General features: G+C 42.9%; 3 protein-coding genes across 6 annotated transcripts; 1 reads left to right on the forward strand and 2 right to left on the reverse strand.

Annotated features, from left to right (window-relative positions):
• Nucleotides 1-14,948: 14,948 nt before the first annotated feature.
• Nucleotides 14,949-242,828, reverse strand: LOC124720026 (tRNA-dihydrouridine(47) synthase [NAD(P)(+)]-like). Its single transcript, XM_047245275.1, has 11 exons — nt 242,562-242,828; nt 242,103-242,248; nt 173,310-173,583; nt 156,451-156,650; nt 137,614-137,768; nt 121,725-121,919; nt 112,347-112,463; nt 78,523-78,702; nt 55,125-55,445; nt 42,633-42,814; nt 14,949-15,616 (listed from the first exon to the last, which is right to left on the reverse strand). Exons 1-11 carry the CDS (start codon nt 242,642-242,644, stop codon nt 15,544-15,546), a joined length of 1,926 nt encoding a protein of 641 aa, XP_047101231.1. The 5' UTR covers nt 242,645-242,828; the 3' UTR covers nt 14,949-15,543.
• Nucleotides 195,786-216,614, reverse strand: LOC124720027. Its single transcript, XM_047245276.1, has 2 exons — nt 216,228-216,614; nt 195,786-197,064 (listed from the first exon to the last, which is right to left on the reverse strand). Exons 1-2 carry the CDS (start codon nt 216,561-216,563, stop codon nt 196,681-196,683), a joined length of 720 nt encoding a protein of 239 aa, XP_047101232.1. The 5' UTR covers nt 216,564-216,614; the 3' UTR covers nt 195,786-196,680.
• A 272-nt stretch (nt 242,829-243,100) lies between the features above and the next one.
• On the forward strand, nt 243,101-280,858 carry LOC124720044. Of its 4 annotated transcripts, none has more exons than XR_007006046.1 (3): nt 243,101-244,207; nt 268,427-268,638; nt 280,567-280,858. XR_007006046.1 is itself a non-coding variant. In XM_047245301.1 (3 exons), exons 1-2 carry the CDS (start codon nt 243,195-243,197, stop codon nt 268,545-268,547), a joined length of 1,134 nt encoding a protein of 377 aa, XP_047101257.1. In that variant the 5' UTR covers nt 243,101-243,194; the 3' UTR covers nt 268,548-268,558; nt 280,567-280,858. The 4 variants fall into 4 exon arrangements, 2 of the variants coding, with proteins under 2 accessions (XP_047101257.1, XP_047101258.1); XR_007006045.1 differs by having other exon boundaries at nt 268,427-268,615; XM_047245301.1 differs by having other exon boundaries at nt 268,427-268,558.
• Nucleotides 280,859-576,716: the final 295,858 nt, after the last annotated feature.

Here is a 576,716-nt window from a genome sequence, read left to right on the forward strand (position 1 = left end):
GGCAGTGTAGTTTCCTCATTGTTTGTTGCTGTCCAGCACGGTGTGTAGTTTGACAGCTCCGTGTATGATTGGTTGTGGGCGCCAATATCTTCTACGTTGTTCCGTTGAACTCCCTGTTGTGCCCTGGTCGGGTGAAGTGGAAGTTATCTTGTCGGTGGGTCCACTGACTGATGGTCGGTTGGGTTGTCGTCAGATCGTGAATGGTTGGCCAGACTGCCTGCCTCACCTAAGCGAGCGTTACTGTTTCAATTACAGGCCGGCCCTCGAACATCTGAGCAGCCTTGGGTGTACTGCCTATTTTTAAAAATTTGTTCTTGTTGTTTGTACTTGTATGGCTTCTAGTCGATTCCTTTTTTTTTTTTTTTTTTTTTTTAATGGGTCTGAGCACAATGGGACTTAACTACTGAGGTCATCAGTCCTCTAGAACTTAGAACTACTTAAACCTAACTAACCTAAGGACATCAGACACATCCATGCCCGAGGCAGGATTCGAACCTGCGACCGTAGCGGTCTCGCGGTTCCAGACTGCAGCGCCTAGAACCGCTCAGCCACCCCGGACCGGCGATTTTTAAAAAATTAAGGTTGTTTCGCCCTTAAGGCGTAAGATTCTTTAGGCCTTCAGCCTATTTCAAAGAACTGTTTGACATAAGGCCTTTGCATTTGAAAAATTTTAATGTTTCTTAATTTGAAGTGTTAGGTCTTCAGCCGATTTGATTTTAACTTGTTTGCTCTTGAAGTGTCTGATTCTTTGGGCCTTCAGCCTGAATTGCCCTATCTGTTTATTGATTGGATAGCCACTGAATTGCTATTTATTTATTTAATGGGATAATAATAATTATTAAAAGGTGGCAATTTTATTTAAGCACTGTTTTTACTCTTTCGATTGTTGCGAGTCAGCGATAGTGCAATGCTGCTCGCTTTGGAGAATACACATTTTATAAGAATTATTTGGTCCAGGAAACACTTTTGCGATCACGGTTGCGATTTAGACGGTATTCGCGTAATTGTACTGATTAAAAGTTATCGTTTCCGAAAGACGCAGGTTCGATAAAAGCTGTGTGCACTTTTGCGCGTATAATGAAAATATTCATAACACGTCGCGTAACAAAAAGTAACATGCGAATCACAACCTTGGTCAAACGAAGAAAATATATGATAACATTAATGTTCTTCGCTGTTATTCAGGACAGGCTCAGATTAGACCTTGCAATTTTTAGTTATAGGAAATCACAAAGCGTTACACTTTAGAGATATTTGTTTTGAATAACTTGTATTTACCTTCTCTCTCTCTCTCCTTTTTACAGCCTTTATACCTTCACATCGATTAAGGAACTTTTCCTTCTCTACCGACCAGTACGAGAACAAAATTCAGACTCAACAAAATGTCTTCCATCGAATTATTACATGCTTAAGCCTTAACAATCATATATAGTTTCGTGGTACAAACAATGCTAATTTATTCCATGCACTAGAAAGTCTTTGATACACTGAGCACAAAAATGAAAATAATAAAATTATAATTACATTTTTAATATCATGAATACTTCTTTAAATCATGAAAATAAGGTTTGACATCGTCGTAATATTAATTTTCATCGTTGTAGCACTACAAGCCTAACTAAGGAACTCTTTTAAGATAAGGCTTGCATTTAAATGTTTGATTATGCTCGTGTCTTAAGTCATTGGCCTACAGTCATTTTTAAAGTGGCTTTCAGCCGGTTATTAAGTCCCAAAGATTGAAGCTGTGTGTTTAAAAAAATTTTTTTTGGTCGCTTGTAATGTTTGATCAAATAATAAAATTGTATGTTCAAGCGTAACTGACAGCCCTTTATTTTGGCCGCTTTTCACAATTTAAGTTACCTGTCCTGTGGGCTTAGCAGGGTGTCTCAGTAACTGCAGGTGTAAATCCAGTGTGTGTAGAATGCTGACGAGTTGGTTGCAGGTCTTTAATTGGCCTCCTCCTGACACATGGCCATCACTGGCATTGAGGCAGAACCAGCTGTCACCACAAAAAACCAAGACTTCCTCCTGCTCTCCAACGAACTCTTGCTCGACACCACTGAAGTCGCAAATGGGGTCAGTGGAAGGCACAGTACAGGGCGTTTGGCTCAGAGCTATCCTTGAAGTAACCGATTTGCAACAGTTCATTGTGTCAGTGTGGTGCCAACTGCAGATGCAGTACGATGTAACAGAGCTGTACGCTGAACAGGACGGTCTTCCCTCTCGGCAGTGCCACGTGGCCTTCCAGAGCTCCGTCTTCTTGCAACTGTACATTGTCATGACCACCATCGCCAGCAATCATGTAAAGAGGGGCTACACTTCTGCCAAGTCTTTCTGCAGTAGCACAGAAGGAACCATCCAGCTTCTTGTAGCCCTATTATATGACCTAGTTCAACCTCAGTGAAGTGTTGACAATGCCGTCTTTGTCGCCTTAAGGGGAAGTGTACTATCTTTGGTCTGAAAAACAGCATGTTCTTTGTGATTTTTTTTTCTCGGAGTGTGTTACCGATGTCAAATTTGGTCAAAATGTTTATTGATATTTCCTCTACAAATTGGAATTTTTTCGACCGGAAATGTCGAAGAGCAGAGGCGGAAGTGCCGTCGGAACGAAACAAAATTTTGATGTGGACTTCCACGCGCAGTATGTTACAGGTCAAGCCCACCCGGTTGGCCGTGCGGTGTAACGCACTGCTTTCCGGGCGGGAAGGAGCGCCTGGTCCCCGGCACGAATCCGCCCGGCGGATTTGAGTCGAGGTCCGGTGAACCGGCCATTGTGTGGATGGTTTTTAGGCGGTTTTCCATCTCCCTCGGAGAATGGGGCCTGGTTCCTCTTATTCCGCCTCAGCTACACTATGTCGGCGATTGCTGCGCAAACAAGTTCTCCACGTACGCTTACACCACCTATACTCTACCACGCAAACATAGGGGTTACACTCGTCTGGTATGAGACGTTCCCTGGGGGGGGGGGGGGGGGGGGTCCACCGGGGTCCGAACCGCGCAATAACCCTGGGTTCGGTGTGGGGCGGGGGAGGGGTGAAGTGGGCTGCGGCAGTCGTGGGGTTGTGGACCACTGCGGCTGCGCCGGGGACAATGTCACAGGTCAGCTGGCTCGTCTGAAATCAAAACTGAGTGGACGTTACTGAAGTATATAAGATTCTTTAGGAGTTGGACCTCGTTTAAGTTATTTGGAACATTGGAAACAAAATGGTGGCTGTTTGAAGAAAGAAAGACATGGTTTTTTTCATCGATTTTTTGACTTCGTCGGCCAAGTAAAAATATTTATAGTTGATGGATCGGAATAAAAGTGGTTGAACTCCTAGAGAATTTAGTTAGCTTCGTCGGAAACAAAGAATCATGACAATCGGTTCGGTACGTTCGAAGTTACCATACCGCGCGATAAAAAAAAAAAAAAAAATCTCATTTATAGAAAAACGCGTTTCAAGTTTCGACTACATATAAATGCAATATTATGCACCTTCAACCTGCTATTCCGGGTCCATAAACTAGTCCTTCCTCTTCCTTACAGAGGGCGTTCTGCTCGGCCTGGGCCATCCTGCGCTGCTCCAGAGCCTGTCGTACGGCCGGTGACAAGCGGTTCTCGGCCGCTCGAATCCGGTGGTCGTCCGAATGCTTGGCGAACTGCGTCGAATAGAGTCACAGGGAGACGTCCATCGTTCTCATGGTCTTCAGAGTTGCCGAATACCCTTCGCTGAAGCTGCTCACTGCCAGGAAAGTCGCAGACTCCACAGTCTTCGCACCAGAATGCAAATGCTTGCGGCCTAACTTCCAAAACACACGCGTTCAAACTTTCATTTGAATTTTGTGTGTTTCCTCCCAAGCAGCGGTACAATAACCCGCCCTCCGAAAGAAAAAAAAAAACACTAGTGCGTGAAAAAGGCCGATTTCATGCAGGTGCATTTTTTTGTTCAACCGCGAATAACAAACATTTCCGTTCCGTATTCGGAAAAACCGTTTCAGAGGTGGATTCTAAACACTTTTATGGATCCAAAAATACAATTTTTAAAAAATCAATTTTTTGAGCCAAGAGATAGTAAACCTCCCCTTAAAGACGTTCTTGACTAACATCAACTCACCTTGTCCAATCTCGAAGATAACCAACACTCATGACCATTATAGCATGTGTTTAAAGCAACCCTAGTTTGATCCTCACGGGATGTTCTGGTGTAACCACAAGGGCCGGAAAGAAGATGCGGAATGCAAGACCAGAGAAGGCGGTGAGGAAATGGCTATTGGTGAACAGAATTGGGCCGCACCGCACAAAGGGCGACACCTGCAAGAAATGAATTTAAGCACCGATCCTGCTAACCACGGCCGCTCAGATCACCTCAGTGACCTGGTGTTAGTGGAACGTATTTGCGGAGTGTGCTACAAGAACAACTAGTTGTGATTAGATTAGTTTTTCGTTCCATGGATCCATGCTGAGGAGATCCTCGTGAATGTGGAACATGTCAATTTCTTTTGCTGAAATAACAATACTAATAGTGTGAATATATACAATACATCATTTGTTTCTATTAAAAAATTCGTCAATGGAGTGGAAGAAGTTGGCCACTAGTAAGTCTTTCAGGCTCCTTTGAAACTGATCTTTATTTTTAACTAAATTTTTTATATTTGCTGGCAAATTATTGAAGATGAGTGTTCCTGAGTAGTGGACCCCTTTTTGAACTAAAGTAAGTGCTTTTAAGTCCTTGCGCAGATCATTTTTGTTCCTCGTATTGTATGTATGAACTGAGCTATTTGTTGGAAAAAGAGATATATTATTTAGGGCAAATTTCATTAAGGAGTAAATATACTGAGAGGTAGTAATTAGTATACTATTGAAGAGGTTTCTACAGGACGTCCGAGAATTTGCTCCACAAATAATATGTATTACACACTTTCGGACTCTGAAAACTTTTGACTTGAAGAGTTACCCCAAAATATTATACCATATGACATTATGGAATGAAAGTAGGCAAAGTATGCAAGCTTTTTCATGTTTATGTCGCTTATGTCTGCTAATACTCGAATGGCAAATACAGATTTGTTAAGGAGTTTCTGGAGTTCTGTGGTGTGCTGAATTTATTATCAAGTTGTAATCCCAGGAATTTAAGACTGTCAACCTCTTCTATCTGCTCTTCTTCATACGTTATGCATATGCTGGGTGGAAACCTCTTACAAGTTCTGAATTGCATATAGTGAGTCTTTTCTAAGTTTATGTCAGTGAGTTGGCTTTAAACCATTTATTAATATCCATGAAAATTTCATTAGCAGATATTTCTAGAACTACACCCGACATACTATTTATAGCAATACTTGTGTCATCTCCAAACAAAACGAACTCTGCTTCTGGCAGTGTAACTGATGAGAGACCATTAATGTACACAAGAAAAAGCAATGGCCCTAAGATGGATCCTTGTGGGACACCACATGTAATTTCTTCCCATTCTGATGATGACTGATGACTTAATTCATTAGTCCCTTGCACTGACACCCTTTGTTTCCTGTTAGTGAGGTATGACTTGAACCATTTTGCAGCACTGCCCATGACACCATAGAATTCTAATTTATTTAAAAAGATGTTGTGGTTCACACAATCGAATGCCTTTAAAGAATCACAGAAAATACCTGCTGCTTGTAACTTGTTATTTAATGAATTAAGTACATTTTCACTGTAGGTGTAAATAGCCTTCTCGATATCAGAACCCTTCAGAAATCCAAACTGTATTCTTGATAATATGTTATTTGTGGTCAGATGGTTGAGAACCTGCCTGTACATTACTTTTTCTAAAATTTTTGAGAATTCTGGCAAAAGTGAAATCGGTCTGTAGTTTGATGGTAACTCTTTATCCCCTTTCTCGAATAGAGGCTTAACGTCTGCATATTTTAGCCAGTTAGGAAATGTCCCAGTTATAATTGACTGGTTACACAAGTAACTCAGAATTGTACTGAACTCACAAGAACATGCCTTAGTTAACTTTGTTGATATTTCATCATAACCACTAGAATGCTTTGTTTTTAAAGATTTTATTATGGAAGTCATGTGACGTATTCATGTACCTGAAGCTATTTGTAAAGGCTACTTTCAGATATTCAAGAGCATTATTTACTGATCCTGACAATCCCATTCTATCAGTAACGAATAGAAAGTACTTGTTAAATAGATTTGCCACGCTATGCCCATCGGTTACTAATGTGTCATCTACCCTTAGTGCTATTTGCTCCTGTTCCTTTCTGGTTCTACCAGTCTGCTCTTTCACTATATCCCATATTGTTTTTATTTTGTTCCCTGGCATTGCTATCGTCTTCTCGTAGTGCATTTGTTTAGATGTCTGAATTGCTTTTTTTAATATTTTACAGTATTCCTTGTATTTAGCTAAATCATCAGCTTGGAGCTATTCTTGGTCGACAGATACATTTTCCTTTTTGTCCTACACGAAATCTTTATTCCTAGTGTAATCCATGGTTTTATTATAGACTTCTGTTAAATTTGAGTAACTTTTAGAGGAAAACAGTTTTTCAAACATGGTACCGACATTGTTCATGAATGTGTTCTATTTTTCATTCATGTCATGAGTACTATAAACATCTTTCCAGTTCATATCTTTGAGAAGTTTTCTAAAACACTCAATTTTTGGTTGACTGACTACTGTCCTGTACTCAGATGTAGAAGTCTTGATAATCTGCTTAGAATTTACATCTAAAACAAGGAGCTGCATGTCATGATCTGATAGTCCATTTATAACAGGTTTTATGATATGATTTTGTTCCTTTGATTTGTCTATAAAAATGTTATCAACTGATAACTGATCCTCATCAGTTACTTGTCTGGCCTTTGCCTATAGCAAAAAAATGGTTCAAATGGCTCTGAGCACTATGGGACTTAACATCTAAGGTCATCAGTCCCCTAGAACTTATAACTACTTGAACCTAACTAACCTAAGGACATCACACAACACCCAGTCATCACGAGACAGAGAAAATCGCTGACCCCGCCGGGAATTGAACCCGGGAACCCGGGCGCGGGAAGCGAGAACGCTACCGCACGACCACAAGCTGCGGACTTGCCTATAGCAGAGACTATTACCGTTTGTGTTACCTGTGATGACGAAGTATCTCCAAAGTTAGGTACTGTCAATTGCTTTATAGAAATAAAACTACTAATGTGATTTGTTTGAATTGTTGTATAGCATTCCGAGAACGCAGCAACCTTTAGGCATCCTATAAGCAACGAGTGGATCGCACATGGCACTGGTGCAAAATTTGAGTAGACAGTCTTTCAGTTGTAGAAACACACGTACCAACTTTCGTTATGTGGCACAACTCCTTATTATTGCGATTTTTTTTCCATCAGTGTACACTTGTGTTTTATAATGTGAGTAGATTTTTTATTTACTCATATGTAGGGTGGGAAGTTAGGCATTATCAGGGTCAATAGAGTTTACGAAACTTTTTGTATATTCCCTTCACCTTCCACCTTGACACAACGATGCAATTGAAGTAGTATGATTAAGTCTCACCGTGCAATCCTATGTCTCACATTGATGTGACCTTCATTATTTAGTTGGATGCTATACAATGCTATACGATTCTTTTTCCCGATTCGATTCCTACGATTCAATCTCGCATTGCGAATCGATTCCTACGATTCGTTCACGATTCATTCTAGTCTGCGATGGCACGATTTTTACGGAATGACCGATGACCGTTGCAGTCTGGTCCCTTTAACCTCCCGGAATGCAAAAAGTTCTACATCTTACTTACAGATGGCAGGACACGTCTGAAATTTTCAATGGGGTTAGAATCGAACTGTGTCATGATAAGATATGCGAGAAATAGTTTATTTATGAGTAAACATGCATATAACGTTACAAGTGTGATTCTCGATTTATACGTGTAATGGCTTAATTGATGAAAGGTCACGTTTGATTTGATTGCATCTATTGTTTTATTTCAGTATGCCAGGAAAGAGGAGTCGATCTGTCCGAAAAGTGGTGCAAAATTGCTTCCTTTGTTCACACGCATCCTCCATTTGACTGCCATCTGGCGGTCGTAATCATTCGGCACGACTCGGCATGATTCGGAAGTTGCTTTCTAAGCATAAGCGTACTAAGAATTGATGAATCGTTGGAACTTAATAATCGTCACTACTCGGAATCACGCAATCGTTCTTACGATTCTTTCGAACGACGATTCGTCCGTATCACGATTCGATTCTTTATTTAGACTCATTCACGAATCGTCACAACTCTACTATACACATACTAGAAGTGAGCCGGGCGCGGCTCTTGTTCGTGCCGTTTATTGCTTGACATCTTTGCCTGCCCGTGAGTGGCAGCAGCAGCACTTATCGGTACGAGCACTGTCGTACTATCTTTGGAGTGTCCGCTAATATTTCTGGGACGTCCTGTGTTGGGGGTTCAGTCGGGGACACAGCAGAAGTGAGACCCGTACACCCATGACTCGCCCGACTGTTGCCGACACTCGTAACTTGAGTGGGGATGACCTCGGTTGGTCATTCGGTCGGTCGTCTAATCGAACAACGTGTATTTAGTCGCCTACCGCTTCTCTGTGTGTGTTGATTTGTGATTCGTCTTTTCTTCCACAGTCACTGGCTTTATTACTGTTCGAGTTGTCTGTGGAATTGTTTCGTGGAACCGTGTGAGGTTTTGCCTAAGCAGCTATTTTAATGCTGTCTGCGTGCTGCACGGAGTCGTTTGGTCAGGACAGAGCAGCGAGGATGTCTCCGAGGGCCGGGACCACTGGCAAGTGTGCACGCGCGGTCGGGTTGTGAGGCACTAGCTGCGAGAGCTGCAAAGTTCGTTGCCCACCGAAACTGGCCACTGAAGTTGAGTGATCAGTTCACCTGTTATCAAACCTCAACTGCTGTGACGTCTCTTCGTTCATCCCGGGTTGTTGCTTCCTGGGCCGTCCCAGCTAGCAGCAACGTACGGTGTGTTGAAGTCGGCGAAATTTTGCAGCCATCTTCCTTTATGGTCTCTAACTATTAAATTCTTTGTTACTTATCAGAGAAGTGGACCAGCAGTATTTTCTGCCTTGTGGCCATTAACGCCCCAGGTACCTCCCTGGTCGTTAGCGTAGCTTTCCGGCAGCGTGTTTTTCCTCGCCGTGCTGACGCTGTCTGGCCCGGCGTGTCATTCGACAGCGTTTTAGTAGTTTGTTCATATTTTTTCCTTAGAATGGTTATTGTGCTTTGGCCGTTTTTAGACGCCAATTTTGAAGACTTAGTGCTCCTGATATCTTCGTCCTCAGCTGATACTTTCCGCTGCTGAGCCGTCGGTCAGGAGGAAGGCAAATGATAAGGTCGTTGGTCGGCCTTTCAGTCGTCCCTGGGTCGGGTTGCCATCTGATTGTTTAACCTTGCTTTTGGCTGCCTGTCGCACTCACCTTATGTTGCAGCTACCTCCTCAGGCCGACCCTTGGAACACTTCTGAGCACCACTGTTCAGTCGGTTTTAGATTGTCATTTTCATTTTAGTCTGATGTACTGTGCGAGGCCTTCAGCTGTCTATTAATTTACTTGTTTTAATTTTAAAATAAGGCCTTCAGCCATCATATAGTTGAATTCTTTGAATTTGCTAAGAATGATATAAAACTACTGCCTAAGGCAAAATCTGTAGCAAAATATGTATAAATATTTGTGATGTGTAATTAAATAGTTATCTTTTATGAATACTGCTTTGATTTTTGGTGAATTTTCACTGTGCTCTTCAAGATCTTCCTTATTTTTTTTTGGTCAAGGATATAAGTATCTCTCTTATTTTCTTTCAAAATAGTTGGTCACCATAATCAAGTCACACACAAGCACAATGCAAAGGCTGCTAAAAATTTAAACTTTTGTAGGAAAAAGTCCTGCTTCGTAAATGGAAAAGACACACATTCACAACCTACAAACACTTGGGCACTGTGGCCAGGACTTTCCATTGTTTTATTTCTTATTCAAGCAGTATTTTACTAAACTTTATTAATCACTGTGTAATTTACCATTTGCTGATGACAATGTACAACGCGAGTCAAAAGTACTTGGACACCTTCATAAGTTGGAAAGATTAAAGGGCAAACTGAAATGTGATGATGGGAACATAGGTTTGATGTGGGGCCGCAACTTTTGGTGTGAATGTCATTCATGGCCGCCATCTTGAAATCCACCATTTTGGATTCAAGGTTGTTTTTTTTTTTTTTTTTTTTTTTTTTTTAAATGGGAAAAAGGGGCGGGGGGTGTATGACACATGAAATAACACTCACTTGAGCTCTGGAATTTAGTGGTGTAATTTGTGTTTGTCTATCTTTTACAGTTAGAAGTTACTAATGTTCAAAGTTACCTTGATGCATGTGTTGTAGCAGTCGATATGAAGGTAATTTCCCAACTTTGAATATTAATAACTTCTAAACTGTAAAAGATAGACAAACACAAATTTGAAAATTGATTTGTTTAAAAAGTATTTTTTTAAAAAAACAACAGATAAAAAACTTTTTTAAAAAAATACTTTTTAAACAAATCAATTTTCAAATTTGTGTTTGTCTATCTTTTACAGTTTAGAAGTTATTAATGTTCAAAGTTGGGAAATTACCTTCATATCGACTGCTACAACACATGCATCAAGGTAACTTTGAACATTAGTAATTTCTGAACTGTAAAAGATAGACAAACACAATTCTTGTTATCCAGGCCCCAAGACCTGAGTTGTTCAATGTCCAGTGTGTGGCCTTCAGGCAAGTATTTATTTCCTCTTTTAAAGGCCTTTCAGCCGCTGCATTCTTTAAAGCATTTTTAATAACTTGTCTTCAGGCCTTCAGCTGTCCTTTTTTTTTGGTGTGGTTTTGGGCCTTCAGCCCAGGAGGTATCGCAAGTTTTCTTAACTAGGCCTTCAGCTGTATTGTTTTAATTTGAACCTTTTAAGGCAATGTGCAATTAAGTCGTTCTTAGCAAAATAAAAGTTTGCGTGTTTGTGCAACTAACAGTAACTCACTAAGGCCCCTTTCCACAACCATAACCTGATCCACTCTGTCCTGTGAAACTGGATTACAATAAGCCTTTATAATGCGTTTCATGCAGGAGATGGATGAAAATTGATGCAAAGGCTGAAAACTGCCCTGTACTGCGGACAAAACTAAACAAGTTGTAGCAGAGGTGCAAGGGAGGTATTTTTCAACAGCTATACAACACGTATCACTTCCCGCAGCAAAATAATTCTCGGTGACTAAATAAAAGGGTCGGTAGAAGAAGGTGCTAACCATCAATTTTGTAATTTTCAGTCTGATCACACCTATTATCTTTTTTCGACACAGCATCTGCTGGTAAAAAGTAATTCCATTTGTGCTGTTAGAAGGAACTGTCTACAATATAAATTGCTTCATTTTACTGTATGTATGGTCTTGTATCTGAACTCAACTGGTGTATATCATGTAACAACTCGAAATGAAGCTCTTGTGAGTTAGAACTTTCTTCTGCTGACCCCTTCACATAGTCAAATGGCTTCTGAAAGATTTTTATGAGGAAGCCAAGAGAGAGCAGGAACATCTCTGTCACCATCTGTGGCATTTCGCAGTCAAAATACACATTTTTGTTGACCAAGCATTACAGATTGGATGAAAAGTGTGCAGTCTGTAGTTTACTTTGTAACACAGCAAGGTGGGACTATCCTGCTTATCTTATACCGCTCCTGATGTCAATATTATTTTTTTCTCTTCTGATCTCTTGTCATTAGTAGTGCATACAAGATAGTTACATGAAATGACTAATTTATTATTCAACAATTTTATGAAAAGGATAGACTTCTACTCACCACATAGAGGAGGCATTGAGTCTAGGGTGACCAACTCTCCTGTATTTCCTGGGATCTCCCGTATCTGAACAAATGTTTTCCTATCATCCTGCCGCCCATATTTTCAGGCCCACTGGGCATTTTCCTCCAGTTTTCAACCCCCCCCCCTTTTTTTTTACATACATACAAATATTTTTCAAGCACTTAAATTTTTCACGCGTTTTCAGACTTCATTGAAACGTTGGACAGCAGACACATCTGATTCCATATTGACACTATGTCTACTGATTATCTTAGAAATGGTCAATCGACACTTGGTGGTTAAACAGGACTTCATTGTAGTGCCACTCTTACTGTGAGTCTTTGTTCAAGATTTTATTATTCGCAGTGAGGATTCCTGAGCACAGACCTAACAAATGACAATGTGAAAACTATTGAAAGTTCCCCATCATTAGTCTACTACACAATACAACACAATATAAGCTATAGGAGCTTGGATTGTGTGACCAAACTTTCAAAAAACATGTTCAAACAATCTAATATGTCAAACAAAATATTTTGCAGGCAAACTAAAGCTGAAATGATCATAATGAACATATTGGCCCCAAGAAGTGTGAACTATTTTTTGGAAGTTTTAAATGACCCCCAAAAAGAGTAGGATATTCTTTTCTTTAGCAACAGATGTCTCCAGTCACCTAAACAGGAACATATTTCCATTTGTAACATGATATTTTGATCCCTTTTATAGAATTCAAAACAAATTGTTGGATTTCATGGAACAGGCAGATGAAACTGCAATGGGTGTCCATAGGTTGTTAAAAACTCACTGAAGTCACATAATTTGAATGTCAGTAATAGATCATCATATTGTTCTGAAGGTGCCAATATAAAATATGGCAAGCACCGTTCTGTCATAAAATTATTACGTAATCAGAATGAAAAAAAATCCTCAAAGCCAGTTGTTTTAACCATGTGCTTCATAATACCATGGAACATGCATGCATGCATGCATGGTAGAGCACTTGCCCGTGAAAGGCAAAGGTCCTGAGTTTGAGTCTTTTTGAATTTGCTGATGATGTATAGGCTGAAATCCTGCAATATGTAAACACTACATGGTTATCTCTCACATCTCGTGTAGAAAGGCTTTCAAAAAATGGAATTATATGAGGAATTTTGTAGTTCTAATGATGCCGTTAAATGTGCTGTCTCTTTATAGGGGGTAGCATTAGCCAGAAATGGACAAAAGTTTTACGAACTTTAAAGTCAAATAATGTGAATTTTGAAAACTTGGATAATTTGGTAGGTTATGTTGTACCAGGAAGGTATGCTCACACCGAGAAAGTATTTCCTCTTATGAATAATAAGTGGGCAGATGTAAGGAAGGGAAGTAGTACAAACCTAATCAAATCTGAACTGCCAGTTGCCATGAATTTGCCTTATTCACATAGTTGAATTCTCTGAATTTGCCAAGAATGACGTAAAACTACTGTCTAACGCAAAATCTGTCGCAAAATATGTGTAAATATTTGTTATCTTTTATGAATACTGCTTTGATTTTTGGTGAAATTTCATTGTGCATTTAAAGATCTTCCTTATTTTTTGTCACGGATGAAAGTATCTCTCTTATTTTCTTTTAAAATAGTTGGTCACCATAACTGAGTCACACACAAGTACAACGATGAGGCTGCTAAACATTTAAACTTTTGTATGAAAAAGTCCTCCTTCGTAAATGGAAAACATACACATATTCACAACCTACAAACACTTGGACACTTTGGCCTGAACTCTCCGTTGTTTTATTTCTTATTCAAGCAATATTTTACCAAACTTCATTATTCACTGTGTAATTTACCAATTGCCGATGACAATGTATTTAGTTCTTATAGAATTACCATATTTAAAGAAATGTTCACAATTTACTATACATGCAATCTGTGTGAACTTCAGAATAGAACGATGCTAAAAATTATTTGTTCTTTGATTGAAATAGCTTACCTGACAGCCCTCATTCCCCTGCCTGAGTGAAATATTTTTCTTTTCTTGAAAACTTAATACTTACAAAGTTGCATATACTTAAAATTTTCCTGCCAGAGAATGTTCTAATCTCCAAATGGAATTCTTTCCAAAAAACAGTTCCGTTGTTTTGTCACGCTGATTTCTCTGTTTCCAAAAATATAACCTTTTAGTTTGTTAGTTATTCCAATTAGAAAATTTTGCTTTGTCGAAAATTCCTGGTTATCTATGGGAATCCCCATCCACATTAAAACTTCTCCCCTCATATACTAGTACCTATTATTAGGTCACTTGCTGGTTATGCAGCTTTTGGTTACAAAACCTTACTTCACTGCCTACTTTATCTTTGTCCCTGTCAATTCTTCTGTACTTTATCTCAATATCTAAAATGGAATACCTTAGTATTTTAACATTCCGTAATTTTCTTAATATGCGTGTATATGTAGGAGTCACACAGTGTGTGTCAGTGGCAGGCTAGCACTCAAGCAGTTCACACACACTTGTTACTTGTTTCATATAGTTAGTGTTTGGTACTCAAATTTTTTTTTAAAAGTCTGTCAATTGGATAATCAAAGCGTATAGCTATTATGTAGCAATCTGCTAGTGAGTTGCTAACACGTACAGTTATTCTGTAGATTATTGCCACTCGTTAAATTTTTGAAACTTCAAACAGATATCAGCTTATTGACCTGTGCTAAAATATTGAGGCTTCCATTATTTACAAAGCTGGTAACTGGACTAAACTACTACTTTTTCTTATGCCTTTGCCCTGCAACTACTCGGGGCAGCGTGGTTAATTTCAGATTTGGCACAGTTAATCGGATGCCTCCCTATTGCCGCCCCCCCCCTCTCCCCTCCCCCAAATTGTAGCGTACAGTCTTATCAGTGTGACATTTTCTAAATGTCTACATATAGTTCAACTGAGGTGGAACTTGGGAAACTGCCCAGTATTCACACAGGTGGATCTGGGAACTGTCTAAAACCATATCCAGTCTGGCCCCCTCGCTGGGCCTCTTCGTCAATCTGCCGGACGAATTCGGTCCGGGGCTGTCGCACCTGCCCAGACCCCGGTAGTGGTGTGTTAGCACACGGGGCAATCCGGGCGAGTCGATCACTAACCTAAACAGTGTGGAGAGGAATGAAAATAAAGTTTGCAGTATTGTGTACTTCCTTTAATAACACTTCACCACAATCAACAGCCACAGGAAGAAGGTTGAAGCAAAAATTCCACGAGATGCACAAGGCAGAGGCATATAAATTACAATCTGCCATTATTACTATCATCTGACTTCCCTGGCCAGAACGTCCACAGTGACCTCACAAAAAGCACAGCTGCTGTACACGGGCTAGGTTTGCACTCCCTGTCACCACCAGGTGGCTGACGTTAAAGCTGTCACTTTCAGCAAATAGGCAAATAACTCGATAATACATTCAAACTGCAATGTGGTGCACAATGTTACTTTATACAGGATCCCTGGAATAAAGGCACATTTCAGATATCAATAATAAAAACAAAAATTATCACAAACTGACTTTTCTCTATACCCGGTCTCTTACGACAACACGCTTCCGTGTCGTCTCGCACACTTTCACAAAATCAGCTCCTCTATCAGACGAGCGCTGCCTCCGGCAGTGTGGCTCATGCAGTGCCACAGTGGAGAGAGAAGTGTGGCACCTCGCCGCCAGAGCAGTGTGTGGGCCGTCGCGCCGAACCTGCGCTCCCCGGGGCCCACACGTCTCTACTCTCAGGCCCACGCGCTCGCCTTGTGCTTCGGCAGGAATTTGTAGTCCGCGGGCACCGGGCCCAACAGCATCTCACTGGAACACACAACACACCGATACCTGTGGGGTCTGTATACTATAAACAGACAATTACAGTTACTTCAAAAACAGGACGAGAGTTTACTTGTTAGACTATTTCTCCGTGTCAATAATTAAGTGAATAATGTATACACATAAAAATATGTGTGTGTGTGTGTGTGTGTAATGCTTCAGCATATCTCTGGAAAGTCAACGACAATTTCAAACTGATGTGTACATAGTTCCGCGTAGTGAGCGCGTACACAACTTTCCCACTAGATCGCACCCCGCTAAGCACAACAGCGCAGGCACAGCGCTCGTCCGTCTCCGCACTACGAGATGGCGCTGCCATAGAGATGGACCAAATTCTGCTTCCGCCGATCCGCGTATTAATACGTAACGCAGCCAATGAGATTGCTCCTAACGTAGAACCTTCTCTTCGCAGATCACACTCGCGCAGTGATACCTGAACGTGCGAGGTATTATAACGAGTGTACAGACCTCCGATTAGTCAGTCTGCATTTGTCTGTACCAGTCTATAGTCAAGTTTCAGTCTGCGCCTGATAAGATTATCATATTCCTGTACATAGCGATGAAGAGAAATGTATAGACACTTTGTCAAGTATCAGAAATATGTGAGAATAAGATTAAGGTACCAAGACCAAAGGAACTTCACATTGTCAATTGTAAACAGCATCCAGAATCAAGTTACGTATATCTACGCTTTTTTATTATTTTAATAAATGTGTGTGAAAATTAATCAAGTTCTGTTTAAAGTTGGTCACCGTCAATCTGCTACTCTAAGCGTGCAGGTGGAATTTCTATCGTCTGACCTAACGGCAGAAGATAAACACGACACGATAAGACCACGAGACATATTGCTGACACTCGCCTACTTTGTAAGAGCGACAAGTCAAATAATCTGATGGTGTGTGTACCGAAGGTCTTACCGTACGCACACCACACAAACAAACTTGGTACATCAGGGGCATGCAATAACAAATGCATGCACAGTTTGTTGAGGGGCATAGTGGAATGTTTTCACTTCAGGCCCTACAGTTTCATGAAGTTCCAATACCTGGCAGCGGCATAAGTAGCCTTCGAAATGGCATCTGTTACATAAGTCCATTCCGAGCGGAGAACATTCGCCGATTTTATTTTGCGGAAAACCAGAGAATTGCAGATATTTGTACGTGGTCGCAGAATGACTACGGAGACCTGCAGTGACGAAAAGCATACAGTGTCATCGGGTGAGGCGTCCGTCACTATCAAAACAAGTTCACACAAACCTGTCCGATCCGCCACGTGCCGGCCAGCTGCACACAGCTGTAGCTCCTGCACTGTCAGAACGTCCAGACACACTCGTCTGTGGCAGTCGACAGATCACAATCCGACACCTCGGTGCTCGACCGGACGTCCCTGTCAGTAGTAGTGACACATTCGTACACCAGTTGCGGTACTCAAAAGTGTGTGACCACTGGATTCCTCACTGCCTAATACAGAGTGGCGCACATAAAACCGGCCCGAACCGTACTGCGAACGCACGTGAGTAGCGTTACTAGCTCGTCAGTTTCTATGCCACCTTCCAACAGCAGTAGCGTGTGAGTAGTTCGTACGAAAGTAGTCATTATAAATCGTGTACTTAACCGTCACGCCTTATCCGGTACCGCGTGCCACGGAATTTGAATCCCCGCCAGACGTCACGGACGTCGAAGACCCCTAGAGGTCTCTGCACCGTCGCGCCGTAAGCTGTGGCGGCACGCGCCTCCTGGCCCGCATTTAGAGTGAGGGCGCCACAGTGGAACACGGGGTCCCAGCGGCCAACAGCAGCGTCCCCGTTAGAGTGCTTAAGCGCCTGCCTCTCGCTCAGCCTGCTGGTCTAACCTCGCGTACGTCTCAGGCAGTGTGCGATTTGTGCTTTTACCAGTGTGCGGGATGTCTTAGGGGGTTAGTATAATTACATATGTTACTAGCTTGGACCGTGGCGTTACCCATGGTTAAACAGTTATTTATAAATAGATGTCAATGCCGAAACTCACTATTTGTGCGTATGCACTATCAGAAAAGCCATCCCCTGTTATATCTTTAAATGTACATTATAGTAAACCTTATTTACAAAATCATCTACATACAGGTATACGATGGGAATTCAAAAAGTAAAGGCACATTTGTGAAAAGCTGTACTTATTCTGATGATAGAAAACTGAAACATGCGTTATTTTTCTACGTAAACTCTGTGGAGTTCAATGCAGTTTTCCCGACATTTTACAACTTTTTTTTTTTTTTTTTTTTTTTTTTTTTTTTTTTTTTTACATCAGAAAATACGTTTTTCGGTTGCATCTGTAACTAGTTTTGCACCGAAGCAATGACTTCTTCATCACTTTCAAATTTTATTTCCTGTAGTGGTTCCGTTAAGGGTCCAAACATGTGAAAATCACTAGGAGCCAGGTCTGGACTGTATGGTGGATGCTCCAGCACCTCAAATCTCAACTCCTTTATTTCGTCGGCTGTCCGTTTGGCAGGATGTGGGCGAGCGTTATCTTGCTGCAGGATGACACCTTCACAGTTTTCTACGACGTTTGGATCTGACTGCAGGTTTTAGTTTCGTACGCAACACATCACATGCACCACACAATACAGACCTGGCTCTAAAGCCTCGTTTACGCTGGGGCGACGTCTTGCAACATTGTGGCATGCTACGGAAATGTGGCGTGCGTCGTCTTGTAGCATGCTACAACAGGCAACATCTTGCGGCGTATGTTGCATGCGGCAGGTTAATTTATACCAAAGCAACAGAATTTGTGCCACACGTCTGTCGGTCTTGCAGTATAAACGATGATAAAGTATCGCAGTGGCAGCCTACTTGGTACTTGCACACGCAGCTAGCAACGGAAATGAAAACCAAAGGAAAAGAAAACGATGGTGGAAGAGAAGAGTATTTAAAGACGGTCCGCGAAACAGTGTCCTAGGAACTAGAAGCAGACGATGGTGCGTTATTTAGTAATGTGTGCTTTCGTCCCAGGCGCGTTAGTCCGCGCCATACCGTTGCCAAAAGGTGGCCTAACGGTAGATGTTCGCACAGGCACCGGGCCGGTCACAACCCTGTGTCAGGGCCCGGGGTGGGAATTTCAGCCCCCAGCTTATCCAACTCTGCGGCATGACTGCCACACTACTTCCCTCGCAAGCTCGCAAGTAAACGGATGACGCACCTTAGACGAAAGCAACAATGACAACATTAGAATGATGATTTAGTTCTAAATGTTTTGAAGTGCTTAACTACTACATAACACTTTTTCAAAATTAATAAGCAAACATATTAATAGTATGACTGTATTAAAAACTTTCAGTGTTCGGCTCCACAAATTTAAATTATATGTAAAGTTTTACTCCAGTGCGTGGGAAATAAACATCCCAGGTTGTGATGCATAAACTTAAGCCAGAGGAGGGGATCGTCTGAGGCAGAGGGGGGGAAATCCCCCCATCCCCCCCTGCAAATCGCACACTGGTCTCAGGACATATCACCTCGCCTTAGACAGCGTATTTACTTTCGTGTTTTGTTTACAAGTGGACGTGGTTGTCTAGTTAGGTTTTCTTGACTCTGTCGTTTTGTTGTTGCTGTCGTAAGGTCCTTCATCGGTCGTGTCTGTCCTCTCCCATTGTGTTGCTGTTTGTGGGCCGCTCCGCGGGTCCCGCCGCGTTTTCCGTCACTTCGACCCCGCGACTGTTCCGGTCGCCGTTACGACACCTTACTCCACTGAATAACGGGTGTTCATTGTTGAAGAATATGTGTGGTCTGAATGCATTAAAGTTGCTCATGACACTTTTCGTGGAAAGTTTCCTGAAAGTAATACTCCTGCAAAATCAACAATTCAAAATTTAGTGAGAAAGTGGCGTTCAACAGGCAGTGTTGTTAATTCAAAGAGAAATAAGGCACTGACTCTATGTACACCTGAACGTGTGGTAAATGTGACGGCACACACTGAAAGAAGTCCCCACAAGTCACCACGATGATTATCGCAGCAATGTCGAATATCTTGCAGGTCGTGTCAACACATCCTTCGTGGCTTAAAAATGGAACCTTACCGTGTGAGTGTTGTTCAGCAAATAAAAGAAGCAGACAAGGGTAAGCGTACACATTCCTGTAATCGGTTGCTGGAAAATGTCACTGGGGGACGTCTTGATCCGTTCCTCCTTTTTTCGACGGATGAAGCTTGGTTTCATCTGTCAAGTTATGTTATTTCACAAAACACAAGACAATGGGCTACAGACAATCCCCATGCCAAACTGCAAAAGCCGTTACACAATTTAAAAATTGGTGTATCGTGTGCTGTATCTGGTAACAGAATTGTCAGGCCATTGTTCTCCGATGAAACTGTCAACACACGTTTAGTTGCAACAAATTTTCAGCTTTGTTAACTGCAAACAAAAAATGTTGTGCATATTTCCAGGAAGATGGGGCAACTTCTCATATGTCAGGTTTGTCCTTAGCTCATATACATACATTTTACAGAAGAGAGGAGCATTAGTAAAGAGCTTGTGGAAACCGCGCTCTCCCAACTTGTCACCGTGTGTCTTTTACCTCTGGGGATTTCTAAAGGCTAGAGTCCATAGCAACAATCCTAGAACACTTGACACATTAAAAAACAACACATATGAAGAAATTTAGAACATTCCTCAAAAAGTACAGAAAAGTGTTTTCCTTAACACGCTTCAACGTGAACAACTTTGCTCGTATGTTGGCGGAGAACATTTTGAACACAGACTTTATATTCCTTTCTAAAACATGCTTAGTAAACTAATAAAAGTAAATCTGTTACTTAAACTGTTAATTACATAGTTAATAATGAAACTGTACAATAAAAATGTAAGAAAGCGATGATGTACGTTGATTTTCTTCATTTGTATTCCATTCAGTGCAGGGGCCAGTTTTATGTGCGCCACTCTGTGGAAGACCATAAAGAGCAACGAAGGACCATGTGTGTGGAATTGTCTGAGTGTTATGAGGCTAATAATAATTAATTGAAACCCTCAGGTGTTCTCTGAAAATGTGTGCCCCGACCGGGACACGAACCCTGGATCTCCTGCTTACAGGGCAGACGCTCAATCCATCTGAGCCACCGAGGACACAGATGAATAGGGCAACTGCAGGGACTTATCCCTTGCACGCTTCCCATGAGACCCACATTCACAACTGTCCACAATCTATATACGTAATGTTCCTAATAGATATTTGCCCATCCACTCATTACTCGCGCCCACTACGGTGATAATTGCCGTAAGAGTTCAGGCAACCTGTGTGCATTTGCACAGACGGTCAATGGCTAGGTAGTCATTTAACTATATATATGGATAGTAACTGTTCTCGAAATAACAGATACCATTGATGAACAGTTACTATCTTCATATATGGCTACCCGGCCGCTGACCTTTGTCTGTGCAAATGCGCTCAGGTTGCCCGAACTCTTACGGAAATTGTGACTTCAAACCAGAAACAAAACAACTATCTGCAGATTGGTATCACACCCACCTCTACTCTAAAGAAATGCCACGGTGAATGTCTTCCGAGACTTCGAAGGGATTATTCTCTTTCATTTCTGAACTCAAGGTGCAATTGTCAAGCCCACAGCTCGTGGTCGTGCGATAGCGTTCTCGCTTCCCACGCCCGGGTTCCCGGGTTCGATTCCCGGCGGGGTCAGGGATTTTCTCTGCCTCGTGATGGCTGGGTGTTGTGTGATGTCCTTAGGTTTGTTAGGTTTCAGTAGTTCTAAGTTCTAGGGGACTGATGACCATAGATGTTTAGTCCCATAGTGCTCAGAGCCATTTGAACCATTATTTTGCAATCGTCAATTCTGAAGTGTATTGTGCTCCCCCCATCACAAAACTGGAGAAATGACTTCAGCACATTCGTCACCACAAAATTGCAAATGAACTATTTCTCTACGACAGTGCGAGTCCTCAAACGAGCCTGCACAGCCGAGAGGAACTCACGAAACTTCATCGAACTGTTCTTCCTGGTCCACCCGACAGCCCGGATCTGACACATTCCGACTTCCATCTGTTTGGCCAAACGAAGGACGCACTCCTCGAGAAGCAGTACGTGGACGGCAGGGAGGTTACCGATGCAGACGACGATGGCTCCGAACTCGACCACTAGAGTGGTACCGTTCGGGCACACCGACCCTTCCGGAAAGGTCGCGCGTAAGGGTGTCGCACAGAACGAAGAGCACGTCAAAAAATACGATTTTGAAGCCACAAGAGACGGAATAATGTGCTGTATTGAAATCCTGAATAATACAAACTGGCTTTCAGAAGAAAAACAAATGAGTTGTATTACTTACTGTATGTCCCTCATACATTTGGAGCCGCAGTGGTCTAGTCGGTAGAGTACTTAACTACACCTCTAGAAGCCCCGGGTCAACCCCGGTTGGGTGTGAGGATTTTTCCTCATTCCAGTGCCTCCTGGACAGCCTCAGCCTACTGTCAAAATGTGTACCAGGGTCTTTACAGGAAGCTAAGAATAGCCAGGGTGAGGGACTCGCCACCACTTCCCCACTCCCTCCTAGTGTCGCATTTTGCCGTCAGTAACGTCGGTATTCAGGTCACGGACTAAGAATCTTTACATTTTACCTTCACTATACACAAAAATTAGTGCCAGAAGACAATTACTGTGGGGTTAACACACCCCTATTTAGTGGAGGTGGGGCTTGACATATACTGGTGGAAAACTAAAAGTCCAAACACCAAGAAGGAGTTGTGCAAAATAAACAAAATTTGGCATGTGCATTTCTAAATCTAAAAACTGACATCTAGTAACACCGCCATGAGAATGCAGATCAGGTTTGCTTTAAACATGTGCTACAATGGTTGTGAGCATTAGTTAACTATGAGATTGGACACAACGAGTTGATGTCAGTCAAGAACGTCTTCGAGATGACGGATACGGTATTATAAATGAGTGACTGAGTTTGAATGAGGTCGTGCAATAGGGCTCCGACAAGCTGGATCTTCCTTCTGCAATACTGCAGAAAGAGTTGGCAGGAATTCAACCGCTGGACACGACTGCCGGCAGTGGCGGTCACGAGAGTGTACGGTCACAGGAAGTCGTCCATCGACTGAAAAGTTTAGTTTTTTATTTTCAGACAATTATTATTTGTCCGTCTGTCTGATGCGAGGTAACTGCGCCGTAGTACGGGGACGCCACACCTAAACGAACATCGAAACACACGACGTCAGTGGACTACCGCGCACGGAAGAGAGAGTATTCCTGCTAACGAGGCTCCCTGGCTGGCAGTTGACTGTTCATTACTTTGGACGAGAGTGCATTGAATACGTGAGATGTATTCCGTGGGCAATATGAATCCAGCAAATATAGCTCACGACTTCAATAACAATCGCACGGTTTTGCGGTGCGGTCGCAAAACACAGGCGCTAAACTTATTAGAGTGAACAGAGATGTCAGTGTACAAACGGACAAATCATAACTTTGCGAAAAAAAAGAAAGTAAAATTTTCTCTCGAGGGTAGACTTGAACCAAGGACCTCTAGGTCCACAGCGGCTCATGCTAACCACGGGACCACGTTGCTTCTAAGCTCACACTGTCCTTGACGTTGCCTATCTTACGCATTGACTACTCTTTTTGTATATTTTGCTTATTTTTTCATAGTTCCACCCAACTTCTCCCTGTTTTCTCGTTTGATCTATGTTCAGTTTTTAAGGCCTATCCACTGTGCCAACTTATAACTAAATCTGAGGGGGGTGCGATGGGGAGGTTCCCCTGTGAGAGGGAAGACCGTCACGTTTGCCACTGCCTCTGGTGCGTCGTACTGCATCCGCAGCAGAAATGTGATCAGCGGTCGGTACAACATTGACACAACTGATTGTTATAAATTGGTTACTTCGAGGACAGCTAAAAGGAAAACGCTCTACAGTTTGCATTCCACTGATCCAAACTACGCCGTCTCCGACTTTACTGGTGTCAAGTGAGAGCTTATCGGAGAGCTATGTGGAAGTCTGTTCTGTTTTCTGACAAAAGCTGGTTCTGCTTCAGTGCCAGTGATAGGCATGTGTTGGATGTCTGCATGCTGGATACATTGGGCCTAATTTTTGGTCTGGAGTGTGATTTCGTATGACAGCAGGAGCACTCTCGTTATCCCTCGTCCTCTGCCTCCAAATTTGTACGTCAGTCTGGTGATTCCACCTGTTGTGCTGCCACTCATGAACAGCATACCAGAGGGTGTTTTCCAACAGGATAATGCCCACTTACTGCTGTCTTGGGAGGTAGCGTTGCTCACGTCCGTAGGTTTAACCTTAAAATACCCTACACGTTCCTCCTGGGTGGTGCTAATTGAGCAACAGTGATTACAGACAGCCAGACTATCCATAGGATCTCCTGGCAATGACATATCAATTAAATAGCAGAAACAGTTCTTTTCAGAGCTCATTAACAAGAAACATTGGACCAACTATCAGACTCCTTCAACTGAATATCGAAAGCATTAGCAGGGCAAAGTGTAACTACCTGTCAAAATTTTTGCTGGACAACAATATCGATGTCGTCGCCATTCAAGAAACTCGTGTTTCCAGCGAAGAAATATTCCGAAGCCGAGGTCGAATTCCTGGATATTCTGCACTTGGTGTAACTTACCACGAGGTGTATGGAATTGCTACGTATGTCCGTAACAACATAAACGAAGCTTCACTGATTTCTGTAAGTGTGGAGGCAGATATACATACAGTTGTCATACAATTGCACGGCATTACTATTACAAATGTTTACAAACCACCCAAAACAACATGGCCTGATTTTGTCCTACACACAGCAGAACATCCTGCAATTTACATAGGAGACTTCAATAGTCACCATGAACTTTGGAAGTACTCTCAAAATGATGAAAATGGGAGCATGCTTGCAGAATGGATCGAAGAGAATAATCTTCATCTAGTGTTTGATGCCAAAGATCAAGGTACTTTCAGGTCAGCTGCTTGGGACAAGGATTCAAATCCTGACTTATGCTTTGTTAGCTGCAACGAAACTGGCTTTCCCATCAACACCACAAGGAAAGTGATAGATGCCTTTCCTCACAGCCTACACAGACCTGTAATAATACAAATTGGTTGCACCGTTCCTGTCATACGATCAACTCCGCACGCTCGATGGAATTTCCAGAAAGCCAACTGGATGAAGTTTTCAACGGAACTGGATAAGACCATTCGATGGATACCTCCATCACATAATAACTATCAACGCTTCATTGGTGCAGTAACAGCAACAGCTAAAAAGTGTATGCCAAGAGGATACCGAAAAGAATATATTCCAGGATGGAATGAGGAAAGTGAAACACTGTACCAATACTTCCAGCAAAGTGGTGACCCAGAGATAGCTACGGAACTATTGTCCAGCTTGGACATGTCTCGGAGGCAGAAATGGGCAGAAACAGTCAAAACTATGGACTTTACCCACTCGAGCAGGAAAGCATGGAGTCTTCTGAGAAAACTGGGAGGAAGTGCACCAGCATGCAGAAAAAATTCCGAAGTAACACCAGACCAAATTGCTTCCCACATCATTACCACCTCAAGAGTACCTCCTGACAAGAAACATACAAGACATATCAGACGACAGCTTCGTGAACTTAAAAAGAAGGCATCTCCCTCATCTGAGTATACCCATCCCTTCACAGTTTCAGACATTGACTCTGGACTGAAGGACCTCAAACCTCTTAAGGCACCTGGATTCGATGGTATCCACCCAGAATTCCTGATCCATATGGGAGGAAAAGCTAAGAAATGGCTGGCAGAATTCTTCACTGACATCCTGCTGACTGGTCAACTTCCATCTGAGTTTAAAAAGGTGAAGATAATATCTGTTCTGAAACCTGGCAAACCCAGCAACAGGGTAGAAAACTATCGCCCCATTTCCCTACTCAGCTGCTGCTACAAGCTTTTTGAAAGGTTAATATATAACAGAATAAGTAGCGCTATCTTAGAGAACGTTCCAGTTGATCAGGCAGGCTTCAGACCAGGGCGTAGCTGCTGCGACCAAGTATTGTCTCTCACATCCTTCATAGAGTCAGGATACCAAATGAAGCAGAAAACATCTGTGGCATTTGTTGATCTAACTGCCGCCTTCGACACTGTGTGGAGGGAAGGCCTTATCTACAAATTTCTCCGCATCATGCCCTGCAGAACAATGGCTCGACTGATTAACAGCATGCTAAGTGATCGGAAGTTCCAGGTAATCACTGGAAGCAACATAAGTAAGGAGAGGAAGCTGAACAACGGATTGCCTCAAGGATCAGTTCTCTCACCCTTACTGTTCAACCTATATCTATCTGATCTACCTGACACTTCGTCCAGAAAATACTGCTATGCCGATGAGCTGGCTCTAGCCGTCAAACACCAGGAAATGAAGACAACAGAAGAGATTTTAGCCAATGACCTGTCTGCATTAGACAATTACTTCAAAATCTGGAGACTCCAACCCAGTGTGAGTAAAACAGAAGTGTGTTGCTTCCATCTAAATAACCAGTTGGCGAACGTAAAACTGGAGGTAAGTTTCAGAGGCAGAATTCTTCATCACAACTGGAACCCAAAATATCTTGGTGTCATCCTGGATCGTACACTATGCTTCAAACAACACCTTCTTAACTTAGCTCAAAAGCTGAGGACTCGAAACAACATCCTCCATAAGCTATGCGGAACTACCTGGGGATCTTCAGCAACCACCCTGCGAACTTCAGCTCTGGGCTCGGTATACTCAAGTGCTGAGTATTGTGCACCTGTTTGGATGAATAGTCATCATACAAGGCTTGTTGATACCCAGCTGAATACGACAATGCGCATAATATCTGGCACAATCAGATCTACTCCAGTTTATTGGCTTCCACTGTTAACCGGTATAATGCCTCCTCATCTACGCAGATGTACTGCCCTTATGAGAGAATTCCACAAGATCTCCAGGAATTCTAACCTACCCGTGCATAGCGACCTGCCACTTTTAAATCGCAAGAGACTGAAATCACGTCATCCAACTCTGTGCGATGCTGCTGACATGGTTGCTAAGAATTTCAAACCTCTTGAAGAATGGAAAGGTCGGTGGGAAGCAGTGACAGATGTGCACCTGCATAACATCTTCTCAGGTGCTAAACTTCCAAGTGGATTCGACTTACCACGCAAGACGTGGTCTACTCTCAACAGAATCCGTACCAGCCATGGGCGATGCAGGGATGCTCTCTTTAAGTGGAACAAGCTGCCTGATCCAGCTTGTGACTGCGGGGCTCCATACCAGACTGTTCACCACATTGTCAGTGAATGCAGGATTCGAGCCTATCACGGCGCCAAAGAGGACTTCCTGCTAGCAACTCCAGATGCAGTGCGCTGGATTGAAGGACTGGATATTCAGTTGTAAAGACAAACTTAAGTTTCTTGTGTGTCAATATGTACATATGTATATTTAATTTCATGATATGTCTGTATTAGCCATACGCTAAATAAATAATAACTGCTGTCTTAACCCAATGTGCTCTACAGAGTGTCAACATGTCGACTTGGTCTGCTCGATCGTAAGATTTGTCTTCAGTCGAGCACGTAAGGGACATCACTGGACGACAACTGCAGCATCGTCCACAGCCAGCATTAACACCACTGTATGGACGACCAGTTGTCAGTAATACACAAGACGCTGCCACTGAACTGCCGTTCCAGCTCGGAAGTTGACGTGGTCCTTTCCCTGTCCCAGCACACCTCTCACAGATAAATACTATCTGTACCAGATTTAGTGACTCTCGCCACCCTAGTTCCATTCCGCAGAAGTGGGAAGAGGTCGACAGACATCGTGTTACTTCTCACTGCTGCAAGTGTTTGTGTATTTGAACTCTTCAACAGGGTTAAATTAAATTAGTATACATTATTATAAATAAGTACCAGATCTGAATGTGAGGGAATTTGCAAGATGGTTTCACAAAACCTTGTCACTTCCCTGTGACATTTACACGGTGGCAGACGATCGTCACGAAACGTATGTTACCAGCCATGCTGCAACTGCTCTCTCCCGTTATCGTCACCTGCCAAGCAAGGCTTTGCGACCCACAGGTTGAAAAACGCTGCACTAGACCGTGAGCTGCAGACACATGATGGAAGAGGCAATTGTGTAGCGGTGAGGAGGAGGCTAGGGCAGGGATAGCAGGACCCTGCTGTCCCTCCCACCTCTCTGCTCTAACCTCCCACCCCTCAGTTGCCTCTCCCATCATGCACCACTGCCCGCAGTCTGGCTTCAGCTGCCAGAGACTGTGGTCATGTGTGTGTGTGTGTCTGTGTGTTGCATTTGCAAAAGATATATATATATATACGACGTGACTTACCAAACGAAAGTGCTGGCAGGTTGATACACACACAAACAAACACAAACACACACACACACACACACACACACACACACACAAAATTCAAGCTTTCGCATCCCACGGTTGTTTCATCAGGAAAGAGGGAAGGAGAGGGAAAGACGAAAGGATGTAGGTTTTAAGGGAGAGAGTCAGGAGTCATTTCAATCCCGGGAGCGGAAAGACTTACCTTAGGGGGAAAAAAGGACAGGTATACACTGCTTGTGTCTGTATATGTGCGGATGGATGTGTGTGTGTGTGCGTGAGTGTATACCTGTCCTTTTTTCCCCCTAAGGTAAGTCTTTCCGCTCCCGGGATTGGAATGACTCCTTACCCTCTCCCTTAAAACCCACTTCCTTTCGTCTTCCCCTCTCCTTCCCTCTTTCCTGATGAGGCAACAGTTTGTTGCGAAAGCTCGAATTTTGTGTGTATGTTTGTGTGTCTATCGACCTGCCAGCGCTTTCGTTCGGTAAGTCACCTCATCTTTGTTTTTATATATAATTTTTCCCATGTGGAATGTTTCCTTCTATTATATATATATATATATATATATATATATATATAAAAAGAAAGATGATGAAACTTACCAAACAAAAGCGCTGGCAGGTCGATAGACACACAAACAAACACAAACATACACACAAAATTCTGGCTTTCGCAACCAATGGTTGCCTCGTCAGGAAAGAGGGAAGGAGAAGGAAAGACAAAAGGATATGTGTTTTAAGGGAGAGGGTAGGGAGTCATTCCAATCCCGGGAGCGGAAAGACTTACCTTAGGGGGAAAAAAGGACAGGTATACACTCGCACACACACACATATCCATCCACACATACACAGACACAAGCAGACATTCCCTCTATTATATTCATATATATATATATATATATATATATATATATATATACACACACACACACACACACACACACACACACACTCCTGGAAATGGAAAAAAGAACACATTGACACCGGTGTGTCAGACCCACCATACTTGCTCCGGACACTGCGAGAGGGCTGTACAAGCAATGATCACACGCACGGCACAGCGGACACACCAGGAACCGCGGTGTTGGCCGTCGAATGGCGCTAGCTGCGCAGCATTTGTGCACCGCCGCCGTCAGTGTCAGCCAGTTTGCCGTGGCATACGGAGCTCCATCGCAGTCTTTAACACTGGTAGCATGCCGCGACAGCGTGGACGTGAACCGTATGTGCAGTTGACGGACTTTGAGCGAGGGCGTATAGTGGGCATGCGGGAGGCCGGGTGGATGTACCGCCGAACTGCTCAACACGTGGGGCGTGAGGTCTCCACAGTACATCGATGTTGTCGCCAGTGGTCGGCGGAAGGTGCACGTGCCCGTCGACCTGGGACCGGACCGCAGCGACGCACGGATGCACGCCAAGACCGTAGGATCCTACGCAGTGCCGTAGGGGACCGCACCGCCACTTCCCAGCAAATTAGGGACACTGTTGCTCCTGGGGTATCGGCGAGGACCATTCGCAACCGTCTCCATGAAGCTGGGCTACGGTCCCGCACACCGTTAGGCCGTCTTCCGCTCACACCCCAACATCGTGCAGCCCGCCTCCTGTGGTGTCGCGACAGGCGTGAATGGAGGGACGAATGGAGACGTGTCGTCTTCAGCGATGAGAGTCGCTTCTGCCTTGGTGCCAATGATGGTCGTATGCGTGTTTGGCGCCGTGCAGGTGAGCGCCACAATCAGGACTGCATACGACCGAGGCACACAGGGCCAACACCCGGCATCATGGTGTGGGGAGCGATCTCCTACACTGGCCGTACACCACTGGTGATCGTCGAGGGGACACTGAATAGTGCACGGTACATCCAAACCGTCATCGAACCCATCGTTCTACCATTCCTAGACCGGCAAGGGAACTTGCTGTTCCAACAGGACAATGCACGTCCGCATGTATCCCGTGCCACCCAACGTGCTCTAGAAGGTGTAAGTCAACTACCCTGGCCAGCAAGATCTCCGGATCTGTCCCCCATTGAGCATGTTTGGGACTGGATGAAGCGTCGTCTCACGCGGTCTGCACGTCCAGCACGAACGCTGGTCCAACTGAGGCGCCAGGTGGAAATGGCATGGCAAGCCGTTCCACAGGACTACATCCAGCATCTCTACGATCGTCTCCATGGGAGAATAGCAGCCTGCATTGCTGCGAAAGGTGGATATGCACTGTAATAGTGCCGACATTGTGCATGCTCTGTTGCCTGTGTCTATGTGCCTGTGGTTCTGTCAGTGTGATCATGTGATGTATCTGACCCCAGGAATGTGTCAATAAAGTTTCCCCTTCCTGGGACAATGAATTCACGGTGTTCTTATTTCAATTTCCAGGAGTGTGTGTGTGTGTGTGTGTGTGTGTGTGTATATATATATAAATGATTAATGGAAAATCTCATATAAGATGTGAAACAAATACTAACAAAGAGATAGAGGGGCTGGCCAGTACTTACCTCAGCTCAGTACAGCCGATAGATACACATAAAACAGAACTGAAAATTTACATTCCTAGCTTTCGGAACTTTGTTCCTTCATCAGGGAGGAGAGAGGGGAAAAAAAGGGAAGAAGGGAAAGTGGATTCAGTTACTCACAACCCAGGTTATGAAGCAACAGGGAAAGGTAAACAGGGAGGGTAGCAAGGATGGAGGCATGGTTGTCAGAGGGAAGCCAAAGATATTCTACTGTAAGTACTGTGCCAGCTTCAAACCAAAGAGGATGCATACAGAAGTAAAGTATAAACACAACTATGTAGGATGAAAAGATGCGTGAATGGCTAAAGAGGAAAGGGAAAGAGGAGAAGACTGAAGAGTGAATGGGAGTGAGGTTCTTTAACGTAGGTTCAGTCCAGGGGGATGGCGGGATGAAAGGATGTGTTGGAGTGCAAGTTCCCATCTCCGCAGTTCAGAGGGACTGGTGTTGGGTGGGAGAAGCCAAATGGCACATACGGTGTAGCAGGTTCCTAGGTCCCTAGAATTATGCTGGAGGGCATGCTCCGCTACTGGGTATTGGGCATCTCCTAGGCGGACAGTTCGTCTGTGTCCGTTCATTCGCTCAGCCAGTTTGGTTGTTGTCATGCCGATGTAAAAGGCTGTGCAGTGCAGGCACGTCAGTTGATAAATGACATGTGTAGTTTCACACGTAGCCCTGCCTTGAATTGTGTATGTTTTACCAGTAGCGGGGCTGGAGTAGGTGGTTGTGGGCGGATGCATGGGGCAGGTTTTGCAGCGGGGTCGGTTACAGGGGTAGGAACCGCTGGGTAGAGAAGGTAGTCTGGGAATATTGTAGGGTTTAACAAGGATGTTACGGAGGTTAGGGGGGCGACGAAAGGCAACTCTGGGTGGTGTGGGGAGAATTTTGTCAAGGGATGATCTCATTTCAGGGGTTGACTTGAGAAAGTCATATCCCTGGCGGAGTAATTTGTTGATGTTTTCGAGGCCAGGATAATACTGGGTGACAAGGGGGATGCTTCTGTGTGGTCTGGGGGTAGGAACATTGTTGTTGGACGGGGAGGAATGTATTGCTCGGGAAATCTGTTTGTGGACAAGGTCTGCAGGATAGTTGCGGGAGAGGAAAGCACTGGTCAGGTTATTGGTGTAGTTGTTGAGGGATTCGTCACTGGAGCAGATACGTTTGCCACGAATACCTAGGCTGTAGGGAAGGGAGCGTTTGATGTGGAAAGGATGGCAGCTATCAAAGTGAAGGTACTGTTGTTTGTTTGTGGGTTTGATATGGACTGAGGTGTGGATGTGAGCTTCAACAAGATGAAGGTCAACATCCAGGAAGGTGGCTTGGGTTTTGGAGAAGGACCAGGTGAAATTCAGATTCGAAAAGGAGTTGAGGTTATGGAGGAAATTAAGGAGTGTTTCTTCACCATGAGTCCAGACCACAAAGATGTCATCTATAAACCTATACCAGGCCAGGGGAAGCAGCTGTTGGGTCTTCAGGAAAGCCTCCTCCATGCGGCCCATGAAGAGGTTGGCATAGGAGGGAGCCATCCTGGTTCCCATGGCCGTTCCCCTGATTTGTTTGTAGGTCTGGCCTTCAAAAGTGAAGTAATTATAGGTGAGGATGAAGTTGGTAAGTGTGATAAGGAACGAGGTTTTTGGAAGATCTTCGGGTGGGCGTTGGGAGAGGTAGTGCTCAAGGGCAGAGAGACCATGGGTATGTGGGATGTTTGTGTAAAGGGATGTAGCATCTATGGTGACAAGAAAGGTTTCAGGTGGGAGAGGAGTGGGAATGGATTTGAGGCGTTCTAGGAAGTGGTTTGTGTCTTTGATGTAGGATGGGAGTCTGCGGGTGATAGGTTGTAGGTGCTGGTCTACCAGAGCTGAGATACGTTCGGTTGGGGATTTGAAGCCTGCTACAATGGGACGGCCAGGATGGTTCTCTTTGTGGATTTTGGGTAATAGGTAGAAGGTAGGGGTACGTGGCTCAGGTGGAGTGAGTAAGTCTATGGAAGCCGTTGTGAGGCCTTGTGAGGGACCTTGGATTTTTAGGATTTTTTGCAGCTCAGTCTGGATGGAGGGAATGGGATCCTGGGTAACAGCTTTGTAGGTCGAGGTGTCAGAGAGTTGACGCAGTCCTTCTGCCACATACTCCACACGGTCAAGTACGACAGTTGTGGAGCCTTTATCCGCCGGGAGGATGACAATAGAGTGGTCTATTTTCAGCTCTTTAATGGCACGGGATTCAGCTGGGGTGATGTTGGGGGTTGTCGGGATGTTCTTCAAGAAGGACTGGGAGGCAACACTGGATGTGAGGAATTCCTGAAATGTCTGCAAGGGATGGTTTTGGGGGAGGGGAGGAGGATCCCTTTGAGAAGGCAGTCGAAACTGTTCTAGACAGGGTTCAACACTGGGTCTAGTGCTTGGGGGCTGTGTTTGGGTAGTGAAGTGATATTTCCAGTTGAGGTTCCGGGTGAATGAGAGGAGATCTTTAACCAGGGCAGTGTGGTTGAATTTAGGTGTGGGGCTAAAGGTTAAGCCTTTTGATAGAACAGATGTCTCTGGAGGAGAGAGGGATCTGGATGAGAGGTTTAGGACTGAATTGGGACTGGTGATATGTGGCATTTGACTGTGGTTATAGTTGAGATTTGGTCTGTGTGGGGTATGTGCTGGGATGGGGAGATTGAGTAGGGTGGCTAGGCTAGGTTTGTTGGCTATGAGGGGGGTTTGTTGAAGGTTCTGTTGTGGTTGGTGTTTGTGAGGGATAGGGAGAGGGACCCCACTTCTTAGGTGTTGCACTAGCACTGTGGATAGTTTTTTCAGGTGTTGTGTGGCATGGAACTCAAGTTTGCAGCTGGCTTCTAGGATGATGTTCCTCAGTGTGTTCTCCAAGCAAGGGTTTGAGAGGTGGAGGACTTTGAAGAGAGATAGGAGCTGTTGGGAGTGGTGGTTACATGAAGTAGTGTAGAGATTCAGGACAAGTTGGGTAAGGGCTAAGGATTGAAGGTTCTGGAAGTCCAGGAGAGACTGGTGGAAGGAGGAATTGCACCCACACTTACCAACTTCATCCTCACCCATAATTACTTCACTTTTGAAGGCCAGACCTACAAACAAATCAGGGGAACGGCCATGGGAACCAGGATGGCTCCCTCCTATGCCAACCTCTTCATGGGCCGCATGGAGGAGGCTTTCCTGAAGACCCAACAGCTGCTTCCCCTGGCCTGGTATAGGTTTATAGATGACATCTTTGTGGTCTGGACTCATGGTGAAGAAACACTCCTTAATTTCCTCCATAACCTCAACTCCTTTTCGAATCTGAATTTCACCTGGTCCTTCTCCAAAACCCAAGCCACCTTCCTGGATGTTGACCTTCATCTTGTTGAAGCTCACATCCACACCTCAGTCCATATCAAACCCACAAACAAACAACAGTACCTTCACTTTGATAGCTGCCATCCTTTCCACATCAAACGCTCCCTTCCCTACAGCCTAGGTATTCGTGGCAAACGTATCTGCTCCAGTGACGAATCCCTCAACAACTACACCAATAACCTGACCAGTGCTTTCCTCTCCCGCAACTATCCTGCAGACCTTGTCCACAAACAGATTTCCCGAGCAATACATTCCTCCCCGTCCAACAACAATGTTCCTACCCCCAGACCACACAGAAGCATCCCCCTTGTCACCCAGTATTATCCTGGCCTCGAAAACATCAACAAATTACTCCGCCAGGGATATGACTTTCTCAAGTCAACCCCTGAAATGAGATCATCCCTTGACAAAATTCTCCCCACACCACCCAGAGTTGCCTTTCGTCGCCCCCCTAACCTCCGTAACATCCTTGTTAAACCCTACAATATTCCCAGACTACCTTCTCTACCCAGCGGTTCCTACCCCTGTAACCGACCCCGCTGCAAAACCTGCCCCATGCATCCGCCCACAACCACCTACTCCAGCCCCGCTACTGGTAAAACATACACAATTCAAGGCAGGGCTACGTGTGAAACTACACATGTCATTTATCAACTGACGTGCCTGCACTGCACAGCCTTTTACATCGGCATGACAACAACCAAACTGGCTGAGCGAATGAACGGACACAGACGAACTGTCCGCCTAGGAGATGCCCAATACCCAGTAGCGGAGCATGCCCTCCAGCATAATTCTAGGGACCTAGGAACCTGCTACACCGTATGTGCCATTTGGCTTCTCCCACCCAACACCAGTCCCTCTGAACTGCGGAGATGGGAACTTGCACTCCAACACATCCTTTCATCCCGCCATCCCCCTGGACTGAACCTACGTTAAAGAACCTCACTCCCATTCACTCTTCAGTCTTCTCCTCTTTCCCTTTCCTCTTTAGCCATTCACGCATCTTTTCATCCTACATAGTTGTGTTTATACTTTACTTCTGTATGCATCCTCTTTGGTTTGAAGCTGGCACAGTACTTACAGTAGAATATCTTTGGCTTCCCTCTGACAACCATGCCTCCATCCTTGCTACCCTCCCTGTTTACCTTTCCCTGTTGCTTCATAACCTGGGTTGTGAGTAACTGAATCCACTTTCCCTTCTTCCCTTTTTTTCCCCTCTCTCCTCCCTGATGAAGGAACAAAGTTCCGAAAGCTAGGAATATCGGCTATATATATATATATATATATATATATATATATATATATATATATATATATATATATATATATATATATATATATGTGTGTGTGTGTGTGTGTGTGTGTGTGTGTGTTGGGGGGGGGGGGGGGGGGGGTTGGTTTATTTTCGACAAAGGCCTTGTTGGCTGAAAGCTCACTTTCTGACAGTGTTTTTGCTGTGCCTATCTACAACTCAGCATCTCCACTATATGATGAATAGTAACTATCCTTTTCATAATACTGTTACACAGATTACTTAAGTTGTATACAAGAATAAAGAAGAAAGCCACTGACAATAACACACAATCATCAAAACATTGAAGAAAAAAACTGTTTCTTGGCTCAAAACTACCCCATAAATGCCTGCTAACAAAGTTTCAAGAATCAGCTTTAAGTGTGCGACGTAGCTACCAGGTGGTTATAATAAAACTGACGGTGTTCCAAATGCTGCAGTGCAGGCTGAATACATTGCAGGATACTGAAAGAGCAGAGATATGTTCACTAATCAGTGTCCGCTAATGGAATATGCTGCAAAAAATAATAGTTCCACTTTCTACCACCAAATGAAAATATGATGCTGTAACCAGCCAGTGTGTGAAATGTTTCCTGTTTTGACATCAGTATGCTGTCTGTTGCTTTGTAATGTGTGTCATTTTCTTTTGTGAAGTGACTGTTGGTCTAAACAGTTAAGAATATTGAAGCCTTCTTTATGAAAAGCAAAGACTATTCACAAGAAAGACCAAGCACTCCTAGTAAAGTTGTTTTATCAGAACAGCAGCAATAGCAGCAACGCACTGTGAGAACAAAGCCGACAGAAGAAGGTGTGACGAGACCAAGTGTCAACAAACAGTGTAAGGAATACAATTGAGGAGTCTGAAGAAACATGTGAATTAGATGGTACATTAGGGAGAGGGAGGCGGCCTATTCACATGGCATTATTGATGAGGTTACTATAGCACATGCCTAGAATTCTGTGGCAAGTGCTCAAGTTGTGTCACAGGAATTCTCTCCCCTCCGGTCAACACTTCAAAAGATCTTTTGGTGCATTTTACATTTGTATCCCTACAAGTTTCTGAAAGTGCAGCAAATGAATCTCCAAGATGGGCTACACTGCCATCACTTTCCCTTCATTTTTTTGTACATAGGGAAATGGATGAAACGTGGAATATTCTTTGGACAGACATTTTACTCTGCACGGTGCCGTGGATTCACGGAACTGCCACACATGGGGTTCCACTCTGTCACATGTTGTGCAGGAAGATTCACTGCACTCGGCTTATGTGGCTGTGTGGTGTGGTTTCACAAGCTTCTTCGTTCCTGTTACAATTTTCTTTGGCAAGATGAAACCCGTGGACTTGTTAGGTGTACAGAGACATCTGCACATTACAGTGAAACCCTCCTTTTACACTTTTCAAGCGCCTTCAAAGAAATGATGTACAATGCGGGAAAATGTAAAAAGTGGGAAATAATGTTTTAAGCTGTAAAAGTTATGTATAGCATACCTCCCTGCATTTTCACACTTTTTGCATGATAAATGTACGTAACAGGCATCAAATGACTTATCAGGGACTCATTTATTATCTTATAATGGTTAGTTATCTAATAAAAACTGCTGATGTAACTGGAACTATTAACTATCTGGGAGATAGTAATGTTTGCCACAATTTCATGTATCATAATCGATGTTTTGAAAGCCTGCAGCTGTCATTCATTATTCAAATAATGAAATACTGCACGAATTATGTATTTTTTTCATGCCTTCCTCGACACATTTTGAGAATTTTTTCTCGTTGTCTAGTGCAAATATGCACATAAGTATTTTGTGTGGTGTTTGAATATGTTCTGTGTCTCTTGCACTGTAGTCGTCTTTTGAGGTTATCAGATACACTGCCTCCTCAGTTATGTGGAAAACCACACACACGCAAACTATCATTCACACTGTTCATGTAACATCACAAAAAATAAATACATAAATACTGCACTTGACAACAAGAATAAATCTCAAAACAAGTTTCGCTCAACATGAAAATAATATGTAACCGGCACTGTGTTTAAACTAAAAACATTTTAGCAATACAAAGTGAATGACGGTGTCAGCTAGCGCAACAAGTGGACGAGTGCCGAAACATGCTAAATACAGTTTGAGAAAGGTGTCACGATGATCACAGTAAGCACAAAACTATGTTTCCGCAGTAGAGACAGATTGGAAATGCTTGTGATTGGTCACAATATCTTTATTTGAATAAACCTAGTTACTCCCATCGGCCACCACACCAAGTAAAGCTTGGCACAAATTGTTCCAACTTTTACATGTTTACCGGTTCAAATCTGCTGAGTAGAGTGCCCTGGTGGCAACAAATTTAACCACATATATTTGTAAACACTACTGAATAGCCAACATCACGCCACCATCATTTTTTTCTCCACAAACATTTTTTCTCAATGCGTAAATCGCAGGTGCAAACTGACATTGTGGACATAGGAAATATGACACAAATGATAAAAAATGTCATAAATGGCAGGAAACCATTAATTATGGGTACACAACAGCGGGGTTATACTGTATAAGGACATTCTTGTGCAACACGAGATTCCAGCTTTGCAAGAATACAACATGGTCCACTCCATCATTTTCATGCAAGATGGGGTGACATATTTCACTTGCAGGTGAAATATTCACTTCTAGAAACCTCTGGTAAGGACTGCATCATCTCTTGGCATTTCAAGATGTGTGGCCCTCCAGATGCCCTGACCTAAATCAATGTGTCTTCTGGTTGCGGCTATACATGAAAGTTCATGTCTATGAGGGATGGATCTGAACTCTTCCTGATCTGAAGGCTAGCATAGAATGACACACAATACTGGCCGTTAAAATTGCTACACCAAGAAGAAATGCAGATGATAAACGGGTATTCATTGGACAAATATATTATACAACAACTGACATGTGAATGCATTTTCATGCAATTTGGGTGCATAGATCCTGAGAAATCAGTACCCAGAACAACCACCTCTGGCCGTAATAACAGCCTCGATACGCCTGGGCATTGAGTCAAACAGCCCATGCAGCTTCAACATGATACCACAGTTCATCGAGAGTAGAGACTGGTGTATTGTGACGAGCCAGTTGCTCGGCCACCACTGACCAGACGTTTTCAATTGGTGAGAGATCTGGAGAATGTGCTCGCCAGGGCAGCAGTCGAACATTTTCTGTATCCAGAAAGGCCCGTACAGGACCTGCAACATGCGGTCGTGCATTATCCTGCCGAAATGTAGGGTTTCGCCCGGATCGAATGAAGGGTAGAGCCACGGGTCGTAACACATCTGAAGTGTAACGTCCACTGTTCAAAGTGCCGTCAATGCTAACAAGTGGTGACTGAGACGTGTAACCAACAGCACCCCATACCCTCATGCTGGGTGATATGCCAGTATGGCGATGAGGAATACACGCTTCCAATGTGCGTTCACCGTAATGTCGCCAAACACGGATGCGGCCATCGTAATGCTGTAAACAGAACCTGAATTCATCCGAAAAAGTGACGCTTTGCCCTTTGTGCACCCAGGTTCGTCGTCGAGTAAACCACCGCACGCGCTCCTGTCTGTGATGCAGCATCTAGGGTAACCGCAGCCGCGGTCTCCGAGCTGATAGTCCGTGCTGCTGCAAACGTCGTCGAACTGTTCGTGCAGATGGTTGTTGTCTTGCAAACGTCCCCATCTGTCAACTCAGGGATCAAGACGTGGCTGCACGATCCGTTACAGCCGTGCAGATAAGATGCCTGTCATCTCGACTGCTAGTGATACGAGGCCGTCGGGATCCAGCACGGCCTTCCGTATTAGCCTCCTGAAGCCATCGATTCCATATTCTGCTAACAGTCACCGGATCTCGACCAACACGAGCAGCAATGTCGCGATACGATAAACCGCAATCGCGATAGGCTACAATCCGACCTTTACTAAAGTCGCAAACGTGACAGTAAGCATTTCTCCTCTTTACATGAGGCATCACAACAACATTTCACTAGGCAACGCCGGTCAACTGCTGTTTGTGTATGAGAAATCGTTTGGAAACTTTCCTCATGTCAGCACGTTGTAGGTGTCGCCACCAGCACCAACCTTGTGTGAATGCTCTGAAAAGCTAATCATTTGCATATCACAGCATCTTCTTCCCGTCGGTTAAATTTCGCGTCTGTAGCACGTCATCTTTGTGGTGTAGCGATTTTAATGGCCAGTAATGCATAACCCTGATTACACTGGATATGGTGCAAACAACTGTTGATCGACCTGTGTTACAGATGCAGCATGTTGCCGAGTGGGGAAACTATCCTGAACACATGCTGCAATTTGTGACTGTATCGTACTAAAACAGCCAGAACCACTGTTGTCATGTGTGTGATCATTCCTCTCCTTCTCCTGCACCCATACCGCATGTGGACTGCTTAGAGCACCATACAGGGTGATTCAAAAAGGACAGTCCAGATGTGGGATGATACAGAAGTTTACTGAGACAACTTACAGAATTTGTAGATGTGTCACTTTGTAGCAAACAGCCTAAAGTTTGATTCACACAGTACGTCAGCACCCCATTCTGCCACCAGGAGGGCCAGCACAGCGCACATTTAAAATAGCTACTTTCACTGGTGTGCAGTGTGCTTGCTGTGTGTATTGTGTAACGAAGCAGCGTTGCCCACTGCTATCCGTTTTGGTTTTACACTCCTTCAGTAACACAGTTAAGCAATGAACTTTTATTTTATTTTATTTTTTTTTTTTTCCGTTTTCACTACTCAGATTCTGACTGCAGATTCTGTGCCCTTCAGCCTCATAGCACAGAATTCAGAAATAGTTTAAATAAAATTCCCCTAGTAAAATCTATTATTTCAGTAAATTCTAATGTCTACTCTGAAAGTAAAGAGCTAATTAGTTTTATTGGAAATGCATCCTATTAAAAGTTATGAACAATGATGTATATTGTGCAATACATATTAAGTAAAATTCGAGTGAGCTAATAGATGAAATTCAGCTATAAGACTGCATCGAAAAGAAAGCCTAAATTTTACTGATTCCAGCAAAGTGTTTAAATTAACCTAAAGTCTATTAGTTAAATGGATATTACGACTCGAAATCTGTAGCCTATATAACTTTCAGAGGCAATTGTGACCAAACTCCTGAAAAATTCCAAGATCTGTTTTGATACTTTTGCTACCTTTATTTTTCTACGTAAAATGACTCCAGTCTCAACTTTGTAAGTGCATTATTAAGAATTAAGTAAACTTGAATAAGTAAAATTTATTGTTCAAGAGGGCTGCCACGGTTATAAGCTGGGAATTCCCACTGCGGATGCACAAGTTAGTTCCGCGTATTTAAATTGATACAGCTCACTCGTGTTATTTAAGTAATAAAACATGATAGTTAACTTCAAAACCAATTAGAAAGGATCATTTTAACCCTGGGAATTATAAAATATAATATATTAACAGAAATAGTCAAATATTCAAGCACTCGTCTATATAAGGTCTGAGCTGGTGCAGTTCTCAGTTAGTTCTCGGTCAGGTTCTCATGGAGCAAAAGTGCGGCAAGTCGGTGCCGGAACGTGATGTGATAGTACTTGAAACAGGAGCTTAACTTTCCCGGTCGGTACCAAAAAAGTGTAATTGTATTCGGCTTTGAACATTTAACGCGTATTGTGAACATTGTTAAAGACTGGACGTTTTTGACCTACCTAATGTGACGATTATTAAGTGTAAGAGGCCTGGTCACATGAATATTGTGTGTGTGAGAGATAACAAATAAATCGCACTGCGGTTGTCATAAGTGTTCAACAATGAATACGGTCTCGACTTTTGATTTTGGAAAACATAATCTAGGATCCTGGCTTCTTAACTGCAGTGTGATTTAGGTGAGACGGACGCAGCTACTGAGATGACAATATTGAATAAGCAAAGCAAGGAAGGTCAGGAACACTGTGCACTATCTACTGCGTGAGGAAATGTTTCAATACATCTGGTTGTGACGTGAACTGTAAGTGGCACTAATACAAGGATTCCGCCCGGCACGTTACAATTGATAGGATTCCGCTCGGCACGTTACAATTGATGTCACAAAACAAACTGTGCAATAATTGTTCGGCTTAAATTTTGCACTGATTATGCTAAAGAACCTCTGATCAGGCCTAAAATTTACTCTCGGCACAAGAACTTTGTCGAGGCGGGTCGTTCACTGTGACACGGTAATTCACCAGGTCGCCCGCATATTGACGATTATGTCGAACGGGTTAGGGAGAGCTTTGCCTGCAGTCCACAAAAATCGAGGCAACGTGCATCTCACGAAACTGGCATTCCACAAAAGATTGTTTGGCAGCTACTGTGTAGACGTTTACACTTGACACTGTAGAGATTCACAATGGCACAGCAAGTTAGTGAGACAGATAAGGTAGCTCGTGGGGAATTCTGTGCGAAAATGTTGCATCAGATAGAGGATGATGAGAGATTGCTGAACACAGTAACAAAAATCCACATGCAACCCTAGAACACGTTTGTGACAGCCCCGAAGTTACTGCATTTTGTGTCCTTAGCAAATGGAAGGTGTATTGGCCTTTGTGTTTCGTGCGGAAAACTGTCACTGGTATTGTGTATCTGTATATGCCCGAAAACATTTTAATTCTGCAGGTCGATGAAGCTGACCGAGATGGGACGGTTTACTACCAGCAAGACGGTGCACCATCTCATTTCCTCACGGAAGTTTGAGGTTTCCTCGACAATTGCTTCCCAGATCGGTGGATTGGCCCTGAAAGGTCAATCGTGTGGTCACCTCACTTCCCGGACTTCACACCTCTAGATTTCTTTCTCCAGGATGTCATTAAGGACTGTGTGTTTGTTCCTCCCATACCAAACAGTTGAGCTGATCTCACAAATCAAATTTATGCTGCTGTTGCACAAGTTACACTCAATTTGCTGCAACGAGTGTGGGAATAAATTGATTACCAGTAGGATGTTTGCTGCATCACAAATGGTAGTCACATCAAATCAAACTCACACTTGTCACTTTTATGTGAAACTTGAGGCTGTTTGCTACAAAGTGGCACATCTACCAATTCTGTAAGTTATCTGAATAAATTTCTATACCATCCCAAAATCGTTAAGTCCTTTTTGACTCAACCTATATTTTCAGCTGGTGGCAGAAAATGGAACTATTTTTTTCACCATACTTCACAAGCGCACCGATTAATTAACTCACCTACGATGTTTCAGCATCCTGTGACAAATATAGAGCCTGCACTGGGGCACTCAGAACACCATTAGTTTAATTATGACCACCCAGTATATGTTACAACCCCTTACATGTCACTCCCTTAAGAGTCAAAAAGACAAGATTAGCCAAATTAAAGTGTGCATAGAGCCATTTAAGCAGTTGTTCTTCTTGCACTCTACACACAAATGGGATAGGAAGAAGCTCTAAAAAGTGGTACAATGGAAGTACACTCTGTCCAGCAGGTTTTCTGGGCACATACGTAGATTTAGACTGCCACAGTCGAATCGTGTAAGTCGCGGACTCACCTGATCTTGAGCCAGTCGGCGCAGTTGGCACTGGCCATGAGCGTCTCCAGGTCGTCGCGGCCGACGTACGGCGGGGGCCGCTCGTTCATCTTCTGGGGCGGCCTCTCGAGCAGCCCGACTGGCACGTAGCGGTAGAGGAACGACAGCCATTCCAGCAGGAAGCGGCGTGTGTTCTCCACCCCCTGAAACACCGTGCCCACCCTAATGTAACATTCTACAGTAGTGCTCGATCCTTATGCTTATTTCAGCACAGGATAGCACACTGCAAGTATGATGTTTGGTTTGTGATTTGTAGGGCGCTCAACTGCGTGATCAACAGTACAAAGTCCCAATTTTTACACAATACAATCTAACCACTGTCACGAATGATGACAATGATGATGATGATGATGATGATGAAAACAACATAAACAAGCAGTCCCTGGGTAGAGAAAATCCCCAACCTGACCGGGAATTGAACCCAGGATCCCGTGATCCAGAGGCAGCAATGCCAGCCACTAGACAACGAGCTGCAGACACCGTGAGTGTGAAAATGTTTTACATCTGCGGTTTACATGGTGTCAACTCATTATTTAATTTTGTATGAGTTCATAATCAATTAAAACCATATTATTTTGATTTTTATGATACAATTCTTTCCTTGTGAAATCAGTTCTTTCCTTGTAAAATTGATGTCTTGTAAATTCTTGTAATATGATGATAACAAATGTTCTATTTAACCAGTAAACCCCATATTCTTTAAAGAATCTTACTCCATGTATAAAACAGCTTCAAACATCAGATTATTGTACAAATGAGTTAACGCATTAAATCTTTGGGTTTTAGCACGTAAGTGAGAAAAAGTTTAGGAAAGGTTGGAAATTATGCTTAAATGGACTGCTTGTAGCTGCAGATGCGACAGCTGAGGGGCGAGCAATCTCTCTCTAAATACCAGGTGTACCAGTATGAAATGAGTGTTTTTTTTTTTTTTTGTGAAAATGAAACACCAATTTTGAATTGAAAAGTAAAAACATTTTATTCAAAGTACTGACCATTGCTTTCTATACATTTTAACCACCTTTCTGGCAATTTGTGGACACCACGCCAATAGAAATGTTTGTCTTTTGAAGCAAACCAATCAGACACCCAATTTTCGACTTCTTCGTAGGAATCGAAGTGTTCCATTGATGAAAACAAGTAGTAGTCGGAAGGGGCCAAGTCTCGTGAATACAGCAGGTGGGGTAGCAGCCACCAGCCAAGTGTTTGATTGTATCCTGAACCAGTTTTGCTTTGTGTGAAGGTGCACTGTCGTGTAAAAAAATTACTTTGCCATGTCTTCTGGCCCATTCTGGTCTTTTCTCGATCAATGCATAGTTCAAATTGATCATTTGTTGTCTGTAGCGATTAGTATTCACAGTTTCACCGGGTTTTAGAAGCTCACGATACACCACGCATTTCTGATCCCACCAAAAACAGAGCATTGTCTTCTTGCCGAATCGATCTGGTTTTGCAGTAGATGTTGACGGTTGTCCCGGATTAACCTATGATTTTTCCCATTTAGGATTCTTAAAATAAATCCATTTTTCATCGCCAGTAACAATTTGATGCAAAACTGATTTTCTTTCATGTCTTTGAAGCAAAATTTCACAAATGGTTTTTCGGTTTTCCATCTGTCTTTCATTCAATTCATGTGGCACCCTATTTCCACACTTTTGGATCTTTCCCACAGCTTTCAAACGGTCAGAAATTGTTTCTTGTGCAACATTTAGCATTGCTGCCATTTGCTTCTGACTCAAAGTATCATCTTTATCCAATATTGCTTGCAATTCGACGTATTCGAACTTTTTTGGTGGTCTTCCACAGTCTTCATTTCTTACATCAAAATCATTATTTCTGAACCGTTGAAACCATCTTTTCCATGTTGCTTCTGATAGAGCAAGATAACCATATGCCTCGACAAGCATTCGATGCGACTCTGCAGCACTTTTTATCAAATGAAAACAAAAAATTAATGCTTTCCGCAAATCGTCACTTTCTGGTACAAAATTCGACATTGTTAACACGATGAAAACATATGATGTTGTTTGTTCCATGACTTGATGCATACTAAGTATCTTTGAAAGAAGTCATACCAACCAAACAAAAAAAAAATTAAGGCTCGTTCACAACAAACGTTCCCTGTCGACACATTTGTATCTTAACTCTCATTTCATACCGGTACACCTGATATACCGAGGGTCTCACAGAGGTGTTTACAGACCGTAATTTCCCTCCCAGCCTTGTACAAAATCAAATCTCCCATGCCTTACCTCTCCAGTCACCCACCACCTCCTGAAGTCCCACCGTCCAGCCACAGAGGAGCATTTCCCTTGCACTATTCGTCCACGAGACTCAAGAGGGCCATAGACATGGGTTCACAGGTAGATGCCGTGTTTCTTGACTTCCGCAAGGCGTTCGATACAGTTCCCCACAGTCGTTTAATGAACAAAGTAAGAGCATATGGACTATCAGAGTTCCTACATAACAGAACGCAGCATGTCATTCTCAGTGGAGAGAAGTCTTCCAAAGTAAGAGTGATTTCAGGTGTGCCGCAAGGGAGTGTCGTAGGACCGTTGCTATTCACAATATACATAAATGACCTTGTGGATAACATCGGAAGTTTTCTGAGGCTTTTTGTGGATGATGCTGTGGTGTATCGAGAGGTTGTAACAATGGAAAATTGTACTGAAATGCAGGAGGATCTGCAACGAATTGACGCATGGTGCAGGGAATAGCAACTGAATCTCAATGTAGACAAGTGTGATGTGCTGCGAATACATAGAAAGATAGATCCCTTATCATTTAGCTACAATATAGCAGGTCAGCAACTGGAAGCAGTTAATTCCATAAATTATCTGGGAGTACGCATTAGGAGTGATTTAAAATGTAATGATCATATAAAATTAATCATCGGGAAAGCAGATGCCAGACAGATTCATTGGAAGAATCCTAAGGAAATGCAGTCTGAAAACAAAGGATGTAGGTTACAGTAAGCTTGTTCGCCCACTGCTCGAATACTGTTCAGCAGTGTGGGATCCGTACCAGATAGGGTTGATAGAAGAGATAGAGGAGATCCAACGGAGAGCAGCGCACTTCGTTACAGGATGATTTAGTAGTCGCGAAAGCGTTACGGAGATGATAGATAAACTCCAGTGGAAGATTCTGCAGGAGAGACGCTCAGTAGCTCGGTACGGGCTTTTGCTGAAGTTTCAAGAACATACCTTCACCGAGGAGTCAAGCAGTATATTGGTCCCTCCTACGTATATCTTGCGAAGAGACCGTGAGGATAAAATCAGAGAGATTAGAGCCCACACAGAAGCATACCGACAATCCTTCTTTCCACGAACAATATGAGACTGGAATAGAGGGGAGAACCGATATAGGTACTCAAGGTACCCTCTGCCACACACCGGCAGGTGGCTTGCGGAGTATGGATGTAGATGTAGATGACTCAGTTACACCCAGGAATGTAGCAACTGAATCACATTTTCCACTCGTCTTTTGAGTACCTCTCGTTGTGCCCTGAAATGAGGAATGTCCTACCCGCTATCCTCCCCATCCCTCCCACAGTGGTATTCCACTTCCTGCCGGACCTACACAATATCCTAATCCGTCCATGGTCCCAATCTGTTGTCTCGTGGTCCACATCCCTGTAATAGACCTAGACGTAAGACCTGTCCCATACATACTCCGACCGCCACCTACTCCAGTCCAGTCACAAGCATTGAAGGCAGGATTACCACTGAAATCAGTCATGTGAAATACAAGCTAAGCTGCATCCACTGTAGTGCATTCTACGAGGGCTATCCACAAAGTACATTATGTTTTGGAATTAAAAATAAATAAAGTATTGGAATTTTTTTTAATTATATACAGATGAAAGCCACACTTAAATACTACTTTTCTACATAGTTGCCACTTAAATTGAGGCACTTATCATAGCGATGGACAAGCTCGGAAATTCCTTCGTCGTAAAATTCGGCTGCCTGCGCCTTCAACCACGTGGTTACCTCTTCTCGAAGCTGTGCGTCGTCATCAAAACGCTGCATAGCCAACCACTTCTTCATTGCTGGGAATAAGTGGAAGTCGCTCGGTGCCAGGTCGGGACTGTACGGCGGGTGAGGAAACGACTCCCACTTAAAAGGTTCGAGAACTTCACGAGTGGCATTTTCCGTGTGGCCCCGGGCGTTGTCATGAATCGGCAAGATCTTTGAGCCCAACTTTCCGCTGCACTTGTTTTGTATTGCTCTTCTGAGGTTGTGCAGAGTTTGGCAATACCTTTGAGAGTTTATTGTAGTGTCTCTTTCCAGTAAATCCACAAAAATCACACCTTTTCTGTCCCAAAAGAGGTAACCATGTGGTTGAAGGCGCAGGCGGCCGAATTTTACGAAGAAGGAATTTTCGAGCTCGTCCATTGCTACGATAAGTGCCTTAATTTAAATGGCAACTATGTAGAAAAGTAGTATTTAAGTGTGGCTTTCGTCTGTAAATAATAAAAAAAATTTCCAATACTTTATTTATATTTAATTCCAAAACATAATGTACTTTGTGGAAAGCCCTCGTATTTGGGCATGACAACTGACAAGCTGTCTGTCTGCACAAATGGCCACCGACGAACTGTGGCCGACAGACAACTGGAACACCCAGTGTCTGAGCACACTGCCCAACACGACGTTCTAAATTTCAATTACTGCTTCACAGCCTGTCCAATCTGACGTACGAAGAGCTGGAAAGAAGACAGGATGGCAGGCAACTCCTACGGATTGCTAAAGCAAGAGATAAGGCAACCAAGGACATAAAACCAATGAGGCAGATAAAGGATGAATGAAGTGTAGTATTACACACCCTTGAGAAAATCCTGAAAAGGTGGTGGGTGTACTTTAAAAGGCTACTGAATGAGGAAAATATATGAGACAAGTATGAGGATGCAGATTTAAATGAAGGAGTGATCCAAAGTATAAATAGGGAAGAAGTCGAACACGCAATGAAGAAAATGAAAAACGGAAAGGCCGTAGGGGCAGACCAAATCCCAATAGAAGCACGGAAAAGTCTGGGAGAACAGGGAACTGACGTTCTCTGGGATCTAATGCAGAAGATCTAGAAAGGAGAAAGAATGCCGAATGCATGGAGGAGCAGTATACTGGTTCCCAAATAAAAGGGGAAACGGGACGTCCAAAACTGTGGCAATTACAGAGGGATAAAACTGATGTCCGACACAATGAAGATCTGGAAAAGGATAATTGCAAAGAGATTGCATCTAGAAACTGAAGTACGTGAAGAAAAGTTTGGGCTTATGCCGCAAAGAGGAACAACCGGTGCAATATTTGCACTAGGGCAACTGACAAAGAGGCACAGAGAAGTACAAGCTGAACTACGTATGACCTTTACTGTTCTTGAGAAGGCATACGGCAGAGTGCCGAGGCAAGAGTTATGTGAAAAGTAAATGCCTGCAAGAAAAATACATCAGGGTGGTAGAAGACATGTATGAAGGTGCAATGACACAAGTCGGGAGAAGTGCAGGTGCAACAAAGGCATTTCCAGTGAGAGTATGACTACCATCAGCGATCTGCTCTCAGCCCATGTCTCTTTGACCTTGTCATGGATGTACTAGTCAAAGATGGGAAAACCTCGGAGCATGATGCTTGCCAATGATGATGTAACGTGTTACCCACCCAGGAGACATTTCGAGACAAGTTTGAACAGTGGAGAAAAGCTCTAGAGGAAAGGGGAATAAGAATTAGCAGGATGAAAACAGAGTTTGAGTGTACGAAGGATGCCAAAGATCTATATATTAACCTGCAACAACTGACACTGGTCTAGAAATTTAAATACCTAGGCTCTCGCATGCAAAGTGATCAAGGACTGGATGCAGAAATATAGCACAGGATAAATAGTGGATGGATGAACTGAAGGAAACTGAGCTGAGTACTGTGTGATAAGAAGGTCAGCTGCAGAATGAAGGAAAGCTTTACAAGTCTGTGGTGAGGCCTGCGATGCTGTATAGCGCAGAAACTTGGCCAATTACAAAAGCCCGAGAGAAAGAGATGCAAGTGGCAGAAATGATAATGTTAAGGTGGACGAGTGAGGTGACACGAAAGGATAGACTAAGGAATGAGTGCATAAGGGGAACAGTGAAAGTGGGGCCCATAGGGAAGAAGATCCAAGAAAGTAGGCTAAGATGGTATGGACACGTGCAGAGAAGATGGGAGTACTTCGTAGGGAGAAAGAGTTGAAGACCCAGAAAACGAAGGATCGAGGAGAAGAGGAAGACCGAAATTGAGATGGAAAGACACGGTAGCAGGGGACCTACGGGAGAAAGGATGGCTCAGAGAAGAAGCAATGGATAGGCATTTACGGAAGAGAAGGATCCAGCAAAGCAACGCCGGCCACACATGACGTGGAAAGAGGCTGAGATGATGATGATGATGATGATGATGATGATCCTGTCCAATCTGGATCCCTCCAACCAACACCAACTTTTCCGCAGGTGGGAACTTTTCCTGCAATATATCGTACGTTCCCGTAACCCTCGTGGCCTCGACCTTCGTCAGTCGCTGTGCTTCACTCACCCTCCCTGTTCCCACTCCAGCACTACACATCTCTCCTTTCCCGCCCCTCCCACCTTCCACCTAACCCCCCAACTGCACCTAGCTGCCCTACCCTCTCTCCAGCTCGTCCCTCTATGCTCCCACAAGCAGCACTTTACTGTCCCTCACCTCTGCCCTGCTATCCCACCTCCTTACCGCCCCAGCCACTTCCTTACCCCCACCACCCAGACTGGACAGGCTTCTCCTACCACACACAGCTGCTCACAGGCTGACCTCGGGGGCCAGAGATAGTGGTTGTGTGTGTGCGAGTTGTGTTTGCTGAATGTGTGTGTATGTTGTCTAATTCAGAAGAAGGCCTTTTCAGCCAAAAGCTTGTTTGTTTGGCAGTCTTTTTGTTGTGCCTGTATGTGACTCAACATCTCTACGATACAGAGTGATTCATGAAGATATGCAAATATTTTCTGCAGGTAAAACTACGAAAAAAGTTCGTATAAACATACGTCTGCAAATGTTACAGAGTTACGGCTAATAAAATATTTTGCCTGAAATTTAGCAACTTCGCTAATATGAAACCGTCGCAAAACTGTATGAGGTTAAAGTAAAGCACAATTTCCATTTATTTTGTAGTTATTGGTCTTGTGAATCTACTAAAACATGTCCCAGACATGTATCTCCAGTTGCTTTCCAGAACATCCAGAGAAGCAAAGATTATTATACATGTAAATTTGTTTACTTTCCATTAAGAATGTAGAAACATTTATGTCATTGTTGGCAACCATTAGTGAGTTGTTTCAGTCTTTCCTAACCTTGAAACAAGTTTTCTGTATTGTTCAGTAAAATAACATAATAACAACAGTGTATTTAAGTGAAACCACACAGTAACTGTTGTAGTTTCTAGATTATTTATGAAATAGGGATGCCTTTCAAATTTCGGACAGAGCAATACGCCAATGTGGTGTTTATTTATGGCAAATGTGATGGTAATGCTACGGCTGCAGTTGACAAATATCGCTTATGTTATCCAACTTGGAGGAGAGGAGGAAATTAAGAACAACCCCGTCAAACTGAAACGAGCAGCAAAATCTGTCCATACACATGCAACCAAATACACTGAACTCAGTGGAGACGTTGTTGAACATTTACTGTGAAATTGTATATACACTGTACAACTTCCTTAACACTGAGCTTTGTTTTTTTTCTGGTTTAAAATGAATTTACGTGTGCTATGGTATTAATAAAAGCAGATTATCTGACATATTCATACAATGTCTGTTATTACCGTCATTTTTCCAAAATTAAATTCTCTATCATTTTTGTTGAGAACTTCGTGCTATTGTCTGGAATTTAAAAAACAAATTGGGCCAAGTAGTTAATGAATTAAATGTTTTATGACATTACGTCTTTGCTTCTCTACATGTTCTGGAAAATACTGAGGATACATGTCTGGGACATGTTTTATTAGATTCACTAGCTCAAAAACAACAAAATAAATGGAAATCGTGCTTTTCTTTAACCTTATACAGCTTTGCTATGGCTTCATATTAGTGAAGTTGCTAAATTTCAGGCAAAATCTTTTATTAGCCGTAACTCTGTAACTAATCATTTCCAGACCTATGTAAATAGTTTTACCTGTAGAATAACATATTAAAATATTTGCATATCTTAGTGAATCACCCTCTATAGTGAGTAGCATTCCATCCTTTCATAATATTGTTGTTATTCCATCCTGGATTATCCACTGTTTGATTAAACCAGAAGTTATTCATTAAGCAAAATAAACAATTATCTATTCTTCTCGAATCTAAAACAAAAGGATATTTAATAACTTTGGTTGTTTCAGTTAGACTTACAAAGAAACAACACTAATATGTAGTTAAGTATTAATATTCCTCATTTCAACCCACTTCATCATGAACATTATTTTTCTTGGAAATGACAGTACAGTTTTAAATTAAACAACAACAACAAAAAGATTATCTTCGTGATTGTGTCTGTCTGTGATTTATTGTGTTCATTTGTCTATTGGGTGTTTACAAAAGGGAAAACCCTTTCGACATTGGCATTACAGTCTAGAATTGCAGAGTAATATTCTGCAAATTTCAATAATTCAAAATAAAATTCTTCATTATGTACCCAAGTGTCACAATGTGTGTAGCAGTGAAGCGCAAACACGGCATAGTGTGTTGGGTTCATAATATGAAAACTGAAACAAATTATTATGTGGTTTCTGGAGACACTATGAATTTATACTTGGTATTAGGGTATGATCTTCTAGACCAAGAGCTTTAATGAACGCCAATTGGGTTACTGTTAGGGAGCCAAAAAGAGGAGTTCATCTTTTGTGCAGCCATACAGCAGATAAACCAGAATTACATACTGGAAGATATATTAGTGAAGAAATAAAGGAGAATGCTAGAACTGAAGGTTTAGTGACTGACTACATGTCAACAAAGATCAAAACTACGGATGTCAGAACATAGACTGTTGTGAAAGAAGGTGAACCAAGACTAAGCAGACTCAGAAGAGATTGTGACCAAGAAAGAGAAACAATATGTCACAACTGAGTCAGGGCGTGCATCGATCAAGGAATAACACAATTAAGTTAATCCAAATAAAGCTTTGAAATTAATTTCACAAAATGCCAGTTCTTGAAGAGATGCATCAAACATTGTGGTCAAAAACTACTTTTGAAACTATGAAAGCCTTTCAAAACTGCAGTAATACGAAGTTTCCTGACTGACAGAGTATTTCAGGCAGTTACCTCATGCTATCCATCAACTGCAAAATCCCTAACTGATTTACCAAGAAATGATCAGGAACATGAACTGAACAAGAGCTGCGGTGAATAGTCAAGACTTTCAAACATTTCACCCCTCGGATGCTGTTTTATAAATTTACAACAAAAAATACAAGACTGAATTGCACCCAGATGCAAACAAAGGTGACCCTGAAGCTGTGTTTTCACAAAAAATCTCTAGATGATAGGTTGCATATAGTCTCTTTTATCGGTAAGGAAATAATACTTCAGGGAAATACTGTGTCAATTCAATACACCACTCAACTCAATCCACTCAGACTTCTTTCGAATTGGATAAGAGATGGAAAACTACCAGTCTGAGAGGTATATGACAAATGCGACGCAAGTTGCAGGTCAGCCACGTTTAGAATTTGTGTGAAATCTGCACACATCTGTCTCAGTGTGAACGACTGTAACAATTTTCACATGCAAGTTCACCTACCTTGACCTTTGATCTCGATTGTCTCAAAACACCCAATCTTCAATTTTCTTTTTGGGGGTCAGGGGGAGGGGGGGGGGGTGTTGGGCGGGCAGTTGGGTGGATAAAAAAAGCCCACTGTATTACCCCACTACGTTACTATAAACATGGTAAATCTGAAGAAGGCACACCAAAGTCATTGTGCAAAAAGTTTATTTCACACAACTTCCAGACTTAGCCGACATGTAACTTCCTTCACAACTGTCACATACCTACAAAACTGTTATACACCTCTGCAAAGTGTGGTTTTCCATCTGCTATCTGGATCATTGGATGCACCAAATTTGAAAGTAATCTGTGATGCTCAAATTGAAAATGTTACTTTTCTGCACTGAAATGACATGGAAATGACTCATCAAGAATGTGTTGGAAGAAATCTTTCAAGTACAAAGACACTGATCTTAATCCAAAAATACAAACACAAACTTAATCAAAATTAAAGCTGAAGACCAAGAATCTCGGTGGCTACGAAGTTCGAAATTTGAGACTAACGGTATACACAAGAGAATTCCACTACTGTAACAAAACACAACAAATTTATGCACAACCCTCAACATGTAGATACTTATCATCTGAGTTGAATGAATGCCAGGATGAGTGAATGTGAGATTCGCATATAAAGATGGCTGCCCCACTTGCGACTTGCATCAGGGAAGAACAGTGTTCTGTTATTCGGTTTTTTCGTAGTGAAGGTGTGAAACCTATTGAAATTCATCACCGAATGAAGGTTCAGTACGGTGATGCATGTTTGTCACGGCAGCAAGTCTACGGATGGAGTAGGAAGTTCGCAAATGGTGTGACTTCAGTGGAAGATGCTCCTCGTCCAGGTCAGGCGCAACGAGTTGTGACTCCACAGAACATTGCAGCAGTTGAAGCCATAGTGAAGGAAAACCGCCGAGTGACACTGAATGACACTGCAGCGTGTTTACAGATTAGTCACGGGTCAGCACACCACATTGTGCACGATGTGCTCCAGTTTCACGAAGTGTCTGCAAGATGGGTGCCACGGCAGCTGACTCCTGAAATGAGAGAACGACGTGTCGATGCTCGTGAAGAAATTCTTCGGCGCTTTGAATGAGAAGGTGATGGCTTCCTTGCAAGAATCGTTACTGGGGAAGAAACCTGGGTTCACTTCCACCAACCGGAAACTAAGAGAGCGAGCAACGAATGGCACCATTCCTCATCACCAAAACCAAAGAAGTTTCGAACAGAACCATCAGCAGGGAAGGTCACGATCTCTTTTGGGACGAAAGAGGCATCATTTTGGAACATTACATGCCTAGAGGGACCACTGTAACCATCATACACAGATCTCCTAAAAAATCATCTGCGGCCTGCAATCAAATCAAAGCGACGTGGATTGCTGTCAGCAGGTGTCCTTTTGCAACGAGACAATGCAAGGCCCCACACTGCCCATACAACAGTTGCAACAATCACATACCTGCATTTTGTGTGTCTTCCTCATCCACCATACTCACCAGACCTTGCCCCAAGTGATTTCCATGTGTCTGGACCACTCAAAGGCGCAACGGGAGGAAAGAAGTTCCGTTCTGATGAAGAGATACGCCACGCGGTGCACGAGTGGTTGCACAGACTACCAAAAGAATTTTTTTCTAAAGGAATTTATGCACTTTTTAAGCACTGGAGGACTTGCATTGAGCATGGGGAAGATTATGTTGAAAAGTGATACAGCTTTGTACCACTTCTGCACAGTAAATAACATTAAAAAAAATATTTAAGGTTTTCGTTTGATTCACCCTCATATATATATGTGGTGTCGGTTCTTTCACATGTGTCCGAAGAAAAAAAACAGACGTCATTTTGATCGTGCAGCCACTGTGAATTAAGATAGAAAGGAATTACAGATATTGGCTGTGAGTGGGCACTGGTTTAAATCAATTAGGAAAGCTGAAAATTTGTGCCAGACCGTAATTCGAACCCATGTCCACTGCTCACTGGGCAGACACTCTGACCACTGAGCCATCCAGACACACTGGTCGTTGCAACTGCACAGTCTGCCCCTCAGACATAAATTCTCAAATTAGACACACACAACTGATGTATTGCCTCTTGCCCATTTTTCTCGTTACTAGTACATTTTGCCAATTCCTGTAATTAGCACTGGCTGCTGGATCAAAATGGTGTCTATTCTTTTGGACATGTTTGAAAGAACAGACACCGTACGTATACACAGAGGAGGACAGCTAATGATCTCTTCAGTGTGGATGCACATCAGACTCAAACTCAAACGGGAATTGGCAAAGTGCCGTGAGTAATGAGAATAATGGACAACGGCATTACATCAGTAGTGTGGGGATAATTTGAGAATATGGGTCTGACACGTAGCATGCTAGGGTAGTCCGTGCAGTTGCAATGACCACTGCGTCTGGATGGGTTGGTGGTCAGAGCATCTGCCCACTGAGCAGGAGACAAGGGTTCGAATCCCAGTCCAGCATAAATTTTCAGCTTTCCCCCTTGTTTGAAATCAATGTCCACTTGCAGCCACTGTCTGTAATTGCTTTGTCTCTTAATGTGGAGCAATTTTTGCGTGTTCGTGGAGAATTTCCTGTGGACTCTTTGTTGTCAATTCTTTTTTTTTCGTCATTAAAATTTTTGCTTTAGTGATTACCCTAAGACCACACAGCCCTCACCTTGTAGTCCGAGCCCCAGTGCTCGAGCCCGTAGTTGACAAACTTCCTGAGGACGTCCAGCCTCTCTGAGCTGGAGATGTCCCAGTGACGCGACTCTTTGATCTCGGTGAAGATCCACGGCTTGTAGAGCGCACCGCGGCCGATGGCCACGCCGGCGACGTGCGGGTAGTCGTTTCGCACCCGCCGGTAGTCCTCCCAGGACAGGACGTCGCCGTTGCCGAAGAGCGGAACACCTCGCCGCGCCGCCAGCTCTGCACACTGCTCGATGTAAGGCCAGTCCGCCAACTTGCTGTACCGTTGCTCACGTGACCGCCCATGGAGCTGAGAAGAGTCAGAATAAGGGAGGAGCAAATTACTGACGGAGAAAGGCTAGGAACAACAGCAATAATCATCCAGGAACAACAGCAATAATCAATTGAATGAAAAAATATTTTCTGAGTGATGACAAATTAACAATGTTTTAAAATTACACTAGCAAAAACCAGCAATGCATCGCAATTGCTAAATATGTATGGAAATTGGATGTATGTTCTAAACTTCTCCTCCTCTCCCATCTCTCTATCCATTCCCAACACCCCCCCCCCCCCCCCTCATTTCCCAGCTCTCCATTTCCTCCTCACCCCTCTCTCAGGCCTTGACCCTGTTTATTATTATTATTGCCAATAAACCTTGATTTGGAATTGAAGTCACTTAAGATGAACAGGCAAATTGATTGGGAAAATTGCTATATTGGATGTGAGAGACCTATTCTGCTGCCAGATGTGCAAGGACAGTACGAAGGGTGTTCAATAAGTAAGCCAAGACTTTTTTTTCCTCAGCCAATTTTGGTTGAAAAATTACAGAATTTGCTGTGGGACGTTGTGGAATATTCCTGCTTCAGCCCCTATACTTTCGTGAAGTTCTGATAAAGGCAGTGCTACACATAGCCTCCAAAATTGCACCTGTAATGGAGGTGCATTCCTAGCAAGCAGCTGGCAGAAAACCAGAGCACCGCAGATATTCATAGGCATTTGCAGAACATCCACAGAGACCTGGAAGTGAACGAAAGCACAGCGAGTCGCTAGGAGAGGCATCTGTCAGAATCACAAGTCATGCAAGCCTGTCACATCCCTATGTGTTGGCCGGCAGCCACACAATGTACGGACGCTCATTTGACATCACTGACCGATCACAATCAAACAACTCACTGTTCGACAATATTCCAGGGAATGTCTCTGTTAACAGTGCTGACATACTCTTCCACCAGTTAGGCTACTCAAACATTTATGTCCAATGGGCCCCCGTTGCCTGACCGAAGACCATAAAGAGCAACGAAGGAGGACCTTCTGTGCAGAATTGCGAGACTGAGTGTGACAATTTGTTGTTGAACATTGTCACAGGCAATGATACGTGCATTCGTCAATTTTAACCAGAAACAAAATGGCAATCCACGAAGTGCAGCCATACCACCTCTCCTACAAAGGAAAAGTTCACAGCCACACCCTCTTCCTCCTCCACTTTACAGCCTGGATCTTCCACCTTCCAATTTCCGTCTGTTTGGCCCAAGCAGTAAATGGATGTGAGCTGTGTCACGGCTCAGCATTTTGATTTACCTGCGAGATTATTTCACTTGTTTTCGCCACCGAGATAGGGGGCGTGATCGCTGATCGCTGAGTGCCGTTGGCGCTGGTGCGTGAAGCAGGAGTTTTGGGAGGACGGCTCGGTCGGTAGATGGCGACAGGAAGGAAGCGGTGAGGAGTCAACTGGTGCCAGCCGATTGAGGACTGCCACTAAGGCCGAAATTTTCATATACTTTTATTACATTTCATGATCATTACTTATTATGGGGCTGGTACTTGTAGCCAACATTTTGTGATTTGGAATAATTCGGAGAATATCATCACGTGCCAGGTGTCTACTGTGAATAATTCTTAATTTGTTTCATACTGTATGGCACAGTATCCACTATCATCGATCATTTTATGAAAGTTCTGTCCAAATTATTATTACATTAAATCTTGTTAAACTTGGTGCGTTTAAATTGCAAATTTCCTAATTCTACTAATATTGCTTGGGATATAGATTTTGAGCTGTGTTGTGTATGCACTTAAAAGGACTGTTGTGAGTGAGAAGCACACTTGGGTGTGTAATGTTTTCAGATCCATTGTTGTTTATACTGCGTGATTTGTTGGATTTTGTAGTGAGTGTAACTTTAATTTGCGTGATTCTGTTTTGTAGAATGTTTTTCGTGGCAGCATTTGAGAAACAGTTGTTACAAGAAGTTGCTAGCTCTAAATTGCCACCTAGTTAATCAATCATTTATTGACAGATAAGTTTGTCTGTCTGTAGCAAGTAAGAGGCAGCAACTGTAGCTTGTTAGTACAAAAACTGTTATGCAGAAATTTGAATGGGAAAAAAGCAGTCATCTTTTATTATAAAGTTGTTTTATAGTATGTTGGAAGACCATTCTTTTGAGCTGTGTTTATTCTGTATCAATCAAATTTAGGTATCACACAGCTGGCAGAAATGACTGTTGAGCTCTTAATAGACTGTATGTGTGAAATAATTCGTGTAGTTTTGTGAGTGATGTGTTAAATTATTTATTTGTAAGTTGTTTTGAAGGTCTGCATTTTTGGTGTTTTCACCTTATGTTGAACCAAAACAGTATTCTTGAGGTCTTGATGACTGCACATGATATATAATATACCTTTTACTAACAATACCTTTATGTTTCAGAGTGGAGCTGCATGTTCTTCTGGAGAATGTTTAAAAAAATGTTTTTCTATTGCTAAAATTTCCTTAAAACTGTTAATTGTATTAACTTGGATGTATAACCAATTATTGTTAAATAATAAATTTGTGCCAACAAGGCTTGGACCCAATAAATGTGCCTACACCTTCCCCATCCTGGCTCTGCTACCGTCTGTACATTACAGGATGATGAAGAGGTTACTGATGAAACAAGATGTTGGCTCCAGTGTCAAACAGTAGAGTGGTACTGTGTACGCATAAGACTATCACAATGAACTGCAATTATGTTGAAAAATATGGTTTTGTAGCTAAAAAAATGGGAAATAATGTGGTGTATTGGAATCCCGTATAAAACCAACCCACTTTCAGAAAAAAGTGTTGGATTACTTATTGAAGATCCCTTGTACTTGAAATGACATTATTTTTCACAGTTTTAATCTGCAAATTGGTAGGACTATGAAGTTTCAAATGATTCAGAGTCTGTAGTAATATTCTAATTGTAAGCTGCTAACACAAAAAACCACTTTCCTGTTTGCAGTTAAGACCAGCTGCGAGCACAAAAAACCCCAGCACAGTTGTGTATACAATTTTTGTTTAAAAGTATAGATGGGAGACAGGATTGTAGCCTATCTAATACACTATTCAATCTGTACGTTGACAAAGCAGTAACGGAAATATAAGAAAAATTTGGAGAAGGAATTAACGTTCAGGGAGAACAAATAAAAATTGCAAGGTTTGCAAACGAGATTTTAAATCTGTCGAGACACCAAAGGACTTGGGAGAGCAGTTGAACAGAATGTATAGCATCTCGAAATGAGTTTACATGGTCAATATCAACAACAGTAAAACCAGGGCAATGGAGTGTAGTTGAATTAGAACAGGCAGTGGTGAAAGAATTAGATTAGGACACAAGATGTTAATATTAGTATGTACAGTTCGCAATTTGCATATAAAAAAACTGAAAATGGCTGCAGCGGAGAGATTTTAATATGCAGACTGGCAACAGCAAGAAAAGCTTTATAGGAGCAATAAGATTAAAAAAAAATACACCTTCATAAGGCTTTTCTGGAGGTATTTGTAGTAGTAAGGTCATACATGGAAGTAAAATGTGAACAATGAAAAGAACAGACAAGGAAGAAATAGCAGATTTTGAAATGTGGTACTATAGGAAAATACCAAATAGTAGATGACTAGATTGGGTAACAAATCAAGTGGTACTGAAAAAAAAAATTGCAGAAAAAGGAAATTTATATCACTACCTGCCAAAAAGAAGGGTTCAGTTCACGAAACAAATCACAAGGCATCATCAAAGAATTGTCATCTTCGTAATGGGGGGAAGTGGGTGTGTATGTGTGTGTGTGTGTGGGGGGGGGGGGGGGGTCTCGCGTGCTTGTGGGGGTGGGGGATAAAAACCGTAGTGAGAGACAAATGTTTGAGTACAGAAAGCAGTTTCATATGGATGAAGGGTGCAGTAGTTATTCTGGGATGAAGTAGCTTGTATGGGGCAGACTAACGAGGAAAGCTGCATCAAATCAGTCTTTGGAATGAAAACAAGAAAACCAACAACAACAACACTTACACCTTCAAATGGTTAGTCTCTTCATGAAGGGGGCTCAAAATACACACATCAAAAATGTTTTCCATCACCCCAGTTCCCGGTACTCCTGAAGATAAGATGTTGACTGTGGATATTGTATCACGGACACAGTCACTTTGACTGTTCAGAGATGTCACTAAACCCGCCCAAAGATGTAAACAACCAGCAGTGCCTATTAGACGGAGGGGCTCGACAGCCGATCAGTTCCAGTCATTCCGCCAGGAAGGAGGTACACGGCTCGTGTTGTCTGTAGTTCAACCGTGCCTAGACGGTCAATACCGCAGTTCGATCGCGCCCACATTGTTACTTTGCCCCAGGAATGGCTCTCAACAAGGGAAGTGTCCAGACGTCTCGGAGTGAAACAAAGCGATGTTGTTAGGAGACAGAGAGAGACAGGAACTGTCAATGACATGTCTCGCTCAGACCAACCGAGGGCTACTCCTGCAGTGGATGACCAATACCTACGGATTATGGCTCAGAGGAACCCTGACAGCAACACCACCATGTAGAATAATGCTTCTCGTGCAGTCACAGGACGTCGTGTTACATCTCAAACTGTGCACAATAGGCTGCATGATGCGTGACTTCAATCCCAACATCCATGGCAAAGTCCATCTTTGCAACCACAACACCAGGCAGATTGGCCCAACAACATGTCGAATGACCTGCTCAGGATTGGCATCACGTTCTCTTCACCGATGACTGTCACATATGCTTCCAACCAGACAATAGTTGGAGACGTGTTTGGAGGCAACCCGGTCAGGCTGAATGCCTTGAACACACCGTCCATCGAGTGCAGCAAGGTGGAGGTTTCCTGCTGTTTTGGGGTGGCATTATGTGGGGCTGACGTCCACTGCTGGTGGTCACGGAAGGCACCGTAACGGCTGTACAATACGTCAATGCCATCCTCCGACCGATAGTGCAACCGTATCAGCAGCATATACGTGACACATTCGTCTTCATGGCTGACATTTCGTGCCCCCATCATGTAGATCTTGTGAGTGACTTCCTTTAGGATAATGACATCGCTCGACTAGAGTGGCCAGACATTTCTCCAGACATGAACCCTATCAAACATGCCTGGGATAGACTGAAACGGGCTGTTTATGGACAACGTGACCCACCACCTACTCCGAGGGATCTACACCAAATCGCAGTTGGGGAGTGGGACAATCTGGACCAACAGTGTCTTGATGAACTTTTGAATAGTATGCCACGAAGAATACAGGCATGCATCAATTCAAGAGGATGTACCAGTGCGTACAGCAATCTAGACCACCACCTCTGAAGGTCTTACTGTATGGTGGTACAACATGCAATCTGTGGTTTTTATGAGCAATAAAAAGGGCAGAAATGATGTCTATGTTCATCTCTATTCCAACTTTCTGGAACTCTCAAAACTGAGGTGATGCAACACTTTTTTTGATGTGTGTATTATTGATGTTAACGACCATGCTATGATATGTTCACAAAGTAGAATTTCTGATCTAGGCGACATTTGGACAATGAAAGTTTTCATTAGCAACAAATGAGAATTTGTACCAAGGACGGCGTTCGAATTTGGGTCCCCTTCTCACTGGGCATTAGCGATCTACGCCACCTCGGTACAGTGATTAAACACAATTGCGCTGACTACCCAAGCACGCTTACCCATTCAATCCAAACTCTCATTTGCTACACAATACCAAAGTAATGTCCCTTACCCCTTTTTTTGTCTTTTTGCTTGTCACATCATGCAAAGTCCCGCACACAGTTGAGCGAAAAGTGCTCTGCACTCAACGTTCACATTAACCTTCACTGCATGTTTATGAACGGTGTCTCTTCTTTTGGACATGCCCAAAAGAAAACACACCACTCGTATACATACACTCCTGGAAATTGAAATAAGAACCCAGTGAATTCATTGTCCCAGGAAGGGAAAACTTCATTGACATATTCCTGGGGTCAGATACATCACATGATCACACTGACAGAACCACAGGCACATAGACACAGGCAACAGAACATGCACAATGTCGGCACTAGTACAGTGTATATCCACCTTTCGCAGCAATGCAGGCTGCTATTCTCCCATGGAGACGATCGTAGAGATGCTGGATGTAGTCCTGTGGAACGGCTTGCCATGCCATTTCCACCTGGCGCCTCAGTTGGACCAGCGTTCGTGCTGGATGTGCAGACCGCGTGAGACGACGCTTCATCCAGTCCCAAACATGCTCAATGGGGGACAGATCCGGAGATCTTGCTGGCCAGGGTAGTTGACTTACACCTTCTAGAGCACGTTGGGTGGCACGGGATACATGCGGACGTGCATTGTCCTGTTGGAACAGCAAGTTCCCTTGCCGGTCTAGGAATGGTAGAACGATGGGTTCGATGATTCGATGACGGTTTGGATGTACCGTGCACTATTCAGTGTCCCCTCGACGATCACCAGTGGTGTACGGCCAGTGTAGGAGATCGCTCCCCACACCATGATGCCGGGTGTTGGCCCTGTGTGCCTCGGTCGTATGCAGTCCTGATTGTGGCGCTCACCTACACGGCGCCAAACACGCATACGACCATCATTGGCACCAAGGCAGAAGCGACTCTCATCGCTGAAGACGACACGTCTCCATTCGTCCCTCCATTCACGCCTGTCGCGACACCACTGGAGGCGGGCTGCACGATGTTGGGGCGTGAGCGGAAGACGGCCTAACGGTGTGCGGGACCGTAGCCCAGCTTCATGGAGACGGTTGCGAATGGTCCTCGCCGATACCCCAGGAGCAACAGTGTCCCTAATTTGCTGGGAATTGGCGGTGCAGTCCCCTACGGCACTGCGTAGGATCCTACGGTCTTGGCGTGCATCCGTGCGTCGCTGCGGTCCGGTCCCAGGTCGACGGGCACGTGCACCTTCCGCCGACCACTGGCGACAACATCGATGTGCTGTGGAGACCTCACGCCCCACGTGTTGAGCAATTCGGCGGTACGTCCACCCGGCCTCCCGCATGCCCACTATACGCCCTCGCTCAAAGTCCGTCAACTGCACATACGGTTCACGTCCACGCTGTCGCGGCATGCTACCAGTGTTAAAGACTGCGATGGAGCTCCGTATGCCACGGCAAACTGGCTGACACTGACGGCGGCGGTGCACAAATGCTGCGCAGCTAGCGCCATTCGACGGCCAACACCGCGGTTCCTGGTGTGTCCGCTGTGCCGTGCGTGTGATCATTGCTTGTACAGCCCTCTCGCAGTGTCCGGAGCAAGTATGGTGGGTCTGACACACCGGTGTCAATGTGTTCTTTTTTCCATTTCCAGGAGTGTATATCACACTACAACAGTGGAAGACAAGAAATTTGTGACTATACAGAAGATGTTAATAAACACTGAAAACCTCTACGCTTGTTATGAAAGAAACCAGTTCAATCTGAACCTGCTTAATCCACAACGCTGGTTAGATGCAGCTCTCTATAGTAGTCTGTCCTGTGAAAGCCTCTTCATCTCTGAATAACTACTGCAATTTACATCATTCTGAATCTGCTTACTGTACTCATATCTTGGTCTCCTACAATTTCTACTGCCCACACTTCCCTCCAATACTAAATTAGTGACCCCTTGATGTCTCAGAATGTGTCCAATCAACCGATCCATTCTTTTGGTCAGGTTGTGCCACATATTCCTCGTCTCCCCAATTCTGTTCAGTACCACCTCATTAATTACACGATCTACCCATCTAATCTTCATCTTTCTTCTGTAGCAGGACATTTCGAAAGCTTATATTCTCTTTTTGTCTAAACTGTTTCTCGACAATGCCAGTGGTAACACAGACCATCGAAGTTACGCACTGCTGGGCTCGGCTAACATTCACACGGGCCACCATGTGGGTCTGCCGAGCGCTGTCGGCAAGCAGGATGCACTCAGCCGTCGTGAGGCCAATTGAGGCGCTACTCGATTGAGAAATAGCAGCACCGGTCTCGAAAACAGACAACGGCCGTGCTGACCACGTGCTCCTCTGTATCCAGATCCAGGGATGCCTTAGGGCCGAGGACAAAATGGCGGCCAGTTGGCACCGTTGGACCTCCGAAGGCCTGTTCGGACAGTGTTTATCTGTTTTGTTTATTGACAATGTTTCACTTTTGTACACTCCAGACAAATACTTCTAGAAAAGGCTGTCTATCATTTAAATTTGTAAGCAATGGTAATAAATTTCCCTTTTTCATGCTCCCTCTCAGTCTCCATTTTTCTGCACAAAAAGCAACCTCGAAAGTTCATATACACGGTGATTCAAAAAGAATACCACAACTTTAGGAATTTAAAACTCTGTAACGACAAAAGGCAGAGCTAAGCACTATCTGTCGGCGAATTAAGGGAGCTATAAAGTTTCATTTAGTTGTACATTTGTTCGCTTGAGGTGCTGTTGACTAGGCGTCAGCGTCAGTTGATGCTAAGATGGCGACCGCTCAACAGAAAGATTGTTGTGTTATTGAGTACGGCAGAAGTGAATCGACGACAGTTGTTCAGCGTGCATTTCGAACGAAGTATGGTGTTAAACCTCCTGATAGGTGGTGTATTAAACGTTGGTATAAACAGTTTACAGAGAATGGGTGTTTGTGCAAAGGAAAAAGTTCTGGACGGCCGAGAACGAGTGATGAAAATGTAGCACGCATCCAGCAAGCATTTGTTCGCAGCCCAGGAAAATCGACTCGCAGAGCTAGCAGAGAGCTGCAAATTCCACAATCAACTGTATGGAGAGTCCTACGAAAAAGGTTAGTTATGAAACCTTATCGTCTGAAATTGGTTCGAGCACTGTCTGCAGCTGATAAGATTAAAAGAATCGATTTCTGTGATTTTATCCTTGCTCAAATGGAAACAGATGAATCTTTCGTTTCAAAGATTGTGTTTAGTGATGAAGCAACTTTCCACACTAACGGGAAAGTCAACCGTCACAATGTCTGTATATGGGGCACTGAGAATCCACGGGAAACAACTCAGTAGGAACGTGACTCGCCTAAGGTGAACGTTTTCTGTGCCATTTCAGCCAATAAAGTTTTTGGTCCCTTTTCCTTCGAAGGTGCTACTGTAACTGGACTACAGTATCTGGAGATGTTAGAGAATTGGCTGTTCCCTCAGCTCGAACAAGAAGCACAACAATTCATATTTCAGCAGGATGGAGCACCACCACATTGGCACTTATCTGTCCGTAACTACCTGAACGTCAACTACCCGAGGCGATGGATCGGCCGCCAGGCGGCCCGTGACAGAGCACTTCATCACTGGCCTCCAAGAAGCCCTGATCTTACCCCCTGCGATTTTTTCTTATGGGGGTATGTTAAGGATATGGTGTTTCGGCCACCTCTCCCAGCCACCATTGATGATTTGAAACGAGAAATAACAGCAGCCTGATATGCTACAGAGAGTGTGGAACGAGTTGGAGTATCGGGTTGATATTGCTCGAGTGTCTGGAGGGGGCCATATTGAACATCTCTGAACTTGTTTTTGAGTGGAAAAAAAAACCTTTTTAAATACTCTTTGTAATGATGTATAACAGAAGGTTATATTATGTTTCTTTCATTAAATACACATTTTTAAAGTTGTGGTATTCTTTTTGAATCACACTGTACTTCTCTGCAACCTGAACTAATATGCGCACAGGTGTGCTTCTATAACAGCATGCTAGAAAGTATTGCCTCTGAATTTTCTATGTAAAAATTCTCACAGCTTTTCAAATAAAACAGACTTTATTAACATTCTACATCTTTATCCTTCACATGTCAATATTTATTTCTCAAGATAGTCACCCTGGCAATGAACACATTTCTCACAATGAGAGAGCAGTTTGTTGATACCGTCACTGTAGAATGTTTGACTTTGTTGACGGAACCACTACCTCACATCCACTTGAACCGCTTCATCGCAACAAAAGTGAAGTCCTCGAATGTGTTCTTTAAATTTTGGAAACGTGTGAAAATCGGATGGTGCAACATCGGGACTGTACGGAGAATGATCAGTGACTGACACGGGTTGTTGTGGCTGTCGCAGTGCTTGTGTGTGGAATGGTATTGTCTTGTTGAATTGTTCGAATCCGTGCTTTCAGTTTTCTGAGGCCGTTACAGTGCCTTGTACAGTTTATGGTGGTGCCTTTAGGCAAGAATCTGAAATAGACAGCACCTTGAACATCCCAGAACAATGTGAGCACAACTCTGTCTGCTGCTGCAACGGTCTCAAATTTTTTTGGTGTCGTCAATCATTTATGGTGGAAGTCCACTAATGCTTTTTTCTTTTTGCAGTCAGAAGGGTGAATCCAGATTTTATCATCTGTCACTTCCCTCGTGCTCAAAATGCCCTAGAAACTGTTGACACATGTCCAAACTCCTCCATTTCATATCAGGAGTGAGCCTTTGAGGCACCCAACATGCACACAGCTTTCTGTTGCACCACATTTCTGCAATGATGGCTTGTACATACTCTCATGGTATGCCACATTTATCTGAAAGCTATGTCTGCATTATCTGGCAATTCTCTCTGATGGGTTCATCAATCTGATTCTGATGAGTCTTGTCAGTTGCCACAAACAGGGGTCCACTTCGAGTTCCGACACATATGCTGAGGTTAGCACCACCGTTTCCTTCATTACGAACACGAACAACTCAATGCTGGACACAGCTTCACAGCTTTCATTGTTCTATACGTTTAAATTGAGACCTTTAGAAGCCAAGATGTATAAATGAAAAAAAATTTACACTACTGGCGATTAAAACTGCTACACCAAGAAGAAATGCAGATGATAAACGGGTGTTCATTGGACAAACATATTATACTAGAGCTGACATGTGATTACATTTTCACGCAATTTGGGTGCATACCCTGAGAAATCAGTATCCAGAAGAACCACCTCTGGCCGTAATAATTGCCTTGATATGCCTGGGCATTGGGTCAAACAGAGCTTGGATGGCGTTTACATGTACAGCTGCCCATGCAGCTTCAACACGTAGAACCACGGGTCGTAACGCATCTGAAATGTAACGTCCACTGTGCAAAGTGCCGTCAATGCGAACAAGAGGTGACAGAGACAGGTAACCAATGGCACCCCATACCATCACCCCGGGTGATACGCCAGTATGGCGATGACGGATACACGCTTCCAATGTGCGTTCACCGCAATGTCACGAAACACAGATGTGACCATCGTGATGCTGCAAACAGAAGCTGGATTCATCTGAAAAAATGACGTTTTGCCATTCGTGCACCCAGGTTCGTCGTCAAGTAAACCATCGCAGGCGCTCTCCTGTCTGTGATGCAGCATCAAGGGTAACCGCAGTCATGGTCTCGGATCTGATAGTCTGTGCTTATGCAAACATGTCAAACTGTTTGTGCAGATTGTTGTTGTCTTGCAAACGTCCCCATCTGTTGATCCAGGGATCGAGACGTGGCTGCACGATCCGTTACAGCCATGCGGATAAGATGCCTGTCATCTCGACTGCCAGTGATGCAAGGCCGTTGGGATCCAGCACGGCGTTTCGTATTACTCTCCTGAACCCACCGATTCCATATTCTGATAACAGTCATTAGATCTCGACCACCGCGAGCAGCAATGTCGCGATACGATAAACCACAATCGCGATAGGCTACAATGTGACCTTTATCAAAGTCGGAAACGTGATGGAACGCATTTCTCCTCCTCGCATGAGGCATCACAACAACGTTTCACCAGGCAACGCTGGTCAACTGCTGTTTGTGTATGAGAAATCGGTTGGAAACTTTCCTCATGTGAGCACGTTGTAGGTGTCGCCACCGGCGCCAACCTTGTGTGAATGCTCTGAAAAGCTAATCATTTGCATATCACAGCATCTTCTTCCTGTCGGTTAAATTTCGCATCTGTAGCAGATCATCTTTATGGTGTAGCAATTTTAATGGCCAGTAGTGTAATTTTGGAGGTATGTGTGGATTTCAGCAGTTAAAGAAGACACAAATCTGCATGGCCAAACGATACATGTAACAAGTAGTCTGGTGCTGACATCTAGTGGTTGCAAAGAAAATTGCTAATACAATCTCATATTTTCTTTGTAAGTCAAAGGGTTTAAGTGCACTTGTATCTCTTGGATACCATTTGACGGCAAACAACTCTTCGTTTTCGTGGATGAGTCCCTAACAGAAGCTATTTAATTTCAAAATATTATAATGGTTCTTCATGATTTATTGATTTTATATTATCTCCAAAACAACTCGTTACTGTTATAGATGCTTTTAACTCATAAAAAACATGTGTACATCTGTGGAAAACGTCTGAGCTCTATAAACAGTTTTGTGCAGAAAATAATTTACTTCTTGTTAAAGATAGCTACACGAGACTTGTGTTCAACATGGCCTTCAATCTCAGTTTCCATACACTACATCTACATCCATACTCTGCAAATCACATTTAAGTGCCTGGTAGAGGGTTCATCGAACCACCTTAGCAATTCTCTATTATTCCAATCTCGTACAGCACGTGGAATGAATGAACACCTATATCTTTCCGTACGAGCTCTGATTTCCCTTATTTTATCGTCATGATCGTTCCTCCCTATGTAGTTCGGTGTCAACAAAATATTTTCGCATTCGGAAGACAAAGTTGGTGATTGGAATTTGGTGAGAAGATTCCGTCGCAACGAAAAACACCTTTCTTTTAATGATGTCCAGACCAAATCCTGCATCATTTCTGTGACACTCTCTCCCAAATTTTGCGATAATACAAAACATGCTGTCTTTCTTTGAACTTTTTCGATGCACTCCGTCAGCCCTATCTGGTAAGGATCCCACACGGTGCAGCAGTATTCTAAAAGAGGACGGACAAGCGTAGTGTAGGCAGTCTCCTTAGTAGGTCTGTTACATTTTCTAAGTGTGCTGGCAATAAAATGCAGTCTTTGGTTAGCCTTCCCCACAACATTTTCTATGTGTTCTTTCCAATGTAAGTTGTTCGTAATTGTAATACCTAGGTATTTAGTTGCATTTACGGCTTTCGGATTACACTGATTTATTGTGTAACCGACGTTTAATGAGTTCCTTTTAGCACTCATGTGGATGACCTCACACTATTCGTTATTTAGGGTGAAGTGCCACTTTTCGCACTATTCAGATATCTTTTCTAAATCGTTTTGCAGTTTGTTTTGATCTTCTGATGACTGTATTAGTCGATAAACGACAGCGTCATCTGCAAACAACTGAAGACGGCTGCTCAGTTTGTCTCCCAAATCATTTAGTCTCCCAAATCATTTATATAGATAAGGAACAGCAAAGGGCCTATAACACTACCTCGGGGAACACCTGAAATCACTTCTGTTTTACTCGATGACTTTCCGTCAATTACTACGAACTGTGACCTCTCTGACAGGAAATCACAAATCCAGTCACATAACTGAGATGATATTCTATAAGCACGCAATTTAACTATGATCCGCTTGTGTGGTACAGTGTCAAAAGCCTTGTACTGATGCACATGCGATGTGTCACAGGTTGCAGAATTTGATAGTTCATGGCGATCCAAGAAGTTCAGACAATGACTGTTCCAAAATGATTACATTTACATAAGGCAAAGACAGCTAGAGAAGCAAAATACAGGGCAAAAGAATGCCGCCCCTCCCCCCCTCACCCCCTGCACCAGTGTTCTTGCATCAGAGTGTATCATGCAAGACAGCTGTGGATGTACATTTATTGTATACATGTTGAGCCTCTGAAGTTGCAATGACATCAAGCTACTTGTCGATGCCAAGGAATTATTTCTTACTGTCTCTTACCCCATATAAGTGGATTACTCACTTCAGTTAAATACATCACAGCTTTTAGTGACAACACTGTTGGTCAACATAAAAGTAAATACATTGTGAGGTTCTGGCATTACATTACCCAGACAACACACACTGAAACTGTAGATCACAAATCCATGATTTCCAGTCATTCTTATATGGAATGTGACCTAGTTTTGCATTTATTAAGAAGGTTGTCAGGGAAAAAAATCCTTGGATTTTGGTACCTGATTAAGTGAGCATTGCTCATTTCCAAGGACAGTAGGAAACTTTAGGTAGCCCTGATGACTGTTAATGATGTCACCACACTAAATGGACTCAATGATTGGCCCAAGGACTCAGTGAAAATCTTGAGAAAAATGCAGTAGTTGCATATTCAAAAGAAGTAACCCTTTATCTTGTCTTACAAATATCTTTCAATGAAGAGCTGGAAGATTTTCAAAATGTTAACAACAAGAGAGCACATCACTGTGGCAGAAATATCAGTGTCTTCCCTGCTCTGGAAATGAAAAATGAGAAAGCTAGGTTAAAAAAACCAAAGCACAGAGACCTATAGACTCTACTTCCTTTGTGCCACATGTACATGATGAATTTTATTAAAAACTTCCACACTGTGAAGCTGTAAGAACAGATAAGGTGGCTTACCTAATCAAAATCATTAAGAAGTTAATTGTTACTCAGAAAATGAACCTGACGGGATGTTAGACTCTGAGTAGACTCGTGGTCATGTTCAACTCAAGTAACAAGTTGCTGTCTGTCACTAAAGCGTTCCTATTAATGTTACTGTGATCAATGATTCTTGATTAGTAATAAAAAATTACTGACTGATAAAATCCAGGATTTTTCCCCAAATATTTAAGTCTCATCTTCATCTTCCATCATTATTGTAGATATAGATGAGACTTAAGTGTCTCACAGAAAATTTAATTATAAGATCTAGAAGGTCACCTATGGTACAGGTCTTCCCCACTACGTCCAATGTTGGGGTGTTATTCCAATGCCAGAGAGCCCTGGCAGTAGTGACGATGCAGGGGGAAAATAAGCTGAAGATTTGAATTGAAGTCTGTGTTGAGGAGGGCATTCAACTTGGGTATTTCTTGCAGCAATGTTGACCACAGTGCTGCACTTCTGGGATCTGGTGAAGTGCGCCTGCACTGGATTAAATACGTCTCACGAATTAATGACGAGGTCTGGTGAGCCGGCCGACACAGATGTAGTTTCTAAGTGGTTTCCACATCCGACTAGGTAAATACTGGGACAGTACAAATATCCAGGCTCAGGTACAAGCTATATGAACATTTAGAAAAATGTTAACATGCTTGAATATGTGGTTTATACCAGATGCAGACAGGTGTGGTCCACAGATTCAGTCCGAGGTAGACTGGTGGTGTCGGGAAGAGAATCCGGCCACTCACTATCACTAACATAGCTGTAATCTACGATGCCGACACCATAGAGCAATGGGAAAACAGCAGGAAGAAGATGAAAAAGGAAGAAGGGCATGCTGTTGTAACCTTACATAACGTGTCAATCGTGGTAAAAGTAAGAAATGCTCCAAAAGTAATTAAACAGTGAAGTTTCAATTCCGAGGATTGTCAGTAACAGAAAAAGTAAAATCAAAACAACCTCCTCGAAAAACAGTCTGTCCTTTCAACACATCAACCAAAAAGGACGAGCTGACGTCCATGTTATACTCAGTCTCCACAGCCAAAATAGAGTTGTAAATAGTAGGCTTCCATCGGAAGACACGATGTATCCTACGACGAGGCATGTTGCCAACTGAGCGTCAGCTACCGGGAACACGCTATTTATAGACGACACTTCACCCAAGGTCACGGACTTAGAGCTCCTCAGCGCGACGGCGGGATAAGTGCACCGCCGCAGTCAAAATTATTCTAAGTCCGTGACCTTGGGTGAAGTGTCGTCTATAAATAGCGTGTTTCCGGTAGCTGACGCTCAGTCGGTAGCATGCCTCGTCGTAGGATACATCGTGTCTTCTGATGGAAGCCTACTATTTACAACTCTATTTTGGATGTGAAGACTGAGTATAACACGAACGTCAGTTCGTCCGTTTTGGTTGATGTGTTGAAAGGACAGACTGTTTTTCGATGGGGTCGTTTTGATTTTACTTTTTCTGTTACTGACAATCCTGTTGGTCAGTGTTGGTTGACTGTTGCGATAATTCGTATCGATAGTACTACTAAGTCAACTGCAATGTCTTTGGAGCAGATAACTCCTCGTGATGTTCTCGGTTATCGGACGTTCACGGTTACCATGTCTCAAGTTAGTGGTGTTGGTTAACCATAGACAAATTTTTTAATTGACAAACCATTGTGTGCTAGGACCCGCAGGTCTTGTAAACTGTCTCATGATGATAATATTTGTGTCTTTGTCCGTGGTAGAGGTGTCAATATGAAATGTAAAATATTTGGCGATATGACTGTATATAATAGTAGAGTAACAGCAAGTGTTAATATGTGACGTCACGCTGAATCGAATTTTTTTTTTATATATTGAAACGTATTGTATGCACCCCGATAGTAACAAATGGTTCAAATGGCTCTGAGCACTATGGGACTTAACATCTATGGTCATCAGTCCCCTAGAACTTAGAACTACTTAAACCTAACTAACCTAAGGACAGCACACAACACCCAGTCATCACGAGGTAGAGAAAATCCCTGACCCCGCCGGGAATCGAACCCGGGCGTGGGAAGCGAGAACGCTGCCGCACGACCACGAGCTGCGGACCTGATAGTAACATTTGTGGTTTTTAATTTGATTATTTATTTGAAAAGCTATTGAAATAATTGTATATGATACGAGTAAAAAATATATGACTATTATATTGTATTCACAGTGATATAATAGTGATTTGACATAGACTTGACAATGAAGAAGTACATTTTTTCTTTGATAAAGACAGAGATGTCAGCACCCTATCAAGTTACTCTGGTGCACAATAAGTCAATTTCGTGTTTTGGTCCTACCTGATCGTGTAGAGGGCAATTCTAATTAATTACTGAGTCCTTTAAGTGGTAAAAGGAAGAGAGAGAGGGAAACAAAAAGGATACACTAGCTGTCCAAATAAAGGTCACACCTTGCAGACTTTATCAGCGAGGTGCGATATATGTTACAAGGGATCACGCTACAGCATCAGTGTAGACGTCCACTTACAACAAAGAATTATTACCGATAATAATTAGATCAGAAGTTGTTTTGAGAAAGCATATGATTCTGAACTGACTTTTAATTACCTACTACAAAAGATAATCAATTCGTGAGAGAAAAGACAAATTTCGGGATTAGATTTGATTGTATGGTTGCATAGCAACATATCAACAGTCTTGGGTTACATGTAGCTGGAATGGAGTTATAAGTTGAAAATCCCATACAAACACAGGCAAACACTATAAAAATTGGCATTAATTATGACTGAGTTCAGAATGAATGTTTTTACGCCAAATCGGGACTTCAATAAACTACAATTACACAAAAAGACAATTCACAAGTTGCATATCATTTCAGTAGACGACCAACTGTAGAAACTAAAATTTCACATCGACGTTATCATTTTTGTCAAAACAGTGACACTTTTTTTGTTTCCTGCCGTACTCGTACGAAGGTTATAAATTGGAAGTTCTTAATATTTTGTTGTATATCACGGTTTCGATAAGATGATAAGATGTTCCCCTTCCCCACTTCCTTGAACATACGACCCTGAGGATTTCCCGAGTGTGTAAAGAGCAAAGAAGAGGTAACTAAACAAACCACAACCACTAGCAATGACGACGACAAAGGAGACGAGGGGAGGAGAGGATACACTGTGTAGTGTTAGGCAGAAACTCTTCAACCGAGTAAAAAATCTTGTCCATATACCGTACATTTAGTATCTGACAGTACACAACTACACAGTCCAATCAGATTTACGTCACCACCATCTACGTTTGATGTCAACGTGCAATAATCACTCACGAACGACAGGTGGCAGCACTAGTAGTGGAAGGTATATACGAGTGCTATCCACAAAGTAAATTACGTTTTGGAATTAAAAATAAATAAAGTATTGGAAAATTTTTTATTATATACAGATGAAAGCCACACTTAAATACCACTTTTCTACATAGTTGCCATTTAAATTAAGGCACTTATCGTAGGGATGGACGAGCTTGGAAATTCCTTCGTCGTAAAATTCGGCCGCCTGCACCTTCAACCACGTGGTTACCTCTTCTCGAAGCTGTGCGTCGTCATCAAAACGCTGCACAGCCAACCACTTCTTTATTGCTGGGAATAAGTGGAAGTCGCTCGGTGCCAGGTCGGGACTGTACGGCGGATGAGGAAACGACTCCCACTTAAAAGATTCGAGAACTTCACGAGTGGCATTTGCCGTGTGGGCCCGGGCGTTGTCTTGAATCGGCAAGATCTTTCAGCCCAACTTTCCCCTGCGCTTGTTTTGTATTGCTCTTCTGAGGTTGTGCAGAGTTTGGCAATACCTTTGAGTGTTTATTGTTGTGCCTCTTTCCAGGAAATCCACAAAAATCACACCTTTTCTGTCCCAAAAGACAGTCGCCATCACCTTCCTTGCCGACATTCTCTGCATGCATTTCTTGGGTTTTGGGGGGGAATTTGTGTGCCCCCACTGCATTGACTGCAATTTTGTCTCGCAGTTCACACACTTGCCCCACGTTTCGTCACCAGTAACGATGTGATTGAGTAATGAGTCACCATCTTTCTCGTAAGCATCCAAAAACGTTAACGCTGCAGGCATTCGCTGATTTTTGTGAATCTCTGTCAAGATTTTTGGTATCCATCTTGCACAAAACTTGTGGTAACCGAGCTTTTCGGTAATGATTTCGTGCAACAAACTTCATGAAATTTGTGGAAAACTCAGAGAGTTCCGTTATTGTGAAATTATGGTTTTCACGGACCGCGGCATTGACTTTTTCGACAAGTTCGGCAGTCACTATGCCAGGTCTTCCACTTCGCTCTTCATCATGAACGTCGGTTCGGCCATTTTTAAATTTTATGACCCATTGACGCACTCCACCTTCAGTGATTATGTTGTCCCCATACACTTCACAAAGCTGCCGATAGATTTCTATCGGTGTGCAGTTTTTTTGCAGTCAGAAACCTTATTACAGCACGCACTTCGCGGCATTTTCAATTAACGCTGACATTTCAAAGTGTCACAGTAACTCGACGGAGTACAGCACGAACCTCTCACTAGCACGGCAGGATGCCGACTGAGCGGTGGAATGCCACGACACCAAGATGGCCGCGCTAGCCCCGCCCCTAACGGACACAAACGAAAACGTAATGTACTCTGTGGATAGCCCTCGTATAATATGGAGGGCAGGTGGAGGGGGAGGGAGGCAGGGAACAGTGTAGTCATTATCATAATGCTGCAATAGGGTGATTTACCTGATGTCCTAAAGGGCACGACCATTGGCTTTCAGGTCAAGGGTGGAAGCATTTCCAAATGGCCAAGTTTGTAAACTGTTCACATGCCACTGTTGTTAAACTACGAGTGTCACTCTAAAAGAAATGCACACTATTTTTGTAAAAATACACTTTTCATTCTGTATGTGTGAAAGTTTTACAGTGTGTAGATACATTCTTCTTGCTTGTTTTCAAACTTAGTTCAACCCCTTCCCGTGAGTGGTGCCGTCACAGCATGTCTTCAAGATGGTTGCTACACTTGACATTCGTCAGAAGCAACGTGCTGTCATAGAATTCCTGTGCTGTGAAAACGAGACAGTGGGAAACATCCACATGGGGTTGAAAAAGGTACACGGAGATGCTGCAGTACAGTTAGTCGGTGGGCAAGCAGGTTACGTGAAGAAAGTGGGCACGGCAACACTGAGGATTGTCCTCGCAGCGGCAGGCCTCGTACTGCACACACTCCTGAGAATGTGCAGAGAGTTAACGAATTGGTGACTGCTGACAGACACATCACAGTGAACGAATTGTCACGCTACGTTGGGATAGGGGAAGGAGGTGTCTGTAGAATACTGAAAGTCTTGACATTAAAAAAGGTTTGTGCCAGGTGGGTTCCCAGGATGTTTACAGTGGCTGACAAAGAAACAAGAAAAATGGTATGTAGCGAACTTTTGAAAGAGTATGAGAATGGTGGAGATGAATCCCTTGGAAGAATTGTGACAGGTGATGAAACATGGCTCCATCATTTTTCACCACAGATAAAGAGGCAATCAGTGGAGCGGCATCGTGCAAATTCATCCAAGAAAAAAAAATTCAAAATCACACTTTCTGCTGGAAAAGTTATGGCTACGGTGTTTTTCGATTCCAAAGGACTCTTGCTTGTGGACATCGTGCCAAGTGGAACCACCATAAATTCTGATGCATATGTGACGACACTGAAGAAACTTCAAGCTTTCAAGCTCGACTGAGTCTTGTTCAACCACATCGACAAAAGCAGGATGTTTTGCTGTTGCACGACAATTCACGGCCACACATCAGTCAAAAAACTGTGGAAGTAATCACAAAACTCGGATGGACAACACTGTAACATCCGCCTTACAGTCCTGACCTGGCTCCACGTGACTATCATCTCTTTGGGAAACTGAAAGACTCTCTTCGTGGAACAAGGTTTGAAGATGATGACTCCCTTGTGCACGCTGCCAAACAGTGGCTCCAACAGGTCGGTCCAGAATTTTACCGTGCGGGTATACAGGCGCTGGTTCCAAGATGGTGTAAGGCAGATGAGGGATGGAAATTATGTGGAGAAATGAAAATATTTTTCCTAAAGGATGTATCTACACACTGTAAAACTTTCAAAGATGAATTTAAAAAAAATAATATGCATTTCATTTGGAGTGACCTCTTGTATACTGGGATTTACAAAGTGGTGCTACCCAAAACTGGTGACAAGCCACCTGTGGTGCACAACAGACCACAGATGACAAAAGCTAACGGTGGCTGCGGGGACGTATAGGGCGAATAGACGTGCAACTGTTGAGGAACTGACAGCCGAGACGAGCCCACCGGCTACTGGCAGTGGTTCCTCAATGACCGTCCAGTGAATGTACGTATGGGCCTCCACAGTAGGCACCCGATTCTGTAACAGTACTGACTGGAGTCCATCGCCGATGAAGGCTGGAATTTGCTTGTAAATACCCCAACTGGACATCCACTGTGTGGCATGAGGTGGCTTTTTCAGACAAATTACATTTTACGCTCTGACGGACAGATGGCCGTGGGCGTGTATGGCATAAAATGTCTGAAAGCTAACGAGGGAAGGGGCATTACATTCTGAGGAATGTTTTCGTAGCATTACCCGGTCGATCTCATCGTTCCGGAAGGCAGAGTGGTTCGACACAGGTATACGTCCGACCTTGAGGACCGGGTCCAACCCTACGAGCAGTTTGTTTTTCCTCGGCATGACGGTATCTACACTCACGCTCATAAATTAAGGATAACTGCAGAACGTGGTGCCACACAATGTGGCACTACACAAAACTGGCGCTAATAGCATAGGCACGTAGGGAACACACATTACACAGATCTGTAAGTCCACGGTATTGCTAGTAAGTTGACAAAACCGTCCCGAAACACGTGTGCTACAAAACGCCACTGTTTCCTGCAAATGAACCCCGACATCAATATGGGGTATGATCACCGTGCACACATACACAGGCCGCAGAACGGGTTGGTATACTCTGGATCAAGTGGTCGAGCAGCTGCTGGGGTATAGCCTCCCATTCTTGCACCAGTGCCTGAAGTGTGGTAGGGGTTTGAAGACGTGAAGCGATACGTCAACCGAGAGCATCCTAGATGTGCCCGATGGGGTTTAGGTCTGGAGAACAGGCAGGCCACTCCATTCGCCTGGTATCTTCTGTTTCAAGGTACTCCTACACGATGGCAGCTCGGTGGGGCCGTGCGTTATAATCCATCAGGAGGAAGGTGGGGACCACTGCACCCTTGAAAAGGCAGACATACTGGTGCAAAATGACGTCCTGATACAACTGACCTGTTACAGTTCTCCTGTCAAAGACATGCAGGGGTGTACGTCGACGAATCTTAATCCCACCCCAGGCCATCAAACCACGACCTCCATACAGGTCCTTTTCAAAGACAAGAAGTTGGTATCTGGTTCGTGGTTCACGCCAGATGAAAACCCGGCGAGAATCACTGTTCAGACTATACCTGGACTCGTCCGTGAACGTAACCTGGGACCACTGTTCCAATGACCATGTACTGTGTTCTCGACACCAGGCTTTACAGGCTCTCCTGTGACCAGGGGTCAGTGGAATGCACCTTGCAGGTCTCCGGGCGAATACAGCATGTCTGTTCAGTCGTACGTAGACTGTGTGTCTGGAGACAACTGTTCCAGTGGCTGCCGTAAGGTCCCGAGCGAGGCTACCAGCAGTACTCCGTGGCTGTCTGCGGGCACTGATGGTGAGATATCGGTCTTCTTGTGGTGTTGGACACTGTGGGCGTCCCGTACTGTAGCGCCTGGACACGTTTTTTGTCTGCCGGACTCGTTGCCACAATCTTGCGATCACACTTTGTGGCACACGGAGGGCCCGTGCTACGACCTGCTGTGTCTGACCAGCCTCCAGTCGCCTTAGTATTCTACCCCTCATAACGTCATCAATGTGTGTTCTTTGAGCCATTTTCAACACACAGTCACCATTAGCATGCCTGAAAACGTCTGCACACTTACTCGCTGCACCGTACTCTGACATGCACCGACACACCTCTGCGTATGTGGACTACTGCCAGCGCCACCGTGCGACGACCGCATGTCAAGTGCACCGCACGGTCAGACCCTGAGGTGATTTAAATCCGAAAACCACCCAGCAGAGCGTTGTTTCACCATGCGTCACCATTATCCTTAATTTATGAGCATGAGTGTACTAGCAAGACAATGCGACCTGACACAGCAGTCTACTTGCATTGATTGAAGAACAGCAGGATGAGCTTACCACACCACACCAGCTAGCAAACTCCCCAGACTTAAAACTAACAGAGAAACTGTGGGACCACCTCAGTCGGACTGTTCGCACCACGAATCCTCGACCGAGAAATCTACCGTTGCTGGTCACAGTACTAGCATTGGCCTGTCACCACGCCCCTGTCAGTACCTTCCCGACTCTCTTCCTGCACACCTTGCAGTTCTCTGCACTACAAACGTTGGTCATTCGGGCTTTTGACAGGTGTCACATTGATGTGACTGGACAGCATATATAGAATGCCTTCTACAAGACGAAGAATCTCACGAGATTGAGGGACGAGAAAGTAAAACACGGGCACAAAAAAGGAATCCTCGCCGCTCCAGACGTGGCCGTACACTCACCGTGATGTGGGAGACTCCCCAGTCGGCAAACTTGGGCACCAGCTCGTGGGCGACGTTCTTGCCACTGTAGACGCCGGTGCGCAGCTTGGCCGTCAGTGGCGTCTGGCGCAGTACGCCGGTCGTGCTGCGCACCACTTCCTCCAGCACCCGCTCGCGCCGCAGCAGTCCAGAACCGCCGCCCTGTGAACGTGACTAGTCATTAATAGTTGCCCACTAAACAAAACACACTTCATATATATGAAGTTGGTATCTGTTCTTTCGGACATGTCTCTCATATATATATATATATATATATATAAAAAACAAAGATGATGTGACTTACCAAATGAAAGTGCTGGCAGGTCGACAGACACTCAAACAAACACAAACATGCACACAAAATTCAAGCTTTCGCAACAAACTGTTGCCTCATCAGGAAAGAGGGAAGGAGAGGGAAAGACGAAAGGATGTGGGTTTTAAGGGAGAGGGTAAGGAGTCATTCCAATCCCGGGAGCGGAAAGACTTACCTTAGGGGGAAAAATGGACGGGTATACACTCGCACACACACACACACACACACACATATCCATCCACACATATACGGGAAGCCTAACAGACACATCATTGTGGTCCAAAACCACTCGGAAGTGACGTCAAAATGACGTATACGCAAACGCGCTGCACACTTGTCGACTGATCGAGATCTGTGGTCGAATCGAGTTAGCGGGAAAAGCGTCTGCTTTGTTCTGCACTGTCATACTGACCGTGTATCTTGAGTGGTTGTGTTTTCGCTATCGAGCAAAATGTCTCGGGTGTATGAAAACATCTTTCGTGACGCTCTGAAAGATTTCAGAGTTTCGGAGGATGGCCCGATTTCAGGCTATTGTAATTCGTTGGAGGAGGTAATAATAATTTTATGTTACAATTGGCTGGCAAAAATATGCGCCTTAGAAAATAACTTTTTTTCTGCTGCCAGTTAAGATTTCATTTTAATAAATTTTATATGCTGCTTTTCGCGATCTGATTCCAATTTTTAAGTGAGGTTTTTTATGTATTATGCAGTTTTTTCTTTGTTTTCGTTGTGAGGTGCTGCATTGTTACATTACCTTTACTGTAACATATACACGTGGAATATTGTAATTAATGATCGGTGTTTAGGAAGTTAATGGCAACTTTGTTTCAAAATTCGCTGTTTGTGAGTTCGTCATCTATGTATTACTGTAAAAGAAACTGAACATTGCAGCAGCTCTCGAGTAAATGGCATAATTTAGAAGACACACACATGAAAATGGGACTCAGGGCCTGGGAACAATCATGCAAAAGGAAAATAAAAAGCAGTATATTTGCAGCTAATGTCATTGCCAGAGCGTGGGTTCTGTATTCCACATAAATGTATCCTGCATTTTCCCAGGAATTTTACGTAGTTCTTTCTAATTGCACTATCAGCTCCAGTGCATAATTGCACAAATCCATTACTGCTGTTTTCTTTGTGCTGGCACTGAGATGAATTTAATTGAGGTACTGAATTCAGAGATTAGCTAGAAAACTCTATGCAGGGATATGGAACTCTGTAATTCAAATGACTGTAAGATCCTTAGTTTCTCACCAAAGTTTCAGCAAGGTCAGTGACATCAACTATGAAACAACTTTTTTCATCAATAGCACTGTAATGAATGCCACTTTATGCAAATGTTGCAACATGACCACATTTGGCCTCCCTACTGAATTCTGAGCAAAGGTGTATTGTTGATGGGTGCTGAGTGAGAGCTTTTTGTTCAGGATACCATTGCTCAGTAATAACTGTCCGCTTAATTAATACATGTTACGATGTTTCAATTATTACCACTGCTTAGGTGGCTGCTTAAGTATGTGTGGATAATGTTGGAACTCTATTGGGATTCCTGGATTATATTGGTAGACAAAGTCTGTCAGGATCTAAAATTTTCTCAGCACCACACTGAAGTTTTGATGATAATGTAAGCTGTTTTAGTCTTTAGAAATACTCGTTGGTGAATATGGGTCCTCATAGGGTATAGAACGTTATGACACTTTGAAGCCCTCAAAGTTAAACTTCTCTTACAGGTGTTCTTTCACATCTACACTCTTCTTATTGCCCTACTAGATTTTATTTTAATTTCTTCTATTGATCTGGCTTTTACTGGAGATAATGATGATGGGAGTGAGTTATTAAGTCATTTATTTATTTTTCTTAGTTTTTCGTCTCACAACATAGGACTTGGGATGAGGCAAAATGTCTTCTAGAGATATTATCTCAGTTCTTCTACTGGATAGTGTTGACTTCTCAAGGAGGAGAAATGTTGAGGTCTGCATCTATAACCTTGTCAGGAATAGCAATAGTAGAAATAGATGGCAAATTATTTTTAAGTTTGGAGTGTATCAGTCAAATAAGCCTTAAAAGTGCTGTATTATTTCTGTTGGTGATAAGGAGGAATTCTGGCTAACCAGCCCAGATCGTGATTGATTTTGCTCTATTTGTCATTAGATAATTTCCTGTATCATACAATAACTTAAGTAAGACTTCAAGACAAGAAGTCATAGCTTATGGCTTGTATGATGTGGTAGAGTATGCAAAATTATGCTGTTTTTTTTTTTTTTTTTTCATATGGTGATTATGCAGAATCATAAGTTGTGGTCCTTGAGGGGAGTGTCTCATGTACGTAATGGAAGTTTCATGAATTCTGTGAGCAATTCGTCGTATCATGCTCTCTTTCCCAGGTCTTTGTCACAGATTTCAATCCCTTTGTAAATTAATGTGCCAAGATGCTTGCGGATTTTGTGATTAAGCTTAATGGATGTTGTATTGAAGTAATGTAGTCAGAGGTCTTTCTTCCACTTTTGTTAAGAGTTTGACAGCCGAAAACTGATATTTTTCAATTGTAGGAGAGAAATCATTTTGTAATTTTTACAAAAACTTTTTCATGGATGTATTAACCAGTTCCAACTTTCATCAGTTGTACTGGATAGTTTTGATTGGTGATTGTCTTATTCTTAGTATATACAACCTGGAATTCATAGTATGCATAATTATTATGCTTAATAAAGGTTTTGTTGACATAAGGCAAGGCGTGCTTGAAATGAGGTTAACTGAAGCACTGATCAGTTAACCCCAAAACTAGGTCATTAAACTTCATGTGCACTTGGAAAATATTTTTCATCATAATAATCACAACTGAAAGAACATTTTATGATCACAATTTTAACTGAAGTCAACAGTAACATAATTTGTGGTCAGTGAATAACAATGGAATAAAAGCAAAAGAGCAAACAAATGAACTCCCAATTTTGTTAACTCATCCATGATTAATAACATAACACTTACTTACTTTAGCTGTCAAAAACATCAGATGTGATGAAAGGCTGTGTACATTAAATAACTGAATTTTATAAAGCCTAAAATTTCCCTCTTCATTCATGTTTCCCAGTTAACCTTAAGTGTAGGTACCCTCAGTTTATGCTACTCGTCACTTTATTCTCAGGTAGAAACACTTCTCGATCAGCTGAAAACTGTGGGGTTTTCATACTGCGTGAGAAGTAGTCGTTTTAAAGAGCCTTCTTCAGATGTTATGAAAAGTACGTGAACTGCTGCATTAATTACTTTCTGTGGTTTACCATTTTAGTGGGACTAGTGTAGCAGGGGATACAACCTGTCAGCTTTGGACAATGACGTCACAAGTGGCCAATCGAGAAGCGATTCTTCTTAGTGTTGTAGCTCCCTTCAGTGGCTGATAAGTGTTTTTTGGCTTTAAAAAAAATCTCACGAGATAGAATAAACAGATCCACTTTATTAAGCAATCAGTAAAAAAACGAAACTGAAACATAACAGCAAAAGCGAAAATGGTAAACTGCTCTCTGGCGACTTGTGACGTCATCGTCCAAAGCCGACGTGTTGTATCCCCTGCTACACTAGACCCATTTTAGTTCATATATGCATACTTGAAGGAAGAACTTAGTTTGCTGGAATTAGGGATAGTATATATAGGCTACTTTAAATGGACATTTCTTTGTAAGCTGCACTAACAATTGATGGAATTGACTGTTTTTGTTATTGTTAATAGTTGTTGTGATATGCAAGGCAGAATTGTATTAATTATTTTCCTCTGTGTTGACTTGTTTGTCATTTATCCATTTTCACAGCCGTACACTCAGTAATTTTTACACACTTGCATTTGATAATAGGCTGATTAAAATTATTAGTTGGTTGACAATTCCTGTCGGAGCTGGTTTCCTCCAGAGTGCTGAATGCGTCAGGTCCAAACTATCTCTGTTCGCCATTTCCTGACTGCCACAACAGCTGATCAATCCACTTCCATTTTCTTGTCTGACTTCCTTTCTTGATGTGTTTGAACGCCATGCAATCATTTGCTGCCTTCAACAAGATTGGCCTTAAACAACATTTTCAGACAGTAGGCATAACTACGCATCCTTACAATATCTTTATGGTGCTAGAGCTAGCTTTCACGTCGTAACATAATGTGAAAGGCTGATCTGGTTGAAGGTAGCACATGATCGTTGGGACCAAATAATCTTACATTAGTGTAATGTAGAGTGGTGGCGAAGTGCAACGGATAAGAAACATTCCTGATCCATATAAAGTTGTGGATTTGAGTCTTGACAGATTCTTTCATATTTTTTATACCAAAATATTATCAAAATTACTTCATTATTTTTATTTAGTTAATAGGTTTGGATGCAGTTTTATTTCTAACACTCTGCTGTGTCATTTTCGACATTGTATTTACTTTTTAATTCCTTATATTTCTTCATCATATCATTATTTCATTTGAAATCAGCTTGTCACCTATAACCTGTAACTGAATACAAACCAGGACTGCTCATTAGTTGGTAATTTGGCAGTCCACGCAGCTTGTGTGAGGACAGTTTCAGGTGCCATAATTAATGAAAGGAAGAAATTAGTTTGCTTTTAGCATTGAAATACAATTTTTGTCTTGAGTTTGCTTATAGAGAATAGCTTCAGCTAGTTTCCTGCCACATGCTTAGTGTTGGATGTTTCACCATCAAGCCAGGCCAGGCAGCAGCATTCGGTGTGAGGCTCTGCTGCAACTGCCCGCGGTCAGTGTATTAATTGTTGTGAACAAAGTACGATTAACAGTTCTTCTGTAGAATGCTGACAGCCATTTTCTAGGATATATTGCACATCATGTTACGGTTAGGTTATCAAATCAGTTTAAATTCTGGGCTATAAAATGTCATATCTGCCACAGTTATGCCATTGGTCACTCCAAAACCAGTTGTCAGCAGAGCATGTCATATTCATGTTATTTCATAATGGCCACTTCCAACACTGCCCAGAGTTACATGTATATGTCTCCCATCCTTTCGTAATCCCAACCTGTGCTCTGCCTCTACTGAGCTAAACCTACTTTTTTTAACATGAAAATTAAATTGAACAGCACTTGCAGAGTGACCTGCTCTGTTTGTTGCCTATAATACAGCAGCAGCTGGTGTGCCAACACTTTTGCAAAAAGTGACAGATGCCAACTAACAAATAATTTTAATGAATCTATACTGCTGTGTTCATGTTGAAATGGTTTCTATGGTTTTCGATAATTGTGGTGTTGATATGTAAAACAGTAGTCAGCTCATTGAACCTATTGACAGGCATGTTTAGCTTTATTGTCTTCCTAGTTAAGTTTATTTTTTGTAATTCCACATTAATAGTAATTACATTTTTCTACATAAGTGTTCTTCACATCTCCTTTGTTTACAAAGAATATTAATTCCACATTTATTGGAACCACAATAAAGCACTTCAGTTGCCCGAAATCAGTATGGTATCCTCATTGCACATGGCAGACAGTTCCATTTCTTTGCTAGATACAATAGGTGTGACATCCTGTAAAATTTTGCTCCAGTACTATGTAAAGTAGATAGACAATCTGCTTCCATCAGTTCAGAACTTTGACAATACCTGTCAAATGAATGAAATGTTTTCTCACGTTGTATTTAGTTAATTAACAATAACATATGTGAATTATTTAACAATAACAATGTTTTTTTGTCTGTGAGAAATATATTAACTGTTCCAGGTAAAACAAAGCATTTCTTCAAGCAAATGCAGGGACATGTCCCTATCCCCTTTCTTGGTTGTGCATTTGCAGTGGAGAGTGTGTGGTTGAGGCACTGTGTTTTGGGGCCAAAATACTATAAAAGTAAAGAGTCTAGTGTACCTGAGCACTTGGTAATATCATGCTGTGTTAAGATATACCTACTTTCCATAAAACAAGTTCTTTACAGGGAAAGTTTATTAAATAAATTTTATAGTAGTTCTTTACCCTCTTTAGGAAGACCATGTGACTCCTCGTAAGAGATTGAGGATCATGGATACTAGAAAATCCAACTGCCCAGCAACTTTAAATATGAAGTTTATAAGGGTGTATCCTGATTACAGTATGCACTCAGCAACTGAACACAGGGATACCAAAACAAAAGTAAGTATCCAGTTTGGGTTCTGATTGGAGAAAATTTTACATGATCAGTTGACTGTATACTTTAAAATCTATTGTTTTTAATGCTCTTAATTAAATAATTGATACATTTTTGTCTTACAGGTTCTTGCAAGTCTACAGAAAGATTTGGCATTGCCATGCCCGCCTAAGAGCTATCTACGTTATTATTTGACTGCTTCCCCAGCAAGTGCACACACACATGCTACTGAAAGTGTTGAAGCAAGTGGGTACATACATCCTTCACTTGTAAAGGAAATCAAAAACTTAGTACTCAGTGGCATGACATCTCTCAAAGTCATTAAGTTGGCTCTAGACAGATTTGTTGAAATCAATTTCACTGGGACACACATACCAGGTCAAATGAATACTACCTTTTACCCCACAGAGAAAACTATTTACAGTCACATTTATCGGACCCTTTATGGTACAAATAAAGTATTGTTTGACGAGACTAGACTGCAGAATCAGGTTGATGAGTGGCACAAAGACTCGAGCAATCACATGATTTATTATAGACATTGTACGGGAGCCAATGGAGAAGTGAAATCATTACTTTTTTGCTATCAGAGCAGTTGGCAGAGAGATCTTTTGAAGAAGTATGGGGGTAGTTGTTTGTTAGATGCAACATACAAAACAACAACATATGATATTCCTTTATTTTTTATAGCTGTGAAGAGTAATGTGGGCTATTTGGTTGTCGGTTTTTTTTCATTCAGATTGAAAATGCAAGATCCATTCATGAAGCACTAGACATTTTCAAGGACTGGAACAAGGATTGGAATCCCCTCTATTGGGTTACTGATTTCTCGGAGTCAGAGATAAATGCAATTGAGCAAGCATTCCCTCAGACAAAAGTTTACTTGTGCCTTTTCCATCGAAAACAGGCATGGGGAAGATGGTTGAAAAAAAAAAAAAGGATAATCTACGTGTACCAAATGACATGAAGACATTTCTGGATATGTGGCAAGAAATTTCAGAATCACCAACAGAGAGAGAATTTAGAGATCGCGTAGAAGAGTTGCGAGCGCATGAGGTTTCTCGGAGAAACGAGCGTGCATGGCCATACTGTCAACAGTAATGGCTAACGGTATGTGAAAGATGGGTGAAAGCGTATGAGGACAAGAGCAGATTTGCAACTATTGACACTACAAATGGAGTTGAAGCCATGAACAAGGTTGTGAAACATTTTTTCCTTAAACACAATTCAGACAGGACTTTAACTGGGGTTACTAAGGTTATAATAAACCAGTTTCTTCCAAGCCTAATTAGAAAGTACTGTCTGCAGAATTCTGCCATCAAAGCTTATAACAAAGATGTTTCACTGTTTTTGCATAAAAAAACAAACAAGTTTGTGAGAACCAACCTATCCGAACTCCGGAGATGGGAACTTGCTCTTCAATATATCCTCTCTTCCCGTTACCCACCAGGCCTCAATCTCCGCTAATATCAAGTTGCCACCACTCATACCTCACCTGTCATTCTACATCATCTTTGCCTCTGCACTTCCGCCTCGACTGACATCTCTGCCCAAACTCTTTGTCTTTAAATATGTCTCCTTGTGTCTGTATATGTGTGTGTGTGTGTGTGTGTGTGTGTGTGCGCGCGCGAGTGTATACCTGTCCTTTTTTCCCCCTAAGGTAAGTCTTTCCGCTCCCGGGATTGGAATGACTCCTTACCCTCTCCCTTACAACCCACATCCTTTCGTCTTTCTCTCTCCTTCCCTCTTTCCTGATGAGGCAACAGTTTGTTGCGAAAGCTTGAATTTTGTGTGTATGTTTGTGTTTGTTTGAGTGTCTGTCGACCTGCCAGCACTTTCATTTGGTAAGTCACATCATCTTTGTTTTTAGATATATTTTTCCTACGTGGAATGTTTCCCTCTATTATAACCATATCATTAATTTGAACCCAACAATTACGTTTGTTATTGTCGCTGTTGCATTTCGAAATCTTTCCTGTCGTCTTTTTCTCTTTATTTTCCCCTCCTGTTTTTACCAGTAGTCTCACTTTGTATTCACCTTCCCCTTTTTACCGTAATCTACTATACAATTTTATCCCGCCTATATATACTCAATAATACGTAACCCACTTCCAAACCATAACCATAAAAATTTTATTTTCCGCTTTCAACACTACCGCTGCTATAAAATCCACCGTTTCTAGTTCAATAACAGCTGCTTTCACGTATTAAACAACCATTTCGGCTAGTTCTAATAACTTTCACTTTATTTCCACTTCCGTTTTTCGCACATCACTGATCATTTTAGCCGCTCCCCACAGGTTTTAACGTCATTATTTCTTCGTCAGACAATTGTTAGCCCCATTTTCGTAATCTTTCACCACAACACCACTCCTTTTAATACGTTTTTTCGAAATTTTCCCGAATTTCTCCGTCCTTTAACGTGTTTTAGCGGCAACACAACCACCTAACCTTTATGCACATCGCTGTCTACCAACCCAAGTTCACCACAGGATCAACTTAACCAACACTTTTTCGCTTTTTTTCATGCCAGATCTCCAGTTGCTTTCTAGTTCACCTTTATCTCTCCCCATATATTTTTATCTTTCATTTTCATTTCAACCTCATGTTAAACTTTCCACCTTCTAATACCATGTCACCCTCACAACACCCCCACAATGACCCCATTAAGTTTTATTTGCACTCCCTCCGCAAACATGCCTTCACCCTATCCATATTACGCTCGCATATTTTATTTTCTCAGGCTTGTCTGACATTTGGCATAACCCCCAAAGGCCTCACACTTAAAGTTCCCATCTCTGGCTGCAACCCTTCTTTCCATCAGTCCCTATACCAGTTCCAAACTGAACAATCCATTGCCCTCACCCACCTATCAACTAAGCCAATGAACACACCCGTCAACTCCTATCCTTAATAAAAGTCCTCAATCTTTCCTCTCCCACATCCACACCGGCCGTTCAGAGCATCCTCCTACAGGCCAACCGTAAATTAGAACAGCATGCCACCCTTCACCTCAAAAAACTATCCAATCTCCAGGTTTCCCACCTCCGGAAAGGCAACTCACTCACCCTTCACAACCTTTCCAGCAAACCTCAACCACATCTCATTGCACACAAACCCAGTCTCTCCCATCTACTCAATCTCCCACTTCCAGCTCCACTCCCTCCAAAACCTCAAAATTCCAATCAACACAATCTGGTACCACAACACCCTAACTCAGTAGTTAACCTTTCCTCCAAACCTCTCTCCCAATCCGAAACCTTTGTCCTATCCAAAGGCATCACCTACAGCCCCACTCCCAGATTCAACCAAAGAGCCCTCATCAAAGATTTACTGTCCTACACTCGTACTCTCTGCTGGAAGTATCACTTTGCCACGAGAAAGATGATCCTAATCCTACCCCTAATGATCCAACTCCCCAAGACACTATCCAAATTGAACCCTGCCTGGAACAGTTCCGTCCTCCGTCACAGTGGGACCCACCTCCTCTTCCTCAAAATCACCCTCTCCAAACCTTCCAGGAATTTCTGACTTCCAGCCTTGCCTCTCAATCCTTCTTAAAAAACCTTAATCCTACTCCCAACATCACCACTGATGAAGCCCAGGCTATCCGTGATCTGAAGGCTGACCAGTCCATCGTCATTCTTCCGGCGGACAAGGGTTCCACGACCGTGGTACTTGATCGTCTGGAGTATGTGGCTGAGGGACTGCTTCAGCTTTCAGACAACACCACATAAAAAGTTTGCCAAGGTAATCCCATTCCTGATGTCCAGGCGGAGCTTCAAGGAATCCTCAGAACCTTAGGCCCCCTACAAAACCTTTCACCTGACTCCATCAACCTCCTGACCCCACCGACACCCTGCACCCCTACCTTCTACCTTCTTCCTAAAATTCACAAACCCAATCATCCCGGCCGCCCCATTGTAGCTGGTTACCAAGCCCCCACAGAACGTATCTCTGCCTACGTAGATCAACACCTTCAACCCATTACATGCAGTCTCCCATCCTTCATCAAAGACACCAACCACTTTCTCGAACGCCTGGAATCCTTACCCAGAAACCATCCTTGTAACCATTGATGCCACTTCCTTATACACAAATATCCCGCACGTCCAGGGCCTCGCTGCGATGGAGCACCTCCTTTCACGCCGATCACCTGCCACCCTACCTAAAACCTCTTTCCTCATTACCTTAGCCAGCTTCATCCTGACCCACAACTACTTCACTTTTGAAGACCAGACATACCAACAACTAAAGGGAACAGCCATGGGTACCAGGATGGCCCCTTCATACGCCAACCTATTCATGGGTCGCTTAGAGGAAGCCTTCTTGGTTACCCAGGCCTGCCAACCCAAAGTTTGGTACAGATTTATTGATGACATCTTCATGATCTGGACTCACAGTGAAGAAGAACTCCAGAATTTCCTCTCCAACCTCAACTCCTTTGGTTCCATCAGATTCACCTGGTCCTACTCCAAATCCCATGCCACTTTCCTTGATGTTGACCTCCACCTGTCCAATGGCCAGCTTCACACGCCCGTCCACATCAAACCCACCAACAAGCAACAGTACCTCCATTACGACAGCTGCCACCCATTCCACATCAAACAGTCCCTTCCCTACAGCCTAGGTCTTCGTGGCAAACGAATCTGCTCCAGTCCGGAATCCCTGAAGCATTACACCAACAACCTGACAACAGCTTTCGCATCCCGTAACTACCCTCCCGACCTGGTACAGAAGCAAATAACCAGAGCCACTTCCTCATCCTCTCAAACCCAGAACCTCCCACAGAAGAACCACAAAAGTGCCCCACTTGTGTCAGGATACTTTCCGGGACTGGATCAGATTCTGAATGTGGCTCTCCAGCAGGGATACGACTTCCTCAAATCCTGCCCTGAAATGAGATCCATCCTTCATGAAATCCTCCCCACTCCACCAAGAGTGTCTTTCCGCCGTCCACCTAACCTTCGTAACCTGTTAGTTCATCCCTATGAAATCCCCAAACCACCTTCCCTACCCTCTGGCTCCTATCCTTGTAACCGCCCCCGGTGTAAAACCTGTCCCATGCACCCTCCCACCACCACCTACTCCAGTCCTGTAACCCGGAAGGTGTACACTATCAAAGGCAGAGCCACGTGTGAAAGCACCCACGTGATCTACCAACTGACCTGCCTACACTGTGATGCATTCTATGTGGGAATGACCAGCAACAAACTGTCCATTCGCATGAATGGACACAGGCAGACAATGTTTGTTGGTAATGAGGATCATCCTGTGGCTAAACATGCCTTGGTGCACGGCCAGCACATCTTGGCGCAGTGTTACACCGTCCGGGTTATCTGGATACTTTCCACTAACACCAACCTATCCGAACTCCGGAGACGGGAACTTGCTCTTCAATATATCCTCTCTTCCCGTTACCCACCAGGCCTCAATCTCCGCTAATTTCAAGTTGCCGCCACTCATACCTCACCTGTCATTCAACAACATCTTTGCCTCTGCACTTCTGCCTCGACTGACATCTCTGCCCAAACTCTTTGTCTTTAAATATGTCTCCTTGTGTCTGTATATGTGTGGATGGATATGTGTGTGTGTGCGAGTGTATACCCGTCCTTTTTTCCCCCTAAGGTAAGTCTTTCCGCTCCCGGGATTGGAATGACTCCTTACCCTCTCCCTTAAAACCCACTTCCTTTCGTCTTTCCCTCTCCTTCCCTCTTTCCTGATGAGGCAACAGTTTGTTGCGAAAGCTTGAATTTTGTGAGTATGTTTGTGTTTGTTTGTGTGTCTGTCGACCTGCCAGCACTTTCATTTGGTAAGTCACATCATCTTTGTTTTTAGATATATATTTCCTACGTGGAATGTTTCCCTCTATTATAACTATATATATATATATATATATATATTGGTGTTTTGCCCTTAAAGAGCGCATTTGGACTAAACTACATGGCCAATTCCTTTTGCTGCCTTCCTGGCTGCCCAAACTTCCCTCATTTGCTCGCTGTGTTTCTGTTTCCGGTCCACTGTCCATGCTTCTTGTCGGCTTTGTGTCTTCGGCTTCATCTTGATTGCCTTTTTGGTTGCCCATATTTCTTTCATCTTCTGGCTGTGATCTTGCTTGCGTTCTTCGGTCCACTTTATGCCTGTTCGTTTGTCACATTGTATCTCATGTAGTTTACTTTTCTTAATGATGTTTCTGAATTTTATTCTGTTGTTTATTGTGTCTGCTGTTATGTTGAGTTGGTCGTTTTCTACCTCTGCCACCCATTTGTTGTTTCTAGTGGTTACCCAGTCAAAGATCTGTTTGGTCAGCCTGTGTGATGGCGTTCTGTATAGGTGTCCATAGAATTGTAATCTTCGTTTTCTAATCTTTTCTGTGATTGTCTCCGTATGTTTGTGCAGTTCCTCTGTAGGTTTCTTGATCCATATTCCATTGTTGTTAGTAGCGCCAAATATTTTCCTAAGTATTTTCTAATTGTCTGATACGTGTATGCCCTAGGATTAGTGTGGTCTCTGCTGCATATAGTGCCTCGGGGAGCACCACCGTGTTGTAATGGCGTAATTTGGCTTTTTGTGAGATAGACTTCTTGTTGTAATGATTCCACACTACTTTGTATGCCTTGTCCAGTTTAGTCTTTCTTTCTTCGTTTGAGTCTCTGTTATGTCCACTCATTTGTTGTGTTTCACCGAGGTATTTGAAGTTTGCCGTTTTGTAAATCGTGCCATACTTTGTGTTCAGAGATGAGAGTTTCTTTGTGCTCATAAACTGTGTCTTTCATAAGAGATCTGTAGTCCAGCTTTGGAAGTGATTTCGTGCAGTTTTTCAATAGCGTCTTTTGTTTCCTTTATACCTTTCGTGACAATCGCCAAATCTTCTGCAAAAGCCAGGCATATAATCTGTAGGTTTCCTAATGTTATCCCCTGTTGTGATGTTTCCCATTCTTTTATGACCTTATCTAACACCAGATTGAAAAGGAGAGGTGAGAGGCCATCGCCTTGTCGGACACCTGTGCTAATTTCAAAGGGCTCTGATAGTTCCCCACGGAACTTTACTTTGGAGGTCGTGTTGGTTAAGGTTTGCTCTACGATAGCCCGTGTTTTGTTGTCTACTTTGTATTCTGCTAGAATTTTGAAGAGAGTTTTCCGGTCGATAGAGTCGTATGCCTTTTTGAAGTCAACAAAGGTAATGATCAGGTTCTGTTTGTGTTGTAAAATCATTTTCAGGTTCCAAATTTGTTCCGCACAAGACCGCCATTTACGGAAGCCTGCTTGGTATTCCCCAATCAAGTGATCGGTCTGGCATTCTAGTCTGTATAGTAAAGCTTTAGAGAGGATCTTGTATGTGACCGGTTGTAGGGATATTCCTCTGTAGTTGTTCGGGTCAGTCTTGTCACCTTTTTTGTGTAGTGGATGTATCGGGGCAGTTTTCCAGTCGTCAGGAGTTTTCATGGTCTTCCAGATGTCTTCCAAGATCCTGTGGATGTCTTTGGTGAGTTCTGGGTCTTGTAACTTCCAGATTTCCGCGATGATGCCATCTTCTCCTGGTGCTCTACGATTCTTGAGTGACTTGATTATTTCTTTAACTTCTTCTAGAGTTGGAGGTTCACTATCACCCATATATATATATATATATATATATATATATATATATATATATATATATATATATATATATATGTAATAGAGGGAAACATTCCACGTGGGAAAAATATATCTAAAAACAAAGATGATGTGACTTACCGAACGAATGCGCTGGCAGGTCGATAGACACACAAACACACACACAAAATTCAAGCTTTCGCAACAAACTGTTGCCTCATCAGACATATGTCTGCTTGTGTCTGTATATGTGTGGATGGATATGTGTGTGTGTGTGTGCGCGAGTGTATACGTGTCCTTTTTTCCCCCTAAGGTAAGTCTTTCCGCTCCCGGGATTGGAATGACTCCTTACCCTCTCCCTTAAAACCCACTTCCTTTCGTCTTTCCCTCTCCTTCCCTCTTTCCTGATGAGGCAACAGTTTGTTGCGAAAGCTTGAATTTTGTGTGTGTGTTTGTGTTTGTTTGTGTGTCTATCGACCTGCCAGCGCTTTCGTCGGTAAGTCACATCATCTTTGTTTTTATATATATATATATATATGGCTCACCGGCCATTTGACCATCTTCTTCTGTGCGGATACACAAACAGTGCCCAAACTCTTACGGGAATCGACAGAAAAGCAAGGAGTAATGAGTATGATGGGCAGGAGCACTATGAATATAGTGCGGGACAATAAGTTGAGAATGTGGGTCCCACGGGAGGCATGCCAGAGATAGTTCCTGCAGTCGCACCATCCTCTGTGTTCTCAGTGGCTCAGATGGATAGAGCGTCTGTCGTGTAAGCAGTAGATTCCAGGTTCGAGTCCCGGTCGGGGCACACATTTTCAACTGTCCCCGTTGACTTATATCAATACCTGTATGCAGCTAAGGGTATTCATTTCATTGTAATCTCATAAAACACACTTTGTGCGAATACTTAGGGCTCAGTCAGATACTAAGTTAAAATGGAGCGATACACAGATAACGTGATTCTGAAACGCTCTCAGGTTTTCGTCAAAGTGGCTTCATCCAAACTGTGTGATAATTGGCAAGTTGGCTTTCTGCCATCTTTGGAGAGTCCTGATTCCCAGTTTGTCTTCTGCTGGGTGGTGTCTTATACAGGATGAATCACTTAGAATTTTCACTGCAAATATCGTGGTACTGGGAAGTGCTACTGAAGTGCAGTTATCGCACAATATGTCGGTAGTCAGGGGCTCATAAGCCGATATACAGATTTTACTAGTACATACAAAGTGTATTTTTTGTGCAAGCATACACTTTTTTAAATACAGCACTACCTATCGACATTAACAGAGTAAAAATAGGGTAAAATAGAATGTCGACGGTGTTTGTTGCAGGATTCTAGAGTGAGCTGCTTATGAGGTATCATATTTTGTAAAGTTCCCAAACTGACACTTTTATATTACCTGTGTTAAGACAAACTAAAGAACAGCACAAGTGTACCCGCTAGTTATGTGGATTGCAACCAGCAACGAGACAACTGACCAATGCAGACTGTGTTCAAAATGACCACTGACAGTGGCAATAAATGCCTCCAGTCTTGTATGGAGCGACTGCAGCACAGGTGCTAGCATTTCTGCAGAGATGTTCGAGCAGCCTGCAGTAATACCTCATTGGATATCATCAGGTGTAGTTGGTACATCCTTGTAGACGGCGTCTTTCAGCTTCCCCACAGAAAAAGTCTAGAGGTGTCAAATATGGGGAACAGGCTGGCCAACATACAGGTTCTCTGCATCCAATCCAACGAATTGGAAACAGTACGTGAAGACATGCTGTAGTACTTCGTACACTATGGGCCGGACAGCTATCATGTTGGTACCGCAGCTTCCTCCTACCCTGCAGAGGAACGTTTCCTAGCATCCGTGGAAGATGGTCTTTTAGGAGGCAGTGATACTTCTGTACGTTTACTGATCTGTTTATGAAACACGGGCCTACGAGCTGATGGCTCACTATCCCACACCATACGTTTAGACTCCACAATAAGGACCTACAACATTGCAATATTTAAATCCATCGCACGCTTCGCCGCAAGTGCTTGGGCTCACAGACTGAACATACAGACTAACAAGACAATTGCAAGACGAGGTCAATGTAATGTACTCCTCAGAATGAACGGAGCCTCCAACACGGCGTCACTGGAGGCCCTTTGCGTTGTGATGGGGACCTGCCCTATAGACATAACAATAGGTTACAGAGCTCCACTTTACTGGCTTAAGAGTGACACTGTCGATAAAATCACCAAAATTACGGGAACTGACATTATGAACAAAAGACAAATGAAACAATGGTGGATTCAAACATGGCAGAGAGAGTGGGACGCATCCAAGAAGGGTCGCCGAGTACACTCTCTTTCTTTCCTGATGTACGCGAAACACTACAACTGAAACATGTCGACCCAAGCCGGAGGATGGTCCATTTCCTGACAGGCCACGGGCCGTATCCGGTGCATTTAAATCATACGGGAGTAACTAATGACAAAGTATGCGTATGCAGAGAAACTGGGACACCAGAACATGTCACACTGCTGTGAAACACACTAGCACAAGTGAGACCTATACAGAACGACAACCACATCGCCAGAATAATATGTAATCCCAATGAATGGAACACAATAAATAGCGTAGCCGATATTGTATCAAACACTCTGCACGAAGAATACAAGAGCCAAAACCCATATGGAAGGAGGTGTAGACAAGCACGAACAACACAACGAAACATATGGGAGGACACAAACACGACCACGGATTCCGAAACTGAGGAAGGAACACTAAGTGAACATGACTCAGAAGGGATCAACATGTAAGGGACCAAAACCAACAATGCATGACATTGCATGCCACAACAGTCACAAACAATGCAACAATCTTAAAACATATAAACACCACACCACATACTAAGACTGTAGTAATAAGGTAACGTCGCTTGGGAGGAGAAGGCTAGAAAAACCTTTATTCCGAGGCTCCCCCTCCCCAATGACATACTGCATAGTGTTTAAAGTGTACTGCACAGAAGTAGTAATGTATTGCTCATCTTACTGTGTGCAGACAGAAGTATATTCTCTTCTCTATTCAAAGCTACAGTCAATGAATTTTATATACCAGAAATGTATTAAGTTATTTAAGGAATAATGCATTCAAGTAGCAATGAACTATATTCTATTTCTACTAACAAGTTACAAACGTAAGTGTATTTGTCATGTAAAGCTAAAATTCATGTACTCCATGTATGAAGTGCTCAATCAGCATTTAATCTGTATAATCTGTGTAAACATACATTAGCACAAACTATTTCAGATGAGAATAGCTCGAGGTTGTACCGAGACCTTCTCATCTGAAATAGGTAGAAATAGTACATTATTAACCAACATGCTACTTAGACTGTAGTACACATCCAAATACAGCATATCACTTCCCTCTACATACTGCAAATCATTTTCACCACTCTCATTGTGTTACATTTTCTTTTTTTAAAATTTATTTTTCTTTGACATTTGCATTATATAAATTATATTCTCAACAACTAGGTAGTAATAAATTACACGAAACCATTTTAACAGTTGTTAAGCATTCAATTCACTGTAACCTCAGAGAAATCTTTATATATTATGTTCTTTATATTAATAAAAAAAAGCATTAACAACTGTATACCAATAAGACTGTAACAATGATAGGGCTTTGCTGTTAGATTCAGAAGCATCCGACCCACCTTACATTTCAAGGCAGTGGATTACTCTGCACTGTTAACGAAATAAATAAATAAATAAATAAATAAATAAATAAATAAACTTCACAGACGCTGACATTCCATTTGATGAACACAAGCAAGAGACCAATTCTTTGCATAATTAATTTCAGCTACTTTTGTACTTTGCATAGTCTCTTGTCTTGGAAACATATGAATGAACCTCCTGACATATTCCACATATTTTCACTTAGTAATGTCTTACGGAAAAACTTCCTGGGGTAACTCACTTAGAAAGTATTGATCGCACAAAAGAAAGCGGCAAGAATAATATGTGGTGTTCACCCACGTCATCATGAAGGTAACTCTTCACCTATCTGTCAATGAAATTTGTCATAAATAATCAAATTCAATTGAAGATGAACAGTGATGTCCATGCATATTACACTAGAGCAGGAAATTATCCTTACAACCCATCATTAAAGCTGTCATTGGGTCAGAGAGGAGCTCAACATTCAGCAGCAAAAATTTCTGATCATTTGGCGAATAACATAAAATGCCTGACAGGTCGCAAAGCAAGTTTTAAATCTAATCTAATACCAGTTCTCCTGGACAACTCATTCTATTCTATGGACAAATTTCTATGTAAGAACTGGTATTCTCTAAAAACACTACTTTTTAAGTCCAGTTTCATAAGCAGGACTCGAAAATAATATTTCCATTAATGATTCAAACAACGTAAAATTCAAGCTGGAATAATGAAAATATTATGAGAAGGATTGATTGCTACTCACTGTATAGAGGGGATGGTGAGTTGCACACAGGCACAACAAAAAAACTGCTATACATTTGGGCTTTTGGCCAAAAGACCGTCTTCTAAAAAAGAAAACACACAGACATTCATTCAAGGGAGCACAAGTCGCACACACATGACCACTGAAATCAAACTGTAAGCAACTGCACCTACTGCTCAAAGTCTGGGCTCAGTGGTCACTTGTGTGCAAGTTGTTCTTGTGTGAACGTGTGTTCTTTGCTACTTTAGAAGAAGGCCTTCTGGCCAAAAGCTCAAATGTGTACCAATCTTTTTGTTGAGGCTGCCTGCAAATGAACATCTCCTCTGTACACTGAGTATCAATCGATCCTTCTCATAATGTTGTGTTTATTAATGTTAACACTTATCGTGTACACTGAGGTGACAAAAGTCACGGGCCACCTGCCAATTTTGCCCGACGTAGCACACCAACTCGACGTGGCACGGACTCAAAAAGTCACCAGAAGTCCCCTACAGAAATATTGAGCCACACTGCCTCTATAGCCATCCATAAATGCAAAAGCGTTGCTGGTGCAGGATTTTGAGTACAAACTGACCTGTCGAGTACATCCCGTAAACATTTAATGTGGTTTGTGTCGAGTAATCTGGATTCCCGAACTGTTTGTTCAAATTGTCAGCAATGTTCTTCAAACCAATTGCGAACACTTGTGGCCCTGTGACGTGGTGCATTGTCAGCCATAAAAATTCCACTCTCGTTTCGGAACTTGAAGTCCACGAATGGCTCCAAATGGTCTCCTAGTAGGAGAACGTAACTATTTCCAGTTAACAATTGGTTCAGTTGGACTAGAGGACACAGGCCATTCCATGTAAACAAACACAGCACACACAATTACGAAGCTGCTACCAGCTCGCACAGTGCCTCGTCGACAACTCGGGTCAACGGCTTCGTGAGTCAGTGCCTCGTTCGAAACCTACCGTCAGTTCTTACCGACCAAAATCTGGCCTCACCTGACCACACTACGGTTCTCCGACTGTCTAGGGCTCAACCGATATGGGCACGAGCACAGGAGACGCGTATCAGGTGATGTCGGGCTATTAGCGAAGGCTCTCCCGTCGGTTGCCCACTGATGACAAATTTCACTGCTCCGTACTAATGGATACATTCAATGTACGCCCCACATCGATTTCTGAGGTGCTTGCACGCAGTGTTGCTCGTCTGTTAGCACTGACAACTCTACGCAAATTCCGCTGCTCTCAGTTGTTAACTGGAGGCCGGCAGCCACGGTGAGAGGTAATGCCATAAACTTGGTCTGTCGGCACATTCTTGACACTGTGGATCTCACAATACTGAATTCCCTAACCATTTCCAAAACGTAATGTCCCACGCGTGTATCTACAACTTCCATTCTGCATTCAAAATCTGTTAATTTCCATTGTGCAGCCATAAGTACATCGAAAACCTTTACACATGAATTACCTGAGAACACAGGACAACTCCGCCAATACACTGCCCTTAATATGTATCTCATGTCCACGATGCTACCGCTATCCTACGACTTTTGTCAGCTCAGTGTATACAAATTTCACATCATTTCAATAAAAGAATAGTTCATCTATGGATCATGTAAATACTTTTTGCTGTACGTCGGAACCTCCCATAAAGTTTTTATATTTTTTGACTTTGTGCCTCTCCGGTGGTATAGCTGGCTGTGTAGAATCTCTCAGCCAGAGAGCCTCGTGGTACGAATGCGATCCACGAGGTGGCACGTGACGGGCAGTGGCACAAGGAAGGTGCCGAGCACATCCCTGTGCTGGGAGTGGCCCATTGTATGTGCCAGAAAACTTGGCAGCACCGGGAGTGATGGTGTGGCCTAGTTGTTGCTGAGAGTGGTTGTTTGGAAGGCTGTAATTTGGAAAGCAGCTCCCATTTTGCACGAAGGAGATCGGCAGTTAAAGCAAAGTCGGAGGCTTGTACAGCTGTCACTGTACTGTCGCTGTACCTCAGTTGCGTTTACACACGAGTACTGGATAACTCCATGTGAAGCTGAGCAACTTTATTATTGAGTACTTGCCCATCTGTGTGTTTTAGTCGTACGTTTTGCAAAATTGTAATTGAGTCTGCCCTTGTGAGGTGCCATTAGTTCCATGGCTTGTCATTTGTTTGTTTCAACTGTTCATGCTAAAAGCTTGTCACTGAGTTTGCCCTGGTGGGGGCCATTACTCGTATGCAAGTGTGAGCCCAGTGGTGACTGATTTCCATTTCAGGTCTTACCACAGATATTTAATTATATGTGTAATGTACTGCTGGGAAGTGTGTGGAACACTGATGTGTGAAATAAAATAAGACTGCAAGATTATGGCTCTGTAAACCCACTGAGGTGGCAGTAGATGAATTCTAATGCTGCACATTTGTTATCAAGTTAAGTAATTACTTTTTGTAATTGAGTAGTTCATGTTTCTCAATTTGGCATTCATCTGAAGGAGTTTTCCACCTAAATTTGTTTTGAAATTGTTCAGTACTCCTGCGCAGTAAATTAGTATATTTTAAATTTGGTATGAGAAAAACTGATGTATACAAAACTTACGATAAGGGGGTCACGCTGTAATCTGTTGTTGTGTATTTCAAGTGCTTTTGCTAAATTGGATTTATCTAAATATTGTGATTAGGTTTGAATTGCTACGTTAAATTTTGTTTATCACAAGTAGTTTGTCCAGCTTTAGTTCAAACTTTTAATTCGCATAATAATTGCATTGGGCTCAAACTTGACACTGTTGTATCACCGGTATTTTATCCTCGATACTGATCAGCGTAAATATCATCAATTACAAATAAGTCTTGTGATGGAAAATATGTTTTTTAATAACTGTCGAGTAAGAACTGTTTGTTAATAAATTTGTTTTAGAGGAGGTCTGAATTAATGTTAACCCGGCACCTTATCACTCCTTTATAGCTCCTACCATGCCATAATTAATGAACTAATTAACATCTAACTAATGAACTAACTTATTAATTAACATAAGCACCTCTGGATGAGGGTGTGAATGCTTCACCAGGTCATGACAGGGATGCCTCTTGTGAGTCTCAGAAGCCCTAACAATTATGGGACTCGCACCAGGTAGGCGAACTTCCCAGAAAGGGACTACAGGCCAAATAAGGCATGTGCACACTTCATTTCATTTCTGAAATATGTACTTGAAATAAAAATCAAAATACAGCCAGTCGACTGACTTCTATTAATTAAATATACATCCGCATATCATTCACAGCATTCACAGTCCGTGTGTGCCGCATGAAGTCATTCCAGATTCACATAAGAGACAGGTAGAGTGAGAGCAAGAGAAAGAAAGAGAGAAAGAGCGAGAGAGAGAGAGAGAGAGAGAGAGAGAGAGAGAGAGAGAAAGAAAGAAGAAGACACACCAAAAACACAGACATTGCTACAGCCACAAAAACAAAGGATGATTGTATTCCGCATAACGGATATATAAAAACATGCAAGTGAGAAAATACGGTGTACTGGTGCAGTGTATTAAAAATTGGATGTCTGTTACAGAACAACACATGGAAATATTTTATGTGAGTGATAAACTCTCTTTTAGACATGAGAAGAGTTTATGATCTTATTAAACTGACTTTACAGAGACAACTGAAGGTGTTTTAAATAAAGGTAGCAAAAGGCTATTTACAATTTGTACAGAAACCAGATGACAGTTATAAGAGTCGAAGGACATGAAAGGGAAGCAGTGGTAGGGAAGGGAGTGAGACAGGGTTGTAGCCTACCCCTGATGTTATTCAATCTGTATATTGAGGAAGCTGTAAAGGAAACAAAAGAAAAATCTGGAGTAGGCATTAAAATCCATGGAGAAGAAATAAAAACTTTGAGGTTCGCCGATGACATTGTAATTCTGTCAGAGACAGCAAAGGACTTGGAAGAGCAGCTGAACGGAATGGACAGTGTCTTGAAAGGAGGATATAAGATGAACATCAACAAAAGCAAAACAAGGATAATGGAATGTCGTCGAATTAAATTGGGTAATGCTGAGGGGATTAGATTAGGATATGAGACACTTAAAGTAGTAAAGGAGTTTTGCTATTTAGGGAGTAAAATAACTGATGATGGTCGAAGTAGAGAGGATATAAAATGTAGACTGGCAATGGCAAGGAAAGCGTTGCTGAAGATGAGAAATTTGTTAACATCAAATATAGATTGAAGTGTCAGGAAGTCATTACTGAAAGTATTTATACGGAGTGTAGCCACGTATGGAAGTGAAACATGAACGATAAATAGTTTGGACAAGAGGAGGATAGAAGCTTTCGAAATGTGGTGCTACAGAAGAATGCTAAAGATTATGAGGTGCATTCAAGTTCTAAGGCCTCCGATTTTTTTTCTCCGGACTGAAAAGAGATAGAAACATGCGCATTGTTTTAAAATGAGGCTGCGTTCATTGTCAATACGTGACAGAGATGGCAGCACCGTATGGCAGATGGAATTTTACCGCCACCGGTGAGAATGAGAACTGTTTTAAATACTTAAAATGGCGACGTTTTCCTTACTTGAACAGCGTGCAATCATTCGTTTTCTGAATTTGCGTGGTGTGAAACCAATTGAAATTCATAGACAGTTGAAGGAGACATGTGGAGACGGAGTTATTGACGTGTCGAAAGTGCGCTCGTGGGTGCGACAGTTTAATGAAGGCAGAACATCGTGTGACAACAAACCGAAAAAAACCTCGGGCTCGCACAAACCGGTCTGACGACACGATCGAGAAAGTGGAGAGAATTGTTTTGGGGGATCGCCGAATGACTGTTGAACAGATCGCCTCCAGAGTTGGCATTTCTGTGGGTTCTGTGCACACAATCCTGCATGACGACCTGAAAATGCGGAAAGTGTCATCCAGGTGGGTGCCACGAATGCTGACAGACGACCACACGGCTGCCCATGTGGCACGTTGCCAAGCAATGTTGACGCGCAACGACAGCACGAATAGGACTTTCTTTTCGTCGGTTGTGGCAATGGAGGAGACGTGGATGCCACTTTTCAATCCAGAAACAAAGCGCCAGTCAGCTCAATGGAAGCACATAGATTCACCGCCACCAAAAAAATTTTGGGTAACCGCCAGTGCTGAAAAAATGATGGTGTCCACGTTCTGGGACAGCGAGGGCGTAATCCTTACCCGTTGCGTTCCAAAGGGCACTACAGTAACAGGTGCATCCTACGAAAATGTTTTGAAGAACAAATTCCTTCCTGCACTGCAACAAAAACGTCCGGGAAGGGCTGCGCGTGTGCTGTTTCACCGAGACAACGCACCCGCACATCGAACTAACGTCACGCAACAGTTTCTTCGTGATAACAACTTTGAAGTGATTCCTCATGCTCCCTACTCACCTGACCTGGCTCCTAGTGACTTTTGGCTTTTTCCAACAATGAAAGACACTCTCGGTGGCCGCACATTCACCAGCCGTGCTGCTATTGCCTCAGCGATTTTGCAGTGGTCAAAACAGACTCCTAAAGAAGCCTTCGCTGCTGCCATGGAATCATGGCGTCAGCGTTGTGAAAAATGTGTACGTCTGCAGGGCGATTACGTCGAGAAGTAACGCCAGTTTCATCGATTTCGGGTGAGTAGTTAATTAGAAAAAAAATCGGAGGCCTTAGAACTTGAATGCACCTCGTAGATGGGTAGATCACGTAACTAATGAGGAGGTATTGAATAGAATTGGGGAGGAGTTTGTGGCACAACTTGACTAGAAGAAGGGATCGGTTGGTAGGACATGTTCTGAGGCATTAAGGGATCACAAATTTAGCATTGGAGGGCAGCGTGGAGGGTAAAAATCGTAAAGGGAGACCAAGAGATAAATACAGTAAGCAGATTCAGAAGGATGTAGGCTGCAGTAGGTACTGGGAGATGAAGAAGCTTGCACAGGATAGAGTAGCATGGAGAGCTGCATCAAACCAGTGTCAGGACTGAAGACAAAGACAAAGACAACAACAACAACAACAACAACAACATTAAATTAAGTGAAACATGTTGTAGAAATGAAACACTGCTGTTTTTGCATTCAATCTGAGACTGGTTTGATGCTGCACTATACTGGGCAAGCCTTTTCATCTCCAAACTCTGCTGCAATCTACGTTCATTTGAACCTGTTTACTGTATTCGTCTCTTGGTCTCCTCCTACAATTTCTACTGCCCACACTGCCGTCCAATACAAAATTGGTGATCCCTTGATGTCTCAGAATGTGTCCTATCAACTGATCCTTTCTTTGAGCCATGTTTTGCCACAAACTTTTCTCCCTAATTCTGTTCAGTACCTCCTCATTAGTTACGTGATCTACTCATTTAATCTTCAGCATTCTTCTGTAGCACCACATTTCAAAAACCTCTATTCTCTTCTTGTCTGAAATGTTTGTCATTCATGTTTCCCTTCCCTACATGGCTACACTCCATACAAATACTTTCAGAAAAGACTTCCTGACACTTAAATCTATATTCAATGTTAACACATTTCTTTTCTTTAGAAATGGTTTTCTTGCCATTGCCAGTCTACATTTTATATCCTCTCTATTTCGACCAAATAGCAAAACTCATCCAAGTCCTTTGCTGTCTCAGACTTAATTACAATGTCAACAGCAAATGTCAAAGTTTTTATTTCTTCTCTTTGAACTTAAATTCTTTTTCCAAAATTTTCTTTGGTTTCCTTTACTGCTTGCATAACATACAGATTGAATAACATTGGTGGTAGGGTACAACCCTGCCTCACTCCCTTCTCAACGACTGCTTCCTTTTTATGCCCCTGGACTCTTTTAACTATTACCTGGTTTCTCCACCAGTTCCATACAACCTTTTGCTCCCTGTATTCTATTCCTACTACCTTCAAATATTCAATGACTGTATTCCGGTCAAAACTGTCATAAGCTTTCTCCATATCTACAAAAGCTATAAATGTAAGTTTGCCTTTCTTCTTTAAACTATCTTCTAAGAGAAGTCATGTTGTCAGTATTTCACTGTGTGTTGTTATATTTCTCCGGAATTCAAAATGATCTTCCTTGATGTGAACTTCTACCAGTTTTCCCATTATTCTGTAAATAATTTGTATTTGTAATTTGCAACAAGACTTATTACACTGATAGTCCAATAATATTTGCACTTCTCAGCACATGATTTCTTTGAAATCGGAATTATTACAATCTTCTTGAACTCTGAGGGTATTTCACCTGTCTCGTACATCTCGTACACTAGGTGGAAGAGGTTTATCATGGCTGGCACTCCCAAGGCTATGAGTAGCTCTGACAGAATATTGTCTACCCCCAGGGCCTTATTTCGACTTAGATCTTTCAGAGCTTTGTCAAATGCTTCTCGCAGTATCATATCTCCCTTGTCATCCTCATCTATGTCCACTTCCATTTCTAAAATATTGCTTTCAAGTTCATCTCCCTTGTATAGACCCTCTATAAACTCCTTCCACTTTTCAGCTTTCCCTTCTTTGTTTAGGGATGGTTTGTCATCTCATCTCTTACTATTCATACAGCTGCTTGTCTTTTCTCCTGTAGGCAGTATTTATGTTTCTCCTAGTGAGATATGCTTCTAAATCCATACATTTGTCCTCTAACCATTCCTGCTGAGCAATTTTGCACTTTCTGTCAATCTCATTTTCTAAATGTTTGTATCCCCTTCCGCTCACTTCATTTGCTGCACTTTCAAATGTTCTCCTTTCATCCGTTACCCATAGATTTTTACTAGGCCTTCTCTCTTTACCTATTTGATCCCCTGCTGTCTTCACTATTTCATCTCTTAAAGCTACCCATTTGTCTTCTGCTATATTCCTTTTACCTGTTCTAGTCAACCGTTGGATAATGCTCCATCTGAAATTCTGAACCTCTGGTTCTTTTAATTCGTCCTGGTCCCATATCCTTAAAGTACTACCTTTTTCGAGTTTTCCTCAGTTTTTATCTACAGCTCCAATAAATTGTTGTCATGGTCCACACTTGCCCCTCAAAATGTCTTACAGAAATATGTTTAAAAAAATCTCCGTCTTAAAAGTCTCCAGGTCTCTTCCATGTATACAAGCTCTATCGAGGAAAAAAAAATAATTTTACTATTCACATTTAGGAGGTTACAATTACTTTTATTTAGCTATAACAATGAAATTCTACACGAACCTGGAATGCAACTGTGCTGTATCTTTGACATAAATTGTTGTCAAGAAAATTTTCTTTTATACAAAATGCTAATGAGATAAAACATTGCAATATTTCATAATTTATGTCAAAAAATGTGTTTCATAAGATAGGTCCACTCCAAGCCAAAGTTCTCAGTGTTTTCAGTTTATGGGATTTGAAAAATATCACTGAAAACATTTGACTGAGACACCTATCAGAAAAACCATCAAATTTCTCCAATGTAATGTTGAAAACTGTGGATTGCTTTTTGAGAGATGTTGGTGAAACCAACTCAAAACTCTCCCACACAAACTTCGCCTTTAACATATGGCTCTTGCCTCGGATTATTTTTGAAACTATGTTGTGACTGGAACAGCATAAATAATACAAATGGCTTTGAATAACACTTTGCTTTCGAATTACATTTTCAACATATACTTGCATTAATTCAGTAATAATCAGAATCAGAATCCAATCAGTAAAGGAATGTGATGCGAATGTGTATGTGAATGCTAATGCAAGAGTCTGCGTTGTTTCATCATTTATATATCAATTGTGAAAATTTCTTGTCATGTTATGAGGTATACTGACAGTGGAGTTATGCAATGTAAACAAAAGGTGATCATGTGTTTCTACATCTGAAAGATTACGTCTATTCAAATTTCATGCCAGTTGGATAAGAGTGGTGCGCTAATAGCACCACTATGAGGATGCAAATCCGATTTCCATTAAATAGATGCTGTAATAGTCATTGGCATTAGTTAATGATGAGATTGGGTGTGGCGAGTAGTTGTTATAGTTCAATTCTTTTATCTTGGCGGCTCGCGCATGCCCGCCTAGACGCGGGAGATTGCTGCATTGCCAGTTGCACACGACGCACGCACCAAGAGAAGCAGCGCCATAGTAAAGTGTAGTTCGCAAGCTTACGTTTAGGGGGGAGCGCGCAGTTCATGAAGTAAAGCCGCCACGGCCGCATTAACCCTTTCGCTGCTACAAAGACGTGCTCCCCGCATTCCGCGCTGTGCGCGATTTTGTCATCACTGCACTGCTCGCCTGTGCAGACACACGGTGTTCTGACTGCTTTGACACACTTTATCATTCAATTTCATAAAAACTATTTGGACCAAAAATTTGATTTTTACACATCTTCTTGACTGATACCTTCCCCCTATAAAAGACTTAATTTTGTTTCGATGTTCAACGCAGTTATTGTGCAGCATTAGATGTCGTAAACCATTGCACGAAATTTTGAACAGTTTGCAGAGGTAAAAGTCCATTGAGTATACTTTCCGTATGGTCAATTTTAGTTTCCACAATGTTGAGAACGAAATGTCGACAAGATACCTAAATTTCATATAAAATTTACTGTATAACAAAATCTCATTTAATTTAAGTACCAGATTGTTGTCGTATGTAATACTGAGAAATATTCTGTCTTTCGCGACTGTAATAAAAGTTTTATTTATACCAGAGTCATTTCGCTTTTTCTAAAACATTCTGATTAAGACAAAGTTGGCGAAGTACACAAAACTGAATTGTGGACGTAATAAAACATAGAAACTAAAATATATTGTCAGTGATGTGCAGTGCGCAAACAATTTGTGTTTGTCACAACGGTCAGCAAATACTTGCCAAAACATAGATCAGTTGACGAAAACATTGAATATGATGTTGCCAAAGAAGCGAAGCAAAGAATTGAATCAGACAGTCAAGTAGTTCGGCAATGTATGAGCCGGAATTCTGTTCTAAATAATTCTTTTAATACTGTCACAAAAGAATGTATCTCAATATGAATAGTAAAACAGCAACTGCAGAAGAGAAGACATACAAACAAAACAGATAAAGTGAAGACTGTATGTGTGCTTTTCACTGGTTTTAATTGCTGTGAAAAGAAATATTGGAGAACAGAATTAGAAAAACCAAAAACTTATTATAATTACAATGAAGAGACAAAGCACTAGAAATTTCAAAAAAATTACATTAAAACTAATAAAATTCATGAAGTAAGACACTTTGATATTTTTTTTAAATAAAGAAAAAAATTAATCAATTAACATGGTTTGAATTCAGAACCTTAGGCTCAACGGCCAAACACCTTAACCATTACGCTAACGCAGCTCGTCATTCAACACAATACCTGGAGGACTCTAAAATAGCATGCAAAATACCGACAAAAACAGTTTGTATGACTATGAATTACTCACGTTTTGTCGAAGTACAGTAGGAAATAAACAATTACCGCTGTTCTTTATTGCGAAAAAGCAATGATACAAACATCTTTCCTTGCTATCACCTGAATTAGGAGGCTTATTGCTTGTTTGGTTTAATTAATTAATAGAATATGAAGCTATTAGTATAAAGAATGCTTTTTACAAACTTTCCATAAAAGAAAGTCTGCTATCAAGACATTGCTTTTGTTCAATTACTTTATCTATGACTGACCGTTTCTAAAACTTACGACACTCGTCCGCGCTCTGCACTGCAGTCCAGCTCTGGCAACGTCGTTCTCTGTTCATTGGCTGACTGTGTTTTGTGACGTCAGATGCGCAGAACAAACCTAAACTCGGCCACTATCGTAAATGACGCGCACAGGGTGTCTACGTGGACAAGAAAAAAAAATTCCCGGATTTTTCCTGGATTTCCCGGTTAAAAACACAATTTCTCCCAGATGAAATTACGTATAAAGCGGGTGAAAATACATCCGTCTTAAGTAACAGTATGCTTTCCCTCGGAGCTGTAAAACCTATCAGTCCTCTGAATAGTAAAGGTCTTTTACCGGCGGAGGACGTCCCAGCACTTTAGGAAACGAAATCCAGGAAAAACAATGCGTTTGGAAAGTTGTTTGATGCGAGACAATATGCACATAGTTTATTTTCGTATTGCGAAAGTATATACACAAATTCCACAAATTACAGCACGGTAGCTTCCGAAACTCTAAAATAGAGATTGCGTTGAGTGATGCACTTTTGTTAGCCAGTCATAGCTCATTACACGTGATCTCGCTAGCGAATGACGGCAGTTATTCAGAGCACGAGGCCTACGAGAAAGACAGGCCGCGGCGCGTACGTTACGAACGTGGGCCGAGTTCGCTCCACTCAGCAAAGTGCTTTTCTACACTGGTTAACTAGTAAGTAGAATTGTATGAACGAACAAGAATTGCATCGTCTATTGGCATCCACTGTTATTAGTCCTACAATGATAGGAAGTCCATAGGCCTACTAACAGGCTCTAATTTGGCAATTAAAATTGTGCCAAAATGATTAACAGTTGCGTAGAAAAGTCAAGGTGTTCTGGCATGAAAAGACTTGTGACATTCCTCAATAACACATTATGCACATTTTTTTGAAGGTCAATTACACTTTTTGCCATCGATCGCATAATTTTTTATCTATGTAAGAACAACATTAAATATGAAAACTAACTTGAAGCTCGGTCTTTTTTTAGCGCGTGTTACACGTTAAGTCATATCAAATACAAATGTGCCGGTAAAATTTTAAATAGTGGCATAAATGACTTATCTTCTGGGCCCGACATTTTTCAAATGGCTGATCCTCAAAGTGTTACGTTTTGAATGAGAGTTATAACGCCCTGTGATTTAAGAAATTCACTGCACATTCTCACACGTAACATAAATCATCTTGCATGGAAATTTACTTTGTAAGTAACGCATCTCAAGCCACTATTCGTAATATTTTCCGGTGATCTGTTAGAAATGTATACAATTGTGACGTGACGCACATCGAATGCACATTAGTTGTCACGGACGTACTGCATAATCTTCGGCCTAAAGCCTTTGACACTTTTTGGTGTCGGCAAACTGGTCTGTGCATTGTGTAAATTACCCATTTCTATACAAATAAACTTTTATTTTGGTGTTATTGTCTGATTTATGTTTCATTGCTGCAGTATTGTTCAGCAGTACTGGACTAAAGTTCTTTGTCAGCATATCAGATCTTACACGTCAAACCTACAAAACTTTAACTGAAATCTAAAACAATGAAAAATACCCGAATTCTAAAAAATTCCCGGGTTTTTCCCGGATCTCCCGGATGTCCCGGGCCGTATACACCCTGGCGCACTACAGTCAGGAATGCCTTTAAAGTGATGAAGACCCCATTATCAACATCTCACCGAGTTCAAAAGAGATCACGTAATAGGAATACGAGAAGCTGGATGTTCCTTCTGTGATATTGCAGAAAGACTTGGCAGGAATGTAGCCACTGTACACGATTGCTGGCAGTGACGGTCACGAGAGTGTACAGTCGCAAGATGACAGTGCTTTGGATGGCCTCGCGCCAGTACTGAGAGGAGAGACCGCAGTGTTCGGCAAACGGGTCCGGCACATCGTGCGGCATCTGCAGCAGCAAACTGAGCAGCAGTTGGCCCCACAGTGACACAACAAACCCTTATAAATTGGTTACTTTGAGGAAAGCTCTGAGACAGATGCCAGTGACACCAAACCCCCGGCATTTACGCCTTCAATGGTATCGAGTGACAGCACATTGGGGGGCAGGTTGGAGGACTGTTGTGTTTTATGATGAAAGCTGGTTCTGCCTTGGGGCCAATGGTGGCTGTATAATGCTTAGATGGAGGCCAGTGGAGAACGTGCAACCACCAAGTCTGTGTGCTAGATATGCTCTACTTACACCAGGAATCACAGTCTGGGGTGTGATTTTGTATGAAAGCAGGAGCACTCTTGTCGTTACCTCACACACCGTGACTGAAAATTTATACATCAATATGCTGATTCAACCTGTCATGTGGCTGTACATGTATAGCATTCCAAGGTGTGTTTTCTATCAGGATAAAGCTCTCACACACAAGACTGTTGTAACCGAATGTGCTCTGTAGAGTGTCAACACGTTGCCTCGGCCTGCTCGATCACCGGATCTGTCTTAAATCGAGCACACGCAGAACGTCGTCGGATGACAACTCCGACGCCATCGACAAACGGCATTAGTCGTCCCTGTACTGACTCGACCGAGTGCAACGGGAATGGAAGTCCATCTCGTAACCTGACATCCGACACCTGCACAACACAATGTATGCATGTTTGCATTCTTGCATTCAATCTTCTGGTGGCAACACTGGTTATTGGTATTCCAGCATTTCACATCTGCAATGGTTATATTGCACTTACATTAACCTGTGACCCTGCAATGTTAATCACTTAAATTGTGTCACCTAGACAAATGTATTCCGAAAACGTCAATACTCTACAACAATTATTTTTGGTGTTGCGATTTTTTTTTTCATCATTGTAGTTTGTATTATGTCTCTATAATTTGTTTTCTACTTGCTCTTACATAATCTCAGCTTCTGTGATTGAACATTACCTACTATTAATTATATGTACCTACAAAACCATAAAAATTACAACAAAATTCTTAAGCTTGAAGAAAGAGGCACCATGAACCTTCTTTCATGATTCTTAAATCGTGTATTAGTGATGACTAAATCATGCCATGTGCAAAATTCTATCAAGTAGGTTCCTCTTGTTTTCCTTTCCCCTAGTCCATATTCACCTACTATTTTTCCTTCACTTCTTTTTCCAGCAACTGAATTCCATACCCCCATCACAATTAAATCTTCATCTGCTTTAAGTATCTGAATAATTTCTTTTATCTCGTCATACATTTCTGCAATCTCTTCAAGTGTGAGGATCCAGTTGGCATATAAAATTGTATTATTGTGGTGGATGTTGACTTTATACCGGTCCTGGCCACAATACTGCATGCGTTCACTATGACGGTCATGGTATCTTAACCGGAGTCAAATTTTCTTATTCATTATTAGACCTACTCTTGCATTACCCCTATTTGATGTTATATTTATAGTCCAGTATTCACCTGACCAGAAGTCCAGTTTTTTCGCCACTGAATTCACTAATTCCCACTATATCTAACATCAACATATTCTCTCCCCTTTTTATATTTTCCAACCTACCAGTCTCATTAAGGGATCTTACATTCCACACTCCATAGAATGTTTAGTTTTTGAACAACAGAAAATCTAGGATAGAATGTAACATAATTATGGAAAGGATAGTTGCTACTTACCATATAAATGAGGTGCTGAGTCGCAGAGGGGCACAGCAAAAAAAAAAAAAAAAATAAATAAATAAATAAATAAAATAAAATAAATAAAAAAAATTACAAAATAAGCTTTCGGCCAATAAGAAAAAAAAAAAAAAAAAAAAAAAAAAATCACAAAATAAGCTTTCAGCCAATAAGGCCTTTGTCAAAAATAGATGACAGAAAGACATACATACATACATACATACAAACACACCCAAATGCAACTCACATGCACATGACCACAGGCAGTGTGGTTTCTGTTGCCTGAGACTGCAGTCGTGTGTGCGTGTTTGTGTGTGTGTGTGTGTGGGGGGGGGGGAGTGGGGAGGGGGGCAAGGGGGAGGAGGTCTATTGTTGACGAAGGCGTTATTGGCCAAAAGCTTTAATTGTGAGAGTGAGTCTTTTTGTTGTGTCTATCTGCGACTCAGCATCTCCGCTATATGGTGAGTAGCAACTTTCCTTTTCATAATATTGCTGAAGCCAGACTACCTGTCAACAATAGATGACAGACACACACACACACACACACACACACACACACACACACACACACACACGCCAGCACAACTACTACACACATGACCACAGACTCTGGAGTAGTAGTCTGGTTTCAGCTATCAGACTGTGGTCATGCATGTGTGTGTGTGTGTGTGTGTGTGTGTGTGTGTGTGTGTGTGTGTGTCATCTATTGTTGACAAATGCCTTGTCAGCTGAAAGCTTACTTTGTGGCAGGTTTTTTGTCGTGTCTATTGCGACTCAGTATCTCCACTACATGGCGAATGTTCAGTTTTGTTTTTCCTTATGACAGCATCCTCCTGAGTAGTCCCCTTATACAGTGGTAAAAGACAAAGTGACTCCCACATTATTTGGATTTGTATTCCAACACTTGTCCACTGAACAACACCTGTCACAAAAGCTCACAAATCCTGTAGTTTTGAGCATACAAAATTACAACATCCAGCCTTGTGATGCACATCACAGGAGCAAGATTACCTCTTTAGTGCAGCACAACAGCCCATTGTCACCCAGTCTAGAGCACGGGACCAACATATTAACAAAACTGCAGAAATTTGCCCAAACCGTGAAATGTGCGACACTTACCTGTTCGTACACGAGCTCGATGGGACAGCCGAGGTTGATGTCCAGGAAATCCAGGGAGATCTGTTCTTCCAACATCTGCGCACAGCGGGACATCACATGGGGGTTGTTTCCGCATATCTATAAAAAAATGTGCCATTAATTGCAAGAAACAGGAAATTACACTACTGGCCATTAAAATTGCTACACCACGAAGATGACTTACTACAGACGTGAAATTTAACTGACACGAAGAAGATCCTGTGATATGCAAATGATTAGCTTTTCAGAGCATTCACACAAGGCTGGTGCCGGTGGAGACACCTTCAACATGCTGATATGAGGAAAGTTTCCAACCGATTTCTCATACACAAACAGCAGTTGACTGGCGTTGCCTGGTGAAACGTTGCTCTGATGCCTCGTGTAAGGAGGAGAAATGCATACCATCAAGTTTTCGACTTTGATAAAGGTCGCATTGTAGCCTATCACGATTGTGGTTTATCATATCGCAATAGTAGAACATAGATTTGGTGGGTTCAGGAGGGTAATACGGAACGCCATGCTGGATCCCAATGGTCTCGTATCACTAGCAGTCGAGATGACAGGCATCTTACCCACATGGCTGTAACAGATTGTCCAGCCACGTCTCGATCCCTGAGTCAACAGATGGAGACGTTTGCAAGACGACAACCATCTGCATGAACAGTTCGACAATGTTTGCAGCAGCAGGGACTATCAGCTCGGAGACCACGGCTGCGGTTACCGTTGACGCTGCATCACAGACAGGAGCACATGGAATGGTGTACGCAACGACGAACCTGGGTGCACGAATGGCAAAAGGTAATTTTTTCGGATGACTCCAGCTTCTGTTTACAGCATCCTGATGGTCGCATCCATGTTTGGTGACATTGCGGTGGACGCATATTGGAAGCGTGTATTCGTCATTGCCATACTGGCGTATCACCCAGCATGATGGCACGGAGTGCCATCGGTTACACGTCTCATTCACCTCTTGTTTGCATTGATGGGGCTTTGAACAGTGGACGTAATATTTCAGATGTGTTACGACCCGTGGCTCTACCCTTCATTCGATCCCTGCAATAATGCACGACCACATGTTGCAGGTCCTGTACGGGCCTTTCTGGATACAGAAAATGTTCGACCGCTGCCCCGGCCAGCACATTCTCCGGATCTTTCACCAATTGAAAACATCTGGTCAATGGTGGCCAAGCAACTGGCTCGTCACAATACGCCAGTCACTACTCTTGATGAACTGTGGTATCGTGTTGAAGCTGCATGGGCAGCTGTACCTGCACACGCCATCCAAGCTCTCTTTGACTCAATGCCCAGGCGTATCGAGGCCGTTATTACGGCCAGAGGTGGTTGTTCTGGGTACTGATTTCTAAGGATCTATGCACCCACATTGCGTGAAAATGTAGTCACGTGTCAGTTCTAGTATAATATATTTATCCAATGAATACCCGTTTATCATCTGCATTTCTTCTTGGTGTAGCAATATTAATGTGCCAGTAGTGTAATGTGTCATTTGAGCCAACACACACAACTATGTTCTGCGCAAATTAACTGAATATTAATACCACACATTTCTGTTATCCATTTTACCTTTTTTGCCCTTGTATAATACCTGTAACAGTTACACAATCATTTTACACACTAACTGCTCAAAAGTATCCTGATATCTACTAGAGGACATTAATATGGGGTGTGCCAACCCTTAGCCCTTATGACGGATTGGACTCTGCACGCACAGTGGCAGGTAACAATCTCCAAACCCAAAACTTTCCATTGGATTGTCAGGAGGTATAGCATGATGCGCCTCTCCAAATCACATATTTCCTGTCGCCCACTGTTCTTTATGACATCAAGCTTCACTTAGCACCACCTACAAGTATGCGTGGCTTGTGAAGAGCTGCTTGACCACTCTACCCCATTCATAGTAACTCCCAATGTGACTAATACTTTCGAATTCACAAGCGATTCCTTCCAGTGATTTTGTTACAACCATCCTCCACAATGCTCAACAGTCCTTGTTCATTAGTACGTAAGGTCAACCTACTCTTGGTTTAGCACTGGTTGTTTTTTGAGTTTCCACTTCACAATGACATCACCACCAGTGGATTTGGGCAACTTTAGAGGGGTCAAAATTTCCCTGATGTATGAGGGCTGTTCACAAAGGAAGGCGACTTTTCAAATTGCGTGGTCAATGAACTTTCGATACATGTGTCCCAAACAAATGCTCACAGTTTCAAGTGTACAGCACATTTCATTTGTTTCTGACAGATAGAAAGGTTTGACGTGTTTTAGTGTGCTCAGAAATTTTCGATTATTATAAAAAACTGGAGCAAAGGATTTGTATCAAATTTTGTGTGAAAAATGGAATCAAGTGCTCTAAAGCGCTTTAAATGTTGACAGTGGCATATGGTGAGTCTGCTCTAAGTTACAAAAAAATAAATAATGTTATGAGTGGTATAAGCTCTTCCAGGATGGTTGAGAAGGTGGCAATGACGAACCTCACTCTGGACGCCCCAGCACATCAATGACGTTGAAGCTGTGAAGAAAATTGTCTTGGAAAATCTTTGAATTATCGTAAGAGAAGTTGCCGAGGATGTTGGCATATCAGTCGGCTTGTGTTGTCAATTTTTTCTGATGTTTTGGGCACGAGATGTGTGTCAGTGAAGCTTGTTCCAAAACTTCTATTTTGATCAGAAGAACCGTCGCACAAGCATGGCTCGGGGGCTCTCGAATGACGTCAGTGATGATCCTGATACACTCAAAAGGGTCATAACTGGTGACGAGACACGGGTTTACGGTTACGATGCCAAAACCGAGGCCCAATCGTCCCAATGCAAGCATCCCGGAGAGCCAAGACTAAAAAAAAAGGCACGCGAAATTCAATCAAATGTCAAAGTTTTGCTCACTGTTTTTTCTAATTACTGTGGTGTAGTGCATCACGAATTTTTGCCCCAAGATTGTGCGATCAATAATGAGTATCACCTTGACGTTATGCGCCGTTTGCTAGAAGAAATATGCGAAAAACGTCCGGAATAGTGTAAAGACAACTCATGGCTTTTGCAGCACGATAATGCATCTTCTCATTCATCGTTCCTTGTGAGAGATTTTTTGGCCAAAAGCAATGCGACACTCGTGCCTCGGCCACTATATTCACTGGATTTGGCTCCCTGTGACTTTTTCCTGTTTCCAAAACTTGAAGAGACCTATGAAAGGACGAAGATTTTCAGCGATTGAGGAAATGAAAACTGCATCGCTGTAAGTACTCGAGGCTGTACCAAAATGTGCTTACGAGAATTGCTTTGAGGATTGGAAGAAGCGTTGACACAAGTGTATTGCATCTGAGGGGGATTACTTTGAAGGGGACAACATGAATATTGATGAATAAATAAATATTTTTTCATGAAAATATGAAGTCACCTTACTTTTTGAACACCCCTCATCTACCGGTATGCTACTCAGGTGGCATCCAATGCCTCGTCCACATTCAACATCACTGCCCTCTCCTGTCCAACCCATTGTGCTGTTACTGCTTCTCCACAGAGATCACAGCACTCCCTGCATCCTTTTATACTTGTGGCTCCACTTCTCATGACATCTAGTGATCAACTCTGTATTACATAGAGGTATCCAGATACATTTGATCAGATAATTCAGGTACACTACTAAGTATGAATAGACACATTATAGAGAGTACGTGAAGGAACTTGCCACTCTTCTTGCAGCAGTGTACCGTAGGTCTCTAGAAGAGCGTAGCATTCCAAAAGATAGGAAAAGGGCACAGGTCATCCCCGTTTTCAAGAAGGGACGTCAAACAGCTGCGCAGAACTGTATCTTTAACATCAATAAGTTGTACAATTTTGGAACACGTATTATGTTCGAGTATAATGACTTTTCTGGAGACTAGAAATCTACTCTGTAGGAATCAGCACGGGTTTCGAAAAAGACGGTCGTGTGAAACCCAGCTTGCGCTATTTGTCCACGAGATTCAGAGGGCCATAGACACGGGTTCCCAGGTAGATGCCGTGTTTCTCGACTTCCGCAAGGTGTTCGATACAGTTCCCCATGGTGGTTTAACGAACAAAGTAAGAACATATGGACTATCAGACCAATTGTGTGATTGGATTGAACAGTTCCTAGATAACAGAACGCAGCATGTCATTCTCAATGGAGAGAAGTCTTCCGAAGTAAGAGTGATTTCACGTGTGCCGCAGGAGTGTGTCGTAGGACTGTTGCTGTTCACAATATATATAAATGACGTTGTGGATAACATCGGAATTTCACTGAGGCTTTTTGTGGATGATGCTGTAGTATATTGAGAGATTTTAACAATGGAAAATTGTACTGAAATGCAAGAGGATCTGCAATGAATTGACACATGGTTTGACGCACGTTGCAGGGAATGGCAATTGAATCTCAGTGTAGACAAGTATAATGTGCTGCAAACATATAGAAAGAAAGATCCTTTATCATTTAGCTACAATATAGCAGGTCAGCAACTGGAAGCAGTTAATTCCATAAATTATCTGGGAGTAGGCATTAGAAGCGATTTAAAATGGAGTGACCATATAAAATTAATCGTCAGTAAAGCAGTGCCAGACTGAGATTCATTGTAAGAATCCTAAGGAAATGCAATCCAAAAACAAAGGAAGTAGGTTACAGTACGCTTGTTCGCCCACTGCTCAAATACTACTCACCAATGTGGGATCCGTACCAGATAGGGTTGATAGAAGAGATAGAGAAGATCCAACGGAGAGCAGCGCGCTTCGTTACAGGATCATTTAGTAATCGCGAAAGCATTACGGAGATGATAGATAAACTCCAGTGGAAGACTCTGCAGGAGAGACGCTCAGTACCTCGGTACGGGCTTTTGTTGAAGTTTCGAGAACATACCTTCACCGAGGAGTCAAGCAGTATATTGCTCCCTCCCAAGTATATCTTGCGAAGAGACCATGAGGATAAAATCAGAGAGATTAGAGCCCACAGAGGGGCATACCGACAATATTTCTTTCCACGAACAGTACGAGACTGGAAAAGAAGGGAGAACTGATAGAGGAACTCAAAGTACCCTCTGCCACACACCGTCAAGTGGCTTGCGGAGTATGGACGTAGATGTAGATTACAGAAGTAACTTACACCAAGGAAAAAAAAACTATAGAGCTTAATCAGGGATTTAGACAAGAACATATATATAAACAGTATTATTATGTATATGGATGAAATAATCCAGGAATGGTAGTAAAAATCCATCTGATGGGAGGGAGGCAAAACCCTTACAAAAAGACGACGATGGGAACATTATTACTTGCAGATAACTAGATACTAATGTCAAAGTAACAATGATTTACAAATATCCATATACAAATGTGAAAACATTTTCACAGATTGGAAAAGGAAGATTTCGGCAAATTAAAACAAACAAAATTGTTGCAAATTGTAAAATCTGCAATTGATAATAAAATAATACAACAGGTAAAAGACTCTATATATATGCAGAGCATTTGGAAAGTCATCATGCACTGGACTACGGGCGAAAATTGAGTCAGAAGTTTAACACAAAGCTGGCAGAATGCAAGTTGGCAGAAAGTTTTCCTCACTGATACATGATTGTTTTTTAATTCATTCTACTGTTCTGTAATGTTTAACTGTTCAGTTCAATTGACGGAAGATAGTGAAGCCAGGTTTTGTGCTTAGAAGTGAAATTTGTTTAAAAATGACCGTGCTTTCAACTGTTTTGAAGGTTACAAATACACATATTTAATGCAGAAGCCATTTGCTGAAAAATTCCTGGGAAAAGCTGAAACTAATCGTAATGTGGTTTGTTGACTTAACTGAAAAATTTAGACAGATAGGGACGGTGTGAGATGCTGAATGAACTGGTAGACCATCTAAACTACATAAACAGAAGTAGTTGTTTTTTTTTCTGAGTCTATGCAAAACAGCCCAGCAAAATCATTGTGCAAGTTGGCACAAGAAACAGATACTGGGAGTGCAGCTGTGCATAAAGTGTTAGGCAAACACTGAAATTGCTCCCGTATAAAGTGACAGCTGTGCACAAACTGAAGGATGAGGATCATGATAAGTGAATCCGTTAATGTTATTGCAAATGATTTACATCTTTCATTGAGAGGAATACCATTCATATTCTGGATATCACCTTCTACACAGACAAGGCCTACTTCAAACTCTCCGGTCACGTTAAAACACAAAATACATGATTATGATCAATGGAGAAGCCACAAGCTCTGCTTGAAAAGCCATTGCACAATCAAAACCTGCAAGTGTTGGTAGCAATATCCAGATGAAGCATCACTGGACCTTTACTTTTTGAAGAAACTGTAAACAGTAATGAAAGTTATTGTTTAACATGCACACACCAGTATATACCACTGGTGGCTCACACTAAATCCTTCCATCGGGCGAGGTGTACCACCAGTGGCTCATGCTAGACTCGACCAATTGTATATGAAGACAGTAACTGTTCTCAAAAGAACAGATACCATTGATCACCGTGCAGCTTCTCTAGAATAAATGATAATTAATTGAAACCCTCAGCTGCCGACAGGTGTTGTTGACATACCTCGATGGGGACAGCTGAAAACGTGTGCCCCGACAGGGACTCGAACCTGGGATCCCCTGCTTACAGGAATCACTGAGCCACCGAGGCCACAGATGAATAGTGCGACTGCAGGGATTTATCCCTTGCACGCTTCCCGTGAGACCCACATTCTCAACTGTCCACAATCTACATATGTAATGTTTCTAATAGATACTTTGCCCATCCACCTATACAGATAAGTCGTCACCTGACTCAGCAAAAATCTGTCTTCGATGCCAAGCTATGACGATCTATCATCAAAATTATGGTAGAGTAAAAGTTGGGAACCATACTGAAAAATGCTCCTATTATGAAGGTTTTGATACAGGTGGTGCACATTCATTGCATTATTGTCATTTTCATCACTACTTTGAGAACTAGACGCACTTTCAACTCTGTCTTGCAGTTTTTCACCATCTGAATCACTGAGAGAGAAATTATTTGCTTCAGTATTACTGTTGAAACACTATCAACAAGCTGTTGTAGATCCTCCTCACAGTCATCACTACAAACTGCTCTTTTCGCTGTGTCGATCATTTAAAAATTGGCTACCATGTGGCAGACATATCCCTGTCTTCATTTTAGAAGACATTTGCAAGATATGCGTGTCATACAATTTAAATGCTACCGCCACTTTCTCATTTGGTGCGATCAGGTTATGGCTGAGGTATGGGCATTTTCGTGAACTTGAGACGTAACAGACACAGTATTAATCATAAATTGCTTCATTCAAAAAGAGTCACTTTTAATCATAGTATGGATATTGATTCCCTTATAAGGAAACTTAGCAATAGCCCACATTGAGGGGACACATTTCACACAGGCATACAGTTACATAGGTTATTACAGTGATATACGTATTTACTCGAATCTAAGCCGCATCTGAAAAACGAGACTCGAAATCAAGGAAAAAAAAATTTACCGAATCTAAGCCACGCCTGAAATTTGAGACTCGAAATTCAAGGGGAGAGAAAAGTTTTAGGCCGCACCTCCAAATCGAAACAAAGTTGGTCCATTGTAATACGAGACACAATTTAGGTCGAATGAATGACGATACAGTTACAATAGTTTGGTTCGAGTCGTAAGGTTCGCAGTTAAGCTTTACCAGGTAGCCATTGCTATGCGTCCGATGCTCCGTCCGTATTTATATGTACCCTTCCTTTTTCACGTGCTTTGTGTACTTTGAATCGATTGCGTATTTTTCTTTGATCTGATAAGTGCCGTTCTCTTTGTTATAGGTGTTTACGTCAGTCTAAGCTGAAAATGCATTATTGTACTGCGTCATGCATTGTTTGTCGCATTCTGATAATGAGTGTTTACGACGTGTCGCCGTTCGCGGCATGGCTCGCTTTTGTGCGCGCTACCGCCGCTTACAATAAAAAAAAAGAGAGGAATTGTCTCATTAACAAAACAGTGGCAAGAGACTGCTATTTGTTGTTACTTACACTGCTGCTTTCTTTGATAATGATCAACAAGAACCAAATAATAGACTGCGTATGATAGAAGATGTTCTGAATGAGAGTTTAGCTAAAATTTTTCTCCGTTTGAAAATCTTTGCAGATGCCTCTTTTGTACATTACATTCTGAACAGAAATTAGAGTAATCTTAGATTTAAAAATCTAGTTAATTGCTGTGCTTCATTTCTGACTGTATCACTATCAGGCATAAGAATAATACGAATATAACGGCCCAAGCGGGTCGCATCATACAGCCTCGCAGGCGCTCAGCGCCAACGCGGCACTACGCTTTCGATTTTTTTCAAATTGTTGCATCCTTGAGCCCCCGTTCACCAGATGTACGTCTAGCGATTGGTAGCTGACGTTATAGATCATATTTTATTAATAATTATAGTACAAGGTTACATCACCAGTTAAAGTTACATTCTCGGCAAGTACACCAAATCCTTTAATCCGTACATGTATTTTTTCATCATTACTAACTTTACATATGTATATTCTTCCGTGTTTGCTGTTGTCTCACACTAGTTTCGTAGGATTTAAATGAGATAGCAGCAAACACGAAAGAATACATGGCAAAATGTTTATATTCTTACTATTCTTATGGTGAAGAGAATACTGCATGTGATTCACAATTCATAAAAGTTCTTATTAGCAACGATCTCTTCTCACAGGTAGGAAAAAATTCAGAACATACAGTTGGCCATATTGATAAACATCCCAAACAGTCTTGCCAGTCGGATTTTTGTAGTACATTGGAATGCTGCTACATTTGAAGATGAACAATACGGAATTTGTATTTACTTCGTTGGATAATGTATGAAAATGCAGTGGTCGAAACTCTGGGCGGAGGAAAAAAGCTCATCTTCCACTTTTTTTTTTTAAATTTATTTACTGACGCAGAGGTTTTAGCGCCAGTATTTATCTTTGTGCCTGCAAAGCACGCCTGTGTAGCACTACATATATTCGTCGGCTGAAGTTAGTTGTGGCGGCAACTACCAACATTTTTCAAAATTTCCGCTTACTTTGCACTCGATTCTAAGCCGCAGACGGTTTTCTGGATTACAAAAACCAGAAAAAAAGTGCAGCTTGGATTCGAGTAAATACGGTATCTATTTGGGAAGTAAGTTTCCCAGTAATACTGCCTGCAAACAGTCCAATGGCAAATCAACACAACAGCAAACAACAGGTCAAAAGTCTTACTGACCCAATTAACAGTTTATAATATCATCAAACAGCTGGGAAATTTAGAATCATTAGATTTATTTTTCCAGCTACAAGAGTGAAACGAGAACGCGAGCTCCCCTGCCGACTCACCTGCACGCCGAAGATGTCCTCGGAGCGGTGGCGCTTGGTGAGCGCCCACTCCTGCACGGCCCCCTGCAGCAGGCTCGAAGCCATCGCCATCTCGCCACACGTCACGTCCGCACCCATCTCCTTGCACACCCTGCGGAACGGCAGGTTCCCCACCGTCGTCAGTGGTGACAGGTACAGCTTGTCGTGCCAGTCGATCTGTGGCCACAACGGGCGAAGACATTTAATAATTCTATAAAATTACAGAGAGAGAGAGTGAGAGAGAGAGAGAGAGAGAGAGAGAGAGAGAGAGAGAGAGAGACTGGCCAGTACAGCAAGCTCCCAACTATGCGGGTACAAACTATATGGCTTGCAGATGAACTGTTCTCAAAAGAATTTATGCTCCGGGCAGCCACAGCTGTCAAAATCCTTATCAATGAAAAACCACAACTGCTGTCAAATTATCATTTATTGAAATGGCTGGTTTCACAGCTTCTAACTGCATCATCAGGTTTACATCTGATGAGGGAACATCACAAGTGTCATAATCTGATTTTCAGATACCTCATTCAGTGGAAGAGGGGTCAAAATAAGTGAACACACGTCTCTGGTTACCTGTAGTTGCTCCACCATTTCTGAGAAAATGACTGTCAAAGTTGTCGAAAGACCGGTGTCTTTTTTAAAGAGCAACGAGCCCGACTGAAGTTGGAGTTCAGCGGGTAGCGTTGCGATTTCACCTTTCTGGACCCTGTGTTTGGAAACCAATTATTGTTTTTATTTGATTTTACTGCTTTCATCTCCACATGTTTGTAGAAGGTTAGTACAAGAATGTTTCTTATCAAGTTACGGCATACAGAGGCATAATAAAAATCGTAAAATTACAACTGGGTTTCATAATAAATGGCATAACATTTATTATACATGTGTGTGTATGGTATTTTCAGGATGTTGCAGCATTACATTCCTGCGAACAAGAAGAAAACAAAGTCTTCCACTGTCGCATTGGAGACGACGTCAAGCAAAATCACAGGTAACAAAGAATACTATCAAACTTCATAAATTAATTCATATTTAATCCAACCAGAACAGTACACAGTAAGTATATTTTCATTTAGGATACAAATTTTTGGCTGTGATGGCATAGACGACTGAAATTTCGACGAGTGTTTACATAGTGATGCCTGTTTACTGGAATTTAGGCAGCTGAGTGATGCAGATTGTGGTGGTACATATCGCTATTCAATGTAGCAACATGTCCCACTTTCTTTGTACCAATGAAAGACAGTTATGTAGAAACCTAAGTTTACAGTAATAGTGGTAGAGGAAAGACTGCATGCCTAGCACCGATTACTGTATTTAACACGGAATGAACGACAACTTGTGAAAGCCCATTATAGAGACAGTCATCTTCAAAAGCAGTGCATATTTCTGTAAATGACTGTGAAATTAAATTAAAGCTTTTTTAATACAACACAATGAGCAGAAGGAATGTTGCTATTAGTCAGATTGTGATCATCATTAAGGCAGTGACACAGCACACTTTTCCACACTTCCAAACACTGCAAACTTGTAATACAGCTGGCTGCGACCCAATATTCTGACAATGAAAATCTTGCTTACTCTGCTAATGCTATGTTCCATGAGCAATAACTTTGCATATAGTCTGTGTTTTCTGCTTTGTTCCAAAGCTGATGAGTAGGAATACAAAGCACTTTCTGCAAAAATCTGTACGAGAATCAATGTTAAAGATCATAACACCGTCAAAGAAAACTTAAAGTGCGTGAAATGTTGTACAAGGGAATCATTAAGAGTTATGGGGACTGTGAAATAGAGAAGGATTTTGAAAAAAGTGAATACATGAGTTTGTAGCTTGTTGGTAGTAATCATAATCTTCCATTATCACAGCATATTCCTGCAGAATTACAAGTGGCACCGCACAGCTGGACCACAACTTCGAGGAGCGACGTGAGTGCAGAAAGAGAAGACTTAAGGGTGTTTCAAAAATGACCGGTATATTTGAAACGGCAATAAAAACTAAACAAGCAGCAATAGAAATACACCGTTTGTTGCAATATGCTTGGGACAACAGTACATTTTCAGGCAGACAAACTTTCGAAATTACAGTAGTTACAATTAACAACAACAGATGGCGCTGCGGTCTGGGAAACTCTATAGTACGATATTTTCCACATATCCACCACGCGTAGCAATAATATGGCGTAGTCTCTGAATGAAATTACCCGAAACCTTTGACAATGTGTCTGGCAGAATGGCTTCACATGCAGATGAGATGTACTGCCTCAGCTGTTCAATTGTTTCTGGATTCTGGCGGTACACCTGGTCTTTCAAGTGTCCCCACAGAAAGAAGTCCCAGGGGTTCATGTCTGGCGAATAGGGAGGCCAATCCACGCCGCCTCCTGTATGTTTCGGATAGCCCAAAGCAATCACACGATAATCGAAATATTCATTCAGAAAATTAAAGACGTCGGCCATGCGATGTGGGCGGGCACCCTCTTGCATAAACCACGAGGTGTTCGCAGTGTCGTCTAAGGCAGTTTGTACCGCCACAAATTCACGAAGAATGTCCAGATAGCGTGATGCAGTAATCGTTTCGGATCTGAAAAATGGGCCAATGATTCCTTTGGAAGAAATGGCGGCCCAGACCAGTACTTTTTGAGGATGCAGCAACAATGGGACTGCAACATGGGGCTTTTCGGTTCCCCGTATGCGCCAGTTCTGTTTATTGACGAAGCCGTCCAGGTAAAAATAAGCTTCGTCAGTAAACCAAATGCTGCCCACATGCATATCACCGTCATCAATCCTGTGCACTATATCGTTAGCGAATGTCTCTCGTGCAGCAATGGTAGCGGCGCTGAGGGGTTGCCGCGTTTGAATTTTGTACGGATAGAGGTGTAAACTCTGGCGCATAAGACGATACGTGGGCGTTGGCGTCATTTGGACCGCAGCTGCAACACGGCGAACGGAAACCCGAGGCCGCTGTTGGATCACCTGCTGCACTAGCTGCGCGTTGCCCTCTGTGGTTGCCGTACGCGGTCGCCCTACCTTTCCAGCATGTTCATCCGTCACGTTCCCAGTCCGTTGAAATTTTTCAAACAGATCCTTTATTGTATCGCTTTTCGGTCCTTTGGTTACATTAAACCTCGGTTGAAAACTTCGTCTTGTTGCAACAACACTGTGTTCTAGGCGGTGGAATTCCAACACCAAAAAATCCTCTGTTCTAAGGAATAAACCATGTTGTCTACAGCACACTTGCACATTGTGAACAGCACACGCTTACAGCAGAAAGATGACGTACAGAATGGCGCACCCACAGACTGCGTTGTCTTCTATATCTTTCACATCACTTGCAGCGCCATCTGTTGTTGAAAACTGTAACTACTGTAATTTCGAAAGTTTGTCTGCCTGAAAATGTACTGTTGTCCCAAGCATATTGCAACAAACGGTGTATTTCTATCACTGCTCGTTTAGTTTTTATTGCCATTTCAAATATACCGGTTATTTTTGAAACACCCTGTACAAACACACAGCTGGCGGATCACATTCATTCATGGAAGTGGTACCCTGGTTAAGTACTCTCCAGCAGCAAATACTAGCAGTAACATTTCAAGATATAGTGAACATTATGTTTGGTGGAGGAAGAGAGCAATCATGGAACCCATTCGTGCACACGGTCAGTGAAATGTGTTAACCTATTATTAAAGTATGTGGGACAAAGCCTGTTCAACTACATTGATGTTTTCAATCTTCAACAACTGAAAACCACGGTCAGGAAAAACGTGAATGAAAAACAGAAATAGAAAAAACTGGACGATTGCGCACTGGAAGTGGAGTGGTATGAAATAGCGTGTGTTTGAGTACAATTGTGGAAAGAAGCTGTCTGTTGCTGGCGAGTAACACGTAACTAATGTGTGGGCTTTCAAATGTGCCACAGATACTGTTAAGCCAAGACACTGTGACCACGGCCGTCGCGACATCAGAAGCCACCTGGTAGCATTGCTGGCAAATGACGCAGTAACGAAAAAGTATGTAAGTGGAACAGGCACAGACTGGGGTTCACACTAGCGAAGATATGGGCTACAAATGGGGGAATCCACCGAGATCAGTGACTTTGACAAAGGACAGATTATTATTATGCAGAGTATGTGAACTAGTATCTCAAATGTGGTGAAGCTGGTTGAACGTTCACGTGCTCTGTCATGAGCGTCTACGGGCAGAGGTAAAAGAACAGTGAAACTACAACTACGCACTAAATGGTTGGATGTCCATGAATCTTCACACAATCTGATCTGTAAAGTAGGATACATGGTGATCTGTGGCATCCCACTTCATAAAACCATTTGAGTTTACCTAAATTACAACATCAACAAATTTGCCACAAAATTCTACTTTCACATTTTCAAATGCATCAGTTCTATTTATAAGCCACACTACCATGACTGGTGTGGTAGTTAGCACCAAAGCGAAAGGCAAAGGCACAGAGTGTATTTAAGCAAGTATTGGCATAGTAACCATATCGTATTTGTGGAACACTCACATCTTAGGCTACAGACCTTTACTGGATGTAAAAACTAAAATTCCATCCAACCACAGAATGTGATACATGCCAACAGCACCATCTTTCATTCGATGCAAGGAAGATGTAGTTTCAGTCATTAGTTCTCTAATGGAGCTGTCTGTCTCACAAAAGACATACTGTCTGGGTTAGTTCTCGGTGGCATAAAACTATTGATTTGATTTGTTTTCAAGAATTATAAAAAAATAATACAAAACTGTGTCACTAATAGGTGAGTGTTATTCCGTATGTCTCGTGTTTTCAAAGAATAACATATTATGTACTTTCTTTAAAGTTTTTGCTGCAACTGACAGTTTATTAACTTGTTCAGCAAGTTTTGCCATGCCTCAGTCATGATACAAATTTTTGTAATATTCTGCAATAAAAGTATATTGCTTCGTATAGTAGTCCAGTTAGTAGTAGTTTGTTCTGTAACATATGCCACAATGTATTATGTTATAACAGTATGGCTTATGCCCAAGTTAATGATTGTTCAGTTTATGTTTCAATATAGTATATTTAAAAACAAAGATGATGTGACTTACCATACGAAAGCGCTGGCAGGTCGATAGAAACACAAACAGACACATACATACACACAAAATTCAAGCTTTCGCAACAAACTGTTGCCTCATCAGGAAAGAGGGAAGGAGAGGGAAAGACGAAAGGAAGTGGGTTTTAAGGGATAGGGTAAGGAGTCATTCCAATCCCGGGAGCGGAAAGACTTACCTTAGGGGGAAAAAAGGACGGGTATACACTCGCACACACACACATATCCATCCACACATATACAGACACAAGCAGACATATTTAAAGACAAAGAGTTTGGGCAGATATGTCAGTCGAGGCAGAAGTGCAGAGGTAAAGATGATGTTGAATGACAGGTGAGGTATGAGTGGCGGCAACTTGAAATTAGCGGAGATTGAGGCCTGGTGGGTAACCGGAAGAGAGGATATATTGAAGAACAAGTTCCCATCTCCAGAGTTCGGATAGGTTGGTGTTGGTGGGAAGTATCCTGATAACCCGGACGGTGTAACACTGTGCCAAGATGTGCTGGCCGTGCACCAAGGCATGTTTAGCCACAGGGTGATCCTCATTACCAACAAACACTGTCTGCCTGTGTCCATTGATGCGAATGGACAGCTTGTTGCTGGTCATACCCACACAGAATGCATCACAGTGTAGGCAGGTCAGTTGGTAAATCACGTGGGTGCTCTCACATGTGGCTCTGCCTTTGATCGTGTACACCTTCCGGGTTACAGGACTGGAGTAGGTGGTGGTGGAAGGGTGCATGGGACAGGTTTTACACCGGGGGCGGTTACAAGGATAGGAGCCGGAGGGTAGGGAAGGTGGTTTGGGGATTTCATAGGGATGAACTAACAGGTTACGAAGGTTAGGTGGACGGCGGAAAGACACTCTTGGTGGTGTGGGGAGGATTTCATTAAGGATGGATCTCATTTCAGGGCAGGATTTGAGGAAGTCGTATCCCTGCTGGAGAGCCACATTCAGAATCTGATCCAGTCCCGGAAAGTATCCTGACACAAGTGGGGCACTTTTGTGGTTCTTCTGTGGGAGGTTCTGGGTTTGAGAGGATAAGGAAGTGGCTCTGGTTATTTGCTTCTGTACCAGGTCGGAAGGGTAGTTACGGGATGCGAAAGCTGTTGTCAGGTTGTTGGTGTAATGCTTCAGGGATTCCAGACTGGAGCAGATTCGTTTGCCACGAAGATCTAGGCTGTAGGGAAGGGACCGTTTGATGTGGAATGGGTGGCAGCTGTCATAATGGAGGTACTGATGCTTGTTGGTGGGTTTGATGTGGACGGACGTGTGAAGCTGGCCATTGGACAGGTGAAGGTCAACGTCAAGGAAAGTGGCATGGGATTTGGAGTAGGACCAAGTGAATCTGATGGAACCAAAGGAGTTGAGGTTGGAGAGGAAATTCAGGAGTATTTCTTCACTGTGAGTCCAGATCATGAAGATGTCATCAATAAATCTGTACCAAACTTTGGGTTGGCAGGCCTGGGTAACCAAGAAGGCTTCCTCTAAGCGACCCATGAATAGGTTGGCGTACGAGGGGGCCATCCTGGTACCCATGGCTGTTCCCTTTAGTTGTTGGTATGTCTGGCCTTCAATAGTGAAGAAGTTGTGGGTCAGGATGAAGCTGGCTAAGGTGATGAGGAAAGAGGTTTTAGGTAGGGTGGCAGGTGATCGGCGTGAAAGGAAATGCTCCATCGCAGCGAGGCCCTGGATGTGCGGAATATTTGTGTATAAGGAAGTGGCATCAATGGTTACAAGGATGGTTTCCGGGGATAGCACATTGGGTAAGAATTCCAGGCATTCGAGAAAGTGGTTGGTGTCTTTGATGAAGGATGGGAGACTGCATGTAATGGGTTGAAGCTGTTGATCTACGTAGGCAGAGATACGTTCTGTGGGGGCTTGGTAACCAGCTACAATGGGGTGGCCGGGATGATTGGGTTTGTGGATTTTAGGAAGAAGGTAGAAGGTAAGGGTGCGGGGTGTCGGTGGGGTCAGGAGGTTGATGGAGTCAGGTGAAAGGTTTTGCAGGGGGCCTAAGGTTCTGAGGATTCCTTGAAGCTCCACCTGGATATTGGGAATGGGGTTACCTTGTCAAACTTTGTATGTGGTGTTGTCTGAAACCTGACGCAGGCCCTCAGCCACATACTCCCGACGATCAAGTACCACAGTTGTGGAACCCTTGTCCGCCGGGAGAATGACGATGGATCAGTCAGCCTTCAGATCACGGATAGCCTGGGCTTCAGCAGTGGTGATGTTGGGAGTAGGATTAAGGTTTTTGTAAGAAGGATTGAGATGCAAGGCTGGAAGTCAGAAATTCCTGGAAGGTTTGGAGAGGGTGATTTTGAGGAAGAGAAGGTGGGTCCCGCTGCGACGGAACTGTTCCAGGCAGGGTTCAATTTGGATGATGTCTTGGGGAGTTGGATCATTAGGAGTAGGATTAGGATCATTTTTCTTCATGGCAAAGTGATATTTCCAGCAGAGAGTACGAGTGTAGGACAGTAAATCTTTGACGAGGGCTGTTTGGTTGAATCTGGGAGTGGGGCTGAAGGTGAGGCCTTTGGATAGGACAGAGGTTTCGGATTGAGAGAGAGGTTTGGAGGAAAGGTTAACTACTGAATTAGGGTGTTGTGGTTCCAGATTGTGTTGATTGGAATTTTGAGGTTTTGGAGGGAGTGGAGCTGGAAGTGGGAGATTGAGTAGATGGGAGAGACTGGGTTTGTGTGCAATGAGATGTGATTGAGGTTTGCTGGAAAGGTTGTGAAGGGTGAGTGAGTTCCTTTCCGAAGGTGGGAAACCAGGAGAACAGCATGCCACCCTCCACCTCAAAAAAACTATCCAAGCTCCTGGTTTCCAGCTCCACTCCCTCCAAAACCTCAAAATTCCAATCAACACAATCTGGAACCACAACACCCTAATTCAGTAGTTAACCTTTCCTCCAAAACTCTCTCCCAATCCGAAACCTCTGTCCTATCCAAAGGCCTCACCTTCAGCCCCACTCCCAGATTCAACCAAACAGCCCTCGTCAAAGATTTACTGTCCTACACTCGTACTCTCTGCTGGAAGTATCACTTTGCCACGAAGAAAAATGATCCTAATCCTACCCCTAATGATCCAACTCCCCAAGACACTATCCAAATTGAACCCTGCCTGGAACAGTTCCGTCCTCCGTCACAGTGGGACCCACCTCCTCTTCCTCAAAATCACCCTCTCCAAACCTTCCAGGAGTTTCTGACTTCCAGCCTTGCATCTCAATCCTTCTTAAAAAACCTTAATCCTACTCCCAACATCACCACTGCTGAAGCCCAGGCTATCTGTGATCTGAAGGCTGACCGATCCATCATCATTCTTCCGGCGGACAAAGGTTCCACAACCGTGGTACTTGATCGTCGGGAGTATGTGGCTGAGGGACTGCGTCAGCTTTCAGACAACACCACACACGAAGTTTGCCAAGGTAACCCCATTCCCGATGTCCAGCCGGAGCTTCAAGAAATCCTCAGAACCTTAGGCCCCCTGCAAAACCTTTCACCTGACTCCATCAACCTCCTGACCCCACCGACACCCCGCACCCCTACCTTCTACCTTCTTCCTAAAATCCACAAACCCAATCACCCCGGCCGCCCCATTGTAGCTGGTTACCAAGCCCCCACAGAACGTATCTCTGCCTACGTAGATCAACAGCTTCAACCCATTACATGCAGTCTCCCATCCTTCATCAAAGACACCAACCACTTTCTCGAACGCCTGGAATCCTTACCCAATGTGCTACCCCCGGAAACCATCCTTGTAACCATTGATGCCACTTCCTTATACACAAATATTCCGCACATCCAGGGCCTCGCTGCGATAGAGCATTTCCTTTCACGCCGATCACCTGCCACCCTACCTAAAACCTCTTTCCTCATCACCTTAGCCAGTTTCATCCTGACCCACAACTTCTTCACTATTGAAGGCCAGACATACCAACAACTAAAGGGAACAGCCATGGGTACCAGGATGGCCCCCTCGTACGCCAACCTATTCATGGGTCGCTTAGAGGAAGACTTCTTGGTTACCCAGGCCTGCCAAACCAAAGTTTAGTACAGATTTATTGATGACATCTTCATGATCTGGACTCACAGTGAAGAAGAACTCCAGAATTTCCTCTCCAACCTCAACTCCTTTGGTTCCATCAGATTCACCTGGTCCTACTCCAAATCCCATGCCACTTTCCTTGACGTTGACCTTCACCTGTCCAATGGCCAGCTTCACACGTCCGTCCACATCAAACCCACCAACAAGCGTCAGTACCTCCATTATGACAGCTGCCACCCATTCCACATCAAACGGTCCCTTCCCTACAGCCTAGGTCTTCGTGGCAAACGAATCTGCTCCAGTCCGGAATCCCTGAACCATTACACCAACAACTTGACAACAGCTTTCGCATCCCGCAACTACCCTCCCGACTTGGCACAGAAGCAAATAACCAGAGCCACTTCCTCATCCCCCCCCTCAAACCCAGAATCCCCCACAGAAGAACCACAAAAGTGCCCCGCTTGTGACAGGATACTTTCCGGGACTGGACCAGACTCTGAATGTGGCTCTCCAGCAGGGATACGACTTCCTCAAATCCTGCCCTGAAATGAGATCCATCCTTCATGAAATGCTCCCCACTCCACCAAGAGTGTCTTTCTGCCGTCCACCTAACCTTCGTAACCTGTTAGTTCATCCCTATGAAATCCCCAAACCACCTTCCCTACCCTCTGGCTCCTATCCTTGTAACCGCCCCCGGTGTAAAACCTGTCCCATGCACCCTCCCACCACCACCTACTCCAGTCCTGTAACCCGGAAGGTGTACATGATCAAAGGCAGAGCCACATGTGAAAGCACCCATGTGATTTACCAACTGACCTGCCTACACTGTGATGCATTCTATGTGGGAATGACCAGCAACAAACTGTCCATTCGCATTAATGGACACAGGCAGACAGTGTTTGTTGGTAATGAGGATCACCCTGTGGCTAAACATGCCTTGGTGCACGGCCAGCACATCTTGGCACAGTGTTACACCGTCCGGGTTATCAGGATACTTCCCACCAACACCAACCTATCCGAACTCCGGAGATGGGAACTTGCTCTTCAACATATCCTCTATTCCGGTTACCCACCAGGCCTCAATCTCCGCTAATTTCAAGTTGCCGCCACTCATACCTCACCTGTCATTCAACATCATCTTTGCCTCTGCACTTCCGCCTCGACTGACATCTGTGTCCAAACTCTTTGTCTTTAAATATGTCTGCTTGTGTCTGTATATGTGTGGATGGATATGTGTGGATGGATATGTGTGGATGGATATGTGTGTGTGTGCGAGTGTATACCCGTCCTTTTTTCCCCCTAAGGTAAGTCTTTCCGCTCCCGGGATTGGAATGACTCCTTACCCTCTCCCTTAAAACCCACTTCCTTTCGTCTTTCCCTCTCCTTCCCTCTTTCCTGATGAGGCAACAGTTTGTTGCGAAAGCTTGAATTTTGTGTGTATGTATGTGTCTATTTGTGTTTCTATCGACCTGCCAGCGCTTTCGTATGGTAAGTCACATCATCTTTGTTTTTAAATATATTTTTCCCGCGTGGAATGTTTCCCTCTATTATATTGATTTCAATATAGTATAGTATAGTATGAACACTCAGGGATGCCACAAGTTTCCCCAAGTGAAATTCTCTGATATTTCCCTGATTTCCAGACAAGATATAGCATTTTTCCCTGACAAATTTTGAGATCTCAAGGGTAAGATATAAGTTGACAAAAAATGTAAAGATTTCCGTATTTCTGAACGTGTGAGCAAAAATCTTAAGTACTAACATCAACATGTTTTGTAATGAACAGTTTCTGGACAAAGAAAGCAAGCCAAATTGTATATATGTTTCATTAAGATCACCGATTTTCTTTTATTTCAATAAAACACAACACATTTGGTGACAAAATACAACGTATTTCATTAGAGTTACAAGACAGATTTAAAATACCTTCACTGACTTCAGAAATAACCTCAGAAAAAAGTAGGCCCCTTTAAAGAAGTGTATAAGGTGTGAAAGAGTTGTGTAAACCAACACTATAGGTGACTGCCAATAAAAAAGCAATGTTCACTACTGTCGGTACTGTCGGTTATTACCAACTTTGTTATGTCTATTATTTTACAGGTACTGTGTGACTTTTCTTTCAAGAAATACACGAGTACCTAGCAAACCTACTGCCAGTGACTGCCACAAATTTCTTCTTCTTATCATACATACTTTCTAATATATAAACTACTTTCAAAGTGCCAAAATGTACTAGAATAAATAAACTATCTATAAAATGCCGCATTATACAATGTACTTGCAGTGAGACAGTCGCAATTCCTGAAAAGCATCACTTGTGGCGAGGAGCACCGTAATCCTGGGTCCACGGATAAACCACGGAAATCCGCCGCATTACACCACACACAGACAGACCCGGCCTGCAGGCAGATCGACGAGACTAGATCCGACAGTTAGGGCCCGCAGATTAGTGGGAAGCTACGGTCTTCAGATCGGCAGACCCAATCTGTTAGTGATAACAACAGAAATGGCCTGTGGGTTTGGCCCATCATGGAAGTCCACATGCGTGACCAGCTATTCATACATCTCAGACACTATGGCGATGAAATGAGACCACAGTGATCAATCCGTGCAACAGATAGCTTGTGCAAATATTCTGAGAATCAATGCCAATGAGGAAAGGTAGCAACTCACCATAAAGATGATTGCGAAGCCACAGACAGGCACATAGAAAAGAAAGGACATCAGTCCCTAAGCTTACACACTACTTAACCTAAAGTATCCTAAGGACAAACACACACACACACACACACACACACACACACACACACCCGTGCCCGAGGGAGGGCTCAAACCTCTGCCGGGACCAGCCACACAGTCCACGACTGCAGCGCCTTAGACCTCTCGGCTAATCCCGCACGGCACATAGAAAAGACAATCACTTTCTCACAGCTAAATTTTTGCCATAGCCTTTGTCAGAATACGAGAGCACAGATACATTCAGACAATCACTCAGACACAACACACGTACACATGACCACCGTCTCCATCCGCTGTGTCAACAGTCTCTGAGAATCAGATATCATGTCTGCCTGCCTCTCGTTGGCAGCTGCTGGGCTAGCAGCAAGAAGTGGTGGCAGCACTGACTCCTAGCTGAGGGGAGTGGTAGGAAGGGGAGAAGCATTAAGAATGAGGGAGTAGGGAAGCGGAGCACAAACTCAGTTGCACCCAGCCACCGACGATGTGCGACATCTCAGTAGGGAAGCCATTTCATCAACTGAGACAAAAACGAGGTTTTTTCCAGTGTTCTTTTTTTTTTTTTTTTTTTCAAATTTCCCTGATTTTCCTGTAGCAACCCTGACGCTCCAATGCAACCAGAAAAATCACATGGCCTAGTACAGGAGCTAGACTGACAAAAAATTCAGATTTTAGCCCTTCAAGAAACACAATTCACAGATGAAGCCACAATAGATTATGAAAATTATTGCATCTTTAAGTGTAAAACAGAAAAACTTATTGCTGAAGGTGCTCCACTTCTGGGAATGGCTTTTGTCACACATAAAAATATAATAGACTCCTTAAGAGATATGCGCCCCATAAGCAACCGCCTTATCACAATGCACATGCAGTGCACTAACAAGAAATATACCTTCATTAATGTTCATGGCCCCACCAACATTGCTAACAGAAAGGATCGACAGACTGTGGAGAAATTCTGGACTGATCTTGAGAAAGTAATGGCTGATTGAATTAGCACATATCAATATTTTGGTAAACTTACTGACTGTGGAAATTTGTGCTGAATTAATAACAGTGGTGAAAAGCAAGTGCAACATTTTTATTTATAAGGACTGGAGAGAAAATTTGCTAAGTTCAGCCTAGCACTTTCTCACGCATATTCTCATCGCATTAGTACGAGGGTAATCCCAAAAGTAAGGTTTCCTATTTTCTTGTAAGTACATAGACCTGTTTATTTCTACAATGGCTACAGCTTGAACATTTAGCTACTTTTTGACATAATCATCATTTCTGTCAATGCATTTTTGTAGATGCTGTGGCAGTTTCTGTATACCCATGTCATACCAGCTCACCGCCATGCTGTTCAGAAAGTTATGGACCTCTTCTTTCACCTCGTCGTCGGAGCTGAATCGCTGGGACCACAATTAATGCTGACAGGTACTGTGAGACTGAAAAAACTCAAACAAGCAATTCAGAACTGGAGAAGAGGAATTTCGAGCAAGGGCATACACATTCTCCATGACAACGCTCGCCCACACATTGGTTGGCAAACTGTTGTTCTGCTACAACTGTTTCAGTGGAACATAATCACCTACCCACCCTATAGTCCTGATTCGGCACCCAGTGAGCATCACCTGTTCCCTAGGTTAAAAGAACATCTGGCCGGAAAGCAATTCAGCTCCAGCGACGAGGTGAAAGAAGTGGTTCATAACTTTCTGAACAGTATGGCGGTGAGCTGGTATGACATGGGCATACAAAAACTGCCACAGAGTCTACAAAAATGCATCGACAGAAATGGTGATTATGTCGAAAAATAGCTAAATGTTTAAGCTGTAAACTAATGTAAACCATTGTAGAAATAAACAGGTCTATGTACTTATAAAAAAATAGGAGACCTTACTTTTGGGATTACCCGCGTAGTAGAAAATAGCTATTTGAAAAAAGGCACTTGCATCACTTCACAGCATAAAATATTCCAACTCTACCTTTTTTTTTTTAATTACTTTCTAATAGTAGACAGAAAATCTGTTTAGCAACAAAAATGGGGTAACTCCATCAGTGAGGGATATATCATAACTCATAACATAATTCAAGTTCCAAATTCTGTAGAAAGAGAAGCACTGATCAGAATGATGTTAAGTCCGAACAGCATATTATTGATTCAGGGGGAAATGTCACAGGGAAGAAATGAAAATTTCACCAATGGCACTGTTAAAGTCTTAACGTAAATGTGGTCAGCTACAAATGACGGATCAATACGATACGTTTCAGCTGCACATTACACCTTCCATACTGTTCAATGTGCACAAGTTTGGCAGTTAACAGTTGTGGCACGGTTGGTTAGGTAAGCTCATCCACCAGATCTGTTTTTGAATGTCCTGGGGCCAAATACTGCATAAAAAGCAAAATGAGATAAGTTTTTAAAGCACTGCACAATGCACACCTTCAGTTCAGCTACGTTCAAAATCGGAGCACTGAACCCAACATCAATCAGACAACACCACAGCCCAGAGTCACACGAATTAAGATAGGTCATTTGGACAGACAGGCTGTAGGGAAATGACGGCTGATAATTCTAGCGTTTCCACAATGTCCCAGCAGCAGTTGCTTCACTGGCTGCGCAATGTGCAGAGGAGCGCCACCTAGCATTAAAATAAGCCTACTCTCACATCCGTGCTGTCGAAGGGTCGGACTGACATTTGTGTGCAAAAGACTTGCATAGCGTTTACCAATGATGGTACAGGATGGTACAGGATTCATCTCCTCAAAAAACAAAAATATGGCCCTACGATAGAAAATGCCGTCACCCCGTACCACAGTCACCCTTGCAGAACGAAGTGGTACCTGTTGATGTGCTTGCGGATTTTGTGTTGCCCATACTTTGCAGTTCTGCATACTGGAGATGGAAATGGGCCTCGTCTGTCCACAGAATGTTTCACGGCCATTCATTGTACACTTTCCCACCAGCAAGACATTCCAAAGTGAATGTTTGTCTCTCTGGCAGATCAACAGGAAGCAACTCTTGAACATAGGTATTTGTGTACGAATAGCAATGCAGGGTGTTTCATAAGATTTTACGGACCGTGCTCGCAGGCATCTCCGAGTACGTACAACTCCCCACGCGCCGTCTCATTGCGCACCACTGTTCGACCCTTCCTGCAATGCTGTGGTCACATCTTCGACAGACATCAGACTGACATCTTTCCTCCCTCTGCTACATTTCACTTCAAAAGCACAAATTTTTGAATTCTGTAATCTTTTTCTCCACACCATTAGCAGTCATCGGTCCAGTGCCTTGTTTCATACCCGTGAGTGCCTGGAACTTCTGCATGGCTACTGGTACACAGTCACCATTCTTGTAAAAGAGCTTTACAAGCAGTCACATTGGGCATTTTGGACACAAACTGACAAACAGCCGTGTACCGTGTGTCTGTTGGTGTGCATATTCTGATGCTTACAGTGCCATCTATTGGCCAAATTTTTTTGTTCTGTGACATTTCCACTGCATCAATAATATGCTGTTCAACATTTGATGTCATTCTGAGCAGCGTTTGTCTTTCTACAGAGCTTTGAAACTGGAAATTTAATCACACACACATTGTATTTCTGAGCAAAAATACTACTATAACATGTACGAACAATCAAGGAACTTGATTAAGAAGAAAATTTTCACACAACTTTGAATTCTGATTCTTGAGAAAGTACTTTTGGTTTGGCAATAACTTTTAATTCTTTAGCAACCTCCATTTTGTCACAAACAGTTCAATTTGCAAAACACAGTACAATAAATTCACTTAAAGGAAAATGTACATAAACTTGACTTACATGTGCAACAAATGAAGAAACTACTACTTAATCTTTAATGTTCATTTTTACACTAGTAGACTTTGCTGTCCATCAGCGACTTTCTCGTTTACTGCATTTAGTACTGTAATTCTTCTGAATTGTCACATTTCACAGAAGTCTGCAGACAAGCAGATACAGTGCTGGTCAAGTAAATTCTGAAAATAGACTCACCTTTTTCTTCTCTACTTGTCGAGACTTTATCACGTCTTCATCTGTGACGGCACCCACAGTCTTCACAGACCCTTCTGAGTTTGCAGGCTTATCTTCTGCAGTCTCATCTGAGATGGGAGCTTTCGGTTCTTCCGATTTCCCATTTTCTCGTACTTCTGCAATAAGTAAGAAACTGCTACAGACAGCTAGGTTTAACGCTAAACTGAGGGGACAAAGGTATTTTTTGTTGTTTGAAAGAGGAAAAAATATATAAATATGACAATATTATGAAAAGGATAGTTGCTACTAACCACATAGAGGAAATGCTGAGTAACAGACATGCACAACAAAAAGACTGTCAGAAAGTCATATTTTGGCCAATAACGCCTTTGGCGGACACAGAGAACATACACATGTGCACTCATGCAAATGCAACACACACACACACACACACACACACACACACACGGCTGCAATCTGTGACAGGTGAAGCTATATGAGAGAGAGAGAGAGAGAGAGAGAGAGAGAGAGAGAGAGAGAGAGAGAGACAATACTGCATTTTTTGTCTATTCGAATTTTATTACTGTACAGTAATTCGATTTCCTGGTAAAATTTACTCTTTTAGATACATACTGCACACAGACGTCTATGTCACAGACAGCTAGTATTCAAATAACAACAATGTGCAAAAAGATAGATTGCTACTTACTGTAAAGATTATCTGTTAAGTTGCAGATGGGCACAATTAAATGACACACAAACTTTTGGCCACAGCCTTCATCAGAAAAAGAAAGAGAAACACATACCACTCATTCAAAAACACACACACACACACACACACACTCACTCACTCACTCACTCACTCACTCACTCACTCACTCACACACACACACACACACACACACACACACACACACACACACCACATATACATGACCGTCAACTTGGACAGCTTCGACATGAATTTAGTATTCAAATAACTTTTCTATCTAGATAATTATTCGAATAAACAGACACACTAATACAAAAAAAAATATCTGTCATGAAATTAATCACTGACCCCTCTGCAATACAAATAATTGTTTTGCATTTATTATGCATAGCTTAAATGAGTAACGTAGAATAGCACCGCATTTTCGTTTCTTGCCTCTTGAACATGACTCTCTTGTGCACATCAAGAGTTTGGTTCTGCTCTCTATGCAGTTTCTGTCTGATAAATAATTTACTTTTGCATAAGCTAGGACTTCCCCTCGGTGACAGGGATGGGAAAAGCCGTCCAATTAAAACTGATACCGTTATTGTAGTCCTGTATAACCGGTATTTTTCTGTATTTGTTTGGGCTTGGTTGTAACATGTATTTTTCATTTTTACTAATAACCGAGTGAAAGAACCAAAATATTAATTATCCACAGCAGCAATGCTAAAATTTTCATTTTTAAATAACCTTTTTTTTTTTTTTTACAAAAAATGACTAATTTTTGCAAGTAAAATTTTCAATTGGTTTGAAATACTGCTTTATTGTAGAAACTGGGGAAAATGATCAGTGCTGTTTTAATAACACTGATGACAGAAATGAGCAACAAACAAATGGCATAAGAATTGGTACAGCACTGATGAGACAATAATGTGTCTGCTGTGATGTGCCACGGTTTAAGGCATATACATAGGTGCAATGAGCAAGACTTGACCCCACTCAGTCTGTACGGCAGTTTTTTGTCATCGCTAGACGTAAGTTTTATTGCAAAATGGTATGAACCGTAGTCTGGAAATATTTTTACAAGTAATGAAGTACAAAGCTATATTTGGTTCCAAAAATTAAAGACCTGTCTGTCATTTCAATGAAATAATAAAAAAGGAAAAAAATTTGGTAAAAGTAATAAATTAAAAACTTAACAACAATTCATTCAAAGCATATAACAAAAGTAGCAGGTAGCTGATCTGCTTGTTGCCCTTGAAAATGGACAGATTAACATTAGAAACAGAGTACTTCAACCTCAGTTTTTGCCCTTTAGCACCGACTGTACGTAATGCACATCTACAAGGCTATTACAAATGATTGAAGCGATTTCATAAATTCACTGTAGCTCCATTCATTGACACACTACAGATACGTAGAAAAACTCATAAAGTTTTGTTCGGCTGAAGCCGCACTTCAGGTTTCTGCCGCCAGAGCGCTCGAGAGCGCAGTGATACAAAATGGCGACAGGAGCCGAGAAAGCGTATGCCGTGCTTGAAATGCACTCACATCAGTCAGTCATAACAGTGCAACGACACTTCAGGACGAAGTTCAACAAAGATCCACCAACTGCTAACTCCATTCGGTGATGGTATGCGCAGTTTAAAGCTTCTGGATGCCTCTGTAAGGGGAAATCAACGGGTCGGCCTGCAGTGAGCGAAGAAACGGTTGAACGCGTGTGGGCAAGTTTCACACGTAGCACGCGGAAGTCAATGAATAAAGCGAGCAGGGAGCTAAACATACCACAGCCGACGGTTTGGAAAAATCTTACGGAAAAGGCTAAAGCAGAAGCCTTACCGTTTACAATTGCTACAAGCCCTGACACCCGATGACAAAGTCAAACGCTTTGAATTTTCGGCGCGGTTGCATCTGCTCATGGAAGAGGATGCGTTCAGTGCGAAACTTTTTTTCAGTGATGAAGCAACATTTTTTTCTTAATGGTGAAGTGAACAGACACAATGTGCGAATCTGGGCAGTAGAGAATCCTCACGCATTCGTACAGCAAATTCGCAATTCATCAAAAGTTTACATTTTTTGTGCAATCTCACGGTTTAAAGTTTACGGCCCCTTTTTCTTCTGCGAAAAAAACGTTACGGGACACGTGTATCTGGTACATGCTGGAAAATTGGCTCGTGCCACAACTGGAGACCGACAGCGCCGACTTCATCTTTCAACAGGATGGTGCTCCACCGCACTTCCACCACGATGTTCGGCATTTCTTGGAGATTGGAAAACCGATGGATCGGTCGTGGTGGGGATCGTGATCAGCAATTCATGCCGTGGCCTCCACGCTCTCCCGACTTAACCCCGTGCGATTTCTTTCTGTGGGGTTATGTGAAAGATTCAGTGTTTAAACCTCCTCTACCAAGAAACGTGCCAGAACTGTGAGCTCGCATCAACGATGCTTTTGAACTCATTGATGGGGACATGCTGCGCTGAGTGTGGGAGGAACTTGATGATCGGCTTGATGGCTGCCGAATCACTAAAGGGGCACATATCGAACATTTGTGAAGGGCTAAAAAAACTTTTTGAGTTTTTGTATGTGTGTGTGCAAAGCATTGTGAAAATATCTCAAATAATAAAGTTATTGTAGAGCTGTGAAATAGCTTCAATCATTTGTAATAACCCTGTATATCATATGAGAAAAGGGCAAGCTGAGTTTCACATGAGTGATGCTTTCTAAAACCATGCTGATTTGTGGACACAGGCTTTTCGGTCTCAAGAAAATTTATTATATTCGAAGTGGTAATATGTTCATGGATTCTGCAGCAAACCTATGTTACATACATTGGCCTGTAATTTTACAGGTCCGTTCTTTTGTCCTTCGTATACACAGAAGTCACCTGTGCCTTATTTCAGTCACTTGGGACTTTGCGATAGGCAAGAGATTTGTGATAAATGCAAGCTAAGTTAGTGGCCAGTGCCACAGTGTACTCTTTGAGAAACTGAATTGTGGGTGCATCTACCCCTGGTGACTTATTGTTTTCAACTCCTTCAGTTGTTTCTCTGTGCCATGGATGCTTATTACTATGTTGTCCATATGGGAGTCTGTTGGATGGTCAAAGGTCAAAGGATAATGTAATATTTTGATGTTATGTATCATGAAACTGAGAGAGTCAAAATGTTTCAATCTTTGTTTGATTTGGATCTTTATTGCTTTAAATGATAGGAATGAAAAAAAAAACTAGTTACTTCAGAAATCAGTTATTTTGAGCAGTTTTAACAGTCTGGCCGAACTGGCATTGAAAAAAACTGATATAACTGAAAACCAGCTGTTTCAGCAATAGCCGCCCTCCCTACTCAGTGGATTAGATGGTAAATTGCAGACTACAAAAAGAAGGGCTCCATGTTCAATACTCTGTTGGCCATAGGATTTTTTTTTCTGTCATGCCAAACAACAAGGAAATGTCAAGTTGCATAGTCTTTTGCGGTACATGTTAACATATTAAGTCGCTCTTTATTTGGCTGGATAAGTCTGGTTGCTGCCGAGAGGAAAGTGAAGGCATACCACCAACAACAGATAAGTGCCTTGTAAAGCACTCCCAAGCAGCATTATAAATGTACAGTAGAACCTTGATAATCCAGCCCCAGACGGTCCGAGTCCCCGTTTAGTCCAAATATCCCACTTCCGGTGTTAGTTTACGTATACGGGTCACCGCTGCAGTCAGCACCAGACTTCTCGACGGCTCACCATCTGCGATACGGATCAGTAGGCAGATGAACGCTGCTAGGTGCGACCATTTTTAGTACAAAGTAGCTCGTTTCTAACTCGATCGAGCAGAGTAGAGCAATTAAATGAAACAACAAGTTTACTGTTACCAGTCACCGTTTTATTTTCTTTTTTTTTTTTTCTTTTTCCACGACGCGTTTCGAAGGTTTAAACCTCTATCATCGGGTGGATTTACATTAGTTAGTATTACATATGTGTGTGTGTTGTGTTACGACATTTGGAGGAACTTGTGGCACTGCCTCCAGTGGTCACAGGTTCCTTTTTCTGTCATAAGACTTCACATGTATACTGCCACATTTGTAAACAAATATGGCGTCTACAAATGTGGCAGTATACATGTGAAGTCTTATGACAGAAAAAGGAACCTGTGACCACTGGAGGCAGTGCCACAAGTTCCTCCAAATGTCGTAACACAACACACACACATATATAATACTAACTAATGTAAATCCATCCGATGATGGAGGTTTAAACCTTCGAAACGCGTCGTGGAAAAAGAAAAAAAAATAAAAAAAGAAAAAAAAAGAAAATAAAATGGTGACTGGTAACAGTAAACTTGTTGTTTCATTTAATGTCAATAACAGTCACGGTAAAGCCTAACCTAAAAATGTTCGCATTTAAAGAGTAGAGCAAGTCGAGAGATGCTCCACAGCTCTCCATTGATACACATCTAGACAGTGACAAGCCAAGTGACTATCTTTTCCTGTCTTTTCCTCATAGTATATTTATTAAATTTTGTGCCAGTTTCCATTTACGAGATATAAGCTTGTATTCTGTAAGCGTAAATTCGGGCAGTCTGTAGTGTAGTTTTCATTTCTTCTGAACAGCCAGCTACATAGCTCACTGAGGCATCAGCACCCATTGGTGACACATCAGGAGGAAGCAAGTTGTACGAGGTGCATTCAAGTTCTAAGGTCTCCGATTTTTTTTCTCCGGACTGGAAAGAGAGAGAAACATGCGCATTGTTTTAAAATGAGGCCGCGTTCATTGTCAATACGTCCCAGAGATGGCAGCACTGTACGGCAGATGGAATTTTACCGCCAGCGGCGAGAATGAGAACTGTTTTAAATACTTAAAATGGCGACTTTTCCTTACTTGGACAGCATGCAATCATTCGTTTTCTGAATTTGCGTGGTGTGAAACCAACTGAAATTCATAGACAGTTGAAGGAGACATGTGGTGATGGAGTTACGGATGTGTCGAAAGTGCGTTCGTGGGTGCGACAGTTTAATGAAGGCAGAACATCGTGTGACAACAAACCGAAACAGTCTCGGGCTCACACAAGCCGGTCTGACGACACGATCGAGAAAGTGGAGAGAATTGTTTTCGGGGATCGCCGAATGAACAGCTCGCCTCCAGAGTTGGCATTTCTGTGGGTTCTGTGCACACACTACTGCATGACGACCTGAAAATGCGAAAAGTGTCATCCAGGTGGGTGCCACGAATGCTGACTGACGACCACACGGCTGCCCGTGTGACACGTTGCCGAGCAATGTTGATGCGCGACGACAGCACGAATGGGACTTTCTTTTCGTCGGTTGTGACAATGGATGAGATGTGGATACCATTTTTCAATCCAGAAACAAAGCGCCAGTCAGCTCAATGGACGCACACAGATTCACAGCCACCAAAAAAATTACAAGTAACCGCCAGTGCTGAAAAAATGACGGTGTCCACGTTCTGGGACAGCGAGTGCGTAATCTTTACCCATTGCATTCCAAAGGGCACTACGGTAACAGGTGCATCCTACAAAAATGTTTTGAAGAACAAATTCCTTCCTGCACTGCAACCAAAACGTCCGGGAAGGGCTGCACGTGTGCTGTTTCACCGAGACAACGCACCCGCACATCGAGCTAATGTACACAACAGTTTCATCGTGATAACAACTTTGAAGTGATTCCTCATGCTCCCTACTCATCTGACCCGGCTCCTAGTGACTTTCGGCTTTTTCCAACAACGAAAGACACTCTCCGTGGCAGCACATTCACCAGCCATGCTACTATGCCTCAGCGATTTTCCAGTGGTCAAAACACACTTCTAAAGAAGCCTTCGCTGCTGCCATGGAATCATGGCGTCAGTGTTGTGAAAAATGTGTACGTCTGCAGGGCGATTACGTCGAGAAGTAACGCCAGTTTCATCGATTTCGGGTGAGTAGTTAATTAGAAAAAAAAATGGAGGCCTCAGAACTTGAATGCACCTCGTATATCTAGGATTCTGCCTGCTATTACAGTTTATTTCTTCAGTTAGCCTTGCTAGGATGGGTAGGATGTGTGCATGCTGTGTATGGATGCAGGAGGAGCTAGTGACAGTTCACAGACAGCTGACTGCTCTCTCGACTTCGGTCACTCACCTTCAGGCTGTTGCCTCGGGGTATAGCGGCGGCGAAGAATCTCGCATGTCACACGGGCCTCCTCAGGTGTCACCTGTTTTGCCCACAGGCTCTGTTACCGAGGCACCTCCTAGAGTACCTGACGCAGTGGATCTGCCCTCACAACACAGTGGAGGGCAAGTGGTAACACATTAATGTTGCTCGAGGCACAGGGCCAATGTGGAGACTGGTCCATTCACCCTTTGAGTGGGCAGGCGGCCACTCCTTCAGCACAATCTGAAGAGGCACACATACGCAGCGATTTACTACTTATCAGCAGCTCCAATGCTAGGCAGGTTATGGAGCCATGTAGGCAGAAGCATTCAGGACTGAAAAACAGGCCAATGTGCACTCGGTATGTCTGCCAGAGGGCCTCATCTGAGATGTGCCGGCAGCTTCGTCTGCAGGTATCGAGCTTGCAGGGTGCAGTCATCTGTCAGACGTGGCTCGTGTCGGCACCGACGACACTTGCTGCGTGGCTTCCGAGGCCGTCCTTAGTTCGTACGCATGGCTGGCAGAAGTGGTAAGCCTGCCAACCTCACACGCAGGGTGTAGCCAGAGCTCGCAATTTGCAGCAGTGTTCCCAAAGTTGATCAGAGTCCTTCGGTTTGGAGCCAAGTGAAACGTTTCAACCAAAGGCTTCCTCGACTCTGTGATGGTTTTCTCGGCTGCACATTTCTTGATCTGTACTCATACAGTGGAGTACTTGTAGACTTCATGTGAGAGTTTTGTAGGATAGATGGTAGTTTGAGATACTTTTATGAACACTCACCAGCTGGTATGCAACAAGAGAAGTCTGACCATATTCAGGGAAAACAGTTTGACTGTCAAAATTTTATCAGTAAACTGTCAAAGTATTCGGAGCAGAGTTCCTGAATTTATTGCCCTCCAGGAACATTCTCATACTCAAATTATTTTCGGGATCAAGAGCAGGAAGTCAAAAGCAATGAGATATTTAGTGGGCCATCAACAGATTAGAGGCCGTACGAGTGGGAGTATTCACTGCAGTTGACAAAACATTGTCTCTACTGAGGTCGAAGCTGACTGTGACAGTGAAGTTATCTGGTCATGTGAAACAGGTCCAGGTGAAACCGAGCTAATTGTTGGATGTTTTTACCAGCCACCTGATTCTGCTCTGACAGTTCTAGAGTCATCCAAGGATTGTGGGGGATCAGCAGTGCTTAAATTACGTACCGAGCATAGACTGGTATATCTATGAATTTATAGGAGGGGGTACAGACAGTCATGCGAAGCACCTTTGAACACGCATCCTGAAAACTACCTCGAGCAGCTAGTTCGGCAGCCCACGTGCAATGGATGTATCTCAGACCTTATAACTACAAATAGGCCGGACCTTATCAACAATGTCAATATAGAAACAGGGATTAATGATCATGATGCCATTGTAGCAACTATGGTTATGAAAATTTTTAAATCAGTTAAGAAGGCTAGGAGAGTGTTTATGCTAGAAAGACCAGATAAGCAGTTGTTGTGATCTCACTTAGACAGTGGACTGACACAACTTAGTTCCAGTAAGACGAATGCAGGGGAATTACGGGCAAAGTTTAAGCAGATTGTAAAACACAGTCTGGAGAATTATGTGCTCAGTAAGTGCATTAAGGATAGAAAAGAACCATCATGACTTCATAATGAGATTCAGAAAATGATGAAGAAGCAGAGGCTGTAGCACTTGTACGAAAGCAGCCTACTCATGCCGCATAGAATTCATATGCTTTCCATTGTGTGCCAGCCTAGTCCGCTGTAACTAGCTATAACGTCATGAACGTTGCTCAATACCTTAAAAGTAAAGTAAATAATGTGAAAAGTTAATAACACGTCAGGAGTGATGCTAAAATGATAATGTGTTAAGTTTCAGTTTAGTAACTTTAACAGCCTCCCACCATGAACCTTGCCGCTGGTGGGGGAGGCTTGCGTGCCTCAGCGATACAGATGGCCGTACCATAGGTGCAACCGCAACAGAGGGGTATCTGTTGAGAGGCCAGACAAACGTGTGGTTCCTGAAGAGGGGCAGCAGCCTTTTCAGTAGTTGCAAGGGCAACAGTCTGGATGATTGGCTGATCTGCCCTTCTACTTTGTTGTTGTCTTCAGTCCTGGGACTGGTTTGATGCAGCTCTCCATGCTACTCTATCCTGTGCAAGCTTCTTCATCTCCCAGTCCTTACTGCAACCTACATGCTTCTGAATCTGCTTAGTGTATTCATCTCTTGGTCTACCTCTACGATTTTTAGCCTCCACGCTGCCCTCCAATGCTAAATTTGTGATCCCTTGTAACACTAACCAAAACGGCCTTGCTGTGCTGGTACTGCGAACGGCTGAAAGTAAGGGGAAACTACAGCCGTAATTTTTCCCCCGAGGGCATGCAGCTTTACTGTATGGTTAAATGATGATGGCTTCCTCTTGGGTAAAATATTCCGGAGGTAAATTAGTCCCCCATTCGGATCTCCGGGCGGGGACTACTCAAGAGGACGTCATTATCAGGAGAAAGAAAACTGGCATTCTACGGATCGGAGCGTGGAATGTCAGATCCCTTAATCGGGCAGGTAGGTTAGAAAATTTAAAAAGGGAAATGGATAGGTTAGTGAAGTTCAGTGGCAGGAGGAACAAGACTTTTGGTCAGGTGAATACAGGATTATAAATACTAAATCAAATAGGGGTAATGCAGGAGTAGGTTTAATAATGAATAAAAAAAATAGGAGTGCAGGTAAGCTACTACAAACAGCATAGTGAACGCATTATTGTGCCCAAGACAGACACAAAGCCCATGCCTACTACATTAGTACAAGTTTATATGCCAACTAGCTCTGCAGATGATGAAGAAATTGATGATATGTATCATGAGATAAAAGAAATTATTCAGGTAGTGAAGGGAGACGAAAATTTAATAGTCATGGGTGACTGGAATTCGAGAGTAGGAAAAGGGAGAGAATGAAACATAGTAGGTGAATATGGATTGGGGGTAAGAAATGAAAGAGAAGCCATCTGGTAGAATTTTGCACAGAGCAAAACTTAATCATAGCTATCACTTGGTTCAATAATGATAAAAGAAGGCTGTATACATGGAAGAATCCTGGAGATACTGGAAGGTATCAGATAGATTATATAATGGTAAGACAGAGATTCAGGAACCAGGTTTTAAATTGTAAGACATTTCCAGGGGCAGATGTGGACTCTGATCACAATCTATTGGTTATGAACTGTAGATTAAAACTGAAGAAACTGCAAAAAGGTGGGAATTTAAGGAGATGGGACCTGGATAAACTGACTAAACCAGAGGTTGTACAGAGTTTCAGAGAGAGCATAATGGAACAATTGACAGGAATGGGGGAAAGAAATACAGAAGAAGAAGAATGGGTAGCTCTGAAGGATGAAGTAGTGAAGGCAGCAGAGGTTCAAGTAGGTAAAAAGATGAGGGCTAGTAGAAATCCTTGGGTAACAGAAGAAATATTGAATTTAATTGATGAAAGGAGAAAATACAAAAATGCAGTAAATGAAGCAGGTAAAAAGAAATACAAACATCTAAAAAATGAGATCAACAGGAAGTGCAAAATGGTAAGCAGGGATGGCTGGAGGACAAATGTAAGGATGTGTAGGCTTATCTTACTAGGGATAAGATAGATACTGCCCAAAGGAAAACTAAAGAGACTTTTGGAGAAAAGAGAACCACTTGTATGAATATCAAGAGCTCAGATGGCAACCCAGTTCTAAGCAAAGAAGGGAAGGCAGAAAGGTGGAAGGAGTATATAGAGGGTTTATACAAGGGCGATGTACTTGAGGACAATATTATGGAAATGGAAGAGGATGTACATGAAGATGAAATGGGAGATACGATACTGCGTGAAGAGTTTGACAGAGCACTGAAAGACCTGAGTCAAAACAAGGCCCCGGGAGTAGACAACATTCCATTGGAACTACAGACGGCCTTGGGAGAGCCAGTCCTGACAAAACTCTACCATCTGGTGAGCAAGATGTATGAGACAAGCGAAATAACCTCAAGACTTCAAGAAGAATATAATAATTCCAATCCCAAAGTAAGCAGGTGTTGACAGATGTGAAAATTACCGAACTATCAGTTTAATAAGTCACAGCTGCAAAATACTAATGCGAATTCTTTACAGACGAATGGAAAAACTGGTAGAAGCCGACCTTGGGGAAGATCAATTTGGATTCCGTAGAAATGTTGGAACACGTGAGGCAATACTGACCTTACGACTTATCTTAGAAGAAAGATTAAGGAAAGGCAAACCTACGTTTCTAGCATTTGTAGACTTAGAGAAAGCTTTTGACAATGTTGACTGGAATACTCTCTTCCGAATTCTAAAGGTGGCAGGGGTAAAATACAGGGAGCGAAAGGCTATTTACAATTTGTACAGAAAGCAGATGGCAGTTGTAAGAGTCGAGGGGCATGAAAGGGAAGCGGTGGTTGGGAAAGGAGTGAGACAGGGTTGTAGCCTCTCCCCAATGTTATTCAATCTGTACATTGAGCAAACAGTGCAGGAAAAAAAAGGAAAATTCGGAGTAGGTATTAAAATCCATGGAGAAGAAATAAAAACCTTGAGGCCTGCCGATGTGATTGTAATTCTGTCAGAGACAGCAAAGGACTTGGAAGAGCAGTTGAATGGAATGGACAGTGTCTTGAAAGGAGAATATAAGATGAACATCAACAAAAGCAAAATGAGGATAATGGAATGTAGTCGAATTATGTCGGGTGATGCTGAGGGAATTAGATTGGGAAGTGAGACACTTAAAGTAGTAAAGGAGTTTTGCTATTTGGGGAGCAAAATAGCTGAAGATGGTCGAAGTAGAGAGGATATAAAATGTAGACTGGCAATGGCAAGGAAAGCGTTTCTGAAGAAGAGGAATTTGCTACATCGAGTATATATTTAAGTGTTAGGAAGTCATTTCTGAAAGTATTTGTATGGAGTGTCGCCATGTACGGAAGTGAAACGTGGACGATAAATAGTTTAGACAAGAAGAGAATAGAAGCTTTCGAAATGTGGTGCTACAGAAGAATGGTGAAGATTAAATGGCTAGATCACATAACTAATGAGGAGGCGTTGAATAGGATTGGGGAGAAGAGAAGTGTGTGGCACAACTTGACTAGGAGAAGGGCTCGGTTGGTAGGACATGTTTTGAGGCATCAAGGGATGACCAATTTGGTACTGGAGGGCAGCGTGGAGTGTAAAAACTGTAAAGGGAGACCAAGAGATGAATACACCAAGGAGATTCAGAAGGATGTAGGTTGCAGTAGGTACTGGGAGATGAAGAAGCTTGCACAGGATAGAGTAGCATGGAGAGCTGCATCAAACCAGTCTCTGGACTGAAGACCACAACAACAACAACTATAACAGTTTTCAAAATTTGGACTTTTATGTAAAAATCATCGGCACAACAGGAAGGAGCTAGAAACTTCAAAATTTATATTCAGATTCCTTTTTCATTCTAATTTAATGGAAACAGCATGCTGGATCTCTCAAACTAATATTTTGGTTGAAATTCATGATGTCCTGTTTTTGTGCCCAGAAGTACGGAAGCAAGAGATTAAGTAAGTGATTAGATAAAGCTAGGATGTTTAGATTTAGGTAGAATGGAGATATGTTATAATAACAAAGATGTGAGAAGTTTCCAAAGGTAGCTATAAAACTACAGCTGTAGCGTCTCTCCAAAGGGCAAGTTCAGAGCTCATCTATTGCGTGCAGTGCAACTAAAAAAATTCTCTCGCCAAAAGTATTTAACCTAGCCACATCAGAGTTTTATTACAGATACTTACCTGTGAGCTGATTGCACATTTAAATTGAGCACTTCATCGGCCTTCAACAAATGAAGCAGTTAATTATTTAGTAACTTGAAGTGGTGCCCTACTAGCCCCAGCGGCTAGTCAGGAAGGCAAATTTTGTCAGCTGCACCTTCGGCGGCCTGCACTGCAGCTATATAAATAAGAGCACTGTGAGCTAAGGCCAGGCCACAGTTCTCTTCTAGATTCATATCAACGTGCACTCCGTGTCGGAAGCCATGTCGCGCCTGTGCAGTTGTAAGGAACAGCATCAGATGCCATATTGCGTAACTCGGAATGCACGTAACGATGAGTTCGCATTGAGGTAAAGTGTTAACTGCGGAACGACCTCAGTGATTTATTCTCAATTTGCGTATGTCGTATTTTCACGTGTCACCACAGAACAGACCTCCTATCATTACTAGTGTGGCGTTTGGTGAGTATTAACATCAAATTTTGGTGAGCATTCACTTTGAACATTTACATCAATAATGATTATTGAACAGTTTTGTTATCTAGAGATAATAGGATCCGTGCAATAGATGCTGAACAGCTCTGATAGTACAAGAGCTGATAGTAGCATTGCTTGGGTAAACTTTTGTCTGCAACTTTACGCTTTATTGTTTTCAGAATATAGTGAAAACTGTTATAGTAAGCTGCACTTTCCATGAATTCCAGACATCGTCCTAAATCCTTGGCATAATGAACTTCAATGATCAATAATTTTATTTCTCCATCAGAGCGGGAACAGTGAACTTTAATTACTGGCATCACGTTTTTGCTAATCACTTTCTGGTTGCCAACATTGTAGTTTGAGAGCCTGTATTGAGAACGGCAACAATAAAAAACTTCCACCCGCCACCCCACACTCTCTCAGTTTGAAAGAGAATGTGCAAATGACGACAAGTAAATGTTTACAGAGATTCATGCATCTGTGAAAAGATCTACGCACGAAGCTTACAACTACTACCACTGTCATACCTTAGCTAAGGACCTGGTGGAGGAAATGAGAAAATTCTAGTCCTATGAAAAATCACTAAGTGGATCTCTGGCTTCCATCCAGTGATTTGCTGACCAGTCTGGTGTGGCAACTGAAGACAGAAAAACAAAATGTGAAGTTTTAAATTTCACATTCAAGAAATTGTTCATGCAGGAGAATTGTACGTACAGTCCTTTGACCTTTGACCATCCAACAGACTCCCATATGGACAACATAGTAATAAGCATCCATGGCACAGAGAAACAACTGAAGGAGTTGAAAACAATAAGTCACCAGGGGTAGATGCACCCACAATTCAGTTTCTCAAAGAGTACACTGTGGCACTGGCCACTAACTTAGCTTGCATTTATCACAAATCTCTTGCCTATCGCAAAGTCCCAAGTGACTGAAATAAGGCACAGGTGACTTCTGTGTATACGAAGGACAAAAGAACGGACCTGTAAAATTACAGGCCAATGTATGTAACATAGGTTTGCTGCAGAATCCTTGAACATATTACCACTTCGAATATAATAAATTTTCTTGAGACCGAAAAGCCTGTGTCCACAAATCAGCATGGTTTTAGAAAGCATCACTCATGTGAAACTCAGCTTGCCCTTTTCTCATATGATATACAGGGTTATTACAAATGATTGAAGCTATTTCACAGCTCTACAATAACTTTATTATTTGAGATATTTTCACAATGCTTTGCACACACACATACAAAAACTCAAAAAGTTTTTTTAGGCATTCACAAATGTTCGATATGCGCCCCTTTAGTGATTAGGCAGGCATCAAGCCGATAATCGAGTTCCTCCCACACTCGGCGCAGCATGTCCCCATCAATGAGTTCGAAAGCATCGTTGATGCGAGCTCACAGTTCTGGCACGTTTCTCGGTAGAGGAGGTTTAAACACTGAATCTTTCACATAACTCCACAAAAAGAAATCGCACGGGGTTAAGTCGGGAGAGCGTGGAGGCCGTGACACGAATTGCTGATCGTGATCTCCACCACGACCGATCCACCGGTTTTCCAATCTCCTGTTTAAGAAATGCCGAACATCATGATGGAAGTGCGGTGGAGCACCATCCCGTTGAAAGATGAAGTCGGCGCTGTCGGTCTCCAGTTGTGGCATGAGCCAATTTCCGCGGGCTACGCGTGAAACTTGCCCGCAGGTGTTCAACCGTTTCTTCGTTCACTGCGGGCCGACCCGTTTATTTCCCCTTACAGAGGCATCCAGAAGCTTTAAACTGCGCATACCATCGCCGAATGGAGTTAGCAGTTGGTGGATCTTTGTTGAACTTCGTCCTGAAGTGTCGTTGCACTGTTATGACTGACTGATGTGAGAGCATTTCAAGCACGACATACGCTTTCTCGGCTCCTGTCGCCATTTTGTCTCACTGCGCTCTCGAGCGCTCTGGCGGCAGAAACCTGAAGTGCGGCTTTAGCTGAACAAAACTTTATGAGTTTTTCTACGTATCTGCAGTGTGTCGTGACCATATGTCAATGAATGGAGCTACAGTGAATTTATGAAATCGCTGCAATCATTTGTAATAGCCCTGTAGTGTGAATTATGGATGAAGGGAAACAAGCAAATTTCATATTTCTAAATTTCCAGAAAGTTTTTGACACGGTGCCTCACTGCAGGCTGTCAAAAAATGTACGAGCATATGGAATATGTTCACAGATATGAGGGTGTCTCAAAGACTTCGTAGTTGTACACAAGGACCCAGAATGTCATCCTCGATGGCGAGATGAGCGCATAATCAGGAGTATCCCGGGGACGTGTGGTAGGACCACTATTATTCTCTGTATACATAAATGATTTGGCGGCCAGGATAGGCAGCAATCTGCAGTTGTTTGCTGATGATGCCGTGATGTACGGTAAGGTGTCATCATTGAGTGGCTGCAGGAGGATACAAGATGACTTAGACGAAATTTCTAGTTGGTGTGATGAATGGTAGCTAGCTCTAAATGTAGAAAAATGTAAGTTAATGTAGGTAAGTATGAAAAACAAACTTGCAAAGTTTGGGCACAGCATTAACAGTGTCCTGCTTGACACAGTCACGTCATTAAGATCGTACCTTGCTGACAGGAGACAATGTGTTAAGTTGTATCATACAACCGGGGGACTTACACAAACAGTAAAATCATCTTATAAAATTCTTAAATGTGGAGTCCCTCAGGGAAGTATTATTGGGCCTTTTCTGTTCACTGTGTACATCAATGATATAATAATTCCAAAAAATGCAGACCTCATGAATTATGCCGACGACACGTTCTTCATAAGCTGGGGCCCTACAAAACAGCTAGCGGTGCAAAATAATACGAAGAACACTAGGCTCATCACAGAATATATGACTAAAAATAAATTGGCATTAAATAAGGAAAAGACAAGTCTAATGGAGTTTATACTAAATTACAAATCAAGACAATGGATACTGAGCCAGAGTTATCAATTGAAACAATTGACAAACATAAATTCCTGTGTATTATAGTTGATGAACATCTTACACGGAAGGAGCATATCAGCTACATCTGTAAAAAAATTTCGTGTAATACCTACCTGTTAAAACGCCTTTCTAGCATAATAGTATCACCAGTCTTAAGACAAATCTATTTTGGTATTATACACTCCCACCTACAGTACGGTATTGAGATTTGGGGTGGGGCACCAACAGTATACACAGATAGGGCTTTTAGAGCCCAGAAGAGAGTAATTAGGATAATAGCGAATATTAGTAGACGTCAATCCAGCAGAGAATACTTCATTAAGTATAATATACTAACAGTATATTCATTATATGTTCTAAGGACTATACTGTTTGTAAAAGAAAATATGGAGCACAGTATAATAAATAGTGATATCCATAGTTATAATGCAAGGAAGAAAGAGGATTACCACATAAAATCCAGAAATAAAAAAGCAACCGATCATAATCCATTTTCTGCTGGATGATTTTTTTACAACAGACTGCCAAATACCATAAAAATGTTAAAAGGAAACATATTTAAAATAAAGTTAAAGCAGCTGTTAATTGCTACATGTTTGTACTCCATCAAGGAGTTTTAATGTTGTATGTACTTTATTTCTACTACTAAACAATTATTATTGTTCATGTATGTACTGACTGACTATATCCACGACTGTGAAAGTTAATATGGACAAATAAACCATTATATTATATTTAAATATCTGAGTATAACACTGCAGAACGATATGAAATGGAACAAGAGTGTGAGAATTGTGGTAGAAAAGGTGACTTGACTTTGGTTTATTGGAACAATTCTACGAAAGTGTGGTTAATCTGTAAAGTGGACAACATATAGGATGCTAGTGTGACCTATTCTCGAGCCCTGCTCGAGCAGCTGAGATCTGTACCAGCTCCACAAACACCACTCATGTATTATGGAGATGCTTCGGAAACTCAAATGGCAATCCCTGGAGGGAAAGCGATTTTCTTTTTGAGGAACAGTATGGGGAAAATTTAGAGAACCAGCATTTGAAGCTGACTGCAGAACGATGGTACTGCCACCAACATACACTGTATGTAAGTATCACGAAAATACGATATGAGAAATCAGGGCTTATAACGAGGCATACAGACAGATTTTCCCCTCGTGCTACTTGCAATTGGAACAGGAAAGGAAAATTACTAGTTGTGGTATTGGGTACCCTCAGCCACGCGCCGTAAGGTGGACTGCGAAGTATCGATGTAGATCTAGAACTAGATGTAGAGACGAACAATTAGATATGGGACATTTGTGTTCTAACAAGTCATGAAACTACCTCAAACTGGTTACATGTGTTCCAAACTGTTCTTGCACTTGGTTCTGGCTGTTCAGCATCCACAACCGGTAATCAAAAAGTATTTTATAGTTACGTAAATTACATTGTATGAAATAGGTACGTCTTTTCAGGTAACAAAAGAGCATATCAACTCACTTCATTATATCGATGAACAGCAGAAGACATACTTATAACAAGGCAAGTTTTTTTTGTTATTCATATATTTTTTGGTTTCATCGACTTGATTTAGCAGCTAACTTTCAATAATTCACTTAATTTTTAGTGTAAGAAAATTCATATAAAACGATTTTCATGTATCTTTCATATACAAAACATTACATTTTAAGTTTGGTTGTTTCCAGTTTGCATTACCTGCTAGTTTGGTTTCTTTGTCTACAAGACACTTGTAAATGTGGACGGTACTCTTGGTGCTTCCGCATCTTCCTCGAAGGGAAAAAAGAACGAAGTACGCGCAGTAGGTAAAACTGCTCAATTTGTTCTTTTAAACGGACCTACATTGTTTTGTGGTGCGAGGTTTAATTTTTCTCTAATGAAAACTTCATCTTCTTCGGGTTCGGGTAATGGATGGATAACTGTTGCTTTCGTTGCCTGTAACAGTGCAGGGAGGGCTGGTTTGGAATCCTTTGAAACCCGTGAAATTTTGGCCTACCGTACTATACCTATATCAGAGATTATTATCTCTGGTGAGGGTTCCTACATAATGCCACATGGGAGTTTGTCTTTGACTTGTCGTAGACGTCTTAAGATAAACTCTGATTCGAATCTTCATTTATGGGTTAAGGCCAGTGGGTCACCTTCTTTGGAAGATTGTCGCATTGTGGGCGATTGTACAGTGTATAACCATTGAAGCAGTTCTCTACACATCGTCATCGATTGTTTCGCAATTGTTGCTTGCATTAGCTTGTTATTTCTTCACTGCCTAATTATTACACGTTTGCCTGTTTGTTGCATCTGCTCGTAACAAACAAAACATCGTCCGTGAGCAGTCTGTACTCAGGGCCAGTTTTCCGTGCACCATCCTATATTATCTCCCTGCGATCAGCCACACAAGGCTACGGTTGGCTAAACGAGAGGTTCTGCAGAATCACAGAAATTACTTCTAAAAGTGTGTAAGAATTCTGTAATTAATAAAAACTCTGTACTCCAGGGGGGACGCAAGAGCCCCCTCTTGGTGCCCTCCATCCTTCAGTCACCTACACTACTAGTTTTCAGTTTCTCATAAGAACCACGTATCGGGCACAATGAACGGTGAATGAGTAAAAGTGAACAGTTCCCAAAAAAGAACGATCAGCAGTGAACTAGTTCCCAAGGATGAACGAGTTTGCCCATCTCTAGTGGCTACTGCCTAAAGGCAGTACTTCACGCAAGAACACACAACTTCGGACCTCAAACGACAGGTGACAACTAGTGTAAATCGCCAACAAGAGTCTGGCCGGCTCACCTTGTGGCTTCTTGTTCCTGGAGCAGGCGGCAACCGCGGCCTCCGCCCTCGAGAAGTCGTACCTGCGCTTCCGCAGGTTCTCCTGCAGTTCGCGGTGTAGCGCGTTCGTCGTGCCCTGTCGAGGGTCTGACGCATACTTCAACATCTTCTCGGCATCCACCATATTCTTTCCGTCTGTCGTCAGGTGCGCCCCACCGAACCTGAGAAACAAAGACGAACTGGTCCAATTCGGTGCCACTATCTCTTATCTTGTAGCCGTAGAGCTGCAGTGCGTAGTTGAACAACAAGTGGACCTTGTAAAGGTCAAGCTAGACATATATGAAAAGACTGGATATCGTGTAGAACAAAGTGGGAATTATATCAAAACATTAGAAGTAGTCACAATCAGGCTACAGCTGCCCATTACAAACAATATTCTGAGGTGCTTAAAATGCTATTAGGATGGCAAAGAGTATGTGGTGAGTAAATAGAATAGCAAATTCACATGATAAAATCAAAACCATATGGTTAGTTGTGAAGGAAGTATTTGATCAGCAGCATAAGTTCAACGATATACAGTCAGTTCGTAGTAAAAATATTTCTGTTACTGATAAATCAGATATATGTTCAGTATTTAACAATAATTTTCTCAGCATTGCTGGTGAATTAAATAAAAAATTTAGTTTCTATGGGGAACCATATAACTCTCTTGGCAAATGCCTATCTGAGAATCATGTCTGAAATACTCCTCTGTGATACACACAAGGGGAAGATTGAGTCAATAATTAAATCACTGAGGACTAAGGACTCTCACGGATATGATGGAGTGCCTAGCAGGATATTAAAGTACTGTGCTGAACATGTTAGTCCTGTAATTAGCCATATTTGTAATTTTTCCATTAGGAACGGTCAGTTTCCTGAACAATTAAAGCACTCAGTAGTAATGCTGTTGTATAAAAAGGGAGAAAGGGATAATGTAGACAATTTTAGACCTACTTCTATGCCACCAGTGTTTGCTAAAGTTATGAAAGACTGCGTATGTAAGGATAATTGATCATTTTATATCACACGATTTGCTATCAGATGTAGAGTTCGGCTATAGAAGTCATTTCACTACTGAAAATGCTATATTCTCTTTTCTCTGTGATGTACTGTATGGGTTAAACAGATAGTTTCGAATGCTAGGCCTATTTTTTGATATAACTAAAGCGTTTGATTGTGTTGATCACAAGATATTGCTCCAGAAGTTGGACCATTACAGAATACGAGTAGCAGCTCACAATGTTGAGAATGGCTGTGATGTTGGGTCTGAGTGGGGTACAGTCAAATGGGGGAGCCCCAGGAATCAGTGTTGGGGCCGCTCCTGTTCCTTATTTATATAAATGATATGCCCTCTAGTATTTCAGATGATTCTAAAATATTTCTGCTTGCTGATGACACTAGCTTGGTAGTAAATGATGATGTGTGCAACATTGGCTCGGTTTCAAACAGTGCAGTTCATGACATAAGTTCATGGTTTGTAGAAAATAAACTATTGCTCAATGACAGTAAGACTCAGTTTTTACAGTTTCTAACACACAATTGAACAAAACACGACATTCTAATTTCACAGGATGGGCATATGATTAGTGAAACTGAACAGCTCAATTTTCTAGGTGTCCAGATAGGTAGTAGACTATTGTGGAAATTCAACGTCCAGGATCCTGTTCAAAGACTCAATGATGCCATTTTTACTATTCGAATGGCGTCCGAAGTAAGTGATCGTTTGACAATTAGGCTACTTTGCTTATTTTCATTTGTTTATGTCATATTATATATTTTGGGGTAACTCTTGCCATTCTGAAAGGAAATTTTTGGCTCAGAAACGGGCAGTTTGGGCAATAAGTGGTGTAAGTTTGCGAACCTCTTGTAAACCCCTGTTCACTAGTCTGGATATTTTGAAATTGCCATATATATATATATATAACAAAGATGAGGTGACTTACCGAACGAAAGCGCTGCCAGGTCGATAGACACACAAACAAACACAAACATACACACAAAATTCAAGCTTTCGCAACAAACTGTTGCTTCGTCAGGAAAGAGGGAAGGAGAGGGAAAGACAAAAGGTACACACTCGCGCACACACACACATATCCATCCGCACATACACAGACACAAGCAGACATGTCTGCGATATGTCTGCTTGTGTCTGTGTATGTGCGGATGGATGTGTGTGTGTGTGTGTGTGTGCGCGTGAGTGTGTACCTGTCCTTTTTTCCCCCTAAGGTAAGTCTTTCCGCTCCCGGGATTGGAATGACTCCTTACCCTCTCCCTTAAAACCCACATCCCTTCATCTTTCCCTCTTTCCTGACGAAGCAACAGTTTGTTGCGAAAGCTTGAATTTCGTGTGTAAGTTTGTGTGTCTATCGACCTGCCAGCACTTTCGTTCGGTAAGTCACATCATCTTTGTTTTTAGATATATTTTTTTCCCACGTGGAATGTTTCCCTATATATATATATATATATATATATATATATATATATATATATATATATATATAATAGAGGGAAACATTCCACGTGGGAAAAATATATCTAAAAAGAAAGATGATGAAACTTACCAAACAAAAGCGCTGGCAGGTCGATAGACACACAAACAAACACAAACATACACACAAAATTCTAGCTTTCGCAACCAATGGTTGCCTCGTCAGGAAAGAGGGAAGGAGAAGGAAAGACAAAAGGATATGGGTTTTAAGGGAGAGGGTAAAAAGTCATTCCAATCCCGGGAGCGGAAAGACTTACCTTAGGGGGAAAAAAGGACAGGTATACACTCGCACACACACACATATCCATCCACACATCATTTGTGGATGGATATGTGTGTGTGTGCGAGTGTATACCTGTCCTTTTTTCCCCCTAAGGTAAGTCTTTCCGCTCCCGGGATTGGAATGACTCCTTACCCTCTCCCTTAAAACCCATATCCTTTTGTCTTTCCTTCTCCTTCCCTCTTTCCTGACGAGGCAACCATTGGTTGCGAAAGCTAGACTTTTGTGTGTATGTTTGTGTTTGTTTGTGTGTCTATCGACCTGCCAGCGCTTTTGTTTGGTAAGTTTCATCATCTTTCTTTTTTTATATATATATATATATATATATATATATATATATATATATATATATATATATATATATATATATATATTTACTGTTGTTTCATTTTAACAACATCAGCTTATTCCCAAGAATAAGCAGCTTTCACTCAGTTAATACTCAGCAGAAATCCAACCTGCATTTCAATTGGACTTCCTCAACTCCAGTATACTGCTGCATCCATTTTCAATACGCTTCCACAAGAATTAAAAAATCTTAGCAGTAATCAATGTGATTTCAAATCGAATCTAAAAGAGTTTCTTCATGCTCACTCCTCCTATTCTGCCAAGGAGTTCCTTGAAATATTAAGCTGATTCTTATGCGATATTGTTGACTGCATTTACTGAAACTTATGGCTTGATTTTTTTTTGGGTTCATAAACATTTTATTTTTATCTTTTATTACTTCTATGTTGTAATTTCATGTACTGACACGTTCCATGACCTTGGAGATTTGCTCCTTAATTTGGTTTTATGAAACTTGACATGTAAATAAATAAATAAATAAACTGTTAGGCATTTACTATATTTACTTGAATATAAGACACGTTTTTTTCCCCCAGATTAATCATTGGGAATATATAGCATCATCTTATATCCACATATTAAATTATTGGTGCCTGGCAGTCAACATTATTATGATGTTTTGTAGAGTATATAGTGGTAGTCTTATGTTTCTATGGGTAAGCTTATGTTTAGAGATGTAACTTTGGCTACTGCAGTCACGTGCAGATTTATTTTGAAGAATCTGGAAGGGCAGGGTTCGGCAAACGATACTCACATTCCAACAGGCTCGAGATTTCCTGATACGCGGAAGCACCAGATACAGTATTGACTATGCTAGAACAATCGTGTGATACTGACTCGTGTGGTGCTAGTGCAAGTGAGAGCGCAAGAAGCTATGAACTAGCCACTACAACAGTCTGTTGCTCTGATCAAAATTTGATGGATCTGTGAAACACAGGAGCAGATAGCATTACAAACTTTTGTCGTATTTGAGCAGGTTTGCAATAAAAGTTCTCATATTATGTACGGATGCCACACACAAATTTTAATGCTGCTTTTTACGTAAAGGTACATTCACAGAGAGAAATGTTGTGACTCCAAAAAACGTTAGCCGATTCAAAAACAGATCGATATGAAAGACTGCAATGATTTACTAAGTGGATTATGCATGAGAAATTCAGTCACTGTTCATGTATTAGAACACCAGGTAAAAACACAACCAGTTTTTAGTCAACTTTAGAGCATGAAGGTGACACTTAGTTAAAATCAGAAGTAAAGTGAATCCAGGATGAAATGTCTAACAAAGGAAATAAATCACATTAAACTGACTGTAATGGTTACCACAAGAACAAGTTGCAGAGGAAAGACGCGTCAGTATCGACAGATGTCACCAGATTGCAGGACGAGCGAAAGTTCAAGAATGAAACTGGATCGTAATTGTGATCTTTTATTTGTGCATTCGTTGGTGTTGTTATGTATGACCTGCACCCAGACGATATTGCAGTCTGTGTTTCGCTGTTACTCAAGCTCAGCATTACAGAAGGGATGGAAAGTAAACAGTGACACCAGTTTGGCTGGGAGTTAGGATGACTGCGGGGAGCGGAGTCCTGAACAGGCAGCAAATTTTGTTGTGTTGCCAACTGAGGGCATTTATACCACGTACTTTGGCTTTTAATGAACATCTACCACATTTAAACTGCAGTTAGCCTGAATCCATTTGTAATCGTAATTGAACTACTTTAAAATTGGACAAATACTCAACAATAGTATTCATTTTTGCAGCGTATTGTGAAAGTCAAGACAGGGGCCAGTGCCGTATTTACAAATTCTTGCTGAAATGTTGTCAACAACTGTCGTGATGTACTACGGGAATGGATGAGGGTGTGTCAGCTGGTCCTGTCAATGGGAGAGTGGGAGGGAAGAGATGTGTTTGGAAGAGTGAAATACTGTAATATTCTCACACCTACTTACAAATGATATCTATTCCGAGGGGGTGGGGGTAGGGGGGGGGGGGCAAAAAAAATGGGGGGGAAGAGAGGAGAAGAAGAAGAAGAAGAAGAAGAAGAAGAAGAAGAAGAGGAGGAAGAAAGAAAGAAAGAAAGCTGTGTTCTTAGGTCCCATTGTGAAGACAACCTCAGAAATAGCAAAATATTTGGAAGAAACTGCCAATATTTGCGAAAATGAAGATATAAATTTCACAGCTGTGCTATCATCTACGTGATCACTCTGCTATTCACAGTAAAGTGCCTGGCAGAGGGTCCAATGAAACACATTCAAGCTGTCTCTCTACTGTTCCACTCTCAAACAGCGCGCAGGAAAAATGAGCGCCTACACTTTTCGGTGTGAGCCTGATATCTCTTATTTTATCACGATGATCGTTTCTCCCTATGTAGGTGGGCATCAAAAGAATGTTTTCGCAATTGGAGGAGAAAACTAGTGATTGACATTTCATGACAAGATCCCGTTGTAACAAAAACATCTTTGTTTTAATGATTAGCACTCCAATTCACATACCATGTCTGTGGTACTATCTCCCCTATTGCGCAATAATACAAACAGCTGCCCTTCTTTGAACATTTTCTATGTCATCCGTCAGTCCCACCTGATGCGGATCCCATACCACACAGCAATACTGCAGAATAGGGCGGACAAGCGTGGTGTAAGCAGTCTCTTTGGTAGACCTGTTGCACCTTCTAAGTGTTCTGCAAATGAATCACAGTTTTTGGCTTGCTCTACCAACGACATTGTTTATGTGATTGTTCCAATTTAGGGTATTTGTAATTGTAATTGTAATCCCTAAGTATTTAGTTGAATTTACAGTCTTCAAATTTGTGCAACTCATTGCATACTCGAATTTTAGTGGATTTCTTTTAGTACTCATGTGAATAACTTCAAACTTTTCTTTATTCAGGGTCAATTTCCACTTTTCGCATCATACAGGTATCTTATCTAAATCATTTTGCAATTCATTTTGGTCATCTGATGACTTTACAAGATGGTAAATGACAGCATCATCTGCAAACAATCTAAGACAACTACTCAGATTGCATCCTATGTCGTTAATATAGATCAGGAACAATAGAGGGCCTATAACACTTCCTTGGGGAACGCCGGATATTACTTCTGTTTCACTCGATGACTTTCTATCTATTACTACGTACTGTGGCCTTTCTGTCAGGAAATCATGAATCCAGTCGCACAACTGAGGCGATATTCCATAGGCACGCAGTTTGGTTACAAGACGCTTGTGAGGAACGGTGTCGAAAGCCTTCTGGAAATCTAGAAGTATGGAATCAATTTGAAATCCCCTGTCAATAGCACTCATTACTTCACAAGTATAAAGAGTTAGTTGTGTTTCACAAGAACGATATTTCCTGAAACTGTGCTGACTATGTGAATATAAATTGTTTTCTTCAAGGTACTTCATAATGTTCAAACACAGTACATGTTCCAGAAACCCACTGCAAATCGACATTTGTGATATGGGCCTGTAATTCAGCGGATTACTCCTACTTCCCTTTTTGGGTATTGGAGTAACCTGAGCAATTTTCCAGTCTTTAGGTATCGAACTTTCTGTGAGCGATCAGTTGTATATAATTGCTAAATATGGAGCTATTGTATCAGCATACCCTGAAAGGAACCTGACTGGTGTACAATCTGGACTGTAGGCCTGGCTGTTATTAAGTGATTTAAGCTGCTTTGCTACACCGAGGATATCTACTTCTATATTTCTCATCTTGGCAATTGTTCTTGATTGGAATTCAGGAATATTCACTCATCTTCTTTGGTGACGGAGTTTCGGAAAACCATGTTTAATAACTGTGGTTACGATGACGATGATGATGAAAATTAAAAATAGTGATACAGGTTCGTAAGCAAAAAAGGTAGAAAAGAAAAAGATCTGAAAATCAATGTAAATCATTTCATTTTCTTTATTGCCCTAGTAATATCAAAATGTTGACAATTAATAAATGGTATAAGTTTAAAATAGGTATAACATTAATTTTTTTGCAGATACTTCATGTCAATAAAACAGTCTGTAATTTTAATTCCATAGGCAGAATGTGTTTAAAATGAATTTTTCTCAAGGAGCCTCTTAACAAAGGGGGTTTCTCTTATATTCAGGGTCATCTCATATTCAGGTAAATACGTAGCTTTCTTCACACACACACACACACACACACACACACACACACACACACACACACACAACACACAGCAAGCACACCACATGACACAAGTTCATCATCTCCAGCAGCTCGGATCGCAATGCAACTGTCACGTAGAAAGGAAGCAGCAATCTGGAGGGTGTGGGGAAGAGGAAGGGATAGTAGAGTATGGGTGGAAGGAGAGAAGAGTGGTGTCTGGTGGAGTGTGCAGGGACCAGAATCCAGCAGATGCAAAGTCAGGAGATTGGGAGATAGTGAGGTGACAGGCAGGAAAGGGGAGGGGAGGAGTAGTGAATGGGAAAGACTGGGGAGTGTGCGTTGGCAGAGGGCAGACACAAAGAGCAGGAGGGGATGAGAATAGAGAAGATGGCACAACAGAGGGGGCAGAAACTAATGCGTAGAGGCTGTGAAGCAGTAGGTTACTGTAGGCTGAGGCCGAGATAATTAGGGGAGTGGAGAATGCATTTTAACGATAACTCCCATCTGCAGGGTCCAGAAAGCTGGTGTCGGAGGGGGGGGGATTCAAATGACCCGGGTTGTGACGCAGCCTCTGAAATCGAGCATGTTACGTACAGCTGTATGTTTTGCCACAGGATAGTCTACTTTGCTCTCGGCCACAGTCTGACTGTGGCCGTTCATCCGGGTGGATAACTGTTTGGTAATCAACCTAGAGTTCCCACTGTTTAATTTCAAATATGAGCAAGGAAAAATATTAATTCAAATTGCTGCTGAGTGATGGGAGAAGGGCAGCAAGTCAGAAGGGGGGGGGGGGGGGGGGAATAATACAAAGATTGGGAGTTGTCCAGAAAGTAGCGCACCACATTTTTGTTCAACAAATATTTATTGAACACGATGAAAAGTACACACAAAAACGTATGACGTTTCTTCTGTGCTCCCTGTTTTTCCATTTAACTTCCTGTAGTAAGACACAAGGGTGCGTATGCCCTGACAATACCACTCCTCCTCCTGGTCACGAAGCCATTTCTTCACAGTGTGCGAACTGTCCCTTCGTCATCCTCAAAATGTCTTCCACGAATGGCATCTTTTAGTGGCCCAAACAAGTGGAAGTCTGAGGGAGGTAGGTCAGGGCTGTAAGTAGATGGGCTAACACAGTCTAACCCCATTTAGTGATGTGTTCCAAAGTCCTGAAACTCGTGTGAGGTCGAGCATTATCATATTGTATAAAACAGTCACTTGGGTTACTGACTGTATCCACACTCCCTCTGCCAACCGGTAGCTTCGGCGCAAACTGCCGAGTTGTTCCACATCGGTCCTCGTGAACGAGCACTTCGGTGAGCTGCAACTCGTCAAGCGTGGCAGCTGTGGGTGCCCTCCCTGAATGCTGCAAATCTTGGAGCTCTGCCAAACCGCCTTCTTGTAAAGCCCTCACCCTCTTTGCCCAGTGACTGACCATATATCTGTTGACTGCAGATGCTCTGTAAACTGCACGCAGAACTTCGTGACTCTTCCTGACAGTCTTTCTCCGCAGTGAGAAATTAGGTGATGAGGTGCTGATTGTAACTTCCATCACCTAGAGACGCCATTTTGAAATGTTACTGCAGCTAAGTCACCTGTCGGAGGAAACAGAAAATCTGTGCGTGCACTCTGGAAACATCAAATAATGCGTACCGTAAGTTTTGCATTCATGCCATTGTTATTGGCTGGAGACGGTGGGGGGCGAGTGGTGAATTACTTTCTGGGGAATCCTCTGATTGTATAAAAATAACCCTCTTATTTGTATATAAAAAAACTGTTTTGTATTGTCATAAAAGCCCATACTTGGTGAATGAGTGCTGAGCCCCTGGGGGGAATATAAGGTGCAATTTCTGTAACTTTGATCAAGAATACAGTTCAATTTTTTTACGGCAAACTTCGTTCCTTTTACCATACGATTATACAAAAGAGACCATTTTGTCTTATTTTCAATCATTTTATGCGATACACAGTTTAAAATGCCAGTGAGTGAAGATGTGAAAATTATCCAAGCTTTATCATTTACTTAGTTTTGTGTCATAATTGCATATAATATTTCATGGGGACTTCTTTAGAAGGAGTGTGATCAATTTCAAACCTTCTGATATGTCAAAAATACATAAATAGTTTTTGAGCATTCTGTATGCACAGAACACAGCACTGTTAGTTATGACATATCTGCATCTCTAATCTTTAACTGTAACACAATTCCAGTGGAACATTCGAAATAATTATTCGTACATACGTCAACAAAACAAATGTCATTAAGAGAACTTCACAGGCTCCCACAGTTGTTTTAGTATGTGTTCATGCACAATGTCATCACATTTATATTTTATATTCTGTTTTTAACCAAATTCTTCCAAGTGAGTGCTGAGAAGTAATGTCTCTGAATTCTATCCTCAATATCGGTTGAGGTCTTACATGTCACGCATATTACTTAGTAGACTTCCTAACTTCGCTGACAAGTTGCAAAGCTCTACCGCTAAAGGGTTCCAAAGTGTAGTGTATAACACAGCGGTGTGCAGCTTAACAATGTCAGTGTGTGAGAAACGTGTGCTGGAATCAAATTTCTAGCCTTCCACGCGCAGAGCACCCTCTACTTCACCATGAAAATGTCAGACTGTGCACGAGTGCTGTCACATCTGCAACACCCTGACACCTCGGGTTCACCGTCATCAATCAGCCTCCGTACAGTCTCGACTTGGCCCCATCCGATATTCGTCTGAGTCCAAAACTTAAAGAACTCTTTTGAGGCCTTCACTTTGACAGTGATGAATCGGTGCAAGCAGAGGTGCGGTTGTGGTTCCGTCATGAAAAGTCAAACATTCTACAGTGACGGTATTAACACACTGGCCTTCTGTTGGAAGGTATGTGTTCAGCATCAGGGTGGCTATACTGAGAAATAGGTATGTAGACATGAAGCATGAAGGTGTAGAAGTTTTTTTTATTTAAAAAGCTTTCAGAATTTTCACACAAAAAATTCGGAGGCATTCCTTTTCAGCATGTCCTTGTAATTTATTGTGAACTCTGGTATTTTCATGCAATTTGAAATAAAATACAGAAAGAAAATAAAACAGTGGAAAATTCAGGATGGAATAATTGTAATACTACGGAAAGGGTAGTTGCTACTCATTACATAGTAAGGGTGCTCAGTCACAGACGGGCACAACAAAAAGAATACGAACAGGCAAACTTTATGCCTAAAGGCCTCTGGGCTCGGCAGCCAGAGACAGTGGTCATGTGTGCACAAGTTGCATTTGCACAAATGTGTGTGTGCACGCCATCTAATTCAGAACGTCTTTCAACTGGAAGCTTACATGTTTGATAGTCTTTTTGTTTTGTCTACATGTGACCCAACATCTCCAACCTATGGTGAACAGCAATCTCCCCTTTTGACAATCAAACAATGGAAAATCCAGAATGGACTGTAACAATGTTATGAAAGGGAAAATTGCCGCTCACCATATAGCAGAGATGCTGAGTTGCAGACAGGCACAACAAAAGGCTGTCACTAATAATAGCTTTTGGCCAGCAAGTTGTGTGTGTGTGTGTGTGTGTGTGTGTGAGTAGGGCGGGGGGACACACACAGAGAGAGAGAGAGAGAGAGAGAGAGAGAGAGAGAGAGTTGCATTTGCATGTTTGCTGTCTAATTCTGACGAAGGCCTTACTGCCCACAAGCTATTATTTGTGACAGTCTCCTTTTGATAATATTGTCATTATTCCATTCTGGGTTTTCCATTTTCTCATTCTGCCAAAATCATTCTGAAGAAAAGAATGGCTGATCTTCTGAACAATAAAATAACCCATACCTAGAATTTACGTTTTGCCACTCAACTCCTTTCACTAGCAATAACAAAACTAGTGACTTTCCGATTATTCAACTTACATGTGATCCATTCACTTATTAGTGCTCCGACTGAAATGACCTGTACTTAAGGGCACTCAGAAATCTTGAAATCTACAAAGGCGATTTTTAGACAGCCAGACTGTAAAGTATTCATGCAAGACGATAAAGTATTTGATGGTTTCCAGCAGATCTCGGTAAGAGCTCCACGCACAGTACATCTTCTTTGCCATGTTATACACATGTACAAATAGTTTTAGCTTGCGAAGTTAAGACAGACTGAAGTTACAATATGAGATCGAAACTTGCACAGACTGGAAGTTACAAATGCTTGTTGCAGGGAAGAGAACATAACAGTGCACCTTAATACAACGTGGCATTGTCTTTAAATGTTGTCCAAGTTGAACGAGCACGTGAGGAGGATCCAGAATGAATCCTCACCTTGGATCTGGTTGTACACCGCTTTGAAACTTCTCTGTACATTAAATCTGAGCTGTATCTTGATAACTCAGTCAGTAAGAACATTCCACATCAAAAGCAATGTTCCTGGTTGGAATGACTGTCTGGCACAGTTTTAACAAACAATAAATAATGGGAAAAATGAACACCAAAACCTGAATAAAACATAAATAGTACTAATATTATTTGGAATAAATACAATCTTTTGCTGTTGTCTTTAGTCCAAAGACTTGCTTGATGCAGCTCTCCACGATACCCCCAAGCTCTTCATCTCCGAATAACTCCTGCAACTTACTTCCTTCTGAATCTGCTTATAGTATTCATCTGCTGGGTCACTCTCTAACTGGTGATCACTTGATGTCTCAGATTGTGTCTTGTCAACCGATTCATTCTTTTAGTTATGCCACAAATTTCTTTTCTCCCCGTTCTATTCAGTACCTTGTGATTATTTACACAATTTATCCATCTACCCTCAGCATTCTTCTGTAACACCACATTTCGAAGCTTCTGTTTTCTTCTCGTCTACACTGTTTATCGTCCATGTTTCACTTCTGTACATGGCTACATTCCATACAAATATTTTCAGAAAAGACTTCCAAGCACTTAAATCTATATTTGATGTTAACAAATTTCTCTCCTTAAGGAATGTTTTTCTTGCCACTGTTAGTTTACATATTATATCCTGTCTACTTCAGCCATAATCACTGATTTTACTACCCAAAAGCAAAATTCATCTACTATTTTAAGTGTCTTGTTTCCTGATCTAATTCCCTCTGCCATCACCTGATTTATTTCAACTACATTCCATTATCCTTGTTTTACTTTTGTTGATGTTCATCTTACATCCTCCTTTCATGACACTGTCCATTCCATTCAACTGTTCTTCCAAGTCCTTCACTGTTTCAGACAGAGTTAAATGTCATAAGAAAACCTCAAAGGTTTTATTTCTTCTCCTTGAACTTTAATCCCTATTCCAAATTTTTCTTTGGTTTCCTTTACTGCTTGTTCAATGTACAGATTGAATAACATTAGGGATAGGCTACAACCTTATCTCACTCCCTTCTCAACCACAGCTTCCCATTCATGCCCTTCAACTCTTTATTACTGCCGTCTGGTTTCTGTGCAAGTTGTTAATAACCTTTTGTTCCCTGTATTTTACCCCTACTATTTGAAGACCTTCAAAGAGAGTATTCCAGTAAAACTGTCAAAAGCTACCTCCAAGTCTACAAATTCTATAAATGTAGGTTTGCCTTTCCTTAACCTATCTTCTAAGATAAGTCGTAGGATCAGTATTGGTTTGTGAGTTTCTACATTTCTCTGAAATCCAAACTGATCTTCCCCGAGTTCTGCTTCTAGCAATTTCTCCATTCTTATGTTAGTATTTTGCAACCAAGTCTCATTAAACTCATAGTTCAATAATTTACATCCTTCCAGCACTTGTATTTTATTTTATTATTTTTAAACCTGGAATTACTGCATACTTCTTGAGTCTGAGATACTTCACCTGTCTAACATATCTTGCACACCTGATGGGAGAGTTTTGTCATAGGCTCCCAAGGCTATCAGTAGGTCTAACAGAATATTGTATACTCACAGGACCTTGTTTCCACTTAGTCTTTCAGTGCTCTGTCAAATTCTTCTCAGAGTGTCATGTCTCCCATCTCCCCTTCACCTATGACCTCTTCCATTTCTATAATAAAATTCATTAATGCTAATTTTTAGTTTGTCTAGTGATAAAATGATCATATGGCGTTATTGGCCAGGAGACGCCACCTACAGTTATATGGTCACCTGTTGCAGGTCTTTCTATCCAATGACACAAAAGTGACAGAAGCATCTTTGCGGTGAAAAGGAGATGAAATGATACGGTGAGCAGCAATTTGTCCTTTTCATAACATTGTTATTGTCCCCAAGTGGAGTTTCCACTGCTTCGTACAACCAAAAGTTATTTATGTAATAAGAAAATGGTAACATAAAATAGCATATTGACTATAAAACACGGACAAATGTTTCATTTTTATTTTGCTCTCAGTGAGCTGTATTGAAGGGATACGTGAATTTTCAGCACAAGACATCAATCACAGCAGCTTCGTAACAGGAAATAACTGCTCTGATGTGGAAATATGTATTCTTTGGATCACCACATTACCTTGTAGATGGGCAGACTTTCAAAGAACAGTTATTTTAACAGCAGATGCATGGTGGAAGACACAGAAAATAAACCCTGAAAATATTACTGTAACTATCTCCTGTATAGTGAAGAAATGAAGGCAGCCATTTAATGTGATACAGGCATGTAATGACGAAGAGAATATACCATTTGTTAATTCAAAATTAGCAAGGAAAGTTATACACAAAAATTACACAAAAATGTGGTGCAGCAAAGATATAAATTCCAGATTTTAAGGTGACTATTACAGATTTTGAGATGAAGTCCAACAGAACAACCATCACAGACAGGTGAAAAAGATGATACCACACTGGAAGAAATGGTTATGCTGCAAATCCTATGGTACCCTTCCCTTGTGTTGCAGAAACCAAAACAAATAATTGAGTAGACCTCAAAAATAATTTGAAGAATTATTCGACCAACTAAAACAAAGGAGAACCACGCACCTTGGTCAAACTGAAGGCATTGCTGTAGTAACCAGGTAAGCCATATTTATATACTTTTGAAAAAAACACAAAAAAACTATTCACAAATTTGAAAAAAAATGTAATCAATCTTGTCTTTTTCCCAACCTGCATTAAAGCCACCACCACGCTCTACATCTTCTTACACAACAAAACAAAGATTTATTATTGCATTTATTGAATTTATTATTTTTCTTTTCTTTTCTTTTCTTTTAGTTTAAACGCAATGTGGGTTACGTATTTTATTCATGCTGAGCAAAATGTGTTTCGAGAATGTATTCTCATTGTCAAGTGCAGTATTTACGTATTTATTTATTTTTTATTAATGATATGAATATAATAGAGGGAAACATTCCACGTGGGAAAAACATATCTAAAAACAAAGATGATGTGACTCACCGAACGAAAGTGCTGGCAGGTCGATAGACACACAAACAAACACACGAAATTCAAGCTTTCGCAACAAACTGTTGCTTCATCAGGAAAGAGGGAAGGAGAGGGAAAGACGAAAGGATGTGGGTTTTAAGGGAGAGGGTAAGGAGTCATTCCAATCCCGGGACCGGAAAGACTTACCTTAGGGGGGAAAAAAGGACAGGTATACACTCGCACACACACACATATCCATCAGCACATACACAGACACAAGAAAACATTTCTAAAGGCAAAGAGTTTGGGCAGAGATGTCAGTCGAGGCGGAAGTGCAGAGGCAAAGATGTTGTTGAAAGACAGGTGAGGTAGGAGCGGCGGCAAATAGAAATTAGCGGAGGTTGAGGCCTGGCGGATAACGAGAAAAGAGGATATACTGAAGGGCAAGGTCCCATCTCCGGAGTTCTGACAGGTTGGTGTTAGTGGGAAGTATCCAGATAACCCGGACGGTGTAACACTCTGCCAAGATGTGCTAGCCGTGCACCAAGGCATGTTTAGCCACAGGGTGATACTCATTACCAACAAACACTGTCTGCCTGTGTCCATTCATGTGAATGGACAGTTTGTTGCTGGTCATTCCCACATAGAAGGCTTCACAGTGTAGGCAGGTCAGTTGGTAGATCACGTGGGTGCTTTCACACGTGGCTCTGCCTTTGATCGTGTACACCTTCTGGGTTACAGGACTGGAGTAGGTGGTGGTGGGAGGGTGCACGGGACAGGTTTTACACCGGGGGCGGTTACAAGGGTAGGAGCCAGAGGGTAGGGAAGGTGGTTTGGGGATTTCATAGGGATGAACTGAGAGGTTACGAAGGTTAGGTGGACGGCGGAAAGACACTCTTGGTGGAGTGGGGAGGATTTCATGAAGGATGGATCTCATTTCAGGGCAGGATTTGAGGAAGTTGTATCCCTGCTGGAGAGCCACATTCATAGTCTGATCCAGTCCCGGAAAGTATCCTGTCACAAGTGGGGCACTTTTGTGGTTCTTCTGTGGGAGGTTCTGGGTTTGAGAGGATGAGGAAGTGGCTCTGGTTATTTGCTACCCTCCCGACCTGGTACAGGTGCCTCTGCACTTCCACCTCAACTGACATCTCTGCCCAAACTCTTTGCCTTTAGAAATGTCTGCTTGTGTCTGTGTATGTGCGGATGGATGTGTGTGTGTGTGTGTGCGAGTGTATACCTGTCCTTTTTTCTCCCCCAAGGTAAGTCTTTCCAGTCCCGGGATTGGAATGACTCCTTACCCTCTCCCTTAAAACCCACATCCTTTCGTCTTTCCCTCTCCTTCCCTCTTTCCTGACGAAGCAACAGTTTGTTGCGAAAGCTTGAATTTCGTGTGTTTGTTTGTGTGTCTATCGACCTGCCAGCACTTTCGTTCGGTAAGTCACATCATCTTTGTTTCTAGATATATTTTTTTTTTGTTACACAAAGAATGTGAGTGATAGTTTGCATGTGTGTGTGGTTTTCCACATAACTGAGGAGGCACGTTACTTGATACCTGAAAAAGTTCACTACAGTGGATGAGACGCAGAACAACACACATTCGAACACAGCAAAAAAATACTTACGTACATATTTGCACTTGACAACAAGAAAAATTTCTCCAATTGTGTCGTGCTAAGCATGAAAAAATACGTAATTAGTGCAGTATTTCATTATTTAAATAATGAATGATAGTTGCTGGCTTTGAAAAACACCGATTATGATATGTGAAACTGAATCAGACGTTCCTACTTCTCAGACGGTTATCAGTGGTTTTTATTAGATGGTAAACCTTCATTAGATAATAAACAAGTCCCTAACAAGTCTTTTAATTCCTGTTACGTACATATATCATACATAATATGCAAGGGGGTATCCTACATGTAACTTTTACACCATAAAACGTTATTTCCCGAATTTTACATTTTCCCGCATTTTACACCATTATTTTGAAGTCCCTTGTAAAGTGTAAAAGCGGGGTTTGACTGTTTGTGAATGTCAGTTTCAGTTGGACGACGAATTGCAATAGTGAGTGCAACTGTGGATCCGTCAGCAGGTGAGCACAATTTTACGAAACAGCAATCGATCTTCTCGTCTCGCCACGGGATAAATGTCTTAATGCATGTCGTAATTACTTTTGAATGGAACCATTCTAGGGTCCGGTTGTGGTAGGTGTTTGGTTTTCATTTTGTTGTCCCTTACAGATGCACCAGCACAAGAGGGTACGGAAAAGTTCCAGTGCTGCAGCGAATCACTCACCGGCACGACAGACCCCAGGGGCAGTGACCGCGGGTGCGGGAGACGGGGCACTCCTCCGCGATGTCCGGCTGCTTGGTTTCCAGGTAGCTCTGGACGTCGTGCAGGTAGGTGCAGGTGGCCTCCCCGCGGCACTCAAACAGCCGCTTCTGGTCGTCCGGCCTCCCCGCGGCAAACTGCGCCACCGCCTCCGCGTCCGTCGGGCTGTCGATCAGGCTCGAGCAGAGGCACGACGCGCGGTCCACCCGGAACGGGCACGGCCGAGCCTTGTTCTGCCCTGCGACAGGAGATGCGTTCTCTTATACTGCGTACGTGTATAATGACAATACTTGTCAGATTTTTGCAAAAATATTTAAAAATAGTTTTTGGTAATAATCATTCTAAAGTAGGACCTCGATAATCCAGCACGGTCGAGGATCAGCCAATGGCGGATTACCAGACATACTGGAATAACAAGACTATTTTTAAACACGTGGTCTAAAGAAAGTGATGTAAGCAAAAACTCTAATTTAAATGTACAAAACAATTACACTGGTGTGATAAAAAACTTGGGATAGCAAAACGCACATATACAGAATGTGGTAGTATCACAAAAACAAGGAATAAAAGGACAGTGCATTTGCGGAGCTGTCATTTGTACTCAAGTGACATGTGAAAACGTTCGTGATGTGATTATAGCCACGGGACGGGAATCGACAGATTTTGAATGCGCAATGGTAGTCAGAGCTAAATGCACGGGACATTCCATTTCGGAAATCATTAGGGAACTCGATATCCACAGTGTCAAGAGTGCACCGAGAATACCAAGTTTCAGGCATCACCTCTCACCACAGACAATGTAGTGGCAGACGGTCTTCACTTAACAACCAAGAGCAGCGGCTTAGCTGTCAAATAACTGCAGAATTCAATGCAAGGTATACGACAACTGTATCTGTTAGAACAAAGCACAGAAATTTGATATTAATGTAGTGATGGGGAGCTCGTGAATGAGTCGTTCAAATGAATGCTTTACTCCAGTGAAGTGTGAACTAACCACTCAGTTTGAATGAACTGGTACTTGAAACTCTTCAGATAGCACACTCCACATTATTTTCTAGTTCACTCACTCTCTTCCCCTCTCCCTCTCCCACTACATCGGTGCTACGTCACTCATCCTCCCTTCACTTCAGTCCTCCCTCTACTGCCTGTCGACTAATCGCGCGGTGTTTGTGCGGAACGATAGGTTTACGAGGGCTTGGGAAGGTGAGGGGCGAGGGGAAGGCAGCGTCAGCTGCTTCTTGCAGTGCTGACATCATTACCCGTTACTATTTGTGCAGTTAAACTTCGTGTCTACGGGTAGCCTACCGTTGGCAGCACTTGCAGACAAATGAATATTAAAGACACAAACGAAGAGGCTGGCTGTGTGAGCACGCACTGCCAACATGAAAATAAAAGGTTTGTTAATAACACTGAAAGAGGGATTTTACCTGAAATCATACCAATGACTACAGGTGACAGTTTACATTTTGAATCTGGAGGGTTATTATTCTCAATAAAAATAAAATCTACAGGAAAACTTCTGAATAATTACTTAATGTAGGTATATAGATTTCGTGACAGTGGTAAACATACTCATTCTATTTTGGATTAAATTTTAAAAGGAACATAAAATTGGACGGCATTTCGTTGCTAGCCCTAGTTTTCAGTCCATGAATACAACAAATAATGTTTCATCTGGCAGGTAAAGAATTTTTGGGGCGTTTCATGAGAAAATGTCGAGCAAGATTAAATGTAATACCTTCTTTATATGTGACAGACTTCTCTGTTTATCTTTCCTTTGTCCCTTTTGACCATGCTGTACTCAAGTTAACTCAGACGCGGCATAGTTCGGCCATCTGTTGGTAAAATTATGATGTATTAGGAAGCTTTATTGTACGAACGAGGCGAAGCAAGTGTAGCTGCAGCTGAGCGGCGAACTGGGCAACTTCATCACGCTTCCGTACTTCATTAATGAACTACGTCATTTGAACGCTTCACGGCAAAGAGTGAAATGAATGAAGTAGTTCACGGGAACGAATGAGTTCGACCCATCTCTACATTAATGGGCTACCGCAGCAGCCAATCGATGCGAGTGCCTTTGCTAAGAGTACGGCTACGTCTCCAGCACCTCTTCTGAGCTAATGACCATATATGTTGGCCCACAGATAGCTGGAAAACAGTGGTCTAGTCGGACAAGTCCTGATCTCTGTTGGTAAGAGGGGGAGACCCCACAAAGCCATAAGCTGTCATAATGGTTCTGTGCAAGCTGGTGGTGGCCCCATAATGGTGTGAGCTGCGCTTGCACGGAATGGACAGGATCCTTGCTTGTGTCCAGCTACTTGGAGACCATTTCCAGCCATTCACAGACTTCACGTTCCCGAGTAACGATGGAATTTTTGTCAACGACAGTGCACCGTGCCACAGCTGTTCGCGACTGGTTTCGACAACATTCTGGACAATTCGAGCAAATAACTCTGCCACCCAGATCCCCCGACCCAGTTCTCGTCAAACATTTACGGGACATAATCGAGAGGTCAGTTTGTGCTCAAAATCCTGCACTGGCAACACTTTTGCAATTACAGACAGCTAAGGAGGCTGCACAGCTCAATATTTCTGCAGGGAACTTCCAACGAATTGTCGAGTCCACGCCACATCGAGTTGCTGCACTGTGGCATCACCTCTCATCACAGACAATGTATATTAGGAAATATCCCACGACTTTTGTCACCCCAGTGTAATTAACAATATTCTGAAAAGTATAGATTGCTACTGACACTGAGTTAAAGACAAGAATGACGAAAAGACTGAACAGCAATCTACTTTTTTTTAATATTGTCGATATTCCAACGTACACTTTCTACTGCTCAAAAAACAATAAATAACTATCGAAAAACCTTCGAGGAAGATTATATGCTAAGTTACCTTATAATATAAAGAGTTTTTGGAATGTAAACAACTGAATGAAAAAATTATTTCATAACTAATTCTAGTGTTTGAAAAAAATATCTATCCTTGACATTTATATACTCTTGCACGTGTGCAAACAAATTCTGCAAACATTTTTTATCTCGGTTGTTAGTACCTTGAAAAAATTGGCTTTTAAGGAGTTCAACAGCTTCTTCAGGCAATTAAAATCGTTGCTGATGCATTTGCTATCTCACAAAAAATGGGACAAAAAGAGTGGCCAGGAAATTAAAATAAAGACAGAAATGAGACATTGATTCCATAGTTTTACTTTGTGTCAACCGATCCTTCAGTGATTTGCTCCGAAAAAGTTGTCATCATTATGTGAAGAATGATGCAAAGTGTTTGGTCGGCTTTGCCGAATTTATCGATACCATTCAGTGTCACCTCTTCTCTGACCCCCTACAGCAGTGTAACAGAAAAAACAAGCCTTCATTTTCTTGGAAGTATTTCACCAACAAATCATTTTTGTTGGCTTCGGTTCATCTTTGAAGACGCAAACAGTTGATTGCTGCTTAGTTTCGAGACATATAAGAGGACACACATGGTGGTGGTGGTGGTGGCAATGTTCAAGCAATTAAGAAGATTTAATACAGCACCATTCCCCTTTTCATTTATTGAACAAATGCAAGGATGGCTGACATAGTGTTTAGTGCATCTGGGATTGTAAAACAGTTGAGATCCTTAGACGCCAGGAAGGCATCTGCCCCAGACGGTATCCCCATAAGATTATATGTTAACTATGCTACAAATATAGCCCCATTCTTATCTGTCATCTATCAGAAATCATTGGAACAGTGGGAAGTTCCATGGGACTGGAACAAGGTCCAGGTCATAGCACTGGAACAAGGTCCAGGTCATAGCAATCTATAAAAAGGGTAGAAAATGGATGCAAATAATTACTGGCCAATTTCACCAACATCAATTTGCTGTAGAATCGTGGAACATATTTTGTATTCAGACATAATGACCTTTCTAGACTCTGAGAAGGTCATCTGCAGAAACCAGTGTGGTTTTAGGAAACAGCGGTCATGCGAGACACAGCTGGCCGTCTTTGTGCATGATATACAACAGGCTCTAGATACCGGCTCCCAGGTTGATGCCATATTCCTCGACTTTCGAAACCCGTTCGACTCTGTTCCGCACTGTCGCTTGCTACAAAAAGTGCGCGCTTACGGTCTATCCGACGACATATGCGTTTGGATAGAAAGTTTTCTAACAGACAGAGAGCAGTATGTCGTGCTGAATGGGTTGACTTCAACAGAAACAAGCGTAACATCAGGTGTGCCCCAGGGCAGCGTAATAGGTCCGCTGCTTTTTACGATTTACATAAATGATCTGGTTGATGGTACTGACAGCGGCATTAGGCTGTTTGCCGATGATGCTGTGGTCTACAGGAAACTAGTATCACACGAAAGTTGTGAACAAATGATTGAGGATTTGCACAAAATAAATGCGTGGTGTAATGACTGGCTGTTATCTCTCAATATTAGTAAGTGTAACCTACTGCGTATAACAAGGCGAAAATCCCCATTAATGTACGAGTACAAAATAAATGCCCAGTCTTTGGAAGCGGTAACATCAGTCAAGTATCTGGCTGTGACTATTCGAAATGATCTCAAACGGAATGATCAGATTACGCAAGTAACGGGTAAGGCAAACTCTAGATATCGGTTTATTGGTAGAATCCTGAAGCGATGCAGTCCTTCAAAAAAGGACATAGCTTACAATACGTTAGTTCGTCCAGTCTTGGAGTATTGTTCGTCTGTATGGGACCCTTACCAGTTGGGTCCGATGCAAGAGACTGAGAAGGTCCAAAGAAGAGCGGGAAGATTCGTGACTGGTACATTTAGCCATCGTGAGAGCATTACAAATCTCATAGAAAGTTTGAAGTGGGTCACACTTGCAGATAGACGGCGCGTTAAACAGAAGGGACTGCTCACTAAATTTCGAAATCCTATCTTGACCGAGGATGTACAGCATATACTTTCAAATCGCGTAATGATCACCATTCAAAGATAAGGGAAATTAGAGCTCGTACTGAGGCGTTCAGACAGTCGTTTTTCCCTCGCGCGATCCACGAGTGGAACAGAGGGGGGGAAATATGACTTTGGCGCGAATTGTGCCCTCTGCCACACACTGCTTGGTGGCTAGCGGAGTATATATGTAGATGTAGACACTAAGAAAAACATACTGTGAGATCAACAGCATTTACAGCCAGTTACTTTCACACACAAGATTTGATGTTATGTTATGTTGTAGAAATAGGTTAAAAATAATGCTCTTGTAAGAAAGTGTTACTGTTTTTTCGAACTGAAATTATTACATTCTTTTTAACTCTGTAGGTATTTCACCTGCCAGGTTTATTTCAGACTCGCACTAATGCTCACACAACAATTTATTTGAAAAAATTGTTCATACAGACTTATTTCTGCCAACCCCCATGCAGTGCACTTGCCCCGCCGCCTTTTCCATTCCTGGGAGACCTGGGCATCCTCTTCAAGGTCAGCTATAAATCTTTCACTGCCTTAGTCTTATCAAACTGACACCTCCTAACTTCCTTTTCAGCCACTGAGCTAAGATAAGTCAAACAAAGCCAAGTCGTGACTACAAGGCAGATTGTGTAGCATAGAGATGCATTTTTGGAATAGGATCTCAATAACAGCACTAGCAGCACGTGTCCTGGTGCCACCGTGATGAAGCTTCCATTGTCCAATGGGGTTCCTTCACTTTTTGTGGTCTTAAGCCTTTACCAGTTACTTCAGGATGTTCTTAGAGTAATCAGCAGTAACTGTAGTGCGTCTTGAAACTCTGTGAGCGTACAGGATCGCACGGTGTTCAAAAATACAGGGTGATTCAAAAAGAATACCACAACTTTTAAAATGTGTATTTAATGAAAGAAACATAATATAACCTTCTGTTATACATCATTACAAAGAGTATTTAAAAAGGTTTTTTTTCACTCAAAAACAAGTTCACAGATGTTCAATATGGCCCCCTCCAGACACTCGAGCAATATCAACCCGATACTCCAACTCGTTCCACACTCTCTGTAGCATATCAGGCGTAACAGTTTGGATAGCTGCTGTTATTTCTCGTCTCAAATCATCAATGGTGGCTGGGAGAGGTGGCCGAAACACCATATCCTTAACATACCCCCATAAGAAAAAAATCGCAGGGGGTAAGATCAGGGCTTCTTGGAGGCCAGTGATGAAGTGCTCTGTCACGGGCTGCCTGGCGGCCGATCGGGTAGTTGACGTTCAGGTAGTTACGGACAGATAAGTGCCAATGTGGTGGCGCTCCATCCTGCTGAAATATGAATTGTTGTGCTTCTTGTTCGAGCTGAGGGAACAGCCAATTCTCTAACATCTCCAGATACTGTAGTCCAGTTACAGTAGCACCTTCGAAGAAAAAGGGACCAAAAACTTTATTGGCTGAAATGGCGAACAAATGTACAACTAAATGAAACTTTATAGCTCCCTTAATTCGCCGACAGATACTGCTTAGCTCTGCCTTTTGTCATTGCAGAGTTTTAAATTCCTAAAATTGTGGTATTCTTTTTGAATCACCCTGTAGTTCAACACTGCCTTACTTGTCAACTTCTCCACTCATGCCTTTTGTGATGGGAATTGACCGTGTTGCATAAATACTGCACTGCTCCGCTTCATCTTTGGGTCGTAACTGTCTAGCGATACATTCCATTCCTCAAATGAGAGGTATCACTTCCGTAAGTAGATATGTCAGAGAATAGATGTTTGTGACAGAGAGTGGTCGATAGGTGGTGAGCACCTCACTGTTGGGAGGTGTTTTAAATCGTGGGTGCTGATACCAGAGCTAACAATCCAGTGACTGTACAGAAGTGGGTAACAGTCAGACGACCCTACCTGTTGTGGAGGAGATACTAGGTCCACTGAGGGGTGGTGTGGAAATGCAAAATGTCAAAGATAATAAATATGTAAATTATTGTTGTTGTGGTCTTCAGTCCAGAGACTGGTTTGATGCAGCTCTCCATGCTACTCTATCCTGCGTTATCTCCCAGTACCTACTGCAACCTACGTCCTTCTGAATCTGCTTAGTGTATGCATCTCTTGGTTTCCCTCTATGATTTTTACCCTCCATGCTGCCCTCCAATGCTAAATTTGTAATCCATTGATGCCTCAGAACATGTCCTACCAACCGATCCCTTCTTCTAGTCAAGTTGTGCCACAAACTCCTCTTCTCTCCAATTCTAGTCAATACCTACTCATTAGTTATGTGATCTACCCATCTAATCTTCAGCATTCTTCTGTAGCACCACATTTCAAAAGCTTCTATTCTCTCCTTGTCCAAACTATTTATCATCCATGTTTCACTTCCATACATGGCTACACTCCATACAAATACTTTTCGAAATGACTTCCTTGACATTTAAATCAATACTCGATGTTAACAAATTTCTCTTCTTCAGAAACGCTTTCCTTGCCATTGCCAGTCTACATTTTGTATCCTCTCTACTTCGACCAGCATCAGTTATTTTGCTCCCCAAATAGCAAAACTCCTTTACTACTTTAAGTGTCTCATTTCCTAATCTAATTCCCTCAGCATCACCCAATTTAATTCGGCTACATTCCATTATCTTCGTTTTCCTTTTGTTGATCTTCATGTTATATCTTTCTTTTAAGACACTGTCCATTCCGTTCAGCTGCTCTTCCAGGTCCTTTGCTGACTGACAGAATTACAATGTCATCGGCGAACCTTAAAGTTTTTATTTCTTCTCCATGGATTTTAATTCCTACTCAGAATTTTTCTTTTGTTTCCTTCACTGCTTGCTCAATATACAGATTGAATAACATCGGGGATAGGCTACAACCCTGTCTCACACCCTTCCCAACCATTGCTTCCCTTTTGTGCCCGTCGACTGTTATAACTTCCATCTGATTTCTGTACAAATTGTAAATAGCCTTTCGCTCCCTGTAGTTTACCCCTGCCACCTTCAAAATTTGAAAGAGAGTATTCCAGTCAACATTGTCAGAAGCTTTCTCTAAGTCTACAAATGCTAGAAACGTAAGTTTGTCTTTCCTTAATCTATTTTCTAAGATAAGTCATAAGGTCAGTATTGGCTCAAGTGTTCCAACATTTCTATGGAATCCAAACTGATCTTCTAACAGGTTTTTCCATTCGTCTGTAAGGAATTCGTGTTATTATTTTGCAGCCATGGCTTATTAAATTGATAGTTCAGTAATTTTCACATCTGTCAACACCTGCTTTCTTTGCGATTTCAATTATTATATTCTTCTTGAAGTCTGAGGGTATTTCGCCTGTCTCATACACTTGCTAACTAGATGGTAGAGTTTTGTTAGGACTGGCTCTCCCAAGGCTGTCAGTAGTTCTAATGCAATGTTGTCTACTCCCGGGGCCTTGTTTCGACTCAGGTCTTTCAGCGCTCTGACAAACTCTTCACGCAGTATCGTATCTCCCATTTCATCTTCATCTACCTCCTCTTCCATTTCCATAATATTGTCCTCAAGAACATCGCCCTTGTATAGACCCTCTATATACTCCTTCCACCTTTCTGCTTTCCCTTCTTTGCTTAGAACTGGGTTGCCATCTGAGCTCTTGATATTCATACAAGTCATTCTCTTATCTCCAAAGGTCTCTTTAATTTTCCTGTAGGCAGTATCTATCGTACCTCTAGTGAGATAGGCCTCTACATCCTTACATTTGTCCTCTAGCCATCCCTGCTTAGCCATTTTGCACTTCCTGTCAATCTCGTTTTTGAGACGTTTGTATTCCTTTTTGCCTGATTCATTTACTGCATTTTTGTATTTTCTCCTTTCATCAATTAAATTCAATATATCTTCTGTTACCCAAGGATTTCTATAAACCCTCATCTTTTTACCTACTTCACCCTCTGCTACCTTCACTATTTCTTCTCTCACAGCTACCGATTCTTCTACTGTATTTCTTTCCCCCATTTTTGTAAATTGTTCCCTAATGCTCTCCCTGAAGCTCTCTACAACTTCTGGTTCTTTCAGTTTATCCGGGTCCCATCTCCTCAATTTTTCACCTTTTTGCAGTTTCTTCAGATTTAATCTACAGATCGTAATCAATAGATTGTGGGCAGAGTCCACATCTGCCCCTGGAAATGCCTTACAATTTAAAACCTGGTTCCTGAATCACTGTCTTACCATTATATAATCTATCTGATACCCTCCAGTATCTCCAGGCTTTTTCCATATGAACAACCTTCTTTCATGATTCTTGAACCAAGTGTTAGCTATGATTAAGCTATGTGCTGTGAAGAATTCTACCAGGCAGCTTCCTCTTTCATTCCTTACTCCCATTCCATATTCACCTACTACGTTGTAGTAGTAGTAGTAGTAGTAGTAGTAGTAGTAGTATGTAAATTATCAAGTTGAATATCAGATCTGTTATGTTTGTAGTACAGATAGACAGTATGAGAGTTGGTAGCTGTCCTCATTTACCATGTATCGAGCTGTAATTTTGAAGATCATATAAGAATAACTTGAAACTTCCTGGCAGATTAAAACTGTGTGCCGAACTGAGACTCGAACTCGGGACCTTTGCCTTTTGCGGGCAAGCGCTCTACCATATATTCTTTCTTCCAGGAGTGCTAGTTCTGCATGGTTCACAGAAGAGCTTCTGTGAAGTTTGGAAGGTAGGAGGCGAGGTACTGGCAGATGTGAGGATGGTTCGTGAGTCGTGCTTGAGTAGCTCAGATGGTAGAGCACTTGCCTGCGAAAGGCAAAGGTCCCGAGTTCGAGTCTCGGTCCGGCACACAGTTTTAATCTGCCAGGAAGTTTCATATCAGCGCACACTCCGATGCTGAGTGAAACTCTCATTCTGAACCTCACTTCTTATTTATGCAGTAGAGTGAATGAGAAAATGAGAAGTTAATTTTCAGCAGCTTTATTTGCAGCCTGTAAGAAGGTGAAGTCTGAGCTAAGTCAGAGCAAGAAGGCACACACATTCCTGGCACAGACTAGCTGGACCCTTATTAATAATACTTAGCAGTGACCAAATATTCAGGGTGCACATTCATTGTATATAAAACGAGTGTTCAGGTGGCCACTTATTTCAGTGTTAGGTGCACGAACTGAATTGTAAAAAACCACCACACAGCCCAAGCAAACCTGAAACACATCAACAATACACACACGTTTCATCAGCAGTGATGATGCCTCGCCGCCAAGCACTGCTCTCATTTACAACACATTGTTTCCATTAGTGCCACACATTGTCACGAGCCTGCACATGCTGTGGAGTAAACAGTTGCGGTATCCATCATGCACAAAACCTAGACATTTCCAAATGTCATTCTAGAACTGTGAGAGTGCTCCGAACTGATATCCCGAGGATGTGTGCGAGCTGTCTCACAGTACGGCCTAAGACCTCTCAAATAATAGCACCTGCTGTGTCGGTTGTTGTTTCTCTTATGGCAGAAACAGGCCAGGTGCACCTGCTCCTTCCTACAATTCACATTTTCCCAGCCAGTTTTGAATGCACAATGCCATCAGAAACGTGTTCGATGAAATATTCCACAATCCCGTTAAGCTCTCTCCAGACTGCTGTACGTTTCAGTAACATTTTTCTTCAAGACAACAGACAACTTAACTGCAAAATGCTGTTCGCGAAAATCAGCTGTGATAATGTTTACAGCCTGTTATGAAACACATTTATTCTCACAGGCTGCCAAGACTCATCAGAGATCTATCAATGTGTAATTTGCAGTGACTAGCAATTAGAGTATGTAGTTAAATGGCACATGGACATATGTCGCAAGTGAGCACTGTAAAGGGACACCCTCCTCTAAAATTAATTTTATTCAACAGAAGTAACCAATACCAAAAATATTTTCGAATTTAACTCTTAAGTTAATATTATCTCAGCTGTTTTCCTAAAGGAATTTCATATGACTTTGTACACGATGTATTATATTTTGCGCTAAAATCAATATGTACTAGGTCTATATGTACAGTTAAAAATATTCTTTTATTTTTAGAAACATTTGAAATTACGAAATATTTGGCACACTTAAAATTCCTATTATTAATTGCACTATCAGACAATATTTAGTATGTTTATTTCTGGATTCATTTATAAAATAATGGTACAGATTAATAGAAATTCATTTGTCAATCAAATCTGTAAACTCTTTGGAATACTGTTAGTACCGCAGAATGAGTAATAGTAGACACGCCTCGGTTGTGGTCGAAAGTGTTTTTATGTTTGGCAATAACAATGTAGTTTTTGATAATGAAGCGGAAATTGTAAAGACAGTGCAAAATAGAAAAATGAGAAAAAAATAAACATCAAGATAAAAACAGGCAATTCTTCAACAGTTGTGTCATTTGGAAACTACAATGTCAAAAACTTCAGCCTCAAGAAAAAAACCCTGGACATGAAGAACTGGAGCCAACTACGAGAAAAGATGATAAGTAAAACAGTTATTTTTAAATCTTACTCTTTTCATAGCTTATTAAAAGAATCTATTATGAAATGAGTGAAAAATCAACAAAAGACGTGAGGGAGGGTAAATTTACAGAACTTAATCGAAGAAAAACAAATTCATTCCTCACACATACCAGGGCAATAGTTTAGTAAAACGTGGCCCTCCCATTGAGCTCAAAATTTCTGACGGAGGGCCTCATTTCTATGTAGCTCGGCACAGCTGTAAGAGTCAAAGGATATGAGGCAAGGTTGCAATATATCCTTTATTTTATTCAATCTGTAAACTGAGGAAGCAGTCAGGGGAAAAGAGAGAGAGATTTGGCAAGCGAATGAAGGTGGTCTTCGGTCCAAAGACTGGTCTGATGCAGCTCTCCACGCTGTTATATCCTGTATTTCACACCAGATCTCCAGTTGCTTTCTACTTCACCTTTATCTCTCCCCATATATTTTTATTTTCATTTTCATTTCAGCCTCATGTTACACTTTCCACCTTCTAATACCATGTCACCCTCACAACACCCCCACAACGACCCCATTAAGTTTTATTTACATTCCCTCCGCAAACATGCCTTCGCCCTAGCCAGATTACGCTCCCATATTTTATTTTTTCAGGCTTGTCTGACATTTGCCATTACCCCCAAAGGCCTCACACTTAAAGTTCCCATCTCTGGCTGCAACCCTTCTTTCCATCAGTCCCTATACCAGTTCCAAACTGAACAATCCATTGCCCTCACCCACCTAATCCTTCACCTACACATCAATTCAGCCAGTCAACACACCCGTCAACTCCTATCCTTAATAAAAGTCCTCAATCTTTCCTCTCCCACATCCACACCGGCTGTTCAGAGCATCCTCCTACAGGTCAACCGCAAATTAGAACAGCATGCCACCCTCCACCTCAAAAAACTATCCAATCTCCAGGTTTCCCACCTCCGGAAAGGCAACTCACTCACCCTTCACAACCTTTCCAGCAAACCTCAACCTCCTCTCATTGCACACAAACCCAGTCTCTCCCATCTACTCAATCTCCCACTTCCAGCTCCACTCCCTCCAAAACCTCAAAATTCCAATCAACACAATCTGGAACCACAACACCCTAATTCAGTAGTTAACCTTTCCTCCAAACCTCTCTCCCAGTCCGAAACCTCTGTCCTATCCAAAGGCGTCACCTTCAGCCCCACTCCCAGATTCAACCAAACAGCCCGCGTCAAAGATTTACTGTCCTACACTCGTACTCTCTGCTGGAAATATCACTTTGCCACGAAGAAAAATGATCCTAATCCTACTCCTAATGATCCAACTCCCCAAGACACTATCCAAATTGAACCCTGCCTAGAACAGTTCCGTCCTCCGTCACAGCGGGACCCACCTCCTCTTCCTCAAAATCACCCTCTCCAAACCTTCCAGGAATTTCTGACTTCCAGCCTTGCCTCTCAATCCTTCTTAAAAAACCTTAATCCTACTCCCAACATCACCACTGCTGAAGCCCAGGATATCCGTGATCTGAAGGCTGACTGATCCATCGTCATTCTTCCGGCAGACAAGGGTTCCACGACCGTGGTACTTGATCATCGGGAGTATGTGGCTGAGGGACTGCGTCAGCTTACAGACTACACCACATACAAAGTTTGCCAAGGTAATCCCATTCCTGATGTCCAGGCGGAGCTTCAAGGAATCCTCAGAACCTTAGGCCCCCTGCAAAACCTTTCACCTGACTCCATCAACCTCCTGACCCCACCGACACCCTGCACCCCTACCTTCTACCTTCTTCCTAAAATCCACAAACCCAATCATCCCGGCCACCCCATTGTAGCTGGTTACCAAGCCCCCACAGAATGTATCTCTGCCTACGTAGATCAACACCTTCAACCCATTACATGCAGTCTCCCATCCTTCATCAAAGACACCAACCACTTTCTCGAACGCCTGGAATCCTTACCCAATGTGTTACCCCCGGAAACCATCCTTGTAACCATTGATGCCACATCCTTATACACAAATATTCCACACGTCCAGGGCCTCGCTGCGATGGAGCACTTCCTTTCACGCTGATTACCTGCCACCCTACCTAAAACCTCTTTCCTCATTACCTTAGCCAGCTTCATCCTAACCCACAACTTCTTCACTTTTGAAGGCCAGACATACCAACAATTAAAGAGAACAGCCAAGGGTGCCAGGATGGACCCCTCGTACACCAACCTATTCGTGGGTCACTTAGAGGAAGCCTTCTTGGTTACCCAGGCCTGCCAACCCAAAGTTTGGTACAGATTTATTGATGACATCTTCATGATCTGGACTCACAGTGAAGAACTACTCCTGAATTTCATTTCCAACCTCAACTCCTTTGGTTCCATCAGATTCACCTGGTCCTACTCCAAATCCCATGCCACTTTCCTTGATGTTGACCTCCATCTGTCCAATGGCCAGCTTCACACATCCGTGCACATCAAACCCACCAACAAGCAACAGTACCTCCATTGTGACAGCTGCCACCCATTCCACATCAAACGGTCCCTTCCCTACAGCCTAGGTCTTCGTGGCAAACGAATCTGCTCCAGTCCGGAATCCCTGAACCATTACACCAACAACCTGATAACAGCTTTCGCATCCCGCAACTACCCTCCCGACCTGGTGCAGAAGCAAATAACCAGAGCCACTTCGTCATCCCCTCAAACCCAGAACCTCCCACAGAAGAACCACAAAAGTGCCCCACTTGTGACAGGATACTTTCCGGGACTGGATCAGACTCTGAATGTGGCTCTCCAGCAGGGATACAACTTCCTCAAATCCTGCCCTGAAATGAGATCCATCCTTCATGAAATCCTCCCCACTCCACCAAGAGTGTCTTCCTGCCGTCCACCTAACCTTCGTAACCTCTCGGTTCATCCCTATGAAATCCCCAAACCACCTTCCCTACCCTCTGGCTCCTACCCTTGTATCCGCCCCCGGTGTAAAACCTGTCCGATGCACCCTCCCACCACCACCTGCTCCAGTCCTGTAACCCGGGAGGTGTACACGATCAAAGGCAGAGCCACGTGTGAAAGCACCCACGTGATTTACCAACTGGCCTGCCTACACTGTGAAGCTTTCTATGTGGGAATGACCAGCAACAAACTGTCCATTCGCATGAATGGACACAGGCAGACAGTGTTTGTTGGTAATGAGGATCACCCTGTGGCTAAACATGCCTCGGTGCACGGCCAGCACATCTTGGCACAGTGTTACACCGTCCGGGTTATCTGGATACTTCCCACTAACACCAACCTGTCAGAACTCCGGAGATGGGAACTTGCCCTTCAGTATATCCTCTCTTCTCGTTATCCACCAGGCCTCAACCTCCGCTAATTTCAAGTTGCCGCCGCTCATACCTCACCTGTCTTTCAACAACATCTTTGCCTCTGTACTTCCGTCTCGACTGACATCTCTGCCAAAACTTTTTGCCTTTACAAATGTCTGCTTGTGACTGTGTATGTGCGGATGGATATGTGTGTGTGTGTGTGTGTGTGTGTGTGTGTGTGTGTGTGTGTGTGTGTGTGTGTGTGTGCGCGCGCGCGGGAGTGTATACCTGTCTTTTCTTCCCCCTAAGGTAAGTCTTTCCACTCCCGGGACTGGAATGACTCCTTACCCTCTCCCTTAAAACCCACATCCTTTCGTCTTTCCCTCTCCTTCCCTCTTTCCTGATGAAGCAACCATTGGTTGCGAAAGCTTGATTTTTGTGTGTGTGTTTGTGTGTCTATCGACCTGCCAGTGCTTTCGTTTGGAAAGTCACATCATCTTTGTTATATATATATATATATATATAAAGGGAAACATTCCACGTGTGAAAAATTATATATAAAAACAAAGATGAGGTGACTTACCGAACGAAAGCGCTGGCAGGTCGATATACACACGAACAAACACAAACACACACACAAAATTCAAGCTTTCGCAACAAACTGTTGCCTCATCAGGAAAGAGGGAAGGAGAGGGAAAGACGAAAGGAAGTGGGTTTTAAGGGAGAGGGTAAGGAGTCATTCCAATCCCGGGAGTGGAAAGACTTACCTTAGGGGGAAAAAAGGACAGGTATTCACTCGCGCGCACACACACACACACATATCCATCCACACATACAGACACAAGCAGACATATTTAAAGACCCTATATATATCTCCTTTCCTCCAGTGGTTCCCATTTGAGTTCCCGAAGCATCTCCATACTGCCTGTGAAGTGACAGACCCTACTGGTAACAAATCCAGCAGCCCACATCTGAATTCACCAGACTTGGTGGAGATCCCTAACACTACAGCAATACTTGAGAAAGGGTAGCACTAGTACTCTATACGTGGTCTCCTTTACAGGTGAACCAGAAGTTCCCTAAATTGCCCCAATACACTGAAGCTGACCATTTTCTTTCCTTGTTACTGCCCTTACACGCTCATTCCATTTCATATCGCTCTGTGATGTTACGCCCAGATATCTAAGATCTTCAATCAATGTAACTGTAGCACACCACTAATGCTGTACTCTAACATTACAGTATTGTTTCTTTTACTCATCCAAATTAACTTACATTTTTCTAAATTTAGAGCCAGTTGCTATTCGTCACACCAACTATAAATTTTGTCTAAGTGATCCTACAGTCACTCAATGACAATACCTTCCCGTACACCACAGCACTGACAGCAAACAGCTGTAGATTGCTGCCCAGATCATTTATCATCAGAAAATGAGAACAATCCTATCACACATCACTGGAGCAATCACGACGATACCTGTCTCGGGTGAACACTCGTCTTCGAGGACAACATAATCGGATCTATTACTTAAGAAGTCTTTAAGCCACTTGCCTATCTGGGAACCTATTCCATATGTCCGTACTTTCGTTAACAGTCTGCAGTGGAGCGCCACGTCAAATGCTTTGCTAATATCTGGTAATATGGAATCTGTCTGTTACCCTTTGTCCATGGTTGCAGGATATTAAGCGAGAAAGGGCACACTGAGTTTTCCACAAGCAATGCTTTCTAAAACTATGTTGATTTGTGAACAGAACTCTACCATCTCAAAGAAATTTATGATATGTTAATTGTGTCAGTCAGTTGCAACAGACACACAGGCTAAGATCAATTAGAGTATTTGTTGTCCACTGTATAGTTTGCTGTGACTTTTGGTACCATGCTGTATGAATAATTACGGTTAATAGCAAGGTGTGTGGTTTGAGACTGGGCATGTCAGCCTGAAACTGGTAACCACTACAGCTGAATAAACTGAAACGGATGAAATAAAAAATTATCCAATTTCCTCAGGACCAAACAGTTGCAGACCTACCATTCTGTGGCAGCATGCCTCGAAAAGCAAATGTCTCTGATATCTTGCATTTCAGGTGGGATACTGTGGTTGATCATTATGAAATACCTTAGAGAAACTGATCTATTCACATAGTCAGCACATGTTTAGAAAATGTCATTCTTGTGAAATACAACTACATCTCCATTCACATGAAGTAATTAGTGCTATCAACAGGGCATCTTACACTGATTCCATATTTCTACATTTCCAGAAGACTTTTGACATCCTTCCTCAGAAGTGGCTTCTAATCAAATTGCATGCCTATGGGGTATTGTCTCAGTTCATAGTAACTAACAGGAGGTCATCAAGTAAAAAGAACTGAAATCTCACGTTCCCCAAGGAAGTGTTACACGCCCCTGTTCTCCATAATCATACAAAGTTGGAGAAAATCTGAACAGTACTCTTCAATCATTTGCAGAAGATGCTATCATCTCTCTCTCTCTCTCTCTCTCTCTATTCAATTATTCGGTTCCGACTCTCCGTGACCCCATGAACCAAAGCATACCAATTTCTCCTGTCCTGCACTTTCTCCAGTACGTTTTCCAGGTTGAAACATAGAAGTAATGGGATGCCATCGATCCATCTTATCTCTGATGTCTTCTTCTTGTCCTACAATCTTACCCAGCGTATGTGTTTTTTCCAGTGAAATACATCTTCTCATGATGTGTCCAAAGTAGGTCAGCTTTTGTTTTAATATCAGACCTTCCAGGGAACACACTGGTTTTATTTGCTCTAATATTGACCTATTCATTCTCTTTGCAGTCTACGAAACTCTAAGAGGCTTCCTCCAACACCGCAATTCGAAGGAGTTCTTCGGTGTTCCGCCTTTCTACTGTTATCATTTGCCATCTACTTAATTCACCGAAAGATCAAAACTAATTGGTAAATAATTTAGACAAGATACCTGTATGGCTCAAAATGTGAAAACTGACTCTAAATGAAAAGTCTGTGGTAATCCATGTGAGTACTAAAAGGAATCCATTAAATTTTCTTTACATAATAACTCATTCCAATCTACCAGTTGTCAATTCAACTGAATATCTAGGTATTATAATTATAAACAACTTAAACCACAAAGAAAATAGTGTATAGTAGGCAAACCAAAGACTGTTTTATTGGCATAAAACCTACATATGCCACAAATCTACTTAAGAGACTTCCTCCACTATGTCTGCCCATCCTCTTCTGGAGTATTCATGCATGGTATGGAATCCCTACCAGAAGAGATTAATGGTGGACATTGAAAGAGTTGAAATATGGGCAGCTCATTTTGTATTATTTCAAAATAGTGGAGAGTGTGTCACACACGATATGCAAGTTGGGGAGGCAGTCATTAAAATACAGGTGTTTTTTGTTGTGGGGACATTTTTTCAAGAAATTTCAGTCACCAATTTCCTCCTCCACACAGAGAATGGGAGGAGGGGCTGGGGGAGGAGGGGGGGGGCATGATTACTGTAATAAAATAAGAGAAATCTAAGGTCTCACGGAAAGATTTAAGTGTTTGTTTTTCTCGTGCACTGTTCAAAAGTGGAACAGTAGAGAAACAGCCTGAAGGTAGTTTGATGAATACTCTGCCAGGCACTTAAGTGTTATGTATTGAAACTGGTAGGAATAGCTAGGTTAACAAGGCAAGTAAATCAGTAATAATAATAATTTGGTAGGCAAATTAATTTCCCGAACAACTTGAATTAGTCCAAAATTAAAATTTTAAGCCTTATATCAAGACTGCTGTGAATTTATCACTCAGCGCCATGGGTGTGGCACGCATCAAAATTAATTTCTGAATGGAGGACATTTTAGACGTATACTAAGTCTGTCTGGTGCTGAATCTTTGGAAATGATAATGTAGTTGGCAAGAAGCCTGCATTCAATAGACGTTCTCAGTGTCACAAGTATATCTGTTTCGAACATTCATATGTTATATTATGAAGTAGCATCCATCTGGCTGTTCGAAAGGAAGTGAGGAGATTTGATAAGGTGAGTAAACGCGACAAAGCAAAGTTATCAGGATTTATTTGGATGCCATGTTACTATCCTTTATTCATATACTTACATTATTAATGCTTGAATTTCTACCAATTTCAAAATGGGAAAAATAGAAAGAGAGGAAAAAGAAACTAAACTGCAGAATGCAGGAAACACACAGGTTGTCTGTTCTCGAACCATGTGTCTCGGGCATTATGTCAGTAGCACTTTCACCTAACAGTGATTATCTCATGTGCGCATAAGCATCAGATGTTGAGGTTTCTTTCCTTGATTCCTATGAAAATATGCATTTGCAGACCACATACACAATGACGAAAAGTGCTCAGTTTTCAATCATCCATTGAGCCCATCAATTTTGAGTCAAATGCTTGTCAGTCAGTCACATTAGAGTTGGTTTTTCAATTTTTTTTTTTTTTCCATTTGGATGGATGTGTTTCAGCCAAAATATCTTAATGGAGTTTCATTTCAGGTTCTACACAAATGACCAAAGAACTGCGTGTGCGACACACACACCCACACACACACACACACACACACACACACACACACACACACACACACAAAAATGATCTTAATGAAACATACACTTTTCATTCACAGCACTGATGAAAGACTACTGGATATTTCCATACAAAGCGTGATTCATGTCACATATACTGTTACCATAATCACAGAGACCGGCTTCCATTAGATAAGCTTTGCATGACACTGACTCAAGCTGAATTTGAGAAGGCTGCAATCCACCACTGGGACTGGGTCACCACAGCTATAACAACTACCTAACCCAAGGTTGTGTCGCAGTGCAAAGGTTAGTGTACTAACTTGAGGTGTAGAAGTTCACAGGTTTGAATCTCTTCAAATATAGTGAATTTTTTATTCTTAAATCTAATCAAAAGAGTTTGATTAAGATTTTTATTCAATTAATTGGTTCAATTTTTTTTTTAATTTCTTACTGTCTGCTGCATCATTTTCATCATCGTAATGCTTTATTTTTCTTCCAAATATTAATTTTTTTGTTTGGAATCTGCCTGTATCACCCATAATCTGCAACTGAGTCCCAACAAGAACTGATGATAGGTTGGTAACGTGACAGCTCGTGTAACCAGTTTGAGGATAGTTTCAGGTAACCAATGGTAGCGAGAAATTACAGTTTGCTTTTAGTATTGAAACTGAATTTTTTCTGTCTTGGGTTTGCTCATTGAGGTGAGCTTCAATAACAGTCATCAAAGCAATAATGATTTTTAATTCTGCCACAGATTGCTGACTGCCATTTTCTCAGATACATTGCACATCACGAGGTTGTTGTTAACTTAGGACACGAGTTCAAATTCGGGGCTACAAAATTTGTCATCTGCCACAGTTTAGTCATTGCTCACTTAAAATCAGCTTCTGACGTAACATCTCGCATTTCTGACATATATCACGGCAACCATTTCCAATATGATCAGAGTTTCATACTAAGAGCATTTGTGGAGTGACCCAAGTGACCTGCCTTGCTTATGTGTCATATATAACCAGCTGGCAACCCTGTAGTGGCAAGTAACAGACACCAACTACGAAGGTGATCCCAAAAGTAAAGTCTCCTATTTTTTTTATAAGTACATAGACCTGTTTATTTCTACAATGCTTTACATCAGTTTACAGGTTGAACATTTAGCTATTTTTCAACATAATCACCATTTCTGTCAATGCATTTTTCTAGATGCTGTGGCATTTTTTGTATGACCATGTCATACCAGCTTGCCCCGCCATGCTGTTCAGAAAGTTATGAACCTCTTCTTTCACCTTGTCGTCTAAGCTGAATTGCTTTCCAGCCAAATGTTCTTTTAACCTAGGGAAAAAGTGATAGTCACTGGACTATAGGGTGGCTGGGTGATTATGTTCCACTGAAAATGTTGCAGGAGAGCAACGGTTTGCCGAGCAATGTGTGGGCGAACGTTGTCATGGAGAATGTGTACGCCCTTGCTCAACATTCCCCTTTTCCGGTTTTGAATTGCCCGTTTGAGTTTTTTCAGAGTCTCACAGTACCTGTCAGTGTTAATTGTGGTCCCAGTGGGCATAAAGTCGACCAACAATACCCCTTTCCGATCCCAAAAAACGGTTGTCACGACTTTACAGGCAGAATGTGTGTGTTTGAATTTGCGCGGCTTTGGCGAAGAAGGATGCCGCCACTGGCGTGATTGCCGCTTGGCCTCAGGTGTAAAGTGGTACGCCCAGGTTTCGTCACCCGTGACAGCTGAGTCGAGAAAGTCGTCCTGTTCAGTTGCAAGGCGGTGAAGAAATGCGCGGGAAGCATCAATTCGTTGCTGCATGTGGCCGTTAGTCAGCATGTGTGGCACCCATCTTGCACACACCTTCCAGTAGTTCATTGTTTCCATTAAAATTCTGTGAGCAGTGCTTCGGGAAACCTTAGGAACCAACGTGCAGAGACCTGGAGTGATCCGTCAATCTCCACGCATGCTTTGCTCAACCTTCAATACTTTCTCCTCAGAAATTTATGGTCTCCCGCTCCTTTGTTCGTCGTGAATTTCCGTCCGACCAGCTGCAATCTCTCTAAGTCACTTACGAACATTTTTGACATCCATGCACAACTCACCATACACTTCTGTCAATTGGCAATGAATTTCAATTGGTGCAGTGCCCTTTGCATTCAAAAACCAAATAACTGCACGCAATTCGCACTTGGCGGTAACATCCAACGGGAGCTCCATTCTCAACGGCTGCCAAGCCAAGAATGAGCGTCTCAGCGTGGAGTGCTCATGTTTACACACAGTGCATGAAGCACTCTTCATAACAGTGTGTCCAACTGCGATACAAACAGAGTTCCGTACTTATAAAAATAACAGGAGACCTTACTTTTGGGATAATCCTTGTATCGGACTGTAGTTTAAGCAGTTTTTCTCTCTCTCTCTCTCTCTCTCTCTCTCTCTCTCTCTCTCTCTCTCTCTCTCTCTCTAGAGAGAGAGAGAGAGAGAGAGAGAGAGAGAGAGAGAGAGAGCGGGGGGGGGGGGGGGGGGGAATTAACTGCATTAAGTATCAAAAGAGAAACGATGGCACGCCACAATATTCTGGTCACGAAACCAGAAATGCTTAACAAGTAATGACCGCATCTCATAAAAATTTTCAGACAGTGCCAGAAGTCCATAAAGGTGTATTTAGACCGGCCACAGAAACTACATATCGCTGACAGTATTGCCCAGTCACATCAATTACAGCCCCAAGTTTGACTATGTTGCCAGCCACTGTTACTCGGTAATGTTTGCAGCAATACATTTCCGTGCCGCAGCACTGCCACAAAATAGACAAAAGCGAGCTGCAGTAATGGGAGTGACTGCAGATCTCGTCCCTCTGCATTCCACATGAAATGACAAATCAAGCTGTGTGGACCTGCTCTTCTTTAAGCAAGTGAACTGCTTCTGAAACTAAATCGTGGAGTGATACAATTCTTTTAGAGAATTTCAATAGAATGTTGACACACCAGTTTGAAAACACAGCGAAAGCAAGTAGTGCAAAAACTGGGAAGGTCACCACTAATACGAGAGATTGTATACCATTTACAACAAGAGAGGAGATTGCCCATTGGTTTTTTGTTACCAGTGATACACAGAAATACATGACATACCTTTTCAAAGTGAACTTCTCATCTACGTGCCTCTTAATAGCAAAGTTTTCAACATGTTGGTAGAAGGACTCGAGGAATTCATTAAGGTAAATTTGAAATAAAATAAAACGTTTATTTTAATGTTTTATTATTTACAACTATAGAGAGAGAACGATGAATTTACAGAAAATATGTAATAAAAAATTAATAAAAAATAAATTAATTAAAAATGGACGGTTGGCAAGTCGCTCACTACGAGCTCAACGATGACGAGATGAATCTTACAAAAAGTTTATACATCTAGCAACATACTTATAATATAACTTGCTGCTGCAGTTCTTATAACAGCAAATATGTCTACATCTGCCCTGCTTTGCTGTACATACATGAATAAATGATTTAATTATTAAAATTTTTGGGGAGGTTGTAATGGGACTAGAAGCCGTGGTGATAATTTCTGTTTTTCCCTGCAACAATCAAAGCCAAAAGATTTCCAGGAGAAGAAAATGACAGGCAGCCAAATTGAAAGTGCCATCTGAGGCAGGCAGCAAGGCAAACAGGTAAGCAACAGGAGGAGGGATAATAAATGTCAAAAGGTAAGGAAACCCAATGAGGCAGGAGTGGTGCACTGACCCCTCTCAGTTTCAGTCCTGAGGTTGGAAGTCAACTTCCATACCTGTCGAGCAGCCTCAAATAAAATGTCAAAACAAATCTGCTGTTCACAAGCTGTCAAGTAGCAGCAGAGGCAGGGTGTTGTCAATCGTCAATGTTCACCGCAAAGCAGTCAAGTTGGGCACCCTTAATAGGATACACACCACCGACAGAGAGGTGCCACGAGAACGGGGTGGATCCTCTCGCCAGAGGAGGTGACAGAGTCGACTGAGTACAGCCGACACACAGTCAGCAAAGGATAAACGATTCATTTCGAGAAAGGAGCAGGGAAGATCTCCGACCTGTCGTCGACTTCTTCGTGGTATGCCATTCGTAACTGCACAGTTCTTTCCAAATGCCGTACTGAGGCGACGGTCAATTTGAGCCGTCACTGAAAACAACTTCGGGCGAAGGTGGACAGAAAGTCGTCGCAGACTGACCACTTTCACTTCGAAGCATCTTCATATCTGCTTTGTACAGTACTTCACTAATTTTGAATTCGACTTCAGATCTTATCAAGTCACTGTAACGTAACAACTTATTGGCCACGTGTTCACCGAAGGCCGCAGATGGATTGGTGCGTTTCCGCGAGGTGTGATGAACTATGTGGACGGCTTTATCGACAGCCTCCTGTAGCTTGTCCCTGTGTGATCCTTTCTTCTGCACACTGTAGCTATGCCTCAGCGGTACCGCTTGTATTTCTGGTTCCAACATGTCACTTTCTTCATCCAGCAACATAAACTCCGTCTTGAACTGGGTCTGAAAACAAGAATGAACTCATTAGTAAATACCCGCTACCAAAAATTGTATCTAACAGTTTAGGACTATCAGAAGTATGTAATTTACTTCTGTATATTATATTTCTAGTACGGTTTTTATTTATTTCATGTGACAAGATCATGGCCTTGGCACCCTCTCTTACATCCAACCAGACATCCTTAGTGAGTCAACTTTATGATTTGTTTGTCGTTGTTGTTGTTCTTGTTGGGGTCCTCAGTCCAGACTGGTTTGATGCAGCTCTCCATGCTACTCTATCCTGTGTAAGCTTCTTCATCTCCCAGTACCTACTGCAACCCACATCCTTCTGAATCTGCTTAGTGTACTCATCTCTTGGTCGCCCTCTACGATTTTTACCCCCCATGCTGCCCTCCAATACTAAATTGGTGATCCCTTGATGCCTCAGAACATGTCCTACCAACCGGTCCCTTCTTCTTGTCAAGTCGTGCCACAAACTCCTCTTCTCCCCAATTCTATTCAATACCTCCTCATTAGTTGTGTGCTCTACCCATCTGATCTTCAGCATTCTTCCGTAGCACCACATTTTGAAAGCTTCTATTCTTTTCTTGTCCAAACTATTTATTGTTCACATTTCACTTCCTTACATGGCTACGCTCCATACAAATACTTTCAGAAATGACTTCCTGACACTTAAATCTATACTCGATGTTAACAAATTTCTCCTCTACAGAAACGCTTTCCTTGCCATTGCCAGTCTACATTTTATATCCTCTCTACTTCGACAATCATCACTTATTTTGGTTCCCAAATAGCAAAATTCCTTTACTACTTTAAGTGTCTCATTTCCTAATCTAATTCCCTCAGCATCACCCGAGTTAATTCGGCTACATTCCATTATCCTCGTTTTGCTTTTGCTTTTGTTTATGTTCATCTTATACACTCCTTTCAAGACACTGTCCATTCCGTTCAACTGCTCTTCCAAGTCCTTTGCTGTCTCTGACAGAATTACAATGTCATCGGCGAACCTCAACGTTTTTATTTCTTCTCCATGGATTTTAATACCTACTCCGAACTTTTCTTTTGTTTTCTTTACTACTTGCTCAATATACAGATTGAATAACATCGGGGAGAGGCTACAACCCTGTCTCACTCCTTTCCCAACCACCGCTTCCCTTTCATGCCCCTCGACTCTTACAACTGCCATCTGCTTTCTGTACAAATTGTAAATAGCCTTTCGCTCCCTGTATTTTACCCCTGCCACCTTTAGAATTCGGAAGAGAGTATTCCAGTCAACATTGTCAAAAGCTTTCTCTAAGTCTACAAATGCTAGAAACATAGGTTTGCCTTTGCTTAATCTTTCTTCTAAGGTAAGTCGTAGGGTCAGTATTGCCTCACGTGTCCCAACATTTCTACGGAATCCAAACTGATCTTCCCCGAGGTCGGTTTCTATCAGTTTTTCCATTCTTCTGTAAAGAATTTGCCTTAGTATTTTGCAACTGTGACTTATTAAACTGATAGTTCGGTAAATTTCTCATCTGTGAACACCTGCTTTCCTTGGGATTGGAATTATTATATTATTCTTGAAGTCTGAGGGAATTTCATCTGTCTCATACATCTTGCTCACCAGATGGTAGAGTTTTGTTAGGACTGGCTCTCCCAAGGCTGTCAGTAGTTCTAATGCAATGTTGTCTACTGCCGGGTCCTTGTTTTGACTCAGGTCTTTCAGTGCTCTGCCAAACTCTTCACGCAGTATCGTATCTCCCATTTCATCTTCATCTACCTCCTCTTCCATTTCCATAATATTGTCCTCAAGAACATTGCCCCTGTATAGACCCTCTATACACTCCTTCCACCTTTCTGCTTTCCCTTCTTTGGTTAGAACTAGGTTTCCATCTGAGCTCTTGATATTCATACAAGTGGTTCTCTTTTCTCCAGAGGTCTCTCTAATTTTCCTGTAGGCAGTATCTATCTTACCCCTAGTGAGATAAGCGTCTACATCCTTACATTTGTCCTCTAGCCATCCCTGCTTAGCCATTTTGCACTTCCTGTCAATCTCATTTTTGAGACGTTTCATTCCTTTTTGCCTGCTTCATTTACTGCATTTTTATATTTTCTCCTTTCATCAATTAAATTCGGTATCTCTTCTGTTACCCAAGGATTTCTACTAGCCCTCATCTTTTTACCTATTTGATGCTCTGCTGCCTTCACTATTTCATTCCTCAAAGCTACCCATTCTTCTTCTACTGTATTTCTTTCCCCCATTCCTGTCAATTGTTCCCTTACGCTCTCCCTGAAACTCTCTACAACCTCTGGTTTAGTCAGTTTATCCAGGTCCCATCTCCTTAAATTCCCGCCTTTTTGCAGTTTCTTCAGTTTTAATCTACAGTTCATAACCAATAGATTGTAGTCAGAGTCCACATCTGCCCCTGGAAATATCTTACAATTTAAAACCTGGTTCCTCAATCTCTGTCTTACCATTACATAATCTGAGACCTTCCAGTATCTCCAGGGTTCCTCCATGAATACAACCTTCTTTTATGATTCTTGAACCAAGTGTTAGCTATGATTAAGTTATGCTCTCTGCAAAATTCTGCCAAATGGCTTCCTCTTTTATTTCTTAGCCCCCAATCCATATTCACCTACTACGTTTCCTTCTCTTCCTTTTCCTACTGTCGAATTCCAGTCACCCATGACTATTAAATTTTCGTATGCCTTCACTACCTGAATAATTTCTTTTATCTCATCATACATTTCGTCAATTTCTTCATCATCTGCAGCCTACATCCTTCCGAATCTGCTTAGTGTATTCATCTCTTGGTCTCCCTCTACGATTTTTACCCTCCACGCTGCCCTCCAGTACTAAATTGGTGATCCCTTGATGCCTCAGAGCATCTCCTACCAACCGATCCCTTCTTCTAGTAAAGTTGTGCCACAAACTCCTCTTCTCCCCAATTCTTTTCAATACCTCCTCATTAGTTATGTGATCTACCCATCTAATCTTCAGCATTCTTCTGTAGCACCACATTTCGAAAGATTCTATTCTCTTTGTGTCCAAACTAGTTATTGTCCACGTTTCACTTCCATACATGGCTACACTCCACACAAATAGTTTCAGAAACGGATTCCTGACACATCTATAGTCGATGTTAACGAATTTCTCTTGCTAGTCTACATTTTATATCCTCTCTACTTTGTCCATCATCAGTTATTTTGCTCCCCAAATGGCAAAACTCCTTTACTACTTTAAGCGTCTCATTTCCTAATCTAATTCCCTAAGCATCACCCGACTTAATTCGACTACATTCCATTATCCTCGTTTTGCTTTTGTTGATGTTCATCTTATATCCTCCTTTCAAGACACTGTCCATTCCCTTCGGCTGCTCTTGCAGGTCCTTCGCTGTCTCTGACAGAATTACAATGTCCTTTGTTTAGTACGTTTATAAAACAAAGTCCTTATCAAAATTATCTGGATACCTATTAGCGGACATTAATATAGGATGTGTCCCTCTTCCACCTTTAGCCGGTTTGAACTCTGCTCAGGCTCTTTCAACGAGGTGTACGAGTGTCTGTGGAGGAATGGCAGCCCCTTCTTCCTCAGAAAATAAAACTAGAGAAGGAAATGATGTCAGATGCTGGAACGAAGTCGACCTTCTAACTTGGCCTGTAAGTGTTCAATTATATGCGGGGACTATGAGAAGGTCAGTCCATTTCAGGAATTTTATTCTCTACAAGTCATGGCCTAACACATGTTGCTTTATGGCAAACAGCTTTGTCATGCTGACAAAATCATCACCTACAGAACTGTTCCTCTGCCATACACAGGACACAATGAAAGTTTTACATTCTCTCATACTGTAACCCACTTCTTCCATACTTCACCTCTGACACTACACACCAAGGCAGCTAACATTCTCCAAGCACGATAACCACACCCAAAATCTTCCGCTGGACTGCCACAAGGTATAGTGTGAATCGTCACTTCGAATCGTTCCTTTCCAAACACCTATTGTCCGGTAGCGTTCCTCTCTACACTAACTCGAGTGTCACCTGGCACTAACTACACAAAATGTGTTGCTCAGTGAGGAGCTACTTCAGCATTGTATCCAATTCTTTTTATCTCCCTACGCACAGTGACTGTGCTAGCTCGGCTGCTGGTACAACTTGGAACTCTACATCGACATCTATACTCTGGAAACCACTGAGGTACATGGCAGAGGGTACCAGTTACTAGGGTTTCTTCCTCTTCCATTCGCCTATGGAGTGCAGGAAGAATAACCGTTGAATGCCTCTGTGTATGCAGTAATTATTCTAATCTTATCCTAATGATCCCTATGTGAGCAGTACGTAGCAGGTTGCAGTATACTCCTAGAGTCATCATTTAAATCCGGTTCCTGGAACTTCGTTATAGACTTTTTTGGTATAGTTTATGTCTAAATTCAAGAGTCTTCTAGTTCAGTTCCCTCAGTATCTCAGTGACACACACCACAAACAGTGAACATTTGTGCTGCCCTCCACTGTATACTTTCAATATCCTCTGTTAGCCCTATCTGGTACCACTCCCACACATTTCGCCAATATTCTAGCACTGACCTCATGAGTGATTCATAAGTAATCTCCTTTGTAGGCTGATTGCACTTCCCCAGTATTCAAATAATAAACCACCTGCTTTACCCATGACTAAGCCTACGTGAACATTCCATTTCATATCCCTATGAAGTTTTACACCCAGCTAATTATATGGGTCGGCAGATTCCAACAGTGACTCACGGTTATTGCAGTCATATGAGGCGCAAAATTTCACATTTCTGAAAATTTACAACAAGCTGACAATCTTCGCACGGAAGCAAAGGGAACTTCACAGCAAACATAAACATAGCCAAAGCCTTGCAGACAAACAAAAAGTACAAGAAGCGAAATGTAGTGTGAGGAGGGTTATGTGGGAGGCATTCAATGAATTCGAAAGTAAAGTTCTATGTACTGACTTGGCAGAAAATCTTAAGAAATTTTGGTCTTATGTCAAAGCAGTAGGTGGATCAAAATAAAATGTCCAGACACTCTGTGACGAAAATGGTACTGAAACAGAGGATGACAGACTAAAGGGCAAAATACTAAATGTCTTTTTCCAAAGCTGTTTCACAGAGGAAGACTCCACTGTAGTTCCTTCTCTAGATTGTCAGACAGATGGCAAAATGGTAGATATCGAAATAGATGACAGAGGGATAGAAAAACAATTAAAATCACTCAAAAGAGGAAAGGCCGCTGGACCTGATGGGATACCAGTTCGATTTTACACAGAGTACGCAAAGGAACTTGGCCCCCTTCTCGCAGCGGTGTTCTGTAGGTCTCTAGAAGAGCGTAGAGTTCCAAAAGATTGGAAAAGGGCACAGGTGATCCCCGTTTTCAAGAAGGGATGTCATGTACAGAACTTTAGACCTGTATCTCCAACGTAGACCAGTTGTAGAATTTTGGAACACACATTATGTTTGAGTATAATGACTTTTCTGTAGACTACAAATCTACTCAGTAGGAATCAGCATGGGTTTCGAAAAAGACGATCATGCCATTCATCCCCGAGACTCACACGGCCAGAGACATGGGTTCCCAGGTAGATGCCGTGTTTCTTGACTTCCGCCTGGTGTTTGATATAGTTCCCCACAGTCATTTAATGAACAAAGTAAGACCGTGTGGACTATCAGACCAATTGTGTGATTGGATTGAAGAGTTCCTAGATAACAGAACACAGCATGTCTTTCTCAACGGAGAGAAGTCTTCTGAAGTAAGAGTGATCTCAGGTGTGCCACAGGGGAGTGTCGTAGGGACGTTGCTATTCAGAATATATATAAATGACCTTGTGGATAACATTGGAAGTTCACTGAGGCTTTTTGTGGATGATGCTGTAATACATCGAGAGGTTGTAACAATGGAAAATTGTACTGTAATGCAGGAGGATCTGCAACGAATTGACGCATGGTGCAGGGAATGGCAATTTAATCTCGATGTAGGCAAGTGTAAAGTGCTGCGAATACATAGAAAGAAATATCCTTTATCATTTAGCTACGATATAGCACGTCAGCAACTGGAAGCAGTTAATTCCATAAATTATCTGGGAGTAGGCATTAGGAGTGATTTAAAATGGAATGACCATATAAAATTAATCGTCAGTAAAGCAGATGCCCGACAGATTCATTGGAAGAATCCTAAGGAAATGCAGTCGAGAAAACAAAGGAAGTAGGTTACAGTACACTTGTTCGCCCACTGCTGGAATACTGCTCACTGGTGTGGGATCCGTACCAGATAGGGTTGATAGAAGAGAGAGAGGAGATCCAACAGAGAGCAGCGCACTTCGTTACAGGATCATTTAGTAATCACGAAAGCATTACAGAGATCATAGATAAAACTCCAGTGGAAGACACTGCAAGAGAGATGCTCAGTAGCTCGAAACGGGCTTTTGTTGAAGTTTCCCCGTGGAGTCAAGCAGTATATTGCTCCCTCCTGCGTAAATCTTGTGAAGAGACCACGATGATAAAATCAGAGAGATTAGAGCCCACACAGAGGCATACCAACAATCTTTCTTTCCATGAACAATACGAGACTGGAATAGAAGGGAGAGCCGATACAGGTACTCAAGGTACCCTCCGCCACACACCATCAGGTGGCTTGCGGAGTATGGATGTGGATGTGGATGTAGTTTGAAATCTTATCAATATCTGACTGAATATTTATGCAGCTTCTTTCAGACAGTACTTCATTATAGATAACTGCATCATCCGCAAAAAGTCTTAGGTTACTATTAATGTTGTCCGCAAAGTCATTAATATACAACAAGACTAGCAAGGGTTCTGACACACTTCCCCGGGGCGCACCCAAAGTTACTTCTACATCTGACAACGACCCTCCATCCAAGATAACATGCTGTGTCCTCCCTACCAGAAAGTCCTCAGTCCAATCACAAATTTCACTTCATACCCCTACGCTCGTGCTTTTGACAATAAGCGTAGGTGAGGCACCGAGCCAAATGCTTCTCGGAAATCAAGAAATACTGCATCTACCTCACTGCCTCAGTCCAAAGCCTTCAGTATGTCATGAGAGAAAAGTGCGAGTTGGGTTTCATGTGATCAATGCTTCGGGAATCCGTGCTGGTCGGCATTGAAGAGGTCGTTCTCTTTCAGATACCTCTTTATATTTGAGCTCACAATATGCTCTAAGATTCTACAACAAATCAGTGTCAAGGATATTGGATGGTGGTTTTGCAGAACATTTCTACAATGTTTCTAATGGACAGGTGTGAGCTTGCCTTTTTCCAAGAACTGGGCTCTGTTCTTTGGTCCAGGCATCTATCACAGATTAAAGTTAGAAGAGGGGCTAACTCAGCCACAAGTTCAGTATAGAATCTAATGGGGATTCCACTGGGCCCTGTTCAGTTTTAACAATTTCAGCTGTTTCTCAACACCACTGACACTAATATACATTTCATTCACCTTTTCAGTGGTACGAGGATTAAACTGGGGCAATTCTCCTGGGTTTCCATTTGTAAAGGAACATTTGGAAATGGAGTTAAGGATTTCAGCTTTTGCTTAGCAGCCCTCTGTTTTAGTTCCTGTCTCATTCGCTAGGGTTGGACAGTAATTTCGCTGGGTTTAGTGTAATATCATTTGACAATATTCAGTAGAGATTCCTTTCAACCCAGTTCATCAGTAACCACAGATGGGCATCCACTTCGTTCTGCATCGTACATCTGATCATATCCTTCATTGAACAGTCTGACCCATCTTCTAACCATCGAATCACTCATAGCATTTTGTCTGTAAACCTCACAGATTTGCCGACGAATTTCCTTTGGTTTAACTTTCTTTGCATTTAGAAAACAAATCACAGGTCTGATTTCACACGCGGCAGCATTTTCAATTACGGCTGAAATTAAAAAGAAGCACTACAAAGCACATGTCGGCAGCAGCGATCTGAAAATGGCGTACGTGTCTTCTCCTCGAGTCAGAGTAACTGCCGCGCATGCTCGGAACTGCGATCGTAGTGCTGCCGCGGATAGAAATAGAAACGGAACTTAATTTGTGGACGACCCTCGTATGTAGTACAGGTGGGGGGCAAGGAAAAATAGGCAGATAGGAAAAGATGCAGAAAACTGAAAGGGAGCAAGGAAAGGAATAGTTATTGAGAAGAAATTCTGAGACCCAAGAAATCGAGGCCAGGTGTTTGGCAAGAACAGAGGACGTTTAGTTATGTCAGTTCCCACTTGCAGAGTTCTGAGAAACTGTATCAAGGGGAAGAATTCAGATGACGTGTGGTGAAATAGGCACAAAAGTCACAACTGTCATGTTGTACAGCACCCTGCGCGACAGGGTATTCTGTGTTGCCACTATACAACTTCTGTCTATGCCCGTTCACCCTGACTGATAACTTGGTGGAGAAATGTAGAAGGCCGAACAGTGTTTACATAGCAACTGGTACATGACATATCGTTTCATAGTTGGCTCATCCTCTGATAGTGTATGCTTTGCCAGTGACGTGGCTAGTACAGGTGGTGGTAGGAAGGTGCATAGGGCAACTGTTACAGCAGAGACTGTCACAATGGTAGGAGCCATATGATAGTACAGAAATAGGTACAGGAAGAGGTCAGGGCCTGACCACGATACTGTGGAGATTCGAGGGGGAAGGGGGGAGGGCGAAAAGCTATTCTAGAAGAATAGGCAAAATATCAGAATGGCCATCATTTTGGGGCACGATTTTAGGAAGTAATAGTGTTGTGGAAGTTGCTGATTATACATTCAAGACCAGGATATTACTTAGTCATAAGAGATGTATTTGTAAGTTGTTTTTTGGATGGAGCAGCAGTACCACATTTGGATGTAACAACCCAATAAATCTGCTTTTCAACTAGACTGGTGGGTAATTACACCCATTAAAGGCTGAGATGGGCATGTTGGTGTATTATTGTAAAGAGTCTGCATATGAAAAATACGTTTGCCTCGAGTGCTGAGGCTGTATGGGATGTAATGTTTGATGTAGGAAGATAGCAACTGGCTGATCGGTGAGTATATTTTTTATCTATCCAGTTATACCACAAGGCCCATCTGGCCGCAGCCAGCCTAAATTAGCACAGGAAGGACTGACATGATCAAACAACTACAAGTTACGCACACACCATATGCAAGCACTCTTAGTAGGCTCAAATTGTCTGGAGTTTGATCACTGTTTGTGCTGTTACTAACTACATTACAATAGGAAAGATGTGGCTGCATTGAAAACTGCACTAACTTTTGGTTACTCCAATCTCAGGTCAAAACGTTATTATTTTTTTATTTTATGCTGCATGCCGTAATGAAGAGAGATGTAGAGCATGCTGCAATATTAGTGCTTGTCCATAATTAGATGCTGTAATAACTGCTACAGAAACTGCTTGCATACCTCTTCTACATTTACTGACAATTTTTCTAAGTGATACAACTTACTAAATAATGGAAAACGATTGCCAAAGATCTTCCAGATAGCTGGAAGTTACCTAACCACATTGGTTACATTCACTGCAAACAGAGGTAATGCGTGCCTGGTAAATAATGAAAATAAATAATTCAATTATTAACAGTTTTCCAGTACATACTATTTGTAGTTGCAAAAGCAAATTACCCATCCACTTACGTGCATGTCTGATATCAATGAAGATTGCAGAGCTTTCAAGTGCACAAGCCCTACAGGACCAAATATTAAAACTACCTGAAACTGTTTCTCTTTCTGATGTTTGTATTGCTTTCTTTTAGCATGCAAAAACATGCGGGTCATAAGCACCCATGTCAGAACTGTACAACATGGGGAGGGGGAGTTAAAGGCAACTACACGTTAAGCCCAGTCGATGGAAGGAAAAACATTAAAAAACAGGTACTGGAAGAAAGGTCCATGAAATACACCACAGAGAAACCTAGGTCCTAAACTAAAGATTAAGTGTCCTTCGCCATGTTGCTATAGCAGATAAAAAGTAAAAAGCAGTGAACAGCCCACACGTTGTTCGCTAAAGTGGCCGATAACTCAGATGGTAAACATAAATTGGAACGTAAATGGTTAAAAAACAGGCACTCTGTCAGGAAATGGCGAACTGTCAAAGGTTGAGGGCAATGAGCACAAAGCAGTGGGGGAGCACCACTTAACAAATGGCAAGGGCTACAAAGACAGAGCCCAATAAGCAACCTTCCTAAAATGATCTCCTCACAGCGAGACGACTGAGAGGTCATCCAAGCCACTGGGACATGTTTAATTTCCCGGAGCTTGTTCCCATGAAGGGAGGACCTGTGATCATGTCAAAGTGAGGGAATATGGTATAGTTGTAGGTAAACAACTAGAATTCTCTCATATACAGATTTATTCACACTTAGCGTCTACACAGATACAAGTCCGGAGGCTAACTGCTCTCCAAAACTCTCTCCTCAAAGACAGCACACTTACGCACAGAACAAATATCGATTTTTATGGCGCTCTACGCCACATAGCCCCCCCTCCGCGCAGTATGGAGTACGTCCCTGTGAGTGGGGGGGGGGGGGAGGGGGGGGTGAGAAGTTAGGAAGGTAACGCACAGTTCTTCTGCGTCAGGCGGAAGCGGTCGACTGGTAGGAGACCGGGGGGTGAAGCCCGGTACGTCGACGGTGAAGTCAGCAAGCGACACCGGCGGCTGAAGACAATGTCCTGTCCTGGAGTGAAGGTGTAGCACTTCGTCAGCCAGCAGGCGGAGAATCACCTTGCCAGAAGGCCTAACAAAGGCACGCAAATTGCCACACGCAGCACTTCTGCTCAATTTAAAGCGGCGCACCACACGAGATTCTGCACTTCCTCCTGTGGCGTAGAGCGCTATAAAAGTAACATCACCTGCTGACAGAAGGCAACACTGAGATCATCAGAGGGAATGGAAGCACTAGTGGGCCGAGGTACCAGGACTGCAACCTCGGCAGCACCATCAGCAGCCTCTTTTCCCGTCGGACTGATCTGACCAGGAACCCACATAAACACCACAGTGGCTCCACCAAGAGTGAGCAAATGATGAACCCGTTGCACTAAGGGATGGACAGTGTACAGCACACAGAGGCTTTGAAGAGTGTTGAGAGAGTCTGAGCAGATGACACAATTGGAAACCCCTGTGTAGCCCTATACAGGGCAAAGAGCTCTGCTGCAAATACTGAGCAGTGTTCCGAAAGCAGATACTGAAAGAACATCAGTGCCAATGACGAACGCACACTCGACACCGTGATCAGTTCGAGAGCCATCAGCGTACACAAAGGTTCTATTGTGAAATTCCGTGCAAAGGTCATGAAACTTGATGATGATGATTGGTTTGTGGAGCGCTCAACTGCGCGGTCATCAGCACCTGTACAAAGTCCCAATTTTTACACAGTCCAAATTTTTTTTTTTATGCAGTCCAATCTAGTCACTGTCACATGATGATGATGATGATGATGATGATGATGATGATGATGATGATGGCAACACTAGCACCCAATCCCTGGGCAGAGAAAATCCCCAACCTGACCGGGAATCAAAACCGGGACCCAATGATCCGGAGGCAGTAACGCTAATGAAACATACAGCGATACAGCAAGCCTGGCGTACTGTCTTTTGGAAGTGAATGACGGCCAAGGTGAACGTGGGCCACCACATGAAGCCCATTGGGAAAATAGCAGGTAATGTGAAGTTAAGCTGTTGGGGCAGGAGCCGAAAGTGAACACCAGGAGGTAACAGAGAAGAGGGATGTGCCCCATACTGGCAATCAACGGAATCATCGAAGGAGGAGGAATAGGATGGGTGGCCAGATGAGGCAGACAAAGGCACGCGTATCTGCTGAGGAGGAAGTCACAGTGGTAGTTCGACAGCGTCTGCATACAGACTCTCAACTGGGCTCGTGTAGAAGGTGCTGGTGGCCAAATGGATGGCACGATAGTGGACTGTATCGAGACGGCGTAAGATGGACAGATGCGTAAATGAGACACCCACTGCCTAGTTTCCAATCAACAAGAGACTGGTACAAACAGAGGAGGGTGGTCCAATCTGCTCCCCAGGTAGCACTGCAGAGGAAACATAGGACACTGAGGGACCATGAATAGCGGGCAGCCAGGTACGACACGTGGAAGGACCTAGAAAGTTTCCTATCGAGCATGAGCCCAAGGAGTTTCGTTGTTTCAACAAACAGAAGAGTAGCACTGCAGAGGAAACATAGGACACTGAGGGACCATGAATAGCGGGCAGCCAGGTACGACACGTGGAAGGACCTAGAAAGTTTCCTATCGAGCATGAGCCCAAGGAGTTTCGTCGTTTCAACGAACAGAAGAGTAGTAGGCCTAAGATGTAAAGATAGTGGAGGAAACCAATTGCGCCAGCAGAAATTCATACAAACGGTGGAAAAACGAAAGCCACTGTCGATGCTCCACAAGTAAAGACGATCGAGCCATCGTTGAAGACGCCGCTCAACGACACAAATCCGTCGAGAACTGTGATAGATGGCAAAATCATCAACGAAAATCAAGCGAAGACGCCCGACAGGAGACAGGCCATTATAGTGTTAATGGCGATGGCAAAGAGGACGACTCTCAGGACAGAACTGTGAGGCACACCGTTTCCTGGATAAAGATGTCCGACAAGGCAGGACCCACTATTACCTTGAAAAATCTGTCTTCTAAAAATTTCTGAATGAACTGGGACATGCGGTCACCGAAGCCCAACATGTAGAGAGTACGGAGGATACCTGTCCTCCGGCAGGTGTCACAGGCTGCCTCCAAATCAAAAAACACAGCCACAGTCTGGAGTTTCCACAGAACACCATTACGACAGGGGTTGACAAGGTGACAGGATGGTCAACCACAGAATGGCACGCTCAAAATCCGAACTGTGCAGTGGTCAGTAAATTGCGAAACTCAAACCACCACACCAGCCGGGTGTGAATTGTACGATCCGTCACCTTCCAAACATAGCTGGTGAGAAAAATGGGGAGATAACTAGAAGGAAGGTGTTTTTCCGTACCAGGCTTAGGTACGGGTATGACAGCAGCTTCACGCTAGCATCCGGGAAATGTGCCCTCTGTCCAGATGCGATTGTACTTGCGAAGCAGAAAGTGGTTGCCGCACGAGAGGGGTTCTGCAAAACCTGAACGTGAACATTGTCTAGCCTCGAGGCGGAGGATCGGGATGAATGGAGAGCACGATCTAGCTCCCTCATAGTAAAGGAGGCATTGTAGCACAATTCTGAGAAGAAAAGGATATCACCTGAGCCTCTTCCAGTCGTTTCTGGTGGAGGGAGGTAGGGTGACAGTGGGAGCAGCTCAAAATCTCCACAAAATAGTGGCCCACGGTGTGGGAGATTGCAATAGGGACCACTATGACACTGTCTGCTACTGTGAGGCCGCAATTTGGGGACTGGACCTCGGTCTCAGAACTGTCAGAGGTTGGCCCACACAATGGAAGACGGAGTGGAACTGTTAAAAGAACTAGTACATGAAATTCAGCTAGCTTTTTTGCTATCCCAAAGAACACGACGACGTTGTGCACACAACTGTTTATAACAAATGCAGTTTGTCGTTGCAGGATGACAGTTAAAACTGTGGAGAGCACGTCTCCGCAAGCAAATTGCACCGCTGCACACCTCAGTCAACCGAGGGAACGGGACAGGGCACCCTAAAGAGGAAGTGCGAGGAATAGAATGTTCTGCAGCAGTACGGATAACATTTGTAAGATATTCTACATGGTCATCACAACTGGGGAAATGTGGTTCATCAAAGATTGCCAGGAAAGAGTAAATCCTCCAGTCGACCTTAGAAAGCTGCAATTTGAGTGTGCTTAGAGGTGGGGTAGGAGTCAGCAAATGGATAACACACGGGAAATGGTCGCTCAAGTATATGTCAGAGAGAATGGACTGACACTGAATGACGGAGGGATGTGAATGGTACAAAGGGAAAAGGTCAAGTGAGGAACAGAAAGGCAAACTGCAACAGCTTGAAGCTGAGTAGTCAGAAAGACGGGGTGACTACGATCGTAATCCTGGACGAGCAGCACGAATCCCCGATGAGGTGGAATGCTGTTCTCAGGGCGGAAGGTCACGACACTGGGTAATTTTACAACCGTGGTGCCAAATTTCAGGTGGTATGTCTACATGGCCGTGTCCTCCGTGAAGCAGCGAGAACAGTACTGTGTGTGCCAGACAGCTGATCGCAGGGAGTCTGAATTGCGAGCAACCACGTAAGGCACTTTTTCCTTAGCCCAGATTTCCCGGATGGCCCGCTCATCGAGATACACAGGACAATCTCGGAAGGAGCCAGCTCGGTTGCCACTGTAGTTGATATAGCGGGGAGAAGGAGGACAATCGCCCTCGTGAGCATCCCTACCACAAGTTACACATGTGGCCAAGAGTCAACAAGACACTCCAGTGTGGTTGTAACTATGACACTGATAGCAGCACATCAGGTTCACAATGACTGACTGCGAGAACTTCATAACCCACTTTGATCTTTGACGGAAGAACCACTCTATCTAAAATGGGAAAAAGAGCGCTTGTGGGCATTAAGCAGGCACATACCTTTTTCATCAACCAATGGATTGCAATGACACCCTGACCAGAAAAGTATGTTTGGATTTCTGCCTCAGTCAGACCATCAAACAGTCCAATTTAAACAACACCACAGGAAGAATTTAGCATTCGAAGGGCCTCGACACGAACAGGATACCCCTGGAGGAGCAAAGCTGCAAGCAGTAGTTGTGCTTGAGAGTCAGTAGCAGTCTCCAAAAGCAAAGTGCCACTGTGTAAACAAGAGCAGGATTTCATAGAGCCAGCAACAGCATCAACACCTTTCTGAATAATAAATGGATTCACTGTAGCGAAGGACTGACCGTACTCTGTATGTGCAACCACGAGGAACCGTGGTCCAGCTGGTAGGGTCTTTGAATTGTTAGCCTCATTCCGTTTATGTTTCGTAGACATTGACTGAGATGATGATGACTGGCTCATTGCAAGAAAATCCCCACGATTGCCAGCATCTCCGATGGTGCACTCCTAACTGGGAGGCGGCAGGGGTGGGGGCTACAGAAGGGGGCGCACCTGCCTTACACGATTGTTCACACCTCCCGAACACCTGAAAGAGGGACGAATCAGCAATTTGGGAAGGTACCTGAGGCTGGAAATTACACATAACAATGTCACCTGTTACACGTCAGACGCATGAGCCGGCCTTCAGGAGCACACAGGGAGGAAGAAGAAAAAGAGGAACCTGAAATGCACAAGTGGGGAAAGGAAACGAAGAACGAAAAAGGAATCACAAACAGTGGAGAGACTGTTCCGATATTGACTATTGAAAATGTGGAACCCATTTCCAAAAACACGCCAGACATGTTCCCCGGGGAGGAGAAAAAAGAACAGCAAGAGGATGACATGCAGCATGGAAAGGAAAAGATGCTGCAAAGGCTGGGGCCCCGTGGTAGCCAAGCACAAACCCGACAAAGAACGGCGAGCCCCCTGGGAGGTCCTCTTCCTGATGAAGATGTGTCAATCCCATACTGATACCGGAATGTATTTCTTGCTAACGATGCATTAACAGTGACAGAAAATCATATGAATCCATTCTCAACTGATTTAAAAGTCCATTAGCAACTTATCAATATCTAGAGCATGAATGGTAACGGCAAACAATTTTGGATTAGGTGCTTTTTCTTTAATCTTCTGAAAAATTATCCAGGGTATAAAAAAGAACAGCACTAAAAAATTCTGTAGTGTTTATGGGAGCTAAAAAGGAACACTTTATGTGAAACTTGCACTGTCTACTCACTAGAGATGCATGAAGGTTTTTAGTTTGATTATCAGAGATGATATTAAAACTGCCATGTGACGAATGTTGTTTTAGAGATGTTGCTCACCTATCTATTTCTTTTAATGCAAGGGCAAGTTGAGACAGCAACAGACACTCACCAAAAACTGATTGCCCTTTTGGCTGAACCTGAAGACATTATTTGTGAAAAATGGTTCTTGTGAGTGTGTTACACAATCTTTTAAGCTACATATGCTGTGCTGTGGGGCGACTGTATGGTTGAAAATGAACATACCCCGTACACTGCAATTGCAGTGTACACACTTTTATTGTTCCAAGATGACTGGATTCAACAGTTTTATGCTGCAGTCATCTGATCTAATGGAAATTATAAAACTGCCACGTTACATTACATGAAGTCAGAGCATAAACATCCCCCCAAGTATATGTATCCTGATAAAAATCCACTGATGAAATTCACAGTGGATAAAAATGCACTCAAACGATAAAAATGCACCCAAATGATAAAATCCTTGTATCATCCATTCTTGTTGGCTGTGAACATTATTCTCACAAGCTTTCCACACAGCTCTAACAGCACTGAATGCTGTCTGGCAAGCTTGTGAGAATCACATGTGCCACCAACAAGCATAGACAATACAAGAATTTTAACTGTGTGCATTTTATAAACAGGATTTTTATCAAGACATGTAGACATTGGGAGCGCTGCCTTTAATACTTCGATTTCATATAATGTAACATGGCAGTTTTATCATGAGTTCCATATGATCAGATGATGGCAGCATAAGATGTTGAAACTGGTCATCTCTAAACAGCAAGTTTGTGCACTGCAATCACAGTATACAAAGTGTGTTGCTTTATTGCACAATCATTAGCACACTGCCAGTTTTGCATCAATGTAAATGGACAACATTTTCAAAAAACCATATCTAAAACAATATTCATCACTCAAATGACTGGACCTTAGCCATTCAAAATAAGGAAGAAAAACAGGCTCCGGTAACTGCAGAGGAGTATTGTTCCTTGCAATCACATACAAAATCTTTTCAAAGATCCTTGAATAACATGTAACAAGACAGCCGGAAAGTGCATTAGGGGTATACCAAACCGGTTTCAAAGGTTCAATATCCTTTACTGAACAAACACAAAACCAAACCCTCAAGATCATCCCCCGATATAGTAAGAAAATAGCCAGACAGTGGGTAACTACCTGCACATGTTTCCAGAAGATATACAACTTCATGAGTAGAACCACTCTCTTTGGGGTACTAAGAGAACTAGAGCTCAATGAAAAACTCAATAGGATGGTGCGGGCCGCCCTGTACAACACCAAATCTGAAGTACAGTTTAGGGGATAACTCCAAGAGCTTCCCGATCAACACAAAAGAACAAGACAAGGAGGCCGTATTTCGTGTCTATTATAAGTGAATCCTCTAAAAAATCGTTAGGGAATGGACCGGATCTTCGGTCGAGGAATAGGCCTACTCTGTACCATTCATCAGCTTTGACCACTGATGTTACATTAATTGCTGCTGTGGCATCGCCTTCTGGTGAATATATTCAGTATTGTTGATGGGCAGTGAAGCCAATGAATGCGGAAGCAAAAAAAAACTGGTAACAAACATATCTGTAGCACTGCCCAAGGTCTACATTAGGCTGGAAGGCGACAGTTTGGTTGAGAGTTTGTGAAACCAACAAATGTGAAACTAAAAATTACTGGTTGTGGTAATAGACTGATCTATAGCTTAGCCCATTTGAAAAATGATCGCCACCAATATAGTCACCATGTCATTATTGCATCTGTGACACAATTTTTATGTCACTGGTCAAAGGCAACATCTCGTATCAAACAATCCTCTTTATCCCATATCTCTACCAGCTAACACCTAATTAAGGATGTGGATCAAAGCAGACAACCTAAGGATGCTGTGCATGGTTTTTGCTGATGATCTGACTTTACTAGTAAATAACATGCAAGACGCATCCCTGTAGCTCTGAGCACTGCATTTAACAGCGGAGAAGACAGGTCTATCGATCAGCATCAGAAGGACTGAATTCATTGCCAATATTGAAGGACCCCGAGAGCAATGATAGTCAGAGTTACCAAGCATATCGAGAGCCAAAACCGTAAAGTACCTAGGAAAATGGATCTCACATGATCTCAGTGAAATAGTAGCTCTGAAACAGGAAAATCTAAATCTGTAGGACATATTATGCTCACAGAGATCTTTCAATGAGTATAAGACTACAACACTGTAGACAGACCATTAGTTCCCTTTACAGCAGAGTGGCTATCCCTAGCCAAGTAGACAAAATAACAGTCTCCAAATTACAAGGAAGGAAATTCCTGTGCAAGATTGAGGGATCGAAGAGAGTACCGAAGGGGAGACAATAGTGCAAACCTAACTGTTAAATCTACCAACACCACGTGAAGACTACTAGCTTTTTATAGCCATCTGTACAGAATGAACTTCCCCACAGCGTACCTTACAAGATGTTCAAAGTAACCAACAACGGTAAAGCCATTGGATCAAGCAATAGAGAAAGACTTTGCAGAACATCACTGGCAGGACAGAATAACTAATAGGGATGATAAACATTTAGCTACTGAAACCATGCCCTGTCTAACAGCTTGTACAGAAGTTGACCACCAGACCAGAAAATGGTCTCAGGGATGCAAACAGAGTTCAGTAGAAAAAATGAAGGAGTACTGGGTTAACAGAAAACCTCAAGGGAGTAACAAGAAAACAGCTACTAACTTCATCAAGAACACCAGGAATGGAAGACAATAGCAGCACAGCAAAAACACAACCACTATGGAGCACAAGGGGCCCAAACGAATTAATACATGGGAATTTGTACACAATCTATGATTACTAGCATCAAAACCTTAAAGAACTCCTATGCAGGGAAACGTTGACATTCTAGTCACATTAAAAAAGTGTTCCTTCTTACCTCATCTAAACATTCCAAACTCTTGTTTAAGCAATTTTTTTCACACACTGTGTATCTGAATGCGAACAGTACTGCTAGAATTGCTTTGGTTTGTGCATATTTACAATATTTTTGCGTCATGGATAACTTGTGAGACAAATGCTATATTCGCTGCCACGGCTGTTATCTTTATAATTGAATGTTGAAACAGGGAGAATATTACGGGGATACTGGAGAAACAAAGGCGTATATTTGTAATACCGACAACCAACATCTAGGAATGAAAGTGAAAGGGGCCACAGAAAAGATACAAATCAATGTGTGAAAGTTAGTGATCAAAATCGCTTAGGCTAGCAAAGTAAGTACCGAAAACATAATGTATTGTCTACTGATTACAGAATAATATTGTAGCATAAATTTACGCTAATATTACATAAAACTCTGTGCTTACCTCTGCAGTTGCGTTTTCACTATCAGCTCCTGTTTCAGGCACGTCTTGGGACAGTATAAAACTCATGGCATCGTACGCAAACCATGGGGATGTAGACCCGCCACTGCTTCCACTCTTCCTGTGCTTTTTCTCCTCGCATTTTGCGTACGTACGAAGACTACGAAATTTTTTGTAGGCTTCATCGGGCGTGATACCGTAGTCATCGGCAACAGCTAGCCAACTGTCCTTTTTGAGATTGCGGTCTTTGTACACACTACTTTCTACGTCCCAAAGCTCTGGTCGCAGATGTATCGCGTTTATGAAATTTAAGGTTTTTTCGTTTGTCCACTTTTCCATTCCTGTAAACAGTAAACAAATCGACGACCTCTACGTAGAGACTATGGAAGGGATGCCAACTGCTGAACTGTAGCGACACCGCATTATTTCACCGCTGAGATCACGTGACTCGGCAAACCAACGCAATGCCACTGAGAAAGGCTATAAAATAATTTGTCAAATTTCGCGTGTTGACAAATTATCTGACACTGTGATGCTCTGCTTAACGTTTTGTCACAAAGCGTGTCCGAGAGAAATTTTAACTGAAGGCGATGTGACACTCAAGTTTGACCGGCTACACTCAACTTTCTCAAACAAAAGACAGCTGCATGTAAGACCGCAAAGATACCGGACCTTTGGCATGTTGATGTTCAGCCGTGCATTTCGAGCGAAAAAGCATTTATGTTGAAGTTTATTTCGCTCTATCAGTTGTGCAAACTCAGCACGAAGGAACAGATGGGCAAGCATGAATGATCACAAATTATTACGGTAGTAGTAGAGGTATTACAGCATTCCCACAATATAACAGATGAATTAATAAAGGGGGAAAAAAGGGGGTATAGTTTAGCGGGGCCCCTCCCATGAACCATGGACCTTGCCGTTGGTGGGGAGGCTTGCTTGCCTCAGCGATACAGATGGCCGTACCGTAGGTGCAACCACAACGGAGGGGTATCTGTTGAGAGGCCAGACAAACATGTGGTTCCTGAAGAGGGGCAGCAGCCTTTTCAGTAGTTGCAGGGGCAACAGTCTGGATGATTGACTGATTTGGCCTTGTAACATTAACCAAAACGGCCTTGCTGTGCTGGTACTGCGAACGGCTGAAAGCGAGGGGAAACTACAGCTGTAATTTCTCCCGAGGACATGCAGCTTTACTGTATGATTAAATTATGATGGCGTCCTCTTGGGTAAAATATTCCGAAGGTAAAACAGTCGTCCATTCGGATCTCCGGGCGGGGACTACTCAAGAGGACGTCGTTATCAGGAGAAAGAAAACCGGCATTCTACGGATCGGAGTGTGGAATGTCAGATCCCTTAATCGGGCAGGAAGGTTAGAAAACTTAAAAAGGGAAATGGATAAGTTAAAGTTAGATATAGTGGGAATTAGTGAAGTTCGGTGGCAGGAGGGACAAGACTTTTGGTCAGGTGATTACAGGGTTATAAATACAAAATCAAATAGGGGTAATGCAGTAGTAGGTTTAATAATGAATAAAAAAAATAGGAGTGCGGGTTAGCTACTACAAACAGCATAGTGAACGCATTATTGTGGCCAAGATAGACACAAAGCCCATGCCTACTACAGTAGTACAAGTTTATATGCCAACTAGCTCTGCAGGTGATTAAGAAATTGATGAAACGTATGATGAGATAAAAGAAATTATTCAGGTAGTGAAGGCAGACGAAAATCTAATAGTCATGGGTGACTGGAATTCAAGAGTAGGAAAAGGGAGAGAAGGAAACATAGTAGGTGAATATGGATTGGGGGGAAGAAATGAAAGAGGAAGCCGCCTTGTAGAATTTTGCACAGAGCATAACTTAATCATAGCTAACACTTGGTTCAAGAATCATAAAAGAAGGTTGTATACCTGGAAGAATCGTGGAGATACTAAAAGGTATCAGATAGATTACATAATGGTAAGACAGAGATTTAGGAACCAGGTTTCAATTGTAAGACATTTCCAGGGGCAGATGTGGATTCTGACCACAATCTATTGGTTATGAACTGCAGATTGAAACTGAAGAAACTGCAAAAAGGCAGGAATTTAAGGAGATGGGACCTGGATAAACTGAAAGAACCAGATGTTGTACAGAATTTCAGGGAGAGCATAAGGGAACAATTGACAGGAATGGGGGAAAGAAATACAGTAGAAGAAGAATGGGTAGCTCTGAGGGATGAAGTAGTGAAGGCAGCAGAGGATCAAGTAGGTAAAAAGACGAGGGCTAATAGAAATCCTTGGGTAACAGAAGAAATATTGAATTTAACTGATGAAAGGAGAAAATATAAAAATGCAGTAAATGAAGCAGGCAAAAAGGAATACAAATGTCTCAAAAATGAGATTGACAGGAAGTGCAAAATGGCTAAGCAGGGATGGCTAGAGGACAAATGTAAGGATGTAGAGGCTTGTCTCACTAGGGGTAAGATAGATACTGCCTACAGGAAAATTAAAGAGACCTTTGGAGAGAAGAGAACCACTTGTATGAATATCAAGAGCTCAGATGGCAACCCAGTTCTAAGCAAAGAAGGGAAGGCAGAAAGGTGGAAGGAGTATATAGAGGGTTTATACAAGGGCGATGTACTTGAGGACAATATTATGGAAATGGAAGAGGATGTAGATGAAGATGAAATGGGAGATACGATACTGCGTGAAGAGTTTGACAGAGCACTAAAAGACCTGAGTTGAAAATTCCATTAGCACTACTGATGGCCTTGGGAGAGCCAGTCATGACAAAACTCTACCATCTGGTGAGCAAGATGTATGAGACAGGCGAAATACCCACAGACTTCAAGAAGAATATAATAATTCCAATCCCAAAGAAAGCAGGTGTCAACAGATGTGAAAATTACCGAACTATCAGTTTAATAAGTCACAGCTGCAAAATACTAACGCGAATTCTTTACAGACGAATGGAAAAACTGGTACAAGCGGACCTCGGGGAAGATCAGTTTGTATTCCGTAGAAATGTTGGAACACGTGAGGCAATACTAACCTTACGACTTATCTTAGAAGAAAGATTAAGAAAAGGCAAACCTACGTTTCTAGCATTTGTAAACTTAGAGAAAGCTTTTGACAACGTTAACTGGAATACTCTCTTTCAAATTCTGAAGGTGGCAGGGGTAAAATACAGGGAGCAAAAGGCTATTTACAATTTGTACAGAAACCAGATGGCAGTTATAAGACTTAAGGGGCATGAAAGGGAAGCAGTGGTTGGGAAGGGACTGTGACAGGGTTGTAGCCTCTCCCCGATGTTATTCAATTTGTATATTGAGCAAGCAGTAAAGGAAACAAAAGAAAAATTCGGAGTAGGTATTAAAATTCATGGAGAAGAAGTAAAAACTTTGAGGTTCGCCGATGACATTGTAATTCTGTCAGAGACACCAAAGGACTTGGAAGAGCAGTTGAACGGAATGGACAGTGTCTTGAAAGGAGGATATAAGATGAACATCAACAAAAGCAAAACGAGGATAATGGAATGTAGTCAAATTAAATCGGGTGATGCTGAGCGGATTAGATTAGGAAATGAGACACTTAAAGTAGTAAAGGAGTTTTGCTATTTAGGGAGTAAAATAACTGATAATGGTCGAAATAGAGAGGATATAAAATGTAGACTGGCAATGGCAAGGAAATAGTTTCTGAAGAAGAGAAATTTGTTAACACCGAGTATAGATTTAAGTGTCAGGAAGTCGTTTCCGAAAGTATTTGTATGGCATGTAGCCATGTATGGAAGTGAAACATGGACGATAACCAGTTTGGACGAGAAGAGAATAGAAGCTTTCGAAATGTGGTGCTACAGAAGAATGCTGAAGATAAGGTGGGTAGATCACGTAACTAATGAGGAGGTATTGAATAGGATTGGGGAGAAGAGAAGTTTGTGGCACAACTTGACTAGAAGAAGGGATCGGTTGGTAGGACATGTTTTGAGGCATCAAGGGATCACAAATTTAGCATTGGACGGCAGCGTGGAGGGTCAAAATCGTAGAGGGAGACCAAGAGATCAATACCCTAAGCAGATTCAGAAGGATGTAGGTTGCAGTAGGTACTGGGAGATGAAGAAGCTTGCACAGGATAGAGTAGCATGGAGAGCTGCATCAAACCAGTCTCAGGACTGAAGACCACAACAACAACAGTTTAGCAGGGGATACAACCCGTCGGCTTTGAACAATGACGTCACAAGTCGCCAGAGAGCATGTTTTACAAAGATGAAAGAGCTGAGGAGAATGTTGAGAAACAAAGGAATGCGAGAGAGATAAACTTTATTTCATATATGTAAGGGCCAGTAGTATTTTCACGTTAACGATATCGTGTGTTTGTATCTTAGTATTTCTCCGCAAAATACAATGGAAAGAAATGAATGAAATTACTAGCAAAGAATACATCACGCTACATGTATGTCAGTTGTATCTCGAAAGTCTTTCGAACTGCATTGCGTAAGTGCAGTACGGGATACAAGTTCAGCGTAGTCGATTTCTTAGTTTCAACTAGCATTGCTGTTCTGTTGTTCACTTGAACTATGTATCCCCTGCTTCACTAAACCACAAATGAAACACCCGATACAAATTAAAAGCTCATTCGAAGTGTGTTGCTTAAGTACAGTCCGGAATACGAGTTTGTCGTAGGGCGATTTCTTTGTTTTCACTAGCATTACTGTCCTGTTCTTCACCTGAACGATGTATCCTCCGCTTCAGTAAACCCTAAGTGGAACACAGGATACAAATTGTAGATGTGCTGTTTATTTCGTCTCCGCTATTACTAACAGTCTTTTCTTATGTACATATCGTACATATCATAATCTATTCTATTTTCAGTTTACCATTTTTGCTTTTGCTGTTATGTTTTAGTTTAGTTTTTTTATTGATTGCTTAATAAAGTAGGATCAGTTTATTCTATTCTCGTGAGATTTTTTTTAAAAAAAAAAAGCCAAGAAAACACTTATCAGCTACTGAAGCACCTGTATCTTAGGATCAGTTTATTCTATCTCGTGAGGGTTTTTTTTCAAAGCCAAAAAACACTTATCAGCTACTGAAGCATATTGGTGGAATAAGAAAGTGAAATATGGCAAAATAGTGAAATATAGATAAAGAAGCAAATGGAAAAGAGAACTTACCACACGGAAATATCGACGAATAACGGAAGCTCGCCTAAACAGACAGTAATGAAAATCACATACCCACACTCACAACAAACACATTACGAAATCTCTCTCTCTCTCTCTGTCTGTCTTTCTCACACACACACACACACACACACACACACACACACACACACACACACACACACATTCACCAACCCCCCTTCCCTCCCCCCTCCCCCCACCCCCCCTGAAATTAACTGAGATGTTTGGGACGGTACATTTTGCCCACATGTTTAATGAAACATTTAAACGGGCAATATGTCCGCGGAATGCTTTGTCTCCAAGAATACTCATCTAGATGGCTTTGAAGAGTCGAAATATCACGTTTCCCTTTCCCTATGAGAGATTTTACCGCTGACCAGTACCCCTCTATGCTGTTAGTGCAGGCGCCTGTCGATAGAGATCTAAATTCAATGTTATGGTTTACTACAAGATGTTGGTAACCCCTATCCCCTAAATCCCTATAAGAAGAAAACCCGTCTGAAATAACAATAGATCCCTCTGCAACCTGATCTTCAATTAACCTAACCAAAACTTCCTTACTTCTATTTGGTACTACTCTAAACACTACATCATCACAATGCTGACCTGAAACTAGTGCCCCCCACACCCATAATCCAACCGGAGGTTCCCCCCTATTGTATTTCCATTTCCCAAAATGAGATTCATCAATTTCGACCATAACGCCCGGCCCCCCCAACGGCCCCCTATATTTCATATATTCCCCACAAACCTCCCTACAAAACGAGTACCAGTCTACTACGGTACGCTTACTGACACGACACTCATGCACACACAGCCATACAGGATATCTTAAACACCAACAATATATGATTTTCATTATGTCTCTCAGGGCGAGCTTAGATTTCTCGAACCACGTCCCTCGTCTAATGGACCGCCACAACCGATCTTTGCTGCAGCGCCATATGAATAAGTCGTGAGTACGGCGACTCGATACACTCGTAAGGCGCATATGTTCGCCGCACTCACGACATTGAACGTATTCCGCAACGAGACCACACATTTGCAGGAAGCAAATTGTGGTCAACATATCTTGGCCCATAACTTCCCTTAAATCGTCCAGATTCACTGGGATAGACAAATCCATTCCTATAAACGAAAATAAGACACTACAAATTGTTCTATAATAAAAAACTAATAATCCACATTACCTCAATATCATTACGAAAAATATTAAGTACCGTCTGAATAAGAAACAAACAATTAACTTAATTAAATCACACATTTAATGATTTAGCAAATATCAAGCGATCGCTTTTAGATTCACATTCAATTATTTTAATGATAGCGCTTATTAGAACACAGAACTGCTTTATTATCTATGCCTCGAAGTGAAGACATTACTATCTATGACTAAGGAATGACGTCATTGTTCAAAGCCGACGGGTTGTATCCCCTGCTTCACTAGACCCAAAAAAGATTCTAAGTGCAGTAAGTACATTGCAGGGTACAAATTAAAAATCTTCGAAATATGCTTCAGGTGCTAAATAACAACAAATTTAAGTACTTCTGGTTTCGCTTCACTATTGTCAAGCTGCTGCTTTGTCCATCAGTGGCTGGACACTTTGGCACCACTAACATCCTATACATATGACTAAACTTACTTTGTGTTTTGTGAAAGATATTTTGACAGTATTCTGCTACAGCAGTCACTGCATTGCTCTCTTAACAAGACGTTTCATTCAGCATATCTCTATATATAGTCCTATGCTTTGTTTTACACCTCTTTTGCGGTATTGTCTGTTTTTTTAGAACTTCTTTACAGTGACTGCAATAACATGGAGGATCTCTCCCATCATGAACTGTTCTACTGGGTAAATATCTATCCAGTACATAGTTAACTATTCTTTTAAACTTGAGCCATAATTTCTCTAAATGTTATTGTCCTGAGCTAAAAGATTCATGTTTCTCACAGAGATCTGACACTACTGCTTCATGGTCACTGATACTAGTTTTGATTCTCAAAGAAGTCACATCTGTTTGCTGCCATTAGATCTAACATATTTCCACCATGAGTGGGGTTCCATACTAACTCTTCTAGGTAGATTTCAAAGAAGGTATTTAGTACTGTTTCACAGGATGTCTTGTCATGTCCACCATTAACAAAACTACAATCACCAAACTGATTTTTGAATGATTAAAGTCTCTTCCAATGACTGCATTACGAATAGGGAACTTACGTGCAAGCGAACTGAGGTTTTCTCTAAGGTCTTCAGTTACATTGGGCGGCCTCTGATGTGTAGTGCATACCTGGCCAATTTATGGGGACCCTTCAACTCTCAACATTATGGCACACGTCTAAGAAGTCCTTGTCTATGGCACACGTCTAAGAAGTCATTGTCTAGCTTGACACAGAACCCACAATGTCTCTGGTTCAAGCCTTCCATGCGACTGGAGAACCAGGGGGCCACAATCAGTTCTGGCAACAATACTGTGAATTGTGAGCTTTGCTGAAACTCCATGAGAAAGGCTCCATACAACTTCTTGATGGCTCAGGGTGTTTTTATCAACTGATCCCTTCTTTACGTCAAGTTGTGCCATACATTTTTCTTCCGCTCTGATTCATAACACCCCATCCCCAATAGTTATCTGATACACCCACCTAATCTTATACATTCTTCTGTAGCACAACATTCCAAAAGTTTTTTTTCTTTTTTTCCCCGTATTGTCTGAACGGCTTATCATCAATGTTTCACCTCCATATAGACAAATACCTTCAGAAAATACTTCATTAAATTTATATTCAATGTCATCAGATTTATCTTTTTCAGAAACTCTTTTCCTGCTATTTACAATCTGCATTTCACTGCCACTGTCAAAAAACTTACAGGGAAGGTTTTTCTTAAAAACAGAAAATTGCACTTACCAAATAATGATCCTAGCTCCTATGAAAGTAGTTCCGTTGGCTATCTATACACAGTTGCCAATGTTTCTGGGGTCTTGGAAGCAAGCAGGGAAATTTTAAAGTGATACGCTTGTAAGCTCTTTTGTCACAGCTCGTTGGACGTCTGCGATTTCTTGATGAAGCTTTCCTTTTAGTCGCCTTTTCACTCGCGAAAACAAGAAAAAAAATCACGAGGTCGAGAGGTCGGGCGAATATGGTAAAGGTAGCGTGTCAACAACAAAGTGTCTGGCCAGATACTTGGTAACAGATAAAGCAGTATGGGGTCTTGCATTGTCATGCAGTAAGAGCCAGTTCTGAGAATACCACAAATCAGGAAGGCGACATTGAACTGTTTGCTGCAAACTTTTCAAGACTTCGGTGTAAAGAGTTTGGTTCACTGTTAGACCTGGAGGAACATATCCATGGTGACCTAATTCTTTACTATCAAAGAATGTGATCAAGACTGTCTTTGTTCTCGAAGATTGCTGTTCGACTTTTTTGAGGCTGGTGATTCAGGACTCTGCCATTCAGCATTTTGACACTTTGTGTGAGGGTCGTACTGGTAACACTAACTTTCACCCCCAGCAATAATGTTTGACAGAAATGTGGGATCACATCTTGTTCTATCCAGTACTTCAGCAGAAATTCTTCACATTTCCTCTTTCTGTTCATCTGTTAGTGTAGTTTTTCATTAAGTTCCTGTTTCACTAAACCTTCACGTAATATCTTACGACAAATATCACAATTCAAATTAAGTTCTACATTATTGTATGCACAGTTATATGACGAATCTTATTGGAATAACTGTATTACATGACCCACATTTGCATTGGTATGTGCTGTAGTTCGTGAGTGGCTCTGGGATCGTCTTGCACTGAATCTCTGCCTTCACAAAACCTTTTGTGCGAATCACAAACAAGACTTATTGAAAGTGTCTCACCAACATATGCTTGCTTAATCATTGTTCACATTTCACTAGGTGCCCACACTTTACTCACAATCAGCATCCATTGTACCACCGTAACTAATGCGCAAAGATCCAAAACTGTGAGTTGTAAAGCACAGCCCTGCCACTTACTGAGCTTGTGCAGAAACCTGACCAAGGTCATTTCAAGAATGCACACATACCACGTAACATAAGAACAACATTTGTTCCTTTGTAATATTGCAAACTCAGATTTTTTTTTAAAAAAAAAAAAAAAAGAAAAAAACCTGTCCTGGAGCTTTTCTAACGAAGGGAGAGTATCCTCTCCAAGATCATTGTCAGTTTTATTTTGCCGACTGAACAACTAAACACATCTGCTATGTTTAGTCTCTCATTTATTAATCTAATTCCCTCAGCATCACCCGATTTAACATGTCTACATTCCATTAACCTGGTTTTATTTTCTTACAAATCGCTTTTCCATTCAATTGCTTATTACACCCTTTACTGCTTCTGATAAGAGTCTATTAAATGCCAAAGCAAAACTATAATGAAGGCCCTGAAAACGACTGTATAGTAAATTCTTTACATTGTTGGCAACTTAAAGAATAGGAAATGCATCACACAAACATTTCCGTTCTATTTCTTGGGGATATTTTTCTCTGTTGTTGCAACTACAAAAATGTGTGGTAAAAAAAAAAAAAAAAAATCACGCATTTATGTAGTTGCAATGACAGAACAAAAATACCCTCGAGAATCATAAAGCAACTACGAACACTGTGGCCACACAAATAAAAAAAATTCCTTTCCAATTTCCAAATAACAACAAAAACTATATTTCTTCACTCAATGGGGCCAGCGGTCGCAAGTATGTTGAAGTTCGCAATGCAGCCATTCTCCTTTGACCAGCGATGTTGCCTTTAGCACTAAACAGAAGCTGTGGTGACAAACAAATCTGTAGCATCGCCTGAGGTCTAGGTTAGGTTGGAAACAGCGATGCAGTGAGGGGGTGAGTTGGGGGGGAAGAGGGTCTATCATGCCCCAGGTGCTACATGGTCTCCATAACAAACAAGATTTTCCAGAAAATATATTGTTATTAGAGTAAATTATTATTATTATTATTATTATTATTATTAGAATTACTAGAGTAAGTTCTATATATTACATTACTATACGTGTTTCTGTAGAGGGTGTCCTGGGCACCGATGGGGGTGGGGGTGGGGTTTGTGCAGGTGCCAGATATGTTCACATCACTGTTTGGAAAGTGAATTGGTAAATGAGCTATGATGTTCTTATGTCTGAAGTAAACCACTATTTTCTAACTGTTGTTTGATATTTTAAAGATTTCAATAATATTCCCACTAAAGTCCAGATAATTGGATGATTAAAATATGTATCACTGGACGACATTAGTCAATATACAGAATTGGACAAAACTATGGATGTACCAAAAATACAGCATATTACCATGCCTAATACTGTGTAGGAAACCTGTTGGCTTTAAAACAATTTCCTGTCTTCTTAGAATGGACAATTTCAGGTACCGTATTGTTTTCACATGGATGTTATACCACTCTTCCTCTAAACCCTCAAGTGGGCACATGGCATACTCTGAACACGCGTAAAGAACAGCTTTCTTTATGTTGAGCAGAATTACAGTATAATTTTAGTTTAAGTAAACAACAACAAAATAAACTTACATTACATGAGCTAAACCACTACTCAGTTAAATAATAATAAAATAAACTTTCGTTAAATCACCCCATACAAGTGTTGCCCTCGCCCCAAATCATGATCCACTTTATGCATTAAACAGCACAGTTGCATTCATATCCGTGCCAATCTACTTACTTGACTACTAGTTACCTCGTACATAGCTGCTTCCGTGTCGGACTGTGCTGCTAGCTGAGAACCTGTGTCATTTTCTTGCTCAAACTGTAAATTTTTTCCTCACCTAGCTTGCTGTTTATTTTATATAGCTGTTGCTCACTCGGACGTGTGACAACACAACTTATCACCGTTTCTGCTGAAGCAGTAACAAAGAAACGTTCGTCAGGATAGAGGTCAGGAGCAGTGGGCGTTGTGATAATTAAAAGTAATCAAGCTGGAATGGACCCTGTTTATTCGTGTAACAATGGTACATGGGTGCCTACGTAGGGCTGAGCAGCCCCGAGAGGAGTTGCCGTCTGTTCATCAGGAGGTTTGAGGAGAGAGGCAGAGGCTAGAGGAGCGACTACTCGGGGCCGAGGTCTGAAGCTAAGCGAGCGCGGAGCTGTTTCCGAGCCGTCCTCGCCGCTCCCGGCTGTGTTCCCACGTGATCACATGACTAGTCTTTGACCGGAGGGTCGATTCCGCCAACGCGCCTTGCTAGTAGCGTACCCTCGTCAGTGCAACCAACTCGTGGGACTAGAGTCTGACCGAGGAGCATGTGGCAGGAATGTGCCAACCACGGTCTTCCGGCCAGCACCTTCCACCACAATATGCCCAAGCCGGCTATGGCTGTACATTATGAATGGAAAAGTTATTTAATAAAATTTTATCGGCAATGATCCCTCTTGGGGGGTGGGGTCTCTTCCCTGCACAGAAATTTAAGTATGAGCTCGCAATTGTAAAACAACAATGGAAAGGTACACAACAATGTTTTTGTACTTGGCAAACTTTATACATACGCACCCACTTGAGGGTTAATAGTGGCAAACTCAGGTAATGACGACAGATGTGGATTGTGATTACGCACCCATCTCTCCAAAGTATCCCACAAAGGCTCGATAACAATGAGATCTGACGACTGTGATGGCCAGATGAGATGCGACAATTCATCCTCGTGCATACAAAACCAGTCCTGGACGAGCTAGCTGTGTGAACAGGAGTCCTGTCATCTCGGAATACAGCATCACCGTCAGTGAAAATACTACCGTGGGATGGATCCGATCAGCCAAAACGGTCACATAATCCTTCGCAATAACGTGACTTTGCACAGTGTCATTTCCTTAACTAAAAGACAAGTCTTGTGAACACTACTGAAAGTATGTTGGATTAAACATGAAACTTTGGATGTGGCAGAAGCCACAAGGGCCACAGGTGTTGGGCTACAAGAGCCGATTTCAGAGGCATATAGAGATAAGTATGTCACGTTCCTGAAGTACAGAAGCACAGGGGAGTGATTCAGGAGGCCTACAGAGATAAGAGATAAATTACTTGACAGAATCAATGAAGCAAAGTGTCAGTAAAGGTAAACTAGTTGACAGAATTAATGAGGCAAGGTCATTAGGAAATAATTGTAGACAGAGAACACAAGCTGCAAGAGAGAAAGAATGAGGGGCTGGTACTGGACACTACATCACGAGACACCAATGAAAGGCTTAGGATGAATTTGGTAGCCGTATAGGGAAAGGCTTCCTATCCCCTCTGGTCTCTGCAAGATAGCCAATGAACAAAAAAATCAACATAGCCAATAGGCAGTGTGAAGCATTACAAGCTACATCATCACTTCAGGGGCTGGTGAGGTCTAAGGCGAAAGACGAACAAAATGCTAGAACTGGAGATCCAGTGGAGAGAAAGATTATGTGGAGATTCGGTGACAGTGCAGGATAGGCACGACAAGTGGTTGCGGACAGAGGCAGCAAGTGTGTCAGGCTGATGTTGCTCAGTCGGAATTAAATGGCTGCAAGACTCTGTTGATCTTAGATTCAGACGAGGGATTCAGTTAGCAGACGGAACAGTGATTAGACAGTCACTGTCTCTGTGTGAGGACTTGACTTAACATTGAGGCACCTTAGCTAGGAAAGTAAATTTGATTTAAAGATTCATAATAAATTTTGAGGTTAATTATATCTCTCGAGTACTTATTTTCCTCATCATCAGACAATCAGTCTCCCTCTCAGTTCAGTCAACCGACCGAATTTCCTGCAGCATGTACCCCTATCACTCAATCCCTGGCAAACCCCACACTCGGGACGGGGAGGCTAAGGAATACCACGATACGGCTACCCAAATCATCCCCAAACTCCTGCCATGTTTCGCTCTCGGCCAGAAGTTAGAAACAAGAAACAGTGTGAAATGGGACTCGACCAACTAAGTGACGTTCTTCTATCACTCTGTAGTCCAGGTTTTATGGTTTCAGCACCATGTTTTTGTGTTAAGGTCATCTGCAACACTGATGAGTGGTTCTGGAAATCCAGTTTGCCTTGCAGTTCCCTGCCTATGAAGCCCCTTCAAGTTGTTTCAATGTTGACAGGGTTCGCGAGTGCGACATTCGATTGTGCAGTGAATTTTGCAGCTGTCGTCCCCCTATTTTTCATCAAAATCCCCTTCAATGACTGTCTGTCACAATCACTCAATACATGCTTTCATCTATGTTGTGACTTAGGGGATTATGCTTTTCCACTTTCCTTGTATGCAAATCTCCAATACGGTGCCTCTTTAAACACCAAACAACTCTGCTACCTCGGCAAGGAAACGCCCACCGACAATTTCCCCATGTTTAACTTCAGTTAGCTCTGATATAATGGACTCAAAACTACACAGAACCACTGTTCTGAGCATGACTGACACTTGCAATGTATTGAGCACATCGCACAGGTGCTGTTCGTGACCAAATACAACAGTGCCACCTGCAGGCTCGGCAAGCATCTACATTTTTGTTGAAGCATACATTTCTCACAGTGTTTCCTTATTTTTGTCCAACCCTTTACTTGTTCTTAATTTCATTAGTCAAAGCTGATGTATCATATTCTTCATTATATCAAACGCCCTCTGTTTTTAATATTTAGTTTATTGTTGACACATAAACAAAGCTTCTGATATTACTTTGTTAATTGCCCACCGTATATATGTACACTCGTTTACTAGTTTCTACGTGACTAAGCTGCAATCATCAGATCCACGGAGTACACATTTTGAAATCGTACTGCGCTGTGCTGTATTCTGTGGACCTGAAGATGGCAGCTCAGTCCTGTTGAAATTAATAATCCAGTGTAAATATACTTGGTCAAGGCAATAAGGAACTTCATACCAGAAGCTTTCTTTACATTGAGTTAATGGATCACTCTCCAGCTGACAATGTCAGGCATTTATAATGTTGTTGGCAGTCGGAAAAAATATACGTATTTTCAAGTGCTCAGTGAATTTTTACTTTCGAAAAAAATGTATCAAATAATCTGCATTAAATTTTTCTTGAAAAATGGAATAAAGTGCTGACCATATTCCAAATATTGGCTGTGGCTTTTGGTGAATCTACTATGAGTAAACCAAGAATTTTCGAATGGTATAAATGTTTCAAAGAGCGCCAACAAGATGTTGGAAATGACAACTGCCCGGGATGCTGTAGCGCATCAATTACTGATGACAATGTTAAGAAGTAAAGAAAATGATTCTGGAAAATCACTGAATCGCCACCAGAGACACTGCCAATGACATCAGCGAATCCTTTGGCTCATGCCAAGCAATTTTTTCAATGTTTCGGGCATGAAATGTGTAACAGCAAAGTCTCTCCCGAAATTGTTCTATTTTAAGCAAAAATGATGCCATGTAGACACAGCTCAGGAAGTGCTGAATGAACCTGACAAAGATACAGAGTTTCTAAAGAATGTTACAACAGGTGATGAAACATGGGTATACAGGCACGGCATCGAAACCGAGGCCCCGTCGTCCCAGTGGAAACTGCCTGAAGAGCCACGGACTGATAAAAATTCGATAAGTTTGATCAACTGTGAAAGTTCTTCCCTTTTCTTCTATTACATGGGATAGTGCATCACAAGTTCCTGCCTTATCACCGAATAGTCAGTAATAAATACTACCTGCAAGTTAAGCACCCTCTGCATGAACCAGTCAAAAGAAAGCCAGAATTGTAGCAAAATGACTCGTGGGAATTGCATCACGATTCAGCTCCCGCTCATACCTCAATGCTTGTTCATGATTTTTTGGCAAAAAACAGAACCGTTATGTTGCCTCGGCCACCACCATATTTGCCAGGAATGGCCCCCTGCACCTTCTTTCTATTTCCGAGGCTGAAGGGAACCACAAAAGAATGCCGGTTTGCCGTCACTGATGGGATGAAAACAGAATCGCTGAAGGAGCTGAACGCAATAATGAAAAGTGAGTCTCAGAACTGATTCCAAGATAGGAGAAACCAGAGCTCTGATTTATTTTATTAAGATGACCATTTCTCCATATGTAGGCGGACGCCAAAAAAATATTTTCAACCTCTGAGGAGAATGTTAGTAATTCAAATTTCATAAGATGGTCCAGCTGCAACAAAAAACACCTTTGTTATAACAACTGCTACCCCAATTCGTGTATCATATCTGTGGCATTCCCCCCCCCCCCCCCCCCCCCTATTTCGCGATAGTATAAAACAAGCTGCTCTTCTTCGCACTTTTTCAATATCCTCCGTCAATCCTATCTGGTGCAGATCCCACACTGCACAGCAGTACTCCAGAAAGGGATGTACAAGCACAGTGCAGGCAGTCTCTTTTGTAGACCTGCTGCATTTTCTACGTGTTCTGCCACTAAATCATGTCTTTGGTTTGCTTTACCCACAATATTATCCATGCGATCGTTCAAACTTAACTTATTCATAACTATAATAAGTAAGCATTTACCAGCATTTACAGCCTTGAGATTGATGAGACTTATCATGTAATTGAAATCTTGTGGATTCTTTTTGGTACTAATGTTATGACTTCACACTTTTTTACTTACAGCCAACTGCCACTTTTTTCACAGATATCTTGTCTAAAGCATTTTACAACTTGTTTTGATTGTCTGATGACTTTATAAGATGGTAAATGACAGTATCATCTGCAAACACTATCTAAGAGTGCTACCCAGATTGTCTCCTAAATCGTTTATGTAGATCAGGAACAGAAGAGGGACTATAACACTTCCTTGGGGAACATCAGACATTGCTTCTCATTTACTTGATGACTTTCTGTCAATTACTATGATTTCTGACAGAAAATCATAAATCCAGTCGTAAAACTGGCACATAATTAGATTAGAAGTTGCTTGTGAGTGTTGTCAGAAGCCTTCTGGAAGTCTAAAAATATGAAATCATTTTGATATCCCCTGCAAAAAGTACTCATTACTTTGCAAGAATAAAACAGCTGTGTTTCACACGAATGATATTTTCCGAATCTGTGTTGGCTGTTCGTCAATAAATCATTTTCTTAAAGATAACTCATAATGTTTGAACACAGTACATGTTCCAAACTCCTACTGCAAATCGACGGTAGTTATACGGGTCTCTAGTTCAGCAGATCTATTTCCTTTCTTGGGTACTGGAGTGACTTGAGCAACTTTCCAGTCTTTGGGTACAGATCCTTCAATGTACGACTGCTAAATATGGAGCTATTGCATCTGCATACTCAAGGAGGAGCCTGACGTATATAATCAGGACTGGAGGCCTTGCCTTTGTTAAGTGATTTTAATTGCTTTGCTGCACTGAGGATATCTACCGGGTGATCAAAAAGTCGGTATAAATTTGAAAACTGAATAAATCACGGAATAATGTAGATAGAGAGGTACAAATTGACACACATGCTTGGAATGACATGGGGTTTTACAAAAAATGTCCGACAGATGGCGCTTCATCTGGTCAGAATAGCAATAATTAGCATAACAAAGTAAGACAAAGCAAAGATGATGTTCTTTACAGGAACTGCTCAATATGTCCACCATCACTCCTCAACAGTAGCTGCACTCGAGGAATAAGGTTGTGAACAGCACAGTAAAGCATGTCTGGAGTTATGGTGAGGCCTTGGCGTCCGATGTTGTCTTTCAGCATCCCTAGAGATGTTGGTCGATCACAATGCACTTGCGACTTCAGGTAATCCCAAAGCCAATAATCGCACGGACTGATGTCTGGGGACCTGGGAGGCCACGCGTGATGAAAGTGGCGGCTGAGCACACGATCATCACAAAACGATGCGTGCAAGAGATCTTTCATGCGTCTAGCAATATGGGGTGGAGCGCCATCCTGCATAAACATCGTACGTTCCAGCAGGTGTTTATCAGCCAGGCTGGGGATGATGCGATTCTGTAACATATCGGTGTACCTCTCACCCATCACGGTAGCAGTTACAAAACTAGAATCATGCATTTTCTCGAAGAAAAAAGGCCCGATAACAGTAGATGTGGTAAATCCAACCCATACCGTGACTTTCTCGTCGTGCAATGGAGTTTCCACGACAGTTCTTGGATTTTCAGTAGCCCAAATTCTGCAGTTGTGGGCACTGACAGACCCTCGGAGCATGAAATGAGCTTCGTCAGTCCACAACATGTTACTCAACCAATCGCCATCTTCCGCCATCTTTTGAAACACCCACACCGCAAATGCCCTCCGCTTCACTAAACCACCAGGTAACAGTTCACGATGATGGATTTTGTACGGATGGCATCGGATGGTACACCTCAGTGCCAACCAAACAGTAGTGTACAGAATGCTGTTGCAATGTGCGACTGCACGAGTGCTGACTTCCCCATGCATAGACGAACCCGCTACAGTCTCCATTTCTTCCTGAACTGTCTCAGCAGCATTACGGCTTGTGCTCGGTCGGCCACTACGAGGTCTATCGTCTAAACAACCCGTTGCTTCGAATTTCGTAATCATTCTCGCCACAGCTGCATTTGTCAACTGACCTTTACCCGCTCGAATCCCCTTCCTATGGCGATAGGATCATAATGCTGAACTAGCACATTCCCCTTCTGATAATACAGCTTCACTAAAAGCGCCTTTTCAGGTAACGTCAACATGCTGCGACTGCTGGTGCATCTGATTCTCTCTCTCATTACAGCTCCTTTCATACACGACTGTCATGCGCAGTCACTGAGTCACTGACGTTTTGCTGTCCAGCACCATCTGTCGGACATTTTGTGAACTTTTTTTTTTTTTTTTTTTTTTTTTACAAATAAAACCCCATGTCATTCCAAGCATGTGTGTCAATTTTTACCTCTCTATCTACATTATTCTGTGGTTTATTAAGTTCTCAAATTTATACTGACTTCTTGATCACTCGGTACTTCTAAGTTACTTATGTTGGCAGTTGTTCCCAGTTCGAATTATGGAAGTAACGCTGCTTTTTGTGTGTGTGTGTGTGTGTGTGTGTGTGTGTGTGTGTGTGTGTGTGTGTGTGTGTACGCTCGCGCGCCTTGGCTTGTCAAACAATAACTCCAAAAGCTAACAAGTTTTCCTTTTATAATGTGTGCCTATTGATAACTCAATATTTCTGCTTTTCAGTAGTGGTCTCCTTTAATTCTGAAGTATTTACATTCTCCAAGAACGTCCCTACAACATTTATTAGTTCCTTATCAGACACGACTTTTTCAGGATTTAATGACCCGAACACTTGGTGGTATCTGCTCCCAACACTTTGCACTGGACAGTTATGTGTGGTGCAGCTTCCTCCTCATCCCATAGTCTATTCTTGGGGGCTCCTTCCTCTATACCCAGTTCTGTCCCTTGTTCAAGTCCAGGATTACAGAACTTCTCTCGGAACGTGACTTCGGCATTGTTAGCTTGCCACATTTTTGCTTTTGGATCACAGTCCAATATTCTACAGGCTGCCTCCTGATCCAATTGCACACATTGGTTTTATTGTTTGTCACGCCTGTCCTTGCCGGACTAGTTGCTTATTCCGTGCCACTAACTTTGGAATGACCAGAGACCCACAGCAGGTTTACACTGTTGCTATCCCAAAGTCTCACAAGGGCTTTATGGCATTCTGCAACAATCTTTGATCTTGTTGAGGGGGTTGATAGAGATTTGGGAGCTGCTTGGCTGTCAGAATAAATATAGATGCTACAATTCTTGTAGTATGTATGCAACTTCTCCTCCACGCATCCTCTGATAGGAGATATTTCTGCCTGGAGCACTGCGGTCAGCTTCCCAAGAAAGACTGCTGTCTCTCTCTCTCTCTCTCTCTCTCTCTCTCTCTCTCTAGTCTAGGCCCCAGCACCTCCATGCCTTTAAGACCCATCAGTATACTAGACTATGTCTCCTGTCCTGAATGGTGTCATGGTTTGTTATTCCAATCATTACACTAAAAGATTTATTGAAGCAGCTGTAAGACTATAATATGGTTAGCAAGTATTTCCCCGACCATTCCAATATTTACAACACTCTCTACATAAGTGTGAGAGAGTTATTTCCAGTTTTATACCTATATCAGGGATGGTGGTTATCACTGAAACAACAAGTTTTTGTTTACATCAGTTTTTTCCACACCACTTTAAGCTGACTGTTCAAACGGCTCAAAATATGCAGTTTCTGAAATAACTGATTTTCAGTTTTTTTTTTTTTTTTTTTTTTTTTTTTTTTTTTTTTTTTTTTTTTTTTTTTTTTTTTACTCCCATTATTTCCTGCAATAAATGTAGAAATCAAGCAGAAATTGTAAAATTTCGATTATCTCAATTTCAAGATGTTCAGAATCAAACTATTGGATTAAACAAGTAAATAAAAGAAAACTGAGTCCGTCCATCATTCGCTGCCTTTCTCGAAAAGTGATAAATGGTTGAATATTACAAAAAGATCACCAGTATTCTCCTACTGATTCTAATTTTTTTGAAACTCTCCTAACAAAATCATGTAATTAGGCATTATAGCACAATTTTGGTCATTACAAATAGTCAGTGCTAGGAGAAACAGAGGTTGAAGAACTCTTGTCTTTTTTCAAGGACTACAAGCAGATAAATAAGAAATATTATGTAAACACAGGCAGCAGACCAGCTCCTTTATATTTATATTGCGAATGAATTGTTAATTTTTAATTTATTACTGTTATCATAATTTCCTTCCTCTTTTATTATTTCATAGAAATAGCAGATAAATCTTTAATCTTTTAAAGCAAATGAAGCACTGTACTTCACTGCTATGTCACATCGTAAAAATATTTCCAGACTATAATAGCAACAGTGCCATTCTGTAATACAACAGATGTGCGACGACGACAGCGAGAAACTACCGTATAGACCAGGTGGGGGCAAATCTTGTGCACTGCATGCACACATGTACCTTAAGCTATGACACACAGGAACACAGAGATCATCATCTCGGCAACGCCGTATCAATTCTTACGCCACGTGTTTGTGGCTCGTTTCTGTCAGCACCGATTGCTTTTCCCATTTTCTGTAATAACGCAACATTTGAAACCAATGCAAATTTTACGAACAAAAATTACTCCTTTTTTAAAAAAGATTTATTTAAGAACAAAAAATTTTAGAAGTGCTGCTACGGGTAATAGTTATTTTGGGTCTTTTACTCAGTTATTAGTAAAAAACAAAAAACACTTGCTATAACCGAGACCAAACAAATACCAAAAAAATACCCATTGTTAGGAGCCAAAACACCGGTATCCATTTACCGAGCGAGGTGGCGCATTGGCTAGCACACTGGACTCGCATACAGGAGGACGACGGTTCAATCCCGCGTCCGGCCATACTGATTTAGGTTTTCCGTGATTCCGTGATTTCCCTAAATCACTCCAGGCAAATGCGGGGATGGTTCCTTTGAAAGGGCACACCCAACTTCCTTCCCCGTCCTTCCCCAATTCGATGAGACCGATGACATCGCTGTCTGGTCTCCTTCCTCAAACAACCCAAACCGATATCCGTTTTAAACGGACATTTTTTTTCCATCCCTAACCTATATGCCCCTGCCTCCACTGTAACCCAAAGGTATACTTGTGGCTTGTCCAGTATGGTCTTCATCCCACTAGTGGGAGTACTGCTAATTCCTGTAGTGGCTGAGCAGGCCAGTCTCTGCCCTTTGCCCTGTTCCTTATTAGCCACCTTCCATTCTACTACATTCCACCACACAGTAGCCTTATACATTATCATAGGTCTTATTACAGTGGTGTATACTGAGGTGACAACTCATGGGATAGTTATGTGCACATATACAGATGGTGGTAATATTGCGTAAGCAAGGTACAAAAGGGCAATGCGTTGGCGAAGCTGCCAGTTGTTCTCAGGTGATACAAGTGAAAACAATTCCGACGTGATTATGGCCAAACCGTGTGTACGAACAGGCATTGAACGTAGAATGGTAGTTGGAGCTAAATGCATAGGACATCGCATTTCAGAAATGATTGAGGAATTCAGTATTCAGAGATCCACAGTGTCAAGTGTGTACTGAGACTACCAAATTGTAGGCATTACTTCTCACCGTGGCCATGGCAGTGGCCGAAAGTCTGCAGCGGCCAGTTTAAGGTGTGGCCCAGACGCACTTCCTGTCACCACTCCACCCTCTCCCTCCTTATGATGGAATCTGTTTATCCTGACTGTCTATGTAGGGTTATGTGGAACTGAATGGTAGTGTCTAAATGTCTTTTACTTGTGTAATTTGCATCATGAATTACAAATTTTCTCAACAAACACAACCTGTTGTTGTTGTTGTTGTTGTTGTTGTTGTTGTGGTCTTCAGTCCAAAGACTGGTTTGATTCAGCTCTCCATGCTACTCTATCCTGTGCTAGTTTTTTTCCATCTCCCAGTACCTACTGCAACCTACATCCTTCTGAATCTGTTTAGTGTATTCATCTCTTGGTCTCCCTCTACAATTTTTACCCTCCACGCTGCCCTCCAATACTAAATTGGTGATCCCTTGATGCCTCAGAATATGCCCTACCAACCGAACCCTTCTTCTAGTCAAGTTGTGCCACAAATTTTTCTTCTCTCCAATTCTATTCAATACCTCCTCATTAGTTGTGTGATCTACTCATATAATCTTCAGCATTCTCCTGTAGCACCACATTTCGAGTCTAAACTATTTATCATCCACGTTTCACTTTCATACATAGCTACACTCCATACAAATACTTTTAGAAACGACTTCCTGACACTTAAATCTATACTTGATGTTAATAAATTTCTCTTCTTCAGAAATGCTTTCCTTGCCATTGCCAGTCTACATTTTATATCCTCTCTCATTCGACCATCATCAGTTATTTTGCTCCCCAAATAGCAAAACTGCTTTACTCCTTTAAGTGTCTCATTTCACAATCTAATTCCCTCAGCATCACCCGAGTTAACTCGACTACATTCCATTATCCTCGTTTTGCTTTTGTTGATGTTCATCTTATATCCTCCTTTCAAGACACTGTCCATTCCGTTCAGCTGCTCTTGCAGGTCCTTTGCTGTCTGACAGAATTACAATGTCATCAGTAAACTTCAAAAGTTTTTATATCTTCTCCATGGACTTTAATTCCCACTCTGAATTTTTCTTTTGTTTCCTTTACTGCTTGCTCAATATACAGATTGAATAATATTGGGGATAGGCTACAACCCTGTCTCACTCCCTTCCCAAACACTGCTTCCCTTTCGTGCCCCTCTACTCTTATAACTGCCTTCTGGTTTCTCTACAAATTGTAAATAGCCTTTCGTTCCCTGTATTTTACCCCTGCCACCTCCAGAATTTGAATGAGAGTATTCCAGTCAACATTATCAAGAGCTTCCTTTAAGTCTACAAATGCTATAAACATAGGTTTGCCTTTCCATAATCTATTTTCTAAGAGGAGTCGTAGGGTCAGTATTGCCTCACGTGTTCCAATATTTCTACGGAATCCAAACTGATCTTCTACTAGTTTTTCCATTCGTCTGTAAAGTATTTGTGTTAGTACTTTGCAGCCGTGGCTTATTAAACTGATAGTTCGGTAATTTTCACATCTGTCAACACCTGCTTTCTTTGGAAATGGAATTATTATATTCTTCTTGAAGTCTGAGGGTATTTCACCTTGCTCATTAGATGGTAAAGTTTTGTTAGGCCTGGCTCTCCCAAGGCTGTCAGTAGATCTAATGGAATGTTGTCTACTCCTGGGGCCTTGTTTTGACTTGGGTCTTTCAGTGCTCTGTCAAACTCTTCATGCAGTATCGTATCGCCTATTTCATCTTCATCTACATGCTCTTCCATTTCTATAATATTGTCCTCAAGTACATTGCCCTTGTATAGACCCTCTATGTACTCCTTCCACCTTTCTGCTTTCCCTTCTTTGCTTAGAACTAGGTTTCCATCTGAGCTCTTCATATTCATGCAAGTGGTTCTCTTTTCTCCAAAGGTCTCTTTAATTTTTCTGTAGGCAGTATATCTTGCCCCTAGTGATATGCACCTCTACATCCTTACATTTGTCCTCTAGCCACCTCTGCTTAGGCATTTTGCACTTCCTGTCAATCTCATTTTTGAAACGTTTGTATTCCTTTTTGCCTGCTTCATTTACTGCATTTTTATATTTTCTCCTTTCATCAATTAAATTCAGCATCTCTTCTGTTACCCAAGGATTTCCATTATCCCTCGTCTTTTTACCTACTTGATCCTCTGCGTCCTTCACTATTTCATCTCTCAAAGCTACCCATTCTTCTTCTACTGTATATCTTTCCCCCATCCTTGTCAATCGTTCCCTAATGCTCTCCTTGAAGCTCTCTACAACCTCTGGTTCTTTCAGTTTATCCAAGTACCATCTCCTCAAATTCGCACCTTTTTGCAGTTTCTTCAGTTTTAATCTACAGTTCATAACCAATAGATTGTGGTCCACATCTGCTCCTGGAAATATCTTACAATTTAAAACCTGGTTCCTGAATCTCTGTCTTACCATTATATAATCTCCAGGCTTCTTCTGTGTATACAACCTTCTTTTACGATTCTTGAACCAAGTGTTAGCTATGATTAAGTTATGCTCAGCGCAAAATTCTACCAGGCGGCTTCCTCTTTCATTTCTTAGCCCCAATCCATATTCACCTACTATGTTTCCTTCTCTTCCTTTTCCTACTATCGAGTTCGTCACCCATGACTATTAAATTTTTGTCTCCCTTCACTATCTGAGTAATTTCTTTTATCTCATCATACATTTCACCAATCTCTTCATCATCTGCGGAGCTAGTTGGCATATAAACTGGTACTACTGTGGTAGGTGTGGGCTTCGTATGTATCTTGGCCACAATAATGCGTTCACTATACTGTTTGTAATAGCTTACCCACAGTCCTATTTTCCTATTCATTATTAAACCTACTCCTGCATTACCCCTATTTCATTTTGTATTTATAACCCTGTATTCACCTGACCTAAGGTCTTGTTCCTCCTGCAACCGAACTTCACTAATTCCCACTATATTTAACTTTAACCTATCCATTTCCCTTTTTAAATTTTCTAACCTACCTGCCCGATTAAGGGATCTGACATTCCACGCTCCGATCTGTAGAACGCCAGTTTTCTTTTCCTGATAACGACGTCCTCCTGAGTAGTCCCCACTCATAGGTCTGAACGGGGGACTATTTTACCTCCGGAATATTTTACCCAAGAGGACGCCATCATCATTTAACCATACAGTAAAGCTGCATGGCCTCAGGAAAAATTACGCATGTAGTTTCTCCTTGCTTTCAGGCAATCACAGTACCAGCACAGCAAGGCCGTTTTGGTTAGTGTTACAAGGCCAGATCAGTCAATCATCCAGACTGTTGCCCCTACAGCAACTGAAAAGGCTGCCTCCCCTTCAGGAACCACACGTTTGTCTGGCCTCTCAACAGATACTCCTCCATTGTGGTTGCACCTACGGTACGGCTATCTGTATTGCTGAGGCACGCAAGCCTCCCCACCAATGGCAAGGTCCATGGTTCATGGACCAAACATTTGCAAATCTAAATGCATTCCTAAAACGTAAATCAACTACCAAGCTGCTCAGTAAATTGAGGAGGTGGTAGCAGCATCAAGAACAAGGAATTCATGTTGCAGATATGTGTCTACACCCTGAGAAAGTTTTTCACTGCGTGAACATTACTATCCTACATGATAAGCTATAAAACAGTGGCACAAGAGGCGCTGCTTCTAACTTAATCAACTACTGAGTAACTGGAAACAGCTTGTCATCCTTAAACAGAAAATGGTGTTCAAAAACTAAAATTACAATTGTAAAATATGATGTGCCACATTGTTCAGTATTGAGTCCTCTTCTGTTTTTTATTTATGTGAATGGCACTCAGTACTGTCCTGTAAGCTCCACAGTAATTATGTATGGAGATGATATTATTATTATTATTATTATTGTGGTTGTAAGAACACATGTACTGTATATTAAAAAAAACTGTACAACAACATATATTCTCACTGTCTTCAGTACAATACTATTATTAAAGGAAAAAATTACACACACAAACACAGACACTCTATGAAAATTATCCACATTATACAAGATTAAAATTAACCAATGCACTGCTAGGTATAGTTATCACTATTATGCTTCAGCTTAAGAAATTTCTTCTAAAAAACTCTTCCTACTCATTACAAGAAAATCATTGTTACAAGCAAAGTAAGAACTATTCTGAAAAAAAAAGTAAATAGTAACAAATAATCTATTTAAAAACTGACATATTTTACCACGTGACGATAAGATGTTCATTCACTGAAATATGTTAAATGACTTAGTATTGGCCATGGCGCGTAACTATATTTGTTTATATACCTGTGCAAAGCTCTTTAGTGGATTAAGCACTTCTGAAGATGTCACGTACTTGCCCAAAACCAATAATGTGAATATATATATAAGTAATGGTAATATGATAAATTATTACACACACCATTTACCCCATGTTTAACCTCATCTGACGTAGTGCTGTGTTGCATATCATGAAATGTTTTTGTACATCTGCAATGAATTGTTAGACGATCAATAAAATATTATTATTATTATTATTGTGTTTGAGGGAGCTAACGAGGGGCAGAGGAGTCGTGTCAGCATCAACTATCACATTATATGTGTGCGACATATTAATTCACATTTTGTACATTGCCATGTGCTTGTCCTTTTAAAAAAAAAAAAAAAAAAAAGAAAAGAAAAAAATGTAATCCAGAGTAACTATTAATAAATAAACTATGACCAGCAAAAACAGACATGGCCTACCTTTGCGATTCTTTTTCTGTTCTTTGCTCCAACGTGCCTTCTTCTGTGGAGGCTGATTATCTTCATTTTCAGCTGGCTTCTCTCCATTCTCATTTTCGGTTTTCTCCACCTGAACTGCAACCATCTCGCGATCAGATGTCACGTACCTGGCACATCAAATGAAAGTCATTGGACTAGTTAAACTCTAAAAATGGTTCAAATGGCTCTGAGCACTATGGGGCTTAACATCTGTGGTCATCAGTCCCCTAGAACTTAGAACTACTTAAACCTAACTAACCTAAGGACATCACACACATCCATGCCCGAGGCAGGATTCGAACCTGCGACCTTAGCGGTCACGCGGTTCCAGACTGAAGCGCCTAGAACCGCACGGCCTCACCAGCCGGCTAGTTAAACTCTGAATGAGTTACAAAATATCCCTTCCTCGGTATTATTTCTATATGGTATAATATGACTCACTCTTTTTTTATAAGAAGAACTCCGCCTTTGCTTTTTCCATTAACTTCAGCTGGTAAGTCCACGGCAACAGTAGTGCTAGCCATCTCTGAGAAGAGGAACCTTAACTTGTACCACAACAGAATGTCACGAACTAAAACTGCGAAGACGCTACCCAAAACCACGCCACGAGGAAGTATTTTACAAAGCCAACTTCCTTTCAATATTGTTTACATCCATACACACTTCACCCTGTCGTGGTCTCTGCCATTACGCAGATAATCATTGGTTATCAATTCTCTTGTGGATAGCCAACATTCCCGCGAAAAGAAGCAAACCAGAAAACACTGTTTCAGTAATAAAATTAAGTAATTGCCTTCGTCCAGTTCTTATATTCGTCAACCTTATCGACAAATAAAATAATGCGAGCTTCATTGGCGAAAGAAGTCACTAAACCCGTATAACCTATGCAGTATGTAGCATAATTAGATTGGCAGCGGCAAAGGGTGCAATAGCTGTGTTGCTCGATTGTCATTTGGTTCTCACTCAGTTTTTTTGTGTATGTTAGAACAGGGATGTAGTAAAATATCGATTTTTTATGGACAGAAACAGTTACTAATAATAAGTTCGTAAATTTCTTTGCTCGTTCTCCCAGACATGAGTACTGAGAAAGTCGGTTATTATTTTAATGAAGATTGCCGTCTGTTCTTGTCGAAATTTAAAGACAAGGGCTCCTTACAATTTGACGCTTTCGCTGCTGTATGGCAAGAAATGAAGTTTTCTTTCGTCCTGACACAGTGGAAATATTTGGGTGAGGTGCAAGAGATTGTGGAGGAATACTTAAAAGTTTGCAAGAGGATTTGGCTGAAGTCGGAAACAGTGGAGGAACGTGTTTGTGGTCTGTACTTACTGCGAGCAATTTATCTTAAACAACCTGCAGCACGGTACATGAAGATCAGCTTGTCGCACGATGATTGGCAGTGTCTGAAACATTTTTTGTACTTAATAAAGGATTTTCAGCAAAATGAAACTAGGTATGTACTACAAGAATTGTTCGAATTGAACGCATTTGTCTTCAGTGTACCCGACTGTACGCTGGCAGAAGGCAAAGAAGACGTTGGCTTCTTAGAGTCTCTGGGGACTCAGTTTACTAAAGTACATACGCAATACAGAGCGATGTTCTCGGCGTTGGAGCAAGAAAATAAGGAATACAATGAACAGAGAAGAGCGTGCCTGCGAGTTTATCCGGAACTCAGTTCGTTCTCAAATGCCGAAACTGATAGTTTGGTTGAACAGCTTATGGAAAGATTGACGGTGTTCGAAGATGAAGTCAGCAAAGTAGGGGTTGATTTTAATGAAGCGAATGTGACTGTCATTGAAGACGTGGAAAGGAGGACATCGATGAAAAGAAAGAGGATTTCATATCGGGTGAAAGCGGTTGGTGATTGCTGCGAAACTGAAGAAAGCAGTGAGAGTGGAGACGACAGCAATATTTTAGATATGCCACAACTTCATTCCGAAGACAGCGATGAAGGAGTGGAAGACGAAGAGACGTGTGACGTTCCTATAGCCCGTCGCGTGGATAAAGGTGACGTTCATATGAGCGACTTCGAGTTGTCTGTTACTTCAGAGGACGACGAAGGATCGTCGAAATGCACCACAGCTACAGGGTATGTGAAAACGTGTTAACAGCCGTATGTAATAAGAGTGCAGTACTATTTCAAACCCCTCCGATTTCCATAGCGCACGCGAAATTTTTTTGCAAGATGCTTCGTACCATCGTATTTATTTTAAATAACTGTTCCGTTACAATTTGTTGTCAATTGAAGAAACATAAACATTCTTTATATGAAAGCAACAGAGAACACACTCGTGATTAGAAGCTGTAAATGAGTGAATATTTAGTTACCACAGTGACAGAAATTATTAGAGGCCAATTTCATTTCTATTTGGTACCGTTCCCACACGTGTTGGCAGTAGGAAATACGGAAGCGTCCGATCCCGCCCGTCTGTTTTGACCCATGACGTCACAAATATGGCGGAAACAAAAACAAACACACACACTTTCTACAAGAAGCCTAATGACACTAACGGGACAAGCGCGGGAAATGGGGTGTTTTGGGTGGGGGGCAAACTAAATATAAACTAATTTAGACGCCTTGCGTAGCTACAACGTGTAAGTGAAGACAGCCATGCATGAATACCCACCCACCTCCCCAGGGGTCGTGGGACTAGTGTAGCAGGGGATACAACCCGTCGGCTTTGGACAATGACGTCACAAGCCGCGAAACGAGAAGCGATTCTTCTTAGTGTTGTAGCCCCCTTCAGTAGCTGATAAGTGTTTTTTGGCTTTTTAAAAAAAAAATCTCACGAGATAGAATAAACAGATCCACTTTATTAAGCAATCAGTAAAAAAACGAAACTGAAACATAACAGCAAAAGCGAAAATGGTAAACTGCTCTCTGACGACTTGCGACGTCATTGTCCAAAGCCGACGGGTTGTATCCCCTGCTACACTAGACCCGGGGTCGTAACCCCTGCAACCCATAGAAGATAAAGATGCTTCAGTAGCTGATTAGTGTTTTTTGTCTTTAAAAAAAAAAAAAAAAAAATCTCACGGGATAGAACGAACAGATCAGAAAAGTAAATAAAATAAGATAAAACAGAACTGGAGACAGCCACACTCAAACCAAACTCCGGGCCGTCATGACGTCACACACAACACTCTTACGTCACGGGTCAAAGCCGACGCGTGGGATCGGACGCTTCTGTCGACCCTGGCAGTATTGTAGAAGCAGTGGTACAAGTGATTTGTAAGCAGTCTCCTTTGCAGACTGAGTGCACTTCCCCACTGTTCTACCAATAAACTCAAGTCTACCAAATGCTTTACCCATAACTGAGTCTATGTGGTCATTCCATTTCATATCCCTACAAAGTGTTAAACTCAGGTGTTTGGCAGTGACTCACTGATATTATAGCCATAGGATACAACTTTTTTTGTTTTGTGGAGTGCACAATTTACATTTTTGAACATTTAAAGCAAATTGCCAGTCTTGGCACGATTTCAAAGTCTTATCAAGATCTGAATATTTATACTGCCTCTTTCATACAATACTTCATTACAGATAACCGCATCATCTCTAAAAAGTCTGAGGTTACTATTAATATTGTCTGCTAGGTCATTGCCTTGATCCAAAGTGTGCAGTATGTCATGTGAGAAAAGTGTGAGTTGAATTGCACATGATCGATGTATTCAAAATTTGTGCTGGTTGGCATGGAGGAGGTCTTTTTTTTTTATACCTCATTGTGTTTGAGCTCAGAATATATTCTAAGATTCTACAACAGATTGATGTCAATGATATTCGACAGTAGTTTTGTCAATAACTTCTACTAGCCTTCTTGTATATGAGTGTGACCTGTAATTTTTCCCAAGAACAGTGCAGGGCTTTCTGTCCAAGGGATTTATGATAAATTATGGTTAGAAGAGGGGCTAACTCAGTTACAAATTCAGTAAGTTTTAAATCAAAATGTGATGATGTACGTTCATTAAGACAAGGAGAACAGCTGCTGTAGTATTTATTTCGCTACTGTATCATTTTTCGGTTGGTTGGTTGATTTGAGGGAGTGGACCAATCGTGGAGGTTGTCGGTCCCATCGTATTAGGAAAGGATGGGGAAGGAAGTCGGCCATGCCCTGTTGAAGAATCCATCCCGGCATTTGCCTAAAGTGATTTAGGGAAATCACAGAAAACCTACATCAGGATGGCCGGATGTGGGTTTGAACCGTCGTCCTCCCGAATGTGAGTCCAGTGTGATAACCACTGCGCCACCTTGGTCCGTCCTTTTTTCTTTTTTTTTTTTAATGTAGACTGTGGCGAAGGACTAAGCTGTAGTGTAACTTGAGGTCTAGTTTAGGTTGAAAGGTGACAGTTTGGTTGTGAATTGGTAAAGCAGTATCAAAGGTTTCAACTAACCCAAAGTACCAAATGGTACACGAAAGCTCTTATTGACATGTTTGTCAGGTGTCCTCAGTCACTACTAAGTGGATAAGTCTCAAACTGTGAACCCAAAGCCTTAGGGTTCAATTCTAAGTCATTCGTGCCATTTTACATGTCCCTCATCACTTGTTTCACACCTGGAAATGATTTGTTAACATGAAGAATGCCAAGTTGAATCAAGGTGTGGTGCCAGCATTAAATTGTATGTTTCCTACATAACTGACTGTAAGTCAGCTCGAATGTTGGAGGAAAACGAGGCGATACCATTTCCAGTAGGGTCTTGCCTGTAGTAAAGCACTGCGGTACCGGAGACAGGGTTTGCACCCATATGCCAATCTCCAATTAATTTATATGTCCGAGCCTAGACCAGGATACCAATAACCCCCCCTCTCCCCCTCCACACACACACACACACACACACACACACACACACACACACTATGAAAGCCGGTACCCCTATCTCCAATTCACCTATACAGCTCAACCCCAGAGTAAAAGTGCTCTTATGGTATCAGCGGCTTTACTGTCGCATGTCGCACTCATTAATTGTATGCGCAGTGAATGATGGTAAGTGAACATGACAAGTGAAGAGTTGGGTAGGACAAGGCGGTGGAACCCATGAGAAAATACTTTCCGATAAATGTTGTAAGTGGACCAATGTTTTTTGATTAAATCTTGGGAGAAGGTAGATGGATCATTGTTTATTACCATAATAATAGAGTCACAAGTTTGATATATTAGTAAACATTGTTCCATCTACCTTCTACCACGATTTAATTAAAAACATTAATCCATTTACTCAGCGATCGTGCAGACACCTAAGTGCACAGTTTATACTTTATGACATACTCTGTTTTATATGACAGCATTCTGCACAATATATTCCATTGTGCCACAATGTAACTACATACATCCCTCACCATGACGACTGTAGCACACTAAATGACATAATAACATACCTCAAAGACATATTGACTCCACGTAATTAAACCACTAGAGCATGGCACCTCTTCATACACACTGCCCTCTCCAACAACATTTCACTTCCACTTCCAAAAAACATCGCAGCTTATTGGCATCACACAGCACATCGCGGCACAGTGCAACTATGTTATGGTTCGAAATAAATGGGTGGTATCCTAGAACCAGGTATATGCGAATAAGCTTGTGGCTGATGAGAGCCTTAAACACAACTGCCTTTGTAGTTCTACACAGTAACAAATGTTGTTATTCATTTATAGCATTCATGTTATCCAATCGAAAAGGATAACTTTCAGGGATGTAGGAAAATAATCTGTATGTTGTAGGACCTATTAGCAATAAACTACCACTATACTGCTATTCATACTTATGCCAGTTAAATCAAGTTAATTAGACAGCTGGAACTTTGGATAGCTCTGTCACTTTCTCAGTTATTCTAAATAACTCCTGTCTGTCTGCTGTTGATAGCTTAATATTTAGTTGATTGTAATGACATTGTTCAAAGAAAATGTTTACCCACAACTGTAAGTACTGAATACTGTTTGCATTACATTATAACGTATCCTGCAGCTTTATGACAGACACTAAAACTTGCCAAGCAGCTGACAGAACATGTGAATTCCTGAATTTACATACTCAGGTAATTCGTAGAAAGGGTGGCTAATTGAGGTGTGTTTATAACTTTCTTTTGAATTAGTAGTGATACTAAGTTTCTTTCTTTATGTTACACTGAAGCATGTTGAATATGTTACCGCCAAAGCACATAACTCCATTCGGAATCCTGGACAAGCAGGCAGTCAATGTGAAAATTATTTTTGTGTTTTGTATTGTAATTGTGTGCATCAAACTTCAGCTGAAACTGATTAGGCAGTACCGAAAATTCCATTTAAACCATTTGTGTTGACCTATGATGTCATCAATGTGGTAGCCACCCTATCTCCAGCATATTGTATATGGTGACTATAGCAACACGTAACTAATGAGGAGGTATTGAATAGGATTGGGGAGAAGAGAAGTTTGTGGCACAACTTGACTAGAAGAAGGGATCGGTTGGTAGGACATGTTTTGAGGCATCAAGGGATCACAAATTTAGCATTGGAGGGCAGCGTGGAGGGTAAAAATCATAGAGGGAGACCAAGAGATCAATACACTAAGCAGATTCGGAAAGATGTAGGTTGCAGTAGGTACTGGGAGATGAAGAAGCTTGCACAGGATAGAGTAGCATGGAGAGCTGCATCAAACCAGTCTCAGGACTGAGGACCACAACAACAACAACACAGCAACACTATATACACCTGTGAGCAAAGATAAAAATGACATGAAGTATTTAATTCTTGCAATAAAATTAAAATAATGGGTCGAATATGGGAAGGAAGAGGTTTAGGATGGGAACAGGCTAAATATATGATAATATCAATAATGGCACTATCGCAAAACAGATATTATCCAAAAGATCAAGGACAAAAAATGCTCAACATTCAACACAACACTAGAAAAACGAAAACAATAGGAATTACACATTTTACTAAATCCATATATCTCAAATGCAGCCCTCTATTATGAAAGACCCACATACAAGTCAAGAACCGAGAACTGCAAATTTCACTTGACCAGTTATAATGCACACAAACACAATTGCAAATCTAAACAAACATACTGTACTTAATTAACTAAAACCAAACAAAATACGAAAAAATGCGTACCCACTAAAGCCACCAACAAGTAAAACTAAGTTGCTGCCTCCCCCCCCCCCCCCATGCCCCCACTCCTCTCACACCCAGCTCCTCTCTCTCTCTCTCTCTCTCTCTCTCTCTCTCTCTCTCTCACACACACACACACACACACACAAAACCTACAAAAACAAACATAACTGAGATCTTTATGTGGTTTCTTGGTCACATCGATCTGACATGAAATGAGGCTGCTGACACTGCTGTCACGGCTATAGTCTTCTTACCTCAGCCTGCTAGTTCGTACATTCCCTTCCGTGATCTCTTTGTTGCCATGTGTCAACAGGCCATGCCCCCCTGCAGTCCGGGGATTAGAATAGGCCCAAGGTATTCCTGCCTGTTGTAAGAGGCGACTAAAAGGAGTCTCGCACATTTCGGTCTTTATGTGATGGTCCCCTGTAGGGTTTGACTCCCATTTTTCAAAATTTTCCTGAAGAGTGAGCAATTTGGGGAAGGGCACCTTCCATGGTGCATCTTGTCCATCATGTGCTGAGACCTATCGCATCCTTCGTCGACGTGGATCTGCACTTCCCCTCATTCTGCAACTATTGGGTGAGATCACCCTACTGGGTGTGTATTTTTCCATCAACTGTGCTGTATCGTTTTCTTCGCTGATTATGATAACGGACTTGAATGAGATTTTCACTCTGCTGTGGAGTGTGCACTGATATGAAACTTCCTGTCAGATTAAAACTGTGTGCCAGACAGAGACTCAAACTCGGGACCTTTGCCTTTCGCGGGCAAGTGCTCTATCAACTGACCTACCCAAGCACGACTCACGCCCCGTCCTCACAGCTTTACTTCTGCCAGTATCTCGTCTCCTACCTTCCAAACTTCACAGAAGCTCTCCTGCGAACCCTGCAGAACTAGCACTCCTGAAAGAAAGGATATTGCGGAGACATGGCTTAGCCACAGCTTGGGGGATGTTTCCAGAATGAGATTTTCACTCTGCAGCGGAGTGTGCGCTGATATGAAACTTCCTGGCAGATTAAAACTGTGTGCCGGATCGAGACTCGTACTCGGGACCTTAAGGTTTCGCAGGAGAGCTTCTGTGAAGTTTCGAAGGTAGGAGACGAGATACTGGCAGAAGTAAAGCTGTGAGGACGGGGCGTGAGTTGTGCTTGGGTAGCTCAGTTGGTAGAGCTCTTGCCCGCAAAAGGCAAAGGTCCCGAGTTCGAGTCTTGGTCCGGCACACAGTTTTAATCTGCCAGGAAGATAATGGACTTGTTTGCTTGGTTGCACCCGATATCCAGCGCGGTAGCCAGTCCGTTGTGGTGGGGCCACCATGTACCCTGTTTGTTGTAGACCCCTGACCACAAAGGATCGCTCTGCTGATGCCCTGCACCATTAACTCCCCACGTATGCCAAGGAGTAGATGCCCATGACCCTGGGGCATAAGGACTCCCAGCAATGGCCATGCTGCCACGTGGCCTTTGCTGTGGCTGGGTGGCACCCGTGGAGAGGGCCCCTGGTCGGAGTGGGTGGCATCAGGGCAGATGACACGTGATGAACTTGTAGTCCATCATCTCTTGGTGGTGGTCAAACACCAGCAGTCTCTAAGCATTCACGGGTTCAATTCAATGCACAGAAGTACGACCCCAAATCGTTCCCCTCCCTGGCCACACCATGGGAGGAACTTCAGGCTAAGGATGGCAGCGGCTCTTATTTGCCCTGGTACCTTGTATGTTCAAGAGCTGATGGGGAATCTTTCATGACGATGAAGCTTCAGCTTTTTGTTGAGCATTTTGAGGACTTATTTAGGGAGGTGGAGGGCTTGTCCAAAATGAGATCTGGGTCAGTCTTGATCAAAACGGCATCCTCTGCCCAGTCACGGGCGTTATTCACTTGTGACAAGCTGGGAGACATTTCTGTACCCATCACGCCCCATAAGAGCTTAAATATGGTCCAGGGTATCATATTTCACAGGGTCCTTGTTTTGCAGTCTGACGATGAGCTGCACGCCAGTTTAGAGCAGCGAGGTGTACATTTTGTTCGGCGTGTCCACCGGATCTGAGGGTTAATCGGGTTGCTACTGGAGCCTTCGCCTTAGCCTTCGAGGGTGATACATTACCCAAGAAGGTCAAGGTGATGATCTACCGCTGTGATATAAAGCCCTATATCCCTCCTCTAATGCGGTGCTATAAATGCTGGAAGTTTGGCCGTACGTCTTCCCACTGTACTTCCAGCGTCACATGTTGAGATTGCGGACGCCCCTTCACATCCCAATACCCCATGTGCCTCACCTCCCATCTGTGTCAAATGGAGAGAGCACTATTCCCCTTGCTCGCCTGACTGTAGGATTCACCAGAAAAAAAGGAAAATCATGGAGTGCAAGACCCTGGACGGACTGACCTACACTGAGGCTAAGAGGAAATTTGAATGAGTACATCCTGTATCTATGACATCGTCTTATGCCACCGCCACAACATTTCTAGCCCCATCAGCTCCGCCAATCCCAGTCACGTCTCAGAGCCAGAAGACTACACCTGCCCCCTTGATAGTGGGGGCCACTTCCCTCCCTGTTGCTTCTGCACCACCTACTTTAGGAGCAACAACCCCCCCAACCCCCCAACTCCCCAACCATCAGGGATATCAGTCCCCACTTCTGCACTGGAGAAGCATAAGTCTTTTTTTTGCTAGAAAGAGGTCGCTTGGGTCACTACCTTCCCAGGTTTCTGCTAGTGGGAAAGATGACACCTGCCAGTGGCTGAAGAGTCCAAAAGCAGCTGGTTGTAGGGCTTCACACTCATCCTCAGTCCCAGAGACTAAATCAGTGTAGTCCTCCCAGCCAGGAAACCCAAGAAGCAGCAAGAGGAGTCCAAAAAGAAGATCTCAAGATCAAAGGAATTGCGGTGGCACCCAACCACCGCTACCTAAAAGTTCTGCGTCTGTGGATGAGGTGGAGATTCTGGCGTCCACTGAGGGCCTAGATCTCACCCGACCCTGAGACACAACGGATATAGACTCCTCAGGGAATAAGTCAGTGGCAGCAGATGACCCTGAGGCATAAACTACCTCATCGAATGTTCCATGCCTTCGCAGTCTCACAATGACGTCGTCATCCAGTGGAATTGCGGGGTTGTTTTTCCACTGCCTGGCTGAGCTACAGCAACTGTTAAACTTTACACCTGCTTTCTGCACTGCCCTCCAGGAAACCTGGTTCATGGCTATAAGGGATATTACAGGAACCGTTGCGACTGTAATCGAGTGTCTGATGGCGTTTGCATTTATGTCCTAGACTCCTCTGTTGTGAAACTGTGCCACTTCAAACCCCTCTCGAAGCTGTGTCTGCAATGTATATCTTCCTCCAGATAGTGCAGTACCCCTGAATGTATTAGCTGCACTGACTGATCAACTCCTGAAGCCTTTCCTACTTTTGGGAGATTTTAACTCCCATAACCCCTTGTGGGGTGGCACTGTGCTTACTGGCTGAGGCAGAGATGTCGAAACTTTACTGTCTCAGTTTGACTTCTGCCTCTTAAATACTGGCCCGCCACACATTTCATTGTGGCTCAAGGTAGTTACTCGGCCATTGATTTATCAATTTGGAGCCTGGGACCTCTCCCATCTATACACTGGAGAGCACAGGATGACCTGTGTGATAGTGACCATCTTCCTGTCACTGCCCTGGCATCAGGCACACAGACACCTGCCCAAAAGGGCTTTAAACAAGGCAGACTGGGAAACTTTCACCTCTGCTGTCACCATTGAATCTCCTGCACACGGGAACATCAATGTGATGGTTGAGCAGGTGACTACAACAATCCTTTCTGCGGCAGAAAACACGATCCCTCGCTCTTTAGGGTGCCACCGGTGAAAGGCAGTCCATTGGTGGTCGGCAGAAGTCGCTGAAGCAATTAAGGAGCGTCGGCGAGCTCTACAGCGGCATAAGCGGCGCCCATCTCTGGAGCACCTCATAGCCTTTAAACGGCTCCGTGCCCGCATTCACCAACTTATCAAACGACGGAAGCAGGAGTGTTGGAAAAGGTACGGCTCGACCATCGGGTGCCATACGTTACCTTCCCAAGTCTGGGCAAGTATCAAACATGTTTTCGGGTACCAGACCCCAACAGGTGTTCCCGGTGTTAACATAAATGGTGTATTATCGACCGACGCTATCGCGATTGCCGAGCACTATGCTCGAGCCTCTGTGTCAGAGAATTACCCCCCAGCCTTTTACAATCTCAAATGGTGGCTGGAAGGGAAAGTCCTGTCGATCACTACACACCACAGTGAATCCTATAATGCCCCATTTACTGAGTGAGAGCTCCTCGCTGCCCTTGCACATTGCCCTAACACTGCTCCTGAGCCAGATCGGATCCACAGTCAGATGATTAAACATCTCTTGTATGACTACAAGTGACATCTCCTCATCACCTTCAACCGGATCTGGTACGATGGCATCTTTCCATTACAGTGTCAGGAGAGCACCATCATTCCGGTGCTCAAACCCGGTAAAAACATGCTTGATGTGGATAGCTATCAGCCCATCGGCATCACCAACGTTCTTTGTAAGCTGCTGGAACATATGGTGTGCCGGCGGTTGGGTTGGGCCCTGGAGTCACGTGGCCTGCAGGCTCTATGTCAGGGCAGCTTCTGCCAGGGTCACTCTACCACTAATAATCCTGTGTCCCTCGAGTCTGCCATGTGAACAGCCTTTTCCAAATGCCAACATCTGGTTGCCATCTTTTTTTGATTTACGAAAAGTATATGACACGACCTGACGGCATCATATGCTTGCCACATTATACAAGTGGGGGCTCCGGGGCCCGCTCCAGATTTTTATCCAGAATTTCCTGTCACTTCGTACTTTTCATGTCCAAGCTGTGCCTCCCATAGTTTCCCCATATCAAGGAGACTGTGGTCCTGCAGGACTCTGTATTGAGTGTATCTCTAATTTTAATGACTGTTAATGGTCTAGCAGCAGCTCTAGGGCCATCCGTCTCACCCTCTCTCTATCCAGACGACTTTTGCATTTCGTACTGCTCCACCAGTACTGGTGTTGCTGATCGGCGCCTACAGGGAGCCATCCATGAGGTGCAGTCGTGGGCTCCAGCTCACGGTTTCCAGTTTTCGGCCGCAAAGTCGTGTGTCGTGCACTTCTGTCGGCATCGTACCGTTCGTCCGGAACCAGAACTTTACCTTAACGATGATCCACTCACTGTAGTGGAGACATACCAATTCTTAGGACTGGTTTTCGATGCCCGATTGACTTTGCTTCCTCACCTCCGTCAGCTTAAGCAGAAGTGCTGGCAGCACCTCAGTGCCCTCCGCTGCCTGAGCAACACCAACTGGGGTGCAGATTGCTCTACGTTACTTCAGCTCTACAGAGCCCTTCTCGAATCCCGCCTCGACTATGGGAGTCTGGTTCATTGTTCGGTGTCACTTTCAGCGTTACGTTTACTCGAACCAGTGCACCACTGTGGTGTTTGCCTAGGGACAGGAGCTGTTGTGGGTTGGCAGGAGAGTCAACACCGGTATGAGAGGAAGCCGAAAGGCATGCGTTTTAGCTCACGCAAGCTGGGGTGAGGTCTGGAACAGGACAAGGAAATTAGACTTTAGCAAAAAACGTACGTAGGTGCTGGGATACTTAACTTTAATCCATAAGTGGTGAACATCGCTCTTGGCGGTACATTATTCGTAATCTCAATACTAACTGGTAACTTGCTAGGTCGTAGCAAATGACGTAGCTGAAGGCTATGCTAACTATCGTCTCGGCAAATGAGAGTGTATTTTGTCAGTGAACCATCACTAGCAAAGTCGGTTGTACAACTGGGGCGAGTGCTAGGAAGTCTCTCTAGACCTGCCGTGTGGCGGCACTCGGTCTGCAATCACTGACAGTGGCGACACGCGGGTCCGACGTATACTAACGGACCACAGCCGATTTAAAGGCTACCACCTAGCAAGTGTGGTGTCTGGCGGTGAGACCACAGGAGCTTTTAGGACGAGTCTGGTGACCAGCGTCCTCGTGGAGAGCGGAGCCCCTCCATTGCAGGTTAGGCGTGCACAACTTCTGGCCACGTTCGTAGTTCTCCTGCACATCCGAATTATGTCTCCTTATCCCACCCACGACAGTTCATCTCCCACGTTGGCGGCCCAGGTCAGGGCCTTCCAAATGCAGTTCGTGTCCGATCCCTTCTTTCCGAACTGGAGTCCTTGCCTTCCCCACCTACACTCGAGGTCCATTCACGTACACACCTCCACAGTGTACACCTAGACCGCGGCTTTGTCTAAACATTTCACGTGGTCCTCAGGGCTCAGTTAACCTCACAGCTCTCCGCTGCCACTTCCTCTCAATTCTTGACGTGTACCGAGGCCACGAAGTGGTTTACACTGACGTCTCGATGGCTGATGATCACATCGGGTTCGCATATGTCCGTGGAGGACGTATTGAACAGCATTCCTTGCTCGATGGCTGCAGTGTTTTCAATGCCGAGCTGGTGGCTATATCTTGTGCTCTCGAGCACACTCGTTCATGCTGTGGGGAGTCGTTTCTTCTGTGTAGCCTACAAGCTATCGACCAGCATTAGCTTCGCCATCCTTTAGTAGTGACCATTCAGGAGTCTATCTATGCCCTGGAACGGTCCAGTCGTTCAGTGGTGTTTGTCTGGACCCCTGGTCACGTCGGAATCCCAGGCGACAAACTTGCCGACAGGCTGGCCAAACAGGCTGCACGGAAACTGCTTACGGAGATCGTCTTGTCTGCAACCGACCTGTGTTCAGTACTGTGCCGCAAGGTTTTGCATCTTTGGGTGACAGAATGGCACGGCCTCAATACGCACAACAAACTGCGTACCATTAAGGAGGCTACGAATGTGTGGAAGACCTCCACGCGGGCCTCTTGCACGGACTCTGGTTCTCTGTCAGCTCCGCATTGGCCACGCTCGGGTGACACACTGCTACCTCCTGTGCCGTGATGACCCACCTCGGTGTCGGTGTGGTGCCCAGCTGTCAGTGACCCTTATCTCAGTGAACTGTCCCTCTTTGGCTGCCCTGCGACGGACTCTTCGGTTACTGGACTCGTTGCCATTAATTTTGGCTGACGACACCTCATCCGCTAATTTAGTTTTACATTTTGTATGTGACAGTCGGTTTTATCGTTGTGTATAAGTTTTCGTGCATGTCCTTTGTCCCTTTGTGTTCTCCACTCTAATGCTTTTAGGCTGGATGTTTTAATGTGTCGCAGAGTGCCTGGCGTTTCCTTTTTATTCTCGTGGTGGGCCAGCCACGGTCATCTGCTCCCTTATTTTTATCCCTTCTACCTGTTTCTTGCTTCTCTCTGTGGTTTTCTTTTCCTGTTTTGCCTGTAGTAGTGTTAGTTGTCCTTATGTCGTTCTTCTGGTTCTTCCAGTCTCCTGTTATTGTGCTGTGCGTCTCCTTTCTTTTCTTCTTTCCCTCGTGTAATTATTTTACCGGGAACAAGGGACCGTTGACCTCGCAGTTTGGTCCCTTTTCTCCCTCCTGTAAACCAACCAACCGACAGGTGGTGTCACTTCGGCATCACCACTGGTCCTCACTTCACGGGAACGAGCTCCAGGTTATTAAGCCTCTCCTAGCGACTTGGACAACCTCCTCTCGGCTCTTTTGCCGCGAGGAGATCATTTTAACTAGGTTGCGTATTGGGCACTGTCTTTTTAGCCATTTCCATTTGTTAAGTGATGCTCCCCTACCACTTTTTGCACATTGCACCCAACTTTTAACCTTCTGCCATTTCCTGACTGAGTGCGCTTCTTTTAACTGCTTACGTTTCCGTTTGTTTTTGCTGTCTGAGTTATCAGCCGTTTTAATGAACGAAGCACGGGCTGTCAACCGCATTTTACTTTTTAACTGTTGTAGCAATATAGCAAAGGCCATTTAATTTTTAGTTCTGGACATCCATTTCTCTATGGAGTATTTTATAGACCTTTCTCCATGTTCCTGTCTTAAGCTGTCTTCTCTCCCATCGATTGGGATTGACGTGTAGTTGTTTTCAAGTCCTCTCTTTTCTTTGTGTTTTACAATTTTGACATGGGCACGTATGACCCTTGTTGTTTTTGCTTCCTAAAACAAAAACAAAAAAACAAAAAGTCGTCACAGAATCACTCTGTATAATACCTACATTTACAGGTACTGGCACATGTAACTTTAACGCTCTGCAATGTCGTTCGATGTTGTTTTCGGACATGGGTTCCTGAGTAAAAATTTGTCTACTAAGTCCCCTCGACAACCTCTAGAAGTGTGTAACACGAATTGTGAAATATCCTGTATACTCCTAAAATGTGCTAGAGTTTCCTGCTGTGTTAAGTGGTTGAGTATCCATGAGATTCTGACTAAGTGTCCATTGGCTACAGTCAAGTGGTCGCTGTTGTGTGGTTTGCTACTGTCATCCTTATAAACAGCGTGTTTCAGGATGTCATCAGCAAATGTGGGGGGATGAAAGATTACACAAAGATGATAATTTTTTGTTGAGGAACATGAATGCTCTGATCTGCCGTTTGTGAGTTACACACCTTGTCACGATGTGCGCCGCCATGTAGTGATGTGCTTCACCCATCCTAGTGAGGGTGTTATTTTGTGGAGTCATTCTTGTCCTGACACTCAGCCTGTGTTGTGATAATACTGTATCTTCAATGTTGTGCAGCTTATTAGTCCTGATTATGTGTTACACAGAGGAGAGGGTAAATGGAAAAGCAGCTCTTTGTATCTAGGAAAATCAGTTCCATTTCAGAAGATACTCACATTCCAGTTCCTAGGCTATAATTTGTGGACATTTACAAGAAATTTGGAGTTCGTGTCCTCAGCATGTAGGTGGTGGCAGGTATGGATAAAAGTCTAGAATAGGACCAGTGGAGCACTTGTTTGTTTTGTGCAGGAAAGTTGTCAGCACTTGCTGCGAGGTAGGATGGGAAAAAAAGAATGTGTCTCAGTTGTTTGTGTTATGCAACCAATGAGGGAACAGCTGGCAGACGATATGTTTTGAAGTAGTACACTCGGAAGAAAGGGTGAAACATTGCTGTAAGTGTCAATTACAAATTTAATTGCTTCTTGTTTGAGTCGCAACTATTGAAACCGTGCTAGTATCTGCAAACTGAGGACAGTGTCGCAACCTGTGATATATTCAAAAAAGCAGCGAAATATTTCTCTACTCTGTATTGCTACGCAATCGATCTGTGCAAGCACACGGAGTTAGTGGATCACTGCCCCCCCCCCTTTTTTAGGTAAATCATGGATGGAAACATATGGATCAATGTTTTTAATTAAAACATGAGAGAAGGTAGGTGGATCTATGTTTATTAATACAGGGTGATTCAAAAAGAGTACCACAACTTTAGGAATTTAAAACTCTGCAACGACAAAAGGCAGAGCTAAGCACTATCTGTCAGCGAATTAAGGGAGCTATAAAGTTTCATTTAGTTGTACATTTGTTCACTTGAGGCGCTGTTGACTAGGCGTCAGCGTCAGTTGATGCTAAGATGGCGACCGCTCAACAGAAAGCTTTTTGTGTTATTGAGTACGGCAGAAGTGAATCGACGACAGTTGTTCAGCGTGCATTTCGAACGAAGTATGGTGTTAAACCTCCTGATAGGTGGTGTATTAAACGTTGGTATAAACAGTTTACAGAGAATGGGTGTTTGTGCAAAGGGAAAAGTTCTGGACGGCCGAGAACGAGTGATGAAAATGTAGCATGCATCCAGCAAGCATTTGTTTGCAGCCCAGGAAAATCGACTCGCAGAGCTAGCAGAGAGCTGCAAATTCCACAATCAACTGTATGGAGAGTCCTACGAAAAAGGTTAGTTATGAAACCTGAACGTCAACTACCCGAGGCGATGGATCGGCCGCCAGGCAGCCCGTGACAGAGCACTTCATCACTGGCCTGCAAGAAGCCCTGATCTTACCCCCTGCGATTTTTTCTTATGGGGGTATGTTACGGATATGGTGTTTCGGCCACCTCTCCCAGCCACCATTGATGATTTGAAACGAGAAATAACAGCAGCTATCGAAACTGTTACGCCTGATATGCTACAGAGAGTGTGGAATGAGTTGGAGTATCGGGTTGATATTGCTCGAGTGTCTGGAGGGGGCCATATTGAACATCTCTGAACTTGTTTTTGAGTGAAAAAAAAAACCTTTTTAAATACTCTTTGTAATGATGTATAACAGAAGGTTATATTATGTTTCTTTCATTAAATACACATTTTTAAAGTTGTGGTATTCTTTTTGAATCGCCCTGTACATTGAACATGGGACTCTATTGTGAATAAACATTGATTCACTTACCTTCTCCCATCATTTAGTTAAAAAACATTGATCCACTTACTCAGTGTGCTCAGGCACTCAATTGCATAGTCATTTCACCACCACATATGACACATTTTTGTGTCTCTGCAATTAATCCGTGAGAGATGCACCAACGAACGTCACCATATGGGACTAAATCAATCCACCTTATAACACTCGCTGCCATAATTACAAAATATTTCTCTCAAAACTCACCAATACACTGAAAAACAGCAAACAAGACAAGGGTTTCAATATTGCTGCTAGAAATACATTGCCTCCCTGCTCGCCTCTCATTTATTATGTCAAAGAATCATTCCATTGGTTGCGCAGAACTTACGGTTTGCCATCCTACGAGCAGTAGATAAGCACCACCATGATTGCTGCTGGCCCCGATCTAGACTTTAGGTGCAGGTGTGAGGTTATCTGTTGATTAAGCATTGAATCTTCAAGCAGCACATATCTGTTTGGAGAGTTTTGCTGGAGCACAACCTACACATGTACCATCTTCTCAGAGTGCAGGTTTTAACACCAGCTGATTACCCACATCGTATGCAGTTTGTGCATCAAAGAGTGAATTATGTTTTATTTTCTGATGAGGCTTTCTTTAATTGCAGGGGCAGTCACATCTGGAATTATGAGCGCACACATGCGGTTGCTATTAAATTACACCAATGAACGTCGTCTGGAAACCTGTGTGGGAATTGTGGATAATCATATTCTGAGACCTGTAATGCTGCCGCCTCGGTTAACTGGAGCAGCTTGTTTACAGTTCCCGCAGACCACATTTCTGGAACTGCTGTACAGTTTATAGCGTGCTGTGTACTGAGGCCTCAGGTTCCAGCTTGATGGAGCCCCAGCACACTTCAGCATTCGTGGGTGGCACAGCTAACTGTCAGTTTTGGGGACCATCAGATAGGACAAGGCAACCTGTCGTATGGCCAGTGCATTCGCCTGACTTGATGCCCCTTGCTAACTTTTTCTGGGGACATGTCAAGGATACAGTTCTCATTATTCCAATTGCCACTAGAGCTGAGCTGAAAGCCCAAATCACTGATGCATTCCACCAGGTCTGACAATACGATATTTCACTGCCAGTGTTGTTCAGAATTATGATGCAAAGGCACTGCATTATGAAATACACTATATGTGTTCACAGTTACAAATATGGACAACCATCAGCTGTATATTTGAATGATGACAATGAAAATTTGCACCCGACTGGGACTAGAACCCAAATTTTTCACTTATTGCTATCACTTGCGTTGGAGTTGGGCCATCTGTGCATGGCCAGATTCAAACTTCCATATGTCATCACCCATATATCTACCACCTGCATCCAAGTTCAAAGGAATAAACATTGCAGTGACTATATGTTAAATGCGTGATTCTCAAAGTTTTCCCAGTGCACTGAATTTTCGATGAGGTTTCAGGATTGCAGTTGGTTCATGATGAGTTCTTGCCACGATATACGGAAATAGAGAAGGATGGTTACTTGCCGTTTCTGGACGTCTCAGTTAGTAGGAAAGTGGATTGTTCATTAGGGCATTATGTCTACCGTAAACCACACTGACGGACCTTTACCTGCAGGCATTGAGTTGCCATCACCCTGCACAAACTACCAGCATCCTTAAAATGTCGGTGCACTGGGCTCATGTTGTTTCGGATAAAGACAACCATACAAAGGAGCTAGAATATTTACTGTCGGTGTTCAGAGGTAACGGCTACTCTCCACGTCAGAGTAGTACAGCGCTGAGAGTGAAGAAATGTGACCACCCACAACATCGAGAAGATAAGGAGCTGTTAAAGTCCAGGGTGTCCATTCCATACGTCGGCAATCTTTCATCTAAAGTAGGCAGGATTCTAAGGAAACATCAACTTAAAGTAATCTTCCAGCCGCCAATGAAGATTAGTGCCCTTCTCGGTTCTGTAATAGACAATCTGGGTCTGCGGAAGGCGGGGATCTACAAAAATCCTTGCCAGTGTGGCAAAGCTTACATCGGTCAGACTACATGCACAGTACATAAAAGGTGCGTTGAACGTGACTGCCACACTTGCCTTTTGTGGCCCAGTCAAGTGGGCCGTAGCTGAGCATTGTATTACCGGACACACTGTGGATTTTTCTGCCACGAAAATCATGGCCCCAGCGAGAACTTTTTGGGATTCAGTAATTAAAGAATCTGTGGAAATACGCCTAGCACAAAATCTTATAAATCGTGATGGCGGTTTTCAACTAGACAAGGCTCAGGACCCGGTGATCTCTCTAATTTCTTATGAGAGAAGACAGTTTATTCATAATGGCACGTCTGGTGACATCTGACGTCCGGTTTTTAGCAATGCGAATGCGCATTCCGACAGAGGACGGACGTGTAGTTTCCACCTTTACACGTGTGCCTGCGCGCCACAGATAGAACAGTATTTCCAGAAGGCACGGATTTTGATAGAGCACACTGCTGTGATGGCCACCAATGCGCACACGTTTAATTTTTGCTATGAAGCTGATATCGAGAACTCGCAGTCTCCAGTGGCGGATACTCACCTGGAGATGGCCGGACGATTGCCAGCCGAAATATCATGGCAAGAAGTCAACGTGATCCGGCTACAATCCAGAAACCTCATTGTCCGTGAAATGTATTTGCAAGTGCGAATATGGACAGCCGCCAGCTTTATAATTGAATGATGACAAAATTTGGGACTCGAACCCGAATTTCACGCTTATCGTGTACAATCACCTTACCATTAGGCTATCGGAGCACTCTCCATGGCCAGACCCGAACTTCCATATCTCGTCAACCGTGTGTCTACAATTTGTACGGCAATATACATAATGAATGTACAAGTGCAGATTGTACACACATGGTTGACCACATGTGGAAGTCCTGGTCTGGCTACGAAGCATGTTCAGATAGCCTAATGGTAACATGACTGTTTGCGACAAGCACGAAATTTGGATTTGAGTCCCAGTTTCTCACAAAATTTCATTGTCTTCATTCAGTTATACAGGTGATGGTAGTCCATATTCTCAACTGTGGATACACTGCATGTAAATCCAACAGTATCTTGATATGTTCTCCAGAGTTGGGCGGGCATTGGTTCAACGGTGTGTATCATGTATTGAAGCACAGGGTGTGCTGTTGAACCGTTCGTGTAATTACTGTCAGAATATACCCAATAATAACAAATGATAATTTTTGTGCAGTTGTAGTTATTCATTATTATAACTTTAAGGACGTATTTAAGACTATCATCTATCGCTTGTGCCTTTTCCCACAGCTACGCAGGATCGGCACGGTTAATTGGATTTGGCGAGTTTAGTTTAAGGGGTGGCCGGATGTCCTTCCTGCCACCACCCTGTACCGCCTGGGACAGAATGAGTGTACCCCAACTCTCTGCGACTAGTGTAATCCACGGAAAAGTGTTTAGATGTCTGCATGCCATGTAACTGAGGCAGGATGTGGGGACCAGTCCGGTATTCAACTAGTGGGATGTGGGAAACCGCCTAAAAACCACATCCAGGCTGGTCGGCACACCAGCCATCGTGGTTAATCCACCAGGCGGATTCTATCCAGGGCCGGCGCGCCTACCCAAGTCCAGAAAGCAGGACATTTAGTGCTCTCGGCTACCCTGACGGGTAGACATATATGTTCCTTAATAAAAAATGATACTCTTCATGTGATCTGTTATTGTCAGTGAGATCCTGATACACCCTGTTGCTGCACTACTGCCTCTGATGTCATCACCAGTGTTCAGTCCTAGGTCATATTTTCCTTGTAAGAGCGTCACACATGTTACACCCTTCCAGTGTCCATCTCCCGAGCTGTGCTTAGCTGCAGACCACCATCGTTATTGCGGCTGTTTTCAGGAATTATATTGAACTGCTTCATTTCTAATGCTATCACGGAAACAATTCGTCCATTTAATAATAGCTGTCTCCTCGAATGCTGTGCGGTGTCCGTTTTCCAGAGCAAGTTCTGCTTCTGCTGATTTCTCAGGATGCTGTAGCATACTAAAGCTACTGCTTACACAACACTCGTCCACCCACATCTCGGGTATTGATGAGTGGTATGGGATCCTTGGCAGACAGGTTTGCTTTTTTATTTAATCGTATGGCTAGGGCCCCCCGTCGGACAGTCATTTGCCGGTTGTGGTCTTTCAATTTGAAGCCACTTTGGTGACCTCCAGTCGATGAGGATGATAATGATGACAGCACAACACCCAGTCCCTGGATGATAATGATGACAGCACAATACCCAGTCCCTGGGCGGAGAAAATTCCCTGATCCAGCTGGGAATCGAACCCAGGCCTAGAGGATTGACAACCCATCACGCAGACCATTCAGCTACTGGGGGTGGACATAGGTTTGCTGGAAGACATCAACATTTTAAAGGAAGGGTCTTCTTTTGTGCTGTCATGAAAGGTGGGGAGTGTATCACAGATATGATGACCTGTTGTCATTGTTTTCATTCTCAAGACTGGTTCCGTGCAGCTCTCCATGCTACTCTATCCTGTGCAAGACTCTTTATCTCTGCAAAACTACTGCAATTTCCCTCCACTTCAGCTTGCTTACTGTAGTGAAGCCTTGGTCCCTGTTTACTATTTTTACACTCCACATTTTCCTCCGTTTCCAAAATGACAATTCTTTGACACCTCAAGACATATCCTATCAACTGATCACTTCTTATAGGGAAGTTGCATCATAAATTTCTTTTTTCCCCCTGTTGGATTCAGTACGTGCTCATTACTTACCCAGTCTAACTATCTATCCTTCAACATTTTTCTATAATAGAACATGTCAAGCAAAACTTTTGACAAATCTCTTTCGCAGTTCTACTGGAATTTTTGTCATCAACAAACCTCAGGTTGTCTGTTTTGAAGCTGTCGTACTACTATTTCGTGAATCGGTACTGAGAATGTTACACCACCAGCTGTCAGTTGTATATTTTTAGTACAACATCAAATGCTATAAAACAATGAATCGAATCAAAAAATCTCAACACTGCACATACTGGTAGCCATATAAAAAATACGATATTTCATCACCTGTGTTGTTAAGAATGATGCAATGTTAGTTCAGATATGCACGCATGTCCAAAGGAACAGACACTGCTGCCGTTATGAAATACGTGAAATGTATTCTCAGTTGCAAATAGGGACAACTGTCAGTTGTATTATGGAATTATCATGATAAGTGGGAAATCGAGTTTCGGGTACCGGTCGAGCACAAATTTTCATTGTCGTCATTCTGCTGTACAACTGACATTAGTTCACATTCGCAACTGCGAATACATTTCATTTTGGGCACATAAAAAATATTTATATTATCCTGTAGTAAAATATACCCTAAAGCTCCTGTGACATTAGGCACCATCAAAAGTAAAAACCCAGCAGCAAACCTGCGTTGTTAAACATTCAACTATTCTTAGAAAAACTCGTGTCAGTGTATTACATTCTCAAGGCATAGATGTAAACTAAAGGCAGTTGCTTTCACCTACCAAAGATAGTACATTTCTGCAACATATACGTCACAGCCTCCAATGGTGCTAATGTCTCTTATAAAATCTATGAACATTAAATGTCGAGTCACACAAACCAATACTACAGCTATGTTACAACATATGCATTTCTATAGAATGGCCAACAGAAAACATAAAACCAAAGACCGAAAATTCAGATAAGTCGGTGGCTGCTTGCCGAGGTGGACCTTCCTAAAGTAGGCCCAGAAATGTCTTCCCACTAAACACGCTGATGCTTTCCTTTCATAAAGTGCAAAAAAACTCTTGCTTCTTCTAAATTTGACAGCTGCCACCTTCTATCTTCAAAGTGCTGTTACTGTTATGCAGTCCGTGACATTACCCCGCAAATGCTACTCACTCTTAAGGTGCACAGTTCCCGATGAGCCATTCCCTTTATTCTTTGCCAGTCATGCTTTAACCTCTGCTGCAGTTTGCTGTCAACCCTAAATGGAATTTGCACCCCTTTATTGTTAAATAACCTCACAAATTTATACGGGGCTAGCACAGTCTTTGCACTGCACTGCCAAATGTACTTCTTACCAAAAAGCGATTCTGGTAGCTGGAGTCAAGTTTTGTTAATCGTGCCTTTTGCATTCTTGTGGTGGAGATATTTCCATAGCAACTTTCATTCTGTAACAAATATTTCCTTATATCTGATTGAGAAGTGAAATGCCAATTTTCATATTTTGTCTTTAAAATTTGTTTAATGTAATGAAATATTTTATTAAAAATTTTCATCGCCTATTGCACTCTCTTAAGGGCAGAATTTCGATAAACACATACTTTTTTTTATTTGTAACCAAGACGTCTAGTACCAGTTGTCATAGATGTAGCCTTAAAAATCCTTTAGTAGATCTTTAGTAATTATTTATTTTCAAAAAAACTTTCACCTACTATTTTACCCTGTTAGTGGATACAAAATTCTGAAATGTGTGTTTTATATTTTTCTGACAGAGAAACCAAATACCAGTTTTCATAGATCTAGCATCAAAATTCCCTTAATAGTGACATACTTTCAAAAAGCTTTCCATCCCCTATTTCGTCCCCTTAGGGTTGGAATTTCGGGCAGTCCATCCTTAAATGATGCCTGCAGTATGAGATCCACTCCCTCTCAAAACTTCAAATCTCTATCCTTTAGTGGTTTTGGCTGGCCGACGATGAGTCAGTCGGTTGGGACATTGCCTTTTATACACAGAGATAATTCCCCAATATTGCATTACTTTACACTTCTGGGGATTTATCTAATTTTGTTGGTTTTTGTGCACTACTGCTGCATCCAACCTATCTATTAAACCTGCACAAAAAACACTTTCTACTGCTATTTACCTAAGCATTCTCATTTCTACAATCTCATTGTGAGGACTTAGAGACATGGTGACGCACATCGAGAGTGAGCAGCATTCATCAGTAACATCATTGACAGCATGAGTGAGGGTAATTGCACTTTGAGGATAAATGGTGGTGGTTGTCAGATTTAGAGGAAGCAGTGTTTTTTGCACTTTAAGAAAGGAAGGCATCAGCATGGTAAATGAGAAGACATTTCTGGGTCCACTTTAGCTGTGTCCTCCATGAAAAGCAGGTACCAACTTATGAATTAATCAGTGTTAGGTTTTATGTTCCCTGTTGGCCATTCTGTACGAATGCAAATGTTGCAACATAGGTGTATTATTGGTTTGTAGAATTTTCTAGGACTCAGCATATTAATGTTCACAGATTTTATCGAAGACAGTAGCATCGTCGGGGGCATACGCATTGTAGGAATGGACTATCTTTGGTAGGTAGAAGCAGCTGCTTTTAGTTCACAACTATGCTTGAGAGAGTAACATGTCAACATGAGTTGTTCTAAGAAAAGTTTTATGTTTGACGAAACAGATTTTCTGCTGGATTTTTACTTTTGACGTTGCCTGACGGCATACAGGAGCTTTAAAGTATGTTTTACTGAGGGTCTATATAACTATTTTTTATATGGTGAAATATCAAACAATGGGAAATCCAGGATGGAATGTAACAATACCAGAGAAGGAAAGTTGCTACTCACCATATAGCGGAGATGCTGAGTCGCGATAGGCACAACAAAAAGATTCACACAATTAAAGCTTTCGGCCATTAAGGCCTTTGTCAGCAGTAGACACACACACACACACACACACACACACACACACAACTTGCACACACATCTGCAGTCTCAGATAACTGAAACCACACTGCGAACAGCAGCACCAGTGCGTGATGGAAGTGGCGACTGGGTGGGGGTAAGGAGGAGGCTGTAGCAGGAAGGGAGAAGGATTTTTTTATATGGTTGTCAGTACATGTAGTATTGCAGTATTTGACTGGTTTCCTTGTTTTGTAGCATTTGATAATGGGATGATATAGTCCTGAGACATGTTGTGCTAAAAATGTCACACATTTGACATCTAGTGACGTAACATTCTCAGTTCCGAAACCTCGGGTTAATTGAAGTTTCGATACTGCCATGCCAACTCATAACCGAACTGTCACCTTCTGACCTAACCTAGATCTCGGGCTATACCACAGATTATCATGTCACAACTACCTACTTTCCAAAAATACTCTGGATGCAATACCAGTATTGTCATTGTTATGTTCTCTTTCTGTTTGAGCACATATTATTATGCCACTGGTCAAAACTGATGTCCTTTACCGGTAGGTTTAGTTGACTTAACCCCTCACCTTTTCTAAAGTTCTTTTTATACCACAGCAATAAGCAGTATGGATTGCTACTCACCACACAGAGCAGCCCTTTCTTTTCTCTGTGCCTGATTGCGACTCAGTGCGTCCTCTGTGCAGTGAGTATCAGTCTACCCTTTCCGTATTGTTATTTTTCAATCCTGGTCTTGCCATTGTTCTTTTTGCACACAAATGCTCTGCTACTTATTTCCTCCACAGAGCTTCCATTTTGTGTCACAAGAACTCCCAACTATGTAAAAGGAATTATTCATTTCAAAGTCTTTCTGTTGAAGGTCATGGTGTTCCAAATTTTGTGACTACCAGTGTGGTGGATGGCTTACGGCAAGGGGCAAATACTATGCGTGCACGTGCGCCCATACACACACACACACACACACACACACACACACACACACACACACACACACACACACACAGAGAGAGAGAGAGAGAGAGAGAGAGAGAGAGAGAGAGAGAGAGAGAGACTGGGACTGGGACTGGGACTGACTGGTGTGGGATGCAAATATTTGAGCAATACTCAAAAATGAGTCTCATGTGCAATATGTGTATATCATGCTTTACAGGCACATGCAGTCTCCTGAACTCTCACACAGGGCTATAGTCTGCCATTTGCCTTCCTTACAACCAGTCTTACATGAACGTCCTATTCTGTGTTGTTTTTATTTGTGCTTTGCTCTGACTTTAGTGGCCTGTCTTTTACAGCAGCAGCAAGGATGGCCCTGCCACTGCAGTGGGTCCGAAACCTGGGGCAGCCAGTAAACCGACGCCTCGGCCACCGGCCGCCCGGCGAGGCAGGCGATTCGGCCGTCGCTCTGCACGGTAGCCGCCCACGGGGTAAGAGCAATGGATCTGCTCTACTGATGGACATAGCCAGCTGATGTCAAGTCATAGGCGAGTCTATCTGATACTTATCGGTATGACCCCCCTGCCTCTATATTTTAGTTCTGCAGCTATCAGAAATGGCGATGATACGCGTACTGTAGTAGGGAGCGTGGCTTTATGGAGTGGAGCGTGCTTGTGGTTTCAGTGAACATAATTAGAGACGTTATTTACCAATAAATACACAATCACCATACTACGCTGCACGGTAAGAGCAATTTCACAATTGTCAATCGTAGCACAGTTTAATCCTTTTGTAGTCAGCCATTTTGAACGGCAAATGCTAAAAATGTCATACAGTTTTTACACTGTCATGCAGTGTTCTATTTAAATTGCGATATATCGTGCTGCATTCGATGTGAAAATATAAAAAAATACCACTTACCTCCAAAAGTATGTAGCTTGTTATAGTACACACAGATTACCATACTATTTCACTTTAAATTTTTTATTATAATATTTTCACCATCATGGACACAAGTCGCCAAAGTGGCGTCAAGTAAAAAGACTTGCAATATGGCAGCCGAACCCCGAAGGGGATATCCCGGCCAATAAATGCCATACGAACATTTCATTTTTCAGTGACAAAATAAAAAGTTAATATGAATTCGATTTTGTTTCCATATAATTAACACTACCCTTGATTTAAAGAAAGCACACAAATGTCCATAAAATCTAAGCAAAATTTCTAAGTAAACTTGCATAAGAAAAATGAAATTTTTAACATTATTTACAGATTTATCATACAATGGGGTGAATAGAAAAAGTTTTCAACTTAAAAAGAAAAAAACAACTGATTATATTAACAAGAAATATGAAAATTTAAATTACGTGGACTCGCATGTCTGGACTTAACTTTGAACATATAATTAAAATTGGGACTGAGATCATGCATAATATAAACAGTTAAAAACTTTGTATTTCCATTCACTCCACAGACAGGGATGAATAGAAATAGCAGTGGTAATCTTATTATTTCTTCTATTTATTAGTCCTTGGGGTGAACAGGGACATGTCAAAATCTATTTTGGGTTAAAATATGTTTTGGATGTAGAAGAACAAGAAACAAAATTTATCTAGTTCAAAATAGTTCCATTCCGTAACAAAAACTAAAAATGTTGCATACATTTTGTTTTTTGTACTGTTTCCCAAATAAAGATTGTTACTTTCTGACATTGTTTTGGACATTAAGTAACTGACATAAAGTTTAAAAATGATGTGTTTGAAATTACAAAGAGATTTCAAACATCATCTCCTCAACGGCGATTCAGCGTAGATCCCTCAGAGTGGTTGACGGGTTGCATCGTCCATAAATAGCCCTTTTCAATCTATCCCAGGCATGTTCGATAGGGTTCGTGTCTGGAGAATATGCTGGCCACTCTAGTCGAGCAATGTCGTTATCCCGAAGGACGTCATTCACAAGATGCTCATGATGGGGGTGCGAATTGTCGTCTATAAAGACAAATGCCTCGCCAATATGCTGCCGATATGGTTGCATTATCGGTCGGAGGGTGGCATTCACGTATCGTACAGCCGTTACGGCACCTTTCCTACCACCACAGCATATGTTGGCCCCACATTATGCCACCCCAAAACAGCAAGGAACCTCCACCTTGCTGCACTTGCTGAAGTGTGTGTAAGGCGTTCAGCCTGACCGGGTTGCCTTCAAACGCATCTCCGATGGTCGTATGGTTGAAGGCATACGCAACACTCATCAGTGAAGAGAACATGTTGCCAATCCTGAGTGGTCCATTCGCCATGTTGTTGGGCCAACTATGCTTCGCTGCATGGTGTTGTAGTTGCAAAGATGGACCTCGCCATGGACATTGGGAGTGAAGTTGCGCATCATGCAGCCTATTGCGCACAACGTCCTGTGATGGCACGAAAAGCATTATTCAACATGGTGGCATTGCTTTCAGAATTCCTCTGAGCCATAATCTGTAGGTAGTGGTCATCCACTGCAGTAGTAGCCCTTGGGCGGCCTGAGCGAGCCATGTGACGGACAGGTCCTGTCTCTCTGTATCTCCTCCATGTCTGAACAACATTGCTTTGGTTCACTCTGAGATGCCTGAACACTTCCCTTGTTGAGAGCCCTTCTTGGCACAAAGTAACAATGCGGATGTGATCGAACCACGGTATTGACCGCCTAGACATGGTTGAACTACGTACAACACGAGCCGTGTACCTCCTTCCTGGTGGAATGATTGGAACTGATCGGCTGTTAGACCCCCTCCGTCTAATAGGCGTTGCTCATGCATGGTTGTTTACATCTTTGGGTGGTTTTAGTGACATCTCTGAACAGTGAAAAGGACTGTGCCTATGATACAATATCCACAATCAACATCTGTCTTCAGGAGTTCTGGGAACCGGGGTGGTGCAAAACTTTTTTTGATGGGTGTATATGCTGTCAGTGGAAACTACTGACTGACAACAATGGTTTCATGCATAATCACATGCACCTTCCACAAATAAACCTTATTATTGTTCACTATTACCTTCATACCATTCAGTTTTTTCAGATCTTTTGTGCATGAAATGTATGACAGCAAAGTTAGTTCCAAAATTGAACTTCAACCAAAGATGACATTCAGAGACACCGCTGAGGAATTGGCGAATGAAGTTGACAATGATCCAGAATTTCTAAAGAAGGTTAAAAGGGTGACAAAACATGGTTATATGGGTATGATGTCGAAGATGAGGCACAGTGTTCCCAATGGTAACTGCTTGAAGAGCTAAGACCAAAAGAAGTTCGAAAAGGTAAAACACATGTGAAGGTTCATCTCACTGTGTTTACTGATAACAATGATATGTGCATCATGAGTTCCTGCAGTATGGTTGTAGTCAATAAGGAATACTACATGGAAGTTATGCATTATTTGCATAAAGCTATCTGAAGGAAATGACTAGAATTGTGGCAAAAGCAGTGGTGGATATTGGATGATGGTGATGATGATGATGTTTCTGCTCACACCTCAATACTTGTTAATGATTTTTTGATGAAAGGTAAAACTGTTATGTTGCCTCAGCCACCATATTCACCGGACATGATCCCCTGCAACTTCTTTCTATTCCCAAGACTGTAGAGAACTGTGAAAAGATGTTGTTTTGCCACCAAAATCATTGAAGATTCTATTTTTACAAAAAGTGAGATCCAGAGGTGCTTCCAAGATTGAAAAAGTGCTGGCACAAGTGTGTTATATCTGAGGGGGATTACTTTAAGGGGGTGAAGTTGATGTTAATGAATAAATATAGATTCTTTAAGAAAAGCAAAAATTCTCATTAATTTTTGATCACACCTGCAACTATTTAAATAATTGTTGGTGCCACCATTCCATGTGAAACCCAAATTATGACATTCTACTCACAAACTGGAGCGTGTGACAGGTTATACTTGGGTGCTGTTGAATGTAAAATAAGTGAGTCACTTCCCTGCCGGAGAAAAGTGCAGCCAGCTCCAAAAGTTCCAGAGAACAAGAAATGCACAGGGAATACTGTTTACTGTACCATAATACTAGTGATGGTAGTACCTCTTGCAGTGACTTTCATGGACCACTTAAGTCAATTTTATAAAAAGAGTTTCTTAGTGTCCTGTTGGCTGAGTACTTCTTCTTGGAAATGACCCTTCCCATTGCTTGTTTGTTGGTATCAGTTTGTAATCTACTTTGTGAGCCTTTGAGTTTCTTAATTTTTATCTGTTCTGATTTTATAAGTCTTCTGTTGTAATTTGTATTGTATATTTATTTGTAGTTGCCTTATAATTTCCACGATTTCCATATTCCTTTTCATGTTGCTCTTACTGTTCCAGAATTCCTCACTTTTTGGCCTGACTCCTCTTTCCTCTTGCTTTTATTGGATGCCCAAAGAAATAAATTGTTTTCTCCTGATTGTGCTCATGGCTAGTTCCACTTCATTGTAGAATCTAGTCTCAAAAACCCTTTTCTAGGTATTTTTTGTTGTGCGTGTTCTGATTGGTGTTCATTCTAATTTAAGTTCGTAGTATCCTCTGGAAGTTCTGCAGGACATTCACTTTCCTGTTTTAGTTGCAAATTCAGTGTTAGTTTTTTTTAAGTGATTTCACTTACATATTTTATTCCTGGTTGTGTAAGTTTTGTATTGTATTTAATTTTATGACTATCGAGGGGCTACATTGTAAGCACTTTTTATTATATGTTGTGCTTTTGTCAGTTGGTTTATTCAAGTAGACTATAATCAGTACAGATAAGAAGAGGGTTGATGCTTTTGAAATGTGGTGGGACAAAAGAATGCAGCATATTAGATGGGTACACTGGATAATGAATGAAAAGGTATTGAACTGAATTAGGGAGAGTAGAGCTATATGACACAAATGAACTAAAATTGGAAAGGTTGCTAAAACTGAATGTCGCTACCACAGATAAAATTGAAGTACATCTTACAGAGATACTAGTGACGAACATACAGATTGTTTAAAATGGGAGGTATTACTTTACTGGATATCGTTACATTTAACAAAAATGAAAAGTAAAGTTGGTTTTACTGTTGTAATGTAACATTCGCATAACTGAAACCTAATTTAATAAAGGTGGAAGAGAAAGTTGTGCTTGGTCATTTGAAACTAAGCTGGCATTCAGTGTCGTATGTTCATTGGCTTCAAGTATTTTCACTGAGGTCACCTGTCTGCATTTCAAAACAATAAGGGTTGTTTCAGACTTATCAAGCTGGCAAGCTAATGGTGCTGGGTGCATGGCTGTTAAGTGGGGGCTGTTTGCATCAGCACGACATTCGTACAAATGGTGCAGTAGCTTGCATGACGGAATGCTGCAGCTGCAGTATGTCACATGTTTACAGTGTACGTATATCCCTAAATTTTGACAAAGAATTAAGCAAAGGGATTACCTCGATGCTCTCTCTTAGATGCCTGAAGACAAGAAGAATAAATACAATGTGATGAGTTCATCCAACCAGCGTGAGGAGAGATAATGATGAGGCATTCTTAATACTTTTAGAGAACTTTAGAAATGGTACCAATACCTTTTTCCACTATTTTAGGATAAATGTGCAAATTTTTGATGACCTACATGTAAAAGCAAAGGATTCAATTCAATGCTGAAACATTCTTCAGAGAACATATCCAGCCCATACTCTTGCTGGCAGTCACCAATGAGTGGAAATTTTTATTTGTATTTCAAAGGGCTTTAATAATGCTATGTATTATTAAAAGTTCTGAGAACCAAAGACATATATATCAGTAGAGAAACCTCAAATTCAAAACTAATTTTAAGGAAAAACTTCAAATATTTAAATTTGGAAACTGAATGAATAAATATGTAAGGTTTTTTAGTGGTGAATACGCACACGCGCGTGATGCAGTATTTTGAGGGCGTGTCTGAATGTTTTCACTTCTCGTCAGCAGACAAGAAATATGTGACCTCTTGAGGCCTCTTTTGGCTATTGCCTGAGATGTCCTACACATATTGCAGTAAGGTTCTTTTTTGTAAATACTGGATTTAAAAAAAAAATGAAAATTCCCTCTTTTTCTCTAGTCATCAAGAAAAGCTGTATATCTAATAATAGCTTCTTATTGTAGAAATGGAATGAAACAAAGAAAGTATAAGCATGCTTACTGAGGCATTGAGTAAGGAATTGTGTCTATATGATCGTCTAGATACACTGTACCAAAATAAAATATAACCACAAATGTTGGAGTCTGAGTTTATACAATTTATGTAAATGTGTATATAGTTTACTTTTGATATGTGTACACATGACTGTTGTTGGTGAAAGTACCTCTTGTGTTTAATTTGACTGTATCTTTCGAATTAGTTCAGCACGCCAGAAAGAATAGTGTTGAGAGAAATGTCAGAGCAGTTGTGATGGCTCCATCAATTGAAGACTACAGACATTTTTCAGCCTTGTGGGCACACTATTGTGAAATATCTTCCATCATTACTGTGTCACTTGCATGAATACCATCATGTACAATCAATTGCAGCTTCTCAGAACAAGAAGCATCCATTCTGACAAAGTTCCTAAATTCCTGTGGATGTTCGAGGGGGTATATGTCGTGCTTTCACCCCTTCTTCCTAGCCAGGGTCTAGCCAAACTGTCGCTCCTGGCATTGTCATCATTCGTCGTCATCCTACTGACTGTGGTGGCCATCGTCATGGCAAGTGCTGCATAGATAATTGCATGAAACATAAATGTAGATAATCATTTGCTTGTACCAGCATGACATAAAACAAACATTTTAGTCCATAATTCAGTATAGTGATAATGTAATTTCACGATAACTACACAAGATCATGATAACTGCTCAAGATAACAATAATTGCATAATAAATACTAACCTAGATCTCTTAAAAGTTTTTTAATGAGTAAGCGGCACCATTAGAAAGAGATCAACGTTAACAAGCCTACAGTTGAGAGATCAATGTAAACGAGCCTACAGTTCCGAATATTTGCTCTCGGCGCACTAGGGCCGACTTGTATACGTTAGGTGCACAGTTTAATAGGGCAAACGGAACTGTCGGCAGTTCCAGACTTGTACTCTTGGAGCTCTGCTGCAGACTTGTATACAATAGGTGTACCATGTAAAAGGGGCCTTATATCAGCTTGGCTTTTGCTTCATGGGCTAATTATTTCAATTTGGTCTTGTTTTCCTTTTTAAAAAATTTGTGTTGGTTTTTTAATGTAATTAGTACTTTACAGTTTACTTCCACCACAAAGCAGATAAGAACTGTTGAGACACATTTTTCACGATAAAAATACAAAACAATGAAAACTATAACAAAATACATCAAATACCATCAGAATTGAATGACAGCAATGGCCATTCCATTTCTCAGCAGAGAGACTAGTCTGAAACGACCCCAAATAAAATGTCACACTGTGCAGTATATGGGTGGATTTCTGCTAGAAGGTGTTCTGCAAAGGTTAAATCTCCCTATCTTAGTCTTTAGCTTCTCTCCTGTTAGGAAAACCTAATTGCAGCATGTCTCGGCATATACATTTCTACAGGGCTTGCAAGTGACTTTGTACAAACTGCTTTGTGCCGAAGGCATCATTTCATCTCTGCTATTGAATAGTACCTTAGCTGTTTTACTTGTGTTGCAAAATGCAGGTCTGTAGTGGAGCAACTTTTAACTGTTTTGCAATGCTATCCGAAATTTTGACAACATATGGGATAGTTTATCATTTCTTGTAACTGCTCACTGTTTCCTGTTGATCAACATACACAAAAAATGATGTAATTTTACTCAGTTTACCTTTTTCGTAGACTGTTATCAATCAAGTGAGAGCTTTAGCCATTATCTTATTATTTGATATGGTCAAACTTGGAGATAACCAATCTGTTGTGTTAAAGCTGTGGATTTCGGGAAACCCTTAGTATTACATTCGTGCATAAGTTCATAGTGTTTTTGTGTTGCATGTTGGTATGCTAGTTACTATGGGTCTATTTATTGATTGTAATTTTTTATTTCTAGTTCACTGTTTGCGACTTGAATTTACATATTGTCATTTGGAGATAGTGAGTAAAGCTGTGGATGCTAGAAAATGGAGTACCAAGTGAGAAAGCAGAATATTTCTTACAGATACTTCTGTTTGAGTTCAATAGAGGGGTGACAGCAGCAGAAGCAGCCAGAAACATTTGCGCCGTGTGCAGGGATAATGCCATTGGACAGAGCACAGCAAGAAAATGGTTTTCTCACTTTAAGGAGGATCGTTCTGACATTAGTGACTCTCCATGTTCACAGAGGCCTTCAGGGTTTGGTGAAGATAATTTAATGCATTAATCCAGAGTGATCCACATCACTGTACTGGAGAACTGGCAGTTGTGGTGAACTGTGGTAATTACACCTTCATGTGATATTTGCACGCAATGGGGCAGGTTAAAAAATCGGGCCTAAGTGTACTGCATGCTCTAAGCCAAAATCACAAAAAACCGGCGGGTGGTCATATGTTCATCTCTGCTTGCTTGTCATAGATTGGCTCATGAACGGCACTGATTATTCCTGTTCTGTATCGCTGCTGGCAGTGGCTGATACGTATGGGGAGCACGCGTTACGTGCGCCCCCTCCCCCTTTGCAGGACTATCCGTGCTGCCCTCTTAAATTTATTGTCCTATTGACGACGTAATTAACCATTTTGCCAGGAAGAATAGGCGCATAGGATTCATCATTTAAGGAAGAGAACCACAGTACTAAGTTTTTTGTATCGTAAGAAGGCATTGTCTTGTATATGTGTATAATCAGTATAAATAAAACTTTGTCAAACTGTGCATTTGACTTGATTATTTTTTTATTATGGTACAAGTAAAGTATCTCAAGATCTTTAGTGCCCCCTCTTTGAGATTTTTCTGTATTCACCACTGGCTGCTGGCGAAGAGAAGTTGTGTTCTTATGCTAACTTAAGGGAAAAAAAGGAACGGTTGAGCCCAAATAATGCAGGAGCTTCCCATGCAGTGACCTGTGCACATCCACAAAAGATAGTGTTATGGATCTGGTGGAACAGAAATGGTGTAGTGTACTAAGAGTTACTTTCCTGAGGTGTAACAACCACTACTGACATTAACTGTCAACAACTGGGACATCTTGCAGATGCAGTCCAACAACAACAACAACAACCAGGAAGACTGTGTGAAGCGATGCTACTCCACGATACTGCCTGCCCATGTTATACTAGACTGAAGAAACACACTATACAGGAGTTGGGTCAGGAAGTCATTCTGCACCCATCTTATTCACTTGAGCCTCTGCATTCTCAGATTTTCACCTTCCCCGCTCTCTTTCGAACAACCTTCAAAGGACATCCTTTGCAAAAGAAACTGTGCACCGAACATGGTTCCACCACGAGTTCATAACCTCAAAACCGTGCAATTTCTACAGTCACGGAATGGATAAGTTACCCTCACATTGGCAAACTGATGTAAATAGTGAAAGAGAATACATTATTGATGACTAAAGTCTCTGTTATTTGTAGCTGGTCTGTTTATTAAATTTGTGGAAAAATGGTGTGAACATATGCACCAGCCTAATAATACATATCATAAATGTAATTTTATTGATTACTTTGTTTTGGCTTGTCTACAAGCCATCTTTAGATCTGAAATATAGAAAATTGCATCTAACAAATACAGTAATGTAAATTGTTAATATAAAAGTGTCATCTCAAAAAACATTGATTAGTGTATAACTGCCAACCAGCAGGACACATCATCATAATTTGCATGAGCAGGAGTTTTTATCACACAATCTAATGGAACCGTGATGTAAATTATCCTAAACATATATTTACATCATGACAATAATATTATAGTGCAAGAATATGTAACAAAGAAATTTACATTGAGACTACAGCTTTTATACAGATTAAACTGTTGTGATATGTAATGTATACTGACAGAATATGCTAATTTTCATATGTGAACACTGAAATAATATTTTCCACATTAATTATTATAAAGTAACATCATAAGTAATTATTGTTACACAGACAGATGGAGTTACAAGGTTTTCATTGCCTACCATCAACATGTGAACGTAATCCTGTGTCACTTGCGACAAAAGTTTCAGTAGACTAGCAAGTGTCCAAGCTGCAGCAGGCAGAAGACTCCCCGATGCTATGCACCAAGACTTACAGATAGACGATTTCTGCCAGATGGTGCTAACAGTTACTTCCTGTAAGTGTCAAAGTATACCACTGGTTAATCTTTTCCCTGCCACAGCACAAGCACTTCTGGTCTACCGAAGCTTGTCATGAGTGACACATGATGTTTATGTTCACATACGGTGGTTACACAGTACTAGTTTCTAATGCGAAACATGTGTCTCTTTCTACAATCCATAACAGTCATTACTTATTGAGGTTACTTTAGAATAATGTAATGTGGAAAAAATGACCTCAGTGTCCACATATGATTGCTGTTAGATTCTGCACTGTGTATTATATATGATCAGTTTTTATTCTGGCTAAGAGCTATAGTCTCAACGTAAGTTTCCTTGTTATGTATTCTTGCTTATTGCCATGATTTAAATCTGTTTTAGGATAATTTGCATCATTGTTTCATTAGATTGATGAGGGTCAGTCCAATAGTAATGCCTCCTATTTTTCCCCCTACATAATGTTCATTAGGTGAAAAATTTGAACATGGCACTATTACACAATGCTTCTTCTCCAGTCCACTGCAGTGCTAATTTTCTGCATCAGCAGATGTCACCACTGCAGTCACTTGTGAAATGGCTGACATCGATGTTCGTATTAAACAGCGTTCTGTGATAGAATTCTCAAACACAGAATGCCCATTCGCTTTCATGAGAGACTGGAAAATTTTTTACAGTGATGCAACAATGGATATTAGTGCTGTCAGGTGACAGGTTGTCGCTGTAATGAAGCCGAAGAACAATCGTCGTTTGCTGACGAAACGCAGAACGGAAGACTGATGACCTCAGTGACTCCACACAGCATTCAGCGACTAAACGACATCATTCGTGTTGACCACCAAGTGACTGCAAGTGATTTGTGTCACATTAGCTCACTCAGTGAAAGCAGTGTGGTGACAGTTATTCAACAGCTAGGATGCTCAAAGATTTGTGCAACTTGGATACTGATAATGTTAACTGACCAGAATAAAGGGGGGGGATTGCCTCTGGTAGTATTTCTGTATGGAGGGAGAGGACTTTCTGAAAAAATTGTGACTCGCAATTAGCGGAACAAACACTGGTAGCAGTTACTTCTGTAAAATATCTGTGAGTATGCGTGCGGAACAGTTCGAAGTGGAATGATCATATAAAATTAATTGTTCGTAAGGCGGTTACCAGGTTGAGATTCGTTGGGTGAGTCCTTAGAAAAAGTAGTCCATCAACAAAGGAGGTGGCTTACAAAACACTCGTTCGACCTATACTTGAGTATTGCTCATCAGTGTGGGATCTGTACCAGGTTGGGTTGACAGAGGAGATAGAGAAGATCCAAAGAAGAGCGGCATGTTTCGTCACAGGGTTATTTGGTAAGGAGATGTTTAGCAAACTCAAGTGGCAGACTCTGCAAGAAAGGCGCTCTGCATCGCGGTGTAGCTTGCTGTCCAGGTTTCGAGAGGGTGCTTTTCTGGATGAGGTATCGAATATATTGCTTCCCCCTACTTATACCTCCCGAGGAGATCACGAATGTAAAATTAGAGAGATTCGAGCGCGCATGGAGGCTTTTCGGCAGTTGTTCTTCCTGCGAACCATACGCGACTAGAACAGAAAAGGGAGGTAATGACAGTGGCACGTAAAGTGCACTCCACCACACACCGTTTGGTGGCTTGCAGAGTATAAATGTAGATGTAGATGTAAATATGGGTTCATTGTTTAGCATGAGAATCAGACACAATCAGTGGCTTCAGAAGCACGACCATCCTTTTTACCTCACTGAAATATATACCATTGTTAAAAGAGGGACCAAAACTGTGGATAAAAAAAAAGAGGCTTTACTTTTTGACTGACTGTGGTATAACAAACAATCCTCTTCAGACCAATAATGGTGATGTGTCCTGCCATTTGGCAGTTGTACACTAATCAGTATATTTTGTTTTGGTATGTATTGTGTGATTAAACTTTTATAGTAACTCTTACAATCTTTGCACTTCTTAGATGATGTTTCTCTATTACAGAGCTGAAGATGGCTTGCAGATAAGCCAAAACTAGTAACCAATAAAATTACATTTGCAATCTTGACTATTAGGGGTTTTCTGAATCCACAACTTTAGCCATTACTGCAAGCTATAAGTTTGCTTATGGTTCAGTTTGAGAGAGAGGTGTCGATAATGGGATTGAAATGAGTCGATGCACCATATAATGAATTTTTTTCCGTATTACAGTCCAGGAAACATACAGAACAGCCTGTTCCATTGTGAAGTTTCACGATTAAGTAAATAATAATTGCAGAACATCAGGAAGTGTTTCCTTTTTTATATTATCCTTTTTCTAATACTCTGTTCCATGTTTCAGGGTTCTGTGCCTTTTGCTGAGATGGCTGCCCGGCCTATAGGGTAGCAAGTGATGCTTCTACTGAGATAGTTCAATTGAAAGTGCAACAGAATGACACTTAGGATATTCTGCACTGTGCCAGTGCTGCCTCATCCTCGGACGATTCCGGAATGAGTCGACTTCCAGCAGTTATACAGATTTCCGATTCTGGTCTGCTCCCAGTGTTTAGTTCTGTGGTGTTACTGAACAGTGTAACTAGACTACAGTTGTGTGTTGATGATGTAAAGGAATAAAAATAACTGGATGTAATCTATCACTGGCTATCTGTGCATCTTGCCTTATATGTCAACGGTACACATAGAGATAAGTACCTTGTTTGGTCAATACGCTTTGTAATATATTAAAGGGACTTGTTATGGACTATCCTTATTTCTTACCAACTTTGACTGTGATCCAGCAGACTTGATGCAGATTATATCTTACTGTAAGGGAAAATACTTGGTTTATTTATTTATTGAGACTTCCTCAGTATAGAGGTTTCTCTACAACATAACAATACACTTGGAAAACGTTACAGTGAATGGTGCACAATTACCCAACATTATCTCAAGACTTTCCTGCAGATACTTTGCACGTGTGTATCCTCTTCTTTCGCACTACTTCCTCATTGTCATCATACATCGTGAAGCAAAGCATCCCCCCCCCCCCCCGTCCCCCCTCTGCCCCAAGCCTAATACGAGAGTCATTCCAAAAGAAATGCACACTATTTTTTTTTTTTAAATCCATGTTTTATTCTACATGTTTGAAAGTTTTACAGTGTGTAGATACATCCTTTAGGAACAATATTTTCATTTCTCCACATAATTTCCATCCCTCTCAACTGCCTTATGCCATCTTGGAACCAGCGCCTGTATACCCGCACGGTAAAATTCTGGACCAACCCGTTGGAGCCACTGTTTGGCAGCGTGCACAAGGGAGTCCTCATCTTCAAACCTTGTTCCATGAACAGAGTCTTTCAGTTTCCCAAAGAAATGATAGTCACACAGAGCCAGGTCAGGACTGTAAAGTGGGTGTTTCAGTGTTGTCCATCTGAGTTTTGTGATCATTTCCATGGTTTTTTGACTGACATGTGGCCGTGCATTGTCGTGCAACAGCAAAACATCTTGCTTTTGCCGATGTGGTCGAACACGACTCAGTCGAACTTGAAGTTTCTTCAGTGTCATCACCTATGCATCAGAATTTATGGTGGTTCCACTTGGCACGATGTCCATGAGCAAGACTGCTTTGGAATCGAAAAACACTGTAGCCATAACTTTTCCAACAGAAGTTGTGGTTTTGCATTTTTTTTTCTTGGGTGGATTTTCATGATGCCGCTCCATTGATTGCCTCTTTGTCTCTGGTAAAAAATGATGGAACCATGTTTCATCACCTGTCACAATTCTTCCAAGAAATTCATCTCCACCACTCTCATACTGTTCCAAAAGTTCGCCGCATACGGTTTTTGTTCCTTTGTGGGCCACTGTCAACATCCTGGGAACACACCTGGCACAAACCTTTTTTAACGCCAACACTTTCAGTTTTCTGCAAACACTTCCTTCCCCTATCCCAACGTAGCACGACAATTCATTCACTGTGATGCGTCTGTCAACAGTCACCAATTCGTTAACTCTCTGCACATTGTCTGGAGTGTGTGCAGTACGAGGCCTGCCACTGCGAGGACAATCCTCAATACTGCCGTGCCTGCTTTCATCATAACCTGCTTGCCCATTGACTAACTGTACTGTGATCGACAGCAGCATCTCCGTACACCTTTTTCAACCTGTTGTGGATGTTTCCCACTGTCTCGTTTTCACAGCACAGGAATTCTATGACAGCACATTGCTTCTGACAAACATCAAGTGTAGCAGCCATCTTGAAGACGTGCTGTGGTGACACCACTCACAGGAACAGGTTGAACTAAATTTGAAAACGAGCGGGAAGGATGTATCTATACACTGTAAAACTTTCACACATGCAAAATGAAAACTGTATTTTTACAAAAGTAGTGTGCATTTCTTTTGGAGTGACCCTCGTATCAGTTGCGGTATTTGTACGCAGATGTACAACGGTACTTTTTTCGATCCATCACATCGTGTGTTACTTCTTACACTTCCATTATCTTTATCACTTTGGTGTTCCTGACATGGTCTGCCTTGAAATCCTTGTTGCCCTCTCCAGTAATTCATCTCTGATACTTTGGGCTTGTCCATATGTCTTTTATTAGTTGTCCAGGTCTCTGCTCAACAGTGGACTGCAAACTCTAATGTCAACTTGAATATTCGTGACATTCCTGCTGCACGAAATTGAATTGAGTGTCCCCAACGACCTACTTCTATTACTGATTCTTTTATCAGTTTCTAATTTTGTATTTCGCTCTCTTTTTGGCATGAATCCCAGGTAGCAAAATTTGTTGAGCTTTTTATTTTCTCCCCATCAGTGTACCGTTCATCCAGATCACTAGAAACATACTCTCTTTCTTGATAATTAATGTGCAAACCCTATTTTTATATTTCATTGCTAACTGATTATATACATATTTCGCATCTGTGCCACCTTGTACTACTATGACTTGGTCATCAGCAAATATTTACTATATTTATGTTTCTAGGTATGTTCAATTTGCAATATCTAGCCCCATTCTCTTACATTTACAAGGTCATTTCCTGATGTCAATATCTACATACAAGGGTGAGTCACATGAAAACCTTAAATATTTTTTTAAATACTATTTATTGTGCAGAAGTGGTACAAAACTGTATCACTTTTCAACGTAATCTCCCCCACACTCAATGCAAGTCCTCCAGCACTTACAAAGTGCATAAATTCCTTTAGAGAAACTGGAGAACATCATGCACAATGTGGTGTGCTGACCCATGACTAATCTGTACATCAGTGTCACTCGGCAGTTTTCCTTCACTATGGCTTCATCTGCTGCAATGTTCTGTGGAGTCACAACTCGTTGTGCCTGACCTGGACGAGGAGCATCTTCCACTGAAGTCACACCATTTGCGACGTTCCTACTCCATTCGTAGACTTGCTGCCATGACAAACATGCATCACCGTACTGAACCTTCATTCGTCGATGAATTTCAATAGGTTTCACACCTTCACTACACAAAAACCGAATAACAGAACACTGTTCTTCCCTGGTGCAAGTCGCAAGTGGGGCGGCGATGTTTATACTGATACTGCAACAGTATGTGTGCATCTGCAATGTGCTACCACCTACAGGCCATTCTGCAAGCTGTTTGTAGCACGCTTATCAACTTATAGGATAACAGCGTGAAATTTTGATTCGTTGTTACAAATTTAAGGTTTTCATTTGTATAACCCTCGTATATTCTGAATAGGAGTGGTGACATGGGACAGTCATGTACAAGGAAAAATCAGAAAGTCGTTGCCTCTAGATTTGTTATCGAAATTACAGCTGTAAATGTGAAGTCAACATACGCATTCCCAGCATTGGACCTTTCTTGGTTCGTGCCAGCCTTATCTGCCGCTAGCTCTACCACCCCATGCTGCTGTCAGTCGTTAAAGGTGGCAGTTGTGCTTCTCAAGTCCACGGAATTAGAGCAACAAAGTGTGATTTGTTTCCTATGGAACAAGGGACAAATGCCCATCGAGATCTACAGGGAAATACAGTCCACATATGAGGAAAACTGTCGGGCTTTGAGAACTGTGAGGTGGGGGTGTTCTGAGTGCGAGAAAGGCCGTGAAGTCTTGCATGACAAGCAGCAGTCAGAGAGGCCACGTTTGTCATTGACTGATGACAGCATTTTCTGCGTGGATGCAACGGATAAAGCAGGCGTAACAGAGAAGTGCATTTTGCTTTGATGTCCACTGAGCCAAGCCTTCCTTCTTCTGTCATAAGGAACCACCTTGTTTCTCTTCTGCATAATAAAACCCGAGACCCTATGCTTGACGGTCTCAATGTCAACCACAACACTATGGGACCTGGTCTACCAAACTTTCGCCCGGTTCTAAAATGTGACAGATTTCTGAGTGATATTACACTACTGGCCATTAAAATTGCTACACCACGAAGATGACATGCTACAGATGCGAAATTTAACCAACAGGAAGAAGATGCTGTGACATGCAAATGATTAGCTTTTCTGAGCATTCACACAAGGTTGGCACCGCTGGTGACACCTACAATGTGCTGACATCAGGAAAGTTTCCAACCGATTTTTCATACACAAACAGCAGTTGACCGGCATTGCCTGGTGACATGTTGTTGTGATGCCTCGTGTAAGGAGGAGAAATGCGTACCATCACGTTTTCGACTTTGATGAAGGTCGGATTGTAGCCTATTGCGATTGCAGTTTATCGTATCGCGACATTGTTGCTCGTGTTGGTCCAGATCCAATTACTATTACTAGAATATGGAATCGGTGGGTTAAGGAGGGTAGTACGGAACACTGTGCTGGATCCCCCAACGGCCTCGTATCACTAGCAGTCGAGATGACAGGCATCTTATCCGCATGGCTATAACGGATCGTGCAGCCACGTCTCGATCCCTGACTCAACAGGTGGGAACGTTTGCAAGACAACAACCATCTGCACGAACAGTTCGACGACGTTTGCAGCAGGACGGACTATCAGCTCAGAGACTATGGCTGCGGTTACCCTTGATGCTGCATCACAGACAGGAGTGCCCGCGATGGTGTACTCGACGACGAATCTGGGTGTACGAACGGAAAAACGTCATCGGATGAAGCCAGGTTCCATTTACAGCATCATGATGGTCGCATCCGTGTTTGGCGACATCGCGGTGAACGCACAATTGAAGCGTGTATTCATCATCGCCATACTGGTGTATCACCCGGCATGGTGGTATGGGGTCCCATTGGTTACACGTCTCGGTCACCTCTTGTTCGCATTGACGACACTTTGAACAGTGGGCGTTAGATTTCAGATGTGTTACGACCTGTGGCTCTACTCTTCATTCGATCCATGCAAAACCCTAGATTTCAGCAGGATAATGCACGACAGCATGTTGCAGATCCTGTTCGGGCCTTTATGGATACAGAAAATGTTCGACTGCTGCCCTGGCCAGAAAATTTCCAGATCTCTCACCAATTGAAAACGTTTGGTCAATAGTGGCCGAGCAACTGGCTCATCACAATACGCCAGCCACCACTCTTGATGAGCTGTGGTATCTTGTTGAAGCTGCAGGGGCAGCTGTACCTGTACACACCATCCAAGCACTGTTTGACTCAATGCCCAGGCGTATCAAGGCCATTATTAAGGCCAGAGGTGGTTGTTCTGGGTACTGATTTCTCAAGATCTATGCACCCAAATTGCGTGAAAATGTAATCACATTTCAGTTGTAGTATATTTGTTCAGTGAATACCCTTTTATCATCTGCATATCTTCTTGGTGTAGCAATTTTAATGGCCATTAGTGTAGTACAGAACTATGGATTAAACACAAAGAGGTTACATAAGCATTGTACTAATTAAGCTGAATCGTCTTATGTAGAACATGTCGAACAATAAAGGATTTTGACAAATATTAAGTTCTTTAAATACCTTTCGCTGAGAGTCTTTATTGATCCATATTTCGCGTCATATCCTTCAAATCAATAAATATTTTTTTCTGCACACTTTCTAAAGTAGCGCATGTTCTTCCTCAGCAGTCAAGCTATCTACTTACCAAATGTCATCAAAATCGGTTCAGCAGTTTATTCGTGAAAGCGCAACAGACAGAGTTACTTTCGCATTTATAATATTAGTATGGAAGTACGGATTTCCCTGCAATAATAAGTCATAATTAATTAACAGAATAATACCAATTTAAAAGGATGTATAAAACATAATTCAGTCAGAGAACGGGCACATTAAATCTCAAAGGCAGAATAAACTGACAAGGAACACCACAGTCTAACAAAACAGTTGCGGCACTCACAGCTATAAAAGATGTTACTGTTTAATAGATAGAGCGACTCTAGCGCTCCAAGCGGCGAGAAAGGAAAATGTCAGATGCGTCGTAACCATAATGTTTGTTTTGCATCCCTTTCCTACCATATTTACGAAATATCTGAATAATTTTTTTGCCTCCAAGTGTTTGTGTACTATCAGAAGACATAGATGTTTCTAAAAATGATTCTAAAATAATCGCAAGCAGGGGTAAAAATCACGAATCCAGTGGCAAGCTGCAACACATTAGTGAAGAAACACTTGTAATGTTGGATAGAACTGCAGCTTACCACGTTGATATCAAAGGAATATAAACACACAGATTCATACGGAACAAGCACAGAAATATCTCTATGTGAAAAAGGGATTGATGCTCCATTTTCCATTCCATAGCCCTATCGTGTTTTAGTCATTATCGCCTGTTGCCACAAGTATGACCTGCATCTTTATATTATTGTAAGCAGGACAGGCAACTGTCAAATAGTGGGAGAAATATGCTGTCCGTGTAAATGCCAAGCCCTCAGGACCGAGCGAGGTGGCGTAGTGTCTAGCACACTGGACTCGCATTAGAGAGGATGATGGTTCAATCCCGAGTCTGGCCATCCTGATTTAGGTTTTCCATGATTTCCCTAAATCGCTCCAGGCAAATGCCGGGATGGTTCCTTGGAAAGGGCACGGCCGACTTCCTGCCCCGTCCTTCCCTAATCCGATGAGATCGATGACCTCGCTGTTTGGCCATCCTGATTTAGGTTTTCCATGATTTCCCTAAATCACTCCAGGCAAATGCCGGGATGGTTCCTCGGAAAGGGCACGGCCGACTTCTTGCCCCATCCTTCCCTAATCCGATGAGACCGATGACCTCGCTGTTTGGTCTCCTTACCTTAAACAACCCCCCCCCCCCCCCCCCCCCACACACACACACACACACACACACACACACACACACACACACACACACACACACACACACACACCGAAGCCCTCAGAGCCAGTAACACTGTCAGAAGCGCTGTCATATGTTAACTTTGCCATTAGAGACATTTCATCCAATGACATATTCACCAGTTTATCACTGTCACACAAATGTTTTACCTTCTGCTCTAAAAGGTGGTCACTTACCCCACATTTTATTTCTATGCCTTCCACGTACGACTGATGGGAACGCACAACATTCTGACAAAACCTGTGTGCCTGAGTGCTGTAATATAATAAATCTAGAGCAAACAGCTTGTTTTCATCTTTCCATCTTGCAGAACATTTCTCCTTCAATGGCACGCTAATCTGGCTTAACAACAAAACCAGGACATCTTTTTCTAAATATTGCGATCCTATAGTCTTCAAAATTTGTTTGTCCTTCTTCACTTGATCCTTCTGATACAGTTTCTGTTGCTGTCTGTACTTAAAATGATAGGCACTTTCCTTGCCCCGTAATAGTCTTGCACGAAGTCGAGCAATCAGCACATTCTGACACTCCACACTCTCTTACAAGGAACGAACAAGTGTACTTAATCTAAACACTTCATCGTCAAAGCAGGTCTGTGTCGACAATTCAGATTAATCTGGCACTGATACATGGAGAGAGGGTTGAACTGGCTGCTTCTGTGTAGTAGGAATGCTTTACAGCTTTAGACGGATTGTCAAATCTTCGTCGCAGTTTCCTCTTCATTGTCAGCTGAGATGGCTTATATGGGATACCAAACAGTGTGGGTACTCCATTCCACACGAGTTCATTATTGTCTTCATTGATGGACTGGTTTTGTTCAAAGTGTAGCGAACAACACTTAACATTATTATAAAGATAAACATGTGTCTTTTTTTTTTTTGCATATCTTCTCGTCTGCTAATCACTAGCCATTTTCTGCTCCTAAAACTAAACTTCAATCATTAATACACATGTAGTTTGCAAGCGATTCCTGACATGAAATGTAGTGTGAGGAGGGCTATGCGAGAGGTGTTCAATGAATTCGAAAATAAAGTTCTATGTACTGACTTGTCAGAAAATCCTAAGAACTTTTGGTCTTATGTCAAAGCGGTAGGTGGATCAAAACAAAATGTCCACACGCTCTGTGACCAAAATGGCACTGAAACAGAGAATGACATACTAAAGACCGAAATACTAAATGTCTTTTTCCAAAGCTGTTTCACAGAGGAAGACTGCACTGTAGTTCCTTCTCTAGGTCGTCACACAGATGACAAAATGGTAGATGTCGAAATAGATGACAGACGGATAGATAAACAATTAAAATTGCTCAAAAGAGGAAAGGCCGCTGGACCTGATGGTATAGTGACAGAAGGACTAACTCTACGCCTAAGGTGAGAACTCTGATTAAATGGACAGTGCCATAGAATTCAAAAATGTAATTAATCGGAATTGTAAAATATATTACAGGCAAATTTCACGCAGCACTGAATTTGTCCGCATTCAAGCCGGTCAATACAGTCCGTAAAAAAGCGTTTCAAAAATTCTGAGGTTACAGTTCCATATCCATAATTTTTTCTCTTTTCAAAAAATCAATAAATTTAATTTTTTTATTTATTTCGCCACACTATCAATAACGAGATCAATTCAAACCCAGTAGTATTTGCGGTAAAGGGATTAGCGACTCATCAGAATGATTTTATCTCCTGTACACTGCTGATATGCCCAAATCTCCCCTGTCCATTCACCTCCTCCAATTTGCTGATGACGCTGCCTTTCTCGCCCTTTATCCTACCCTCCAATGGTCCCAATGTACCCTCCAAACCCACCTTGACCAGTTCACCTCTGGGTGCAACCAGTGGTTCGTCCATATCAACCCCTCTGAGACCCAAGCGATCATCATAGGCCGCACTACCCACTCCTTCCATCTCCATGATTTCTCCCTCACCATTTATGGCTGTCCTATCCACCTCACTCCTACCCTGAAATACCTTGGCCTCACGCTTGACCGCCACCGCACCTGGACTCGCCATCTCCTAACAATCCAACACAAAGCTCACAACAGACTCCGCCTCCTGAAACTCCTGTCCGGCCGGACATGGGGGCTGCATCCTTCCACAATCCTTCACACTTACAAATCCTTCATCCACCCTATCCTTTGTTATGCCAGCATTGCTTGGATTTCCATCCCTCCCAGGTTCTATAAATCCCTCCAAATCCTCGAATGCCGTGCCCTCTGCCTCACCTTCCACATCTGCCTTCTGTCCCCCACATGCATCCTCTATAACCTCATCCTCTTTCCCCACACGCTCTTTTTCCTTCAACACATCCGCACCCTGTATATTGTCCGCAGAATCAAACCCCCTCACCCCCTGGTGTCTCCCTTCCTCTACATCTCCAGCCCATTGCTGCACCTTTACCATTGTGTCCCACCCTCTCTCCATCTTCACAGCGTCCACTTCCTTTCCCAACACAACTTCCAGCATCTACCACTCCTGGATGATGAGCTTCGCCCCAACATCTACCCTTCCTATCACCTCTAACCCCAACTTCCTCCTGCCTCCCCCTCAGGGCTCCCTCTGCTACCCCTCCCTTCTCCTGAGTGGCTTTCCCCCTCCTACGTCCCCTCCCTCTCCTGTGCTCCCCTTCAGCGTCTCTGCATTCCCTCCTGCCTTGCCTTCTCTTTTTATCTCCTGCCCTGCCCATCTCCTGCCTCTCGGTGCGCCCCTTGTGCCCCCTTTCCCTCTTCCACCCGCCTCCCATCCCCCTCCCCTCTTTTTTCCTCCTCTCTGAACTCCAGTCCTTCAGCGGATCCCTATCAGCGGTTTTTATTCTTTGTGAGTGTTCCATTGTTTCAGTGGTTTTGTTTTTTAAGTGTGATTTTTATACTGTGGCCAACTTTTAACTTCTGTGTTCTTTTAACTTTATGTCGACTTTTTAATTGTCCCCCAATGTTCCCATATTATTGCATATTTTAACTCCCATCATCTCCATTTACTGCATTTTTATATCCCCCTTTTTACCCCCATTTTCTGTGCAATAGTTCCCCTTGTATTTTTGTTAAAGCCATTTGGCCCTATGGGGCAGGGGAATGAAATTACAGTAAAGGAAAAAAAAAAAAAAAAAAAAAAAGAATGATTTTGGCTCAGTAAATAACGATAAATGCAAATTTTTGGAGGGCTCAGATAAAGTTATCTGCGCCAATTGAGTCGATTTATGAATTGCAGCAGTGCTGAGTGTGTCATTGCAGATTCATTGTTCACTATGGGTGCGGAGTTCGTCACAGTAATACTTTGTGGATAATTTCTTTTTTTACTGTCTAATAGCCTCAAATGCTGCGCAGAATCTCCTCTCTCGATCAGTCAATCATCCACTGCGCCTCGGCTATGTTCACTTCGAACTCATTTCCATCACTGCCACTGCAACTCTGCTACCTGACACATTTGTGTCTGTCACTCCAGTAATTCCCAAATCGTACCTCCACACTCCTTCCAGACCAACACTAGCTTTTGAATAGTTCTCGTGTGCAAAGACCAACCAACATATCACGTTGCTAAATGTCAAAAGTGGTAATCGCACTACTTCCAAACTTCTCCTTTCGGATGAATCGGAAGCTTCGTTTTGGAAATCCTACTGAGTTTACAGTAAACAGGCCAGGTTATTACCATGCTCCTCATTATTTCTTTCCCTGCCCTTCCAATTAGCATCTTCAACAACAATAAATAATAAAAGAAAGACTCTTCCTTAGCATCTATGACTTTCATCGATTTTTCGCCAGTAAGTTTTGTTGTAAATGACGTTGAAGCATACGTTCAAACTTGCTGTTTTAGGTTTTTACGGGGCTGTCCAGGTTTATATGGACAAGGTGGAAACTGCACAATGTGGCAACCAAGGTAGTTCTGATACTATTCTTTCCTGTATTTCCTGTCAGCCAATGAAACTCCCTGGCTATGTTTGCTATCATTTTTTTTCTTCTTTATTGCATTTCGATTCCCCATCGGAGCAGGCTGGCAGCAGCATATGCGCTGCTCTTCAACCGAAAGACATAGAACGTACAATAGAAGACATTTAAAAATAACATAAAGGAGAAAATATGGCATACATAGATATAAAAAAGGGGGGAGCTGTATCAAAACCAATAGACAAAAAGAGGGCGACTGTAAAATGGAGATAAAAACTAAAAAAGTAGTGCACACACAAAAGAAACCCACACTGGGACTATTAAAAGAACACAAGGCAAAGTATGACCAGAGCATAAAAGTATCGATGGATGGCGTAGCGCATAACAATCACTGACAATAACGCTATGTACCAGTCCAGCACACAATTAAAATTACAGCTCTCAATGCACAGAAGAACAGCCCGAAACACAACACTGATGTAGCACATTGATGACAATGAGCAAAACACAGGATCTGGCACGCGCGTGGAGATGAGTGAGAAGGGAAGAAGGGAGGGAAAGGGTACAGGGGGCGAGATGGACGGGGGCACATTGAAGAGGGCTGGGGAGGGAAGGATGTGGGAGGGCCACAGTTGAGGAGGGAGTGCAGAGACTCATGGGGGAAAGGAGGAAAATTCGCTCTGGGAGAAAGAGGGCAGAGGAGATAGGGGGGGCCTGGGGAGGGGAGGGAACAAGGACAGTTGGAAGGAAGGGTAGATGTCACAGCAAAGTTCAACATATAGGAGGGGAGGTGCTGGAAACTGCCCTGATGAACGAGATGTGGAGGCGGAGAGATACAGCGATAGAGGTGCAGCAACGGGTGGGGGGTGGAGAGGAAGGAGGAAACCAGGGGGTGCGGAGATCAAGCCTGCGGACAATGTAAAGTATGTGGAGATGTTGGAGGAAAAGGAGAATGAGGTCATACAGGAGCTGTGTGGGGGGAGGGAAGGCGGATACAGAAGGCAAGGCAGAGGGTGTAGTGTTTGAGGATTTGGAGGGCCTTGTAAAAGCAGGTGGTGGCTGAGATCCAGGCAATGCTGGCATAACAGAGACGAGGGATTTGTAGGTGTGGAGGATGGTGGAAGGATGCAATCCCCATGTCCGGCCAGGCAGGAGTTTCAGGAGGCGGAGGCGGGAAATGGGCTTTCTGCTGGATGGTCAGGAGGTGAGGGGTCCAGGTGAGGTGACGGTCGAGGGGAAGGCCAAGGTATCTCAGGGTGGGGGTGAGCTGGGTGGGACGACCATAAAGGGTGAGGTAGAAATCATGGAGTTGGAAGGAGCGGGTGGTGCGTCCTATGATGACTGCCTGAGTTTTGGAGGGGTTTAGATGAAGGAACCAGTGGTTATACCAAGTGGTGAACTGGTCAAGGTGGGTTTGCAGGGTGCATTGGGACCATTGAAGGGTAGGATAGAGAGTCAGGAAGGCGGTGTCATCAGCATATTGGAGAAGGTGGACAGGTAGGGGTGGCTTGTGCATATCAGTGGTGTACATGAGATGGAGGAGAGGGGAGAGGATGGAGCTCTGGGGGACACCAGCAGTGGGATAAAAGATACGGGAGTTGGTGTTGTGGAGGATGACATAGGAAGGACGGTGTGAGAGGAAGGAAGCGACCAGATGGACAAAATTGATAGGCAGGGCATAGGTTTGGAGTTTAAAGAGGAGACCAGGATGCCATACACAGTTATAGGCATTTTGGAGGTCGAGGGAAACAAAAATGGTGGAGCAACGGGAGTTAAGCGGGAGGGAGAGAAGGTTAACTAGGTTAAGAAGTTGGTCTTCAGTGGAGAAGGAGGGTCGGAAGCCACACTGGCTAAGGTGGAGGAGGTGGTGTTGATTAAGGTGCTGGTGGATGCGGTGGGAGAGGATGGATACGAATACCTTTATGAAGATGGAGGTGAGGCAGATGGGACGATAGGAAGAGGCGATGGAAGGGGGCTTGTTGGGTTTGAGGAATAAGAGGATGCGGGAAGTCTTCAACAGGTCGGGGTTGAAGCCGGTAGAGAGGATGATGTTATAGAGATGGGCAAGGACAATCAGGAAGGAGAAGGGGCTTTCTCTAATGTGGCAGTAGGTGACACAGGCGTGACCAGGGGCCGTGTTGTGTTTGGACCAGAGGAGAAGTTTAATGTCTTGTGCTGCAATTGGAGTGTTGATGTCGGAGGGGGGCAACTGCCACAAGTACTGGAGACTAGGAGCAAGTGGAGTGACCGAGTTATCGGCTCGTTCCATTACGGTGGGGAAAAGAGAATAATCAAAGTGGGATTCATCAGGGATGGAGAAGACCTCAGAAAGGTGGGAAGTGAAGTGGTTGGCCTTACTGAGGTTGTTGGGAAGGGGGAGGTCCTTATGGAGAAGGGGGTAATGGTGTGCAGAACGGGAACCAGTAAGGTGATGGAAGACGGACCAGTACTTGGAGCAGTTGATAGGGAGGGTAGCGTCGAGTGGTGTACAGGTCTGGTGCTAATCCAGGTGTTTCTTCGCTGTAATATGGTTCCATATGTGTCGCTGTATTTGCCGGTGGCGTTGGAGTGTATCCATGTCACGAGTGCCTTGCAATCAGCTAATGAACGACTTATGGTGTAAAGTGCAGCTTGAATATCAGGAATTTCCGTTTTCTTGTGAACTGATTCCAGGTCGATTGCCTCGATGGGGCATTGAAATGATGATAAAAGAGAAAAAAGGATTTTTTCTGCTTAGGGCAAGTCAGGCATCTTTCCGTCGCATGCAGCTGCAGTTGATCAGGCGGGCAGATGGGTGCTGGAGAGCATTCCATCAAGCGTCTTTCGTATCATATCCAAGTCTTCTTCTTCTGCTGCTGCATATAAAGTAATGGATGTTATCACATTTTCCCAGTCTTCTCTGTCACTTCCAGCATGGATCAAGTCGCCGGCTAGCGGGAATTCTGACGACTTGTGTTCTTGTTTATGTCTCTGTGTGTGATGGGGGAGTAGTTTTGTGTGTGTGCCTTTTCCTGTTCTGTGTCAGTTCTTTTAGAGCAGTAAAGAGCGTTTACAACAAAACGCTCTTTACTGCTCTAAAGTAATGAACGGAAACACAATACTTTACAACAAAAGTATTGTGTTTCCGTTCATTACTTTTTTCCCCTCTGCTATAATCTTTTGTATGTAATAATTTTCTTCTGTTGTTAATTTCCGGTACAAACTGTAGCTGTGTTTCAGGATATATAGGTCACTTTCGATATTAGTGGGTTTGTGGTTTTTGTTCATTAGGTGTTCTGCGAAAGTGGTATGTGTGCTGTCACTCTCTTACAGCTCATACGTGCGGTACATAAATGCGTGCACAAAGCCCTGTTCAAAATAAGGGACTGGGGATTTTAAATTCAACCTTTATTTCACTGCACGTTTATTTAAGTGATGGCAAGTTTCGATCAGTATTTGATGATATACTGATCTAAAAGTAAAAAATTAAGTATCTACTTCCCATTACATCACAGTAAGTATAAAAGTATTGCTCATAACTATTACATTTGCTTATGTAGTACATTTGCTTATGGAGTAGATTTCCACTTTTACAAATTTACTGTTTTATACTATTTAGTTTTGTTTTTCTATTGTTTACACTTTTAATATTGTATCGTCAGCTTTATTTAATGTTATTTCTACGTACCTGTGTTATCATTTTTTCATAAGCCTATCTGTTTCACACAAGTTGCACGTTGTTATAACTTTTTATTATGCGTAAATCCATTACTCTGTCACCCCTTCCACTCCTTCTTCAACCCCACTGCCCCCTTGCTTTATTCCGTCACTTCTACAAATAATGTTCTTATATCACAGTTCACAGCCACAAACCAAAATATTTCAGATACAAGATTGCTACACAGGTGGGAAATTTTATGTCCAACATTACAATGTGTAATTTGGTATAGACATAATGAACTGTTTACAACTGCAACTATAGGTAGATGTAATAGTTATAGGTAATACTTTTACAGATATCTTAAAGTAATGGAAAGTAAATATTTAGCATTTTTCTTTTTTTCAGATCTGTAAATGATTTTTCGCGGATCGGAACTACGAAACTAGTGACCATGAAAATAAATGTGAAGCTGAGACAGAGAAGTAAATTTGAACACACTTGTAGAATCTCTCTTTGCAAATGTCTCGACAACTATTTGATTTCCTTTCCCGTTTATTCTCCTGGGAGCACATATATTGTGTTACTCTGCCATTGTGATTATATTCGTGCAATTCAGCGCACTCTCAAACTCTTTTGCCAAATATGTTTCTGTTTTATTTTTTTCCACACATTGGGAGAAAGGGACTGGAGTCGTAGGCTACATTTGAGAAAACAGTGTTTTTCAGTTAAAAAATTAAAACAATGGAGCTAAAATATAATTACAAATTGTGTGTGGCTTGGTGCTGCTGAGAAGTGTTTTGTTGTACCAGCGTTTTGTGTGTTATCTCGGTGAGACCGTGAAACGCTAGAGTCCGCTCTGCAGCTCGCGCCTGCCCTCTATCGGCGGCAATCTGTACTACGCGGGGTAGGCTGCTTGCCACTACTACGCACAAGAGAGCCTGTATACTAGAGATGGGCAGACTGAAACACGTAACTGTTTCGAAACAAATGAAACAGTGCGATGTAATGTTTAGATACGCTGTTTCGAAACAGTGGAACAGTTTGTGTTTTGTAATCTAATAAACCTATACATTTTATCATCTTGAATGTCTACTATATAAGTGTGTCCATATAAACGCAAATGAGTGCAAGAGCGCTCCACTAGGGCGTCTTGGCAGTTTCGATTTCCTGCAGCAAATGCGCTGCTTTCGTGTTGTGTGACTTTCATACTTCTCAATTGGCTGAGGACAGCCATAGCTGAAGACAGAAGAACCACCACGAACGGAACTGGAGGTGGGAGCCAACTGCAGAAACAACGGATATGCTACTGGGATTCCCACATTCCGTTAGTATGGGTAATATACCCATCCTGCTAATTTCCATGCACACAAAGGGAATCATTGTGGATAATAGGCACAGTGCCTATAGACTTACAAATAACGCCAAATAATTCGAATAAATAACAAAATATAACAGAAAAAATTTTGTCTTTCAAGGTGTTTCGAACCGTTACTATAAATTCACCATGCTTCCCAGCCCTTCCCGTTCACCATTACACTATGAGAGATATGTCAAACAGATTGCTTGCAATTATACCTACATCAAATTTATGTATATGTCTAATAACTGTCACTCTGCGTCTTTTTTAATTCAAAATGTTGTAGGCTTACTTGCGTTTCTTAATATGATTACTGTAGATGAAAACAGAAGCGTATGTTATAAAAAAAAGTGTGATTTAATCGAATGATTTTCACATATTTATTATTTTGAATGTGAATAGTACGTATGCGTTGTTTTATTGTTTGGTTAGTGTTTATAAAGCAGATGTTACGCCATTTCGTAATAGGACAGTCAGCTAGAAACTAAGCTTTATTTTCGGATATCTTAAGCTTCATGCTATTGCTTGTCAAAAAGATTTCGACACTCTAGAAAGTGTTTCACGAAATGGTATGTTGTGTTTCAGTACCTGTACCGAGCCCGAATCTCGTCCAACACAGAGCGGAATGAAACATCACTGTTTGGATACAATTAGTCCGCTCCAAGCACAGGTGGACTGAAACAGCCTTATTTTGAAACAGCAATACAGTTTCTGTGTCTGGCTCGAGATCGAATCTGGTGCGGTTATCCGAGACGGGGGCGGAATGAAACACCACTGTTTCGAGACAGTGAACCACAGCCGTTCCGAAACACTGAAACAGTTCCACGTATCGATACACTGTATCGAAACGTAGAAACAAAGTCTACTGTATACACAGAGACAGCCCATAGGTGAAATGCCCGTGATTGGTTGACTAGCTTTGGCGCCATTTTTCTGCCAAAAGTCTCTCGCGCTTCCTATGTTCGCCGTGCTTTTGAGTTGAAGTCCAGAGGACTTTTGGAATCGATTAAAAGGTATCTGAATTATTGAGAGACTTGTTATGCGTTGTGCATGCATGTTCGATTTAGTTGTATATCGTTTTTAGTACGTAATTAGCGTTTGTGATCTTAAATACGAGTTGAAATAATGAGGCGTTTTGTGACGAAGTCGGTAGGCCTACATGTTTGAAGTAAACACGTTAGTAATTGTACAGTATTGTTTTTGACATCTGTAATTCGGCCTGCAGACGTTCGTAAACGATGCCAGGTTGTGCTGCATTTGGTTGTTCCAATAGAGGTGAAGGTGGATTTCGTGTGTCAGCATTTCCAGGCAATGAAGAAAGACGAAAGCACTGGGCAGTCGCATTCAACAGGGCTGACATAAATCAAACAGGAGCCTCGTGGAAACCAACCAAGTACTCTTATCTATGCGAAGTAAGTCGTTTTTGCTTTTTACTACATATAAAACAACTTGCAATATACATAGTTAAATTTGAAAACAGACCTGTAAATTGGCTGTGTGAAAATTATTATAACACATCACTCTTATAAACATAGAATTAAAATGGGATTGTTTATCTAATGTGTGTGAATTTTGCTAAGTTGCAGACGTCATAATTACGTCCTTCAGTGTCATAAGGTGGTTTTTTTTTTAACAGTACTGTGTTGAAGATTTCCACGAGTGTCATTTGATTTCTAGGCCACTGTTAGTAATTCCAGGTAATCTGATTGTAGTTTTATAACTATTTCATTCATGCTGTTAGGGCAGGAAGTTTCCCAGATTTCGGATTTCTGTCTTCATTTTTTGTTTCTTTCTTTCTGTAGTAGCCTTATCACGTAAACATGTTATTCAAATAGTGTATCAAGTAATAACAATTATGTTCTTTTCCTTACAGAAACATTTCACTGATGACCAGTGGGAGAGAGTCAGGGTTGATGGCAAAAGAAAACTCAGGTCAACTGCCACACCAACCATTTTTCCCCACACAGCACCAAAGGCAAAAAGAAGATAACTGGCACTACATAAATAGCAGTCTACTTCTGAAAATGAGTGCAGTATCCCTTCAGTGGAATCAGTTGCAGAATTCCAGCAGCAGTGTGAAGAAGAGCTCATGTGTAGTGTGGATGAGCTTAGGGTTAAATTAAAGCAGCTAGAAGAATATATTCAGGCACAGCAAAGACAAATATCAGCTCTTAAGAAGAAGGTCAGTGACCTTACTTTAAAGAATATCCGTTTAAAAAAGAAACTTGGCAATATGTGTACCACTGTTCCACAAAAATTAAAAACATTTAATGTCAATCAAATGAACTCTTTACACGAGAAGAAAGTTAAGTGGACAGCTTGTAGTGTGAAAAAGGCTCTTCAGGTGAATTTTGCATGTGGTGGCAAAGGAATTGACTTTTTAATCAGTTCTGATTTTCCATTTCCATCTCAGCCCACACTACGAAGAAGGTTTCAAGATTTAAATTTCAGTTCAGGTATTCTTGACCTTTTAAAGGAAAAGGTTCAGATTATGAGGGAGAAAGAATGTGACTGTGTCTTATTGCTTGATGAAATGTCAATTACTCCAAGCAGGAAATTTGATGTGGGGACAGGTGAATTTACAGGTAATGTTACACTTCCATGTCATGAAGGTGTGGCCACACATGCTTGTGTTTTTCTTTTGGATGGTATCACTTCCAGATGGAAACAGGTAGTGGCTCATCACTTTACTGGAAGTAGTATAAATGGAAAAGTTTTGTGTGACATTATTTTAAAAATCATTAAGTGTAGTGAAAATATATGGGTGCTGCAAATCAAAGTATATGGAGACAATTTGGAATTGTCTGGAAAAAACTCTGCCATTCAGGATTATATTGTAAACCCTGAAGATCCACCAAGAAAAATATATTTCATTGCAGATGTGCCACACCTTTTAAAAATATTAGACAATGCTTGCAGTCAAACACTATTATAAACATTCCACATAGTATAAGAGAAAAGTATAAGCTGCCATCCATAGTTGTTGACTGTAATCACATTAAGGATTTACATCATTTTGATCAGGATAATGACTTGAAACTTGCTCCCAAACTAACAATGGATGTAATAGAACCAAATAAATTTAGCAAAATGAAAGTTTCTGGGGCACGAAATTTTCTCTGTCATGAAACCAGCTGTGGTCTGATGTTCATATCCTCACTCAGAAACAGAAAAAGCGGATTACACAACAACAGACTGGTTTATGGAAATGGTTGATAAGTGGTTTTCCACAATGACTTCCAGACATCCAATCACTGCCCTCAGCACATTCAACCCAGAAAAATATAAACAGGCTATTACTCTGCTGAATGAAGTGAGCATATGGCAATTGGAAAATATGGTCACTGGAAACCAGTTCAAAGTGGTGCAAGTCTGTCCACACAAAGTGTACTCGATTTACAGGAACTCTTTTTGATCAACAAGAATTAAAAATTTTTGCTTACTGCCAGATGTACACAAGATTGTATCGAAAATTGGTTCTCATGTGTTAGTAGCATTCAGAAGGTACCCATAGCATTGCAGTTCAAAAATAATTTGAAAACAATTTGCGTTGCTCAGTATTTCTCAGATGTAGGGAAGGGTTCCTATGACAAGTGTGATTCTGGACCAATATTCAGATAAACACACCCAATCATCTGTTGTTCAGCCTGTGTTTAAGGTTCCAAAAGACTGGAATGAACATGTTATCAATTGTGAAGATGAATTAAGTAATGCTGAAAGAAATGTGTTATATCACATTGCTGGGTATGTTAAAGGGAGGGCAAAGAAGTTTGAAAAGTTGTGTGGTAACTGCCTGAATGCAGTAGCTTCTTGTAACAGGTGAAACAAAGACTATTGTAAATTGGTAATATGAAACAGTTCAGCCAAGGTAAAGACAACCTTATCTATACATCAGAGAATTGTTTCTCCTTGTTTAAAAAAAAAATGGAAGTGATTTTTAGAAATATGGCCAGTACCCTTGAAAATACAAAGAATTTGAAATGCTTACAATTTGTTCTAGATACATTTTCTAGTGATGATAACATGCAAAGAATTGAGTTTCCAGGCTGCCATAACTTAAAGCTGAAGTTAATGAAACGATTTATCAGGTTTCGCCTTAAGATATTCTGTATGAAAATGAAGAGGAATATGGCATTGAAATTTGGACATGAAATGGCCAGCAAATCCTCAGCTATGCATGCAATTGCTCAAAATGTTAAGTAGGCAAAGTATTATTTCTTACCTTTCCTTTGACAGACAATATAGAGCAGCTGAATTAAATTACAAGTTTATAACAATATCCTACTGCAACTACGTAACATCAGTGTCTTCAATTACTGAATATATGCAGCTGTGATGTAAATGTATGATTTCTGGGTAATATCATAGTCAGTGGGTGGCTGATCAGGCATTCTCTACCCAATTAGCACCTTTTCTTTGACATAGCGTAAATGATGTGGTGCAGTAGCTTGAAGATCAGCTTATGTGTAAAGGTGTGCTAACAAACACACACTCATGTAAATATTTTCAATTTTTCATTTGTTTAAGTCCTGTATACCATTAACCTTTTTGACATAGTGTTTTTGATGTGGTGCACTAGCTCAAAGATCAACTTTTGTGTATAGGTGTGCTAACACACACACACTTGTAAATATATTTTACTTTTCTTGGTTAGTTTAATCCATGTATATAGTGCACCGATTGACATAGTGTATGGTATCAGATGTGGGGCACTTGCTTGTAGATCTGCTTTTGTGTGGAGGATCTGCTTTTGTGTGGAGGTGTGCTGACATACACACTCCTCTAAATATATCATGTGCCTTATTGACACATACTGATATGCGGCACTGTATCTTGAAAACCACCTGTTGTACAAACATTTGTTAATAGTATACACACATGTAAACTGTACCTCTCTGGTTTTTGGTAATATTATGTGTAGTTGAAGCCCTGTATATCATTCATCTTTTTGACATACTGTTACCAGTATGGTGCACAAACTTGACCTGAGCTTTTGTGTATATGTGTTAACATATAGCCACATTTCTGATTTTTTGTTGTGTAGGTCATGATTTGTACTCTTATGTGGTGCACTAGCTTGTAAATTATCTTTTCTACAAAAGTGTGGTAGGCCCTAATAACATACTTGATTATTGTAGCACTTTGTTTTGTGGTAATGTGTTGAATTTTGGAATTTTTTAATGACCATATTGCGCAGAAATTTCTGACACTCATTTGTGTTTGGGGAAATAGCATATGAATCACATTTTGTTGATAGACTACAGATCTTTAATCCTCATTTTTATAGAATTTTATAGACATTATTTCATACAGGTACTGTTTAATTATGTGTTAATTGAAAATAAATTTAAGTTATTGTATCCAATAAATCTATTTTCTCTTATTTCCTGCATTGTTACTGATATGGTCCGCCCCGGTAGCTGAGTGGTCAGCGTGACAGACTGTCAATCCAAAGGGCCCGGGTTCGATTCCCGGCTGGGTCGGAAATTTTCTCCGCTCAGGGACTGGGTGTTGTGTTGTCCTAATCATCATCATTTCATCCCCATCGACACGCAGGTCGCCGAAGTGGCGTCAAATCGAAAGACCTGCACCAGGCGAACGGTCTACCCGACGGGAGGCCCTAGCCACACGACATTTCCATTTTTTTTACTGATATGTGTCATGCTATATATAATCTTGTTATAATGAAGTGACAAATTTCAGCCATTCTGTGTTCTTAATACTTCTAAGATTCATGTAATGTCTACAGGATTTTTTGTTGCCTAGCGTAACTATTGCTAGACAGTACAATTAAGTATTTCAAGAAGTAATTCATCATACACTTTTTATGGGTGGAAGGACTTTTCTTTCTGGTGACAGGGAACTTTCCTAATTTGCTTTTTCTCCATAATGTGGGCCTATGGCGAAATGAAACTAATATATTTCTGTGCTCATGGGAAAGGCCATGTGGCTAGCAAATTATTTAAGAGACAAGAAGAGAGAGATGACCAAAATTTCAGGCCATTCTTAAAGTATTTAATGCACAGATTGGCTGCAGGCTGCTACTCGTTACTGATATATTAAACTTTAAACTTGATGTTTCATATTTGTGAGAAACAGAGGTTCCAAATATCTACTGTACTAGAAAGAAGAATATTTTGAATTTGGTAATCTTTGGCAAAATTTGTAACTTCTTGTTGCTGTCTGAAATGGCCAGTCAGGAAAGAATGAGAAACTCTTGTAATAAAGTCCAGGTAGAACTTTCTTAACAGTATATATTATCCGAAATATTAGTTACGCCTATAAAAATGTTTAATTCTTCACTTTGCTCAGAAAAAACTGATTTTAAGGTGTCAGTTTTTTTAAAATATTTTTAGTCACGCAAAACAGGCAGGCCTATTACAGTTTACTGCATTTTTAAGATCTTATTTCTTTAACAGTCTGTGCATACTGGTAGCATCACAAGCTTTTCTGAAGCCAATATCGGACAGTCCTTGCTGGAAACGGCTGTAATTGTTGTGCCATGCTCATTCGACTTTATGGCGTCAAACTTTATTTCGTTCCAAATCAGAACACTAGGCATTATTTAGGTTTCAGTATTATTGCCTGATTGTTGACGCAGGCAACTTTTGACACGCAAAAAGTTTGAAGACGTGATAAGAAGTACTAATACGTCTCACACTTTTTGCATGTCACAAGTAAACAGCTGCTTACGACTTTCATCCATCTGACGTAATACAGGTACGTTAAATCTTTAGCGTTATGCACTTCCGATACAAAACAACTGCTATACACTATATTTTTTTATTTACGTTACTTTCATTGCAATATGTCTAGTAAACGAACTTTAAAAGAAATAAGTGGAAGTAACGAATAAACTTTACAGCCACTGTATCAAATTTTCCTGTGCTGTACGTAGTAGGCTACTATGAGTATATTATAGCTGTAAAAAAAGGCATTTTAGGAATGATTTCGCCATATTGTCTTGTGCTTTTGATTCGGTGAGTGTGTACTCCACTACTGACCATTCAAAAGTCCCGCCCGCAGTTTAGCAGAAAAATGGCCGCCGTATCGTCCGGTTGGCCACTCTCTCCTTATACAGGCTCTCTAGCCACTGCCAGCATCAGGTGACATCTCGCATCATTCCCCTACATGACGTGGAGCTGGCCGACTGTAGGATCGCTGCCAGACATAAATAAGGAACACAAGTCATCAGAATTCCCACTAGCCGGCGACTTGATCCGTGCTGGAAGTGACAGAGAAGACTGGGTGGTGGTGGTGGTGGTGGTTAGTGTTTAACGTCCCGTCGACAACGAGGTCATTAGAGACGGAGTGCAAGCTCGGGTTAGGGAAGGATTGGGAAGGAAATCGGCCGTGCCCTTTCAAAGGAACCATCCCGGCATTTGCCTGAAACGATTTAGGGAAATCACGGAAAACCTAAATCAGAATGGCCGGAGACGGGATTGAACCGTCATCCTCCCGAATGCGAGTCCAGTGTGCTAACCACTGCGCCACCTCGTTCGATAGAAGACTGGGAAAATGTGATAACATCCATTAGTTTATATGCAGCAGCAGAAGAAGAAGACTTGAATATGATACGAAAGACGCTTGATGGAATGCTCTTTAGGGGTTTTACGTGAAATGAAAGTTCAATTTTGCTTTCGTATGAAACAGCTCCGTGGGCCAAAAATTAGCGCCCCGGGGACCGCACGTGGGTTGGACACCCCTGCCTTATGGTCGAGCCAATCCAATTTGGTGCATCCAGAACAGAAACTGAACTTACAAGAGCAACTGCCCTTTCACCTCCTCCAGCAATGGTCAGTTTCCTGAATGATTAAAGTACTAAATAGTAAATCAGCTTTATAAAGAGGGAGAAAGGGATAACGTAGACAATTTTAGACCTATTTCTATGCCATAAGCGTTTGCTAAAGTTATTGAAAAGGCTGTGTATTTAAGGATAATTGATCATTTTATACCACATAATTTGCTATCAAATGTACAGTTCGGATTTAGAAGTCGTTTAACAACTGAAAATGCTATAGTCTTTCCCCTGTGAGGTATTGGATGGGTTAAACAAAAGCTTTCGAACGCTAAGCATATTTTTTGATTTAACTAAGGCATTTGATTATATTGATCACAAAATATTGCTCCAGAAGCTGGACCATTACAGAATATGGGGGGCAGCTCACAATTGGCATACAGACAGCAAAAGGTAATTATTCACAGTGTTGAGAATGGCTGTGATGTGGGGTCTGAGTGGGGTATGGTCAAGTGGGGGATGCTCCAGGGATCAGTTTTGGGGCCGCTCCTGTTCCCTATTTATATAAATGATATGCCCTCTAGTATTGCAGGTAACTCTAAAATATTTATGTTTGATGATGACACTAATTTGGTAGCAAAGGATGTTGTATGCAACATTGGCTCGGTTTCAAATAGGGCAGTTCATGACACAAGTTCATGGCGTGTAGAAAATAAACTAACGCTAAATCACAGTAAGACTCAGTTTTTACAGTTCCTAACACATAATTCAACAAAACATGACGTTCTAATTTCACAGAATGGGCATATGATTAGTGAAACTGAACAGTTCAAATTTCTAGGCCTTCAGTTAGATAGTAAGCTGTCGTGGAAGGCCCACGTTCAGGATCTTGTTCAAAGACTTAATGGTACCATTTTTACTATTCGAATGGTATCTGAAGTGAGTGATCGTTCGACACGAAAATTAGTCTACTTTGCTTATTTCCATTCGCTTATGTCGAATGGTATTATATTTTGGGGTAACTCTTCTCATTCGAAAAGGATACTTTTGGCTCAGAAACAAGCGGTCCGGGCAATAAGTGGTGTGAGTTCGCGAACCTCTTGTCGACCCCTGTTCACGAGTCTGGGTATTTTGACACTGGCCTCTCAATATATATATTCCTTACTGTCATTTCTTATTCCCAAGAATAAGCAGCTTTCACTCAGTTAATACTCAGCATAAATCAAACCTACTTTTGGATTGGACGTCCTTAACTCTTGTGCAGAAAGGTGTGCAGTATACTGCTGCATCCATTTTCAATAAGCTAGAATTCAAAAATCTTAGCAGTAATCCACGCGCTTTCAAATGGAAACTGAAGAGTTTTTTCGGGTTCATAAACTTTTCATTTTTACCTGTTATTACTTTTATGTTGTAATTTCATGTACTGACACATTCCATGACCTTGGACATTTGCTCCTCAATTTGGTCCTACGGAACTTAACGTGTTAATTAATAAATAAACAACAGCAATAAGAGACTGCAGCAATAATCGCCCATAATGGGAAAATACGTAGACAGCCCACTGGTAGCCGGGGTGTGTGAGGCTGGTTCAACTTAGTGGGAACCAGCTAGTCTCAACTTTGAAAACTTGGCTTTTGGGTGGCTTGTTGCACAGTCCAGTAAATTGAGAACTTGGTGATTTCCTTCCTTCATTTTTGGAAGAGCCCAACCATTCTCCCATAAGACCATTCACTATCCACCCCTTTTTGTTGCATCACCATGTGACTGGAAGTTTACTGACCTCTACGAGGGGCGTTTGAAAAGTCCGTGCAAAGTCCGAGAGATGGCACCACCGGCGCGTATCGAGGTCATGTTTAGCTAGCAGCATCTTTGGAAAGAACGCACAACAAGTTTCAGCCATATTGGTCTATTTCTTTGTATTTGGCATTCGTGTGAATCAAGGAAGTCGAGTGATTGTCAAAAAATGGACGAAGAAGAATTTTGTGGTGATTAAACATTACTTTATGAAAGACAAAACGCCTCAGGAGACTAAAGAGAAACTTGATAAACATTACACTGACTCTGCACCTTCGATTAGAATAGTGTATAAGAGGTTTCAAAATTTTCGGGATGGCCATATGGGCACTAGTGATGCTGAACTTTCTGGACGCCCTGTGGAGGTTACGACTCCAGAAATCATTGACAAAATCCGTGATGTGGTGACGGATGACAGAAAAGTTTTAGGTGTGTGAGATTGCTAGTGCTGTGGGCATCTCGAATGAATGGGTACATAATATTTTGCATAAACATTTGGACACGAGAAAGCTATCTGCAATATGGGTTCTGCGGTTGCTCACGCTTGACCAAAAACGGAATCGTGTGATGTGTTGCAAGGATGGTTTGCAGCTGTCAGGAAAAATCCGCAGGACTTTAAGTGTCGTTTCACTGCGGATGAAAAATGGATACATTACTATACTCCTGAGACCAAAGAACAATCTAAACAATGGGTTATCAAAGGAGAATCCACACCAAAAAAGGCGAAGACCAAGGGATACTCCTCATCGACTACCTGGAAAAGGGTAAAACTATTACAGGTGAATATTATTCATCATTATTGGACCGTTTGAAAACCGAGCTGCAAGAAAAACGCTGGCGACTGGACCGCAAAAAAGCCCTTTTCCATCACGACAATGCACCAGCACACACCTCAGCAGTTGTGGTCACAAAATTCATGGAAATAGGATTCCAACTCATTTCACATCCCCCCTATTCTCCAGACCTGGCTCCATCGGACTAATGTTTGTTCCCCAATTTGAAGAAATGGCTGGCGGGACAAAGATTTTATTCAGACGAGGAGGTGACTGCAGCAACTAATAGCTATTTTGCAGACTTGGACAATTCCTATTATTTGGAAGGGATCAACAAATTGGAACAGCGTTGGACGAAGTGTGTAAGTCTAAAAGGAGACTATGTCTAAAAATAAAAAAGGTTTATCCCAAACAAGTAAGTAGTTTTTTTTTTTTGCACACACTTTTCAAACGGCCCTCGTATGTTTTGAAACAAGGCAGATTTACCGCCTATCCTGTCACCAGTGGCTTCTTCATTTCACCTAATATGTTTCCACTCAGCAGGATAGTGTGTCTTTCCATGGATATTTTTTCGCCGAAGCACTTTTCATCTCGAATTGCTAGAGGTTTTGAAGGAAGTGCGCGATAAAACAGTCCTATTTAGTCGGCACTGAATTTCGGGTCACAATTCGCAATTACATTGTGCAGTATTGTCTTCCATTCTGTTGCTCACTTTCCTGCACATCGTTAGCTTCCACACACACTTCATTCCTAGCTTTGAAACTCTCCAGCCATCCTGTGGATGGCTTAAAATCCCCAATTTCAAGTTTGATAGCGACTTTCAGAGCCTCATTTCCTACACAAATCTGGACAAAAGAAAATTTTATAACCGTACACTTACGAACCATTCACACACTACCTCATTAATTTTCACATTTCTTCTTCACCTTTCTTTTCATTTACCTGCTCCTTTTCATCCATCCATGAAGTATCTTATCCTTGGCTGCTAAAGTTTCATAAATACTTGTTTTACCACATGTGACACGCGACATTATTTCACACACAGAGAGTTTGTCCTTCTCATTCATCTCCACTACCTGAATCTTTTTGTTAACCGTGTGGCAGGCGCGCTGAAGATAATTACGCCAGTGGGCGCGTGCAGCTCTCAGTGCCCTTGATTGGTTCAACTAAACACTTCAAAATATCCATAGACCAGTTAGATGCAATGTATAGTCCAGAATCCTGTCAGCCACAGTATACGAGGTGCGACAATAAAGTAATGAGACTGCTTTTCTTTGCAAGATGTGGCAACCATAGTGTAGGCGCAATATCTTTGACCTTGGTCTACAAGCTGCTTCTAGTCCAAGCGGCACATCGATGCAATTGGTCAGTCGTGAGTTGTGCTGCAATAAGGTAACACATGTTTGTATCTCTTGTCACAGAAAAATGTGGCAGCCGATCTGTTAAAGCAAATGGAAATCAATCCAGAATTGTTGAGCCGTGTTTTCACTGGAGATGAAAGTTGGTTTTTTCACTATGATCCAGAGACAAAACTCCAAGGTTCGCAATGGTGCTCAAAGGGATCACCCAGCCCAAAAAAAAAGCTCGCATGTCAAAGTCAAAAGTGAAATTCATGCTTGTGTGCTTCTTTGATTTCAAGGGAATTGTTCATAAAGAGTGGGTGCCTCCTGGACAAACTGTTAACCAATATTACCACAAAGAAATTTTAGAAAGACTTCGTAAAAGAGTTCTTTGTGCCCGTGCCAACATTGCTACTAATTGGATTCTGCGTCACGATAATGCGTCATCCCATACTGCTCTGTCAGTACAGCAATCTTTGACCCCAAAACAAATTTCTGTACTACCACAGCCACTTTATTCACCAGATATCGCTCCGTGCGACTTTTTTTCTATTTTCGTGAGTCAAAACAGCGGTCGAGGGACTCCATTTTCAAACAACACAAGATGTCCAAAAAAGCTGTGACAAGGGTCTTGGAGAATATTACAGAAGATGAGTTCCAGAAATGTTACCATCAATGGCAGAAGCGCTGGAAAAAGTGTGTGCAATCAGAAGGGAACTACTTTGAAGGAGACAACACTAAACTTGACTAAAGCGGCAAGCAACATTATTTTTCACATCAGTCTCATTACTTTATTGTCACAACTCATAGTTCGAAGTTAGAAGTGTAAAATGTCTTGCTATCGCACAACACGTAAAAAAAAAAATGGTTCAAATGGCTCTAAGCACTATGGGACTTAGCATCTCAGGTCATCAGTCCCCTAGACTTAGAACTACTTAAACCTAACTAACATAAGGACATCACACACATCCATGCCCGAGACAGGAATCGAACCGGCGACCGTAGCAGCCGCGTGGTTCCGGACTGAAGCGCCTAGAACCGCTCGGCCACAGCGGCCGGCTCACAAGACGTACAGCTTCATACTTGGCAGGCTTACTGGACATGTTTTTGAGGTCGTCAGTCCAGAGACTGGTTTGATGCAGCTCTCAAAAAAAAAGTGTGTGAAATCTTATGGGACTTAACTGCTAAGGTCATGAGTCCCTAAGCTTATACACTTCCTAACCTAAATTATCCTAAGGACAAACACATACACCCATGCCCGAGCTTGCAGCTCTCCATGCAACTCTATCCTGTGCAAGCTTCTTCATTTACAAGTGTCTACTGCATCCTACATCCTTCTGAACCTGCTTAGTGTATTCATCTCTTTGTCTCCCTCTACGATTTGTACCCTCCACGCATCCTCCCGATGCTAAATTGGTGATCCCTTGATGCGTCAGATCATATCCTACTTACCGATCCCTTCTTCTAGTCAAGTTGTGCCACAAATTTCTCTTCTCCCCAATTCTGTTCAGTACCTCCTCATTAGTTACGTGGTTTGCCCATCTAATCTTCAAATTCTTCTGTAGAACCACATTTCGAAAGCTTCTATTCTCTTCTTGTCCAAACTATTAATCGTCCACGTTTCACTTCCATATATGGCTACACTCCATACAAATACTTTCAGAAACACCTTCCTGACACTTAAATCTATAATGTTAACAAATTTCTCTTCTTCAAAAACCCTCTACATTTTATATCCTCTCTACTTCGACCAGCATCAGTTATTTTGCTCTCCAAATAGCAAAATTCATCTACTACTATAAGTGTCTCATTTCCTAATCTAATTCCCCCAGCATCACCCGATTTAATTCGACTACATTCCATTATTCTCATTTTGCTTTTCTTGATGTTCATCTTACATCCTCCTTTCAAGACACTGTCCATTCCGTTCAACTGCTCTTCCAAGTCCTTTGCTGTCTCTGACAGAATTACAATGTCATCGGCGAACCTCAAAACTTTTATTTCTTTTCCATAAATTTTAATTCCTACTCCGTCTGCCCCTGGTAACTGGGTGGTCACCACGACGGAATGTCATACCTACCGGCTCTGGTTCGATTCCCGGCTGGGAGATTTTCTCCGCTCAGGGACAGGGTGTTGCATTGTCCTTATCATCATCATTTCATCCCCATCGACACGCAATTCGCCGAAGTGGCGTCAAATCGAAAGACTTGCAACAGGTGAACGTTCTACCTGACAGGAGGCCCTAGCCACACGGCATTTCCATTTCCAATTCCTACACCAAATTTTTCTTTCCTTTCCTTCACTGCTTGCTCAATATACAGCTTGAATAACATAAGGGATACGCTACAATGCTGTCTCATTTTCTTCCCAGCCACTGCTTCCCTTCCATGACCCTCGACTCTTATAGCTGCCTTCTGGTTTCTGTACAAATTGTAAATAGCCTTTCGTTCCCTGATTTTACCCCTGCAACCTTCAGAATTTGAAGGAGAGTATTCCAGTCAACACTGTCAAAAGCTTTCTCTAAGTTTACAAATGGTAGAAACGTAGGTTTGCCTTTCCTTAATCTATCTTCTAAGATAATTCGCAGTGTCAGTATTGCCTCACGTGTTCCAATATTTCTACGGAATCCAAACTGATCTTCCCCGAGGTCGACTTCTACCAGTTTTTTCATTCGTCTCTAAAGAAGCTGCGTTAGTATTTTGCAGCTGTGACTTATTAAACTGATAGTTCGGTAAGTTTCACATCCGTCGACACCTGCTTTCTTTGGGATTGGAATTATTATATTGTTGGTGAAGTCTGAGGGTATTTCGCCTGTCTCATACATCTTGCTCACCAGATGGTATCAGTTTTGTCAGGACTGGCTCTCCCAAGGCTGTCAGTAGTTCTAATGGAATGTTGTCTACTCCTAGGGCTTGTTTCGACTTACATCTTTCAGTACTCTGTCAAATTCTTCACGCAGTGTCATATCTCCCATTTCTACTGGACATCTACTGCACAAAATCACAACGTCCACGAAAACGAACAAGCATTTAGTCCATGGTTGTGAACTCCATCTACATCTACATACATACTCCGCTAGCCAGCAAACGGTGTGTGGCGGAGGACACAATTCGCGCCAAAGTCATATATCCCACCCTCTGTTCCACTCGCGGATCACGCGAGGGAAAAACGATTGTCTGAACGCCTCATTACGACAGCTAATTTCCCTCATCTTCGAATAATGATCATTGCGTGATTTGAAAGTTGGTGGTAATAATATATGCTCTACATCCTCAGCGAAGATCGGATTTCGGAATTTAGTGAGCAGCCCCTTCCGTATAGTGCGTCCTCTATCTGCAAGTGTGTCCCACTTAAAAACTTTTTATGAGATTTGTAACGCTCTCGCGATGGCTAAATGTACCAGTCACCAATTTGCCACTCTTCTTTGGACTTTGTGAATCTCTTGAATCAGACCCAACTTGAAAGAATCCCATGAAGACGAACAATACTTTAAGACTGGTCGAGGTAACATATTGTAAGCAATTTCCTTTGTTGAAGGATTGTATCGCTTTAGGTTTCTACCAATAAACCGCAATCTAGAGTTCGCCTTGCCTGTTACTTGTGTAATCTGATTGTTCCATTTGAGATCATTTTGAACAGTGACGCCCAGATACTTGACGGATGTAGCCCTTCCAAAGACTGGGCACTTATTTTGTACTCGTACATTAATGGGGATATTCGCCTTGTTATACGCAGCAGGTTACACTTACTAATATTAAGAGATAACTGCCAGTCATTACACCACGCATTTATTTTCTGCAAATCCTCATTGATTTGTTCACAACTTTCGTGTGATACTACTTTCCTGTAGACTACAGCATCATCGGCAAACAACCTAATGCCGCTGTCAATACCATCAACCAGATCATTTATGTAAATCGTAAAAAGCAGCGGACCTATTACGCTGCCCTGGGGCACACCTGAAGTTAAGTTTGTTTCTGTTGAAGTCACCCCGTTCAGGACGACATACTGCTCTCTGTCTGTTAGGAATCTTTCTATCCAATCGCATATGTCATCAGATAGGCCGCAAGCGCGCACTTTTTGGAGCAAGTGACAGTGTGGAAGTGAGTCGAACGCTTTTCGAAAGTCGAGGAATATGGCATCAACCTGGGAGCCGGTATCTAGAGCATGTTGTATAACACGCACAAAGAGGTCCAGCTGTGTCTCGCATGACCGCTGTTTCCTAAAACCGTGGTGGTTTCTGCTGATGACCTTCTCGAGGTCTACAAAGGTCATTACGTCTGAACACAAGCTGTAGTTATTTCTGCAGAGTGGAGATCGCGGATGGTAGCAATTTTTGTCAACTGCAACTCTCTCTTTTCTCTCTGAAGTATCAATAAATGTCACTGACCAGAGCAAGAAGAGAAAGCTTTTCTAGCTAAATGCTGTCCTAAGAATAATCATTCCTGTGCCATTTGATGTCCAGGGCTCTAATTTGTTTGTGCGTACCCGTTTTTGTACGAGGTGCATTCAAGTTCTAAGGCCTCCGATTTTTTTTCTAATTTACTACTCACCCGAAATCGATGAAACTGGCGTCACTTCTCGACGTAATCGCCCTGCAGACGTACACATTTTTCACAACGCTGACGCCATGATTCCATGGCAGCGGCGAAGGCTTCTTTAGGAGTCTGTTTTGACCACTGGAAAATCGCTGAGGCAATAGCAGCACGGCTGGTGAATGTGCGGCCACGGAGAGCGTCTTTCATTGTTAGGAAAAGCCAAAAGTCACTAGGAGCCAGGTCAGGTGAGTAGGGAGCATCAGGAATCACTTCAAAGTTGTTATCACGAAGAAACTGTTGCGTAACGTTAGCTCGATGTGCTGGTGCGTTGTCTCGGTGAAACAGCACACACGCAGCCCTTCCCGGACGTTTTTGTTGCAGTGCAGGAAGGAATTTGTTCTTCAAAACATTTTCGTAGGATGCACCTGTTACCGTAGTGCCCTTTGGAACGCAATGGGTAAGGATTACGTCCTCGCTGTCCCAGAACGTGGACACCATCATTTTTTTAGCACTGGCGGTTACCTGAAACTTTTTGGTGGCGGTGAATCTGTGTGCTTCCATTGAGCTGACTTGCGCATTGTTTCTGGATTGAAAAATGGCATCCACGTCTCATCCATTGTCACAACCAACGAAAAGAAAGTCCCATTCATGCTGTCGTTGCGCGTCAACATAGCTCGGCAACATGCCACACGGGCAGCCATGTGGTCGTCCGTCAGCATTCGTGGCACCCACCTGGATGACACTTTTCGCATTTTCAGGTCGTCATGTAGGATTGTGTGCACACAACCCACAGAAATGCCAACTCTGGAGGTGATCTGTTCAACAGTCATTCGACGATCCCCCAAAACAATTCTCTCCATTTTCTCGATCGTGTTGTCAGACCGGCTCGTGCGAGCCCGAGGTTGTTTCTGTTTGTTGTCACACGATGTTCTGCCTTCATTAAACTGTCGCACCCACGAACGCACTTTCGACACATCCGTAACTCCATCACCACATGTCTCCTTCAACTGTCGATGAATTTCAATTGGTTTCACACCACGCAAATTCAGAAAACGAATGATTGCATGCTGTTCAAGTAAGGAAAACGTCGCCATTTTAAGTATTTAAAACAGTTCTCATTCTCGCAGCTGGCGGTAAAATTCCATCTGCCGTACGGTGCTGCCATCTCTGGGACGTATTGACAATGAACACGGCGTCATTTTAAAACAATGTGCATGTTTCTATCTCTTTGCAGTCCGGAGGAAAAAAATCGGAGGCCTTAGAACTTGAATGCACCTCGTATAGCAACGAGAAACAGTGCTCCTAAGAGGGCCAGTATTTCAGAAGCAGAAGTACGTGGTGTATCAAAAAGAAGCATCCCGATTTGGCACGTCTATATTTCTGAAACTAGCAGCAACATACAACAATGAATTTTGCTTTCTGATGAACGGGAAACTCAAAAAGTTATTTTTTCACACATTTTTGTAGGCATTCAATATGCACCACTTGAGATGTACGGCATATGTCAACGCGGTATTCAAATAGTTCCCACACTACAGCGAGCGTGTCTCGAGTTATAGCTTCCACAGCTGCTGTTAGGTGATGTCCCAGTTCAAATGTCGGCCTCCGTAGCGTAGTGGTAGCGTTTCCCGCTTACCACGCAAGGCGCCTGGGTTCGATTCCTGGTAGGAGACTGGGTGTTGTGTGTCTTTCATCATCATTTCATCATCATTGACTCGCAAGTTGCCGAAGTGGCGTCAACTAAAAAAGGACTCGCAATACAGAGGCCGAACTCCCCCACGTGGGGCCTCCCGGCCGACAATACTACACGATCATTTCATTTCAGTTGAAATGTGTGTGAGTTCCTAAGGGACCAAACTGCTAAGGTCATCGGTCCCAAGACTTACACACTACTTAAACTAACAAGGAGACAGCACGACCGTGGGGTCGGGATTTGTCCACAATTTTGTGTGGTGAAAGAGGACCCCTAGCACCTCACGTGGTTGAAATATTAGGACGCACTACCCGGAATATCCCGAGAAAAATCGATCCAAAGTTTCTTAGGTGCCTTATGAGTATAAAATGTTAGTACATTGCCGAGCCGCCATCTGGCGTGCATGGTTAGCGCTCGGACCCTTACGCCAAAGGTCTCGGGTTCGATTCCTTCTCTGTCACTTTTTTTCCTTCTGTTGCTTGCAAAATTCCAGAGCAATGTTACAGGAGAATCGTGAAATTAATTCCCGGGAAGATTGTATAAAAATTCATTCTATAATTCACCATCAATTATCGTCAGCAATATTCCGAGACATGATTCAATATGCCCAGTTTGCCTCAAAATTGTCAGAAACTCGAAACATTTTCGTAAATGTTAAGGGGGCATGTTTTTGTACTGCTTTATTGCAAACGCCGTGTGATTGTAAAAAATCCGCTTTTATATGTTGCGCAAGATGTCGCAAAAATTATTGCTTTGTTTGTCTTTGTGATAATTACCACTGCATTTCTTGTTTATAATTATTATATGTATAAAAATTGAATGTTTCCCAATCGACTTTGTTATTCTGATTAAAAACCCAATGTTGCTCCTCATCTACTTTACAATGAAAAATGGAAAACCCACCGCCATGAATTGTGTTGTTGGACAAAAAGAAAATAATTTTTATTCAATAATGATACTAATATGTTAAAGATAATGTAGGTTTGGGAAACTTTCTGAATAATTGGTGGAATAACCAAAGAAAATGAAACAGAAGAAAAAAAAAGTGCCATAGGAGGAATCGAACACGAGACCTCTGGTGTATGAATCCGAGCCCTAAACACCTTTTTTTTCACGTCATCTTTTTAATTTACCAAAAACAGTAACAAAAATGGCTACAATGAAATGACATAAATAAGGTCACAGATAATTGCAGTCATGAATTACAGCATTCAAAAACTTAGTCTTTAGCTGTAGCACAATTTAGCACCTTCACTGTCATCTTCAAAACACCTAAGCCAGACGGCGGCTCGGCGCTGTACTAACATTATATACTCATGAGGCACCTAAGAAACTTTGGATCGACTTTTCCCGGGATTTTCCGGGTAGTGCGTCCAAATACAGGGTGATTCAAAAAGAATACCACAACTTTAAAAATGTGTATTTAATGAAAGAAACATAATATAACCTTCTGTTATACATAATTACAAAGAGTATTTAAAAAGGTTTTTTTTTTCACTCAAAAACAAGTTCAGAGATGTTCAATATGGCCCCCTCCAGACACACAAGCAATATCAACCCGGTACTCCAACTCGTTCCACACTCTCTGTAGCATATCAGGCGTAACAGTTTGAATAGCTGCTGTTATTTCTCGTTTCAAATCATCAATGATGGCTGGGAGAGATGGCCGAAACACCATATCCTTAACATACCCCCATAAGCAAAAATCACAGGGGGTAAAATCAGGGCTTCTTGGAGGCCAGTGATGAAGTGCTCTGTCACGGACTACCTGGCGGCCGATCCCAATTTCAGACGATAAGGTTTCATAACTAACCTTTTTCGTAGGACTCTCCATACAGTTGATTGTGGAATTTGCAGCTCTCTGCTAGCTCTGCGAGTCGATTTTCCTGGGCTGCGAACAAATGCTTGCTGGATGCATGCTACATTTTCATCACTCGTTCTCGGCCGTCCAGAACTTTTCCCTTTGCACAAACGCCCATTCTCTGTAAACTGTTTACACCAATGTTTAATACACCACCTATCAGGAGGTTTAACACCAGACTTCATTCGAAATGCACGCTGAACAACTGTCGTCGATTCACTTCTGCCGTACTCAATAACACAAAAAGCTTTCTGTTGAGCGGTCGCCATCTTAGCATCAACTGATGCTGACGCCTAGTCAACAGCGCCTCAAGCGAACAAATGTACAACTAAATGAAACTTTATAGCTCCCTTAATTCGCCGACAGATAGTGCTTAGCTCTGCCTTTTGTCGTTGCAGAGTTTTAAATTCCTAAAGTTGTGGTATTCTTTTTGAATCACCCTGTATTTTAACCACACGAGGTGTTAGGGGTCTTCTTTCACCACACAAAATCTCGGACAAATCCCCGACCCCACGGTCGTGCCGTCTCCATGTAACTTACGCTAAGAACAACACACACACCGATGCCCGAGGCAGGACTCGAACATCCGGCGGGAGGGGCCGCGCAATCCGAGACATTCGTCTCAGTTCATTCATTGTTTTGGGTAAGAGAGACACTTAAAAAGAGTCTTTTACAAACCTCCACAAGAAATAATCACATACAGTCAGGTCGGGTGACCTTGAGGGCAAGGAATGTAAGGCTGAATCATTTCGTCCAGTGCGATGGATCCATCGTTCAGTAATCCTTTTATTTAAAAATTCCCACACTTCCAGATGTGAGTGAGGCAGTGCTCCATACCGTTGGTAAATGAAGTCGTTCGAGTCAGTGTGAAAACAAAGTTCTCAAGCATATAGAGACATGTGCTTCCTATAACAGCGTTCTCAGCAAAGAAAAATTGACCGTACACCTTTTCCTGCGAAACTGTGAAACCTTCCCATCTCTTCTATACCTCTTGTGTAAATGATAACCTTCCCTTTTACAATAAACTATGAAACCTTTCCTTAGGATTTCTATCTCTTGCATAATAATAACAAATGTAATCTTCCCTTTGAAACTTATTCTCTTTCTCTATCTTCGCATACAAATTTAATTGCTGCTTATTAGAAGTGATTTTCTGATTATTTCGATGAAACATAGAATGTGTCGTCGTCGTGGCCCTCAGTCGTTATCTGCAATAACCCAAAACTGTTCCTTACCGTCTTTACTGTTTCTGGATCGCCATCTGACTGCTACATTGAACTGCGACATGAATATACTTACTCTGGTTTACTATACTCTATTAGCTGCTGGTGGGCTTTCATAGTAAGTGGCTGTATTTATTACCAAAGCTGACGTTATTCTTTAATAGCAAAGCTGACGTCATTCTTTAATTAATTTGACTGAAGTTACGTAATTCATAGTTAAACTTTTTCTTGACAACAATAAAATTTTGCAAAGTTTTACGTTGATGGTTTTTGGGATGGATTATAATTATAAATCCAATATTGCAGGCAAAAGTTTATTATATTCTGAATGAACTGATTTTACAAACGTTGAAATGGGACTTACTTTTTACAATAATCTTACAACTAGCAATGCGCAAACATACCTTCAGTAGTCTTGAGTTTCTCAAAAAAATGAATTCAATAATATTAGTTCCTCTTATGACAATAGTTAGCTGATGTCTCTGTACATCCGTTTATAATCTGTTGTAAATCATAGCTGGTGGCTGGCAGGCACACCGCTCCTCTCAACCTCTCGCTTCAGACCTGCTACCGACTCGCTTCACATCTCGCTCACTACTGACTTCCTACGAACGCTAAATTGCGGTCTCTCCTGCCAACAATGCTTTCTGGTGCAGGCAATCCCTGCTACCATTACAAAATGTATCAATGCGCGGTCTTTCCCGCTCTTTTCTTAAAATGTATCCGTACGCGGTTTCTTCCGCTCTTTTTAAAATTATATCAATGTGCGGTATCTCTTGCCAACAATACTTTGGTGCAGACATTCTCTGCTAGCACAATTATTTCCAACATGACAAATATTAATTATTCCTACTTAATCCTATTAATAAAATATAATCATCTTTCATAAATTGTGATTTGACAATAATTGATAGAAATATACACGTCTTACAACTGCGCAAAACACATTAAATTTCGGAAAGTCGCTCTCATGCTGTACAAATTCGTGTGGTTGTTCCGCACCCCATATTCTCACATTACGACTGTTTCGCCTTTCCATTTAAATGGAATGTTGCCTCGTCACTAGACACTGATGAGTGGAAGCAAATGTTCATCCTCCAGATGGATAGAGCGTCTGCCATGTAAGCAGGAGATCCCGGGTTCGAGTCCCGGTCGGGGCACACATTTTCATCTATCGCCGTTGACGTATGTCAACGCCTGTCAGCAGCTAACGGTGTTCATTTCATTGTAAAAGCAGTATATTGCCTATCGCTCCCTCCCACGTATATCTCGCAAAGAGACCATGAGGATAAAATGAGAGAGATTTAGAGCCCACACAGAGGCATACCGACAATCTTTCTTTCCACGAACAATACGAGACTGGAATAGAAGGGAGAACCGATACAGGTACTGAAGGTACCCTCCGCCACACACCGTCAGGTGGCTTGCGGAGTATGGATGTAGATGTAGATGCAGCACCGTCTGCAGTCTGTTCTCGAATTTCATTGGCTGGGAGACTTAAATGTATAATAATTTCCTAGAACTGAGGAATATCGAGACACCTAGAGTTTGGTGGTGTGGATATACCAAAATTTTTTTGACGATATACGCATATAAACGATAATCGAAAATTTGTATGAGTTGGAGTGTAAAGTTACTGTGGTCAGCATTCCGACATGTAATGACTGTGTCCGGTCATAAGGGAGGTACAGACTTGCAGAAAACTGCGATTTCAATGCATCGGTAGCCATAAGAGGGAAGAAAGATTTTGCATGAAAAATTATGTCTGGCCATAAGAATGAGAAAATTGTTGTTTCGAGAGCCACAGTGGTCAGGAGAAAGTATCTCTGATATTTCTCTCATTGTCAAATGTCACCAGATTGGCGTTATGATTGTAATGTTTAATTGTGATATCACTGAGAAATATGTGGCTGGTTTCGTAGGACGACTGTGCCTGCCATCCGGGTGCATGGCAGAGGTAGCCGGTAACCAAACGAATGGACATTCCCGGCGCAAGCCACAACTGAGCATCCCGAACCGGTCAGCCAGGCTACGGGGATGCAGTTGACCTCACTGTTGCGCCCACTGGGCGTGTGAATGGCGAAGTAATGCTTAGTATGTGTTGGGCAGCTTTTGTAATCACGTGTATTTGCGAGTATTATCCGATTTTTACATGGCTATTTGAGAAGATTCAATGTCGATCAGTGACAAATGTTGGCGCTGGACTGAAGATATCCAAAATCCTACCACTCCAGTCATCCTGGATGCCCTCCATCGCCAGGCTGTCCTTTCTGATGGGCCGAGTCTAGCTGCAAATCTAACACAATAACTGAGATGTGTGTCCACAGTGGTAACTAGTGCTGCGTCACTTCTGGCCTGGTACGCTGCGAGTGGACATCGGGACACGAGCTGTGTGGGATAGACAAGTGTTTCAGTCATCTCATACAGGTAACTGTGAGAACTGCTACTGTGGAATCGAACATGGTTTACGTGTGCTATGTTTGCTGTTTCTCAATAGAGTCCAGAGAATGCTGTTTTGCAGTAGAAAGCTGGAAGTGATTACTTGTCGTCACTATTCTAACAGGCGGTACACCCTTCCTGCTCCTCCTCCACATTCTTTGTCCTGGCGTATCTTAAAGAATCAACTTAGGGATTACACACTACTAGAAAAACCCAGTCACAACGTGAAATGCCTGACTGGTCAATTCAATGTTTCCGATAGTGGTACTACGATCACATGCACCAATCCAACCACATGCCCTCTTTCCTGCAAGTTGTTTAAGGACATTGCATGAAACTGAGCAGAAATTTGAAATTTTCAGCTACCACCAGCGTAATGGGTTTCCTGGCGAACGACCTACATGTGCCAGTATCCAGTAACAGGATGAAACGAAAAAAAATCTGGAAGAGGGAAGAGTAGATTTTGGAAATGGGGCAGTTGCAGGATCGAATCTCCGAATTTCCCGCCAAATATTCCAGTCCTAGTATGAACTGACAGGTATCAAGGAAAAGCTGTCCAATACAAAGGTTATCATTTTAATTAATTAGTAAGCCAATTTGAAAGACTGGGGTAGTGTAAATGGACTATTCCAAGACATCCACAGCCCAGTATTTTGGGGAGGGCTGGTGATTTACTGGGTATTCACTACTTTGTTCAGGATAAAAGAGAGAGAGAGGGAGAGAGAGAGAGAGAGAGAGAGAGAGAGAGAGAGAGAGAGAGAGAGAGAGAGCATGTGTTTTGGCAGGAATTTCTCAGATACCAATACCAAACAGTTGCTGCCATCTGATGCATCGTCCAACATGAAGTAATTGGAGATGCGAGGGGGAGTGGGAGAGAGGATTGGGGGTAGGTGGGGTGGGGAGGTTGCTTCTCCTAGTGTCCTCTGCGTGTGGTATTGTGAACTAATTCAGTCAGTTTCTGCACAGCAGAGCGAGCATACAGAGCAGCTGCTTCCACTTACCTGGTACGGAGGGTGCGTGTTAGGGAGCAAAGCAGAGAGTGAGTGTGGTATTCATTGAACACCAGCACATCATGCTTTGTTCAGGGATTAAGTAGCACTTTTTAATGTGTGTGCGGCCGCGACCCTTGTCATCGCTGTGTAGTCTGCAGATGGCATGTGTGAAGAAGCAAGTGTATACAATCGGAATGTTGTTTTTCCACCAGATGTATTAAACGTGATCTGCAACAGTGTAATTGCATGCGGTGAGTGTTTTATGTTGACAGTATTCCATGTGCGATAGGAAAAAAAACGATCTATTTGCATATTTAATTACTTTTTTATGTATTTCACAAGCCCTGCATCTTCCAAAATTACATAAACGTAAGAGAATTATGAGCTTTTCCCACCAGGTAAAAGAGAGATCTAACCACTACAAATTGAATTTTGCAAATAAACAATATATAATTATTATTTATTATTATGTGCTCTTTAATATGATTGGATTTCCTGTCATGGGGTCCTTCTTCTCCACCACCCTAGCAACTTTCCCACCAATTTCTTTCTGGCAGAGGTGGGGAGGGAGACGCTGTGAGGACGAGGGGTGGGGGCTCCATCCTCTGGTGATGGTAATGTGCACTAGCTCAGTCAGTTCCTGTATGTCAACGCAGGTACACATTGATCTTTTTCCCTGCAGGTTTCGAGAAAATTTTCCAACAGGATAACTCCTTCAATCTGCAGCAGTGTAATTATGTAATTAAGACATGTAGTTGCTGGATATGGTTACACTTGCACCTTCCATACCAACAGCTCTGCACAGACAGCAATTTCCCATCAGTTCTTTTCTGGGTGGAGAAGGAGAAGTGGGGGACGGCTGGGCGACTTCACAGGACAGGGAGGGAGTAATTAATAGATTAATTTAATAATTCAGTCAATTAATTTGATATGAAAAGTATACTTGTATTGGCGAATGGGAGGGGGTGAGGCTTGGAGATTTCCCAGAGGGCTGGCAGAGGAGGAAGGGGAGGGGGAGGAGTGAGGGTCTCTCAGAAGGATGGATTATCCCCAGGGGGTCAGAAATCAATGTGCAGGTGGTCATCAATGGATTAATATAACAACAGATTTGCACCTGAATGTATGCTTGCCCTGACTGTATGCCATCCGCATTAACAAAATGCGCCAGTACCGCCATTACTGTACTACTACATGACCGTAGGTTAAGGAAAGGCAAACCAACATTTATAACATTTACAGACTTAGAGAAAGCTTTTGACAATGTTGACTGGAATACTCTCTTTGAAATTCGGAGGGTAGCAGAAGTAAAACATAGGCAGAGAAAGGTTATTTACAACTTGTACAGAAATCAGACGGCAGTTATAAGAGAGGAGGAACATGGAAATGAAGCAACTATTGAGAAGGGAGTGAGAAAGTATTGTAGCCTATCGCTAATAATACTCAATCTGTACATTGAGCAAGCAGTAAAGGAAACAAAACAAAAATTTTGAGTAGGAATTAAAGTTCAGGCAGAAGAAATGAAAACTTTGTGGTTTATGACACTGTAATTCTTTCAGAGACAGCAAAGTTCTTGGGAGAGCAGTTAAACGCAATGGCCAGTGTTTTGAAAGGAGTTGTAAGATGAACATCAACTTAATCAAGACAAGGATAATGGAGTGTTGTCGAAATAAATCAGGTGATGCTGAGGGAATTAGATTAGTAATTGTGACACTTAAAATGATTAAAAATGTAGAATGGTAATGGTAAGAAAAGCTTTTCTGCAGAAGAGAAGTTTGCTAACATCGATTTTAGTGTGAAGAAATCTTTTCTGAAAGTATTTGTTTGGAGTTTAGTCATCTATGGAAATGAAACGTGGATCATAAATAACATAGACAAGAACAAAATAGATGCTTTTGAAATGTGGTGCTAGAAAAAAATGCTGAAGATTAGCTGGATAGGTCATGTAACTAATGAGGAGGTACTGAGCAGAATCGTGGAGAAAAGAAATTTGTGGCACAACCTGACAAGAAGAAGGGACCTATTGATAGGACACAATCTGAGATGTCAAGTACTGGAGGGAAGTGTGTGTGTGTGTGTGGGGGGGGGGGGGGGGGCAACATGGCAGAGGGAGCCTATTGTGATGTAATGGGAGGTAGGTACTTAATTTTTTACTTAGTTTTATTTGTAGAACTGAAGATGATGAAGTACTGATCGAAATTAGCCATCAGAAAAATAGATGTGCAACCGAGGCAGCAGAAAAAAAGTTGAATTTAAATTTCCCCCATACCTTATCTTCGGCCGGCCGAAGTGGCCGTGCGGTTAAAGGCGCTGCAGTCTGGAACCGCAAGACCGCTACGGTCGCGGGTTCGAATCCTGCCTCGGGCATGGATGTTTGTGATGTCCTTAGATTAGTTAGGTTTAACTAGTTCTAAGTTCTAGGGGACTAATGACCTCAGCGGTTGAGTCCCGTAGTGCTCAGAGCCATTTGAACCATTTGAACCTTATCTTCAACCAGGGTCTTCCAGTATCATGATTGTTAGATTGCACAGTTTCAGGACAGTTTTGTGTTATTACTTTCTTGCAAAGGTGACACAAAATGACATTTGGCAACATTCTGAAAATAAGTTACCTTTTTTTTTTATTTTTCATGCAATCTGTGAAATTTGGTGATTGTATACCCTATAGTAATTTACTGTCCTCATACTTTTGTGTAAAACCATTGTGAATAGGACACAACAGTGTTTCTGTGACTTCATGGATCATTTATGCCACATTGTTTTCAGTGGGTCATACAAGGTGTCTAGCAAAAGGGTCCCCGATTTCAAAATTAAATGTCTTGAAAATCAAGCCTGACACACAAGTGGAACAAACCACATGTTTGTTGTAAAAGCTGTAAGAATTTTGTACAGAAGTTATAAAGTAGTTCGAAAAGCTGCGAACAGATGGTGCTGTAATCGCAATACTTCTTGGCTATAAGTAGTGCGCTGCAGCTCCGAGCGATTATTTCCAGCATTGAACGTGAAAGGAGGTTAGCGTTGCGAAAGAAGATGATGAAATCGTGTATTCCGTTGAACTGATTGTTTTTCTGCTACTCGAGTTCTACAGCTTAGAACACAGTCCTACGACAACAACGCAAAGTTTTCAAATGCGTTTTAGTGTTCCAAAAGGACCTGATGCGCAAACCGTTCACAAGCTCTTCGCCGAATTCCAACTGACAGGCAGCCTGGTTGATGATCTTGATGATCTGGCAGGGAATGGAAGTCCCAAGCAATGTCTAGTTACTGCTGAAAATGTCGCCGTGGTTTCTGGAACCCAAGGAAATCCGTCTGAAGAATTGCAGCAGAGACTGGTTGGAACCATTCCAGCACGCACAAAGTACTGAGATGGAGGTTCACATGTTTCGACTGAAAATCCAAAGTCAGCAGGCCGCACCTGTATGAACTGTGCAACAGAGGGCTGATTTTGTGAACCAGATTCTCACAGTAATTGATACTAGTATTGCCTGTGATCGAAATTCAAACAGTTGAGTCAATGGACCGTGATAAAAAAATATCATCTGTCTTAACTGATACAATCCACCTAAAACTGAAGTTTTACCCTCAGAACTGACCCATAGCAAATGCCGTTCGATCATTTGAAGTGAATCCTTGATATTGTGTACTGAAAAATAAATTTTTGTTATGACAACACAATGTGAATGCTGTTGTATTCTGTAAATTAACCTCAGAGGCCAATTTATTTCCTTACGGAAGCGGCACTGTAAATTCATCAAACCGCAATTATAACTCTCAAAATTATTTGGAATTACGGTCACTTTACATTTCAATGTATCTTTCAAAACAACGATAGGGTTATCATTATCAATTACCACATTATTCCTATTGCTTTGTCTACGTAAAAATTGTGTATCTGCAGCTCTTGGTCTTTCAGTCCGACCCATTACTGTCCTTCGAGGCAAAATCTATGACATATATAGTTTCTGTATAATAACGGTGCCATAACCAGGAACAACACAATAATATACTGAGGCGCCGAAGAAATGGTACATCTACATCTAAATGATTACTCTGCAATTCACATTTAAGTGCTTGGCAGAGGGTTCATCGAACCACAATCATACTATCTCTCTACCATTCCACTCCCGAACAGCGCGCGGGAAAAACGAACACCTAAGCCTTTCTGTTCGAGCTCCGATTTCTCTTATTTTATTTTGATGATCATTCCTACCTATGTAGCTTGGGCTCAACAAAATATTTTCGCATTCGGAAGAGAAAGTTGGTGACTGAAATTTCGTAAAAAGATCTCGCCGCGACGAAAAACGTCTTTGCTTTAATGACTTCCATCCCAACTCGCGTATCATATCTGCCACACTCTTTCCCCTATTACGTGATAATACCAAACGAGCTGCCCTTTTTTGCACCCTTTCGATGTCCTCCGTCAATCCCACCCGGTAAGGATCCCACACTGCGCAGCAATATTCTAACAGAGGACGAACGAGTGTAGTGTAAGCTGTCTCTTTAGTGAACTTGTTGCATGTTCCAAGTGTCCTGCCAATGAAACGCAACCTTTGGCTCGCCTTCCCCACAATATTATCTATGTGGTCTTTCCAACTGAAGTTGTTCGTAATTTTTACACCCAGGAACTTAGTTGAATTGACAGCCTTGAGAATTGTACTATTTATCGAGTAATCGAATTCCAACGGATTTCTTTTGGAACTCGTGTGGATCACCTCACACTTTTCGTTACTTAGCGTCAACTGCCACCTGCCACACCATACAGCAATCTTTTCTAAATCGCTTTGCAACTGATACTGGTCTTCAGATGACCTTACTAGACGGTAAATTACAGCATCATCTGCGAACAACCTACGAGAACTGCTCAGATTGTCATCCAGGTCATTTACATAGATCAGGAACAGCAGAGGTCCCAGGACGCTTCCCTGGGGAACACCTGATATCACTTCAGTTTTACTCGATGATTTGCCGTCTATTACTACGAACTGCGACCTTCCAGACAGGAAATCACGAATCCAGTCGCACAACTGAGACGATACCCCATAGGCGCGCAGCTTGATTAGTAGTCGCTTGTGAGGAACGGTGTCAAATCTTTCCGGAAATCTAGAAATACGGAATCAACTTGAGACCCCCTGTCGATAGCGGCCATTGCTTCGTGCGGATAAAGAGCTAGCTGCGTTGCACAAGAACGATGTTTTCTGAAACCGTGCTGATTACGTATCAATAGATCGTTCCCTTCGAGGTGATTCATAATGTTTGAATACAGTATATGCTTCAAAACCCTACTGCAAACCGACGTCAGTGATATAGGTCTGTAGTTAGATGGATTACTCCTAGTACCCTTCTTAAACACTGGTGCGACCTGCGCAATTTTCCAATCTGTAGGTACAGATCTATCGGTGAGCGAGCGGTTGTATATGATTGCTAAGTAGGGAGCTATTGTATCAGCGTAATCCGAAAGGAATCTAATCGGTGTACAATCAGGACCTGAAGACTTTGCCGTGTCAAGCGATTTGAGCTGCTTCGCAACCCCTAAGGTATCTACTTCTAAGAAACTCATGCTAGCAGCTGTTCGTGTTTCAAATTCTGGAATATTCCATTCGTCTTCCCTGGTGAAGGAATTTCGGAAAACTGCGTTCAATAACTCCGCTTTAGCGGCACAGTCGTCGGTAACAGTACCATCGGCACTGCGCAGCGAAGGTATCTACTGCGTCTTGCCGCTTGTGTACTTTACATACGACCAGAATTTCTTCGGATTTTGTACAAAATTTCGAGACAATGTTCCGTTGTGGAACCTATTAAAGGCATCTCGCATTGAAGTCGGTGCTTAATTTCGCGCGTCTGTAAATTTTAGCCAATCTTGTGTAGGCATGCGTGCTCAAACACAGAGGTATGTAAACAGGCAGATTACGGCGCTGCGGTCGGCAACGCCAACATAAGGCAACAAGTGTTATGGCGCAGTTGCTAGATAGGTTACTGCTGCTACAATGGCACCTTATCAAGATGTAAGTGAGTCTTAACGTGGTGTTATAGTCGGCGCACGAGCGATAGGTCGCGATGAAGTGGGGATTTTCCCGAACGACCATTTCAAGAGTGTACTGTGAATATCAGGAATCCGGTAAAACATCAAATCTCCGACGTCGCTGCGGTTGGAAAAAGATCTTGCAAGAACCAAAGACGACTGAAGACAATCGTTCCCGTGACAGAAATGCGACCCTTCGCAAATTGGTGCAGATTTCATTGCTGAGCGAACCATTCGACTAAACATTATCGATACGGGCTTTCGGAGCCGAAGGCCTACTCGTGTACCGTCGATGACTGCACGACACAAAGCTTTACGCCTCGCCTGGGCCCGTCAACACCGACATTGGACTGTTGATGACCGGAAACATGTTGCCTGGTCAGACGAGCCTCGTTTCAAATAGTATCAAGTGGATGGACGTGTACGCATATGGAGACAACCTCATTGATCCTGCATGTCAGTAGAGCACTGTTCAAGCTGATGGAGGCTCTGTAATGGTGTGGGGCGTGTGCAGTTGGAGTGATGTGGGACCCCTGATACTTCTAGGTACGACTCTTACAGGTAAGACGTACGTCAACATTCTGTCTGATCACCTGCGTCCATTCATGTTCATTGTGCATTCCTTTGGACTTGGGCAATTCCGGCAGGAATTGCTATAGAATGGCTCCATGAAGACTCTTCTGAGTTTAAACACTTCCGCTGGCCACCAAACTCCCCAGACACGAACATTATTCATATCTGGGATGCCTTGCAACGTGCTGTTCAGAAGAGATCTCCACCTCTCGTTCTCTTACGGACTTAGCGACAGCCCTGCAGGATTCATAGGATTCAGTTACCTCCAGCATTACTGCAGATATTAATGGAGTCCACGCCACGTCATTGATATGCCCTGCTTAACCCGCAGGACAGGACAGATAGAATAAATTGTGGAAAGGGGCCAATATAACTGGCTGTCAGTTACACTCGAACATACAACTTTATTATTTGATCAAACATTACAACATCGCAAAATTTTTTTTAAATGCACGGCTTTAATCTTTGAGACTTAATTACTGGGTGAAAGCCACTTTAATTTAAAAATGAATGAAGGCCAATAACTTAAAACGCAAGCATAATCAGAAATTTAAAAGGCAAGCCTTATCTTAAAACAGTTCTTTAGTTAGGCTGAAGTAAACAAGTTAAATTCAAATCGGCTGATGGCCGAACACTTAAAACTCCAAAACAATAGTACATTTTTTTAAATATTGAAGTCCTTACGCGAAACAGTTCTTTAATTTAGACTGAAGACATTAAGAACAGCCGGCCGGAGTGGCCGAGCGGTTCTCGGCGCTACAGTCCGGAACTGCGCGACCGCTATGGTCGCAGGTTCGAATCCTACCTTGGGCATGGATGTGTCTGATGTCCTTAGTTAGGTTTAAGTAGTTCTAAGTTCTAGGGGACTGATGACCTCAGCAGTTAAGTCCCATAGTGCTTAGAGCCATTTGAACCATTTGAACTTTAACAACAAATAACTGAAAGTCAAACTGGCTGAAGGCCGAAGAGTTAAAAGTTCAATAGGTTGAAGTAAACAAGTTAAATTCAAACAGGCTCAAGACCGAAGACAGAAAAGTTCAATTTTTTTTTTTTAAATGCCAAAGGGCTTACATGAAACAGTACTTTAAACTAGGCTGAAGGCCTTAAGAGCAAAACAACTGTAATTTAGAACACAGGCCCGGCCAGAAGCCATACAAGTACCAACAACAAGAACAAATTTTTAAAAAAATAAGGCAGTCCACACAAGGGCGCCCAGATGTTTGAGGGTCGGCCTGCAATTGAAACACTGATGCTCGCTTAGGTGAGACAGGCAGTCGGGCCAACCATTCACGATCCCACGACAACCCAACCGACCAACAGTCAGCAGATAACTTCCACTTCACCCGACCGGTGCACAACAGGGAGTTCAACAGGACAACGTAGAAGATATTGGCGCACACAACCAATCATACACAGAGCTGTCAAACTGCACACCATGCTGGATAGCAACAACACGATGAGAAAACTACTCTGCCTGAAATTTGGGTCAACGCCCAGGGCAGGTAACCGGGACAGTAACGGCCACAAGGCAGAAGATTCTGCTGGTGCACTTAAATTCAAATCACCAAATACAGTGGAACAATGTGAACAGTCTTGACTTGCTGATAGGTTAAATCAAAACCCAACTTTCATGTCCAGGGTTGGTGAGCCACGGATCTCGTAGCACTGGGAACAGCGCCACACTCTCCGACACCGCGTAGAGACCGCCAGTGGGCCCGGCCAAACTACGCCCCGCCGAGAATTCCTCACTGCTCCACGCCGACCGACTGACTCTCAGAGCCAGTACACTGACAACATTTAAAATAACTTGTCAGTCAAAATCACACAAACTACACACAATTTCACGAACACTTGCACGAACAACTAGACATTGCTAACGGCAGTGACTGCGCAATAACAGGGACGAGTCACGAGTTGACACACAGCCAACCCATTAATGATCGCCGGCCAGATACACGTCGTCCGGCAATACGACCGACCGATGACCAACCAATGTCGTCGCCACTCCAATCATGTGTGTCGGCAGCCTTCGGGCGAGTCATGGCAGTCCGGACCTCACTGCTGCCACGCGCCGACTGAACTTGTGCTGCGTGCCAACTCAAACACTGCCAGGTCTGAACTAACTACTGGCACGTTCCAACCCACTGGTCAACACACGACGACGGGGAAGTAATAGCAGACCAGCAAAGATAATACGACAGGGCTTATATCGATAACCGCTGCTGCTGCCACTCACGGGCAAGCAAAGCAGTAACTCAGTGACACAAGTAACCGAAACTAACATTATGAGGTGGCACTATGGCAAAAACAGGATGGTAAATAAGAGATGGCTCCAACACAAGCCACGTACTGCTCAGTTGCATTGTGGCACTTCTGCATGCTCGCGGGGGCCGTACACGATATTAGGCAGGTGTACCAGCTTCTTTGGCTCTTCGTTGTAGTTTCGTCACAGCATCCGAGATACCACGAGGGGACCACTATTACATACTAGCTGATGTCACTGCTGAGCATGGTTTTAGTGGGGTGGGATCAGATTTCCAGATGCCCCTATCAATTCTAAATACCCCACTGCCTTAGTGAAGTCTTCTGGTAGCTGTAGCATTGGCGTATGTATATTGTTCAGTACACTGACATATATGGAATTACTCCTCTGCTTGTCTACGTCTGTTGGTATAGGTCTTGTGAAAACTGTAAGGACCTTTTGTAAAATGTTGTCTAGACGAAACATTTAGTTCATGCCGTGTACTCCATCTCATAATTCTGTTAACATTCTGGAGATGGTCCAAGATTTACGTTTTTTACGAGGGAAGTGGAAGAAACACTTTTTTAGAGATAATTTTATTGTTTCTTAAAATATTTGCCATTAAGATTTATACACTCTTCCTTCGGAACCAATCCCAGACAAATTTTTTCCCACTGTGATGTGTGGACCCGCCAAAAAAATTATTATGGACGAATTCAACAGTTTTTCAAGACAACTTGTTCGTGTATTTTTTTTATTTAACACGCGGGAAGTGACTGGAAAAAAGCGCTGGGGACTCCATTGTATAAGAAGAGTAAAAAAAACGCACCCCCAAAATTACAGACAAATAACCCTAACTTCGGTTTGCTGCACAATCCTTGAACATATTCTCAGTTCTAATGCATTAAACTTTCTTGATAGTGAGAAGCATATGTCCACGAATCAGCATGGTTTTATGGGGACCACACACCGTTGGGTGGCTTGCGGAGTATAAATGTAGATGTAGATGTAGATGGTTCAGGTCGAAAAAAATCGATTTTCGGTTTTCATCATATTTCGATAGATTAAGGTTTTATTTAAGTACTCTGAAAAGGATTTTGCTGAAATTTTTTTTTTCTAGCATTTAACGTGCATTTTCCTACCACGTGTGTTTATGTGCCACGCCCACTTTTCTGTCGCCCACTTTTCTGCATATATTCTAGATCTTTATATCCTCTACATTGCACGTTAGGGATTTTTTTTTTTACTCCCGAGTGTGTTGGCTATGCTTGGAATGCAACGGTCGGTATTCTTTTGTTTGTGCTGTTTGTAAACAACACGCTTTCAAACCATAGAGTAAATATCTCCGGAGTGAGCATTCAAATGCGCAGAACAGATTTTGTGTTGTCAACGTACATTGCCGGCCTGGTCACGTGTTCTCGGGACGTCGTGTGTTTGTCCGTATAGCGCCCTGTATATTTACAATGTCACTACCTCCCTAGTACAGACGGATTCTTTTCGTACGTGTCCTGGATTATTTATAAATGTTGTGCAGACATTTTAACAGTATCCATTTGATACCGGGAATAAACCAGCTACGTAACTTTTAAGGGCAAGTGATATTGCATTCTGCTTTTTTGCGATAGGTGTCACAGTTCAGATGCACTCGATTTTTGGTGGTTTTCGGTATGGTACGGCAGTTTATAGTATTACAGAGCCTGACGTACATTTTTGCAGTGATAGTCTTGAAAAACGACTTGACAGTACGCTAGTACTTTTGCAAGTGTCCGAAAAACACCGAATTTGCCGTACACTAGCGATTATATCCCTGCAAATTCGTCCTTTTTTCTGCTATTTCTGCGTATTTATTTTCTCGTTTTTGCGACATAAAGCACAATTTTTCTTACTGGTGACACTTTGAAGTAGTTATTTAACGCATTTTACGTACTTGCTCCCAGTTTATTAAATAAATAGTACACTGAGTAATCTATATACATAATCGACAAGCCACTGATAAATGCATGGAGAACAGTATTTGCTGAAACAACTAACCATTCCCTTTCCCGTTCCACTAGCAAATTTACGAGGGGAAGCGATTGTTTGTAAGCTTTTGTACGAGCCGTAATATCTATTATATAGTCATAAAATCGTAGAAAAATAGGTCTACAGAATCAAGCCTTAATTATAATGCGTCTCGAAATTTTTAAACATATACAGTGTCTCTTACTAATATGATAACCGTAATTAGAGCTACATGGTATGTACCCATGAAAACTTACTATCCCTCCTTTCATATATTTTTCTTTGCACCCGTAGCAACAACAGTAATTCACCATCGCTATTACACTATCAACAAACGGTGAAAACACAACAAAAACCCTTGATATTATAAACTACAAACGTTGCAGAAAGCACACACGCACAGCGAAGTCCCGCAAACACGTGACAATCCTGGTTTAATGTTGACAACATGCGCAGAACGCAATGCTCACTCCAGAGATATTTACTCAATGTTTCAAACACGTGGTTAGTTTTGTTCAAGTGTGATTGCGATTAGTTGTTATACTTAAGTTTGCAGTGCTTGTTTACGTGTGTTTTGTTGTCTTTATTGATGATGACGAAACGTAACGTATTTTCAAGAAACGACAATTTAGAGGAAATAGGTTTAGAAAGCTTTCTGTAAAAGAGGTTATGTCACCTGGCAACGATGTTTCTGACTGTGCATCATCGAAGAAGCTCTCACCATTCCAAGAGAGTTACAACGAATTTACTGTAAGTGACAAGGGGTGCAGAAACATTATTATAAATTTGAGGATATATCAGATGTAATTTCTAAATTAGTACAATGTAGACAGTGTGGTGAGTCACAGAGTGTGAAAATTTGTGAGAGTGCCAGTGGGAGAAAAGGCCTAGCAATTGCTTTGGATTTAATTTGCACTTAATTCTCAGCTGTGATTTCGTTTATGAGTTCTTCAAAACAAGATGCAAGTGACCCTTATGAAATCAATACTAACTTAGTTTATGCCTTACGATCCATTGGCAAGGGCATGGCTGCAGGGAGAACATTTTGCTCAGTGATGAACTTACATCAACCACCAAATAAATTTGAAAAACTGACTGCAATATTAGAGAAAGCTGTATGTGAGGTCAGTGAGGAAATCATGAAACATACTGCTAGGGAAGCAGTGGAAGAAAATGATGGATGTTGTGTGGCTAATTTTAGAGGAACAAGTGGTGGTATGGGAGTTCATGGAGTACAACAAATACTTCATCATTCCATAGAAACAAGAGGTGTACGGTACACCAAATATTTGGGCGATGGTGACAGTAAGGCATATAACAATGTGGTGAACTCTAAGCCATATGTAGATGCCATTATTAACAAAATAGAATGTGTAGGCCATGTTCAAAAACGTTTGGGAACAAGGCTGAGAAAACTAACTGTTAATATCAGAGGAAAAAAATTAGAAGATGGAAAATTCTTGACCGGACAGGGTCGGTTAACTAAAACTGAAGTAGAAAACATGCAGGTATACAATGGGCAGGCAATTAAGAGAAATAAAGATAATCTGGAGGCAATGAACAGAGATGTTTGGGCCATATTCTTCCATAAGCCTGGTCATGGATTGCGTCCATCAGGAGAAAATTCGTGGTGCAAATACAATAGGGCTCAGGCAACTGGAGAATCTTATTCTTACCAGCATTCTGTTCCTGCTGCTGTTATTACAGCAATTAAACCTACCTTCAGAGACTTGGCTCATCCTGGCCTTGTAAAGAAATGTCTGCAGGGGCAGACACAGAACCCAAATGAATGCTTCAACAGCATAATTTGGAACTGCCTTCCTAAAACTGTATTTGTAGGCATGCATACAATGAAACTAGGAGTTCATGGTGCTGTTATTACATTCATTTGTGGTAATATTGAAAAGTGTTGGGTACTGAAAAAGCTGGGAATTAGTCCTGGTGAAAATATAATCACTGGGCTGCAACATTGCGATAAAATGAGGATAGCCGATGCAGACAGGTCTGCATCTAATATGGCCAAGAAAGCAAGACAAACATCCAGGAAGGTGAAAAAGAAGCTGGAATACCTGAGAGAGGCCAAAGAAGGGTCATCATACGCAGCAGGGCAGTTTTAATTAACTGCAACTAACAAATTTCAAAAGTTTTTTCTTTAAAGTCAGTTTCTCACAAACTAAAATTTTCAGTACATATGCCCCATTATAACAGAAACTATCACAGATAAATGAATGGAATTTTCAGAGACTCTGCATAATATAAAAAGCCACCTCTGGTACTACATTCATTAATATTCTCCCATTAGGAAGTACACAAAAAAATATTTTCTGCAGAAAAAAATATTTTTTGTTGATAAATTTAAAAAAGTATTTCTTAGAAACGATAAAATGGATAAAGTAGATTGTAGTACAGTTGACTCTGTTAGCATCATGCAACATACAGTAAAAATATTAAGGTCCTGCATCAAATAATTTTTTTCAGAAATGGGTCAAATACTTGCCTAAATTGACATGGGTTAGATAGGCAGAGAGCGGTCCGCTTAAAAGGAGCGCTCGCGCGAAACTCAACTTGCCCTATTCTCACATGATACTATGCGAACTATGGATGAAGGCCAACAGACAGACTCCATATTTCTAGATTTCCAGAAAGCATTTGACACGGTGCCCCATTGCAGGCTGTTAACGAAGGTACGAGCATATGGGATTTCACAGATACGTGAATGGCTCGAAAACTTCTTAAGTAGGAGACCAGTATGTTGTCCGCGGCGGCGAGTGTTCATCAGAGACAAGGGAAGTGTGACAGGACGGCTGATGTTCTCTATATACATAAATGACTTGGCAATCCGGGTGGGCAGCAACCTGCTGTTGTTTGCTGATAATGCGGTGGTGTACGGTAGGGTGTCGAAGTTGAGTGACTTTAACAAAATTTGTGATTGGTGTAATGAATTGTAGCTAGCTCTAAATGTGGACAAATATAAGTTAATGCTGATGAGTAGGAAGAAGAAACCTGTAATGATCCGTTACAGTATTGCTAGTATCCTGATTAACACAGCCAAGTCGTTTAAATATCTGGGGTAACACTGCAAACCGATATGAGATGGAACCAGCATGTGAGAACTGTGCTAGGGAAGGCGAATGTTCGACTTCGGTTTCTTGGGAGAATTTTAGGAAAGAATGTGTCACCTGTAAGGGAGGCGGCATTTAGGACGCTGGTGCGACCTGTTCTTGAGTACTGTTCGAGTGTTTGGGATCTGCACCAGATCAGATTAAAGGAAGACATCGAAGCAATACAGACAAGCGCTTCCAGATTTGTTACCGGCAGGACGGTACAACACGCGACGGTTACAGAAATCATTCGGGAACTGAAATGGAAATCACTGGAGATTTCGGGCAACACTATCGAGAAAATTTAGAGAACTGGCATTTGAAGCTGAAACGTCCCCTTAGAAAAATTATACATGACTGTGCTTAAACTGACACAAAATATTTTTAGCGTAACGCAATCTGACTTTCAATAATCCCTTCAAAAGAATGGCCCTGACTAACACTAACCTATACCTTTCACAAATCATTTACCTCACAAAAATCTTCGTTACTCAAGCTATTGCAATACAGCGAGCGCCACTACTGAAAGCTAAATAAAAGATTCAAACTACTGAAGGCACTAACTACTGATAGGCATAGTTAGCAAATTAAAGATTTTGATAAAGAACAAAAAATGTATTTACCTTAATAGTGTTCAAAAGTCATAATACATATCAGTTCATGACATCCAGTCTTACAAATTTACTGTCTCTGATGGACACACGTCCAGATCATCCGCTCTCAAAATTCCGCCATCTCACTTCCCCACATCTACCACTGCTGGCGGCTCACCTCCAACTGCGCAACACTACGCGCTGTTAACATCCAGCTGCCCAACACTACAATGGCCAACAACAATGCAAACCAGCCACAGACTGCACACATCACAGCCAGTGATTTTCATACAGAGCGCTACGTGGCGTTACCAATGTAAAAACCTAAACAGCCTACTTACAAAGCTCATTGCCAAACGATTCTACTGTTGCCAACATACACTGCGCGCAACGACGGCGAAGATAAGACACGAGAAATTAGGGCTCATACGGAGGCATATAGACATTCGTTCCTCTCTCACTCTATTTGCGAATGGGACATGAAAGGAAATGACAAGTAGTGGTACACGGTACCCACCGCCACGGACCGTACGGTGGCTTGCGGAATATCTACACTACTGGCCATGAAAATTGCTACACCAAGAACAAATGCAGATGATAAACGGGTATTCATTGGACAAATATTACTAGAACTGACATTACATTTTCACGCGGTTTGGGTGCAGAGATCCTGAGAAATCAATACCCAGAACAACCACCTCTGGCCGTAATAACGGCCTTGATACGCCTCGGCATTGAGTCAAACAGAGCTCGGATGGCGTGTACAGTTATAGCTGCCCATGCAGCTTCAACACGATACCACAGTTCATCAAGAGTAGTGACTGGCGTATTGTGACGAGGCAGTTGCTCGGCCACCATTGACCAGACGTTTTCAATTGGTGAGAGATCTGGAGAATGTGCTGACCAGGGCAGCAGTCGAACATTTTCTGTATCCGGAAAGGCCCGTACAGGACCTCCAACATGCGGTCGTGCATTATCCTGCTGAAATGTAGGGTTTCGCAGGGATCGAATGAAGGGTAGAGCCACGGGTCGTAACACATCTGAAATGTAACGTCCACTGTTCAAAGTGCCGTCAATGCGAACAAGAGGTGGCCGAGACGTGTAACTAATGGCACCCCATACCATCACGGTGGGTGATACGCCAGTATGGCGATGACGAATACACGCTTCCAATGTGTGATCACGGCGATGTCGCCAAACACGGATGTGACCATTGTGATGCTGTAAACAGAACCTGCATTCATCCGAAAAAATGACGTTTTGCCATTCGTGCACCCAGGTTCGTCGTCGAGTACACCATCGCAGGTGCTCCTGTCTGTGATGCAGCGACAAGGGTAACCGCAGCCACGGTGTCCGAGCTGATAGTCCGTGCTGCTGCAAACGTCGTCGAACTGTTCGTGCAGACGGTTGTTGTCTTGCAAACGTCCCCATCTGTTGACTCAGGGATCGAGACGTGGCTGCACGATCCGTTACAGCCGTGCGGATAAGATGCCTGTCATGTCGACTGCTAGTGATACGAGGCCGTTGGGATCCAGCACGGCGTTCCGTATTACTCTCCTGAACCCACCGATTCCATATTCTGCTAACAGTCATTGGATGTCGACCGACGCGAGCAGCAGTGTCGCGATACGATAAACCGCAATCGCGATTGGCTACAATCCGACCTTTATCAAAGTCGGAAACGTGATGGTACGCATTTCTCATCCTTACACGAGGCATCACAACAACGTTTCACCAGGCAACGCCGGACAACTGCTGTTTGTGTATAAAAAATCGGTTGGAAACTTTCCTCATGTCAGATCATTGTAGGTGTCGCCACCGGCGCCAACCTTGTGTGAATGCTCTGAAAAGCTAATCATTTGCATACCACAGCATCTTCTTCCTGTCGATTAAATTTCGCGTCTGTAGCACGTTATCTTCGTGGTGTAGCAGTTTTAATGGCCAGTAGTGTACAATCTAAAACTGTGTTTCGTTTTTTGTTTGAGGAAGTCTCTAAGAAGGTGTTCCAGTGGCGTTCTCCATAGAACCGGCGTCTGCCGATTCGGGTCCTTCGTCCGAGGGAGCTGTCGATTGTTATCAGCGAGAATGTCGCTCCACTATTGTTAAAATTCTATAGATTTATCGCTAATGAACTGTATTACAAAAAATGTTGTAAAATGTAAAGCCTTCTGGTTGGACTTCCCAACTGTACAGATGTCAACATTTATGAGTGTATGTTGTAACTGTAAAAAATAAAACACTGAATTGTCTTTAGCCGGCCGGAGTGGCCGTACGGTTCTAGGCGCTATAGTCTGGAACCGAGCGACCGCTACGGTCGCAGGTTCGAAACCTGCCTCGGGCATGGATGTGTGTGATGTCCTTAGGTTTAATTAGTTCTAAGTTCTAGGCAACTGATGACCTCAGAAATTAAGTCTCATAGTGCTGAGAGCCATTTGAACCATTTTGAATCGTCGTTAAAATTCTGTTGTCGAAGTCTTATTATTGTTTTGAATACCGACTTTGCTGAAGTGTCTGCAATAATTTCAAGATGGAAGGCAATATTGAGATGTATCGTGAAACACGGGCTTACTGAAATTGCTGAAGACATTTTTCATAATTAAACTGTGTTTTCTGAAAAGTTTCTTATCACGCAGTTTACCATGTTGAACCAGATTGAATTTTTTCGTGAATTTGATTCTAGGACAGTTTTGAGGCAAAGTGCCTTAACAACAGTGATTTCCTTAATTTCAGAAAGGCAGTAAGTGATAAGTCAGAATTTTTAATAGTGCTTTGGGATAAACAATTGAAGAGCTTAATTATCAAAAAGTGCTTGAGGTGTATTTTGATCTCATATTGACTAACTATCGATCTCTTATAAGCTACGTCCGCAGCCCGTGGTCTCGCGGTCGCGTTCTCGCTTCCCGAGAACGGGGTCCCGGGTTCGATTCTCGGCAGGCTCAGGGATTTTCACCTGCCTCGAGATGACTGGGTGTTTGAGTTGTCCTCATCATTTCATCATTATTCATGAAAGTGGCGAGTTTGGACTGAGCAAAGGCTGGGGATTTTTACGGGCGCTGATAACCGCGGAGCCGGCCGTTGTGGCCGAGCGGTTCTAGGCGCTACAGTCTGGAACCGCGCAACCGCTACGGTCGCAGGTTCGAATCCTGCTTCGAGCATGGATGTGTGTGATGTCCTTAGGTTAGTTAGGTTTAAGTAGTTCAAAGTTCTAGGGGACTGATGACCTAAGCAGTTAAGTCCCATAGTGCTCAGAGCCATTTGAATTATTTGATAACTGCGGAGTTGAGCGCCCCACAAACCAATCATCATCATCATCTTATAAGCTACGTTCGAGTACTTTATCGTTCGTTTCGCAATAGTTTAACTATTGCAGCAAATCAGAAGGGACTTTCAAAACTATTTAAACTCTTAAACAGCTGTTTAATCAAGTTACAGTGACTAAATATTTACGATAAACGGGGTTTGGACATTGTGAGTTAATCGTTACAGTACAGCGCAGTTAAACAATGTCGCCGATAGCCAGAATTTTGCTAACTCGACGCTGCACTGTTTCACGTGACCTTATACAGCCACAGAATTAGGGCGATGCAATATAACCAACACTTTGAACCTCCCCTTCTCTCTAGGTCTGAAAAACGATCGTGTCAGGTTTAATCAATTCAGTCCTAAGTAAAGTTACCACTTAAATTTACCCCAAGCAAGGATAAAAACTTCGAGTGGGGCTTCGTCCCACTCCAATACACACGGTCAAAATTGTATGCAGTGGAGTACATTGCAATATAGCTTCTTAGGTTGTAATCCACCACTTAACGGCTTGGGGTATCTCAGCACCAGACTTGTAACGAATAGTAAGGGCCCCTTGCAAAAATTCGTATTTGTTCAAGTTGTTGTTGTTGTTGTTGTGGTCTTCAGTCCTGAGACTGGTTTGATGCAGCTCTTCATGCTACTCTATCCTGTGCAAGCTGCTTCGTCTCCCAGTACCTACTGCAACCTACATCCTTCTGAATCTGCTTAGTGTATTCATCTCTTGGTCTCCCCCTACGATTTTTACCCTCCACGCTGCCCTCCAATACTAAATTGGTCATCCCTTGATGCCTCAGAACATGTCCTACCAACCGATCCCGTCTTCTGGTCAAGTTGTGCCACAAACTTCTCTTCTCCCCAATCCTATTCAATACTTCCTCATTAGTTATGTGACCTACCCATCTAACCTTCAGCATTCTTCTGTAGCAATGGTTCAAATGGCTCTGAGCACTATGCGACTCAACTGCTGAGGTCATCAGTCACCTAGAACTTAGAACTAATTAAACCTAACTAACCTAAGGACAGCACACAACACCCAGCCATCACGAGGCAGAGAAAATCCCTAACCCCGCCGGGAATCGAACCCGGGAACCCGGGCGTGGGAAGCGAGAACGCTACCGCACGACCACGAGATGCGGGCTCTTCTGTAGCACCACATTTCGAATGCTTCTATTCTCTTCTTGTCCAAACTATTTATCGTCCATGTTTCATTTCCATACATGGCTACACTCCATACAAATGCTTTCAGAAATGACTTCCTGACACTTAAATCTATACTCGATGTTAACAAATTTTTCTTCTTCAGAAACGCTTTCCTTGCCATTGCCAGGCTACATTTTATATCCTCTCTACTTCGACCATCATCAGTTATTTTGCTCCCCAAATAGCAAAACTCCTTTACTACTTTAAGCGTCTCATTTCCTTATCTAATTCCCTCAGCATCACCCGACTTAATTCGACTACATTCCATTATCCTCATTTTACTTTTGTTGATGTTCATCTTATATCCTCCTTTCAAGACACTGTCCATTCCGTTCAACTGCTCTTCCAAGTCCTTTGCTGTCTCTGACAGAATTACAATGTCATCGGCGAACCTCAAAGTTTTTATTTCTTCTCCCTGGATTTTAATACCTACTCCGAATTATTCTTTTGTTTCCTTTACTGCTTGCTCAATATACAGATTGAACAACATCGGGGAGAGGCTACAACCCTGTCTTACTCCCTTCCCAACCACTGCTTCCCTTTCATACCCCTCGACTCTTATAACTGCCATCTGGTTTCTGTACAAATTGTAAATAGCCTTTCGCTCCCTGTATTTTACCCCTGCCACTTTTAGAATTTGAAAGAGAGTATTCCAGTCAACATTGTCAAAAGCTTTCTCTTTATTCAAGTACAAATGCAAAATCAACAAGCTTTATACCAACGATAAGAGGAAGTTTCGAAGTATTTTTCACAATGTTTGATATCAGTTTAATAGATTTAATAATTTGTAATTAATTAGTTTTAATAATTATTTATATAAATGTGATAAATGCTATAAATTTTCAATGTGGCCACCGTTGGCTGCATGGCAAACATTGATGAGGGAGCCAAACTCGTCCCACACACGCGAATTCATATCTGCTGTCACTCAGTGCAGCACATAAGAACTCGCAAGGTGTGAATCATGAGATCTCGGTGACCAGAAGTGCAAAGCCAGGTCTCCCTGCAACCGATCCAGTGTTGAGGAAGGGAGCCGGAAAGGCGACGCCATGAATAGTTTTAAGTGAGATGGCAAGCCGCTAAGGGCTGCTCGTACTGTGAAGTACGAGCCTTTCCGGCTTAGATCTTTTTTAATATGCAACTTGTAAGTACTGCTTCTTTTTCAAGTCAGTACAATCTTTCATTTTATTAATGTATTATATACCTAATATATTTTAGAACAGTTAGTCTAATTCTGAAGACGACTCTCATAGTAGCGTAGAAACCAGGTCAATTTTGACTTAATATTTGTGACCGAGGGCTTATTTGTTCTAATATAATTCTGACACGGTCACTGAACCTTAGCAGCTATGATCAAAGTTCCTAACAGATATTTGCTCATCCACTCATTAAGCAGGAGATCCCGGTCGGGGCACACATCTTCGGCTGTCCCCATCGGGGTATATCAACAACACCTGTCGGCAGCTGAGGGTTTCGATTAATTATCATCGTGGGTAAACCATCGACATCCACTGCGGGACTAGACTGCTTTGGAAAGAAGACAATGCTGTGTGTTTGGTGGGATCAGAAGGGTGTCATCTTGAGCGGCTAAAACCTGCTGAAACCGCTAATACTGATCGCTGCCAATAGCAAATCGAGCATTAAGTGAAAAACGACCGGAATATGGAAAAAGGGCACACAAAGTCATATTGCTCCATGATAACGCCCCATCGCACACAGCAAAACGGGTCAGGGAAACAATCGAGGCGTTCAGCTGGGAAATACTAGGGCCTGAGGCTTTTTCTCCAGACTTGCCTCCGTCCCGATTATCATCTGTCTGCATCACTGGCACACGCTCTCAACGAACAATGCTTCAATTCGTACGAAAATGTACGAAAATGGCTCGCTGAAAGGAGCATTCATAGACTGTCGGAGAGGTGGGAGAAATGTATAAATAGCAATGGAGATTATTTTGAATAAAATATGATCAGTTTCAAACAACAGACGTGTAATTATTGCAACCAAATTCTTGGTTCATACTTCTACACCAGTTACGTCTTTCGTTGTGGGTAGCGTGGTCTCTGGCAAACTGTCCTGAATGTATGTATGTATGTATGTTAACCGGGGACCGCAGCCGCAGTGGTCCACAACCCCACGACGACCACCGCAGCCCACTTCACCCCTCCGCCGCCCCACACCGAGCCCAGGGTTACTGTGCGGTTCGGCCCCCGGTGGACCCCCCCAGGGAACGTCTCACACCAGACGAGTGTAACCCTATGTTTGTGTGGTAGACGTGGTAGAGTAATGGTGGTGTACGTGTACGTGGAGAACTTGTTTGCGCAGCAATCGCCGACATAGTGTAGCTGAGGCGGAATAAGGGGAACCAGCCCGCATTCGCCGAGGCAGATGGAAAACCGCCTAAAAACCATCCACAAAGTGGCCGGCTCACCGGACCTCGACACAAGTCCGCCGGGCGGATTCGTGCCGGGGACCAGGCGCTCCTGCCCGCTCCGGGAAGCCGTGCGTTAGACCGCTCGGCTAACCGGGCAGACACGTTCTGAATGCAACTGTAATCGACAAAGAAGTCCCAATGGTGTGCGGGCGGTGTCATGATGTGACCAACATTGACTGGTGGACGTAGTGAATGGGGAGGGGGCACTTCGTTGATCATAGCGCCCATTCAGGTGACGTGCTCGGTTCTCCAATAGCGTTGCATCGTACTAAGAAATAGCGCACGCGGCCTTTTCTTCACGTTCACGAGTCCAATGCCTCCTCCTCTCGACAGCAGCCTCAAGGTATCGTAGCGAATTTTGAAGAGGTGGTCAGTACTCACGGAATGTCCGAAGGCCGACTGTAGTCTTGAAGCGATCGTGGTCAGCAACGACAGTTTTTGTGCCAAGTGACATATTTGGTGCCAAATAGACATTGACATTTGCACACTGGAACATATTTGTGGGCCGTGCAAGGTAGCCGCGCGGTCTGGGGCGCCTTGCCACGGTTCATGTGGCTCCCCCCGTCGGAGGTTCGAGTCCTCCCTCAGGCATGGGTGTGTGTGTTGTCCTTAGCGTAAGTTAGTTTAAGTTACGATTAAGTAGTGTGTAAGCCTAGGGACTGATGACCTCAGCAGTTTCGTCCCATAGGAGCTCACCAAAAAATTCGAATCCACCTACCGTACTCACTCTGAGACCGGCAGGATCAACAGGAACCACACCCACGTTCCCGTCAGCGTGGCAAAAACGGTAACTGTTGGCGGATCGACGAATTACTATTCTGTCGCACGCTGCCTCATCTATGAGTTCTACGTGTACGTCTCTGGCCACTATGGACAGGTGAATCCCTGCCAGCTCCCAGGGGTGTACACTGATGCTCATAAAATAAGTATAATGGTGACTCATGGTGAAACAACGCTCTGGTGGCCGGTTTGCGGGTTTAAATCACCTCGGGGTCTGACCGTGCGGCGGATTTGACCTGCGGTCGTCGCACGGTGGCGCTGGCAGCAGTCCACATACGCAGAGGTGTGTTGGTGCATGTCAGAGTACGGTGCAGCGAGTACGTGTGCAGACGTTTTCAAACGTGCTAATCGTAACTGTGTGTTGTAAATGCCTCAAAGAACACATATTGATGACGTTTTGAGGGGTAGAATACCAGGGCGACTGGAGGCTGGTCAAACATAGCAGGTCGTAGCACGGGCCCTCCTTGTGCCGCAAAGGGTGATCTCAAGATTAAGGCCGCGATTGCAGCAGACAGGAAACGTGTCCAGGCGCTACAGTACGGGACGTCCACAGTGTACGACACCACAAGAAGACCGACATCTCACCATCAGTGCCCGCAGACGGCCACGGAGTACTGCAGGTAGCCTCGCTCGGGACCTTACCGCAGCCACTGGAACAGTTGTCTCCAGACACACAGTCTACAGACGACTGAACAGACACGGTTTATTCGCCCGCAGTACTGCAAGGTGCATTCCACTGACCCCTGGTCACAGGAGAGCCCGTAAAGCCTGGTTTCAAGAACACAGTACACGGTCATTGGAACAGTGGTCCCAGATTATATTCACAGACGAGTGCAGGCATAGTCTGAACAGTGATTCACGACGGGTTTTGATGTGGCGTGTACCAGGAACCACATACCAACCTCTTAATGTCCTTGCAAGGGACCTGTATGGAGTTCGTGGTTTGATGGTGTGGGATGGGATTATGATTGGTGGACGTACACCCCTGCATGTCTTTGACAGAGGAACTGTAACAGGCCAGGTGTATCGGGACGTCATTTTGCACCAGTATGTCCGCCTTTTCAGGGTTGCAGTGGGTCTCACCTTCCTCCTGGTGGATGATAACGCACAGCCCCACCGAGCTGCCATCGTGGAGGAGTACCTTGAAACAGAAGATATCAGGCGAATGGATTGGCCTGCCTGTTCTCCAGACCTAAACCCCATCGAGCACGTCTGGGATGCCCTCGGTCGACGTATCGCTGCACGTCTTCAAACCCCTACCACACTTCAGGAACTCCTACAGGCACTGATGCAAAAGAATGGGAGGCTATACCGCAGCAGCTGCCCGATCACTTGATCCAGAGTATGCCAACCCGTTGTGCGGCCTGTGTACGTGTGCACGGTGATCATATCCCATACTGATGTCGGGGTACATGCACAGGAAACAATGGCGTTTTGTACCACATGTGTTTCAGGACGGTTTTCTCCACTTATCACCAATACCGTGGACTTACAGATGTGTGTCGTGTGTGTTCCCTACGTGCCAATGCTATTAGCGCCAGTTTTGTGTAGTGCCACGTTGTGTGGCACCGCATTCTGCAATTATCCTTAACTTATGTGCATGAGTGTAGATCGAGGTAGAGACTGCCTGTCTAAATTTTTAAAATACTGTAAACATAGTGCGAAAACATGCGTCGTCACTAGTTTTTAGTTAATATATGCAATAACCGGCGTAAAGGAGCCAAATATGCAAATGCATATGCACCATGCAAATGCATATAATCCGGTCTCTACTAATCATACTGTAATCATCAGAGGAGATTTTAATCATCTAACTATCAATTGGGTAATTACAGTTTTCTTAGTGATGTGACAGTTTTGTTAGTGGTGTGGCTGACAAGACATCCCGAGAAACTTTACTAAACGCCTTCTCTGAAGTCCATGCAGCAACAGAGAGTTCGGCACATCACCCATGATGGAACATCTAATGTGAACATCTGAGGATGTCCACATCGAAACTGGTATCAGTGACCATGAGGCAGTTATAGCAACAAAGAATATCAAAGTAGAAACAGCAACGAAAATAAGCATAAGGATTTATATGTTTAGCAAACTAGACAGAGAAAAATAGCGTCATATCTCAATTTGGAACTTCGAACTTTTACCTCAAGTCAGGACGATGCAGAGGAACTCCGGCTGAAATTTAAAAAGAATAGTTGACCATGCACTGGACAGATATGTACCCAGTAGTACAGTTCATAATGGGAGGGAGCGTCAATGGTATACAGCCACTGTAAAATAAATACTCAGGGAACAGAGGTTACTGCGTAATCGTATAAAACGAAGCGCAGGGCTATAGATACAGAGATGCAGAATGAAACGCGTTTGGCTATCAAGAGAACAGTGTCTGAAGCCTTCAGTGACTACCGTAGCAGAATACTGTCAAATGATGTTTTACAAAACCCAAAGAAATTCGGTCGTATCTAGAGGCTGTTAGTGACACCAAAGCTAGAGTCCAGTCCCTATCGAATGAGACAAAAACTGAAATTGAGGGTGTCAAAGCAAAAGCTGAATTGCTTAACGCCGTTTTCAGACGTTCCTTTCCAGAGGAAAACACAGGAGAACTGCCCCAATTTAATCCTCATATCACTGAAGGCGTGAGTGAACTGGGAAACAGCTGAAGTCGTTAAAACTGAACGAAACTGCAGGGCCCGGTGGAATTCCTGTCAGATTCCATACTGAATTTGCAGCTGACTTAGCACCTCTTCTAACAATAATCTATCGCAGATCCCTCGAACAAAAAAAAGATGTGTCCAGTAATTGGAAGAAAGCACAGGCCACACCCGTCTATAAGAAGGGTAGTAGAAGTGATCTACAAAATGACCGTCCAATATCTTTTACATCCATTTTTTTCTGGAATCTTAAAATGTTTTCATCATTCGAAATTGCATCTCTTTTATCTTTCGTGTTTGCAGTTAAAATTGTTGGCTGTAATGTCCGCCCGTTATGCAAAACACCGTTTTTTCAACGTTCCCAAACATGTTTCAGCAAACATGTTTAGGAACGTTGAAAAAACGGTGTTTCTCAGCAAACAAGTTTGGGAACGTTGGAAAAAACGGTGTTTTGTATAACGGGCGGACATTACATCCAACAATTTTAACTGCAAACACGGAAGATACAAGAGATGCAAATCCAAATGATGAAAACATTCTGCGATTCCAGAAAAAATGGATGGAAAAAATGTTGGACGGTAATTCTGTAGATCAGTCCGCCCTCGTGGTCTCGCGGTAGCGTTCTCGCTTCCCGAGCGCGGGGTCCCGGGTTCGATTCCCGGCGGGGTCAGGGATTTTTCCTGCCTCGAGATGACTGGTTGTTGTTGTGTCGTCTTCATCATCATCATTCATCCCCATTACGGTCGGAGGAAGGCAATGGCAAACCACCTCCATTAGGACCTTGCCTAGTAAGGCGGTGCGGGTCTCCCGCATCGTTCCCCTACGCTCTGTAAAGAAGCATGGGACTTCATTTCATTTTTTTTCCAATTTTGTAGATCACTTCTATTACCCTTCTTGTACACGGGTGTGCCATCATCAGTGGGTTTTTGTTTTATTTAATCTGTAATGTGAACGTTTTTACTACATGATTACAAAATTACCGAAATATTTAGTTCAAACAACTATTTGTTTCCGTTAATTAACACCTTTACATTCGGTTTGCATCGTTTTGCAGGACTACTTGCGTATTATTTTTTACTGGTAGCTTATCATCTGCAACCAAACGATGTTGTTGAGACATTTTGTTGGGAGATTACCGATCCTTTTATGCTTCAAACGTAATTTAGTTTGTCGCGATATTTCGCGCATATATTCATTTTTACTTACGTTTTTGTGCGGCAAGCCCTTTTTTCTCAGCATTCTGATGACGTGTTGTGAAGCACACGTAAATATAACACATATTCTCAGAAATCCGGTCGTAAAAATCACTTTATATTTCACCAAATCACACTGTAATCGTGGTTGTTGTCAGTCCCAGTCCAGTCACTGTTCATTTTTTCACCAGTGAGCTTGGCGTCAAATTTGAATTTTGTTTACATTTTATCTTTGTGTGTGTGTGTGTGTGTGTGTTCTGTACGCTTTTTAGCTGTTTATATTGTCTTCTACGTGGTGTTCCTTCGAGAGCTGCAAGATCACCAAGATATCATCTTTTCCAGTGCGGATAACTCACATTGCCCGAACTCTTACGGGAATCGATAGATTGACTCCAGCGAGTAATGAGTCTAGTGGGCAGGGTCACTGCAAATGTAGTGCGTGGACAATAAGCTGGAAATGTGGGGCTCATGGGGAGCCTGCCAGAGATAAGTCCCTGCAGTCACGTTGGCCTTTGTGTCTTCGGTGGCTCAGTTGGATAGAGCATCTGCTGCGCAAGGAGAAGATGCCGGGTTCGAGTCCCCGTGGGGGCACACATTTCGAGCTGTCCCCGTTGATATTTATCAACGTCTATAAGCAGCTGAATGTCTGGATTTCAATGTTATTTCTTAATACGCAAGTGGTCCTGCAAAATCATGCAAACCGAATGTACAGTTATTAACTAACAGAAACAAATAGTTTTTTTTAACTAAATATGTCCGTAATTTTGTAATCATTTACTAAAAATGTTCACATTATAGATTAAATAAAACAGAAACCCACTGATGATGGCACAGAGATGCTGAAATATGTTTGGGAACTTAGAAAAAACGGTGTTCTGCATAACTGGCGGACCTTACATCCAACTGTAAGTAGGCTGTTTAGGTTTTCTTATTGGTAACGCCACGTAGCGCTCTGTATGAAAAATCACTGGCTGTGCTGTGTGCAGTCTGTGGCTAGTTTGCATTGTTGTCTGCCATTGTAGTGTTGGGCAGTTGGATGTCAACAGCGCGTAGCGATGCGCAGTTGGAGGTGAGCCGCCAGCAGTGGTGGATTTGGGGAGAGAGATGGCGGAGATTTGAAATTTGTAAAAATGGATGTCATGAACTGCTGTATATATTATGACTTTTGATGACTATTAAGGTAAATACATTGTTTGTTCTCTATTAAAATCTTTCATTTGCTAACTATGCCTATCAGTAGCTAGTGCCTTCCGTAGTCTGAATCTTTTATTTAGCTGGCAGTAGTGGCGCTCGCTGTACTGCAGTAGTTTGAGTAACGAGGATTTTTGTGAGGTAAGTGATTTGTTAAAGGTATAGGTTAATGTTAGTCAGGGCCATTCTTTTGTAGGGATTTTTGAAAGTCAGATTGCGTTGCGCTAAAAATATTGTGTGTCACTTTAGTGAATGTTTGAGTACGTTCAGTTTTGCTCAGCTGTTTGAAAAGCAAATAATGTAAGAAGTTTATCAGCACAGTAATTCTAAAATTGTTCTAAGGGGACGTTTCACAACAATTCTTAAAATATATTCTGAACTCAAACATAATGAGATATCTTGAACAGAATGACCTCCTCAGTGCCAACCAGTATGAATTTCGAAAACATAGATCATGTGAAACCCAACACGCACTTTTCTCACATGAGATACTGAAAGCTTTGGATGAAGGCGACCAGGTAGATGCAGTATTTCTTGATTTCCAAAAAGTATTTGACTCAGTACCACAACTACGCTTGTTACCAAAAGTACGATCATATGCAGTATGAAGTTTGTGACTGAACTGAGGACTTTTTGATAGGAGACCACAGCACGTTATCCTGGATGGAGAGCTATCGTCAGATCTAGAATTAGCTTTACGTGTAGCCCAGGTAAGTGTGGCGGACCTTTGCTGTTCATGTTGTATATTTATGGCCTTGCAGACAATACAACTTTTTTTCAGATGGTGGGATTATCTGTAATTAAGTACCGTCTGGAAGGAACTGCAAAATATTCAGTCAGATCTTAATAAGATTTCAAAATGGTGCAAAGTTTGGCAACTTGATTTAAGGGGAGGTTTACTATATTTTGGTTCAAAAAAAAAAAAACGATTTTTTTAAAGTTGCATTTTTTGATCCATAAAAGTGTTTAGACCCCCACCCCTGAAACGGTTTTTCCGAATACGGGTGCTACGGTCGCAGGTTCGAATCCTGGCTCAGGCATGGATGTGTGCCGGCCGGAGTGGCCGCGCGGTTAAAGGCGCTTCAGTCTGGAACCGCACGACCGCTACGGTCGCAGGTTCGAATCCTGCCTCGGGCATGGGTGTGTGTGATGTCCTTGGGTTAGTTAGGTTTAAGTAGTTCTAAGTTCTAGGGGACTTATGACCACAGCAGTTGAGTCCCATAGTGCTCAGAGCCATTTTTAGCCATGGATGTGTGTGATGTCCTTAGGTTAGTTAGGTTTAAGTAGTTCTAAGTTCTAGGGGACTGATGACCTCAGATGTTAAGTCCCATAGTGCTCAGAGCCATTTGAACCGAATACGGAACGCAAATGTTTGTTATTCGCGGTTGAACAAAAAATGCACATGCCTGAAATCGGCCTTTTTCACGCACCGGTTTTTTCTTTCTTTCGGAGGACGAGTTATTGTACCGGTCCTTGGGAGGAAACACACAAAATTCAAATGAAAGTTTGAACGCGCGTGTCTGGAAGTTAGCCCCCAAGCATTTGCATTCTGGTGCGAAGACTGTGCGACTTTCCTGGCAGTGAGCAGCTTCAACGAAGGGTATTCGGCAACTCTGAAGACCGTGACAACGATGGACGTCTCCCTGTGACTATTCGACGCAGTTCGCCGAGCATTCGGACGACAACCGGATTCGAGCGGCCGAGAACCGCTTGTCACCGGCCGTACGAGCGGCTCTGAAGCAGCGCAGGATGGCCCAGATCGAGCAGAACGTCCTCTGTGAGGAAGGACTAGTTTATGCACCCGGAATAGCAGGCTGAAGTTGCATAATATTGCATTTATATGTAGTCGAAACTTCAAACTCGTTTTTCTCGAAATGACGTTTTTTTATCGCGCTGTATAGTAACTTCAAATCTACTGAACGGATTGGCATGATTCTTTGTTTCCGACGAAGATGACTAAATTGTCTAGGAGTTGTGCCACTTTTATTCCGATCGATCAATAATAAATATTTTTACTTGGCCCCCGAAGACGAAAAATCGATGAAAAAAAACCCTATTTTTTTCAAATGGCCGCCATTTTGTTTTCTATGGTCCAAATAACTTAAGCGAGGTACAGTACCTAAGGAATCGTATGTACTTCGCTAAAGTCAACTCGATATTGATTTCAGACGAGCCGGCTGACATCTGACATACCGCGCGTGCACGTCTACATCGAAATTTTGTTTCGTTCCCACGGCATATCCGCCTTTGCTCTTAAACATTTGTTGTCGAAAAAATTCCGATTTGTAGAGAAAAGATCAATAAACATTTTGACCAAATTTGACATTGATATCTATTACACATCCCGAGAAAAAAATTCTCAAACAACATGCTTTTTTCGGGCCAAAGATAGTAAACCTCCGCTTACATGTCCAGAAATGTAAAACTGTGCGCTTCAGAAAACGAAAAAACGTACACTCCTATGACTACAAATCAATGAATCACGAGCTGGAATCGGCTAACTCATGCAAATGCCTGTATGCAACACTTTGTAGTGATATACCGGGTGATCAAAAAATCAGTATAAATTTGAAAACTGAATAAATCACGGAATAATGTAGATAGAGAGGTACAAATTGACACACATGGTTGGAATGACATGGGGTTTTATTAGAACCAAAAAATACAAAAGTTCAAAAAATGTCCGACAGATAGCGCTTCATCTGATCAGAATAGCAATAATTAGCATAACAAAGTAAGACAAAGCAAAGATGATGTTCTTTACAGGAAATGCTCAATAAGTCCACCATCATTCCTCAACAATAGCTGTAGTCGAGGAATAATGTTGTGAACAGCACTGTAAAGCATGTCTGGAGTTATGGTGAGGCATTGGCGTCGGATGTTGTCTTTCAGCATCCCTAGAGATGTCGGTCGATCACTACACACTTGCGACTTCAGGTAACCCCAAAGCCAATAACCGCAGGGACTGAGGTCTGGGGACCTGGGATGCCAAGCGTGACGAAAGTGGCGGCTGAGCACACGATCATCACCAAACGACGCGCGCAAGAGATCTTTCACGCGTCTAGCAATACTTTGTTTTTTTTATTATTTTGTTCTAATAAAACCCCATATCATTCCAAGCATTTGTGTCAATTTTTACCTCTCTCTATACATTATTCCGTGGTTTATTAAGTTTTAAAATTATATTGACTTTTTGATCACGCAGTAGAATGGAATGATCGTGGGTGGAGCAGGCTCTAGACTTCGGTTTATTGCTGAAATTCTGGAGAAACGCAACCACTTGTGCGATGCATCCTACAATATTGCCCGAATGTGCGGGACCCGTACCAAATAGTAGTAACAGGGGATATTGAACGTATACAGAGAAGAGCAGCACAAATGGTCATAGCTTTGTATGAACTATCGGAGAGTGTCTAGTCCCGCGTTTGGCCATCCTGATTTAGGTTTTCCGTGATTCCTCTAAATCGCTTCAGGCAACGCCGGGATGGTTCCTTTGAAAGGGCACGGCCGACTTCCTTCCCCGTCCTTCCCTAATCCGAAGAGACCGATGACCTCGCAGTTTGGTCTCTCCCCCCAAATCAACCCAACCCCAAGAGTGTCTCAGTGATGCTGAGAAAACCGAGCCAGGATACTCTTGAAGATAGACGTAAACTATCCCGAGAAAGTCTATTAAAAGAGTCTCAAGAACCGGCATTAAGAGATGACTCTAGGAATATACATAGCGATCACGAGGAAAAGATTAGAATAATTACCTGAATGGAACGGGGAAAAAGTCCTAATAACGTGTACTGTCGGATGTACTCTTTGCCATGCACTCAACAGTGATTCGCAGAGTATAGGTGTGGGTGTAGGATGTTCTGGGCAACATAGCCGGGCTGTATTGTTGGCAATACGTAACTGTTATGGCTTGTGTGAACGTTACACGTTTCTAAAACTCTCCCAACCTCTTTCAGTCTGTGCCGAGCTGGTCTCCAATTAGGGAAGTGTTTGGTCTGATCATTGTCTTTCCAAATCGATAGAAACTCCAGCCTCCTCCATTTTTCATTCCCCCTCATTCCAGGTTGCACCCGAGGATTTTCTTACCTCTATTACCGAAAGCGCCAATGAAATACGACATTACATTGCAGTCAAGTTAAGTAAACTGCAGCCCAACTCTATATTTCCCATCAAGTTGTTCAAAATTTGTGTGAAATCTTATGCGACTTAACTGCTAAGGTCATCAGTCGCCTACTTTTCTTTGAACAAGCCTCAATTTCCTCGCGTAACTGTTCCTTAGTATCATGACACTGCGCGGCAACGGCTGCAATCTGCTCGCTAAGCTGTCTGGAATTGTTCTCCAATTTTTCATTTAACTGTCTGGAATTGTTGTCTAATTTTTCATTTAACTGTTTGGAATTGTTCTCTAATTTTTCATATAACTCTCTGGAATTGTTGTCTACTTAAACCTAACTAACCTAAGGACGTCACACACACCCATACCCGAGGCAGGACTCGAACCTCCGCCGGGACCAGCCGCACAGTCCATGCCTGCAGCGCCCTAGACCGCTCGGCTAATCCCTCGCGGCCCATCACGTTGCTAATTTAATATTAGTAATTATGAAGTACCTCGTAGAAAAGGATTTATTGACACATAGCACGGATTTAGAAAATATCATTCTTGTGAAACACAACTAGCTCTTTATAGTCACGAAGTAATGAGTGCTATCGACAGGGGATGTCAAATTGATTCCATATTTTCAGATTTCCAGAAGGCTTTCGACACCGTTCCTCCCAAGCGTCTTCTAACCAAACTGCGTGCCTACGGAATATCGCCTCAGTTGTGCGACTGGATTCGTGATTTCCTGTCAGGAAGGTCACAGTTCGTAGTAATAGACGGAAAGTCATCGAGTAGAACAGAAGTAATATCCGGCGTTCCCCAAGGAAGTGTTGTAGGCCCTCTACTGTTTCTGATCTGTATTAACGACATAGGAGCCAATCTGAGTAGCCGTCTTAGATTGTTTGCAGATAAAGCTGTCATTTACCGTCTTGTAAAGTCATCATATGATCAAAACGACATACAAAATGATTTAGATATCTGTATGGTGCGAAAAGTGGCAATTGACTCTAAACAAAGAAAAGCGTGAAGTTATTCACATGAGTACTAAAAGAAATCCGCTAAATTTCGATTACGCGATAACTCACACAATTTTTAAGGCTGTAAATTCAACTAAATACTTAGGGATTACAATTACAAATAACCTAAATTGGAACGATCGCACAGATAATGTTGTAAGTAGAGCAAACCAAAGACTGCGATTCATTGGCAGAATACTTAGATGGTGCAACAGATCTACTAAAACGACTGCTTACACCACGCTTGTCCGCCGTATTCTGGAGTATTGCTGTGTGGTGTGGGATCCGCATCAGGTGGGACTGACGGATGACATCGAAAAAGTACAATGTGCGCCCTAAAACACTAATAATCATCATCAAAAAGTACAAAGAAGGGCAGCTCGTTTTTGTTTTATCGCGAAATAGGGGAGATGGTGTCACAGACATGATACGTGAATTGGAGTGGCAATCATTAAAACAAAGGCGTTTTTCCTTGCGACGGGATGTTCTCGCGAAATTTTAAATCACCAGTTTTGTCCTCCGATTCCGAAAACATTCTGTTGGCACCCAGCAACATAGGGAGAAATGATCATCACGATAAAATAAGAGAAATCAGGGCTCACACAGAAAAATTTAAGTGCTCGTTTTTCACGCGCAACGTTCAAGAGTGGAACGGTAGAGAGACAGCTTGAAGGTGGTTCATTGAACCGTCTGCCAGGCACTTTACTGTGAATAGCAGAGTAATCGCGTAGAAGCAGATGTAGATGTAGATGTAAAGTTCAATAAATAACCGCATAGGAAAATGTCTGATAGTTAGAAGTACTGTAAGATATATCCCTCGCTTAGAAATGTCTATTAATAATGTGACTGTACGCGACACAAACTACAGTATTCGTTTGAAAGAAAGGTATCCTTTCCCATTTGCTGTTTTGCACAGGAAATAAAAGTTTCTGTCACTACCCACTATTTTATTTAACGGTAATAAAGCAAACGGAATAGAAAGAGAAACCTTTATATCCAACAAAAGTTTCGTTTGGTAGCGTAAGGCACACTTTAGAGGAGACGCAAAGTTCGCGTTCGTTTACGCTGAGAGGCCGCCATTCGAATGTCCGCCGCTGTCGGAAGTCGGATCGGCAGTAGTTTACGAGCCGATCGCCACGCGGCGCCACCTGCGCCGCGTTGCCAATCGTTACTAAAATGCCGGGCGTCCGCACGGCGATTTCAGTATCGCGCACGTGGCGCCGCCGGATAAACATTGCCGATTGGTCCGCGGACGCGGTATGATCTGCCACCGGCGACGAATCTGCAGCAGAAATGCCAGGTACGTGCCCTGCATACGATGATTACCGTACTTCGCATGGTGGTGTGATATCGACGTGGTAGTCATGTTCACAACCTCATACGCGCGAGATATTGCTTTGCGAGTAACTTACAACACGTTTAGTGGACACGGAATGCGGCATGCTGGTGTATATACGTGAAAGTGTTATTAATTTGTGTTGCCCCAATTTTGTGTGCAGGGAGATGCGAGTCAGTACTATATTTTTGCGCTTGCGTTGACTCACGAGTCCTGGCCGTGAACTTTGTAACGCGCTATAAGCAGACGACGCTTTTTCGTAACGCAGCGCTCACGTGGGCAACATCGCGGTTCCTGTGTCACATTTCATAATCGACGGATGCCGTGTTATCTGCGCCAGTAATTTCGTCACACGCCGTTTTTCTGTATCAGCTGTTCACCATTTTGCATTCGACAGGGAAGCCTGTTGCTCGTATGTTTTTGCGAGTCACGCCAGCAACAGTGTTTGGCTGTGACATGAGAATTCAAGTTTATCAACTAAAAAAAGAGAAAAAAGAAATTGCTTGATGAAGACGAAAAGTTTCAATGTGGCTCAACCGTCTGTTTAAAGTTTGTCGATTGGACACAGCTTCGATGACTTGCGTGTCCCTAATCTATCCCGGTTATCGTAGCGGCGAAAGGAGACTTACCTTTTAACGTGGAATCCGGGCAACGTGTTGTTCTCGGCGAATCTTTACGGCATTCAGTGGTGAAGGCTAGATTAAAGGCAATCAGAAAAATTTTCGCGACCCATCAGTTCGCGGGGATGTGCTTTTCCACGAGACGCGACGTTAACTGGCGAATGTGCTCCGAAACGCGGTCCTTACGCTGTCAAATGGGGCTGTCTTTCGCATCGAGGGCAATTTCCATGTGCTCTTACATTTTTCCAGTGAAGTAATCTGTTACAGTGTAGATTACCAGTGTTGCTATAGCCGGTTTTCTTTTTCAGTCGCTACAACCGGTTGCGAAACGACACGGATTCCGCACTGAGCGTAAAAATGTTTTCGATTATTTCAGGTTGTTTATCTTCCTCTTTTCTGGGCTTAGATTTTGTGTTGTTGTTGTTGTGGTCTTCAGTCCTGAGACTGGTTTGATGCAGCTCTCCATGCTACTCTATCCTGTGCAAGCTTCTTTATCTCCCAGTACCTACTGCAACCTACATCCTTCTGAATCTGCTTAGTGTATTCATCTCTTGGTCTCCCCCTACGATTTTTACCCTCCACGCTGCCCTCCAATGCTAAATTTGTGATCCCTTGATGCCTCAGAACATGTCCTACCAACCGATCCCTTCTTCTAGTCAGGTTGCGCCACAAACTCCTCTTCTCCCCAATTCTATTCAATACCTCCTCATTAGTTATGTGATCTACCCATATAATCTTCAGCATTCTTCTGTAACACCACATTTCGAAAGCTTCTATTCTCTTCTTGTCCAAACTATTTATCGTCCATGTTTCACTTCCATACATGGCTACACTCCATACAAATACTTTCAGAAATGACTTCCTGACACTTAAATCTATACTCGATGTTAACAAATTTCTCTTCTTCAGAAACGCTTTCCTTGCCATTGCCAGTATACATTTTAATTCCTCTCTCCTTCAACCATCGTCAGTTATTTTGCTCCCCGAATAGCAGAACTACTTTAAGTGTCTCATTTCCTAATCTAATTCCCTCAGCATCACCCGACTTAATTCGACTACATTCCATTATCCTCGTTTTGCTTTTGTTGATGTTCATCTTATATCCTCCCTTCAAGACACCATCCATTCCGTTCAACTGCTCTTCCAAGTCCTTTGCTGTGTCTGACAGAATTACGATGTCATCGGCGAACCTCAACGTTTTTATTTCTTCTCCATGGATTTTAATACCTACTCCAAATTTTTCTTTTGTTTCCTTTACTGCTTGCTCAATATACAGATTGAATAACGTCAGGGAAAGGCTACAACCCTGTCTCACTCCCTTCCCAACCACTGCTTCCCTTTCATGCACCTCGACTCTTATAACTGCCATCTGGTTTCTGTACAAATTGTAAATAGCCTTTCGCTCCCTGTATTTTACCCCTGCCACCTTTAGAATTTGAATGAGAGTATTCCAGTCAACATTGTCAAAAGCTTTCTCTAAGTCTACAAATGCTAGAAACATAGGTTTGCCTTTCCTTAATCTTTCTTCTGAAAAAAATTTGTATCGGTGCTCAGGGCATCGTTCTGAGACAAAATTAGGCTAAACTACGACGTTTAAAAAAATGTTTCATTGCCCAAAATATTATGGCGTATAGCAATTAGGCTGCATTAGGAATCAAATAAGTTTTTTAATGCTAGAAGTAACATGTTTTCAGGGATTGCTTTGAAGCAAGAAATATTTCTGAAAGTAGAATAATTCTATGCATTTTCAAGTTTTCGCGGCGTAATGAATAATCCCTTAAATTTCGGGCAAGCAGCCGCGCAAATAAAATTTCTTCCACTGATATTTCGGCCGCGACTTACTCTGAGGATGGCTGGACGATACGCGGCCGAAATATCAGTGGAAGAAATTTTATTTGCGCGGCTGCTTGCCCCAAATTTAATGGACTTTTCATAATTCTGTTTCTTTTTTTATAGAACTGCAAAGGCGAGTTCATTTTTCTGTGAAATAGAGCAATTGCTTCGCACAATTGTGGAACACTTGCGACAAGGCAACCCACATGTGAAAGAACTTTTCTGGTTTTTACACATCATATGATGTGAAAGCAGCCTTGCTCTTTGTTGTTCTGGGGCGTTTCCTCATTGAAACTACATCTTTGTCATCATTCAGTCTCTTCTTTTTCGTGAATTCTCTTGTGAATGCGACACTGTAGCTCACGGATCGGCAACTAATTTTGGTCGTATCCGGATACTTCAGAAAATTTTTTATCGAGATCCCGAAAACTCACCTTCCTTACTAATTTTTAATCGCAAAATAATATGAAATCCTATAGATCCCCATAATTAAGCTCAAAGGTCAATGGGAGAAATTTCATTTGGAGTCTTGAGCAAGTTTTCTACATCTACACTTATACTCCGCAAGCCACCCAACAGTGTGTGGCGGAGGGCACTTTATGTGCCACTGTCATTACCTCCCTTTCCTTTTTCCAGTCGCGTATGGTTCGCGGGAAGAACGACTGTCTAAAAGCCTCCGTGCGCGCTCGAATCTCTCTAATTTTACATTCGTGATCTCCTAGGGAGGTACAAGTAGGGGGAAGCAATATATTCGATACCTCATCCAGAAACGCACCCTCTCGAAACGTGGCGAGCAAGCTACACCGCGATGCAGAGCGCCTCTCTTGCAGAGTCTGCCACTTGAGTTCGCTAAACATCTCCGTAACGCTATCACGCTTACCAAATAACCCTGTGACGAAACGCGCCGCTCTTCTTTGGATCTTCTCTATCTCCTCCGTCAACCTGATCTGGCACGGATCCCAACTGGCCTGAATCTGCGAAAGCGGAACCATTGTAGCTTCGCTTTATTGTCCGCCTGTGTACCAGACTGTTTAAGCACCCTTTTTTTCTCAGGAACATAAAGGCGTACGCCGCAGTATATGGTCCCGTGGCAGTGTAAAAATTTTAAGCTTTTAATTTAGTTCAGTCAGAAGATTCGTCCATTTATGTCAAATACTTTGATACTCGGAAGCTAACTCATCAAAAGCCATGGGGCACTTCCAGTTGACCTAGTCATGAAATTTGGTAAGAAGCAAGATTTCACAGTTAAAGGAAACAATGTGAAATTTGTTAATTTGTAATTATACAGTTCGAAAAAATATTTGTCTTTTTCATCCCTGTATTATGACCCCTTTTTCTCTTGAGGAGATTGGCGTTTCAAGTTTTTAATGTGTCACATAATAAAGTCTACGACCCCTTGGCGGTGTAATAAATGTAAGCTAAGTCAATGCAATTAAAAGATCCGGCTATGTACGTTACCTATTTTGATAGTCGCAAACTCACTCACCAAAATCTGTAGGGCACTACCGTTGCCGTAGAACAATGAAATTTGGCGAGAAGCAAGGTTTTCACAGAGCAAGTAAAGAGAAAGAATCCGAAAATTGTTACTTTAAGTATCACACGAAAAAAATATTTTTGTCATTTCTTACCCGTGAAACTTGAAAACAATCGGTAAGTCTCCTTTCAGGCACACTGGGAAGCGACGGTAAATGTCAAAAATCAGGCAAGGAATGGGACTTAATTGGTCATATGACGCGTCTCGGAATCGATCCACCGTCAGATATCCAGGAGTGATGCTGCACGTAGATATGACGTTTCAAGTTGTATGTGAAACCAACAAACGCAAACTAGTTTTCGTGTGATATAACAACAACTCGTTTCCGCATTTTTCCCCTAATGGTGGTACTGTGAAACTTTCCTTTTTGCAAATTTCATGATTCTAGGCCAACATGAAGTATCTTGTACGTTTTGATGAGTGAGTTTGCGAGTACACAACTGGCCATTAAAATTGCAACACCGCGAAGATGACGTGCTACAGATGCGAAATTTAACCGACAGGAAGAAGATGCTGTGATATACAAATGATTTAGCTTTTCAGAGCATTCACACTAGGTTGGTGCTGGTGGCGACACCTACAACGTGCTGACATGAGGAAAGTTTCCAACAGATTTCTCATACACAAACGGCAGTTGACCGGCGTTGCCTGGTGAAACGTTGTTGTGATGCCTCGTGTGAGGAGGAGAAATGCGTACCATCGCGTTTCCGACTTTGATAAAGGTCGCATTGTAGCGTATCGCGATTGCGGTTTATCGTATCGCGACACTGCTGCTCGCGTCGGTCGAGATCCAATGACTGTTAGCAGAATATGGAATCGGTGGGTTCAGGAGGGTAATACGGAACGCCGTGCTGGATCCCAACGGCCTCGTATCACTAGCAGTCGAGATGACAGCCATCTTATCCGCACGGCTGTAACGGATCGTGCAGCCACGTCTCGATCTCTGAGTCAACAGATGGGGGCGTTTGCAAGACAACAACCATCTGCACGAACAGTTCGACGACGTCTGCAGCAGCAAGGACTATCAGCTCGAAGACCGTGGCTGCGGTTACCCTCGACTCTGCATCGCAGACAGGAGCGCCTGCGATGGTGTACTCAACGATGAACCTGGGTGCATTAATGGCAAAACGTCATTTCTTCGGATGAATCCAGGTTCTGTTTACAGCATCGTGATGGTGGCATCCGTGTTTGGTAACATCGCGATGAACGCACATTGGAAGAGTGTATTCGTCATCGCCATACGGTCGTATCACCTGGCGTGATGGTATGGGGTGCCATTGGTTACACGTCTCGGTCACCTCTTGTTCACATTGCCGTCACTTTGAACAGTGGACGTTACATTTCAGATGTGTTACAATCCGTGGCTCTACCCTTCATTCGATCCCTGCGAAACCCTACATTTCAGCAGGATAATGCACAACCGCGTGTTGCAGGTCCTGTACGGGCCTTTCTGGATACAGAAAATGTTCGACTGCTGCCCTGGCCAGCACATTCTCCAGATCTCTCACCAATTGAAAACGTCTGGTCAATGGTGGCCGAGCAACTGGCTCGTCACAATACGGCAGTCACTACTCTCGATGAACTGTGGTATCGTGTAGAAGCTGCATGGGCAGCTGTACCTGTACACGCCATCCAAGCTCTGTTTGACTCAATGCCCAGGCGTATCGAGGCCGTTATTACGGCCAGAGGTGGTTGTTCTGGTTACTGATTTCTCAGGATCTGTGCACCCAAATTGCGTGAAAATGTATTCACATATCAGTTCTAGTATAATATATTTGTCCAATGAACACCCGTTTATCATCTGCTTTTGTTCTTGGTGTGGCAATTTTAATGGCCAGTAGTGTATTAAAATACGAGGCAAAAATGGCAGCATCACTTGATTTAATTGACGTAGAAGCTTCAATTTTTCTCCGCCGCCAAGGGACAATTACAAAGTCATACGTCTGCCCGTTTCTGAAAAAGTATGTAAGACAATTGGACAGACAAAGTGACGCTCTGAGGGTTCATTTCTTACAGATTGAGCCACGAAACCCTAAAAATACGTTGGATGTAGTATATTTGCTACGTAAGGACTGGGGAGGTTAAGAGATGAATGACAAGCTAAAAGAACGCAGATTGTAGAAATGTTTCTCCCGAGGGTTAAATTGTTCAAGTTACGCGGACACAGACGGGTGCTGTTAGACTACTGCCTCGCGTTTTCTTCAGAAATAACCCGCCTGCATTCGCGTAAGTCGTTTGAACATTCTATACGCCAGGAGAAACACATACGTTATTTTTAGCTTATTCATTCGTCTCTTAATTTCCTTAGTCCTTAGGTAACAAATATGCTACATCCAATGTATTTTTAGAGTTTCTTGGCTGTCTGTAAGCATGGAATCCTCACAGCATCGCTTTTCTCAGTAACGGGTAGCCGTATCACGTTCAAATCAATCACGTACTGAATACGGTGGTCCCTATTGAAGCTTGGAAGTCAACCTCGACAACTCCTTCTATATCATAGATGAAATCTTGAATAGGAATAAATCTATAGTACATGCATTTTGTGCCATTTAAGAGAATGGGGTATATATATATATATATATATATATATATATATATATATATAAATTAAAAAATCTTGTTTCATATGTGCATTTCCTGTGCACTTGACATGTTCCACATCATAACGGCTACCGTACCTGATATTGATAAATGGAACACGCAACTAACTAGCTAATGCAATCAAAAGATACGGGCATTTCTCGCATATTTTTGTGCTCGAAAACTCACTCATCAAATGCAATACAAATGGCTCTAAAAGTGCTTGTTGGTCGCTGAAAAAAATCTCGTAGCTGTTGTTGGAGATTCCAACATTCACAACATGTTTCAGGGCTAGCAATTGAAATTTGGGATTACAAACTCTTCCCATAATACAAATGGAAGTATACGCAATTGCAAGGTTCACAAACTCAGAGAGCTAAATTTGTAGTTCTATCAAGCGAAAAAGCTAGCTCCGAATAGTTTCCATATAAAACTGGGAACGCTATAGCAATGTGGAATAATCTCTCCTGATTACATGACGGTGGATCAGTTCCGAAACGCGTCATATGACGAAGCCGTCAGCCAGTCAGCCTGTATGCAGAAATACTGGTTATTACAATAATGGTCGGCTGCATCCTGCGTAACTTCATTTACATTATTGCAGTTGAAACATGGGAAATGTTGGTAGCCCTGGGACGGATGTGTTGCCAGTATCAATGTTGATAGACTAAACTCCGTCCGAACAGGCCTTGGAAGGCCCAACGGACCGACCGGCCGCCGTGTCTCCCTCACCCGCAGGCGTCACTGGATGGGGATATCGAGGTTCATGTGGTCAGCACACCGCTCTCCCGGTCGTATGTCAGTTCAGGAGACCGGAGCCGCTACTTCTCAGTCAAGTAGCTCCTCAGTTTGCCTCACGAGGGCTGAGTGCACCCCACTACCAACAGCACACGGCAGACCGAATGGTCACCCATCCAAGTGCTAGCCCAGACCGACAGCGCTTAACTTTGACGATCTGACGGGAACCGACGTTGCCACTGCAGCCAGGCCGTGGCAATAATGTTGATGATAGCCAAAAATAATAGAAATTCACAGGACGGATGAACTGTCTCCATACATAATTAGCTTCGCGTCCGCTGTTTCGCTCGCATAAACTGCGTGGGTTGCACAGATACTTTTTTCTTTAATCGAATTTTTATGTTCACAAATTGCAACATGTTTTAAACTTTTCACGCTACTTGAGGACAGAGAAGCATGGTCTTTATCCGAATGAACCTCTGACCAAAACACAACTCTGGTTTTATCGTTAGTCATGCCTTCTTCCGTTCTTGTGGTGCTATTTCATCACTTGACAGATGCTTCATTTCTAGCCGAGAAGTAAAAACCAATTCTCGTAGTTGCAGCTTCAAACATTTTTTGGTGTAACGAAATATTTTCTACTAATTTGCATCCCCAATGTCACCCCCCTAAGGGGCTGAATTTCCAAAAACGGTAAAACATGCATTTTTTTGTATTTCCAACAGAGGAGGCAATTAAAAACTTTCATAGACTTTAGCTTTGAAAATGCTTTAGTAGTTTCTTGAACAATGACTTGTAAAGAAACATTTGACCACTATTTTGCCCGCTTAATGGTTGAATTTCCAAAAATGCAGAAACACGTATTTTTTCATTTCCGACTGAGAGATCAAATATCAGTTTTCGTAGTTCTAGCTTCAAAAGTGCCTTAACAGCGCCATATTTTCAAAAAACCTTTCATCCCGTATTTCACGCCCTTAAGATTGGAACTTTGAAAAAATCCTTCTTGAACGATGCCTGGGGTACTATGGAAGATCCACACCATCTGAAAATTTGACTTAGCGGTTTGGGCTGGGCGATGCTGGATCAGAGCCAGTCTAGGCCAATTACACACGTTAAGGAGCTAAATTTCCGAAAACAGTGGAATACGTATTTTTTCATTCTTAACCGAGAAGCCAAACACCAGATTTGGAAGATTCAGCTTTAAAAATCTCTCCATAGTTAAATATTTTCAAAAAATCTTTCATGCTTTGTTTCACCCTCTTAGGTGTGGCATTTCGAAACATCGCTTCAAAATCAACACACTCTGCAAATTTATTTCGACATTCAGTAAGTGTTCGGAAGTGAATAAATTCTTGACTCGCAACGCCTATTTGAGGTATCCGGCATGCACGGAAAGAAGATACACTTTGTATCGTATCACATCACATTAATTTCCCATTTCCTTGTAGCTCTGCGCTGAGCGCATGTAAATGTTTGGAAATGTTCAAATGGCCCTAAGCACTATGGGACTTAACATCAGAGGTCATCAGTCCCTTAGACGTAGAACTACTTAAACCTAACTAACCTAAGGACATCACACACATCCTTGCCCGAGGCAGGATTCGAACCTGCGGCAGTAGCAGCAGCTCGGTTCCGGACTGAAGCGCCTAGAACCGATCGGCCACAGCGGCCGGCTTTCGGAATGTCTTTCAGGAAAGCCACAATTAGCACATTGCTTTCGTTTGCTAGGAACTCCAGATGCTTCCTTGCTTCTCGATAACAAAGTAGTGTGAGGAGGAGGTAACTTCTTTTACAGTGAAGAGCCAAAGAAACTGGTACACCTGCCTAATATCGTCTAGGGCCCCAGCGAGCACGCAGAAGTGCCGCAGCTCGACGCGGCAGGGACTCGACTGATGTCCGAAGTAGTGCTAGAGGGACCTGACACCATGGATCCTGCACTGCTGTCCACAAACCCGTTAGAGTACGAGGGGGTGGAGATCTCTTCTGAGCAGCAACGCATCCCAGATACGCTCAATAACGTTCATGTCTGGGGAGTTTGGCCAGCGTAAGTGAATGGAAAAGAAAATTGAGAATGCGCTAGGTGACGATCAGTTTGGCTTTAGGAAAAGTAAAGGGACGAGAGAGGCAATTCTGACGTTACGGCTAATAATGGAAGCAAGGCTAAAGGAAAATCAAGACACTTTCATAGGATCTGTCGACCTGGAAAAACCGTTCGACAATATAAAATGGTGCAAGCTGTTAGAGATTCTGAAAAAAGTAGGGGTAAGCTATAGGGAGAGACGGGTCATATACAATATGTACAACAACCAAGAGGGAATAATAAGAGTGGACGATCAAGAACGAAGTGCTCGTATTAAGAAGGGTGTAAGACAAGGCTGTAGCCTTTCGCGCCTACTATTCAATCTGTACATCGAGGAAGCAACGATGGAAATAAAAGAAAGGTTCAGGAGTGGAATTAAAATAAAAGGTGAAAGGATATCAATGATACGATTCACTGATGACATTGCTATCCTGAGTGAAAGTGAAGAAGAATTAAATGATGTGCTGAACGGAATGAACAGTCTAATGAGTACACAGTATGGTTTGAGAGTAAATCGGAGAAAGTCGAAGGTAATGAGAAGTAGTAGAAATGAGAACAGCGAGAAACTTAACATCAGGATTGATGGTCACGAAGTCAATGAAGTTAAGGAATTCTGCTACCTAGGCAGTAAAATAACCAATGACGGACGGAGCAAGGACCGGCTCGGTGGTCTCGCGGTTCTAGGCGCGCAGTCCGGAACCGTGCGACTGCTACGGTCGCAGGTTCGAATCCTGCCTCGGGCATGGATGTGTGTGATGTCAGGTTAGTTAGGTTTAAGTAGTTCTAAGTTCTAGGGGACTGATGACCACAGCAGTTGAGTCCCATAGTGCTCAGAGCCATTTGAACCATTTTTGACGGAGCAAGGAGGACATCAAAATCAGACTCGCTATGGCAAAGAAGGCATTTCTGGCCAAGAGAAGTACTAATATCAAATACCGGCCTTAATTTGAGGAAGAAATTTCTGAGGATGTACGTGTGGAGTACAGCATTGTATGGTAGTGAAACATGGACTGTGGGAAAACCGGACCAGAAGAGAATCGAAGCATTTGACATGTGGTGCTATAGACGAATGTTGAAAATTAGGTGGACTGATAAGGAATGAGGTTCTACGCAGAATCGGAGAGGAAACGAATATGTGGAAGGGAGAAGGGACAGGATGATAGGACATCTGCTAAGACATGAGGGAATGACTTCCATGGTACTAGAGGGAGCTGTAGAGGGCAAAAACTGTAGAGGAAGACATTGGAATACGTCAAGCAAATAATTGAGGAAGTAGGTTGCAAGTGCTACTCTGAGATGAAGAGGTTAGCACAGGAAAGGTATTCGTGGCGGGCCGCATCAAACCAGTCAGTAGACTGATGACAAAAAAAAAAAGTGTTTAAATTCGTAAGAGTGTTCCCGGAGCCTCTCTGTAGCAATTCTGGACGTATGGGATGTCGCATTGTCCTGCTGGAATTGCCAAAGTCCTTCGGAAAGCACAGTGGATATGAATGGATGCAGGTGATCAGACAGGGTGCTTACGTACGTGTCATCTGTCAGTCGTGTCCAGACGCATCAGGGCTCCCCTATCACTCCAACTGCACAAGCGCCCACCAATACACAGCCTCCACCGGCTTGAATTGTCCCCTGTTGACACACAGGGTCCACGGATTTATGAGGTTGTCTCCATACCCGTACACGTCCATCTGCTCGATACAATTTGAAACGAAGCTCGTCCGACCGGGAAACATGTTTCCAGTCTAACAGTCCAATGTCGGTGTTGACGGATTCGGGGAGGCGTAAAGCTTTGTATCGTGAAGTCATCAAGGGCACACGAGTGGGCCTTCGGCTTAGAAAGCCCTTATCGATGATGTTACGTTGAATGGTGCGCATGCTGACACTTGTTGATGGCCCAGTATTGAAATCTGCAGCAATTAGTGGATTATATCACGTTGAACGATTCTCTTCAGTCGTCGTTGGTCCCGTTGTTGCAGGATCTTTTTCCGGCCGCTGCGATGTCGGATATTTGATGTTTTACCGGATTCCTGAGATTCACGGCACACTAGTCATAGGGGAAAATCCCCACTTCATCGCTACCTCGGAGATGCTGCGTCCCATCGCTCGTGCGCCGACTATGACACCACGTTCAAACTCACTTAAATCTTGGTCTCCCCCCCCCCCCCCCCCCCCCCCCATTGTAGCAGCAGTAACCGATCTAAGGACTGCGCCAGACACCTGTTGCATTATATAGGCGTTGCCGACCGCAGCGGCATATTCTGCCTGTTTACGTATCTCTGTGTTTGAAAATGCATCGCTACACCAGTTTCTTCAGCGTTTCAGTGTAGATTTAGATGATTCGTTAACTACATTTACTTCGTAACACGCAAAGCGCAGCACAGTTGGTATATTATGGAAGTCAGTTTTTGTACTGAACAGCATTTAATAAAGTAAATAATTTATGAATTATTACGAATGAAATTTACAAGAGGAGATTCTTTTTTTTTTTTTGGACGACTACCACTCGCACAATACATGATCCGGCCTGATATGTTGTGCTTCAAAGTGACGGTAAAAGAGCTTTCTTCACGAGTTTTGGAGATTATATTTTTCCCATTTGTAGAGCAAAAATACTTCGATGTTGGCCATTTCCAGACTTCATCCTCCGTACTGTCCAGACCTGGCCCCTGCTACTTGTTTTTTGTTTCCAAAGTTGAAAACACCTTAGAAAGGACAAAGATTTGCGACGACAGACGAGATGTAAGAAAATTCGCAGACGGCACTACGCGTGATCCAGCAGGAGGGGTACCAAGACTGCTTCCGAAAGTGGAAAAGGTGTTGGGAGTGGTGTATCAATTGTGGAGGAGGGTATAAGGTGCGTTCCATAAGTAATGCGACCAAATTCATAAAAAATCATTTATTGAATATATTACTACAAATAATAAAAAAAATTCAAAATAGCACCCTCTTGCGTTGATACACTTCTGGACGCGGTGTTTCCATGCCTGGAAGGCATCCTGGAATGCCCTTTTCCAGCATGGCCTTAAGCGCTGATGTAACATGCGCCTGGATGCTTTCAATCGTGTCCCAATGTTTTCCTTTCACGACTCCTTTTAACCGAGGAAACAAAAAAGTCAGCGGGAGCCAGGTCAGGACTGTAGGGAGGCTGGGGAAACAGTGGGGTCTCAGTCCTGGCCAGAAAGTCGATGACAATTAAGGCGCTGTGACCAGAATGAGATTTTCACTCTGCAGCGGAGTGTGCCCTGATATGAAACTTCCTGGCAGGTTAAAACTGTGTGCCAGACCGAGACGAACTCGGGACCTTTGCCTTTCGCGGGCAGGTGCTCTACAAACTGAGCTACCCAAGCACGACTCACGCCCCGTCCTCACAGCTTTACTTTTGCCAGTACCTCGTCTCCCACTCCGCTGCAGAGTGAAAATCTCATTCTGGAAACATCCCCCAGGCTGTGGCTAAGCCATGTCTCCGCAATATCCTTTCTTTCAGGAGTGCTAGTTCTGCAAGGTCTGGAGGGGAGCTTCTGCAAAGTTTGGAAGGTAGGAGACGAGGTACTGCCAGAAGTAAAGCTGTGAGGACGGGGCGTGAGTCGTGCTTGGGTAGCTCAATTGGTAGAGCACTTGCCCACGAAAGGCAAAGGTCCGAAGTTCGAGTCTCGGTCCGGCACAGTTTTAATCTACCAAGAAGTTTCAAGGCACTGTGACTCGGCGCGTTGTCGTGGTGAACTTTCCACATGTCCTCGATATCGCTTCAGTAGTGAGAGACCCTCCTTTTCAGTCTTGCGAGCACTTCCAAGTAAAAAGCTGAGTTCACTGTAGTCCTGGTAGGTACGAATTCGTGGTGGACAATGCCTCTGACGTCAAAGAAGACAATGAGGACGGTTTTGATGCTGGACTTGCTCGTGCGTGCCTTTTTGGGACGGGGCGACGATGGGGTGTGCCACTCTGAACTCTGCCTTTTTATCTGAGTCGTACTCAAAAATCCACGACTCATCACCAGTGATACCTGAGTTTAAAAAAAAGGAATATTTTTACACATTTCGAACATTTCTCGGCACCGAAGCACTCGCATGTGTTCGTGTTCATCGGTCAACACTTTTGGAAAGAACTTGGCACCCACCTTTCTCATGTTCAGATCTTCGGTCACAATGCGGAAAACGGTTGTTTTTGACATGTTTAGAGTTTGTGCTATCAATTGAAGTCTCAGCCGTCTGTCAAGAGTTCAGTCGCGCACACATATCACATTTTCGTCGTCTCGTGCGGTTGATGGCCGTCCACTGTGGGGTTCGTCGGTGATCTCCTCTCGGGCCTCCATGAACATCTTGTGCCATCGGAAAACTTGTGATTCGGACAAGCAATCAGTCCCAAAGGCATGCTGAAGTAAAGGAAACGTTTCGGTGGCGGACTTCGCCAAGTTTGTACTTCTACATCTACATCCATACGCCGCAAGACACCTGACGGTGTGTGGCGGAGGGTACCCTGAGTACCTCTATCGGTTCTCCCCTTCTATTCCAGTCTCGTATTGTTTGTGGAAAGGAGGGTTGTCGGTATGCCTCTGTGTGGGCCCTAATCTCTCTGATTTTATCCCCACGGTCTCTTCGCGAGATATACGTAGGAGGGAGCAATATACTACTTACGTCCTCAGTGAAGGTATGTTCTCGAAACTTCAACAAAAGCCCGTACCGAGCTACTGAGCGTCTCTCCTGCAGAGTCTTCCACTGGAGTTTATCTATCATCCCCGTAATGCTTTCGCGATTACTAAATGATCCTGTAACGAAGTGCGCTGCTCTCCGTTGGATCTTTCTATCTCCTCCATCAACCCTATCTGGTACGGATCCCACACTGGTGAGCAGTATTCGAGCAGTGGGCGAACAAGTGTACTGTAACCTACTTCCTTTGTTTTCGGATTCCATTTCCATAGGATTCTTCCAATGAATCTGTCTGGCATCTGCTTTAACGACGATTAATTTTATATGGTCATTCCCTTTTAAATCACTCCTAATGCCTACTCCCAGATAATTTATGGAATTAACTGCTTCCAGTTGCTGACCTGCTATATTGTAGCTAAATGATAAGGGATCTTTCTTTCTATGTATTCGCAGCGCATTACACTTGTCTACATTGAGATTCAATTGCCATTCCCTGCACCATGCGTCAATTCGCTGCAGATACTCCTGCATTTCAGTACAATTTTCCATTGTTACAACCTCTCGATATACCACAGCATCATCCGCAAAAAGCCTCAGCGAACTTCCGATGGCATCCACAAGGTCATTTATGTATATTGTGAATAGCAACGCTCCTACGACACTCCCCTGCGGCACACCTGAAATCACTTCGGAAGACTTCTCTCCATTGAGAATGACATGCTGCGTTCTGTTATCTAGGAACTCTTCAATCCAATCACACAATTGGTCTGATAGTCCATATGCTCTTACTTTGTTAATTAAACGACTGTAGGGAACTGTATCGAACGCCTTGCGGAAGTCAAGAAACACGGCATCTACCTGGGAACCCGTGTCTACGGCCCTCTGAGTCTCGTGGACGAATAGCGCGAGTTGGGTTTCACACGATCGTCTTTTTCGAAACCCATGCTGATTCCTACGGAGTAGATTTCTAGTCTCCAGAAAAGTCATTATACTCGAACATAATACGTGTTCCAAAATTCAACTGATCGACGTTCGAGATATTTTATAGCGTACCGTTGCTCTACAGAATGATCCACTGTGTCGTGTTACATAATCTCAAAACGGGGTTGACGGAAACGCACGTCCTGACTCTCCGGCAGCTCGCAGCCGAATGAGACAAAGAGCGTTACAAATAATAGGAATTGTCTAAGTTTGCAAAATAGCTGTTAGTTACTGCAATCACCTCGTTTGAATAAAATCTTTGTCCTGCCAGCCATTTCTTCAAATTGGGGAACAAATAGCAGTCAGAGGGAGCCAAATCTGGAAAATAGGGGGGATGTGAAACGAGTTGGAATCCTGTTACCATTAATTTTGCGACCACAACTGCTGAGATGTGTGCTGGTGCATTGTCGTGATGGAAAAGGACTTTTTTGCGGTCCAATCGCCGGCGTTTTTCTTGCAGCTCGGTTTTCAAACGATCGAATAACGATGAACAATATGCGCCTGTAATAGTTTAACCCTTTTCCAGACAGTCGTTGAGGATTATTCCCTGCGAATACCAGAAGACAGTCGCCATAATCTTTCCGGCTGAAGGAATAGTTTTCGCCTTTTTTTGGTGAAGATTCTTCCTTGGTAACCCATTGTTTAGATTGTTTTTTGGTCTCGGGAGTATAGTAATATATTCATGTTTCATCCACAGTGAGGAAACGATGAAAGTCCTGCAGATTCTCCCTGAACAGCTGCAAAACATCCTTGCAACAGTTCAGACGATTCTGTTTTTGGTCAAGCGTGAGCAATATGGAACCCATCTTGCAGGTACTTTTCTCGTCTCCAAATGTTTATGTAAAATATTATGTACCCGTTCATTCGAGATGGCCACAGCACTATTAATCTCACGCACCTTAACTCTCCTGTCACCATGGGCAACGGCCTTGTCGCAGTGGATACCCCGGTTCCAGTCAGATGACCGAAGTTAAGTGCTGTCGGGCGTGGTCGGCACTTGGATGGGTGACCATCTGGGCCGCCATGTGCTGTTGCCATTTTTCGGGTTGAACTCAGCCTCGTGATGCCAATTGAGGAGCTACTCGACCCAATAGTAGCGGCTCCGGTCAAAGAAAACCACCATAACGACCAGGAGAGCGGTGTGTTGGTATGGGGTGCCATTGGTTTCACCTCTTGTTCGCATTGACGGCACTTCAGATGTGTTACGACCAGTGGCTCTACCCTTCATTCGATCCCTGCGAAACCCTACATTTCAGCAGGATAATGCACGACCGCATGTTGCGGGTCCTGTACGGGCCTTTCTGGATACAGAAAATTTTCGCCTGCTGCCCTGGCCAGCACATTTTCCAGATATCTCACCAATTGAAAACGTCTGGTCAATGGTGGCCGAGCAACTGGCTCGTCACAATACGCCAGTCACTACTCTTGATGAACTGTGGTTTCGTGTTGAAGCTGCATGGACAGCTGTACCTGTACACACCATCCAAGCTCTGTTTGACTCAATGGCCTGGCCCCTCCTATCCACAACCTCAGCTCAGGGTGATACGGCGGTCGGATAGTCCCGATGGGCCACTTGTGGTCGGAAGAAGACGGATTGCATCCATCACCATCTCACAGATTTTATGAATGATTTCTGGAGTCGTAACCTCCACAGGGCGTCCAGAACGTTCAGAATCACTTGTGCCCATATGGCCACTCCGAAAAATTTTAAACCACTTATAAAGTGTTCTGATCGAAGCTGCAGAGTCACCGTAATGTTAATCAAGTTTCTCTTCAGTCTCCTGTGGCGTTTTGCCTTTCATAATATTTAATTACCATACGAAATTCTTTTTCGTCCATTTTTTGACAATCATCGACTTTCTGCATTCACACGAATGCCAAACACAAAGAAATAGACCAGGACTTAACAACTGGCCGGTTTTGAGCGCGAGTACTCGCGTCTGCTCAGGCACGTGCTCGCGAGCAGGTGCAAGGTCCCGGAGTAGGGAGGGAGGGGAGGGAGGGGAAATGCGCGCGCACTTTTGAATGTGATCTCGCGTTCTTAGCAGGTTTAACTAGCCATCTGAATGCTTTGAACATTTTACTACAAGGTAAAGATCTGCTAAGTACTCATTTCATAGATCGAATATGAGCTTTTAAAATGAAATTGACACTTTGGGTGAGTCAGCTGGAAACAGGAGACCTAGCTCATTTTCCTAAATCATCATCCATGCAAGATGTTCACAAGGACTGTGAACGTTATTCACATAGTTTAGTTGATCAGCGCTTTCAAGATCAGACAGCAGTAGACAGCGATTTTGATCTGTTCTCTCTATATTCAGCGAATATTTAAGAGATTGGTCCTGAGCTGCAGCAAGAAATTATTGACCTGCAGTGTGAGAGAGAATACAGAGACAAATTTCAGAACAAGAAAAACATTTCGGAATTCTACAGACACTTCTCTCAGGATAGATTTCTTCGTTTGCACAAACTGGCGGCTACAATAATATCAATGTTTGGTTCCACGTATGTTTGTGAAGAACTGTTCTCTGCAATGAAATGTAACAAGACGCGCCTGAGAAACGCATTGTCTGATCGAAATTTAAACTGCACGCTGCGCCTAAAATGCACAAGAACAATTACTCCGAACATAGACGCAATTGTAAAGGGCAAAAAGTACAAGATAACCGAGAATCCCACACTTCAGTGACACCTTTTATTGTGTAACAGTTCACAAATTAATGCGAATGTAGAGGCATACACTAAGCTAATAAAATTATGTGGCACGTGTACATTCTGCTTTATTTGTTTCATTTGTCGCAGTAAGAATTCGTGAGTGATATCCCTGCAGGTGGCCGCGGATTTACATCGACTGGCGGCAGCTGTTGTGTGCCCCACGTGACTCTCCCCACTCTCCACTCTGGTCCGGTAGTGGGGGTAGCGTGCTCGCGCTGCTCCGTGCTCGCGCCTTGCTGCTCACAGCTTGCTCCGCGAGCACGTATGTTGTGAAGCCCTGAAATAGACCATTGTGGCTGAAACTTGGTGTGCGTTCTTTCCAAAGATGCTACTAACTAAACATGACCACGATACGCGCCGATGGCACCATCTCTCGGACTTTGCACGGACTTCTCAAATGCCCCTCGTATTGCACGAAGGCTCGGCACGAGAGTTGCGGAAACTGCGCGACTTGTCACGTGTTCGAAAAGTGCTGAGGTGAGTGTCTTCAATACGTGGCGAAACAAAGGTGAAACCACGTGCAGATGTCGTGAGCTGGGCACACTGATAAAACAAGACAGTCGGCGAACTGTGGCGCAACTGGCACCAGACTTTAAGGTTGGAGAGTACAGCTGTGTCTGAACACACGTTGCACCGAACACTCCTAACAACGGGCCTCCGCAGGTAAATCAGTCCTACATTATTATTTCATTCTCTCGACAAATCACATATGTGGTACTTGACGCGTTATCTGTTTCTTCTATTTAATTATTCCTAAATTGTAATAGTAGTAGTAGTAGAAGAAGAAGAAATGAGAACAGCGAGAAACTTAACATCAGAATTGATGGTCACGAAGTCGATGAAGTTAAGGAATTCTGCTACCTAGGCAGTAAAATAACCAGTGACGGACGGAGCAAGGAGGACATCAAAAGCAGACTCGCTATGGCAAAAAAGGCATTTCTGGCCAAGAGAAGTCTACTAATATCAAATACCGGCCTTAATTTGGGGAAGAAATTTCTGAGGATGTACGTCTGCAGCACAGCATTGTACGGTAGTGAAACATGGACTGTGGGAAAACCGGAACAGAAGAGAATCGAAGCATTTGAGATGTGATGCTATAGACGAATGTTGAAAATTAGGTGGACTGATAAGGTAAGGAATGAGGAGTTTGTACGCAGAATCGGAGAGGAAAGGAATATGTGGAAGGGAGAAGGGACAGGATGATAGGACATCTGCTAAGACATGAGGGAATGACTTCCATGGTACTAGAGGGAGCTGTAGAGGGCAAAAACTGTAGAGGAAGACAGAGATTGGAATACGCCAAGCAAATAACTGAGGACGTAGGTTGCAAGTGCCACTCGGAGATGAAGAGGTTAGCACGGGAAAGGAATTTGTGGCGGGCCGCATCAAACCAGTCAGTAGACTGATGACCAAAAAAAAAAAGAAAAAAAAAACAAAGATCTGAGGAAAAGACTTGCCAATGTTACATCTGGAGCGTTGCACTGTACGGTGCGGAGACCTGGACATTGAGGAAGGAAGATGAAAGAAGATTGCAGGCACTGGAGATGTAGATATGGAGAAGAATGGCAAAAGTGAAATGGGAACACCGAGCAAGGAATGAAGTATTAAGAAGAGTTGGAGAAGAGACATGCTGAAAGTTACCAGAAAGAGAGAACGGAACTGGATTGGACATTGTTTGGGAAGGGACTGTTTATTAAAGGAAGGAATAAAAGGAATGGTGGAGGGAAAAAGGGGAAGAAGAAGAAGAAATCAAATGCTGGACAGTATAAAAGGAGACAAATATTCAGAAATGACCCCAAAAAAATTGGAATTGATTGCCCTTTGCATTGTAATACAACTGGAGGGGCAGAACTTACACTTCAACGAAAAAAGTAAAAACAAAAGAAGACCGATGCAGCATGAAGGAATTACCCGAATGGGACTGAAATCTATGCATTTGATGTAGATATACAGGGTGGTTATAATTAAACTTCCAAAACGCTGTAGAAATAACACCACTGGTCTGAATGACGCCAAATTGCAATGGAATATTATCGGAGAAGGGGGGAAAACGTATGGCAGAAGAAAAAAAAATAGTGTGACAATCAATTAGTAGATGGTGCTGTACGTGTCAGAATACGTAAATGAGAACACGTGTCGAGCGCACGACCCATTGTAGTTGGTATAAACACGATGGGTACACGGCTTTTCCTCCTCTTGCGTCTGCGACGTTCGCCATGACTGTCGCAATGCAGAATCGCGCTCTCCTTGTAAAGCTGTTCACATGGTTCAAATGGCTCTGAGCACTATGCGACTTAACTTCTGTGGTCATCAGTCGCCTAGAACGTAGAACTAATTGAACCTAACTAACCTAAGGACATCACACACATCCGTGCCCGAGGCAGGATTCGAACCTGCGACCGTAGCGGTCGCTCGGCTCCAGGCTGTAGCGCCTGTGCACTCGTCGCAAAGCCGTTGGTCCGGTGACTGCCGTGGGTCTGGAGAAAAAGATTTGGATATTCGAAAAGACGGGTTCCTCTGTCGTGCAACCTGCTAGAGGGAGGAAACAAGTTGATTCGACGTCAGTGGAAGCAGCGGCCACAGCAGTGCAGGAGGAGGCGAGTGGTGGAGTGCAAACGTGTGGTGCACGGAGAACTGCCAGAACGTTGCACATACCCGTGAGCACGGAGCGTAAAATCCTGCGAAACATCCTTCTTTGTTATCCGTTCAAAATTACCCTTGTGCAAAAGTTGCTTCCTGTTCACCTGCCAGCAAGAGAGACCTTTGCCTTAGAATTTCTTGCTCGCATGGATGTTGATAATTATTGGCCGTGGAAGATTTTGTGGCCAGACGAAGTCCACTTCCATCTGACAGGATATGTCAATACACAGAATTGTCTAATATGGGCAACGGACAATCCACACGCAAATCAACCAGTACCACTTCATCCTGAAAAGGTTACTGTGTGGTGAATGCGGGTTTACAGCATCATTTATGGTAGGGCCATGTTTTTTCGAAGAGACAGGTGCTTCCGGTCCTGCTACCTGTACGGTCACTGGTAAGCGCTATCAGTGTCTTTTGCCCAAGCACGTCATTCCAGCTCTCAAACAGCGTGGATGTGTGGACGGGATCATTCTTATGCAAGATGGCGCACCTCCGCACACTGAAAATCCGTTTAAGCAGCTGCTGAAGCGCCATTCAGCCGCCATTTCCCTGCAGCGAGGCCGTCCCCATCACCTGATCTTAATCCGTGTGACTTCTGGCTGTGGGGCTATCTGAAAGATGTGCTCAGTGTTCCAATTGCAAACTTAGCTGCATTGACGGTAAGCATTGCGCAACACATCCGTATCGTGACCCCGGGAACACTTCAATAAGTTGTGGAACATGTTGTTTCTCGACTTCAACTTGCTGCAGAAAACGGTGGACAGCACATTGAACATGTTTTGCGCAAGTCACACGGAAATTAATAATCCGATTTGATTTTGATTGATGCTTCTTATGCGGTTTTTAGCCTCAGGACAATTAAAAACAATTTTTCCCATCGGATGTGATATAACATTGCCATGGTGGATGGGCTTACATAACTAACAGCATCACACTTGTACACCCATGCACACTGACAAGGGAACCTCCCCATCGCACCCCCCTCAGATTTAGCTATAACTTGGCACAGTGGATAGGCCTTGATAAACTGAACACAGATCAATTGAGAAAACAGGAAGAAGTTGTGTGGAACTGTGAAAAAATAAGCAAAATATACAAACTGAGTAGTCCATGGGCTACATAGGCAACATCAAGGAGAATGTGAGCTCAGCAGTGCCGTGGTCTCGTGGCAGCTGCAGAAGGAGAGGTCCTTGGTTCAAGTGTTCCCACGAGTGAAAATTTTACTTTCTTTATTTTTGCGTAGTTATTATCTGTCCGTTCGTTCATTGACGTCTCTGTTCACTGTAATAAGTTTAGTGTCTGTGTTTTGCGACCGCATCGCAAAAGCGTGCGATTAGTAGACGAAAGGACGTGCCTCTGCAATGGGAACCGAAAACATTTGATCGCAAGGTCATAGGTAAACAGATTCCTCCACAGCAAAACGCGTCTGATATATTCTATACGACACTGGTGACGGCATGTGCGTCACATGACAGGAATATGTTGTCGACCCACCAAACTTGTACACTTGGCGAATGGGTAAAAAGATTCTTCTACCTTGCCCGATTTAGATTTTCTTGTGGATGTGATAATCACTCCCAAAAAAGTGATGAAAACGTAAGAGTTTGTCACATTAACTGAAAATAAAAAATTAAAGTTTTCACTCGATGGAAGATTAGAACCAAGGACCTTTCGTTCCGCAGCTGCTCACGTTACCACGAGACCACAGCGCTCCTGCGTTCCTATCGTCCTTGATATTGGATATCTTCCCATGAACTACTCAGTTGATATCTTCCCATGAACTACTCAGTTTGTATATTTTGCTTATTTTTTCACAGTTCCACACAACGTCTTCCTGTTTTCTCAATTGATCAGTGTTCAGTTTTTCAAGGCCTATCCACTGTGCCAACTTATAACTAAATCTGAGGGGGGTGCGATGGGGAGGTTCCCTTGTGAGTAGTACAGTTTATCGTCAAACGTACACCCTAGGCATTGTTGTATGATCCACTTGTCATTTGTATTGAACCACTATTAAATTACGTCCGGTTCTACGCGCTGCTGTCTGGAGCCGCGAGACCGCTACGGTCGCAGGTTCGAATCCTGCCTCGGGCATGGATGTGTGTCATGTCCTTAAGTTAGTTAGGTTTAACTAGTTCTAAGTTCTAGGGGACTAATGACCTCAGAAGTTGAGTTCCATAGTGCTCAGAGCCAGTCAATTATGTCACAGCGCCGTCTATTGCTACGTTTTGTAATTATTTATTTTCCTTTTCCCATACGTTGCCCCCCTTCTGCGATAATATTCTGTTGCAATTTGACATCATTCTGTACGTAGTATTACAGTTTCGGAAAAAGTGGACGATTTATTTAAGAGAAAGTGCTTCACATATTGTGCAAGTAAGCAGTGCGTTGCTGCACCTCTGCTCCTTGTGCAAGCCGCTACTCGGCTTGTCACTGATTAACTGAGTCGTTGGATGTCCTGAGAGATTTCACGGCAAATTCTTTCCAACTGGCGCGTTAGATCGTGTTAATTCCGAGCTGGTTGGAGGGCACTGCACATCATGCTCCAAAAGTACTCAATTGGGGAGAGATCCGGCGGTCTTGTTGGCCAAAGCAGGGTTAGATAAGCAGTAGAAACTGTAGCCATGTGCGGGCGTGCTTTTAAGCCCAGAAAGGCTTGCCGGAAAAAGGCAACAAAAGAGGGTGTAGAATGTTGACACAGACCTTCATAGGGAGAAACGATCACCACGATAAAATAAGGGAAATGAGAGCTCATACGGAAAGAGATAGGTGTTCATTATTTCCGCGTGCTATACGAGACTGATATGATTGAGAATTGTGAAGGTGGTTCGATGAACTATGCCACGCACTTATATGTGATTCGCAGAGTATCCGTGTACGAGGCTGAATCAAATTAACACCTTTAATATTTATTGTGCAGAAGTGGTACAAAGCTGTATCACTTTTCAACATAATCTCTCCCACGCTCAGTGCAAGTCCTCCAGCGGAACTCGTTACCTAAGGCAATTCTCCTCCTCTCAATGAGATTCTAGGTTGACAGTATGAAGTCCGCTCATAGTAAAAATATTTCTGTTACTCATAAATCGCCGGCCGCTGTGACCGCACGGTTCTAGGCGCTTCAGTCTCGGACCGCGCGACCGCTACGGTCGCAGGGTCGAATCCTGCCTAGGGCATGAATGTGTGTAATGTCCTTAGGTTAGTTAGGTTTAAGTAGTTCTAAGTTCTAGGGGACTGATGACCTCAGATGTTAAGTCCCATAGTGCTCAAAGCCATTTGAACCATTTGAACTCTACGATGAAAAAAACAGGATTTTGGTGTGGAGTAACAGGAACGCGCAACATTGGACCGATATTTTTTGGACTACCCTCAACACGGTTACATATGAGGAAATCTTTGAGGTATTTTGTGCCAAACTCACTGGTTATAAAAGACAATACTACTTGGCTCTAAGCACTATGCGACTTACTGCTTGGCTCTAAGCACTATGAGACTTACTGCTTGGCTCTAAGCACTATGAGACTTACTGCTTGGCTCTAAGCACTATGAGACTTACTGCTTGGCTCTAAGCACCATGAGAGTTACTGCTTGGCTCTAAGCACCATGAGAGTTACTGCTTGGCTCTAAGCACTATGAGACTTACTGCTTGGCTCTAAGCACTATGAGACTTACTGCTTGGCTCTAAGCCCTATGAGACTTACTGCTTGGCTCTAAGCACTATGAGACTTACTGCTTGGCTCTAAGCACTATGAGACTTACTGCTTGGCTCTAAGCACTATGAGACTTACTGCTTGGCTCTAAGCACTATGAGACTTACTGCTTGGCTCTAAGCACTATGAGACTTACTGCTTGGCTCTAAGCACTATGAGACTTACTGCTTGGCTCTAAGCACTATGAGACTTACTGCTTGGCTCTAAGCCCTATGAGACTTACTGCTTGGCTCTAAGCACTATGAGACTTACTGCTTGGCTCTAAGCACTGTGAGACTTACTGCTTGGCTCTAAGCACTGTGAGACTTACTGCTTGGCTCTAAGCACTGTGAGACTTACTGCTTGGCTCTAAGCACTGTGAGACTTACTGCTTGGCTCTAAGCACTGTGAGACTTACTGCTTGGCTCTAAGCACTGTGAGACTTACTGCTTGGCTCTAAGCACTGTGAGACTTACTGCTTGGCTCTAAGCACTGTGAGACTTACTGCTTGGCTCTAAGCACTGTGAGACTTACTGCTTGGCTCTAAGCACTATGAGACTTACTGCTTGGCTCTAAGCACTATGAGACTTACTGCTTGGCTCTAAGCACCATGAGACTTACTGCTTGGCTCTAAGCACTATGAGACTTACTGCTTGGCTCTAAGCACCATGAGACTTACTGCTTGGCTCTAAGCACTATGAGACTTACTGCTTGGCTCTAAGTACTATGAGGCTTACTGCTTGGCTCTAAGCACTGCACATCATGCTCCAAAAGTACTCAATTGGGGAGAGATCCGGCGGTCTTGTTGGCCAAAACAGGGTTAGATAAGCAGTAGAAACTGTAGCCATGTGCGGGCGTGCTTTTAAGCCCAGAAAGGCTTGCCGGAAAAAGGCAACAAAAGAGGGTGTAGAATGTTGACACAGACCTTCATAGGGAGAAACGATCACCACGATAAAATAAGGGAAATGAGAGCTCATACGGAAAGAGATAGGTGTTCATTATTTCCGCGTGCTATACGAGACTGATATGATTGAGAATTGTGAAGGTGGTTCGATGAACTATGCCACGCACTTATATGTGATTCGCAGAGTATCCGTGTACGAGGCTGAATCAAATTAACACTTTTTAATATTTATTGTGCAGAAGTGGTACAAAGCTGTATCACTTTTCAACATAATCTCTCCCACGCTCAGTGCAAGTCCTCCAGCGCTTACAAACTGCATAAATTCCTTTAGAAAAAAATTCTTTTGGAAGTCCGCGCAACCCCTCATGCACCGCATGGCGTACCTCTTCATCAGAACGGAACTTCTTTCCTCCCATTGCGTCTCTGAGTGGTCCAAACATATGGAAGTCACTTGGGGCAAGGTCTGGTGAGTATGGTGGATGAGGAAGACACTCAAAATGCAGGTCTGTGGTTGTTGCAACTGTTGTACGGGCAGTGTGCGGCCTTGCATTGTCATGTTGCAGAAGGACACCTGCTGACAGCTTTGATTTGATTGCAGGCCGCAGATGATTTTTTAGGAGATCTGTGTATGATGGTTACAGTGGTCCCTCTAGGCATGTAATGTTCCAAAATGACGCCTCTTTCGTCTCAAAACCTTGCCTGCTGATGGTTCTTCTCACAACTTCTTTGGTTTCGGTGATGAGGAATGGCGCCATTCCTTGCTCGCTCTCTTCCTTTGCGGTTGGTGGAAGTGAATCCAGGTTTCGTCCCCAGTTGCAAGGAAGCCATCACCTTCTCGTTTAAAGCGCCGAAGAAATTCTTCACAAGCATCAACACGTCGTTCTCTCATTTCAGGAGCCAGCTGGCGTGGCACCCATCTTGCAGACACCTTGTGAAACTGCAGCACATCATCCACAATGTGGCGTGCTGACCCGGGACTACTCTGTAAACATGCTGCAATGTCATTCAGTGCCACTCGGCGGTTTTCCTTCACTATGGCTTCAACTGCTGCCATGTTCTGTGGAGTCACAACTCGTTGTGCTTGACCTGGACGAGGAGCATCTTCCACTGAAGTCACACCATCTGCGAATTCCTACTCCATTCGTAGACCTGCTGCTGTGACAAACGTGCATCACCGTACTGAACCTTCATTCGTCGATGAATTTCAATAGGTTTCACACCTTCACTACGCAAAAGCCGAATAACAAAACGTTGTTCTTCCCTGGTGCAAGTCGCAAGTGGGGCGGCCATCTTTATACTGATACTGCGACGGTTGTGTGCATCTGCACTATGCTGTCACCTACAGGCCATTCTGCACGCTGTTTGTACCCCGCTGACCATCTTACAGGATAACGGCGCGAAATTTCGATTTGTTATTACAAATTTGTTTTCATTTGACTCGCCCTCGTAGATGTAGATACTGCTGTGCTATAAGGGTGCCGCGGAAGACAACCAAAGGGGTCCTGCTATGAGAAGAAGTGGCACCACAGACCATGACTTGTGGTTGTCAAGGCGTATGGCGCACGACATCAGGTAGGTAGGTATCTCACTACTGTGTGGGCCGTCTCGAGACACGTCTTCGCTGGTTCAACAGTGGTTCAACAGTGGTTCAACAGTGGTTCAACAGTGGTTCAACAGTGGTTCAACAATGGTTCTGAGCACTATGGGACTTAACATCTGTGGTCATCAGTCCCCTACAACTTAGAACTACTTAAACCTAACTAACCTAACGACATCACACACATCCATGCCCGAGGCAGGATTGGAACCTGCGACCGTAGCGGTCACGTGGTTCCAGACTGAAGCGCCTAGAACCGCTCGGCCACAGCGGCCGGCCTTCTCTGGTCATCGGGGGCTCGTTTCGTAGCGGGACTCGTTACCTAAGGCAATTCTCCTCCTCTCAGTGAGATTCTAGGTTGACAGTATGAAGTCCGCTCATAGTAAAAATATTTCTGTTACTCATAAATCGCCGGCCGTTGTGACCGCACGGTTCTAGCTGCTTCAGTCTGGGACCGCGCGACCGCTACGGTCGCAGGGTCGAATCCTGCCTAGGGCATGAATGTGTGTGATGTCCTTAGGTTAGTTAGGTTTAAGTAGTTCTAAGTTCTAGGGGACTGATGACCTCAGATGTTAAGTCCCATAGTGTTCAGACCCATTTGAACCATTTGAACTCTACGATGAAAAAAACAGGATTTTGGTGTGGAGTAACAGGAACGCGCAACATTGGACCGATATTTTTTGGACTACCCTCAACACGGTTACATATGAGGAAATCTTTGAGGTATTTTGTGCCAAACTCACTGGTTATGAAAGACAATACTGCTTGGCTCTAAGCACTATGAGACTTACTGCTTGGCTCTAAGCACTATGAGACTTACTGCTTGGCTCTAAGCACTATGAGACTTACTGCTTGGCTCTAAGCACTATGAGACTTACTGCTTGGCTCTAAGCACTATGAGACTTACTGCTTGGCTCTAAGCACTATGAGACTTACTGCTTGGCTCTAAGCACTATGAGACTTACTGCTTGGCTCTAAGCACTATGAGACTTACTGCTTGGCTCTAAGCACTATGCCACTTACTGCTTGGCTCTAAGCACTATGCCACTTACTGCTTGGCTCTAAGCACTATGAGACTTACTGCTTGGCTCTGAGCACTATGAGACTTACTGCTTGGCTCTAAGCACTATGAGACTTACTGCTTGGCTCTAAGCACTATGAGACTTACTGCTTGGCTCTAAGCACTATGAGACTTACTGCTTGGCTCTAAGCACTATGAGACTTACTGCTTGGCTCTAAGCACTATGAGACTTACTGCTTGGCTCTAAGCACTATGAGACTTACTGCTTGGCTCTAAGCACTATGAGACTTACTGCTTGGCTCTAAGCACTATGAGACTTACTGCTTGGCTCTAAGCACTATGAGACTTACTGCTTGGCTCTAAGCACTATGAGACTTACTGCTTGGCTCTAAGCACTATGAGACTTACTGCTTGGCTCTAAGCACTATGAGACTTACTGCTTGGCTCTAAGCACTATGAGACTTACTGCTTGGCTCTAAGCACTATGCCACTTACTGCTTGGCTCTAAGCACTATGCCACTTACTGCTTGGCTCTAAGCACTATGAGACTTACTGCTTGGCTCTGAGCACTATGAGACTTACTGCTTGGCTCTAAGCACTATGAGACTTACTGCTTGGCTCTAAGCACTATGAGACTTACTGCTTGGCTCTAAGCACTATGAGACTTACTGCTTGGCTCTAAGCACTATGAGACTTACTGCTTGGCTCTAAGCACTATGAGACTTACTGCTTGGCTCTAAGCACTATGAGACTTACTGCTTGGCTCTAAGCACTATGAGACTTACTGCTTGGCTCTAAGCACTATGAGACTTACTGCTTGGCTCTAAGCACTATGAGACTTACTGCTTGGCTCTAAGCACTATGAGACTTACTGCTTGGCTCTAAGCACTATGAGACTTACTGCTTGGCTCTAAGCACTATGCCACTTACTGCTTGGCTCTAAGCACTATGCCACTTACTGCTTGGCTCTAAGCACTATGAGACTTACTGCTTGGCTCTGAGCACTATGAGACTTACTGCTTGGCTCTAAGTACTATGAGACTTACTGCTTGGCTCTAAGCACTATGAGACTTACTGCTTGGCTCTAAGCACTATGAGACTTACTGCTTGGCTCTAAGCACTATGAGACTTACTGCTTGGCTCTAAGCACTATGAGACTTACTGCTTGGCTCTAAGCACTATGAGACTTACTGCTTGGCTCTAAGCACTATGAGACTTACTGCTTGGCTCTAAGCACTATGAGACTTACTGCTTGGCTCTAAGCACTATGAGACTTACTGCTTGGCTCTAAGCACTATGCCACTTACTGCTTGGCTCTAAGCACTATGCCACTTACTGCTTGGCTCTAAGCACTATGAGACTTACTGCTTGGCTCTGAGCACTATGAGACTTACTGCTTGGCTCTAAGCACTATGAGACTTACTGCTTGGCTCTAAGCACTATGAGACTTACTGCTTGGCTCTAAGCACTATGAGACTTACTGCTTGGCTCTAAGCACTATGAGACTTACTGCTTGGCTCTAAGCACTATGAGACTTACTGCTTGGCTCTAAGCACTATGAGACTTACTGCTTGGCTCTAAGCACTATGAGACTTACTGCTTGGCTCTAAGCACTATGAGACTTACTGCTTGGCTCTAAGCACTATGAGACTTACTGCTTGGCTCTAAGCACTATGAGACTTACTGCTTGGCTCTAAGCACTATGCCACTTACTGCTTGGCTCTAAGCACTATGCCACTTACTGCTTGGCTCTGAGCACTATGAGACTTACTGCTTGGCTCTGAGCACTATGAGACTTACTGCTTGGCTCTAAGCACTATGAGACTTACTGCTTGGCTCTAAGCACTATGAGACTTACTGCTTGGCTCTAAGCACTATGAGACTTACTGCTTGGCTCTAAGCACTATGAGACTTACTGCTTGGCTCTAAGCACTATGAGACTTACTGCTTGGCTCTAAGCACTATGAGACTTACTGCTTGGCTCTAAGCACTATGAGACTTACTGCTTGGCTCTAAGCACTATGAGACTTACTGCTTGGCTCTAAGCACTATGAGACTTACTGCTTGGCTCTAAGCACTATGAGACTTACTGCTTGGCTCTAAGCACTATGAGACTTACTGCTTGGCTCTAAGCACTATGAGACTTACTGCTTGGCTCTAAGCACTATGAGACCTAACATCTGAGGTCATCAGTCCTACAATACTCCTTCTTCCAACAAGATGGAACAACATGGCACACATCTGCGGTATCCTTGGAACGAGTCCACAATGTCTTCACTGAGGATCGACCTGTCAGCAAACATTTATGGCCGCAACGTTCTCTGCATCTAACAACACACCATTTTTTCCTGTGAGGACTAAGGTCTATGAAACAAATCCCTACACAATTTAGGAACTGAAAGACATCAGCGTTCTTCTTTGCCTAGCATTCTGTCGTAGTACCTGCGAGAAACAAAAATGGCTCTGAGCACTATGTGACTTAACATCTATGGTCATCAGTCCCCTAGAACTTCGAACTACTTAAACCTAACTAACCTAAGGACATCACACAACACCCAGTCATCACGAAGCAGAGAAAATCCCTGACCACGCCGGGAATCGAACCCGGGAACCCGGGCGCGGGAAGCGAGAATGCTACCGCACGACCACGAGCTGCGGACGAGAAACAAATATTCCGTTACTATATCACAGAAATGTGTAGTGACTTAAGAATCACCCTGTATGTCTTCGTCAAGGTTGATTAGTTCAATATTTGTCAAAGAAATTTGATGGTGTTATAGGGGGCTTTATCATATCTCCACTGTCGTCAAATAAGTGTGATCAAATCTAGGGCCAGGCCGTAGATAAGGTGATGGAACTCGTTCGTCTTCTGTTCACTGCGATGTGAAATGTAACCGCTTGGAGCGCTGGCGTCGCTACAGCGGTTTGACGTGGCTTCAAAGCTGGTGTTTTCCTTAGACTTTTTTTTTAAAAAAATTAACGACTGTGGTAGGAGGGGCGGGGGGGGGGGGGAGGTGAGCAAGGGGCACAGCGCATGCTATGAATTGTGTGTTCATGGACAGGTGGGATATGTTGCAGGAGTCAAATGTCCACAATCACAGCCACAGCCATCCACCTCTACATCTGGAAACATCCAGGCAGCTTTTGAGCAAGCTGGAATAGAGGATGTGGTCACTCTAAAATAAAATTTATTTCTTAGCGTTCCATTCTACTTTGTGTATTTTTGACCTCTGGATGCCCAAAGTTAAAAGCGCTTCATCTGTTTCGTGCCTGTTATTAATTTTGCACTTGTTGGAATACTAATTCCACTAAATAAATAATTTAAAAATATAGTTCTTATTACCCATATAGTGTACTAAACATTTATTTATCTTTACATATTCCCCCTTAACAGCTTTATAAATCTAGATTGAAATTTTCACTCTACAGCAGTGTGTGCGCTTATATCAAACTTCCTGGCAGATTAAAACGGTGTGCCGGACCGAGACTCGAACTCGGGACCTTTGCCTTTCGCGGGCAAGTGCTCTACCAACTGAGCTACCCAAGCACGACTCATGCCCCGTCCTCACAGCTTTAATTCCGCCAGTACCTCTTCTCCTACCTTACAAACTCCACAGAAGCTCTCCTGCGAACATTGTAGAACTAGCACTCCTGAAAAGGATATTGCGCAGACATGGCTTGGCCAGAGCCTTGGGGATGTGAGGACGGGGCGTGAGTCGTGCTTGGGTAGCTCAGTTGGTAGAGCACTTGCCCGCGAAAGGCAAAGGTCCCGAGTTCGAGTCTTGGTCCGGCACACCGTTTTAATCTACTAGGAAGTTTCAGCTTTATAAATCGCCTCACACGTTTCTGAAATTATTTTGGTTAATGTGCAACGTGATGTTCCAGTGCTGTATTCTGTTTTGTGATATGAAAAGCCATTTTAATTAGCAAATACTGACATATTCTCATCCATTCCTAAGTAATTTATATCTCAGACTTGACATCTTACGCTTGCAGCTCTCGTAACAAATTTTGCTGAATGCTTTTATTATCTCGATGTAGTACCTATGGGTTCATCCAAGTATGTTTCCTTTTTTTCCGCCGCTTTTCTTCGAGAAACGCACGCAATGCAATTGTGCTGCTGGCAACTGCAGCGTATAATACAAAGTTGTTATCCGCCGTCTTGAAATTTGACGAAAAATATGACAACAGTGGAATACCCCTTTTAAGCGCCAACGTCAAAGATCTATGTCAAAGATATTTGACGGATATTTCATCAAATTTCTTTGTCACAATGATAGTGCAATACCGGCGTAACTTTCGGAGCGACTAATGTTTTATGGCGACATCCATCTCGCTTCATAAGCTGCGCCATTGTCGTGAATAAAACACTGACCTGTATATGCAATAAGTTTAATTTACGTCTATCGTCACAAATTTTTTGTCAACAGATTACGGATTTCGGTCTATAATGACCATCATCAGATCTGTTTTATAAAAACAAAGTCGTAATGTACTGCAGCAATAGTGGCATCGTCAAATGTTAAATGCAAAATCAGCACCAGCATCGTAAAAAAAAAAAAAAAGGTTCAGGTGGCTCTGAGCACTATGGGAGTTAACATCTGAGGTCATCAGACCCCTAGAACTTAGAAGTACTTAAACCTAGCTAACCTAAGGACATCACACATCCATGCCCGAGACAGGATTCGAACCTGCGACCGCACCAGCATCGTCAAATACATATAAATATTGGGTTAGATAGAGCAGCAATCAGTCGTAGAATTAAGTTGCTTTAATATGACATTTATAGTCACAACGCAGATCAGATTTCGACCTGTGTCAGGTCATTATGAATGCTAAGACAAATACAAGAGTATATATTACAATGTGATTTACAAAAGTTATAAGTCCATCACATCGTTGTCTTTAAATGTTAACATTACATACCAGTGCGGAATTGTAGCAGTTGTTAGTGTTCAAGTGAATGCTTACACAGTTCAACCATTACTGTAGTAAAATTATACGTTGGTTTCACAGTACACATCGGTTTTGCGTATGGCGCCCTCTATGAGCTGCGCCTGAAGTTTACAGTTTTGACGACATTTTTTGTAATATTTATGTTGTATAGTAACTAAGTAGTAACATGAAATTATTATGAGTAAAGCTATGTAAAATTAAAATTCTTACTTTTTCTCATGTCTGTAATGTGCTAGATGCTTAAAGTTACTGTAGTAAGTAACAGGAACAGTTTACGCGTCATGGGCTAGAATTAATTATAAAACTGATATGGCTATGTAAAGTAGGCGTTGTGACTATAAATGTCATATTAAAGCAACTTAATTCTACGACTGATTGCTGCTCTATCTAATCCAATATAACCACAGTCGTTGCGTGCACCCACCCCAAGGAGGGCAACCTGACATATAAATATCATATGCATGGAACATGACTCACACGAGTGACGAAGCTGGTGCTGAATTTGCATTTAACATTTGACGATGTCACTGTGGCTGCAGTACATTAGGACTTTGTTTTTATAAAACAGATCTGATGATGGTCATTATAGACCGAAACCGGTAATCTGCTAACAAAAAGTTTGTGACCATAGACGTAAATTACAGGAAACTTAATCCATTTCGCTGCCTACGCACGCGAAGAGAAGCTGGTGCGAGGCCGTGACTTTGCAGAAACTGCGGGGGGGAAAAAAAAGTGCTTACGGCTGCTCGCCGTATCTTCGCTGCTCAGAGACACCTTGTCAGCGCACAGCTCGCGGTTGTTGTTGTTGTGGTCTTCAGTCCTGAGACTGGTTTGATGCAGCTCTCCATGCTACTCTATCCTGTGCAAGCTTTTTAATCTCCCAGTACCTACTGCAGCCTACATCCTTCTGAATCTGCTTAGTGTATTCATCTCTTGGTCTCCCTCTACGATTTTTACCCTCCACGCTGCCCTCCAATACTAAATTGGTGATCCCTTGATGGCTCAGAACATGTCCTACCAACCGATCCCTTCTTTTAGTCAAGTTGTGCCACAAACTCCTCTTCTCTCCAATTCTAGTCAATACCTCCTCATTAGTTAAGTGATCTACCCATCTAATCTTCAGCATTCTTCTGTAGCACCACATTTCGAAAGCTTCTATTCTCTTCTTGTCCAAACTATTTATCGTCCATGTTTCACTTCCATACATGGCTACACTCCATACGAATACTTTCAGAAATGACTTCCTGACACTTAAATCAATACTGGATGTTAACAAATTTCTCTTCTTCAGAAACGCCTTCCTTGCCATTGCCAGCCTACATTTTATATTCTCTCTACTTCGACCGTCATCAGTTCTTTTGCTCCCCAAATAGCAAAACTCCTTTACTACTTTAAGTGTCTCATTTCCTAATCTAATTCCCTCAGCATCACCCGACTTAATTCGACTACATTCCATTATCCTTGTTTTGCTTTTGTTGATGTTCATCTTATATTCTCCTTTCAAGACACTGTCCATTCCATTCAACTGCTCTTCCAAGTCCTTTGCTGTCTCTGACAGAATTACAATGTCATCGGCGAACCTCAAAGTTTTTATTTCTTCTCCATGAATTTTAATACCTACTCCGAATTTTTCTTTTGTTTCCTTTACTGCTTGCTCAATATACAGATTGAACAACATCGGGGAGAGGCTACAACCCTGTCTTACTCCCTTCCCAACCACTGCTTCCCTTTCATGTTCCTCGACGGTGATGGGGAGGAATGCACGGCGCAAGCTAAAAACTGCGTCCCTCTGGCCTTCCGTTCTCTCTTTTTTTTCTGCCTAACCTACTCCCCCCACGCCCTCCGCAGTCACGTGTGTGTGTGGTCGGGACAGAAACAGCAGCTGGCTTCACTCGCGCGGAAAGCAAACTTTTCCCCGCGTCAATTGTCCCGGCCGCTAAAACGTGGTCAAGGATAGCACCTGCCCCCGTAGGCACTCGAGATTTCCCAAGCCGACGGAAAAGCAGACACGCGAATGCTCATTCGCAGACAGTTCGCCCGTGCTTCTGTGAACAAGTGTTTACAATGGAGACAACGAAAGACTAGGTGAGATAAGGAGTACGGCCTATGGACGGAGCCTGTAAGGTGCCTTTTACGTGAGGAAGACATTTTTACCAGTTTTAATAAGTTATTGTCTCTTATTGATGTATTCACGATAGTTAGCCGTAGCCGGCCGTGAGTCGGAAAGCACTTCCCACGCTGGCTGGCTGGCTGGCTAGGTGACGACACGACCATATGTCGCGCGTAGTGGGGTGGGGCTCGGCGCCGGTATTACACTATCAAATTTCTTTGTCAAAGATTTGATCAAAGATGTGATTAAATATTCCGTCAAATATATTTGACAAAGATCTTTGACGTATCGCTAGAAGGGGTATTACACTGTCGTCATATTTTTCTTCAAAGTTCATGATGGCTGACAACAACAACAACTCGTTATTAACCGCAGCAGTTGCATGTACCACAACTGCACTGTGTGCACATGTGGAAGAGAAGCGGGGGGAAAAAAGGAAACGTACCTGGGTGAAGCCGTGGGTTTTACGACGACACGATAAAAGCATTCAACAAAACTTGTTACGTGATCTCATAGTGGAGGACGTCAAGTCGTACATCAAATACTTAAGAATGGATGCGCATACGTTTCTGCATGTGCTCAATCAAGTGTATTCTCATATCACAAAGCACAATATTCACTTAAGAACTGCTACATCTGCAGAAGACAGGCTCACTGTAACACATTACAGGAGAGGGTTAGGTTAGGTCAGGTCAGGTCTCCAATCTTCGTAATCTGTTTTTGTATTCAGCGCGCCTCACGTTGTAAAGCGCCTCATCAGCTTCAGACATCTCTATTAATTTTGTAGTTGTCGGCACACACCAATTGTATTTACCCGCAATGTTTATAAAAACACTACAGACGACAGAACGCAGCGATGCTAGCGCTCCACGTGGTAACATGTCACATTGCAGTGAACAGAAGACGAGCGACTTCTTCGATCAAATCTACAGCGAGGCCCTATATTTGATCAAATATTGGACGACATTTGACAAAGTTCCCTATTACACCATCAAATATCTTTGACAAAGATATTGGACAAAGAAATTTGATAGTGTAATACCGGCCTTAGCAACAAGCGCCAGCCTGGGAAATATACATGACGGAAAGTACCGCCATCTTGGCGCCAAAGTCACCGATTTTGTTTATTTACATTTAATAATTAGTCATTTATGACAACATGAATACTAGGAGGGGCCTCTGGATGTTTAAAACTATTTATCATAATTTTGCTTCGTTAAAATTCACACCCTTTCATTAACAAATGCATATCTTAGCAAGTACGAACTGTCTGCGTTAAGAGCTCTTCCTGTCTCGTTCGACGGTAGCCGTACTCTTGGTTACGAGTAGTTTGTGACATGAGTTTCATTATTGATCTAATAGGAATAAAAGTGATATTACGGCATTCTGAATGTTAATTTCGAGTAAGTAGATGCCCCAAAGTTGATAGACAGCAATTTCAGATAATTAGCTTCCACCGACAGAGACATCCAATGCGCGAATGAGGAATCTGCCCGGGACGACATTTACGAGAGCTGCACCGCTCAAAGGTAGGAGGAAATTCGACGACACGACCCACCGAGGCGGATCGAGGAAGGTCCGACTTACACTCGCAAATTCCGGGTGGAAATGCTTACCAGTCATACTGTACGTCACACATACCACCCTCTACGGACTCGAGGCTAAGCTGAGTAATAACAGTATCAGTTAAGAAGCAAGGGGATCTTGCAAGCCTTATCGCTCTTCGGCACTAATAATCGAAACACAGGACACGACACTATTTACTTAGAACTACGATCATAACTGATATTCAGATAGGATTATTTTGTACAGGGAGCTCTCTGTTTTTGACGAAATAAGCGAAACGTCGTGGAAGAATGAATTTATTGCGCGTGCGCGCACACACACACACACACACACTCACTCACTCACTCACTCACTCACACTCTCTCTCTCTCTCTCTCTCTCTCTCTCTCTCTGACTCTGACCTTATTTATTATTATTATGACGAACTGAATCTTAATTGGGAATAGAGGTCGGAAGGAATGGGTAAATCTGGTGGGAGTCATTAGTACGTGGGGTATGAGATAGGCCTTTCCCAACTGCCAAATCCGTAACGGTATTTCGCATGGTTTTAACCTCAAAACAGTTAGGATAATAAATCAATTGAAGACAATCTGAAAATGAGTCAACGATAATACATTGGCCCTTTATTTTGCAGGTCCGTAGTGATTGCACAAAGTTTTGCAATTCACTATTGCCGGTTTCGGCTACTGTCCTCTCCAGATCTGTTACAAACAAAAGTAAGGTGTAACCAACTGAGTTGAGTTTGCTGACGCTAAATCTAAAAAAGGCCTGGTGCTACATAAGATAAAGTTTGTTTGCTTTGTTTTGTATTAGGGCGCAAAAGCAACAGCGGTCATACGCGCCCACGCCAAAACTCTAAAACACGAAGGTAAAACGTGTTTACATGATTAACAGCCATGTATACCAGCCATACATACCATAAAATATTCAGATGTAGTGCGAACGTCAAACATGTACGTACATGCGAGGGCTGTTCAATAAAGAATGATCCTTTTTTTTTTTTTTTTTTTTTTTTTTTTTTTTTTTTTTTTTTTGACAACATACCTTTACTCGTCCTCATAATTTTGAGATGGTCCTTCTCAGAGTAATCTACCATGAATGCGATGCACTTGTCCCAGCGTTTCTGCCAGTCTTCAGATACATGCTGGAAACCATTTTTTGAGAGGTCCTTCAAAATTGCCTCCGCAGCCTTCACCACTGCTTCTGATGATTGGTAATGCCTCACACGAAGGCGTTTCTTCACGTTAGGGAATAGACAAAAAGTCACATGGGGCTAAATCCGGACTTCAGGGAGGGGCGGGAGGTGCACTTAACGTTGATTTTTGCAAGATATTCAGCAACAACATTGGCAATATGCGGGCGCGCGTTATCGTGGTGTAGCATCCAGCGTGATTCACAGAAATGTGGTTGTGACGTGCGAATATTGTGGTTTGATTACCTTTTGCACAATTTCAGCAAGATGACAATAAAACTACTAACAGTTACTTATTATCAGTGCAACATGAGGTTTTATTTAAACACTGCTTTCCCGGCTAGTAATCGTTATTTTGTTAAAGAAATCTCCACCTGGGAACGCGTAGCAATGTTGTCTGTCAATGGCACTAAGTTACAGGTCGTTTATCGAATTCAACGCTATGGTTATTCGAGGTGGCAGCACTTTTCTTTTAGCAAAATGAACAGTTTTGTCGCACAATACTACACGCACACAGCACCAATGTATCTTTCCTGTCAAAATATCTCATAAAAGTTGTCACGAAATAACCAAGCATCATATATCAGTAGATAAGAATATATATCACGTAAGATGCTATTTGCACTCTATTTAAAGATTATTCACAATCTAAGCGGTTTCTGGGCCACCATACACAATTATTGCCGCAATTATGACCAACAACATCCATGCCCGTATAGAAAATAAATTTAAAACTGCCGCTGCAATATTTCACTTAGATGGCGGCTAACATAAGACAATCACTTATCGATTCTGCTTCAGGCTCTGCTTTACTACTAACAAATAATATATATTAAATCTTTTTGTACCTTCACTATAAGCATTAACATTTGAAAATATTTCCCAATGTTAATCGTTTATTATTCAGCATTTACCAATAAACCGCGCTGTAGATCAATAGCTTATGGCTGCCCTCCTTTGTAGCTGAGCAGAAAACATTTATACGGGACGAGAATTACAATGAAATAAAAGTTTTAACAAATAAAATTCATTTCAATCACACAAAACTCTATTTTTCAAATATTAACAACATAATACAGACTTCTGTGTTAAGAGACATCATTCACATCCGATCATTACAACAGTTCGAACAAGGAGTAGGATTGTTCTAGAAGAATCATATATAACTAAACGAAAGGTAGAGTTTCATTATCTTTTTCCATGAGTATTGTCTGAGATATGATTTTCACAGAAAAGTCACTGACAATACTTATTATTATTATTATTTTAGCATCGATGAAGTCCTTTTTTTATTAATGTCACGAGAATGTTCGCTGAAATTTCACACACAATACTGATGAATATTGTTCTGAATAAAATATAGTCGTGGATATTTCATGGTCTTTTGCGCCTGATATGAACGTGGTATGTTTTCAGGACATTCCTGTAGTATTGCCCAGTTACTGATGTGTGTGCAGGTGTGCTGATAAAGCATTCGACGAATATCAAAGAATGAGAAGACCATAACCTTTCCAGCAGAAACAACCGCTTTTTCTTTTTTTTTGGGATGGGTATGGAGATTTCCACTCTGAACTTTGCTGTTTGCTCTCAGCATCAAAATGATGTAGTATCCAAGTTTCATCAGCAGTGATTACGTTTGAAAGAAATTCGAGATCTTCCTGTAACATCAACTTTAACTGCATGCAGACCTGCAGGTTAATGTCCTTTTGTTCGGGAATCGACAGTCTTTTAACCCATTTCACACAAACATGTGTCGTGTGTAATTTTTCTGTCACCAACGTATGGGTGGCACACAATGAAATGTTCAGTATTTCAGAAAGTAATCTTAAGGTAATTCGTCGATCCTCTCTCACAGTGACAGAAACAATGTTTTGTTCCGTAAGAGCAGTAACTGGAGCACCGGGTCCACCTTCCTTTAAATTGATTGTCTATCCTATTTAAACATTTTAAACCACTTTCGAGCTGTCTGTAGGGAAGAACAGACTCTCCATAGATTTCCTGTAACATTGTATAGGCCTCAGCTGAAGATCTGTTGAGCCGAAAGCAGAATTTCAAAGCCGCATATTGTTCCTCGCGTGTTACCTGCATTGCAGCGGTAGGCGACACTGAACATGTCTGACCTTGCCTGCCTCTCACAGGCGGGAACCACGAGTCCCAACAATGAAACTGCTACGGCGTGTTTCTTGCAATTTAAGCTTACAGAGTATCATGGGATTAAATTTTAGCGCGAGAAATAATGACAATAAAAAAATTATGATCAGTCTTCATTGATCAGCCCTCGTAAGTGCTGGTGATGAGAATGCTTCTGGCATTTATACAAAAAACTGAGACCAGCGCAGAGCACTGTAGCTAGGGTGCATCATTAACCAGTATCGCAAATGTAATGTTTAAAATGTGGTATGCGTAGCCATTAATTAAAATTACTTCACATGCGAATCGAGCGTCTGGCAATAAAACATGTACTGGCGTACTATTCGTGGAATTAAGATTCATACTTCAAACCCTCATAAAAATTGCAGATACTAATAATGTGAAACTCCCAGTGTGGCAAAGTAAAACATACAATAGTGTAAAAGCCAGTATAAGAACTTTTAGACTAAAATCACAGCCGGCCGCGGTGGCCGAGCGGTTCTAGGCGCTTCAGTCTGGAATCGCGCGACCGCTACCCTCGCAGGTTCGAGTCCTGCCTCGGGCATGGATGTGTGTGTGTCGTCCTTAGGTTAGTTAGGTTTAAGTAGTTCTAAGTTCTAGGGGACTTATGACCTCAGATGTTGAGTCCCATAGTGCTCGGAACCATTTGAACCATTTTTGAACTAAAATCACATCTATGAAACGAAATCTTCCAGCATGAGAAAATAATTACCGTAACCGTAAGTGTAAGGCAATTAAGGAATTAGTGACTATTATTAACAAATTAAATCTATAATATATCCAGAGTGTGGTCCCAGTGGCGGTATGTCGTGGGTTCTCTGTTGTGTTCTCGTTATCCTGCGGCGGAACTTGCGTAGGAAGGGCCTGTCTCCTTGTCGCCGGCGGTCGGCACACACGACCGCACGCCAATCTGATGGCTAGCACGTTTCTGAATATCCCTATACAGGGTGTTACAAAAAGGTACGGCCAAACTTTCAGGAAACATTCGTCACACACAATGAAAGAAAATATGTTATGTGGACATGTGTCCGGAAACGCTTACTTTCCATGTTAGAGCTCATTTTATTACATCTCTTCAAATCACATTAATCTTGGAATGGAAACACACAGCAACACAACGTACCAGCGTGACTTCAAACACTTTGTTATAGGAAATGTTCAAAATGTCCTCCGTTAGCGAGGATACGTGCATCCACCCTCCATCGCACGGAATCCCTGATGGAGCCCTGGAGAACGGCGTATTGTATCGCAGCCGTCCACAATACGAGCACGAAGAGACTCTACATTTGGTACCGGGGTTGCGTAGACGAGAGCTTTCAAATGCCCCCATAAATGAAAGTCGAGAGGGTTGAGGTCAGGAGCGCGTAGAGGCCACGGAATTGGTCCGCCTCTACCAATCCGTCGGTCACCGAATCTGTTGTCGAGAAGCGTACGAACACTTCGACTGAAATGTGCAGGAGCTCCATCGCGCACGAACCACATGTTGTGTCGTACTTGTAAAGGCACATGTTCTAGCAGCACAGGTAGAGTATCCCGTATGAAATCATTATAACGTGCTCCATTGAGCGTAGGTGGACGAAACTAAAATTGAGCTCTAACATGGAAATTAAGCGTTTCCGGACACATGTCCACATAACATCTTTTCTTTGTTTGTGTGTGAGAAATGTTTCCTGAAAGTTTGACCGTACCTTTTTGTAACACCCTGTATATAAAATTCTCATGTCAGTTGCCATACTCCTCCGAAACCGCTCGATCGATTCTGATGAAATTTTACATATATATTCGGTAAGTCTGAGAATTGGTCGTAATCTATTATTCATACCCGTAAGTGATGAGGGTGGTCCACCCCAAAAACTTTTTCTTATTTTTTGGACGGAACTTCTTATTTTTATTTTTTGATGTAGCATTAAAAAATACACACAAACCTGAAATTTGACGTTTCTACCACCAACCTCTTATTTTTTAATAGCGATTTCAGTAATTTAATACACTCCTGGAAATGGAAAAAAGAACACATTGACACCGGTGTGTCAGACCCACCATACTTGCTCCGGACACTGCGAGAGGGCTGTACAAGCAATGATCACACGCACGGCACAGCGGACACACCAGGAACCGCGGTGTTGGCCGTCGAATGGCGCTAGCTGCGCAGCATTTGTGCACCGCCGCCGTCAGTGTCAGCCAGTTTGCCGTGGCATACGGAGCTCCATCGCAGTCTTTAACACTGGTAGCATGCCGCGACAGCGTGGACGTGAACCGTATGTGCAGTTGACGGACTTTGAGCGAGGTCGTATAGTGGGCATGCGGGAGGCCGGGTGGACGTACCGCCGAATTGCTCAACACGTGGGGCGTGAGGTCTCCACAGTACATCGATGTTGTCGCCAGTGGTCGGCGGAAGGTGCACGTGCCCGTCGACCTGGGACCGGACCGCAGCGACGCACGGATGCACGCCAAGACCGTAGGATCCTACGCAGTGCCGTAGGGGACCGCACCGCCACTTCCCAGCAAATTAGGGACACTGTTGCTCCTGGGGTATCGGCGAGGACCATTCGCAACCGTCTCCATGAAGCTGGGCTACGGTCCCGCACACCGTTAGGCCGTCTTCCGCTCACGCCCCAACATCGTGCAGCCCGCCTCCAGTGGTGTCGCGACAGGCGCGAATGGAGGGACGAATGGAGACGTGTCGTCTTCAGCGATGAGAGTCGCTTCTGCCTTGGTGCCAATGATGGTCGTATGCGTGTTTGGCGCCGTGCAGGTGAGCGCCACAATCAGGACTGCATACGACCGAGGCACACAGGGCCAACACCCGGCATCATGGTGTGGGGAGCGATCTCCTACACTGGCCGTACACCACTGGTGATCGTCGAGGGGACACTGAATAGTGCACGGTACATCCAAACCGTCATCGAACCCATCGTTCTACCATTCCTAGACCGGCAAGGGAACTTGCTGTTCCAACAGAACAATGCACGTCCGCATGTATCCCGTGCCACCCAACGTGCTCTAGAAGGTGTAAGTCAACTACCCTGGCCAGCAAGATCTCCGGATCTGTCCCCCATTGAGCATGTTTGGGACTGGATGAAGCGTCGTCTCACGCGGTCTGCACGTCCAGCACGAACGCTGGTCCAACTGAGGCGCCAGGTGGAAATGGCATGGCAAGCCGTTCCACAGGACTACATCCAGCATCTCTACGATCGTCTCCATGGGAGAATAGCAGCCTGCATTGCTGCGAAAGGTGGATATACACTGTACTAGTGCCGACATTGTGCATGCTCTGTTGCCTGTGTCTATGTGCTTGTGGTTCTGTCAGTGTGATCATGTGATGTATCTGACCCCAGGAATGTGCCAATAAAGTTTCCCCTTCCTGGGACAATGAATTCACGGTGTTCTTATTTCAATTTCCAGGAGTGTAATTTTCAACCCCAGACGATAACTGATCAATTATCACTTAATCAGTTATCCCCGCAGGTGTCTACCGGTATCCTTTCACTATTCGATAGATAGGTGATTGAAGAAAACGTACCAAAAGCAACGACTCGAATATCCCACTATGAGTCGACGCAACTAGACCGAGGATTTTAACTAGTTAGCACGCGTCATTCACCAAACCCACATTTAGGCCTAGCGCACACGCATCGATTTTTATCGTACGGAAATATATCGTACGATCAAATTCTTCTAGTGGAACAAAAAAGTTCCTGTGCTCTCCTTTGTTCCTCGAAAAGAATTTAATGGTACAATATCTTTACGTACTATAAACATCGGTGCGTTTGCGCTTGCTCTTATTCATAATGCTGGCGAACACGTTTCGACACGAAATTGCTGGTCATGTACTAGCCGTGTATCAGTTGCAATTGTTACGCGCGATCTACCGTAGAACCGGTAGAACTAATAGTGGCCGATACTGCCGGACTTTCCCCTAAGCCTTTTCTCACTTCCTACAGTTTTTGGCCGTTATTACTGTTTGTGTCATGAACTCCCGCCAACAACGGCTATTGTGTTGCACGTATACATTATTCTTATAGACTAGAGATAATTTATGTGGGAAATCAACGTTTGCCGGGTCAGCTATAAAGATTTTCAGAGGCGGAACGAAGTTCGCCGGGTATAGCTAGCGTCAAAATAAAGATTCAGGTTAAACAAATTTTGCTCATTCAGCAGTAATTCCGGTTGCTATTTTCTGTGTACATAAATCTCCATTACCTAGAGTAGGTTCAATAACTGCCCCTTTGGCGTCCTATGCAACACATTCACGGTATTCTCTCTGTTTCCTGCCGAGTGTTTTTTCTCTGTCCAAATGTGTACCGAAAGCCCTCTTAATTTGGTTATACGTATGCTCTCTAAAATGAGTCTTTGAAATTCCTTTCTGCCTGACAGATACAAAACTTGTCACAGTCTTTGGAGTTTATCTTCCAAGTATTTGTTGCTGTTGTTGCTGACTTTGTGGCGTAGCCTACAACCAACTGCACTTTTCGTTTCAAAACCAATTTTTACTTTCGTTTTTCTGAAAGCCTGTGCAAATCTGTCGGAAAATGCACGAAATGGCAACGACCCTCTTGCCCTCTGGTTCTGTTGTCTCTTTCTTGTCACATATTTCTGACGTTAGTTTATTATAAAGGTTCATTATATCACGGTCCTTATAGCCGTTCGACTCAACAACTTACCAGCATTTAGTTCTTCCATCTCGTCATTAGGGCCGAGTTGTAGTTTCAACATTCTGTTGATCATGGCTGTGAAGTATGCCCATTTATGCTTTTTAGGGTGACGGGATTTCCCATTCCAGAATGAGATTTTCACTCTGCAGAGGAGTGTGCGCTGATATGAAACTTGATGTCAGAGTTAAACTGTGCGCAGGACCGAGACTCGAACTCGGGACTGGCGGAATTAACTGTCGGGAGGGGGTGTGAGTCGTGCTTGGGTAGCTCAGATGGTAGAGCACTTGCCCGCGAAAGACAAAGGTCCGGAATTCGAGTCTCGGTCCGGCACAGTTTTAGTCTGTCAGGAAGTTTCAGGGTTTCACATTTTTAATCGTGTCAGTAGCGGTCGTCTTCATAAAGATGCTGACCATATGCCTTCCATCCCTTTTAGTTAGTCTAAGACCCAAAAAACTTATACTTCTTTTATTAATAAATACCAGTCGCTTTCTGATCATCACCAGGACTTACTATGTACCTACATCTTTAGTTTGAAGTTGGTACTACGTCAGAATATTTTATGGTATGTATGGCTGTTAATTAGGTCAAAACAGTTTATATATCTTGTGTACCACTAGGCCTTTTATTGATTTAACGTCTGCAAACTGAAATTAGCAGGTTACACCGTGTTTTTGTTTGTAACAGACCTGAAGATGGCAGTAGCCGAAACCGGTAATAATGAAGTGTATAAGTTTGTGTGATCAAGACGGACGTGCAAAATAAAGTGGGGGTATAAAGTTAGCCACAAACACGATTTTCCGTCAAAAATTGCTGCGAAAAGGTGAGCAAAACTGCACATCTTCACAGCAAGAGTTTTTATTCTAGAACACACCTTTATCTCCAGTGTTCGGAATGTTGTTGTTGTTGTCTTCAGTCCTGAGACTGGATTGATGCAGCTCTCCATGCTACTCTGTCCTGTGCAAGCTTCTTCATCTCCCAGTACCTACTGCAGCCCACATCCTTCTGAATCTGCTTAGTGTATTCATCTCTTGGTCCCCCTGTACGAGTTTTACTCTCCACGCTGCCCTCCAGTACTAAATTGGTGATCCCTTGATGCCTCAGAACATGTCCTACCAACCGATCCCTTCTTCTAGTCAAGTTGTGCCACAAACTCCTCTTCTCCCCAATTCTATTCAATACCTCCTCATTAGTTGTGTGATCTACCCATCTAATCTTCAGCATTCTTCTGTAGCACCACATTTCGAAAGCTTCTATTCTCTTCTTGTCTAAACTATTTTTCGTCCACGTTTCGCTTCCATACGTGGCTTCACTCCATACAAATACTTTCACAAACGACTTCCTGACACTTAAATCAATACTCGGTGTTAACAAATTTCTCTTCTTCAGAAACGCTTTCCTTGCCACTGCCAGTCTACATTTTATATCCTCTCCACTTCGACCATCAGTTATTTTGCTCCCCAAATAGCAAAACTCTTTTACTACTTTAAGTGTCTCATTTCCTAATCTAGTTCCTTCAGCATCACCCGAACCAATTCGACTACATTCCATTATCCTCGTTTTGCTTTTGTTGATGTTCATCTTATACCCTCCTTTCAAGACACTGTCCATTCCGGCCGGCCGGGATGACCGGGCGCTTCTAGGCGCTTCAGTCTGGATCCGCGCGACCGCTACCTCAGCAGTTAAGTCCCATAGTGCTCAGAGCCATTTGAACCACTGTCCATTCCGTTCAACTTCTCTTCCAAGTCCTTTGCTGTCTTTGACAGAATTACAATGTCATCGGCGAACCTCAAAGTTTTTATGTCTTCTCCATGGATTTTAATGCCTACTTCGAAGTTTTCTTTTGTTTCCTTTACTGCTTGCTCAATATACAGATTTAATAGCATCGGGGAGAGGCTGCAACCCTGTCTCACTCCCTTCCCAACCACTGCTTCCCTTTCATGTCCCTCGACTCTTATAACTGCCATCTGGTTTCTGTACAAATTGTAAATAGCCTTTCGCTCCCTGTATTTTACCCCTGTCACCTTCAGAATTTGATAGAGAGTATTCCAGTCAACATTGTCAAAAGCCTTCTCTAAGTCTACAAATGCCTTTCCTTAATCTTTCTTCTAACACAAGTCGTAGGGTCAGTATTGTCTCACGTGTTCCAACATTTCTGCGGAATCCAAACTGATCTTCCCCGAGGTCGGCTTCTACCAGTTTTTCCATTCGTCTGTAAAGAATTCGCGTTAGTATTTTGCAGCCGTGACTTGTTAAACTGATAGTTTCGTAATTTTCACATCTGTCAACACCTGCTTTCTTTGGGATTGGAATTATTATATTCTTCTTGAAGTCTGAGGGAATTTCGCCTGTCTCATAGATCTTGCTCACCAGATGGTAGTTTTGTCAGGACTGGCTCTCCCAAGGCCGTCAGTAGTTCTGATGGAATGATGTCTACTGGGGGCCTGTGTTACTTCCGTCTGTCTCACTGTGTCTCCAGCGGTGTAGGCTGTGCGCTGTTAAGTCTTTCACTCGGTCTGTCGAGAAGGAATTCATCCAGCAGAACCTTCATTTAGTTATTTTTAATTGAAAGAAAACAGTTTCAGCTACATTGTGAATTTAGTGCAATGAAGTAAAGCATAATTCATTGTATTAACAAAACTTCGTTGGAATACGAGAGAAGGAAGTTGCTACTCACCATATAGCGGAGACGCTGAGCCGCGATAGGCACAATAAAAAGATTCACACAATTAAAGCTTTCGGCCATTAAGGCCATTGTCAGCAGTATACACACACACACACACACACACACACACACACACACACACACACACACACCCGCGCTTGCGTGTGTTTGTGTTTGTGTGTGTGTGTGTGTGTGTGTGTGTGTATACTGCTGACAAAGGCCTTAATGGCCGAAAGCTTTAATTGTGTGAATCTTTTTATTGTGCCTATCGCGGCTCAGCGTCTCCGCTATATGGTGAGTAGCAACTTTCCTTCTCTCGTATTGTTACATTCCATACTGGATTTTCCATTCTTTGATCAAAACTTCGTTGGTATTTTTCATGCCTTCGACGCAACGCTTAGTGAAATTTTTGCCCTTCCGTGCCGAGAGAAAGCCAATAGCACGAATTGTTTAGCGACTCTTGAACGAGGCACGTACAACTGTCCATGGGAAAAATACGGCGCGAACACTACTGTATCCGTCACACTGAATCGCGCTTGAGAAATTCTGACTCGATTTGGCTCCAAACGCTTTCTACGTTTTTCGTGAGTCTCACTGACTCGGCGATAATGTTGCGCGTACGGCGCCCGATATTTTGGGGCCCAATGGTGGCATTTTTTTTCTAAAGAAATAAACCGCGAACTGAAATCAATTGAATGCTTTCAACACACCAAATCACCACGAACTGACATCAATGCAATATTCGCAACACACCAAAGATATGTTCACGACCTATAACGCGGCCGGCCGGGGTGGCCGAGCGGTTCTAGGCGCTACAATCTGGAACCGCGCGACCGCTACGGTCGCAGGTTCGAATCCTGCCTCGGGCATGGGTGTGAGTGATGTCCTTAGGTTAGTTAGGTTCAAGTAGTTCTAAGTTCTAGGGGACTGATGACCTCAGCAGTTATCACGTAGCGCTCAGAGCCATTTTGAACCTACAACGCGTTGAAATATCGGTTTCAGTTGAATTCTTTTCTGCAAAATATCAAGTCTATGCGGAATTTGTCACGAAAACATGCGACAGCCCAACTGTCAGGGTGAACGTCACATTTTTTTAATGAAAACATGACAGCTGAACTGTGAAACCGACCGTCACAATTCTTTTATTGAGATTTTCATACAAAAATACCGTCTGAGTTCGAGACTTTTCCGGAGGATTTTCCAAGAAATTTTTTGACACCGTCCTGGCCCTGACAATTACGTACACAAGGTGAAAAAAAAATCATAAAATCGGTCTCATGTGATTATCTTTCACACATGCGGCAATTCGTGTTTATTTATATAGACTCGGATTCTACGCCAAAAAATACGGATAGCTTACTCAAACCATTGTTTCCCATCCATGGTAGATGCTGTAATCGACAATTATGAAGTGTGCCTGTTTTTTCCAATTAGGAACCGATGCCTTTGATTCTAAATTTAGTTTACGGTGTAAATGTAAACCTTCCTGTTCTAACGATTGATACTGATGTTCAACAGTTATTTAAGAGTAGTAGTGTGATTCCACAGTACACACAAAATGGCTTGACACTTAACACTCCGACCGCCGTGTCATCTTCACTGAGGATGCGGATAGGAGGGGCATGTGGTCAGCACACAGCTCTCCTGGTCGTTACGATGGTTTTCTTTGACCGGAGCCGCTACTATTCGGTCGAGTACCTCCACGATTGGCATCACGAGGCTGAGTTGCACCCTAAAAAATGGCAACAGCGCATGGGGGCCCGGGTAGTCACCCATCCAAGTGCTGGCCACACACTTAACGTTAGCGACAGCCCCGGACGGTGCACAAGTCCCGCCCAATCACCCCCCCTCCACACCAATCCATATCCTAAGCTCCGCCCATGGTCTGCCGCATGTTCCAACATCAAACTTGTTTGTATCACAGATATGCCAGTCATAACAAGGGAGAAAATCAGTAGTTAGTACGAAATACAGTTTTTGTGGTACCATTGTGAAAAGAATTAGAAATATGTTCATTGAATATGCGAGTTGAAAAATCATCAATAAGAAAGAAAAATAAAAATGGTATCCACACTGTCTTTTTTATTTCATGAGCTTTCATCTGCACTATAAAAAAATCTGATATTTGTTAACTGCAGTGAGCGCAAATTTCCGTCTCTTCACGTAGTGTAAGAAATTCTGTTGGGAAATACTAATTGGTAGTATCGCCAAGGATGCTGTCCATTATCTCGATTGTCTAAAGTCAATGTTGTGCGTAAACAAGGCAAAGTCGATGTCTCGGTCTGTTTCTGATTACCTCAATAAGACTAAAGAATATAAGAATGGGATATTATGACTGCTTGCTTATAGCAGACACGAGATTACTTTGAGTTCTTCTTCAGTGTTTGAGAGCTTTAGAGCTGCGTATTGTTAAACATATGTACATAATTTCGTCAGTGTCATTCCAACACATCTTATCGTACTTTAATGTCTGTTAGGTATCAGTTTTGTCAAATTAAATCGGGTGATGCTGAGGGGATTAGATTAGGAAATGAGACACTTAAAGTAGTAAAGGAATTTTGCTACACTCCTGGAAATTGAAATAAGAACACCGTGAATTCATTGTCCCAGGAAGGGGAAACTTTATTGACACATTCCTGGGGTCAGATACATCACATGATCACACTGACAAAACCACAGGCACATAGGCACAGGCAACAGAGCATGCACAATGTCGGCACTAGTACAGTGTACATCCACCTTTCGCAGCAACGCAGGCTGCTATTCTCCCATGGAGACGATCGTAGAGATGCTGGATGTAGTCCTGTGGAACGGCTTGCCATGCCATTTCCACCTGGCGCCTCAGTTGGACCAGCGTTCGTGCTGGACGTGCAGACCGCGTGAGACGACGCTTCATCGAGTCCCAAACATGCTCAATGGGGGACAGATCCGGAGATCTTGTTGGCCAGGGTAGTTGACTTACACCTTCTAGAGCACGTTGGGTGGCACGGGATACATGCGGACGTGCATTGTCCTGTTGGAACAGCAAGTTCCCTTGCCGGTCTAGGAATGGTAGAACGATGGGTTCGATGACGGTTTGGATGTACCGTGCACTATTCAGTGTCCCCTCGACGATCACCAGTGGTGTACGGCCAGTGTAGGAGATCGCTCCCCACACCATGATGCCGGGTGTTGGCCGTGTGTGCCTCGGTCGTATGCAGTCCTGATTGTGGCGCTCACCTGCACGGCGCCAAACACGCATACGACCATCATTGGCACCAAGGCAGAAGCGACTCTCATCGCTGAAGACGACACGTCTCCATTCGTCCCTCCATTCACGCCTGTCGCGACACCACTGGAGGCGGGCTGCACGATGTTGGGGCGTGAGCGGAAGACGGCCTAACGGTGTGCGGGACCGTAGCCCAGCTTCATGGAGACGGTTGCGAATGGTCCTCGCCGATACCCCAGGAGCAACAGTGTCCCTAATTTGCTGGGAAGTGGCGGTGCGGTCCCCTACGGCACTGCGTAGGATCCTACGGTCTTGGCGTGCATCCGTGCGTCGCTGCGGTCCGGTCCCAGGTCGACGGGCACGTGCACCTTCCGCCGACCACTGGCGACAACATCGATGTACTGTGGAGACCTCACGCCCCACGTGTTGAGCAATTCGGCGGTACGTCCACCCGGCCTCCCGCATGCCCACTATACGCCCTCGCTCAAAGTCCGTCAACTGCACATACGGTTCACGTCCACGCTGTCGCGGCATGCTACCAGTGTTAAAGACTACGATGGAGCTCCGTATGCCACGGCAAACTGGCTGACACTGACGGCGGCGGTGCACAAATGCTGCGCAGCTAGCGCCATTCGACAGCCAACACCGCGGTTCCTGGTGTGTCCGCTGTGCCGTGCGTGTGATCATTGCTTGTACAGCCCTCTCGCAGTGTCCGGAGCAAGTATGGTGGGTCTGACACACCGGTGTCAATGTGTTCTTTTTTCCATTTCCAGGAGTGTATTTAGGGAGTAAAATAACTGATGATGGTCGAAGTAGAGAGGATATAAAATGTAGACTGGCAATGGCAAGGAAAGCGTTTCTGAAGAAGACAAATTTGTTAACATCGAGTATAGATTTAAGTGTCAGGAAGTCGTTTCTGAAAGTATTTGTATGGAGTGTAGCCATGTATGGAAGTGAAACATGGACGATAACCAGTTTGGACAGGAAGAGAATAGAAGCTTTCGAAATGTGGTGCTACAGAAGAATGCTGAAGATAAGGTGGGTAGATCACGTAACTAATGAGGAGGTATTGAATAGGATTGGGGAGAAGAGAAGTTTGTGGCACAACTTGACTAGAAGAAGGGATCGGTTGGTAGGACATGTTTTGAGGCTTAAAGGGATCACAAATTTAGCATTGGAGGGCAGCGTGGAGGGTAAAAATCGTAGAGGGAGACCAAGAGATGAATACACTAAGCAGATTCAGAAGGATGTAGGTTGCAGTAGGTACTGGGAGATGAAGAAGCTTGCACAGGATAGAGTAGCATGGAGAGCTGCATCAAACCAGTCTCAGGACTGAAGACCACAACAACAACGACATCAGGTATCAGTTTTGACTGCAGTTGGCCACAACAGTCAAGATTAGGTGCCGTGTGTATGATAACTTTATTGAGAGTGCATATCTATGTTTCATTTTGACAGTATTGCACAAACAGCTAAGAAGTACTAACAGCACAACACTGCTACTATGAACAACCGCGGTAAAGCAAAAAACGACGAACAAAAACACGACAGCGACGAGGACTACCAAAGATCATATTGATGCGCTCTTGGTTGGTGTGGATGGGGGTAAATGGGCGGGGCTTGTGCAAATGTCCGGGGCTGTCGCTAACGTTTCCTTGGCCACACCCGACGGCAGTTACCTTCGGTGATCTCACGGGAACCGGTGTATCCACTGCGGCAAGGCTGTCTTGACAGCTAAATTTTGTCACAAATAAGCAACTTGTATCGTAACGTAGTTTTCTATTCCCCAAGGAGTCCCCAGACAACCGGCATTCTGTACTATTTCGGTGCCCACCCTGTAGCGTGGGATGGGAAAAATCGACCTGTTAAAATGCGTACCAGTATTTGCGCTCTCATTAACTAGTATTTTTTGCTAGTTGTTTGGCCTTTGCTGTAATAAAAAATTTTAAATTTTACTAATAACTGGGTAAAAAGTGAAATACCAATTAGGCATTACACTGGTCCTAAAATTTTCTGATTATAAATAAAGCTTTCTTAAAAAACGAGTCAGTTATTTGTAAAAGTTGCATTGCTTTGGAATATTGCGTTATAACAGAGAATGGGAGAAGCGATCAGTGCTGTTTTAATGACAATGCCGACAGAAACGAGCAACAAACATATGGCGTGAGGATTGTCACAGCACTGCTGACACAATGAGGTCCCCGTTACTGTGGGATAGAGGTGGCCAAACTGAAACACGTAACTGTTCCGAAACAAATGAAACAGTACAATGTAATGTTTGGATACGCTGTTTCGAAACAGTGAAACAGTTTCTGTTTTGTAATCTAATAAAACCTATACATTTTATCATCTTGAATGTCTACTATGTAAGTATGTCCACATAAACACAAATGAGATGCGGAAGCGCTGGCTGAAGAGCGGCGTAGCATGTCGCTGACAGCCTACCTGCTTGTTTAGGTACTAAAATAACAATAAAGGAAAAAGAAAGAAAGCGGGAGCGCTCCACTAGGGCGTCTTGGCAGTTTCGTATTTCCTGCAGCAAATGCGCTGCTTTCGTGTCGTGTGACTTTCATGCTTTCCAATTGGCTGAGGACAGCCATAGCTGAAGACAGAAGAACCACCACGAACGGAACTGGAGGTGGGAGCAAACTACAGAAACAACAGATATGCTACTGGGATTCCCACATTCCGCTAGTATGGGTAATACACCCATCCTGCTAATTTCCATGCACACAAAGGGAATCATTGTGGATAATAGGCACAGTGACTAGAGACTCACAAATAACGCCAAATAATTCGAATAAATAACAAAATATAACAGAAAAAATTTTGTCTTTCAAGGTGTTTCCAACCGTTACTATAAATTCACCATGCTTCCCAGCCCTTCCCGTTCACCATTACACTATCAGTGGTATGTCAAACAGATTGCTTTCAATTATACCTACATCAAATTTATGTATATGTCTAATAACTGTCACTCTACGCCTTTTTGTATTCAAAATGTTATAGGCTTACTTACGTTTCTTAATATGATTACTGTACATGAACAGAGAAGCGTATGTTATCAAAAAGTGTAATTAAACTGAATGATTTTCACATATTTATTATTTTGAATGTGAATAGTATGCGTTGTTTTACTGCTTGGTTAGTGTTTATAAAGCAGATATTACACCATTTCGGAATATGACAGTCAGCTAGAAACGAAGCTTTATTTTCGGATATCTTAAGCTTCATACTATTGTTTGTCACAAAGATTTTGACACTCTTGAAAGTGTTTCACGAAGTGTTATGCTGTGTTTCAGTACCTGTGCCGAGCCCGAATCTCGTCCGACACAGGGGGGAATGAAACATCACTGTTTCGATACAATTAGTCCGTTCCAAGCACTGGTGGACTGAAACAGCCTTATTTTGAAACAACGATACAGTTTCTGTGTCTGGCTCGAGACCGAATGTGGCCCAGTTATCCGAGACAGGGGCGGAATGAAACACCACTGTTTCGAGACAGTGAACCACAGCCGTTCCGAAACACTGAAACAGTTCCACGTATCGATACACTGTACCGAAACATAGAAACAGTGGCCAAGTCTACTGTGGGACGTGGCCTGTTGCATGGTACGCACGCGTGTACACGTAGTGTGCGGGACTAAGCGCATGTGCTTCTTTACGGCAGTTTCTCGATGTCGAAGTCGGACATACGGTGCGTTACAGAAACACACCATCCCTAGACTTAAGTATTTTTCGAGGTGTGGCATCAATGAAGTGAAGTGCTCCATTTCGTTGAAAAAATAAAAAATCTGAGGAGCCACAGCGAACTACCGACATCATATAACGAGAAAAAAATTAAAAATTCATTCAGTTTACACTAAAAACAAAAAGTAGTTGATCTGCAGAGTATGTCTGCATAATGCGCATTTATGCACTGTAGCCCACTGAAAACGGACAAATTAACACGAGAAACAATTCTTTACAAAGGAATGGAATAACTGGTAGAAGCCGACCTCGCTATTTACAATTTGTACAGAAACCAGATGGTAGTTATAAGAGTGTAGGGGCATGAAATAAAAGCAGTGGTTGAGAAGGGAGTGAGACAAGGTTGTAGCCTCTCCCCGGTGTTATTCAATCCGTATACCGAGCAAGCAGTAAAGGAAACAAAAGAAAAATTTGGTCGAGGGATAAGAAATAAAAACTTTGAGGTTTGTCGACGATATTGTAATTATGTCAGGCAGCAAAGGACCTGGAAGAGCAGTTGAACGGAATGGACAGTGTCTTGAAAGGAGGTTATAAGATCAACATCAACAAAAGCAAAACGACGATAATTGAATGTGATCAGGTGATGGTGAGGGAATTAGATTAGGAAACGAGACACTTAAAGTAGATTATTTTTGGTATTTGGGAAGCAAAATAACTTATGATGGTCGAAGTAGGGAGGATATAAAATGTGGACTGGCAACGGTAAGAAAAGCGTTTCTGAAGAGAGAAATTTGTTAACATCGAGTATTGATTTAAGTGGCAGGAAGCCGTTTCTGAAAGTATTTGTATGGAGTGCAGCCGTATATCCAAGTGAAATGTGGACGATAAATAGTTTGGACAAGAAGAGAATAGAAGCTTTCGAAATGTGGTGCTACAGAAGAATGCTGAAGATTAGATTGGTAGATCATGTAACTAATGAGGAGGTATTGAATAGAATTGGGGAGAAGAGAAGCTTGTGGCACAACTTGACTAGAAGAAGGGATCGGTTGGTAGGACATGTTCTGAGGCATCAAGGGATCACCAATCTAGTACTGGAGGGCAGCGTGGAGGGTAAAAATCGTAGAGGGAGACCAATAGACGAATACACTAAGCAGATTCAAAAGGATGTAGGTTGCAGTAGGTACTGGGAGATGAAGAAGCTTGCACAGGATAGAGTAGCATGGAGAGCTGCATCAAACCAGTCTCTGGACTGAAGACCACAACAACAGCTCCAAAAAATTAATGTGTAGGGGCATAGTGATTTTTTGTAGTATTCAACCACTTGTCACTTTTCAAGAAAATAAGCGAACGATGGATGGACTGGGTTTTCTTTTATTTGAATGTTGGGCTCCAAAAGGTTCCCTTTCTGTGCAGCCACCGTGGAATATAAAATCATAAAAATGTTGCAACCAGTCGCGGAAACAATTTATGTTGTTGCAAATCGATTCCGACTGATATCAGTCATCATCGGTGCATTTGTGTAACCGATACGTGCCATTAAGTAGAAGTACTGTCCTTAGCAATTACCATTGTTGATGATAGAAATATGCCAGGGATAGTACTTCCACTTACGTCACGTATCGGTTAGACAAAGGCATCCATGATGACTGATATAAGTCGAAATCGATTTGAAACAAGATAAATAAATGTTTCCGCGGCTGGTTGCTACATTGAAACTTCCGGGCAGATTAAAACTGTGTGCCGGACCGAGTTCGAGTCTCGGTCCGGCACACAGTTTTAATCTACCAGGAAGTTTCATATCAGCGCACACTCCGCTGCAGAGTGAAAATTTCATTCTGGTTGCTACATTATTTATAATTTTTCTTTTATTTGTCTATTTAATGGTATGATTCTATGCATCTTCAGAGGGAGCTAATTTTCAGTCTGTTAGATTTCGATATTTATTACAGGAAACAATAGGAATAAAAGAACCATTCAATTATTTCAGAAACCAGTTATTTTGAGCGATTGTAACACTAAACTGGCGTTGAAAAAAGATACAACCGAAAACCGGTTGTCTGAGCGGAACAGCGATAACCGCCAGCCCTTCCTCAAGCCCGGCCTGGATGTGTGTGTTGTCCATAGCGTAAGTCAGTTTAAGTTAGATTAAGTAGTGTGTAAGCCTAGGGACCGGTCACCTAAGCAGTTTGGTCCCATAAGATTTACCACAGATTTACAAATTTTTGACTGATATCGGCCTGTGTTTCTATCAAACCGCCGTAGCATGGAACTGATTGCATATTTTTAAATTTCCCGAAGGCTTTCGACACCGGTCCTAGCAAGTGACTTCTAACTGAACTGCGTACCTATGGACTTTCTGAACTGTGTGGATTCGTGATTCCCTGTCAGAGAGGTCACACTGCGTATTAACTGACGGAAAGTCATCGAGTAAAACAGAAGTGATTTCTGGAGTTCCCCAAGGTAGTGTTACAGGCCGTTTGCTGTTCCTTATCTGTATAAACCATTTGGGAGACAATCTGAGCAGCCGTCTTGGGTTTTTTGCAGATGACGCTGTCTTTTATCGACTAATAAAGTCATCAGGAGATAAAACAAACTGCAAAACGATTTAGAAAAGATGTCAGAATGATGGGAAAAGGGGCAGTTGAACCTAAATAACGAAAAGTGTGAGGTCATCCACATGAGTTCTTAAAGGAACTCATTGAACTTCGGTTACACGATAAATCAGTCTAATCTAAAAGCCGTAAATTCAACTAATTACCTACGTATTACAATTACGAACAACTTAAATTGGAAGGACCACATTGAAAATGTTGTGGGGAAGGCTAAACAAAGACTGCGTTTTATTGGCAGGACATTTAGAAAATGTAACAGACCTACTAAGGAGACTGCCTACACTACGCTTGTCCGTCCTCTTTTAGAATACTGCTGTGCGGTGTGGGATCCTTTCCAGATAGGACTGACGGAGTACATCGAAAAAGTTCAAAGAAAGGCAGCACGTTTTGTATTATCGCGAAATATGGGAGAGAGTGTCACAGAAATGATACAGGATTTGGGCTGGAAATCATTAAAAGAGAGGCGTTTTTCGTTGCGACGGAATCTTCTTACGAAATTCCAATCACAAACTTTTTCCTCCGAGTGCGAAAATATTTTGTTGACACCGACCTACGTAAGGAGGAACGATGACCAAGATAAAATAAGGGAAATCAGAGCTCGTACGGAAAGATATAGGTGTTCATTCTTTCCGCGCGCTATACGAGATTGGAATAATAGAGAATTGTGAAGGTGGTTCGATGAACCCTCTGCCAGGCACTTGGATGTGATTTGCAGAGTATCCATGTAAATGTAGATAGGATTAACGGAGGATGTCAAAAAATTTCAAAGACGGGCAGCTTTTCTTCTATTATACAGAAATAGGGGAGAGAGCGCCATGGATATGAGACACGAACTGGTGTAGCAGTCAATACAAAAAGCGTTTTTCGATGCGACAGTACCTTCTCGTGAAATTTGAACTGCTAGCTTTCTCCTTTGAGCGTGAAAATGTTTTATTGCCGTCCACCTACATATGTAGAAATTACCATCGTGGTGACCCCCCCCCCCCCACCCCGTAGCTGAGCGGTCAGCGCGACATAGTATCAATCCTAAGAGCCCGGGTTCGATTCCCGGCTGAGTTCATCCCAATCGACGCGCAAGTGGCGTCAAATCGGAAGACTTGCACCAGGCGAACGGTCTACCCGACGGCAGGCCCCAGTCACACGATTTTTTCTTTATCATCGAGGTAAAGTATGAGAAATCAATGATTTAAGTGTTCGTTTTCCCGTGCGCTGTTAGAGAGCGATAGAGGTAGGGTTGCCATACGCCACGGATTTCACGGACAGTCCGCGATTTTAGGGTGAATGAAAACGTCCGGGCCGAAAAGGCAAATGTCCGCGATATTTGCTGGATTTGAAGTCAACTTTCGGTAATTTCAAAAATTGCTGTCAAAGAAGCATCAATATATCTCTTTGCCTTCACATTATATAAAATCCGAACAGAACAGCTTTCGAGATATGGAAACAATGGGCCGTCAGGCTCAGGCGTACGGTACAGCCTCTTGGATTTGCGAGATTGCGAGTTGTCGATACAGTGGGCGGTCAGTCATCTCTGGCAATGATGAGTATTATCCTCTTTGATTAGCATGTTGAATGTTCGCATGGTTTGTTGTGCTTGCGATTTCGTTGTGTTACAGGGCTATTACAAATGATTGAAGCGATTTCATAAATTCACTGTAGCTCCATTCATTGACATATAGTCATGACACACTACAGATACGTAGAAAAACTCATAAAGTTTTGTTCGGCTGAAGCCGCACTTCAGGTTTCTGCCGCCAGAGCGCTCGAGAGCGCAGTGAGACAAAATGGCGACAGGAGCCGAGAAAGCGTATGTCGTGCTTGAAATGCACTCACATCAGTCAGTCATAACAGTGCAACGACACTTCAGGACGAAGTTCGACAAAGATCCACCAACTGCTAACTCCATTCGGCGATGGTATGCGCAGTTTAAAGCTTCTGGATGCCTCTGTAAGGGGAAATCAACGGGTCGGCCTGCAGTGAGCGAAGAAACGGTTGAACGCGTGCGGACAAGTTTCACGCGTAGCCCCCGGAAGTCGACGAATAAAGCGAGCAGGGAGCTAAACGTACCACAGCCGACGGTTTGGAAAATCTTACGGAAAAGGCTAAAGCAGAATCCTTACCGTTTATAATTGCTACAAGCCCTGACACCCGATGACAAAGTCAAACGCTTTGAATTTTCGGCGCGGTTGCAACAGCTCGTGGAAGAGGATGCGTTCAGTGCGAAACTTGTTTTCAGTGATGAAGCAACATTTTTTCTTAATGGTGAAGTGAACAGACACAATGTGCGAATCTGGGCGGTAGAGAATCCTCACGCATTCGTGCAGCAAATTCGCAATTCACCAAAAGTTAGCGTGTTTTGTGCAATCTCACGGTTTAAAGTTTACGGCCCCTTTTTCTTCTGCGAAAAAAACGTGACAGGACACGTGTATCTGGACATGCTGGAAAATTGGCTCATGCCATAACTAGAGACCGACAGCGCCGACTTAATCCTTCAACAGGATGGTGCTCCACCGCACTTCCATCGTGATGTTCGGCATTTCTTAAACAGGAGATTGGAAAACCGATGGATCGGTCGTGGTGGAGATCACGATCAGCAATTCATGTCATGGCCTCCACGCTCTCCCGACTTAACCCCATGCGATTTCTTTCTGTGGGGTTATGTGAAAGATTCAGTGTTTAAACCCCCTCTACCAAGAAACGTGCCAGAACTGCGAGCTCGCATCAATAATGCTTTCGAACTCGTTGATGGGGACATGCTGCACCAAGTGTGCGAGGAACTTGATTATCGGCTTGATGTCTGCCGAATCACTAAAGGGGCACATATCGAACATTTGTGAATGCTTAAAAAAACTTTTTGAGTTTTTGTATGTGTGTGCAACGCATTGTGAAAATATCTCGAATAATAAAGTTATTGTAGAGCTGTGAAATCGCTTCAATCATTTGTAATAACCCTGTATATTGTATTAAATAGATGTTATTATTTGCCTGGTGGTTTAATAATGTCGGCTAGATGGAAGGTTATGTACAGGGAGGAATATACTGAACAGTTTCCAAGTATAAAGCGAGGAAGAACCGAATATGTAGCTTTCTGCGAAATTTGCGGGTGAATAACATTACGATTATACACAGACCCATTGAAATCGTTGTTTTCCTAGAAAAAATATTATATTATACGTTTTTCCTCTTCACAGTTCCTACATTTCAATGAGTAATGGAGGTAGACGTGATATTAACGACCACGTGTAATCGAAAAAGCATAAGACAGCAGTGGGTTCATCTTCCAAACAGCTCACCAGCTGTTTCAAAACATAGACAGATGGTAATAAAGTAGCTGCAGCAGAAGCTGCATTTGCATTTCACTGTGCCAAGCACCATCGTTCATACAACTCGAGCAAGTTCTTGCACATCAAAAATTATCTCTCGGATTTTTTAGTGACTCGAAAGTTGCAGTAAACTTCTCCAGCGGCAAAACTAAAACAGAAGCCATCGTTAATAAAGTGATATCACCGTTCATTGAATACAGAACAAGGAACAGTCTATCGAAGGCCAATTATGTTAGTATTAGCACTGATGCTAGCAACCACAAGTATTTGAAAATATTTCCTGTTCTTGTGCAGTATTTTGATTATGACGGTGTCCAAAGTAGATTGTTAAGTTTAAATGAATGTGACAGTGAGGATTCTAGTACAGTAATTGAGTATGTATACAGTGCCACTTTACAAACCGAGCGAGGTGGCGCAGTGGTTAGCACACTGGACTCGCATTCGGGAGGACGACGGTTCAATTCCGTCTCCGGCCATCCTGATTTAGGTTTTCCGTGATTTCCCTAAATCGTTTCAGGCAAATGGCGGGATGGTTCCGTTGAAAGGGCACGGCCGATTTCCTTCCCAATCCTTCCCTAACCCGAGCTTGCGCTCCGTCTCTAATGACCTCGTTGTCGATGGGACGTTAAACACTAACCACCACCACCATTTTACAACATGGGCTTAGTGATAAGGTATCTGCTTTTGGTGGAGATAATACAAATACTAACTTTGGGGGTGTTGTGAGAAAAGGAGAAAAGAATGTGTACAAGAAACTTCAGAAGAAACTGAATAGCGAAATTTTAGGAGTAGGTTGTCCAGCTCATATTTTGCATAATGCAATTCATACTGGTGCAGATGTCCTCTCTTATCATATTGAGAGCATTTTCGTAAAGGTTGTAAGAGGTCCGAACAGACGTAATTTCGATGTACTGCTCACGCGCTGCCTGCGACATGCAAGGTATAAGAGAATCGCTGACCAGAGAGCAGTGTTGACTGCAGTAGGAACTGTGTAGCTGTAGCAGTAAGTTGTTGCTAGTCTGCAGCCTGCTCTGCTCTGCTCTGGTCTGGTCTGGTGTATCGTGTTGGCCGGGCCGGTCGTGGTGCAGCGATGCCGGAGCCTGAGTATTATTGGCTCTGAGCACTATGGGACTTAACAGTGAGTATTATTGCATAAGGTAAAAAGCAGCCTCGCGCATATGTAGTATTGTTATCTCAAGTCCCATGTAAATGTTTTAAAAATGTCCTAATAATAATAATAATCTTTCTCATAAAAAAGTAACTTTTAACAAGCATTCATTTCAATTTAAAGAATATACTAATCTCTCCAATCCATGATCATCCCGATTATTGCAAAAGAAAAATCAGTTGTTTCCTTTCATAAATGACAGATAGGTCGGCCAGCATTACACAGGGCTGCGCCAGAAAAATTTATTGTAAGAGCAGATATATATGCGTTATCCGGCGACTTCATTGAGGTACGAATTTTTCTTTTTTTTTTATTCAGAATGATCTTCCACGGCCATGACGCAGCACTGCTGACGCCCAAAATTTACCCGGTTAAATTCACAGTCAATTATTGAAAAGTTATAAGTGAGCGACAATTTAATTGAGAGTTACATTGTATTATTACCAGGTTACTGAATTTATTTTTTCCTTGGGACGTTACACTGAATGTGAACGACATAATTATAATTTTTACTGTTGAGAAGTTTAGGAATTTTTCTGTTTTGAGGTTGCACTAAATGAGAACGAATTTTGTGGGGAGGTTACAAGGTTTTTAATTATTTCTCCATATACACTCCTGGAAATGGAAAAAAGAACACATCGACACCGGTGTGTCAGACCCACCATACTTGCTCCGGACACTGCGAGAGGGCTGTACAAGCAATGATCACACGCACGGCACAGCGGACACACCAGGAACCGCGGCGTTGGCCGTCGAATGGCGCTAGCTGCGCAGCATTTGTGCACCGCCGCCGTCAGTGTCAGACAGTTTGCCGTGGCATACGGAGCTCCATCGCAGTCTTTAACACTGGTAGCATGCCGCGACAGCGTGGACGTGAACCGTATGTGCAGTTGACGGACTTTGAGCGAGGGCGTGTAGTGGGCATGCGGGAGGCCGGGTGGACGTACCGCCCAATTGCTCAACACGTGGGGCGTGCGGTCTCCACAGTACATCGATGTTGTCGCCAGTGGTCGGCGGAAGGTGCACGTGCCCGTCGACCTGGGACCGGACCGCAGCGACGCACGGATGCACGCCAAGACCGTAGGATCCTACGCAGTGCCGTAGGGGACCGCACCGCCACTTCCCAGCAAATTAGGGACACTGTTGCTCTTGGGGTATCGGCGAGGACCATTCGCAACCGTCTCCATGAAGCTGGGCTACGGTCCCGCACACCGTTAGGCCGTCTTCCGCTCACGCCCCAACATCGTGCAGCCCGCCTCCAGTGGTGTCGCGACAGGCGTGAATGGAGGGACGAATGGAGACGTGTCGTCTTCAGCGATGAGAGTCGCTTCTGCCTTGGTGCCAATGATGGTCGTATGCGTGTTTGGCGCCGTGCAGGTGAGCGCCACAATCAGGACTGCATACGACCGAGGCACACAGGGCCAACACCCGGCATCATGGTGTGGGGAGCGATCTCCTACACTGGCCGTACACCACTGGTGATCGTCGAGGGGACACTGAATAGTGCACGGTACATCCAAACCGTCAGTGAACCCATCGTTCTACCATTCCTAGACCGGCAAGGGAACTTGCTGTTCCAACAGGACAATGCACGTCCGCATGTATCCCGTGCCACCCAACGTGCTCTAGAAGGTGTAAGTCAACTACCCTGGCCAGCAAGATCTCCGGATCTGTCCCCCATTGAGCATGTTTGGGACTGGATGAAGCGTCGTCTCACGCGGTCTGCACGTCCAGCACGAACGCTGGTCCAACTGAGGCGCCAGGTGGAAATGGCATGGCAAGCCGTTCCACAGGACTACATCCAGCATCTCTACGATCGTCTCCATGGGAGAATAGCAGCCTGCATTGCTGCGAAACGTGGATATACACTGTACTAGTGCCGACATTGTGCATGCTCTGTTGCCTGTGTCTATGTGCCTGTGGTTCTGTCAGTGTGATCATGTGATGTATCTGACCCCAGGAATGTGTCAATAAAGTTTCCCTTTCCTGGGACAATGAATTCACGGTGTTCTTATTTCAATTTCCAGGAGTGTATATACTGTTCGTGTAGCATCACTAAAAGAATTTTCAGAATTTGTTGATGTGACACATAAGGACCTACTGAGACATGAAACAACCAGGTGGCTCACCATGTTTCCTGCTATAGAGAGGTTCATCCACATGTTTAAGGCACTTAAGTCTTACTTTCTTTCACTTGATACATGTCCTTCCCTTCTCAAGAAATTCTTTTCTGATTCTGTTGATGAAATGTGTCTGCTCTTCTTGTATGCACAAATGAATCCTTTCCAGAGAGCAGTTAGCAGCACTGAGAGGGAAGACATGTCAGTGAATGAGGTAAGACTGGAGCTATCATAGAGAAGTAGCTTAAAGGTGATTCGATGAACCCTCTGCCAGGCACTCAATTGTGAACTGCCGAGTGATCGTGTAGATGTAGAACTCTGCCGCTGGTCGCTACGCGGCTACCGCAGGAATGCGTGGCGCAAGCATTGCAGTAATTTCCATGAAGTCATAGTGACTGGCGCACCCGCCTCTCTGAAACACACGTATTGGACTAACGCGGCACCCGACACTGCAGCGTCGGGGCTTTTGCGAAGGTGTCGGCACACGGGCCGTGCATCTGAACGTTGAGCGTGCAGAGTTTGTGACGTCATAACGTGGAATATCACGTTGAGGAGTCCTCATGTGCAGATGTGCAGTACCATGTCTAGCACCACACATTCAGACGTGCGTTTGAACGTTGACTAATGAGGTGGCAGAATGCCACCTACGTCACATGCGCGTCATCTCCCTTCAGCACAGTCTTGAGGCGCCATGTTGGCTTTCACTCGAAGCCCACATAAAAAATGGCTCTGAGCGCTATAGGACTTAACATCTGAGGTCTCGGTCCCCTAGAACTTAGAACTACTTAAACCTAGCCAACCTAAGAACATCACACACATCAATGCCCGAGGCAGGATTCGAACCTGCGACCGTACCGGTCGCGCGGTTCCAGACTGAAGCGCCTAGAACCGCTCTAGACACTAGACTGCGTGATTATTGTAACTTACTATTAAAATGCCTGAAGTATACGGGAATTATTTTTCATCAGAGACACAGTCTGAACAATACTGGCCATGGAAATGAAATGAGAGTTTGGCGTCATTGGCCGGGAGGCCCCTTACGGGGCAGGTCCGGCCGCCTTGGGGCATTAGACGCCACATTGGGCGACCGCTGGATGGGATGAAACGATGATGGAGACAACAGCCAGTCCCTGAACGGAGAAAATCCCCGACCCAGCCAGCAATCGAACCCGGGCCCGTAGGACGGCAATCCGTCACGCGGACAGTACTGCCCAACACCCCTGACAACTGTGATTATAGATAAACTTTTCTTGTTCTATAAAAGAAGCAGTCGTAAAACCCGCCAGGTTAGCCGAGAGCGTTAATGCGGTGCTTTCCTGGACTCGGGAAGGCGCGCCGGCCCCGGCTCGAATCCGCGCGGCGGATTAATGACGAGAGCCGGTCTGGATGTGGTTTTTAGGCGGTTTTCCACATCCCACTAGATGAAGACAGGGCTGGTCCCCACGGCTCACAGACATCTGAACACGTTCGCGCTATTGTTTACCCTAGACGCACCCCGGGGGGTTCAGGGTGGCGACAGAATGGGCATCTGGCCACCCTCCACCGTAACTGAGTCTGCCAAATCCGTAATAAGAAGGCCAACCCCGCGTCGGCGCAGGACAAGACCCAAGGAAAGAAAGAAAAGAAGCAATAGCAGCTAGGTGTTCTGTCTTACTTTTTTTTCTGTTCTTGGAGACAGTCAGTTACGTGCAGGAGGTGTGTACGAGGAGTGTTTGAAAAGCCCATGCAAAAATCAAAACTTCTTACATGTTTCGGATAAACCTTTCTTATTTTTCGACATAGTCTCCTTTTACCTATACACTTCGTCCAGTGCTCTTCTAATTTGTTGATGCCTTCCAAATAGTAGGAATTGTCCAAGTCTGCAAAATAGCTATTAGTTGCTGCAATCACCTCCTCGTCTGAATAAAATCTTTGTCCTCCCAGCCATTTCTTCAAATTGGGGAACAAATAGTAGTCCGAGGGAGCCACGTCTGGAGAATAGGGTGGATGTGAAAAGAGTTGGAATCCTATTTCCATCAATTTTGCGACCACAACTGCTGAGGTGTGTGCTGGTGCATTGTCGTGATGGAAAACGACTTTTTTGCGGTCCAGTCGCCAGCGTTTTTCTTGCAGCTCGGTTCTCAAACGGTCCAATAACGGTGAATAATATACACCTGTAATAGTTTCACCCTTTGCAGATAGTCAATGAGGGTTATCCCTTGCGAATCCCAAAAGACAGTCGCCATAACCTTTCCGGCCGAAGGAATGGCCTTCGCCTTTTTTAGTGCAGATTCTCCCTTTATAACCCATTGTTTAGATTGTTGTTTGGTCTCAGGAGTATAGTAATGTATCCACGTTTCATCCACAGTGATGAAACGACACTTAAAGTCCTGCAGATTCTTCCTGCCTAGATGCAAACCATCCTTGCGACACTTCACACGATGCCATTTTTTGGTCAAGTGTGAGCAATCGCAGAACCCATCTTGCGGATAACTTTCTCATGTCCAAATGTTTATGGAAAATATTATTTACATAATATTCTGCATAAACATTTGGACACAAGAAAGCTATCCGCAAGATGGGTTCCGCAATTTCTCACGGTTGACCAAAAACGGAAACGTGTGAAGTGTTGCAATGATGGTTTGCAGCTGTTCAGGAAGAATCCCCAGGACTTTAAGCGTCATTTCGTCACTGTGGATGAAACACGGATACATTACAATACTCCTGAGACCAAACAACAATCTAGACAATGGATTACCAAGGGAGAATCTGCACCAAAAAGAGGCGAAGACAATTCCTTTGGCCGGAAAGGTTGCGGCGGCTGTCCTTTGGGATTCGCAAGGGATAATCCTCATCGACTACCTGGAAAAGGGTAAAACTATTACAGGTACATAATACTCATCGTTATTGGACCGTTTGAAAACCGTGCTGCAAGAAAAACCTCGACGATTGGACCGCAAAAAAGTCATTTTCCATCACGACAATGCACCAGCACACACCTCAACAGTTGTAGTCGTAAAATTAATGGAAATAGGATTGCAGCTCGTTTCACGTCGTTCCCCCCTCCCCCCCCCCCCCCTCCGTTCCTGAGACTTGGCTCCCTCTGAATACTATTTGTTCCCAAATTTGAAGAAATGGTTGGCAGGACAAAGATTTTATTCAAACGAGGAGGTGATTGCAATAACTAATAGCTATTTTGCAGACTTGGACAATTCCTATTATACGGAAGGGATCAACAAATTAGAACAGCGTTGGGCGAAGTGTAAAAGTCTAAAAGGAGACAATGTCGAAAAATAAAAAAGGTTTACCCCAAACACGTAAGTAGTTTTTATTTTTGCACGGACTTTTCAAACACCCCTCGTAGCTTACCTATATTTTATGCTCCGAAATTTCCTCTCTCTTTATGATCTCTATGGAGAGCGGAGTATGTTGAATTTGTCTTTTATATGGTAGCAACAGAGCATCTAGCTGTCTTTCCAATTTAAGTTGCTCGTAATTGTAATTCCTAGGTATTCAGTCGAATTGACAGCCCTTAGATTTGTGCGATTTATCGTATACCCAAAATTTATAGGATTTCTTTTAGTACCCGTGTGGATGACCGCGCACTTTTCTTTGTTTAGTGCCAATTGCCACTTTTCGCACCATACAGAAATTCTCTCCAGATAATTTTATAATTGGAATTGATGGTCTGATGATTTTACTAGACGGTAAATTACAGCGTCGTCTGCAAACAATCTAAGGGGCCCGATCAGATTATCACCTAGATCATTTATATAAATCAGGAACAGCAGAGGGCCTATGACACTACCTTGCGGAACGCCATATGTCACTTCTGTTCTACTCGATGATTTACCGTCTATCACTACCAACTGTGACCTCTCTGAGAGAAGGAAATCACGAATCCAGTCACACAACTGAGACGATACTCCATATGCACACAATTTGATTAATAGTCGCTTGTGAGGAACGGTATCAAACGCCTTCTGGAACTCTAGGAATATGGAATCGATCTGAGATCCCTTGTCGACAACACTCATTACTTCATGGGAATAAAGAGCTAGCTGTGTTGCACGAGAACGATATTTTCTGAATCCGTGTTGGTTATGCATCAATAAGTCATTTTCTTCAAGGTGATTCATAATGTTCGAGTACAGTATATGGTCCAAAATTGAGGTCAGTGATATGGGTCTGTAATTCAATGGGTTACTCCTATTTCCTTTATTGAATATTGGTGAGATCTGTGCTAGTTTTCAGTCTTTAGGAACAGACCTTTCCTAAGTGAGCGGTTGTATATGATTGCTAAGAAAGGCGCTTTTGTGCCTGCGTAGTCTAAAAGGAACCTGATTGGTATACCATCTGGACCGGAAAACTTGCCTTTCTTAAGTGATTTGAGTGATTCGCATCACCTAAGATATCTACTTTTATGTCATTCATGCTAACAGCTGTTCTGATTTCGAATTCTGTAATATTTACGTCGTCTTCTTTCGTGAAGGAATTACGGAAAATTGCATTTAGTAACATTTCCATCGCTATCGAGCAGTGGCGGTATTGACTGTTTTTTGCCACTGGTTTACTTAACATACGACCAGAATCTCTTTGGGTTTTCTACGATATTTTGATACAATATTTCATTGTGGAAACTATTAAAAGCATGTCGCATTGACGTCCGCACTAAATTTCGAGCTTCCGTGAAACTTGGCCAGTATTGGGGATTTTGCGTTCTTTTGAATTTGGCATGCTTTTTTCGTTGCTTCTGCAACATTCTTCTGACGTGTTTTCTGTACGATGGTGGAGCAGTCCCGTGTCTTATTAACTTACGCGGTATGAATCTATCTGTATCTGTCGATACTATATCTTTGAATTTGAGCCATATGTGATCTACACTTACATAATTAGCTTGGAGGCTTAGGAAGGCATCAAGCGAATTTTTATCTGCTGTTTTAAATATATTTTGCGTTTATTTTTAGTGGTTTTGATCGATAGAGTTTTGAGCCTCGCTACAATGACCATGTGTTCACTGATCCCTTCCGAAATGCTGGAGTGAATTTATATTTTAACTGTCAGTCTTAAGCAAAATGATGATTTCTGTTTCATTGCTGCACTACTCAGCGTCTATAAAGAACCTTTATTGCGCGGAACTCTTCTTTCTATTACTAACTCTTGTCTTGGAATTCAGTTCTGTTAAGACGTTGCAGCTACGTGTTCTCTATCCGAGGCTTATTGTGCTTGGTTCATATTTGCGTGTGTGGAAAGTGATCTGCAAATGCCAAAGCGGAAGTGTTCCTTTCAAGACAAATATACAGAGGAATGGTCTTTCATCAAACGAGAAAGACACGACTGTGGAATGTAGAATATGTGAGTCATATGTTTCCATTTTACATGGAGGAAGGGCAGATTTTACAGATCATTTAGGCAGCAGAAAGCATAAATCAAACATGTGCTCTGCTAGCTCTTAAAAAAAGATAGACAACGTTATTTCAAAATCATCAAAGCAGAGCCAATCAGTAGCTGCAGCAGAATTAACGATGCGTTACCATATCGTTAAACATCATACGTCTTTGAAATCTGTAGCCTGTACAGGGTTATTACGAATGATTGAAGCGATTTCACAGCTCTACAATAACTTTATTATTCGAGATATTTTCACATGCGTTGCACACACATACAAAAACTCAAAAAGTTCTTTTAGGCATTCACAAATGTTCGATATGTGCCCCTTTAGTGATTCGGCAGACATCAAGCCGATAATCAAGTTCCTCCCACACTTGGTGCAGCATGTCCCCATCAACGAGTTCGAAAGCATCATTGATGCGAGCTCGCAGTTCTGGCACGTTTCTTGGTAGAGGGGGTTTAAACACTGAATCTTTCACATAACCCCACAGAAAGAAATCGCATGGGGTTAAGTCGGGAGAGCGTGGAGGCCATGACATGAATTGCTGATCGTGATCTCCACCACGACCGATCCATCGGTTTTCCAATCTCCTGTTTAAGAAATGCCGAACATCACGATGGAAGTGCGGTGGAGCACCATTCTGTTGAAAGATTAAGTCGGCGCTGTCGGTCTCCAGTTGTGGCACGCGCCAATTTTCCAGCATGTCCAGATACACGTGTCCTGTCACGTTTTTTTCGCAGAAGAAAAAGGGGCCGTAAACTTTAAACTGTGAGACTGCACAAAACACGTTAACTTTTGATGAATTGCGAATTTGCTGCACGAATGCGTGAGGATTCTCTACCGCCCAGATTCGCACATTGTGTCTGTTCACTTCACCATTAAGAAAAAATGTTGCTTCATCACTGAAAACAAGTTTCGCACTGAACGCATCCTCTTCCATGAGCTGTTGCAACCGCGCCGAAAATTCAAAGCGTTTGACTTTGTCATCGGATGTCAGGGCTTGTAGCAATTGTAAACGGTAAGGCTTCTGCTTTAGCCTTTTCCGTAAGATTTTCCAAACCGTCGGCTGTGGTACGTTTAGCTCCCTGCTCGCTTTATTCGTCGACTTCCGCGGGCTACGCGTGAAACTTGCCCGCACGCGTTCAACCGTTTCTTCGCTCACTGCAGGCCGACCCGTTGATTTCCCCTTACAGAGGCATCCAGAAGCTTTAACTACGCATACCATCGCCGAATGGAGTTAGCAGTTGGTGGATCTTTGTTGAACTTGGTCCTGAAGTGTCGTTGCACTGTTATGACTGACTGATGTGAGTGCATTTCAAGCACGACATACGCTTTCTCGGCTCCTGTCGCCATTTTGTCTCACTGCGCTCTCGAGCGCTCTGGCGGCAGAAACCTGAAGTGCGGCTTCAGCCGAACAAAACTTTGAATTTTTCTACGTATCTGTAGTGTGTCATGACCATATGTCAAAGAATGGAGCTACAGTGAATTTATGAAATCGCTTCAAACATTTGTAATAGCCCTGTACTTCTAGGCTAAGCTCAAATCTTTTTAACGGTTCTGTCGCAGCGAAAAGTGTGACGTTGGACAGAACCAAAACAGCAGCACTTTTGAAAGCGGTTTCGGCACCTGATACCGTCAAACAAATATGCGACGACCATTCACTGGCCCGCTATTATACAATAGCTACAAATGCCAGTAATCGGAAGTCTGAAAAAATATTTCCATTAATTGTTCAATATTTTACACCTCAGAATGGCATTCAGTTGCTTAAATTAGTTTCGCTGCCAAATGAAACCTCCTCTACAATCAGTATGTACTACATTACAGTATTAGATGAAAATAAAATTGGTAAAAGTGTATTGCATTTTGCGGTGGCAATGTTAACACTAATTTTTGAGAAGTGCGACGAGCAGGTACAAACAATGTATTTGCTAGACTGAAAAGCGAAGCAAACGAAAATCTGTTAGGAGTTGGCTGCCCTGCACTCGTTGCTGCCAGGACAGCCGCTGATGTGACGAGTGTTGACGTAGGAACCTTTATAATTAAACTTTTCAGATGGTTCAAATGGCTCTGAGCACTATGGGACTCAACTGCTGAGGTCATCAGTCCCCTAGAACTTAGAAGGGGAGGCCGCCAATTGTGAAATTCAGGTTCGATTCATACTGCGCATAATAAAAGCTCATGGCCAGAGGTGTAATGTGGCAAAGCACCAAGATGCACTTCTCAGCCGTTGTCGAGAAAATCGACAGTTAAAAGAAACCGTTGCGGTGAAATACTCTCGACGATTAGTAATTTTCTACAGCGTCGTGGCGCAGCGGTAAGCGCTCGGGTTCGTAATCCGAAGGTCGCCGCATCGAATCTCGCGCCATGCAATTTTTTTTTATTATTAGTTTTTTGTAATTCAAATATATATATATATATATATATATATATATATATATATATATATATATATATATATATATATAAAGTATTAATGAATTGCTTATGCATGTTGGTGAAGGCGGATCGCTCTCCAATTGTACCGCCTCCATTTTCCCGTTTCTTTATAACAGGGTGTAACAGGGTGTACCAAAGATCTCCCGTCCGCACTGATTTTCGACAATGTTATAAGTTGCGCTAGGGACCGCATCTACCTTCTTTCGAAGTTAGCAGGCAACTACGCTGTTATGCGGCGGCTCGTTTCGGCCCAGTCAACAACTGTCATTCAAGTGCAACGAGCGAGTAACGGAGTTTATATTTCATACCCGCCACAGCAAATTTGTGTTCGTGGGGGTCTCTATTCTAATTCGAACGTTTGACTTACGCTATACGTATTCCTTTCGGAATATCGTTTCTACGTCTTCCGTTAACTATGCGTGGTTAACATTATGAAGACAATTAATAAAATTTGTGAAATACGACTTTGTTTGCGGAAAACATAATGATGTTCGATGTTGCCAGTTTTTCCACGACAAACGACTTTCAACAACTTATTATATGCGTAATTGTTGCAACTGATTGCCGGGAATTACATTATATATATATATATATATATATATATATATATATATATATATATTTGAATTATAAAAAACAAATACTAAAAAAAAAGTTGCATAGCGCGAGATTCGATCCGGCGACCTTCGGATTACGAACCCGAGCGCTTACCACTGCGCCACGACGCTGTAGAGAATTATTAATCGTACAGAGTATTTCGCCGCAACGGTTTCTGTTAACTGTCGATTTTCTCGACAACGGCTGAGAAGTGCATCTTGGTGCTTTGCCACATTACACCTCTGGCCATGAGCTTTTATTATGCGCAGTATGAATCGAATCTGAATTTCGCAATTGGCGGCCTCCCCTTGTTAGAACTACTTAAACCTAACTAACTTAAGAACATCACACACATCCATGCCCGAGGCAGGATTCGAACCTGCGACCGTAGCGGTCGCGGCAGTTCCAGACTGTAGCGCCTAGAACCGGTCGGCCACTCCGGCCGGCCTTAAACTTTTCAATGATGGCTCAAAGACTGCGCTGTCAGTTGGAGGGGAACCACCGGTACACAGATTTTTTCGGAAGTTCCAGTGTCGATGCATTATGGTGTGTGCTGTGTCCACGCTAATACCCAGTGACCGATGGATCTGCGGTTGTCTGAGACTACGGCATTCACTTCGGCAACCATCTCCGGTGTGATGACGCCATGAGTCTGCCGAGGACGGGCATCGTCTCCCAGTGACTCGCACTCCTCCAGGAATCGTTTGCGCCATTCCACAACACTTGAACGACTCAGACTGTATTCGCCGTACAAGGCCTTCATCCGTCGATACATTTCACGGCTTCCAACTTCCTCTGGCGCCAAAAATGGAATCGCTCCTCGTAGTTCTTGCTCACCCGCCTGCATGTTCGGTAGTGGACGATAACTCGTGTGACCACCTTCTCTTCGGCGTGAAACCACACTGGCGCTATGCAACATCGAACGGTGCGCACGCGCCACCATACATGTAGTTACATGTTGCCACCTTATGTGTACGGCAAAGGCAGACGCATTGGCCAGGTTTCATTTGAATGAACCTCAAACAATTCCTATGATTAATAACGAAAGAAATTGATCGTGTACTTGGTGAGGGGTTCTCTTCAACGTCATGAAGTATGACCTCTTGCAATTCAACAGGGTGTTACAAAAAGGTACGGCCAAACTTTCAGGAAACATTCCTCACACACAAATAAAGAAAAGATGTTATGTGGACATGTGTCCGGAAACGCTTAATTTCCATGTTAGAGCTCATTTTAGTTTCGTCAGTATGTACTGTACTTCCTTGATTCACCGCCAGTTGGCCCAATTGAAGGAAGGTAATGTTGACTTCGATGCTTGTGTTGATATGCGACTCATTGCTCTACAGCACTAGCATCAACCACATCAGTACGTAGCATCAACAGTTTAGTGTTCATCACGAACGTGGTTTTGCAGTCAGTGCAATGTTTACAAATGCGGAGTAGGCAGATGCACATTTGATGTACGGATTAGCACGGGGCAATAGCCGTGGCGCGGTACGTTTGTATCGAGACAGATTTCCAGAACGAAGGTGTCCCGACAGAAAGACGTTCGAAGCAATTAATCGGCGTCTTAGGGAGCACGGAACATTCCAGCCTATGACTCGCGACTGGGGAAGACCTAGAACGACGAGAACACCTGCAATGGACGAGGCAATTCTTCGTGCAGTTTACGATAACCCTAATGTCAGCGTCAGAGAAGTTGCTGCTGTACAAGGTAACGTTGACCACGTCACTGTATGGAGAGTGCTACGGGAGAACCAGTTGTTTCCGTACCGTGTACAGTGTGTGCAGGCACTATCAGCAGCTGATTGGCCTCCACGGGTACACTTCTGCGAATGGTTCATCCGACAATGTGTCAATCCTCATTTCAGTGCAAATGTTCTCTTTACGGATGAGGCTTCATTCCGACGTGATGAAATTGTAAATTTTCACAATCAACATGTATGGGCTGACGAGAATCCGCACGCAATTGTGTAATCAGGTCATCAACACAGATTTTCTGTGAACGTTTGGGCAGCCATTGTTGGTGATGTCTTGATTGGGCCCCATGTTATTCCACCTACGCTCAATGTAACACGTTATCATGATTTCATACGGGGTACTCTGCCTGTGCTGCTAGAACGTGTGCCTTTACAAGTACGACACAACATGTGGTTCATGCACGATGGAGCTCCTGCACATTTCAGTCGAAGTGTTCGTACGCTTCTCAACAACACATTCGGTGACCGATGGATTGGTAGAGGCTGTGATACAATACGCCATTCTCCAGGGCTGCATCAGCGCATCAGGGATTCCATGCGACGGAGGGTGGATGCACGTATCCTCGCTAACGGAGGACATTTTGAACATTTCCTGTAACAAAGTGTTTGAAGTTACGCTGGTACGTTCTGTTGCTGTGTGTTTCCATTCCATGATTAATGTGATTTGAAGAGAAGTTATAAAATGAGCTGTAACATGGAAAGTAAGCGTTTCCGGACACATGTCCACATAACATATTTTCTTTCTTTGTGTGTGAGGAATGTTTCCGGAAAGTTTGGCCGTACCTTTTTGTAACACCCTGTATATACATGAAGATAGTAACTGTTCTCGAAAGAACAGATACCACTGATGACAGTGCAGCTCCTCTAGAAGAAATGATAGTTGAAACCCTCAGCTGCTGTCAGGTGTTGTTGATATACCTCGATGTGGACAGCTGAAAATGTGTGCCCCGACAGGAACTCGAACCCGGGACCTCCTGCTTACATGGCAGACGCTCAATCCATCTGAGCCAACGAGGACACATTACGTATGTAGATTGTGGACAGTAGGGAATGTGGGTCTCACGGGAAGCGTGCAAGGGTTAAGCCCCTGCAGTTGCGCTCAGACGGGTAGAGCGTCTGCCATGTAAGGAGGAGATCCCGGATTCCAGTCTTGGTCGGGGCACACATTTTCAGTTGTCCCCATCGAGGTATATCAACACCTGTCGGCAGCTGAGGGTTTCAATTAATTATCATTTATTCTTGCAATTCTGGTGTGAGGCGTCTCCTTGGAGCACCGCCTTTCGTGAAAGTACCCTTTCTGAACCATGGACCTTGCCGTTGGTGGGGAGGCTTGTGTGCCTCAGCGATACAGATAGCCGTACCGTAGGTGCAACCACAACGGAGGGATATCTGTTGGGTGGCCAGACAAACGTGTGGTTCCTGAAGAGGGGCAGCAGCCTTTTCAGTAGTTGCAAGGGCAACAGTCTGGATGATTGACTGATCTGGCCTTGTAACAATAACCAAAACGGCCTTGCTGTGCTGGTACTGCGAACGGCTGAAAGCAAGGGGAAACTACAGCCGTAATTTTTCCCGAGGGCATGCAGCTTTACTGTATGATTACATGATGATGGCGTCCTCTTGGGTAAAATATTCCGGAGGTAAAATAGTCCCCCATTCGGATCTCCGGGCGGGGGCTACTCAGGAGGATGTCGTTATCAGGAGAAAGAAAACTGGCATTCTACGGATCGGAGCGTGGAATGTCAGATCCCTTAATCGGGCAGGTAGGTTAGAAAATTTAAAAAGGGAAATGGATAGGTTGAAGTTAGATATAGTGGGAATTAGTGAAGTTCGGTGGCAGGAGGAACAAGACTTCTGGTCAGGTGACTACAGGGTTATAAACACAAAATCAAATAGGGGTAATGGAGGAGTAGGTTTAATAATGAATAGGAAAATAGGAATGCGGGTAAGCTACTACAAACAGCATAGTGAACGCATTATTGTGGCCAAGATAGATACGAAGCCCACGCCTACTACAGTAGTACAAGTTTATATGCCAACTAGCTCTGCAGATGACGAAGAAATTGAAGAAATGTATGATGAAATAAAAGAAATTATTCAGATTGTGAAGGGAGACGAAAATTTAATAGTCATGGGTGACTGGAATTCGAGTGTAGGAAAAGGGAGAGAAGGAAACATAGTAGGTGAATATGGATTGGGGGACAGAAATGAAAGAGGAAGCCGCCTGGTAGAATTTTGCACAGAGCACAACATAATCATAACTAACACTTGGTTTAAGAATCATGAAAGAAGGTTGTATACATGGAAGAACCCTGGAGATACTAAAAGGTATCAGATAGATTATATAATGGTAAGACAGAGATTTAGGATCCAGGTTTTAAATTGTAAGACATTTCCAGGGGCAGATGTGGACTCTGACCACAATCTATTGGTTATGACCTGTAGATTAAAACTGAAGAAACTGCAAAAAGGTGGGAATTTAAGGAGATGGGACCTGGATAAACTAAAAGAACCAGAGGTTGTACAGAGATTCAGGGAGAGCATAAGGGAGCAATTGACAGGAATGGGGGAAATAAATACAGTAGAAGAAGAATGGGTAGCTTTGAGGGATGAAGTAGTGAAGGCAGCAGAGGATCAAGTAGGTAAAAAGACGAGGGCTAGTAGAAATCCTTGGGTAACAGAAGAAATATTGAATTTAATTGATGAAAGGAGAAAATATAAAAATGCAGTAAGTGAAACAGGCAAAAAGGAATACAAACGTCTCAAAAATGAGATCGACAGGAAGTGCAAAATGGCTAAGCAGGAATGGCTAGAGGACAAATGTAAGGGTGTAGAGGCCCATCTCACTAGGGGTAAGATAGATACCGCCTACAGGAAAATTAAAGAGACCTTTGGAGATAAGAGAATGACTTGTATGAATATCAAGAGTTCAGATGGAAACCCAGTTCTAAGCAAAGAAGGGAAAGCAGAAAGGTGGAAGGAGTATATAGAGGGTCTATACAAGGGCGATGTACTTGAGGACAATATTATGGAAATGGAAAAGGATGTAGATGAAGATGAAATGCGAGATACGATACTGCTTGAAGAGTTTGATAGAGCACTGAAAGACCTGAGTCGAAACAAGGCCCCCGGAGTAGACAATATTCCATTGGAACTACTGACGGCCGTGGGAGAGCCAGTCCTGACAAAACTCTACCATCTGGTGAGCAAGATGTATGAAACAGGCGAAATACCCTCAGACTTCAAGAAGAATATAATAATTCCAATCCCAAAGAAAGCAGGTGTTGACAGATGTGAAAATTACCGAACTATCAGCTTAATAAGTCACAGCTGCAAAATACTAACACGAATTCTTTACAGACGAATGGAAAAACAAGTAGAAGCCAACCTCGGGGAAGACCAGTTTGGATTCCGTAGAAACACTGGAACACGTGAGGCAATACTGACCTTACGACTTATCTTAGAAGAAAGATTAAGGAAAGGCAAACCTACGTTTCTAGCATTTGTAGACTTAGAGAAAGCTTTTGACAGTGTTGACTGGAATACTCTCTTTCAAATTCTAAAGGTGGCAGGGGTAAAATACAGGGAGCGAAAGGCTATTTACAATTTGTACAGAAACCAGATGGCACTTATAAGAGTCGAGGGACATGAAAGGGAAGCAGTGGTTGGGAAGGGAGTAAGACAGGGTTGTAGCCTGTCCCCGATGTTGTTCAATCTGTATATTGAGCAAGCAGTAAAGGAAACAAAAGAAAAATTCGGAGTAGGTATTAAAATTCATGGAGAAGAAATAAAAACTTTGAGGTTCGCCGATGACATTGTAATTCTGTCAGAGACAGCAAAGGACTTGGAAGAGCAGTTGAATGGAATGGACAGTGTCTTGAAAGGAGGATATAAGATGAACATCAACAAAAGCAAAACAAGGATAATGGAATGTAGTCTAATTAAGTCGGGTGATGCTGAGGGAATTAGATTAGGAAATGAGGCACTTAAAGTAGTAAAGGAGTTTTGCTATTTGGGGAGCAAAATAACTGATGATGGTCGAAGTAGAGAGGATATAAAATGTAGGCTGGCAATGGCAAGGAAAGCGTTTCTGAAGAAGAGAAATTTGTTAACATCCAGCATTGATTTAAGTGTCAGGAAGTCATTTCTGAAAGTATTCGTATGGAGTGTAGCCATGTATGGAAGTGAAACATGGACGATAAATAGTTTGGACAAGAAGAGAATAGAAGCTTTCGAAATGTGGTGCTACAGAAGAATGCTGAAGATTAGATGGGTAGATCACATAACTAATGAGGAAGTATTGAATAGGATTGGGGAGAAGAGAAGTTTGTGGCACAACTTGACCAGAAGAAGGGATCGGTTGGTAGGACATGTTCTGAGGCATCAAGGGATCACCAATTTAGTATTGGAGGGCAGCGTGGAGGGTAAAAATCGTAGGGGGAGACCAAGAGATGAATACACTAAGCAGATTCAGAAGGATGTAGGTTGCAGTAGGTATTGGGAGATGAAAAAGCTTGCACAGGATAGAGTAGCATGGAGAGCTGCATCAAGCCAGTCTCAGGACTGAGGACCATAACAACAACAAACCCTTTCTTCAAGCCTTTGCATAATTGTGGCGAAGAGGGTATGGCCGGTATTACGCTATCATATTTCTTTGACAAAGAGTTGATCAAAGATGTGATCAAATATTCGTCAAATATATTTGACAAAGATCTTTGAGGTATTTTCGTCAAAGTTCAAGATGGCTGACAACAACTACTTGTTATCCGTTTCAGACTCCCACCCAAACTAGAAATGAAAATTTTGAAATAAATGCATTTTTGTAACTAAAAAATATAGAATCGTGCACCAATTGCTTAGAAAATTTCATTTTTTAATTTTGATACAAATTTTGAACCCACACGATTGTGTGGGTAGGGATTATCTTACATATTTATGTCATTTCTTGCAGTGATATTCACGAAAGGAATTACGGTCTTTGACAAACGTAAATAAATATCACACTTCAGACATCTTGTTCTCGTCCTCCTCTTGCAGTTTTTTTGCCTGCAGCAACGAGTTGAAGGCAAATCATCAACAGTTGGCCAGTGATGATATCCGTCTAGCCGCTTCTCACCATATGCTGTGTTTGCTGGTTTGTACATTTTATATGGTGGCTCTTCATCGGATTCACATTCATGTTCCTGTCCTGAAGAAGAAGAGTTAGCGCTTCCCCAATCACTTATCGGAATCCAAGAAGATCTAAAGTGTTTTTCTTTTGTACTTTATTGGCTTCGCATTCAACTTTGTATTGTAACCAGGAATTGACGCAAGCCAAATCAAGTAAATGAATCAAAATTTTTAAAGTCCACTTTTTTGTCTTCAAGAAAGTCCTATAGGTCTCCATCATTTGACCGCAAAGGTCCACTCCTCCCATACACAGGTTGTACTTCACTACGACTGCAGGACATTGCACTAAGATGTATCGTGGCATCATCACTATTGAAGACTCCCACTTCAGAGTCATCTTATGTGGCTAGAATTTCCTCGTCAGTAAGCCCTAAAACCAAACAAACGAACTGTGAAAATAATGCGTAAATACAATAGTAAAATCACTTATCTATTCCGTAATCTGTTCCGAATCGTAACCACAAACATCGACCGAAAACGGCCATATGCCGGTAAAATAGTCCCAACACGCACAATTGTGCGTGTGGATGTTACAGTCATTGTAGCTATGAAAGTATTCAAATAATTGTGGCGGACATATTTTTATTTACTTCTGTACACCTTTCGGAATCTCAAACACATTTTTCCAAATGTCAAAACGCAATAAGTAAAGCACAATAAACATTTACCTCGACAGACATGCTTCCTACCCGCCATCTTGAAAATAAGCAAAGATTAAGACACAATATCTCGCGTCTGTAACGAGATATCGATATAAATCGAGTTGTATACGAAACAGCGATTCCTGCACACTCGCGTGACTTGGGACTCAACTGCATAGCGGAATAATACGATGCTGCAACGCAAATAAACCGCACCCACACAATTGTGCGTATCGGGTCTGAAAGGGTTGTTAAATGCAGCAGTTGCATATACCACAATTGCACTGTGTGCACGTGTGGAAGAGAAGGGGGAAAAAAAGAAAACGTACCCGATTGAAGCCGTGGGTTTTACGACGACACCATAAACGCATTCAACAAAACTTGTTACGTGAGCTTCCATAGTGGAGGACGTAAAGTCGTAGATCAGTTACTTAAGAATCGATGAGCATACATTTCTGTATGTGCTGAGTGACGTGTATCCCCATATGACAAAGCACAATACTCACTTAAGAACTGCTATATCTGCAGAAGACAGGCTCACTGCAACACTCCGATTCCTTGCTACAGGAGAGAGACAGGTTAGGTCAGGTCTCCAATCTTCTTAATCTATTGTTGTATTCAGGGTGCCTCACATTGTAAAGCGCCTGATCAGCTTCTGCATCTCTATTAATTTTGTAGCTGTCGGTGCACAGGGATTGTATTTACCGGCAATGTTTATAAAAACACTACAGACGACAGAACGCTGCAGCGATGCCAGCGCTCCACGTGGTAACATGTCACATTGCAGTGAACAGAAGACAAGCGACTTTTATGATCAAATCTACAGCGAGGCCCTAGATTTGATCAAATATTTGACGACATTTGACAAAGTTCCCTATTACACCATCAAATTTCTTTGACAAAGATGTTGGACAAAGAAATTTGATAGTGTAATACAGACCTTTGCGATGGAGGCGGACGTTTTGGGAAACAGTCTAGATAAAGGCGACGAAGAGATCTTCCATTATTGTGAGCTTAGTCATACAGAAATACGATGCCGGTGTACTATGCAATCGCGTAGTCAACTGTGAATCTGACACTGACAGGCACTGAACGAGGCTCGAACCAGGTGAGAGACGCAGCACAGACGTAGACACAACCGGATTCGACATCAGCACCCCCCCCCCCCCCCCCCGATGTTACTGGATTGGATTTGTTTGGGGGATGAGGGCAAACAGCGATTTCATCGGATTAGGGAAGGAAGTCGGCCGTTCTCTTTCAGGGGAACCATCCCGGCATTTGCCTGGAGCGATTTAGGGAAATCACGGAAAACCCAAATCAGGATGGCCGGAGACGGGATTGAACCGTCGTCCTCCCGAATGCGAGTCCTGTGTGTGAACCATTGCGCCACCTCGCTAGGCCCTCCATGATAACTTTGCTGCATACCTACGTAGCAAACAAGTTTACAACCGGTTGTGGTATGAAAACCGCACGTTTCCTGACATGGGTTTCTATTTAAAATATTATGTACTGTAACAATACTTCCACTAACAGTTACTTAATTCACAAATTATCACGTCGCGCACTCAAAGTATGATCTTTTTATTGCGCAACTAAAAGGTCTTTATTGTGGCATGTATTGCTACATCAATTAATTAGTCACTGAAGAAAATTAACAATAGTATCACTTATCTTGTATTTGCAATCCAACGTCGATCTCGCTCTGGCTTTGGCACGTAATTAATATGTTGTCTGGGTAGCATGACTGTCGCTGTTGATGCGAAAGGCACTCGGATGTTAATTTCGGCGACTTGAAGAACTTACCAAGAATATTTCTGGATTAATTTGATGATTTATGTTTTTCATTGCAATGTGCTTCATACTTTTATAAACAATGGTCACCTGAAAATAATTCTTGGCACTCGCTTTTCACAAAAATTCACATTTATTAAACTTTTTATACTTTCGCATGTTCAAAACGTTACTTCATCATACAATTTCGCAGCCGTTACTGCTCTTAATAAAACTCACAACGTTTTCCATTGTCCACAACTCAGACTCGTCTTTTCATTTCCAACATAAAAGTCAATTCTGTTCATATTCAACACAAAAACTTGACTACTCTATACGCTTCCGCGCCAAAAGTCACAAGCCCGCGTCAAAGATAACAATAAGTACAAAGATATTCACATTAGATATTGTATCGATTTCAACATCTCAAAATATCGACGTACATACATATAAAAATGAAACCAAATCTGAATAGAGTGGAAAATATGAGACATTGCGCAGAAAAATATTCATTAATCTACGTTACTGAAAAATAGGGTTGGCGGGTAGAAACGGTTTCGCAAATAAAGAACCATTACAGTACCCATTCCCTTCCACAAGTCCTAGAAGCTTGTAACGGGGATTTCCGAACACAGCGTATTTTCTCCATCAGTCTTCTCTGTTACAGATCCCAGACTGACGAGCAAAATTAAAATATTGGCCAAACGAGAGTTTTGTGAACTTTCTTTGCTGTAATCCGTTCATCATAAGAATAAACATGGTGTAAACATTCCACTATGTATTCTTTCGCGTTTGCTGGAACCTCATTGGATTTCCGTTTAAAGTGGGACTGCAGCCGAGCTATCTAGAGTATTGTCGAGTACGATAATAGGGGTACCTTTTGCGCGGTGCGTTACGCGCACCGACTTAGGCCGGTATTACACTATCAAATTTCTTTGTCAAAGATTTGATCAAAGATGTGATCAAATATTCCGTCAAATATATTTGACAAAGATCTTTGACGTAGCGCTAGAAGCGGTATTACACTGTCATCAAATTTTTCGTCAAAGTTCAAGATGGCTGACAACAACTTATTAACCGCAGCAGTTTGCACGTACCCAATTGCATTGTGTGCACATGCGGAAAAGAAGTGGGGGAAAAAATGGAACCATTCATACGAGGTTGACACTCTTAAATTCCTGGGATTACAACTTGATAATAAATTCAGTTGGGAGGAGCACACCACAGAACTGCAGAAACGCCTTAACAGATCTGTATTTGCAATTCGAGTGTTAGCAGACATAGGCGACATAAAACTGAAAAAGCTTGCATACTTTCATTCCATACCGTCATATGGTGTAATAGTTTGTGGTGAATCTTCAATTCAAACAGAAGTTTTCAGCGGCCAAAAGCGTGTAATACGTATTATTTGTGGAGTAAATTCACGGACGTCCTGCAGAAACATCTTCAAAGAACTGGGTATACTAACTACTGCCTCTCAGTATATTTACTCCTTAATGAAATTTATCCTAAATAATATCTCTTTTTCCAACAAACAGCTCAGTTCATACATACAATACCAGGAACAAAAATGATCTGCTCAAGGACTTAAAAGCACTTACTTTAGTTCAAAAAGGGGTCCACTACTCAGGAACACTCAGCTTCAATAATTTGCCAGCAAACATAAAAAAATTTATTACAAATAAAGATCAGTTTAAAAGGAGTCTGAAAGACTTACTAGTGGCAAACAAATGATGTATTGTATTTATTCATACTATTAGTATTGTTATTTCACCTTAAATTGACATGTTCCACATCCACGAGGATCTCCTCAGCACGGATCTATGGAACGAAAACTAATCTAATCTGGGTGAAGCCGTGGGTTTTACGACGACACGATAAAAGCATTCAACAAAACTTGCTACGTGAGCTTACAGTGGAAGACGTCAACTCGTACATCAATTACTTGAGAATGGATGAGCATACATTTCAGTATGTGCTCAGTGAAGTGTGTCCTCGTATCACAAAGCAGAGTATTCACTTAAGAACTGCTACATCTTCAGAAGACAGGCTCACTGTAACACTCAGATTCCTTGCTACAGGAGAGGGTTAGGTTAGGTCAGGTCTCCAATCTTCTTAATCTGTTGTTGTATTCAGGGTGCCTCACATTGTAAAGCGCCTGATCAGCTTCTGCATCTCTATTAATTTTGTAGTTGTCGGCACACACCAATTGTATTTACCGGCAATGTTTGTAAAAACACTACAGGCGACAGAATGCAGCGATGCTAGCGCTCCATGTTGTAACATGTCACATTACAGTGAACAGAAGACAAGCGACTTCTTTGATCAAATCTACTGCGAGGCCCTAGATTTGATCAAATATTGGACGACATTTGACAAAGTTCCTATTACACCATCAAATATCTTTGATAAAGATTTTGGATAAAGATATTTGACAAAGAAATTTGATAGAGTAATACCGGCTTTAGCGATATTACGGGACAATAGCTTTACCGGCGCTTTTAACCTTGGACAGCACTGGACGGTCAGCTGGTACAGCTAGCCTGCAGTGGCGTGGCCAGCTGGAGTTCACACGTAAAAAGGGACGATCAGAGGAGCAGTACAGCTTCGACTGTCATTTAATTCTTAATCAGAATGAAATAATGCACTGCAAATCTCCCAAAATACGTTTCTTACACGAAAACCGCAACACGTTATCCTTTCTAGCTAACGTACTATTGTAATTAAAAACAACAACAATTATGAAAATTTGTGACTTAACCACTGGATAATTTTTCTGCGTAAGCTGTATGTATTGTAAGAGAGTACTGAAGGATTTCACGGTATAGTTAAATATTCAAGCAACTCAAGGTATTACTTACAGTCAATCGTCTGGTAATCTCTTAGCTCCTTCCTTATCCAAATCCGAGAAATACATTTCAGTTCTGGAAGTGTCACCTGCTACGTTGATGACGAGCATATCAACAACAGAATCCACGAAGCCAACCAGCCGCAGCATTTTCTCCTCTTTTATGACTAGCCGTTCTGTATGTCTCGCCAGCGTTCGGCAGTGCCGTGTGAAAAAGCTGCGTTAGATAGTTCCAGTACGTCTGTCAGCTTAACAGTTTTGTTACTTCTCGGGCCAAATCCCGCAGCTTGGCTCCGGATCAGTTCTGTTGGGTTCATATTGTAACGGTACAGTAGCAAATGTAAAAATGCAGCATTTGTATGATGTGCTCAATGCTGTGAAAATGATTGTTTTTCATGTTTCTACGATACTAATCTACCTCTGTGGAATAAAACTATGGACATAGTCCAAATAAATAGGATTTGATTTTTCACTTTTGCGTTAAAAAATGAAATTGTTATGTTTCCTTAATTTAGGAAAGAAGGAAGGTAGAAAATGCCGTATAGAAAATAGGGGGAGACGAAATTGAGCAAGTGAATAACTTCAATTACGTGGGAAGTGTAATAATGGGTGGTGTGTATAGCTCAACAGAAATTAGGAAAAGAATTGAAATGGCAAAAGGATGATTCAAGAGGAAGCGGAAATTACTTTGTGGACCACTAAACAGAGATCCGAGGAAAAGACTTGCCAATGTTACATCTGGAGCGTTGCACTGTACGGTGCGGAGACCTGGACATTGAGGAAGGAAGATGAAAGAAGATTGCAGGCACTGGAGATGTAGATACGGAGAAGAATGGCAAAAGTGAAATGGGAACACTGAGCAAGGAATGAAGTATTAAGAAGAGTTGGAGAAGAAAGAGACATGCTGAAAGTTACCAGAAAGAGAGAACGGAACTGGATTGGACATTGTTTGGGAAGGGACTGTTTATTAAAGGAAGGAATAAAAGGAATGGTGGAGGGAAGAAGAAGAAATCAAATGCTGAACAATATAAAAGGAGACAAATATTCAGAAATAAAAAAACTGGCTATAGACAGACAAAAGTGGAAGAGGCTTAACCCATGACAAGACCTGCTGTAAGGCAGAATACCATACTACTACTATTTAAATTAAACAAATGTTATAAGCAGGCTTTCATAAAACATCGATAATTAAGAATCTGTATTTGAAATGGAATATGTAATTACACAAGAAGACGTGCACTATTCATAAGAATGAGTTTTATAACTACGAGAAGTAGGTACCTCAAATGGAACGAGAAAAAAAAATGACGTAGGGTATAAGTAAGGTATAAGTAACAAAAAAATGCAGTCTTAGGCATAAATAAATTCTTATAAACTTTGGTTATTTACTTACGGCACATATAAGGAGTATAATATATAAAAATCAATAATTGCATATACACTCCTGGAAATTGAAATAAGAACACCGTGAATTCATTGTCCCAGGAAGGGGAAACTTTATTGACACATTCCTGTGGTCAGATACATCACATGATCACACTGACAGAACCACAGGCACATAGACACAGGCAACAGAGCATGCACAATGTCGGCACTAGTACAGTGTATATCCACCTTTCGCAGCAATGCACGCTGCTATTCTCCCATGGAGACGATCGTAGAGATGCTGGATGTAGTCCTGTGGAACGGCTTGCCATGCCATTTCCACCTGGCGCCTCAGTTGGACCAGCGTTCGTGCTGGACGTGCAGACCGCGTGAGACGACGCTTCATCGAGTCCCAAACATGCTCAATGGGGGACAGATCCGGAGATCTTGCTGGCCAGGGTAGTTGACTTACACCTTCTAGAGCACGTTGGGTGGCACGGGATACATGCGGACGTGCATTGTCCTGTTGGAACAGCAAGTTCCCTTGCCGGTCTAGGAATGGTAGAACGATGGGTTCGATGGCGGTTTGGATGTACCGTGCACTATTCAGTGTCCCCTCGACGATCACCAGTGGTGTACGGCCAGTGTAGGAGATCGCTCCCCACACCATGATGCCGGGTGTTGGCCCTGTGTGCCTCGGTCGTATGCAGTCCTGATTGTGGCGCTCACCTGCACGGCGCCAAACACGCATACGACCATCATTGGCACCAAGGCAGAAGCGACTCTCATCGCTGAAGACGACACGTCTCCATTCGTCCCTCCATTCACGCCTGTCGCGACACCACTGGAGGCGGGCTGCACGATGTTGGGGCGTGAGCGGAAGACGGCCTAACGGTGTGCGGGACCGTAGCCCAGCTTCATGGAGACGGTTGCGAATGGTCCTCGCCGATACCCCAGGAGCAACAGTGTCCCTAATTTGCTGGGAAGTGGCGGTGCGGTCCCCTACGGCACTGCGTAGGATCCTACGGCAAACTGGCTGACACTGACGGCGGCGGTGCACAAATGCTGCGCAGCTAGCGCCATTCGACGGCCAACACCGCGGTTCCTGGTGTGTCCGCTGTGCCGTGCGTGTGATCATTGCTTGTACAGCCCTCTCGCAGTGTCCGGAGCAAGTATGGTGGGTCTGACACACCGGTGTCAATGTGTTCTTTTTTCCATTTCCAGGAGTGTATGTGGTTCCACCGTCTCTAGAGCCACATCTTTCAGCGATACACGTCTTGCAATTATATTTTTTGTGTTGTCTTTTTATATAATTTGCGCGTTGATCCCAGTTGTATTCAAAATAGTGAAGAACAGTCTCATTGGCCACCTTGAAGAAATTCGTGCTACGGAGTAATCCTCTTTCTTTCGGTCAACAACGTCCACACCTCCTTCAGTATTGTTATAAAATGTAACATGGCTGTTAATATACTTTCCGGGATGTGAGGTCGTGGTCCAAGAACGTTTCTGCTCCTTACGTTTCGTCCAGGACTGCGCTGGACTTCCTCAGAGGCGCTGCTCCGCTGAGTCTTGCCGACTGACAGGTCGGGTGTCTGAGAGCGACTTGTATATTGTGAGAAAGGGGGGCGTGGCTCAGGTGACACGTGATGAGCAGTGATAATCCATAGCAAAGACAAGGTTGACTATCGATTACCACCTTGTCAAATATAAAAATTGTTTGCAATTTTGTTGAGCCACTGTCCATATATCGCTAAGTTTCATAGCCTCCTCTTTCCTATTAAAATTAACGTGATGTTTATAAATTTCGATAGCTTCTCTATATAGCCGTGGGTAGTAATTTAACGTTGTAGATAAAACTTCGGTATCCGAAAACTTCACTTGGTGGTTGCCTGGTTGAAGAGCATGTTCCGCTACAGCTGACTTTTCTATTTTTCCAAGTCGACAAAGACTTTTATGCTCTTTCAGTCGCGTGTTTACGCTTCTTTTGGTAGTATCAATGTAAACTTTACCACAGGTACATGGAATTTTATACACACCACATGTCGACAGGGGAGGCCGTTTATCCTTCACAGATCTTTAAACCAACAAAGAAAATAAGTCAAGTACTACGATCTGTGAAGGATAAACGCCCTCCCCTGTCGACATGTGGTGTGTATAAAATTCCATGTACCTGTGGTAAAGTTTACATTGATACTACCAAAAGAAGCGTAAACACGCGACTGAAAGAGCATAAAAGTCTTTGTCGACTTGGAAAAATAGAAAAGTCAGCTGTAGCGGAACATGCTCTTCAACCAGGCAACCACCAAGTGAAGTTTTCGGATACCGAAGTTTTATCTACAACGTTAAATTACTACCCACGGCTATATAGAGAAGCTATCGAAATTTATAAACATCACGTTAATTTTAATAGGAAAGAGGAGGCTATGAAACTTAGCGATATATGGACAGTGGCTCAACAAAATTGCAAACAATTTTTATATTTGACAAGGTGGTAATCGATAGTCAACCTTATCTTTGCTATGGATTATCACTGCTCATCACGTGTCACCTGAACCACGCCCCCCTTTCTCACAATATACAAGTCGCTCTCAGACACCCGACCTGTCAGTCGGCAAGACTCAGCGGAGCAGCGCCTCTGAGGAAGTCCAGCGCAGTCCTGGACGAAACGTAAGGAGCAGAAAAGTTCTTGGACCACGACCTCACATCCCGGAAAGTGTATCAACAGCCATGTCACCCGGTCGTGAAAGCCTTCATTCTACAATAAAATGTAACAATTTCTGATTTAGCTTCAATAGCAGTCTCTTGATCGATATTATTGTCGTGTGCAGTGAGGATAACATAAGAACAAATTTCTTCGTTTTTTTTCCTTGGTACCTACGTAAGATGCGATGGCATTGTTCCCACCGAAACCAAAAATAGAACTGTGCGTCGGTCTGTTCTTTGTTGTTAAAAATAGTGGAGGGATTTTTTTTTATTTGTAATGTGCCGACTGCTGCTGTTCTGTAGACATTTTTCAAATCTTTGGAATGGAGGTGAAATAATTATCCATTGTTATTTTCTACCGTCCGCAGCTCGTGGTCGTGTGGTAGCGTTCTCGCTTCCCGCGCCCGGGTTCGATTCCCGGTGGGGACAGCGATTTTCTCTGCCTCGTGATGACTGGGCGTTGTGTGATGTCCTTAGGTTAGTTAGTGTGGTGTCACCGCCAGACACCACACTCGCTAGGTGGCAGCCTTTAAACCGGCCGCGGTCCGTTAGTATACGTCGGACCCGCATGTCGCCACTATCAGTGATTGCAGACCGAGCTCCGCCACACGGCAGGTCTACAGAGACTTCCTAGCACTCGCCCCAGTTGTACAGCCGACTTTGCTAGCGATGGTTCACTGACAAATTACGCTCTCATTTGCCGAGACGATAGTTAGCATAGCCTTCAGCTACGTCATTTGCTACGACCTAGCAAGGCGCCATTACCAGTTACTATTGATGCTGTAAACCATGTACCGTCAAGAGCGATGTTCACCATTTATGGATTAAAGTTAAGTATTCCACAGCTACGTCCATTTTTGCTAGTCTCATTTCATTGACCTGTTCCAGACCTCACGCCAGCCTGCGTGAGCTAAAACGCGTGCCTTTCGGCTTCCTCTCATAGTGGGTTGGCTGTCTTGCCGATCCACAACAGTTAGGTTTAAGTAGTTCTAAGTTCTAGGGGACTGATGACCTCAGATATTAAGTCCCATAGTGCTCAGAGCCATTTGAACCATTTTTTTTTTATTTTCTACCACTGTTCAAAATAGGGGCAGCAACCCCCTTGATTACGTCAACAGCCGCGTTGCTCAAATTATAAGGCCCTGGGGGCTGTTTTCCGGTATATATCTCCAAATTACACGTATAAAAGGTTTTCGCGTCTACGAAGGCGTAGATTTTTATGCTGTTTTTAGCGGGTTTATTCGAAGTATATACCCGAAATATACAGCGACCCCTGAATGACTCCAACATCTCATCAATAGTACAGCACTCTCCGGATGTATAATTGTCGTTACACTGTCTAACAAAGACAAATATTTCTGGGATTTGCGCTAGGTTATTAATTTGCTCTCTTGCCTCCGAAGCACTGATAATATCAAAACGTAATGCTCATAACAAAAATGAGGAGCGCTTTGTGGACATTGTTGCTATAGCAAAATTACTGGCTGTACCATCATCAGTCGACATTTCTTTCACATTCAAATAATTTGTTTTCTTCAAACCAGCCATGTACAACAATTCAATGAATGGTTTCATTTCAACCACGTCTGTCAGCTTACAATCGCGTTCTTGTGAAAAATTTTCTTGTAATTTTGTGATATATATATATATATATATATATATATATATATATATATATATATATATTTGTGTATGTAACTACGGGGTGCATTCAAGTTCTAAAGCCACCGATTTTTTTTTTTTTTCCTCCGGACTGGAAAGACATAGAAACATGCCCATTGTTTTAAAATGAGGCCGCGTTTATTGTCAATACGTCCCAGAGATGGCAGCACCGTACGGCAGATGGAATTTTACCTTACTTGAACAGCGTGCAATCATTCGTTTTCTGAATTTGCGTGGTGTGAAACCAATTGAAATTCATCGACAGTTGAAGGATACGTGTGGTGATGGAGTTTTGGATGTGTCGAAAGTGCGTTCGTGGGTGCGACATTTTAATGAAGGCAGAACATCGTGTGACAACAAACCGAAACAACCTCGGGCTCGCACAAGCCGGTCTGACGACACGACCGAGAAAGTGGAGAGAATTGTTTTGGGGGATCGCCGAATGACTGTTGAACAGATCGCCTCCAGAGCTGGCATTTCTGTGGGTTCTGTGCACACAATCCTGCATGACGACCTGAAAATGCGAAAAATGTCATCCAGGTGGGTTCCACGAATGCTGACGGACGACCACACGGCTGCCCCTGTGGCACGTTGCCGAGAAATGTTGACGCGCAACGACAGCACGAATGGGACTTCCTTTTCGTCGGTTGTGACAATGGATGAGACGTGGATGCCATTTTTCAATCCAGAAACAAAGCGCCAGTCAGCTCAATGGAAGCACGCAGATTCACCGCCACCAAAAAAATTTCGGGTAACCGCCAGTGCTGAAAAAATGGTGTCCACGTTCTGGGACAGCGAGGGCGTAATCCTTACCCATTGCATTCCAAAGGGCACTACGGTAACAGGTGCATCCTACGAAAATGTTTCGAAGAACAAATTCCTTCCTGCACTGCAACAAAAACGTCCGGGAAGGGCTGCGCGTGTGCTGTTTCACCGAGACAACGCACCCGCACATCGAGCTAACGTTACGCAACAGTTTCTTCGTGATAACAACTTTGAAGTGATTCCTGATGCTCCCTACTCACCTGACCTGGCTCCTAATGACTTTTGGCTTTTTCCAACAATGAAAGACACTCTCCGTGGCCGCACATTCACCAGCCGTGCTGCTATTGCCTCAGCGATTTTCCAGTGGTCAAAACAGACTCCTAAAGAAGCCTTCGCCGCTGCCATGGAATCATGGCGTCAGCGTTGTGAAAACTGTGTACGTCTGCAGGGCGATTACGTCGAGAAGTAACGCCAGTTTCATCGATTTCGGGTGAGTAGTTAACTAGAAAAAAAATCGGAGTCCTTAGAAATTGAATGCACCTCGTATTTTATCAATCATTCAATCATCCAAAAAATAGCAATATATTGTGGGAGTTCTTGGATTCTTAGCTGCTTGTTTGACCCCTGGCAAATGAATTACGATATTCAAAGTCCTAGTACGTGTATTACGTATGAGTTTATGTGTACGGCATTTTGTAGACCCATCTTTTCCAGTATAAAACGGTATCCTGCCTCTTGGTTTGTGTGGGTCTTCATGTGCAGCAGTTTCATACTAAAATTTGTCCGTATCTCACTGATGGGGACTATCAATATAGGAGCAGTTGCTTTCAGTGTTTCCTACACGATTGTCGTCTGTGGATCCAATACACATTCTTCGGCAAAATGAGGGTCTTTCAGCCATGCAAGTATTTGTTTTGTTAGTCGGTCATCCACTCTGATTGTTGTAAGCTGTGTATAATTACTAAAAATAAAATTACCTTCGGCTTGGTTATCACTGTTAGCATTCAACCGCGATTCTTATACATATATTTTAACAACGCGTTTCAAGAGACAATGCTCTCATCATCAGGTTGTAAAGTCTATGTCATGAAATTAAACGGACTAAAAAGACAAAATACCATCACAAATAGTTGGGAAGTCCATAGAGTAAAACAGAATTAAAAGTATATTGGACTGTGGGTCCTCGTCTTACATTGAAGTTGTTGACACAAGTCGATGGCCGTCCCATAGCTACCAAGTTTGCTGTCGCACTGCGCCGGCGCGGGAGCTTTTGTGGGCTGACGTGCCTAGGTGTCGTGGCGTGGTTGCAGCCGTGTGCTTGACGGTAACGCTATGCTATTGGGCGCCTTATTTCCTTATTGCATTAGTCTGCCATCGTCAGCCTCTCGCAACTCCGTCAGTTACATGCTACGAGTTTTAAAGTCGCATACCTACCCTAAAATAATTCTAAAAACCCGCTAAAAAATCTCATTTAAAATTATCTTGTGCATTTAGAATATTGCTTTGTTTCTTTTCATGGATAGCTATCTCGAATTCCTCTAGTAAATCAAGTTTCCTCACTTTCTTTTCTACATGCAATATTTCTACGTTATCTTGTATGCTATTCAGGGGATGGCCTGTTTCATATATATGGTTCGCAACAGCTGATTTGTCATAATTTCCTAACCTGAACGCATCTTTGTTCTGTATACCGGATCGGGAATAATCTTCCTGTCTGCCCTATATATTTTGCATCACAAGTTCTGCACTGAATCTTACAAACTCCCGCGTTTTCAAACTTATTTCTCTTCTCGCCAATATCGTGCTTAAGGCTATACCTCACTAGGTTATTAGTCTGAAAAGGTATTTTAACATTGTATGGTTTAAAAATATTTGCTATCTTTTCTGTGACTGTTCCGTAGTATGGCATCGTGATAATTTTCGCTTTCTCTCCATCAGGTTTTTTCTTTTTGCGCTTATTACTTTTCGGTAACAGTTTTTTAACTATATCTATTCTGTAACCGTTATTCATCGCTATTCTCTTAACGGTATTAATTTCAGTCTCCTTATCTTTTTCGCTCATAGGTATATTGACTGCCCTACGCACGAGACTACGGAAAGCAGCTTCTTTATAAGCCTGCGGATGGCATGAATCATTCGGGATCACGGCATCAGTCGTAGTTTGTTTTCTATAAACGGAGAACGCATGTTTGTTGCCTTCGGCTTGTTAAAATCTAATAAAGCAAGAAATAAGCATTTACGAACCAAGAAAAAAAAATACTTACACGGATAGGCGCGTGATGAACAAAATGCCGCACTTTACGGCGCGGTGGCACAACCAATGCACTGTGACGTCACAGGCACACTGAGCGACGCCAAAGTGTGCTGCACGGGGAGGGGATGAATGCTTAGGAAGGTACTGAGACGCTCGCCGCGCTATCGTGTTAATAACATACACAGTTACGAATTTTTGTGTGAGAGAGATACTCACAGCGCGCCTTCTCACGGGTTAACATCGGTTCATGCTGTCGTCGATAGTGGTTCAAATGGCTCTGAGCACTATGGGACTTAACATCTGTGGTCATCAGTCCCTTAGACGTAGAACTACTTAAACCTAACTAACCTAAGGACATCACACACATCCATGCCCGAGGCAGGATTCGAACCTGCGACCGTAGCAGTCGCGTTTCGTCGATAGCGCACGTGACGTCAAAATGACGTCACGTGTGCTGGAAGTGTTGCGAAACGGGTGTTACCCAACCATGGTGACCATGGAAAACCACGATATGTCAGCCTAAATCATGACCGAACCCTCTTCGGATGTAAGCTCGGCCAGAAGTTGCAAACAGTGTGAAACGAGACTCGTCTGTCTGACCAAATAGCTTCCTTCCGCTGCTCCGTCATCCAGGTGTTACAGTTTCGGGTCATCTTGCCCTCTTCACGGGCATTTGCACCACTGAGGAGTGGCTGTAGAGTTGCAGCTCGCCCTGCAGCTCCCTGGTTATGGGGCGGCTGCCTTCCTGTTGTTTTGGAGCTGTCAGGATTCGCGACTGCTATACTCAGTTCTGCAGTGACTTTCGCAGCTCTTATTTTTCGTCACAGTCCTCTTCACTGATCGTCTGTCACGACTACTCGAAAGACCCGCTTTCTTCCGCGTTGTGGCTTAGCGGAAGATGTTCTCCACTTCCCTCTGGTGCAGACAAATGGTTCAAATGGCTCTGAGCACTATGGGACTTAACTTTAGAGGTCCCCTAGAACTTAGAACTAATTAAACCTAACTAACCTTAGGACATCACACACATCCATGCCCGAGGCAGCATTCGAACCTGCGACCGTAGCGGTCGCGCGGTTCCAGACTGTAGCGCCTAGAACCGCTCGGCCACCCCGGCCGGGTCTGGTGCAGAATACGAGTAAAACTTCGGTATGGTGCTTGTGGGAACACCATCACTTTTAGCGATGAGACAGGAACTGAAACTGAGGCTAGCGAAACAAAAGCTGAAAAGCTTAACCCTGTTTCCAAATGTGGAGACCAAATGGAAAAAATTCAAGGGAATCGTTCAATATCCTGTAAACAAGTATGTTCGGAGTAAGGTTTTAAGGGATGGGAAAGATCCACCTTGCTTTAATAGCAGTGTTAAAAAAGCGCTACGTAAACAAAGAGCACTTTATCTCAGATTCAAACCTAGCTGACAAACTAAAGCTGAACGAAGCGAAAATAAGAGTGAAGAGAGCAATCGGAGAACCGTTCAATGATTTTGAAATTAAGACGACGTTAACCAACCTGAGTAAAAACCCTAAGAGATTTTGGTCGTATGTAAAATCAGTAATGGGTCAAAATCATCTCTTCATTGTCCCACCGACCGTACGAAACGGAAGATAACAGAGAGAAGGCCGAGATACTGAATTCGGTCTTCCGAAGTTGTTTCACCGGGGTAGTACTGTCCCTCCTTTCAATCGTCGTGCGAATGTCGAAACGGCAGATACTGAGATGACCGACCGCGGAACTGGAAAGCAGCTACAATCGCTTAGTAGCGGAAAGGCTTCAGGACCAGATGAAATACCTGTAACATTCTATAAAGATTACGCGAAAGAACGTGCTCCTCTTCTAGCAGTAATTCATCGTAGATCGCTTGTGCAACGAGAAGCGCAGGGAAAAAGCACAGGTCATTCCCACTTTTAGAAAGGCTGTAAGACACATCCACACAATCATAGACATACACTCCTGGAAATGGAAAAAAGAACACATTGACACCGGTGTGTCAGACCCACCATACTTGCTCCGGACACTGCGAGAGGGCTGTACAAGCAATGATCACACGCACGGCACAGCGGACACACCAGGAACCGCGGTGTTGGCCGTCGAATGGCGCTAGCTGCGCAGCATTTGTGCACCGCCGCCGTCAGTGTCAGCCAGTTTGCCGTGGCATACGGAGCTCCATCGCAGTCTTTAACACTGGTAGCATGCCGCGACAGCGTGGACGTGAACCGTATGTGCAGCTGACGGACTTTGAGCGAGGGCGTATAGTGGGCATGCGGGAGGCCGGGTGGACGTACCGCCGAATTGCTCAACACGTGGGGCGTGAGGTCTCCACAGTACATCGATGTTGTCGCCAGTGGTCGGCGGAGGGTGCACGTGCCCGTCGACCTGGGACCGGACCGCAGCGACGCACGGATGCACGCCAAGACCGTAGGATCCTACGCAGTGCCGTAGGGGACCGCACCGCCACTTCCCAGCAAATTAGGGACACTGTTGCTCCTGGGGTATCGGCGAGGACCATTCGCAACCGTCTCCATGAAGCTGGGCTACGGTCCCGCACACCGTTAGGCCGTCTTCGGCTCACGCCCCAACATCGTGCAGCCCGCCTCCAGTGGTGTCGCGACGGGCGTGAGTGGAGGGACGAATGGAGACGTGTCGTCTTCAGCGATGAGAGTCGCTTCTGCCTTGGTGCCAATGATGGTCGTATGCGTGTTTGGCGCCGTGCAGGTGAGCGCCACAATCAGGACTGCATACGACCGAGGCACACAGGGCCAACACCCGGCATCATGGTGTGGGGAGCGATCTCCTACACTGGCCGTACACCACTGGTGATCGTCCAGGGGACACTGAATAGTGCACGGTACATCCAAACCGTCATCGAACCCATCGTTCTACCATTCCTAGACCGGCAAGGGAACTTGCTGTTCCAACAGGACAATGCACGTCCGCATGTATCCCGTGCCACCCAACGTGCTCTAGAAGGGGTAAGTCAACTACCCTGTCCAGCAAGATCTCCGGATCTGTCCCCCATTGAGCATGTTTGGGACTGGATGAAGCGTCGTCTCACGCGGTCTGCACGTCCAGCACGAACGCTGGTTTAACTGAGGCGCCAGGTGGAAATGGCATGGCAAGCCGTTCCACAGGACTACATCCAGCATCTCTACGATCGTCTCCATGGGAGAATAGCAGCCTGAATTGCTGCGAAAGGTGGATATACACTGTACTAGTGCCGACATTGTGCATGCTCTGTTGCCTGTGTCTATGTGCCTGTGGTTCTGTCAGTGTGATCATGTGATGTATGTGACCCCAGGAATGTGTCAATAAAGTTTCCCCTTCCTGGGACAATGAATTCACGGTGTTCTTATTTCAATTTCCAGGAGTGTATATCGTTGACGTCAATTTGTTGTAGAATTATGGAACATGTGTTATGCTCCAGAATTATGAAGATTTTGGAAAATGAACATCTCCTCTATAAAAATCAACATGGATTCCGCAGACATAGATCCTGCGGAACTCAGCTCGCTCTGTTTCTCACTGAGATCCACAGCACAGTGGACAACGGCCCTCAGGTTGATGTGCTGTTCTTCGATTTCAGTAAGGCATTTGACACCGTCCCACATTGCCGTTTAATGAAAAACATAAGACATACGGAGTATCGGGGCAGACCTGCGTTTGTATTAAAGACTTTCATGTAGCTACAACTCAAGACGTCGCTCTTAAGGGAACTAAATCGACAGATGTAAAGGTAATATCGGGAGTACCACAGGGAAAGTGTGATAGGACCGTTGCTGTTTACAATGTGTATAAATGATCTAGTAGAAAGCGTGGGATGCTCTTTAAGGCTATTCGCAGATGACGTAGTTGTCTATACCAAATTAACAACGCGAGAAGATAGCAAGGATTTGCAGAACGACCTTTAGAGAATTGATTAATGGTGCAGACTCTGGCAGTTGACACTAAGAACGTAAATGAATGTAACGTATTTCGCATACATAGGAAAAGAAATCCACTACTGTACAGCTACACTATTGATGACAAACAGCTGGAGACAACGTCTGCCGTAAAATATCTAGACGTAACTATCCAGAGCGACCATAAGTGGAATGACCATACAACACAGATAGTGGGAAAAAGCAGATACCAGACTCAGATTCTTCGGAAGAACCTTAAGGAAATGTAACTCATCCACGAAAGAAGTGGCTTATAAGACGCTTGTTCGCCCGATTCTTGAGTATTATTCGTCTCTCTGCGATCCCTATCAGGTAGGACTGAAAGAGGTTATAGAGGAGATCCTACGAAGAGCGGCGCGTTTCGTCACGGGATCGTTTAGCTGGCGAGAGAGCGTTACGGAGACGCTAAACAAACTCCACTGGCACACGTTATTACTACTGAAATTTCGGGACAACACTTTTCAGGAGGAGTCGGACAACATATTCTTACTTCCCCCCTCCCCACATCTCACGTATTGACTAAGAGGAGAAAATTCGAGATATTAGAGCCAATACAGAGGCTTACCAGCAATCATTCTTCCCACGTGCTTTTCGGCAGTAGAACAGGGTTGGAGGGATCAGATAGCGGTACGGAAAGTACGCTCCGCCACGCACCAGCAGGTGGATTGCGAAATATGATGTAGATGTCCGAGGGAGGGCTCGATCCTCCGACAGCGGGAGGCGCCCGAACCATGGCAACGCGCCTAACACCGCGCGGCTACCAAAGCGTGGCTTCTTCTGCGTTGTGGCTTGGCAGATGATGTTTTCAGCTTTCCTCTGGTGCTTGTGGAAACACCATCACTTTTAGCGACGAGACAGGAACTGAAACAGGGTAGCGATGCAAAAGCTGAAATGCTTAACTCTGTTTTCAAATGTTCCATTACAAAGGAAAACACAGCACAATTCCGCCAATTTAGTCCTCGTACTACTGAAAAGAGAGCTTCAGGGAGGGCATTACGGAACGATTGACAAGAATGGGGCAAGGTAATACAGTAGAAGAAGAGTGGGTAGCTGTGAGAGATGAAATAGTGAAGGTAGCAGAGGATCAAGTTGGAAAAAGACGAGGGCTAATAGAAATCCTTGGGTAGCAGAAGAGATATTGAATTTAATTGACGAAAGGAGAAACTATAAAAATGCAGTAAATGAAGCAGTCAAAAAGGAATACAAATGAGATAGACAGGAAGTGCAAAATAGCTAAGGAGGGGTGGCTAGAGGACAGATGTAAGGTTGTAGAGACACAGATCACTAGGGGTAAGATAGATATTTACTACAGGAAAACTAAAGAGACCTTTGGAAAGAAGAGAACCACCTGTATGACTATCAAGAGCTCCGATGGAAATCCAGTTCTAAGCAAAGAAGGAAAAGCAGAAAGGCGGAAGGAGTATACAGAGGGTCTATACAAGTACGATGTACTTGAGGACAATATTATGGAAATGGAAGAGTATGTAGATGAAATGGGAGATATGATACAGCATGAAGAGTTTGACAGAGCGCTGAAATACTTAAGTCAAAACAAGGCCCCGGGAGTAGACAATATTCCATTACAAAAACTGATAGCCTTGGGAGAGCAAGCCCTGACAAAACTCTACCATCTGGCGAGCAAGATGTATGAGACAGGCGAAATACTCTCAGACTTAAAGAAGAATATAGTAATTCCGATCCCAAAGAAAGCAGGTGTGAAATATACCGAACCATCAGTTTAATAAGCCACGGCTGCAAAATACTAACACGAATTCTTTACAAACGTTGGGAAAAACTGGTAGAAGCCGACCTCGGGGAAGATCAGTTTGGATTCCGTAGAAGTATTGGAAAACGTGAGGCAATACTGACCCTACGACTTATCTTAGAAAATAGATAAAGAAAAGGCAAATCTACGTTTCTAGCATTTGTAGACAGAGAAAGCTTTTGACAATGTTGACTTGAATACTCTCTCTCAAATTCTGAAGGTGGCAGGGGTAAAATACAGGGAGCAAAAGGCTATGTGCAATTTGTACAGAAACCAGATGGCAGTTATAAGAGTCAAGGGGCATGAAAGGGAAGCAGTGGTTGGGTAGGGTGTGAGACAATGTTATTCAATCTGTATATTGAGCAAGCAGTAAAGGAAACAAAAGAAAAATTCGGAGTAGGAATTAAAATCCGTGGAGAAGAAATAAAAACTTTGAGGTTCGCCGATGACATTGTCATTCTGTCAGAGACAGCAAAGGACCTGGAAGAGCAGATGAACGGAATGGACTGTGTCTTGCAAGGAGGATAAAGAGGAACATCAATAAAAGCAAATGGAGGATAAGGGAATGTAGTCGAATTAAGTCGGGTGATGCTGAGGAATTAGATTAGGAAATGAGACACTTAAGGTAGTAAAGAAATTTTGCTATTTGGGGAGCAAAATAACTGATGATGGTCGAGGTACAAAGGATATAAAATATAGACTGGCAATGGCAAGGAAAGCGTTTCTGAAGAAGATAAATTTGTTAACATCGAATATAGATTTGTCAGGAAGTCTTTTCTGAAAGTATTGTATGGAGTGTAGCCATGTATGGAAGTGAAACATTGACAATGAATAGTTTGGACAAGAAGAGAATAGAAACTTTCGAAATGTGGTGCTACACATGAATGCTGAAGATTAGATGGGTAGATCACATAACTAATGAGGAGAATAGAATTTGGGAGAAGAGGAGTTTGTGGCACAACTTGACTAGAAGAAGGGATCAGTTGGCAGGACATGTTCTGAGACATTAAGGTATCACCAATTTAGTATTGGAGGGCAGCGTGGAGGGTAAAAATCGTAGAGTAAGACCAAGAGATGAATACACTAAGCAGATTCAGAAGGATGGAGGCTGCAGTAAGTACTGGGGTATGAAGAAGCTTGCACAGGATAGAGTAGCATGGAGAGCTGCATCAAACCAGTCTCTGGACTGAAGGCCACAACAACAACAACTACTACTGAAAAGATGAGTGGAATAAGCATTAGTGTCAGTTGTGTTGAGAAACGCTAAAATCATTAAAACTGAATCATTAAAACTACAGGTCTGAGTTAGCCCCTCTTGTGAACACAATCTTGGATGCCTCGAATTAAAAATCGTGCCCAGTTCTTGGAAAAAGCCACAGGTCACACCTGTTTACAAGAATGGTGCAAGTGGTCCACAAAAGTACGGTTCAATATTCTTGACATAGATTTCTTATAGAATCTCAGAACAGTATTCTGAGCTCAAAGATAATGAGGTATCTCGAACGGAGTGACCTCCATGCCAACCATCATGGATTTCGAAAACATCGACCATGTGAAACCCAACTCGCACTTTTCTCACATGACATATTGTAAGCTTTGGATCAAGGCACCCAGGAAGATGAAGTATTTCTTGATTTGCGAAAAGCACTTAACTCGGTACCACATTGCACTTAAGTGTCAAAAGTACAGTCATATAGGTGTACAACTGAAATTTGTGACTGGACTGAGGACTTTTCGGTAGGGAAGACGTGGTATGTCATCTTGAATGGAACGTTTTCGTCAGGTGTGGAAGTTAACTTCAGGTGTGGCCCAAGGAAGTGTTTTGGGAGCCTTCCTGTTCATGTTGTATATTAATGACCTTGCAGATAATATTAATAGTAAAATCAGGCTTCTTGCAGATGATGCAGCTGTCTATCTACAGGTTGATTCACGAAGATGTGCAAATATCTTGACATGTTATTCTACCAGTAAAACGAAAGAAAAAAAGTTCATATGAACATAGGTCCGCAAATGTTACATAGTTACGGCTAATAAATGATTTCGCTTGAAATTTAGCAACTTCGCTAATATGAAGCCATCGCAAAACTGTACGAGGTTAACGTAAAGCACTATTTCTATTTATTTTGTTGTTATTGGTCTGGTGAATATAATAAAACATGTCCCAGACGTATATCTGCAGTAGTTTCGCAGATCATCTAGAGAAGCAAAGATTGTTATTGTTGTTGTGGTCTTCAGTCCTGAGACTGGTTTGATGCAGCTCTCCATGCTACTCTATCCTGTGCAAGCTTCTTCATCTCCCAGTACCTACTGCAACCTCCATCCTTTTGAATCTGCTTCGTGTATTCATATCTTGGTCTCCCTCTACGATTTTTACCCTCCACGCTGCCCTCCAGTGCTAAATTTGTGATCCCTTGATGCCTCAGGACATGTCCTACCAGCCGATCCCATCTAGTCAAGTTGTGCCACACACTTCTCCCCAATCCTATTCAATACCTCCTCATTAGTTATGTGATCTACCCACCTAATCTTCAACATTCTTCTGTAGCACTACATTTCGAAAGCTTCTATTCTCTTCTTGTCGAAACTATTTATTGTCCATGTTTCACTTCCATACATGGCTACACGCCATAAAATACTTTCAGAAACGTCTTCCTGACAAATCTATACTCGATATTAACAAATTTCTCTTCTTCAGAAACGCTTTCCTTGCCGTTGCCAATCTACATTTTATATCCTCTCTACTTCGACAACCATTTATTATGCTCCCCAAATAGCAAAACTCCTTTACTACTTTAAGTGCCTCATTTCCTAATCTAATTCCCTCAGCATCACCCGACTTAATTCGACTACATTCCATTATCCTTGTTTTGCTTTTGTTGATGGTCATCTTACATCCTCCTTTCAAGACACTGTCCATTCTATTCAACTGGTCTTCCAAGTCCTTTGCTGTCTCTGACAGAATTACAATGTCATCGGCAAACGTCAAAGTTTTTATTTCTTCTCCATGGATTTTAATACCTACTCCGAATTTTTCTTTTGTTTCCTTTACTGGTGGCTCAATATACAGATTGAACAACATCGGGGAGTGGCTACAACCCTGTCTCAGTCCCTTCCCAACCACTGTTTGCCGTTCATGCCCCTCGAGTTTTATAACTGCCATCTGGTTTCTGTACAAATTGTAAATAGCCTTTCGCTCCCTGTATTTTACCACTGCCACCTTTAGAATTTGAAAGAGAGTATTCCACTCAACATTGTCAAAAGCTTTCTCTAAGTCTACAAATGCTAGGAACGTAGGTTTGCCTTTCCTTAATCTTTCTTCTAAGATAAGTCGTGGGGTCAGTATTGCCTCACGTGTTCCAACATTTCTGCGGAATCCAAACTGCTCTTCCCCGAGGTCGGCTTCTATCAGTTTTTCCATTCGTCTGTAAAGAATTCGTGTTAGTATTTTGCAGGTGTGACTTATTAAACTGATAGTTCGGTAATTTTCACATCTGTCAACACCTGCTTTCTTTGGGATTTGAATTATTGTATTCTTCTTGAAGTCTGAGGGTATTTCGCAAAGATTATTATACAAGTAAATTTGTTTACTTTTCGTTAAGAATGTAGAAACGTTCATCTCATTGTTGGCAACCGTTAGTGAGCCGTTTCTCGTTTCCTAACCTTGAAAGGAGTTAGTTTTCTGTATTGTTCAGTGGAAGAACATAATAACGTTAAGTGTATTAAGTGCTATGGTAATAATAAAAGCAGATTGACACATTCATCAGTTGCAGTTAACGTTATAACCATCATTTTTGCAAAATTAAAATCTTTGAAGCTTATGTTAAAAGTTTTATGCAGCTGTCTGGAATTTAAAAAACAAATAGGGCCAAGTAGTTAATAAATTAAAAATTTCACGAAATTACGTCTTTGCTTCTCTCGATGTTCTGAGAACTACTGCAGATACACGTCTGGGCCATGTTTTGTTAGATTCACCAGATCAATAACAAAATAAATGGAAATCGTGCTTTACTTTAACCTCGTACAGTTTTGCGATGGCTTCTATAACCGAGGTTGCTAAATTTTAGGCAAGCTCTTTTATTAGCCGCAACTGCGTAACTAAACATTTGCGGACCTATGTTTATATGAACTTTTTTGTTTAGTTCTACTTCCGGAATAACATCTTAAAATATTAGCACATCTTCGTGAATCACACTGTGCAATGAAGTACTATCTGAGAGAAGCCGTATAAATGCTCAATCAGATCTTGAGACTGGCAACTTGCTCTAAATATTCAGATATGTAAAATTGTGCATTTCACAAAATGAGGAAAAAAAGTAGTCTTATGACTGAAATATTAATGAATCGGCCGATTCATACAAATACGGGGTGTTCAAAAAGTCTCTCCGCAGTGCCGTATGATAGTTCGCCTGCCTGGGTTACTTCCCTTCAAGTGGACTCAACAAACATTCCACTGTTTCGTTTATCTCAGCCAGCGTCAGTACTATCGTTGGTGTGTGTCGTTACGTGTTGACGTGGACGTTTAAGTTTAGTTGCTTTGTTCGCTTGTTTCGTTTTTGTCACTGTTAAAATGCTAACCACTGAAGAACGTGTGTTTTTAGCCGAACAAGTGTTCAAAGCTGTCGGTAAGTACACAGTTTGTTCGTCAAACATTTAATTCAGTTTTCCCGTAGACAACACTCCCATATCGCGATACTGTGCGAGATTGGATTAGCAAATTTCGAAGTACGGGTTCAGTGACAGATGCACCGAGAAGTGGTCGTCCTAGCGTTTTGTCTGAGGATAAACTACTCGATATTTCCGATAAAATTTCCACGAGTCCGAACAAGTCCGTAAGAAAAACCGCCCAGGAAATCGATGTTAGTGTCGGAACGGCCCACACAGCTGTAAGGAAAAAATTAGAACTTTTCCCATACAAAGTGACAGTCGTGCAAGAACTGAAAAATACTGACCGTGGCAAGAGACTGCATTATTGTCAACGGTTCAAAAATTTCGTTCAACGAAGTGGAAGGGATATTCTTAATGGAACGGTTTTCACTGATGAGGCGTTGTTTCATTATCCGGGTACATGAACTCGCAAAATTTTCGTATGTGGAGTACTGTAAATTCATTGTGTAATCATGAGGAACGACTTCATTCGGTGAAAATAGGGTTCAAATGGCTCTGAGCACTATGCGACTCAACTTCTGAAGTCATCAGTCGCCTAGAACTTAGAACTAATTAAACCTAACTAACCTAAGGACATCACACAGATCCATGCCCGATGCAGGATTCGAACCTGTGACCGTAGCGGTCGCTCGGCTCCAGACTGTAGCGCTTAGAACCGCACGGACACTCCGGCCGGCTGAAATTAGTGTTTTGGATTGCAATTTCTAGACGTCGGATTGTGGGTCCCCTATTTTTCAACGAAACGATAAACTCACAACGATACTGCAGTGACATTCTGTACCCATTCATAGGAGACCTTGTGTTATGTGAAATACTGAACGGTTATTTTCAGCAAGATGGTGCAACCGCGCATACAGCTCGCGTTGCAATGTTACTGCGTGCTGATGTTTTTGGTGGGCCTCCACGATCGCCTGACGTAACACCACTGTCTATAAAAACCGTCCAAAATCCATCGATGAATTGAAAACTGCAATATCCACTTTCACTGCTTCTGTTACAGAAGAAATGTTACAGCTTGTGTTTGTAAACATGATTAGATGAATTTAATTGTGTATTCAACAACAGGGGGGACACTTTCAACATTTAATGTGAAAATTTGTAAGTAAAAATGAATATTGAATAAATTAATAACTTGTATTTCACTGAGTTTCATTTCGGTAAAATCACTGCGGCATACGGCAGTCGCGGCTAACAATCATACGGCACTGCGGAGAGACTTTTTGAACACCCCGTAGGTGGGTGTAAAACTTCGTAGGGATATGAAATGGAGTGATCATATAGGCTCAGTCGTGCATAAAACAGGTGGTAGAGCTTGGTTAATTGGTAGAATACTGGGGAAGTGCAACCAGTCTACAACGGAGATGGCTTACGAGTCACTTGTGAGACCTATTCTAGAATATTGCTCAAGTGTGTGGGGCTCATACTAGAGCAGTCTAACAGGGGGTGCAGCACATATACAGAGAAGAGCAGCACGAATTGTCAGAGCTTTGTTTGATCCGTGGGAGAGCGTCAGAAATCCTGAAGGAACTGAACTGGAAAACTGTTGGAGATAAACTACGCCGAGAAAGTCTATTAGCAAAGTTCCAAGAACCGGCTTTATTATGAATATACTACAGTCCAGTACGTATCGCTCACATAGGAATCGTGAGGATAAGATCAGAATAATCGCTGCACGCACAGAGGCATCAAGTCATTCTTCCCGCGCTCCATACTTGAATAGAACAGGAAGAAACCCTAATAACTGGTACAATGAGATGTACCCTCAGCCGTGCACCTCACGGTGGTTAGGAGAGTACAGATTTAGATGTAGAGGTTGCAGAAACACCCACAATATAATCACAAACAATTTTTCCTACGTGACAGTTCACTTAGTTTAGAGATAATGCAGCCATAACTGCAGACAATGGTTTTCTGACCACGACCGACACAACTTATTGAGGACACAACACAGGCCTGTTCGTAGTCAAATACAGATGATATGTCAAATAATGTGAACAACTGTACTTAGGAATGGTTCATTTATAAAGGGTTGGACCCCCATTTGCCCGTGAAACAGCTGGGATTCTTCTTTGAATACTGGCATACGAGGGCCGTCCACAAAATAAGTTCCGTTTCTATTTCTATCCGCGGCAGCGCTACGATCGCAGTTCCGAGCATTCGCAGCAGTTACTCTGACTCGAGGAGAAGACATGTACGCCATTTTCAGATCGCTGCTGCCGACGTGTGCTTTGTAGTGCTTCCTTATAATGCCAGCCGTAATGGAAAATGCCTCCGCTTGTGAAGTCAGATCTGTGATTCGTTTTCTAAATGCAAAGAAAGTTAAACCATAGGAAATTCATCGGCGAGTCTGCGAGGATTACGGACACAATGCTAGGAGTGATTCAATGGTTAGAAGATGGGTGAGACTGTTCAATGAAGGACGTGATCAAGTGCACCACGATGAACGAAGTGGACGCCGATCTGTGGTTACTGATGGACTGGTTCACACACCTGAAGAGAAGATTAAGCACAACTGTAAGTTTACACTTTCTATGGAAGTTCCGCAAATCTCACGATCACTAATTCATGAAATTGTTTCTGAAAAACTGAAATTTCGAAAACTTTGCTCACGTTGGGTACTCAAAATTCTTACTGAACAACACAAAAAAAATGGACGGGCAGTGCAATTCAGTTTCTGACACATTACAATGAAGGAGGCGATGGTTTTCTTTCTCGGATAGTCACGGGGGATGAAACTTTGGTACCGTACGACACCCCTGTAACAAAATGGCAATCAATGGAATGGAGGCACACTTCATCCCTGTTGCGTACATAGTTCCTCGTAGTCAGCGCGTACGCAACTTTCCCACTAGAGCGCGCCCCGCTAAGCACAACAGCGCAGGCGCAGCGCTCGTCCGTCTCCGCACTACGAGATGGCGCTGCCTTAGAGACGGACCAAACTCTGCTTCCGCCGATCCGCGTATTAATATGTAACGCAGCCAATGAGATTGCTGCTAACGTAGAACCTTTTCTCCTCGCGGATCACACTCGCGCAGTGATACCTGAACACGTGAGGTATAATAATGAGTGTACAGACCTCCGATTAGTCAGTCTGCATTTGTCTGTACCAGTCTGCATTGGTCTGTACCTGTCTGCATTGGTCTGTAGTCAAGTTTCAGTCTGCACCTAATAAGATTATCATATTCCTGTACATAGCCATGAAGAGAAATGTATAGACACTTTGTCAAGTATCAGAGATATGTGAGAATAAGATTAACGTACCAAGGCCAAAGGAACTTCGGATAGTCAATTGTAAATAGCATCCAGAATCAAGTTAAGTTATTTTTATGCTTATTATTTTATTTATAAATGTGTGTGAAAATTAATAAAGTTCTGTTTAAAGTTGGTCACCGTCAATCTGCTACTCTAAGCGTGCAAGTGGCATTTCTATCGTATGACCGAACGGCAGAAGATGAACACGCCACGATAAGACCACGAGACATATTGCTGACACTCGCCTACTTCGTTAGAGCGGCAAGTCAAATAATCTGATGGTGTGTGTACCGAAGGTCTTACAGTACACACACCATAATTCCCAACGAAGGTTGAGCCTAAGCAAACCTTCACACCTCGAAAAGCCACGTGCACCGTTTTTTGGGACAGAAAAGGCATTTTGCTGATTGATTTCTTACCACGAGGCCAAAAAATCTACGCACACGGTTACTGCGAGACCATTAAGAAATTGCGCCGCGAAATACAGAACAAGCGCCGAGGATAACTCTCAAAAGGTGTTGCTTTTTTCTACGGTAATGCCTCGCCTCACACGACGAATGTGACCAAACAACTCTTACGGGAATTTCACTGGGACGCACTTGACCATCGTCCGTACAGCTCGGACCTCGCTCCTACCGACTCTCATCTCTTTGTACACCCCAAATCTGTCCTTGGTGGTCAACACTTCAACGATGACGACGAGCTGAAACCACATGTCATCACATGGTTGGATACACAGGCGGCAACCTTCTATGAAGAAGGCATACAACAACTTGTACCATGCTATGACTAAGTGCCTACAAAATTTCGGAAGCTATGTAAAAAAGTAGTTTAACAATTGTAGATTTTTGTACAACAAATATTTTTTCTGTATCTGTACACGTTGGTTTTATACAGGGTGATACAAAAAGGTACGGACAAACTTTCAGGAAACATTCCTCACACACAAATAAAGAAAATATGTTATGTGGACATGTGTCCGGAAAAACTTACTTTCCATGTTAGAGGTCATTTTATTACTTCTCTTCAAATCACATTAATCATGGAATGGAAACACACAGCAACAGAACTTACCAGCGTGACTTCAAACACTTTGTTACAGGAAATGTTCAAAATGTCCTCCGTTAGCGAGGATACGTGCATCCACCCTCCGTCGCACGGAATCCCTGATGCGCTGATGCAGCCCTGGAGAATGGCGTATTGTATCACGGCCGTCCACAATACGAGCACGAAGAGTCTCTACATTTGGTACCGGGGTTGCGTAGACGAGAGCTTTCAAATGCCCCCATAAATGAAAGTCAAGTGGGTTGAGGTCAGGAGAGCGTGGAATTGGTCCGCCTCTACCAATCCGTCGGTCACCGAATCTGTTGTTGAGAAGCGTACGAACACTTCGACTGAAATGTGCAGGAACTCCATCGTGCACGAACCACATGTTGTGTCGTACTTGTAAAGGCACACGTTCTAGCAGCACAGGTAGAGTATCCCGTATGAAATCGTGATAACGTGCTCCATTGAGCGTAGGTGGAAGAACATGGGGCCCAATCGAGACATCACCAACAATGCCTGCCCAAACGTTCACAGAAAATCTGTGTTGATGACCTGATTACACAATTGCGTGCGCAGTCTCGACAGCCCACACATGTTGATTGTGAAAATTTACAATTTGATCACGTTGGAATGAAGCCTCGTCCGTAAAGAGAACACTTGCACTGAAATGAGGTTGACACATTGTCGGACGAACCATTCGCAGAAGTGTACCCGTGGAGGCCAGTCAGCTGCTGATAGTGCCTGCAGACGCTGTACACGGTACGGAAACAACTGCTTCTCCCGTAGCACTCTCCATACAGTGACATGGTCAACGTTACCTTGTACAGCAGCAACTTCCCTGACGCTGACATTAGGGTTATCGTCAACTGCACGAAGAATTGCCTCGTCCATTGCAGGTGTCCTCGTCGTTCTAGGTCTTCCCCAGTCGCGAGTCATAGGCTGGAATGTTCCGTGCTCCCTGAGACGCCAATCAATTGCTTCGAACGTCTTCCTGTAGGGACACCTTCGTTCTGGAAATCTGTCTCGATACAAACGTACCGCGCCACGGCTATTGCCCCGTGCTAATCCGTACATCAAATGGGCATCTGCCAACTCCGCATTTGTAAACATTCCACTGACTGCAAAACCACGTTCGTGATGAACACTAACCTGTCGATGCTACGTACTGATGTGCTCGATGCTACTGTAGAGCAATGAGTCGCATGTCAACACAAGCACCGAAGTCAACATACCTTCCTTCAATTGGGCCAACTGGCGGTTAATCGAGGAAGTACAGCACATACTGACGAAACTAAAATGAGCTGTAACATGGAAAGTAAGCGTTTCCGGACACATGTCCACATAACATCTTTTGTGTGTGACGAATGTTTCCTGAAAGTTTGGCCGTAACTTTTTGTAACACCCACACTTTGTGGACGACCCTTGTGTAATGATCGTATACTCTGCAGTGGAATGTTATGCCACTCTTCGATCAGAACCTCTTCTAACTCCCGTAGTGACGAGGGAGGCGGAAATCCACTCCGGAGTCTGCGCTCCAATACCGCCCACAAGGGTTCCACAATGTTCAAGTTTGGGCACTGTGCTGACCAGGAAAGACGCTGTAGTTCAGTTCCATGCTCCTCATACCACGACAGTACTGTCCGGGCTGTCTGAACGGGTGCATTATCGTCCTGAAGTATGGCGTCATTGTTGGGGAACAACAGTTGAATTGTGGGGTGCACCACATCACCTAAACTGTTCACGTAATCGTCGGCTGTAACTCGGCCTTTAATGATGGGACCAGCAGAGTACCACCATAAGGCTGCCCACACCATCACACTTCCACCTCCATGCTTAACGGCTGGAATGAAGCAATGATGATTGTAGGCTTCTTTTGGCGTTCTCCAGACATAAACCCGGCCCGATGTTGGAAATAACGAAAACGTCGACTCTTTTCACTGATCAGCCGTCCAGTATTTATGCTCCAGACACAATGTTCTACACTTCTTTTCGTTGGTTGTCGTCACTAATGGTTTCGGTATAGCAACTCGTCCACGAATGTTCGCTTCATGTAGTTCTCGGTGGACAGTGTCAATAGATACGGGGTCTCGAACATGGCTGTTGAGCTCTGCTGTCACTTCAGCCATGTGTTGTGTAGGCTGTCGTGACTGTTGAAACAGTTGCTCTTGAAACATTCAATAAGTTGGCTGCCTTGGTTACTGATGCTCCAGCTAATCGGTCCCCCACAAACTGCCCTCTTTGGAACTCTGTTAGGTCTTTCATTGCACGTCGGCCTCGGCCTCTGAATGCAAATACGAAGTGTCCAGTACTCGTAAACAGCCTGCACTGGTGCCTAGGTCGTACTGAACACGCAGTCCAGCGCGACACGTGCCTTACCTGCGATATTGACCGTCAAAACACAACCATCCCATTACTGCCACTGTTCACATTACGAGGAGAGTTTGAAAAGACCGTGCAAAAATAAAAGCTACTTACGTGTTTGGGGTAAACTTTTTTTTATTTTTTCGACATAGTCTCGTTTTGGACTTGTACACTTCCTCCAACGCTATTCTAATTTGTTGATGGCTTCCGAATAATAGGAATTGTCCAAGTCTGCAAAATAGCGATTAGTTGCTGCAATCACCTCCTCGTCTGAATAAAATCTTTGTCCTGCCAGCCATTTCTTCAAATTGGGGAACAAATAGTAGTCCGAGGGAGCCACGTCTGGAGAATAGGGTGGATGTGAAAAGAGTTGGAATCCTATTTCCATTAATTTTGCGACCACAACTGCTGAGGTGTGTGCTGGTGCATTGTCGTGATGGAAAAGGACTTTTTTGCGGTCCAGTCGCCAGCGTTTTTCTTGCAGCTCGGTTCTCAAACGGTCCAATAACGATGAATAATATACACCTGTAATAGTTTCACCCTTTGCAGATAGTCGATGAGGGTTATCCCTTGCGAATCCCAAAAGACAGTCGCCATAACCTTTCCGGTCGAAGGAATGGTCTTCGCCTTTTTTGGTGCAGATTCTCCCTTCGTAAGCCATTGTTTAGATTGTTATTTCGTCTCAGGAGTATAGTAATGTATCCACGTTTCATCCACAGTGACGAAACGACGCTTAAAGTCCTGCGGATTCTTCCTGAACAGCTGCAAACCATCCTTGCAACACTTTACACGATTCCGTTTTTGGTCAAGCGTGAGCAATCGCGGAACCCATCTTGCGGATAGCTTTCTCGTGTCTAAATGTTTATGGAAAGTATTATGTACCAGTTCATTCGAAATGCCCACAGCTCTAGAAATATCACGCACCTTAACTCTTCTGTCATCCATCACCACACCACGGATTTTATGAATGATTTCTGGAGTCGTAACCTCCACAGTGCGTCCAGAACGTTCAGCATCACCTGTGCCCATATGGCCACCTCCGAAAATTTTGAAACCACTTACAAACTGTTCTAATCGAAGGTGCAGAGTCACCGTAACTTTTATCAAGCTTCTTTTTAGCCTCCTGAGCCGTTTTCCGTTTCATAAAGTAATGTTAAATCACCACTCGAAATTATCTTTTGTCCATTTTTTTTTTACAATCACTCGACTTTCTTGATTCACACAAATGCCAAACACAAAGAAATAGACCAATATGGCTGAAACTTGGTGTGCGTTCTTTCCAAAGACGCTACTGTCTAAACATGACATCGATATGCGCCGGTGGTGACATCTCTCGGACTTTCCAAACGCCCCTCGTATTTTGCCTATCCTCTGTACAACCTGCAACCTTGAGCAGCATCTCTATTTATGTTCAGGCATGCGTTTAACGCGTTGCTTACACTTTTTTGTCCACCCGCTGTATTGAGACAGAGAAATACGAATACATGTCCCACCAGTAACATTTAGTGAGTAATGACGTAGAGATACGCGCATATGGCAGCGAGATCGCGTAGACACTGATTTTTCACGCTATCAGATGATTGGCTTATGGCTGAAGCAGGGCGGGAAAGGGGAGGGGGGGGGAGCCTGCAATCGATGTACTGATAGAACTGGGAAAGATTGTTTACATACCACTTCTACAGCCGACACAGGAAAACGGAAAAAAATGTGGTGGATGCGTATCAGGACATGGTGATGGCGCATATTGCTGAAAGAACCAGTCTTCGATTACACACGTTTGTTCCATCTCCAGTTCAAACTGACTGACTGAAACTGCTCAAAAATGACCAGTATCTAAAATAACCGATTTTCGGTTTTTTATTGTCATTATTTCCAGCAATAGATGTAGACTTCGAACAGTGGAAAATTCCAAGAGTCCCTCAGGCTTCTGCATTATATGTTTCAAGAAATATAGAATCAAAATATCAAATAAAGTAGGCAAAGAAACTTACACCTTCTACACTACTGGCCATTACAATTGCTACACCAAGACGAAACGCACATGATAAACGGGTATTCGTTGGACAAATATATTGTACTAGATCTGACATGTGATTACATTCTCACGCAGTTTGGGTGCATAGATCCTGAGAAATCAGTATCCAGAACAACCACCTCTGGCCGTAATAACGGCCTTGATACACCTGGGTATTGAGTGGCGTGTACAGGTACAGCTGCCCGTGCAGTTTCAACACGATACCACAGTTCATCAAGAGTAGTGGTTGGCGTATTGTGACGAGCCAGTTGCTCGGCCGCCACTGACCAGCCGTTTTCAATTGGTGAGAGATCTGGAGAATGTGCTGGCCAGGGCAGCAGTCGAACATTTTCTGCATCCAGAAAGGCCCGTACAGCACCTGCAACGTGGGTCGTGCATTATCCTGCTGAAATGTAGGGTTTCACAGGCATCGAATGAAGGGTAGAGCCACGGGTCGTAACACATCTGAAATGTAACGTCCACTGTTCAAAGTGCCGTCAATGCGGACAAGAGGTGACCGAGACATGTAACCAGTGGTACCCCATACCATCACGCCAAGTGATACGCCAGTATGGCGATGACGAATACACGCTTCCAATGTGCGTTCTCCGCGATGTCGCCAAACGCGGATGCGACCATCATGGTGCTGTAAACAGAACCTGGATTCGTCCGAAAAAATGACGTTTTTCCATTCGTGCACCCAGGTTCGTCGTCGAGCACACCATCGCAGGCGCTCCTGTCTGTGACGCAGCGTCAAGGATAACCGCAGCCATGGTCTCCGAACTGATAGTCCGTGCTGCTGCAGTCGAACTGTTCGTGCAGTTGGTTGTCTTGCAAACGTCCTCACGTGTTGACTCGGGGATCGAAGTCGGAAACGTGATGGTACGCATTTCTCCTCCTTACAAGAGGCATCACAACAACGTTTCACCGGACAACGCCGGTCAACTGCTGCTTGTGTGTGAGAAATCGGTTGGAAACTTTCCTCATGTCAGCACGTCGTAGGTGTCGCCACCGGCGCCAATCTTGTATGAATGCTCTGAGAAGCTAATCATTTGCATATCACAGTCTCGATCCCTGAGTCAACAGATAGGGACGTTTGCTAGAGAACAACCATCTGCACGAATAGTTCGCCGACGTTTGAAGCAGCACGGACTATCAGCTCGGAGACCATGGCTGCGGTTACCCTTGACTCTGCATCACAGACAGGAGCGCCTGCGATGGTGGACTCGACGACGAACCTGGGTGCACGAATGGCAAAACGTCATTTTTCTGATGAATCCAGGTTCTGTTTACAGCATCATGATAGTCGCATCCGTGTCTAGCGACTTCGCGGTGAACGCACATTGGAAGCGTGTATTCGTCATCGCCATACTGGCATATCACCCGGCATGATGGTATGGGGTGCCATTGGTTACACGTCTCGGTCACCTCTTGTTCACATTGACGGCACTTTTAACAGTGGACGTTATATTTCAGATGTGTTACGACCCGTGGCTCAACCCTTCATTCGATCCCTGCAAAACCCTACATTTCAGCAGAATAATGCACGACCGCATGTTGCAGATCCTGTACGGGTCTTTCTGGATACAGAAAATGTTCGACTGCTGCCCTGGCCAGCACATTCTCCAGATCTCTCACCAATTGAAAACGTCTGGTCATTGGTGGCCGAGCAACTGGCTCGTCACAATACGCCAGTCACTACTCTTGGTGAACTGTGGTATCGTGTTGAAGCTGCATGGGCAGCTGTACCTGTACACGCCATCCAAGCTCTGTTTGACTCAATGCCCAGGCGTATCAAGGCCGTTATTACAGCCAGAGGTGGTTGTTCTGGGTACTGATTTCTCAGGATCTATGCACCCAAATTGCGTGAAAATGTAATCTCATATCAGTTCTAGTATAATATATTTGTCCAATGAATACCCGTTTATCATCTGCATTTTTTCTTGGTGTAGCAATTTTAAAACAAAAGAGTTTTTCGTTGCGAGACAATCATCTCACGAAATTTCAATCGCCAGTTTTCTGCTGCGATTGCGAAAACATTCTGCTGGCACCCACCTTTATAGGGAGAAATGATCATCACGATAAAATAAGAGAAATCAGGGTTCGCACAGAAAAATTTAAGTACTCGTTTTTCCCGCGCGCCGTTCGAGAGTGAAACGGTAGAGAGACAGGTTGAAGGTGGTTCATTGAACCCTCTGCCAGGCACTTTATTGTGAATAACAGAGTAATCACGTAGATGTAGATCTAACAAATCAGGGAATTGTTCAGATGTCTTCCTTCAATCTGACCTGGCGCGGATCCGAAGTATTCCAACAGTATTCAGGAAAGGGTCGCACTGGTGCTCTCTACTGTGTTTCCTTTTGCAGATGAGCTACACTTTCCCCGAATTCACCCGATGAACCGAAGTCGGCCATTCATTTTCCCTACTAAAGACCTTACATGCTCGTTCCACTTCATATCGCTTTGCAACGTTACGCCTAAATATTTAAGTGACGTGACTGTCAAGTAAGAGATCGCCGATGCCGTATTCGAACATCAGTAGACGACGCAGAACTGTGTTCATCATGCATTTCACCAAAAAACATTGCAGGACTTGTTTCACCTTGAAATCTGCACGAACTTGCATTTTTCTACGTTCAGAGGGTGATAAAATTGACGACACTAAATACAAATTCAGTTGAACTTACCCTGTATCCCCCTACACTCGGCGATAATACTTTCCAGTACACTAAAACTTCGTCAGCAACCCTACCCGCCAAATCATTTACGTACATAGAGAACAACAGTGGTCCTATTGACACTTCCCTACGGTACTCCTAACGATAGCCGTTTCTAGGAGCTTCAGTCCGGAACCACGCTTCTGCTACCATCGCAGGTACGAATCCTGCCTTGGGCATGGATGTGTGTGATGTCCTTAGGTTCAGTTAGTTTCAGGTAGTTCTAAGTCTAGGGGACAGATGTCCTCAGATGTTAAGTCTCATAGTGTTTAGAGCCATTTAAACCATTTGAACAGTTACAAGAGTCGAGGGACATGAAAAGGAAGCAGTGGCTGGGGAGGGAGTGACAGAGTTGTAGCCTATACCCGATGTTATTCAATCTGTATATTCAGCAAGCAGTAAAGGAAACAAAAGAAAAATTCCGAGTAGTTATTAAAATCCATGGAGAAGAGATAAAAACTTTGAGGTTCGCCGATGACATTGTAATTCTGTCAGAGACTGCAAAGGACCTGGAAGAGCAGTTGAACGGAATGGATAGTGTCTTGCAAGGAGGATATAAGATGCACAACAAAAGCAAAACAAGGCTAATGGAATATAATGGAATGTAGTGTAATTAAGTCTGGTGATGCTGAGGGAATTAGATTAGGAAATGAGACACTTAAAGTAGTACAGGAGTTTTGCTATTTGGGGACCAAAATAACTGATGATGGTCGAAGTAGAGAGGATATAAAATGTAGACTGGCAATGGCAAGGAAAGCGTTTCTGAAGAAGAGAAATTTGTTAACATCGAGTATAGATTTAAGTGTCAGGAGCCGGCCGGAGTGGCCGGGCGGTTAAAGGCGCTACAGTCTGGAACCGCACGACCGCGACGGTCGCAGGTTCGAATCCTGCCTCGGGCATGGATGTGTGTGATGTCCTTAGGTTAGTTAGGTTTAAGTAGTTCTAAGTTCTAGGGGACTTATGACCACAGCAGTTGAGTCCCATAGTGCTCAGAGCCATTTGAACCATTTTAAGTGTCAGGAAGTCGTTTCTGAAAGTATTTGTATGGAGTGTAGCCATGTATGGAAGTGAAACCTGGATGATAAATAGTTGAGACAAGAAGACAATAGATGCTTTCGAAATATGGTGCTACAGAAGAATGCTGAAGATTAGATGGTTTGATCACATAACTAATGAGGAGGTATTGAACTGAATTGGGGGAAGAGAAATTTGTGGCACAACTTGACTAGAAAAAGGGATCGGTTGGTAGGACATATTATGAGGCATCAAGGGATCACCAATTTAGTATTGGAGGGCAGCGTAGAGGATAAAGATCGTAGAGGGAGACCAAGAGATGAATACACTAAACCGATTCAGAAGGATGTAGGTTGCAGTAGGTACTGGGAGCTGAAAAAGCTTGCAAGGGATAGAGTAGCATGGAGAGCTCCATCAAACCAGGACTGAAGACCACAACAACAACATAGACAACAACAGCGGTCCTATTCACACTACCCTGCAGGAGTCGTATTACGATAGCAGGCCGAGCGGTTCTAGGCGCTTCAGTCCGCAACCACACTGCTGCTACAGTCGCAGTTTCGAATCCTGCCTCGGGCATGGATGTGTGTGTTGTCCATAGGTTAGTTAGGTTCAAGTAGTTCTAAGTTCTAGGGGGCTGATGACTGAGATGTGCTCAGAGCCATTTGGACTCCTACGATACCCTTGAACAGTCGCCATCCAGTGTTAAAGGGAGTCACGTACCTGGGAACTAAATCCCAATACTCGGACCTTCATTAACAGTCTCCAGTGGGACACTGTGTCAAACATCTTCAGGAAATCAGGGAATGTAGAACCATCTGCCTGCTGTGCTCCATCCATAGTTCGCACAAACTGAGTTTCGCACGAGGGATGCCTTCCGTAACCTTGCTGACTTATCGAAAGAAACGTCTCTCGCTCTCTCTCTCTCTCTCTCTCTCTCTCTTTCTCTCTCTCTTTTCCTCTCTCTCTCTCTTTTCCTCTCTCGCTCTCTCTTTCTTCCCCCCCTCTCTCTCTCTCTCTTTCTTCCCCCCCCTCTCTCTCTCTCTCTTTCTTCCCCCCCCTCTCTCTCTTTTGCTCTGTCTCTCTCTCTGTCTCTCTCTCTCTCTCTCTCTCTCTCTCTCTTTTCTCTCTCTCTCTCTCTCTCTCTTTTTTTCCTCTCTCTCTCTCTCTCTCTTTTTTCCTCTCTCTCTCTCTCTCTTTTTTTTTTCTCTCTCTCTCTCTTTTTTCCTCTCTCTCTCTATTTTCCTCTCTCTCTCTCTCTCTCTCTTTTCTCCTCTCTCTCTCTCTCTCTCTCTCTCTCTCTCTCTCTCTCTCTCACGCGTAGCGTGTAGTGGTTTTTCCCTTTTCCAGAAGTAGTCATTGCCTTTAATTACACAAGCGGATCGCACGAAGTTCTAGTGATTCAAGAGTCGTTGCTTATACTGACGTGAGTATAAGACACGGCCTGTGTCTTGTCTTGCCTGTGAAACGCCATCCCACACCTTGCCCTCGTGTCACGGTCACGCGACCTTTCAGCATTAGATGCATTCGCTGAGCGAAATTATTCGGTTAGGCCGGATATCCACTGCCCACGGCTACGGCACGGCGATATCTTAACCGCGGCTAAAAGAGCGTAAGACGCGCGGACGGAATATTCATTCCTTGTTTGCCCCCACATACATTATTCATAACACAGGGGAACAAAAATAATTATTTTTCTGCAGCATAAGTTCACGGCGTCTGTTTAGATACATATGATGATGAAGTACTTAGCCATTAAATTATGGTGTTTGAATAGATTCTGGTTCACATGACGAACATTTCTACAAAAGATACTCGTTTTTCAGTAATCTTCCCTCATTAACGTGTCTTCTTCAAAGTAAGTTAACTGGATAAGACCTGTGACCCAATATGGCCTAGCGCCTTTGGCTTGGTAACTATGACACGAATCCGACAGATGGCACCTCACGCGCGTTTGGCAAACTACGTCAACTATTTGTGCTTATCACAGAGAGAGCCATGAGCTATACTCCGTTCACCATAAGAGTAAACCTCATGTAAACATTACGCCACGTATTCTTCCGCGTTTGATTGAATCTCATTGGCTTCGTTTCACGTAGACAGGAAGCCAAGCTGTGACCAGTACAGTTAAGCACGACCATAAGGATGCTTTTTATGCTGTGTTAACACGCACATGGACCGAGCTGTAATAAGAGACAACAAACAGCTTCACCGTCGCATTTAACTTGCACAGCACTGGCCAGGCAGAGGTCGAACTAGCCTGCAATGGTGTGAGCAGTTGCAGGTAGGAAGTAAAAACAGACGAGCAAAGAAGCAGTGTAGCTTTGAATGTAATTCAGTTTACAAAAAGAATGAAATAATATTCGGCAAAACTCGAGCAATAATGCGCGATTCTCAGTTGACCAGACGGAAAGCAAAAAAAAAATGCTCTCGTTCACAGCTCATATAGTATTCAAATTACAAACAACAGCGATGAAAATTCCTAACTTAAACACAGGTTAATTTTTCTGAGCGAGCTATGTGTGATTCAAAAGCGTACTGCAGGGATTACACCGTACTGTTGAATACTGAAGTCATTAATTACAGTCAGTCGTCAGATAACATCTTAGATCCTTGCTCGTCCGAATCCGAGAACTTTGTTCAGGAACAGCTACTTTGATAACGAGTCGATCAACAACAGAATCCAAGAAGCCAGCCAGGCGCCGCGTTTGCTTCTCTTCTTTTGTGCCGCGCCTTTTTGTACCCCGCCAGCGTTCGGTAGTGAAGTGTGAGAACGCTGCGTGCGTTAGTTCCGGTACGTCTGGCAGCTTAACAGTCTTGTTATTTCTCGGTCCAAATCCCTGAACAAGGCTCCGGGTCAGTTCTGTGGGGTTCATATTGTAAACGTGGAGTCGCAAACGTAAAAATGCGGCATTTGTCTGGAGTGCTCGATGTTGTGAAAATGATTTTGTTTCATAATTATAGGACACTAATCTACATCTGTGGTATAAAACAATGGACACAGTGCAAATAAGCAGTATTTGGTTTTCATTTTTGCCTAAAAAATTGAATTGCTATGTTTTCTTAATTTACGCAACATTTATTTTTTCATAAAATATCGATAATTAAGAATTTACATTTGAAATGAAAACAGGAGTTTCGCGTGCAGAATGGAACGATTACTACAAACAGCATAGTGAACGCATTATTGTGGCCAAGATAGACATGAAGCCCACGCCTACTACAGTAGTACAAGTTTATATGCCAACTAGCTCTGCAGATGATGATCAAATTGATGAAATGTATGATGAGATAAAAGAAATTATTCAGGTTGTGAAGGGATACGAAAATTTAATAGTCATGGGTGACTGGAATTCGACAGTAGGAAAAGGAAGAGAAGGAAACGTAGTAGGTGAATATGGATTGGGGCTAAGAAATGAAAGAGGAAGCCGCCTGATAGAATTTTGCACAGAGCATAACTTAATCATAGTTAACACTTGGTTCAAGAATCATAAAAGAAGATTGTATACTTGGAAGAAGCCTGGAGATACTGACAGGTTCAAATGGCTCTGAGCACTATGGGACTTAACAGCTGAGGTCATCAGTCCCCTAGAACTTAGAACTACTTAAACCTAACTAACCTAAGGACATCACACACATCCATGCCCGAGGCAGGATTCGAACCTGCGACCGTAGCAGTCGCGCGGTTCCGAACTGCGCGCCTAGATACTGACAGGTTTCAGATAGATTATATAATGGTAAGACAGAGATTTAGGAACCAGGTTTTAAATTGTAAGACATTTCCAGGGGCAGATGTGGACTCTGACCACAATCTATTGGTTATGAAGTGTAGATTGAAACTGAAGAAACTGCAAAAAGGCGGGAATTTAAGCAGATGGGACCTGGATAAACTGACTAAACCAGAGGTTGTAGAGAGTTTCAGGGAGAGCGTAAGGGAACAATTGACAGGAATGGGGGAAAGAAATACAGTAGAAGAAGAATGGGTAGCTTTGAGGGATGAAGTAGTGAAGACAGCAGAGCATTAAATAAGTAAAAAGACGAGGGCTAGTAGAAATCCTTGAATAACAGAACCGATACTGAATTTAATTGATGAAAGGAGAAAATATAAAAATGCAGTAAATGAAGCAGGCAAAAAGGAATACAAACGTCACATAAATGAGATCGACAGGATGTGCAAAATGGCTATGAAGGGATGGCTAGAGGACAAATGTAAGGGTTTAGAGGCTTATCTCACGAGGAGTAGATAGATACTGCTTACAGGAAAATTAATGAGACCTTTGGAGAAAAGAGAACCACTTGCATGAATATCAAGAGCTCAGATGGAAACCAAGTCCTAAGCAAAGAAGGGAAAGCAGAAAGGTGAAAGGAGTATATAGAGGATCTATACAGGGGCGATGTTCTTGAGGGCAATATTATGGAAATGGGAGAGGAGGTAGATGAAGATGAAATGGGAGATAAGATACTGCGTGAAGAGTTTGACAGAGCACTGAAAGACCTGAGTCGAAACAAGGCCCCGGGAGTAGACAAGATTCCATTGGAACTACTGATGGCCTTGGGAGAGCCAGTCCTGACAAAACTCTACCATCTGGTGAGCAAGATGTATGAGACAGCCGAAATTCCCTCAGACTTGAAAAAGTATATAATAATTCCAATCCCAAAGAAAGCAGGTGTTGACAGATAAGAAAATTACTGAACTATCAGTTTAATAAGTCACAGTTGCAAAATACTAACGCGAATTCTTTACAGACGAATGGAGAAACTGGTAGAAGCCGACCTCGGCGAAGATCAGTTTGGATTCCGTAGAAATGTTGGGACACGTGAGGTAATACTGACCCTACGACTTATCGTAGAAGAAAGACTAGCATTTGTAGACTTAGAGAAAGCTTTTGACAATGTTGACTGGAATACTCTTTCAAATTCTGAACGTGGCAGAGGTGAAATACAGGGAGCGAAAGGCTATTTACAATTTGTGCAGAAAGCAGACAGCAGTTACAAGAGTCCAGGGACATGAAGGGGAAGCAGAGGTTGAGAAGGGAGTGAGACAGGGTTGTAGTCTATCCCCGATGCTATTCAATCTGTATATTGAGCAAGCAGTAAAGAAAACAAAAGAAAAGTTCGGAGTAGGTATTAAAATCCATGGAGAAGAAATAAAAACTTTGAGGTTCGCCGATAACATTGTAATTCTGTCAGAGACAGCAAAGGACTAGGAAGAGCAGTTGAATGGAATGGACAGTGTCTTGAAAGGAGGGTATAAGATGAACATTAACAAAAGCAAAGCGAGGATAATGGAATGTAGTTGAATTAAGTCGGATGATGCTGAGGAATTAGATTAGGAAATGAGACACTTAAATTAGTAAAGGGGTTTTGCTATTTGGGTAGCAAAATTACTGATGATGGTCGAATTAGAGAGGAAATAAAATGTAGACTGGCAATGGGAAGGAAAGAGTTCCTGAAGAAGAGAAATTTGTTAACATCGAGTATAGATTTAAGTGTCAGAAAGTCATTTCTGAAAGTATTTGTATGGAGTGTAGCCACGTGAGAGTAGAAGCTTTTGAAGTGTGGTGCTACAGAAGAATGCTGAAGATTAGATGGGTAGGATCACATAACTAATGAGGAGGTACTGAACAGAATTGGGGAGGAGTTTGTGGCACTACTTGACAAGAAGAAGGGTTCGGTTGGTAGGACATGTTCTGAGGCATCAAGGGATCACAAATTTAGCATTGGAGACCAGCGTGGAGGGTAAAAATCGTAGAGGGAGACCAAGAGGTGAATACACTAAACAGATTCAGAAGGATGTAGGTTGCAGTAGGTACTGCAAGATGATGAAGCTTGCACAGGATAGAGCAGCATGGAGAGCTGCATCAAACCATTCTCAGGACTGAGGACAACAACAACAACAACAATGCTGATAAAGTGCATAAAACGATTGAAATGCTGTTTCTCATCACGCCGATCCAATTAAAACATTGTTATTTGTGACTGCTTTTTGACTGTTTCTAGCTTGCAGTGGAAATGTGATGTTCACATGCATGTTCAAAATGGCTTCAAATGGCTCTGAGCACTATGGGACTCAACATCTTAGGTCATAAGTCCCCTAGAACTTAGAACTACTTAAACCTAACTAACCTAAGGACATCACACACACCCATGCCCGAGGCAGGATTCGAACCTGCGACCGTAGCACTCCCGCGGCTCCGGACTGCAGCGCCAGAACCGCTAGACCACCGCGGCCGGCCACATGCATGTACTACAGTGTGTCGTATTACATTATTACAGCCATGTCCAAGTAATCACAGTGAGACTTCTGTCATATTTTTTGGGGTAATTCATCAAGCCAAGCTAAAGTTTTCTGGGCACAAAAACGTGCTGTAAGAGTTATACGTGGTGTGAACTCAAGAACATCCTGCAGAAGCCTGTTTAGGGAACTAGGGATACTAACTACTGCTTCTCAGTATATTTATTCCTTAGCGAAATTTGTCATTAAAAATATATCACTTTTTCAAACCAACAGCTCAATTGATGGAATCAGTACTAGAAATAAGAAGAATCTTCAAAAATGGCTCTGAGCACTATGGGACTCAACATCTGAGGTCATCAGTCCCCTAGAACTTAGAACTACTTAAAACTAACTAACCTAAGGACATCACACACATCCATGTCCGAGGCAGGATTCGAACCTGCGACCGTAGCGGTCGCGCCGTTCCAGACTAGCGCCGAGAACCGCTCGGCCACACTGGCCGGCGAATAATCTTCACAAGGATTTAAAGTCACTTAGTCTTGTACAAGAAGGTGTGCATTATTCAGGAACACACATTTTCAGTAACTTGCCAGCAGGCATGAAAAGCTTAACAACCAATGACATTCAGTTTAAGAGAAGCGTAAAGCATTTATTTGTGGCCAACTCCTCCTACTCCATTGATGCATTTCTCAGTAAAACCAACTGATTAATATATATAACTACTGCGCAATTTCAGTGCAGTAATGTGTTCATTGTAAATAAGTATAATAGTAGTTGTATTGCATGTTTATTACCTTATAAATAAATAAAAAAACTTTTTTATTTTAAATTCAATGCATTAGTATTTGTAAAATGACTCTTTCATATAGTGTTCATTAAAAAATGACGATCGTTGTACTTGGGACCTGTGGAATGGTACATTGGCTTATTTGTTTTAGTTGTAAATATTTGGAATGTATAGTTGTTTTTCCGGCGTATTCTACATCCTGGAGGACCTCCTCACTACGGATCAATTGGAATGAAAGTAAATCTAATCTAATCTACTTCAGATCTTGGACGCGTATTACCAGGAGCACTAAGGGATCACACCTGTGGAGATTACCCTTTTCTAAATTTTTTGTAACAGATCGTACATATACGCCAGCATACTAGGCAGCTAAGAGATAGCCTTGTTATACTTTCCTGCCTTGCTTCTTAATCACATGATTTTATAATATTCCTTGCTTCCTTATTCATTACCCCCTGTCCCCTCTTGCGATCTGAAAACATCGCGGTGGCATAAGATACTATTTCAGCGGCCAATAGCTCATCAGTTACTGAAGTATGCATTTTTCTAAACAGAAGAAAAACAAAACAAAACTATACAGATATAATTAAAAGTATAACGTGCTAACGAAGAAAGCTGGAGCGTTTAACTGGGGAAAAACGAAACACTACCCAAAGGCAATAAAATTCAGTACTCACAGTAAGGCAAAATTTATCGTATTGGCAATACTACCACCGCTCATATGCGCCGTACCGATGTGAGCACATGGCCGGGCTACTTTTCCGCTCCCCTCCTCAGATTTCCCATGGTGCTAGCGAGGCACGCGCGACGCGAGAAACTGTGCCTCAACCACAACGCCGCGCGACCTGGCGCAGGCGCGCGTCGCGTCCCAGTCGCGTCGCGTCCGCGTCCCAGTCGCGTCCCAATTTGAACCTGTGATGTTACAAAAACGCGCGCTGCGCTGCGCCGCGCCGCACCGCACCGCACTCGCTATACGCGTCTCAAGTGACGGCAAGCGCCATGTGTGACGTAACAGGCGCACAGCTGAGTCCACGAGTGACAGACCAACAGGTCAAGGGCGTGGCGGCAAGGATATATAGTGGCCGGCGGCAAGAACGCAGTTGCGTAATGCGCGGCCGGTGTATCGTTGTTTGCGAGCGCGCCAGCGCTTAGATTGCCTGTCGCACCAATTGCAGCCACGTGCTGGGCAACGTGGCCCGGCAGTGTTTCCGGCAATACTTTCCTGGCCTGTAAATGTTTACTCGCGTCACTCTATGGCGGCGAAAGCGGAAAACAAGTGCCGCTCTTGGGCTTTTGCGGTCCCCAAGGAAAAAGAGTCAGCAAGAAAAAAGAGGAATTGGGCTTTATGAATACCTTTTTACTTTTTAGTCTTCCTGCTTGAATCACTAAAAATGAAACCTTGAAGGATCACTTTTGTCTGTGTGTCTGCCCCACTTTCCAAAACACTTTCTCTCAGGAAAGGATAGACCTATCAAGTTGGAAATTTTCCACATGCTATGGTCTATGGGCGGCGTAATAAACATTAGCTTCTAAATCAATGCATTCAAAAGATACGGCCATTTATGTCAGGTCGAAAAAAAATCGATTCTCGGTTTCATTCATATTTCGATAGATTAAGATTTTATTTCAGAACTCAGAAAAGGATTTTGCTGATTTTTTTTTTTTTTTCGAGCATTTAAACAGCATTTTGCTACCACGTGTGTTTATGTGCCACGCCCACTTTTATCACCCACTGTCAACTCTGAGCCATATGGAGATGCCATTATTAGCAAAATAGAATGTGTATTCCATGTTCAAAAACGTTTGGGAGCCAGACTGAGAAAACTGTTGATACGAGAGGTAAAAAATTAGAAGATGGAAAATTGTTTACTGGACAGAGTGAGTTAACTAAAACTGAAATAGAAAATTGGCAGGTATACTATGGGCAGGCAATTAGGAGAAATAAAGAAAATCTGGAGGCAATGAACAGGGATGTTTGGGCCATATTCTTCCACAAGTCCTCTACTGATGATATGCCATGTCATGGATTGTGCGTATCAGGAGAAAATTCGTGGTGCAAATACAATAGGGCTCAGGCAACTGGAGCTGCTGTTACTACAGCAAGTGAACCTATTTTCAGACACTGGCTTATCCTGATCTAAGGAAGTGTCTGGATGGGCAGACAAAGAACCCAAATGAATGTGTCAACAGCATAATTTGGAACCGCCTTCCTAAAACTTTATTTGTAGGCATGCATACAATGAAACTAGGAGTTCATGATGCTGTTACTACATTCAATTGTGGTAATATTGGAAAGTGTTGGGTACTGAAAAAGCTGGGAATTAATCCTGGTGAAAACATGATCAGTGGGCTGCAGCATTCCGAAAAATGAGGATAGCCGATGCAGACAGATCTGCATCTAATATGGCCAAGAAAGGAATACAAACATCCAGCAAGGTGAAAAAGAAGCTGGAAGACCTGCTAGAGGCCAAAGAAGGATTATCATATGCAGCAGGACAGTTTTAATTAACTGTAAGTAACAAATTTCAAGTTTTTTCTTTAAAATCAATTTCCCACAAACTAAAATTTTCAGAGACTCTGCATAACACAAAAAGCCACCTCTGGTACTACAAATATTTGTTGACACCGACCTACATAGGGAGAAACGATTATCGTAAGACAATAAGGGAAATCAGAGTTCGCACAGAGAGATGTACGAGGGGCGTTTGGAGAGCCCGTGCAAAAACAAAAACCACTTACGTGTTTGGGGTAAACCTTTATTTTTCGATATAGTCTCCTTTTAGACTTACACACTTCGTCCAACGCTGTTCTAATTTGTTGAAGGCTTCCGAATAATAGGAACTGTCCAAGTCTGCAAAATAGGTAGTTGCTGCAATCACCACCTCGTTTGAATAAAATCTTTGCCCCAACAGCCATTTCATCAAATTGGGGAACAAATAGTAGTCCGAGGATGCCAAGTCTGGAGAATACGGGGGATGCGAAACGAGTTGTAATCCTGGTTCCATTAATTTTGCGACCACAACTGCTGAGGTGTGTGCTGGTGCACTGTCGTGATGGAAAACGACTTTTTTGCGGTCCAGTCGCCAGAGTTTTTCTGGCAGCTCGGTTTTCAAACGATCGAATAACGATGAATAATATGCGCCTGTAATAGTTTTATCCTTTTCCAGATAGTCTGTGAGGAATATCCCTTGCGAATGCCAAAAGACAGTCGCCATAACATATCCGGCCGAAGGAATGGTCTTCGCGTTTTTTGGTGCGGATTCTCCTTTGGTAACCCACTGTTTAGATTGTTGTTTGGTCTCAGGAGTATGGTAATGTATCCATGTTTCATCCACAGTGACGAAACGATGCTTAGTCCTGTGGATTCTTCCTGAATAGCTGCACACCATCCTTGCAACACTTCACATGATTCCGTTTTTGGTCAAGCGTGAGCAAGCGCGGAACCCATCTTGCAGATAGTTTTCTATGTCCAAATGTTATGCAAAATATTATGTGCCCGTTCATTCGAGATGCCCACAGCACTAGTAATCGCACGCAACTTAATTCTTCTGTCATCCATCACCATATCATGGATTTTATGAATGATTTCTGGAGTTGTAACCTCCACAGGGCGTCCAGAATGTTCAGCATCACTTGTGACCATATGGCCAATCCGAAAATTTTGAAACCACTTATAAACTGTTCTATCGAAGGTGAAGAGTCATCGTAATGTCTATCAAGCTTCTCTTTAGTCTCCTGAGGCGTTTTGCCTTTCATAAAGTAATGTTTAATCACCACACGAATTTTTTTTTCGTCCATTTTTTGACAATCATTCGACTTCTTCGCACACGAATGCCAAACATAGACCAATATGGCTGGAACTTGGTGTGCGTTCTTGCCATAGAGTAGAAATATCTCTGGAGTGAGCATTCAGAAGCGCAGAATTGATCTTGTGTTGTCAACATACGTTGCCACAATGGTCACGTGATCTCGGGACGCCGTAGATTTGTCCTATAAATTTTGAATGTTGTCATATCGCTAGTAAAAGATTCCCTTCGTAAGGTCTGTGAATTTAGTATAGACGTTTTGCAGGCACCATAGCAGTTTACGTCTGATATTTCAAATAAATTTGGCTGTTAGATCTGAAGAGCAAAATGAACGAGCATGACGTCACATAAGCTACACGTCAGCATGTATTTACAATGTCTTTCATGTCACATCTCGTCAAGTCGCATAACACAGTACTGAACGGCGAAATTGGGGTTTTGAGTCACCATCCATAACATGTATAAAATGTTATAGTATCAGAACTGAAGAGCTAACAAGGACAAAATTTGTCAATGGCCAAAGCAAACTTTATAACCTCTGTTCTTGATCAATTATGTTTGGCAAATTACTGAGAAGTGAGACAACATTTCAAAACATCGACAATTATTTGCTAGGGAAAATATGTACATTCATACACATCAAAGAAAGCTTCAAACGAACTAATGAAGCCTGTTAAACTTATCCATTATGTTATTTCTTACATAATTAATAATGTCGTAAACAACTGTATTTTACTCCTTCATTAAAGTTGACTTTTTTGCTTAAAATGTCATATGGTGGAATTTGCTTCGTCTACTTATGTTCTTATACATATACACTCCTGGAAATCGAAATAAGAACACCGTGAATTCATTGTCCCAGGAAGGGGAAACTTTATTGACACATTCCTGGGGTCAGATACATCACATGATCACACTGACAGAACCACAGGCACATAGACACAGGCAACAGAGCATGCACAATGTCGGCACTAGTACAGTGTATATCCACCTTTCGCAGCAATGCAGGCTGCTATTCTCCCATGGAGACGATCGTAGAGATGCTGGATGTAGTCCTGTGGAACGGCTTGCCATGCCATTTCCACCTGGCGCCTCAGTTGGACCAGCGTTCGTGCTGGACGTGCAGACCGCGTGAGACGACGCTTCATCCAGTCCCAAACATGCTCAATGGGGGACAGATCCGGAGATCTTGCTGGCCAGGGTAGTTGACGTACACCTTCTAGAGCACGTTGGGTGGCACGGGATACATGCGGACGTGCATTGTCCTGTTGGAACAGCAAGTTCCCTTGCCGGTCTAGGAATGGTAGAACGATGGGTTCGATGACGGTTTGGATGTACCGTGCACTATTCAGTGTCCCCTCGACGATCACCAGTGGTGTACGGCCAGTGTAGGAGATCGCTCCCCACACCATGATGCCGGGTGTTGGCCCTGTGTGCCTCGGTCGTATGCAGTCCTGATTGTGGCGCTCACCTGCACGGCGCCAAACACGCATACGACCATCATTGGCACCAAGGCAGAAGCGACTCTCATCGCTGAAGACGACACGTCTCCATTCGTCCCTCCATTCACGCCTGTCGCGACACCACTGGAGGCGGGCTGCACGATGTTGGGGCGTGAGCGGAAGACGGCCTAACGGTGTGCGGGACCGTAGCCCAGCTTCATGGAGACGGTTGCGAATGGTCCTCGCCGATACCCCAGGAGCAACAGTGTCCCTAATTTGCTGGGAAGTGGCGGTGCGGTCCCCTACGGCACTGTGTCTACGGTCTTGGCGTGCATCCGTGCGTCGCTGCGGTCCGGTCCCTGGTCGACGGGCACGTGCACCTTCCGCCGACCACTGGCGACAACATCGATGTACTGTGGAGACCTCACGCCCCACGTGTTGAGCAATTCGGCGGTACGTCCACCCGGCCTCCCGCATGCCCACTATACGCCCTCGCTCAAAGTCCGTCAACTGCACATACGGTTCACGTCCACGCTGTCGCGGCATGCTACCAGTGTTAAAGACTGCGATGGAGCTCCGTATGCCACCTCAAACTGGCTGACACTGACGGCGGCGGTGCACAAATGCTGCGCAGCTAGCGCCATTCGACGGCCAACACCGCGGTTCCTGGTGTGTCCGCTGTGCCGTGCGTGTGATCATTGCTTGTACAGCCCTCTCGCAGTGTCCGGAGCAAGTATGGTGGGTCTGACACACCGGTGGCAATGTGTTCTTTTTTGCATTTCCAGGAGTGTACATTGTGGGCGTCAGCGCCGTTGTGTTATCGTTAAACCTAAATAACTTTTCGCCCTCAGATATACGACCTCGGTTGTGAAAGAATATCTCCAATTCGTCACTAAAACAAAGCGCTATTATAAAATAATGATTATGAAGATACAACAGTACAAAAGCCACTATTATAAGGAGAACGAGCGCGGCGAAAATAGGTTAACTTGAGATGTTAACAGACTGGTACCGTCAAAATTTTCTTCCCGAGAAACCTTGACGTACCGTGAAATGACGTGACGTTCCATTGACGACCTGTGCGAATGCATTCTTTCGAAAGGTATTGTAGAATATTTTGATGTTGTGTGACGAGACGTGACGTCACCTGATGGCGGACGCGAATTGGCGTTAAACAAACGACGTCGTCCCTAGATCACGTGACAATTCCAGTTTAATGTTGACAACATGCGCAGAACGGAATGCTCACTCCAGAGATATTTCTACTCTCTGGTTCTTGCCATAGAGTAAAATATCTCTGGAGTGAGCATTGTGTTCTGCGCATGTTGTCAACATTAAACCAAGATTGTCACGTGGTTTCGGGACTTCGCTGTGCGTGTGTGCTTTCTGCTGGGTTTGAAGTTTATAATATCAAGAGTGTTTGTTGTGTTTCACCGTTTGTTGATAGTGTAATAGCGATGGTGAATTACTGTTGTTGCTACGGATGCAAAGAAAAATATGTGAATGGAGGGATAGTAACTTTTCATGGGTACATACCATGTAGCTCTAATTATAGTTCTCATATTAGTAAGAGACACTGTATATGTTTAAAAATTTCGAGACGCATTATAATTAAGACTTGATTCTGTAGACCTATTTTTCTGCGATTTTATGACTATATAATAGATATTAGGGCTCGTACAAAAGCTTACAAACAATCGCTTCCTCTCGTAAATTTGCTAGTGGAACAGGAAAGGGAATAGTTAGTTGTTTCAGCAAATTATATCCTCCATGCATTTATCAGTGAGTTGTCGATTATGTATATCGATTACTCAGTGTACAATTTATTTAGTAAATTGGGAGCAATGTACGTAAAATGCGTTAAATAAATGCTTCAAAGTGTCACCAATAAGAAAAATTGTGCTTTAGGTCGCAAAAACGAGAAAATAAATACGCATAAATAGCAGAAAAAAGGACGAATTAGCAGGGATATAATGGCTAATGTGTGGGAAATTCGATGTTTTTCGGACACTTGTAAAAGTACTAGCGCACTGTCAAGTCGTTTTGCAAGACTATCACTGCAAAAATGCACGTCAGGCTCTGTAATACTACAAAGTGCCGTACCATACCGAAAACTACCAAAAATCGAGTGCATCTGAACTGTGACACCTATCGCAAAGAAGCAGAATGCAATATCACTTGCCCTTAAAAGTTACGTAGCTGGTTTATTTCCGGCATCAAATATATACTGTTAAAATGTCTGTGCAACATTTATAAATAATCCCCGACACGTACGAAAAGAATCCGTCTGTACTGGGATGTAGTGACATTCTAGATATAGAGGGCGCTATACGAACAAACACATGACGTCCCGAAATTACGTGACCAGGCCGACAATGTATGTTGACAACACAAAATCTGTTCTGCGCATGTGAATGCTCACTCCAGAGATATTTACTCTATGGTTCTTGCCACAGAGTAGAAATATCTTTGGAGTGAGCATTGCGTTCTGCGCATGTTGTCAACATTAAACTGGAATTGTCACGTGATCTAGGGACGACGTCGTTTGCTTAACGCCAATTCGCGTCCGCCATCAGGTGACGTCACGTCTCGTCACATAACATGAAAATATACTACAATACCTTTCGAACTAAGGCATTCGCACAGATCGTCAATGGAACGTCACGTCACTTCACGGTACGTCAAGGTTTCTCGGGAAGAAAATTTTGACGGTACCAGTCTGTTAACATCTTAGGTTAAGCTATTTTCGCCGCGCTCATTCTTCTTATAAAAGTGGCTCTTGTACTATTGTATCTTCATAATCATTATTTTATAATAGCGCTTTGTTTTAGTGACAAATTGGAGATATTCCATGACAGCTGGGATATGTTTTCCACTTTCTTACACAACCGAGGTCGTATATCTGAAGGCGAAAAGTTATTTAGGTTTTACGATAACACAACGGCGCTGACGCCCACGATATATATGTATAAGAACATAAGTAGAAGAAGCAAATTCCACCACATTACATTTTAAGCAAAAAAGTCAGCTTTAATGAAGGAGTAAAATACAGTTGTTTACGGCGTTATTAACTACGTAAGAAATAACGTAATGGATAAGTTAACCAGGCTTCATTAATTCGTTTGAAGCTTTCTTTGATGAGTATGAAAGCACATATTTTCCCTAGCAAATAATTGTCGATGTTTTGAAATGTTGTCTCACTTCTCAGTAATTTGCCAAACATAATTGATCAAGAACAGAGGTTATAAAGTTTGCTTCGGCCATTGACAAATTTTGCCGTTGTTAGCTCTTCAGTTCTAATACTATACTCCAACATTTTATACATATTATGGATGGTGACTCAAAACCCCAATTTCGCCGTTTAGTACCGTGTTAAGCGACTTGACGAGATGTGACATGAAAGACATTGTAAATACATGCTGACGTGAAGCTTCTGTGACGTCATGCTCGTTCATTTTGCTCTTCAAAGCTAAGAGCCCAATTTATTTCAAGTATCAGACGTAAACTGCTATGGTGCCTGCAAAACGTCTATACTAAATCCACAGCTGTTAATGGAAGAGGCCATACCTATGCAATTTGATACAATTGAAATCTCACCCACTTCTCACTCTGAAATTAGGAAAATAATAAACTTGCTTAAAAGCAAAAACTCACATGGAATTGATGGCATTTCCAGCAAAATACTAAAAGCTTGTTCTCAACAGATCAGTAAGATTCTCAGCCACCTGTGTAATAGCTCTCTGGAACAGGGCATTTTCCCTGATAGACTGAAATATGCTATTGTTATACCTTTGCACAAAAAGGGGATAGATCTGATGTCAACAATTACTGTCCAATCTCCCTTCTAACAGCTTTATCCAAAATTTTTGAGAAAGTAATGTATTCAAGAGTAGCTTCACATATCTGTAAAAATGAAGTACTAACAAAATGTCAGTTTGGTTTCCAGAAAGGCATTTTCAACAGAAAATGCCATATATGCTTTCACCAGTCAAATTTTGAATGATCTGAATAACCGAACACCACCCATTGCGATTTTTTGTGATCTCTCAAAGGCTTTTGATTGTATAAATCATGAAATTCTGCTAGACAAGCTGAAGTATTGTGGCATGAGTGGGACAGTGCACAAATGGTTTAATTCGTACCTAACTGGAAGAGTGCAGAAAGTTGAAATAAGTAGTTCTCGTAACATGCAAAGATCAGCACATTCCTCACACTAGGGAACTATCAAGAATGGGGTTCCACAAGGGTCAGTCTTGGGTCCTTTGTTGTTCTTATTATATATTAATGACTTGCCATTCTATATTCATGAAGAGGCAAAGTTAGTTCTCTTTGCTGATGATACAAGTATAGTAATCACACCTGACAAACAAGAATTAACTGATGAAATTGTCAATACTGTCTTTCAGAAAATTACTAAGTGGTTCCTTGTAAACGGACTCTCACTGAATTTTGATAAGACACAGTACATACAGTTCCGTACAGGGAATGGTATGACGCCATTAATAAATATAGACCTTAATCAGAAGCATATAGCTAAGGTAGAATATTCCAAATTTTTAGGTGTGTCCATTGATGAGAGATTAAATTGGAAGAAACACACTGATGATCTGCTGAAACGTTTGAGTTCAGCTACTTATGCAATAAGGGTCATTGCAAATTTTGGTGATACACATCTTCGTAAATTAGCTTACTACGCCTATTTTCACATACACATCTTCGTAAATTAGCTTACTACGCCTATTTTCACTCATTGCTTTCATATGGCATCATATTTTGGGGGAATTCATCACTGAGGAATAAAGTATTTATTGCACAAAAGCGTGTAATCAGAATAATAGCTGGAGTCCACCCAAGATTATCCTGCAGACATTTATTTAAGGATCTAGGGATATTCACAGTAGCTTCTCAGTATATATACTCTCTTATGAAATTTGTTATTAACAACCAAACCCAATTCAAAAGTAATAGCAGTGTGCATAACTACAATACTAGGAGAAAGGATGATCTTCACTATTCAAGATTAAATCTAACTTTGGCACAGAAAGGGGTGAATTATACTGGCACTAAAGTCTTTGGTCACTTACCAAATAGTATAAAAAGTCTGACAGATAACCAACAAGTATTTAAGAAGAAATTAAAAGAATTTCTGAATGACAACTCCTTCTACCTCATAGAGGAATTTTTAGATATAAATTAAGAAAAAAAAAGAAAAAAAAATATTTAAAAAATAAATAAAATAAAAATAAAAATAAAGAAAAACAAAAAACACAAAAAATAAAGTTGTTATATTAACTTAAGTATGTTGTTAAATTAATGTAATTATGTCATGTATTAGAAAATTCGAGTCGTTCCACATCATTACGAAATATCGTATTCATGATCCATGGAACTAGTATTAATCTAATCTAATCTAATCTAACAGCACTTATGAAGGGAATCTGTCTTCACTAGCGATATGACAAAATTCAGAATTTATAGGACAAATGTCGGACAAATCTACGGCGTCCCGCGATCACGTGACCATTGTGGCAACGTATGTTGACAACACAAAATCAATTCTGCGCTTCTGAATGCTCACTCCAGAGATATTTCTACTCTATGAGCTCGATACGCGATGGTGCTGCCATCTCTCGGACTTTTCAAACGCCCCTCGTAGGTGTTCGTTTTCCTTCTGCGCTTTACTGATTGGGATAACAGAGAATTATTGTGAACGTGGTTCGATGCGCCCTCTGCCAGGCAGTTAAGTGTCATTTGCAGAGCATCGATGTAGGTGTAGAGTCCATACGACGCAAAATCACCGCTGTATTACCTTGTACAGGATGAGCAACACAGTATGAAGCACGCGGTCACAATGTTAGGGATGGTCGGAACGGTCCGTGTAGCGGATGGTGGCTTGTGGAGATAAGGTGTGTGAATGCGTCGTAATCGCTCGTGGCCTGTGCACGTAAGCAGCACGCTGTGACGTGGCGTGGTGCAAGGTCCGTGATCAGCGTACGTGAACGATAGGTCAGGGGCGCGGGGGAGATAACGGGTAGCGATTGGAGCAGCAGCGGGGGGCAAGGGGGGGGGGGGGGCGGAGCAGAGGGTGGGGGGTGGGGTGGGGGGGAGTTGCGTAACGCCAGTGCGTGCCTATCTGACGGCGCAGCGTGCGCTTTGCAGACGCACCAGCGCCTGACATGCGAATGTTACCGTCTTCACGGCCACATCACGCGCGGCGCTACACATCACGAGGGGACCGTGCGAACTTTCTCTCACCGATGCGATTCGTATTGACGGGCTGTGATAAGGCGCGACTGCGACTTCAACATCCGTAAATATTATGAAACGTTCCCTTAGAAAAATTAATGAATTACTGTGCTGATAAACCTCTTACATTATTTGATTTTCAAACAGCTGAGCAGAACCGAACGTGCTCAGACATTTCGCTCTTTACCTATTCTGATCAACACTAAACGGACACACAATATTTTTTAGAGCAACGCAATCTGACTTTCAAAAATCCCTACAAAAGAATGGCCCTGACTAACATTAACCTATACCTTTCACAAATCACTTACCTCACAAAAATCTTCATTACTCCAACTACTGCAATACAGCGAGCGCCACTACTGCCAGCTAAATAAAAGATTCAAACTACTGAAGGCACTAACTACTGATAGGCATAGTTAGTAAACGAAAGGTTTGATAGAGAACAAATAATATATATAATGGTGTTACAAAAAGGTACGGCCAAACTTTCAGGAAACATTCCTCACACACAAATAAAGAAAATATGATATGTGGACATGTGTCCGGGAACGCTTAATTTCCATGTTAGAGCTCATTTTATTACTTCAAATCACATTAATCATGGAATGGAAACACACAGCAACAGAACATTTGCACTGAAATGAGGATTGACACATTGTTGGGTGAACCATTCACGGAAGTGCACCCCCGGAGGCCAATCAGCTGCCGATAGTGCCTGCACACGCTGTACACGGTACGGAAACAACTGGTTCTCCCGTAGCACTCTCCATACAGTGACGTGGTCAACGTTACCTTGTACTGCAGCAACTTCTCTGACGCTGACATTAGGGTTATCGTCAACTCCACGAAGAATTGCCTCGTCCATTGCAGGTGTCCTCGTCGTTCTAGATCTTCCCCAGTCGCGAGTCATGGGCTGGAAATGTTCCGTGCTCCCTAAGACGCCGATCAATTGCTTCGAACGTCTTCCTGTCGGGACACCTCCGTTCTGGAAATCTGTTTCGATACAAGCGTACCGCGCCACGGCTATTGCCCCGTGCTAATCCGTACATCAAATGGGCATCTGCCAACTCCGCATTTGTAAACATTGCAATGACTGCAAAACCACGTTCGTGATGAGCACTAACCTGTTGATGCTACGTACTGATGTGCTCGATGCTAGTACTGTAGAGCAATGAGTCGCATGTCAACACAAGCACCGAAGTCAACATTACCTTCCTTCAATTGGGCCAACTGGCGGTGAATCGAGGAAGTACAGCACATACTGACGAAACTAAAATGAGCTCTAGCATGGAAATTAAGCGTTTCCGGACACATGTCCACATAACATCTTTTCTTTATTTGTGTGTGAGGAATGTTTCCTGAAAGTTTGGCCGTACCTTTTTGTAACACCCTGTATATCAGTTCATGACATCCAGTCTTACAAACGTACTGTCTCTGATGGACACACGCCCAGATCGTCCGCTGTCAAATCTGCGCCGTCTCTCCCCCCACATCCACCACTGCTGGCGGCTCACCTCCAACTGCGCAACGCTACGCGCTGTTCACCTCCAACTGCCCAACGCTACAATAGCGACTATTGCAACAATGCCGACTGCACACAGCACAGCCAGTGACTTTCATATAGAGCGCTACTTGGCGTTACCAACATAAAAACCTAAACAGCCTACTTACAATATCAAGACGCAGCCATCAAATTTTTCCGAGAAAACAGACAGAAGAGCCAAAGAAACTGGTAGACCTGCCTAATATCGTGTAGAGTTCCCGCGAGCACGCAGAAGTGCCGCAACACGACGTGTCTGGACTAATGTCGGAAGTAGCGCTGGAGGGTTCAGAAAATGGTTCACATGGCTCTGAGCACTGTGAGACTTAACTTCTGAGGTCATCAGTCCCCTAGAACTCAGAACTACTTAAACGTAACTAACCTAAGGACATCACAGAGACATCCATGCCCGAGGCAGGATTCGAACCTGCGACCGTAGCGGTCGCGCAGTTCCGGTCACACCTGCCGGCTAGACCTGGAGGGAATTGACACCATTTATCCTGCGAGCTGTCCGTAAATCCCTAAGAGTGAGGGAAGTTATGGAGTTCTTCACAAAGTTAATGGTCATGATGACTTACTATCTCTGATACGTACCTATTAAGTGTGTGTTTGTTTTCGTATGTTCTAAATCAAAACAGTGATGCACAATGAAAATTCGTTTTGTGGCCGAAGGAAACTGGTTTACAATGTAGTGCAATGTTTGTAACTGAAAATACAAACATCCTTGGGAATGTGTTTCATTACAAGAAAACTGCAAAAACAAATTCGCCAGATAGACATTTCATGGCAACTCGGAGGAAACAAATATATAATATATAATTGCGTAGGCTTCCGCGGCCAGAGTCAGTCGACATAGAAGTTTTCTGGGTTTGGTAGCGCGTCATAATGTAAAATTACTGCTACTATAAAAAAGCCAACGTTTCGGCTTTTCTATAGCAGCACTAGTTTTACATTATGACGCGGTACCAAACCCAGAAAACTTTTATGTGAAATGAATAATATGTTGTGATGAAAGCATGAAAAAAACGCTTGTTGATGAATTGTGAAATACTCGAAACCGGTAATGGCACTTTATTTAAAAGTGATGTAAAAGCAGTACACCATCAAAAATTAATTTAATGTGATATTGGTATTACACATAGGGGGCGGAAGTAAAGTTTCATGTTAAAGTGAAACAAATTTTCTTGCTTCTTGACTTGTGATAAAAACTTTATTCTTTGAATATGATTACTTGCGCAGCTTTCCTGGCAATGACCGGTGCGTTATGAAAATATTTTAGCTATCACTCGTCCTACTGTATCTCCTGTATAAGAAATGGGGTCAAGTACACACATCAAAAAGAGTTTTGCATCACCCCGGTTCCTGAAGAAGATAGACGTTGACTGTGGACGTTCTATCACAGACACAGTCCCTTTGACTGTTCAGAGATGTCACTACTGCCGCCCAAACCGTGCATGAGCAGCGCCTATCAGGCGGAGGGGGTCCGACAGCCGATCAGTTCCAGTCGTTCCACCAGGAAGGAGGTACACGGCTCGTGTTGTCTGTGGTTCAACCGTGCCTAGACGGTCAATACAGCGGTTCGATCGCGTCCGCATTGTTACTTTGCGCCAGGAAGGGCTCTCAGCGACTGGCGTCTCGGAGTGAACCAAAGCGATGTCGTTCGGACATGGAGGAGATACCTAGGAACAGTCGGTGACATGCCTCGCTCAGGCCGCCCGAGGGCTACTACTGCAGTGGATGACCGCTGCCTACGGATTACGGCTCGGAGGAAACCTGGCAGCAACGGCACCATGTTGAATAAAGCTTTTCGTGCAGCCACAGGATGTCGTGTTAAGACTCAAACTGTGCGCAATAGGCTGCACGATGCGCAACTTCGCTCCCGACGTCCGTGGCGATATCCATCTTTGCAACCACGACACCATGCAGCGCGGTACAGATGGGCCCGACAACATGCCGAATGGACCGCTCAGGATTGCTGTCACGTTCTCTGCACTGATGAGTGTCGCATATGCCTTCAACCAGACAATCGTCGGAGGCGTGTTTGGAGGCAACCCGGTCACGCTGAGCGCCTTAGACACACCGTCCAGCCAGTGCAACAAGGTGGGGGTTCCCTACTGTTTTGGGGTGGCATTATGTGGGGGCCGACGTACGTCGCTGGTGGTCTGGAAGGCGCCGTAACGCCTGTGCGATACGTGAATGCCATTCTCCGACCGATGGTGCAGCCATACCAGCGGCATATTGCCGAGGCATTCGTCATCATGGACGACAATTCGCGCCCCCATCGTGTACATCTTGTGAATGACTTCCCTCAGGATAACGCCATGGCTCGACCATAGTGGCCAGCATGTTCTCCATACATGAACGCTATCGAACATGCTGAGATGGATTGAAAAAGGCTGTTTATGGACGACGTGACCCAGCCGAATCGCTGTTGAGGAGTGGGACAATCTGGACCGACAGTGCCTTGATGGACTCGTGGATACTATGCCACGACAAATACTGGCATTCATCAGCGCAACAGGACGTGCTGCTGGGTATTAGAGGTATCGGTGTGTACAGCAATCTGGACCACCACCTCTGAATGTCTCACCATGCTGGTACAACATGCAATGTATGGTTTTCATGAGCAGTAAAAAGTGTCGAAATGTTTATGATCTCTATTCCAATTTTCTGTACAGTTTTCGGAGCTCTCGGAACAGCGGTGACGCAAAACTTTTTTTGGTGTGTATATTACTGAGTTTGTGTATATATGTTTATGATAACGGCATGCAAATACATTATAATAAATATTCCTCTCGACTTGTCAGGAATCAAAAAGTTTTTAGACGAACTGCTTCAGTATATTTTCCGACTGGGGGAAGAAACGCAACTGCACAGAACTAGGTACATGTTTATAACAACTTTTATTAACCTATATTTACAGTACAAAAAAAAAATGGTTCAAATGGCTCTCAGCACTATGGGACTTAACTTCTGAGGTCATCAGTCGCCTAGAACTTAGAACTACTTAAACCTAACTAACCTAAGGACATCACACACATGCACGCCCGAGGCAGGATTCGAACCTGATACCGTAGCGGTCGCGCGTTCCGGACTGTAGCGCCTAGAACCGCTCGGCCACTCCGGCCGGCATTTACAGGACACAACTGAGCGACAGGTCCTGGTTTGCAACTGTCTCTGCGGCAGTTAATCGTCCATTTTTTGTTTATTTTGGGTCACTCGGACATTTAATAATGCGAAAACCATTTTGCGCAATAGTTTGTGCAGTTTACTGCTAAGCGGCCAACCGTCTTTACGACGAATTAAATAATTTAACTAGAAATTTACAATTTCATCGGTGTCTCACACGCAAAAAAAAAAAAAAAAAACCTATGGATATCGTGTGCTTCGGCGAGAAGCTCAGCTTATATGGGTCTTACTCTGAGTGCTGCGAGTACAGCCACAGGCGTGGTCGAACTATCGCCTGCCGGTGCGAATTTCAGTATGAAATTTTGGTGAACGCCTTTCATCTATTGTTCAGTAATTGATTCCCCCCTGTGTAGTTCGGAATTGACCAATACACGCCACGAGAGGCCGAGCCGCTGGTATAAAATGAGAAGGGCAGTGCTGTGTCTTAAGTACGAAAGAAGTAACAACAGAATGCCCCAGTCAGACGAGCACAGCGACCTGGTGTGGGCTAGTTACTGGATGTCGCCTGAGCAACAAAACCATCGGCGACTGTTCAGCCCTTCCGAAGCTGCCAGATACGACTGTTCAGTGATGTAATTTTATAGTTGGAACTCGAAGGGACAACTACACCCACTCAAAGACCAGGCAGAACAATTACGAGAGACAGGGACCATAGAGCATCTACAAATCACTTTGACGTGTATGGCAGAGGCACCAATTATTAGAGTTTCTTCCCGTTCCATTCACGTACGGAGCGCGGTAAGAATCAGTGTGCGATTTGCAGGGGTGGATGGGGGGGGATTTCCCCCCCTCTGCATCAGACCATCCCCTCCTCTGGCTGTAGTTTATGCATCCCAATCTGGGATGTTTATTTACCACGCACTGGAGTAAAACTTTACATATAATTTAAATTTGTCGAGCCGAACACTGAAAGTTTTTAATACAGTCTTACTATTAATATGTTTGGTTATTAATTTTGAAAAAGTGTTACGTTGTAGGTAAGCATTTCAAAACATTTAGAACTAATGTAACCTCCCCAGAGAAATTTAATGGGTCAATACTTAAATGTTAACGAAGAATAGAACCTAGTGTAACCTCCCAGCAAACAAAAATAATTTATTGACAATGACAATTAAATGAAAACTAGCAATCTGAGCCATGTGTAAGCTCCCCACAAAAATGAAAGTCAATTCAATGATAATGAAATCTCACTGACAATGAAAACGCAAATAGACCGAAATGTCGATCTTAGACCCTGATTAAACTCAAATTCTTACCTCAGTAAAACTGCATCTGCTCTTATTTTTCGCCATAGCTTGGAGGAAATACATCGAAATTATTCTTTGAATTTAAGTAATTTTTTTTTTTAAGGAAATGCATGGGAAATTTTCTTTCAATAAAATGTTTGTTTTATTAAAATCTTGGTTTGAAAACGAAATTATTATTGGGGCGATTCTTGAACAAATTAATTACACTTAAGACGCATTACATTATCAGATGAGCGCAGTGCTGCTTCATTACCTTATTTAAAAAATATACCTCGTCCCGAATCTTGACCAGAGTCGCATGTCGACGCCCGCCGACTCCTCACACACAACTGCGACTATCTCGCGCGCGCTACTAGCACAGACTACGTCATCACGCATGCGCTACTATTCTCGAACTGCCTTGCAACAGGACGCAACTGCAACAGCCGACTCCATACATGCAACTGCCTCGCAACAGAACTGAACTCTCGCGCGGTCAAGCGCAGACTAGCAACGATAAATAACTCTCTGGTCAGAGATTCTGTCATGCCTCGCCATCGCTGGTAATGAATACCCTGCATACACACGTGTTTCACTAAATGACAAGACGATGCACGCCTCATTTCCGTAGCATGCCACAATGTTGCCAGACGCCGCCCCAGTGTAAACGAGGCTTTAGAGCCAGGTCTGTATTGTATGGTGGATGTCATGTGTGGCGTACGAAACTAAAACCTGCAATCAGATCCAAACGTCGTGGAAAACTGTGAAGAGGTGTCAGCCTGCAGCAAGATAACGATCGCCCACATTCTGCCAAACGGACAGCCGACGCAATAAAGGAGTTGAGATTCGAGGTGCTGGAACACCCACCATACAGTCCAGACCTGGCTCGAAGCGATTTTAACATGTTTGGACCCTTAACGGAAGCACTACAGGGAAGAAGATTTGAAAGTGATTAAGACGTCATTGCTGCGGCGCAAAATTGGTTACAGATGCAACCGAAAAACGTATTTTCTGATGAAATAAAAAAAAAACCGTAAAACGTCGGGACAACTGCATTGAAGTCCAGGGAGGTTACGTAGAAAAACAACGCATGTTTCAGTTTTCTATCATCAGAATAAGTACAGCTTTTCACAATTGTGGGTTTACTTTTTGAATTCCCGTCGTATACCTGTATGTAGATGATTTTTGTAAATAAGATTTACCTATAATGTACTTTTAAAGATATAACAAGGGATGGCTTTTATGATAGTGCATACGCGTGAATAGTGAGTTTCGGTATTAACATCTGTTTATAAATAACTGTTTAACCATGGGTAACGCCACGATCCAAACTAGTAACATATATAATTATGCTAACCCCATAAGACATCCCCCGCCACTGGTAAAAGCACAAATCGCACACTGGTAAGAATGATTGTCCGAATGCTTCTGTGATTGCAGCAGTTAGTCTAATCTTATCCTCAGGATTACTATGTGAACGATACGTACGGAATTTTAGTACATTCATGATCATTTAAAGCCGGTTCCTGAAACTTTAGTAGATTTTCTCGGGAGAGTTTACCACTACCTCAACCAGTCTTCCAGTTCAGTACCTTCAGTTTCTCTGTGACTCTCTCCCACGGATCAAACAAACCTGTGACTATTGTGCTGCCATTCTCTGTATACGTTAAGTATCCCCCGTTTGTCCTATCTGAGGTACCACACACTTGAGCAGTATTCTAGAACCGGTCACACGATTGATTTGTAAGCCCTGTCCTTCTGAGATCGATCGCACTTGCCCAATATTGTACCAATAGACTGAAGTCTGCCACCTACTTTATGCACGACTGAGCCTTTGTCAATCGTTCCATTTCATAACCCTATAAAGTGTTATACCCAGGTAACTGTATGAGTTGGCCCGTTCCAACTGTGACTCTTTGATATTATAGTCATAGGACACTACGTATTTCCCTTTTGTGAAGTACACAATTTTACATTGCTGAACATTTAAAGCAAGTTGTGAATCTTTGCACCATTTTGAGATTTTATCAAGATCTGACCGAATATTTACTCAGCTTCTTTTAGAGCCGGCCGTTGTGGTCGAGCTGTTCTAGGCGCTTCAGTCTGGAGGCTACATGGCATTGCACCAATTATTAGGGTTTCTTTCCGTTCCATTCACGTACGGAGCGCGACCGCTACGGTCGCGGGTTCGAATCCTTGGATTTTAATACCTACTCCGAATTTTTCTATTGTTTCCTTTACTGCTTGCTCAATATACAGATTGAATAACATCGGGGAGAGGCTATAACCCTGTCTCAGTTCCTTCCCAACCTCTGCTTCCCTTTCATGGCCCTCAACTCCTATAACTGCCATTTGGTTTCTATACAAATTGTAAATAGCCTTTCGCTCCCTATATTTTACCCCTGCCACCTTTGAGAATTTGAAAGAGAGTATTCCAATCAACATTGTCAAAAGCTTTCTCTAAGTCTACAAATGCTAGAAACGTAGGTTTGCCTTTCCTTAGTCTTTCTTCTAAGATGAGTCGTAGAGCCAGTATTGCCCCACGTGTTTCAATATTTCTACGGAATCCAAATTGATCTTCCCCGAGGTCGTCTTCTACCAGTTTCTCCATTCGTCTGTAAAGAATTCGTGTCAGTATTTTGCAGCCGTGACTCATTAAACTGATAGTTCGGTAATTTTCACATCTGTCAACACCAGCTTTCTTTGGGATTGGAATTATTATATTCTTCTTGAAGTCTGAGGGTATTTCCCCTGTCTCATACATCTTCCTCGCCAGATCGTAGAGTTTTGTCAGGGCTGGCTCTCCCAAGGCCGTGGAATGTTGTCTACTCCCAGGGCCTTGTTTCGACTCAGGTTGTTCAGTGCTCTGTCAAACTCTTCACGCAGTATCGTATCTCCCATTTCATCTTCATCTACATCCTCTTCCATTTCCATAATATTGTCCTCAAGTACATCGCCCTTGTATAGGCCCTCCATATACTCCTTCCACCTTTCTGCTTTCCCTTCTTTGCTTAGAACTAGGTTTCCATCTGAGCTCTTGATATTCGTACAAGTGGTTCTCTTTTCTCCAAAGGTCTCTTTAATTTTCCTGTAGGCAGTATCTATCTTACCCCTAGTGAGATAAGACTCTACATCCTTAAATTTATCCTCTAGCCATTCCTGCTTCGCCATTTTGCACTTCCTGTCGATCTCATTTTTGAGACGTTTGTATTCCTTTTCGCCTGCTTCATTTGCTGCAATTTTATATTTTCTTCTTTCATCAATTAAATTCAATATTTCTTCTGTTACCCAAGGATTTCTACTAGCCATCGTCTTTTTACCTACTTGATCCTCTGCTGCCTTCACTACTTCATCCCTCAGAGCTACCCATTCTTCTTCTACTGTATTTCTTTCCCCCATTCCTGCCATTTTTTCCCTTACGCTCTCCCTGAAACACTCTACAACCTCTGGTTTAGTCAGTTTATCCAGGTCCCATCTCCTTAAATTCCCGCCTTTTTGTAGTTTCTTCAGTTTCAATCTACAGTTCATAACCAATAGATTGTGGTCAGAGTCCACATCTGCCCCTGGAAATGTCTTACAATTTAAAACCTGGTTCCTAAATCTCTGTCTTACCATTATATAATCTATCTGAAACCTGTCAGTATCTCCAGGCTTCTTCCATGTATACAACCTTCTTTTATGATTCTTGAACCAAGTGTTAGCAATGATTATGTTGTGCTGTGTGCGATATTCTACCAGGCGGCTTCCTCTTTAATTTCTTAGCCCCAATCCATATTCACCTACTACGTTTCCTTCTCTCCCTTTTCCTACTACCGAATTCCAGTCACCCATGACTATTAAATTTTCGTCTCCCTTCACTATCTGAATAATTTCTTTTATTTCATCATACATTTCTTCAATTTCTTCGTCATCTGCAGAGCTAGTTGGCATATAAACTTGTACTACTGTAGTAGGCGTGGGCTTTGTGTCTATCACGGCCACAATAATGTGTTCACTATGCTGTTTGTAGTAGCTTACCCGCATTCCTATTTTTTTATTCATTATTAAAGCTACTCCTGCATTACCCCTATTTGATTTTGTGTTTATAACCCTGTAGTCACCTGACCAGAAGTCTTGTTCCTCCTGCCACAGAATTTCACTAATTCCCACTATATCTAACTTTAACCTATCCATTTCCCATTTTAAATTTTCTAACCTGCCTGCTCGATTAAGGGATCTGACATTCCACGGTCCGATCCGTAGAACGCCAGTTTTCTTTCTCCTGATAACGACGTCCTCTTGAGTAGTCCCCGCCCGAAGATCCGAATGGGGGACTATTTTACCTCTGGAATATTTTACCCAAGAGGACGCCATCATCATTTAACCATACAGTAAAGCTGCATGCCCTCGGGAAAAGTTATGGCTGTAGTTTCCCCTTGCTTTCAGACGTTTGCAGTACCAGCACAGCGAGGCCATTTTGGTTAGTGTTACAAGGCCAGATCAGTCAATCATCCAGACTGTTGCCCCTGCAACTACTGAAAAGGCTGCTGCCCCTCTTCAGGAACCACACGTTTGTCTGGCCTCTCAACAGATACCCCTCCGTTGTGGTTGCACCTACGGTACGGCTATCTGTATCGCTGAGGCACGCAAGCCTCCCCACCAACGGCAAGGTCCATGGTTCATGGGGGGGGGGGGGGCGCTAATACATATTATTACTACACTACTGGCCATTACAATTGCTACACCACGAAGATGACGTGTTACAGACGCGAAATTTAACTGATAGCAAGAAGATGCTGTGATACGCAAATCATTAGCTATTCAGAGCATTCACACAAGACTGGCGCCGGTGGCGACACCTACAATGTGCTGACATGAGGAACGTTTCCAACAGATTTCTCATAAAAAAACAGCAGTTGTCCGGCGTTGCCTGGTGAAACGTTGTTGTGATGCCTCGTGTAAGGAGGGGAAATGCGAACCATCACGTTTCCGACTTTGATAAAGGTCGGATTGTACCCTATCGCGATTGCGGTTTATCGTATCGTGACATTGCAGCTCGCGTTGGTCGAGATCCAATGACTGGTAGCAGAATATGGAATCGGAGAGTTCAGAAGGTTAATACGGAACGCCGTGATGGATCCCAACGGCCTCGTATCACTAGCAGTCGAGGTGACAGGCATCTTATCCGCGCAGCTGTAACGGATCGTGCAGCCACGTCTCGATCCTTGAGTCAACAGATGGGGACGTTTACAAGACGACAACCATCTGCACGAACAGTTCAACGACGTTTACAGCAGCACGGACTATCAGCTCGGAGACCGTGGCTGCGGTTACCCTTGATGCTGCATCACAGACAGGAGCGCCTGCGATGGTTTACTCGACGACGAACCTGGGTGCACGAATGGCAAAACGTCATTTTTTTAGGATGAACCCAGGTTCTACTTACAGCATGATGATAGTCGCATCCGTTTTTGGCGACATCGCGTCGAACACACATTGGAAGCGTGTATTCGTCATCGCCATACTGGCGTATCACCCGGCGTGATGGTATGGGGTGCCATTGGTTACACGTCTCGGTCACCTCTTGTTCGCATTGATGGCACTTTGAACAGTGGACGTTACATTTCAGATGTGTTACGACCCGTGGCTCTACCCTTCATTCGATCCCTGTGAAACCCTACATTTCAGCAGGATAATGCACGACCACATGTTGCAGGTCCTGTACGGGCCTTTCTGGATACAGAAAATGTTCGACTGCTGCCCTGGCCAGCACATTCTCCAGATCTCTCACCAACTGAAAACGTCTGGTCGACGGTGGCCGAGCGACTGGCTCGTCACAATACGCCAATCACTACTCTTGATGAACTGTGGTATCGTGTTGAAGCTGCAGGGGCAGCTGTACCTGTACACGCCATCCAAGCTCTGTTTGACTCAAGGCGTATCAAGGCCGTTATTACGGCCAGAGGTGGTTGTTCTGGGTACTGATTTCTCAGGATCTATGCATCCAAATTACGTGACAATGAATCGCATGTCACTTCCAGTATAATATAATTGTGCAATGAATACCCATTTATCTTCTGCATTTCGTCTTGGTGAAGCAATTTTAATGGCCAGTAGTGTATTTCCAATTACCAACTTTCTCCTCCAAATTCGAAAATATTTTGTTGACACCGACCAATATAGGGAGAAAAGATCACCACAATAAAATAAGAGAAATTAGAGCTCATAGAGAAAGATACAGGTGTTGGTTCTTTCCATGCTCTATAGGGGATTGGAATAATAGTGAAGGTGGTTCGATGAACCCTCTGCCAGGCACTTAAATGTGATTTGCAGAGAATCCATGTAGATTACAGATGTACCTATCTTTTCACTGGTTGTTGCTGTTGTAGTCTTCAGTCCTGAGACTGGTTTGATGCAGCTCTCCATGCTACTCTATCCTGTGCAAGCTTCTTCATCTCCCAGTACCTACTGCAGCCTACATCCTTCGGAATCTGCTTAGTGTATTCATCTCTTGGTCTCCCCCTACCATTTTTACCCTCCACGCTGCCTTCCAGTACTAAATTTGTGATCCCTTGATGCCGCAGAACATGTCCTACCAACCGATCCCTTCTTCTAGTCAAGTTGTGCCACAAACATCTCTTCTCCCCAATCCTATTCAATACCTCCTCATTTTCACTGGTACGAGAATTAAATTGGGGAAATTCTCCTGAATTTTCCGTCGTGAAGGAAAACATTTCATCTTTCGCATTACTACCCTCAATTTCAGCAACTGTCTCATTGGCTAGGAACTGGACACTAAATTTGGTGCCGCCAACAGCCTTCCTCTACATACAACCAGAATATCTTACGATTTTGTGAGAGATCATTTGATAATATTCTGCTACGGTAGTCATTCAAGGCAGTGAAAAGACGGGTGAAATAACTGTTAATGACAGTAGTATTGAGAAACAACTGAAATCGTTAAAGTTGAAAAAATATCTGGCGCAAGATGTATGAGACAGGTGAAATACCCTCAGACTTCAAGAAGAAGAAAATAATTGCAATTCCAAAGAAAGCAGGTGTGAAAATTACCGAACAATCAGTTTAATAAGTCCCGGCTGCAAAATATTAACACGAGTTCTTTACCGACGAATGGGAAAACTGGTAAAACCGACCTCGGGGAAGATCAGTTTCGATTCCGTAGAAATGTTTGAACACGGGAGGCAATACTGACACTACGACTTACGTTAGAACATAGATTAAGAGAGGCAAAGTTACGTTTATAACGTCTGTGGATTTAGAGAAAGCTTTTAAAAATGTTGACTGGAATATTCTCTCCCAAATTCTGAAGGTGGCAGGTGTAAAATACAGGGAGCGAAAGGCTACTTACAATTTGTATAGAAACCAGATGGCAGTTATAAGAGTCAAGCGGAGTGGCCGCGCAGATTGAGGTGTGCGTGTGTGTGTGTGTGTGTGTGTGTGTGTGTGTGTGTGTTTGTTTTGGTCTTAGCATAAATTACTTTAAGTAGTGGGTAAATCTAGGGACTGACGACCTCAGCAATTTAGTCCCTTAGGAATACACACACACACACACACACACACACACACACAAATTTGTAAGAGTCGAAAGGCATGAAAGGGAAGCAGTGGTTGAGAAGGGAGTGAGCCTATTACCGATTCAATCTGCATATTGACGAAGCAGTAAAGGAAACAAAAGAAAAATTAGGAGTAGGTTGTAAAATCCATAGAGAAGAAATAAAAAAATTGTGGTTGTGGTTTGCCGATGACATCGTAATTGTGAGACACAGCATAGGACCTGGAAGAGCAGCTGAACGGAATAGACAGTGTCCAGAAAGGAGGATATAAGATGAACACCAACAAAAGCGAAACGAGGATAATGGAATGTAGTCTAAGTCGGGTGATTCTGATGGAATTAGAGCAGGAAATGAGACACACAAAGTAGTAGATGAGTTTTGCTATTTGAGGAGCAAATTAACTGACGATAGTCGAAGTAGAGAGGATATAAAATGTAGACTGGCAATGTCAAGGAAAGCGTTTCTGAAGAAGAGAAATTTGTTAACATCGAGTATAGAGTTCAGTGTCAGGAAGTCGTTTCTCAAAGTATTTGTATGGAGTGTAGCCATGTATGGAAGTGAAACATGGACGATAAATAGTTTAGACAAGAAAAGAATAGAAGCTTTCGAAATGTGGTGCTACAGAAGAATGCTGAAGATTAGATGGGTAGATCGCTTAACTGCTGAGGAAGTACTGAATTGAATTGAGCAGAAGAGGAATTTGTGGCACAATCTGACTAAAAGAAGGGACCGATTGGTATGACATGTTCTGAGGCATAAGGGGATCACAAGTTTAGAATTGGAGGGAAGCGTATAGGGTAAAAATCGTAGAGGAAGACAGAGGTAAATAGACTAAGCAGATTCAGAAGGGTGTAGGTTGCAGTAGGTACTGGGAGATGAAGAAGCATGCAGAGGATAAACTGGCATGGAGAGCTGCATCAAACCAGTCTCTGGACTGAAGATCACAACAACAACAACAACAACTACTACTACTACTACTCCAGAGCCCGAAAGAATTCCTGTCAGATTCTATAATGAACTGCAGCTGACTGTCCTTCTTCAAACTATAATCTATCTTAGATCCATCAGAAAAAGAGCCATGCCCAGTTCTGGGAAAAAGGCAAGAAGGGCAGTAGAAGTGATCCACAAAACTACCCCCTTACATCCTTGACGTCGATTTGTTGTAGAATTTTAGAACGTATTATAACCTCAAACACAATGAGCTACCTTGAAGAGAATGATCTCCTGCATGGCAACTAGCATGTTTTTCGAAAACATCGATAATGTGAAAGCTAACCCGCACTTGTCTCCCATGACATACTGAAAGTTTTAGGTCAAGGCGGGTAGATGGAGTATTCCTTGTTTCTCGAAAAGCATTTGACTCAGTACCGACTGGCTAAGTTTCACGGAAGCTCGAAATTTAGTGCGGGCGTCAATGCGAGATGCTTTTAATAGTTTCAACAATGAAATATTGTATCAAAATATCGTAGAAAACCCAAAGAGATTCTGGTCGTATGTTAAGTAAACCAGTGGCAAAAAACAGTCAATACCGCCACTGCTCGATAGCGATGGAAATGTTACTAAATGCAATTTTCCGTAATTCCTTCACGAAAGAAGACGACGTAAATATTACAGAATTCGAAACCAGAACAGCTGTTAGCATGAATGACATAAAAGTAGATATCTTAGGTGATGCGAATCACTCAAATCACTTAAGAAAGGCAAGTTTTCCGGTCCAGATGGTATACCAATCAGGTTCCTTTTAGACTACGCAGGCACAAAAGCGCCTTTCTTAGCAATCATATACAACCGCTCACTTAGGAAAGGTCTGTTCCTAAAGACTGAAAACTAGCACAGATCTCACCAATATTCAATAAAGGAAATAGGAGTAACCCATTGAATTACAGACCCATATCACTGACCTCAATTTTGGACCATATACTGTACTCCAACGTTATGAATCACCTTGAAGAAAATGACTTACTGATACAAAACCAACACGGATTCAGACAATATCGTTCTTGTTGAACACAGCTAGCTCTTTATTCCCGTGAAGTAATGCGTGCTGTCGACAAGGGATCTCAGATCGATTCCATATTCCTAGGTTTCCAGAAGGCGTTTGATACCGTTCCTCACAAGCGACTATTAATCAAATTGTGTGCATATGGAGTATCGTCTCAGTTTTGTGACTGGATTCGTGATTTCCTTCTCTCAGAGAGGTCACAGTTGGTAGTGATAGACGGTAAATCATCGAGTAGAACAGAAGTGACATATGGCGTTCCGCAAGGTAGTGTCATAGGCCCTCTGCTGTTCCTGATTTATATAAATGATCTAGGTGATAATCTGATCGGGCCCCTTAGATTGTTTGCAGACGACGCTGTAATTTACCGTCTAGTAAAATCATCAGACCATCAATTCCAATTACGAAATGATCTAGAGAGAATTTATGTGTGGTGCGAAAAGTGGCAATTGGCACTAAACAAAGAAAAGTGCGAGGTCATCCACATGGGTACTAAAAGAAATCGGATAAATTTTGGGTGTACGATAAATCGCACAAATCTAAGGGCTGTCAGACTAAATACCTAGGAATTACAACTACGAGCAACTTAAATTGGGAAGACCACATAGATAATATAATGGGGAAGGCGAAACAAAGACTGCGCTTTGTTGGCAGAACACTTCAGAAGATGCGACAAACCCACTAAAGAGTCAGCCTACATTACACTTGTCCGTCCTCTGTTGGAACATTGCTGCGCGGTGTGGGATCCTTACCACGTAGGATTGACGGAGAACATCGAAAAAGTGCAAAAAAGGGCAGCTCGTTTCGTGTTATCGCCCAATAGGGGTGAGAGTGTCACGGATATGACACGCGAGTTGGGGTAGCAGTCACTGAAACAAAGGCGGTTTTCTTTGCGGCGAGATCTATTTACGAAATTTCAATCACCAACTTCGCCTTCCGAATGCGTAAATGTTTTGTTGACACCAGCCTACGTAGGGAGAAATAATAATCATAATAAGAAATCGGAGCTCGAACGGAAAGATTTAGGCGTTCCTTTTTCCCACGCGCCATTCGAGAATGGAATGGTAGAGAAGTTGTATGAAAATGTTCAAATAAGTTACTGGTTTGCTGCCGGGTGACGGCGTCGAACACAGACGATATTTCGACAGGAGCACACCCTGCCATTCTCAAGGCACGACTGCAAGGAGGAAGCAATGTGCAAGGGAATTTAATACCTCGGTTCACAGGGGAGAAACAAGAAAGATACCACACACAGAACAAGTGTAAAGACAAACGAAGATAACCAAACCTCAGAAATATCGATAGTTACTATTAATGAACAGGTGAGGTAGCACTAATTCTGTCCCTGTGTTTTTGATGAGAGACAGAGCCGGATTCCAAGCAGCATTTAAACAAAATCCACCATCTCTGTTAATAAGGTTGCTTGATAGCCTGATTTCAACAGCTTCCTTAATAACACTATCCCAATAGCTGGACGTGCAAGCCAGAATCTCTGTGTTGTTGTATTCCATAGGATGGCCGGTGTCAAGGCAATGTTCTGCAGTAGCGGATTTGCTCGGCTGTTGTAAGCGTGTGTGACGCTTATGTTCAATACACCGGTCTTCTGCAGTCCTGATTGTCTGATCAATATATGACATGTCACAGCTGCAAGGAATACGATAAACCCCAGCCTTACGCAAACCAAGATCATCTTTTACGGACGCCAACAGGGTCTTAATCTTGGAAGGTGGTCGAAAAACACATTTCACATCATATTTCCGTAAAATACGGCCAATCCTGTTGGAAATGCTTCCTGCGTAAGGCAAAAAGGCCGTAGACTTGGGTGCCACTTCGTTGCTATCGTCACTCACCCGTTGCACAGAAGGCTGATGGCGCAACGCACGTTTGATCTGCCTCTCACTATAACCATTCTGACGAAAGGTGACTTCGAGATGTGACAGCTCAGCTGCCAGACTTTCAGGGTCTGAGATAAGGAGGGCCCTGTGAACCAAGGTGAGAAGTACTCCTTCACGCTGAGCTGGATGGTGACAACTATCAGCTCGCAGATACAAGTCAGTGTGAGTAGGCTTCCTATAAACAGAATGTCCCAATGTACCATCAATCTTCCTTTTGACCAACACATCAAGGAAGGGAAGGTATCCATTCTTTTCCACCTCCATAGTGAACTGAATATTCGGCTGGATTGAATTCAGATGTTCCAAAAACCGGTTTAAATTCTCACTACCATGAGGCCAAATAACAAAAGTATCGTCTACATACCTGAAAAAACACGCAGGTTTCAAGGTGGCTGACTCCAATGCACGTTCCACAAGGTCCTCCGTAAACAAATTGGCCACAATAGGTGACAACGGGTTTCCCATTGCAACTCCATCAGTCTGTTAGTAGTACTGACCATTGAATATAAAGTAAGTGGAAGTCAGCACATGTCGAAACAGATTTGTTAACTCGACACCACACTTAAACTCAATTATTCATAGCATGTAAGCTTTCACGGCCGGCGTCTTCATTAATTAAAACTTCCGGGCTGAATTGCTGTGGTCCATATATAAAACAACTTCTCCTTCCTGACGTTTCGTTGCCTACTGCGGGTAACATCTTCTGAGGTGAGTCGGCGACTGGCTGCTAGGCGCTGGAGGTCCCGCTTATACAGGGTGTTACAAAAAGGTACGGCCAAACTTTCAGGAAACATTCCTCACACACAAATAAAGAAAAGATGTTATGTGGACATGTTTCCGTGTTAGAGCTCATTTTAGTTCCGTCAGTATGTGCTGTACTTCCTCGATTAACCGCCAGTTGGCCCAATTGAAGGAAGGTATGTTGACTTCGGTGCTTGTGTTGACATGCGACTCATTGCTCTACAGTACTAGCATCGAGCACATCAGTACGTAGCATCGACAGGTTAGTGTTCATCACGACCGTGGTTTTGCAGTCAGTGGAATGTTTACAAATGCGGAGTTGGCAGATGCCCATTTGATGTACGGATTAGCACGGGGCAATAGCCGTGGCGCGGTACGTTTGTATCGAGACAGATTTCCAGAACGAAGGTGTCCCGACAGGAAGACGTTCGAAGCAATTGATCGGCGTCTCAGGGAGCACGGAACATTCCAGCCTATGACTCGCGACTGGGGAAGACCTAGAACGACGAGGACACCTGCAATGGACGAGGCAATTGTTCGTGCAGTTGACGATAACCCTAATGTCAGCGTCAGAGAAGTTGCTGCTGTACAAGGTAACGCTGACCACGTCACTGTATGGAGAGTGCTACGGGAGAACCAGTTGTTTCCGTACCGTGTACAGCGTGTGCAGGCACTATGAGCAGATGACTGGCCTCCACGGGTACACTTCTGCGAATGGTTCATCCGACAATGTGTCAATCCTCATTTCAGTGCAAATGTCCTCTTTACGGACGAAGCATCATTCCAACGTGATCAAATTGTAAATTTTCACTATCAATATGTGTGGGCTGACGAGAATCCGCACGCAATTGTGCAATCACGTCATCAGCACAGATTTTCTGTGAACGTTTGGGCAGGCATTGTTGGTGATGTCTCGATTGGGCCCCATGTTCTTCCACCTACGCTCAATGGAGCACGCTATCACGATTTCATACGGGATACTCTTCCTATGCTGCTAGAACATGTGCCTTTACAAGTGCGACACAACATGTGGTTCATGCACGATGGAGCTCCTGCACATTTCAGTCGAAGTGTTCGTACGCTTCTCAACAACAGATTCGGTGACCAATGGATCGGTAGAGGCGGACCAATTCTGTGGCCTCCACGCTCTCCTGACCTCAACCCTCTTGACTTTCATTTATGGGGGCATTTGAAAACTCTTGTCTACGCAACCCCGGTACCAAATGTAGAGACTCTTCGTGCTCGTATTGTGGACGTCTGTGATACAATACGCCATTCTCCAGGGCTGCATCAGCGCATCAGGGATTCCACGGGACGGAGGGTGGATGCACGTATCCTCGCTAATGGAGGACATTTTGAACATTTCCTGTAACAAAGTGTTTGAAGTCACGCTGGTACGTTCTGTTGCTGTGTGTTTCCATTCCATGATTAATGTGATTTGAAGAGAAGTAATAAAATGAGCTGTAACATGGAAAGTAAGCGTTTCCGGACACATGTCCACATAACATATTTTCTTTATTTGTGTGTGAGGAATGTTTCCTGAAAGTTTGGCCGTACCTTTTTGTGACGCCCTGTATAGAGCGCTTAGATGGAGCCACCACTCGTCACGTGCTTTCGACTTTAAAACTATCTCTGGATAGTGCCACCTCTCTCGATTACAGGTAGTCGATAGTCACTTCGTTGGTACAAAGTCGAACGCCATATCTTGTCTAATTTTAATCCTTCTTCTTTTCTATTAAAATTATTTCCGTGCTTGTAGATCTCTATAGCTTCTCTATACATGCGAGTATAATAATGTGAGGTCCTAATTCCATGCATTTTATCGAAAAACTGAGGGGGATCACAGGTAGTCCCAGTGACATCCTTGTCAGTTTCGATGTAGTATCCCTGTTCACAATGGTCCTTGTTGACGAAGCTCTTTCTTACATAGCTGATGTGTTTCCTACTGATATAATAGCTTTGTTTCGACATTGTCTGTCCTCGACATATTTTCAATATAACGACGAGCTTTATGAACAAATTGATGGGGTGGCTATGGGTAGCCCTCTAAGCCCTGCTGTTCTTAATCAATTTATGGAATTTTTCGAACTACAGGTGCTGCAGTTGGCCAAAAAAAGCTATAGATACTTGGATGACACCTTTGTGATATGGAATCATGCTGAAGAGGAACTGAGCGATTTTTTTGGTGCACGTAAACAGTTTCAATCCAAGGATACAATTCACCATGGAGAAAGAGAGTAATGGACAACTAAAAGTTTTGGATGTATTGGTTATTAAACGGGCAGATGGGACTTTAGGGCACAAGGTATATAGGAAAGATACACACACCGTTCGTTACCTACATAAGAATTCGAATCATCATCCTAGGCAGAAGAGAGGAGTCATAAAAACTTTAGTGGACAGAGCTAATAACATCTGTGAGCCAATTTACTTGCAAGATGAATTAAGCCATTTGCGAACAGCTTTCAAGAGAAATGGGTACACTGACAAGGAAACAGCTCGAGCACTCCACCCTAGAAGAAAAGTGTCCGAAAATACACGACAACAACAACGGTCGGCTGGAAAAGTTTTTCTTCCATTTATTCATAACATCACGGACCGTATTGGTAAAGTTGTGGCCAAGTTTCAAGTGGGGACAATCTTTCGACCTACCAAGAAAATTAGTGAAAGTTTAAGATCGGTGAAAGACGCACGACACGCCTTAACTACCCCAAGTGTGTGTAAAATTCCGTGTAGCTGTGGCATGGTTTATATAGGAACAACTAAAAGGAGTGTTAACACCCGCCTAACGGAACACAAAAGGAACTGTAGATTGGGACAGATTGAGAAACCAGCTGTAGCGGAACACGTTTTCAAAGACGGTGATCACGAAATAAAATTTAGTGAGACAAACGTGATAGCTAGGACCTCACATTATTATACTCGCATGTATAGAGAAACTATAGAGATCTACAAGCACGCAAATAATTTTAATAGAAAACAAGAAGGATTAAAACTAGACAAGATATGGCGGTCGACTTTGTACCAATGAAGTGACAATCGATTACCTGTAATCGAGAGAGATGGCACTAGCCAGAGATAGTTTTAAAGTCAAAAGCTCGGGATGAGTGGCGGCGCCATCGAAGCGCTCTATATAAGTGGGACCTCCAGTGCCTAGCAGACAGTCGTCGACTCACCTCAGAAGATGTTGCCCGCAGTAGGCAACGAAACGTCAGGAAGCAGAAGAAGTTTTATATATGGACCACGGCAATTCAGCCCGGAAGTTTTAATTAATGTTAACCTCAATTAGCTGCAACAAATGAGAGAGAGGAACGCGAGTGAAAAGAGAAACCACATCAAAACTTACTAAAATATCAGTCATTCAAACGCAATCCCTGCAATCGACGTAAGAAATCTGCAGAGTTCTTAATGTGGTGTTCACACCTACCTACTAGTGGGCTCAAAAAACTAGCAAGATGCTTAGCTACGCAATACGTCGGAGCAAACCCGTAGGTTATTTGAACATTCAATTCGCCGGGAAAAGTTAAGGTCTCACAGTATGAAAATGATTCGATGAACCCTCTGCCATCACTTAAGCGTGAACTGCAGAGTAACCATGTAGATGTAGATGTGGTTTGTACAGTACAGATGTATTTATACAGGGTGTTACAAAAAGGTACGGCCAAACTTTCAGGAAACATTCCTCACACACAAAGAAAGAAAATATGTTATGTGGACGTGTGTCCAGAAACGCTTACTTTCGATGTTATAGCTCATTTTATTACTTCTCTTCAAATCACATTAATCGTGGAATGGAAACACGCATCAACAGAACGTAACAGCGTGACTTCAAACACTTTGTTACAGGAAATGTTCAAAATGTCCTCCATTAGCGAGGATACGTGCATCCACCCTCCGTCGCATGGAATCCCTGATGCGCTGATGCAGCCCTGGAGAATGGCGTATTGTATCACAGCCGTCCACAATACGAGCACGAAGAGTCTCTACATTTGCTACCGGGGTTGCGTGGACGAGAGCTTTCAAATGCCCCCATAAATGAAAGTCAAGAGGGTTGAGATCAGGAGAGCGTGGAGGCCATGGAATTGGTCCGCCTCTACCAATCCGTCGGTCACCGAATCTGTTGTTGAGAAGCGTACGAACACTTCGACTGAAATGTGCAGGAGCTCCGTCGTGCAAGAACCACATGTTGTGTCGTACTTGTAAACGCACATGCTCTAGCAGCACAGGTAGAGTATCCCGTATGAAATCATGATAACGTGCTCCATTGAGCGTAGATGGAATAAGATGAGGCCCAATCAAAACATCATCAACAATATCTGCCCAAACTTTCACAGAAAATCTGTGTTGTTAACGTAATTGCACAATTGCGTGCGGATTCTCGTCAGCTTACACATGTTGATCGTGAAAATTTACAATTTGATCACTTTGGAATGAAGCCTCATCCGTAAAGAGAACATTTGCACTGAAATGAGGATTGACACATTGTCGGATGAACCATTCGCAGGAGTGTACCCGTGGAGGCCAATCAGCTGCTGATAGTGCCTGCACACGCTGTACACGGTACGGAAACAACTGGTTCTCCCGTAGCACTCTCCATACAGTGACGTGGTCAACGTTATCTTGTACAGCAGCAACTTCTCTGACGCTGACATTAGGGTTGTCGTCAACTGCACGAAGAATTGCCTCGCCCATTGCAGGTGTCCTCGTCGTTCTAGGTCTTCCCCAGTCGCGAGTCATAGGCTGGAATGTTCCGTGCTCCCTAAGACGCCGATCAATTGCTTCGAACGTCTTCCTGTCGGGACACCTTCGTTCTGGAAATCTGTCTCGATACAAACGTACCGCGCCACGGCTATTGCCCCGTGCTAATCCATACATCAAATGGGCATCTGCCAACTCCGCATTTGTAAACATTGCAATGACTGCAAAATCACGTTCGTGATGAACCCTAACCTGTTGATGCTACGTACTGATGTGCTCGATGCTAGTACTGTAGAGCAATGAGTCACATGTCAACACAAGCACCGAAGTCAACATTGTTGTTGTAGTCTTCAGTCCTGAGACTGGTTTGATGCAGCTGTCCGTGCTACTCTATTCTGTGCAAGCTTCATCTCCCAGTACTTACTGCAACCGACATCCTTAATGGCTCTGAGCACTATGGGACTTAACATCTATGGTCATCAGTCCCCTAGAACTTAGAACTACTTAAACCTAACTAACCTAAGGACATCACACAACACCCAGCCATCACGAGGCAGAGAAAATTCCTGACCCCGCCGGGAATTGAACCCGGGGAAACCGACATCCTTCTGAATCTGCTTAGTGTATTCATCTCTTGGTCTCCCTCCACGCTGCCCTCCAATGCTAAATTTGTGATCCCTTGATGCCTCAGAACGTGTCCTACCAACCGATCCCTTCTTCTAGTCAAGTTGTGGCACAAACTCGTCTTCTCCCCAATTCTATTCAATACCTCCTCATTAGTTATGTGGTCTACCCGTCTAATCTTCAGCATTCTTCTGTAACACCACATTTCGAAAGCTTCTATTCTCTTCTAGTCCAAACTATTTATTGTCCATGTTTCACTTCCATACATGGCTACACTCCATACAAATACTTTCAGAAACGACTTCCTGACACTTGAATCTATACTCGATGTTAACAAATTTCTCTTCTTCAGAAACGCTTTCTTTGCCATTGCGTCTACATTTTATATCTTCTCTACTTCGACCATCATCAGTTATTTTGCTCCCCATATAGCAGAAATCCTTTACTACTTTAAGTGTCTCATTTCCTAATCTAATTCCCTCAGCATCACCCGACTTCATTCGACTACTTTCCATTATCCTCGTTTGGCTTTTGTTGATGTTCATCTTATATTCTCCTTCCAAACACCGTCCATTCCGTTCAACTGCTCTTCCAAGTCCTTTGCTGTCTCTGACAGAATTACAATGTCATCGGCGAACCTCAAAGTTTTTATTTCTTCTTCCTGGAGTTTAATACCTACTCGGAATTTTTCTTTTGTTTCCTTTACTGGTTGCTCAATATACAGATTGAATAATATCGGGGAGAGGCTACAACCCTGTCTCACTCCCTTCCCAACCACTGCTTCCCTTTTATGCCCCTCGACTCTTATAACTGCCATCTGGTTTCTGTAAAAATTGTAAATAGCCTTTCGCTCCCTGTATTTTACCCCTGCCACCTTCAGAATTTGAAAGAGAGAATTCCAGTCAACATAGTCGAAAGCTTTCTCTAAGTCTACAAATGCTAGGTTTGCCTTTCCTTAATCTAGCTTCTAAGATAAGTCGAAGGGTCAGTATTGCCTCACATGTTCCAGTATTTCTACGGAATCCAAACTGATCTTCCCCGAGGTCGGCTTCTACTAGTTTTTCCATTCGTCTGTAAAGAATTCGGGTTAGTATTTTACATCCGTGACTTATTAAACTGATTGTTCGGTAATTTTCACATCTCTCAGCACCTGCTTTCTTTGGAATTGGAATTGTTCTATTCTTCTTGAAGTCTGAGGGTATTTCGCCTGTCTCATTTATCTTGCTCACCAGATGGAATAGTTTTGTCAGGACTGGCTCTCCCAACATTACCTTCCTTCAATTGGGCCAACTGGCGGTGAATCGAGGAAGTACAGTACGTACTGACGAAACTAAAATGAGCTCTAACATGGAAATTAAGCGTTTCCGGACACGTGTTCACATAGCATCTTTTCTTTATTTGTGTGTGAGGAATGTTTCCTGAAAGTTTGGGCGTACCTTTTTGTAACACCCTGTAGATTAGGAGTGAGCTTCTGACGTTCGGCCCCGTTCTACCTCCGCAGTGTGAGGCGAAGGCGGGGCCCCGGAGGGCAGCGCGAATATCCGGGCATGTCCGACGTGAAGCGGTGTGGGGCGGTTTTACCGCACGGTGCTGGCTCCCCGCGTCCTCTATGTACAGCCCGTTATAGATGGGCAAACTCGTCCATCCTCGGGAGCTAGTTCACTGCTGATCGTTCTTTTTTGGGAACCGGTCATTTTTACTCGTTCACCGTTCATTTGTGCTTGGTATTGAGAATGCGCTAGGTGACGATCAGTTTGGCTTTAGGAAAAGTAAAGGAACGAGGGAGGCAATTCTGACATTACGGCTAATAATGGAAGCAAGGCTAAAGAAAAATCAAGACACGTTCATAGGCTTTTGTCGACCTGGAAAAAGCGTTCGACAATATAAAATGGTGCAAGCTGTTCGAGATTCTGAAAAAAGTAGGGCTAAGCTATAGGGAGAGACGGGTCATATATAATATGTACAACAACCAAGAGGGAATAATAAGAGTGGACGATCAAGAACGAAGTGCTCGTATTAAGAAGGGTGTAAGACAAGGCTGTAGCCTTTCGCCTCTACTCTTCAATCTGTACATCGAGGAAGCAATGATGGAAATAAAAGAAAGGTTCAGGAGTGGAATTAAAATACATGGTGAAAGGATATCAATGATACGATTCGCTGATGACATTGCTATCCTGAGAGAAAGTGAAGAAGAATTAAATGATCTGCTGAACGGAATGAACAGTCTAATGAGTACACAGTATTGTCTGAGAATAAATCGGAGAAAGACGAAGGTGATGAGAAGTAGTAGAAATGAGAACAGCGAGAAACTTAACATCAGGATTGATGGTCACGAAGTCAATGAAGTTAAGGAATTCTGCTACCTAGGCAGTAAAATAACCAATGACGGACGGAGCAAGGAGGACATCAAAAGCAGACTCGCTATGGCAAAAAAGGCATTTCTGGCCAAGAGAAGTCTACTAATATCAAATACCGGCCTCAATTTGAGGAAGAAATTTCTGAGGATGTAGTGAAACATGGACTGTGGGAAAACCGGAAGAGAAGAGAATCGAAGCATTTGAGATGTAGTGCTATAGAGGAAAGTTGAAAATTAGGTGGACTGATAAGGTAAGGAATGAGGAGCTTCTACGCAGAATCGGAGAGGAAAGGAATATGTGGAAGCCGGCCGGAGTGGCCGCGCGGTTAAAGGCGCTTCAGTCTGGAACCGCACCACCGCTACGGTCGCAGGTTCGAATCCTGCCTCGGGCATGGATGTGTGTGATGTCCTTAGGTAAGTTAGGTTTAAGTAATTCTAAGTTCTAGGGGACTGATGACCTTAGATGTTAAGTCCCATAGTGCTCAGAGCCATTTGAACCATTTTTTTTAGGGTAGCGCACGGAAAACCGGCCCCAAGTACAGACTGCTCGCCAATTACGGACGATGTGTTGCCCGTTACGAGCAGATACAACAAACAGACAAACATCTAATAACTAGGCAGTGAAGAAGTAACAGAGAGCTGGTGAAGAGAACATGAAAATCTCACGCGACGCGCATGGGCTATAGCTCATGTAGTCTTGTAAACCTGTTGGTGGCTGTTTCCCATCTTAATAGACCACAAGTGTCTTGTGTAAAATTCTTCGTTTCGACTTCCACTACATAGCTATGCTACGTCGTAAACAATAATTGTTTACACCTTATATATACTTCACCTTCTCTCTGAGTTCGAAGGCGTAGTAGAGACTTTATGGAAGCATAAAAACCGGCCGGAGTGGCCGAGTGGTTCTAGGCGCTACAGTCTGGAACGGCGCGACCGCTACGGTCGCAGGTTCGAATCCTGCCTCGGGCAAAGACGTGTGTGCTGTCCTTAGGTTAGGTAGGTTTAAGTAATTGTAAGTTCTAGGGGACTGATGACCTCAGCTGTTAAGTCCCATAGTCCTCAGATCCATTTCAGCCATTATTTTGGAATCATAAAATAAAATGTGGTTTTCTCATATTTGCGTCACACGCTTAGTAAAAATTAGGTTTTTATGTTACATTATTAAAGTTAATGCAGCAATAATAATAATAATAATAATAATAATAATAATAATAATAATAAGTTCGCAGTAATAAAGTTTTTGGTTCTGAAAGCTTCTTCTGAACAAATGTTTTTGAGATAATAAGTAAATACGATTTTATGTCAATCTATGTCTTTTCAAATGGAGAGGCACCGCTTTTCCTACTGAGCGAAAATGACCCACAACCCATTTTTTTTTCAAGGAAACCAAACTAGCAGGTAATGCAAATTGGAAACAACTAAACTTAAAAATAATTAGAGCCTTCCCAAATGTAATGTTTTGTACATGAAAGATACACGAAAATCGTTTTATATGAATTTTCTTACACTAAAAATTAAGCAAATTACTGAAAGTTAGCTGCCAAATCAAGTCAATGAAACCAAAAAATATATGAATAGCAAAAAAAAGCTTGCCTTGTTATAAGTATGTCTTCTGCTGTTCATCGATATAATGAAGTGAGCTGATATGCCCTTTTTTTTACCTGAAAAGACGTACCTATTACATACAACCTAATTTTTATGTAATTTACGTAACTATAAATTACTTTTTGATTACCGGTCGTGGACGCTGAATATCCAGAACCAAGTGCAAGAACAGTTTGGAACACACGTAATATAGGTAAGCGCAGCGAACGAAACGAACAACTGGATACTGAACTAACTAGGAGCAGTCGGCAGTGGAAGTGAGGCAGGCGGTCACGCGAAGAACGACGAGAGACTGAGACGAGCACGCGACCCAGGCTGGAACGAGAACTGCCCAACTGACCGCCGCGGCCGAAGTGAACTAGTGAACTATGAACCGATCGTTCCTCGTTCCCGGGAACTATAAGTAGACCGCCGCGACCGAAGTGAACTTTGAACCGATCGTTCCTTGGAATTCGTTCCTCGGTCCTTTCGTTCATCTTGGTGAACCGTTCCCTTGCACCCGTTCGTTCGCGAACTACCCATCTCTACAGCGCATCCGCATATTCAGCCTCGGCAGCTGCCGCTCGGTCACAATGGACAGACGACGTAATAAAACGTGGCGAAAATTTTATATGAAGTTTGGGATGTGTATCGTAGTTTAACACAATAAAAACAATGTTCAGTCGCTATCTAATTGTTTCATACCACGTTTTACAACACATTACCAGCATTCAGATAACCTTCCACCATTTTTTTTTAATTGAATTTTTACCGATTTTACTGCAAAATATTGAAAATTAAAGTGTAGTGGTTAATAAAAAAAAGAAAAAGAGAAGAAAAGAAAGCGATTGAAAATTTAGGAACAAATGGTGAGTAAAAAGTGGGTTTTAAAATCGTTAATGACCGTGAAAAAGGGAAAGAATGAAATGCAAATCGGACTTCGTATTACAGAAAAGTTACCGGACTTCGTGATTCGGAAAAGCTATTGTTCGGGTGGTCCTTGTGGCGTTTCTGAGCAAAAGTCAAACCAATTTCCACTACAAAAATTATTTGAAAGAGAACAGAGAATAACAAAATGTGATTAACAGGGGGAAATGGCGTAGATAAGAGTTCATCCTTTACCATGTTAACATGTCTTTTTTTTTTTGCGGCGTCCAGGTCTTCAAAAATCTCCTACTTCGTTTCTGCGTGAAAAGTAGTAGCTGCTCCGAAATCTTGCAATCGTCCAGGAATCACTAATTTATACAAATCAAAATCGTCTTGAGATTAATTGCAATGAATTTTATGTTGCTGCTTCCATCCTCTGAATTTCATACAAATTTCCACGATACGTCTGCACATCAAAAAGTTGTTTTTCGTCTTAATCAGACCAAGACTAGCTAATAATTTTTTACGTCTGCATTAAGCTTCCGCTCTCGAGAGACAAGAGACGGCTAGAAAACAAAAAAGAGTTACATTTTTAGTACTTTCCTTCGACCATAGATACTAGTAGACTGGCCTTGCTGTGCAGAAGCTATAGAGCTGGTGTGGCTCCAACATAAACAACGTGACTGTTGGCAAAACGTGGCGGGATTTCAAATCAGCGGTCTGCCATCCTATGTTTGTATCGGATTTTCCCCACATTTCTCAACTGACTGCCAAACGCTTCCAACAAAAACTACTTTTTTATTTGTGAAAAATTATGCCAGAACTACATTTGACCTGGATTTGTTCAATGTACCATTTATAAAATCTAACAAATACATCGAACGCCACTCTGGTGGGCAGCGGGACGAAATTACTATAAACTATCAATTATAGTAAAATGTCGTTAAAATTATTTTAACAGTAAGAGTGGGCTCGTGTCAAAACCTTAAGCATTGGATTCGCCGCGTTTCGAGCTCTAGTCACTTATAAAAGAAAATGGGATACGGGAATTATGTCAACTATAGGTGTCAAAATTGTTTACTTTAGGAGCAGGTCCATTTTAGAGTATCAATTTTAGGCGCACTTCAAAGGTTCAGTTCCCACTATTTTTACAAAAGTTTAAACTATCAGTTTAAAAAAAATGATATTTTAGATGAAACGTGAGACTTTGCAGTTTCAGAAAATAATTTTGGAGCCTAGGTTTAAAAATGACAGACACTGTAAATACAAATTATAGATATACATTGTAAATAATAACTAACCTATTAAAACACTTCTCTGCGAAGTGCTTCGAGCAAAGGCGCGTATGTGCAAACGGCTTAAAGTTTTTCCGTTTCAGGGCCAGTATCCAAAGCTGCCTTCGGTTTTCATCCTTAGGGAACCTATGAGCAGGAACGAGAAACGATTATACTTACTTCTGTAACCGAATTATCACAGATACTTTCCAAAATGTAATATGAGTCTGACTTTAGAGGCATCACTTTCAACACTTTAATTTACGTGATGCTCTATTTCAAGTGTAAAAAACATAAAAGTCACTTCAGCAGATTTCAATAAGCGCATCTGCACTATCATAGAAACACACGTGAAATGTAATGCCATTTCTCCGACAAGACGCTGAGTACAGCCATAAGCGCAACACGAAACAACCATGTTTTGCCAACATTCACGTGACTTTAGCCCAGAGATGTTGGAGCCACGAAAATGACGCCAGGGCCAGTCTATTATATTTATGGTCGAAGGTACTTTCCTTTTCTTATGTATTTTCTCTGCCGTCGAGCGCTCATACAGCTGCGACGGTATAATTTATATCTGAGGGAACGAGTGTAGTTAGGCTGGTATAAGTTTTGCAACTAATTATACGTTTCTTGTGTAATCCGGTTTGCTGCTTTTGGGTTCATTTTGATGTTACAGCATCGTCGCATGGATATTATGAAATAGGTGAAATAAGTTTTAGTAGAATATTTTCTTGACTGTGAAAAAACAAAAGTCTGACTGCACGCTGCTCGTACAAAATTCGGCCTTCTTCTCAGCGATCACAGGCCCTGTAGAGCGCGCGCCAACGATATGCTTCCACCGCCTTCTGTCTCTCGCAGCCTCTCTCTACCCTGCGGAAATTCCTAATGCTGCGATGTCCTTCTCTGTGTCATCTTTCCAGCATGTACGAGTTCGACCCAATGGTCTTGTTGCCTGGAGAGTTCCTTCAAATGCTTTTTTGGTGACTCTGTTGTTTTCCATTTTAGCCACATGTCCAGCCCATTGCAGTCTACTACTTTTTAATTTCTGGATGATAGCTGTCGGGACGGACACCAGTTAGTGAAGCAACCACTGAGTGGTCAGCGTGACGGAATGGCGTCCTAAGGGCCCGGGTTCGATTCCCGACTTGGCTGGGGATTTTCACCGCGCAGGGACTGGGTGTTGTGTTGTCTTCATCATCATTTCACCCCGTTCCGGCGCGCAGGTCGCCCACTGTGGCGTCGAATGTAACGTGCACCAAGGCGGCCGGACCTGCCTTAATGAAGACAAGTGTAATGTGCTGCGAATACATAGAAAGAAAGATCCCTTATCATTTAGCTACAAAATAGCAGGTCAGCAACTGGAAGTAGTTAATTCCATAAATTATCTGGGAGTACGCATTAGGAGTGATTTAAAATGGAATGATCATATGAAGTTGATCGTCGGTAAAGCAGATGCCCCACGCCTGGGTTCCCGGGTTCGATTCCCGGCGGGGTCAGGGATTTTCTCTGCCTCGTGATGACTGGGTGTTGTGTGCTGTCCGTAGGTTAGGTTTAAGTAGTTCTAAGTTCTAGGGGACTAATGACCATAGATGTTAAGTCCCATAGTGCCCAGAGCCATTCGAAAGCAGATGCCAGACTGAGATTCATTGGAAGAATACTAAGGAAATGCAATCAGAAAACAAAGCAAGTAGGTTACGGTACGCTTGTTCGCCCACTGCTCGAATACTGCTCACCAGTGTGGGATCCGTACCAGATAGGGTTGATAGAAGAGATAGAGAAGATCCAACGGAGAGCAGCGCGCTTCGTTACAGGATCATTTAGTAATCGCGAAAGCGTTACGGAGATGATAGATAAACTGCAGTGGAAGAATCTGCAGGAGAGACGCTCAGTAGCTCGGTACGGGCTTTTGTTAAAGTTTCGAGAACATACCTTCACCGAAGAGTCAAGCAGTATATTGCTACCTCCTACGTATATCTCGCGAAGAGACCGTGAGGATAAAATCAGAGAGATTAGAGCCCACACAGAAGTATACAGACAATCCTTCTTTCCACGAACAATACGAGGCTGGAATAGTAGGGAGAACCGATAGAGGTACACAGGGTACCCTCCGCCACACACCGTCAGGTGGCTTACGGAGAATAGATGTAGATGTAGATGTAGATGTAGATGTAAGGGGCCTCCCGGCCAATGAGGCCAAATGCTCATTTCCATTAACTGATCAACTTCATTCTTCTTTCGAATTCTCCATATGCCATTCTCCAACACAGGTCCCCACATTTTTCTCATTACTTTCCTTTCGAAAATATTCAGTTTTTCTGTTTCATTCTTTGTAAGCGTCCAGCTTTCTGAACAGTACAGTACTATGGGGCAGATGATAGTGCTGCATAGTGTTGTATATGTTCATCTTTGTGGTCAAGGGCGTACCCAGGATCTGAACCAGGGGCGGCAAGTCATCCTAGTCTCAGGAAACAGGGACTCGAGACAACATACAGCACTTCTTATTAAATAAAACAATAAACCAGTGAAAAACTGCTTTTAATAAACATTTTAAATACAAGAATGCACTTGTACAATCCGAGAAAATATGCAGCATTTCTTATTAGGTAAAACAGTAAACTAGTGAAAAACTGAGAATATCTTCTAGGAGGGTGGGGGGCCAGTTGCCCCCCCTCCCCCCCTGCCCCTCGCTGGGTACGCCCATGTTTGTGGTGACTGACAAAGCTTTACTTTTGAGTGGGTACGTTAGTGAGTACAGACATCTTGAACCTGAGGCTATTCTTTCGTTTATATCCATTGTTATGATTTTCTTACTCTTGAAACATGATCCAAGGTATTTAAACTTAAGAACTTTTCTGAATTTAGAATGTTGGTCAATTTCAAAGTAAGGATTTGGGTTTATGACTCGACCTATTTCCATATATTCTGTTCTCTCTTGGTTGATCAAACGCCCCATTTTGCTGGTACTGTGCCTGAGAGATCTGTACATGTCTTTCAGTTCTTCAGTTTTACTCAGGAACACTATATCATCTGCATAAGCCACCAGTTTTACACTGTGCTCGAATCGGAGACCATTGCATAGATGTAATTTACTCTCCCGAACCACTTTCTCTAATGGCGTATTGTGGCGTACAAATCGCCTCTATTTATATGATTTTAAACAATTACTATCATTTTTACATATTTTACATAAGAACAATTAAAGTTTTTACATAGATCTACCCAAATTACATGGAAATTCACGTAGAATAAAAGTTAATAATTCCATACAAAGACAGGAAAGAATCCGTTTCTATTAAGGCTGTAAGTTACTTGTTTTATCATTGCAACAATATATTTCATTATTCTGCATATAGTAACTAATTAGCCGGCCGCTGTGACCGAACGGTTGTAGGTGCTTCAGTCCAGAACCGCGCTGCTGCTACGGTCGCAGGTTGGAATCCTGCCTCTGGCATGGATGTGTGTGATGTCCTTAGGTGGGCTGATGACCTCAGATGTTAAGTCCCATTGTGCTTGGAGCCATTTGAACCAGTAATTAATTGACTAAAAGAGAAATCATGCTAACTTTTTCAGGTGTAGAGAGTGATTAGTTTTATCGAATGAAGGCCTAGATGCAACTAATTAATTTTTGTACATGCAAAAATTACATTACTATACGATCGTAATTAGTTATTAATAATTAACTAACACCAATTAGAACATGAGTGATTGATTCTGACTAAAAACTTATCATGTCATATTTTTGTTATGGATTCAAACAATTTATGGCTTCAAAACATAAAAATAGCTCTGTCCGTATGAGTTGGAAATATCGCAAATTTAATCGTTAATTACTCCATAATTACAATAGAGGAATCATCTACCATGTGTCTGAAGGTTGTATTGTGTGTAAATTACGGTGGTACATTAGTTTTTAATCCAACATGTTTCCTTCATTCCATTTACTGGAGAGACACTATGTAAACAATGTCAAAACAACAGTTTAAATTAGTGTAAATTACTATATATATATATATATATATATATATATATATATATATATATATGCCCTCTTCAGGAAAGTGGAGATGACATGGAATAGGATATAGGGTCCAAAGGGGTTGTGGTTTTTCAACGAGAGACGTTTTTAACCATTTTTAGACAAGTAAACTACATTATGTGATTAAAAGTATCCCGACACCCCCCAAAACACGTTTTTCATATTAGGAGCATTGTGCTGCCACCTGCTGCCAGGTACTCCATATTGGCGACCTCAGCAGTCATTAGACACCGTGAGAGAGCAGAATGGGGCGCTCCGCGGTACTCATGGACTTGGAACGTGGTCAGGTGATTGGGTGTCATAAGTCTGTACGCGAGATTTCCACACTCCTAAACATCCATAGGTCCACTGTTTCCGATGTGATAGTAAAGTGGAAACGTGAAGGGACACAGCAGCACAAAAGCGTACAGGCCGACCTCGTCTGTTGACTGACAGAGACGGTCGACAGTTAAAGAGTGTCTTAACGTGTAATAGGCAGACATCTATCCAGACCATGACACAGGAATTTCAAACTGCATCAGGATCCACTGCAAGTACTAAGTCAGGCGGGAGTTGAGAAAACTTGGATTTCATGGCCGAGCGGCTGCTCATAAGCCACACATCACGCCGGTAAATGCCAAACGACGCCTAGATTGTTGTGGGGAGCGTGAACATTGGATGATTGAACAGTGGAAAAACGTTCTGTGGAGTCTCGAATCACGGTACGCAATGTGACGGTCCGATGGCAGGGTGTGGGTATGACAAATGCCCGGTGAACGTCATCTGCCAGCATGTGTAGTGCCAACAGTAAAATTCGGTGGTGGTGGTGTTATGGTGTGGTCGTGTTTTTCATGGAAGGGGTTTGCGCCCGTTTTTGTTTTGCGTGGCACTATGACATTACACGCCTACATTGATATTTTAAGGACCTTCTTGCTTCCCACTGTTGAACATCGATTCGGAGATGGCGATTGCGTCTTTCAACACGATCGAGCACCTGTTCATAATGCGCAGCCTGTGGCGGAGTGGTTAGACGACAATAACATATCCCTGTAATGGACTCGCCTGCATAGTCCTGACCAGAGTCCTATAGAACACCTTTGGGATGTTTTGGAACGCTGACTTCGTGCCAGGCCTCACCGACCGACATCGATACCTCTCCTCAGTGCAGCACTCCGCGAAGAATGGGCTACCATTCCCCAAGAAACCTTTCAGCAGCTGACTGACCGTATGCCTACGAGAGTGGAAGCTGTCAGCAAGGGTAAGGGTCGGCCAACACCATATTGACTTCCAGTATTACCGGTGAAGGGTGCCACGAACTTGTAAGTCATTTTCAACCATCTGTCCGGATACGTTTGATCACATAGTGTATCAATATATAGATTCCGTGAATTCGTTTTTGGAGTGTTTACTTGGGAGACTTGTTATGGCTCCAGCCTGCAAGTATCCATATATCTGATTGTCGGTAGATGGAGTGCATAGGTGCCTGAAGATAGCGTTACTGATACGCCGAAACTGGTTGCCTAAAGAAAATAACTTTTCAAAACTTGTTTGCCGATTTTCCTTGGTAAGCAATGAAACATTCGTGTTCATTGTAGGACATACAGGGCGTTTGAAAATTCACGTTACAAATTTCTAGGTCTTGTAGAGGGAAATGAGTACAAGTATTCTGAATAGAAATGCACGTCTGGGAAAGTACAGTTTCCGTTCAAATCAGATGTGTAACGCGTCCATGTCGGCCGAGGGAAAGAGGAAAGTCTGAGCTGCTTGTCTTGGAATGCAATAGGATAGACAGAATGACGTATGCCAATTCTTCGAAACTGTGCAGCTGAATGCCAGTCAGGAAATGCGGTCTCAGCGTGATGGTGCTGTACCTCACTTGTCACATGCGGTTCGGAGACATCTCACCATGCGATACGATGAAAGACGGAGAGGCAGATGTGGTGCAAGAGCGTGGCCGTACGATCGCCGGATTTAACTCATCTGGAACTCGTTTTGTGGGGTCTGAGCCGTCGTAAAAAACTGCTGCTTTGAAGAGCGCGCCGCAGCGCGTAGTGTGGAGCAGTGGCCCTCCGTTTCTGGCGGTGGCGCCGCTGTGGCAGTCGCAGCTTTGGTGTTTCCCTCTGGTGGGAAAGGGGAAAGGTTGCCTGTGCACGTGCATTTAAGCTCGCCAGTCGGTGTCTGGGTCAGTCTCTCGTCCCTAGTCTGTCTCTCGTCCGCATTTGTTCGGCAGTTAGTGTCTGTCTGTCGTTCAGAGTACTAGTTTGTCAGTCGTTCGGATCAACCTTTAAAGCCGGCAAAATGAGAGTTTTTCCAATCCGCCAGTAAGAGAACCCAGCGAGTGGTCGTCCGGTGGGGGCTTACAAGGAAACCTCCCCATCGCACCCCCCTCAGATTTAGTTATAAGTTGGCACAGTGGATAGGCCTTGAAAAACTGAACACAGATCAATCGAGAAAACAGGAAGAAGTTGTGTGGAACTATGAAAAAAATAAGCAAAATATACAAACTGAGTAGTCCATGCGCAAGACAGGCAACATCAAGGGCAGTGTAAGCTCAGGAGCGCCGTGGTCCCGTGGTTAGCGTGAGCAGCTGCAGAACGAGAGGTCCTTGGTTCAAATCTTCCCTCGAGTGATAAGTTTAATTTTTTATTTTCAGACAGTTATCAAAGTTCAGGCACTCTCACATAATCAACTTCGCTCTCCAAAATTCCAGGACATGTTATGATTTGCTTGGACATATGCAGGATTTGACGGTATACACACGAAAAAGTTTGAAAACGTTAAAAACATATGTTTTGACAGAGCACAGGGAAAATTGTGCGACTGAGAAACTGTTGCATTCATTTGTTGCAGCTTATATGACAAACTCTCATGTTTTCATCACTTTTTTGGAACTGATTATCACATCCACAAGAAAACCTAAATCGGGCAAGGTAGAAGAATCTTTTTACCCATTCGCCAAGTGTACAAGTTAGGTGGGTCGACAACATATTCCTGTCATGTGACGCACATGCCGTCACCAGTGTCGTATAGAATATATCAGACGTGTTTTCCTGTTGACCTATGACCTTGCGATCGAATGTTTTCGGTTCTCATTGGAGAGGCACGTTCTTTCGTCTACTAATCGCACGGTTTTCGGTGCGGTCGCAGAACACAGACACTAAACTTATTACAGTGAACAGAGACGTCAATGAACGAACGGACAGATCATAACTTTGCGAAAATAAAGAAAGTAACCTTTTCACTCGAAGGAAGACTTGAACCAAGGACCTCTCGTTCCCCAGCTGCTCACGCTAACCACGGGACCACGGCGCTCATGAGCTTACACTGTCCTTGATGTTGCCTGTCTTGCGCATGGACTACTCAGTTTGTATATTTTGCTTATTTTTTTCATAGTTCCACACAATTTCTGAAGTGTTGGCAGAAGAGCCAACACTGTGTTGCTAGAGGAGGCCGAAATGCACGCGTTTAATTACACGCTGACTGGCGTGAGGTCTGGAACATTACAAGGAAATGAGAACTTAGAAAAACGGACGCAGTTGCTGTAATACTTAACTTTAATCCATAATTGTAGAACATCTCTCTTGACTGTACATGCTTCATAAGATAATTGGTAATGGCGCCTTGCTAGGTCGTATGCTAACTATCGTCTCGGCAAATGAGAGCGTAGTTGTCAGTGTAGCATCGCTCGCAAAGTCTGCTGTACAACTGGGGCGAGTGCTAGTACGTCTCTCTAGACTAGACCTGCCGTGTGGCGGCGCTCGGTCTGCGATCACTGATAGTGGCGACACGCGGGTCCGACGTATACTAACGGACCGCGGCCGATTTAAAGGCTACCACCTAGCAAGTGTGGTGTCTGGCGGTGACACCACAACTTCTTCCTGTTTTCTCGATAGATTTGTGTTCAGTTTTTCAGGGCCTATCCACTGTGCCAATTTGTAACTAAATCTGAGGGGGGTGCGATGGGGAGGTTCCCTTGTTAGTTCCTGCATCTGAGTCTGCCCGTTGGGCCGCCAGTTTCCTCAGGCAATGGTCATTGGCGGTTGCATCGATCGGTTGGTCGGTCGCGCACTGAGACACCAGATGACTTGTCAGTCTTGAGCGTCGGCGCATGTGAGGTCGCCACGTGAGTCCAGTGGGCCGCGCCGTATAGCGAGGGGTAGTGGCTTCGCGGCCGACACGAGAGCAACAGGAGTCAACCCACGACATCGGTCTGGCCGGTGTGAGCTGCGACGCCGTGAGACGGGAGGTCAGCGCGCCTTCCTCCGTCCGTTGAAGCGGCTGGCAGCGGACGGTTCGGGAGAGCGATTTGGGGGTGCTGCTCCACGTTGTCTCGAGAAATCGCAGTTTATTAGAAGTTAAGTGATTGGTGATATGTTGTGTGATTTACTCTTGTTAAATTCTAGTTGTTCTCTTGGTCAGTCTCTCGTCCCCAGCTTGCTGGTCTCTAGTTCGGAGATGCCGCTGTCATGTTCGTCGGATTTGGTGTGTTAAGGGAAAGCAGATAGGTGGAAGGAGTATATAGAGGGTCTATACAAGGGCGATGTACTTGAGGACAATATTATGGAAATGGAAGAGGATGTAGATGAAGATGAAATGGGAGATACGATACTAGGTGATAGAGCACTGAAAGACCTGAGTCGAAACAAGGCCCCAGGAGTAGACAACATTCCATCAGAACTACTGACAACCTTGGGAAAGCCAGTCCTGACAAAAGTCTACCATCTGGTGAGCAAGATATATGAGACAGGCGAAATACCCTCAGACTTCAAGAAGAATATAATAATTCCAATTCCAAAGAAAGCAGGTGCTGACAGATGTGAAAATTACCGAACAATCAGTTTAATAAGTCACGGATGCAAAATACTAACCCGAATTCTTTACAGACGAATGGAAAAACTAATAGAAGCCAACCTCGGGGTAGATCAGTTGGGATTCCGTAGAAATACTGGAACACGTGAGGCAATACTGACCCTACAACTTATCTTAGAAGCCAGATTAAGGAAAGGCAAACCTACGTTTCTAGCATTTGTAGACTTAGAGAAAGCTTTTGACAATGTTGATTGCAATACTCTCTTTAAAATACTGAAGGTGGCAGGGGTAAAATACAGGGAGCGAAAGGCTATTTACAATTTGTACAGAAACTAGATGAGTTATAAGAGTTGAGGGACATGAAAGGGAAGCAGTGGTTGGGAAGGGAGTGAGACAGGGTTGTAGCCTCTCCCCGATGTTATTCAATCTGTATATTGAGCAAGCAGTAAAGAAAACAAAAGAAAAGTTCGGAGTAGGTATTAAAATCGATGGAGGAAAAATAAAAACTTTGAGGTTCGCCGATAACATTGTAATTCTGTCAGAGACAGCAAAGGACTTGGAAGAGCAGTTGAACGGAATGGACAATGTCTTGAAAGGAGGATATAAGATGAACATCAACAAAAGCAAAACGAGGACAATGGAATGTAGTTGAATTAAGTCGGGTGATGCTGAGGGAATTAGATTACGAAATGAGACACTAATAGTACTAAACGAGTTTTGCTATTTGGGGAACAAAATAAATGATGGTCGAAGTAGAGAGGATATAAAATGTAGACTGGCAGTGGCAAGGAAAGCGTTTCTGAAGAGGAGAAATTTGTTAACATCGCGTATAGATGTGTCAGGAAGTCGTTTCTGAAAGAATTTGTGTGGAGTGTAGCCATGTATGGAAGTGAAACATGGACAATATCTAGTTTGGACACGAAGAGAATACTTTCGAAATGTGGCGCTACAGAAGAATGCTGAAGATTAGGTGGGTAGATCATAGAACTAATGAGGAGGTATTGAATAGGATTGGGGAGAAGAGAAATTTGTGGCACAACGTGACCAAAAGAAGGGGTCGGTTGGTAGGGCTGTTTCTGAGGTGTCAAGGGATCACCAGTTTAGCACCAGAGGGAAGCGTATGGGGTAAAAATCAGAGAGGGAGACCAAGAGATGAATACAATTAGCTGATTCAGAGGGATGTAGGTTGCGGTAGTTATTCGGAGATTAAGAGGGTTGCACAGGATAGAGTAGCATGGAGAGCTGGATCAAACCAGTCTCTGGATTCAAGAAGACGACAACAACAACAACAACAACAGCAATATTAGCAAAAAGACCTATCGTAACCTAGACCAAACAAATGCTGAAAAACACCGATTATTCGTTTTAACCGGTCGGTTTCCTCATCCCTACCACGCGCCGTTATGTGGGATGTAGGTCAGTTACAGGCATTTTATTGTCCCCAGTTTTGCCTCCTGTCAGTGTTAGGGAGGCCCCGTTTGGAAGATCGGTGCTTCAACCTGTTACGTGTGAACACATCACGCTGCTTACGTTCCTTCTATCTTATCTTCGGCAGACATTACATAATGCCGTATTTAGCGCCGGAGCAGTTGTTTTACGGACGGAGCCAAGTTTGCGTAGCATAATGCGTGATTACAGCCACAAACATCGCAAAAGCGTTAGCAGGCATGAGAGGCAACGTTGAGAAGTTGGCGCCCCGACACGGAGAAACTGCTGATAAACAGAGGGACTGACTTAAGGGTTTTTTTTTTTTTTTTTTGTCGCACCACCATTAGTTGGCGGCTTTTACATGTGAGTTTGTCCCTCCCTCCCCCCCCCCCCCCCCCCAAGGTTATAGCCAGGGAGTGTCCGATTTGTGTAAGGGGATCTTCTTACAAGGACTAACGATTCTCATGTGATTCTTGAGTTTCTCCCAGCGTATTTGATAATCAAAATACCTACGGGTGTACTGCCCGTCTACAGTGTCCAACGGGCGCAATATTTCGGCGGTCATACATGTCGCCATCATCAGGTGAAATGATGGACTGAGCTCCTGTGATCGTGCCGGCACGGAGATCCGTACGCTATGGCTGCTCAGAGGGAACTGGGTTCGGTCGCGGCGGCGGCCGAAGGTTCACAAAGAGGGAGTACCATTACGCCCCATTGTCAGCAACATCAGGGCACCTACATATTTGTTGGCCAAATACCTGACGGGAATATTAAGTCCTTATGTGGGTAAATGCCCTCATCACATCCGTAATTCCGTGTATTTTGTTAAACGCCTTGATAGCTTCAGGTTGGATGAGTCAGATACAATGGTGAGTTTTGACGTTGTTTCCTTGTTTATGAGGGTACCCCTGCGAGAGTCACTAGAATTGATTAGTGAGAAGTTTGACGAGAAGACCACTGAACTTTTTAGACATGTCTTGACTTCCACGTCTTTTCTTTTTAATGGAGAATACTACGAACAAACGGAGGGAGTCGCCATGGGTAGCCCATTCTCACCATTCTCAGCGAATCTGTTCATGGAGAACTTCGAGGAGGAACCCCTGTCGTCATCCGAATGGAAACCTACTTGCTTTTTCCGTTACGTGGACGACACATTCGTCATCTGGCCACGTGGTATGGATAAACTCCTTGACTTCCTTACACATCTAAACTCCATACACCCCAACATCAAATTCACCATGGAGACTGGAACGGAGGGTAAATTACCTTTCCTTGACGTCTTGGTCAAGAGAAGGGCTGACGGCACCCTAGGTCATGGGGTGTATCGGAAGACTACGCACTCTGATCTGTATTTGCACGCAGACAGCTGCCACCACCCTTCACAGAGGAATGGGGTACTTAAAACTCTGGTTCACAGGGCGCGCACTATCTCTGTCGCAGAGAGTCTACCCCAGGAATTGGAACATCTAACAACTGTACTTCGATAAAATGGGTACTCAGAGTGGCAGATTCAACGTGCTCTCCGCCCAACCACTATAGCACAACCTGTAGAGATGGATGAAATCACGAGGCAGGAGGTAGGCACTGCGTTTATTCCATATACAGGCGCACTCTCGGGGAAAATCGCCCGCATTTTGAAGAGACACCGGGTCGGAACTGTGTTTTGTCCTCCGAATAAAACTCGTGCACTGGTGGGGAGCGCCAAAGATGGCCTCGGTATGAGGAAGGCCGGCGTGTATCAGATTCCGTGTCAATGTGGCAAGTCGTATATTGGTCAGACGATGCGTACCGTCGAGGATCGATGCCGTGAACACCAGAGGCACACTCGACTGATGTATCCGAGCAAGTCGGCGGTCGCTCAACATTGTTTATCGGAAAATCACGCTATGGAGTATGAACGCACGAGGATTCTGGTACAGACGTCGAGATACTGGGACAGCGTTGTTAGAGAGGCCATCGAAATTCGCACCAATGACGACCTCATAAACCGTGACTGTGGCTATAATCTTAGCAAGGCTTGGGAACCAGCGATTGGGTTAATCGAGAGTAAGTCGAGCAAACGTATAGTTGTGACGACCACGGCGGACAGAGCCATCACTCCGACGTCATCTCGGACGCCGTCGCAATCTGTTCCACCCCGCGACCGTGGCGCGGGGCGCGGACGGCGGGGATAGCGCGCCGCGGGCGGAGGGTATTTAAATCAGCCGCCGCCGCGACCGAACCCAGTTGCCTCTGAGCAGCCACAGCGTACGGATCTCCGCGCCGGCACGTTCACAGGAGCTCAGTCCGTCAGTTCACCTGATGATGGCCACACGTATGATCGCCGAAATATTGTGCCCGTTGGACACTGTAGACGGGCAGTACACCCGTGGATATTTTGATTAACGTTTCTCATGTTTATGAACATTTCCATAAAGATCAATCTGTATTCCCAGAAGCTCTGCTGCGAACTTTGCAGAACTACAACTCTTGGAAGAAAAGATATTGCGGAGACATTGCTTATACACAGCCTGGGCGATGTTTCCAGAATGAGATTTTCACTCTGCAGCGGAGTGTGCGCTGATATGACTCTTCCTGGCAGATTAAAACTGTGTGCCGGACCGAGGCACAGGGTCAGTCATCAACTCAGAAGCGTACGTGAAGACTCTGAATAAACTCAAGAATAGTGTACGATCGGATAAGAAATCTTGTACCAAAACGGTGAGGGACGCCCACACTACGAGGTTTGTCCGGAAAATACGTATAAAAGTTGAACAATAACTTTATTTTACAATTATTCAGGTATTACAATATGGTCTCCTTCAAAATACTCGCCCTGACATGCGATACACTTCTGCCAATCCCGTTTCCACTGTTGATAACATTGCTGAAAGTCATTATTTTAAACATAGCTGCGTAACAGCGACGGTTCCACGTAATTAGATTAAAAACAGCCGAGCCGTTGCAAAGGATAAAGTAATCTTTACCTAGGTTTCGATAAGTATAAACCTATCTTCTTCAGAAGTAAGCCTGAGGAAAATGAACATCGTGATTTATATGAAAGGTATACACATAAGTCAAGTTTTTTTTTTTTTCTGCATTTATTGAATTTCAATTCCCCCCGAAGGGGGCGGGCTGGCAGCAGCTTAGTATGCCGCTCTTCAGCCGACAGATTTTGTGACAAAGATCAAGAGAACAAATAATAAAAAACAGGCGATAAAATTGGAGACTTAGAGAGTAACAAGGCGAAAAGAAATCGTGGAACTTAAAACAACAACACAGGGATGATGACGCTAATAAAAATACATACGAAGCAGACAGGGAAAACAATAGACAATTAAAAAAAAACACGGCGACAGTCTGGATTCTGTTCGCAAAGGACATAAAATTCACACCTAGCGACAGCATGGTTTCTGTTCGCAACACGAGAAAGACAAACAACACTGAATAGTCACTGGAACACTGCACTAAAAAGTTGGCAAATGTGACACCACAGTCGAGAGCAGGTGGGGGGAAACTGGACAGAAGATGGGAAAACAAAAAAGGGGGGAAAGGAGAGTAAAAGCGAAGGGGGGAGCCGGGAAAGGAGCTGAAGGAGGATGAGGACCCAGAAGAGGGGTGGGGGGCAGACGCGACAGGGAGTGGGGTAGGCAGAGGAGGGGAATACAAAAGGACTGGGGGGGAGAAGGGAGATAGGGAGAGGTTTAGTGGGGAGAAAACAGGACGGAAGGGGGGGGAGAGGGAGCCCAGGGAAAGGACAGAGGAAAGGAGGGGGAGTGAGGATCAGAGTTGATAGGAGGGATAAATGGAGGGAGAGAGGGCATCATCTGGGAGGGGGAGTTGACGGAAGCCACATTGGGAAAGGAGATGGAGGGTGTAGAGATGGAGGGTAGGGGGGACACAACGGTGAAGACGTGGCAGGGGGCGGGGATGGGAGATAAGTCAAGATTAGAGTTTAACATATATTAAGAGAATCTTGTGTTACAAAATATGAGAAGGAATTCTTGTACTTACAGTATTACATTAACATGGAGTGATACGTCGCTGCCATTTTTACAAAGATCTCCATAGCTCCATTAGTCAAAATCAAATATAGCCCTAAGAGTAGGGTTTGTCAGATAAATAAAATTAAGTACATGAAAGTTGGAGAGCGCATAAGCAACTGAGTAAAATCGGCCTGCGTGGTAGCACTGCGGCCAGGGCAGGTGGCGCTCAGGTCGCGTACTATGTGCCGATTGGGATACTGAAGCAACATGTAAAATATAAATATTAATTGCGTCCTTAGATAGAGTGACAGTAAATAAAAGGAAAGCATTTAACATTCCCATTATTACAATGTAGGAGCCTTAGAAACAATAACGTAGAAACGTATTTCAAAAAGGTAGGTGGCGCATACGCCATGAGTTACATGCAGTGGCATATACAGCCAAAATAAAATTATATTACCATATTAGTGAAGCACATAGAACGTATATAAGTCAAAACCTTAAGAATAAACGGTAATGGCATCCTAAGACATAAATCATGAAAGCTGGTCCACAATCCAGCTAATACACATTCACTGGGATCCGAGGCTTTAGGATAAGCGAAAATTACATGAGGGCCAGTGTAGTGGCAGCCATACATCATGAGTAAATCACATTGCATAAAAGGTAGTGAGCTTAGAGATATAAAAATGCATTATAGCTTCCTGAGGAAATAGACAACTGAGGTTATCAACATTAATGGTATGAATTAAATAGTACGGGTTTAAAGCCTTCAAAAAAATTGTCTACAGGCAAGGTTCAACTGATCGTTGAGTATATTACCGTCTTTGAGCTCTAGATGTTTAAAAATAAATAACTCTTCCCACAGATCTAGTCTCCGTCCTTTAACTTGTCTGTGTAGGATAACCGTGTCTTCTAACTGTTTAGGCGTATGGCCGGCTATCAAGAGGTGTTCAGCAAAGGTAGGGTTGTGAACATTAGCTCCTTTTTTACCTAATAGATGTTCTTTATATCGTGTTTTAACAGCTCTGCCTGTTTGACCAATATAATATGAGGGGCAGTTATTACAGGTTAGTTTGTACACACCTGAATTAGAAAACCAATCGTTAGCAATTTCTACTGAATGTATAAGATTTCTTTTTAGACTGTTGTCTGTAGAAAAGGAGACGTTACAGTTACATTTTTTATTTAGAAGACGTTTAATCCTATACGATATGTTACCCAAGAAAGGGATGGAAATAAATTTTTTAGTTTCTGTGGTATCTGTGGGGAGGTTATTACTCAAAGTCGAACAATTTTGGGAAATTTTCTTATTAAGCAATTGATCGATCATATTCTGGTTGTATCCATTATTAACAGCAATCGTTTTGATGACATTCAATTCCTTTTGTTGATCCGCAGGTGATAAAGGCGTGGTTACCATTCGGTGAATGGCGGAATGAAAAAACGCCAGTTTGTGCGCTTTAGGATGAGTTGAGTCAGCAGGAATGACATTATCTGAATATGTTTCCTTGCGGAAGATATTGAAATGAAAGGTATTATCTTGTATAGAAATTGTTAAATCTAGAAAATTAAGCTCACGTTTATCATTTTGAAGTTCTTTTGTGAAGGAAATTTTTTCATGTAAACCATTGAAAGTGTTGAAGAGCTGCTCTAACTCATGGTCAGTGCCATCAAAAGCAATGAAAATGTCGTCCACATAACGTGCATAATAGCGGAATTTTTGGTGTAATTCTGAACTAGAATTGAAAAATGCTGTTTCCAGGGCGTTAATGAAAACCTCTGCTAGAATACCGGCGAGGGGGCTGCCCATTGCCAGACCATCTGGCTGTGTATACATTTTCCCATTAAATGTGAAATAATTGTATTTTAATATGACCTTAAGCAAACCAATAAGTTCAGCAATCTGAGTTTCACTTAGTTTTTTATGCTTAAAAAGATTTTCTTTTACAAGGTCTATGGTTTCATCCACCGGGACATTTGTATAGAGGCTGCCGATGTCGAAGGACACCAGTCTAGTGTCAGGTGTACATTTTACAGGTTGAATATTGTTAATTAATTCCTTACTATTTTTTATAGAAAAGTTATTTTCAAATGTGAAAGCATCTTTAATTTTAAAATGGAGGCGCCTAGCAAGAGTGTGATGTGGACTGCCTATACCATTCACTACAGGGCGGATCGGATGATCTTGTTTGTGCAGTTTAAACTGGCTTCTGAGCACGGGTGGTTTCGGGTTCATATTTATAAGCCCTTTCTTTTGAAACTTATTAAACAGGCTGACGGAATTAGTTAGAGTACGCCGGATTTCATTTTGCAGTTCTGCAGTAGGATCTACGGTAACCTCAGTGATGTCGTTTTCCTCAAAAAACTTTACAGTTTTCTCTATATATTCATTTTTATAAGCCACGACCACGGTGTTCCCTTTGTCACTCTTAGTGACTAAGGCGTCGTGTTCTCTAAGTTTATGATTAATGTTTTTTACTATACTATATTCGCCCGACTGACTATTAGGAGCTAATTTAATTTCTTTTCCTATTATGTTATTACATTCGTAGGCACATTTAACTTGCTCCGTTTTCTCCAATTTCAGAGATTCTAAACCGGTTTTCAGATCTAATATGAGATTACAAATAACTGGATATTTATCGAGTTTAGAAGGCAAGTTATATTTAAGGCCTTTACACAGTAAGTCATTCTCAGCCTGCGTAAAAGTGATATTAGTTTTATTTAGTACTCTTTCGTAAAATAGGTGCTTGCCACTATTGTCTGCTGTATTAACACTTCTACTTGTGGTCCTATTACTAAACTTCAAAAGCTTTCTTTCATGTCTAGCCTTGATTTCTTCTTTACGATTAAAGAGCCATTCATTAATATTATTTAACAGGTGGTCAATTTGAAAATTACAAAGATCTTTAAAAGCTTTAGTTAAAAATAGGTGTGTACAGTAGGCTTCACTATTAAGAACATCTTTTTTCTTGTACAAATTCACTATGCTATCCGAAATGACTAAATGCACTAACTTCTTTTTAATAGAAGGCACTCTGTTACACTGTTTAAAGTTTACGTACGCCTTCACGTAATCAGGGATAATGTCTTTATCTAGGCACTGTTGATTAAAGTCGATGGCCATACCTGCTTTCACAATTTTTAATTTGATGTCCATATACCTGGATGCAGCTTTTGATACCTCGGCAGGCAAGAATTTCATTATTTTAAACATAGCTGCGTAACAGCGACGGCAGCGACGTATCACTCCATGTTAATGTAATACTGTAAGTACAAGAATTCCTTCTCATATTTTGTAACACAAGATTCTCTTAATATATGTTAAACTCTAATCTTGACTTATGTGTATACCTTTCATATAAATCACGATGTTCATTTTCCTCAGGCTTACTTCTGAAGAAGATAGGTTTATACTTATCGAAACCTAGGTAAAGATTACTTTATCCTTTGCAACGGGTCGGCTGTTTTTAATCTAATTGCTGAAAGTCTTCAGTCGTGATGTTGTTCAGTTGCCGTGTCGTTTCCGCCTCGATGGCTTCCACATCCCCCAAGTGCCGCCCCCGAAGCACCATTTTGCATTTAGGGAACATGAAGAAGTCACGCGGGGCTGAATCGGGTGAATAAGGCGGGTGGTCTGTCACGGTGACTGAGCTTCGGGCCAAAAAGTCGCGCACAACGAGCGACGTGTGAGCGGGCGCATTGTCGTGATGAAGGATCCACCTGCCCCCTTTTGCCAACTCCGGTCGAACTCGGGCCACACGAGCTCTGAGACGAGTCAGAACTTCAACGGAAAAATTTCCGTTCACATTCTGGCCGGGAGGGACAAATTCCTTGTGAACAATGCCCCTAGAATCAAAGAAAACAATCAACACTGGCCTCACATTGGACCCTGGCTTTTTTGTTCTCGGTTCTCCTGCTAGTTTCCATTCCTTGCTTTGAGATTTGAGCTCCACATCGAATTCGTGAAACCAGGACTCGTCTCCAGTGATGACTCAGTTGAGAAAGTCCGCTCGTTCCTCTGCTTCCAACCAATCCTCACAGCGCTCAACCTGTTTTGCCTTCTGTTCTGGTGTCAAGAGCTTCGGTAAGATTTTTGCACACAATTTCTTCGTTTCACGTTTTTGTGTCGGGATATCGTGAACGATTGTTTTGGGGATTGACAGTCAATCTACGGTCTTTAAGAACACGAGCCCGAATTCGTTCAACATTTGCATCGGAACTCCGATGTCGACGGGCGTCCTTTTCGAGGGTCACCGTTCACTTCTTCTCGGCCATCCCGGAACCTTTTTAACCACTTGTTCACGGTTGGTTCCTTCACAGAATTGTCTCCGTAAACCTGTTTCAAACAAAAATATCACGGCCATTCTTGCCTAGCTTTGCAAGAAACTCGATGTTGACGCGCTGTTCCTTAATCAGAGAGAGCTCCGTGCCGACGGCAGGTGGAAAAGGGTGACTGTCAACAAGCTGTCGCACACTCCCACCTTCATGCAGAGTGCTCTGACTCGAACTGAGCTTTGATGGGATTGATTACAGCAGTAGTCCCACCTGGCGGTGACTGCAACTTGTTACATAAAGACATTATTCAACTTTTATACGTATTTTCCGGACAAACCTTGTAAGTCTGAGAACTCCGAAACACATCGCCAAATTGGGTTGGACATCGTTGCCTCATCCACTCTACCTTTTAGACCTGGCACCCTCGGATATCCATCTCTTTGGGCCGCTTAAAGATTCTTTACGTGGGACACAATTTGGAGATGACGAGAGTGTCAGTCATGCAGTGAAAGCATGGCTACCCTACAGGACAAGAGCTCTTAGCAGAGGCAATACACGCTCTTTCACAACGTTGGCGTATGGCCATAGAACGTGATGGAGACTGCCTAGCAAAATAGGACATGGACAACACATGTTGATGTACGAGGTGCATTCAAGTTCTAAGGCCTCCTATTTTTTTTCTCCGGACTGGAAAGAGATAGAAATATGCCCATTGTTTTAAAATGAGGCCGCGTTCATTGTCAATACGTCCCAGAGTTGGCAGCACCGTATGGCAGATGGAATTTTACCGCCAGCGGCGAGAATGAGAACTGTTTTAAATACTTAAAATGGCGACGTTTTTCTTACTTGAACAGCGTGCAATCATTCGTTTTCTGAATTTGCGTGGTGTGAAACCAATTGAATTTCATCGACAGTTGAAGGAGACGTGTGGTGATGGAGTTATGGATGTGTCAAAATTGCGTTAGTGAGTGCGACAGTTTAATGAAGGCAGAACATCGTGTGACAACAAACGGAAACAACCTCGGGCTCACACAAGCCGGTCTGACGACACGATCGAGAAAGGAGAGAATTGTTTTGGGGGATCGCCGAATGACTGTTGAACAGATCACCTCCAGAGTTGGCATTTCTGTGGGTTCTGTGCACACAATCCTGCATGACGACCTGAAAATGCGAAAAGTGTCATCCAGGTGGGTGCCACGAATGCTGGCGGACGACCACACGGCTGCCCGTGTGGCACGTTGCCGAGCAATGTTGACGCGCAACGACAGCACGAATGGGACTTTCTTTTCGTCGGTTGTGACAATGGACGAGACGTGGTTGCCATTTTTCAATCCAGAAACAAAGCGCCAGTCAGCTCAATGGAAGCACACAGATTCACTCCCACCAAAAAAAATTTCGGGTAACCGCCAGTGCTGAAAAAATGATGGTGTCCATGTTCTGGGACAGCGAGGGCGTAATCCTTACCCATTGCGTTCCAAAGGGCACTACGGTAACAGGTGCATCCTACGAAAATGTTTTGAAGAACAAATTCCTTCCTGCACTGCAACAAAAACGTCCGGGAAGGGCTGCGCGTGTGCTGTTTCACCGAGACAACGCACCCGCACATCGAGCTAATGTTACGCAACAGTTTCTTCGTGATAACTTTGAAGTGATTCCTCGTGCTACCTACTCACCTGACCTGACTCCTAGTGACTTTTGGCTTTTTCCAACAATGAAGGACACTCTTCGTGGCCGCACATTCACCAGCCGTGCTGCTATTGCCTCAGCGATTTTCCAGTGGTCAAAACAGACTCCTAAAGAAGCCTTCGCCGCTGCCATGGAATCATGGCGTCAGCGTTGTGAAAAATGTGTACGTCTGCAGGGCGATTACGTCGAGAAGTAACGCCAGTTTCATCGATTTCGGCTGAGTAGTTAATTAGAAAAAAAATTGGAGGCCTTAGAACTTGAATGCACCTCGTATATTGTCACCAGATTCTGACTCTTAACAATAATATTTTCTGAGAAAAAGTGTGGGGCATTACTTATTGAAAGACCCGCCTAAATATTCAACCACAGCCTACTTTTCAAGACGAGCAGCGAGTGCTCGACGGATTAAGATCTTTTTAATTTCCCTATTTAATGTATCGGTTTTATGTATCTTGAAACTGAGAGAGTCAAAATTTTTCACTCTTTGTTCGATTCCAAATTTATTATAGTAGAAAACAGGAATAAAAAACGGAAAATCTGTTATTTCTGAAACCGGTTAACTTCAGCGGTTTTGACAGTCAGCTTAAAAGACATGACAAAAAGATATAGTCCTAACCGAAACCGGCTGTTTTAGCGATAACCGCCATCCCTGACGTAAGAGCGGAGTTCCGCAGAATAAATTATGTGTGTGATAACAAAATTATCGAGAAATGTGAGTGTACACAGAGATAAGCAATTCATACAAGTGTAAAGTGCAAGAGGTGTTCTGAATACAGCACGCTTTTGTAGCCGTGACGCTGCTGAAGGCAATAGGCAGGCACTAAAAGTGAAGCACACGGAAGCGGAAGACGAAACGAAATAAAACATCGCTGTTGTTTCAGTGATTTTCAAGTTATGTAAATGGATGCCTTCTATAGTCCAATTAACATTACTTGATAGTTGACGTCCACCACTTTCCGCTATATTGGCCCCCGGCTATCGCTCAGGTGACACACACACATTGAAATAAGCACTTCAGATAATATGCAAAAAACTGGTGATTTCTCAAACTGGGGAACAATCAAGAATTGGGTGCCGCAAGGTTCGGTCTTGGGTCCTCTGCTGTTCTTAATATATATTAATGACTTGCCATTCTATATTCACGACGATGCAAAGCTGGTACTTTTTGCCGATGATACAAGTATAGCTAGCACACCCAACAGACAAGAATTAACTGGTGAAATTGTAAACGATGTTTTTCAGAAAATCATTAAGTGGTTCTCTGCAAATGGGCTCTCACTAAACTTTGACAAAAACGCAGTACATACAGTTCCACACAGTAAATGGAATGACACCATTGATAAATACCGACTTCGATCAGAAATGGGTAGCTAAGGTAGAATATTCAAATTTCTAGGTGTATGCATTCAAATTTCTAGTTGTATGCATTGATGAGGGGTTGAACTGGAAAAAACACGCTGAGGATCTGCTGAAACGTTTGAGTTCAGTTACTTATGCTATTAGGGTCATTGCAAATTTTGGAGGTATACATCTGAGTAAATTATCTTACCATGCCTATTTTTATTCTCTGCTTTCCTATGACATCATATTCTGGGGTAACTCATCATTGAGTAAAAGAGTGTTCATTCCACAAAAGCGTGTAATCATAATAATTGCTGGAGCTCATCCGAGGTCATCCTGCAGACACTTATTCAGGGATCTTCACTGTAGCCTCACAATATATATATTCTCTTATGAAATTTGTTATTAACAATCCAAACGTATTCAGAAGTACATGGCTACATCCCTAGGAGAAAGGATGATCTTCACTACTCGAGCTTAAATCTAACTCTGGCTCAGAAGGGGGTAAATTATGCTGCCACAAAAGTATTTGGTCACTTACCTAATAGCATCAAAAGTTTCTCTGCCTCGTGATGACTAGGTGTTGTGTAGTGTCCTTAGGTTAGTTAGGTTTAAGTAGTTCTGAGTTCTAAGAGACTGATGACCATAGATGTTGAGTCCCATAGTGCTCAGAGCCATTTTTTAGCATCAAAAGTCTGACAGATAGCCATATAGCAATTAAAATGGAATTAAAAGAATTTCTTATTGGCAACTCCTACTCATTAGATGAATTTTTGGATATAGTAAGTGAGTAATTTCCCAACGCCAACAAAAAAAATAAAAATATTGAGTCATGTAATATTTTGTATAATGTAATATCTTGTATAGACACCTTTTATTAACCTGACACGTTCCATATCATTATGAAGTGTCGTATTGATGATCCTTGGAGCAAGTACTAATCTAATCTAATCTACTGGCTGGTAGCTGCCAAATACAGTTAGTGTGTAACGCAGAGCAATGCTGGAAGTGGCCGCGTGAGATACATAGGAAATGCGAGGTGGTACGCTATGTGATCAAAAGTATCCGGACACCTGGCTGAAAACGGCTTAAAAGTTCGTGGCGCCCGCCACCAGTAACGCTGGAATTATGTATGGTGTTAGCCCACCCTTAGCCTTGATGACAGCTTCCACACTCGCAGGCATACGCTCAATCAGGCGCTGGAACGTTTCTTGAAGAATGGCAGCCCATTCTTCACGGAGTGCTGCACTAGGGAGAGGTATTGACGTTGGTCGGTGAGGTCTGGCACGAAGTCGGCGTTCCGAAAACATCCCAAAACTGTTCTACAGGATTCACGTCAGGGCTCTGTGCAGGCCAGTCCATTACAGGGATGTTATTGTCGTGTAACCATTCCACCACAGGCCGGGCATTATGAACAGGTGCTCGATCGTGTTGAAGAAGCAATCCCCATCCCCGAATTGCTTTTCAACAGTGGGAAGCCAGAAGGTGCTTAAAACATCAATGTAGGCCTGTACTGTGATAGTGCCACGCAAAACGACAATGGGCTTCAACCCCCTCCATGAAAAACACGACCACACCGTAACACCACCGCCACCGAATTTTACTGTTGGCACTACACACGCTGGCAGGTGACGTTCACCGGGCATTCGCCATACCCACACCCTACCATCGCATCGCCGCATTGTGTACTGTGATTTCCACTGTTCAGTCGTCCAACGTTTACCCTCCTTACACCAAGCGAGGTGTCGTTTGGCATTTACAGGTGTGATACGTGGCTTATGAGCAGCCTCTCGAGCATGAAATCAAAGTTTTCTCGCATCCCACCTAACTGTCATAGTACTTGCAGTGGATCCTGATGCGGTTTGGAATTCCTGTCTGATGGTCTGGGTAGATGTCTGCCTATTACACATTATGACCCTCTTCAACTGTCGGCAGTCCCTATCAGTCAACAGACGAGGTCGGCCTGTACGCTTTTGTGCTGTACGTGTCCCTTCACGTTTCCACTTCACTATCACATCGGAAACAGTGGACACAGGGATGTTCAGGAGTGTGGAAAACTCACGTACAGACGTATGACACAAGTGACCCCCAATCACCTGACCACGTTCGAAGTCCTTGAGTTCCGCAGAGCGCCCCATTCTGCTCTCTGACGATGTCTAATGACTACTGAGGTCGCTGATACGGAGTACCTGACAGTAGGTGGCAGCACAATGCACCTTATATGAAAAACGTATGTTCTTGAGGGTGTCGAGATACTTTTGATCACATAGTGTATGTTTGTAACAGGGTTGTTGTGGTCGAAGGGTGGTTACGTCGGATCAGCTGATGGCTTTTGACGTGCACGCAACCCATATCACCTAGTTCGAGACTCATTTACGTGTCTGTGTGCGTTAGAGGTGATATTGAGCGTTGGAGGTGGTATGGATGTCGCTGTTGATCATCCACACCACACCACACGAGACGATCGGTCGCAGGTTCGAATCCTGCCTCGGGTATGGATGTGTGTGATGTCCTTAGGTTAGTTAGGTTTAAGTAGTTGTAAGTTCTAGGTGACTGATGACCTCAGAAGTTAAGTCCCATAGTGCTCAGAGCCATTTGAACCATTTTGCAGACTCTGGCACTTGACCATGAACATACATAAATGTAATATATTGGGTATACATAGGAGAAGAAATCCACTACTGTGCAGCTACACTGTTGATCACAAACATCTGGAGACAGCGTCTGCCGTAAAATTTCTAGGCGTAACTATGCAGAGCGAACATGCAGTGGAACATAAAACAGGTAGTGGGAAAAGCAGACACCAGTCTCAGATTCTTCGGAAGAAACTTAAGGAAATGTAACTCATCCACGATCATCTATCTGGGACCCTATCAGGTTGGATTAATGGGGAAGATCCAACGAAGAGCGGCACGTTTCGTCACGGGATCGTTTAGCTGGTGAGAGAGCGTTACGGAGTCGCTAAACAAACTCCACTGGCAGACGTTACAAGAGAGGCGTTGTGCATCACGGAGAGACTTACTGTTGAAATTCAGCGACAGCTCTTTACAGGAGGAGCCAGACAACAGCCCCCAACACACATTTCGCATATTAACCACAACGAGAAAATTCGAGCCAATACAGAGGCTTACGGACAATCATTCTTCCCATGCACTATTCGCTAGTGGAACAGGGTTGGAAGGATCAGAGAGTGGTACCGAAACTACCCTCCGCCACACACTATTAGGTGGCTTGAGGACTATGATGTAGATGAAGCCGTTTCGTAATTTCTTAAAAGACATCATAGTCACTGTTGACTGCATGAAATATTTATTATTAAGATTGTAGTTTCGGCCATATGGCCATTTTCAAGTAACACTGCAAAAGTTACATTCTGTCAGAATATAAGACTATCTGACATGAGTACATGTCGTCGTCAAAATGCAACCTTTTCGTAAAATATTGTTAAGTATGTGCTGAATTGTCATGACATCATGTTGTCGGTGCACCTGAGCTTTATTTGAGATATATTATTAGAGCGATGGTGGTATTGACAATTCAGCACATATTTAACAACATTTTGCGATGTATAAGTGTCGTACTCATCGGATCTTGTGGGACTCTCGAATTCAAAAGGCTGCACTTTGATGACGACATGACGCTGATGACACCGCCTTCCTTGCCCTCGCCTGCATCTCTCCAGCACCTTCTCCAATCCCATGTTGACGGGTTCACCACTTGCTGTTACCAGTGGCTGCTCGAGGTCAATCATTCTAAATCCCAGACAATCATTGTAGGCAAAACCTCCCCCTCCTTCTGCCTCCTTGATTTTTATATCACAAACTATGGCTGTCCCATTCACCTCACCCCAATCCTCAAGTACCTTGGTGTCACCCTCGACCGTCACCTTCCCTGGAACCCCCCATCTCCAGACTATCCGAGCCGAGGCACGTTCCCGACTCCGCCTCCTCAAACTCCTTCCTGGCCGCACATGGGGTCTGGACCCCTCCACCATCCTCCACGCATATAAATGCCTCATCTGCCCCGTCCTCTGCTGTGCCCACCCGCCTGGATCTGCACTCCTCGCATGTACTCTAAGTCCCTCCAAATCCTTGAACGCCACGAGTTCCGCCTCGCCTATTGGTTGGGTTGGGTTCTTTGGGGGAGGAGACCAGACAGCGAGGTCATTGGTCTCATCGGATTAGGGAAGGATGGGGAAGGAAGTTGGCCGTGCCCTTTCAAAGGAACCGTCCCGGCATTTGCCTGAGGCGATTTAAGGAAATCACGGAAAACCTAAATCAGGATGGCCAGACGCGGGATTGAACCGTCGTCCTCCCGAATCCTCGCCTATCGTATCCGTCTCCCATCCCCCACGCAGATCCTACATGGCTTGGTTCCCTTCCCACACATTCTCCTTTTCCTCGAACGGATACGGATCCTTTACGCCTCCCACAAGCTCGATCCCCCACACCGCTTGTCTCTGCACCCTCGCCCATCCCGACCCGCTTTTGAGGCTGTATTCTTGCATCCCACCTGCTCTCCATCTTCACACCCTCTATACCCTTTCCCAAGGTGGCTTCTGCCAACCCCCCCCTCTCTGATGTCCTTATCCCTTCCATCTACCCCTCCTACCAGCTCTGATTGGTTGGTTTGTGAGGTTGAAGGGACCAGACTGCAATGGTCATCGGTCCCTTTTTCCAGAACTGCAAACACCCACACAGAATAAAAACGAAGAATGGAGACGACAACAGACGACACAGATCAGACAAAACGAATTAAAATCACACAGAGTGTGACAGTGGTTGGCCGACCATAGAGATGAAAAAAGGAAAATTCAACCACCGAGAAACACATTAAAACTGTCTAAAATCGTAGGCAAAGGCCAGACTCGAAAAAAATGACACTCAGATTACGTGATAAAAACCCCGTGCCCGAATAAAACGCAAAACTAAGCCTGCCGTGGCAGTGTCAATTCTTAAAAGGGCAGGGAGCGTTTCAGGCAGCACGAACGCCTGCCTGAGCACAGCTGAAAGGGGGCACTCCAATAAAATGTGGTTGTTGTTGTTGTTGTTGTTTCTTCAGTCCTGAGACTGGTTTGATGCAGCTCTCCACGCTAATCTATCCTGTGCAAGCTTCTTCAACTCCCAGTACTTATTGCACCCTACATTCTGCTGAATCTGCTTGATGCATTCATCTCTTGGTCTCCCTCTACGATTTTTACCCTCCACGCTGCCCTCCAATGCTAAATTTGTGATCCCTTGATGCCTCGGAACATGTCCTACCAAGGGGTCCCTTCTTCTAGTCAAGTTGTGCCACAAACTCCTCTTCTCCCCAATTATATTCAATACCTCCTCATTAGTTATGTGATCTACCCATCTAATCTTCAGCATTCTTCTTTAGCAACACATTTCGAAAGCTTCTATTCTCTTCTTGTCCAAACTATTTATCGTCCACGTTTCACTTCCATACATGGCTACACTCCATACAAATACTTTCAGAAGCGATTTCCTGACACTTAAATCTATACTCGATGTTAACAAATTTCTCTTCTTTAGAAAAGCTTTCCTTGCTATTGCCAGTCTACACTTTATATCCTCTCTACTTCGACCATTATCAGTTATTTTGCTCCACAAATAGCAAAACTCCTTTACTACTTTAAGTGTCTCATTTCCTAATCTCATTCCATCAGCATCACCCGACTTAATTCGACTACATTCCATTATCCTCGTTTTGCTTTTGTTGATGTTCATCTTATATGCTCCTTTCAAGACACTGTCCATTCCGTTCAACTGCTCATCCAGACCTTTGATGTCTCTGACAGAATTACAATGTCATCGGCGAACCTCAACGTTTTTATTTCTTCTCCATGGACTTTAATACCTACTCCGAACTTTTTTTTTTGTTTCCTTTACTGCTTGCTCAATATACAGATTGAATAGCATTGGGGAAAGGCTACAACCCTGTCTCACCCCCTTCCCAACCGCTGCTTCCCTTTCATGCCCCTCCATTCTTATAACTGCCATCTGGTTTCTGTACAAATTGTAAATAGCCTTTCGCTCCCTGTATTTTACCCCTGCCACCTTTAGAATTTGAAAGAGAGTATTCCAGTCAACATTGTCAAAAGCTTTCTCTAAGTCTACAAATGCTGGGAAATGTAGGTTTGCCTTTCCTTAATCTTTCTTCTAAGATAAGTCGTAAGGTCAGTATTGCCTCACGTGTTCCAACATTTCTACGGAATCCAAACTGATCTTCCCCGAGCTTGGCTTCTACCAGTTTTTCCATTCGCCTGTAAAGAATTCGCATTAGTATTTTGCAGCTGTGACTTATTAAACTGATAGTTTGGTAATTTTCACATCTGTCAACACCTGCTTTCTTTGGGATTGGAATTATTATATTCTTCTTGAAGTCTGAGGGTATTTCGCCTGTCTCATACATTTTGCTCACCAGATGGTAGAGTTTTGTCAGGAGTGGCTCTCCCAAGGCCATCAGTAGTTCCAATGGAATGTTGTCTACTCCGGGGGCCTTGTTTCGACTCAGGTCTTTCAGTGCTCTGTCAAACTCTTCATGCAGTATCATATCTCCCATTTCATCTTCATCCTCTTCCATTTCCATAATATTGTCCTCAAGTACATCGCCCTTGTATAGACCCTCTATATACTCCTTCCATCTTTCTGCTTTCCCTTCTTTGCTTAGAACTGGGCTTCCATCTGAGCTCTTGATATTCATACAAGTGGCTCTCTTTTCTCCAAAGGTGTCTTTAATTTTCCAGTAGGCAGTATCTATCGTACCCCTAGTGAGATAACCAGCATCAAAATGGATCCGCCGCGACATAGAGGTGGGTCCTCACGGCGCAATAAGTGGCCGTGCGTCATTCGTGTGTGCCCAATGCGCAGCCGGCAGAGGACAACAGTCCCCTTGCAAGAGACCCACATGGGTGACTGCCACACAGTCGTCATCTCCTTGATAGGACGGAGTTTGTTTGGCATGGTCAGGCTGCGCCATTCACTGTCCCAAAGTCGGAAAAGTTTGCGGCGTAAGATCGCTCGCAAATCAGTCTCCGCGACGCCGATTTCCAGAGATGGTTTACTGTTGGCCTCTTTCGCAAGGCTATCTGACTCTCCCCTCCTGTTCCCACTCTTTTTTCCCCCAGGGCTCCCTCTCACCCCCTCACCTTCCCTCCGTCCTCTCTTCCACGTCTCCCGCTTCCACCCCTCTCTCCGGGCTTCCAACCCCCCCCCCCTCTCTCCTCCCCCCTGCTCTGCCTTCTTTCTTCCACAGGTTCCACCCCCTCCTTCCCGCCCTACTACCTCTCCCTTTGACCTGTAGGCAGTCCCCCCCCCCCCTCCCTCGTCAGTGTGAGTGCTTCGCCGATGATCGTCGCCAGTGTTTTCCGTGCGTCAGTGTCTCCCCGTTTGTGTACAGTGTCTTCATCAGTGTTTTCTCCTACGTTCGTGTCTCCACCTGCAAGTCTTCATCTGTTTTCAACTGATGCCACCCATCATTAGTGTCTTCCGTCGAACGACTTCTGATCTCTTGTGCAGTGTTCATCTTGTGTTTACCATGTTTTTCATGTTTTCTATGCATTCCGTGTATTTATGTTGTGTCTTTTGGCCGAAGAGCGGCGTATGTAGGCTGCTGCCGGCCTGCCTCAGCTCAAGCCTGAAATTACAATAAAGGAAGAAAAAAAAAAAGACGACATGTTCTCATGTCAGATAGTCTTATATTCTGACAGAATGTTACTTTTGCAGTGTTACTTGAAAATGGCCCTAAGGCCGAAATTGCAATCGTAATAATAAATACAGAGGAGTCCAAAAAAATGTGTCCACTGTTAAAAGTCCATAATTGGCAAACTAATTGACGGAGTTGTCTCATCTTTGGTAGTGTAATAGTTTGTAGTTCTGAGAATCTCCAAACAAGCGTTGTATTGCGTTCTTTTGTTTTGTCAGATGACAGTCGCCGGATAGTCATTGTTTTGTTCTTAGTTGCACCTAGTTACTCGAGTAAACATGGCTGGCGCAAGACTTACATTCGAAGAAAGGAAGTCAGTTTCAAAGTGGTATTTTAAGTATGAAAACATTGAGTTTCAACGGCAATGGCGAAATGAGTATCAAACAGAGCCACCGACACGTTTAACGATTCGTCGCACTCCAGAAAAATGTTCCGGGCTTGATTGGGCCATTCTTTGACAGCACAGGTACCGGTGAGGTGTACCTTCAGAAGCTTCGGACATCCATTTTACCTGCCATCCGAGACATGTATGGAGACGGACGAGTTTACTTTCAACAAGATGGTGCCCCAGCCCACTACCAAAATCTTGTTAGGGCGTATCCCGACGAGAATCTACCAGGAAGATGGATAGGCCGTAGAGGTGCTGTGGAGTATCCACCACGTTCCCCAGACCTAACTCCTCTGGACTTTCACCTGTGTGGAACACTAAAGGACGTCGATTATCGACGAAAGCCACGCACATGGGATGAACTTCGAGAATCCATCGTACATTCGTGTGCAAATATCCAACTGAACACGTTGCAGTCAGTAGTTCGTGCTGCAGTTCGGCGGCATCGACTGTGTGTGGATGTTAATGGTGACCATTTCGAACACCTACAGTGATATCTTTATGTTGGACTTTAAGCTACACTTTCACCAAAAAATGCAACAACTCCTTCAATTAGTTTGCAAGTTATGGACTTTTAAACAGTTGATACATTTTTTTTGGACTCCTCTGTATTTCAGGCAGTCAACGGCGACTATGATGTCTTGTAAGAAATATTATATGACTGTGAATGCCAACCATGAGACGTTTCGTTACTGTGGCAGAAGGGGCATGTAATGCAGGGCGATCTTGATAATGGCGACGTGCAACTCTTCCATTGTAGCGAGCTTCGCCATACAGAAAGATCATGTCGGTGTATTCTACAGCTGTGTAAAAGAGACTAATAATATCATCATCGTCTGCTCCTAAAGATTAGGTATTAGTGACCTGTTCTGGGCCTGCCCATCCAGCCGACTCCTAAGAGGTCTCTTTAATTGTCTCTGTCATTCGGCTGATAATTCATTATCTTTTTTGGCGATGTATCTTCTGTCGTTCTATCGACTTGACCTTTCCATTTCGTTCTAAATGGTTCAAATGGCTCTGAGCACTATGGGACTTAACATCTGAGGTCATCAGTCCCCTAGAACTTAGAACTACTTAAACCTAACTAACCTAAGGACATCACACACATCCATGCCAGAGGCAGGATTCGAACCTGCGACCGTAGCGGTCGTGCGGTTCCAGACTGAAGCGCCTAGAACCGCCGGCGATTTCATTCTATTTGCCTGTCTTGTGATTGGCTGGAAAGATTTTGATATCTGAGCATATTGCTTCATTTCTTATTTCATCCATTTTATTACAGCGCCTTACGTATCTCGTGAACTTCATCTCTGAGGCCTGTATACTTGCTTCTTTTTTTTCGTTGTTATCCGTGATTCGGAATGATGTGGAACCGTGCGACCGCTACGGTCGCAGGTTCGAGTCCTGCCTCGGGCATGGGTGTTGTGTGATGTCCTTAGGTTAGTTAGGTTTAAGTAGTTCTACGTTCTAGGGGACTGATGACCACAGATGTTAAGTCCCATAGTGCTCAGAGCCACCTACCACACTTCCCTGGGGCACTCCAGATGATACCCTCACCTCCGATGAACACTCACCGTCGAGGGCAAGGATGATTAGGGAAAGGGAAATTCCCACAGTGGATGTACACCATCACTAAAATGGACAATGAAAACTTATCATAAATTGAAGAATACACATCCACTAGTAAAGGTGTAACATCACTGGCCACACTTAGTGGATGTTTACAGTAGCAGGTTGCTAATGGTGCATCCAGAAATGGTACCAGGCATTGGCACGAATGTGTCATCAGCTGGTCCGTGTTATGTTATACAACAGAGCAGCTATGGTTGACAGCAGTGCACATACTTTTGAATCAATGAAGTTATACGGACATCTTAAAGTGGAATGTGGGAATCCCAATTATAATTGACTTTTCACAGACACAGATAAGAACGAGTCATTTATCTGAGAGGTTAAATAGCCACCAAATTGGTATTGGAGGGCAGCGTGGAGGGTAAAAATCGTAGAGGGAGACCAAGAGATGAATACACTAAGCAGATTCAGAAGGATGTAGGTTGCAGTAGGTACTGGGAGATGAAGAAGCTTGCACAGGATAGAGTAGCATGGAGAGCTGCATCAAACCAGTCTCAGGACTGAAGACCACAACAACAATGGCTTGTTAACTATTTATAACTTTCAGTGAAGCATCATGAGAGGCGAATTCTGAGTAAAACCTACATTTCTCTTGATACTATGTTAAAATTTGCTTCTTTTACCAAAACACACCAGAGTTTACACAATATTACCTCACTAACAAGTTGTGCAGAAGCAGCTGGCGAGAGAATTCTCAAACAGTGGTTTCTTAAGTTTATGAAGTGAAGAAAAGGAAGACTAGAAGCTTACAAAAAAGGACATACTCGGTACAAAAATAAATTTGTAATGTCTTCAGTTATGTTGTTCCACAACCCACAGCATTACATTCATTGAAAAAGTCTATAATAATGGAATAACACACATAAGAAATTTTGCATGAGATCCATACTGAAAAATACACTTCCCTTTGTGTGCTATCATTTGTCAAAATCTCATTTAGAAATCTCAAAGAATTTATACAAGGTGCAACAAAGTAATGAGACTGGTTTTCTTTGCAAGATGTAGCAACCCTGCAGGCTTGCGTAGCCACAATATCCTTGACTTTGGTCTATAAGCTGCTTCTAGTCCAAGCGGCACATCGATGCACCTGCTCAGTCGTGAGTTGTACTGCAATAAGTTAACACGTGTCCGTGTCTCTCGTCACGGAAATGAAACCGCATAATATTGCGCAACGGTATGCCATTTCTTTTTGGGTGATAACGCGACGACTTATGGTAAGCTTCAGAAGGCCTTAGTGAAGGCACAACAAATGTTGAAGATGAAGACCGCAGTGGAAACCAACCTCACAGATGGATGTCGGCTTGGGCAGGGTGCGTGAACTCGTACAATCTGATCGAAGATATCCGTGAAAATGATTGCAGAAGAACTGAACATCCATCGAGAAACGGTTCGTCTAATAGTAACTGAAGATCTTGGTATGAGAAAGATTTGTGCAAAAATGCGCCATCCCTGGTCTGTCAGTACAGCAATTTTTAACCTCAAAACAAATTTCAGTACTACCATAACCACCTTATTCACCAGATATCTCTCCGCGCGGCTTTTTTCTATTTCCAAAAGACAAAACGGCGGTCAAGGGACACTGTTTTCAAACAACACAAGATGTCCAAAATGTTGTGACGAGGGTCTTGGAGGATATTACGGAAGATGGGTTCCAGAAATATTACCATCAATGGCAGAAGCGCTGGGAAAAGTGTGTGCAATGAGAAGGGAACTACTTTGAAGGAGACAACACTAAACTTGACTAAAATTGTAAGCAACATTTTTTTTCACATAAGTCTCATTACTTTATTGTCGCACCTCGTAGAGATACGAAGAATGTTGCGGACATATCATTCTGGCATTGTCGCTGGCTCACGCGATCGCAAATGACTGTAGTAGGTCAGATAAATTTTCTCGAGAGTGCTGACAGATCGACCTCAACCCAAGTCGACAGCAATCATATACTGTAGCATACTACGTAATATGCAACAATTGGAAAATCATAGCGACCAGTAATTTAGACGGCCGTTCTGGCCGAGCGGTTCTAGGCGCTTCCGTCTGGAACCGCGCCACTGCTACGATCGCAGGTTTGACTCCTGCCTTGGGCGTGGATGTGTGTGATGTTCTTAGGTTAGTTAGGTTCAATTAGTTCTACGTTCTAGGGGACTGATGACAGGTGTCAAGTCCCATAGTGCTCAGAGCCTTTTGAACCATTTGGAAACTTCCTGATTTCGGGCAGTGTCTTACCTAAATGCAAATATCAGAATATCTATGAGCATTAACGAAATGAGGGGAATGTCATCATGAAACTCTCACGCAAAGCTATAAGTAACACAAAAAATGATTTTTTTTTTCACCGAGTAGTTTCTGTAAAATCGGTTGAGAAATATTGCAGTGCGGGCCCTTCGATTCAGTCGTTGACGACTGGGCGAAAGGGGAAAACACTGTTAGCTTCCTCTTTGGAACAAACGAAGTCTCCCAGCGCTTTGGACGAAAACGAGTCACTACGCATCGAACACCGTACGTTGAGTGGACATGTTTTCAGATTGTAACTCATAAAATGCAGCTGTCGAAATACGACTGTTTTGTTATTGCAACTTCGGTTTACATTCGTACCTTCTCGACAGTGAAGCTATACCTTCAGTAGCGATGCTGCATTATCCCTAGTGAATGTGTAATGTTTGGCAAAACTGGAAACAAGAATCCACTTTCACTAAAGGCGTCAGTGAAGGTTCAGCAGCCAGTGGTGATGAAATTGCCACTTCCACGATAACATGTATACTGATCTCTATATTATCCTCTGTTTGCTATGTAATTATTTGGTCATCAGCATGTAACACAGTATTTAATGATACTATAGATCCTGTTTTAATTCCTAACTGAATTTCCTCTTTCCACTTCGTAGCTAGATCGTCAGTGTATTAATTAAATAAAGTGGATGATAGACCACACCCCTGTCAAACACCCTGACATATTTAAATTTCATCCGTCTTGAAACTTCCTGGCAGATTACAACTGTGTGCCGGACCGAGACTCGAACTCGAGACCTTTGCCTTTCGCGGACAAGTGCTCTACCAACTGAGCTACCCAAGCACGACTCACGCCCCGTCCTCACAGCTTTACTTCCGACAGTATCTCGTCTCCTACCTTCCAAACTTCACAGAAGCTCTCCTGCGAATCGTCTTTTTCGAACCTTGACTTAAACTGATTTCTTATTTACATATTGACTTTCTCTGGTATTAATAAGCTGTTTAGGGAAACCTTTTATTTCTAATATTTTTCACAATGCCGATCTTATCAAAATCTTTCTTGTAATCAATAAACGCTAAATATGTTTCCGAATTCTCAATCTTTTACAGTAATTTGTCTTACATTAATATGTTATCGCAACATGAACGTCCCGTTGTGAAGCCTGATAATATTTCTGAGATTATTGCTTGATCCTGCATTTTGTAAACTTATCCCCTATAATTTCCTATGTCCATCCTATTTTCTTTTTTAAATTTAGAAATAACTTCAGCTGTGTTCCATTCTTCAGGTACGGAACATATCTCACAACACACATTTAAAAAAATGGAGAAAGCAAAATTCTAAAATGATTTCTCTGTATTTGATAATAGTCTAAAGTGTCTTTTATGTTACATCAGAAGTAAATTGTGTTAAAATAGAAATAAATTTTATCATGTTGCGATTTAGACTATCCTGAACACAGGACCTTTCATGTGGAGCATTAGATTAGATTACTTGCCGACCTTAGATTGACATTGAGAGGAGAATGCAAGAGAATTGTAGCACAGTGTTAATTAGACGATACTGCAGTTGGGTGTTCTGTTTCTGTGTTACAGGTAAGGGCGGATGTGGCCAGCGAAACTGCGATCACAACACCAACAGGCCCGCAAGCGTACAGGTAAGACGCTTTTCTGCTTCATGCGCGCACCATGTTGGATTTGTAAACAGTGTACACACACAACGTAAATACTGAAGGTTCCGACGATCCGTATTGGCAGTCCTTTGCGCACGATCTCTTCCTTTCATCAAATAGGAATTTTAACCCTGCCATCGCCGGTGACAATGAGGCATGTATCCACTGTGTATTCTGTTAGGCAAGAGATGGTGGACTGGGTCAAGCTGCGCTTCATTGATGTTCATTTGGTCATTTGGTGAAGTACATCCATGCATGGATAACCAGTAACCACCAGTATCCTGCCATAAAGTTTCTCTCGTAAAGTTAGGCCATTATCTTTTTGTGCACGTTGTTGTTTTTTTTCGTATTCAGTCTGAAGACTGATTGGAAGCAGCTCTCCATGCTACTCTATCCTCCACAAATCCCTTCACTACTGCAACCTACATCCTTCTAAATCTGCTTAATTTATTCATCTCTTGGTCTCCATCTACACATACCCTTCTCACATATCTCCAGCAGCAAACTGATGATTCCTTCGTGGTTCGAGGTGTGTCCTATCAATGGATCCCTTATTTTGCTCTACTTCTGCCGTAATTTTATTTCATCAGGGTTCCGTTCATTACCTCCTCATTACTTACTCGATGTACCTATCTAATTTTCAGAATTCTTCTGTAACACCACGCGTCAAAACCTCCTTTTCTCGTATTGTCTGGACTGCTTATCATTCACGTTTCACATCCGTACCACTAAAAAAAAATTCAATTTTTCTGAAATGCTTTTCCTGTGTTGACAGTCGGCATTTTACATCCTCTCTACTTGTCCTATTGGCAGTTTCTTTACTGGAATGAGATTCTCACTCTGCAGCGGAGTGTGCGCTGATATGAAACTTCCTGGCAGATTAACAGTGTGTGCCCGACCGAGACTCGAACTCGGGAAGGAGACGAGACGAGGAAGGTAGGAGACGAGATACTGGCAGAAGTAAAGCTGTGAGTACCGGCCGTGAGTCGTGCTTCGGTAGCTCAGATGGTAGAGCACTTGCCCGCGATAGGCAAAGGTCCCGAGTTCGAGTCTCGGTCGGGCACACAGTTTTAATCTGCCAGGAAGTTTCATATCAGCGCACACTCCGCTGCAGAGTGAAAATCTCATTCTGGATTTCATTCATTTTTGCCAGGAACTGAGCATGACGCTCCTGTTCCCTGCGTCCGCGTTCCTGTCTTTCCTTTTCCTCACGTTCGCGACGTTCTTCCGCTAAAATGTCCTTAACTCGGTTAATTAATGCCTGCTCCCGTTGCTTGTCTCTCGTGTCTAATTGTGCCATCAGCACCGTTAGAAAATCGGTCGTTGGTACAGGTACTTGTACAACATTCGCTGTCGACGCAGCAGCATCCTCCTTCCCTGTGCCAGTAATCGAGTGGATTTCTTTGCTCAATTGAGCTTGATCCTGATCAGTGCCTAACATTTTGTCCGTTTCAGGTTGCTCAGCTTCCGGTTTTGGAAGTTGAGAACCTGTCATTGTGGGTGGGTTCCTCACTGGAAACTCTTGTATATTTTCGTCTGTATCATAGCCTGACAGATTTTCCCCCTCTAACCGTTTGTCCTTGCGTGTCTTCAATATTTCGGCTAGTATTAATCCTGACTGGTAAGACACGAGTACACATAAAATCTATTTTCCCCCAAAAATGACATACACACAAAATATACAGGATGATTCGAAAAGAATACCACAAGTTTAGGAATTTAAAACTCTGCAACGACAAAAAGCAGAGCTAAGCACTATCTGTCGGCGAATTAAGGGAGCTATAAAGTTTCATTTAGTTGTACATTTGTTCGCTTGAGGCGCTGTTGACTAAGCGTCAGCGTCAGTTGATGCTAAGATGGCGACCGCTCAACAGAAAGCTTTTTGTGTTATTGAGTACGGCAGAAGTGAATCGACGACAGTTGTTCAGCGTGCATTTCGAACGAAGTATGGTGTTAAACCTCCTGATAGGTGGTGTATTAAACGTTGGTATAAACAGTTTACAGAGAATGGGTGTTTGTGCAAAGGGAAAAGTTCTGGACGGCCGAGAACGAGTGATGAAAATGTAGCACGCATCCAGCAAGCATTTGTTCGCAGCCCAGGAAAATCGACTCGCAGAGCTAGCAGAGAGCTGCAAATTCCACAATCAACTGTATGGAGAGTCCTACGAAAAAGGTTAGTTATGAAACCTTATCGTCTGAAATTGGTTCAAGCACTGTCTGCAGCTGATAAGATTAAAAGAATCGATTTCTGTGATTTTATCCTTGCACAAATGGAAACAGATGAATCTTTCGTTTCAAAGATTGTGTTTAGTGATGAAGCAACTTTCCACACTAACGGGAAAGTCAACCGTCACAATGTCTGTATATGGGGCACTGAGAATCCGCGGGAAACAACTCAGTATGAACGTGACTCGCCTAAGGTGAACGTTTTCTGTGCCATTTCAGCCAATAAAGTTTTTGGTCCCTTTTTCTTCGAAGGTGCTACTGTAACTGGACTACAGTATCTGGAGATGTTAGAGAATTGGCTGTTCCCTCAGCTCGAACAAGAAGCACAACAATTCATATTTCAGCAGGATGGAGCGCCACCACATTGGCACTTATCTGTCCGTAACTACCTGAACGTCAACTACCCGAGGCGATGGATCGGCCGCCAGGCAGCCCGTGACAGAGCACTTCATCACTGGCCTCCAAGAAGCCCTGGGATTTTTTCTTATGGGGGTATCTTAAGGATATGGTGTTTCGGCCACCTCTCCCAGCCACCATTGATGATTTGAAACGAGAAATAACAGCAGCTATCCAAACTGTTACGCCTGATATGCTACAGAGAGTGTGGAACGAGTTGGAGTATCGGTTTGATATTGCTCGTGTGTCTGGAGGGGGCCATATTGAACATCTCTGAACTTGTTTTTGAGTGAAAAAAACCTTTTTAAATACTCTTTGTAATGATGTATAACAGAAGGTTATATTATGTTTCTTTCATTAAATACACATTTTTAAAGTTGTGGTATTCTTTTTGAATCACCCTGTACTACACAAAGCATATACAGAACATTGAAATCAAGTAAAGCAAAGAAGCTACCTACTACTATTGCTACTGAAACTAACAGTTACACTTTCGTATTCGTTATATTTCGTTTCACTGTGAAAAATTTTACTTTTGCAAAAATATTACTTAGGCAATCAAATGCATTAGCATTTATTTGATTCAGACAGCTGATTGTGTCACCTCAAATCCAGAACACTAATCACTGTCTCAGAATTCTAACACTGATTTTTGTCCAGTAGTAGTAAATGAATCTGTTTCACTATCCACTGACGTTAAAACAAATTGCATAAACACTTTTGGCAAATTTTAACTCAAGAAGATAAACACAGTGCATGGCCCCCGGATCCTTTCTTCCTTTAGTTTCCAGCCCAGAAGCGCATGCATATACACCCTTACCTTTATTAGTTACTGTTGCTTGGTGTTGTCTTTATCTCAGTCGAGACAATGGTACGCATCTAATCAGCTTCATGTCCATTTATCTTCACTGGTTGGATCTCGTACAAGTTTTGTATTTTTGGTACATGGAAATAGATCACATATATGGCATTAATTTCGCATACATATAATTACATACATAAAAAATTTTCTTTTAAATATAGTTTTCTAGACGGACAACCATATCTCAGTCATTTCTGTGTACTTAATATTGGTACATAAAATTTCGGGCCCTCACGTTGTTGGGCGCCACTTGTGACGTCAGTTTGACACAAGTGACGTCACATACAAAGGAAATTATTACATATGTATTTTATATTTATATTTTTATCTGCATGCTTCTTTCTCTCAGGGATGTTGTCTTTCCTTATCACTTTTACTTACGTGCATAAGTAAATATGAAACGGGTTCTTGAAGGGCCTCAGTTACTCATGTACCAGCTTTAGATTTTGAACGTGGTGACTAAAATATCGTTGCCGTTAACTGAATTGAACGTAATTCTGTTCATTTCTATTTATTGATTGCAAAGCAAGGCTTGAGAGAATTTCGACTGTTGCCGTGGAGCGGCCAAGATGAAACTTATTGAACTCGTAGAATCTGTATAGTTTAAAAACATAAACTTTAACGTAAATTAATTATCTGTTGCAATTTAAAAAGGTTCTTATAACGAAATCTCTCGCATTTACAGTCACTGTTAACACTGAAAAATAAATTAATACTTCGGCGCGTAATGGCCGACCAGAGGCTGCATCGGAAGATGAGCTTCTCGCAGCGCAAATTACTGAAAAAAATGCTTATTAAAAATAATTAGCCACTGCGAGCATTTGAGGTGACAACTATTACAAAGAAATTCATATTGTAATAATAATAACAAGTTTATTTTAGCAACTATTACGAATAACTTACATTAAATATGTGTAGCTGCTCAATGGCTGCCTCCCGTATAGCGAAACAAAACAGTGTGTGTACCACACAATACGTCCTTGCTCCTCGGCCGTACAATAGCGTCTCCTTCGATCCTTTTTTATTTTCATAGACATTAAATAAAGATGCTATAGCTGCACATCAGTTGATTCAAGAACATTAACTATATCTTTTACACTAATTATATTCATAAACTACGATTTGCAACCGCTAAAAATGTCAATATTTATGTGACGTACCGTCACAAGCTACTTGACTAAGAAGTAGCGGCTCCGGTCTCGGAAACTGACATACGGCCGGGAGAGCGGTGTGCTGAACACATGCCCCTGCAAATCCACATCCAGTGACGCCTGTGGTTGAGGATGACACGGTGGCCGATCGGTACCATTGGGCTTTCATGGCCTGTTGGCGCGGAGTTTAGTTTTAGTTAATATGTCAAGTAAGTTTATGGTAAAAGGAAAGCTAATTTGAGTGCAAATGAAAACAGTTAATAACAAAGTATAAACAAAATATCAGAGTTCAATATTTATTTCGGGAAAAAGTGCAGTTCGAAAGTGTGTTATTTGTTGATTGGCTAATCATGAAAAGCGTGGATTAACGCGATAGATTAATGTTTTTCTATTGGCCTTACAGAAAACTGACCAATCAGAACGGAGTGTTCTTCGTGCGAGCTTTCTCTTGGAGATATAGAATGTTTACAGTAGCCGAAGTAGTCGAAGCCCAGCCTTTCAACGGTACGGTGGTGTGTAGTATGAGTTCCGAAGGAAGTTATACTTTTCCGGTTTTAGTTGTGCTACATGCTTCAAGTGGCTCTGAGCACTATGGGACTTAACTGCTGAGGTCATCAGTCCCCTAGAATTCAGAACTACTTAAACCTAACTAACCTAAGGACATCACACACATCCATGCCCGAGGCAGGATTCGAACCTGCGACCGTAGCGGTCTCGCGGTTCCAGACTGTAGCGCCTGGAACCGCACGGCCACTCCGACCGGCTCACTTTTATTACTGCCATATATTCACATCTTTGTGTTCTCGCCATCCACACACTGTTACTCACTCTTTTTTGTGGTAGACTATTTTTCTTTTGTCACTCGATACAACTATTTCGTCGTACACTTCTTTTCACAGCGTAAATATCGCGACTCCATTACGTGCTTCATCTTCTTTGGTATGATTACCTATTTGTTGCCAACCTAACGAAGTATATGTTCGTAGTAACTTCTATTTATGATGTTTATACCGCATGTGTATGTGTGTGTGTGTGTGTGTGTGTGTGAGAGAGAGAGAGAGAGAGAGAGAGAGAGAGAGAGAGATAGAGATAGAGAGGGGGGGGGATAGAGCTGACACACACACACACACACACACACACACACACACATATATATATATATATATATATATATATAATTTTTTTAACAATGCTGGTACGACGGATCCAAGAATACCAATTCCGAAACAAAAAGGGTGAAGATACATGAGATAACAAATTAAAGAGCGTATTTCTTACTTTCTTTCATACAGATATTTAACGATGTATCAAAACACTATCCTTGGCCCAAAACAACTCGTTAATTTACCTTTGGCGGTGTCTATCAAAAAAAATGGCTCTGAGCACTATGGGACTCAACTGCTGAGGTCATTAGTCCCCTAGAACTTAGAACTAGTTAAACCGAACTAACCTAAGGACATCACAAACATCCATGCCCGAGGCAGGATTCGAACCTGCGACCGTAGCGGTCTTGCGGTTCCAGACTGTAGCGCCTTTAACCGCACGGCCACTTCGGCCGGCGCGGTGTCTATCACTTATTCAGTTTATATATATGTTGTGGATTGGCAGGAGACCAACCCACTAAATTGAGAGGAAGCCGAAAGGCACGCGTTTAAGCTCACGCAGGCTGGCGTGAGGTCTGGAACATGACAAGGAATTGAGACTAGCAAAAAAGGTACGTAGCTTCTGGAATACTTAACTTTAATCCATAATTGGTGAACATCGGTCTGACGGTACATGCATCACAAGATAAATAGCAAATGATAATGGCGCCTTGCTAGGTCGTAGCAAATGACGTAGCTGAAGGCTATGCTAACTATCGTCTCCGCAAATGAGAGCGTAATTTGTCAGTGAATCATCGCTAGCAAAGTCGGCTGTACAACTGGGGCGAGTGCTAGGAAGTCTCTCTAGACTAGACCTGCCGTGTGGTGGCGCTCGGTCTGCAATCACTGACAGTGGCGACACGCGGGTCCGACGTATACTAGCGGACCGCGGCCGATTTAAAGGCTACCACCGAGCAAGTGTGGTGTCTGACGGTGACACCACAATAAATATATATTTTGATGTGAACGCATTGCCATTTAGTAATCATGGAGAACTGGACTGGTGCGGAATGTGCAGTAGCTGTGAGAGCGTTCTACAAAAATGGTGCTTCTGCGACTGCCACGCGGAGAACATTTCGACAGCATTACCAGCTTGGACGTCACGGACGTGTCCCATCTGCGCATGCGATTACAACGTGTGTGCGTAATTTTGAAGAAAGAAACCTCCAGGTGGCATTCCAACGGTACGTACCCCAGAGAACATTGCAGCTGCTAGAGCTGCAATCGAGACAAGTCCTCGCCGCTCCGTTCGACAGCACGCATCTTCGCTAGGGATTAAGCGACGCAGCTTACAAAGAATACTGCACGAATTAGACTTCCATCCCTATAAGTTGTGCAACACTTACATGAACGAGACCCAGCGTCACGTATGGAGTTTAGTAGCCAGATATTGGCTAAAATCAACGAGGACGCGAATTTCCTTGGTATCTTACGGATATCAGACGAAGCCCGTTTCCACCTGGACGGATTCGTGAACAAACAGAATCTTCGTTATTGGGAACAGGGCAATCCTTGTGAGTTTCACCAGCGACCGCTACATAGCGCCAAGGTCACAATATGGTGTGCTGTATCGTGTCATGGTGTTGTCGGCCCTTATTTTTTTGAACGGAGGATGGTAGTGCAGTGACAGAAACATCCGCTCGATATCTTGAAATGCTTCCAACGTTCTTTACACCGAGACTGTACGAGCTTAATCTTAACGTCGAAAACGTGTGGTTTCAGCAGGACGGAGCCACGTCACACACTGCTCGACAATCGATGGCAGCAGTTCGTCAATTGTTTGGAAGACGCATTATTTCACGTAACGGTGACGATTACATGGCCTGCGAGATCCCCTGATCTTCTTAGTGTGTGCGACTTCTTCCTGTGGGGATATCTTAAAGGCAAGGTGTACCGTACACGTCCTGCAACAATCCACGAACTGATGGAGAACATTGAAAACGAAATAACTGCCATTCCTCAAGGTTTGCTACACCGCGCATTCCAAAGTTTTTATAACAGGCTGTTAGAGTGTGAACGCCGAATGGGAGCACATCTTTCCGATGCCATCTTTAAAAAGTAAAGAGACACTTTTGGACATTTTGATTGTAAAGACATACTGAATAATGGCATACTGAATACATTCACTTTCGTTAATAAATTACTAGTTTTATGAGTTTATTCATGGAAATGACGTTATTTCGAAATTTCCCGTTTCCCTGCAACAGGATTTTGTAGACAAGAGTGGGGAATAATATTTTTTCTTGGAATCGCGAATAAAATCGACCTGATTTCAGAAAAATGTTGCAGTGCTTATTGAACACGCCTCGTATCATCTGTTGGCATTTTGTACTTTTAAAATTTATTTCTGTTTTGATATTGTTGTGTGCGGTTAGCACTGTTTCAAGAGAAGCGAATTTTCGATTTTTCTCTGCTTCATTTTTAAAGGTGGCATGAAGAAGTGGTTCTAATGGTATTAATTTCTAGTCCTGTTAGGAGCAAGCTGTTACACACTATTGCGCTGAGTGAATTTATTGTTAAGATTATGATGTCATCGGCACACGCCATTATGTTAAAACTGTGTTCCGGTATTGTTGCAAGTCGTGATAATTTTATGTACCAAATGATCTGCTTCATTACGACGTTGAAAAGCGAGTATTCCGAAGCGCTCCTTGTCTCACTCTGGAATCAACATGTGACATTTCCCAGAGGCTGTTGCGCACTTTTCTCGGGGGGTTCCAAATTGTTTCATAGTCATCAACAGATAGTTTCTGTTAATATTATCAAATGCTTTCTTAAAAGCTATGAAAAATACATGCACACGCAGAGTATATTCAAATTTGTGTTCAAGCAGGATTCGTAAAACGAGCTTTTTTTTCTTTTAAACTACCTTGTGCATCGTCAATAACTTGCTCCAGCAACGGCTCTAGGAATGAAAAAATTATGTTCCTAAGTACTTTGCGCGCAGAGTAGAGAAATATTATTTCCCTGTAGCTGGTACAGATAAGTGGGTCTGTTTTTTTATGTACTGGGTGAATTAGAACACCTTACCATCTTCTGGAATTGGATGTTGAGTCGCCTTATGTCTTCCTGGTATACGTGGTGCCCTTATTTTCCACATGCCGTCGGGAAGTGAGTCACTGCCAGCCGTTTTACAACTTTTTCGTTCTTGTACACTTTGTTTCACGTCTTGTAGAGCCGATTTTTCGGTTAGTATTGCAGCGATTTGAAACTCTGCTATTGACGTTTGAGTTAATGTCGCTACTACGAGGATAATCCCAAAAGTAAGGTCTCCTATTTTTTGTAAGTACATAGACCTGTTTATTTCTACAATGGTTTACATCAGTTTACAGCTTGAACATTTAGCGATTTTTCGAGATAATCACCATTTCTGTCGATGCATTTTTGTAGTCGCTGTGGCAGTTTTTGTAAGCCCATGTCATACCAGCTCGCCGCCATGCTGTTCAGAAAGTTATGAACCTCTTCTTTCACCTCGTCGTCGGCGCTGGCACCATAATTAACGCTGACAGGTACTGTGAAAAAACTCAAACGGGCAATTCAGAACCGGAGAAGAGGAATGTTGAGCAAGGGCGTACACATTCCCCATGACAACGCTCGCCCACACATGGCTCAGCAAACCGTTGCTCTCCTGCAACAGTTTCAATGGAACATAATCACCCACCGACACCCCTATAGTCCTGACTTGGCGCCCGGTTCCCTAGGTTAAAAGAACATTTAGCCGGAAAGCCATTCACCTCCGACGACGAGTTGATAGAAGAGGTTCACAACTTTGTGAACAGCATGGCGGCGAGCTGGTATGACGTGGGCATACGAAAACTGCCACAGCGTCTACAAAAATGCATCGACAGAATGGTGATGATGTCCGATGTAAACCATTGTAGAAATAAACGGGTCTATGTACTTATAAAAAAAAAGGAGAATTTACATTTGGGATTACCCTCGTATTTAGTAGTACTTCAAAGTAGTTTTTCTATCTGTCATTAATATTGCCGGTTCTTGCAGGGCAAATGCTATCCGGCTCTTGTGTGACGTGATCTACACGTAGGAGGGATAAACACCGCAGCGGGACATATTTTGTTAATTGCGACACATAAGACTACTAAGGGAAAGCAGAAAGGAGTATATAGAGGGTCTATACAGGGGCGATGTTCTTGAGGACAATATTATGGAAATGGAAGAGTAGGTAGATGAAGATGAAATGGGAGATATGATACTGCGTGGAGAGTTTGACAGAGCACTGAAAGACCTAAGTCGAAACAAGGCCCCAGGAGTAGACAACAAACCATTAGAACTACTGACAGCCTTGGGAGAGCCGGCCCTGACAAAACTCTACCATCTGGTGAGCAAGATGTATGAGACAGGCGAAATTCCCTAAGACTTCAAGAAAAATATAATAATTCCAATCCCAAAGAAAGCAGGTGTTGACAGATGTGAAAATTACCGAACTATCAGTTCAATAAGTCACAGCTGCAAAATAGTAACGCGAACTCGAAAAACTAGTAGAAGCCGACCTCGGGGTTAGATCTGTTTGGATTCCGTAGAAACGTTGGAACACGTGAGGCAACACTGACCCTACGACTTATCTCAGAAGAAAGATTAAGGAAAGGCAAACCTACGTTTCTAGCATTTGTAGACTTAGAGAAAGCTTTTGACAATGTTGATTGGAATACTCTCTTTCAAATTCTGAAGGTGGCAGGGGTAAAATAGAGAGAGCGAAAGGCTGTTTACAATTTGCACAGGAAGCAGATGGCAGTTATAAGAGTCGAGGGGTACAAAAGGGAAGCAGTGGTTGGGAAGGGAGTGAGACAGGGTTGTAGCATATCCCCGATGTTATTGAATATGTATATTGAGCAAGCAGTAAAGGAAACAAAAGAAAAATTCGGAGTAGGTATTAAAATTTATGGAGAAGAAATAAAAACTTTGAGGTTCGCCGATGACATTGGAATTCTGTTAGAGACAGCAATGGACTTGATAGAGCAGCTAAACGGAATGGACAGTGTCTTGAAAGGAGGATATAAGATGAGCATCAACAAAAGCAAAACGAGGATAATGGAATGTAGTCGAATTATGTCGGGTGATGCTGAGGGAATTAGATTAGGAAATCAGACACTTAAAGTAGTAAAGGAATCTTGCTATTTGGGGAGCAAAATAACTGATGATGGGCGAAGTAGAGAGGATATAAAATGTAGACTGGCAATGGCAAGGAAAGCGTTTCTGAAGAAGAAAAATTTGTTAACATCGAGTATTGATTTAAGTGTTAGGATTTCTTTTCTGAAAGTATTTGTATGGAGCGTAGCCATGTATGGAAGTGAAACGTGGACGATAAATAGTTTAGACAAGAAGAGAATAGAAGCTTTCGAAATGTGGTGCTACAGAAGAATGCTGAAGATTAGATGGGTAGATCACATAACTAATGAGGAGGTATCGAATAGAATTGGGGAGAAGAGGAGTTTGTGGCACAACTTGAGTAGAAGAAGGGATCGGTTGGTAGGACATGTTCTGAGGCATCAAGGGATCACAAATTTAGCATTGGAGGGCAGCGTGGAGGGTAAAAATCGTAGAGGGAGACCAAGAGATGAATACACTAAGCAGATTCAGAAGGATGTAGGCTGCAGTAGGTACTGGGAGATGAAGCAGCTTGCACAGGATAGAGTAGCATGGAGAGCTGCATCAAACCAGTTTGAGGACTGAAGACCACAACAACATCAAGACTACTCTTCACTTTAACTGAAAGATAAATCAAATGAAGCGTTAGTCTTGCTACAGAATTAGAATTTTTAGTCAGTAAGGCCGCTGGAAAATTTCGTAGCGCGGTGTCGTAGAGTGGCAGAATAGAACGGCTAATGCTCGTTTCACAATAATTGCCGCAAACGTGACGTCAGAGTGGCGTGACGCGCAATATCGGACCAATAACTTTAGAATCCAGAAACCAAGACGTTATTCATTACGCTAACTCCAGTCTTGGATATCATATTTTATCTTGAGGGCTTGTATCATTTTTGCGTTTCTAAGTGACATCTAATGATAATGGCGACGTGTTAGCGATAAATTTTCAGGGCTCCATTGCACTGAACCGGGATACTGCAAGTTATAAAACAAATCTGGTTCATTCTTAATTTGTAAGCTGACGATGATCGCTCACTCCTAAGAGCACACTCTTAAATGAATGCGTTAACCGTCGATAAATCATTACGTGACATTTTATTACAGCAATAATTACAATAAATCATTCCAAGGATAACGTGTTTTTGTAAATAAATCTCCGGTACGCGCGATATGATATTTTGTGAGAGGTTCGTATCGAATGAATGCTAACGAAAGTCGACAGCCGATCATGCGGTCGTCGATATTGTGTGATACGTCAAAATGACGTCACGCTCGCAGAAGTTGTGAAACGAGCGTTACCATAGCCGAAGATAAGACTGCGCTTGGTGTCATTTTACTGACACCAACATCTAACTCACATGGGTCGGGGCACGAAGCCGAGCATGTCATTACGCATTTATAGTGGACAATTTGACATTTTTGTTACAGATCAAATGTGGGAACGAACTCTATAGATGTAGCAGTCAGGGCGAACAGGCTTAGATGGTGGGGTCATGTTACACGCATGGGAGAAGCAAGGTTACCCAAGAGACTCATGGGTTCAGCAGTAGAGGGTAGGAGGAGTCGGGGCAGAACAAGGAGAAGGTACCTGGATTCGGTTAAGAATGATTTTGAAGTAATAGGTTTAACATCAGAAGAGGCACCAATGTTAGCACTGAATAGGGGATCATGGAGGAATTTTATAAGGGGGGCTATGCTCCAGACTGAACGCTGAAAGGCATAATCAGTCTTAAATGATGATGATGATGATCAAATGTTGTGCATTTTACTAGACGCAGAAGTAAAGACCTTACATGTGCTCAGATAGGACAGTTATTTTGTATCCTACAGATTAGGTAAAGTGATGAAAACCTCATTTTTGTACTGAATTACTTTAAAATACTTGCAGAGGTACTTCCATAAGTTGAAAGTTAGTATATATGCTGGTCTTTGGATGTAGAACCACATGACTGACTAAGATCTTGAGGCGATATACCGTCAAAACAATGGTTCAAATGGCTCTGAGCACTATGGGACTCAACTGCTGAGGTCATTAGTACCCTAGAACTTAGAACTAGTTAAAAACCTAACTAACCTAAGGACATCACAAACATCCATGCCAGAGGCAGGATTCGAACCTGCGACCGTAGCGGTCTTGCGGTTCCAGACTGCAGCGCCTTTAACCGCACGGCCACTTCGGCCGGCTATACCGTCAACATCTAGCTCACTACATCAGTATAATCAACGGGGGTAACATATTACGCTTCCTAGTTTGGTATCGTTTCGGTATCTGTTCTGGATTAAGCAAAAGCCAGAAGACATATGTTGTTATTTTGTGTAAATACTTGACATTATGCTCATAAACGAATTTCCTTTCTTACAAAAGCTTGCTAAAGCATTTCACACATCCTTGTGGAATCGTTAGAAAACTGATCTTGCCTTCGAAATTGTTATTTTGTCTTCCACTTCTGTGGAAACGGCGAATTACAAGATTTCACAGTGGAAAAAAAGTAGTGTTCACTAAGGAACAGTCATTCTGTCGCTTGGTAGAAGAACTGTCAATACGTTACAACTTGACCACATGTAAAAACGATAACCATTGCTGTATTATCAGGAATTTCGGAGAACTATGTTAACTGCACTACTACATGTGTAAGAATAGTAATACAGTTCGTTGAATTGTCAAAACCACTGCTTGATTTCAGCTATAAATGGAGGAATCTGTAACTGTCAACTCTACTTCACACAGAGCGTAGTGACAGCATCTCGGCTTTCTGCCCCGAGTTGATAAAGGTCGGATTGTAGCCTATCGCGATTGCGGTTTATCGTATCGCGACATTGCTGCTCGCGTTGGTCGAGATCCAATGACTGTTAGCAGAATATGGAATCGGTGGGTTCAGGAGGGTAATACGGAACGCCGTGCTGGATCCCAACCACCACGTATCACTAGCAGTCGAGATGACAGGCACCTTATCCGCACGGCTGTAACGGATCGTGTAGCCACGTCTCGATCCCTGAGTCAACAGACGGAGACGTTTGCAAGACAACAACAATCTGCACGAACAGTTCAACGACGTTTACATCAGCACAGACTATCAGCTCGGAGACCATGGCTGCGGTTACCCTTGTTGCTGCATCACAGACAGGAGCGCCTGCGATGATGTACTCGACGACGAACCTGAGTGCACGAATGGCAAAACGTCATTTTTTCGGATGAATCCAGGTTCTGTTTACAGCATCACGATGGTCGCATCCGTGTTTGGCTAAATCGAGGTGAACGCACATTGGAAGCGTTTATTCGTCATCGCCATACTGGCGTATCACCCGGCGTGATGGTATGGGGTGCCATTGTTTACACGTCTCGGTCACCTCTTGTTCGCATTGACGGCACTTTGAACAGTGGACGTTACATTTCAGATGTGTTACGACCCGTGGCTCTACCCTTCATTCGATCGATGCGAAACCCTACATTTCAGCAGGATAATGCAGGACCGCATGTTGCAGGTCCTGTACGGGCCTTTCTGGATACAGAAAATGTTCAACTGGTGCCCTGGCCAGCACATTCTCCAGATCTCTCACCAATTGAAAACGTCTGGTCAATGGTGACCGAGCAACTGTCTCGTCACAATACGCCAGTCACTACTCTCGATGAACTGTGGTATCGTGTTGAAGCTGCACAGGCAGCACCTCTACACGCCATCCGAGCTCTGTTTGACTCAATGCCCAGGCGTATCGAGGCCGTTATTCCGGCCAGAGGTGGTTGTTCTGGGTACTGGTTTCTCAGGATCTATGCACCCAAATTGCGTAAGAATGTTATCACATGTCGGTTCTAGTATAATATATTTGTCCAGTGAATACCCGTGTGTCATCTGCATTCCTTCTTGGTGTAGCAATTTTAATGGCCAGTAGTGTATATGGTATACGGGCGTTACGCATCGCATCGAATAGAACAGCAACAGAAGATAAAATCGAATCGAAGAGTTTACGTGCGCATGGAGGAACGAATAACACGTGCAACGCATCGCTCCTGGTGGCGAGACGCGGAACTACTCGAAAGCGATTGACTTGGTATGGACACAAGACTGCACAACACTGCATTTCGTGCGAGCACGTGGAGGCTGACGCGCAGGGTGTTGCAAAATGTGTCGACTCTGTCACCAGATTTGCGTATACAACTTCCGAGTGATTGCAAGAAAAAAGCCTATAGTTCCATTAAAAAAGACAACTGCTGTCACAATTCGGCAGCTATGAACGTTGAAAATTGTGTACGTCAGAAAATTTGCGACATTTTCCGCCCCAACATGGCGGAAACCACACTTCTTTTGTGTATTACAGGTTGTTTCTCTTATCTGACTAACAATGTTAGGCTCTCTATCGGATCTCAGTTTTCGATGCCACGTCTGCAGACAGTTTAAAGCTATCATTACGAATTTGGAACTATAGAAACCTGTATTAATTATCACATGTTTATTGTGCTCCTCAAAGTACGTTAGATGTAGTTTTCGTTCCAATAAATCTACGGTCAGGTGATTGTGGAGGGCGTGGAGCTTTTCAGATGAACAAGAATACACAGTGAATACCAGGTGTGGAAGTATGAAACCGGAATTTGCCTATAGATGGCACTAGCCGTCAGTGTGGGGCTTGTGAGACCGCGTCTGCAGCGCCATCTGCTTCCTGTAACGCCTGGCGACAAAATGTCGACACACGATAGCACAAGTTCCATATAACGGTATCCGTTTCAAACCCGTAAACATGTCGTGTTTTATTACGGTGTATTGATAATTTTTACTTATGGACCGTCTGACAGCAACTGAATAAAACACAATTTTAGTGCCATACGCGTTTCGCCTTTACTTTCTGCAAGGCATCATCAGTGGCAGGTTGCGTGGACGATTTCTTACGTATTACGCACCTGTTGCATTTTTGGTGTTGTTCTTCTTCTTATGAACGCCAATTTGCGGTTTTTTCCACATTCCACAGCACTATGCACTGAACGCTTGTTTTAATGCCGTAATATTACACGCAACTGAGGTAGACAGGACTAAAAAAGTTGAATATGTCGCGTTTTGTGCCTACGAACTAAGATTTGTGGACAGCATTGGTTTTCCGATATCATTTGAAGACAGCTGCTGCAGAATCGCATCGAATGCTTGTCGAAGCTTTCGGCGAACGCACTCTTGGGAAAACAGTGTTTAGAGTGGTTAAAAAAAACAAAAAAATGGCGATTTTGAGTGAGAAACGACGAGCGCGGGAAACCACCGAAACAGTTCGAAGACAACGATTTGCAGGCCTTATTGGATGAAGGTGATACTCAAACTCAACAGGAACTCGCGGAACAATTGAATGTGGCGCAGAAAGCCGTTTCTCTTCGGTTGAAAGCTATGGGAAAGGTGCAGGAAGTTGGAAAATGGGTTCCTCATGAACTGAATGAAAGACAGCAAGCAATTCGAAAGACCAATTGTGAAATATTGCTTGTCAGATACGAAAGAAATTCGTTTCTCCATCGAGTAGTGGCAGGTGACAAAGGGATATATTCTGAGAATGCGAAGCATTGTGAACCATGGGCGAATCCAGACAAACTATCGACAGCCACCCTGCCCTGTTTTTGGTGGGATCAGAAGGGTGTCCTCTATTATGAGCTGCTAAAACCTGGTGAAACCGTTAATACTGATCGCTACCAACAGCAAATGATAGATTTAAATCGAGCATTACGTGAAAACGACCGGAATATCGAAAAAGGCAACACAGTCATATTGCTCCATGGTGACGCCTCATCACACACAACAAAACGGGTCAGAGAAACGGTCGAGACGTTCAGTTGGGAAACATTAGGGCATGCGGCTTATTCTCCAGACTTGGTTGGCTCCGTCCGATTATTATCTGTTGGCATCACTGGGACACGCTTCAATTCGTATAAAAATGTACGAAAATGGCTCGCTGACTGATTCGCTTCAAAAGATCTGTTTTTTCTTTTTTTTCCTGACGTTCATAGCCTGCTGGAGAACTGGGAGAAGTGTATAAATAGCAATGGAGATTATTTTGAATAAAATATTCCAGAATGAGATTTTCACTCTGCAGCGGAGTATACGCTGATATGAAGCTTCCTGGCAAAAACTGTACGCTGGACCGAGACTCGAACTCGGGGCCTTTGCGTTCCGCGGGCAAATAATCTCCATTGCTGCTCATACCCTTCTCCCACCTCTCAAGCAGGCGATGAATGCCACGCCAAAGACACAGTTTTAATCTGCCAGGAAGATGAATAAAATATTGTTTATCAGTTTCAAACAACAGACGTGTAATTATTGCAACCAGATTCCGGTTTCATACTCCTACACATGGTATTTGCAAAGAATAGCAAATGCGCTAATATACGTTCCACATATCAGATGATCAAAACCAATTGCAGAATGATTTAGACGAGAGATGTGTGTGGTGCAGAAAGTTACAGTTGCAAATAACGAAAAATGACGTCGTCCACATGAGTACCAAATCCGCTAAATTTTGGTTACACGATAAATTACGCAAGACTGAAGGCCGTGAGTTGAAGAAAATATAATGGATTGCAATTACGAATAATTTAAATTGGAACGATGACATAGATAATGTTGTGACGAAAGCAAACCAAAGACTCTGCTTTATCGGCAGAACACTGAGAAAATGTAACAATTCCACTTACGAGACTGCTTGCACACGCTTGTCCGACCTCTTCTCTATTATTCCGGTGCATTATGGGGTCCTTATTAGATGGGACTGACATCGAAAAAAAGTCAAAGAAGGGCAACTCGTTCTGAATACCCGCGAAATAGCAGCCATGGACATGATACGTGAATTGGCAGTCATTAAAACAAGGATGATATTCGTTGCCACAGGATATTTCCATGAAATTCCAGTTATCAACTTTCTCCTTCGAAAGCGAAAATATTTTGTTCGCACACACACGTAAGTAGAGAGAAATGATCATTCTAATAAAATTAGAGAAATAAGAATTTTTTTTCCTTTATTGTATTTCGATTCCCCCCGAAGGGGGCGGGCTGGCAGCAGCTTATTACGCTGCTCTGCAGCCTACAGACTTTTTAAAACGTAAGGAGAAGTTAAGAAACAATAAAAGCAGGCGATAAAACGGGGACTTAAATTGTAAAACGGCGGAAAAATTGTGGAAAGTTAAAACATAAAGCAAAGGGTTGGCAAAGCTAATAAAATACACAGGAAGCAGACAGGTAGCATAGTAGACAGACAATTAAAAAACATGACGACAGTCTGGTCTCTGTTCGCAAGAAGTATAAAATCACACCCAGCGACAGTATGATGGCCATTCGCAACACTTCGGAAAAGACACACAACACTGAACACTCACTGTAAATACTACACTAAAATGTTGGCACAAAGAGGACACATCATAGCCTAGGGCAGATGGGGGGGGGGGGGTGAACCTGGATAGATGAGAGGGAAAACAAGGAAGGAGAAGAGGAAAAACGAAAGGGGGGGAACCAAAGGAGTGAGACGACTTATAAGGCAGGGCAGACGCGAGAGGGAACAGGAAAAGGCAGAGGAGGGAAATGCAAAAGGACCCGGGGGAGAGAAGGGGGGCAGAGAGAGGGTAGGTGGGGAAAAATAGGATGGAAGGGGGGGGGGAGAGGGAGCCCAAGAAAAGGACGGAGGAAAGGAGGGGGAGTGAGGATCAGAGTTGATAGGAGGGATAAATGGAGGGAGAGAGGGCATCATACGGGAGGGGGAGTTGATGGAAGCCACCTTGGGAAAGGAGATGTAGGGTGTAGAGATGGTGGGTAGGGGGGACACAACAGTGAAGACGTGGCAGGGGGCGGGGACGGGAGAGGAGAGGAGAGGAGCAACCAGGGCGTGAGGGGGATCGAGGCGGCTGGAGGTGTAGAGGATGCGGATATGTGCGAGGAACAGGAGCAGATGGGGGAAAGGGATGAGGTCGTAGAGGATCCGCGTGGGGGACGGGAGGTGTATGCGGAATGCGAGGCGGAGTGCATGGCGCTCGAGGATCTGGAGGGACTTTGGAGGGGGGGGGGGGGGCAGATATCCAGATGGGACTGGCATAACAGAGGATGGGACGGATTAAGGATTTGTAGGTGTGGAGGACGGTAGAGGGGTGCAACCCCCACGTCCGGCCAGAGAGGAGTCGGAGGCGGTTGTGGGCTTCGGATTGGATGGAGCAGAGATGAAGGATCCAGGTGAGGTGGCGGCCAATGGTGAGGCCAAGGTAGGTGTGGGTGGGGGTGAGGCGGGCAGGACGGGCGCCGACGGTAAGGGAGAAATCCAGGAGCCGGAAGGAGTGAGTGGTACGGCCTACGACGATTGCCTGGGTCTTGGAAGTTTTGATTTTCAGGAGCCACTGGTCACACCATGCGGCAAAAAGGTCAAGGTGATTCTGGAGAATCAGAATTCTCACGGGAAGATTAAAGTGCTAGCTTTCCCCACGCGCTCTTCGAGAATGGTACGGGCGAGAAATAGCTTGAAGCTGGTTCGATGAACCCTCTGCATGGCACGTAATTGTGAACTGCGGGGTAATTGATATAGACGTAGATGTTTAGTGAGATTTTTTAACTTTTCCCACATCCGTGATGACAGTTTCAAATATACAGGGTGACACAGAATAACGGGAATGTTTGAAATGAGTAGAGGCTGTCCTGGGCAGGTGGCAGCACTGCTGGTTCGTGACAGTTGGCGAGTAAACAGTCCGTCATTTCAGTAGTCGTGGATCTGTGGAACGGACGACAGCGTGCGTTAGGCATAAAAATGTTTTATAACAACAACGATAGTTCGGTAGCGGCGCAGAGGGAGTTTCGAAGTTTTTCTAATTTAGGACGTCATGAGGCCGTTCCATCGAAACACGAGATAAAATATTGGATTAATAACTTTGAAGAGACTGGATCTGCCCTCCAGAAGAAATCAACAGGACGACCAAAATGTGTGCGTTCTCCAGCAAACATTCATGTACGCGAGTCTGTCTTACGGAGTCCACGGCGTTCAATTCGTAAGCAAGCAGCAGTGGTTGGATTGTCCCGCAAGAGTGTTCGCAGAATTCTTCATTTTGATTTAAAATTTCATCCGTAAAAACTACAGATGGTGCAATCATTAAAGGACTACTGTTGCCTCTTACCATTAGGATTCTGTCAACAAATAATAACAATAAAAACAAGTTGTGGATGTCAGATTGATGCACATTTATGTGAATAAACAGAGCTACCGTTACTGGGCAAACACAAATCCTAATGACGTTTTTGAGCGTCCTTTACACGCTACTAAAGTGACAGTATGGCGTGCTGTTTCGTCACGTGGGATTATCGGGCCGATTGTTGTCGCAAATGAACAGGGAAACACAATAATTGTCAATGCCGATCGTTAATTCGGCATGTTATGAATGTTCGGTACACCTGCATTGAATAACTTTCAAAACGTTCAAGGAGCCTGGTTTCAGCAGGACGGAGCAGCATCACACACTGCACTGCAATCAGTGGCATATGTGCGAGAATTGTTTGGCTACCGTGTGTTCTCATTCGGTAACATTCCCTGGCTACCTAGATCGCCAGATTTACCCGTTTGTGATTTTCTCTTGTGAGGCTACCTCAAGAGCAAAGTCTACACGACTCGACCAAGAACCCTGGACGAGTTAAAACAGAGAATTGGGGATGCAATTCACAGCATCCCAGCTGAGATGTTGCAGCGGTCAACGAGGAATCTCAACAGCAGATTTCACGAATGTCTTTGTCCAGGAGGACGGCATCTAAGGGCGTAATTTAAAAAGAATAAATGTTAAGTACCATCAATGTTTCGTAAATGGAAAAGTTGCAAGGTTTCAATTCCTATGAATTCAATTTCTATCCTTCATCACTTCTAGTTTTATTGGATTTTGGAAATGTTGCCGTCTTTCTGTGTCAGCTTGTACTTGCATTCTAAAGGCAAAAACAAACTTTTCACAAAACTTGTAAATATTCAAAACGCTGAGGTGCATATGATAATTCTTAGGTGTAGCTGTGCATCTTCCAATGGAGAAATCATTTTACAGCATTTATTTACGTCGATTGCGTCACTCTATTTAATCTGTGCAGTAGTGAAATTGTATTAATACGGTACTCGCAGTGTTTGATAATACACTCCTGGAAATGGAAAAAAGAACACATTGACACCGGTGTGTCAGACCCACCATACTTGCTCCTGACACTGCGAGAGGGCTGTACAAGCAATGATCACACGCACGGCACAGCGGACACACCAGGAACCGCGGTGTTGGCCGTCGAATGGCGCTAGCTGCGCAGCATTTGTGCACTGCCGCCGTCAGTGTCAGCCAGTTTGCCGTGGCATACGGAGCTCCATCGCAGTCTTTAACACTGGTAGCATGCCGCGACAGCGTGGACGTGAACCGTATGTGCAGTTGACGGACTTTGAGCGAGGGCGTATAGTGGGCATGCGGGAGACCGGGTGGACATACCGCCGAATTGCTCAACACGTGGGGCGTGAGGTCTCCACAGTACATCGATGTTGTCGCCAGTGGTCGGCGGAAGGTGCACGTGCCCGTCGACCTGGGACCGGACCGCAGCGACGCACGGATGCACGCCAAGACAGTAGGATCCTACGCAGTGCCGTAGGGGACCGCACCGCCACTTCCCAGCAAATTAGGGACGCTGTTGCGCCTGGGGTATCGGCGAGGACCATTTGCAACCGTCTCCATGAAGCTGGGCTACGGTCCCGCACACCGTTAGGCCGTCTTTCGCTCACGCCCCAACATCGTGCAGCCCGCCTCCAGTGGTGTCGCGACAGGCGTGAATGGAGGGACGAATGGAGACGTGTCCACTTCAGCGATGAGAGTCGCTTCTGCCTTGGTGCCAATGATGGTCGTATGCGTGTTTGGCGCCGTGCAGGTGAGCGCCACAATCAGGACTGCATACGACCGAGGCACACAGGGCCAACACCCGGCATCATGGTGTGGGGAGCGATCTCCTACACTGGCCGTACACCACTGGTGATCGTCGAGGGGACACTGAATAGTGCACGGTACATCCAAACCGTCATCGAACCCATCGTTCTACCATTCCTAGAGCGGCAAGGGAACTTGCTGTTCCAACAGGACAATGCACGTCCGCATGTATCCCGTGCCACCCAACGTGCTCTAGAAGGTGTAAGTCAACTACCCTGGCCAGCATGATCTCCGGATCTGTCCCCCATTGAGCATGTTTGGGACTGGATGAAGCGTCGTCTCACGCGGTCTGCACGTCCAGCACGAACGCTGGTCCAACTGAGGCGCCAGGTGGAAATGGCATGGCAAGCCGTTCCACAGGACTACATCCAGCATCTCTACGATCGTCTCCATGGGAGAATAGCAGCCTGCATTGCTCCGAAAGGTGGATATACACTGTACTAGTGCCGACATTGTGCATGCTCTGTTGCCTGTGTCTATGTGCCTGTGGTTCTGTCAGTGTGATCATGTGATGTATCTGACCCCAGGAATGTGTCAATAAAGTTTCCCCTTCCTGGGACAATGAATTCACGGTGTTCTTATTTCAATTTCTAGGAGTGTATTAGTAACCTATAGGCCTAAATGTCAGTTGGCTCTACTTTAAGAATATCGATATCTTGTCGGTCTTTATCTAAGATATCGGTATGTCAGTGAAAAAATTATCTGTACTACGATGTGTCACTCGATGTTTTCTGTATTTACAGGAATTTAAAAATAATAGATCGAACTCAATGAATTGATTAACATACATATAAAAATTGACAAATACTTTACTATATACAACATTAACCAATAAAAAACATAAAATGTAGTATAAAATCACTTATCTACAAAAACTAATTCATGAAACCAGAAATCATTACCGATAGACATTAACAGAAATCTCTGTTCAGTATATTCCCTGTCGGTCTGCTTCTGTTATTTGAAAAAAGCAAGTTTACTAAGGGAACTACTCTTTCGGACAAAACAGAAGAGGCTTCGCATATCAAGTGTTTTAAGCAATTTCTGACAAAACAGGTATGAAATGACGACTAACTATTTCGAACACTGTCCATTTACCATTAAGTATCAGTGGAGTAATGTGTGTGACTTTTGTGCCGAGTGTATGCTACATTTACAGTGCGCCTATCTTTTCTTGATAAAGGCAGTCAGCGGGTAAAACAACCGCACATACTGCCTCATAGTCGGGAGCACGGAGTAATAATTTCTACCGTTCTGATACAATGTTGTCACCAAATCTGTGCATTTTGCTCCTTGTACCTATCATTTGTAATGATAGAAATGACTAACGGAAATAACAGGCTTCCATGAATATGCATTATAGATACATTATTCATGTTCAGATCTGGTACTCCTTTGTAGTGGTTAATATGAAATCAAATTAAGGCAATTGTAAGACATTTACTATCAGACTGCAAAGACTGAAGTAATTGGAATAGGCCAAGGAGGAGTCAAGAAAAGATAATAAAAATACCGTTTTCGATATTAATCATAGAGTACCTGATAAATCGATAAAGTAAATACCGACGATAAATGTCGTAGTTGTACTAAATAAATACCGGGTGATCAAAAAGTCAGTATAAATTTGAAAACTTAATAAACCACGGAATAATGTAGATAGAGAGGTAAAATTTGACACCCATGCTTGGAATGACATGGGGTTTTATTTGAACAAAAAAAAAAAAAAAACAAAGTTCACAAAATGTCCAACAGATGGCGCTGGACAGCAAAACTGCTACCGTGACGGGTGAGAGGTACGCCGATATGTTACAGAATCGCATCATTCCCAGCCTGGCTGATAAACACCTGCTGGAACGTATGTTGTTTATGCAGGATGGCGCTCCACCCCATATTGCTAGACGCGTGAAAGATCGTTTGGTGATGATCGTGTGCTCAGCCGCCACTTTCGTCATGCTTGGCCTCCCAGGTCCCCAGACCTCAGTCCGTGCGATTATTGGCTTTGGGGTTACCTGAAGTCGCAAGTGTATCGTGATCGACCGACATCTATAGGGTTGCTGAAAGACAACATCCGACGCCAATGCCTCACCATAACTCCGGACATGCTTTACAGTGCTGATCACAATATTATTCCTCGACTACAGCCATTGTTGAGGAATCATGGTGGATATA

This window comes from Schistocerca piceifrons, chromosome 11, assembly GCF_021461385.2.
Source record: "Schistocerca piceifrons isolate TAMUIC-IGC-003096 chromosome 11, iqSchPice1.1, whole genome shotgun sequence".
Classification (NCBI taxonomy): domain Eukaryota; kingdom Metazoa; phylum Arthropoda; class Insecta; order Orthoptera; family Acrididae; genus Schistocerca; species Schistocerca piceifrons.

Coding starts and splice junctions, on each gene's coding strand:
- LOC124720027 (XM_047245276.1), bottom strand. CDS start 216,563: ATGGAAAAGTGGACAAACGAAAAAACCTTAAATTTCATAAACGCGATA. Junction 197,065..216,227: donor GTGAAAACGCAACTGCAGAG/GTAAGCACAGAG, acceptor TCTTGTTTTCAG/ACCCAGTTCAAGACGGAGTT.
- LOC124720044 (XM_047245301.1), top strand. CDS start 243,195: ATGAGTACTGAGAAAGTCGGTTATTATTTTAATGAAGATTGCCGTCTG. Junction 244,208..268,426: donor AAATGCACCACAGCTACAGG/GTATGTGAAAAC, acceptor TGTCTTTTACAG/CAGCAGCAAGGATGGCCCTG.
- LOC124720026 (XM_047245275.1), bottom strand. CDS start 242,644: ATGGCTAGCACTACTGTTGCCGTGGACTTACCAGCTGAAGTTAATGGA. Junction 112,464..121,724: donor AGGACATCTTCGGCGTGCAG/GTGAGTCGGCAG, acceptor ATTTTTTTATAG/ATATGCGGAAACAACCCCCA. Junction 15,617..42,632: donor GCCGACTGGCTCAAGATCAG/GTGAGTCCGCGA, acceptor TGTGTGTTCCAG/TGAGATGCTGTTGGGCCCGG.